The 576,716-nt window shown below is 41.6% G+C and overlaps 4 protein-coding genes and 1 long non-coding RNA gene across 14 annotated transcripts; 3 read left to right on the forward strand and 2 right to left on the reverse strand.

The window, feature by feature from the left end:
* Nucleotides 1-21,179: 21,179 nt before the first annotated feature.
* On the reverse strand, nucleotides 21,180-22,237 carry TMSB10 (thymosin beta 10). Its single transcript, XM_058683536.1, has 3 exons — nucleotides 22,107-22,237; nucleotides 21,716-21,830; nucleotides 21,180-21,461 (listed from the first exon to the last, which is right to left on the reverse strand). Exons 2-3 carry the CDS (start codon nucleotides 21,813-21,815, stop codon nucleotides 21,427-21,429), a joined length of 135 nt encoding a protein of 44 aa, XP_058539519.1. The 5' UTR covers nucleotides 21,816-21,830; nucleotides 22,107-22,237; the 3' UTR covers nucleotides 21,180-21,426.
* Nucleotides 22,238-44,498: 22,261 nt separating this feature from the next.
* On the forward strand, nucleotides 44,499-104,565 carry TRABD2A (TraB domain containing 2A). Of its 7 annotated transcripts, none has more exons than XM_058683528.1 (7): nucleotides 44,499-44,702; nucleotides 59,529-60,089; nucleotides 87,146-87,292; nucleotides 89,828-90,002; nucleotides 94,939-95,029; nucleotides 101,554-101,811; nucleotides 103,715-104,565. In XM_058683528.1, exons 1-7 carry the CDS (start codon nucleotides 44,631-44,633, stop codon nucleotides 103,899-103,901), a joined length of 1,491 nt encoding a protein of 496 aa, XP_058539511.1. In that variant the 5' UTR covers nucleotides 44,499-44,630; the 3' UTR covers nucleotides 103,902-104,565. The 7 variants fall into 7 exon arrangements, with proteins under 7 accessions (XP_058539511.1, XP_058539515.1, XP_058539514.1 ...); XM_058683529.1 differs by lacking the exon at nucleotides 44,499-44,702 and adding an exon at nucleotides 50,442-50,751 and having other exon boundaries at nucleotides 89,864-90,002; XM_058683527.1 differs by lacking the exon at nucleotides 44,499-44,702 and adding an exon at nucleotides 50,443-50,751 and having other exon boundaries at nucleotides 59,532-60,089.
* A 1,556-nt stretch (nucleotides 104,566-106,121) lies between these two features.
* DNAH6 (dynein axonemal heavy chain 6) lies at nucleotides 106,122-360,457 on the reverse strand. 3 transcript variants are annotated; one of them, XM_058683523.1, is made up of 77 exons: nucleotides 360,074-360,457; nucleotides 330,796-331,028; nucleotides 323,736-323,912; nucleotides 320,026-320,279; nucleotides 301,586-301,853; nucleotides 298,605-298,739; nucleotides 298,395-298,515; nucleotides 296,912-297,029; nucleotides 295,241-295,409; nucleotides 292,922-293,038; nucleotides 290,979-291,179; nucleotides 288,258-288,378; nucleotides 284,972-285,123; nucleotides 283,989-284,141; nucleotides 279,828-280,079; nucleotides 270,167-270,295; nucleotides 265,905-266,018; nucleotides 263,819-263,962; nucleotides 257,180-257,392; nucleotides 256,260-256,352; nucleotides 254,727-254,846; nucleotides 252,108-252,288; nucleotides 249,835-249,931; nucleotides 247,253-247,472; nucleotides 245,625-245,789; nucleotides 245,426-245,539; nucleotides 243,711-243,836; nucleotides 243,471-243,626; nucleotides 243,025-243,186; nucleotides 238,834-238,971; nucleotides 237,178-237,345; nucleotides 234,315-234,463; nucleotides 232,865-232,972; nucleotides 228,696-229,251; nucleotides 227,555-227,677; nucleotides 223,299-223,481; nucleotides 222,242-222,385; nucleotides 217,705-217,926; nucleotides 216,735-216,882; nucleotides 214,766-214,923; nucleotides 213,183-213,314; nucleotides 208,639-208,810; nucleotides 207,380-207,526; nucleotides 206,496-206,569; nucleotides 204,673-204,827; nucleotides 194,882-195,113; nucleotides 186,584-186,736; nucleotides 185,180-185,320; nucleotides 183,622-183,864; nucleotides 180,961-181,128; nucleotides 180,027-180,262; nucleotides 178,646-178,907; nucleotides 177,412-177,535; nucleotides 176,485-176,681; nucleotides 175,308-175,511; nucleotides 174,439-174,564; nucleotides 172,331-172,495; nucleotides 170,282-170,349; nucleotides 165,966-166,146; nucleotides 161,597-161,776; nucleotides 159,612-159,845; nucleotides 154,089-154,224; nucleotides 149,452-149,618; nucleotides 143,985-144,175; nucleotides 141,826-141,986; nucleotides 137,692-137,780; nucleotides 136,811-136,957; nucleotides 135,189-135,327; nucleotides 129,934-130,053; nucleotides 129,268-129,389; nucleotides 121,740-121,869; nucleotides 119,144-119,271; nucleotides 115,784-115,969; nucleotides 115,182-115,254; nucleotides 114,088-114,239; nucleotides 110,848-111,070; nucleotides 106,122-106,391 (listed from the first exon to the last, which is right to left on the reverse strand). In XM_058683523.1, the coding sequence occupies exons 1-77, from the start codon at nucleotides 360,090-360,092 to the stop codon at nucleotides 106,288-106,290; spliced, it is 12,483 nt and encodes a 4,160-aa protein (XP_058539506.1). In that variant the 5' UTR covers nucleotides 360,093-360,457; the 3' UTR covers nucleotides 106,122-106,287. The 3 variants fall into 3 exon arrangements, with proteins under 3 accessions (XP_058539506.1, XP_058539505.1, XP_058539508.1); XM_058683522.1 differs by having other exon boundaries at nucleotides 320,026-320,282; XM_058683525.1 differs by lacking the exon at nucleotides 360,074-360,457 and adding an exon at nucleotides 333,445-334,647 and having other exon boundaries at nucleotides 320,026-320,282.
* A 159-nt stretch (nucleotides 360,458-360,616) lies between these two features.
* Nucleotides 360,617-403,119, forward strand: SUCLG1 (succinate-CoA ligase GDP/ADP-forming subunit alpha). 2 transcript variants are annotated; one of them, XM_058683533.1, is made up of 9 exons: nucleotides 360,617-360,726; nucleotides 371,207-371,310; nucleotides 378,352-378,468; nucleotides 381,520-381,732; nucleotides 381,880-381,937; nucleotides 392,401-392,484; nucleotides 394,559-394,710; nucleotides 400,865-401,053; nucleotides 402,875-403,119. In XM_058683533.1, exons 1-9 carry the CDS (start codon nucleotides 360,630-360,632, stop codon nucleotides 402,899-402,901), a joined length of 1,041 nt encoding a protein of 346 aa, XP_058539516.1. In that variant the 5' UTR covers nucleotides 360,617-360,629; the 3' UTR covers nucleotides 402,902-403,119. The 2 variants fall into 2 exon arrangements, with proteins under 2 accessions (XP_058539516.1, XP_058539518.1); XM_058683535.1 differs by lacking the exon at nucleotides 360,617-360,726 and adding an exon at nucleotides 360,932-361,069.
* A 23,413-nt stretch (nucleotides 403,120-426,532) lies between these two features.
* LOC131484834 (uncharacterized) lies at nucleotides 426,533-474,627 on the forward strand. The gene is made up of 3 exons (XR_009248464.1): nucleotides 426,533-428,622; nucleotides 430,900-431,014; nucleotides 473,556-474,627. It is a non-coding gene; the product is annotated as an uncharacterized LOC131484834 (long non-coding RNA).
* The last annotated feature ends 102,089 nt before the right edge of the window (nucleotides 474,628-576,716 follow it).

The following is a 576,716-nucleotide window of genomic DNA, read 5'->3' on the forward strand; positions in this document are numbered from 1 at the left end:
GCATGCAGGATTTTGATGTGAAATTCCATGCATCTTTAAGACATGGTGAGGGTCCCAATCCAGGGTAGGCCTCCCGTGCACATACTCTTCCCTAGGAAAAAGGCTGCACCTCTAGTTTTCTCCTGTGCCCCTTGGTTGGAAGCCTTCAGTGTGTTGGGACAGCCTTAGGATGGCTGCATTCATGCTACTTGACCTCTGTCATAGTCCGTTCTGTCTGCTATAACAAAATAGCGTTGACCGAATAGTTTATAAACAACAGAAATGTATCTCCCACCGTGCTGGAAGCTGGGAAGTCCAAGTTCATGGGGCAGGCAGATTCAGTGTTTGGTGAGGGCCTGCTTCTTGGTTCATAGACAGCTGTCTTTGTGTCCCCACATGGAGGAAGGCACTGGGGAGCTCGGTGGTGTCTCTTATAAGGCACTAATCCCATTCATGGGAACTCCACCCTTATGACCCAATCACCCCTAAAGGCCCCACCTCCTAATTTCATCACCTTATGGGGGTAAGATTTCAACCTATGGATTTTGGGGGACACAGACATTCAGGCCATAGCAATCTCGTACCACACAAGTCCATCATGCCCTGTGGAACCAAAGGCTGTTTGATTAATATGGTGACTCAAGGGGAGGTCAGTCCTAGATGCGAATGGTTTTAATAATTGTTTTGGTTGTTTTTGCTATTTAGTTTGTGTTTCTACTATCTAGCATTTCAAAATCATTTAAAATTGCTCACACCTTTTAGATTACTTAGAGTTTTTTTTTCCTATTTACTGTTTTTGGTTAACATCTATATTGAGACAGAATTCACATACTGTACAATTCACTCATTTAGCCTGTACAATTTATGGCTTTTAGTATACTCAGAATTGTGCAACCACCACCACAATCAATTTTAGAACACTTTTGTTTCTCTCTCTCTTTTTTTTTTTTTTTAGTAATCTCTACAGCCAGTGTGGGGCTTGAACACATGACCCCAGATCAAGAGTCACATGCTCTATCACCTGAACCAGCCAGGCGCCCCCTATTTTACTTTATTTATTTTTCAAGATTTTATTTTTAAGTAATCTCTACACCCAAAGTGGGGCTTGAACTCACAACCCTGAGATCAAGAGTTGCATACTCTTGAGTATGCAGACTGAGCCAGCCAAATGCCCCACCCCTGATTTTAGAACGTTTCATTACTCCAAAAAGAAATCCACCTGGCAGTGACTCCAAATTTACTCCCCAGGAGAAATGCTCCCCAGCCTCAGGCAGCCATTAATCTACTTTGTCTCTATAGATTTGTGTATGACAGTCGTGTCATATAAATGGAATCATGCAATGCATGGACTCTGTGTCTGTTTTTTCCCTTAGTATGTTTTCAAGGCTCATTTATATTGTAGCATGTATCAGTACTGTATGCACATTCAGTGCTATGAATTTGTTTATTTTTTATCTTTATTTTTTTTGAGAGAGAGAGAGAGAGAGAGAGAGGGCACAAGTGAGCGAGGGGCAGAGAGAAGGGGAAGAGAGAGAGAGGGGGAGAGAGAGAGAGAAGCGGGGCTTGTGCTCACTCAATGTGGGGCTCAAACTCATGAACTATGAGATCACAACCTGAGCCAAAGTCACACATTAACCGACTGAGCCACCCAGGCACCCCTGTTTCTTTATTTTTTATAAAATTCCCTTTAGGTACTGCTCTCACAAATTCCTATTAAATTGCATTTTCATTTAGTTAAAAATATTTTACAGTTTTAAGACTTAATTTTGAGACTTTTTTGACCCATTTGTTATTTGTGAAGTATGCTGTTTAATACATTTTATATTAATACATCCATATAATGGTTATAATATATATTAATATGTCCAAATATTTGGGGATCTTCCAGTTACTGTTCTGTTATTGATTTCTAGTTTAATTTCATTGTGGTCTGAGAGCAGACTTAGTATGATTTCTATTCTTTCAAATCCAGTGAAGTGCTTTTTTTTTTTTTTAAAGTTTATTTCTTTATTTTGAGAGAGATAGAAAGGAAGGGTCAGAGAGAGAGGGAGGGAGAATTCCAAGCAGGTGATACATTGTCAGCATGAGCCCAACACGGGGCTGGATTTCACAAACCCTGAGATCATGATCTGAGCTGAAATCAAGAGTGACGCTCAACCAACTGAGCCACCCAGGCGCCCCACTGAAGCGTGTTTTATGGCCCAGGTATGGTCTATCTTGGTGAATGTTACATGGGAATTTGAGAAGAAAGTATAGTCTGTTGTTGTTGGATGAAGTAGTCCATAAACGTCAATTAGATCCAGCTGATTGATCGTGCTGTTCAGTTCAGATATATCCTTACGATTTTCTGCCTGATGGATCTGTCCACCACAGAGAGAGAGAGAGCTGAAGTCTATACCAGTGAAACTGTCTATTTCTCAGCTCAGTTCCATCAGCTTTTGTCTCTTGTATTTTAATGTTCTGTTGTTATGTGCATACGGCTTAAGGACTGTTATATCCTCTTGGAGAATTGACATCTTTATCTCTGATTCTTCCTGTTCGAAGTCTGCTTTGTCTAGAATTAATGTAGCAATTCCAGCTTTCTTTTGAGTAGTGTAAGCATGGTGTGTCTTTCTCTATCCTTTTACTTTTTTTAAAATATCTCATCAACTTTATTAAATAATTCATGAATTGGGCAGCATGCCATCTAGCAAGTAGAGGGGAACTCCCCCGTTCTTTTACCTTTAATCTGTCCATGTCTTCATATTTAAAGTGGATTTCTTGTACACAACATATAATTGGGTCTCTTTAAATCCACTGTGACAGTTTCTGTTCTTTAACTGGTGTATTTAGACCATTCACATCTACATTGATTATAAATATAGTTAGATTAATACCTACAATGTTTGTAACATTTTCATTCATAGTACTTGTTCTTTATTCCTTGTTTCTGTGGTAAAATATACATAACATAAAATTTACCATCTTAACCATTTTTATGCATACAGTTCAGTGGCATTAAGCAAACTCACAGTGTCGTATGACCATCACCATTATCTATTTCCAGAACTTTTGACAATCCCAAAAGAAAATCTGTACCCAGTAAACAAAAACTCCCCACTCCCCCTCATCATTGCCTCTGGGAAGCTCTATTCTACTTTTTGTCTCTATGAATTTGCCTCTTCTACCTACCTTATAAAAATGGTATCATAATATTTGTCCTTTTGTGTCTGGTTTATTTCACATAGTGCTATATACACACACACACACATATATATATGTGTGTGTGTGTGTGTGTGTATACACACACACATACATATATATATATATATATATATATATATATATATATATATATTTCTTTTTTGAAGATTTTATTTTTAGCATTACCTGGGTGAATCAGTCAGTCATGCCACTCTTGATTTCAGCTCAGGTCATGATCTCAGGGTTGTGAGTTCAAGCCCTGTGTTGGGCTCCACACTGAGTGTGGAGCCTGCTTAAGATTCTCTCTCTCCCTCTCTCTCTATGTCCCTTCCCTCCTCAAAATAAATAAAGATTTTTAAAAAAAGGATTTTATTTTAAAATAATCTCCACAGCCAATGTGGGGCTTGAACTTACAACCCTGGATCAAGAGTTGCATCTTCCACCAAGCCAGCCAGGTGCCCCTATACTATACTAAAGTATAATATTTTTGAGCTTCATTCATGTAGCATGCATCAGAATTTAATTCCTTTTTAAGGCTGAATAATAATCCATTACATTGATATACCACATTTTGTTTATCTATTTATCTGTTGATGGACATTTATTGTGTGGTAAAGGTTGTCACAGCATTTGGTGATTGTGCATAAACAATGCTGCTCTGAATGTCAGTGTACAAGTTGCCTGTTTGAGTCCCTGCTTTTCTTTCTTTCTTAACTTTCCCGTCTTTTCTGCTTTTTCTGGTTTTGAGTATTTAAATTAATTTAATTAATTAATTAATTAATTAATTAATTTTTAATTTAAGTTTTTAAAATTTACATCCAAATCAGTTAGCATTTAGTGCAACAATGATTTCAGGAGTAGATTCTTTAATGGCCCTTACCCATTTAGCCCATCCCCGCTCCCACACTCCCTCCAGTAACCCTCTGTTCTCCATATTTATGAGTCTCTTCTGTTTTGTCCCCCTCCCTGTTTTTATATTCTTTTTCCCTTCCCTTATGTTCATCTGTTTTGTCCCTTAAAGTCCTCATATGAGTGAAGTCGTATGATTTTTGTCTTTCTCGGACTGACTAATTTCATTTAGCATAATACCCTCCAGTTCCATCCCTGTAGTTGCAAATGGCAAGATTTCATTCTTTTTGATTGCCGAGTAATACTCCATTGTATATGTATATCACATCTTCTTTATCCATTCATCCATAGATGGACATTTGGGCTCTTTCCATACTTTGGCTATTGTTGATAATGCTGCTATAAACATGGGGGTGCATGTGTCCCTTCAAAACAGCACACCTGTATCCCGTGGATAAATGTCCAGTAGTGCAATTGCTGGGTCGTATGGTAGTTCTATTTTTAGTTTTTTGAGGAACCTCCATACTGTTTTCCAGAGTGACTGCACCAGCTTGCATTCCCAATTTATTTTATTTTTTTAATGTTTATTTATTTTTGAAAGAGAAAGCGAGAGCGGGGGGGAGGGGCACAGAGACAGGGAGGACAGAGGATCTGAAGCTGATTCCGTGCTGACAGCAGAGAGCCCGATGTGGGGCTTAAACTCACAAACTATGAGATCATGGCCCGAAATCAGATGCTTAACCAACTGAGTCACCTAGGTCTGCCCCTGGTTTTGAATATTTAAAAAAATTTTACTTTTCTCCTCTTAACATATCAGTTATAGTTCTTGAAAAAAACTCTTTTTGGGGCACATGAGAGGCTCAGCCAGAGTCAGGCATCTGACTCTTGATTTCATGCAGAGCCTGCTTGGGACTTTCTCTCTTCCCCTCCCCTGCTCATGATCTCTGCCTCTCTCAAAATAAATAAATAAACATTAAAAAACAAAACAAAACACCAGGGGAGCCTGGGTGGGTCAGTTGGTTGAGTGTCTGACTTTGGCTCAGGTCATGATGTCACAGCTCGTGAGTTCAAGCCCCGTATGGGATTCTGTACTGACAGCTGAGAGCCTGGAGCCTGCATCAGACTCTGTGCCTCCCTCTCTCTCTCTCTGCCCCTCCCCTGCTTGTGTTCTGTCTCTCAAAAATAAATATTAAAAAAAAAAAAAACACCCAAACTCTCTTTAGTGGTTACTCCAGAGTTTGCTGGAGTTTGTTACAATTAATCAAAGTCTACTTTTCAATAACTCTAGGGGCACCTGGGTGGCTCTGTCAGTTAAGTGTCCAGCTTCAGCTCAGGTCATGATCTCACGGATCGGTCTGTAAGTTCGAGCCCCACGTCAGGCTTTGTGATGACAGCTCAGGGCCTGGAGCCTGCTTTGGATTCTGTCTCTCTCTCTCTCTCTGCCCCTCCCCTGCTCACACTATGTCTCTCTGTCTCTCAAAAACAAATAAATATTTTAAAAAATTAAAAAAAAAGGGGGGGGGAACAGCAATGAGAACTTGGGATCTCACTCCTCTGAACACCTCTCGCGTCATTTGACCCACAGGACTCACTCTGACACCAGTCGAGGGATGAGAAGCTTCTCAGCACTCCTCAAGGAAGAATACTGCGCCCGGTGTGGGAGACAATATCAGAGCCAAGGAGTGACCCCGCACAGCCAGGAGTGCAGGACTGGTTTGGCTATGTTTAGGAGAGCACAGGAGGAAGGCATTAGCTACACTGGAATATGGAGAGATCACCTTTGAGCCTGGTCTCCGAGGAAGAGCAGGTTCCTGCCTGGAGGGAGAGAGGGGCATTCAGACAGAGGAATAACATTGGAGGGGGATCCATGACAGGGGAACGGAGGGGAGGTCAGTTGTGGCCAGAGAAGAGGGAATGTTTTGAATTTGTCGTTTCCGCTCTGGCCCTTAGATACTGGTGGCCCTTAGGTACTCCACTACTCTCTGGCTTTTTTCTACTTTGCTCAAGATCTTGGGACAGAATCAGAACAAAATACAATGCATTCCAGTCCTCTGTGTTTCAGAAATGGCCACCAGATGGCATTCTTTCCCTCTTCCAAGGCACACTGGCTGCCACCTCGGCCCTTCTGTACCTCGAACCTGCATATGGCTGCCTGAGGGCTAGTGGTTTGAGTGCCTTGGTGTACCTCTGACCCTTCATGGGGGGAGGTCTGGTCTCCCTCTAAAACATCCAGTGCTTCCCTGAGGGAGGACAGAGTCAAAGAGAATGAAATCCTGAGCCAGGGAGGAAGAGGCAATCTTTAAAACAGAGGCGACCCAGACAGTGTTGATCTGAAGCAAGGACAGGAAGACAGTACCGCTGTGCCTCGTGTCCAGGGCCTTGCTAGGGGCCAGGGGGCGGCCTTTCCTTGAGAGCCTGGGCCTCTCATGTCATTACAGAGTGATGATGATTGGGGGGGGGGGGGGGGGGCAGGGCAGCACCTGACCCCCGCCCCCACATCATCCAGTGTGAAGGATTAGAGGCTGATGTCACACCTGTGAGGAGTAAGTGAGATAATCCATTTTCAGAAATTCCAAACAAAAACTGTGCTGTCTAGTTAACAATAGGTTTACAACCTATTGGAAATATATATGAAACCGCCTCCCCCTCTCCCCCCAGTGGAGTCCCAAACCCGGAGGCACTTCACTTCCTGGTTCTTTTTCCCCCTCCATCTCAGAGGCTTATTTTCATGGCCTCTGCAATGAGCATGTGCCGAAGAACAAAGGAGGGACTGAAAGTCTTTTTTTTATTTTATTTTATTTTTTTAACGTTTATTTATTTTTGAGACAGAGACAGACAGAGCATGAACGGGGGAGGGTCAGAGAGAGAGGGAGACACAGAATCTGAAACAGGCTCCGGGCTCTGAGCTGTCAGCACAGAGCCCAATGTGGAGCTTGAACCCACGGACCGTGAGATCATGACCTGAGCCGAAGTCGGACGCTTAACCGACCGAGCCACCCAGGCACCCCGGGACTGAAAGTCTTTAAGTCACCTCAGGAAATGTACATTTGTTCCAATTAGACTACTTTTTGCCTTACATGGGCATAGACAATGTCCAGGTAAGGCTGTCACCTCTGTAGTACTCAGCCAGTGAGAAATCAGGGGAGGGACTTGCATGTTGGGAGATAAATTGCCTGCTGTAACTGCCCGAGTGTGCCTGTCCATCAGATACCCGCTCTTGCAAGAACGTTGCTTAAAGCCTCGCTTCACTGTGCTCCAAGTCTGCGTCCCTCCTTTGATTGGGTCAGTGGGCTTATTTCTCACACACCCTCCTGCCACTGGCAGATATGTCTCTTTTCTGTCAGTTCCTGGGTGTGCCATCTGGAACCAGCACCCCATGACCTTACAGGGTCATAAACCCACAGGCTTCAGGGGCTGGGGAAGTGGTGTATACCGATGAAGCTGAGGGTAGGGGCAGACGACAGGGAGCGGTGGGGTCTGGTGAGAGCACAGTGTCCTCTTGACAGCATTCCAATTCACATTTTCTTATAACACAGTGCTGGCCTGACCATGTACATCAGCATGCTACTTAGATTTAAAATGCCTGGCCCAGGATAAAGTCCAAACTCCCTGCCAGGCGCCCAGGCGCTGGGGACCCTTCACAGCTATTCCCATCCTTTTCCTCCCCATCTCCCACCTGGTCCCCAGGCACTTACACTCTAGCCACGGAACGTGCCAAGCCCCTCTACAACATTTGTCCCGGTCACATGCCCTTTGTCAGGAAGGCCCTTTCTCCCCTTCCTCACCTCATTCAAGAGCCAGCTCAGGGGTGACCCTCCCCTCCCCTGGGTTGTGGGTACCTCAAAGGCCGACAGAGTCAGGACCACAGCACCGCTTCACTCCAAGGGGCGACTTCACTTCGGATTCTTTGAGAATGGCTTCCCCTGGTGTTTTAGGAGTTGTGCGCTGCCGCCTCCAGCCAGGGAGCCGGTACTCAGCGTGATTTAAGTTACTGGGGTCACGCACACCTCCACGGAGCGCCACCAGATGGCGCCCGTCTAGTCCTCTGGGGCCTCCATATCACAGGCGGGTGGTGACTGGGGAGGAGGGTTATGCACACATCTCTGGCACTTTTGGATCGCAAGCTTTTCTTTGTTCCAAATGGCCCTTGGATCTCATGAACCCAGTAGAGGCCGGCTTGAGGTGCATTTGTACCCCATTCTGCCCCCACAGCTAATTCCGAATACCCTTAGTTCCTTACCTCTCAGTTCCTTACCACATGGATGATGTTGGCTCAAGAAATTGCTGGCTGAGTCATCAGACCCTCTCATGATGCTTAAGCTGTAAAATAACAGCTCTGTGCATCCCACTTGCCTAGACCTGCCCTGGATCAGTCTGTGCACCCTCCTGGCTTGGGAAGGCCATTGATTAGGCCTGGGGTCTGGGTGGGCTGGACTCCAGGAGAGGTTCTGGAAAGAGCCCCCTCAGCACCCTGAGCCTGTGGTCAGAAGAGGGGGAAGCTGGGGAGACCCACCTACCGCTCTGGCACCTCCAGGAGGAGCTGGGCATTAACCATGAGAACAGCCGTGGCTAAAGGGCTATTCATCTGCCTTGTTTCTATCATTACTAGGGACTCTGGAATTTTTTTTAAAGGGCCTGGGGGAGCAATCTGGTTAGAAGAAGGTAGCCTGTGGGGTGGAAATGAGGGAGGCACCTACAGATCTGCTTTGTGCCTAGTAAGGACATTGCTTTTGCAGTTTAATAAAGCAGCAATAGTTTCTAGAGATCTCTTTATAACAGTTACTTGAGGATGTTATTATGATTGTTTATTTTATTTTTTAAGGTTTATTTATTTTGAGAGAGAGAGAGTGTGTGCACATGAGGGGGGGAGGGTCAGAGAGAATCCCAAGCAGGGTCTGTGCTGTCAGCACAGAGCCTGACACCGGATTTGAACCCACTAACAGTGAGATCATGACTTGAGCCGAAATAAAGAGTCCCATGCTTAACTGGCAGAACCAACCAGGTGGCCCTATAAGTGTTTATTTTATTTATGAGGTTGATGAAGATTATAGTGGGAGTTACTCTGTTTCACTGTTGAATAATACGTTGGCTGCTAGTATGAACCAGATATTTTTATATTCTATTAAGAAATAATTCATCTATTATTAGTTTACCAAGAACTTTTAAAAATCAGATATAGCTTTTGAAATTCATAAAAGCAGACTTTTGGGCTCACATCAAGATATATATATACTTTTTTCCTTTTACCAATTAACTTGCTAAATTATGACAATAGATTTCCTGATACTGAAATATCCTGGCATTGTTGTAATAAACTTTAATTAGCAGCATTGCGGTGGTACTATTTTAATGTACTTCCTGATTAAGTTTCCTGGTATGTATTTTATTTAGAATTTTGCAACAATATTCATAGTACATTTTGTTTTCAGGATCTTTTTGGCTTTGTAAAATGTATTGGTAGACATATGTCCTTTCCTAGCTACTGAAACAAATTTTGAGGTGTTGAAGTTATTGCTTTCTTTCAGCTTTGAAAGAAATCATCTGTGAAACCATCTGGGCTTGGCACTGTACTAAGTTATAACGATGTGCGAACTTTGTGTGTGTGTGTGTGTGTGTGTGTGTGTGCGCGCACGCGCGCGCATGCATGCATGCGTATGATGTTATTCGGTGCATAAAAGCTTGTGGATGTTTTTAAAATAGAGACTGCCAATATTAAATAACACTCTTTAATTATTTACTGTTTTCTGGCTTGAATTTTACTTTGCTTGATATTCACACACCCTAAGTTCTTTCTGAGAACAATGTGCCTTTCTTGAAAAAATATGATTGAAAATGGTTTTGACCTCATCTGAGAGCCCTTCACAAAGATTTTTAAAACATTTATATTTATAGTAAAAAAATCTCTCTGGTCTTATTTCTGTCATCTTGAACTATGCTTTCATTAAAGTAATGCTTCATTCTTTCATCCTTTGTTTTTGTAAATGAGTTGTGTTTTCTTTATTTTTCTTAGGGTTTGTTTGTTTGTTTGGTCTTATATAGAATTGAGCTCAGCTGCGCATAACAGAAACACCCCTAAAATTCAATGACTTAAATATTATAGAAGTTTTTTCGTCTTCCTCATGAAGAAGTTTGGAAGTAGGCAATCCAAGCCTGATAGTGACTTGGAAGTCAATGCTCAGAGCTGAGGCCCTTCCCAGATTTCTGGTCCACCATCTCTCATATAGTTTCTCTCTTTCAGGTCATTTCCTGGCTGTAGGTCAGGGTGGGAACTGGACTCCTGCATTCTGTGTTCCTTGCTGGAGACCATGCTTGCTGGAATCAAGTACCTGGGAGGATGACATCACAAACGACCTGAAGCACTGTGCTGGTTAATTTTATGAATCAACTTGGCTAGACCATGGTGCCCAGTTGTTTGGTGGGTGCTCACTTGGCCCATCATGGCGCTAGACCATGGTGCCCAGACACAGCCTGTTGCTGTGAAGGTATTTGGTATGTGATTAACATTTGCAATCAACTGACTTGAAGTGAAAGAGATTACCCTCCATCCATAGTATGGGTGGGCCTCACCCAATCAACTGAAGGCCTTAAGAGCCAAAATTGAAGCTTCCTGGATAGGAAGGAATTCTGTCTTAAGATTGTAACATGGAAGAACTGCTTGAGTTTCCAGACTGCTGACCTGCTGTATGGATTTTGGTCTTGCTAGCCCCTACAGTTGTGTGAGCCAATTCCTTAAAAATCTCTTTCTCTCTCTACATGTACACACACGTATGTATGTAGGGGTGTGTGTATGTGTGTGTGTGTGTCTTTAATCTCAGGACCCTTGCCTCAGCCCTGGATTTTGGTAAGAGCAATGGGAATAAGAACCATGATGACAGGGGCGCCTGGGTGGCGCAGTCGGTTAAGCGTCCGACTTCAGCCAGGTCACGATCTCGCGGTCCGTGAGTTCGAGCCCCGCGTCAGGCTCTGGGCTGATGGCTCGGAGCCTGGAGCCTGCTTCCGATTCTGTGTCTCCCTCTCTCTCTGCCCCTCCCCCGTTCATGCTCTGTCTCTCTCTGTCCCAAAAATAAATAAAAAACGTTGAAAAAAGAAATTAAAAAAAATAATAATAAAAAAAAAAAAGAACCATGATGACAAAGAAGTCAGGTCTTCTCCACCAGTTCAAGTCTGTCTACACCAGGGGAAGACTCATGTAGTCCCCAGGGGTTAAGAGGTTAATATGGAGCTTTTATACATCAGTTTAGTACATGACAGTGGTGAGCAACGATGAATTTGGGTGCTTCATATCCATTTACCCTGTTATTAATAATAGTTCTGAATTTGCATTTACAAATACACTGGAATTTTGTAACTTTGGATGGTGACAGATGGTGACTAAGTCTAGTGGTGTTCATTTCACAGTGTATGCAAATATCAAGTCATTATTGTTGTACACTTGAAACTAATATAATGTCATATGTCAATTATACTTCAGTTAAAAAAAAAAAAAAAGAAATAGACTCCATCTCTACTCAATGTTCCTGTGATTCCAGTGAGGCTGACCCATCTGCTTACAAGGATGGCTTTAGACCTAGGTTTAAACCAGGCTGTGTCCTGGCCAGCGTGATTGGGTCAGGGAGGGGCACCTGACCTAATTCTGGCTAGTGAAAGTTAGGTCCAGCCTTTTTGTTTGAACTGGATAGAATAGAACCAGACGGTCTCTATTTTCTGCTGTTCTCATACCTGGGAGGAGTGTATTGAGCTGCAGCAGCTGTATTGTCACCATGAGCGGGGAGGCCAGCCTGAGAAGGAAGATGCAGAACTGAAAGATGGAGAGAGAGAAACCAGGTCCCTGTGACATCATTTGACTATCTCCATCAGCCACACCTGAAGTAAAACCTACTCCCTGGATCTCTCATTTACATAAGTAAATGTATCCTTTTTTTTTTTTTTTTTTTTTTTTTTTGCTTAAGACAGGTTGGATAAGTTTTTTTTTTTAATCAAAAAAACTGAAGAATGTTCATGATACCATTGTATACGCTACTGATTTTTTTTCTAAGAACAAGCCAGATCAAATAACCTGGCATCTGAGTAGCAGGAAACAAAATAAGGGACTGCTTGGCATGAGATAACATTTGGATAAAAACAGTGACTCAAAGAACAGGTTCTTTTTAGCTACACATGCCTGAGATGAAGGTCTTGGGCTACATTGATGCAAAAGTGGGAGCTTTTTCCTGCAGAATTGCCTTCCTAGAGAATAGGATCTCTCTACAATAGAAAAATTCTTAGCTATGGCTTAGGGGTGCTTGACAACCTTAAATAGCATTCATGGGGTCAATGGTTTTTTGTATTTTTTTTAAAAAAATTTTTAAGTGTGTCTATTTATTTTGACAGATAGAGAGAGAACAAGAAGAGGAGGGGCAAAGAGAGGGAGAAAGAGAATCCCCAGCAGGCTCTGTGCCATCAGTACAGAGCCCGAGGCAGGGCTTGAACTCACGAACTGTGAGATCATGACCTGAGCTGAAATCAAGAGTCAGATGCTTAACTGACTGAGCCCCCCAGGCCCCCCCAGGCCCCCCAGGGCCAATGTTTTTTTTTTATCTTCTAATTAATAGCCAAGTCTTTCTGATCTTGTTGACTTTTATGAAACACATTGATTTAACATTACAGCAATAGACATGAATGCTACAGAAATTCAGAGTAAATGCTGAATAACGCCAGGGCTGAGTCGACAGGGCCCTCTCTCTTAGTCTTCCGAATTTCACTGCAGAGACAAAAATTAAGCTTGATGCACATTTAGTTTTAAATCAGAATACAGTATTCCATGATCCTGTATTTTGCCGTTAATCCAGGTTACCTGTTTATCTTACCTGTGACAAACAGAGGTCTGGGAGAATTCATTTTGTGCATCCTGGGCAACTACCTAGCCTAGGACCCAGTATTTAGCAGACTGTTACTAAATTGTGGTTGAATAAGCAGAGAAAGCGATAGATTGATGACTAGCAATGGCCTCTCCACTTTGGCTGGCCCTAACTAGCGTGTTCATTCTGGCCAATGCTGCTGCTTTCCTTGCCACGTGCTTCCACCCAGACTCCCTCCAGCGTCAGCTTCCAGGGTCTTGCCTATACGGGCTCTCAGACACTGTGATGTCTTGCATGTTCACCCTGCCTTTTCCTGGGCCCAGTGCCAGAGACACCCGCTTTATCATAGCTTCATTTTATTGCCTCTCTGTACAGTGTGTTAGCCATAAAATTAATTTATAATACTTCTTTGGGGGCTGTGGAATCTCTCTCCAAAGCAGTGCTGTGTCTCCTAAGGTACTTTCTGGGAAGTGTCCTGGTTGTGGGATGCTTCGGTCTTCCCCTCAAACACAGAAATGAAGTCACATAGACAAGTAAAATTTCTGTTTGCCTGTCAGATTACAACTTCCATATTGCTCGCATAATCTGAAGTCTTACTAGTTCTCCTTCTGCGGAGTCTTTTGTGTCTGCCCTGGTTTTCTAACCCCACAGCCAGCGGTGTGCTAGAGCCAACTGGCACCAACTTGCAAAGATCCAGTTGTCAAACTCTTGACAGCTTAAAATTGGCAATATTTACACTGTAGAAATCAGCAAATGCTACAAAACAGCTCGTACCTCCCTCCACCCTGACCGAGAGCTGGTTGTTAAACATTTACTAGCATAGCACCATGGATGTACACAGACCTTTCCCTAATTTAAATCCTCATTACCTCTTGCCTGGACGGTTACAATATCCTACTAACCAGTATCTCTGCACCCAGACTTCCCATTCCACATGATCATTGTAGAATACTTTCAACTGCAAGTAAGAAAAGTCAACTACAGATTTCTTCAATATAAGAAAAATGCATTATTTCACACAAGGTGTTCAAACATAAGACACTTTAAAAAATGTTTACTTATTTATTTTGAGAGAGAGAGCGCGCGCGCAGGGGAGGTGCAGAGTGAGGGTGAGACAGAGAATCCCAAGCAAGCTCTGCGCTGTCAGCCCTGAGCCTGATGCAGGGTTGGAACTCACAAACTGTGAGATCGTGACCTGAGCCAAAACCAAGAGTCGGATGCTTAACCAACTGAGCCACCCAGGTGCCCCAATACACTTTTAAAAAAAGTTTTTAAATTTATTTTGAAAGAGAGAGAGAAAGCATACAGGGGAGGGGTAGAGAGAGGGAAAGAGAGAGAATCCCAAGCAGGCTCCTAGCTGCCAGAGCAGAGCCCGACATGAGGCTTGATCTCACGACCTCACGATCAGGACCTGAGCTGAAATCAAGAGTCAGACACTCAACCAACTGAGCTACACAGGAGCTTCTGATAAGGCACTTTCAAGAAACCTCAGTGGCTCAAGAGCTCAAGTACTCAGATTCTTTTTATTTTTCCACTTTGCCACTCTCAGTGTGTTGCATTTTCCCTTCATGGGTTCAAGATAACTGTCACGGTTCAAAAACATATCACATATGATGTGATCACAAAAACATACACAATGATGTGTGTAGCTTTTTCTTATGTTTTTCTTAAAGAACGAATTCTCGGAAGGGACTTCCCAGAAGTCCCTCTCCACAGGCTTCCTCTTGGATCTCCTTGGTCAGGATCGCAACCTGTATCTGTTCTTAAGTCAATCATTGCAAAGGTAATAAAATTACCATGATTGGGTCAGACCACTAATTCCCAACCCCTTAGAACCAACATCTCCTTCTGCAGCATAACACTCCTCTCTCCTGAAGTGGAAATCAAAGAGAATATAATCTACTCTCACATATACTTTAAAAACAAAGCAATATAAGCCCTTATTGGAATATAAAGGTGAAATAAAGAAATATAATTTACAAAAAAATATGCATATGCATTTCAGTGTATATGGTACATTGTATTATCATGACTCCTGATTATTTCCTGCCTTCTCCATCACAGAACTATACATGCCAACCTGATAGCATGTGGCTTGCAGCACCTCACCCAAGTGATGTCAGGCTTGCTTTATGATTTGCTTTGGCTAGTGTAATGTGAATGGAAGTGCCACACTCGGGCAGAGCTTGAAAAGCCATCATATGGCTCCACTGTTCTTTCCTTCTGCCATAAGGAGAGCGTGTTCCAGACAGGGTCTGCTCCTTTGGCACTCAGACTAAAGACATGTGCATCGGGTTTCACCTGATGTACATATGAATAAAAAATACAGCTTGTTGTTGCGAGCCACTGAAATTGTTGGAGTTTGTTACTGCGGTACAACCTATCACAAGCTGACTAATAAATATTGGCACAGCTATTTCTGCACCTAAAGAAGCAATCTGCACTTTATGTGTGTTTGCACCTACACATAGCGTTACCAGGAATCCAGCAATTCAAAAACCAGGAAAAAGTATCGCTATCGGTGCCATGAACTCTTGGTGAAGCTCTGAGTTAAAAAACAAAACGAAACAAAAAAGCATCCCTCAATTTACAGTTATATGCTAGCTGCATTCTTGGAATATGCAATGTATAATAAATTTGGGCAGAATTAGTTTTTGCTGGAGTCACATAATTGTGAAGAGATAGTTCAGCTCTACAAATGCGTAGTGATTCATTTACAAGCCATGGGTCCATTTATGTAAAGTTCAAAAGTATGCAAAATGTATACGTGCTGTTAGAAGTTAGGATAGGTATAGGACTATCCTCAGCACAGGGGGTGTTCAGTTCGTGGAGATTCATCGAGCTGTAACACACTTATGATCTGTGCATTTTTCTGTAATTGTGTTATACAACAATAAAGAACCTTTAAAGAGTCATGTAGGGCACAGTACAAATCTTTGATGTGTGGAACTGTCTAGTATTGACAGTTGTCTAGTATTCCTGATTCCTGTTTATGAACTGTCAGTGGGGTCCCCTAATCATTATGATAGCCAAACTGAAACAGAACACCCTCACAAATTCCTATCATGCTGAACCCCTGGGTGCCTTATGTGAGTGGGGGAGAGGGGCAGAGGGAGAGAGAGAGAATCCCAAGCAGGCTCCACAGCTTGGAGCCTGACACGGGGCTCGATACCACAACCCTGGGATCATGACCTGAGCTGAAATCAAGAGTCAGATGTTCCCCTGACTGAGTCGCCCAGACGCCCCTATTCTGCCTTTTGTATTGTTGGTTGGCTCATGTCTTTTGTAGCATCCATAGGTTTCGTACAGTGATAGGCACCCACTGGATACTCAAAAATGCATGCTGAATTAAACTGACCAAGAACACAGCCTCTATATCACAGAAATCAGCAATCCAACATCTAAAATCTTTTAACTGGTTGAGACCCACAGTTGCCATCTGGGTAACATACAGCTTTCCGTCAATAGCCTCAGTTGTGAATTAACTGTACTTCCCCTCACTGTAGTAGGATTGTATCCTGAACTGGGCTCTGGGAGGAAAATGAGGATGCTTGGCTTTCCTGAACCATGGTAACTTTCCCATACCCTCATGCTTGGGCTCTGTCAATGCACAGTAGAACCAGCAATATGACAGCGGTGGGGCCTGATAGTAGCCTGGCTTTAGCATGGCCAAGATGGAGTAGGTGAGGGCAGGTGATATTTCAGTTACAATTTAACAAGCGTTTATTGAGTATGTTATTATGTGCCAACTACTGTGTATTATGTGCTGGCTTCAACTAATAAGAATCCATCTCTATTTGGCCTAGCCAAGAAGGTGATGTATGTGTCCAGATACATAGGGAGGTAGGGACAGGAGGTGAGAGGAGAAAGAGAACATCTTTGGCGGGGATATGTAGGAAGACTAATCAGAGAGAGTGGTGGTTGGGAGGGCCTTGTAGATGGCCAGTATTTGACTAATTAGAAAACCAATGGAGGATCACTCAAAGTGGGGAAAATATTCAAGAGGGGTTGTTTACACAATCTTCACTTCTTTCCTCTGAGTTAATAGCATGTGGCCTTAAAAGCTGGGAATCCTTAGCTCTTAATGGGATTAAAAGAATCTTTTCATTGAAATAAAATGTACATACAGTAAAATGCATATGAGTGCTAATCATAAGTTTACATCTTGATGATTTTTTACACATGTACACACCCATGTAACTATGACTCTGATCAAGGTATACATTTTCATCACCCTGGTAGGTTTGGCTGAGTTATATTATCAGAAAGCAGTTTTGTCTTTTCTAGAATTTCATCTAAATGGAATTGTAAGATGTTAGGTATCAATACTTGGTTCCTTTTTATTGTTGAGTAACTTAATGAATAACTGTGTGAATATATTAAATTTGTCTATCCATTCTGTTGAGAGACATATGGAATGTTTTTGCTCTTTGGTTAATATGAATAAAGCTGCCAGGAACATGTCCTCTGGTGGACACATGCACTAATTTCTCCGGGATATAGAAGTAGGAATGGAGTTGCTGGGTCATTGGGTTTCTTATGTTCAGTTTTAGTAGGTGCACGTTGCCAGGCTGGACTTGGGATTGGTGTCTGAAGTGGGGGTAGGGCGGCAGCCTTGTGGGACTGAGCTCTTCACCTATAGGGTCTGCACTAACTTCAGGTGGATAGTGTCACAATGAATTGAATTTTAGGACACCTACCTAGTGTCCAGAGAATCACAGAACTGCTTGATTGGGAAAACCTACACATTTGGTGACCTGAAGTAGAGTATTCTCTGTGTAGAGTGTCATAGTAAAGGAGAAACCGATTTTTTCCTTTATGTGTGGTGTGAGTAGTGTAGTAAGGGTAGAGAGAAGAAACACAGAAGTGTTTTTTCTCATTTTTTTTTAAAGTTTATTTATTTTTGAGGGGGGGGGGTGGGGGATGGCAGAGAAAGAGGGAGAGAGAATCCCAAGGAGGCTCTGCACCGTCAGCACTGAGCCTGAAGCAGGGCTTGAACTCACAAGCCGTGAGATCATGACTTGAGTGGAAATCAAGAGTCAGATGCTTAACTGACTGAGCCACCCAGGTGCCCCAGAAGTGCTTTTTCTATTCCAGGGAAATGACAGGAGAAGGTGAGGAAAGGCATGGGACCTGACGCATCTGATATTGTCAGAGGAGAGGAGGTGTTTGCCTGAGGGGAAAGAGGGTGGGAAAGCCATCTGGGGGATTGGCAAGTGTGAGGAAGAGAGCTTGGCTCCTCCTTCTAATCTAGACCAGGTGCTCCCTAAGTGTCCTCCATCTGTTTTCTCAGCACGGTGAGCAGGCATTCAGTGCATGCATGTTGAATAGGAGGTGGAGGGACGTCTGCAAGAATCCCTGAGTGGTCTGGTTTGACCCTAAGACAGTGGAAAGGCCCAAGCCCTGAGGCCTAATTGTTAAAACTGGTTTTAGGAATGAAATAAGGAAACAAAACTAGAAATTCAAGTAGGTTTAAAAAGAAATGTTGTTGGGGTACCTGAGCGGCTCAGTCAGTTGAGCATCTGACTCTTGATTTCAGCTCAAGTCATGATTCCAGAGTTGTGGGATCAAGTCCCACCTCACCTGTGGAGCCTGCTTAAGATTATTCTCTCTTGCTCTCCCTCTGCGCCTCTCCCTGGAACATCTGCTCTCTTTCTGAAAGAGAAAAGAAAAACAAATGTTGCAGTTTTATCTTAGCTTCAGGGCAAACCTCAGTCATTTTGTGACTGGACTAGTAATTGGTCCCTGAATTCTTAGATCGAAGGAAAAGGGATAAACCAGCAATTGACTATAATCCTCCCAAGATGTCAGTATTCCCATGTGGCAAGGGACAGAAAAGAGGGGGGAAGGAGGCGTGGGTGCTTCAGTGTTCTTCCACACTCCAACTCCCAGATCTGGCGCCGGGGCCATTGTGATTTCCAAGTGATCCCAGGGGACCAATCACTGCGAGAGAGGCGGGGCCTAGGAAGCTAGGCCTCCCTGCCAGTACTTGGCCTCTGGGGTCTGTCTTAACATTCAGGCCTCTGAATACCTAGATGTGTGCGCCAGTGTGCAGCTCAAGTGGGTTGTGGAAGGCAGGCTTACCTTATAAACTGATGCGGTGCTTAAGACTTCTGAAATGATTAAGCGACCCCCCTCCCCTATGCGCATCTCCTTTCCCCACTTTGTCCTGGCCACATCCGATCAGCTCATTATCTGAGGGTGGAAAAGCAAAAGTGCCTTAAGTCTCCCCTTGATTTGTGACTTAAATCTTAGAGCAGGGCTGTCATCAGCACCCTGCAACCTCAAAATAGATTTCTCAGGGAGGGGGTGAGAAAGTCATGGGAATCTTCTGAGAGTAAGGGGCCCCAGGAAATGGGGCTCAGGAACTGCTCTCCAGGTGAGCTCACTGGGGTCAGAGAATCTGTGGGATCCAAAGGAAGGGAGCATGTGATTTGCATCCCAGAGAGGAGGTTGGGGCCAAAGAGGCCTTAGATGTGGCTGCCGGGACAGGATTCCTAATGCCCACGAGGGGACCTATGGAGGGAGGTCCAGAGGTGGAGGGTGCTTGGGGTGGAGGGAAGGAGGAACTCCTCAGCAACCAACCTTGTAACAGTTGCAGGTAACTTCAAATCTGCCTCCTCCATCTCCTGCCTTTTCACACCTCATCTCCCTGCTGCTTGCTCCCTCCACTCCAGCTTGTTCTTCCTCAGATCACCCAACACTCTTGCATTTGTGTTCCCCCTCCTGGAAGCACTTGTCTTATCCAGAGGCCTCCCTCGACTGACCTGTTGAAAACTGCAATGGCACTTACATGCCCTTTCCTGCCCAGCACACTTCTCCCCCCTACCCAGCTTGCCTTTTCTCCGGGCCCTTCTCACCAGCAGGCATACTGTGTCACTGCTTGAAGGCAGTAGTCATTTCTTCTGGTCCCTTTTCTTTAACCTTCCAGCGGTAGACCCTAAAAGGGTCAATTATGCTCAGGTAGTAAATGCTCATGAAATCTCATGAAATGTTTGACACAACAGATGTCCTGAACCTTAGGTTATAGAATCTCCAAAGCACAGCTTTGGCCCCAAATTCTGGCTCCACTACTCACTGGCTGTGTGGCTTTAGCAAATCCCTAGTCTCTTTGAAACTTAGCTTCCCCATCTGTAAAATGGAATAATAATCATACTGCCTTAATAGTTTCTGAGAACTAAAAATCCGAAAACAGTGCCTGACTCACAGCAGATATTCTGCTAAGACCCCTCCCCACCGGGGCCTCCTAAGGTGTTTCCTTATCTACCCTCCCTACCCCCCTACCCCCACTTACCCTCCACAGCATAGGTGTCACTGTCAGAAGTCACTTCTTTGTGCAAAATGGGCAGCAGCTCCCTCAGCCTAGGTGTTCCTGCCCTTGTCTGCTGTTGGCTGCCCCATCTCACCCGCTAGGAGTTTAAGTTCCTGTGGGCAGGGATCACACCTCATTGAGATTACTTGCCCTCACCCAGTGTCCAGTCCCTTATGGTCAGACAAAAATGTGGGACAAATCACTAAAGTGTCCTCATCTCCCTTTTTAGATTTCACCCCTGAAATCATCAGCTAGGGTCTTCTGTTCCAGAATGTCCTGCAGCCTCCCCATCCCCCCACCCCACCCCGGGATGGTCCCTCTCTTCCCCATGGGTCTAGAGGGTGTGACCCTGTGGGGCTCTGCTACCAGCCCCAGCCCTCCCTCAGCAGGCCCACCCTTCCTGCTGCTGCTCAGCCCAGCACTCCCTCTAATGGCTAGCTTTTGTGGAAGGTTCCGCGCTAGGGTTGAAAGACAAAAAGCTAGGCTGTCCCCTAAGGCTCCTCTAGTTCCGATGTTCCTGCTGTGGTTTCCCTGGATCCCGCCTTTGTTTTCCTTCCAATGCCTCCTCTTTTAAGTTCCAAGAAAGCCTCTTGGAGAGTTTGTGACCTCACCCAATTTCCAACCTTCCAGATTTAGTCTCTTACCCCTTCTCTTCTCAGACTTTAAATCACTGTTCTCTCTCTGGGTGTGAATCAGAACCGTGAAGAGGCCAGGGAGACAGGGGGACGGTAAAAGCTTATCAAAAATCCTGCTCCCCTGAGAAAGCATTTCCCCAGCTTCCAGGAAGGACAAGGTGAGGTTAGTTTTTACATGGATTGCATTGTAAGCACGAGCTAAGCAGCTAACAATAACGCACAAAATCCCCTGAAGAAGGTAAAGTCAAAATTTAAAATGGTCCCTCCAAACCGGCCCGTTCTGCGACCCCCTCCCGCTCTGCGGCAGCAACTCCTGTGCGTGGGGCTGTGCTGCAGCGACACTGCCCACGAGATTCCCAACGAAGACTCAGACCACGCCAGCCATGCCACGAGGTGTGTTTTATTTTCATTAATCATACAAATAATTTGCTATAATATCCCAGGGCAAACCGGAGAATTTGGCAGTCCGATTGGTGGGGGTCCCCTCAGAGACCCACAGGCCGGTGGCGTCGGCACGGAGTGCCCGGGTTCACAGTGCAGCTTGTCGCTCGTGTCCATCTTGCAGGTGGCTCTTCTTCCTCCACGACTAGGGTGTCTCGAAGATGACGGGGGTGGGGAATCCTTTAGGATCTTAGGAAATTTCGCTCCGCTTCTCCTGCTCAATGGCTGTGGAGAGCAGGAAGCGGCACTGGCGGAGGAGGACACCTTGCAACCCCCCAGCCGAGGCACCCACGAGGTTTGGGGATTAAGAAAGAGGCTTGGGGCTGGGGAGACGTGCACTTCGTGGAACAGAAAGGGGGCCGGGGCCGCCGGGACCCGGCGCCTTGGCCAGGTGGGGGTGGGGCTGGGTTCGCGGGAAGGGCGGGGTGGGGGGGGACCGGGCTGGGGGCCCGCGGACCCGGAGGCGGGGGTGCACTCACTCTCTTTGGTCGGCAGGGTGTTCTTCTCCTGCGTCTCCGTTTTCTTCAGCTTGGCCTTATCGAAGCTGGCGATTTCCCCCATGTCTGGCTTGTCTGCCATTTTCTTAAAGCGATCCTAGTGGGGAAAGCAAGGCGGTTGGCCTGCGGTCGGGGCCCGCGTCCCCTCCGCCTCTCCGCCGACGCCTCTCGACGTGGCACTCGGCCGGGGCGTTCCCGGCAGCCCCAGGCCTAGGATCTGGGCGCGGCCCGCACCCCCCTCCTAGCCCCAGGGCGTGGTCCGCCGGACGGGCGTCCCGTCGGGGAAGGGCGCCTGTTGCGGCCGCGGCGCGCGGGCCAGGTGCACCCACTTCGACCCCACCCAGATGGGGCCCCCGCCCAGGGCAGCGCTCACCGTGGAGTTCCGCCTCGAGCCCGGCGACTGGTGCTCCCACTCGCGTTGCTGCAGCAAGAGACAAAAGAGCGGCGCCCGCCCCTCGCCTTATATATGCCGCGCCCCGCCCCGCCCCTCACCCGCCGCAGCGGGGGCGGTGCTGATAGGCGAGGGGCGGGGGCAGCGCGGGCGGCTCGCTTCCCCGCCGCGCCCTCAGCCCAGGCTGCCTTGGGGGCTGGGCGCGGCACTTCCTGCTCCGGGGCCCCAGCGCCCCGCGCCCCCAGCCCGCTGTGACCCCGCGGTGGAAGCTGTCGGTGCTGCCGGGACGGGTGCTGGGCCCTTGCTTTCCGTTCGGGGCTGCGCTCCCCTCCCCAGGAATCTGCTGCTCCCTTCCAAAATAATGGGCGTGGGGGCCGGCGGGGGTAGGAGTGTGTGGTTGTGTGTGTGGTTGTGTGTGTAGTATGTAGTTGTAGGTGTGGATGTGCAGCGTTGCACGCTGGCTCTGCAGTCATCCCGGCTCGCAGGAGATCCCCCCCCGCCCCGTCCCTGTGCGGTTCCCACGTCTCATGCCTTTGCCCTCCCCCCCCCCTCCCCCAACCTCCCCTCTTCCTCTCCTTGGGGAGGCTGAACCCTTGCATAGACTCGCCCTAAAAGAATCTGAGCCGAGGGTTCCTAGAGATGAAGAGACGGGGGAAACAGGTTTCCACTGCTCTTTGCTCGGATTGGGGGCCGGTTGCCCTCTCGTCGTCGTCTGCGTTCCCTGAGCTGGGAGGCTCTCGCGGGAGTGGTGGCGGGTGTTCCTTAAAGGCTTGTAAGCATTGTCTGAAGGGCGGTGGTGAGAGCAGGCAGTCCGAGAGGGCTCTCTATTCTTTCTCACACCAGGGCTCCAAGAACACTGTGTCCAAGGGTGTGGTTTTCCTCCTTGAAGATAACCTTGAAGATACCCTACAAACGTTCTTATTTTCCATATTAACCCATTATAGGAGGGGTATAATGCGATTGTTCAAATCTTTCTTAGAGAAGTTGTTATTTTCAGTGGTATTATCGAAAGATGTTTAGGTAGTAAGTTCCATAAATTAACAACACGGGGGGGGGGGGAAGCTGGTTGTTGTCTTATTTGTGCAGAACTTTCCTTTTTCAAGTGCCAAGGAGTATTAGCAAGCTCTGTTAAAGTGGGATTTGGTGGAAACATCTAAATTCTGTCCACATCTTCCCTATTTTCTCTGCTTTTCTTGCATTCCCTCAGTGTGTTTGGAAGAGAAGGAAGAGTATTTAGGCTTATGAATTTGATATCCCAAACCCCTTGTGTGGCCTTGGGCAAGTCTTTCCTACTCCTCCATTTCTTCATCTGGAAAACAGCTTTAGCATAAAGCCTAAGTGAGCTAATAGAACAGGCATCAAGTGGAAGCCTAATAGGGCAGCCCCGTGAGACTGCCACACTCATACTTCCTTAGTGTATCAGTCATCTAGCTCTAGAGTATGCTGTGTAACAAACTACCCCAAAACCCAGTGCCTTAAAATATTAATCATTTATTTTTGCTTGTTCATCTACAGGTCAGTCAGCTGCTGCTGGTTTGGACCAGGCTGGGCTTGGTTGCAGGTTGCCAGCTGAATCTAGGTCTGCAGGACCAGGAACTAGCTGGTGCTTATTCTTCTCAAGGTGATGGCAGAGCAGCAAGAGGGTTGTAGCACAAGAGAGTGTAGAAGTGAAGAAGTGCGTGTAAAAGCATATCATGTTACCTCATGTCTGTGAACATCACATTGGCCAAACCCACTGTTAATGGAGTGGAGAATTATATTCTGCCCTTGGTGGGGGAGGGAGGGGCATGGACATTTCCTGAATAAAAATCCAACTTCGTGGTTAGGGTAGGCAAACAACTGTAGCAAATGGCCCCTATAGTGGCTTAAAGCAGTAAGAATTTATATTGCACTCATGTGGCAATACTATACGCTGATGTTTCTGGTCAGGCAGCTTACCTCCATGTAGTGACTCAGGTACTCAGGCTTCTTCTCTCTTGTCACTCTGCCCTCCTCCAGGTCCTGGGAGTTTACTCCGTGCATCCAGGAGATAGGAAAAGAGGAAACAAATACAAGACTGCACTGGAGTTTTTATGGACCAGTCTTAGAGGTAGTCGCCATCACTTCTGCCCTCATCTCATTGGCAGGACTTAGTCACATGGTCTTACCTAATCGCAAGAGAGGCTGAGAAATGTAGTCAAGCTGTGCACCCAGGAGAAAAAGAAGGCAGGTTTGGGCAGACCTGGAGCATACACTATTAAAGGATCTGCCAAACTTGAGTGTGAAAAAATGCAGACATCCTGAGACATCAACTCTTCATTGGGTCTCACTGGCACTTGATTCCTTTTCAGATGCAATGGCAAGCATTATTTAGGTGTTATCTTATGGGACCCCACCTTTGGCCTGAGCATTTGTCCCAGTTTGGACCCAGGGTGAACTCCAATTCCAATTTTTATTTTGAAAACAAAGGGATCTATTCCTTCTAGATACAGCTATAACACATGTTTCAAACACATCAAGCGCACAGGATACCTAAACAAAGGAGCCTACAGGGACTTGCAGATATTCTTTATTCTCAGCTCTGTGGCCCATCTCTAAGAAAATGGGTGTCCTCTGTCGTTTGTTGCTTAAGAACACTCGTCAAATCTATTAGTTTCATTCAATCCCATGGGTAGTGTTTTTATTTTAATTTTTTAATTTTTATTAAAACTTTTTAAGTTTATTTATTTTGAGAGAGACAAAGAGAGCAAGCAAGGGAGGGGCAGAGAGAGAGAGAGAGAGAGAGAGAGGGAGAGACAGAATCCCAAGCAGGCTCCACACTGTCAGCGTGGAGCCTGACACAGGGCTTGGACTCACAAACCATGTGGTCACGTCCTGAGCTGAGACCAAGAGTCAGATGTTTAACCGACTGAGCCACCCAGGGGCCCCACTCCCACCGTTTCTTGAGAATAGATTGTCCTTTATGACTTTCTTCTAATGAGTGAAATGTAGCAAGGGTTATGCTTTTTAACTTCTATGGCTAAGACATAAAAGTCCATGGAGATATAAAAGGCCCGACTCTCTCTCAGGATACCTCTGCACTCTGAGAAAACCAAGCACCTACAAGGAAAGGCTGCTTGTAGGCATTCCAGCTACAGCCCCAGCTGAGGTCTGAGCCATCAGCTAGCATCAACCACTAAACAGGCAAACAGATGAGCCTTGAAGTTTTAAATTACCCCAGCTATTGCTGAGTGGAACAAACACAAGTTGTCCCTGGCCAGATTATTACAGATTCGTGAGCAAAATAAATGTGTAGTTGTTTTAAATCACTGAGTTTCAGGATGTTTTGTTATGCAGCAGCACCGTGAGGTGGAAAAATCATAACTTAGTGGTGTCAGGGTCTCAGGTCACGTTTGGGGATTTTTCCTAAGTATCTTCTGCAATACTCACACATATACTTAGTCAGTTGTCATTTATCAAATATCCATGAAGTTTCTAGCAGTGTTCTCTGGATGTGGAAGATACAAAGATGATGAGACTCTTGAGTTACAAGTCTAGTGTAGTAAATGAATCGCTCTAAGTCAATCAACAAGCTCATGCTCATGCCTTGCATTTACTTATGACTTGGGTGTCATTTATGTCTGACAACATTTCAGCCTGCTGCTTGGAACAGATTGTGTACTGTTAACAGATGGTATTGAGAGAGCCGAACCACTCAACTCCAATTACATTTCCATTTTCTTTGTTGAGAAGGATGCTTTGGAAAATGTCGAGCTAATAAGAGGGAGCTAATGGAGTCTTGATGACTGTCAACTGCGGGGTGAGGAGGTGGGGAAGGCAGTGGAGAGAAGCCTTTGGAGATTTGCTGTGGGGCAACATTCCTCAGGCCTGTTCAATTTGACATTTTTTTTTTTTTTAATTCGGGCTTTGAATGGGGATATAGATAGAATGCTGATCATATTAGGAAGGATGTAGCTCTGTAAACACTAAGGCAAGGGACACCTGGGTGGCTCAGTCAGTTGATTTCTGCTCAGGTCATGTTCTGGTGGTTCACGAGTTCCAGCCCCACAGCGGTCTCTATGCTGACAACTCAGAGCCTGGAGCCTGCTTTGGATTCTGTGTTTCCCTCTCTTTCTGCCCCCCTCCCCCACTCATTCTCTCCCCTTCCGCACCCCTCTCTCAAAAATAAATGATCATTAAAGAAAACAAAACAAAACACTAAGGCAAGCTGGATCCAGTGGAGATATAGACAAAATAAGATGAGATTAGACCTGATAGGGGCAGATGCGGGGTCTGCTTGGTCTGACCACAAACCCTACAAATACAGACAGACATGATAAATATGATTACCTCTCAAAAGAAGGTGAATTTTGTGGCTGTGTGAATAAGAAAGAGTTCAGTCCAGGTTTCCCTTGACCGCAAGGAAGACATTCACTTCTGCCTCAGGGCCTTTGCCCTTGTTGGGATCCTCATGTGAGATGCTGTTTTTACTCTAAATATTCACACTGTGCACCTTTTTTCACTCAGAACGTTGTTTAAGTGTCCTCCTCTCAGAGAGCTTTCCTTGACCATCCATATAGAGTAATACCCCTGACATTCTCTCAACCTTTACCTTGTTTCCTCTTTCTTCATAGAATCCATCTCTACCAAATGTGTTATATATTCACTTATTTGTTGTCTCTCCCCCATACTAGGAAATTGAAGACCTCATCTATCTGGTTTACTACTGCATCCCCAGCACCAAATGCAATGCCCTGACACCTTAAGTGCTCAATCAGTGTTCTTTGAACAATACATAACATTCTTTTTTTTTTTAATTTTTTTAATGTTTATTCATTTTTGAGAGAGACGGGGAGACAGAGTGTGAGCAGGGGAGGGGCAGAGAGAGAGAGAGAGAGAGAGAGAGAGAGAGAGACACAGAATCTGAAGCAGGCTCCAGGCTCTGAGCTGTCAGCATAGAACCCGATGGGCGGCTGGAACTCACGAACTATGAGATCATGACCAGAGCCGAAGTCGGACGCTTAACCGACTGAGCCACCCAGGCGCCCCAATGAACAATACATAAAATTCTTAAGATGAAATAAGCTATTCTGAGTGAGATGATGAGTTCCCTGTCATTGGAGGCATTCAATGAGAAGTGGATAGCCAAGTATGTGGACTATTATAGAGATGGTTCAGACCTTGGGCTGGAGTAGGCTCGCAGGCAAGCAAATCTACTTCTCCCTACAGGACCTTTCTGGTCCTTTTCTTGCTGTTGTTTTAGTTGTGAAACATCCTCCTTTTGGGTACCAGTTTTGCCAGCCTGGAGAATAGCTGCACGAGTCTCGCACAAAGGAGGTATGGGAAGCAAGGAAATCAGGAGGTGATCTCTGTATTTTCCATGCCATCAAAAGGCTGTTTCTCTTTGTAGGTCATGGAATTTAAGGACCTGAGATAAAATTGTGAAGAATGTAAAGCGGGCCTTTGAGGTTCAGCTCTGTAGATTGTTCTGCTCTGTAGATGTGTGGATGAACCCCTAAATAAAGCTTGGCAGCTGCTTAGCTCACCCAGGTGGCTAACAGCCAGAGTGCGAGTGCGAATAGTATGGCTCCAGTTTTCATTTCTGGTGCTAGAATAGCAGTGATGATGGCAACTAACATTATCGAGTGGCTGTTGTGTTCTAAGCCTTGTGCTAAGGACTTTTACAGGTATCATCTCACTTAATCCTGTTTTGATCATTTCTGCTTTACAGCAGAGGATCTTTGACTTGGGCAAGGTCACACAGCAGGTGATTAGTGATTAGTGTTTTTGAAATTTGAACCCAGGTCTGGCTGATTCCGAACCCTGAGCTCTTACCCATGGCACTTTTTTTTTTTAATTTCTTTTTTTTTTTTTTTAACGCTTATTTATTTTTGAGACAGAGAGAGACAGAGCATGAATGGGGGGAGGTCAGAGAGAGAGGGAGACACAGAATCTGAAACAGGCTCCAGGCTCTGAGCTGTCAGCACAGAGCCTGATGCGGGGCTCAAACTCGCGGACCGCGAGATCATGACCTGAGCCGAAGTCGGACGCTTAACCGACTGAGCCACCCAGGCGCCCCTTACCCGTGGCACTTTTGCCTTGATCTCGCAGCAGTGTTTGCAAACCAGCAGTCTGGATCCAGCTGGCATATGTATTTTGTTTGGCCGCATTAAATTTCACATGGGAAGATTTCCACTTTAAGATGTAGATCTTCTCATGGCAGCATTGTGATTAACAGCTGCACCCTTGAAATGGGGCATGTTGTCTTCACTTTACTGATTCTCTACCAGTCCCTAATGTCTTCCCTGCATGGAGACCAGTGTCAGTTGTCGTTTATCCTATCTGTACAGGTGTTTTGCCCCCAGTGGAGAAATATTTCTTGTTCCCAGGCCTCTCTCTATGGAAGTCAGCTTTTAAGATGGTCCCCAGTGATCCTGCCTTTTGTTCCCACCCTTGTAAAGTCCTCTCCTCTATTGTACCAGGATGGGTCTGTGTGACCAACGTTATACGGCAGAGGAGATAGTTAAGTTATGAGTTAGACTGAAGTTGAGTTATAAAAGACTATAATTTCCATTCTGGTGCCTGGCTTTCTCTTTCTTTCTCTTGGGTCTCTCGTTCTGGGGGAAGCCAGCTGCCATGTTGTGAGCAGTTCTACGGAGAGGACCACGGAGTGAGGGAGCGCCAGTCTGTGGCCAACAGCCAGTGAGGAGCTGAGGTGATCAACAAGCGAGTTTGGAAGCAAGTCCTCCGGCCCCAGGTGAGTCTTCAGATGGCTGCAGCTCTGGGTGACAATTTGACTGTAACCTTCTGGGACACCCTGAGCCAGAACCTCCCAGCCAAGCCATTCCCAGAAACTGTGAGGTAGTAAGTGTTTGCTGTTTTATGCTGCCAGGGTTAGGAATAATTTGTTAGTCAGCAAGAGACAAACTCATTCACTATCAAAAGTGGGGAGAACAGATAGGTCAAGAGTACCATGTAGTTAAAAAAATTAAGAAAGAGCTTATTTGTCTGTGGAAGTAAAGAATATTTATATCATTAGGAAGCCTGCCATAGTAAGAACTATGGTATATGGGAAGGATGAGACAGTCTTCATGAGCCAGGCCGATTTTACTTCCTCACGTGCTCTACCTGGCCCCTTTAGGTCTTTAAGTCTTCCAAGCTTGCCATAAAGCAACGGTTTTCAGATTGTTTTTGACCTTGATGATTGACTCCCTCCCCAAGAAGTGCATTAAGTACACTTCACACTGTGATATGGTATTCACATGAGCGCACACAAATGAAACAGAAGTTCTCTAGAACAATATTCACTTTCACTATGAGTGATATATTCTAAGCTTCTCTGTTGTATTCATTTTCATTTTTTAAAGCATTTTCATTTGGAAATAATTATAGACTCATGGAAAGTTGCAAAGATAGTACAACTGAGGTCCCCTGTGTACTCAATGGTAACATCGTGTATGACTATAGTGCAGCATCAAAACCAGGCAACTGACAATGGTGCAATCTGCAGACCTTTCTAGATTTCACCAGTTTATTATGTGCAGTGTGTGTGTGTGTGTGTGTGTGTGTGTGTGTGTGTGTTTGTATTTCTCTGCAATTTTATCCCATGTACAGAGTTGTACAACCACTACAATCCAGATACAGACGTATTCCATCACCACAAAGGGAAATCCCTTGTGCTACACCTTTATAGGGTCACCTACCCCCACTCTTCCCCGACTCATAGCCCCTGGCAAACACAATCTATCCTCTGTCTCTAAAATTTTGTCTTTTGAGATTGGCTTTTCTCACTGAGCACGAGGCCCTTGGGATCCATTCAAATTGTGGAGTGTACCACAAGTTCAGTCCTTATTATTTCTGAGTGGTATTCCGTGGCATGAATGTACCCCTTACTGAAGGCCATTTGACTGCAGTTTTCAGCTATTAAAAATAACACTGCTGTGAACATTTGTGTACATTTTTTGGTGCATGTGGACATAAGTTTTCATTTCTCTTGGATAATGTCTAGGGAAGTGTTTGCTGGGTCATAGGGTAAGTGCATTTTAGTTTTGTAAGAAATTGCTCAGGGACCTGCATGGCTCAGTCAGTTGAGCATCTGACTCTTGATTTCAGGTCAGGTCATGATCCCAGGGTTGTGGAATCAAGTCCCGTGTTGGGCTCTGCGCTGAGGATGAAGCCTGCTTGGGATTCTCTCTCTGTGTCCCTCTGCCCCTCTTCCTCAGCCCCTCTCCCCTGCTCTCTCTTTCTCTTGAAGGAAGGAAGGAAGGAAGGAAGGAAGGAAGGAAGGAAGGAAGGAAAGAAAGAAAGAAAGAAAGAAAGAAAGAAAGAAAGAAAGAAAGAAAGAAAGAAAGAAAGAAAGAAAGAAAAAGAAATAGCCAAGAAATTTTCAGAGTGGTGATACTATTTTATATTCCCACTAGCAATTTATAGGAAATTCAGTTTCTTAGCATTCTTACCAGTATTTGGTATTGCCACTATTTTTAATTTTAGCTGTTCTAATAGGCATGGAGTTATTTCATCAAGGTTTTTTTCTTTTTAAGTTTTATTTATTTAAGCAATCTCTGCACCCAGCATGGGGCTCAAACTCATGACCCCAAGATCAAGAGTCGCATGCTCTTCTGATTGAGCCAGCCAGGTGCCCCTCATCAAGGTTTTAATTTGCGTTTCCCTAATGGCCACTGGTGTCGAACTATTCCTTTTTATTTTATTATTTCATTAAAAATATGATTGTGACCTACTAACTTGATTTTATCATCCACTAACTGGTTGTGTCCAGCAGTTCAAACTCTGCTGTAGGGGGATAATTTCAATCAGTGGCTTAGCGTCCATTATTCTCAAATCATCTCTTTAACTTCTAAATTCTCCTTTAGAGAGAATTTAAGGAGAATTTAGAACATCTCCTTCTCAGATGTTCCTGAAATTTTATGTTTAACCTAGATGTCTTCTGGTGTCTGAAAAAGATCTAGATAAGAATGATTCCAACTCCTGTCTGATGCTTTCCCATGGTTTCTCTGAATATTCTTATGGTTATTTCTGGTCTCTGAACTTTTGTGTCTCCACAGTGATCCCATCCAAACAGGGCCAGCCCTTGGCTTTCATTTCTTTCTTCAAAGCAACTGTAAAAATAAGGCTGGTCTGTGCAGTACAATTTTTACCAAAGGTTTGTGGGTGAAGGAGAGGGATGAACCTGTATTTTTAATGGTATATATATATATATATATTTTTTAAATGTTTATTTATTTTCAAGAGAGAGACAGGTAGAGACAGAGAGCAAGCAGGGCAGGGGCAGAGGGAGAGGGAGACACAGAATCTAAAGCAGGCTCCAGGCTCTGAGCTGTCAACACAGGGCCCGACACGGGGCTTGAACCCCTGAACTGCAGGATCATGACCTGAGCCAAAGTTAGATGCTCAACCAACTGAGCCACCTAGGCACCCCTTTGTTGATATATTCTGAATCCTGAAAGCCCTTTTGGTACATTGGGGTCTTTTACTAGTTAGCTGGTAACTCACACTGTCTCACTATCTCCTCATTTCCATTTTCGGATTCCTTCCTTCCTCCTTATTCTTTCCATTGAGAAATACCAAAGTCCCTTCTTTCTTTCCAATGGAACAGTGTACTTGTTCTTTGCTACCCTGGTTCTTGCTAAAAGGAAATTTTTGGGTCTCCCTTTCTACTCCATGCAACTGATGGAAATATTTCCCCAAAGATAGTTCCTTCCTCAGTGGGATTTTGGTGTTAGTTATTAAGATAATACCACTTGTGTCTTTTGGCAGGATAATCTATCCTCTGTGTTTTTCTTTCTTTTAAATGCTAAAGAAGTTTTTTTTTTTTCTTTTTTCTTTTCCCTCCCTGCTTGGTATAGATCTCAGTGGAAAGCCTTGAGGTCCTGGATTTTGCCTGCCACCGATCTGTGCGTGAAGTTTGCTCTGTGCACCAGTGCTTGCTAATGTGTTCAATCCTTTATTGTCTACACCTTTTGTCTTAGTCATGAGGGCTGACATGACAGAATACTATAGACTGAGTAGCTTATAAACAATAGAAATTTCTCTCTCACTATTCTGGAGGCGGGACAGTCCAAGCTGCTGGCAGGTTCAGTGTCTAGTCAGGATGTGTTTCCTGGTTCCTAACCGGCCATCTTCTCACTGTGTCCTCACCTAGTAGAAGGGGAAAGGCAGCTCTCTGGGGTCTCTTTTATATGGACATGAATCCCATTCATGAGGGCCCCACCTTCATGACCTGATCACCTCCCAAAAGCCCACCTCCTGATACCATCATCTTGGAGATGAGGACCCAAACATTCAGTCTATGGCACCAGTGTTCCATGTTGATAAAACTCTTTGAAGAGTCACTCTGATGCAAGAAAATTATACCTAAGAACAAATGAGGCTTTGTTCCTTAGGTTGTGAATTTTTCGTCTCTAGGGCATGGTATTAGATAATGAGGAGGTACGGGTCATACATGGGGTTAGGAAATGATGAATAGAAGGATTACAGAGAAAATAAGAACATGTATTCTTATTTCTCCATTAAGTCCATCGAGATTTGTCTGAGTATCTGTGCTGAGTATCTGTGATATAGAGACGAGTAAGCTGTGGTTCCTGTCCTAAGGATCATACAGTCTAGCGGACGACACAGATTTGAAAGAAACCTAAAATGTTGGTGGAATCAAATAGAGCTAGTGTAATAGTAAAGACTGCGGACACCATGGAGCAGGGATCGGCCGTCCCTGTCAAGCGCTGTCGGATTTCCTAGCCAACAGAAATTGTGACTCTCATACCTGGATGTCGTTTTAAACCACTGAGTTTTGGGGGATGATTTGTTATGTAGAGTAAACTGGGGCACATGGTGAAAATCTCTCTCCCACCTCCAAGCCCCAAATCTCCCATTTCCTTCCTTGGGAGCAATCCCTGCTACTGGTCTTTTGTGTACTCTTTCAGAGATGCTGGCATTACATATGTGCACACATATATTCTTTTATTTTCACAAAAGATAATGTATTATCACACGGGATATTGATTTGGGGGTTACAAATGAATTTTAACAAGTAAGTGAATTCTCCAATAGGGAATCCATGAGAAATGAAGATTGGCTGTTTTCATAAAAGGTATCAGTTAATTTTAAAATGTTAAGATGTTCATATATATTTTAAACGATATTTTCTCTTAAAATATTATCTAGTATTCGAAAGTGAAGTACAAATAATTATTAATGAATTTCAAAATTGTAAGCCAGCATTATTTTTTATTTATTTTATTTTATTTTATTTTATTTTATTTTATTTTATTTTAATTTTATTTTAAGTAGGCTCCATGCCCAATGTGGGGCTTGAACTCATGACCCTGAGATCAAGAGTTGGATGCTCTGCTGACTGAACAAGACAGGCGCCCCAAACCAGCATTATTTAAAAATAAAATATTTAATTAAACTATTGGCTATGCAGTTAAATGTGATGAATAATTTTTTATAAAATTTAAAGTGTCTTCAATGTCTATCTTGTGAACAATATAAAGAATCTGTATATTGCTTCATATGTGTTATCTACGTATGTACAGGTATAAGAATAATATGAGCTATTTACTAATTGTGAAATATTTCTCAGCTGCCATACAATGCACTTGTTGGGAACACTGTGCTAATTTGTGAGTAATTCCTGTAGCTACCAGAATTTCGGCGCTAGCTTTTGGAGCCACAGACTGGAACAGGAAAAGGAGTGAGAAGATGGGCGCTTGGTACTCCTGGAAATCCTGGTTTTATAAGAATCTGTGAGAGAAAAGGTTTGAGTGACAGAAGCGCTGAGGTAAGTGCTTCTGTCTCCCCAGTCATCCCTAAACTCAGAAGCATCTCATCGTTGGTGCTGGCAGCAACACAGCCTAGAAACCTCTCTGGCGTTGAGGTATAGTCACCCTTTGCCTCCAGAATACAGAAGAAGCCCGTGCCCAGGTCTGCATGGTGTTCGTGTGTGCAGGGGGGGTCGTCTAGAGTGCCAGCCCCTCTTGCCTGGGTGTATGGAAGGGACACCTGTAAGCAATGCTGCCAATGAATTCAAACAAAATCTGTGCAAGTGTCTGTGTGGGATAAATTCTGACTGTTTCTTTGTCGTTTTTGACCAATTTTCATTCATTTCTGACTTTTTTTAGTTTGCATAATTTCCAGAAAACTGGCCCCTTCTTGCATACTACATTTTTTATCTTCCTCCTTCAAGAATATGCAAAATTGCCATTTCCTTTCTGGTTAATTTGCTCATTTCAGAATTCATATTCTTTTTCTGTCTCCTTTATGCCATGTGTTGCTCTTTGGCTTGGAGCCAGATTACTAAGCTTCCCCCAATCAAGCCTTATAAAGAGACAATTACAAGCTCACTGGGGAAGGAGCAATAATTTATAACCGGCAAGTGGAAAGAAAGGTTTAACTTACTATCACTGCACCTCTGGAAAGGATGGTGGTGTATGTGTGCTTTCATGCAAACCCCCTCTTCTCTAATGAAAGTGAAGACATTTTTCTGAAGCACCTCACATGGCACATAGGGTCAGGAGACCTGGGTCCAAGCACTGGCACCATTCCCTACCAGCCCTGGGCCTTTGGACAGTCACATGGCTTCTCTGAACTTCAATTTCCTCGTCTAAGAAATGGAGATAGTAATTGAGCTGTCACGAGGATCTGTGAGATCAAGTAGCTGAAAGCATTTTGTAGGTGAGATGTATTGTGTGAAGGGGAGTGGTTCAACTACTTTGGTTTCTTTTTATAATTTCCCTGCACCATGCTAATTACCTCTCTGTAGTATTTTCTGAGCTGGTTCTATTGTTATCATGCCATGCTCCCCAATAAATGCTCCTGAGCTGAATATTAATGCTTCAAAAAGGGTTTCTGGAAATGTTGAAGGACAGGGTCATCTTGAAGGGACGGTGATAATGGATGGAGGAAAATGCCAGTTCTGAAATTAAGATCAGATGATGTCTGGAACTGATTGGAAAATGTTTGCCAGGAAGTTAGGGGAGGTTCCCACAGATGAAAGTCGGGACTGGGACTTCCCCACTCTATTGGCTGCCATAAGAAAATGCCGCATACCACAGACTGGGTGGCTTAAACAACAGAAATTTATTTTCTCGCAGTTCCAGACCTGGGCAAATTCAAGACATGGGCAGGTTTGCTTTCTTCTCTCTCCTTGGCTTGCAGATGGCCGCCTTCTCGCTGTCTCCTTACATGGTGCATGCACATCCTGTCTCTCGGTGTGGTCATATTTCCTCTTCTTAAAGGGACACCAGTCAGACTGGAATAGGGCTCCACCCTAAGAGCCTGATTTTAGTGTAATCATCTCTTTAAAGGCCGTTTCTCCAAATACAACTATATTCTGAGGTATGGGGGTTGGTGACACATGACACTTGAGGAGACACAATTCAGCCCATAACACTCATCAACACTTAACTCACACGTCAGTACAGGTGCTGAGTTTAGCCCATTGCGTTCTTGTCCCCAAAGCATGTACCAATACTTTTGACCAGTCGAGTGAACCAGGGAGCTTTCAGCTGGGAGTCTGAGTTGCACTTGACATGGCTCGTTCATTCATGTGCTCATGTGTTTATTCAACAAGCATCTCCTGGGTGCCTGTCAGGTGCTGAGTGCCAGGCCAGGTGCCAGGGATTCCAGGGCGTCCTGACACCTGACCGTGAGCTGTTCATGGTCTGTAAGGGGAAATAGACACATGAATAAATAGATGTGATGCTGTATGATGGGTATAACAGGACAAGTCGACACCACATTCAGTGGTGGGATAGGGTGATCCACATGGCTGTGGACATTTGAGCTGAGTGTGTAATGCCATGAAGAATAATAGCTGACATTCATGGGATCTTTATCTTGACTGTGTGGCGGGCTAGGTGCTATATGCTTTACTTGGGCTATCTCAACAATAGTAATTTCAACCACAACTACAACCGGGTTGTTGAGCCATTATAACCCTGGGAGCAAATATTATTGCCTTCATTTTACTGACGAGGAAATGAAGGCCTGGGGACCTTGTTATGGACTGAATGTTTGTGTCCCTGAAAAATACATATATGAGAGCCCTAACTCCCAGTGTGATGGTATTAGGAGGTGGGGCCTTTAGGAGGTAATTAGGTTTAGATGATGTCATGGGGGGGGGGAGACTGTCATGATGGGATTAGTGCTCTTATAAAATGAGGAAGAGAGAGGAGGGCTGTCTCACTTCCTCTCCACATGTGCCATGAGGAAATGCCATGTGAGTGTACAGTGAGAAGGTGCTCCAAGCCTGGTCTACAAACCAGGAAGAGGGCCCTCACCAAAAGCTGAAACTGCTGGCACCTTGATCTCGGATTTTCCAGCCTCTAGGATTGTGAGAAATAAATGTCTGTGGTTTAAACCACCCAGTCAGTGGTGCTTTATTGTAGCTGCCCAAGCTGATGAAGACAGAACTAAAGGAACTTGCTCAAGGTCTTATGGTCCTAAGTGGCAGAGACGGGGTTAGAGGCTACGTTGGTGTAAATCTCAGCAGAAGCAAGGCAGGGAGGAACAAGGAAGAAGCAAAGAGGGACAATAGGGGGTGTCCTGCCTTAGCCCCTCTGTGCCTCTGCATCCTCATCTGTAAAATGGGACGACAACAATAGTACACACGTCTTAGGAATGCAAAGTGTTTAGAACAGCACCCGGCACGTAGCGAAGGCCAGGCATGTGTTTGCTCTTATCACATTGTTGATGGATTTCACAGATGCAGGGAGGTTAGTTAGGAGATTGTTACTATGATCCAGGTAAGAGATAATGAGGGTCAGAGTCAGAGTGGCAGTGGGGAGAAGAAGCTGAAAAATTTGAGAGTTAATCACCATAGACAATAAGCGGTTGGTGGATATGATGATATGATGTAGTGGGTGACAGAGAGAGGTCTCCAGCTGGCTTGGGTGACATTGTGACATTGGCAGAAATAACTAACACTATGTGCTAGGCTCTGTGCTAAATGTTCCTCCCTGTGTATCCAGAACCTCACCCAGCTTGATTATTTTTTCATAACATTTATCAAACCACCGGGCGTATGTGTGTGTGTATATATATATATATATATATATATATATATATATATATAGTATAGTTTACAGTATGTACTATATATTTATGTAGTATAATAAATAGCTGGGCACTGTAGCCTAGCCAAGATGACACATCAAAAAAGTCATCACAGAGACCTACCAGCTTGGCTTTAGAGAGCACACAGTCCTTATGACTTGCTCACAGAGTTTAAGGCGTCCAGGAATCTCCCTTGAATCCCAGGACAAATATAGAAGTTTTCTGAGAGGTTGGCTGATAAGTTTGCAGGGGTGAGGGTGTCACCACAGTACGGGTGAACTGGCCCTATGAAGAGAATCCCAGGGAAGGCTGCCCAACCCAGAGATGTAAGGAAAGTGGAAGTCAGATCTTAGTTAATCTGCAAAGTCAGGAAGATCAGCCAAAAAACAGACCCTGAGTTACACCAGCAGCCGGTGCTTCATGGGCAGGGCCAGGTTAGCTTCTGGGTCTGGGATCTCCTTGGGAGAGAAGGAAAGAGAACGAACCCCCAAAGACTAAGTGTTTCTCCCAGAGGGGTTGCATGAGGCCCTGGGAGACGTTGAGCAGGAAGAGACCGAGTTCTCTTTAATGTGCTGGAGTGGGATCCCAAGTACTCCCAGAGAAATAGAGAAGGCTGTACCCCTGCCCCCACGGGCATATTCCCTGGACACATACCATGGAGAAGTCTGTCCCATTTTTTTGTTTTTCTTCTGTCCCAATGTCAGTACATTTTTTGTGAATGGGCCATGGTAACCATCACAGCCTCAATATGGTGACCCTTGGGTGACGGTGTTAACTGTGCTCTTTAGATTGCACGTCACTGGGACTTCCTTAAACGAAGGGGGGTGTTTTGGGTTGCATTTCCAGGGAAGCAGACTCTGAGCTGATTTCACGTGCAGGATATTTATTAAGGAATGCCCTAGGATGAACTCCTATGGAGGGGGGAGGAAGAAAGTGAGATGGGCAGAGCGAGAAGTCAAGCTTGGACAGCCTCAGTAACCCCAACACCCTAGGGGGCCTCTGGAACTAGAGTTGTCCCAAGATGGACTGAGATGGCCTTCAGAAGGGCGAGGTGGCTCTCTGAGCCTGAGACAATACTGAAGGCCTGGCACCTGTCTGTCGACAGTGCCCTAGCCAGCTGGGGCAGTAAGGAGGATGTGGGCAGTGCCTCTCAGTGTCCATCACAGGGGATTTAGAGTAAGAATACCTTCGGGCTGGAAGTCGACTACTGCCAGCAGCCCTCAGGAAGTCTGAGTTTCTGCTCCACTCCCCGCACCCCCCACCCCTGACTTTTATGACACACGTGCTTCCCTCTTATCTACTGTCTGCTTCCTCTGTGGGTCTGGCCTGCTCTCTCCTGGGCACCACCTGTACCCCCCTTAGCATGTTCTGATGAAGTTCTGGAAGAGTTACCCACGTTGACCTAGGACTGTAATTCCCAAACTCTTCCCTGAAACGCTGGTTATGGAAATGTTAATGTGTCTTTCAAAAGCTGGGTGATACCTATATGCAGGTTCATTGTCCTCCCTTCTTTTGTGTATGTTAAAAAGAAGAAGAAACCTCCTTAATAGAAAATGTAAACGAGCCTATCTCCTTAAAGAAAATGTTAGCTGGTAATGAGAGGAGGAGGTATAAGGAAGTGGGTGAAAGTCTGGATTCTGAAGTTAGAATGTGTGAGTTTGAATCCAGACCCTAGTGCACGTATGACCTCAGCAAGTGACTTAGCCTCCCTGGGCTGAGCTCTGATTTCCCAGCAAGTGCCGTGAGCAGGCTGGCCCCTGATAGTTGGGGGCGTTGAGTGTCTGGCATATCCATGGCAGTTATTTTACGGGAAAATATCAAGCATGAAGCCCAACATGTATTTTTCTTTTTTAAGAAAAGTTTTAATTTAAATTCCAGTGAGTTAACATACAGTGTAATATTAGTTTTGGGCGTACAGCATAGCGATTCGACGCTTCTGCACATCTCACGGTGCTCATCGCAAGTGCGCTCCTTAATTCCCATCACTCATTTCTCCCACCCCCAGCCCCTTTTGGTAACCATCCGTTTGTTCTTGAAGTCTGCTTCTTGATTTCCTCTCTCTCTTTTTTCCCTTTGCTCATTTGTTTTGTTTCTTAAACTCCACATATGAGTTAAATCATATGGTATTTGTCTTTTTCTGACTGATTTTGCATAGCATTATACTCTCTAGCTCCATCCACATCATTGCAAATGGCAAGATTTTGTTCCTTTATACGGCCGAGTAATATTCCTTATTGTATATATATGGCAAATATTCTTTATCCACTCATCCGTTGATGGACACTTGGGTTGTTTCCATCATTTGGCTATTGCAGAGAATGCTGCTATAAACATCGGGGTGTGTGTATCCCTTTGAATCAGTGTTGTTTTTTTTTTTTTTATAATTGTTAGAGACTTTTTTTTTTTTAATGTTTATTTATTTTTGACAGAGACAGAGACAGAATGTGAGTGGGCCAGGGGCAGAGAGAGAGGGAGATACAGAAACAGAAGCAGGCTCCAGGCTCTGAGCTGTCAGCACAGAGCCCGATGCGGGGCTCGAACTCACGAGCTGCGAGATCATGACCTGAGCCGAAGTCGGATGCTCAACCGACTGAGCCACCCAGGTGCCACCTGAATCAGTGGTTTTTAAAAAACGTTCATTTATTTTTGAAAGAGAGTGAGTGGAGAGGGGCAGAGAGAGAGGGAGACAGAGAATCCCAAGCAGACTCTGCACTGACAGCCCCTATGTGGGGCTTGACCTCATGAACTATGAGATCATGACCTGAGCCCAAATCAGGAGTCAGATGCTGAACAGATTAAGCCCCCCACGTGCCCCTGCATTGGTGTTTTTTTTTTTTTTTGTATTCTTTGGGTAAATACCTAGCAGTGTAATTGCTAGATCGTAGGGTAGTTCTATTTTTAAGTTTTTGAGGAACCTCCATACTGTTTTCCCCAGTGGCTGCACCAATTTGCATTCCCATCAACAGTGTAAGAGGGTTCCCCTTTCTCCACATCCTTGACAACACCTGTTGTTTTGTGTTGTTGATTTTAGCCAAAATGTATTTTTAAAAAGTTGTGCATGTATGTATACAAGGACCAACTGGAAAAAATAATTTTAGTGATGCCTCATTTCTGGGAGAGTATAAAATACATTTTTCTCTGTAGGCCTAGATCTTCTTGGAGTAAGTGTGTGCATGCACACTTGGTGAAAAGCTGCTCTTGGGCTAGAATTTCTAGGCCCACAAGGAGGTGCCACAGGGACCTCAGGAAGAAAGAAAGCAGATCTCTGACCCTCTGGCCAGGATGGCTTATGGCTTGCTGGTGGGAGGGGATCTGGGCCGAGATTCTCCCTTACTGAGGCTACTGACGTTAGTCTGTGAGGCCAGGCCCCATATGAATTGCCATTCATGTGGCAAAAAGAACTTACTATCCCAAAAAACAACAGCCCTCTGGCAAGGAATGAAAGAAGCAGAAATGGAGATGCCTCCCCACTCGGTCATAAAAGTATCAGTTGCCAGATGCCAGGGCGGCATTCCAAAGGCCGGTGGGGTTTCAGGGGCCAGATGGGGGTCACAGCAGACAGTCAGCGGAGAGATGGTGGCTGGGGCTGCTGGCTGCGCATTGCATCTCTCAGAGACTGGCCAGGCCAGCAGCACTCCAGGCCACTGCTCCTAACAAACAGATTGGAAGAACAAGAATGATAATCCTGATGGTTTCGTCAGCACTGATTTTCTTCACTGCATTATTCTCTGAATGTTCATAAAAAAATGGCATTTGGGGGGCACCTGGGTGACTCAGTCGGCTAAGCGTCTGACTCTTGATTTCGGCTCAGGTCATGGTCTCACGGTTCATGAGATCAAGCCCTGCATGGGGCTCTGCACTAACAGCATGGAGCCTGCTTGGGATTCTCGCTCTCCCCCTCTCTCTGCCCCTCCCTCTCTCTCTCTCTCAAAATAAGTAAATAAACATTTTTAAAAAATGGCATTTGGCCATGCTGTGAAGAGCTGGGTAGCTGGTAGGAAGAAGGAATAGATTGTTGGGTTTGGAGTGCAAGGCACACTTTCAACTGGGCTAGTCAGAGAATACGTCCTCAGGAGGCATTCAGTTAAAAAAAAAAATCATGACATTAAAGACATTATAGAAGTTGTGATTTTTGTTAAAAAAAATTAGCAATAGGAGGTGCTTGGGTGGCTCAGTTGGTTAAGCATCGGACTTCAGCTCAGGTCATGATCTCACTGCTCTTGAGTTTAAGCCCTGCAGGGCCCCTGCTTGGGATCCCCTGTCCCCCTTTCTCCCTGCACCTCCCTGGCTTGCGTGCTCCCTCTCTCTCTCTCTCAAAAATAAATAAACATTAAAAACATCAGCAACACAGAAGCATAATGAGTAAAAACAAAAGACCCTCTTTCCTTCCCTCCCCCACCCACACCAATCCCAGTCTCTCCCTAGAGAAGTCGTCAGTTTGGTGTGTGTTCTTCCATTCCAGAACATAAAAATGTGCCTTATTCCTTCAACTGGGCATGTATCTTTTCATTACAAGGATTGTTTGATATTTTTCACTGTGATAATGCTTCAGTGAACCTAGCTTGGTGATTCCCAAACTGTGGTGTGTGTGTGTGTGTGTGTGTGTGTGTGTGTGTGTGTGTGTGTGTGTTTTCACATATGTGTCAATATTTCCTTGGGACAGATCCCTACAGTGGAATTTCTAAGTCAAAGGGCATGCACATTTTAAATGTTGCCAAACTGTGTTACAAAAAGGTTTTATTTCCATTCCTACTGGATATTGCCATGCTTTTATTGTTGTCAGTTTGAGAGGTAAAAATTGCACCTAGTTGTTTTAGTTTCCTTTATTAAAAGGATATTTATTCTATTTTTTAAATTGTGGTGAAATATACCTAACATTTACCATTTTAATCATTTTAAGTGTACACTTTGGTGGCATTAAGTATATTCACACTGTTGTGCAACCAACATCAGCATCCTTCTCCAGAATTAATTTGCTTTTATTGGATTAGCTAGTGAGGATCTTTTTGTTTATGGACTAGTATATTGTTCCTTCTCTTTGCTTGTCCTGTTTTCTCCTTCCCCCCTTCCCTTTGTTTCTTTTGCCTTTTTATGATCTTTGCAGATTTTCTAACTAGGTTGATGTCCTTTTCTTTCTTTTTAAAACTTAAGAGCTTTCCTGTATTATGAGTATTATCTATCTTCAGCTTTATATTTCTGGCTTGGTTCCTCATATATTGGTTTTAATTTTTATGACATCTCTGCAAGATAAGTATTATTATTCCCATTTTGCAGATGAAGAAGCTGAAGTTTAGAGAGGTCATGTGACTTTCCTAAGGTGACATAGCTAATAAGTGGCAGGGATGAGATGAGCTGGCTCTGTCTTGCTTTTCCACAGTCTCAGGCCAAAGGGAAACTACCTGAGGCATTAAGACTCTGATGGTGTCTGGGAAGGCCGGGGAATCTCAGGGAGTCTTCAGGGGGAGGCTGGGAGGATCTAGAAGCTGGCGTTGCTGAGCATGGAGGAAACCAGAAAGAGGATCCTCTCTTCCCCTGTTGTTCTTGCTGCATGAAGGGCCATCAGAACACCTCTGGCGTTTGGGTCCGTGGGTGTTCAGTCCCCCCTTATTACTGTGGCTACAGAGCAGAGGCCAGAGGGTGTGGTCTGGTCTTTTCTGGGCACTAATTCCCCACAGTTTCTTGTTCCTCCTCTCTCCCACATCCAATCAACCACTGAACTGGGTGGGTTTCACTTCCTTAGTGTCACTTCTCTTCTCTTTGTCCCCTGCCAGAACCAAGCCCAGGTCCCATCGTGTCTCCTAACGGGTCTTACCATTTGTACCCTGGCTCCCTCCAGCTCTCCTCCGTGCTGAAATGTACATTTGATTGTGTAACTCCTCTGCTTAACATGCTTGCACGGCTCACTGCTGACAGTGTGGGGTCTGCTTGGGATTCTCTCTCTCTCTCTCTCTCTCTCTCTCTCTCTCTCTCAAAATAAACAAACTTTAAAATGCTTGGATGGCTCTGTAGTGCCTCTCAGTCAGGCACCGAACTCCTCAGCCCAGCTCACAAATTCTTCACCTTCTGGCCCCTGCTCATCTCTCCCTTTCCCACCCTTTTCTGCTTGGGTCTCTGTGTCAATCAGACTAAATTCTGTGAACTCAGCTAACTCTCTCTTGTGCCTCAGGGACTTTGCCTATAGTGTTTCCTCTTCTGAACTGTGGAATGCTGTTCCCTAACTCAAGCTCAAATTTTATGTCTCTGTTTAGACAACATTCCACTGGGAAACCCTCCCTGGAATGATGGGCTCGGTTATGGGCTGTGTTGTTGTACACATCTTACCACCTTGTGATTTTCTTTTTGTCAGTCGTCTGTTGATCCTGACTGCATACAAGAATTACCAGAGCTGCTTTTAAAATGCTGGTGCTGGGCTACATGCCCCTGAGATTCCAAGTTAACTAACCACCAATGGGGCCTGGGCTTCGGTTGTTTTAAAAATTCCCCAGGTGATTCTAGTGTGCAACCAGGGGTAAGAACAGGGCCGCCTAGGAAGCTCCACAGGCCCAGGTGTCCTCTCTGTTGTAGTCATCATTCTAAACTCCTCACTGGGCCCTGGGTGGCTCAGGTACTTAGTAAGTGTGTTGAATAAATGAATGTAGCAGTATCTCTAGAAGGGATGCAGGAATCAGTAAGGACAAAAAATGACACATACCAAACGTCTATTGGATAGCAAGTTACTGCTTTTTAGTGTTTCCAGAGAACAATCAGCAAACTGTCCTAGAAAAACTCCTCAGTTGGGGCACCGAGGTATCTCAGTTGGTTGAGCCTCTGACTCTTGGTTTTGGCTCGGGTTGTGATCTTGTGGTTGGTGGGATCGAGGCCCAAGTCGGGCTCTAAGCTGACAGAATGGAGCCTGCTTGGGATTCTCTTTCTCCTTCTCTCTCTGCCCCTCCCCACCCCCCAAAAGTAAATAAACAAACCTTAAAAAAATAAAAATAAATAAAAACTCCATGATCATTCAGGTCATTTTTAAAAACGTGCACACTTTTGTCTACTTTAGAATCACAGTAAAAATTACACATTTAGTCACGTGTGTGATGGTTCCCCTTTGGAAGTCTCTCTTCCCCAGGCCTCCTTGAAGCCAAATGCTACACTATCAGAGGCCCCAAAACCCACCTCTGAAAGATTGATGTGTAATTTTAATTTCATGAGAAATTTCTTGAAATTTTAATTACTTATGAATAGTAAAATACAATAAAAATTCCCCAGTCAACATCTCTGCTGTGTTTCTCTTTTCTCTGCCCGGGAGTCTTCTGCAGTTTCCTTGTCTCCAGTTTCTTCTTCTTTCTTCCTTCTCTAAAAAAAACCAAATTCTCATGGACATCCAACAATTCAGCTTTTTCTCTCTGCTTGCATGATCTGGGTCAGGAGGAAGCCAGAAGCCAGCTGAACAGTGACCAGAGGCTAGCTCCATCACTCTCCTCAGTTCATCCTGACATGCTGTTACGTGCTTTCTGTCAGGAATCATTCACACAGACAGCAGTTTTGCACCAGGCTCCCAGGAGCAAGGTACCGTTCACCTCAGCGCAGCCTTACCCATGTGGCATGTGGGGAGGGGGGTGGGCAGGAGAGCAGGCACAGGGGAAGAGAGTAAAAACGTGTCAACATAAGGAGAACTTCTCTCCACGCAAGGTCTGATGTAAGACCATTGGAAGCACAAGGGATGGCTTAGGGGCTGGCCAAAGTCGCCCCAAGTAGACAGACAGGTATCAGTGCCAAAAGCCAAAGGCCACCAGGGACACACCTGAAGGTGAATTAGATGGACTTACTGCTCTTTGCAGAGAGGAAGAGCTCATACCTTGGGACATCTCAGTGAGAAGGTACTGGGAGGGCTTGTTTTACAGTTTGACTCGTTTCCTTAGGTGATTTGGGGGAAGGTTTAAGGAAGCAGGGCTTAGCTCTGGGTTGGGTGTTCTGAGGAATTGGGTCTCATTCCGATTGGGCATCTCTATTAACTTGCTCGGATTACCATAACAAAATACCACAGACTCGGTGGCTTAGACAGCAGAAATTTATTTTCTCACAGGTCTGGAGGCCTGGAGGTTCAAATCAAGGTGTCAATGAATGTGTTTTCTCTTGAGCCTCTTTCCTTGGTTGGCAGAGGGCTGCCTTCTTGCTGTGTCCTCACATGTTTGTCCCTCCGTGCCTCAGTGCTCTTGGTGTCCCTGTCGTGTGTCTAAATTTCCTCCTTTTACAGAGACAGCAGTCAGATCAGAGTTGGGCCTATAGTAATAGCCTCATTTTAACTTAATCACTTCTTTAAAGACCCTATCTCCACATACAGTCACATTATGGGACGCCTGGGTGGTTCAGATGGTTAAGCCTGTCATGATCTCATGGTGTGCAGGTTTGAGCCCCGCGTCGGGCTCCGTGCTGACAGCTCAGAACCTGGAGCCTGCTTCACGTTCCGTGTCTCCCTCTCTCTCTGCCCCTCCCGTGCTCATGCTCTATCTCTGTTTCTCAAAAGTGAATAAACCTTAAGAAAAAAACAACAACAAACAGTCACATTCTGAGGTACCAGGGTATGGGCTTCAACATCTGATTTTTTGGGGGAGCCACAATTCAGCCTGTAACGATACATTCAAATATCTTGTCTATATGGTAGGGGAAATAATAAAGGCTAAAGTAGGGATTTGTGAAGAAGGAGCAGTCACTCATTAGCCAGGATATGAGGATGTCTGGTCCCTTTTGTGGTTTGGACCAGGTTCATGTTTTGTCTGTGTTGAAACATGATTATGGAGTCATCTGGATTTTGTCTTCATTACAGTCATAGAGTGGCCTTGTCCAATGTTGATCTACTACAAAATTGTTTACGTTCAATGGGGGAACACCACGGCCTGGCTGTGGATAGTGTCAGCTTGTAACAACACCAAGGCGACACCCATCGAGCTAGACCACTCCCTGCTGTCAGGGGAGGCTTCTTCTTGCCCGTTATCTAGGTACACACAGTGTACTTGCTAAGCAAAGGCAGCTGTGGCGTAATTGCTACCCTTTCCCGCCAGAAATTCTGGTGCCAATACTGGGCGACCAAGAGAGAGTGGCAAAACTCTGGTCCCCTTTTGGGCAGGCATGGGGCCTGAAGACGTGGAAGTGCAGGAAGTAGGTCTTCTGTTGCTCACTTTAAGCACACCCTCTGATGGTGTAGACTCTGTTGGAATACCTGGGTATTCCTTGGTGCTCTATTTCACTTGGTGTGTTATTTTTCTTTTCTTTTCTTTTCTCTTTTCTTTTATTTCTTTTTCCTTTCCTTTCCTTTCCTTTCCTTTCCTTTCCTTTCCTTTCCTTTCTTTTCTTTCTTTCTTTTTTAATGTTTTGTTTATTTTTGAGAAAGCTCCAGCCAGGAGGGGGAGGGGGACAGAGGATCTGAAGCTGGCTCCACGCTGACAGCAGCAAGCCCAATGCAGGGCTCCAACTCACGAACTGTGAGATCATGCCCTGAGCTGAAGTTGGAAGCTCAACCGACTGAGCCACCCAGGTGCCCCTGGTGTGTTAGTGTTCTGTTGGCTGTGTGACAAATCACTAACTCAGTGGGTTAGAATAGCACATATTTATGATCTCACATTTTCTCTGGGTTAGGAGTTCAGGCTTAACTGGGTCCTTTGCTTAGGGTAACCCCAGACTGCAGTCAAGGTGCTGCCCAGGACTGGGCTCCCATCGGAGGTTCTGCTGTGGAAGGATCTACTTCTGAGGTCACTCAGGTGCTTGGCAGAATTCATTTCCTCCTGGCCATAGGACTCGTGGCAGCTCATTTCGTCAGAGATGGCAAGATAGAGACTCTAGCGAGATTGGCAGCACACTCTTGTGTAATCGTGTACAACCCATCATCTTTGTCACCTTCCATTGGTTAGAAGCAAGTCACAGGTCCTGCTCACACTTGGGGAGGGAATTAAACAAAAATGTGAATACCAGGAGGCAGGATCAAGGGATCTACCCTCCACTCCGGGGCTGCCCTGATCATTTTGGGAAATCTTCAGTGTGTTACGTGATTCAGGATTTAGATGGCTGCAGGTCAGTCAGGCCGGCCAGCCAGGCAAGGCAGGTGCGGTGGAAGCCACAGCAAATCCTCTGGGCATCCTGAAAACTTTGTTTTTGAGGGAAGATCTGATTTGGGGGAAAGGACAAAGAGGACTCCAGGGTATGATTTCCTCTGGTGACTGCTATGAAGGGGACAGGCTTCACAGATTTGTGTACATTCGGGAATCCATTGTAGGGGCACAGAAGGAAGAACTAAGAATAGGTGGACGTAGGAAGGTTGCCAGGGTATCAACTGTACATGAAAGAGAAACAGAAAGAAGCAGGGAAAGGTTTAGGGACATCCAGGTCTCTGGCAATGGGCTAAAAGAACAATACCCAAGTGAGGGAGTTGAACTGGATATTGAAACTGTGAGATACCAAACTAGATACCGAAAGGCAGAGAGGAGGCTAGGGGAACATTTAGCATCTCCTTTTTACCTTTTTTTTTTTTTTAAATGTTTATTTATTTTAAAACTTTTCAATGTTTATTTTTGAGAGAGGGGGGGCACAGGAGGGGCAGAGAGAGGGAGGCACAAAATCCAAAACAGGCTCCAGGCTCTGAGCTCTGAGCTGTCAGCACAGAGCCTGAGGAGGGACTTGAACTCAGGAACCGTGAGATCATGACCCGAGCCAAAGTTGGCCGTGAGCCACCTAGGCACTCCAGCATCTCTTTCTTAACCACAAAGTGGAAGCCAGGAAAGCCATCAGCCTAGAAGATAGGTAAGGACCAGGGCATGCTGGCCTGCCTGTCACCAGGTCTGGGGTAGCACTGTGAAGTGACAGGGGCCTCAAGAATGTCTGTACAATGTATAGAGAGTAGATGTGATTTTATTGAATGTTTGGACATTGGGTGTCTTACAGAATAAATTCTACTTAATGATGGGTCTAAGGTAGGCAGCTCCACCTAGAAAAATATTAGACCTGAAGAAAATTGTTCATGCACTGGACATTTCAAGTCCAGTGTATGGCCATATCCTGGACCATAAAACAAGTCCCAATTAATGTAAAATTATTGTGCAGTCATACAGACTATGTTCTCTGATTGCAGTGGAGCTAGATCAGAAATCAGTAACAAGATGTCTAGGAAAAATCCGTAATTTGCAAATTAAGCAATATATTTCTAAACTATCCATGGTCAAAGAAAAAAACAAAACCACCAGAGAAATCAGAAAGTATTCCAAACTGAATGATAATGAAAATACAGCTTTTCAAAAATCTGGGCAATGCAGCTAAAGCAATGCTTAGAGGAAAATTTATAGCTTTAACATGCTTATATTAGAAAAGAAAGGCTTAGGGGCGCCTGGGTGGCGCAGTCGGTTAAGCGTCCGACTTCAGCCAGGTCACGATCTCGCGGTCTGTGAGTTCGAGCCCCGCGTCAGGCTCTGGGCTGACGGCTCGGAGCCTGGAGCCTGTTTCCGATTCTGTGTCTCCCTCTCTCTCTGCCCCTCCCCCGTTCATGCTCTGTCTCTCTCTGTCCCCAAAATAAATAAAAAACGTTGAAAAAAAAAATTAAAAAAAAAAAAAAAAAGAAAAGAAAGGCTTAAAGTCGATGACCTAGTGTCTCACCTTAAGAAGCCAGAAAAAGAAGAGCAAAATAAATCCAAAGTACGTAGAAGGAAATAATACAGGTTAGAGCAAGCATCAATGGAATAGGAAAGAGAAACGATGAAAGAAAACAAACTCAGTCTCGTTTTATTTTTTTTTTTTTTAATTAAAAAATGTTTATTTTTGAGAGAGAGAGGCAGAGCACGAGCAGGGACGGGCAGAGAGAGAGGGAGACACAGAATTCAAAGCAGGCTCCCGGCTCCCAGCTGTCAGCACAGAGCCCCACGTGGGCTTTTGAACTCCCCAACAGTGAGATCATGACCTGAGCTGAAGTCAGTTGCTTAACCGACTGAACCACCTAGGCACCCTTCAGTCTGGTTTTATGACACATTTTCCCTCCCCTCTTCCTCTGGCCCCAGCTGACTGATTGAGACTCCATTTGGAGTGGGGAAAGAGTACAAAGTAGTAATAAGTTAATTACTTCCTTTAGAGTTCCGGGTGCTTTCATCTCACACCTGGAAAGAGCATTTTTGCCAGTAGGCGGCAGCATTGGCAACCTGAAAACCCGGACAGGTTGCGCTGCTGGTCGGCTTGTGGTCCAAGGCTCGCTGACAAGCTGAACGGGTGTCGTTTGGAGACAGGAGAGTCAACTCCGGAAAGCAACCCCCCACTGAAACTTAGAACAGGAAAAATCTAGCGATGTCACAAAAACACCTGAAGCCTAAACGTCTGTGAAATCAAAGCTGGAAAAACGTGGCTTCTAAAATACTCTTTACTGGAGTATTGCAAATGGGCGTCTGAGGCTCAGAAAACTCCCCCCATTGCGTGTAAATCTGGGCCTCTGCGTCTCCTCATTACCTTATGGCTCACAGTTTCCATCCGAGTCTCAAAATGGACAGGGACTTAACAATTAAGAACCCCTGCTACACCACTCAGTGATCACTCTGCAGTCTGGGCTGAACGTAAAGGTTGGTAAAGTGCACTCAGGGCTTGGGTAGGAGGTGGCAGAGGGTGGGCACAGCTAGTGGCTTTGATAATTTTTTCTTCCTGAAGGCTCAGTGCTGTGAATAAGGCTTTAGGGGCAGAAAGGGAGCAAGTCCATTTTGCAGGCCTCCCATGTGTACCAAACAAGATGCTTTCCATAAGCATCCTTTCCATAAGCATGTCCTCACTTAACCTTTGAAGGAGTCCTTCGAGTTTGGTGTTCACATCCTTAATATTATTCCCCAACCCCCTTAAGACGACACCTAATGGAGTACTGGCTTTTGTGGTCCCGGATTTTAAGTGTATGCACACACAGACTATTCCCCTCTTTTAACAGACAAAACTTGTAGGCGATTTCCTTTGTTTAAATGAGATTTCCTTTGAAAAATAGCCTGTCATTTGTTTCTTTGGTCTGTCTCTTGCAATCAAGAGCCACTCTCAGAACTGGCAGCATAAATACAGAGGTAAGGGTAGGAGCCAATGGGATTTGGCGGGGAGGTTGGAAGACAGTGCTGGGACTTCACTTTACCGTTCTGGTCGGCTCACGAGGTGGCCTGCGGCCCCGCCAGGGTTTGGGCGGGAGAAGCCTGGCCCCAGCTCCCGAGGCTGTCTCCGCGCGGGGCGGAGGGGCGGCGGGGTGGGGGGTGGGAGGTCAGGGCCCGGCCCCACGTGGCTGCCGCCACCGCCCGCTCCCCGAGCCCCGCCCGGAGGCGGCGGAGCGAACTGCAGACGGAGCAGACGAGAGGCGCGGGGCTGCCGGCGAGCGCCCCGGTCCCCCGAGCCCCGAGCGCCATGGTGGGCGCGCGGCTAGTCCGCAGCTCCGCGGCCGCCGGCTAACGGGCGGGGCGGCCACCGCTGCCTCACTCTGTGCCTCCGCGTGCGGGGCCTCCGAGCCGCCGTGGGGAGGATGAGTCCCTGGGGCTGGTTCCTGCTGCAGACCCTCTGCCTCCTGCCCACCGGCGCAGCCCCGCGGCGTGGCGCGCCTGCCTCAGCCAACTGCGAGCTCAAGCCCCAGGTAGGGCGCGCGTCGGGTGCGGGCGAGGCGGCTTCCCCGCACCTCCCCTGGGTGGTTACCTTCCCAAGCCTGCGAAGCACCGAGCCCTCGGATCCCGAGCCACCTCCCCCGGCCGCGCCTTTTTGCTGGCGCGTCCCGCCGCACCCCGGGGTCCCCTTTCTGGAGGGAGCGCAGTCCCTCGGCCGCGTGAGACCCTGTCCCCAGCTCTCGCCATTGGTCAGTGCAGCCGAAGGGAGTCCCGGCGGGGTGTCCCGGGTCTCTCCAGCCTGCTTCGCGGGCATTCGGGGACCTTGGGTGGATGAGTCCGCTAAGACCGAGCGGTGCAGGAGGGACTTTGGCACATTTACTTTGCAAGTTTGTTCTGCCTTCTCATCCTTAGCGTTTAATTTCTCCTGCTCTTACTGAAATGGTAAGAGCGCCCTGCAGCTGCTTGCTTTAACCTTCGTAGAGGCAGTGCCTGAGTTAGAAGGGATTGCGGGGAGCTGAAGCCATCCCCCTTGTTTTACCGATCTGGGAAATTGAGGCTCAGAGAGGGACATTTGTGCCCCTGGTCACAGAGCGCATTCGCGAAGTAGCCACATCTGACAGCCTCGCGTTCACGCACGGGCGCTTCCTTAGACATTCTCAGGGGCGTTTTGCAGGTGAGCGGAACCCAGCCGAGGGAGTCCCAGTGACCTGCCCCGGTCCACCTCACCCTATGGGAGCAGAAGCCGAGCAGAAATCGGACAGGTCTAGCCTGGCCCTCTTTCGAGACCAAGGTTTTCTTCTCCTGATCAGTTTTCTTATGCTCGAAATTTTCTGTCGTTCTGAAGTTCTTTTTCTGAGCTCCGTGGCGGTTGAATTTTGTGAGTTTGTATTGGTGGGTCTGATTGCTGGGTCCCCGGAGCCGGGGAGGTGATCCTAGGCCCGTCCTTCGGGTGGTCTGTGCGCCCTCGGACACCAGGGTCGCCCCACCTTCGGTGACACCTGTGCAGCATCCGGGACTGTGTCACCTCTGGCTAGTGGTAATTTTATTCATCGTCCTAACCACAGGAAAGGAGAGGGTGACCTAATTGAGGCTTCCTGGTGCAGGGGGCTAACTGGGGAGCCACACTGATTTCCTTAAGGCATCCATCCTTCCCAGCTTTCCCTCCGGCAAGCAGGAGGCGTGGTGGCTGGAGAGGGACGTCGACACCAGGGAGGGTTTCGAACTCTTGCGTTGTGGCAGCGGCGCTGTGTTATACAAAGCAGAAAGCCATCCTTTCCTATGAAAGCAAACGTTTTTCACTTTTGCAAAATCCACTCCAAATTGTAGTGTGACGAGTGAGTCGTGATAAAGTCTGTTTCTCTTGACTCTTGAACTTGTCCTCATGGCCTTTTTATTCTCTCAGTTCTCAAACTTTTTGGTCTCAGCACCCCTCCACGTTTTAAAAAAGTACTAAGGACTCCAAAGAGCCCTTTATGTATGTGGGTTGACGGACACATTAGTAAGACACAGGAATACATAAGCACACGTGCCATTAACAGTCACAGCAGTGACATTGGACACACCTGTAGCCTCTAGAAAGTTCTACGTGCACACCTGTGAGAGAATGACAGCGAGAGAGGAAAATACCTTATTATTATTATTTAAAAAGTTCTGACTCTACAGACTGCTTTGAAGGGCTTTGCGGACACCTACAGGTCCCGGGACCATATTTTGAAAATCTCTGAACTACTCTGGGAGCAAACGGTGTTATACGGTGCCAAGGTCAGGTCAGTCAGTGGCAGGGCTGTATGCTTGACCTGCGCTCTGGAGAGGGCACTGTGGGTGGGTGCTCCAGGAGGTTGTGGTCTTGAGATTGTAGAGTAAAGCTCTGGAATCCAGCCTCTAACCCACTATGTAGCATTTTGTGTCCTGAGAGCTGGTTTCAACTTTCGTTAATCATTATAGAGAGATCTTCCACACTGGCCTGTAACATGCTTCTTCCCATACTTCCACCTGATCTTTGCTCAAATTCTTTCACAGAGACCCTTCCTGATTATCTATGAATGATTATGTCAAACCCCTGACCCACCTGCCCTCTTACCTGCCTTTCCTGCTTTATTTCTCATTGTAGCACTTAACTGATAAAAATGTGTTTGCTGCGGCTCCCCTAGCCCCTGTAATCTTCATCGGGGTTGGAATTTTTGTCTGTTTGTTTTGCTGCTGCATCCCCAGTGCTTAGAAGAGTGCCTGGCCACCGTAGACACTCGATAAATATTTCTCGGATGAAAAGTGTCACCTGGAGCCAACTGACTCATTTTGGTATCCATTCTAGCTGGTCTGCTGAACTGTACTTTAGGAAAAGTGCCATTACCACAGGTCGCGGGAGGCTGGGACGGGAGGAGCTAGCTGAGGGGTGCAGCCCTAAGGGACTTAGCCCACGTGACATAAGTTGTCACTGTGCTCCTTTGTTTCACTGCATGGATTACAGATGTGTGTGTTAAAATCTCCAGTGATTCAACGGACAGAACTCGTAGCTTCTTGTGTCTGTCATCCATGGCCACCCATGCCTTTTTCTTTTAGGTTTAGAAGGGACATGTTGATAGTGTTTTTATTCTATTGAATCATAGTGTTAAATCACATGGCTTCATCCATCTGGTAGCACGTGGTGGCCACAATTATGTTGAAATGAGGTAGTAGAACAATTTTGTTCTTTTTCTGTTGTGGAGACAAGCAGCCCTACCCCTGAGGGTGTCAGTATAAGGGGGACCGGGGCAGTGGCACCCATATGACCGGTGCAGCGGCCTGGGGGCTGGTGGGCAAAGGCAACGTGAAAACTCCTTGGCCCTAAGCCCTGAAGACTTTTCTTTGAGCTTGTGCTCTACCCAAGGCCTGCCTGGTAGGGCACTGTCAGTGGTCGTCGGGGATGGTTGCTGGTGCAGAATGGGAGAGACAGTGCCTACTTGGTCAGAACAGAACTCTATTTGTTGAAGGAGCTCTACAAGACGAGGAGCATTTCCTTCAGAACACTTTAAAACCCCTGGCTTGAAAAAGCGGAAAAGCACCCCCCCCCCCCCCCCCACCGCCCATGTTGTGTTACTTTGAAAAGACAGGATGGGGAAAGGTGGCAGTCTGAGGATTTAAAAACGTTGGTGTGGATCTATTTGGGCAGGTCCTGGGGCTAGGGAAGGGGAGCTGGACAGAGCCTCTGTAGATTCCGAGTCAGGGAGCACTCCTGTGCAGCTGTGCACCCACTAGGGTATTCATGGAGAAAGAAACTAGGAGACCAAGTAAAGTGTATTGCATGTTAAGGTCACATAATGTGATGTTTCAGACCCAGGGCTCAGGACCCAGTCTGCCTGGCTTCAAATCCACTTAGCCACCACGGGACCTTGGGTATCATCATAAACCTCTCAAGGGCTCAGTTTCTGCACGTGGCAAGGGCTAGCATCTTAATTAGTTTAGTATCTTCTTAGTGCCTTTCTTCCCATTTGCTCCTGAATGGGCAGGCTTTCGTCCCCACCGTGCCACTAAATTGTTCTTGCTTCGGCCCCAGTGTCTTCAGTGTTGTTCCATCCAGAGACCAGTTCTCAAAGCCTTGACTCATTTGGCTCATCAGCCACACTGAACCCCTTGCTTACATTGTCCTCCTTGAAGCACTGTCTTTGGTTGGCTTCCTACTCTTGATTTGCCAGCGACCTCGATGACCACATCTCTCATTCTCTTTTGCTGGCTGCTCTTCTTTCCCTTGACTTCGCAAGGTTAGATTATTTCTAGACCTTTTCCCTCCTAAATTACACTGGGCTCCTTGGAGATCTCATTCAGTCCCATGGCTTTAAATAACACATCTAAATGGTGACAGTACCTTGTTTTTAACCTCTGGCACAGGCCTCTCCCAAAGTCCAGATTCATGCATCCGTCTACCAGCTCGACCTCCCCACTTGGTTGTCTGCTTCACATCTCGACTCAGCAGAGCCCAAGCCAGACTTCCAACCTTCCCCTCTGATCCCGTTTCATCTGCTCTCTCCTCTATCTTGGTTGATGGCAACTTTGTCCTTTGAATTAACCAACTCATCAGCAAGTCCCATTAGCTCTAGCTTCCAGACTATATCCAGAACATGATCACATTTCAGTTCTGTCACAACCACTGTGTTCTCATGCTTGGATTGTTTTGGTAACTTCCTGACTGACTTTCTTTCATTTGCCCTCATCCCTCTCTAGTCTGTTCGTCACGGTCGCCAGGGTGACCCTGTTCAGGATCAGCTCACACTGCGCCTCTCACAAACATCTGCCCTAGCTCTGGTGTGGCCTGGCCTTACTCACCACTCTGACTTCTCCTCCTGCTTTCCTTTTCCTTCATCCTGCTGCAGTTCTGATGATGTCCTCGCTAACACCTTTCTGCTTCAGGGCCTTTGCACTGCTGTTCCCTCCTCTTGGAGGGAAGGCTCTTCTCTCAGATAGATATCCCCCTGATTTGCACTCTTACCTCTTTCACAGCAAGATAAATCTCCTACCAGATGTTCAGTGATTTTGTTTATTTATTGAGAGAGAAAGAGAGAGAGAGAGAGAGAGAGAGAGAGAGAGAGAAAGTGTGCACATGAGTGAGAGAGGGGCAGAGAAAGAGGGAGAGAGAGAATCCCAAGCAGGCTCCATGCTGTTAGCACAGAGCCCGATGTGGGGCTCGAACTCACGAAACCATGAGACCATGACCTGAGCTGAAAGCAAGCATTGAGGCGTAACTGACTGAGCCACTCAGGTGCCCCCATTCAGTGATTTTCTGATCACTGTATTTAAGACTGAGTATCTCCTCCACCAGTACTCCCTGCTCATGTTCTCCACAACAGATATCATGGACATACCCGAGGCGGGTACCTGTTTTTCACTCACCATTGTATTTCTAGTGCCCTAGAATGCCCCAGTGTCTCATGCCTACAACAGTGGCTGGCATGTATAAGCACAGCCTAAAGAATTGTGGAACGTGTGCATGTTGAACGCATGTCGTAGGAGCATTCATATGCAATGCTTAGATCGTCTCTGGCACACAGTGAATATGTGATAACAGCCGCTGTTCTTAGTGTCCTTACTGTTATTACATGGCTGGATGCCAGCACCTGAGTCTTGTTTGTTTGCTTTTAACTTTTTTTAATGTTTATTTATTTATTAAAATTTTTTTTTGACATTTATTTATTATTGAGAGACAGAAAGAGACAGAGCATGAGCATGGGAGGGGCAGAGAGAGAGGGAAGCACAGAGTTGGAAGCAGGCTCCAGGCTCTGAGCTGTTAGCACAGAGCCCCACGCGGGGCTCGAACTCACGGACCGCGAGATCATGACCTGAGCCAAAGTCGGCTGCTTAACCGACTGAGCCACCCAGACACCCCTGTTTGTTTTTTAAATATGAGCTGTTTTCAGCAAAAATATCGTACAGCAACTCTATTTCTAGACTAATACTAATCGAAAAGGCAGCAATAAATAAATAAATAAAAATGGATACATATAGTTGAATAGATTTTGTTTAAAGAGAAGTGTAGATATTTTGAGGTAGGATGAGACTTTAGGGAGACTAAAGGCAGTGGGTAAAAACAAAGCAAAACCAAACCAAAATGAAACCATGCCTTCCACTCTGCCTACCCCCCAATCTCAGCCGTGATCTTGCAGTATGGACTGGATTTTCCTGGGAATATATGTATTTAATATCAAAAGCTCCTAGCAGATGAAAATGAGTTAGGTGTCCATGGTTTTAATAATAACATTTTAGCTCTTGGCTGTGTCTCCTGGTTGGAAAGTGGGTATACGTCCTTTGGGAGGCGCTGTAACTTGTGTGAGCAGATCCATTGTATAGGTTTGTGGTGCCCAGACATATCACCATTCAGGGCCCTTCAGTTATCGTTTCTTCCCAATAAAGTGAACAAATAAACCAAACTCCAAACTAAACCTCTACCTGGAAGGCTGCCTCTACCAAACCAGTTACATTTACAGGTAATTATTTTGTTATCAATTTTTTTTTATTTGAGAGAGAGAGAGAGAGAGAGAGAGAGAGAGAGAGAGAGAGAGAGAGCACGAGCCAGGGAGAGGGGCAGAGGGAGAGAGAGAGGGAGAAGCAGGTTTCACGTTCAGCTCATAGCCCAATGTGGGGCTCAATACAGGGCTCGACTTGGGGCTTGATCCTACAACCCTGGGATCGTGACCTGAGCTGAAATCAAGAGTTGGATGTTCAGCCAACTGAGCCATCCAGGTGCCCTTTGTTACCCGTTTTAAATGAACCAAAGCCATAACTGTCAGTCTCGGCTTTTGATTAGCATCTAGTTAACCAGTGTTTTTCTACTGGCTTGATGTAATTCTAACAGTGAGACACTGGACTGCTTAATTAGTTTTGGCAGCCATTGTTTTAGATGTAGAGTTTCCATTTGGCTTTTTGATGTGCTTAAATAACCCTGGGACATTCGTTACTCCATAAGCAGATGCCTGAGGGTTGGCTGGAGACCCTGGATGCGATTCCTCTCCTAATATTAATTCAATCATTAATAGGTATTAGAAATACATTCTTCCTCTCATTTCTTCATTCACTTATTACCTGCCTAGTTTGTTTATTCCCATAACCTATGACAAGTTCTGTTATCTAACTCCTAAAGATGAAGAAATTGAGGTACAGAGAAATGAAGTGGCTTTAAAAAATCTCGGTGGGGTAGCTGAAAAAGAAGCAGAATTTAGGCTTCTTTCACCCATTTGTGTGTTTTTAAAAAGGTGGGTGTGGGAGTAGAACTGTAACTTAAATACTTAAAAAATTCTTTTTAATGTTTATTTATTTTTGAGAGATAGAGAGAGAGAGAGCACAGCAGGGGAGGGGCAGAGAGAGGAAGACAGAGGATCCAAAGTGGGCCCCTCACAGACAGCAGAGAGCTCAATGGGGGGCCTGAACTCATGAACCATGAGATCGTGACTAGAGCCAAAGTTGGATGCCTAACCGACTGAGCCACCCAGGCACCCTGCAATTTAAATACTTAACAAAAAACAAGGTCACAGGCTGGGGACTAGTGAGATATGTTCTGTTTGGCTTGCATGGTGTATAAGAAAATGGAGGTTCCATTTTCCAATTGGAATATTTTATTTAAACTCGGGATTTCTAGTTGCTTTTGAAAAGCCCATTCTGGAGCACCGGACCTATTCCCATGTGGCTCAGGCTGCTTATAGCCAATCGCCTTTATCCAGAGCTGTGAGCTCATTTGCTACTGATCTTCCCTGCCCCCCGCCCATTATCTCACCCCCAGGCCTTGTGTTTACCTGTCCACCTCTGCCTTCTGGGTGGTCAGAAGGTGGCAGGGGAATGGGAGGAGAAGAGGTTGAAGACTGTGAGAATGGGGAATGGGGCCCCTGTATCAACCAGCTCTCATCTGTCTTAGATTTTGAGATTCTGTGTAACATATCATTTGAAGACAAGTTGCTGTAGCTTCAACAATGAACATACAAATGCAAACACACCTGATCCTCATTGTTTGCAGATTTCACATTTGTGAATTAGGCTACTTTCTAAAATTGATCAATAACCCCAGTGCCTGTGGCACTTTCATGGGCAGACATGTACCTGATGCACACACTGCCAGCTGAGGTGGAATAAATTGATACAGTGCTCTGTTTCAGCTCTCAGACAAATTAACGAGTGGTAAGTGTCCTTTTGGTGATCTACTTTATGCTACATTTTTTTTTTTGCATTTTTGTGGCGATCTCTCTGTTTAAAATAACCAGGCATAGATAGTATTGAGTGTTCCTAAGCACAAGGAGGCTGTGACGTGCCTCAGGGAGAAAATGTATGCGTTAGATGAGCTTCGTTCAGGCATGAGTTGTCATGCTGTTGGCTGTGAGTTCAATGTCAGTGAATCAGCAACATGTATTAAATAAGGTGTTTTTCAACAGAGCACATATAAAACAAGGTTATGCATTTATCTGTTGATGAACATTTTGTGACCAGAGGCTTGTAGGAACCTAACCCTTGGATTTCTCCTAGGAGCAGTGCTTCATTGTTTGGTACTTCAGTGTTTGTGATGACTTCGTAGAACATAACGGTGACAATAATGAAAACTGATTGTGAGCTGAAACTCCACAGTACAGGAGAACATCACACTTAAAAGACTGCTGAAATTAAAGCCTTTTGTAAAGGGAATGTATTCCATTTCTTTTCTGTAAACCCGGATTTTCACATTTCTGGGTTGCTTGGTTCATGGTTCACTTCATATCTGACTTTACGACTTGAAGTCCTCGAGGGCTGCCCTGTGCCCTTCTTTGTCCAGGGTCTGTTACTAAACAGACACTTCGTAAATGCCTGCTGTTGAAACTGAGCTACTCAGGGGCAAAGGGCATGATGGCTTGGCCTCGGGTGGATGTGTACCACTGCTCAGCCTGGAAAACCACTGGGAGAGAATGGGCAGCCGTGGAGAGCTTCTGGGAATGTTGGATTTGAGATCTGAAGAAGCAGACGACACAATCGGTCTGCCTGCCCGGGAGGCAACAGTGTCTCCTCAGGTGTCCCCTCATCGGTACCAGCTGTGTCCTCAGAATCCCTTGAGAGTCCCCGCCTTATCTCCTGCCCCGTTCATTGCTAGGGCAAACGTAAAGACTGCTATCGCTTTTTCGACTCTAATCAACACTTTGGGGGGACAAAGGGAAAAGGCTGCATGGAGGACTCCTGCTGCTGGCAGGTGAATCTACCTGGACTCCAAAGTCTAAATCATACTTGATCATTTTCCTCTCGCAGTGTGACTCGTCTCTCCCGTTCGTTTTCTCCTCCCAGCTTTCTGACTCTACATATCATGACTTAATGGCCTTTCTTTTCCCTTCAGCAGAGTGAATTGAATTCCTTCTTGTGGACCATAAAGCGAGATCCGCCATCTTACTTCTTTGGCACGATCCACGTTCCATACACCCGGGTTTGGGACTTTATCCCGGACAACTCCAAGGAGGCTTTTCAGCAGAGCAGCATTGTGTACTTTGAGCTGGACCTCACGGACCCCTACACTATCTCGGCCCTCACCAGCTGTCAGATGCTGCCGCAGGGTGAGAACCTCCAGGACGTGCTCCCTAGGGACATCTACTGCCGCCTCAAGCGCCACCTAGAGTACGTCAAGCTCATGATGCCCTCGTGGATGACCCCAGACCAGCGTGGCAAGGGGCTCTATGCGGACTACCTCTTCAACGCCATCGCGGGGAACTGGGAGCGGAAGAGGCCCGTCTGGGTGATGCTCATGGTCAACTCCCTGACCGAAGTGGACATTAAGTCCCGGGGGGTGCCTGTCTTAGACCTGTACCTTGCCCAGGAGGCTGAGCGGCTGAGGAAACAGACTGGGGCCGTGGAAAAGGTGGAAGAGCAGTGCCATCCACTGAATGGGCTGAACTTTTCACAGGTAAGACTCTTTGCAAGAAGGACTTGGCCTTTGATTGTGTGTGAGTTCACTGACTTATAATATAGGAGATGGTTCAGAAGGACAGTTGATCTGAAACTTGTCTTTGCTCAAGAATGTTATTCAGAGGGTTAAAAAATAAGCCATAGAGCCAGTTATATCGTTTGTGTGTGTGTTACTGAGAGAGAAGAGGGTTTTTTTTCTTGTCATCCCAAAAAGTATTGACATACCTTAGTCACTTGTTTTAATTCAGGTCATTCATTAAGAAACTGCTTTGATGGGCACTGAGGAGGGCACTTGTTGGGATGAGCCCTGGGTGTTGTATGTAAACGACGAATCATGGGAATCTACCCCCAAAACCAAGAGCACACCGTATACACTGTATGCTAGCCAATTTGACAATAAATTATTAAAAAGAAAAAAGAAGCTGATTTGAGGGGCACCTGGGTGGCTCAGTCGGGTAAGCACCCGACTCTTAATTTCAGCTCAGGCCGTGATCTTGTGATTTGTGAGTTTGAGTCCTGTATGGGGCTCTGCACTGACAGTGTGGAGCCTACTTGGGATTGTCTCTCTCTGCCCCTCCCCCCTCTCAAAATAAATAAACTTAAAAAAAATCTATTTTTTTAAAGTTTATTTTTATTGTGTGTGTGTATGTGTGTGAGAGAGACAGAGAGGAGAGAAAGGGACAGAGAGAGGGGGAGAGAGAGAGAGAGAGAGAGAGAGAGAGAGAGAGAGAGAATCCCAAGCAGGCTCTGTACTGTCAGTGCAGAGTCTGATGCAGGGCTCGAGCCACCCAAGTGCCCCTAAAAAATCCATCCTTATGTATTTATTTTTTAAAAAGAAGCCGCATTGAGAGTATGTGGACAATGTGAATGTCAGACTGACTATCACAGGGTATGGCCTGGTTTGAAAATAATACTGGGCATGGCTGTTTTAGGTCACATTGGTCCCTTTGAGATCATTGCTGTCCCTGTTCAGGACCCTCCCCCCAGGGTATTCCTTTTGTAAGGCAGAGTTATATTCCTGTTTTCTGTCGTTTATAGCCCCTCCCTCAGGACATTGGAATTTAGGTTCATATTCAAGAAGTTCTTCATTTCTCATAAGACAAGTAGCACTTTATTAAAGTGCCATTGTTTAATCGTTTTGGTGAAATTTGTTGTTGATGTTTTATAGCAGATTAGATACTTCTGGGGACAAATGAGAATTTTCCAATGTGAAATAAGTATTTTTTACTTAAAAAAAATTTTAATTGAAGTATAGTTGACATATAGTATTACATTAGTTTCAGGTATACAACATAGTGATTCGGCAATTATATATGTTACTAAATGTTCACCCCAATAAGTATGGTTACCATGTGACCATACAAAGTTGTTACAATATTATTGACCATATTGAAATAAGTATTCTTGTTTTGCAGATATTCTCAGTGGTTGGCCTTGGGATGTTGGTCCTCAGAATAAAAGGACTTAGCATATCTAGGTCTTAGCAGATCTTGAAATGCTGAACTTGGGTTGTTACTTAAAGAACTTAAGGACATTCAACAGCCTAAAAATAGTGTTCCTGAATTGATAATAAAATTTGTAGGGAATTTAACTTACCTTGCTAAGAGTATATATTAAAAATTACTCAGGTACTAAAATATAGTATTTGTTTGGCACACTGAGATTTATAGACAAGATAAGGGACCAGTAATTGTCTGCATCTATCTCCTGGGGGAGTTTTCTTACATTATTTTGGAAACCTAAGAAGCTGATATTCTAACTTTTTCAATGTTTGCATTTATTATTATTTTAAAAGTTTACTTATTTATTTTGGGAGTGCCTGGGTGGCTCCGTTGGTTAAGCATCAGAATTCAGCTCAAGTCATGGTCTCCTGGTTGGTGAGTTCGAGCCCCACATTGGGCTCCATTCTGACAGTGTGAAGCCTGCTTGGGATTCTCACTGTCTCCTCTCTCTCTCTGCCACTCCCCTTCTCATGCTTTCTCTCCCCTCAAAATAAATAAATAAACAACTTTTAAAAAGTTCATTTATTTTAATTTTTTTTTACATTTATTTATTTTTGATAGAGAGAGACAGAGCACAAGTGGGGAAGAGGCAGAGAGAGGAGACACAGAATCCGAAGCAGGCTCCAGGCTCCGAGCTGTCAGCACAGAGCCCGATGTGGGGCTGGAACTCCCAAACCGCGAGATCATGACCTGAGCCGAAGTCAGATGCTTAACTGACGCCACCCAGGAGCCCTATTATTCATTTTGAGAGAGGGAGAGTGTGAGCAGAGGAGGGGCAAAGAACTGCGAGGGAGAGAGAGAGAGACAGAGAGAGAAAGAAAGAGAGAGAGAATCCCAAGCAGGTTCCATGATGTCAGTGGAGAGCCAGACAAGGGGTCAACCTCACCAACCGTGAGATCATGACCTGAGCCGATATCAAAAAGTCGGATGCTTAACCAACCAAGCCATCCAGGCGCCCAATGTCTGAACTTAATACAATGTTTTGTAAAAGGATAGTGCTTTGATCTAAAGTCTTATTGATTTTGACCATACAAGTTTGGAATCTATGACCATTTTTGCTTGGGCTTAAGCCCTCTTTCAAACTTCAAACTGGGAGGGGAAAAGGCTTGGCGGTAAATATATATCTGCTTGGCAAATAATATATCTCAAGATACCCTCAAAGGTATCTTTGAGGGAAGGTGTGTAGCACCATCTCTTAATACATTTAAGAGATATTTTAGGGCCTGTAGTTATATACTAGAGTCATTTTGATTTCATAACACCTTCTTAACGTTCAGGTAGGTATTTAGTATTTATAAACTAATTTTTTTATAAGAACTTAAGGTTAAGCTAGTGAGGTTAAAGTTGTTTAAATTTAGGAGGAAAAATTATGACATTCCTAAAACTTTTTTTTTTGGTTGGGGGTGTGTAACTTCCTGTGTTTCATTTATAAACAGTAAAATACAACCTTAGTGAACAGATCAATGACACTTGACATATACCTATATCCACTACTCAGATCGATTTATTGAACATTTCCATCACCCCAGAAAGTTAGTATCAAGTTTTTCCTGCAGCATAACTATACAGAAAAGTGCGCCTGCTGAATTTTCACAAACACAGTCATGTGCCCAGCACTCAGGGCCAGGGCGGGAAACAGCAGCACTGGCTCCCCTGAAGCCCCTTGACCCTGATGTCTACTCCTCCCCCACACACTCCCAACCAGTCCCAGAACCATTGTTCTGAAAGTCCTTGAGCATACATTAGTTTGACTGTTTCAGAATTTCACATAAATGGAATTACGCAGTATGCTTCCTTTAGAGGGCTTGGCTTCTTTCGCTTAGCAATACCCTTGTGATTCACCATGTTGGTTGCTGTGTGTAGTTAGTTGTCCATTGTTCATTCTCGCTTCTGTGAGGAATTGAAGAATTCCAGCAGAGGCTTTGGGGTGGAGCCTGCTGGAGTCTCCCTTCTCAGTAAGTCCAGAGAACAGTAAGATCATCTGCATTCAATTTGATAGAAGATGAGCCTAACTCATTCCTTTGTTCCATTTCTTCTGCTCCATTTGAGGAGTGGTTGGTTCCTTCCTCCTTGTTCTCTGTAGCTCTGAAGAAGGACGTTGGTGCCTGACTGCAAGGTGAGAGGGGGAGATGGCCAGGCCCGCAGGCTCCTGAGCTACCTCTCCAACCAGCTGCCAGGAAGATGCAGAGGAGAGCGGGTCTTCCTTGAGGCCTGGGAGGAGCCCTGTGGGCCTTGGCTTCAGAGCTCCCACCCTCCTCTTGGATTGTAGGTTAGAGGCAGCTGGAGACTGAGGCATGGCTGAGGCTGGAGCGCTGTTCTGTGGGAGAAGCAGTGAACCCAGAGCCAGATGTGCTGGGGTGAGAATTCCTGCACCATCACCAGCATGAGACTTTATGCTGTCCCCTTAACTTCTCTGAACTTTGTTTTCTCATCTTTAAATGGGGATAATAATATTTGCCCTCCCATCCTGTTGTCAGAAGCAAATAAAACAGTAAATTGGAAAATCATAAATACTATACAGATATAGAGGGAAAGAACCAACATGCAATGCCTTCTGTGAGCCAGGCCTCATTGGTAATATTGCATTTAATCTTCAGAACTTTACAGGATGGGTAGTGTCATCCTTGTTTTATAGATGAGAAAACTGAAGCTTAGTGGGATTAAGAGACTTGCCCATGATTACATAGCTAACAGATGGAGGAATTTGGGTTTGATTCCAGAAATGTGGAAGGTCATGGTGACTTTGAGTCTCCAACAGGTGTGGTGGTCAGTGTGAGACTCTGGGGTTTGGAGTCGCAGTGGAGGATTCTGGACTTCCATTGTCTAACTCATTAACAACTGGCCACATGAGGCTCACTTTTGAGCACTTGAAATATGGCTGTGACTGAGGAAGTGAATTAAAGTTTAAAAACTGATAATTGATTCAATTATTGTTCTAATAATTGTGTTTGGAACAACTTGGGCATGTGGATCTCCTTTCTCGACTATAAATTTTATGAAAATGAACTATAGATCAAGTGTTTTTGATGAAAATTTAGTGTCCAAATTGAGATGTCAGTTGAGTGGAAGATATGTAACAGATTCTGAAGACTAAGTATGGCTAAAGAATGAATAACTTTTCTATTGATTACAGGCTGAGATGATACTACTTTGGCTGTAAAGTATTTCTTTTTTAATGCAGCTGCTGGAAAATTTAAAATCAGATGTGTGGTTCACACTATCTTTCTGTTGGACAGTGTTGATCCAGACTGATTCTGGATGAGTGTGTCTGAGGCTGATCCACTTGGAGGCCATGCTGCCTATGATGGGTCCCATGGCTGTTCCTTTGCCTGCGTACCTAGTCAGGGCTCGACACTGGGGAGCTTCTAAATGCCTATGGCTGCCCCTTCTAGTGTAACTGGCCTGGGGTCAGCTTTTTTCTATTGACTTGTGATGCTCTGTGTTTTTAGCGTATCAATGCAGACACATACGTACACACGTACCCACGCCTGTATGCACGTACCTTCTGTTTCTGCACTTTCTATTTTTCCATGGATCTGTTTGCTTGTTTCTGTATCAATATCACATTCTTAGTGACTGGATTTAAATATTTGATAATGATGTCACTTTCTTTAATGATTTTTAAAATCATTTTGATTATGATTTTTTAACTTCCAGATCAATATGGGAAGAACTGACATTTTTCCTCAGGTTAAGTCAACTAATCCGTGGACATGCTATCCTTTCCATTTATCTGATTATATTTTAATCTTTTCTTATTTTGTAGAATTCTTGATTTAGATTTTGCTCAAGTCATAAGTTTATGCATTACGTTTAATAAGAATTTTGCTGGTGTAAAGACTCTCTTTGCAATATATTTTCTATCTGGTTACTAAGTTTTATATCAGTTTAACTACTGAGTTGAAATCGTGTATTCTAACAATGGTAGTTGATCCTCTTGCTTTCATAGTGACCAGAAATAGAACTGATAAATAATTATTTTGTCTCCACCTTTCTGTAGTTGGTCTCGTTTCTTTTTCTTGCCTTGATGTGTTGGTTAGGATACCTAGGACAGCATTAGGTAGTAGTAATAAAAAAGGGCATTCTTTCTTTCTCTAACTTGAAGGAGAATGGCTTTACTATTTCACCATTAAATATGATGCTGGTAGTTGATTAGTCTTTCTGATGTGAATGAAATGTCCTTGGATTTCTGTTTTACTAGAATTTTATCAGAAGCACTTGTTATTAGTGGAAGCAGTTATTGAGTTTTATTAAGATCTTTTTTTTGTCTGATTTTTTAAAAAATTGAGATGTAATTGACATGTAACATTAGTTTCAGATGTATGACATAATGATTCAATGTTTGTAAGCACTGTGAAACGATCACAATAAGTCTAATTAACATCTGTCATCGTACATAGTTACAAACCTTTTTTTCTTGTGATAAGGACTTTTAAGATCTGTTCTCTTAGCAACCTTCAGTGATGTCTTGATCTTATGGCTTTCTTTGTTCCTCTATCTATAGACTTATCCCTGCCCAGCTGGCCCTAAACTTCAAACACCAGGGTGTGAGTTTACTAGGAGTTATTCTCTTAAGCCACCCGTTCCTATATTCATTTAGTCAACACATCCATTGATTTCCTGCTGAGCATGGTGCCATGTAAAAAGAGTAAGATGTAATCTGGTTGTTGCTTCCCAGAACTTGAGGTCTTTATGATACAGGCGATCAGCTTCTCGAGGCAGGATTCATCACTGTTTTCCTAGGACTTAGCACCATAGTCTGCCCTTAGTAGATGCTTAGTGAGCTTCTGTGTGGAAAGTGACCGAAGTCCTCTCTCTGTTCTAGATCCTTTGACTTTTCCTACTTCTCCCCTTCACCTCTCCCTTACTACCTGAGAGCTAATTGTTCCCTTCAGCGATCTGGATTTGGCATAAGGGAAAGGATGCTTCCTTCCTGTCCGTGGATTTGCTCTTGCCATCTCAGGGCAGATGCCTGCTTCCCGTTTCAGTATGGAGTCAGGTTACGATGCCTGTTCTCGTTCACCCAGAGTTTGTGTCTGCTTGGTGTTAGCAGCTGCACTGCCATTCCTTATGTGCAGAAAGCAATTGAACTTGCAGCCGGAGGCTTAGTGATGCAGGGCTCACCTGTGAGTCCCCTCCCTTCCTTCCCAGCTGCAGAGGTGGGTTCACATTAGAGACTTAAAGAATTCCCTAGAGAAATGATCTTTCTAAATCCTATTTCCATAGCCACACACCACCAGGCATCTGTGCACAAGCTGTAGGCATAGGGTGCCGTCTGTCTGCTTCCTTTGAGGGATTGACCAGAACAAATCTGTCTGACCACAGGATTCTTCTGCCAACTTCCCAGTGATGGACTGGATGTCACTGTGGACTGGGGTGGGAATTCGGGACAGCCCCAGTCTTCTCAGGATTAGAGTCTGTCCCTTGGGACCTGGCCACATCTGTGTTTGGGGTCTGAGTCACGGAATCCAAGAGTTAATATGAGCCAAGCCCGTAGGTCCGGGTTTGCCCTCTGCTTCCACATGTAAAGCCTGCATCTTTGAGCTTTTCGTATCCCGACCTACTGAAGTCAGTTGGATGTAAAAGTCTGTTGTAAACCCCAGAGTGCTCTTCAGATGATGCATAAGCATGCTAATGATCTGAACTGCTGTTGTACAGAATCATTTCTGTTACTGTTTACTCTTGCCAATAGATGGCACTAACATATTTCATATTTGCCTTTTCACCTGTCACTTCTGCTGTCCCTTTCAGTAGTAGGTGTCACTGCTGGTTTTTACCCTGTACCCCTAGGACCCTAACAACTCGCTTTGCTAAAAAGCCTTTCTTCCCCCCCCGCCCCCCCCCCCCAAAAAAAAGTGAAACTTAAACAATGGTTTGGGCCCAGTGGTTTTTCGAGTGTTATGAAAAAGTGCATTTCTTGAGTCACAGTTTTGGGGTGTTGGGAAGATGGGGATTTTTCTTCTTTGGAGCAAGTTCTCTTTAGGTGGATCAGTTACAGGGTGCCTGGATGGCTCAGTTGGTTAATCATCTGACTCTTGATTTCAGCCCAGGTCATGATCTCACAGTTGTAAGATCGAGCCCCCAATTGGGCTCTGTGCTGGGTGTAGAGCCTGCTTAAGATTCTCTCTCTCTCTCTCTCTCTCTCTCTCTCTCTTCTCTCTCTCCCTCTCTCTCTCTCTCTCAAAAAAAAAAAAAATAGATGGATCAGTTATCTAATAGAAGAAACCATGGCTCTAGGATGGGGCTCTGTCCCAGGCAGGGCAGAGTGATGGAGGCAGCCCCTGGCAGGGCAGATTTCTAGAAAGATGCCATCCATGTGTCTCCATCTCAGGCTATTAAGGGCCAGGTGGATGTAGGAGAGGTATGAGCTGGGGAGGCACTTGCTGGTCTGAGAAAGCCTCCTGAGGATGTAGGGTCAACATTCCTTAGGAGGGTGTGGACCCGCCAGGGCTAGGATAGCCCAATCCTAGGAAAGCCTGGGGATACCTTGTTTTGTACTTTGTAGGCCTCTCCACAGGTCTCTGTGCCCAGAGGCCATGGCAAGAGTGCCATGGTGCATCAGCAAGCAGAGGCCCCGCTGGGGTCACTTTCCTGTTGGAATAAACCTGGTGTAGGGCCAGGGGTCTTGTAGAGACTAGGCAGGGCTGGCCTGGGCTCCCCAGTTTCCTGTTTTCTCCCCCTAAGTACTAACCAAGCCCAACCCTGCTTAGCTTCTGAGATCAGATGAGATCGGGCGTCTTCAGGGTGGTGTGGCTGTAGACTCTGGTTTTCTAACCCAGTTCCGCTGAGTGCTAACACCTGCCAGATTCACAGGTCTGATTTGCGGAGGGAGTTCCTGCTCCCTAGTCATAAACCGCAATAAAAGCAGATGGTATCATCTTTGAAACTGGTCATGATAATGATGGGTGACTTTCCTGCATTTTCCATAATCGAAATGGAATGTGCTTGGACTGGCATGTTGGAAGGGCTCATGAGTGGTTATAGGATAATAGGTGGGCTACTACTGAACATGTCAGTGAGGCCAATGCGAGACAGTGAACTCGCAGATACCGTGGCCAAAATGGGATACAACATGAGTGTATGCTAACTACTTTAAAAATTAAATACAGCCTTTCTGTGTCAAGACCAGCGTGTTAAATTCACATTATGTCCAGTCTTTTGTGCTTGTGAGATAAATCAGTCTTTTGCTTTTTTACATTCTTTTCCCAATTCTGTTCTGTAATATTTTCATGTTCTTATGCATAGCTGGGCAAATGCTGTAGTTGCTGTAAATGCCCTAGGAGCCTGTGACATCTAGTCCCTGAGTCACCTTTGTGCCTGCTTGCACACAGGGCATCAGCATAACCATTGTGATGGGCATGGTCTTCAAACATTTGAAGTCCAGGCTGGGCCATTAGCTCTCCCGGGCGGGGATCTTCCATGGCATTTCTTCACCTTGGCCATTTACTGGCCATTTAGTAAAGTCTCCCTTTACTTCCTTATTTCTGGACCAGGAATAGGAAATTGAATCAACTGTGTACCTTATGGCTGGCTGTGATTTTCACGAACTTCCAGATGCAGTTTCCACCTGGGAGCAGGCCTGCTCAGGATTTGAGTCTTTTTTTGGTTTTTTTTTTATGGCTAGACTTTATTTGGGACACATTTCTTTCAGCACTCAGCATACTCAGTGTGGGTTGGGCACTCTGTTTCTTATTTTAGGGACCCAGAGATAAAGCTGGTGGTGATCCTGCCATCCCCTGGCTCTGGGCTGCTTCTCTAAAGTCCAAAGTGAACTTTAGAAAAATTAGGTATTTTTGTACACCTGCATGGATACCGCATGTGCTCCTGGGGTTCTGGCCTCAGCCGGCTCTGACCCTGCTCTGCTGCCTTTGGAGTCCTAAGAGAAGCACTTCAAGGGATGCTGCAGCCTTATTTTGGCCCCATGTCCCTGCCTCCTGCCTGGGAGCAGGGAACCCCTTTGACACCCAAGCAGCAAGTTCTTCCGTGGTAGATCAGCTCCAGGACACCCCTAGACTCTAGGAATGACCCCCAGCATGCCACTCAGAGAGTGTGAGCCCTGTCCCTCCTCCAGAGTCCACCTCCCAACAGGGCTGGGTCAGGCAGTCTACCCTGCTTGGAGAAGATGGGGGAAGGAGGAGGGGAAGGAGCTGGGTGGAACTGGACGAACTCTTCTCCGGGACGATCCAAGGAGCCAGTCGAAGTCTCAGTATGATGAGGTACTCTGTGGCCCAGCGATGAAGTGAGGCTGCCCTGGATGCTGGAGGTGGATGTTGGTGGCATCGTGTAATGCCACACCTTGGACACTATGGCACTTTTCTGCTTTTCCTATATCCCTCCTGCCATGTTTTGTGCTGTCCTTCCTCCCCACACTCTTCCATGAGGCCCTTCCTTTCTATTCATGGTCAGTCAGGCCTTGAAAGGCACCAAGTGGGGCTTTGGTGGCAGCCTCAGCAAAGGCTGTGGAATCATAAAACGTGGATGACCACACGAGAGAGCTGAGGGGTCTCATTACCCCATCCCTGTGTCCTCTGCATGTACCCTGGTATGTCGGGGGCCCCACTGAAGTCCCAGACAGCACAGAGTGTCCCCGGAGCTGTCCCTTCCCTGAGAAGTCAGTCAGCAGCACCCCACGAGGGTATTCTCTTCAGTGATAAGCAACCTTGCCCACCCAACATACCTGCCAAGAGCAGAGGCTCACCTGGAAGGGAGTAGGGAGGCAGGGGCATGGGGCAGAAACGAGTCTGCAGTATCCCTTGAAGTATTAGAGTATCATTGACTATATTCCTTATGCTGTGCCCTTAATCCCCAATGACTTATTCATTCCATAATCGGAAGCCTGTATCTCCCATTCCCCTTCACCCATTTTGTACATCTTCCCCTCACACCTTTCCTCTGGCAACCATCAGTTTGTTTTCTGTTAGATGTCCTGGCTCTTGGTAGGTAACCACCTAAAAAATGAACACACTGTGTCGTACAAATAGGACTTAGCTGTGAGGCAGGCAGGTCACCAGGGCTACCTGTTCCTACTACTCATGTAGCATGTTCAGGCCAAACTAGTGGCTCTCAGAGTGGGGCCCTGGGCCAGTAGCATCGGCATCATTAGGAACTTGTCGGTAATGCAACATTTCAGGCCCCATCCCAGATTCCTGAACTGGAAACTCTGGGGCTGAGGCTCAGCAATCTGTGGTCTAACCAGCCCTTCAGGCGATTCCGATCCACACTCAAGTTTGAGAACCTCCGTTTCTGTTCTTGGTCACCATTCTGGTCCGTATTCTTGAATCACCTCTGGAAGTTACCTCAGGTTGCAGAAGCTCCTTTTCTCCTGAGGTAACTGGGCAATTGCTCATTTGCTACCTTGTGGCAGCTGTTGAATGATCAGATTTATGGTGATTTAATTTTTACAGTGGTATTTAGCTTTCCATGTGTTTATCTCATGTCCTGAACTCGCACAGAAACTCCTAGAGAGCAAGGATCTTGATTTACCTTTTTAAAAATATATATTAATTTATTGATTTGAGAGAGCACAAGTTGGGGAGGGGCAGAGAGAGGGAGAGAGAGAGAATCCCAAGGAGGCTCTGCACTGTTGGCATAGAACCCGGCGTGGGGCTTGATCTCACGAACCATGAGATCATGACTTGAACCAAAACCAAGAGTTGGACACTTAACTGGCTGAGCCACCCAGGTGCCCATGGTTTATATTTTTTAAATGAGTCTAGCTCAGCGTCTTTCAGTGACAGTTGCTAATCACTGGCTGCTACTTGAAGGCTGCTGTTTTCTCATCACTCCAGCAGGCCAGACTGCCTGAAGCAAGTGAGCCTTGGCATTAACTCTGCTGCTTGTTTCCATCTTTACCCTGACTTTACCCACTTTGTTCATCCTCCCAGAGTAACTTCCTTCCTGCCACCTGGGCAGGGATGCTGGTCACATAGTAATGGCAGTGTGCCTCTCCCAGATCCCCCGTGAGTGAGTGAGAAGTGCAGGTTAAATACACCTCATGAGGGCCGTGTGGGCGTGTGTTTCTAGGCTGTGGGGTGTCCTAGAGGGCCTCCCCTTCCTTTCAAGAGGGGTTTCCAATTCTGTGGTGAGGTTTTATAGCTTCTCTCCAGACCAGTCTTGAACTTTAGGGAGAACCGTAGAGATTGAAGAGCTTAAAAATGAAGGTGCCCTCCCGGCCCTCAGTTGCTGGCCGCAGAAGTGGGCCCACTGCAGGTGGCGTGGTTTCTGGACATGGCCTTGGCTAGAGGGGGCTGGCCTTTCTCCTCTCCTCTCTGGGGCCATTGTGGTGAAATGGTCACCAAGGAATGTGATTGATGTGACTGATTATTTGCTAAATGTTATCCGGGCGACTTTGATATTGAGCTGGATTTTTCAAGGGGAGGCAAGGATTCAGACAGGCAGCGGAAAAAGGGACATGTTTCTTTTTCTTTTTTTTTTTTTAAGTTTATTTATTTTTGACAGAGAGAGAGGCAGAGAATGAACAAGGGAGAGGCAGAGAGAGATGGAGACACAGACTCGGAAGCAGGCTCCAGGCTCTGAGTTGTCAGCACAGAGCCTGACGCAGGGCTCGAACTCACAAACTGCGAGATCATGACCTGAGCTGAAGTCAGATGCTCAACCAACTGAGCCACCCAGGCGCCCCAAAAGGGAGATGGTTCAAATGGGCCAACGGTGCAGGCAAACCTGGGGAAAAGCAGGCTGTGTTGGCCCAGTGGTGGCAGGGTGGGCGGGCTCCGTGCACATTTGTGTAGGGGTGGGACGGAAGGCGAGGCCGCAGAGGGTTTGCGTGTGAGGCTGGGAAACCTCCATGTACACTGAGGGGTTGTCAGGAGGAGGTGGGAGCACCAAGAGGAGTGTCACAGGTCAGCGCATCTGGCAGCTGAGTGTGGGCTGGAGAGGGCTGCGACACCCCCGTCACTACTGCGGGGTGTTAGAGTTAGCCTCTTGGCTCAGAGCTTCAGCCGTGTTGGTCCGGGGCCCTGGGCCATCAAGAGGAAGACACTGTGAGGCTGGGAACTGTGGTAACTATGGACTAGAGTTTGCTCTACAAGGGAAAACTGACATGGAGCTGGTAACAGATATTGGAAAAAATACAAAATAAGAGAACGTCCAGGAGCAGGCCAAACTCTAGAAATAATACGGCCTGTAGCCATTTAGATGAAGTGCTTACCACTTATGCCTGATTAGCCTCAGTAACAGTTCTGAGTGTGGTTAAGTGGGTGCAGTTAGCTTTATTATGCTTTTAGTTGGGTTCTTCATCTGATTCTTCTTGAAGCTTGTTTGTTTTGTCAGAACTTAAAAAAAAATTTTTAATGTTTATTCATTTTGGAGGGACAGAGCACCAGTAGTGGAGGGGCAGAAGAGAGGGAGACACAGAATCCGAAGCAGGCTCCAGGCTCTGAGCTGTCAGCACAGTCTGATGTGTGGCTCAAACTCTGACCGGCAAGATCATGACCTGAGCGGAAGTCGGATGCTTAACCGACTGAGCCATCCAGGTGCCCCTGTTTTGTCTGAACTTTAAAACACATAAAGGAAAATTAACTTTCAGGGCAATAGAAGTAAAAAAATGGAGATTTCTAGGGCGGGGCTGAGATAGTCTGGAAGTGCTTAGCAGAGGTGGTAACTTTCATTAGGCCTTGGAGACCAGAGGTTGGTATTTGTTCTTATTGTGACCTCAGCATCGTGTGGGATTTGGGGGAAGGAGGTATAGGAATTGGCTTGGGCTGCCATCCCAGAATACCGCACACAGGGAAACTTAAACAGAAGAAATTTATTTTCTCGCAGTTCTGGAGGGCCAACGTACCAAATCAAGGTGCCGCCCAGCTGGTTTCCGGTGAAGCCCCTGTCAGCTCGCAGATGGTCTCCTTCTTGCTGTGTTCTCACATGGCCTTTTCTGTGTGTGGGGAGGTGGGTGTGTGGGGTGTGGTTGGGGAATTGCTCTGGTGTCTCTTCCTGTTCTTATAAGGACTCCAGCCCTATCAGATCAGGGTCCTATCCTGATGGCCTCACTGAACCCTAATTACCTCCTTAGAGGCCCTGTCTCCAAATACAGGCACATTGGGGGTCAAGGCTTCATCACGTGAATTCGGGGGTTGGTGGGTGGGTCACACAGTTCAGTTGTAACAGGAGGCCCGTGTTGCTTAGCCATCTATCTGGCATCAGGGCAGGATGTGGACTGGGTGGAAAGGAGAGAGCGGTCAGGAGACCTGACCAAGGATAGGAGGAGGGGAGAGGCGTGGAGGACGTTGAGAGGGTGGCCGCCAGAGAAGAGAGGGAGGGCCTGGTCGGCCTGGTGCATTCTTTCAGGTCTCTCCATGTTCTCTCCTGGTATTCAGGAGCCAGCATTGTTTACAAAAGGATGCTTCTTCAGGCTGGAGTGTCACTGAAGTTCAGTTTCTTTTGTCCTCATGCTTGAGTCCTTTTGCTGCAAAGAGCTCACATCCAAGTTCTTAGAATCACTCCCCCCCCCCCCCCCCCCCAGAAAGCAGACTTCAATGTCCAAAGAAGTGTGTGGAGGCTTTACCTCCTACGTCAGGCAGCATCTATTAACATTGACAGGAAAAGGAGCAGGATTTCTCACCATCTTCCTTTGAGGGACCAGTCTAGACTATTTCATGGGAATAGTCCCCTTTCAGGTAAAGAAGGAGGAGTTTTACGGAGTGGCTGGGAAGGGAGAAAATAAATGAGCTTGAGGAGGGCGTCCCCACTGCCTCCATACCCAGGTGAGGTGAGAGAGGCAAGGACCAGAAATCCTCAAAGGGGCTCGAAACAATATCGGGGCGGAATGTTCTGAGGACAAGGAAGACCTTCCCCTACTGCTCTCCAACTATACTTCAAGGAGCTGAATGGCTCTCAAAAGTGAGCTAAGAGAAAAGACACAACAACCCACCGCCCCAGAAGGTGAGGCCTGGGCCTGAACAGATGCGAGCCCCTTTGTTCGCAGAGCTGGGAGGCTGGTGGGGTGGTGCGGGGCTAATGTGAGCCGCATAATGGGCGGTGCCTTTCATATGCAGAGCAGCCCTTTGATCTGAGGGGGATGAAAGTGCTGAAAAGTGGAGAGGCTCGATGGGGGACCTTTGTCTTTGACAATAAAGGCATCTGCCGGACTCGAACCCCCTCGCTCGCTCCTTCAGCCCATGGGCTCCCGCAACAATGCCTCAACTGGGACCTGGGTCTCCCCACAGCTGAAGAAGTCTCAGGAAACAGAAAGAAGCATGCTGCAAATGTTGGACAGGGAGCTTAATCGATTCTTTCCACAGCCCAGAAAGAAAGGAGAGAGAAGAACTGTAGGGACGCAAGGGGAGAGTGGAAGGGGAGATGTGGGGGGGGGGGTAGATCTGGGGGGAAGAGGGGGCGGGTGGGAAGGAAGGGTGGCATTTGAACACTGGATCAAACTCTCTGGTAATAAGCTTGTTACTTTTCCGAAGACAGTGCAGATGGGGTGAGTATGTGTCACTGGAGGGTTGGAGAGGAGTATTCAGCTAATAAGACATGTTTTGGGGGTCAACTGACACTTTAAAAAAAAAAGATAGTATAAGGCAAGCCCTAATATGAAAGCAGACATCCATTCAGATGTTTCCAGAGGGGAAAAGAAAGTCCTTTTAAGTCTGTACACTGTCAGAAACTATGCTAATTGGAGTTTTACTAGAATTGTAATAATTTCCAATAGTTCTTTCTTTCTTGCTGTCTCTTACTCTTCTTGAAATCTTAACCAAGACTCAAAACAAAGCACTTGGCATTTGGCCTAGAGACGTTCTGCTTGTTTTTGAGTCTATTCTGTGGGTAGATGTACTCCTTGGAAGTAAGCCTGATGGTTCAGCCAGTGCTATATCATGGAGTTGGATGTTCATCCAGGCGTCATGGGAATGGCTTGGGAGGGAGTGGATAGGCATGTCCTGTATAGGGCTGTCCCTTCAAGGGCTGTGGCTTTTGGTAGGGGTTTGGGAGAGAAGGGAGTGTGGTGGTTTCGGCATCTCTCGTATGCCTAGCTCTCTGCTATTTCAGAAGAGTCTGAAGGGTCTGAAATAGGAGTATGGTTTTGTGGATGTTTTCCTCCAGAGGTGGAAATTGACCCGATATAGTGATCTCTGAGTGAAGGGTATTGATTAACAGACACAGAGGGTGACTTTGAGGCTGTCTCTGAATCTTTTTACCTGAGTGGCACTGTTATAACCAGGATAGGGCATCCAGGAGAAGTGGGTACTTAGAGGAGGGTACTGTCCTTTCTTAGAGGTGCATGGGTCCTAATCAACTGGGACTTGCTTTGGAAGAAGTAGGCTTTAGACACCTTGGAGAGGTCAAGGCTGGTCTTGCTGCCCATCCTGCTGTTCTATCCAGCTTCTTACTGGAAAGAGCATGAAATTTGGAAGATATGAATCTGGGTTTGAATCCTGGCTCCCTCATTTCTTCTCTTTTTCATGTGGGGCAAGATACTGAACCTTTCTGAATCCATTTCCTCCTCTGTAAAGAACCTTGGTAAAGGACCCAGTGCATAATAGACATTTGATGGAAGCTGGTGGTGACCTTTGCTCATGCCACTCTAAGTGGTTGGGCTTATCACTACCTACTCAATATGCCCTAATACCCCATCCCTGTTGACACATCTTTACACCCTCGGTTCCTCTTGCCTTGCTCCATTTCTTCATTCCTAGGCATTCTTTCCAAACTAGCAGGAAAAACCAGGACAACCTTGGGGTTGAATTTTATTTCTTTTCTTTTTCTTTTTTTTTAACGTTTATTTATTTTTGAGACAGAGAGAGACAGAGCATGAACAGCAGAGGGGCAGAGAGAGAGGGAGACACAGAATCTGAAACAGGCTCCAGGCTCTGAGCTGTCAGCACAGAGCCCGACGCGGGGCTCGGACTCATGGACCGTGAGATCATGACCTGAACCGAAGTCGGACGCTTAACCGACCAAGCCACCCAGGCGCCCCTGAATTTTATTTCTGAATCCAGTAGTTTGCCACCTTACTTGCCTTTACTCCAAGTGTCCATCTTGGAGTGATTGGTTCAGGAGCCAGTCTTGTCAGTGATTGTCTCAGGATCTGGTTTTAAGCCAATCAGCATGCAGAATTCCTCTGGCTATTCTCATTGGTGTAGGTGTGAGCATGTGTCCTAAGTTGGTGCAAATCAATGGAAGAGACAGAGAGAGAGGTTAGAACAGAGGTTTTCATTTGCCCTGGGTAGGCTTGAGTTTTCTAGTTATAAGGGTGTCCAAAAATAAAGCAGTTACATAGATCAGGAGAGCCCTGAACTTCCCATGCTCCTCTGCTTTGGCCTTTCTGCTGTGTGAGAGTCTGTTTCCCTTTGGTTTAAACTAACTTAGGCTCTGTTCATCCTGATTCCCACTGTCCCTGTGACTGCTCCATATAAACCCATTCCTTATCTGAAGTCACCATTTTTCTTTATCAAATATGTATTCTAAACAATGTAGTATTGGGTCTTGCTTTCGAATTATTCTATAATGGAACTGGATTATGTACATTCTTCTGTGTCTTGCTGGTTAAGCAAAATTGTGTGATATTCACTCACACTAATGTGTATGGCCATGATTCATTTTCATGGTTGTGTGGCATCTACCACAATTTTTTAGTTCTCTTCTTGATGGACATTTGGGCTGTTTCCAGGGTTTTGCTGTTTCAAGTTATTTTGCTATAAACATCATCATAGTAGTCTCCTAGAACACATATGTGAGAGCTTCCTTCCCATATGCTATGGTTTTCCTCTTTATTTAATTGAACTGTAGTCAGGAACACTGGGATGACTCTCTAGGGACACTTTTCTGAGCCTCGGTCTTCCTGCTTTGACTCCTCTTTAACCCACTTCAAAGGCTACTGTCTCCTTGGTTTCAGGAATTAGGTACCTGTGATCTCCAGCCACTTTCCACCTTCTGCTGGCTCCACAATGATCCCCTCACTGCTCCCTAGCACGGTCTTAGACATGCTATTCCCTTCTACCAAGAGAGGAGACCACCATTTTTGGTAGTAGGACAGGCTTCTTCAAATTCTTTGAGAGCCAACCCAGCTGTGTCTCTCATGTGGAGAACCTGAACTAGCCATAGATTGGCTCCTCCTGTTTGTAAGATGCCCTAGATCCTTCCTAGTGGGGCTGTGGTGAGGGCAGGAGCTGGGGCTGTCGCCCCCTACTGGTTTGTAGGGCTACCCTAACAAAGTACCACATACTGGTGGCTTAAACCAACAGAAACATATTCTTCAATAGTTATGGAGACTAGAGGTCTTAAGTCAAGGTGTCAGCAGGGCCGTGCTCCCTCTGAAAGGCCTGGAGGAGAATCCTTCCTCGCCTCATCCAGGTTCTAGTAGTTGCTGACAATTTTGGCATTTCTTGGCTTATGGATGCATCACTCCAATCTCTGCCTGTGTCAGTCATCACATGGCTGTTTTCTCACTGTGTGCCTCCACGGTATCTTCTCTCTGTGCATGTTTTGTCAGTGTCCAGATTTCCCCTTTGTGTAAGGATACCATTCAGATTAGGGCCCACCCTAAAAACCTCATCTTAGCTTGATTACATCTGCAAAGACCCTATTTCCAAATCAGGTGAATCACATTCACAGGTAACAGGGATTAGGATGAGCTTGTCTTTTGGGGGGAACAAAATTCAACCCACAACATCTTCTTTTTACCTTTTCTGCTGCATCTATAGCTGGCTAAGGAGGTGACTTTTGGATTGACTTTTCTTGCCTGACCTGTGGGGACTTTCGCTTATCGTGTGGTGATGGGAACTCCTTCTGCCAGGAGCTCTATCCTCTGTTTTCCTTCTTTCTTTCTGCGCTTCAGCATGAACCTGGGAAACTCTGGCTTCCATCCCAGTCACTCATGGAGTCTTCACTGTGACCAAATGAGATGATCACTGGACATTAGCTGTTTGTACATTGGGCTTACTGGTTGTCTTTGCAGTGGCCACATTCCTGCTGCCCTCTGGGGAGAGACTGGCTTCTGGTGACATGCTGGAAGCACCCTCCTGGGACAAGGTTGCAGGACTCTCCTCCTCCATCTTGTTCATACTCCCTGAGGACATGTTGTGTCCCACAACCCCCTGGTCATGCCAGCTGTGCCTCTTCCTGGACCCTTGCTGGCTGTTCCTGTCATGCTCCATCTGTCTGTCCTGGGCTTATATAGACTTGGTTGCTGCCACACTCACAGCTCTTGCTGCAATCCTGTGGCTGCCCAGGCTGCTGCCACTCCTGTCGTTGCCCCTTTGTCAGGTCCTGGAGGCTCCATTACTATAGGAGAGTATGTGCTTGGGATAGAATACACCGGCCCTTCCGTGAACAGAGGTCTCTTGGAGGTACATTGGATTCCCTCACCCCAGCGTAACCAGAAGAGGTGGCTCAGACACCACAGGGACCATATGGAGGCTTCTGATGAACACCTGACCTGATTCCCTTCTCCATGGAGCCCCATGGCCTGTGCCAAGGGGAGGAGAAACAATTGAGGGAGAGAAGACCCGAATGTGAGACCAGAAGGGTCTGTTCCCCTTCTTTTCTGAAATGGAGAAAATCAAATGCTTCCAAGTGGAAGAACAGTATGTGCAATCTCCCATTTGATGCAGGAATGCCCTCCTATGGACATTCCAATTTTGCTTGAACAGTCCCAGTGCCAGGGAGAGCAATATTACAGTCTCCAAGCCACATCCTTGTACACTTACATATTACACACTCGTGCTAGTGTTTCTGTAGGAGAGATCTCTAGGAGTAGGACACACACATTTTCCATTTTGATGACTGCTAACAAATTGTGTGTGTATGGAAACACACATTGTATTGATGTATACAAAAATGAGTACATGGCAATTATGGAGAGACATGGAACTCCAAAAGAAGGAAGGACTTTCTAATAGTTAAAAATGTTGCACAGCAGAGCACCTGACTTGAGATAGAAAGCATTCAAAAAGAAGAGCTTGGTACACTGAGAACCTCTCCAAGGTGGTAAATCCCTTTGCCAAAAAACCACTGGTGGTTTATTTGGCCCTGAGTCCTTCCAAATGTAACACATCTTCCAGGTGAGTCTCCAGGAACAGCAAACGTTTTGCAGGACGTGTCTCAAAGCACTCTGAGCCCGTCTCTTTGTGTGTTTGCACACTGGGGGTGCCACTGGGCTCTGCTTGTCCTCTGTCATAGACACGGGCATGTCCTTTGTATCCCCAGCAGGGTTGGCCTGAGTTCTGCCAGGACCCTCCACTGATGGCTTCAAGAGATACACGAGTTTTTCCCAACAGGAGAGACGTCTAACTATGGATCTAAAGGGACACCCTGAAGGTAGCAGGAATGGCCAGTTGCAAGCTTCAAGTGTAGCTGCTGCTTCACGTGGTCAAGGACAAAAATCTTTACAGGTTTCAAGGGAAGTAACCTGGTTGGCTCTGAGGTCTTGGGGGGCCTTTGGTTCCTTCCTCTGGTGGCCTCCGGTGACATGTGTGGCATGCTTTTTATAACGTGTGGCTCGTCAGGCCAGCAGCATGGCGTTGGGGTGTGGAGGATGGGCTGATGAGTGCCATGCCCGTGGTCCCCATTGTGATGTGTTGTGCACATCAATCACTTCTCTTTTGCTGATCAGGATGATGTTGCTCTAAACAACCTTATGCCCTTGAGTACATACTCTCCTTGTATTCTTGTTGCTGCAGGCCCCCCGGGAGGTGCTGAGCTTGCCCACTGTGTGGCTGCTGTGGGCCAGGTAATGCTATCAACCAGGTTTGCTGCTCCTGGCACTGCTTTCAATGGCAGGGAAAACTGGAGCTCAGGGGCAAGGTAGTGCCTGTGATGGCCCATCCCTTTCTGGAGCTTCTGCCTCCACCTAAACTCCCATGGGGTGTTTGTTTCTACTGGACTGCCCTCTGTGACCTGTTGCCATCAAACACCCTTTTGTTCTGTCCCACTCCCAACAGCCACCCCCTTAGGACAGGGATAGAATCTTTTCCCCCAAATGCAGCTCCACCTCCCAGAGGGCAGCCTGACTCAGTGGAGTGGGGAGGGGAGGGGCTCCTGTTATTATTACCATTATAATGCAAATACATCATGCTAATGACTTTGCTGACCCCCTCCAGGTGCTCAGAGTTCTAATATTTTACCATCCCCACCTTTTGTCCTCTTTCCCCTAATGTGTCTTGCTTTGCCCTCAGGTGAAAAGAGTGACGGTGAGTGACAGGGATCTATGTAAGGCATTTGCCACTCAGGAATTTTCTAAGAGACTTGGTTGCCCTACGTCAGCACAAGTAGCTTGGCAAGATAGTAACCATACAGGAGGCATAATCCGTGGAACTTTCCCGTGCATTCCAAAAGCTAGACTTGAGAATGTATGTAGTATGTGGACTTCTTCTGAAATGATGTTTTGGGTGGTGGTTTCTAGGTTCGGCCACACATAGTTTTGTCTGCATGGAGAACTGTAGAAGCAATTTTGTTTCAGAAGCATGCTGGTCCCAGAGCCCACATCCTTCCCGGTGAGGATATGAGTCAGACTTCAAAAACTATGGTGTAGAGGGGCGCCTGGGTGGCGCAGTCGGTTAAGCGTCCGACTTCAGCCAGGTCACGATCTCGCGGTCCGTGAGTTCGAGCCCCGCGTCAGGCTCTGGGCTGACGGCTCGGAGCCTGGAGCCTGTTTCCGATTCTGTGTCTCCCTCTCTCTCTGCCCCTCCCCCGTTCATGCTCTGTCTCTCTCTGTCCCAAAAATAAATAAAAAACGTTGAAAAAAAAAAATTAAAAAAAAAAAAAAACTATGGTGTAGAGAGATGTCATTCATCCGGGGTCAGAGAACCGAGCCAGGGATTGACTGCAGGGCAGTGCATACCAGCAGCTCTGTCTCTGGAGACAGTTCATATTTGAAAGAGTTGGCTGTGTTAGCTCTTCATTTCTTCAGGTTCTTGAAGCTCTAACCCTGACTTAATTCCCTCAGTGACTCCCAGCCCCGCATTTGGCGTCACCTGTGGGTGAATGTGGGGCAGTTCATGTATTTATGGGAGGTGCCCATAAGGGGGCTGCGGCACAGGCTCGGCATGGTTTACGTGCAGCTGTTACAAAGCACGGAGCAGCTCTGGCTGCAGTGTGGACTGATACCCAAGATTAAAGGAAATAAGCAAGCTACAGAGCAGTGGGTAGACCATGCTGAGATTTATGTCAGCCGTGAATTGGTGGATACTGGGCTGCAATCCGTGGTTTGGAAGACACTGGCTTAGCAGGTTCGTGGGAAAACCAAGCCATTTGGGTGTCTGGTAGGAGAAGGCTTATCTGAGATCTTGGAGAAATGAACCTGAGTCTTTGTAGGATTGTCTGAAATCATCTGTAGAATTCTGCCTGGATTTCTCCTTGGGGCCTGCCTGAGTCAGCCTGAGCCCAGAGCAGAGGTCCTGGTGACGAGGGATAGAAGCAGAAAAACATTCACCTGTAGCCCAGAAGGTTGACCTATGCCTGCATAGTTTCATAAGGATCAGCTATGTGCCGGTTGCTACATTCATAAAGGGTCTCATGACTGCTGTAAATTTCACCGATAGTTAATATCAAGCTGAATGACAAACATTTTAGAAACCTGCGCAAGTAGTTTTATGAGTAGAATTCGAAGAAGACATTTATGACTTAAAACTCCCTGCACGTCCCCTTCCCCCTTGAGCACTAAGCATATAACCACCAGCTTCATACAGCGAAAATGCAGCTCTCTGTGCCCACAGGGTCCTGTCCCGTGCAAGCTAACTACTCTAAGTTGTACTGTACAACGTCTCAAGGATTCTTTCTTGGCCATTGTGCTCAAGGATCTCGCAACACTAGTGATGTGGGGGGAAAAAAGCAGAAGAAAAAAGATTCAATTTCCTTACAACTTACAGCCTATTGACAAGTCCCTGAGGCAGGCAGAGTGACTGACATTCCTCTGGGAGCTCAGCTGTCTCGGTAATGACACTTTGCTAAGGGCAAAAAGCAGTCTTAGCTTAACATTATCCCAACCTTTAGGATCCTGTAAGTCTACTTTAACATATAAAGATTCCTTTGAAAACTTCCCTTATCTTCCCCCTCCCCCCACCCCAGGATATAGGTTGGCAAACATATTCCAAGCTTATGGTCCACTCATTTACATCTGAAGGGTCTCATGACTGAGGTTTTATTAGACAGTAAATGACCTTTTCCTAAAAGTAGCTAGCCCCCTCAGGATCCTGGAAACCTTGTTTCCAAAATACCTTAGAGACTTACACTATCCCTGACCCCCTGCAACCTGAAGGTATATAATCAGTCACCTGTCACAACCCCAGTGCAGCTCTTTCTGCCCATGGGTCCTGTCTCCCTGCTTTGATAAAACCACCGTTTTGCACCAAAGACGTCTCAAGAATTCTTTCTTGGCCATTGAATCTGAACCCCAATGCTTCAGACCACATCACTAGGACAGCTTTGGATTGGGGGTGGTGGGGACACCTCTGGGGTGCCTCTGGGCTCCTGCATCCAGCTTGCTTTCTCACTGGCAAGGCTGTAGGAAACCTTCATTTGTCCCTTCTTGTAGTCACAAATTTCCCTTTTTCTTTTCTATGACTTGCTGTAGTCATTAATGTTATCTTATGGATAAGGAGGAGGATTCAGGCTGCCTGTGCTTCAAAAACAATGTTTGCCAAACCCTGGCTTTTAATTCCACAATCCTCTTGTCTTACGGTATAATGTATAACTTTAGTATTAATTCATGGAAAGGCATTTATTTGAATCCTTAAGGGTCAAAAGAACACAAAGAAAAAAGCGGAGGAGATATCTCTACATCTGTCTATCGTGTCATCTGTCAGCTTTTACACACAGAGACTGTCCATGGACGGATACATAAGTCACTGGAAGTGATTGTTTTTAGGGAGGATGATTCAGGTACAGGAACAGGAGGGAGTTCTTTTTCTTAGTACTGCTTGGAATTTTTACCATATTCATATGAACTATTAAAAAAAGGGTAAGCTGAGCCTGACACGTTTTAACTTGTGTCTCCAAACGCTTCCCTTGAAGTCCTAACCCTCAGGACCTGAGAATGTGATCTTATCTGGAAATGGGGTCTTTGCAGATGATTTAGGATGAGGTCATTGGGGTGGGCACTAATCCAATATGACTGTGACTGTGTCCTTATACAAAGGGAAAATTTGGGCATACCTGTTCAGTTGGTGGAGCATTGGACTCTTGATTTGGGCTCGGGTCACGATCTCACGGTCATGAGATCAAGCCCCGCATCAGGCTCTATGTTGGGTGTGGAGCCTGCTTAAGATTCTCCGTATCCCTCTCTCTCTGGCCCTCCCCTGCTTCTGCATGCACTCTCTCTCTCTCTCAAAATAAATAAATACCACTACTGCTACTCTTTAAAAAGTAAAAAATAACAAATAATGAAAACAAAAAATAGAAAGGGGAAATTTGGGCACAGACATACGTGGGGAGTAAGCCATATGGAAACTTGGAGTTATGTGGCCACCAGCTAAGGAATGATCAGAAGCTAGGAGAGAGATCTGGAACAGATCCTTCCCTAATTCCTTCAGAGGGAACATGGCCTTGCCAGCACCTTGATTTTGGACTTCTGGCCTCCGGAACTGTGAGACAATACTTTCTGTGGTTTAAGCCGCCCAGGTTGTGGTACTTTGTTATGGTGGCCCAAGAAATCTAATACAACTCGTGACTAAATGTTAGCAGAGGCTCCAAAGAAAGGGATTGGATGGAGAGGAGAAGGTGGTGGGTGGCACAGAGTTGGTTAGGGAGGAGGTGAGGGGGGCCGCGTGCTTAGCCTGGGCCACTCAGCCAGACCCCTGTACTTTCTCCTTTGCCTTGCCTTCCCTTCCTGGTTGTCTGCCTCGGCTCTCATCGGGGCAGGCTGCCCGCTGTACCTGGGCTTGTTGGCTGTCCAGGAACAGTGCCAGGTGTGATTCCATAACCCTAGGAGGCTAGGTCAGTGACAACGCCCCATCAGGATAAACCTCTTGGAAGGTGTCTCTGTGGTCACTGTAACCAAATACAGTTGTTTCTGAGGAATTTACTAATCTGTGAGTCACATCCTGAAACTCCAAATTTGTCAGACTGACTCAGGCTTTGCCAAGCACAGCAAGGAGAGTAAATTGCATAAGAATGACCGACAATCATTAATCTTGTCAGACTGTGGGGCTTCTGAGATGCCAGAGTAGGTCTCTAAGGAAGCTGAGTCTGGACCACCATGGTTTTAGTTGGGTGAGTTTGGGGCTTTGTATTGTTTTTGTGGAGCCCTCATGTGTTCCCTGACTCCTGCTCTGGGGCCCTCGAGACTTCCTGCAGAGCACCGGGGGGTGGTTGCCTCCTCCAGCTGCCAAGGCAGACACAGAGGGCCACCCCTGGTTTGCCCCAAAGAAGGCACCTCCAGCAGTGCCTCTATGGCCCTGCCCCTGGTTGGATGGAGCTTGATCATCAAAAGTAATGGGGCGCCTGGGTGGCGCAGTCGGTTAGGCGTCCGACTTCAGCCAGGTCACGATCTCGCGGTCCGTGAGTTCGAGCCCCGCGTCAGGCTCTGGGCTGATGGCTCGGAGCCTGGAGCCTGTTTCGGATTCTGTGTCTCCCTCTCTCTCTGCCCCTCCCCCGTTCATGCTCTGTCTCTCTCTGTCCCAGGAATGAATAAAAAACGTTGAAAAAAAAAAAAAATTTTAAAAGTAAATATAAGAAGCAAAGACAAACATCCTAGCAAGGCTTTGGAAGCCTGTCATGAACAGATGAAATGTCTTCAGGATAAATGACATTTGACTACACTGAGAAGGGACTGGATAAGGCCCACTATGTGGGCCACACGGTCTTCTCCACTTTGCAGACCCGCCTGTCCATTAGAATGCGTGGCTTGATCTTCTCCAAATACCAAGAACATCTTAAAAAAAGCATTTTGAAACTAATGGAAACTCTTGGAGGAAGGTCTGCTAGTTACAGATTCCTGGGCTTGTCCTGAATGCCCTTAGGGGAAGGGCAAAATCCATCAGCATATATTTGTTGAGAACTTGGTGTCGATTGAGACAGAAAGTGTGAGACCTTGGCCTGGAGCCTGGCATACTGCCCCTCCCCCTCCTCTCCAAAGATCTGTTCCTCCAGCTAATCTGAAGTCATTTAGCAATTCCCAGTGGTGGTGGACAGGTCTTAATTGTGTGGCTTTAGAATCCAGGGGCTTATCCCCATGGAAGACTGAATTTCCTCATTTAGACCATAATTTATGGACATACACCTGGGTGTATCTGCCTCTTGGTCAGCTCATGTCACCAGTAGAGGGCTGGAGACAGGGCATGGTCCAGAAGGTCCAGGCCCAACAGACAGTAGGGGGATGTTTTGAGAGAAGAGGGGAGGAGGGGACTTTTCAAAGCGGGGCAGGGCCTCAGGACAGGGCAGCCAATACTGGAGTAACCAAGGGAGACAGGGCCATGGGAGGAGGGCATACAGCAGGCTTGCGCCGCAGTGGCCTGTGGGAAGCAACTCAACAAGAGCCTCTGCCACTCAGAATGAGGAGAACGTGTGACAGGAGAAAGGAAGGGGTCGTTTGCTGACTTGAGACATGTAATAGGTTGTCTCCGGAGAATCAAAAAGTTCTGGCTGAAGACCTCACGGAGTGCTCAGGCAGACCCTGTCTGTCTGCCTTCCAGCAAACGGCGAGGGAATTTGCTGCTGCCTTCCAGCAGACGGCAAGGCAGTATCTGTATATGGATTCCTGGGGTAGCACGTGGAAGGGCAGCCATGGAAGGTGATGATATGTCTGCATCCATACCTGGAGAGAACGTGAGAGAAAATGCCACAGCATCTTCAGTGTTGTCAGGAGCCTTGTGCAGGATGGCCAGCTCCAGTCCCACCCGGTGCCAGAGTCCCCACCTTCCCCTCTGACCCAGTTCTCTGGGCCCACGGAGAATCTACTGTTTTGTAAAATTCCTTGAGTCTGGATTTTCCCAAAGGGTGTTCTAGTGAAGCCTTCTCTTGTGGTGCATGCCTCAGATAAATTTGGGAAGCCTGGCACACTCTCCCTTCAGGAAGAACCACAGCACACATTAGCGTGTCAGAGACTCTGAGAAACTTGCACAGACCAACTGGTTGATTTTGTCTAGCCCTCGTTTCTCCCCTTTTTCCACCATAACTTTATTAACACCCTGCCGGCCCAGTGAATCCACTAGTCAGCAGACGCCACACTGATGGTTAGAAGATGTCGTGCGTATATTCCTGTCCAGTCCTTCATGTGAGTGAAGCCTTCGGTAAGTGTCTGTTTGTGTGTCTCTGGCTGCTTCCCGACCTTCCTCCCCAGCTTCTTCACACCTTCATCTGCAGCCATTCTCTGGTCTCTTTACCTCTTGGTGACTCTCATGGGATAGCTCCAGGTTGTCTGTGTCCCTCTTAAGGTACTTCCTCCCAGTGTGACCCACAGGGGACCAACTTGGGCAGGACTGTCCTCCTTTTCTTTGGACACCATCTGGGGATTTGTGTTTCCTTTTTTAGCAGCAGCGTCCATGTCCTTATACGGCAAACCCAGAGGTGAGGTCACTATCAACCACGGACAAAAGATATAAGATGGAGGCTAACGATTGCTGTGTCAGTGAACTTAAAAGGGCCTTGTGTTTTCTCCTCTTAGGTCATCTTTGCTTTGAACCAGACCCTCCTGCAGCAGGAGAGCCTTCGAGCAGGCAGCCTTCAGATCCCCTACACGACAGAGGATCTCATCAAACACTATAACTGTGGGGACCTCAGCTCCGTCATCTTCAGCCATGACAGCTCCCAGGTGAGGGCCCTTGTCCTCTGCGCAGCTCAGTGTGGATTTAAACATGAGGACAAAGACATTACCTGCTGACACCTGAATCTTCCGTGAACAAAGGATTGAGGTCATAAAGGGCTCTAAAAATAAAATTGGGCAGGTTTAGATGTGGAATGAAATGCTGCAGCTAACAGAGCCATTCTTTATGATACGTGAGAACGGAGGGGGTGTTGATGAGAGTTAATTCCAGGATCCCAGGCAAAGGATGGAGCTAGGGATCCAGGGGCAGAGCTCACGGCCTGGGCAACAGGCAGCACGAAGCCGCCTCCCGAGCAGGGAAGGGATCTGAGTCTGAAAGCCCCTGGCTGACTTAGGAAGCACTTCTGGGAAATGGTGGGACAGAACTCTGGCTGCAGCTTGCAGTGGCTTCTGGGACCACGTGAGCATGATGGGTTTGGATGTGTTCATGGCCGCACTGGTGCAGCGAGTGACACACGGGACAGGTTTTACCTGTGGGCCATCAAGGGGAAGGAAGCTCAGAGGAATGCAGCCTCCCTATGGCAGGGATATTGGTTATGCTTTTATCAACGAGAGTTCCAGAGGACAAGCCATGACTTCCTCCCCTCCCCTCACCGAGACCACATGGCAGTAGCAATGCCAGCTGAGCTTCTGAGATGGGGCGTGTGTTGTCTCCTCCACCAGGACCACTGTCCTCATGCGGTAGGGGGCTGTGAGTGATGCCGGGGTGGGGGGGCGGTCTGTTAGATCTGGGGACCCTAAGGAACTGTGAGTGAATGGGAGAGGTGAAAAAGGAATGGCAGCCTGGGGAGAGGAACAACAGGGATCCAGCGTCAGCCCCACAAGTGTCAGAAGATACAAGGAGCTTTCCAGAGAGTCTGGAGCTGGAGGAAGTTAAACGAAGGCAAAGCAAGCAAGAGGAAGGGAAAACAAGAAATACCCGAAGAAAAGTAGTACAGTTGATGGTGATGACAATTCTTGGTGGGTGTGGGGGAAGTGGGGAGATAAGTCAAGATAGATGGGGAAATTAAAATTTGAAATGGCAGAAAAAAGCTAATATGGGTGGGAGGATTTGGGAGTTTTATGGGAAAATGGGAAGGCTGGTAGCAGTCAGGGACAGATGTCTTATGCAACCCTTTCCTGTGGCCCCTTCATACCTGTTCTGCTCACAGGGCCCGCCCATGGTGTGGGGTATTGGGAATGTGCCTGTCATGGTGCCAGGAAGGCCAGGCTGGTCAGACCCAGGGGTGCGGGTTGTAGGTCATGTTTGGCATTTAGCTGTGGGAGGTCACCCTGCACGGGCTGCCTGCCCGTGGGGAGGGGCTGGTACAAAGGAAGCACTCTGCTGAAGAGAAGGGACTTGAGGAAATGGATAGAAGGATCTCACATAAAGGACATGATTTTTAAAAAGATGACAAAGGAGGGGCGCCTGGGTGGCTCAGTCGGTTAAGTGTCCGACTTCAGCCAGGTCACGATCTCGCGGTCCGTGAGTTCGAGCCCCACATCAGGCTCTGGGCTGATGGCTCGGAGCCTGGAGCCTGTTTCGGATTCTGTGTCTCCCTCTCTCTCTGACCCTCCCCCATTCATGCTCTGTCTCTCTTGGTCTCAAAAATAAATAAACGTTAAAAAAAAAAAAGATGACAAAGGAGAAGATGAGGGCTTTGGATTTGAAAATGAAGAAAGTATCATTTTGAGGAAATGGCTAAAGGGGATCTGTTGTCCATAAAGTGGCAATTGATGGCTCCGTTACAGGGTAAGGACTTCTGGAAGGTCTTTGAGAGGCTACTGCACGTGGGAGAAGCAGCCAGGGTAGATATTCTGTCTTATATTTGAGTGAAGTAATGGTTAACCTCGTTAAATCCCTAGGTAGAGGAGAGAGCACACGCCCAGGAGGAGGGAATCCAGAGGGGTGGGGAGGGAACTCGGTGTATCACCTCACCGACAGCCCCTGTTCTTAGCCAAAATACTGAATTTGGCTCACGTGTGCACCAGAACCAGGTGAAATATTTGCCAGGAGGGCAAAGAACATTGGAGAAAGCAAGAGGGAGACTTGGGAAGTGGAGAAATAATTACAATTAAAATTGTATGGCATTTAACAGACAGGTGAATGGTTATAGACATGCCATGTATTCAGCAGTAGAGTCATCATTATTGATTCTAAAATATGTAATTGTGTAAAATTATTTTTGTAGAGAAGGCATGTGTGAATCAGACAAGTGAAAACGATGGACGTGTTAGGCAAAGACACGGTCTCCGTATATAAACACGTGGCAACAGCACTCTCATTTGAATAGAACAGAAGTCCTGTTTAAAATAGCCCAAGAGTTCTTCCAGTCCACTTCATCGACTGTGTTTTCACTTGGGTTACAGAGAATGATAGCACAGCTTGAAAAAGTAGTAGGTGGGAGACCCCAAGCGTGGTGGTGCGTGCTCTTTCCCTGCCAGCTTGACCCTCTTGGCTGGGTGATTTGGGGCTCAAATGAAGCAACTTGGTCAGTGACACCGTTGCCCCTGATTTGTTTTTTATTTTTTCTTTTGGCGGAGGTTCCCAATTTTATTAACGCCACGCTGCCACCGCAGGAGCGCGTCACCGCCCAGGAGATCGACAGCTACTTCCGCCAGGAGCTCATCTACAAGCGGAATGAGAGAATGGGGAAGCGGGTGAAGGCCCTTTTGGAAGAGTTCCCGGACAAAGGCTTTTTCTTTGCCTTTGGAGCTGGTGAGACATAGGTTACCTCTGCTGGGAGGCTGGGCTCTGTTGCTCCTCCCACGAAGGGGCCCCGGAGGTGGGCTGCTGGTAGGAGGTGAGATGAGTGGCACCTTCTTTGACTTATTTCACTTGCAAAGTGGCTCCAGCTGATGCCTGAGTATCCAGCACTGTTGAACCTTTGCTGGGCGGGCTAGTACCTGTGACATCACCATAGCTCTCTCTCCACCTGGTGTTCAAAACACACTCCCCTGGAAGCTGGGAAGGCCTTTCTCTCTCTTCCCAATTTGGCACTTAATCCCAATGGCTTTCTGGTACCCTTCACTTTTTTAACTTCCCCTAAAATTTGTCTTGTCTTCTCTCTCCTCTCTGACCATGAGCCTCCCAGGCATAAGACTTGGTGCTGATATGTCAGCCATTACCAACTGTTAACAGTGTACATGGAAACAGACTGGGAAAATTATTTCCTTTTGTGGACTTTTTGAAATAAATTATCTCCTCTTCTTGAGTCATTCTAGCACAGCTTTGCACACTCCAGAATTAAAGACAGAAATGACAACAGGCTTGGGGCGCCTGGGTGGTTCAGTGGGTTAAGCATCCGACTCTGAGTTTTGGCTCAGGTCATGACCTCACATTCATGAGATGGAGACCCTTGTCGGGCTCTGTGCTAACAGCACAGAGCCTGCTTGGGATTCTCTCTCTCTGCCCCTTGCAACTTGTGTGCATGTGTGCTCTCTCTCTCCCAATAAATAAACATTAAAAAGAAAAGAAGAGGAAAGAAACGAAAAGGAAAGGAAAGAAAAGAAAAGAAAAGAAAAGAGAAAAGAAAAGAAAAGAAAAATGCCAGAGACTGAGTAGTGTGCAGAAGGAGCATTTGCTGCCCTTGGCTTCTTCTTTCAATTCTCCATTAGCTTCATAAGTGTGGACAAGTTCCCTCAGTTTTTTTACTGGTAAAATGGGGGGGGGGGGTGGGGGTTGGAGAAGAGCACTTGCAGAGTGGCAGAGTGAGAGGTCAAGTGGAATCACCCGATCTCAAGATCCTTAGCTTAATTACATCTGCAAAATCTTTTGTTTTCTTTTTTTCCCCAGATAACATTCACAGGTTTCAGGGATTAGGATGCAGATGTATTTGGGGGAACATTACCACAACATCTGAAAATCAATTAATATAATCCCCCATATTAGTAGAACTCAAGGACAAACACCACACGATGCTCTCAACAGACCTAGAAAAAGCAAACAATAAAGTGCAACATTCTTTCATGGTGAACATACTCATCAAACGAAGGCTACAAGGGAACTTACTTCATCAGCCTGTTGAAGGGTCACTTTAACATATTAAATGACGAAAGATGAAATGCTTTCCCCCTAAGATGAGGAACAGGACAAAGATGGCTGCTCTCACCACTTCTCTTCAACAGTGTGTGAAGGTTCTAGCCAGGAAAGTTAGAAAAAGGAATAAAAGACATTCATATTGGAAAGGAGGAAGTAAAACTATCTCTTTTCTCAGATGACATGGTCTTGTGCATAGAAAATCCTAGGTAACTGACCAAAAAACTCTTAGAACTAAAAACCCAGGGTACAAGGAAGCAAGATAGAAGATCAGTACACAAAAGTCCGTTGTGTTTCCATACTCTAGCAAAGAATAATTTGAAAATGAAACTAAGAAACTAGTTCTGTTTAAAAGCGTAAAAAAAATACTTAGTACGAGATGTATCAAAACGTACAATGGAAAACCGAAATCATCAGAGGGAATTAAAGAAGACCTAAGTAAATGGAAAGACATATGGTCATGAATTGGAAGGCTTGAACAGTGTTAAAATGACAATATTCTCCCCTGTTGATCTAGACATTCAATGTAACCATCATCAAAATCTCAGCTGATTAAAATGCTTTAAAATTAGATAGTGGTGATGGTGGCACAACTTTGGGAATATTCCCCAAATCACTGAATTGTGCACTTGAAAAGGATGAATTTTAGGGGTGCCTGGCTGGCTCAGTCTGCAGAACATGTGACTCTTGATATCAGGGTTGTGAGTTTGAGCCCCATGTTGGGTGGAGAGATCATTAAAAAAAATCATAAGCTTTAAAAAAAGGATATTTTTATGTTGTGGAAAAATGAGAGGTTGGGCTCCTACATCTTGTTCACAAATGAACAGTTTCTGCCTTTGGTCTTCGGTCCTCTGTGAGTTGTGTGAGTGGTTTTCCTCTTCTCCAAGTCTCATATTCCATATTTGGGTTGTGCACAGTGCTGTGTGGCCCAGTGCCCATGTCTGGCCTGTCTCAGCAAAGCTGTTAGCTCTGGTTCTGCAGCACCCCGAAAGGGGTTAGGTACCAGAAGCCCCCCGTGGCACCTGGTAGGGGTGATGGTGGCCCTCTGTTAGAACACAGAGCTGGTGCTCGCTTCGGCAGCATATATACTAAAATAAGACACCGAGCTGGTGGCTCGGTCCCGGCGGCTGTGTCGGGTCCTCCAGGATGGAAGGTACCAGCCCCTGAGCGTGGGCTTTTGCCTTCCACTCCTGCGAGACTCAGCTGATCTCTCAAAAGCTTCCCTGACGTCCGGTGGCAGGATGGCGGGGCACTGGGTGCAGGGGAAGGGTGGGCGCTTTGAGATGACAGTGGCCTACTGTGTGGCGCGAGGCTGGGCAGCGGGTTGGCTGGCGGCCAGATGGCAGGTTGATCTGAGCAGCTGGGAGGGCAGGCCCTCCAGATGGCGACTGCTGGACCGATGGCCCAGGTGAGGTGTAGCACCTGGGCTCGCCTGATTCTCCGGGCACAGCTCATCGTATTGCCGCAGCGCTGGGCAGAGGCCTCACAGCTGGGTGCTTTGGGGGCCAGGGGTGCCCTGGACAGTTGCCAGTGCCAAGTTCTCTTCCTGGCGCTGCTTTCTCCACCGCAGGAATCCGTTTCTTTCTGAAGGCTGTGTTGACCAGAGGGAACCACAGAAATTGCTCCCGACACTTAGCCTTACCGGTTAAAAAATTTTTAAGTCTGTGGTTAGCAAACTTTTAATTGCAAAGCGAAGGTAACCAAAAACTAAAAGCTGCAGAGTTTCTTAAAAATTTTTTTTTAACGTTTATTTATCTTTGAGACAGAGAGAGACAGAGCATGAACGGGGGAGGGGCAGAGAGAGAGAGGGAGACACAGAATCCAAAGCAGGCTCCAGGCTCTGAGCCGTCAGCCCAGAGCCCAACGTGGGGCTCGAACTCACGGACCGTGAGATCGTGACCTGAGTTAAAGTCGGACGCTTAACCGACTGAGCCACCCAGGCGCCCCAAAGCTGCAGAGTTTCAAATCAAACAACAACTTTCATTGTGGGGGTCTGGAGAGAAAATTTAGATATGAGAAATGGAGCTCGCCTTTGTGGCAGGAAAAGTCAGTCAAACAGAATAGCTTGGTTCCGTGCTGAAGAAAGCACTGGTAATAGGGGCAGTTTGTTCACTTGACAGATACAGTTTTTATTCTGAATTGCTTGAGAGGGTGGACTCTGGAGCCAGACCACTTGGGTTTGAGATGCAATCTGCTTCATCTCTCTGTGCCTCTTGCTCACCTGTAAAATGGAGACAATAATACGCCCACCTTATAGGGCTGTTGGCAGGGGCGGGGGCTGTCAAATGATGTGTAAAGCATTGTGCCTGGTAATGCTCAATGACTGTTGGCTACTTTATTTTTGTGATCACGCCCTGCTGTGTGGGCTTGGTAATGGCTGGGGGAGTGAGGGTTGCTGCAGCACTCTGTAGGCTCAGTAGCGCCCCCCCGCCGCCCTCACCCCCAGTCCAGGCAACATCTGTGCATGAGTTAATTGCACTTGTGCACCAGGGCTAATCTGGGCCTTGCCAACGTCCCTTTCATCTGAGCCAGTTGCCCCTCAGCAATCTTGGGGTCACAGACTCTACAGTTGAACCCAAGAATGTGGTAGAGCCCGGTACCTTCCGCCAGTCACCGCCCTCGGGCTCCCCAGGCTCTCAGAGGCTGACCCAGGTTCACCCTGCTTTCTAGAGCTGTGGGAACAGGACACGAGGGAGACCCACAGACTGCCCGTTGCCTGGCCAGCAGCTTGGATGTACCTTAATTTGCTGTCCCGGTCTCTGGTTATTGACTATTGACGTGTCAAGATTGTACAGACCCTGGAGCCAAATGGCCTGGCTTTTAGATTCTGCTATGTGGCTGCTTAGCGTGTGAAGCCCTGGACCTATTTTACCTCCGTTTTCCAATTTAAAGTGCAGGTAAGAACGATACCTCTAAGGTTCTGCTCAAACACAGGATGGAGTGCTGCAATTGAATTGTCCATTTAGGACATTAAAGTGCCATATACTGTCACAGAGAGGGACGTTGTGAGCCTGGATGATCATGTCAGTTCTGAGCATCAAAACCTGAACGGAAAGGAGGTTGATCCCAGGATCTGCTCTTGGCCTTGAACATGTCTAGGATGTCATTGTAAGCTTACCTGGCTGATCTTTGTTTTTCATGAAAAGGGAGGAAGTGAAGTAACATTCAGATTGAGGTTTCCAGCTATGGTGGCTTCTGCTAGATGCAGGTGTTTCACTGCGCATGTATAATTATGTGTGGGACAGAAGGGGGCTCGGGTCTCAGAGGTGGTTGGATTGCGTAAATGATGAGAATGGTCGGGACTGTTGACACTGCATTGAGACCTGGAAGGTTGGGATTTGGTGTCTAGGCTCTCCCTTCGCTGTGTGACCCTGGGCAGCTCACCCCACCCTTCTGATCCTCTGTGTCCTCATCTCTGAAACACTGCTTGTCCCTCCCTGCCTGCCTGGAGGGCAGTTGGGAGGCCTGACTACAGAAGTTCTTAGGAACTCTACTGGGCTGGACAGAAAGGGATGGAGGGCTGGCAGGGTTATTTCTTCGTTCTGGGCTGTGTGTCTGGGGGTATGTTTAGTGGTCACGGGAGCTGCCGTATTTCTGATCATTTTTCTTACTGCAGGTCATTTCATGGGCAACAATACAGTGCTTGATGTCTTGCGGCGCGAAGGCTATGAGGTAGAACACGCCCCCGCTGGACGACCCATCAACAAGTAACCTTCCTGTGCTTCTATCCTGGTTGGGGAGCAGCTAGCAGAGCCGAGACCCCCACGGGGCTGCCCCGGCACCAGGGCGGGCTCTACCCTGAGGGGCTCCAGAGGCCCCCAGCACGGCTATTACCACCTTCCCTGCCTGGCCGCTAAATGGACACTTGGCACCCGGCTCCGCTGGCATCCTGTTGTGGCTGGGGCTGTGTCAGACGGGGGTTGGCTGGCCGGGCACTTCGGGCAACAGAGGCCATTCTGGCTTTTTTCCTCAGCGGCCTTGGGGCAGAGAAGGAGAAGGGAAGATTACCCCATGGTCCCAGGGGCCCCAGGAGGGGTCATTGGGCTTGATGCTTAGTGCCTTTCCAGTGGGCATTTGGGAAGTTTCAGGGAGGCAGATGGTGGAATCAGTCATAACACAGGGTCAGAGGGGCTAGAAGCGCAGGGCGTGGCTGTGAGACCCTTCTCGGGACAGGAGCAAAGCCCTTTCTCTTTCCCTGGGCTGTTCCTCCCCCCAGGTCTGTTTCTCATTTTGATGGCTCTGTGGACCCCTCCCTCCCCTCCGAACTAGTCAGCTTGGGCCACCGTAACAAAATGCCACAGACTGGGCACTCGAACAGCAGAAATTTATTTTCTTACAGTTCTGGAGGCCAGAAGTCCAAAATCAAGGTGTTGGTAGGTTTGATTTCCCCTGAGGTCTCCCTTCTGCTTGCATGTAGCCTCCCTCTCCCTGTCCCCACATGGCCTTCCTCTGTGCGCACACAATCCTAGTGTCTCTGTGTGTTTAAATTTCCTCTCATAAGGATACTAGTCAGATTGGACCAGGGCCCACCCTAACGACCTCATTCTATCTTAATAACCTCTTTAAAGGCGCTGCCTATGAATGCAGTCACATTCTGAGGAACTGGCTATGGAGGCTCCAACATCGGAATTCAGCCCCTAACACACGCCTTTCCTCGCCCCACTCCCTCCCGACCGCGCTCACCAGCGCCCCCTCCTGGCAGGGATCACAGCGGTAGTGAGGAGAAGGCCCATCCCTTCTACTGAGGGGTAGAGAAGGGGGTCAGCTGTGGTGTCAGCTTGATGGCTGCCCTTCCCCAGGTGCCCTCTTTCTCGTCAGAAGGCCCACCTTCAGCTCATGTTGTTTCAAGCTAGGGCCTCTCCCCAGCCCCTCACCCCAGAGGGTTCTCCCTAGCGGTCCAGTTTCCACCCGGGAGCCAGGATTCTCCCAGTCTGCCTCCTAGCGGACAATCATGGGTACGTCCTGGGCTGTCTTACCCCCACCTCTCACGCCGTACATCCAGCGCGTCAATGATAATGGTTCTTCAAATAGCACTTCTACTCTCTAAAAGCCCTTACCTGAGACTTCTTATTTCTCACCTCCATCACACCTCTAGCTTCCTCTCCTCTTGGGTTTGCTCCTCTCCTTTTTCATGGCTCTCATCCTCTGGTCCATTCTTCGCTCTCTGTGGGACTAAATCTTGCAAGTGCCCCTTCCTCAGAAACCTTCGGTGCTTTCTGACTCTTCTCTTCCAAAGTCCAGTTTCTTCCTGCTGGTGTCTTGGCGGCCAGACCCCAGCACAGGTGTGCTTCCTGCATCAGAAAACCTTCTGTCTGGGTCGCTGCCGTCCATCTCCCCCTGACAGCAAAAATCCTGCCCCTCCTTCAGCTCTGCTCACTGCCCAGGTCTTGATCCTTCTCTCTCTCCTGTTCTCCTTCAGCCCTGGAGGGAGAATCCAGCCCTTAGTGGTTCTCTGCCTGTTTCGGGGGGACCGTGTTCTTCTGGAAAGCGGGTGCTTTGTCCCTTCTCAGCCCCCACCCCAGGCTGAGTGGGCTGGTATTTGGCACACAGTCCTTGCGGGTGCTGGAGAGGACCCTTCCTGGAGTGTGTGTGTGCATGCGTGTACGCGTGTGGATGCGCACGTATGTGCACAGGCATGTATATGTGTGTACACGTATGCGCGCATGTGTGCACATACATGCATGTGTGCGTGCACGTGTGTTGATGGTTATGCTCAGGCTTCCTACTTCTGTCTCTAACCCTAATACCTGCCTGTGGGAGGAAGTGAGGTCAGGAATCAGTATTTTAAAAATCTCTCTGTGATTCTGGTGCACGGTGAGGGCTGAGAACCAGTGCTGACATTCAGCTGGCCTGCTCACATTCCCAGGGGAGGAAAGAACATTTATTGACCGACTGTCAGGTGGCAGCCAGGTTCACACGGACTGTCAGTTAATCCTCAAAGCCAGCCTGTGGGGTGGGTGTCTCTTCTCCTTTACTGATGGAGAAACTGAAAGATCACACAGCTAATCAGAGCCAGGGTACAGTTCAGGCTCCTCCGCCCACACATGCCTTCTCTTTCTGCCCTTTCTTCTTCCACGTTTTACTTCCTGGATCCTTTGTCTTTGTTCGTGCAGCTTCCTCTGCCAGACATTCATTCCCCCATCCCCGCCCCTAATTCTTTTTTTTTTTTTTTTTTAACGTTTATTTATTTTTGAGACAGAGAGAGGACAGAGTATGAATGGGGGAGGGTCAGAGAGAGGGAGACACAGAATCGGAAGCAGGCTCCGGGCTCTGAGCTGTCAGCACAGAGCCCGACGCGGGGCTCAAACTCACGGACCGCGAGATCATGACCCGAGTCGAATCGGCCACTTAACCGACTGAGCCACCCAGGCGCCCCCCCCCGCCCCTAATTCTATCAGAATCTGTGAGATCCAGCACAAACGCCCCATGTTCTTCTCTGCTCTGGCCCGGGGTCACCCCCTTGCATGATCCCCAGGGGTTTGGTGTGTGCTCTGCAGTAGCTATCCTGGCGTCTGGCACACAGTATGTGCTCCATTAGGATAGTGTCTATGAGTTTTTAGCGGTGAGCCGTGCTCCAGGGGAGGCCACGAGGGAGCATGAAGTCTGGAATGGAGCTCCGGTTAGGGAGAAGAAGGGGTGAGGGGATAAGGGCCCAGAGTGGGGGAAACGACCGCACTGAAGGTGTTGGCAAGGGCCAGTGCAGTGGCTGTGGAGACACCTGCTTCCTTCTTCCCCTCCTTGGCAGCCGTGTGATAATCCCTGAGGGATGATACGGGGACTTGGATCTTGGGCGGGCTGTGTGGGTGGGGGCAGGAGGCCTTCTAACTGGTGACCTAGCTCACTCTAGGCCTGCCAGCCCCTCGGGTCTTGCGGTGGCCCAGTTAGGTGGACAGTGAGGGAAGGGCTACCGGCAGCTACCGGCAGCCACTACCCTCCCGTATTCAACAGGCTGGACTACACAGGCAAGGCCCTGGCTGTGAAACTGCGCTTCCCTGGGCAGCGAAGAGGAAGGGACAGGGGTTCTGCTGGGCTGATCCCAAGTGTGTTTACCCAGTTCCCCAATCCCATACCTCTTCCCAGGATAACCGATGCTGTATTAGGGTTTTGTGGATTTTTTTTTTTTTTGTCCTGCCACAACAAATTATAAACTCTGCCCTCAAGCACTTATTTTACGGTTCTGTAGATCAGAAGTCTGACACAGGTCTCAATGGGCTGAAATCAAGGTGTTAATGGGGCCACATTCTCCTCTAGGGCTTCTAGGGGAGAACCTGTTTACTTGCCTTTTCCAGATTACAGAGGTTGCTCACCTTTCTTGGTTTGTGACCCCTCCTTCCATCTTCCAAGTGACTACATTTCCCCGAAGTTCTTCTGTAGTCACATCTCCCACTGGCCACAGAAAGTTTTCGGGCTTTAAGCACCCATGTGATTAGATTGGGTCCACCCAGGTAGCCTGGGGTAATCTCCCATCTCAAGGTCCTATATCACACCCACAAAATCCCTTTTATCAGGAAAGGTAACAAACAATAGTATTCACAGGTTCCAGGGATTAGGACATTGACATTTCTGAGGGTCAGTATTCTGCCCACCACAGCAGAATAATACCAATGAGGATCTGGTGAATGTCCATTTGGCTTCACAGTGGGGTGCTCCAGGTTCCCCGTCAGCCTTGCTGGGCTACATACACTGTCACTCATCCCCAGACAGTGGGACTGGAAGAGAGGGGCATCCACATGGAATGCATCCTGGGTGCTCAGCCCTGTGTGAAGTATGGTGCATGGGTAGTTTTAATCCTCGCAGCAACCAGGTGAGACAGATCAACTTTATAGAAGCAGAAGAGGCTCAGAAAGTATAATTATCTTGTTCTAGTTTCCAGTCCTGGGCTCCTTCCTGGATACCACATGTCCTCCTGTGGGTGTGTGCCCAGGAGACAGGCCATGTCAACCAGGGTGTTTCTTTCTCATAGACTTCCACGAAGTGAGTAGATTGTGTGAAATGCTGGCAGGGGACTAGCAATCTCTCAAGCACAACAAGAGCCCCATATTGTGGCCAAAATGACCATGGACTTAGGTTTCATAAGTAACTAGAGGTTTCACTAAACTTTGGGAATTCAGATGGACCGAAACAGGACAACCTAGAACCTCAACCTGGGATGGGATGCTTAGGCTAGCCCAGAAGCTCTGGGGTGAATTAGGCTGTGTTCAACAGCTGGGATTTTCTGTTCCTGGCAGAGAAGCAGCCACCTCTACTGCCCTAGGTCCCTTAAGCCCATGAGCATTTGTCTGTAGGATCTTTCCCTGGAGGTAATAGTGACACTACTCTATATTCTCCATATTTCCTATGGTGAAAATAAGTTAGCTTTATAAACTGAAAAAAAAAAAATCTTGGTGTATATTATTTGAAAATGGCACTGAATCCTTGTTGGGACCTAGGGCAAGGAAGTTTATTTCCCTGGTCCTCAGTTTCCTTAATTATAAAGTGGGTGTTATGAATCTACAGGACATCTCAGCTGTGAAATATGAGAAAGATAAAAATCAGGAGAAGTAAAATTAATTTCTTCTGGATTAATGACCCCCCCCCCCAAGAGTAATTAACTAATTAACTTGGTTCTCAAGCTCTGGCCTCGCCCACCTGCAGTAACTGAGCTGAGATCTTGTGTCTCTTGTGAGTTGAACAGAACCAAAGCTGTGATTTGCCCCCACTGTAAGGATCCACTGCTTGAAGCCATAAGAGCTGAGCCCTAGTGAATTTGAGTCCATGCTCTTTGCAGCAGACTTTTTTGAATGCCTACGGTGTACCAGGGCCTGTTGGGTTATATGGAGGTCAAAGATCACATTGATATAATCTCTGCTGGGGCAGAGGGCCTGGGCATGGGGGCTGCCTGACCATCTGATGCTGAATCCTCTAGGAGGCCACTGGAATCTTAGCCTTAGGTGGAGCACTTTCCCCTCTCTAGACTCCAGTTTCTTTGCTGGCATAATAAAGAGATTCATCTAAGTGGTGTCACACTTGTGTGTCAGGCATCGTGCTGGGCTCTGGACACAGTGATGAATATGGCAGGTCCTGTCCTCCAGGGGCCTTTTCACTGTGACTGTTATGTTGCAGGGGTTCCCAACCTCAGGTTCAGAACAGGGGCCTTTCTTTGCCACTTGAGGAATTCCCTTCTTTTACCTTTTTTGCCCAACCTGAGTCTTTCCCATGTTCATTTTCTATCTCTTATACCTCCTGCCTTCCTCACACAGGGCCATGACTATTAATTGACATCTCAGGTTGTGTCAGATTGTGGGTCAGAATTGAGCCCTGCTTCTGACAGGTGGGCTGTTCATCAAGGCTGAATCAGGGCAGAATGACGGAGTTCTTATATATGCTGGTCTGCTGCGCCCACATGTCAAAGATGCACATAACACAGGCACTGCTTCCTTTCCTCAGGTGGATGGGAGCCTCAGGGCCCTGCCTGCCTAAGTCAGGAGACAATAGGATTGACCTCTAGTGGCTGGATTCTTCTCTTACTGCCCCCTCCTCAACCCCAACTAAACTCTTGACAAAAGTCCTGTTGTAGCAAGAAACTGGGTCCTTCTCACTGGAAGATATTTTTGGGGAGCAGGGTGGAGGGGCGGGAGAAGGGGGAAGGCTAGAGTCACCTTTAGTGGAAAACTAGAAGCAAGTTTCAGTTTCTCATCAGTTGTGAAAAACATGTTGCCTTTGGGAAAGATGGTTTATGGTAGGACCTGGGTTAAGGTGGTTAGAAGCCAGCCCTGTGAACACTAGCAGTCATTCATGTTGGGGGTTGGGGCTGCCATAGCCTTTTTCTGAGAAGAGCCCTCACCAGGGTAAAGGAGGGGTTAACATGGTTAAGGGTTACTTCAATTGTTCTAAGTAAATGGCATTTAAACTTTTTTTTTTTTAATGTCACTTTCAATGCTGTAATCTTCAGTGACTTTCTACATAGCTGTGACCCCTTGTTAGGGAAGGGCAGTAATTATATGCAATTAAAAAGAAATCTTCTATTTCCTCCCCAGGGCTGGGAGATTTGGAATGACTACTGCAACAGTATGTGAGGGAAAAATTAAGGCATCAAAGTGATCAATTCTGGAGGTGGCTTGGAGGACGCTCCCTAGCCAGCTTGAACTTTCACATTATTCCCCCCCCCCCCCCCCCCCAGTTCTACGTCCCTGAGCCCTGAGAGCTGTGTGACCGTCCTTCAAATCCATCTTCCCTCCACCCCTGTTCACAGGGAGACGAGTAGACGTCCCTTATCGGGGCCCGCCTCCTCTGCCATCTTTGTTCCGGAAGTGCCTGCCTCAGAAGCGCGGGTACCGGAAGCTGGGTCTGCGGTGCGCTCGCTGTGGCCTCCCCACGTGTCCCTGCCTGGAAGTGCCCACCTGGGAGGCGGAGCGGAGCGGAAGTTTCAGAAGAAACGGAGGCGGCAGCGGCCACAGCGAAAGCAGCGGCTTCGGCAGTTCAGCGATCTGTGGGTCCGACTGGAGGAGAGGTGAGGCGGTGATTTGGGCCGGGTCGGCCGGCCAGGAGCCCATCCCCGGCATCCATCCGCCCCACCTGGAGTCCCGGTGGGGAGCAGCCCAGGAATATCCCTCACCCTGCTTGAGAGGGGGAGGTTCAAGGCTCTGGTGGGGATGAGCAACCCCCTTGTGGACCAGCCTTTCCTGTTGCTTAGAGCCTTGGGCACTGAGATGAACCCAGTAATTAAAGGCAGTTGCTTCAAGCCAGAGTAAGGGCTTTGTTATCTTTGTTTATCTTTGTTAAAGGAGGAATGGGGGTGGTGGTGGTGGGCATGCATGGGTGTGCGTTGATTTGCCAGTCCTTTCTCCACTGCAGCTTAGGGAAGATTTCATAGTTTTGCAGAGCTGGAAGCAACAGGGAACAGGCTTGTTCAGCCCCCACATTTTACAGAGAGCGTGGTGACCACAGAATGCACTCCCGGAAGATGCTTAGGAGGTGGATCAGAGGTGGATGGAGGAGTCAAAGGTGGTGACTCAGCCTGGTCTCCAGGGCATAAGGCTTCTGGAAGAACTACACCAGAGAGGCCTGGGATCCAGGATCCAGTTCAGTTCAGCCCAAATGTATTGAGTTCCTCCTGGGTGCCTGCTGTTGTGTCGGGTGCTGTGGCTTTGAAGTACACCAGACAGGCATTAGCTCTCTGCCTTCATCGAGTTTGCATTCTAGGAGGAAGCCCAATTTTGATATCTGCAAAGGGTGCTGTGGGAATGTGCTTGTGTATGTGTTGGAAGTTACTATTTAGGGTTGGGGGAGTAGTCAGGAAAGGCCTCCCTGAGTGAAGGTACCTTTTGGCTGATGCTGAGTAGCAGGCTGACAAAGTGAAGCCCAATGACCAGAACTTTTGAGTCTGGATCAGGAGATTCAGGGATCCAGTACCTGCATAGGTGCTTGATAATAAATGTTGAATGGATAAATAGCTGAGCAAGGAGGGGAAGGAATTCCAAGCAAAGGGAACAGTTTGAAGGCCTGGAGAGAGTGAGCATGTTGAAGAAACCAAGATGAAATAATTATGGTTGGAGCTGGGTGGGGGGAGGGGGGAAGGGGAGGAAGAGTCAAGTGGGGTGGTGTGGGTCCAGACAGGAAATGGAGTGGAGTGACAGAGAGTCTCATGCCTGTGGAAGTGAGGAGCCACTGAAAGATTCGAAGCAGGCGTCCGGTGTGCTCTGGGGTTGGCATTTTTTAACGGATGGAAGCTAGCAGCCAAATGGGACCCGGAGAACAGGGATCCTGTTGGTGTCCATGTTCCACATGACCAAGGGTAGCTCTCCAACCATCCTTCATTGGTGGACGAATAAACTGACCGGTTCAGTACTTTTTCAGTTTGGGCCATTTCCTTTTAAGGTGGCCTGGAGTTAGCCACTTTACACCAGAGCTGAGCTGAAAGGTCCGGGTGAGCCTGAGATCTTGGGCCCCTCAGCTCATACTGTCTTGACCTGGGATGTCTGCATGGTGTTCACACCGGATGTGAGCTGGGGTAGGGGAGAGAGCCAGAGACCCAGGGAGGACGCCTCATGGCCTGGATGTGCCTCTATGTGTGGTCAGTGAGGAGGGGCCCTGCCTGAGATTGCCCAAAGGCTAATGATAAGCAAATCTGAGTTGGGCCTTCTTACACCTAGAGTTTTAATAATCTTTGAACCAAGAACCATGTAGCCAAGGGAGAGTTGTCTGTTGTGCTGATCTTAGCACCTGTATTACTTGGTTTTGTTGTAGTGGTAGTATCGAGGGACAGAGACACAGGAAACCTATTAACATACTAAGATCCATTCTCGTCTTTAAAGAAGGGAGATGAAAAGAAGTTGTGTGGGCGTTTGGGGGCCCTGGAGTATCCAGTGGCTCCTGCTGTGCTCTGAGCTTCTGTTTTTTCCTTTCTCTCCTAGTGCTGAGGTCCCACAGCTCCAGGTCCCTGTTCTGGATAGGCACATCTCTGCTGAGCTGCAGCTCCCTCGCCATGGGCATTCCCGCCACAGCCAGATGGTAGCCAGCAGTGCCTGTCTGTCTCTCTGGACTCCTGTGTTCTGGGTGCTGGTGCTGGCTTTCCAAACAGAGACACCCCTCCTGCAATGACGGGAGGAGCCAGGCCAGGTCCCTGACCCCTTGGAGTTGAAGGATGGCCATTCCTGTACTCCACACCCTGTTCTGGCCTTGACAGGCCCAACCCAGGAAAAGAGAGAATAAAAGTTGATTCTTCTCTTTCCAAGGAACGACTCGGGTTATCCAGCAGTGCTGGGGGTAGGTGTACAGTTTTGTAACATAATGACTTGTATGAAAATAATTGTAAATGAATTATATGGAAATAATTAAATGTCTTTTCTTTGTAGATTTTTTCCCACAATGTGTATATGTTATGCAAACAACTCTTGCTCACACCCTCTGAATATTGTCACTGCTTTACTCCTGGGCCCTACTCATACTGGTCCTACCTGCCACTTTGGATCCTGACCCTTTTCTCCTTCCTGCTGCTCCTCTTCCTACTCCTGGTTATGGATTCAGGGGAGTCAGTAGGCCATAGGAGCTTTGTTCTGTTTCCTGCGCTCTGACAAATGCTTTAATTATGTATGTGAGTGTCTCACCAACATGCTGAAGACTGGATGAATGGTAGGCTTTGTCAGAGGTGCTGTGTAAGAAAGTGGGTTTCAAACGCTCCCCCTTCCTGTCTTGTTATTTATTTATATGCTGATGCCTTTTATAAATAAAATCTTATGAGGGAGTCTCTATAAAATGAGTAAGAGTAGAATTGTCTCAGTTGAGTCTCAAATGGGAACTTTTAGCCCTACCTCCCACCCCACCTCCTGTTCGGTCACCACACCCACCCCGTGACAAGGTTTCCTTATGGGCCTTCGAGCAGCTCACAGAAACCCAGAGGGTCTGCCCAGGACTTGGAAGTAGATGTGTTTGTTTCTAATCTGGTTTATGGTAAGCTTGACTGCCTGGGCTTGCAGTTCTGTGGTCTTCCCTTCCTAGACTTTCTTGGGGGTGCATTCTCAGTCATTTCCAGGGCCCAGAAGGTCTTCCGGGTCTACTTAAAGAGTGGTGCGATGGTACTCAGGATGCATGTCCTCCACCTTCGCTCCATTCTGTACTCTCTGTATTGCAGGGGGAGGAGGGCTAAACTCTCCCAGATTCCCTTGCTGCTATGACCGAGATTCTCCTAATGGCATAGACTTATGCGAGACTTGGAGGGTTCAAGGGGAACAGAAGACCTTTTCTTCGGTAGTGGTGGCAGTTACGGGTAGGCTCCAGCAGACAGAAGTTTGTGCAGTGGCCAGGCCGTGCGTTTCCCTGCCCAGTCACCTGCTTCACGAGCGTGTTACAGTTGTGAGGTTGGGTCAGTTTCCTACAGCTTTCTGACCTGGAATTACAGCTGCTGTGGTGCCGGATGTCAGCCTCTGACTTCTGCGGCTGCAGCCATTCCCGTGGCTTAGTAAGCACCTGTTCCTGCTTGGAACGCCAAGAGTCGTCTCGGTTCCTGCTCTGAGCTCTAAGTAAAAGAATTGTTCGCTGCTACTCTGCAACTTGAGTCTGTTCTTAACTTTGATAGCTATGGGGATGAAGGCAGAGGTAAAAGGGGAAGGTGGGATTACTGGGCCTGATTCAGTTCTTCCAAATTTCTGGAAGGGGGTGGTGTGTCTTTATCCAGAGGACCACATGCTAGCTGGGTGGTTCCCAGTTTCGTGACTCATATTATGGCTGAGAACATAAACAGACCCTTGCTGGCACGGCTGACACAAGATGGTTTGCCACAGGTGACTGCTCCATCTCGGTACTGGCCCAACAACCTCTGCTTTTGAGGTGGCAGGGGCTCTGGTGCGCCTGGGTGGGACTTGGATGCTTTCTACAGGTTCATCCTAAAGTGGAAGTGGAAATTCTGTCCTTGGGCAGGGCCAATCTCCACTTCTGTGAAGCACAGCAAGCTCTTCTAAGGATGGTGGGATAGGCCCGTAGAGTGGGGGAGCTGGCACCATGGGGTCACGAGCTTGTTGTCCAGCTCACTTGCTCATCTGCCTCCCATATGTTGGGATCTGAGCCTTAATCTCGTCTAGAAATGGAAGCACCTGGGGCCGTGTGACTGAAATGTACACTGGGCCTTTTATGTCAGCGTGAAGAGGAAGGAAGCCCATCTGAGTAAGGAATTGGTGAATTCTGACTCTGCCCAGGCACCCTCCTCCCTCCCCCCAAGTTACTGATGGGAAGCTGCCTGACTCTCGTATGGAGGAGGGGGAGCAGGTTTAAGAGGTGAGTGCTGAACCCACTGCTTTGGCATCAGAGCTTGAATTACCAACTCAATGAAGCACTCAGACACTTTATTTTAGTTAGAAGAGAAAAGCCACACTAACCATCCTTAAGTCAGACCAGAAGTATAGCTGTTTTGCTTGCATATGTTACACGGACCTTTGTCCCCATCAGGAAAGACTTTTGGCCTGGTTCTTTTTTAGCAGGAGGTGGCAACTTCTCACTCATTTAGTTGGCAGAGCAAAGCTGACCCCTTGGCAATCCAGTAATCTTTGGACCGCTTGGAGGGTAAGAGCACAGTTACCACAAAGTTGGTGGAATGACCTAGTAAAGGATACAAGGACAAAGGCTTGTTACTTAAAGAATAACCCCTTGATGCAAAGAGCAGTGTACTGAGAGTCAAGACACCTGGGTTTCAGACCTGACTCAGCCTCTGTAGATAACGGGTAAATAGTCCTCTACGTATTTCAATTTTACGCTCTATAGAATGAAGATGTTAGAACAAATGATCCTTTAGGACCTAACTTTGACTTTGTATAACCTTGTAAAGTATGTTTCAAATTCTCCACAGTCTGACTGATGGAACGTTGGAATAGATTCAGCCCTGAGCTTTTAGTGGGACTCAGGACGCAGTTGGTAGGTTGGGCATCCATTCATTTGTCCATCTGTCTGTCCATCCGTCCATCCATCCATCCATCCATCCATCCTCTGTTCTACCCTGCAGTTAGGCACCAGTGCTCCTGAAATGACCAAGTGCAATAGCAGATATTTTGTCCTCAGCTCTGGGACATCTGAAATAAGAGGTCACTTTTGCACTTTTTTTACTGTGGGCCTGTATGAGGGGCCAGGATGAGTGTGAGAAGAAGAGGGTTCTGCCCTCAAGATGACACTGCATTCACAGCAAACCCAGTCTGTGTAGAAGTTGGGGAAAGGTGGTGGTGTCCCCAGCAGAGAAAGCCTATATCTCCCCTTTCCTTACCTTTGTATGCCATGCCCTGCCACAGTGCCTTGGCAGGGACTTGAGTGACATTTTCTAGTATAAATGGTATATAAATGGTCTACACACACACACACACACACACACACTGTGTATTGCATTAGTTTGATTCAGGATTCAAGTAAGATCCGTGCCTTGCAATGGTGATGTGTCTCTTAAATCTCCTTCAGTTGGTAGGTTACCCCTCTGTTCCTTTTGCCACCCCCTTGTAATTGTTGAAATAACAAGGCTGTTTGTCCTATAAAGTTTCCCAGAGTCTGGACTTTGCTGACAGCATCCCTGTGGTGATTTTAAATATGTTTCTCTGGGGCGCCTGGGTGGCTCAGTCGGTTAAGCGTCCGACTTCAGCTCAGGTCATGATCTCGCAGTCCGTGAGTTCGAGCCCCGCGTCAGGCTCTGGGGTGATGGCTCAGAGCCTGGAGCCTGCTTCCGATTCTATGTCTCCCTCTCTCTCTGCTCCTCCCCCGTTCATGCTCTGTCTCTCTCTGTCTCAAAAATAAAATAAACGTTAACAAAAATATTTAAAAAATAAATATATTCCTCTATTCATGTAAAGGGGGTGGTTAGATCTAGAGACATGATCATATTCAGGTTTGAGTTTTTTGGGCAAGAATACTTGAAGAGGTGGTGTGTACTTACATCAGGAAGTACCTTATGTCTGAATGTCTTTCTTGGCATGTTAGCAGATGTTGATAATTATTACGTAGAGCTATTATTTCATTAGGGTTAGTAATAATTTTAAAGTTTGGTGATGACAGGTGCCTGGGTGGCTTAGTTGGTCGAACATCTGACTGTTGGTTTCAGCTCAGGTCATGATCCCAGTGTTGTGGGATTGAGTCCCATGTTGGGCTCTGTGCTGAACATGGAGCCTGCTTAAGATTCTCTCTCTTTCTCCCCCTCTGTCCCCGTGCCCCTCTGCCCAAGTCTCGTATGTGCACATGTTCTCTGTCTCTCTCAAATATAAAGGAAGAAAGAAAAAGAAAAAAGAAAAAGAAAGTTTAGTGATGATTAAGTGTAAAGAATCCACCTGTGATTTACTTTTCTCTATAGTATGAGATAGGGTCTAAGTTTGGTTGTCAGCACCATTTGTGGAATAATTTGTCTCTTTCTCACCAATTTTAAATGATGCTGCTACTCTCAACAATAGATAAATTATGGAAAGAGCCTAAATGTCCATCAACTGACGAATGGATAAAGAAATTGTGGTTTATATACACAATGGAGTACTACGTGGCAATGAGAAAGAATGAAATCTGGCCTTTTGTAGCAACGTGGATAGAACTGGAGAGTGTGAGGCTAAGTGAAATAAGTCATACAGAGAAAGACAGATACCATATGTTTTCACTCTTATGTGGATCCTGAGAAACTTACCAGAAGACCATGGGGGAGGGGAAGGAAAAAAAAAAAAAGAGGTTAGAGAGGGAGGGAGCCAAAACATAAGAGACTCCTAAAAACTGAGAACAAACTGAGGGTTTATGGAGGGTGGGAGGGTGGGTGGGTGGGTGATGGGTATTGAGGAGGGCACCTTTTGGGATGAACACTGGGTGTTGTATGGAAACCAATTTGACAATAAATTTCATAATAAAAAAAATGATGCTGCTATTATATGCTGAGTTCCCACATATACACAGTGTGTTTCTGGGCTCTCTCTCCAGTGCATTTGATCTATCTGTTGAGTCTTGTGTCAGTACAACATCATTTTAATTACTACCTTTTCTTGGTTCCTCTTGCCAAAAGGATAATTTCTGTTGGAATTTTAGCTAGCAATAAGACAAATGACTTTTAAAAAATGGGAAAAAGACTTGAACAGACAGTTCATCAAAGAAGATATAAATAAGTACCAGAAAAGATGGCTAATGTCATTAGTCATTAGAGAACTGCAAAGTAAAAACATAAGAAGATACCACATAGTCTATCATCTAGATAGCTAGCCGGCTGTCATCTAAAATCAAAAAGGACTGATCATCCTAAGTGGTAGGAAGTGGAGGAACTGGAGCCCTTATGCACTGCAGGTAGGAATGTTAAATGGTATGGCCTCTTTTAAAGCAGTTTGGCTGTTTCTTAAAAAGTTAAACATGTACATACCACATGTTTAGTCTTTCCACTCCTAGGTATTTATCCGAGATAAATAAAAACTTATGTCCACATAAAAACTTGTTCATGCCATTAGTTTTAAAAATACCTTTTAAAATGTTTTTAGATTTGTCATGGGAGTGGGAGATCGAGACATGATAAGTGTCTATTGTAGTTCCATTCTGTATGTTACTCTTTGAGAATATACTTTAATTGAAGATTTTATTAGAAAAATATTTATCAGTATCTATATTCTCCATTCAAATGAGAAAATTTAATTCTTTCTACCCTGTTCCCTCTCCTATATTTCTCTCATCTGGAAATTTAGTTTCAAGTTATTATTGAAATCATTTTTATGGCCAAAGTATTACAGATTTAAGTGTGTGTGTGTGTTTTAGAGGGCCAGTGGTGATTAATTTAGAGCCATTGTATGTCCAAAGAGATCTTTATTATACCTTTCCTTTTAATAATTTGATTGCTTTTGCAGTTCTGGTGCAAAGTTATTTTCCCACAGCCTTTGCAGGTGTTTGTCTATTATCTTTTTATGTGCACTGTGTGGATAAAGAGAGAGATGTCTGATGTCAATCTGAGTCTCATTCTTGGGAATTTTAGTCCCAGTGTATTAATATATTTTAAATCTTTGCTTTGAGGATTTTCTTTATCACTGATAGTGTTAAGAATCACTTTGATATATCTTTTCAAATTTAATTATTTGTTGTATGCTTTAAAAAAAAATCATACCTGCCACTTTGTGAGACCTTGTGATCTGAGGACTTAAGTGTTTGTTCAGTTCTGGGAAATTATCAGCCATTATTTTTTCAAATATTATCCCTCTTCCATTCTCTTTCTCCTTCCAGATTGCCTACTAGATAAATATTGGAAAATTTGGCTCCTTTCACAATGTCACTTTATTTTTTTATTTTATTTTTAATTTTTTTCACAATGTCACTTTTTAAAAAAACTGACTTCTCAGCTCATTCTCTGCTCACTCTTTAGCTGTGTGCATTCAGCTTACCTGTTGATATGGCTTTCTTTCTACCTGGTTCCTTTTGTCAGGGCTGCATCTTAGTTTCAGACCCACTCAGATTTCCCTTTTTGCAACACGGCATTCTGTTTTGGGTTTATTTTTATTTAATGCTATTTTATTTAATGCCATTTTAAAAAATGTTTATTTTAGAGAGAGAGAGAGAGAGAGAGAGAGAATGAGTGGGGAAGGGGCAGAGAGAGAGGGAGACAGAATCCTAAGCAGGCCCCAGGCTCTGAGCTGTCAGCATAGAGCCTAATGTAGGACTTGGACTCATGAACTGCAAGATCATGACCTGAGCTAGAGTCGGACGTTTAACCAGGCGCCCTGGGTTTATTTTTAAATCTGTTTTCTATGATGAGTCTGAGTGACTTTGGTGAGAGACTCCTGTCTACTTAGTCCATCATTTTGAAATTAGAAGTCACTGTTCAATAAGCTCTATTTTCTACTTATTAGGTTAATAGAAAGAAAGCATTTGTTTTATAATGTCAGCCCATACTTAGCGGTAAAAGAAGGAAAACATAAAATCTATAAATTAGTATATTATAAGTGGCCTCATTTTAAGTCTTGCTAATTGGCTTAAGATCTCCCCTCGCACATTATGGCTTTGTGTTTGGACTTGGTAAGTTTGCATTTTGTCATCATTTTTTTTTTTTTTTTTTTTACCAATCTTAGCACATCCTTACCTGTGGTTGAGAGTGTTCCTGCCCGGGCCCCTGTTTTATAAAGTGGGGAATGGTAAAATGTTGGGCTTGGCACGTAATTTTGTTGAGGTTCAAAATGCACCACAGGCAGCATTGGATTCATCTGTCCTGGCAGTGCATCTTCTATCACCATCTCTGTATTGTCCCATCGAGAAGCATCCATAAACATTCCATGAACAAGAACACCATCTTCAGGAGAGGGCAACTGGAAGATAACCAGAAGTTTAAAGGTGAGAAGGGGAGAAGGGGATTAGCTGTTGTGGGCCATTTCCCGAGTCCCACATCCTCACCAGTTAATGCTAAGAACCACTCTAGAGATTGCTGTTATTACATTTTATTTTTATTTTTTATTTAAAAAAATTTCTTTAAAAAAAATTTTTTTTTTTCAACGTTTTTTTATTTATTTTTGGGACAGAGAGAGACAGAGCGTGAACGGGGGAGGGGCAGAGAGAGAGGGAGACATAGAATCGGAAACAGGCTCCAGGCTCCGAGCCATCAGCCCAGAGCCCGACGCGGGGCTCAAACTCGCGGACCGCGAGATCGTGACCTGGCTGAAGTCGGACGCTTAACCGACCGCGCCACCCAGGCGCCCCTAAAAAAATTTCTTTAATGTTTGTTCGTTTTTGAGAGACAGACCATGAGTGGGGGAGGGGCAGAGAGAGAGGGAGACAAGGAACCCGAAGCAGGCTCCAGGCTCCGAGCTGTCAGCATAGAGCCCAACGTAGGGCGCGAACTCACGAACCATGAGATCATGACCTGAGCTGAAGTTGGATGCTTAACCAACTGAGCCATCCAGGCGCCCTGCTGTTATTACATTTTAGAGAGGAGAAAACCAAGACTCAGAAAGGTAAAATAACTTGCTTCTGTTTGACACCAAATCTCAAACTTTCCACACTCTACCAGGATCTTTAATAGGGGATACCATTTATGGGCTTCAGACTGTCTGATACGGTGTTATGACTTGCTCCTTTGCATGGGAAGCAGATAGGATAGGAGGGCTGTGATTATCATGTTCTTTTTAGCAAGGTCTTTCAAGGACCTGGGTGCCTCCTAAAGATAGATTGTATATCTGTCTTGATACCTGCAGAGTATGGACTGTTGCAGACTATGGAAAGTTCCCTTTTTGTTTTTTAGAAATTATGCTAGATTCTTGTTTCTATTAAAGGGGGAGAGAGAGAGACAGAGAAAAACCTTGCCCTTGGTGTCCTGTGATTGGAGGCCACCACTGGTATACAAGTTCTGCCAATTGTGGGCTTCTGTGTCGTCCTTCCTCAAACAGTGAATTTGGCCACTTGTGGAGCTGATTATCTTTTGGAGAATTGGAGCCGCTCACCTGTAGGCAGATGGCCAAGCGGTATGGACACAGGCTGTATATTTTTATAGTGAATAAAAGGACAGTAAGCTCTTTTTGGCTGGTCTTTACTTTCTGGTGTCCCGAACTTTGTCTCTCGGCTACGAAGGCCTTCCTGTTTTGGGGGCTGCTATGCACACTTGTGCAGGTCTGCCTTAGTGGAGGCTGGAAACCATCCTGCTACCCCCTTGCCAAGCCATGTGTGGGAGCCATCTGGGCATCCACCCAGAGGGAGTGTCTTTTCCTAAGCTGTGCAAAGGTGGCAAATGGGCTAACAGTGGCCCTGCATGTGTGTAAAGTTATGTTTCTAAGGTGTGGACGGGTGCTTTGAGGCAGGGCTGCACTCCCCCATTGCATCTCAGCACATCGGAGTTGGGTGGCTCGGATGGGCGGCAGGGGTTCTCATCCCTGGTGGTGCACTGGAGTCACCCGGGGGAGCTTTGGAAAATAATGATGCCTAATGATATTGGGGTGATTCTGATGTAAGTGGGATGTAGTCTGGGCATTGGGATTTTTTTTTTTTTTTAATTTTATTTTAGAGAGGAGGGGGGAGGGAGAGAGGGAGAGAGAGTGAGAGTATCCCAAGCAGTCTCCATACCCAGCTTGGGAACTCAGTGCGGAGCTCAATGCAGAGTTCAATTCCATGACCCTGGGATCATGATCTGAGCCCAAATCAAGAGTCAGATGCTCAACTGACTGAGCCACCCAGGTGCCCCATTGGGTATTGGGATTTTTAAAAAGCTCCACAGGTGATTCTAACCTGCAGTTAAGGTTGAGAATCACTGATATTCTAGAGCAGTGGTTCTCAAAATTTAGTGGGCTAACAGCCCCATGTAGGACTTGTTATAGTACAGATTTCTGGGTCTCAGCCCAGAGTTTCTGATTCAGTAGATCTGGAATGGGTCCTTGGAATTTGCATTTCTAGTAAGTTCCCAGGTGATGCCAATGCTCCTGGTATTGGAACCACATTTTGAGAACTTCTGCTCTAGAAGGAGGAAACTATGTAAGGAAAGAGTTTAAACTGCTTCCTTAGTGCATTCCTATTAGTTATGCCATGTATTTATGGTTATATAATGTATGAAGTTAGTATATCAATTCCACTAGGAGGCAATTGAGTGAACAGCAAATACATTCAGCCTATAATAATAGTTATTTATTGTGGGAGCGCTATGTGCTAGTTCATTTACACTGCATTACAGCTCTGAGGTTGGTGGCATTGGCCCCATTTTACAGATGAGAACACTGAGGTGCAGACATGTTAGTCATCATTCTAGCACACACAGCTGCAAAGGGGAAAGTCAGAATTTAAACTCAGCCCTGCCTGATTCTGAAACCTTGTTTTTAACATCTTGCTAAAGCCCTTATTTAACATCATTCTCCATAAGAAAGAGAGAGTTGCTGTAGGTATCTAAAGAAATAAACAGTGTTGCTTTAAAAAATATCTCTACAGGGGCGCCTGGGTGGCGCAGTCGGTTAAGCGTCCGACTTCAGCCAGGTCACGATCTCGCGGTCCGTGAGTTCGAGCCCCGCGTCAGGCTCTGGGCTGATGGCTCGGAGCCTGGAGCCTGTTTCCGATTCTGTGTCTCCCTCTCTCTCTGCCCCTCCCCCGTTCATGCTCTGTCTCTCTCTGTCCCAAAAATAAATAAAAAATGTTGAAAAGAAAAAAAATCTCTACAAATTGGACTAATTTAGGCACTTCCTATCGAGTCACTGCAGACCTGGGGAGCTTGTCTGAGGGGTATGAGTCTCGTCCTGCCTCTCACGCTGCTGCATGTGGGAGGCAGTAGGGGAGTGGGGCAGGGGAGGTTGGCTGAGATATCAAATGTGAGTGGGACAGAGCTGCTCTGCTGTAACTAGTCAGGGAACGGTACCTCCAAGTCCATGGGCAGTTCTTGTCCAAACTGCACTGTCTTGGCAGCTTCTATAACTGCCGCTTGATCCCGATAGATAGGAATCATGTTGTACTTGAAGCTCAGCTCGTCTATAGGCAAATTGTGTTTCCGAGCATGATTTTGAAGAGTTCCTATAAAAATGAAAACCAGAAAGCTGGGTCCTCCAAACGACATTGCCGCTTCTCAAACATGGCCTCAATCAGGCTGCTCTAGCATTTGAGAGCTTCCTCCCCCTCGAGAAGTCCCAACCATTAACACCTTATTCTGAATTAGCTCATTAGACAGGAAGCCTGTGGTGATGCTGGGAGGGGTGGAGCCATGGCACAGCTGGGAAGAGAGGGAAGAAGGTCATGGCTCTAGTGCACTGCTCTGCCAGTAAGTGAGAGACAAGCCAGTGCCGGAGATTTGAGGGATTCAGAAGACAGATTAGGCCTGGGTCCTCTAGCTGGAGTCGAGGGCCGATGGAAGGTTGACAGGAATGTTCTTTTTTTTTTTTTTTTAATATGAAATTTATTGTCAAATTGGTTTCCATACAACACCCAGTGCTCATCCCAACAGGTGACCTCCTCAATGCCCATCACCCACCCCTCATCAACCCTCAGTTTATTCTCAGTTTTTAAGAGTCTCTTATGGTTTGGCTCCCTCCCTCTTTTTTTTTTTTTCCTTCCCCTCCCCGATGGTCTTCTGTTAAGTTTCTCAGGATCCACATATGAGTGAAGGAATGTTCTTTAGAAAGAAGGAAGCTGCTCTGAGGTGGGGCTGGGGCAGGTGGAGAGCAGGTGGTGCCGTCCAGCATGGGTCACGTGGGGAACTGGGGCGTGCCGTGGGCATTCATGTCGTATCGAGTGCTCGAACTTGCACAGCCCAAGAGGGGCAGGGGTTAGGCTGTTGGGGAGCATCTGCTATTCCTGCCATCCTTTTCCCCAGCAAGTGAGAAGGAGCAGGGCCTTATTGAACTGCCCTATAATCAGTAATCCATAGTTAGGTCATTAGCAGCCCTGCCTTTCCCCCAGTTCCTAGAAACTCAGCATGATCTTTCATGGGATTTTTCTTGGGAAAGCACTGGTTGTTACCTGTTAGAAATCCTTGAGGAAAGAAGAAACCGGAGATCCAGAAGGACTTAGGCTGCCCTCTTTTGAGCCACAACTAAAGGAGAAACATTACACCATTATGTATTGTTTTTCTGAAGTGGAGCTTGTCATTTAAGTCAAAATCATATTTTGGAGGGCCTCTCAGGAGACAGAATCTTAACCAGCCTGAGTTAGTCACCAGTCCCATTCTCCCTACCTGTCTGTCTCCCTCCTCACCCAATAGCCTGACCGTAAATCCAGAACCTGGTTATTATAGGGGGTGTGGAAGAGAGGAGACTGCAGCAAGGTCACACCTAGAAGTTTGGACCCATGTCAGATTGGTTCTGTGCCTCACAGTGGGATCCCATGAATGAGATCTGAAACTCCAAGGTTGGCCTGGAATTAAAGTGGGATACAGGGATAAAGGCCAAGGGCAAAGTACCTTATAATGAACATGACTTTCAAATTGATGCCATTCTGGAAGTTTCTATTTCTTTGGGCTCAGATGATCCCTCAACAGTTGTTAATATTTCAGTTAGCTAGGGCTTCCTAAGGACCTTAAGGCCTACTGTGTTCATCAAACCCAAAGAAGTGAATTTTCTTACATCCACAAATGCAGTCCTCAGGATCAGGTCTTTGACCCACGATCCTAGTGGCTTCAGGGATGGGTAGGCTGTGGTGGACCACAGAGAGGGAACTTGGTTGTTGAGGAAACTGTTGTACACCTTCTCCATTTCCTCAGACATCACCACAAGGCCAGCAATAGCTTTGTTGAGTGTCTCCAGAGAAGTCTGAAAGAACAATAATGAGTAGGTGCCTTTCACAGATGTAATTATCAAGTGAGAGTGCCACTCATTTGTGTCAGCAGTACTGCCTTGGGCTGAAGGGCCCCCTTGCTCCATCCTCTCTGCACACTGTCTGTTGGGCCAGACTCTTCAATCTTTCGCCCATTTTTACAACACGTGACCATAGGGGTGTAAGACCTGGGGGTGGGGGATGGTTCAGACTGTTAATGGCAGAATCCAATGAAGTAGAAAGAGGGAAGGAAGAGAAATATCCCTTGAAGCCTAGAGAAGTGGCTTCAAGAAATACCAACGAGCAGCTCTCCTCCAGGCTGAAGGAAAAATGGGCCTGATAGTTATTTGGGAACCATGGGGTTGGTAGTGGGAACTGCTTCTTACCACTGGTGATTTCTGCCCAGGGGCTTCCCATGGCCTCTGAAGTTACAGCAGAGAGGGGAGATTCTTAGGGGAGACCAATCTTTCAGCTGGTACCAGAGTCCCCTTGTTCTAGAAACACTTCCTTAAGACATGACCCTTACCCTCCCCTCCCCACAACAAAAGACAGAGGCAGGCAGTAGTCCCGGGAGATGCTGGGCTGGCAGCAGCCCTGGGAAGTACAGGGTAATATTTGTTACTTGGCTAAAGACGAAGGTGGGACATATAGATTGGTATGGTCTGCACGGTTCTGGTTTTGTGTAAACCACTGCAGTATACTGGGAAAATACTATAGAAGGATGTTAGAGGCCAAATTTATGTTGATTCAAAACCAAAATAAGGTCCAGGACCATATGCACATAGTTCTAGAGATAGGCGGTATGTGGATAAACAAGGTTAGTCAGCCTTCCATTCCTTCCATTCCCGTCTCTGTTCATGAGAGGCAATGAGTGGTAGGAAGAGTTGTTATTCAATCGCCCTTAGTTAGGGTCTGAGGAACCATTTGCAGCCTTGTAGAGCAAGGAGACCCTCAGCCAGGGCGGAAACAGCACTCCACCTTAGAAACCGAAAATGGAAAACGGTGGCAGAAGACTCACAGAGAAGACTTACAGAAGGTTCCAGAGAGGGAGGGATTAGGCCGCTAGGGTCTTCTAGGACTGGGCAGAGGTCAGGATTGGGGGTGGGGGGCAGGCCACCACCCCTCCCTCAGATAGAAGTGCTCGGCTGGGATTCCTGATTGCTTTGCAGGCTGCTTCTTCCAGGATTCCTCCTTTTTCTCCTTCCTGTAGGTGGATTCCTTCATTATTGGTACACAGTAATGTTTGACCAGAAGTCGTGACCACAAGGAGACCTCAGAGCCACACTCTTTCACTCGCACAAAGATTCATGAAGATTTAGTATGTGTCAGGGACTAGGGGATCAAAGATGACTAATTTAACTAGTTTTCTTCTCTTTAAGAAGTTCATTGTCCTATGGGGGAGCCATCCCCATGGAGGGGTAATTACAAGGTAATTTGGTGAGGACAGCGATAGACACAGACACCCGAAATGATGGAGCCCTGAGGAGGGTTCCTTAAGTTATCTGATGGGGGAGGGACGGGCTGGTGTGTCAGGAAGACTTTTTGGAGGAAGTGACAAGAGGATTTGTCTGTCTTCAAGTGGGTGCAAAGTCATGACGTGGAAGAGGCAAGACATGAGCAAGGTTCGTGTCTGTCGTCTGAACAACAGTACTTCTTTAGTTTTAGCTGGGCACATAAGGGATTTAGCAATCTCATATAGAGACTGTATTTCCCAGCCACCCTTGCACCTGGGGTATGGCCATGTGACCACATTTTGGCTAAAGGGGTGCAAGAAAAAATGATGTCACAGTTCTGGGTCACAGTTTTATGAGGAACCTGCTTTCTGTCAGCCCTCTCTTTCTCCTGTCCCCTGTCCCACTGGCTGGAAAAAGGGGACAATAGGAGCAGCCACCTTGGGCCCAGAGGTACAAGCTCCCTGTCGAGGCTGAAAGAGCCAGCCCTCCAGCTGGGATCCCTGGATGAGCTCACAAAGCAAGATTAAATATCTGCCCCATAGGGCTTCTTCAGGGCTGTTAGCAGAGAGGGAAGTGAATTTTTATCTTGTTTTGGCCATTGCATTTGGATGTCTTCATCCTAGCAGCTTCATCTGTGTCCTGGCTCATTCTGTATAGGAGGTGCTGACCCCTTACCTGGCTACCTGGCCTGCTGACACTGGTATAGAGCGGACTAGATAGCATAGTCCCCAGGTGGGGACTCTGCATATTCAGCTGACCCAGTGCCCCCTAGCCCACAACCTAACTATTGCTAGCCAATGAGCAACACTGGGAGACTGCTTTTCTAATAAGGAGACAGTCTTTGGCTTTAATAAAAGATTTGCCCCAGTTGTCCTCCCCGATCTTCTCACTGAGCCTTGACTTTGTGCTAGGTATTTGGTCCTTGCTTGGCAGCAAAACTTTTCTGGTTAATGCTCAATATTTGGTCTCTAATGGGTTGTGTGTTTTCCATATCAAAGTAATGCACAGTGAAACCAGGGAGGCCTTCAGCTGGCATTATAGTATATGTGCTGCCGAAGCGAGCACACAGCTGGCATTATAAAGGCAAGGTTATCCAGAGTATTCCTGAGCAGAAGGCAAAGGCCCAAATAGTTGTTCTCAAATTTTAGTTGCAGTGAGTCATCTGGGGGAGTTTACTTAAAATTCATAACCCCAGGAACTTCTCAAGGAATTCAAACTCAGGAGGTCTGGAGTGGGATCGGGGGATCTACATTTTGAACATGCAGCACAGCCGATTCTATCTCAGGCATTTTGTGGCCCACACTTGCAGAAACTCTGTTTGCAGTGTCTTCATAAAGACTGTTACTACCTGCAAACTAGACATTAGGAACAAGCACTGAATCTCTCTGAGATCCAGTGAGATCTCTTCAGAGATCCAGAGAGATTCAGTGCTTAGGTCCTTGATCAAAGGTCTAGAGTCAGTGCTAATCCTAAGGGCATGAGTTAGGATCATGAGACTGGGGATCTATAGTGTCACATACTGATGAAGGCATTATTAGAGAAAGGGAACAGACTCGTTAGAGGAGGGTACATACGTTCAATTTTAGACAAGTTGCGTTTGAAAACTTATTAGCATATTCAAACAGAAATGTTGAACGGGAATGGAAAACTCTTATTATGATAATTTCTCTACAAAGCTTTGGTACCCAACAGCAATGCTGGCAGGAGCACTCATACATGTATTAACTTCAATAGCTGGTTAAAGCGGTCCACTTCTTGTCCGAGAACGGTAGTCAAAGAGTTAAGGCGTCCTTGGGAATCCTTGGTGAAAAGGCTCTCAGATGCACTCTCCATTTCTAGTGTTTCTGAAACACACACATGCTGATTCCTCAGGTCCATTATCATTGATTTCTGTCCTCGTAACATTGCTATTGTAACACACTTATCTTAACTTTTAAAAAGCCAACTTCTGGGGTGCCTGGGTGGACAAGCGGCTGCCTGGTGGGCGAGGACCATCTCTGAGACCAGAGGTGCAGGGACCCTGAGTTTTCTTTGCCATGCAGGTATGTAAGCCCCCCTCTTCTCTGCACACCTCATTGCATCTCAGAGAGACGGGGGTTGGAGGGGGAGAACGAAGGATGAGGCAGACTAGCATTTATCTTGTTACTGAGCATTACTCAAAGGGACTGACTCAGTTATTAGGCCCATGGTTCAAGCTGGATTAAAAATTTTGCTCTTCCTTTTCCCTATAATCTAGCAAATGGAGGCTCATATAAGCTATAAAAAAATGAAGGACCAGCATTTCCCCTGCATATCTGAGTAGTGTTAGTGAGTGGCTCTGAAGTATATGTACCAAATTCCTTCTGAATTTGCACTTCCACTGCTATAGAAAAATCACACAGCACTGTGGGTTGGTCCAGTCTTGGGTCATCCCATGTCCCAGTCTCCTATTCCAAACCCTCAGTTCTCTTATTGAACCAGCCATATCCCTGTCCTCTCAGCCTCAGCAGATGCATTGCTTATTTCAGTGAAAGTGTAAGTTTTATTAATCTTGGAGAGAAAAATCTCCTAGGTGTCAGTGGCACTCTATGAACCAAGTACACCGTCTTCCAGCCATCCATCTCTGCATCCGTTTTCCAGCCAGTTCTCTATCTTACATTTGTTAAAAATTGCTTCCTAAAATAACTGACTCAGTTTTCCTCAACATTAACAGAACTCTCTACTCAGGAGGTATTCTTTTGAGGGCCTGTTTTGGGAGGAGATAACTGGTTTCTGAGGTTGCACCGGCTTTTTTCTTCTGGGGGGGGAGGTCTTCAGAGAATTTGCAAGAATCAGTCTCTGGAACTGTGATGTTATAAAAATATATATTTTTGTCTTTGCCCCAGGTTCTTCCTGGCTGGAGTCTCCAAACCCTTGTAATTTCCTAAGTAATAAGAGTAATAGGAACATCATTTTTTATAATATTTATTTGGCCTTGACCCCAGCTCCTGGAAGAGCTCCTGAGTGTTAAGAATGAAAGGAGCATCTTTCATTATTCACAACATAAACCTGACTCTATGTTAATGAGGTGACTTTGGAAAGCCCTGAAGGGTGGGGGGCTCCTTGTCAGGGGAACCAACCATGTGATTAGAAGGTTGGAACTTTCAGCTTTTCCCTCTGACTTCTTGGGAGGGGAGAGGGGCTGGAGGTTGAGTTCATCACTAACAGCTAATGATGTAATCAATCATGCCTAGTAATGAAGCCTCCATAAAAACCCTAACTGAAGGGGTTTAGAGAGCTTTTATGTGCCAGGAGGGTGGCATACCCTGAATCCATGGGGACAGAAGCTCCTGCACTTGGGACTCTTCTAGACCTAGCCCTAATGTACCTCTTCATGTGGTTGTTTATCTGTACCCTTTATTATATCCTTTATAACAAGCTGGTAAATGTGTTTCCCTGAGCCTTTCTAGCAAATTATACACCTAAGAAGGGGTTTGTGTGAACACCTGATTTACAGTCAGTTGATCAGAAGTATAGGTCACAACTTGGGACTTGAGATTGGCATCTGAAGTGGAGGGTGGTCTTGTGGGATTGAGCCCTTAACCTGTGGGGTCTGTGCTAACTCTGGTTAGTTAGTGTCATAACTGGATTGTCGGATACCCTGTTGGTGTCCAGAGAGCTGGAGTGTTGCTTATGTAAGGGAAGAGCCCACATACTTGGTGTCAAAAGTGTTGTGAGTAGGAAGAAACACAGTTTACTTTTATAGTAGACTTAAGAAGTGTAAATCTACCGTCACTGTAAGAAAAGTGTGAGAGCACATCTCTGTGATCTTTCGGGAAGATAACTTTACTCATCAGAAAACAAGATGATATTAATTTAGCCATTTCTCTTGAATGGAGAAAAAAATGAGAGATTCTAGAGCAAGGCTGTCGAATGGAACATTTTACAATTTGGAAATATTTTTTATCTGCGTTGTCCAATATAGTAGCACTCAAAATGTGGCTAGTGCAACAGAGGAAATTAATTTTAAATTTTACTTATTTAAGTAGCCACATGTGGCTAGTGGCTACTGTCTTGGGAAGCACAGGTCTAGAGACATGAGGAAGTTCAGGAAGGAGTCTAGGTAAAGTTACACGGGGCTAGAAACCAACTTGCTTCTCATGCTTCTGGAAGTTGGGTTGTTGAGGTGCTCAAAGTTTCCACTCTATAAATGGAGAGCTCCATGTCAGAAGCGCTCTCTACGTAAAGAAAAGTCTATGTAATAAAGCAGATTTGGACACCTGCTCATCACTCAGCTTTCTGAGTTTATTCCTAAAAGTCCTATGATATACAGAAGCCAGGGAGTATTTGTTACCTGGAACTCTGGTCTGCACTGAAGCAACAAGTTCTTGGACAATTTCATCATTGCTTTTTCCCTCTCCACCAGAAGATGACCTTGGCTGAACCTCAAGTATGGTGTTGATTAAAGTGTTGGTCTCTTTGTACTGTAATGGTGGAAAGAGACAGAGCAGTGAAGACTGGAATTCTCAAAAAATAATGTGCAGCACAGTTTACTTAACATAAATATAATGGCAACTGTCAAAAAAAAGGAAAATTTTCTGTTGAAGATAGAATTGGTAAAATGTACTCATTCGAAATGCATAGTACAGATGACCCTTGAACAATGTGCAGGTCAGGGACATTGCCCCTCCTGGCCACTTAGTTGAAAATCCACATATAACTTGATTCTTCAAAAACATAACTAATAATAGCCTACTGATGACTGGAAGCCTTACCAATAACATAAACAGTTAACATATTTTGTATATTATATGTATTATGTACTGTATTCTTAAAGTAAACTAAAGAGAGGAAAATGTTATTAAGAAAATCACAAGAGAAAATGTTTATAGTACTGTAGTGTATTGAAAAAAATCTGTGTATAAATGGACCATGCAGTTTATGTTTAAGGGTCAATTGTACATAGTGGTCAGTGTGCATTTAAACATTTTTGGTTGAAAAAGAATCTGAATGTTTTTCATGCCACCTACCTGTATACTTAAAATGGCTAAAATGGTGAATTTTATGTTATATACATTTAACTCCAATAAAAAATGAATAAAATTTTTTAGCTAAAAATGAAGAAGAAATAATGAGGATGCGGTTTTGGAACATACTTTTATTTAAATAACATTTTTTTCAATTAGGAAAAGTATGGGGTGCCTGGGTGATCAGTCAAGTGACCTACTCCTGATTTCAGCTCAGGTCATGATCTCATGGTTCGTGAGATGGGGCCCTGTGTTAGGCTCTGCACTCTTTCTCCTCTCTCTGCCCCTCACCCCACATGTGCGCTCTCTCCTCTCAAAATAAATAAACATTAAAAAAGGTATTATGGTTTATTACTGAAGATTTAGAAAATACAGGAAAGTATAAAGAAAAAATATTCATGATCCTGCTTTCCGGAGATATTTATAATTTTAGTTTCCCCCACTTGGATATTTTCTCTGTATATGTGCTTGTAGTTTAAAAAATTGAGCCCATACATGGATATTACTAGAGTGTATTATGCTAAGCAAAATAAGTCAGTCAGAGAAAGAGAAATATCATATGATTTCATTCATATGTGAAACTTAAGATACAAACAGATGAACATAAGGGAAGGGAAGGAAAAATAAGATAAAAACAGAGAGGGAAATAAACCATGGGAGACTCTTAAATACAGCGAATAAACTGAAGGTTGCTGGAGGGTATTGGGTGGGGAGATGGGCTAATGGATGATTGGTGGGGGCGTGCCTGGGTGGCTCAGTAGGTTGAGTGTCCAACTTCGGCTCAGGTCATGGCTCAGGTCATGATCTCCCGGCTCATGGTCATGATCTCCCAGCCCCCTGCGTCGGGCTCTGTGCTGACAGCTCAGAGCTTGAAGCCTGTTTGGGATTCTCCCTCTCTCTGTGACCCTCCCCCACTTGCACTCTGTTTCTTTTTATCTGTCAAAAATGAATAAACATTAAAAAAAAATTAAAAAAAAGGAGGACACTTGTTTGGATGAGCACTGGGTGTTACATTTATTTAAGTGATGAATCACTAAATTCTACTCCTGAAACCAATACTACACTATGTGTTAACTAACTTGAATCTAAATAAAAAAAGAAGAAAAAAATTGAGCCCATACAATTTATGTAGATTCATTCTTTTTCAATTTCATGAACATTATGTCACTGAAAAATCTTCATGAATCATGCTTTAAGTGACTGTGTGACTGGTATGAAATGTGCCATAATAATTAATATAGTTGTTTATCTACTTTTTTTGGACATTTCTAGTTTTTAGATTTTATAAAACGCTGAGTAGAATATCTGTATACGAATTTCACCCACTATATTTGAAATTCTTTTTTTTTATTTTTTAATTTTTTTTTTAACATTTTATTTATTTTTGAGACAGGGAGAGACAGAGCATGAACAGGGGAGGGGCAGAGAGAGAGGAGACACAGAATCTGAAACAGGCTCCAGGCTCTGAGCTGTCAGCACAGAGCCCGACTCGGGGCTCGAACTCGCGGACCGCGAGATCATGACCTGAGCCGAAATCGGCCGCTTAACCGACTGAGCCACCCAAGCGCCCTGAAATTCTTTAAATGATATATTTCCAAAAGAATATATTTTAAAAAATTATTTATTTATTTTTGAGAGAGAGAGAGAGAGAGAGAGAGAGAGGCAGAGAGAGAATTGCAAGCAGGCTCCACACTGCCAGAGTGGAGCCCAATGCAGGCCTTGAACTCAAGAACCGGGAGATCATGACCTGAGCTAAAACCAAGAGTTGGAGGCTTAACCAACTGAGCCATCCAGGTGCTCCTTCCAAAAGAATATTTTTAAACTGAGTATTACTAGATTGATTTCTAAACATTGTACCAATTTATACTGCCAACAATAGTGTATCAGAGGACCTATCTATCTTTGCAAGAACTAATATTGTTGCTTAAAAAGTCTTCAAATTTAATAGGCAAAAAGTTTCTCATTGTTTTGCTCTTCTTGGAGGGTTATCAGAGTTGAGCATTTTAAAAATATATTCATTGGTCATCTGTATTACATCTCTATAAATTATTTTTGCATTTTGCACACTTTTGATTTTTAGTGTTTTTATGACTGATTTATCAGATGTAATTCTATGATAAGATTAACATTTTCCCCCAATTCCTTTGTGTTAAAATACAGGTAATATAAAAATATCATCTTAGCTATCTTTAAGTATACAGTTCAGTGGTAAATACATTAATAATGTTGTGCAACCATCACTACCATACATCTACATAATTCTTTTCATCTTATAAAATTGAAACCCCTTATCCATTAGACAATAACTCCTCATTCCTCCCTTTCCCTAGCCCCTGGCAACCACCTTTCTACTTTCTGTCTCTGTGATTTTGACTATTCTAAATACTTCGCATAAATAGAATTATACAGTATTTATATATCACTGGCTTATTTCACTTAGTATCATGTCCTCAAAGTCTATCCATGTTGTAGCATACTGCAGAGTCTCCTTCCTTTTTAAGGCTAAATAATGCTCCATTGTATGTATATACCATTTTTTGCGTATCATCTGTCGATGGATACTTGGGCTGCATCCAAGTTTTAGCTACTGTGAATAATGCTTCTACAAACATGATGTACAAATATTCAGTCCTTTTGGGTATATACCTAGAAGTGGAATTGCTGGATCATATATTAATTCTATTTTTAATTTTTTGAGGAATCACTACACTACTGTTTTCCACAATGGCTCTACCATTTTACATTCCCACCAACAGTACACAAGGGTCTCAGTTTTTCCACATCATTTCCAATACTTGTTTTCTGTTATTTTGATGGCAGCCATACTAATGGGTATGATGTTTTATTTCATTGTAGTTTTGATTCGCGTTTAACTATGATTGGTGATCTCGAGCATCTTTTCATGCGCTTATTGGCTATTTGTGTATCTTCTTTGGAGAAATGTCTACTAAGTTCTTTGCCCATTTTTGAATCAGGTTGTTTGTTTTTTGTTGTTGCTGTTGAGTTTTAAGGAATTCTTTAAATATTCTAGATATTAACCCCTTATCAGGTATATGATTTGCAAATATTTTCTCCTATTCTGTGGGTTGCCTTTTTGCTTTTTTTTTTTTGTGATAGTGTCTTTTGACTCATAAAATTTTAAATTTTCATGAAATCCAATTTGTCTGTTCTTTCTTTTGTTACTTGTGCCTTTGGTGTCATATTTAAGACATCATTGCCAAATTCAAGGTCTTGAAGCTTCTGTCCTTTGTTTTCTTCTAAAGTTTTATTGTTTTAGGTCTTACACTTAGGTCTTTTATCCCTTGAGTTAATTTTTATATATGGTATTAGATAAGGGTCCAACTTCATTCTTTTGCATGTGGATATCCTATTTCCCCAGCACCATTTGTTGAAAAGACTGTGCTTTCCCCATTGAATAGTCTTGGCACCCTTGTCAAAAATTATTTGATCACAAATGTGAAGGTTTATTTCTGGACTCTTTATTCTATTCTATTGGTCTCTATGTCTGTCTTTATGCCAGTACTACACTGTTTTGGTTGCTAGAAGTTATACTGACTTCTGCCTTTATCCCATTGTGGTTGGAGAACACACTTTGTATGATATATGCCTTCTAAAACCTATTGATACTCACCTTGTGTTCTAACATATGGTCTTTCCGTGTGAACAGTTAACTTTTCAGGTTTCTTTTTTGTTGTTTTAAAAATGCTTGCTTTGTCATTACTCTTAATTTTCTTATATTTTTGAGATAGTCATATCTATTGGCTTTTTCTAATGTTTGTTTGTAATGTTGCTATGCTTTTTAGTGTATAGAAATTCCTATTCCAAGGTTAGTTAAATACACAATTTTCCTAGATTTTTCTTCTATTCAGAAACATGGTATCTTTCTCATGTATATTTGTTGGAACCTTTCTATGGCTCTCACACAGGTCTTGTGAGGGCAGTTCTTTTAGTTCTTCATGTTTAGATGCCTGTGTACAAGCACATATCCAGAATGTATGGAGGGGTGTTCCATGGGATTGCCTAAAGTCTTCCCAATCTATCCCTCCCCAATCTCTAGTCCTTGGCTTTGAAACCTCCGTCATAACACTCATCATCCACTTACCTGAAAGAGGGGCCTCAGGACCTGGGATTTTAGATCATGAGTGTTAAAATTATATGCTGCATGATAGACATTCTTTCAAATATGACTTTTGACATAGACATATTCATTAGGTCCTAAGCACATATGAAGTTATTTACTTAATGCTATAGTTAAATAGTTTGGTTTCCTTGCTCAGTGCTAATAATTAATATGGCTTTTCTATTTTATTTCTTGACTTCTTGGTTGGCTAGAAGAGTCCTTAAGTATTTAGTATAGCCAGTCTGGCATCCTTCATATATACATGTTGGCCTGTTCTTGGATTTTGGCTTTTTCTTTCATACAGCTTAGGTCTTCTACCATATCTCAGATGCCAAAACACATTGTTTATTTACATATTTTTTTTTGTTTTTACAGCAGATGATTTGCAGAGGGCAAGTCTGTATCTTTTGGATGGTGTTTTCTATCCTCTATTCTTCAGTATGTTTTCTTCCTCCACATATTTACTCAACCTTTGTTGGTTTTTAATGTTCATTTGTTTTTGAGAGACAGAGAGAGACAGAGTGAGAGAGAGAGAGGCAGAGAGAGGGAGACACAGAATCTGAAGCAGGCTTCAGGCTCTGAGCTGTTAGTACAGAACCCGACGCGGGGTCGAACCCACGAACCATGAGATCATGACCTGAGCTGAAGTCGGAAGCTCAACCCACTGAGCCACCCAGGTGGCTCTGTCCCTCTGTTGGTTTTTCCTTTCCATTTATTCAGCTTCTAATGAGAAGAGAGATAACAGAGATATGTTTGTGCCTAGACAGAGACAGTCTATACAGATGGCGCCTGACTTACGCTTATTATTTTCTTGGGAGGCACTTTCTGCCTTGTATCTCCAACTGATATGCACAGGCCAAGGTCCAATTTTCTTTACTAGTTTCTAATAAGCATCTATGTAAGTATAGTTTGCTGGACTGAGGAAGGAATCATTTCTGTCTTTTGTGTAAAGACTCTGTTGATGACAGGCAGAATTATCTAGCCTAAATCAGCTAATCAAAGAAAAGAAATCTGTGGGCTCATACACTGGGAAGAGAACACAAGTTACATGGGCCTCAGGCATGAATGGACCTAATGTTTTCTCTCTTATACATGCTTTGTAGTTTCTCTCATTCTTTCTTATGGCACATGAGTTTCTTCCATGTGGTAGGGGGAATGGGTTGGGTGTCAACGGTAAGGCCACAGACAGCTACACATATATAGTATTCTAGCCAGTGATTCCAAAGGAAAGAGAAAGCCTTCCCCCATCCTAGCATCTATACATACTATGTCTTAGGGAAGAACTCCCTCTCACCCAACATGGTCCATGTACCTGCTCCATGGACCAATTTGAGTGACGAGGTGATGGAGTGCTGCCTTTGGCCAGACCTGAGTCACGTGTCCACTTCTGAAGGTAAGGGCTCTTACCAGAATTTCATGGAATGAGGAAGGGGCTGTTGTCCCAAAGTAAAGAGATGGGAATAAGGCACATAATATCAGAAAAATGGGGAAAGAGAGGCTAGACAGAAAAGCATACCACGGTGTTCACTACCTGCTTGCTGTCTCATTCTCAGTCATTCTGAACCAATGGAAAACACAAAACTATACTCCTAGGTGCGCATTGCCAAGAGTGTTACCTCTACCAACAGTGTTATATTTTTCACAGGATGCCACAAGTCTTACTATATCCACACTCCCCTTTCCCTTCTTTCACCCCTTGCCCCAGGCCCAACCCACTCCAGAGCAAACAGTCAGATATAAGTAAATATTAACACTTGGTTTGGTCACTTCTTTTTCTTCCTGAAAGTATAATAATGAAAAACAAGACATTATTGTAACTCTTTGCTGAGTAGCAAAGCAATTTTAATGGTAGAAAATCATGACATAAGGTGTCAGAGCATTGACCTCCTGGAGTTTTTTTCTGAAGTTCCATTGTTGTTTTGTGTGGATTCATTGATATCCAGGTAGATCTCGCCCTCTAACACTTGTATGGGCAAAATTTAAGTTGAAAAGGAAGATGATTCCCTTTAGCCTTGTGAGCCAAACCTAGTCCCCTACCTATATAGTATTCCAGAGCTGTACGGGACATACCTTAGTTCATGGCTTTGGTTCATCCACAGATGCCTGACCATGGAAGGTGAATAAACTGGAAAGGTATGTAGTACATAGTTCATGGGGAAGCCTTGAGTGCCATGCTGAGGAACTTGGACTACCCCTGGGGTAATGGTGGGGCATCATAAGGTCTTAGAGAAATTATCCAGTTTGCTCTTTGGGCCTACTGTTGGGATCTGGTACTGTGACCTTGATGAACCACACTTTTAAACAACACTGTTTTATTGGCTTTTGATGTTTGTTACTATACTTTTGTAACTTAATCATCTGTGGATCCATAAACTTTTGTGTAATATCATCCAGATTTGTTCAGCATGGGGGGAGAAGGACGAAAGAGAAAGGACTGTCTGGATCATTACCCAAAGTCCCATGTTAAAGTGGACTAGCAGGTAGATATGGAGTAGGCAGAAGGCCAGGAAATGAGGGAGGCGGCCAGTAACAGGGAAGAAAAGATGATGATCTTAGGATTTTGTGAAGGATCCAGAGGGAACAGGCTAAATTGGAATCGAATGCCGAAATTGAGGTGAAACATTTACTTTGTTTATTTAAGGATATTATCATTTACAGAACTAGTGAGGTGATTATTGATGTTTCAAGTTTATATACACAATATTGAAACGTATTTTAAGTTAAAAGCCACATACCTGGAAAACTAGGTTGGCATTTTCATGCATTCCAAATATTTCTGGATCATCTATTAAAGGCAGATTTTCAATGTAGTCTTTAAACTCTTGTAGGGTATCAGCCAATGGTGCAAAATAGATGCCTGTTTATTGAAAACACAGAAGGCAAATCTATTTCAAATAGACAAGCTTTGTACCACCAAGTTTGGTCCTTTTCTGCCTGTTCAGATGGTGGCTATAATCAACTTCCTTCCACAGAAAAGGGAATTGTTTTTCCCACCCTCCTTCCTTTCATTACTGTGCCTGGTGCTCTCCCTTTTCTTGGGGCCTTGAGCATGTGATTAGCGTCCTAACATTTCTGGGTGACCTCCAGAACCTTTCAAGAATCTGGGAATCCAGGGGTGTGCTGCTGAAAGCCATGCCTTATGAAGGGCTCCAAATTTATATAACTTTGAAAATACGTTTAGACCAAATACAACCCACTTTAGAACAAACAATTCAAAGTGACATTTTTGTGCTTTCACTGCCAAACCAGTTTTGGAGGTGGTCAAGCAGGGGGATGGGGCGGGTGGGCGTGAGGACTGGGTTGTGCTGACTGGACACTGAGAGCTCCTAGATGGAAAACTGAAAGATGCTGTTGATGACTTCTTAGAAAGGTCCTTTCCATAATATTGAAAAGCCATTCACCTGATTCAGAATATTTATAATCCTCTTCTAATGTTTCAGGAGAAAAAAACCTTTTTAAGACAGTCCGAAGGCATCTTTGATCCCAGGTGTCTGTAACTCTACCACCATATGTAATTTCACCTGAAAAGGAGGTTGCATTTTAAAACATATTATTTTTCATTGATATGCATATACCCAAATTCTAACAGGTGTGTGTGTGTGTGTGTGTGTGTGTATATATATATATATATATATATATATATATATATATATATATAATTTATTTATTTGGAACTGAAAGTGAAAAAAGCATGTCAGAGTTTCCTTCCACTACTCCCCCAAAAGAGAATAAAATTCGATTTTTATTTTTATTTTTTTCAACGTTTTTTATTTATTTTTGGGACAGAGAGAGACATAGCATGAATGGGGGAGGGGCAGAGAGAGAGGGAGACACAGAATCGGAAACAGGCTCCAGGCTCCGAGCCATCAGCCCAGAGCCTGACGCGGGGCTCGAACTCATGGACCGCGAGATCGTGACCTGGCTGAAGTCGGACGCTTAACCGACTGCGCCACCCAGGCGCCCCTAAAATTCGATTTTTAAAAAGCAGAAAAAAACCTAGTATATGTACCCTAGCTTAATTATTTTGCTTTCCCTAAATAACCAAAACCAAAGTCACTGAGCTTTATTTACATATTTCTTCCTTCTTCCTTTTTTTTTCCCCTAAAATACTGATTTTGGGTCTTACCCAATCATGGATCATAGTATTCTAAAACATGTACACTTTCCATGAAATAGTGCTTCTTTTCAAGGCCAGTCAATAAATGGAACCAAAACATTTACAACAAGGCATTCAAACTGTATACATACTTTATCAGGTAGGAAGGAAAGATAGATCCAAGGTGAAAGGACAGTGTGCCTCACAGAAATGATGTTATGGGGAATTAAAACTTATTGGTATACCATCTTTCTTTTCACAGAGAAGCTACTTTCAGCATGCTCCACTGTCATCCCAAAATTATAAGTAGGAATGCATCGGAATGATATCTGTTGCTGATATAATTCCTTCGAAAAATTCCAGATCCACTGCTGCATTATTCACTGTGGTGTGTGGTGTTCCTGGAAGGAGTTTGCTGACTTTGTCAGCTTCTGAATCCTCTAAGTGTTCATCTCTTCTCATCTCCATATCTTCCATTATGTCAGGAAGAAATCTTTTTCATTATCTTTCAAGCTGAGATGGTTGGTTGAAAGGAAGTTATTTCAGTCTTTGGAATCTCAATGATTTATTTCTTCTAAGACAGCAATGTCTTATAGGGGCACTTATCTTCCCTCTCCCATTGAAGCAACTTCGGTCTGTCTTGGTGGATCAGCCACTCAGGGAGAGGGGGGAGGAAGTAGGTATTACAGCTGATGGTCAAGTAGCTAAATCTCTGTATTAGCAATTCTAAGAGGGAGGAAAGAGATGCTGCTGTATTTTCCTGGGTATATTCTTCAGTCACTTTCTAGGAAATCTTGGGACACGAAGTTTGGTTACATCTTTGTAGTGTGTCTGTCCAGGCTTGGCCTAAGTTGAAGCTCCTCTTGGACCCTTGGGGCCAGATGGGAATGTAAGCTCAAGTTTCTCCAATTGCATGGTGGGGTCTGGAAAAGGAGGGTGGCCAGGAAAACTAAGACTTCTATAGTAGTGGTGAGAGGAAAGAGTTCCCCTAATGTATTTTTTTTTTAAGTCACAAACTACAAATCTGCATCTTGAGAAGGAGCACAGAAATGTTTTCCATACATACCATGAGACTTTGTGCTTCTCCATCCAGATTGAGTTTTATCCTTTTCTTGGATCAAACTGTGTAAAAAAAAAGGAGCTCCACTATTTTGATTCACAGTAGATGACCCACTTTTTAGGCTCACTTTTAGGGAGGAGTCATCTGGGTTTGGTCTTCCCAGAAAAGGGACCTGGGGGAATGTGTCCACCATAGATGCCTACTACCTGTCCTGGCCCTGACATCACAGTTCCCGAGGGTCTCATTGCAGATCCCAGTGTGGGATCTTTTCTTCCTCTCCTATCCCCATGGGCTGGCTGGGGGATGGCCTGATACAAACTGGATAGGCCTTAAGTTTGGCTTTACCCTTGCCCATTGTGAGCTCAGATCTGTCTCTTGGACTTAGACATTGCTATACCTTACACTCTAAAATTTTAAGACCTCTCCATACATCCAAATACCTTCTCATATTTAAAGTGTCCTCAGCATTTCTGTTTATTCTCTCCTGTTTTAGTCTCCACACTGGTGTTGCTGTATCTTCTTGTTCAGTCCTTCATTTTACTTTTATTATAGCTGTATAAATTATTGCATCCCTTTACAGCCAAAGGGCTAAGATTGACCACCATTGATTACAAAGTAGAACCAAAGCTTATTAATGACACACATAGGCCTTTTGGGATGTGCCCCCACCTTATGTTCTGTAGCTTTGTTGAGGATAGAGCTCCCCTCCATGCACATCCCCTCTTCATACTATGCACCAGCCCAACTGAATTACTCACAGTTTCTATAGTCAGGCCACACCTCAACTTGTTGGGCTTTTATGTCACTTTCCTCTTGCCCAGTGTGCAGTTTAACTGTTAAACACTTATCTCAACCATCGCCCCCTGGTGGAACTTTTCCAGATTCCCCCAGGTAGTACTAAACTAGTTGCTTCTTCTGAGTTCCCACAGCACTACACATACATTCTGCTGATTTCGTAGTTATCCTAACATATGGTTTATCATTATTTCCACCCTCCACGCCATGAGTTAGATTTTTGACAGGCAGGGTCTATGTCATCTTTGTATTTTTAGCATCTATTCATAGTCATACTAGGTAGCATTTCCTGGATGAATGCATAAATGACTGCCTAAAATACCAGCCTATGAATAAAGCATTGCCTTTTTGCCTCTGTTTTTTAAAAAAACAGCTATAATTAATAAAGAGCTATAATTTAAAAATCATAAAATCCACATAAAAATTTACATGTATAATTCAGCAATTTTTAGTAAACCTGCAATGTTGTGTGCAACTGTCACCTCAATCTAATTTTGGAATATCTGTTTCATCCCCCAAAAGAAATCTTGTGCCTCTTTTCAGTCACTCCCCACTTTTACCCCTGTTCTATGCAACTACTTTCTGTCTGTATAGATTTGTTTTTTCTGGAAATTTCGTGTAAATGGAATCATACAACGCAGTATTTTTGTGTCTGACCTCTTTTACCTATCAGAGTGTCTAAGGGTTATCTGTGTTGCAGTATGTATCAGTACTTTATTCCTTTTTATGGCCGGTTGTTACATTGTATGGACATGCCACATTGTTTATCCATTCACCAGTTGAGGGACGTTCAAGTTGTTTCCACTTTTTGGCTATTATGAAACAATACTGCTATAAACATTTGTGTACAAGTTTTTGTGTGGGCCATTTTTCATTCATATACCTAGGAGTCGAATTTCTGGGTCATATGGTGATTCTATTTAAAAAACTTTCCAAAGTAGGGGCACCATTTTACATTGCCACCAGCAACATATGAGGGTTCCAATTTCTCCACATCGTCACCAATGCTTGCTAGTTTTGTTTGTTTCATTTTTAAATTATAGCCATCCTAGTAGGTGTTAAGTGGTATCTCATTATGGCTTTAATTTTCTTTTCCTTAATGACTGTCATTTCACATGCTTATTGGGCATTTGGAAATCTTCTTTGGTGAAATGTGTATTCAAGTCTTTTTCCCATTTTTATATTGGATGATTTTTCTTTTCACTGTTGAGTTGTAAGTGTTCTTTTATATACTTTGTATACAAGTGCCTTAACAGACATGATTTGCAAATAGTTTCCCTCAGTATGTGACTTGCCTTTTCATTTTTTTTAAACTTTGTTTTTAACGTCTCTTCATTTTTGAGAGAGAGAGAGAGAGAGAGACAGAGACAGAGAGAGAGAATGTGAAGCAGGCTCCAGGCTCTGAGCTGTCAGCACAGAGCCCAACACAGGGCTTGAACTCACGAGCCATGAGATCATGACCTGAGCTGAAGCTGAATGCTTAAGTGACTGAGCCACCCAGATGCCCCTTGCCTTTTCACTTTCTTGACGGTGTTTGTTGAAAGTGTAAAGGTATTAAATATTGATGAAGAGGATTTATTTTTTTAAATTCTTATTATTTTCTTTACTGCTTGTATTTTTTTGTGTCATATCTAATAAGTAATTGCCTAACCCAAAGTCACAAAGATTTGCTTTGCTCTTTGGTTTCAGCTCTTACGTCAAATATTTTGAGTTAATTATTGTGTATCATATGAGATAAGGATCCAAATTCATCCTTTTGCAGATGGATACTTAACAGTCCCAGCATCATTTATTGAACAAATTATCTTTCCTGCATTGAGCTGCCCCAATGCCTTTGTTGAAAGTAAGCTGGCCATCAACAAAAGGTCAACTAACCAGCACCATTTTGTAAGCAGTGTTGGCCCCACTGGAGTGCTGGCATGCTGCAGGCAGGAGTATACAGTAGCCTCCTAATTCCAAGACCACTCCTTTGGGTCCACTCTGAGGATGGGTCCGCATTCATTTTCACTATTGTTTCACTGCCCTCCATTTCCAAGGTTTATTTGCCTTTCCCAGCTCTAGATCACCTGATACCTCTCTGTCCTTCCCCATTTCCCTTACTCACCAGTGAAGACCACCCATTCCCATTTTGCCCCTTTTCAGAGTGCTCTTCTTCCCCCACTCCCCAGGGCAAATCATTTCTTCATTGCTCAGGCTTGGCACTAAGGTTCCATGTGGCCACAATTAATATCTGCTAAAAATTGTAATTCCTGAAATATATTTTCCTTTTTCACAAGTGTACCTGAATCAACAGGTCAAGCAGTATTCAGATTTTTTTGAAATTAAGAGCACAGACTCTGGAGGCTAGACTGCCTGGATTTCAATCTTGGCTCCACCATTTATAAACTGTGTGCCTCAATTTCCTCATGTATAAAGTAGGGATATAACAGTCCTCACCTCATAGGGTTGTTGTGAGGATTAAATCTACTAATTCTTGGGAAGTGCTTAACACAGTACTTGGCGTGCATCAAGAGAGTATGTTTTTGCTATTATTATTTGGGAAAACATCTGCCCATTTTTCATGTGTAAATATCTTCCTGATATTCTTTCCATGGTCTTATCTTCACAAAGGGACTATCACAAGTCCTCATTACCACCATCGACTCCCACTGGGGAAGGACACCATCTTCATATGGGCCCTGCCCTGCCCATGTGGGCATACTGACCAGTAATGTAAATCAATGCATCCCAGGGAATATTTCCTTCTTGACAATAAAGGTTGAGATTCAGCAAAGCACATTCCCTGTCACTGTCATTAAATTCATAGCAGATATTCCAACCAAGAGGGCCAAACTTTTTTCTCTCCTAGAACGGAAAATGAAAATGGTCTTACCTAAAATTCGATAAAGTTAATTTTGTGTAAAATATTGAGAAATAAAAGGTTTCTATTGCAGTCGGGCATTTTCATTCTGTAAAAATAGTTAAGATCATGCAGTTCAACTTCATCTAGGCTTTCAGTTTGGCTTTCACCAAACATGGAGGGCATCTATCCCTCTAGTCCTGGCTCCTCTCCAAAATTTCCAAAAGAAAATTTGACATCACTGGAAATGTAATACACCTGTCAAAAGGACATTTGTCCTTCATGGTAAAATAAAATGTTTCCCCATCAAAATAGGGGGGGAAAAATACACTAATCATCCATCAGGTAGACAGAGTGACTCCCTGATGTTTTAAGGAATCTCTCACCTAGGCTTTTAGTCATGTCACGATGTGCTGATTACATACTGACTTCTCTGCAGGGACATCTTTTTTTTTTTTTTTTTTTTTTTTTTTTTTTTTTTTTTTTTTTTTTTTTAACTGGTACACAGAATCATAATCCTTGTTTCATGATTTCACATGGTCGTTATCTCCCTATCCCACCTTAATTTCTTAACTCTGCTGATTATACCAGAGGTCTCATATTTCCTCCTCTTGACCTCAAAATTTCCCTAAGTCTTAAGCTACCTCTCCATCTCAGCTGTCTTTGTTTGTACAACAAGGACCTCACACCTGGAGCCCCTAGTCCCAGCCTCTCGGATCTCCTCTAGGACCTTGTTTACTTATTTATCTCATACCTTGCATCTTTAATCTTTGTTTTTTCTTTACAGAATCTTTCTCTGTAGACCATACACAGTTGAAACGCAGGCAGCCAATCTAACCAAGACACCATTTAGAGATATGTAGTTGAAAAGTCAGAATTTAAGTGCAGGGTCATGGGATGGACACCAGACCACAGCAGTGAAGTATGAGCAGACGGAAGCAGAAAGCAGTACTGAGTTAAAGGTCATCTTTCAGGGGACTTGGGACTCTGATCACAGGGAAGATGTAAGGGTGGTCAGCCCACTCAAACAGGAATAGGTGAGAGTGAAACCACTGTAAGAAAAACAATGACTGACATGATATGTGTGTGCAGAGAAGGAATAATAAAAATCCTGAAGTTTTGATTGTAGGCGACTGAGAGATGGGACCACTGATTTCAGGAGGAGAGTGTGGAGGGGAAGCAGATTTGGGAGTGAGACATAGCTAAGGAGATCAAGTTTGTGCTTTTGAGTTTGACCTTGTGCATCTACTCAGGTGATGGCATCCCTTAGATCAGAGTAGAGCTGGGAGGTGCAGCTGTGAGAGGCTGAGGGGAGGGGAGCACAGAGATCCGCCACTGAGTGAAAACAACTTGGGTTCAGACACGGAACGGGGCCTCAGCACTTCATAATGTCACCTGTTAGCTTTCATGTAATTCCTACTTTTTACTTATTTATTTATTAACATAATGCACTTTCTTGTTTCTATTGAAAAGCAAAATTGAGTGTACCTGAATAATTGCATGGAAGAAACAAATGCCAAATATTATTTGTCTCCATTTTCTTCCGAGTATATTTTCTTCAAAAAACGAAGGTGTCATTTCAGTAAATGCTCGTCTGATATTTGCACGTAAACCTTTTGGAGGCTCATTGGTTACCTGAATTTGGACACATATGTGGCACAGAGGGTGATTTTATAGATTAATACTTATAGACTGAAGCCATGGAAGGTTGGAGATAACTGATGCCCAAGGCGCATTCCTGGCATTCCTGCTCTGTGTCTTGCTCAGCCTCAGTCTCTGGAAAGTAGGCCCTGGTGGGGTCTTCAGACCTACAGTGGGTAAATTATCTCCACCAGAACCTCATACTATTTTCATTTGGAGTCCATTTTTCTAAATATGGGCCAGAAAGTATGCTCAGGCCTTCTGCATTGGATTTTCCACTCATCTCAACATACTGCAGTCCTTGATGACATGGGACAGGGAAGGAAGAGGCATCTCTTGTTCCTGAGCGATCATTCATATGCAGAGGCTTCCCATATGTTGGAAACTTCCAGCACTGAAATCCAGCAGCCATACTACCCATAGGCCTTCCTTCTCTCAAATGCTGAAACATTCTCTTAACTCTGGGAGGGGACCCATTCTCACCATTCTGAATCTTTGACATTTTCTTATAGAGCTGAATGGTCAACAGACTAGGGCACACAAGGGTGGCAGTGTCTTGGGAAATCGTTTCCCTGCATGCTATCAGGTACAGCGATACTGACTTGCTCCTCCCCACCTTGGCCACATGGACTGTGATGTGGTCCTACACATGGGGACTGGGTTCCCTGGACGCACTTGGGAACACTCTGAGGCCATTTTGTGCCGTTCCAACCATGTGCATACATTACCTTGACAGAATTTTGAAGAACTGTAACAGGAAATGTACTACTAGGCATGGAACTTAAAAAAAGTCGAAAAGTGTCCTTGATGATAATGTCTGTTTAAAACAAAGATAAAACAACAAAAAAGGAAAATGCTTAAATTATAATAATACTTTTATATAACTTTTATATAACTTATCATGGCAAAAAGACTAGTTTAAGTATTTTATGTTGTAAAATGTTCTAAAATGTAGGTGGGAGGAATCTTTATAGAACCCTTTTTTAAAAAATTATTTATTATTATTTTTTAAAATTTACATTCAAGTTAGTTAGCATATAGTGCAACAGTGATTTCAGGAGTAGATTCCTTAATGCCCCTGACCCGTTTAGCCCATCCCCCCCCCCCCCCACAACTCCTCCAGCAACCCTGTTTGTTCTCTATATTTAAGAGTCTCTTCTGGTTTGTCCCCCTCCCTGTTTTTATATTATTTTTGCTTCCCTTCCCTTATGTTCACCTGTTTTGTATCTTAAAGTCCTCATATGAGTGAAGTCATATATTTGTCCTTCTCTGACTAATTTCACTTAGCATGATACCCTCTTGTTCCATCCATGTAGTTGCAAATGGCAAGATTTCATTCTTCTTGATTGTCGAGTAATACTCCATTGTATATATATACCACATTTTCTTTATCCATTCATCCATCGATGGACATTTGGGCTCTTTCCATACTTTGACTATTGTTGCTATTGCTGCTATAAACATTGGGGTACATGTGCCCCTTCGAAACAGCACACCTGTATCCCTTGGATAAATACCTAGTAGTGCAATTGCTGGGTCATAGGGTAGTTCTATTTTTAATTTTTGGGGGAATCTCCATACTGTTTTCCAGAGTAGCTGCACCAGTTTGCATTCCTACCAGCAATGCAAAGGAGATCCTCTTTCTCCGCAACCTTGCCAACATCTGTTGTTTCCTGAATTGTTAATGTTAGCCATTCTGACAGGTGTGAGGTGGTATCTCATTGCGGTTTTGATTGGTATTTCCCTGATGATGAGTGATGTTGAGCATTTTTTCATGTGTCGGTTGGCCATCTGGATGTCTTCTCTGGAGAAGTGTCTATTCATGTCTTCTGCCCATTTCTTCACTGGATTATTTGTTTTTTGGGTGTTGAGTTTGACAAGTTCTTTATAGATTTTGGATACTAACCCTTTATCTGATATGTCATTTGCAAATATCTTCTCCCATTCCGTTGGTTGCCTTTTAGTTTTGCTGATTGTTTCCTTCACTGCGCACAAGCTTTTTATTTTGATGAGGTCCCAATAGTTCATTTTTGCTTTTGTTTCTCTTGCCTCCAGAGATGTGTTGAGTAAGAAGTTGTTGTGGCCAAGGTCAAAGAGGCTTTTGCCTGCTTTCTCCTTGAGGATTTTGATGGCTTCCTGTCTTATGTTTAAGTCTTTCACTCTTTTTGAGTTTATTTTTGATTATAGTGTAAGAAAGTGGTCCAGGTTCATTTTTGCTTTTAATTTCCTTGCCTTTGGAGATGTGTTGAGCAAGAAATTGCTGCAGCTGAGGTCAAAGAGGTTGTTGCCTGCTTTCTCCTCGAGAATTTTGATGGCTTCTTGTCTTATATTTAGGTCTTTGATCCATTTTGAGTTTATTTTTGTGTGTGGTGTAAGAAAATGGTCCAGGTTCATTTTTATGCATGTCGCTGTCCAGTTTTCTCAGCACCACTTGCCGAAGAGACTGTCTTTATTCCATTGGATATTCTTTCCTGCTTTGTCAAAGATTATTTGGCCATACATTTGTGGGTCCGTTTCTGGGTTCTCTATTCTGTTCCATTGACTTGAGTGTCTGTTTTTGTGCCATATAGAAAGCTCTTAATACATAAGAGTTTGGCAATCTAGACACTGGCACATTTGAGTAAAGAAATTAAGGATACATTAATTTTCAATACTTGTTGGAGATTTTAAGGGCTTTCCCTCTGAAATGCAGAAAATTTTCTTTTTTTTATAATTATAATTTTATTTAATGTCTCCAACATTCAATTTGAATTTCTTTTTTTAAAATTTTTTTAAAATTTGCATCCAAATTACTTAGCATATAGTGCAACAATGATTTCAGAAATAGATTCCTTAGTACCTATTACCCATTTAGCCCATGTCCCCTCCCACAACCCCTCCAGTAACCCTCAGTTTGCTCTCCATATTTATGAGTCTCTTCTGTTTTGTCTCCCTCCCTGTTTTTATATGATTTTTGTTTCCCTTCCCTTATGTTCATCTGTTTTTTCTCTTAAAGTCCTCATATGAGTGAAGTCATATGATTTTTGCCTTTCTCTGACTAATTTCACTTAGCATAATACCCTCCAGTTCCATCCACATAGTTGCAAATGGCAAGATTTCATTCTTTTTGATTGCCAAGTAATATTCCATTGTGTATATATACCACATCTTTATCCATTCATCCATCTATGGACATTTGGGCTCTTTTCATACTTTGACTATTGTTGCTATTGCTGTTATAAACATGGGGGTGCATGTGTCCCTTCGAAACAGCATACCTGAATCCCTTGGATAAATGCCTAGCAGTGCAATTGCTGGGTCATAGGGTAGTTCTATTTTTAGTTTTTTGAGGAACCTCCACACCGTTTTCCAGAGTGGCTGCTCCAGCTTGCATTCCCATCAACAACCTAGCATTTTCTTCTTAATTATAATCCTAATCACCAGCAACCCCTGAACAGTGGTGAATTCCTTCTGGTCATTTTTCTTTAATTACTTAAGTGGAAATTACTTAAGTGGAAAGACCACTTTTATTTGTATTGCAAAAAGGTGAAAAGAGTGAATATTCTGGGTGGTGGATGTGAAGGATTCTATATCCTTGCTGGAGGCAGGCTACAGAGGTAAGGAGCAGGAACTGGAAGTGAGGGGTCCTTAGGGGAAGGCTGCTAATACTAAGTCTTGGCTTTGTGGTAGTATCCTGTGTAGGCTGGCCACTCTCCAAAGGAAGAGCTTTTCACCTTAATAGGCAGCAGTAAGTAAAGTCACTCATAAGACTGGCCGTATAGCTCTCACCTTCCCAGACAGCTTCCCAGAAAGCTTCTGTGGTTGGGCACAAAGGAAGACCAGAGAGAAAGTGCTCTGGATATCCTAGGTTGATAGGGTGGCCTCCTGACAGAGTGGTAAAGTAGGGCTCATCCTGCTTATTACCAATCATACAGTTCCTGAGGTTTCAGTTATTTTTATTATTTTTTAAAAAGTTTATTTATTTATTTTGAGAGAGATGGATAGAGACAGAGAAACCCAAGCAGGCTCTGCACTGTCAGCATGGAGCCCGACCTGGGGCTCGATCCCATGACTGTGAGATCATGACCTGAACAATAAAGTTCCTCTTTATCCCAAACTCTATCTTCTGCGTTATATTTTGGCTCCAAAAGTGGAGTTTGTTTTTTTTTTTTTTTTTTTTTTTAATTTTTTTTTTTTTTCAACGTTTTTTATTTATTTTGGGGACAGAGAGAGACAGAGCATGAACGGGGGAGGGGCAGAGACAGAGGGAGACACAGAATCGGAAACAGGCTCCAGGCTCTGAGCCATCAGCCCAGAGCCCGACGCGGGGCTCGAACTCACGGACCGCGAGATCGTGACCTGGCTGAAGTCGGACGCTTAACCGACTGCGCCACCCAGGCGCCCCAGGAGTTTGGTTTTTGACAACATGGCTAGGAGGCACACATGAAAGTTAGTAGGCATAGGAGTTACAGAGAATAATAAGTGGTAAAACACGACTCTAAGTGGGTTGTGGCAATTTGAATCTGTTCCTTAACTTCTCTCATTCTTTAGTGAAAGATTTAATTTACTTTCTTTGTCCTAAGTCCATTCTTCTATTTCTTTTATCATGCCTCTGTGTAATCTATTCTGAACTCAAACAGCCTCCATAGAAGGTAACATGAAACAGAAGTGGTCCAGTGGATCATGCCCCCAACTTGGAGTCTGAAGATCTTTTTTCAAATCTGGACTGTGTAATTTAAGTAACCTCTCTAGATTTCAAATTTATCCTCTTTAATATGGGGAAACACAATGCCTACAATAAAAAAATTCTTGTAAGATTGGATTCAACAAAGATGACTACATAAAAACAGTATTATTATGCAAATGATATGTGTTCGACATACTTGGATCTGTGAAGGTTTTAATTAGTTCTTCCATTGCCAACATCCAAGAAACAGCAAGATGGCAGTTCTGCAAAAACACCCAGTTTCCTGATTTCATTGCATCTTTGATCATTCTTTCAGCAATGGGTCCTTGTCCTTGCCCCAGTGAAATTGATTGCACCCTGAATTCAACAACAAAAAATGCTGTTTTATGTTATTTTTAGGTAATGAGATTATGAAGAAATGTAAATTTAGTAGATTCTTGCCTAAAATATGCACACATTTCAAATCCTCATTCTAGTAGATGTGCAAATATTTTTCTCTTATTTTCTTGTTTTTAAAAACTTTTCTACTGTAACACATATGGAAAAGTCCAAAAAACAATAAATAGCTCTATGAATGATCACAGATGAACACCTGTGGTTGAGAACACAAGTTTGCCAACATCCCAGGGACACCTGTCTCATGCCCCTTTCCATTCCAATCATTTTCCCTTCCTCCTTCCCAAAGGTACATGTTATCCTGATTTCCAACACTATAGATCAGTTTTTTAAATTAAAAAATTTTTTTTAAAATTTGAAGTCTCACATCCATACAGAAAAAGAACGTAATCATTAGTGTATGGCCTAATGAATTCTCCCAAAGTGAATGTACAGTTGTACCACCACCAGGACAAAAAAAAAAAGAGCATTACCACCACCCTCCCAATCAATATCCTTCCTCATTCTCAAAGGTGAAAACTACTTTGAATTCTAACACCATAGAGTAATTTTACATAAATGGAATCATATAGTATATATATAGTTTTTATTTGGTCTGTTTCAATTAACATTATTTTTTAGATTAATTCATATTATTGTGTGTCATTATAGTTCATTCATTTTCACTGCTATATAATATTCTATGGTGTGATTATACCAGAATTTATCCATCCATTCTGCTCTTGATGGATGTTTGGGTTATTTCTGGTTCTTGGATATTACCTACAATGTTGCAATAAACATTCTTCTGCGTGTCTTTTGGTATACATACACGCCCTATTTTGTTATGTATGTTCCTAGGAATAGAAGTGCTGTTTGACACAGTATGTGTATGTTAACTTTATTATAATTTCAAACTGTTTTCCAAAGTGATGCCACCATTCCACACTTCTACCAGGAGTATTTATTTTTCCATGTACTTGCTAACACCTGGTGGATATATATATATAGTGGTGTCTCACTGAGTTTTAAATTGTTTCCCCTTTTCATAGGTTTATTTACTGACCCTCTGGCTGTTCCCATTTTCCCATTTATATCTCCTCTCTCCCCTCCCACCCTTCCCCCACCCCACCCCCCATGCATTACCTACCTTTTATTGATTTCTAAGAGTTCTTTATATTGGATGTAAACCCTTTGTTAAATTTTTACTGTCTCCATAGTTTTGCCTTTTCCAGAATGACATATAGTTGGAATTATAGATTCCAGATTGGCTTCTTTCACTTAATAGTGTGCATTTAAGGTTCCTCCATTGTCTTTTCATGGCTTGACAGCTCATTTCTTTTTAATGCTGAATAACATTCCATTTTATGGATGTACCACTGTATATTTACCCATTCACATATTGAAAGATATCTTGGTTGCTTCCAAGTTTGGGAATTATGAATAAAGCTGCTATAAACATCTGTGTGTAGATTTTTGTGTGGACATGACAAAGTTTTCAACTCCTTTGACTAAATACCACGGAGTTGATTCCTAGATTTGTATGGTAAGAGTATGTTAATTTTGTAAGAAAACACCAAGTTGTCTTCCAAAGCACCTGTACCATTTGCATTCCCACCAGCAATAAATGAGAGTGCCTGTTCTTAGTATACATTAATACAATCTGTTTTTCATATAGAGTAAACTTTTACAGATACATTAAAATAATGTCTTAAATAACAAATACGTTTTAATCACTATTCCACTAGATTATTATACATTTTGGACAATCTTCCATTCGTTCAAATGAAGTTTACATCTGCTTTTATTATTTTTGACCCCATTTTAACAACATACATAGCTAAATATTAATGTATCTTGTTATTTAGTAAGGGATACCTAAGTGTAGGAATTCACACTCCACAGAGGAAAGAAAAAGGGGCAAATTTTAACAAGGAGCTGTTCACATGAATTATAAAAACGACACAACGTGGACCTTACCGTTCTGAATACCCGCTGTCCCGGGCAAACCTCTGGAATGCCCCCATAGGATCCGAGCCTGTGCTTAAGATGAATACCAGGGGAGTGTTATACGACATGTCTTGATACAGAGTGGGCAGGTCCACAGGGGGTGTCTCTATAAAGCGTTTTCCAAGACTTTCTATTACAAAGTCTGTAAGAGCAAAAACTATCTGAAAGTTGAAAAGAAAAATATTAAAAAAAATAATATGTTGAAGATCCTTCATAATTCCATCCCATTTCTCCCTTTCAACTTCTCAGAGGGTGGTGCCCTGTTCTACACTCATTCTCTCTTGATTAGGTATATTTCTTCCTACTGGGTTTGTGCACAACGGGTTTCTGCACCACGTAACTGCCAACAGCCATGGTTCTCATGACTTCCCTGAGTAAGATGACTACCGGATGAGAGGAAAAGTCCCTTGTCATTCCCTCCATCTATAAGCCTACTCCCCCATCCTTGCCTCTTTCTGTCCCATCCTTGTGCATTCCTTCCACATTCTCATGGACTTTACTTTTAGTCTATCCACCATTTTTTTTAAATTTCTTAATGTTTATTTTTGAAAGAGAGAGAGAGGCAGAAAAAGAGGGAGACACAGAATCCAAAGCTCCAGGCTCTGACAGCACAGAGTCCCACATGGGGCTTGAACCACAGACTGCAAGATAGTGACCTGAGCTGAAGTCGACGCTTAACCCACTGAGCCACCCAGGCACCCCTGTCCTTCCACTGTTTCTTTCTGCACTATTGATCTCTCCTCTCTCCTAGATTTTATTATTGCACAGTTAGGATCTACTGTGCACAGTTCTTAAAACCAAAAGTTTTCCCTTGATTGCTGCCCCTTCCTAGCTATTTTTTAAAGTTTATTTATTTATTTTGAGAGAGAGGGAGGCAGAGAGAGAATCCCAAGTAGACTCCGCACTCTCAGTGTGGAGCCTGATGTGGGGCTCGAACTCTTGACCTATGAGATCATGACCTGAACAGAAGTCAGATGCTTGACTGACTGAGCCACCCAGGCACCACATCCCTCTCAGTGATTTCATCTCTTTGATTCCCTTCATAAGCCAGCTTCTCAGAATTGACTGCCTATCTTGTCTCCCCATCTTCCGTTCTCATTTTAGTCTTCAGCCTCTTCTGACCTTTCTTGGGAATTAGCCTCAGCTTGGATGATCATATCCTTGCCCCACCACTTCCTACACCAATGTGTTGCCTTCACTGATCCTATCCTAGCCTGCTTACCCTACTCCTGCTCTTGCAGACCTTCTCCGTCTCTAGCCTGTATGGAGCCTGTGTGTGAGATCCTAAGGTATTTGTGCCAGAAGGCTGTCATAATAAATATACAAACCTAACCTATAATATCTACAAGGCAAATGGCTCCCTTAAGGCTTGTGCAGTGCGCATCTGGCACAACTATAAGCAGCAGCCCTTCTTTAAAATTAACCCTCCATTAGGTATTCACATCACCCTGTCCAAACAATACTTGCATGTTTTTTTGTTATTGTTATCGGGAGAGGGGATATCTCAGTCTGGGTCAGGGCCATGACCCTGATTGTACCCTTCTGTGGCCAATCTGGGAAAAGATGTTTACATGCTTGCCCACTTACATGAGGCTATATTGGGGCATTTCTTATCAGTTCCTCAGCTCCAGCTTCAGAGCCCTCTGTATCTATAATATCCTTACTTTCAGAGTCCTTATCATCCAAGGAAGTCTTTTCATGGTCTTAACTCTGGGTATTTGGGGGTCTTTCTCTATGTACTTCCTGCAGCATCCTCCAGTAGGTTCTGAGATGATAGGACCCACTGACCTGCTTGCTCCTCAGGTTCCTTCCATAACACAGGCTGGAATGCATCTACTTCTGTGACCCTTCTGGACTTATGCTGTTTTATTCTCATCAAGATCTTTATGGCAATCCTGGTAAGAATTTGATGTGAAAATGCTTCAGATTTCTCATACCTATGATCTAGAGAGTTAGGCATTTCTTAAAGACCATCCTCTGAAAATCCCATGTTTGGTTGCAGGATCAGTCTCTTCCCTCTTTATCACCAAGTTCTTTTCTAGGAGCTCCTCTCACTTGCTTTTTAAGTTGAGTTTCCCAATTCTGACATATGTGACTCCATTATGTCTTGCTTAGAACTGTTTTCCTGGCCTGTGGCTTTATAGTCTCTGGCTGAGACCTTCTGTGTATTTTTAAGTTCATCTTGTCTATCAGAATCCACGGAGAATTGCTGAATTTAGATGAATAGTGCACAAATTCATTCTTGAGAGACTCTGTGTTTGAGAATTCCCTGCCCATTGCTTTCACTGTGATGAGAAAGGAAGCTTAAACATTTGGGGATCATGACCCCTGTTCATCCCTCTTGAGTGACCAAACCTCATTTCAGCTGTAGTATATTAGATGAAGGATAAAGATCCTGGGTGGCTGTCAAACTGGGCATTATATTAGAACACAAGTACTCACACTTTTCTCCATCATGCTGAAGTTCTTCTTTTAAAAAGTTGTGGTAAAATGAATATAACATAAAATTTACCATCTTAACCATTTAAAGTATGTAGTTAAGTGGTAAAATTGCATTCATTTAACTGGTGTTTCTCAAATCGGAAGAGCTGTGCAATTGTTGCTCTAAGATTTCATCCTGGGTGACTTTGTCTACAGTGTGGCTTTTTTTTTTTTTTAATGTTTATTTATTTTTGAGACAGAGAGAGACAGAGCATGAATGGGGGAGGGTCAGAGAGAGAGGGAGACACAGAGTCCGAAACAGGCTCCAGGCTCCGAGCGGTCAGCACAGAGCCTGATGCGGGGCTCAAACCCACAGACCGTGAGACCATGACCTGAGCTGAAGTCGGACGCCCAACCGACTGAGCCACCCAGGCGCCCCAACAGTGTGGCTTTCAATAGAGAGAAAGCCTGGCTCTCAAAGAGCCTGCCACCTTCCTGAGGTAGAGGAAGGATGGATTGAAATACCAGGACTGTCAAAGTTGGGGTTCTCAGTAGATTTAGCTTTGGAAACTAACAATGCTGCATGTCACGACATATGTCTTGATGTCTTCATTCGTCTGCTTTGAGAATAATGGTTTCTTCTTATATATGTTTAATCACATTAAATCAGGGGTTCACAAAGTATGGCTTCAGGATCAGCATCAGCATCATCTGAGAAGTTGGTAGAAATGCAGAGTTTTAGCCCGTTGGTCAGACATGCTGAATCAGAAACTCTGGGAAGTACCCTCAGGTCTTTGTGCTTTCCCAAACTCTCCAGATGATTCTTTTTTTCTTCAGATGATTCTGATACATGCCAAAATTTGAGAACACTGGTATACAGGACTTTTCTTAGCTTGGTGTGGTCACAAATTATTCTCTGTCTGGCAGTCTTTATTCCTCTCTGATAATTTCTTTTTACTCTTTCTAGTTCAAATTGCTAACAACCTTGTCCTGAGAACTATTGATAATATTGGTGACAGAGAAAGAATTGTTGGAACGATAGGCATTCTACTTCCTGTTGCAGTTCTAATGACTCAATCACCTGATTTACTTAGAGTTTTTTGAAATGAAGTTCCATCTAGGTCCAAATATGCTATTTCTGAAGGACGCTGAATTTTGTGCAAGATTGTAGTACCTCACACAAGCCACTGTATTGGAACATCCTCTTTCTCCCAAAGGAGCAATTGACTCTACCATGTAGAAACACTGGACACCCAATGGGCTCTGCCTGTGAACAGACCTGGGAATAGCAGTCTTTCATTGTACAAATCTGGTCTGTGGTCTTGTCCCTGTTATAAGGCTTCCTCAGATTATCTTTTTCTCTGGGAAGGTAATCCAGATCTTTGGAACATGAATTCTTTACTCTGGAACCCAAATTTCCTTAGTAAGTCATTCTCTGGAATCAGTACCAGAGTAAAGGTTGCTCCCAAATGCCTTGGTCACTATATCTGATTGAGAGGAGGTGTAGCTGGTATAATATTGCCATACTTGGATATTCTCTTCAGGGTAATTTTGTTGGTGGTCTTGACTGATTCAGGTCCCTGTCCTCTCTGGAGTGCATATCTAGCTCTTCATTTCTGAAACCTAATCCAAATTCCAGACTCCTCTGTGTTGATTTGTAAAGCAAGTTTTATTTGATGGTATAACATAAGGAAGGTCTTTGGTTCAATGTATTAATAAGAATTTTCAATTGATCCTCTGTGAATTTGGTATGGCTGTTACCATTTGTGGCTTTGATCACATTTGGAGAACTTTTCTGGGACATGTTGCAAGAGTCCTGGAACTGTCTGCGATGCTTCATTTATTCTATTGATAACTTTTGCTGTATTGATACTCTATACATCCTTAATTTCCATGTCACTTTTTTCTCCTGGTGTTCTTCTTGCCCCTATGACTATTCCTTCTCATCCTTTCTTTCTTCCCTTTAAAGTTGGTGCCCCTCAGGGTTTCATCCCTTGCCCACCTGCCCTTTTATTGTATTATGCATTATTCCTATCTGATTCCAACAACTCCCATTTGATATACTTCCCAGCTTGATGCTGATAATATGCAACTCTCTATTTCTAGCCTATGCTTCTCTCTATAGAGTTTCCTACCTACATATTAATTGGTCTCCAGGCTGCTACGTACTCTGATAGCTGGCAGATACTGCAGACTCAGTGACAGCTTTCTGTGACATACTTCTCCTTTCACATTTGCTCAGTTGTTGTTACATTATCTCCTCTGGCACCCAAGCAGAAACTGGAAGCCATACCAGTTGCCTCATCTCTACATCCCCCTCTATCTCTTCCATCTCCCACCTCTATCCTTTTTTTAAAAAACTTTATTTATTTTGAGAGAGTGCATGTTTGCGAGAGCAAGGGGAGGGGGAGGACCAGAGAGAGAGGGAGAGAGGGAATCCCAAGCAGGCTCCACACTGTAAGTGCAGAGCCAAACATAGGGCTCAAACTCATGAACCGTGAGATCATGCCCTGAGCCAAAATCAAGAGTCAGACGCTTAACTGATTGAGCCACACAGGCACCCCGTCTACAATCTCTATCCAATTCTGGCTGCTACAGCTTCTTACAGAGACCAGTCCAACAATCTTCAAACTGGTCTTGGTGACTGTGGTTTTGTTCTCTTCAAAAGACTTCTTCCCATTGTCGCCAAGATCTGAAAGTTCTATCAATTCTCCACTACTGCCCTGTGGTGACCGCTGTCCTCTCTGGAGAGCACAAGTCCCTAATGGTGCATGCTAGGAAAGGATGACTAGGTTCCTGGATGGCTCTCTAGCCTTTTCTTTCATTTTCTGCATAAAACATTATGGTCTATTAATGACACAAAGTCTCTATTTCTTGCAGTCTCCTCCCAAACTTGGCCATTGTTAATCTCTAAATAAATAAATCTAGTCAGTTATGAATCATAACTGGCCGATGAGCATTAGTAGAAATAACTGTAACACAGACCTCTAATTTTAAAAAAAAAGCAACACCCTACCTTCTCTTCTTTGCAACATTTAATGAGAAGTAGCTTTTGGAAAGAACTCAATACTGGATGCCAGGAATTATGGTTTTTGGTCTCTTTTTCTTCTGTCATGAATTCTTCCTCCTTACTTTTAGAATAGCCTTCCCATTCATATGGATTGATATAAGTCTCAAAGGATCCTAGAAACACAATTTAAAAAGATGCTTTAATTAGAGTTGGTTTGACTTTGAAATTAAATAAATGTATTTGGTAACTTAAAAATGTCTACATTTACTATCAGTTTTTACAACAAATGAAAATATATTAATCTCCCCTTACCCAACCAACCTAATTAAAAATAATTTAAAATTGGATCAGAAAACAAATCCAATAGCAAATCACTTACAGAAAGCAAAGCTAAAACAAAATAAACAAAGAGGTTAAAAATAAAAGGATGTGTAGAGAAACATTAATCAAATGTGAGCAAAAAAGAAAATTGAAGTGATAAGAGTAACATTGAATAAATTAGAATTCAAGGCAAATATAATTAAATGGAACAAATAGGTCAAGTTATATTAATTAAAATATATAATAAAAACAATAAAATGAACATGTGTCAGATAATAGTGAAAGAGTACATCAAGTAATCACTGCTGGAGGTAAAGGAAAAAGCAGAAAAAAGATAATTGTGGTAGGAAATAACACATAATTATCAAGTCTGTGATAGATGAAGCAGACTGGAAGTTCTGACATATATAATTTGAACAATCTAAATAACATATGGATAAATTGACATATATAGAACTTTATGCCCTAATAAACAGAATATATTGCTCCCCTTTCCCCATGGAATATTTATAGGAAATGGGCTTGCATGTCACATGAGGGTTAGGATCCTGGTTAGCCTTTACAATTGTTTTAAATATTTAGTGTTTGTTTTTGAGAGAGAGAGAGAGAGAGTGTGTGTGTGTGTGTGTGTGCGTGTGTGAGAGCAGGGGGGCAGAGAGAGAGGGGAACGACAGAGGATCCAAAGCAGGCTCCACACTGACAGCAGTGAGCCTGATGTGGAGCTTGATGTGGAGCTCAAACTCAAGAACCATGAGATCAAGACCTGAACCGAAGTCAGACGCTCAACTGACTGAGCCACCCAGACACCCCACCCTTTATAATGGTTTTAACATGTGGCAAGAGTTAGCACTGAAATTCCTGTAGGCAGGGTATACAGTGTGCTGTAAGCCTCTCAGCAAGCCAACACAGCCAGTTTGTCCTCTAGTAATGAAACAGGTTCCTTTGGTTGGACCTTGGGCAAAATCACTGGCTTGAATGTCAGGCTAGAAAACCTCTTTCTCCAGCTGGTCTGCTGGGGCTCTGTCCTGAGGGTCTAATAATAACAAAAATGTGGTGACAGCAATTCAGTGACACTTGAGACTATTCTGGAGGAGTGTGCACCTCTGCAAGACTTCTAATTTCTAGATGGCATAAAGACAATGACATGGTATGAGACCACAGGGCACAGCACACAACTTTGGTTGAAGGTGGTTGTGTTACTCTGAGGACCAGATAGTAGAACCATTTATTCCAAAAGGACTTCCTTTTTCTCGAGGTTCTCATTATTTATTGTATATTCACTAGGATTCTGGCTAACGAGAGAGGATAAGAGCATATTTTAAATAACTCTCAATTATTAGGACATGAAGCACTTAGAAACTATCAAAGACAAAAGATTAAGCAATTAGGAAGCTTTAGAAGGTAAGAATGCCATTGGAATTGATTATTAAACTTCACCTGCAAAGATCTAAATTTCACATTTAGAACATAAGCCCTCCTATCACACATGTACAAACCTTCACAATTGTATAGGATTTCCAGAATAAACCCTGAAATTTAACAAATGAAAGCAGGAAAGTAGTTTTAAATAGCTGAAGTTTTAGTCCCAATCAACAGGGATAACACATGGTGCTTTTTGTCCAAACATGATGAGTTGTTTCCAGAATTACTTTGCCTTCTAGCCTCTACTCCTTCCCTCTTTCTTTGCCTGTGTGTTTATTAGGCTCCATCTAGTTCTTTCTGCTTTGCGTCTGTCCCTAACTGGCCATCTCTAGCCTTCCCCTATGAGTGTTTTCCTTTTTGTGTTCTACTTCTATCTCTAGGTGTCTTGTTTAACTGGCACTCAATATAGAAACATAATTTCTATTTGATGCATTTATTGAAGAGCATTTCATTTTTTTCTAGTCTTTATTTAGAAATCAAACAAGTACATTAGGATTCCAGAAGTTCTGGTCCATGTACATTTTAAATCATTACACTTACTGGTTAAATAAATATTCATATTACAAGTAGAAGAGTGATTATCAAAGGGTAGAGATAGAACACAGAACTTCAAATAAGTATGGGGTAAATAAAAGAATGGATAAGCCACCTGAAGGCAAGAAAGAAGAAAACAAATGAAACAAAGAAAAAGGCTGCCAAGAAAAAAAAAAATCCCCACAAAATAAGGTGATAGAGGGGCGCCTGGGTGGCTCGGTCGGTTGAGCGTCTGACTTCGGCTCAGGTCACTATCTCACGGGTCCCGTGAGTTCGAGCCCTGCGTCGGGCTCTGGGCTGATGGCTCAGATCCTGGAGCCTGCTTCCGATTTTGTGTCTCCCTCTCTCTCTCTGCCCCTCCCCCGTTCATGCTCTGTCTCTCTCTGTCCCAAAAATAAATAAATGTTAAAAAAAAAATTAAAAAAAATAATAAGGTGATAGAAGTAAGTCTGAACAGATCAGGATTTCTCAGTCTCACCACTATGGACATTTTGGGGCAAGTGGTTACTTCTTCTGGAGGATTGTTCTGAGCATTGCAGAATGTTTAGCCACATTCTTGGTTTCTACCTACTAGATGCCAGTAGCACCATACAAGTTGTGACAACCAAAATGCCTCCAGGGGCGCCTGGGTGGCGCAGTCGGTTAAGCGTCCGACTTCAGCCAGGTCACGATCTCGCGGTCTGTGAGTTCGAGCCCCGCATCGGGCTCTGGGCCGATGGCTCGGAGCCTGGAGCCTGTTTCCGATTCTGTGTCTCCCTCTCTCTCTGCCCCTCCCCCGTTCATGCTCTGTCTCTCTGTCCCAAAAATAAATAAAAAACGTTGGAAAAAAAAAAATTTTTAATAAAAAAAAAACAAAAAAAACAAAAAAAAACAAAATGCCTCCAGACACTGACAAATGTCCTCTGGGAGACAAAATATTCCCCAGTTGAGAGCCCTTGAAATGGAGCAATTATTGTAATAAATATCATTGAATTAAAACTTTCCTGTTAAAAAAGAGAGACTCTCATACTGCTCAAAACAACAAAATTCCACTTAAGATACACCAAAAACATGATGATGACACAAAAGAGTTAAAATTAAGAGTATAGAAATATATAGAGGCAGAGCCCTAACCAAGATAATTGCACTTTAATTACATTAACATTAGAAAATATATTTTAAGGCAAAAAAGAACTATTTAGAGTAAAGGGCATATTATTCAAAAAAGGAATAATTTACTAGGAAGATAATAATCCTAAGCCTAGTCATAATGAACAGCATAGTTTCACAAGATATGATGGGAAAAATTCTGGAATTTCAAAGAGAAACTGGGAATCATAGTGAAATCAAGAGTCAGATAGATGCTCAAATGACTGAGCCACCCAGACGCCCCAATTTCTATAACATAATTACGTTATAAACAATAAAAAGATAGCGCCTCCAAATCCTAAATGCTTTCAAACTAAAAAAATGTACTTTTCTTTTTTTCAGGGCTTTTCTAATCATCCTTTTTATTTATTCTTTTTTTTATTATTTAAATTTTAGTTAACATAAAATGTGTACTTTTAAAATTGAAAGGGCTGCATATTAAAACTTGTGAGAAAAATTAACATAGAATATTATAATTCAGAGCAAGCATTACTTCTGGGGAAGAGGGAAAGGATCCTGTGAGGGAGTATGAAAGGATAATGGGAGGCTGGTATTATTTTAGCTCTTGATTTGGGCTCATAAGTACAGTTAATTTTTGATAATATGTAGTTGTACAATTTTGATTTGTGCACTTTTCCATATGTATGTCATCCTTCAATAAAAAGTTAAAAAAAAAAACCCTATGGGGTGCAGCTAAGGCAATTCTTAGAGGTAAGTATATCCCTTTTAAATGGGTATAATAGTAAACATAAAATATTGAAAATTCATGCGCCAAGCATTGAACTCAAACATTCAACTGGGAGAGCAAATACTTCACAATTTCTTAATAATGAAGAAATTTCCTAGTGAAAAATATTGATATAGCAGAAGAGATTAAAAGAAACATCAAAGTTAAGATTCACAAGCCTAGGGTGCCTGGGTGGCTCAGCAGCTTAAGTGTCGCACTCTTGGTTTCCACTCAGGTCGTGATCTCACAGTTCGTGGGTTCCAGCTCTCACTGGGCTCTGGGCTGACAGCATGTCTTCTGCTTGGGATTCACTCCCTCTGCCCATCCCCTGTGCGCACAGGCTCTCTCTTACACTCTCTCAAAATAAATAAATAAATAAATAAATAAATAAATAAATAAATAAAATAAAATAAAATAAAATAAAATAAAATAAAAGAATGCCTCAAAAAAAAAAAAAGATTCACAAGCTTGTTTACAATCCCTTTATAGCAGATCCTTTTTGACATATTACCTATTCGTATGGAAATAGGATGTAACAGTATGTATTGTGTAAGTCCTTTAAAAACTGGGAATGATTCTTCTAAGTCACAGCATGCGAACCACATGGCATTATGCAGCCAGGGAACTTCAGGCTTAGGTGGGCGTTCCTATTAGAAGACAGAATGAAAATGAGCAATAAGTCACAAAGACAACCACAAAATATACTTTCACCTTGTCCAAGTGAAAAAGCAAGCTTCAGTTGCATGTTAAAAATAACCATTTGCTGAGGCCAAGTAGTAATAGGTGCTGAATCAATTCTACCTGTACACCTTTGCCCAGAAGTGCAGCTGGGGAAAGCTTTCCAGGTTGACATTTACAGGAAGCAGTTGATCTGGTGAAGGGTTAAAATTAAATCTGTGAAGTCGACTTCTGGCCTGTTCCCCAACATGTTGCACCAGTCTCTCCCCACTCCCCAAATATTATGATTTTATTCCCCTCAAGACTAGTTTTCAGATCTGATTCCCAGATGTTCTCACCTCTAGGAGATGGGGAAAGCTGAGTAGTATAGCAATATCAGTAGCAAGACAGGTGATGATCTCATTTCAGCAGGGCTGAGTGTATGTTATGTCCAATTATTTCCTATATCCCTAGAAACTTCTGGGAAAGGTATTATGCCATCTGGAAGTATTCCCTGAAGGTGGGTAAGCAGTTTTATTTTATTTTATTTTATTTTAATTTAATTTAATTTTGTTTTGTTTTATTTTATTTCACTTTGTTTTATTTTACTTTACTTTACTTTAATTTAATTTAATTTTATCCTGAAGGTGGGTAAGCAGTTTTAAAAGAGAGAAACAGCTGTGATTATAGACTGAAACTAATTCTTTGAAAATTCATGAACATTTGCCTGAGGTTCTATACTACATTTTAAAATAAGTTTATTTATTTATTTTTGAGAGAGAGAGCGAGAGAGCAGGGGAGGAACAGAGAGAGAGAGAGAATCCCAAGCAGGCTCTGCACTGTCAGTGCAGAGCCCAATATGGGGCTTGAACTCATGAACCGTGAGATCATGACCTGAGACGAAATCAACAGTTGGGACGTTTAACCAACTAAGCCACCCAGGCGCCCCTATACTAGATTTTTAAGTAGCTTTATTGAGATACAATTCACTCATTTAGAGCATACAATCCAATGTATTTTAGTAAATTCACAGGTTGGTGCAACCATCACCACAGTGAATTTTACAACATTTCATCTCTTCAAAAAAAACCCCAGGTATTCTTTAGCTATTACCCTTCTATCTGCCCCTGGCCCCAGCCTAAACAACCACTAAACTGCTTTCTGTCTCTATAGATTTGCCTGTTCTGGACACTTCATATAAATCAAATTTTATAACATGTGGTATTTTGTGACTGACTTCTTTTGCTTATTAGTTTAGTGTCTTGAAGGTTTTACTCATGTCATGGTTTGTGTCAGTACTTCATTCCTCTTTATGACCAAGTAATATTCTGCTGTTAGGAATAGACCACATTTTGTTTATTCACTCACCAGGTGATGGACATTTGGGTTATTTCCACCTTCTTGGCTACTATGAATAATGCTGCTATGAATATTCACGTATAAGTTTTTTGTGTGGACATGTTTTCATTTCTCATACATACCCAGGAGTTGAACTGCTGGATTATACACTAATTCTATGTTTTGTCTGAGGAGCTCCCAGACTGTTTTCCAAAGCAGCTGCACCAGTTTTGACTCCAGGCAGCAGTGTATGAGGGTTTTTCCACATCCTCACCGACACTTGTTATTATCTGTCTTTTTGATTCCAGCCATTCTAGTGTGGATGAATGGTATGTCCTTAAGGTTTTTCCCTGATGAATAATGATGTTGAACATCTTTTCACATGCTTATGTATATCTTCCTTGGAGAAATATTTATTCAGGTCCTTTGCCTATTTTTACATTGGGTCATTTGTCTTTTTATTGTGGAGATGTAAGGGTTCTTTGTGTATTCTAGGTACAAATCCTTTATCAGCTATGATTTGCAAGTATTTTCTCCCACTCTGTGGGGTTGTCTTTTCATTTTTTTTTTCATTTTTTTAATGTTTATTTATTTTTGAGAGAAAGACAGAGCATAAGTGGGGGAGGGGCAGAGAGAGAGGGAGACAGAATCTGAAGCAGGTTCCAGGCTCTGAGCTGTCAGCACAGAGCCCAACACAGGGCTCGAACCCAGGAACCGCGAGATCATGACTTGAGCTGAAGTCTGGCACTTACCAACTAAGCCACCCAGGTGCCCCAGTGTTTTCATTTTTCTAATAGTGTCCTTTGAAACAAAAGCATGTTTATTTTTGATAAAGTCCAATTTACCTATTTTTTTCTTTTTTTGCTCATGTTTTTGATATCAGATCTATGGATCCACTGTGAAATATGCAGTTATGAAAATTTACTCCTATGTCCTCTTACAAGAGTTTTGGTTATTACATTTAGGTTTTTGGTATGTTTCAAGTTATATATGGTGTGATGTAAGGGTCCAGTTTCACTATTTTGCATGTGGCTGTCCAGTTGGCCCACACCATTTGTTGAAAAGACTTCTTTTCCCAATGAATTATCTTGGCACCCTTGCCAAAAATCAGTGACTACAGACATATGGTTTTATTTCTGGACTCTCAAATTTGATTTCATTTATCCATTTGTCCATCTTTGTGCTGGTGTCATACAGTCTTGGTTATTGCCGCTTTGCAGTAAGCTTTGGGATCTGGATCCTTTGTAATTCCATATGAGCTTTACAATAAGCTTGTCAATTTTTGCACAGAAGTCAGTTGGGATTCTGATGCGGATTGCACTGAATCTGTAGATCATTTTGGGGAATGTTGCCATCCTAACCGTATTATGTCTCCAATCCATGAATGTAGGAATTTTCCCACTTATTTAGGTCCTCTAAGGTCTTCCAACATGTTTTGTAGTTCAGAGCCTAAGTTTGAACTTCTTTTGTTAAATTTACTTCTAAGTATTTTATTCTTTCTGCTGCTATTATAAATTGACTTTTTTCCTAATTTCATTTTTCATATTGTTCATTGCAAGCATATACAAGAAATACAAATTTATTTTGTATGTTGATCTTGTATCCTGCAACCTTCCTGAACTCATTTATTAATTCTAATACTTCAGTTTTTTTTAAGCAGGTTCCTTAGTATTTTCTATATACAAAATCATGTCATCTGTAAATAGATATATTTTTACCTCTTCCTTTCTAATCTGGATGACTTTTATTTCATTTACTCGCCTAATTGGCAAGAATCACCAGTACAATGTTGAGAAGAAGTGGTTAGAGCAGATATCCTTGTGTTGTTTCTGATCCTAGGGAGAATGCATCCAGGCTTCCACCATTAAGTATGTTGTTAGTGTTGGTTTTTGTCCATGCCCTTTACCTAGTTGAGGGAGTTCTCTTCCATTAATAGTTTGTTGAGTGTTTTTATGATAAAAAGATATTGGGTTTTGTCAAATGCTTTATTCTGTGTCTACTAAGATGATCATGTAGTTTGCTTTTGTATTCTATTGATTTTATTGATATATAGCATTTATGATAAAAATGGGAAATACTAGTATTAACATATGAGTAACTAAATAAAGTGACTAGATAAAAGATGTCCTCCAAACACATTTCTAAAAAAAAAATCAGTCAAGAATCATTCTAATTTCCTCGTGGTAGAGGAAAAGAAAGTTTAATAAAAAACTTTTGAGAAGTTTCTTAAGATGATTTCTAATTTTAAGTTTTGTGTTTTTGTCTTTCTTTTACTTTAGAGAGAGAGAGCATGAGTGGGAGAGAGGGAGAGGGAGAGACAGAGAGAGAGAGAGAGAGAGAGAGAGAGAGAATCTTTTTTTAAGATTTTTATTTATTTAATTTGAGAGAGAGAGTGCATAAGCAAAGGAGGGGCAGAGAGAGAGGGAGAGAGAATCCCAGGCAGGCCCTGCACTGAGCCTGGGGCTTGAACCTATGAACCATGAGATCATGACCTGAGCTGAAACTGAGAGTCGGACGCTCAACTGACTGAGCCACCCAGGCACCCCAAGAGAGATAGAGAATCTTAAGCAGGCTCCATGCTGAGCATGGAGCCTGATGTGGGGCTTGATCCCATGATCCTGGGATCATGACCTGAGCCAAAATCAAGAGTCAGATGCTCAACTGACTGAGCCATCCAGGCACCCCCAATTGTAAGTTTTGTGTTTGATGCTATTTAAACATATTTTACATTTCTTTTCAAAATATGTTGTTCATGAGAAGTAGCAGGTGGTACTGGAATGGATATGGGCTTTAGAAACTTAAGACATAGGTTTGAATGAGACTCTGTCATGCATTAGTTATCTGATTCTGGAAAGTTCTTTAACTTTTTCAAGCCTCTGCTAGAGAAAACTGTAAACAAGGCTGTTAACAGAGTGCCATGAGGAAAGAAAGACAATAATGCACTGGGAAGGCCTGGCTGAGTGACTAATAGTCAGCAGTAGAGTGAAGTGGGCAAGAGTGCAAGCTCTACAGACTGACTGTGAGAGTTCCAGTGCTGGTTCCAAATCCTATTAAGTATGTGAACATGACAAATTAATCTCTCTGTGCTTAATTGTCTATCTGAAGGCTGGAGACAAAATTAGGAACTCACATTAAGAGGAATACTAAGAGGAATAAATTAGCTGATATACATAAAACACAAAGCAAGCCCTCTGTATGTATTAACTGTGATTATGAAGTTAAGATAGCATTAAGAAAGCATTAATAGAATATGAATGCATGCAAGATGGGTGGGGAGTGGGGAGAAAGGACCTCTGGTGGAGAGGTCTTGTCTGGGTTTGTCCTGGGAGCATAGGGCACTGAAAGTCAAATAAAAAAAGCATGAAGCTCAACCTCCCATCAATACACTGAGGCTCAAACACTGGCAAACAGGTGCAGATGTCATGTCTCCAGGGACCAAGGGTGGGGCTCAAGATTGGGAGGATAGAGCTAAGAATTTAAAGTGGGGTTAAGATGGAACTTCAGTCAAGAGTTGTGGGGGCATGGCTCACTTCTGTGGCTGACCAGGTCTGTAGTATGGAGGTGACATAGTCCAGCTGAAGGGGCTGGAGAAAGTTCGATAGAAAGATGAATGCAAAGAAGGCAAGTGCAGCAGAACTCGTATTACGGTATTGCAGGTGACAGTCCAGTTATATTACGTCCTGTGCTTTATAATGAAAGCTGTGTCCAGGGAAGAGAGAGTCATGATTGCCCAAACAGTATTTCCAAATCTATGAGTTACAACATTATTGAATTTTAACTCTTCATATTTGTAAGATGGTCAACTTTTCAAAACATGATCACATCTACTAGTTCATTGGTTACTCCCCGAATCCCAGGACACGGCTGCATAGAAATTGCACAGACATTGCTGAGTGACAGCCTGGCCCATTAGACCCTCAGTGCCCACATCGCTGGGCCACACAACCAAATGTATAACCTTCAGCCACTACAGAGCATTGGTAGGTGCTTGTGGGCTCTATTTAGAATAACATTTGCAATCCAAACGTGAAACACATACCTTTTCTAATCCTGCAGAACCTCGGAGAAAGAAATTCCACTCGGCATCAGTTAGGCTTTCTTGCTGACGCATGATCTCTACACACAGCATAAAGCTGTAGATGAGTTTATGTTGCTCAAAGAGTCCTCTGGAAACATTGACGTAAGCGGTTAGAAGCGTTTGTTCCAGGAGTATTTCCATGCGCTGCTCTAGATCGTCTGACTTTACAGATGTTTCAATTGTTGTATTGAACAACTGTGTGAAAGAGAGCTCTATCAATGTCTTGGATTTAATTCAATTCCTGTAGAGAAAAAAAAAATCCCTGCTCCTCACTCCCGCCCTTCTTGGCCCTGTATTTTGTGAGTCAGTAGCAGCACAGGAGACGAATACTGTACTATGAAAAAGCCAGAATTCATCCCAAATTGATAAGTGATATTTATTTTCTGCATTCTCCTTTGTTCCCCCCCACCCCATCTTTCAGCAATGAACCACTGCCAAACACCTAACAATATTCAAAAAGGCATCATCTTGATGTGAGGCAGAAAACTGGAAAATGGAGGTGAGCTGGCAGAACCAGTTTTTTCATGTCCTTAACTCAAGTTTGATAATCATTTTGGGGTGAGAGATGTAAGGGCAAGGGAAGGTCATGTGCACTTCTTGGCACTTCTCCAACATAATTGTTAGGATGTGGGAAGAATGTGCTAGAATCTTCTCTGAAATTTAAGGGAAAGCCCTTGTTAACTCTCCCCAAAGTTTGGTCGACAAAGGGGAATGGAGTTGTTACTGTAAAACACTTAGAAGAAAAGAGGATGGAGCTTTCTTTAACAACCTAATGAGAAACAGAGAAGTTAAAATCCAGTGGAGATGTGATGTTTCGTGCCAAAATAAAACACGGTGAATCTTGATACACCCTAAATAATTTCAACGTGACATGCAGTTATGAATGGCTTTGGGAGATGATGCCCAGGCCAGTTTGGTCACGTACAAATATGTTTAGGGTCTCTAGTTTCCCTTCTAAACAGAAGAACCCCAGTGCATTGATGATTCATCCCATAGCCCTTTTTCTGTCAGCCTGAGATATTCTCAGAGCATCTTCATTTTTATTTCCTGAAGGAGATTTTAAAACCTTGGAAAGCATGAATTCCAAAACCTCCAAAACCATTATGAAAGTCATTTAGGTGGAATTCAAGGATTTTCTCATCCTGTGACCTTGCTTAGTTTAATACCTGCCAACGAAAGGAAGGAAGCAGAGACATGAGAACAGCAAAGCCCTGTCTTTAGAAGCTGAGATCTGACCCCAGAACAAATGGTTTTTAAGGCTGCTAAAGCAAATGCACATCTTGTGGGAAGAGAGCCCAGGCGCGTCTAAACACCATGCCTCTCATTTCTTCCAATTATTCATTTCCATTCTCTCCTGCAGCTCCTCTTGCTGCTGGACCCTTAACTATAACCTGAATTAGACACTTAGAGGCAAAACCAAGTTCGGTCTAATGTCATAAAAATTCAACTGCTCTTTTACGGAGGGATGGAAACAGACTCTTTATTCATGAAACACTAATTACGTAGCAGCACGGTGGGGAGGCAGGGATGGCTGAGGCTTCATTTCTGCCTTCTGGGAGGTCAGAGACCAGTAGGTTAGAGAAACCCACCACCCAAGGCAATGTGGAGGAACTGCCAAATAAGACATAGCGAATGTTTTCGGTAAAAGACTGGTGCAAATTTTTTGCTACCCTTCCCACTGACAAGCAGAGTCTAAATGGGTTAGTCGAGGAGGTCAAGAGTAAATCTTTCCTTTCTTCCTCTACAGTTTTCTGTGCATGCTGAGCACTTGAGTGTTGAGAAGACATGGCAGGTTGGTTGCTCTTGAACCAAAAGACTGAACCCAAACTCCTAGAGGGTTTTACCTGATAAATAGACTCATGATTTGTCTGAGTCAAAAACGTAACTCAATGGGGTTTAAAGGGAAACCAAAGACATAGATTTCACAGACAAAACAATGTACTTACCTGTTTAAAATATTTTAATGAATACTGATACATAGGATCTATTTCTGAGAGGCTTGCAATAACAAAGTACATAACAGAGCCTTGAGTGGCTACTGGACGATACTTCTCACGAGCAACATTTATCATCAGTTCAGTGGACTCAGCTTCCTTTAGCCTGATTTTAATGGCACCTGAAGTGATCTGAATAAAGATACAAAAACAAGTTCTTAGGTTCCATTTTTTAAAAAAATGGTGGGATTTTTGGCATATACCCAATTAGGTCTAGGACAGAAATAAGGATATAGTGACTTAGTGATTACAATAATAGAATAACTGAATCTCAGGACCAAGCTAACCACTGTCCTTCCAGAGAGGGGGGTAGGCAAATGGGAACAGCTGACAAAAACAGAGCAGTGCTTCTCTGAGATTCAAATCTGATGTGTTTCTGAAAGGGACACCTGACCGAGTACTCCCAGATGCTTCCTGATTTCCCCCTGAGCAGTCCTGAAATGATGCAGTGTTCACATAACAGAAGAAGGTATGAGGGGAGAAGGGGCATCCATGAAACTGCCCCAAAGAGGGGGGTGGAGAGAGGCTGGAAGGAAGTGGTGTCATATCCCATTCTGGAATAACAAGGAAGACTAGCATTCTTTCTTTCCCTAGCGTTCATAGGTGTGAGGAACATAAGGAAACCTGGGGATAGTAGCTGTTGTTTGCAAAGGATTATAACCTAAGTAAGTTGGAGATATTTTCAAGGTCTTTGCTGTTCTTTGCTGTTCTGTTTCAGGTTAGTGGTTCTGGAGAGCCTTTTGGCCAATGGGTTTTCTAAGATTCCCTTCTCTGTCTCCCTCAGTCTCTCTATATTGCTATCTGTCTTTGTCGTCTTCTCTCAACCCCCATTTTTTTCAGCTGTGGATATCCCTGGGTTGGGAGGTTTGTGTCTAGAAAGTCAAAGAGTCTAGGGCAGGGACTAGAAAAATCACTATGTGAACTGCTGTTTAGTATTTGCTCTATTGACAGGAGAGCTAAAAGGGGGTCTAACAGGCTTTCTGTCTAGACCCCACTGCCCAATGGAAACCTAATGTGAGCCACATATATAATTCTGTCTTTTCTCAGTTTATTAAAAGTAAAAAGAAACAAGTGAAATGTATTTTAACAATAATTTTATTTAGCCCAATATAACCCAAAGTATGTTGATTATAGCAGCATAAAATCCATGTAAAATTACTGAGATATTTCTACTTTTTTTTTTTTTTTTAGATTAAGTCTTCGAAATCTGGTATGTAACAACACATCTTAATTCAGGTTAGCAACATTTCAGGGGCTCAATATCCACATGTGGCTAGTGGCTAAATTAATTCTAGACTGTCCACCCCTGTCCTCCAGGAAAGGGAAGGGAGGGACTCAGCTTTTTCCAGAAACCAAAGGCTCAAACTCTCTCTCTGTGTTGACCCCTTAGGAACCTGAGGGGACAAGAAAGAGCAGGGCTGCATGGGAAGCCTCAAGCTCAGTACTGGATTCAACTAGAACATTTACATATGAGTAGGAAGAAGGAAGTTGATATGGAAGCAGTTGGATCAAGGAGACCTACCTGCAAACAATTCTTTATTTTGGGGGGAGCTCGAGGCCCTGATAATGAAGACTCCACCAGGGCTAAAGAGAAAACAAAGTGGACTATTTTCTTCTTTTTGCCAGAGAGTATTAGAATTGTTTGTATATATTTCAGTTGAGTTTAGTAACTACCTATAGGTTTTATGCCCAAGAGACTTGAGGTCTCAGCAGTAATCAGGGAATATGATACATATTTTAAAATGAAGGGTCTGGGAGGTGCCTGGCTGGCTCAGTTGGGGGAGCATGTGACTTTTGATCTTGGGTTCATGGGTTTGAGCCCCATGTTGGGTGTAGAGATTACTAAAAATATACGAATAATAAACAAACTTTAAAAAATGAAATAAATTGAGGGCTTTGGGAGGTTAGGGGAGTATAAAGTACAGGCAAGAAATGGCAGGAAATGTGGCCCAGGAATAATCGGTCCTACCTCTGCCCTGTAGAAAGGATATCTGTAAGGCAACTCCCTGCAGACACAGAAAGAAACCAGCTTACAGAGAAAGAAGGCAGTCAGAACACATGTATCTACCTTACTCCCTATTGAAACCACAACAAAATTATAGTAAAGGGATTTTTAAAAACAGTGCAAACTCACAAAGATAGGAAGAATGGAAGAGGAAATGCCAATACAATTTGAGAACCAGAAAGCAGAGAGTAGAATGGTAAATGACTTAGCAGACCCAGGAAAACAGTTTCCTAGGCTGCAAAGGGGAAAACCAAGAAGTCACTCAATTTGTAAAATACAAATCCCCTTCAAAGGCTTAAGAGGCGTCCAAACACTGGAAGGGGGAAGGGCCTAAAATAAGCATTGGTTGATAGACTCCCAAGTCATCTCCCCACCACCAGTCAGGGGATTGCCCTTAACCCCACTCTGACTGGAAAATAGAGGTTTCATCCCTGGGGAAATTCAAAGAGAGGCTTAACAAAATTTTTTTTTAATGTTTATTTATTTTTTGGGGGGGTGGGCAGAGAGAGAGACACACAGAATCCGAAGCAGACTGTCTGTGCTGACAGCTCAAAGTCCGACATGGGGCTTGAACTCATAGAGGGTGAGGTCATGACTTGAGCTGAAGTCGGACACTTAACTGACTGAGCCACCCAGGCACCCCTAAAAGAGAGGATTTTTTGATGGAAGGAAGCCAGGCACAATTGAGGGCCTGGTTCCGCAATGAAAACAGAGATTTGGTAAGTGTATACATGCTGAAGGGTGACGCTCTAGCCCTTCTCTCCTTAGCCCCTGCAATACTCGCAGCCAGAACTTCGTATTTCTAGGCAATGTAAACATTGGATGTTTAACTATAATCAGGATAGAACTACGGTGGGAGGCTGGGGGATGAGAGGAAAGGGGGTATGGGGGGGTGTGGGTGTGGTAGAGGTATAGACAACAGTGAATGTATAAAAGAAAAACTCAAGAAGTAGCAATATGAGTCTATTATTTGAGGAAAAGATGTAAAACTCCAAATAACCAAAACAAAAAAGAGATGAATGTAGCTGTCTTTATGGAGGAAGTCGTGGGGGGGGGGGTGGGGGTGGTGGTGGGGCACACCAAGAAGGCAGGGAATCCTATCACAAACCTTGTACAAATAGCACATTCTTTAAGCAATTTGTGTGTAAAGTTTTGATGGCAAAAAATAAATGGGTTAACCACCAACTTCCAGAAGCTAAAAACCCGAGGAAGAATGAACGGCAAGAGGATAAAGAGACTGACAAAGAGAGGAAAGAAATGGGAGCCCCAGAATTACTTGTTTGTTGTTTGAATACGGAGATCGTAAAGAGACTGTAGGATGTAAAGCAGTAAACCATTTCTGATGTCAGTGAAAGACAAAGAACGTACCTTCTGTACTCCCTGTCAAAGGGTTTTTTAAAGTAAATTATTTTCTGTTTCTCACGAATGGATGAAAATCATTTTACAGGCTATATTCTCAGTATACTTTTAAAATTGTGGTTTGAATCTGCCAAACAATTCAGTGCAAGATTATGCGTTTAATGTAGACCTCCTTCATCTTACTAGCAAGACATTTTTACTGAACACCAGTTATACGCGAAGCACCATGGTGAGCCCTTGGAGAAGGAGTATCAAGCTGAACTGTTTGCCGATTCGACACCAGATTGAACAGCCTAACACGAGAGATGAGACATGTAATTAGATTATGGTGACATAAGGTAAACAGTGTCAAGTGCTATAAAAGAGAGTCGGATGAGTCGCTACTGGTGTTCTAAGGAGGAAGAGATTAATTCCAGTTGGGGATACCAGGGAGGCTTCCTGAAGGGGTGACATTAATGTGAATATAATTGTTTTTCCTTTCAATTTACACCTTGTCCCGGTTCTTTACATGCTTTATTTTAAAAATGCAGACAAGATGAGAGAAGCTATTGTGTACAGTTTCCCTTCTCTTCCACTGGGGGGTGAGGGACCCTGCCAGTGGGACACACTCTGGTGCTACCCCAGCAGCCCAGGTGCGGCTGCCATTCTTGCTGAAAAGACTTTGCAGAATCCTCAAAAGCTGCAGGTGTAACTTTTGCAGTAACACATTTTTTTAAATGTTTTTATTTATTTTTGAGAGACAGAGAGAGACAGAGTGTGAGCCGGGGAGGAGCAGAGGGAGAGGGAGACACAGAATCCAAAGCAGCTGTGCTGACAGCTCAGAGCCCGACGCAGGGCTCCAACTCGTGGACCGCGAGATCATGACCTGAGCTGAAGTCGGATGCTTAACCGACAGAGCCATCCAGGCACCCAAAAAACCAAGACACTTTCTATAAATACTCAAAATATTTTACTTGCCTTTGAATCCTGGAGTGTGTCAATAAGTTCTTCATTGTCCAGAATATTTCCTTCAGATGTAAAGAGCATTTTCAGGATTTTCTCTTCAATAGTTTTCAGCTGGTTTTTATCAGTGTTTATTCTCACAATGAGCTTGATTCTTTGTTCTTCCAACTCGGGTTTCTCAAGTCGTACCACATCACTGGAACCAAGGTTTGAACGCTTAAGTTATGACTTTATTATTGCCCTAAAGTTGCTTCTCTTTTTCTTTGCTACTTAGCTGAGTACTAATGCTACTAGCCATGTCCTAATGCACAAGGCCCCTCTTTTGCTGGGTTTATACAGTGGCTATTCACTGAATAACATGTTAGTTGTGATTCTTTAGCTTGTATTTCAAAACTGACACCCTACCACAGTCCCCATGGCTTCTGCTCATCTTCTCTCACCTGCTCAGTGCATGATCTTTCTAATCATTCAATTTCTGTTTCTAATGCTTGCTTGTACCAGGCTGAATATGGTGCCTGGAATATTCTTTTTATGGGAGATGCTGAAATCTCACCACCTCCATGAAACGAGTCTTAATGGTGTCTAATAAAGGGGCCTTACCTCCAGCTCTGCCCCTGCCCAGACATGGGAACTTATGTCTCCCTTTATTTGTCCATGCATAATTTGCTCCCAGCCCCCTGTTTGTAGGAGCTCATCTTCATTAAGCATCACTATGTGCCAGGCCCCCTACTCAGAGTTTTATGTGGATTCTCTCTTTTAATCTTTGAATGCTCCTTTGAGGTAGGCACTGTGGTTACCACCCCAGCTTGCAGATGAGGGAACAGACCCTAGTGGGTCACTTTCTGAGGTCACGTGAGTATGAGAGGCAGGGCTGGGCTTGTAGCTGGCTTAGCTGACTCCAGGGCACATGCTATCACCCACTAGGATGAACTGCCTCATAGAATAACCCACTGTTCATTTGATACGTACATACTGAATTCAGAAACTTTAAAAATTACAATATGGACACCATAAGAAATAATCATCTCAAATTCATTTGTTCAATAACTTTTTCAGAAGAGAGGGGTATACAATATAACCTGGAGATTTTGTACTCCATGACCAAGTCTCATCATTTTCCCTTCTCTGAGCACTTGGCCTGTCTCAGACAGAGTAATGTGCTGACAGCTGGTCGCGCAACTAAGCTTAACTTTTCACGGGAATACACTGGTATGGGGAGTTCCGGAAGATGGCGGCGTAGGAGGACGCTGGGCTCACCGCGCGTCCTGCTGATCACTTAGATTCCACCTACACCTGCCTAAAGAACCCAGAAAACCGCCAGAGGATTAGCAGAACGGAGTCTCCGGAGCCAAGCGCAGACGAGAGGCCCACGGAAGAGGGTAGGAAGGGCGGCGAGGCGGTGCGCGCTCCACGGACTGGCGGGAGGGAGCCGGGGCGGAGGGGCGGCTCGCCGGCCAAGCAGAGCCCCCGAGTCGGGCTGGCAAAAGCGGAGGGGCCGGACGGACTGTGTTCCGACAGCAAGCGCGACTTAGCGTCTGGGAGGTCAGAAGTTAACAGCTCTGCTCAGAAAGCAGGAAGGCTGGAGGACAAAGGGAGGGAGAGCTGCTGAGCCCCCGGACGGACGGCAGAGCTCAGCTTGGCGGGGAACAAAGGCGCTCGCCAGCGCCATCTCCCCCGCCCATCCCCCAGCCAAAATCCCAAAGAGAACCAGTTCCTGCCAGGGAACTTGCTCGCTCCGCGCAAACACCCAACTCTGTGCTTCTGCGGAGCCAAACCTCCGGCAGCGGATCTGACTCCCTCCCGCTGCCACAGGGCCCCTCCTGAAGTGGATCACCTAAGGAGAAGCGAGCTAAGCCTGCCCCTCCCGCCCCCGTGCACCTTGCCTACCCACCCCAGCTAATACGCCAGCTCCCCAGCACCAGAAGCCTGGCAGTGTGCAAGTAGACCAGACGGGCCACCCCACCCCACAGTGAATCCCACCCCTAGGAGAGGGGAAGAGAAGGCACACACCAGTCTGACTGTGGCCCCAGCGGTGGGCTGGGGGCAGACATCAGGTCGGACTGCGGCCCCGCCCACCAACTCCAGTTATACACCACAGCACGGGGGAAGTGCCCTGCGGGTCCTCACCACTCCAGGGACTGTCCAAAATGACCAAACGGAAGAATTCCCCTCAGAAGAATCTCCAGGAAATAACAACAGCTAATGAACTGATCAAAAAGGATTTAAATAATATAACAGAAAGTGAATTTAGAATAATAGTCATAAAATTAATCGCTGGGCTTGAAAACAGTATACAGGACAGCAGAGAATCTCTTGCTACAGAGATCAAGGGACTAAGGAACAGTCACGAGGAGCTGAAAAACGCTTTAAACGAAATGCAAAACAAAATGGAAACCACGACAGCTCGGATTGAAGAGGCAGAGGAGAGAATAGGTGAACTAGAAGATAAAGTTATGGAGAAAGAGGAAGCTGAAAGAAAGAGAGATAAAAAAATCCAGGAGTATGAGGGGAAAATTAGAGAACTAAGTGATACACTAAAAAGAAATACTATACGCATAATTGGTATCCCAGAGGAGGAAGAGAGAGGGAAAGGTGCTGAAGGGGTACTTGAAGAAATTATAGCTGAGAACTTCCCTGAACTGGGGAAGGAAAAAGGCATTGAAATCCAAGAGGCACAGAGAACTCCCTTCAGACGTAACTTGAATCGATCTTCTGCACGACATATCATAGTGAAACTGGCAAAATACAAGGATAAAGAGAAAATTCTGAAAGCAGCAAGGGATAAACGTGCCCTCACATATAAAGGGAGACCTATAAGACTCGTGACTGATCTCTCCTTTGAAACTTGGCAGGCCAGAAAGGCTTGGCACGATATCTTCAGTGTGCTAAACAGAAAAAATATGCAGCCGAGAATCCTTTATCCAGCAAGTCTGTCATTTAGAATAGAAGGAGAGATAAAGGTCTTCCCAAACAAACAAAAACTGAAGGAATTTGTCACCACGAAACCAGCCCTACAAGAGATCCTAAGGGGGATCCTGTGAGACAAAGTACCAGAGACATCACTACAAGCATAAAACATACAGACATCACAATGACTCTAAACCCGTATCTTTCTATAATAACACTGAATGTAAATGGATTAAATGGGAATACACTGGTATGAGAGTGTTCAGCCATGTCCTTATAACATGTCCTTAAAATATGGTGAAATGCCCTTTGTCTGCCTAGCAGAAGTTAAGCAAGTTAGCAGTTGGCAGGATAAATTCTTAAAATAAACAAGGAAAACAAGACTTAAACTCAGTGATAATAGTAATCAATCAGGATGATCTTGACTCCGTTTTTTAAAAAAGTTTTTTTAATGTATGTTTATTTTTGAGAGAGAGAGAGAGATAGACAGAGTGCAAGCAGGGGAGGAGCAGACAGAGGAGACACAGAATCCGAAGCAGGCTCCAGGTCCTAAGCTCTGAGCTGTCAGCACAGAGCTTGATGTGGGGCTTGAACCCACAAATCTTGAGATCATGACCTGAGCCAAAGTCAGATGCTTAACCGACTGAGCCAGCCAGCTTGACTCCATTTTGACTTGACTTGATGAATTTGACTTGATTTTTTTTGAACATGGGTCAAATTATATTTTCTTTTAATGTATGTATACACACACACACACACACACACACACACTCACATACATATATACACATATATCCTCATATACACATATAAAATTCATTGTTAAGTAATATCAATATTATTATTTCAATAAATATTAAATGTTTTTTGTCTCCTAAGCCTCTTGGCTAATTCTGATAATTAATCAATATTCATAATCTCATTTTTGGGAAATGGAGACGAATTACAGAGTATACACTGAAGGAGCGTATTTCATTTTTTTGAGGTGGACAAATGCAGGTAAAACTGTACACTAAGAAAACACCTAGAGACAAGTAAAAATAGGAAAGATCTATTTGGGAGTAGCATTCTTCCCCACTGGTGCGGAGCAATGCATCTCTAGGAGCCACAAGACGACTGACTTCATTCACTTGTCCAGGACTGGAAAGCCCAGCAGAGGAGAAGAGGCCGGGCTGGGCTGCAGGCCTGGCCCAAACCGTGGCTGAGAATTAGGGGCACTTCCCTGACCTCCTTGAGAAGACTGTGGACAAGCGTGGCAGCTGCAAAAGTGACAGGAGATACAGAACCTGGCCATTTCCTACCCTCTTTATGACTGAGGACTCATGACTGCTGCTTCCACACATTAAAATGTTTTCTTTGTCAAAATTTCTACAAAATATTAGCAAACCTTTGCTCCCCCCCCCCACCCCCGCTTTTTTCTTTACCTTAACAGCTGATCCTCCAGACCTGATTTGGTTACAGTGAAATTGATGATGGTGACTTTAATGCACACCTGGAAGAGAAGCATAGGTTTACATAAAAATGCTTAAATTCATACAAATAAAATAAGAAGGGCTTTCTTTAGTGGAAATGGCCCATTTTTACCCAACTGGATGTATCTCAGGTCTAACTGTGAACATACCCACCCACCCACAAACCCACCAAGCATATCGTGTCTTACAAAAATCCTAATACGGTTTTCCCTGCAGTGTAAGTGACAGTCTTGTTCGTCACAGGCCACAGATCTTAGAATCCTACATGGTGCTTTAAGGAAAGGTGAGCCAGCAAAGGGTTAGAAAGGTTGGGTTCTGATTCCGGGTGCCCCTTTCATGTGTGTTGGGCAAGCCGCTCATCCATGCTGAGCTTCGGTTCCTAATACTTAAAAAGTGGGATGCTAATAGTTACAAGTCATAGGGTAACTGCAAAGACCAAATGAGATAATAAAATCACTTAGTCGTAGTGACTTGTGCATAGTTTGTGCTTGTTAAAATGAAGCTATTATTGATATTAAATAGAGCTTTACACATTTTATGTCATCATAACATTTCAATAAAAAATTATTGCTATAATATTACTTGAGTAAGTTAACAGCTAAAGAAAAAAAGTGTTTGAATGTCCTGTATGTTACATGCTATTCTTATCTAATCTAAGCAAATCCTGAAGTAAGCTTTCTCTCCACTTGGGGCTCCAGAAGACGGGATCACTGGCCCACAGCCGCAGAGCTAGTGTTGGGTAAGGTGTGCGATGCTCCCTCCCAAAAGTTAAATGCGTGCGGAGGCTGTATGTCGGCACAGTGGTCGCTTCTCTGCACTTTACAGTGGCACTTGGGACACGGGCTCTGGCAGCGGCTGTGTGAATGAAACCCCTCAAGGCTGACAAGGAAAGGCCTACCTGGGCTTTTGGCGGCATGTCCCTCCTCTTACTCAACAAGTGTGCCAGTGTCATGTCACCTGAGTGTGTTCAGTGACAGGCCACTGTGACAAATTCAGTAACTGAGGTGAACATGGCACTGTCTGGAGGGTTTATGCAAGGATTTTATTGTTAGGGGACCGGGGTGAAGGAGTAAGTTTCCATTTGTGAAGCTGCTTCCCTAACTGCTCTGTCGGAGAAGGGGAGAGGCACCAGGCTGGGGTGGGGGGGGGGGCCCTGCAGTGTGTGTGGCTGTGCCTGGAGCTGTGGCAGCGCGGAGGGATGGCAGGGGTGGAGCGAGCCCTTGGAGCCCTTTGTGGGAAGGGAGAGGAGGCCCAGCTGTCTTCATTTCTGCTGCAGCTGCCTTGGGCTCTGCAGTACCAGAGTAAGGGTACTTCTGGATCCTGTCGTGGCTCAGGGACGTTTGTATGGAAGTGAAGCACACACAGACCCCCTCAAGGTCTAAGGGCATGAGGGAGGACAAGATGCTCCCCGCTCCAGAACTCTAAGTACAGACACCCTGGATGTTTGAGTCCTGACTCTCCAAAGTGCCAGTCACCAGATGTTTCCAGCAGGCAACTTCTTTATTTGGGGCTGTATGCCAAGGGTATTTGCACATGTAAACATAGGCATGTCCCCCCTCCCCACAGACTCTCAGTGAAGCCCTGGTTCATTTATGAGCCACCACAAGAGGGGCACAAATGGCCTTGAGCTGAAGGAGGGAGAAGAATGGTTAGAAGGCAATGCTTCCCTGTGTTGTGCAAGCAGCTGTGGGCAGGGAGGGAGAAGGTGACAGTGCTGCAGAGGTGCAGAGGGCAGCACACCGGGCAGTGGGCAGGGTGGCAGACAGGGGAGCAGCGCCTAGGGACCAGGTGGGGAGAGCTTGAGTCCAGCTGAATGGCGAGCAGAAGGGCAACGGGAATCAGAATCAGGACTCAGAAGGGAAGCAAGAGTGGAGGACAGTGGAAGGAAGGGGAGTGGCAGAGCAGAGGGGGAGGACAGAGCTGGGAGGACCCAGCAAATGTCAGACACCATCACACATAATAGTCCGCTCAGGCTGGGAATTCCAGACCTGCAGCTCATACCTCGGGCAGGTAGTGGGGATTTGGCAGTTTGGTTGTCATGTAGAACCTGAAGTTTTTGTCGTAGTCAATGTCTGAGTCTCCGAGGCGAATGAGCAGCCGCCCACCGCTCATGAAAGTCTGCTTCAAAAGAATGGGTTCTAGAGCTGGATCCAAGTTTTCTTTAAGCTTAAAAGTTAAAACACGAAAAACAAGCCATTAAAATGGACGGCATCAACCTTTCCAAGTTCCTTAGGCCTCAAAATCTACTTTGAATGAGCCACTTTCCAGGGGCTGGATAGATATTTCTTATTGTATACTCGCCTAAGAAAGTGAGAGCATGTGAGGGCAATACAGCTGTTGAGACTAACTGTGCCATTCATCCCCATAAGGAAGAGTCCAAGAAAGGAGGGTCTCTGCAGGTGGTCTTCCACGGGACCCAGACAAATGATGTGTTCACTTTTGTGGCTGTTCTAAGGCAAGAGATAGCAGTCTACCACCCGCAGGCCAAATCTCACCCTCTGTGGCTTGTTTTTTTTGTTTTTTTGTTTTTTTTTTTTTTAATGGCGCTTAAGCTAAAAATTTTCACCCTGTTAGAGGGTTATAAAAACAAAACTCTAAAACCAAACCAAAACGAAGAAGGCTATTTGTTTTGTTTTTTTTTTCAACGTTTTTTATTTATTTTTGGGACAGAGAGAGACAGAGCATGAACGGGGGAGGGGGCAGAGAGAGAGGGAGACACAGAATCGGAAGCAGGCTCCAGGCTCCGAGCCATCGGCCCAGAGCCCCACGCGGGGCCCGAACTCACGGACCGCGAGATCGTGACCTGGCTGAAGTCGGACGCTTAACCGACTGCGCCACCCAGGCGCCCCCGAAGAAGGCTATTTGAATAATGTTTGCAGAGACTGTATGTGGCCACCTCCCCAAAACTAAAATGTCTGGCTCTGTACAGAAAAAGTTTGTGGACCTCTATTCTGTATGATAGTTACTTTCTTTCCCTCAAAGCAGATTTGATGGTTGGTAAGAACCTGGGCATGCAGACACTGCTCTCGGACCCCACGACAAACATCTTTATGTCAGGATGTATGTGGTAGGGGCCCATGGCCTAGGAGCTGTCAAAATTTGACTGTAATCCACAGTTAACAAATCCATTTCATACTGTGACATGATGCCCAAGGATGTACGTTTTCTTAAAACAAAAGTTTATGAGATAAAACTTCCCTTACTACCCATGATACAATTTTGTGCTCTTAAAAATCTATCCTATTTCATTAAAAAATGCTGGTTGAGATCGGCTCACCTGATTGCACACCCACGGAGGGGTGAAGACAAAGTTGGAATATTCCACCTTACAAATGGAGAAAGCAGCTAGGTGCATAAGGCTAATGATTCCAAGTCACAGAAAGCAGGAAGGGCCTGGTCAGAGTATCCTGTTCTAGCTGGCGTGCTGACCAAGGGACCACCCCCTGCTCCCCAAAGCACTCAGCTACAGTTACAAGGCTCTGCTGTTCAGTGGCAGAACATCATTGAAAGTCTTTTGTCCCTTGCCATGAGAGAAGAAATTCCCCAAGGGCTTCCTGTGTTACCAGGTAAACTGGGGTTTAAGAATCCAGTTTGGGGCTAACATAACTGCATCAACGATTTTGGGAGACTTTGCCCTCCCCTGTAACTTCAGGGTTTGAGTGAGGGCTTAGGACCCATTACAGAACCCTCCTGTGTTGGCCAAGGCCAGAAGGGTAGAAAATGATATTTACACCCATTGGAGTGTTTTGTTGGCTTCACATCATCAGCGTGTGTGGGTGGACAGTCCCTGATGGCCTGATGGCATTACTGTGTTACACTTCCATGGCAGTCAACCATCAAGGGCTGCAGTGAGGTTTAAGAATCAGCAGTGTCAGAAAACAGAGCCCATCCCACTTAACACCAAAACATTGTCTGGAATCAGAAAAATCATTCAGTCAACAGATTGCTCCCCATGTGATAGTATATGGTTTCGTAGGCAAAGCAATTGGTTTGACCAATTTGCCAATGGAACTGACTGGCATTTCCAGGGCAATGCAAGTGTGACCTGTGTAGGATTTCAGATATGGTCTATAAGTTGGGGACTAACCCAAGAAAAGTGAAAAGCAAACCTCTTCCAGTAAGACAGGTAAACCAAGTCGGATTGAATTTTCAAGGGTACGCAAGAAATTAGTATCCGTAAGCTTAATGATCTTTAAACCACTTTTGCTTTCCTTGTTCCTTATCCAACGGTTTGCCTGTATGAGAAAGCACAGAGCAGGATATTTGACTTAGAGTTTTATAAATGACTAGAAAGCGGAAGTTTTTAGACTAAAGTTTAGAAATTTTGCTCAACCTGGAAACAGGTTTGAAAGATAAAAAAAAGAAAAGAAAAGAAAAGAAAAGAAAAATACTATCCTGCCCCCTACAAATAAAAATGCCCTTTAAACTGCAGTGTTTTGGACTCTTCCTTTCATTCAAATTTGGAACAAATGAAGAACAGACACATCTAGGGGAAAAGTCCATCCCTGAGGTATTCAAGCTTGTCTTCCTTGTTCTGACAACAGTTCCCTTTCCTAAACTCCACTTAGAACAGTATGATCCATGGACTTAGGAGTCAGATAATGGGATTCTGTAAATTCCAGGCAGGCTTGCAGTAAAATCTATCCTACCCTGCCTTCATTCTGATTCTTCAGACCTCTTAGGAACAAGGACTCTATAGGAATGAATTTCTGCTCCCATAGAAACCAGAAAACAAATGGTCAACCCCCTAAACAAAGCCAATCAAAATCAAGTATGCAGAGCAGCTGGACTCTTCCCCTTCCCCTTCTGCCAACCCAAGATGAGGAACTTGGACTTGAAGACTTCCAAATTCCCTTCTAGATCTAAACCCCCAAAATCTTGCAAGAGTGTTCAAGTCCACTTTTAGAATTTGGAACAGACAGCACAACATTAAGCGGAGGTGGGAGGCTGCTCTTCATCTGAAGCATTTGTTACACACCTGATCCTGGGGGTCAATCATCAAAGGCCATCGTCTCCCTTCAGTAACCAAAATGCCATTTTCTGTTGATATCATGTCACGGGGCAGCCCATCAGTGTTCCACTGCCGTATTTTGTAGGGATCACCAAGAATGTTAATGAGACTGAAGGAAGGATTGATTGGGATCTCCAGAGACAGACAGTCCTGGATCCAGTATTCTATAAGCTGTGGGAGGAGGAAAGGTTACTTGTACAGAGTCAGGAACACTCAGTAAATGAGGATACACACAACATGTCACGGTTAAAAGTAAGTTCTACCGGTTTCCACATGCATCCTGGCATCAAAGCACAGGACACAAGAAGACCGACAATCAGGAGACCTGGGGCCTAGAACTATACCATAAACTAGCTGTGGCTTTGAGCACGTCACTCCCCTTGTCTGAACCTCAGTTTTCTCAGGTATAAACGACAAATGTTGTCACAGTAGTCTTCAACCAGGGGTGTACTGTCCCCTTGGGAGAGTCTGAAAGCATGTGAAAAAGTTGGAGTTATCACAATGGCTAGTATCATAATGCTACTAGCAATTAGAAGACGGGGCAGAGGGTTGTTAGCATGCTACCTCCTTCCATGAGTGGGACAGTCGAAAAGCATCATTGGCACCACCCACATGGTACCAGATGACCCCTGAGCTCCTGTGGAATCTACGGTCCTGCACTGATTAGGTTTTAGAACCCATGGACAAGGGTGAAACCTTTATAGGAAGCATTTCATAAACATGGCCTGAAAATCTCTCCAAATAATTTAGTTTCCTGCTCCTTCCCATTGCCTAGCCCATTGTAGCAGTCGTGCCCGTTCAGAATACTTCATCCTGGCTGACTTTCCATGCTGCTTCTGACCATGAAGGGCGGTATCTCCCTGCCCCTCTCTTTTCCCCCCAGGTTCTTGAGCTATTAAGGAAGTGATGACTAACTTTCTAAGGAGAAAAGGAAAGGAAGGAATGTGTTCAGGAAATCCTAGGGGTAAACCATTGCTGGCTGGCGGGGGAGGTGGAGGGCTGTGGAGTGTGTAAGTTTCCAACATGGAGAACCTTCACAGTGGAGGGCCCCCTATAAAATCAGAAAAATGGAAAAATGATCCCCCCAACTCTGCCTCTGCCAGTTCCAGCTGCTTCTCACCTCCCAGAAAGGGAGTTTACTCACCGATTGCCTATACTGGGCTGTGAAGGCCCCATAATAGGCTACACAAGCTGCTGCTATAAACACATTCCCAATGATATTTGATATCTCCTCATTGAATTTCTGGATGCTTTCTTCCCATCGAACTTGCTCATCTTCTAGCGCAGCCGTCAGCTTTCCTGCACGTATCAGACGTGCTTTTGTCAGGGCCATAGTTTTTGCTAGAAAATTTTAAGAAAATCAACTTATGTTATTCAGTATTTTCCTAAAATATAAGATGTTTATTCACCTGCTTTTGTTTATAGTGGCATTGTCAATACATGTCTATGAAACCTCACACCAATTCAGCATTATTTTCCATTTCAGGGCCAAGTCCAAGTTTGCCCCCTCTAAGCAAAGAGCTCCTTTTCATTACTCCATTACTCTGGCTGAAGATGGCTCTCTCTGTGTCAGCGTAGTATTTCTCTTCAGGATCAAATTCATATGTTGCTTGTGTTATAATGTAACATGTCCCAACAAGCCTTCCATACAGGAGCTGAACGGATACAATATATGCGGTTCTTCTAATTTTGCACTAGAAGGGCCAGTGCAGTACATCGAGGGCAAATACGTCCTCTATGTTGGGTGGAAGCTGAGATCTAACTACCCAAAAACTCCTTCTATTTTTAAAAAGCAGGCATTTCCTGGGACGCCTGGGTGGCTCAGTCGGTTAAGTGTCTTGACTTCGACTCAGGTCGTGATCTCGCGGCTCATGGGTTTGAGCCCCGCGTCAGGCTCTGTGCTGACAGCTCACAGCCTGGAGCCCGCTTTGGATTCTGTGTCTCCGTCTCTCTCTGCCTCTCCCCCGCTTGCCCTCTGTCTCTCTCAAAAATATGTAAACATTAAAAAAGATTCTTTAAAAAATAAAAAAAGCAGGCATCTCCTGACGAACATAAATTTTATGTTACTTACCCAGACTTTCTTTCTCGTTCACCCCTTTGTCATATTTGTCTTGTAAGGCCTGTATTTGATCTTCCACTTTTTTTAGCAAGGCTTGCTTTTCTCTCAGAGTAGCCATTGTGATATCAAGTTCAGCCTAATAAAATGAAGTAAATATTTAAAATGAAAATCCAAGGATTTTCCAAAGAAGGTAAAATTTGTCCATTTATAATAGATTCTTAAAAAAATAGGATTTGTGTTCTCTTTTTTGTGTCTCAAAAGCTTTGATATGTATACAAAGTTAAAACAAATATAAAACGAAATATATGAGTGGAAGTAAACAGAACCAAACCAAAACCCAATAAAATAAATCATCGAAGGAATAGAGAAACAGATGAACTGCTGTACTTTAACCTCCAAGCATTTGAGATTAACTAGTTAATACAGTGGATTAACTTTAAATGATGAAATGAATGAAATATTCACACAACAGGGAAAACTAATCTTTCCTGAATAGTTCTCTAGAGCTGGGTCTACAAACCAGATTCAGCCTGCTGCCCATTTTTATACAGTTAGCAAGCTCAGATTGGTTTTACATTTTTAAATGGTTGGGGGAAAATTAAAAGAAGAACATTTCATGACAGATGATAACTGTATAAACTCAATTCTTGGGTGTATAAATAAAGCGACATAGGAACACAGCCATGCTTACTCATGTATGTGTTATTGATGGCTGTTTCTGTGCTGCAACTGCAGAGTTCAGTAATTGCAACAGAGACCACATAGCAGCAAAACTTAAAACATCTCCTATCTGTATCTTCATAGAAAAATTGGCTGCCCCAGCTCTGTAGCCATGGTCCTTTCAGTAACCTGCTCCATCAATGAGCATTCTTCGTTCTGCTTGGGACCTCACATCCAACTGTAGCTTAAGCAGGTTTTAGAACCTCAGATGACACCATAGAGTTGGGGGGGGGGGTTAGTATTAGCAAATGCAACACAGAGCATCAGATGCTAGAGCTGAATGGCACCTCAAAAATACCATCAGACTGATGATATGAATATACTAAGGACTCATTTTTCTTCTATGCTGCGGAAGGGCTGATTTTAGAGGTCATTCCTGAAAAAAATAATCTTCACCAGCTATTTTTTACAACAAAAACTAATTTTCAAGAGCACTGTTGTCTATATTGTGTAAAGTCACAGGAGCTAGAATGATTAATGATTATGGCCTTTAATTCTATTAAATATTACAACACAAATAATATACCTGTGCAGCACGGAGTTTTTGTCTCTTTGGTTCGACTTCTTTGACTACCCTAGAGTATAGATCCATCGCTCTTACCCACATGCACATGGATTTACATGCTTTGGACACTTTCTCTACTTTTTCAGGCACAAAATCAGGATTGTTAATATACTTCTGAAGTTTGGCCAATATCTGAGGCTTTATATTTTCCTTATCATATTCTAGAAGTCTTCTTAGAAAGTTAGAGTCACCAAGAAGTTGCTTTGCTGTTGGCCAATCAGGTCTGAAAGACAGACATGATGTTAATAGCACTGTAATAAAGTGATTTAAGAACAAAAGAAATGTGTTCTTCTGAGAACACTAAGATATTATCCTAATTAGTGGGTAGTTTTAATCTCCATACTCTAATTCCAGTAATTGGTAGTTAAGTATACCACAATTCCTGGTGAGACAGTAATTGGTTGACTCATGTTTCAAACAACCCAGTTTTGGTAGAGAAAAGAATGATCAAATCATAGTTTTAGAAATGTAAGACATTATGGAAATAATAGTTTTATTCTTACAATGCCCTGGCACTCACATTCTTTTTACCTCATTTGCCTTAGTTTAGACCCTTAAAATCTCTTGCCAGGACACTACAATCACCTTCTAAATGGTTTTATGTCTCTCAGCCAAACTTGCCCCTTGTGAGCTTTTGCCAAGTTGGTCTTTCTCACAAGAAAATCCAATCATGTCGAAAATATTCAATGGTTCTCAGTCCCCTCTGGTTGGAGCTGTTCATCCATGCTTTGAAGAACTCCCAGGCCCTACTGAGGTGCTGGCCAGAGAGTGAGCAGGGAAGCTGGGCGGGGGTCCTCTGGGTCCTCTACCCTTGCTTGGTTGGTTTTACATAGAAATATTTCTTACAATTTTTATTGGAAAAAATGTGTATTAGTAAAGAAGGTTTGAAAACTACCTATCTTCAGGTTGAAATACAAGACCTTGCATGATGCAATCACTGTCTCAGTCCATTCCATGAGCATCAAATGTCCCTGAGCTCTCCCCATGGTCTCACTCTCCTCCTGAGCATCTTCTCCCAAAAACCTGCTCACACCTCTCCATGAGCACTCTTTTTTTTTTGAACTCCTACTACTATGCAAATCTCACATGTCTTGAAATTATTATTTTTCATGTTTGTCTCCCCACTATACTATATGTGCCTCAGAGAGAAGAGCTTCAGATCTTCCATCATCTATCACAAAACAGATGTTCCAAAAAATGCTTGTTGAATCCATTTGTTGAATGACTGACCACATCCATGAGAAGGTGGAAAAGAGAATGAGAACATATTAATGACAATGTAGAAAAACACCAAGGAAATTCCACCATACATTCTGGGAACATGTGACTCTGAATTACTCACTTGGCATTCAAGAGAATAGAAATTGCTTCCATAACAGTCATGACCATATCTGGGGGCTTTGTAAAAACTCTGATCTCAGATATATCTGCTTTATCTAAGGAATCCAGTGCTTTATTAGCAGCATCAAGTGCAGGTAGAGCTTCTTCAAGGTCTCTTTGAGCATCATCAGCTATTGCTTGGGTCTCTTCAGCTTTCACTTTTGCCGTCGCTTCATCTTCTTGCACAATGCTACGGACCTAGCCATTGAAACACATCTACTTAGGTGGGTTCAATATTTGTTGTTTTCTTAATTTTTTAAAAAGTGTTATTATTTATTCTTGAGAGAGAGAGAGAGAGAGAGAGAGGCAGAGAGAGAGGGAGACACAGAATCCGAAGCAGGCTCCAGGCTCTGAGCTGTCAGCACAGAGCCCAACGCGGGCTCAAACTCACAAACTGCAAGATCATTCCTTGAGCCGAAGTTGGATGCCTAACTGACTGAGCCACCCAGGCATCCTTCAATATTTGAATTTCAATGTTTAAAAACAAAGCCAATGATAATGAGTCATATTTGCCCCTTTGGATTATACCAATAATGAAAGAGAATTTGCTATGTTGCATTTTATGCCCTCCTTTGTCCATCTTATACGTTGATAGGATAACTGAGCTGAAATTATTGGAACAAACGGTTCCTTCTTTGGAGATGAATCTGTTCCTTTTTATTTGTGGGGGGTACTTTTCTCACCATCCTCTGTCCACTCATTGGGTTCTCTCATTCTCAGGGAGAATGTATTTATGGAGGGTAGATTTTTCACAACTTAAAAGCATTGCTAAATCTATCACTTAATTATTTTCATTACATATAAAATAAAAAAAAATCCAATCTCATGCATGATATATAAGTGATAAGTTGGTGGTCAAAGCCTTCTCGCCCACAATGTTGGTTAACGTAGCATACCTGATCGGCATTTTCTTGATCCACTGCCAATTTTTCCATCAGGGCTTCAACATCTTGTGATTTTTGAAAAAGGATAGGCTCTAAAGCTGAAAGCTCTAATTTCATTTTATCTACTAGTACATTGGTTTCTAATAGCTTAGTGAGACCATTCTTCACCCGGTCACGTGCCTAGATGACAATAAAAATATCTGTTACTAACTATAACTACAAACTGTAAGTTTCCTGGCATCCCTTACTCATGTACTAGAATTTTACATCTACAGAATTGGTAAATCAGTTTGTAATGCTTAAAACTGTGAACATACAGAAATCTTCAGGTAACAGAACTCTAGGAAATGAGCATGACATTCACCATGGTGAGTCTGGATCCATGCCCCCTAGTCACAGCAGTTGGCATGTCACTGGACTGTGGGCTGGCTGAGGGCCCCTACTGTATTATTTTTATCCCCTCAGCTGGGCAGCTTGGCAGCATGCTGAATGAACGAGGGACAAGTTCAGACAGGAATTCCTGGAGGCCACATATCTAGGAACCTGTTTCCTCAAGATGGGTGGACAGAGCTGAGAACTTGTCAGTGTTCTAGGAGACAGTGTTCTGGGGACTTAGCTCTGGTTGCTGGATCTGAACCCTACTTCCCAGTGGTAAGGAACTTTTGACTAGGATCAATGGGTGGTACCTGGTAGAGGAAACACTGGGAATAACTAGTTTTTGAAGGTGAGTCAGAAAGTCTGGTTCAAACTGACAGGTTTCAAAATATTTATCAAGTTGTTATACAAAGCATGCATTTATTTACCAGGTAAAAACCCTCTGAAAAATATTAAAAATATCTTAATGGTATATACTTCTATTTTTATTTTGTTTGAAGTGTTGAAAATTTCAGGTTAATAGCCTGAAAGTGGTGATGATGATGGCAGCCACTATTTCCTGAGCACCTCATGTGTGTCAGATCATATTCCAAGTACTTAGCAAACAGTATTTTATTTAAATTCCACAACAATCCAAGGGGTGGATATAGATATTTCTTATTTTATTTTATTTTATTTTATTTTATTTTATTTTACTTCATTTAAATCCAAGTTAGTTAACATATAGTGTAATAATGACTTCAGGAGTAAAATTTAGTGATTCATCACTTACATATGACACCGAGTGCTCATCTCAACAAGTGCCCTCCTTAATGCCCATCACCCATTTAGCTCCTCTCCCCACCCAACACCCCTCTAGCAACCCTCAGTTTGTTCTCTGTATTTAAGAGTCTCTTATGGTTTGCTTCCCTCTCTGTTTTTATCTTATTTCCTTCCCTTCCCCTATGTTCATCTGTTTTCTTTCTTAAATTCCACATATGAGTGAAATGAGATGATATTTATCTTTCTCTGACTGACTTATTTCGCTTAGCATAATACACTCTAGTTCCATCCATGTTGTTGCAAATGGCAAGATTTCATTCTTCTTGATCACCGAGTAATATTCCATTGTATACATATACCACATCTTTATCTATTCATCAGTTGGTGGATATTTGGGCTCTTTCCATACTTTGGCTATTGCTGATAGTGCTGCTATAAACATTGGGTTGCATGTGCCCCTTTGCATCAGCATTTTTGTATCCTTTGGGTAAATCTAGTAGTATAATTGCTGGGTCATAGGGTAGTTCTACCCTTATTTTCTTTTTTTCTTTTTTTAAATGTTTTTTAATGTTTATTTATTCTTGAGAGAGAGAGGGAGAGAGAGAGAGAGCGAGAGCGAGCATGAACAAGGGCGGGGCAGAGAGAGAGAGGGAGACACAGAATCCGAAGCAGGCTCCAGGCTCTGAGCTGTCAGCATAGAGTCCAATGTGGGGCTTGAACTCATGAACTGTGAGATCATGACCTGAGCCAAAGTTGGATGCTCAACTGACTGAGCCACTCAGGCGCCCCTCTATCCTTATTTTCTACTAAGACCTAGTGAAGTTACAAAATGTGCTCAAGGTTGTGTAGCAAGAAAGAGGCAGAACATAAGTTGTATATAGCCTGGCTGACACTGAAGTCCTTACTCTTTAAAAAAAAAATAGATATCTATCTATATCTATCTATCTATCTATCTATCTATCTATCTATCTATCTATCTATCTAGAGAAGACAGCAAGCATGACCAGGGGAGGGGCAGAGAGAGAGGGAGAGAGAAATAATCCCAAGCAGGCTCCACACTGTCAGCATGGAACCTGATGTGGGGCTTGAACCCACGAACCGTGAGATCATGACTTGAACTGAAACCAAGAGTCAGTCACTTAACTGACTGAGCCACCCAGGTGCCCCTGAAGTCCTTGCTCTTAATGGGAAATACTGACACACGATAGATCAGCAAACTCCATCTCTACTGCTTAACAAAAGGTTCTTATTAAATACTACAGAGATGTCTAATTCACTGCTTACCTTTGATGCCCACTACTACTGAGGCACACTCATGTAAATGACAGTACAAAAAATATAAATATCAAGGAAGGGGAAGGTCTTTGGGCTGACAGCATGAGACACTTTTTTTTTGTCTGCTGTGGGTTGTTAAGGGCACATGTCAGGATAGAGAAGGCTCCAGCAGGTAAGATGGTATGTAGATCTTCCACTCATTCTGGCAAGTTTTGACTTCAAGCAAAAAAAAAATTTTTTTTTTGATAATATTAAACTTACTGAAACCAACTGCTTCTTTTTTTCACTCAGCATAGTCAGGAAAAGATTGATGAGTTCCAGGTAGGAGGTGGGCGTTGTGTAGTACCGTCTCCGGAGCTCCATGTAATAGCGTTCTGCCATATTGGAGACGCTCAAGTGAATGTTCACACACATGAGGGAAAGCTTTTCTTTCATTTCTTCTTTTCCAGCATCAACGCTGGAGAAAAATGTCTTTGATACAGAAAGAAGTGCTTCTCTAGGCCACTGTAAATAAAGATATAATTTGGAAAATAGGTTGCTCATTTCTACAGTGTACATTTTAACAAGAAAATGTATTTCTTTGGAACTCTTCCTTGCTTTGTCCCCCATTTTACCTAACTAACTCTTCCTCATGTCTATAATATTTAATGAACTGAATGGCTGGGTTCACTAGAGGGGGTTCTGGGTCTGCATTTGCTATCTGCACACTGCCTGGCACTTGGAAGTTGTTCAACCAGTATTTGTTAATTGAATGAATAAATGATTGGGTGTATTCGGAATAATCCCATGAATACAATCACATACAATACGAGGACCTCATGTCCTTACTCTGTTTATTACGCAGGTCCATTACATCATGCAGGACTTTGGGTCCATCATTATAATCACCCTCCTCTTCGCCTCAACTTCTTTGCTTCTTTCTTGTTTCTTTGTGCTCACCTGAAACTTGGTCAAATACAACTCTCTGTTACCCCATGTCTGTGACTGTGTAGTGGAGCATGGCTAGAGAGAAACACACAACCATGCCGATTGGCCTCACTTTAAATTAGTGACAGCTGGCTTGAGTGGGTTCTTGGTGCAGCCCATAAGTGCTTCTACAGACTGCTAACACTTCCTCTTTCCACTTCATTCCCAGCTGATGACCTTGCTTCCCACATCACCAAAGGAAACAGAAGCAAAGAAAACAGAACTTAAGCATGCTCTCACCCCCACATCTATCCATCTCCCTGTCTCTGTGCTCATATACTCTGCCCTCCTTCCTGTTTCTCTGGGCTACACTGTGCATGCTCCCTGCGGAGACCAGCCCCTGCACTGATGACTCAATCCCATCTCTTCTTGCCTACGCATTGGCATTGGCTCCATCAACAGATTTCTTTTCTGGATCGTTTCTAGCAGCACACATATGTGTTATTTGTGCTTCCCACTTAAAAACACTTTTCACTTCATGTACCCCTGTAGCTACTAGCCATCTCTTGGTGTTCTTTCGGGGAAAAACTCCTTGAAAGAGTTGCCTACGTTCACTGCCTGATTCCTCTCCTCTCTTCTCTCTTGAACCTTCTCCTCATCACTCCACTGAAACCGCTCTTGTCAAGATGACCAATAATTTCTACATTGCTAAATTCAATAGTCTCCTCTTCCTTTAGAAATTCTGTTTAGCCTTTGTTCAATGACTATCATAGTTATCCCTTGTATATGAGTAAATTCCTAGTGGGCTTTAAAGCCAATGCAGGTACACCTGAGTTATTCTTGGACAATGTGTTACCCCTTTAAAACCAAGTGAATCCATCTTCCCAAAGAGGTATCCTGGGATGTCACCAACCTGGACAAACCAATCAATAGTGCAGCAGTTCACAAGGGATGGGAACATTCGGCACCGGGACCGGAAGGCCTCCCCCACAGGGCTCATACAGAGAACGATGTGCAGCTTCTGACGGACTCTGCTGATAAAGTGCTGAAACACCTGACAAAAGATATTTTTCAATTTAAAATAAGGGTGAAGTAACAATGACAACAAGTGTTAGCTACTGCCTCTGGGTCTACCAATATCAGATAAAACTGGCGTTAGTGTAGTAGATATGTGAACTGTTTTTTTCAATGTCCGTTCTGACCCCTCTGGAAAGATTAAAAATGACATTTTGTGGACTCCATTGCAACTTGGGTTCTGGATGTGATGTAGGTCCTTCTCATCAGTGTATTTAAGGAGGCTCCTAGAATAAAGTGGAGAGAGGTAGTCATACAGGTTTTTGCTTTGGGGTAGAAGGCACGGGAAGAAAGAGAGACGGGGCAAGGTAGCCACTATGTGTGCAGGTGCAGAGTCTAGCAGAAGGGGCGTGGACCCGGAGAACTATCTCTGATGTGGCTCCTTATTTCCACCGCTTTCTGACCTGGCTGGGGTCACGTGGCTTTGGAGCTGGCAGCTGAAGCAGCAACATGCTGATCGGTTCAGTGGCTTCCTGCTTCAGCAGCTTCCCTGACCGCTGACATCTACCAATTGCATCTCATATTCGTTCTGAGGAATTTAGCCTAGAGTCCCTTTCTTGGGCTCTCTCAGTGATTCTGTGTTCCTCAGATAAAGCCCTTTCTGCTTACGTCAGCTGAAGTAGACCCTGCTGTCTGTACTTAGAAGCCCTGACCTAGCAGAAGAGATCTCACGAAAGGATACAGAAGAAAACACATAAGAAAGAATGGTCAAAAAAATTAAAGGTGTACAAGCAAGGGGAAACACTAGGGTAGACCGATGGCAGTGCACAGAATCTAGCACCGTGGTGGAGAAACGGGAGAGGACAGGAGCTGGGTTGTTTCCGAGATGGGGCTGGCTGGGGAGAGGTGGGGGAATCCATTTCTGTTTTAGGTGCTATAACCTTGCGAATAGGCAAGGGGATCCAAAATACTGGATTCCTCAGGCAGGGCACTGAGGACGTGTGAAATACATCTGTGTTTAAAGAAGGATAAGGCAAACTGTCCTGTTTGGACAAGGCTCTGACATCCATGGGGCAGTAGGGATTCTGTTTTCTGCTTCCCACTGATCTTTCTGGAAGTCTGGTGTAGCAATGCTTCGAATGTAGGAAGTAAAATACATAGAATTACAAAGGAAGACAATTATATTTGGGGCAAAAATCCATCCATGGACTCCTCAAAGGGAGATGTAGATCATTAAAAGAAAAAGAAAAAAAGGCTAACACAACTTTGTGTTTTAGTAAAGCCTATCACCATTGTGTCCTACCTCATCTCTATTCCCCTCGGAAATTCCTACTTCTTTTGCTCGTGGTCTGGTGGCTGCTAAAACCTGTTCCAGTTCATCCTTTTCAAATAAATTGGGCACTTCACCGGAGTTCAGGATGTTATTTATATCTTCTAGGAATTCTTCTACTACAATCTGTGGAAGAAAGCAGAGTGATCGTTGCAATTCACTCAACCAGTTTAGATTTTTTATTTATTACTTGTAAATTGTAAAGCAAATATTCAATCAAAATCCACATTGAGTTAATTTTATCTTTAAGAGAAAATAATATTAAAAATTAGAATCTTAAATTTTTTTTTTTTCAACGTTTTTTATTTATTTTTGGGACAGAGAGAGACAGAGCATGAACGGGGGAGGGGCAGAGAGAGAGGGAGACACAGAATCAGAAACAGGCTCCAGGCTCCGAGCCATCAGCCCAGAGCCTGACGCGGGGCTCGAACTCACGGACCGCGAGATTGTGACCTGGCTGAAGTCGGACGCTTAACCGACTGCGCCACCCAGGCGCCCCTAGAATCTTAATATTTTAATATAGAAGTAATTGATTTTTCCTTTTTCCTTTCTGTTTTGTTTCTTAAAAGGCATTCGTCTTTTACATGGTTCAAGTAATACGTGTAAACATTTTATATTCTGCCCTCTTTCAGCTAACTTTTCTCATAAATATGTATCCATGGCTCTGTACAGTACTTATCGTATAGCATAACATACTATAGAGCTGATGTGCCACATTTTCCCATAGACTTAAATGGTCCACAGTTTTGTTTACATTTTAAGAACATATGTAGGACTATAATTTTCCTCCCCAGTTGTGTTATTTCCTGGGGATAAACTCCCAGGAGGGAGACTAGCCATTAAAATGCATGAATAGTTTCTGGATTTTGAAAGATTTTAAATTTCCCATTCAACTCAAATATGATTTCATGAACCTTTAACATTTATTTTTACAAGGTTAGGGAGTATAAATGTTTGCTTTGGGAGAATTTAATTTCCATTTCTTTGATTATTAGCAAGGGCAAATGTGATTCCACATTTACCATTTTCCATTAAAATATATGTTCAGGGGTGTCTGGGTGGCTCAGTTGGTTGTGTCTGGCTCTTAGTTTTGGCTCAGGTCATAATCTCACAATTTGTGAGATCAAGCCCCATGTTGGGCTCTGTACTGACAGCTCACAGTCTCGCTCATAAAATAGATAAATAAACTTTACAAGATCGGTTCAAACTGTAATCATTTATATTTTGGAGTTTACTTTTAAATTTGAATGAGTAATTTTCATATTACAAAATAAACCTTTGCCTCTAATAATTGATGCAAATATTAAAAATCTATCATTTATCCTTTTGTTTTAGTTAACTTTTTAGTTTTAAAAAAGTTTGGGTCCTATTATTTAACTATGACAAAGTATCTGTTACTTTATTTTCTTCATTTGTAACTTTTTGTTTTTTTCTTAAAGTTGGAATAATTGTGTCTTGTTAATTTTCCCCAAGAGCAAACATTAGTTCTTTGTCATAATTTACTTATTTCTACCTTTATCTTATTATTTGCTTTTTTTATTTTTGCTCTTCCTTGTGACCTTTATTTTCCTAAAATTTTAAGTCAACTAATTTAAGTAGCTTCTTTTTCTATTTAATGTTTATTAATTTATTTTGAGAGAGAGAGAGAGAAAGAGTGCATATGCACATGAGCCACACGAATGGGGGAAGGGCAGAGAGAGGGAGAGAGAGAGAATCCCAAGCAGGCCCCATGCTGCAGGACAGAGCCTGGACATGGGGAGGGCTCGATCTCATGAACTGTGAGATCATGACCTGAGCCGAAATCAAGAGTCAGAAGCTTAACTGACTGAGCCGCCCGGGTGCCCCTAATTTATGTAGTTTCTAATTTTTTATTCAAATCTATAAATTTAATCCTAAGAACTGTTTGGTTGCATCACACAGATTTCTATGTATATTAAGTTCATTTCCTTGTTCTCTAAAATAGAGATTTAAATTCTGATGTTCTTAGACTCAGGAATTCTTTATATAAATGTTTTAAAGTGCTGAGCCACATCATTAATTTCCCTTTGATTAGAGCATGGACAAAGGATGTTATCAGCATAGTTTATGCTTTTTTGAATTTATTGAAAATCTGTTTAAACCTAACATATGGCCAATTTTTGTAAACCTTCAGTAGTACTAGAAAATATTTACTTTCTTTGTAAAATATAATTATAGTATATAGCCATCAATTCCAGCTTAGAAATTATATTCTTCATATTATTTAAACACACTTATTTCTACTTTGTATTTGCTAGAAATAGCAAATTAAACTCTATTTTTAACATCTTGCTTGTCTCAACTTCTCGTATTTATAATAGTTATATATATATATATACATGCATATATACACACATTAATTTTAGTTATTATGGTTATGTTTACTCTCCATTAGCATAGAACATTTGAGATTGATTGGGGCTTTTAACAGAGTGTAATAGCCTTTTGTTTGCTTAAAGTGGAGCAAGACAGTCTGATCTTATTTTTGGAGTTTTAAAAGCAACATTAAGCTTATATAAAAATATTTTAATATCAGAGTAATAAGAAACTACTGATGAACACAACTAAGACAATAAAAAACAATAACTCACAATCCCATGACCCAGACATTTTCAAATCGTATATACAGCATATCTGTTTAGATATATATTAAGACAAAGAACCTATATGGTAGATGATTTGTATATGTGTTATGATGTAACAACACATCATAAACATTTTTCACATTAATTAATGTGTATATTTCTACAAAGTAATTTTAATTTTTTTAGTGTCCTATTGTATAATAGGACACTATTATTTTGTGTCCTATTAATTTGTGTCCTAAAATAGGACAATATTTGTTACCACAAATAACTTGTGAATAATAAGGCTATTTCAGATTAATTGCTATTTTATTTTATTTTATTTTTAAAGTTTATTTATTTTGAGAGAGAGAGAAAGCATGCACGCACGCATGTACAAGCAGGGGAGGAACAGAGAGAGAGGGAGAGAAAACCTTAAGTTGGCTCCATGCTGTCAGTGTGGAGTCCAATGACTCACTCAATTTCACTAATCGTGAGATCATGCCCTGAGCAGAAATCAAGAGTTGGATGCTTAAAGACCAACTAGGCCACCCAGATACCCCATTATTTTAAAATACTGCAATAGATATTCTTGCACATACAACTTTGTATGCAGCTGTAATTATAAGTAAGAGTAATTTAAGGACTTTATCTACATATTGCTACTACCTTCTAGAAGATTTTGCTAATTCACTGGTGAGTTCTATGCAAGGCCTGTTTTCCGACGTCTTTGTCAACAATGAATATTATGATTTTTAACCTTTGTCAATGTGCAAGGCCAACCCCTGGCATTTATCTTTACTTAAATTTCTTTGGTTACTGGGAAGACTGAACATTTTTCAGGTCTTTAAAGCTCTTGAATTCTTTTCTTAAAGGAACTTTCTATTTGCATTTTATTACATTTTTGTATTTCTTCTATTGATGGGCTTGTCTTTTCCTTTTCATTTGAAAAAAACTGCATTTGTATTTATTTTCCAGCTTTATCGAGATATAACGGACATATAACATAGTATAAACTTAAGGCATACAATGTATTGATTTGTTATATTTATATATTGCAACATGATTACCACTATAGAAGTGTTAGTTAACATTTCCATCACATCATATAATTACCATTTATTTGTTTTGTGGTGCAAACATTTAAGATTTACTCTCTTAGCAACATTAAAGTATATAATACATTATTTTTTAAATTAATTAATTAATTAATTTTTTCAATATATGAAGTTTATTGTCAAATTGGTTTCCATACAACACCCAGTGCTCATCCCATATAATACATTATTGTTAACTATAGTCACCATGCTGTACATTAGATCCTTAGAACTTAATTCATCTTATAACTGGAAGTTTGTACCCTTTGACCAACCTCTCACCATTTTCTGCATTCCCCAGCCCCTGGTAACCACTATGCTTTCTGTTTCCATGAGTTTGGCTTTTTTTAGATCCTCATGTAAGTGATATCATAGAGTATTTGTCTTTCTCTGTCCACTATTTCATTTAGCATAATGCCCTCAAGGTTTATCCATGTTGTTGTAAGCAGCAGGATTTCCTTCTGTCTCATGGCTGAGTAATACTCCATTATGTGTATGTGTATGTATATGCCATATCTTCTTTATCCATTCATCTATTGATGGACACTTAGGTTGTTTCCATATCTTGACTATTGTGAATAATGTTGCAATAAACATAGGAGTTCAGATATCTCTATGAGATCCTGTTTTCATTTCCTTTGTATATATACCCAGGAGTGGGATGGCTGGATGATATGGTAGTTCTGGAACCTCCATATTTTAAGTGTTTGAGGAACCTCCATATTATTTTCCATAGTGGCTGCACCAATTTACATTCCCACCAATAGTGCATAGGGTTCCCGTTTCTCCACATCCTTGCCAATGCTAGTTCTCTCTTGTCTTTTTGATGATAGCCATGGTAGCTATCTTTGTATGTTTCTAGGATTTTATCCATTTTTTCGGGGTTATCTAATTTATTGGCATAAATTGTGTGAGGTGACATCTCATTGTGGCTTTGATTTACATTTCCCTGATGATTACTGATGTGGAGTATCTCTTCTTTTAATTTTTAAGAATGTTTATTCATTTTTTGAGACACAGAGAGATAGTACACAAGCAGGGGAGGGGCAGAGAGAGAGGGAGACACAGAATCCATAGCAGGCTCCAGGCTCTGAGCTGCCAGCACAGAGCCTGATGTGGGGCTTGAACCCACAAACTGTGAGATCATGACCTGAGCTGAAATTGATGCTTAACCGACTGAGCCACCCAGGTGCCCTGGAGTATCTTTTCATGTACCTGTTGGCCATGTGTATGTCTTCTTTGGAAAAATGTCTATTCAGATCCTCTGCCCATTTTCTTAAATTGAATTTTTTTTTTGTTATTGATTTGTATGAGTTCTTTATATATATTTACTTATAATGGGTCTCAGAGTGGCCCTGTTTGGCTTTAACCTATTGAATCTGGATGTCCATTTCTCTCCCCAGGTTTGGAAAGTTTTCAGCCATTATTGCTGTAAATATACTTTCTGTTCCTTTTTCTTTCTTTTCTTCTGGAATTCCCATGATTGGGAAATTATTTCTTTTCATTATGTCCTAAAGGTCTTGTAAACTTTTTCATTCTTTTTTCTTTTTGCCTCTCTGACTGGATAATTTCAAACATCCTGTCTTTTAAGTGATTGATTCTTCTGCATGATCAAATCTGCTTCTGAAGCTCTCCATTAAATTTTTTTGCTCAGGATTTGTTTGGGTTTTTTGATGGTTTCTTTTTCTTTGTTCACCTCCTTGTTCTGTTCATGCATTGCTTTTCCCATTTTTGTTTAGTCATCTGTGTGTTCTTATAGTTCACTAAATTTCTTTAAGAGGATTATTCTGAATTCTTTGTTTGACAGTTCATAGATCTCCATTTATTTAGTATTTAGAGTCAGTTAGTGGGGCTTTATTCATTTTCTTTGGTGTCATGATCCTTGATTCCTTACTTTGGTATCTGCACATTTGAGTAAGTGGTCTCCTCTTCGAGACTTTACAGGTTTGCTGTGACAGAGGCAGTTCTTCACCACTCTGCTTAGTTTGAGTTTCTGGACATGTCAGCTAGTAATCCTTGAGCAGGTGGGACTTGCTGTCAGGGCAAGGCCACTGCCCAAGCTCTGAGGTTGGGGGTGGGGTGTTGCTGGGTGAGAATAGTTGGATAGGATGCTGACTTGGTTCTCTGCCCAAGCAAGGCTGTAGGATGGGCTGTGTGGTTGCCTAGATTCTGTGGTCTGGCTTCCTAGATGGTTGGGACTGTGTACTATACTCAGCAGCAGGTAAGGCTATGAATTAACTTCCTCTCCTGGTAGGGCCGCGGAGTGGGTCCCAAGGCTTGCATGGCTCATTGTTTGGGAACCTAACTCAAGCAAGGCTGTGCACTGACCAGATGAAACCACTGGTTTTGCTTTGTAGACAGGGAGCAGGGCTGTTGGATGGGCCAGGCAGGTTCCCTGGTCAGGTGGGCTAAAAGCTGTGTTCAGCAATGGGTGGAAGTACAAATCAGTTTCTCCACCAGGGTGGAGCAAGAGAACTGGCTCCAGTGCCAGAAAGGCACTTTCTTTGTGGTCTTGACTCAGGCCAACCTGTGCCCCCAAGTCCCCTTTCTGTATGGGGCCACTGGCTTTGCTCTGCGGATGATCAGCTCTGCTTGCTCTACTTTTCACTTGATCGTTGCTGGTCTATACAACTTCCCAGGCATTCAGGCCAAGCTTTCCAGTTGGTCAGGGGTGGGAGTTACACCCCAGTGGTGTGTAGGGCTATGACTCAGTTCCTCTGCCTTGGTGTGGTGGGGGAGCTCCAGGGCCAGCAAGGCTCTTTGTTTGAGGACCTTGAATCAGGAAGCCCTGGATTCTGCTGAGTTCCCTGGTCATACTGCACAAAACTGCTGGCTGGGACTACTGTTTGGGCACTGCAGGTAGGAACTCAGACTGTCAAGAGCCAGGTGTTGGGGGTTGCAAGTCCACGCTGCCTTCTCCACCACAATCTGATTTTCTGTGGTCAAGTCCTTCAGGTTTCCCCGAGATCCCCGTGATGTGAGACTGGAGTGGAATACACAAGAAGTGACCCACAATGCAAGGGGAGCTGGATGTTCCCCCCGGACTCTCTCTTTCCACTGGAGGAACTGTAGGCTCAGGGGAGACCTCTTGGGGTGGTGGTGTGCTGGCTTGGGGGAGGGGCAATGTGATCAGTCTGTAGCTGCTCCACTTACCCTTCTAATGTGGTCTGTCTTGGTCCCTGTGGTGCAGGGAGTGGTTCAGCCTCTGCCCTGTGTCCTAGGGTTCCCTCAGTGGTGTCTTGTCCATGAATAACTATTGTAGGTTGTTCGTGTGAGGGAGAGTGATGTCAGGAATGACCTATATTGTGATCTTGGTGATGTCATTCTCTATCATTTTGTTCATGTATTATTTTCCTGCTATAGTTAAATTGTTTACATGTGTTCTCTTGTAGCTCTCTGAACATCTTTAGAGTAATTGTTTAGAGTTCTTTGTGCGACAATGCCTGGGTCTCCATATCTTTGGGGCCAGTTACTGGAGGCTTACAGTATTTCTTTGGTGGGGTTGTGTTTCCTTGGTTCTTCATGATATCTGTAGCCTTATGTAGGTGTATGCATGTTTGAGGGAGTTCCCTCTTCCAGACTTTATGGACTGAATTCAGTAAGGGCAGACTTTCACGTGTAGGTGGGGGCACAATGGAGCATGCTGTAGCCCCAGGTCTAGAGGTGTAGGGCACCAAGTGTGGGGATGGGTAGTGGTGCTGGGCCTACGAGTGTGTTATGTTTCTTCGGCTGAGGCGGCTGATGGGATCCACAGTATGTGTGCCTTGGTGAGTGTTGCGGGGGGCCGGGGGGGGGGGAGTCACAGTGGCTGCAAGGGCTATTGGCGTCCCCAGCTGTGCCTCCAGGTTGAGCAGCTAGGGACCAGGGCAGGCACTGCTGGTGGCCAAAGCTGGTGGAGTACATACATTTGACTCTGGGTCCTTTCTCATTTGTAAAAAATGTTAACATATTCAGGTATAAATTCACTGCATGTCACCGATGTTAAAAATATTTTCCCATTTTATGATTGTACTTAATTTAAAATAATTTAAAATATTTACGCATCAGATCCATTACTTTTTTATTGCTTGGCTGATTTCTATAGAGGTTTATTTTCTCTCATGTTAAAATGCCTAAGTGTAGTCAATGTAGAAAATTTTCTTGTTTAGAACAAATTCAAGAACAGTTACTTTGTTCTTATAGACATAGATAAAATCCCATTTTAATTTTAAAGTTAATTTAACACTAAAACAGCCATCGTTATTGTTATTTTCCTTTTCTTGGGTAAAGCATATTTCCCTAATTGATTTCAGTTAGGGTATAATTTCCTTATACTTATTGCTATAAAAACAATTTATTACTTTTTGTTATCTATGTCCTTCTCAAAGAAAAGTTCAAACTTCTCTTACCCCCTTAACCTTTGATCATATTTACTTAGAATTTAAAGGGTGACACAACAGTTGGTAAAATAAATGAAAATGTATTATAAAAGTCTTTTACAAGGTCCAAGACATCTGTTATCTGAGGGAGCAATTCCTTGCACTGTATCATACAAACTATTCAAAGCACACTTGTGATCATAACACTTGTACTTTAGCTATTTAAACATGTACCTGGGTGTCAGTGAAGAGGAAGACCATATTCTTGTTATCCACACCAGCCAGTTTGTACAACTTCCTCAGGTCTTCATGAAAACTGTCATAATTATATCCTCGGCTCAGTTCAATTTGCAAACATTTGTAACCACATATGTGAGCTGCAAGTCTTGTAAGAGACTGTTTTCCAGTGCCTCCTACTCCAACGAGCAGCGCATTGCCTCTTTCCTGACGAATCATGCGGGCAATCCTGCAGGCAACAAAGCAGAGAAAGACGTATTTCAAGTGTACAGATGTGGATCAGAGGGCCTGACCCAGTATGGATCGCTAGTGGCCAGTGGGGAATCCTCCCTAAACAAAAGGCCATCGGAAAGAGCAGGTGTGGCTAAAGTTCATGTCTGGGGGTGGGGGGGGGCACCTGGGTGGCTCAGTCAGTTAAGCGTCCGACTTCGGCTCAGGTCATGATCTCACAGTCCGTGAGTTCGAGCCCCGTGTCGGGCTCTGTGCTGACAGCTCAGAGTCTGGAGCCTGCTTCGGATTCTATGTCTCTCTCTCTCTCTGCCCCTACCCTGCTCACACTCTGTCTCTCTCTCAAAAATAAATAAACATCAAAAAAAAAAATAAAAAATAAATAAATAAATGAAGTTCATGGCTGGGAGGAAAGACCTGCTGAGCTTTCATTGTGTCCATCTCTCCCATTCTCCCATTTCCCACAGGCTGCTGGCCTTGGTCATGCAAATGTAGAGTAAAAGAAAATCTCTTCTCCTTTCTCTAAAGTGTGAAGGATTTTGTCAGAACCTTGGCTGATCTAAGCCACTGCTTATATTATAACCATTGTATTAACAAGCCCAGGGCTTCATTTATAAGGAGGAGCAAGCAGAAATAGAGAAATACTGCTGGGTCTAGGAAAAGACAGTGCGGTTCAGAAGGGCAGCTCAATGGGAATGCCCCGAAATGAATTTAATCTAAGATATCGACAACATTTTAGAAAATTTCTGATTCACGTTGACAACAAGAATATGAAAAGCACTGCTATGGTGATACTAGAGTGAACACTCGGAGGAAAAGCTGAGTTTAGCAAAAACTGGAGATGGAAAATCTGATGACCAAATTGAAAACGTCCGTGGAGGGGCACCTGGGTGGCTCAGTCAGTTAAGCGTCTGACTTTGGCTCAGGTCATGATCTCGAGATTCCTGAGTTTGAGTCCTGTGTCGGGCTCTCAGCTGTCAGTGTGGAGCCTGTTTCGGATTCTCTGTCTCCCTCTCTCTCTGCCCCTCCCCTGCTCACATGCTCTCTCTCTCTCTCTCTCAAAAATAAATAAATATTAAAACAAATAAACAACAAAAAACCTCAGCGGAACACGGGCCTTGCAAATGGGAAAATGGGAATTTGAAATAGGTGGAAAATTCAATAGGTGAAGTAGAAGACAAACTCAAGGCGTTTATCCAGAATGCAGAGAAGAAAGATAATGACATTACAATGACAAGAGAATAGAGATAAGGAGGACAAATGTAGGAGAAACAAGTGGGATCCCAGAGGCCACACAAATGGAAGTGCAGAAGGAGAGACAGGAGGGGACAGAACTGATGTGACAGCTGATGAAACAGTAGGAAGAAACCCCTGAGCAGAACCCATAGATCTGAAGTCCCTGAGGGTCAGGAAAGAAAACCAGAGAGGAGAGGCAAAACATTAAAGATTTTCTAGGAGATACATAAATATAAAATAAAATACGGGTGCATGCATACATATAAAATAGAAATATAGAAATCTATATTTTAGACATAACTGAAGAGACTGTGAGTATCTAAAAGGCAGACAAATTACTCCCAAAGGGACAAATAATTTCAGGCTGGCCTTAGGTGACTATTTTATAAGATGACATTCCATAAGACAATGGTTAGAGGGAAAGCTGTCATGTTATTGCTCAGAGCATAAGCCATCTAAACCTTCCTAAAAGATTTCTTGAAGATATATAAAGAAGTATAACTAAAGAAAAAATTGTTTAATGTTCATTTATTTTTGAGAGAGAGGGAGAGAACATGAACAGGGGAGGGGCAGACAGCAAGGGAGACACAGAATCCGAAGCAGGCTCCAGGCTCTGAGCTGTCAAGGACAGAGCCTGATGCGGGACTCAAACCCATGAATGGTGAGATCGTGACCTGAGCCAAAGTTAGATGCTTAACCAACTGAATCACTGAGGTGCCCCAAGAAGTATAGATAAAACTAAAAAAACCCAAGAAAGGGAGAGAGATGTCAGTATAAAGTGAGAAGTGTGTATGAGTCGAGTCCACATACTATTGTTAAGATGATAAAAAAGATGATAGTATCGATAAATTCCTCTTAAAAAGAAGATACAAACTGTAAAAATAATTTTTTTAATTTCATCACGATTTATCTAAAATTTCAGACTGGGTTATCAGAAACTAGGAAAACATGGGAGAATTATAACGGTAGATTTAATTTCTCTCTCCCTTTTAACAGGAAGTTTGCCTGTGTGTCTGAGTATCTATCTTAATTTTATTCAAAATTCTAATAATTAGAAAAGACCAGGTTCAAATATTTGAAAGTGATAATGGCTTTATTATTTTTTAAATTATGAAAGTAAAACACAGTCATTGTAACTGAGGGGAGAAAACAAGTGCTAAGCCTTCCCCATTTGTAAGCTCTATCACAAGGGCCTGGGTGTTCTTTAAAAAAAAATTTTTTTTAATGTTTATTTATTTTGGACAGAGAGAGAGACAGAGCATGAGCGGGGGAGGGGCAGAGAGAGTGGGAGACACAGAATCCGAAGCAGGCTCTAGGCTCTGAGCTGTCAGCACAGAGCCCGACGTGGGGCTCGAACTCACAGACCGTGAGATCATGACCTGAGCCGAAGTCGGATGCTCAACCGACTGAGCCACCCAGGTGCCCCAAGGGCCTGGGTGTTCTGATCTCTGAGAACGGTGCCTAGCATAGTAGGGGCTTCATCAGCATTTGTTCAGTGAATTTATGTATGTTGACTTGTATGTGTGTATTACAAAAATGGGATTAAACTCTAATTACATTTTGTTTTATGATTATTTTGCTAGATAATGTATTATGGACATTTTCATGCTAGTAAATATAGCAACAAATATACCATACTTATTTAGCCAGTTCCCTAGTGATGGATATTTAGTTCTTTCATGTTTTTCCTATCATACTAACAATATTAGAAAACAAAACTTAAAGCTAGCTGCAAATAGAATCCTTTCAGATCGTTAGAGTGAGAGAGAGGGAGACCATGAAACAGAAAGAAGTTACATTAAAAAGGAATAGAAAATACATTAGGATGTCATAAATGTGGCCATTAAAGCCATGTTTTATTTTATTTTATTTTTTTCCCCTGTAAGCTTTTATTATTTTTTTTAGATTGGGTACCTAAGTTTATATTTTCTTGGGAAAAATAGTAAGCTTACCTTATATAAGTTTTTTTTTTTATTGGTTACTTTTATTTATTTTTTTTATTTTTTAATATATGAAATTTACTGTCAAATTGCTTTCCATACAACACCCAGTGCTCATCCCAAAAGGTGCCCTCCTCAATACCCATCACCCACCCTGCCCTCCCTCCCACCCCCCATCAACCCTCAGTTTGTTCTCAGTTTTTAACAGTCTCTTATGCTTTGGCTCTTTCCCACTCTAACCTCTTTTTTTTTTTTTTTTTCCCTTCCCCTCCCCCATGGGTTTCTGTTACGTTTCTCAGGATCCACATAAGAGTGAAACCATATGGTATCTGTCTTTCTCTGTATGGCTTATTTCACTTAGCATCACACTCTCCAGTTCCATCCACGTTGCTACAAAAGGCCATATTTCATTTTTTCTCATTGCCACGTAGTATTCCATTGTGTATATAAACCACAATTTCTTTATCCATTCATCAGTTGATGGACATTTAGGCTCTTTCCATAATTTGGCTATTGTTGAGAGTGCTGCTATAAACATTGGGGTACAAGTGCCCCTATGCATCAGTACTCCTGTATCCCTTGGATAAATTCCTAGCAGTGCTATTGCTGGGTCATAGGGTAGGTCTATTTTTAATTTTCTGAGGAACCTCCACACTGTAAAGCCATGTTTTAAAATAGTATTTAATTATATAGGATTTTGGAGGTAAATGTAATATAAGTGTTAAAGGCATGATGTTCAATAATATGTGCCATAATACAACTTTGTAAAAATCTCTATATACTTACAAATATATTTGAAAGAAGCATACAATTTTAATAGTGGTTGTCGCTGGTTGAGGAGGTGAAATTATGAATGTTTTTCTAAATTCTATAATGAGTATGTTTACCATATGATCAGAAAAATAATCACAAAGTACAGTAGTTCCCCCCCTCAGTGATGGGGGATACATTCTAAGATCCCAGTGGATGCCTGAAACTATGGGTAGGATCAAACCTTAGTTTTCCTATACATACATACTTGATAAATTTTAATTTATAATTTAGTCACAGTAAGAGATTAACAACAATAATAATAACAGAACAATTATAACAATATGCTATAATAAAAGTTATGTGAATGTGGTCTCTCTCAAAGTATCTCATTGTACTGTACTTCCTGTGATGATGTGAGATAAGATGCCTACGTGATGAGATGAAGCGAGGTGAATGAGGTAGGCATTGTGACTTGGACTTAGGCTACTACTGACCTTCTGACGAATCATCAGAAGGAGGGTCGTCTGCTTCCTCACTGAGGTTGACTGTGCGTAAGTAAAACTGCAGAAAGCGAAACTGTGGATAAGGGGAGGACAACTGGAGATGTAGTTCTGCCTCGTAGGAAATACAAAGATGCCTTTTTTTCTGCAATAGTTCTATCCTCAAAAAGATCTTGGTGATATGAATTTTTATAAATAAAATTACACTTCTAAGAAAAAGGGAGACAAATGTCATTTCTTTCTTTTTTTTTTTTAATTTTTTTTAAACGTTTATTTATTTTTGAGACAGAGAGAGACAGAGCATGAACGGGGGAGGGGCAGAGAGAGAGGGAGACACAGAACTGGAAGCAGGCTCCAGGCTCTGAGCCATCAGCCCAGAGCCCGACGCGGGGCTCGAACTCACGGTCGGTGAGATCGTGACCTGAGCTGAAGTCGGACGCTCAACCGACTGAGCCACCCAGGCGCCCCCAAATGTCATTTCTTAATCTACCTCTGAAATTCAGTACACTTTTACCAAATCATCTATATTGAAGTAACCAACTTCTACTTCCAGATCTTAAACACTATGACTTAGAAAACATTGATCAAACAGCTCCTATGCACCATTATCTTTGGTGGCAGGGGATAGGAGCTATGTAGCATGAGCATAGAACAGGAAGTCTACATTGAAAAGTGCTCCTCCAGGGTGAAGTAGACTTCTAAGTCATTATTTGGGATCTTCTAAAATAAGAATTAAACCTTCAAATTTGTCTCCTTCAGTTTCATACCTTCTTCTGTCCCTCAGGCCAGTCTGCTCTTTCCCTGCCCTGACTGCCTCGATAACACAGCTTTTTCCAGGACAGGGGTCAGCAAATAATGGTGTGTGGGCCAAACCCTGCCCCTTCACTGTGTTTTTAAAGTTTATTTATTTATTTGGGGAGAAGGAGAGGGAGAGGGAGAGGGAGAGAGAGAGAAAGAGAGCACACATGCACAGGGAAGGGGCAGAGAGAGAGGGAGAGAGAGAATCCCAAGCAGGCTCTGCACTGTCAGTGTGGAGCCTGAGGCGGGGCTCAAACTCACAAACTGTGAGATTGTGACCTGAGCCGAAATCAAGAGTCCCATGTTTAACAGACTAAGCCACCAAGAAGCCCCTTAAAATTTTTTTTATGGCCTATTAGCTAAGAATGTTTTTGTAGTTTTTAAGTGGCTAACAAAAACATCAAAAGAAGAGTAATATTTTCATATGTGAAAATCATATGATATTCTAATATTAGTGTCCATAAATAAAGTTTTATTGGAACGCAGCCATGCTCACTCATTCATTTACTGAAGGTGGCTGCTTTTGTGTTTCAGTGGTAGAAATGAGTCGTTGTGACAAGGTCCATATGACCCACAGAGTCCAAAATATTTCCTATTGGCCCTTCTCTAGGATCCTTTGCCAACTCCTCCCCTTGAGTAAGCAAATAGATGATGTAGGCACTATTTCCATGGTTGTCTCTGTCACAGTGCACACTAAACAGAAGACACATCACATCATCTGTTTATTTCTCTTCAGTCACCTAGGCTGGTATAATATTGAGAGGTAAAGGGATATGTAACAATGTTTTGCTGTTTTTTTCCATAATGTGCATGTGTTCCGCAGTGGATGAAATATTGACTGTTAAAAAATCTTGCACTTTATATGTTACTCTTTCCTTGTTTCAGGTACAGTACAGTATTTTGATTATTTTCATCTGATATTATTGGAAGCAAAAAATCTTACAGCACTTAATAAAAAGCTTATAACTTAATAACACTGCTTCCCAGTGTTATTTTTTTCTGCCAACCTACATATCAATAGATAGAAAAGTCCCTCCACTAGGAATCCCCCAGCATTCCATTTTCTCTACTGCAGTAGGCAAGAGATGGCTGTCCTAATTAGTAGCTTACATTTTCATTGAGATCTGTTTTACCATCTTTGTACTGTGGTGACAACTCTGGGCATATGTAATGGGTGGAAATACCCAGGTGCAAAATGCCCTTTGAAAACACAGGCTCTAAAGAAAAAAAAAATGTTTGTGGTTTGGGAAGGCTTTTATCTACTTATCCTATGCAAAAAATTAAAAAATAAAAAAATAAATGTAAAATGTCACCAACAAATGGAAATGTAGTATCTGCTAAATTACTGAATTCTCCCATAACTCATGTTCATAATGAAGCCCTTTCTGTTGCTCTTCAGCAGTAGGTATTTGAGAGCTCTTACAAGTAGAAATTTGTTTACTCTAATTCCTACCTTCTGATCCTCCCTAGAAAAAGAAGACGTCTATGCTGTAATTCACATGGCAGCCCTTTGTGTATCTGAACACCAAGTCTCCTCCATTCTACAAATGGCTTTTCATTTCCTCCTGTAATATTTTAAGCAATCCTTGAGTGGCCTGCTGATTCTCTTTCATAAAAATAACAAAGATTATAAATGCAATTAAGCAGACTTTGCCTATAGTCTGGTCTCTTCTCCAGGAAGTTTCTCAGACCAGAGTATTATTAGACCATTATTTTTTTTTTCCAGGCTTAGGGCCAGTGTGAGCTATAGGATAAAAGTTGTTAGGAGCTAGCATGCGGGTATGTAGGCAGGGGGAAGGATAAGAAGCAAGTGGTATCTCAACAACCCAGTGACAAACTATTGTTATAACACTGGAGTTGTGACAAAAAATAGATTCTCAAATTAGAGTTGATTAAACAGCAGAAGTATAGGAAAGGTAAAACAATTGATTGCTTATGGTTTATAGAAAAAAAATCCTGAGGATTTAACTGTCCAGCGTAACACGATCCAACACTAAAATGTAGTTGACGAGGGAAAAAAAACAAAGCCGTGAAAATCTTGCTATGGTAGCAGACTGCAGGAAATCCTGTCTTCACACACACTTTACACTGCGGATTGCACAGAATACTATATCAAATCTGGGCATCACGTTTTAAGTGGAACATGGAGAAATTATCAAGTGCTCAGTATGTGGAGGCTGAAAATAATCTCTAACAGGCAACAGTGGAGGATCTGGGTTATATCTGCTCAGAGAAGGGAAAGCTAAGTGGAGCCTAGTCACAATTTTCAAATATTTGAGGGCTATAATGAAAAAAGTGGATCCATTTTGGGTGGAGGCACCCGCAGCACAGTTAGAGCCAAAGGACTGGATGCGATTCTCAGTCTGTGACTCACCAGCTAGGGGACTTGGGACAATCCACCTAATCTTTCTGTGGTACACGGGACTGTCCAAAAATGGCTGCAGTAACCTTTCTGGTCCTACTTGCTCTTTGATCCTGTTAAGGGACAGAGTCTCTGACCCTTTGTTGTCAACTGGGTAGGCCTGTGCGACTCCTTTGACTAACAGTATGGTATAAGTGATGTTATGTGACTTCCGAGGCTGTTGTGAGAGGGCATTTGGCTTCTGTTGTCACTCTCAGGGCACCGGACTTTGGAGCCCTGAGTCATGGGAGAAGCCCAGACACTCTGATGCTGCTGTGCTAGAGAGACACAATCCGTGCACACACAGGCAGAGGTGCGCCATGTGCTCCAGATGCTGTGTGACTTTGACTGCATTGAGACACCCAAGACAGAACCCCTGGGAACCTGAGATCAGGAAATAATGAAGCTACCAAGGGTCACGGTGGCTTATCATACAGCAACAGACCACCGGAACATTCTCGGAGCCTTATCTGTAGAGAGAGTATGATACTGGGCCGCAGAGAGGTGTTATCACAGTGAAACGCAATACTCCGTATCATTGTTTCATACTCACACCGAGCGCCATTATTATTACTGCTCCACAGGATGGAACTGACAGCAGATGTCACAGGCAGCAAATTGTGTATCATCCTTCAAGTGTCATTTTAATACTTAGAATTGTCAACAGTATACAAAAACACCTAAAAAAGTGGTGTATCATAGGATTTCCCTCATATGTGGAATTTAAGAAACAAAACAAATGAACAAAGAAAAACGAGAGACAAACCAAAAAACAGACTCTTAAATATAGAGGACAAACTGATGGTTAGCAGAGGGGGGTCCAGGGAGTGGGAGAAATAGGTGAAGGGGATTAAGAGTACACTTAATGTGATGAGCACTAAGTAATGCACAGAATTGTTGAGTCACTATATTGTACACCTGAAACTAATACAACACTGTATGTTAATTATACTGGAATTAAAATTTTAAAAAGGGGGTGTATTCCCCAAGGACTGTAGATATTCAGGCTGGATACCTATTTGTCATGGGCATCCCTTAAAGGATACTTGCAATGGGTAAAAGTCAGGCTTATGAGCAGATGGAGTCTACAATACTTGGATTCCACTCATTTCATTATAATCTTGAACCCCTTATTTCTTTAAGCATACACATAATCAGCCTTTTTATACTGTACATGTATCTCTGTAAACTACCTTACATCCTTTTTTTTTTTTTTATAATGAGACAGGGCATTTAAAACAAATAAAAACAATCTATTAATATTTAATCAAAATAATCCCTGGGTTCCAATTCATGCGGTTTATATTTAAAATATATAAAAATTAACTTTTACATTATAGCAAGATTTTCCAATAGGCCTTTGTCCATCTGAAAATCTATTTAAAGTCTTTTGTAAAACTTAATTCTTACCTTTCAAAAAAAATTTTTTTTTTAACATTTATTCATTTTTGAGAGACAGGGACAGAACGTTAGCGGGGGAGAGGCAGAGGGAGACACAGAATCCAAAGTAGGCTCCAGGCTCCAAGCTGTCAGCACAGAGCCCGACACAGGGTTTGAACTCATGAACCCCGAGATCATGACCTGAACTGAAGTTGTACACCCAACCGATTGAGCCACCCAGGCACCCCATTTCTTAACTTTTTCTTAAAGATTTTTTAAAGTTTATTTATTTTGAGAGAGAGAGAGAGAGAGAGAGAGGGAGAGTGCACATGCACAAGTGGGGGAGGGGCAGAGAGAGAAAGGGAGAGAGAGAATCCCCAGCAGGCTCCACACTGTCTGTGTAAAGCCCCATGTGGGGCTTGAACTCATGAACTGGGAGATCATGACCTGAGCTGAAATCAAGAGTTGGACATTCAACCCACTGAGCCACCAAGACACCCTAATTCTTACCTTTTAATACAATGTATTATTGGACACCCTATAGTACTATACCTTGAAACATGTTCTATAGCATCCTGGAAGAACACCAACTTTACTTCTTTGGGATTTATAAGGTTATAATCGTCAAGATAGTCCTGTAGAACATTTGCGATTTTCTCCATATCAGGCATGTCATTGTAAATCCGATCAGTCTTATCTGCTCCAAACTATAAGATGATTTATGGGAGAGGGACAAAGTTAGATCAATTATGATACAGAAATACACACATTCATAATCTTAGGAGGTAATATTCTTTCACCCATGTTGTTATTTAATCATCTGCATGCATATATATGAATATGTGTTATATATTGTATTATATAATGTACATATTAGCAAGGCTTCAAAACCAAGGAAATGGGACTAAGAAACTCAGATTTTCATGGATAACTGAAAATCCATTTCATTTGACTTCAAATGGCACATTGGAATTTCAGCAATCTTTGCTATAAAATCCACACAGGAGCTCAGAAATAGGTTTTCATACTTTCTCACTGTACCTTATTGTGGTTTCATATTTTTGCTCTCAGCCTGTTGATATCAGAAAAGCTAAATGGGCTGAAAATTATGCATGCCAGACTGTTAGGGTTATAAAAAATCATGCCAGAACTACATGTAGTTTTTACCAGTGGTCATCTCATTAATTAAACCATTGGGAATGAAATTTGGTGTAAACTATAAGGAATTGAGTTCCTGTGTGAGGTCCTGTTTGGACCTGTTGATGACGTCTTTTCTTTGCTGTAGCAACTGCCCTGGGGGCATTTTTATTTGGAGCCATTGATTAAAATACTCATAGGTAATGCAAGAAGGGTCCAACTGCTCTTTTCCTATTGCTTTATTCCCCTATTTGATCATTAGATCAGTAGGAACACATAGGAAATATAATCACCACCTGGAAACAAACTTTGGACTTTGTTTTTAAATACATTTAAATAGATCTGTTTCACACAAATTATCTTTTTTATTTCCAGGGGTTACAGGGTGATGAGGTAATTGCATACTTGTAATAGAAAGACAAGTTGTTCATTTGTTTGAAAGCCTGCTGTATACCTAGCTCTATGCAGGAAGCTGGAGATTTAGAGTGAACAAAACAGACATGGCCCCTGCCCTCTTGAAGACACTAGGAATGTTGCACCCAACAAGAGTCAACTTGGAAAAACAAGATGGTTATCAATGAACACAGGTAGGATGGTTAGATGGAAGGCTTATTGGAGGTGGTTCTAGAGGGTTGGTGTGTACATGTTATTGGGGGTACAAACTGAGGAGGAAGAAAAATTTTGCAATTAATGAGAGCTACCCTGAAATGAAGAGGGCAGCACTGGTAACCTAATTAGTTTCCACTGCTGGAAGCATTTAGGCACAGGCTGAACAGCTACACAGAATACAGTAAGGGGGATTCCAGTCCTGAGTTAAGAAACTAATTCTCTCTTCTTCCTTCCAAATCGAAAACCTGATGGGGCTCTGATTCAAACTATTGCCAAAACGAATGTGACTAGATCAGGAGTCAACAATCTGTTTCTCTAAAGGGCCAGATAATAAATATTTTAGGTTTTGAAGGTCATTATAGCCTTTGTTGCTATTACTGCACTCTGTCTTGTGATGCAAAAGCCACCACATAAAAATATAGTGCACAAATGGACGTGGCTGTGTTCCTACAGAATTTTATTTACAAAAATGGGCAGTGGGATAGAGATTTGACCTATGGGCCATAGTTTGCTGACCCTTGGTCCTGATCTTTAATCTTCACAGATGTAGCAAAGTTCTTGCTGAATATGAAACTGGACTGTAAAATAGTAAATACTTTATAATCTTCAAATGTAGTCAACATACTTGCCTTAATAAAGTCTCCAAAGATGATGGGTTTTGTCAAAAAATATTCCAGGCCAATTGCAATTCCAAAATGTTTGTCTATTCAAAAAACAAATCAATTTTTAATATATGATAAGCTTGAATGCAATACTTCAATAAGATATACAGAATAATATCAGCTGTTACTTTACTTAGAAGGCTTAACTAGTATGAATGAAACTGAGAGAAAGCCATGTTAACACCATAATATTTTAGTTTGGTTGATAATCTCCTGAATTTAAGATTAAGAATATTTAATGTTAATAGACATTTTATTAAATAATAGATATTAAATATGTATTTAATAGGGCGCCTTGGTGACTCAGTCAGTTAAGCGTCCGACTTCAGCTCAGGTAATGATCTCACGGTCTGTGAGTTCGAGCCCTGCGTTGGGCTCTGTGCTGTCAGTTCAGAGCCTGGAGCCTTCTTTGGATTCTCTCTCCCTCTCTCTCTCTGTCCCTCCCCCACTCACACTCTGTATCTCAAAATATGAATAAACATTAAAAAAAATTTTAAATATGTATTTAATAAATAAGAGGTACTTTAGAAATATCCTAGCTTCTTACCAGACAAAATGCTGGTTCTCCTAACTTTCCCTTTTCTACTTAGAATTCCCTTTCTGAATTTAAAATATTAACTTTTCCTGAGTTTCAACAAAAGGATTTTTATAATATTTCATATACTTCTACATATTTGAATCATTGAAGAGAAAAACGTTTTTACACATGAATGACTGAAACCCATTTTGCTTTACCTTATCTAAGCTCATTTTAATTTTTCTTTATGGAAATCAAATGGCTTTTCCAGTCCCCCCCACCCCACCCCACCAAAAGAAAGAAAAAGAACAGCTACATAACGAGTGATATTTACTGGCCATTTCTGTCAAAATAGCATGGAAATAGTGCTTATCTTCATTATTAATCAAACGGTCATGGAAGACTCTTTGGCATTCATGGCAAAAGAGTCTAAATATCTGTATTTCTTCTCTTACTGTTCCTGGATCACATTGGAGGATACCTGTTTGTTTAAGAGAAGGGAAAACGGAAAATTCTACATTTGTGGAATATCTAGTAACAGGTTAATTAACTAGAAAATCCTTAAGTCCAACTTTATCCCCACACCACCAGAAATGGGTGCTTCCCCAATGGGTATGCACACATAGAGTAATGGTGATTTCACTTTTTGAAAGCAAAATTGGACACATTATCTGGCAAACCCCTTTTTCTTGTTTTGTGATGTTTCTTTAACTGAACACGTGAAGTGGTCAGACTTCACAGTACAGGCAACGTTCATCTCATTATTACGTTGGGTTGCAACATGTTAAGTGAGAACTGTCACAGCTCTTTAATATACATATATATTCATCCAGGCCGCCCCTGCCCCGCTGCCCCGACCACTGACCTTTACACTGTTTTTCAGAACACCAATTCCCTCTCTCATTCTCTCCCAATGTTCAGTCCTCACCAAATGCCCTTGGTCCTTCTGGCTTCTACTCAAATTACTCTGAGTACTCTGAGTATTAATATAAATTGTAATTGTAAACATAGTTGTAATAATACCAAGTTACAACAAAAGCAGTGATGTATAGCAATCCTCCAAGTGTTCACTCTATGGGGGACCCTTCACTTCCCACAACACAGTGCCAAGAGGGTCAGGGAGCACATTTACTACACGCACAGGTGTAGAGAGCAGACAGGATGAGTCATACAACAAAAGAACAGAATCCCTGAGTAGGCTGGAGAGGATGGGATCCAGTGTCAGAGAGAGTACTGGCACGTGGTCCGAGTAGGGACATGTCAGCCATTGCAGTAGGAGGGAAGGCAGATGCAGGTTGTCTAGGAGAGTTGGAAGATGGGGCAGTCTGGTTTGATTTCTTCTATTGTTTTCAGTGAAATAAGAAGACAGGTCATCAGCTGGGAGCAAGAAATGGAAAGGGATGTTGGTGGTCTGAGGGAAGCCGTGAAGTAGTCAGTCTGGGGTGGGGTTTGGTGGGGACCTGAATAGGGAACATGTAATGAGATTTCTGGGTGTGGCACAGACACTCATGTACATACAATTCTACTGAGAGACTGGGGTGAATGGAAATGAAGGGAGGGTGCAGGTCAGAGAATGAGGGTTCCATACATTACCTTGTACACATTTGGATAAATCCCTCAAGTTAAAGATGTAATGGGACTTGGCTGGTGTTGGCAGAAGATCAACACTCATTCTGTTATAAATCTCAACTGCAGCTTCTACAATGTTTGATGCGGTTTGCTTTACAGCTGGTGGGAAGTCACTGAGGAAGCCATTTAAGATGGCCTAGAACAAGAAACATAATGTGAGAGGGTTAGAATTTTTTTTTTTATGATGATGCTTTTCCTAATAATAACTAGAAAGTTGGATTCCAATGCAAGGACATATGGGTGATAAAACTCTTCCATTCACTTCAGAGTATGTCCCCTAGAGTGGGCGCACTCCCGTCTTCTGAGATTGGTGATCCCTGAGCCACATTTGTATCTGACCAGAGAACGGACCAAACTTACTCTCCATGTTAGACTTCTGCTTACTGTGTGTCCAGAGGGTCATTGTGGAATGCCCAAACTCATCTGGAAAAAGTCCTCTCTCTGATTTTTATGGGTGAATTACTAAGAGTTCCATAGACTTCATCCTCATGTATGTTTAAAGTACAACTTACTCATAACAGCACCTCTTCCCCCCTTTAGCGTCCCCAGCATATGGCCCCACCCTGTGATTAGATCAGGAACACAGAAGTCTCCTTTGACACTTCCCATTCTCTGTCCCCCCCAGTCAAGCTTGAATACATGTCTTGAATGTCTGCTTCCCTGACATGAGCTCATTCCAGCCCTGACTCTTTCATGGGGGCTTCTTTCACCCTTTTCTTCTCTCACTGGCCTCTCCATTTCTGCTCCTGTCTCCCTTCAGGCACTGCCTCCCCTGTCAGTCCAGGCTCACTGTACCCTCTTCCCCATTGCTCAGCGTGACCCAGCCACATTGGCCTAACCACCCAGGCTCTCTTCTCTCTCAGGGTCTCCACGCATCTGTCCCCCTTCCACCATCTGCTGCCGCATGGCTCTCTGCTGGCAGGGACTTTTTGATTCTTGTGTTTTCGGTTACTTGTCATCTCTTTAGAGAGGCCTTCCCTGACTCCTCCTGTCAGTGTCTCTTATGGCTCTCTGATCTTCTCATATGTTGCCACAATCTCAAAGTTCTTATTTACTAGCTAGCCTGCTGCCCCCAGGTGCTTGGGACAATCATAGATTTTTAAATAGATAAGTTCCCATCACTATTAACCTTGGAGTTACTCATGGGAGAAGCCACCAGAACGCACACCAATGCTTGTAAGTCAGTCCTTGTGACTTTAGACTTTTGGCTCATATAAGACATATTTTAAAATAAACCCAAGTATTTGTTTCAATGAGCCTCCTTGTTAAACATTAGTTTTAGCAGCTTATGAGGGCTATCTTTTGAGGTACCATCCTTCTGGGACCCCAACATGAGTTTAACATGCTCCATATGGCCCACATTTTGAGTAGGACCATCCCAACATATATAAAATAAAAATTTTACTATACATATTGTATATAAATTATATATTAAAAAATTAAAATTGTAGTCTGTTTATTCTCCATCACACAAATTATATAGTTATAGATAGTATTACTATAATATATATTAGTTCATTCGTCTGTTTATTATCTGGCTCCTTCGTGGAAGCTCTGTGAGCACAAGGATGGCATCTGATTTGTTTAAAATGTAACACCAACGTCTGGCACATGGGAGCTGCTCAACAAATATTTGTTCAATGAATGAAATTAAGAACTACTAAACTGATATTCATAAATTACAATTAGCACGTCATTATAGAGTTTACTGAGGACCAGGGCGTGGTATTCTATTTAATGGTCTGCCTTACATGGCATGTCTAGCAACTTTGAAAAGCTTCTACTAAGAATATGCACACAAGACCGAGCCAGAATTCCCACAGTTTGGGGGAAGGACGTTTTGGCCTGAGGACATTGTTAGTACTTCACGGAGTTGATCTTTTTCTTTTTAAGTTTATTTATTTATTTTGAGAGAGGGAGAGAGAGCGAGCATGAGCATGAGTGGGGGAGGGGGAGAGAAAGGGAGGGAGAGAGAATGCCAAGCAGGCCCCACACTCAGTATGGAGCCCAGCCCATGCAGGGCTCTATCTCACCACGGTGAGATCACAGCCTGAGATGAAATCAAGAGTCCAATGCTCAACCGACTGAGCCACTCAGGCACCCCGTTCATCATTTTTGATTACTGCTGTTACATCTTTCTAATTAGAAATGACATCTACATCATCAATCTAATTTGTTGTGTGCTGTTTAGTTGACCTTTAGGATATATAGTGATGCACATTTTTTGTGTATAAATTTCCAGTAAGTAAACACGAAGATGTATATGAATGTGGCTCAAGGATGAGTCAGTCACTCATAAACACACATAATCCAAATCACAGCAAAGCCATCCTTAGTGGTTTGCTCCCTGCATATGTGTGCTGTTTGGCTAACTTGCAACAGACTATCCAAGAAAGTACAGCGAAACTACTAATTGTTTTCCAAATAAGAGATGGTTGAAAACATTATGTGCGTCCTATAAATATACTATACATTTACTATGTAGACTCATCGGCTTCTTTCATACAGTGGAAATAAATCAGTTATTCATGTTGCTAACGACAGATTTACTTTAATTTATTGATTTGCTTTTCTTTAGTTCTTGGTGGTCCCTCAAGTTCTTTTTCCTCGTACAGTGACCAAGGACAGGGAAGGTGGGGTATGAGGTCTTGGGCACTGCTTAGATGGGTTGTGATGAACGTAGAGTTTGGGATCCATGGATCTAGAGCAAATTCTTTTCTTCTACAGGTAAAACATCCTGTCTATTCTGACAGTGAGGAGTATAGGCTTCCCCACCTGAATCTAGTCCAACCCAGCAGCCCTGGGATCTCTCAGTTTTGCCACATTTCATTTCCATTTTCGCCCCCAGTTAGTGCAAGTTTTAAATATTCGCCTGTACGTTACAATGAAAGGAAACAGTTCCTGCCTGTTTTCAGCTGGGATGTACTTGCCAGATGATGTCCCTGTGAGTGACACATTTCCCATGGATGTGACAATCCTACAGGGAGAGGGAGGAGGCTGAGGGTTGGGAATCATTTCATTTCCAGGAGGCCAGATTCCACATTTTCCTTCCCATCCAAGAAAGCATTGTAGGATGATTAAGAATGACATTTTTTTTTGTTGGGATAGCCTTGAATTTGCTCTCATTTATTGAAATATGAAAGAATTAGCAAATTCAGTACTTTATCATCAGGCATAGGCTACCTGGGACATACTTCTCTGCTAATCATATCACAAAGTGTGTCGGGATAGTATGTTTGGGAGTCACTCATTTCAAACTTCAAAATATACACACAGGGTTTCAACAAAAGAGGGGGGGATTCAAAAAATTCTTCTAATGCCTGTGTTGGTCCCTGTTACCCACTTCATGTTTTGTTCTACACTTTGTCATAGGAGATAAGCTCCAGCCTTTCATATTTGAAAGTATTCTACCAAACAAAAGTTTAAAAAAACAAAGTTTTTTGAAATGTGGGGGTTCTTATGTGTCATTTTGGCATTAGCTCCTAAACAACTTACTGAAACTACCTCAAATTTTTTAAAAACAATTTCCCATGGATGTAAGCTGTTTCAATATGAAAACCACTTTCCATCTACTAATCATTGTGTACATGTTGGCTCTGTCCTTTTTCTCCACGAAGAGGGTCCCATGGGAAGGAGAGGCCAATGCTGGTGAATGCAGTGGCTCACTTACAGCCAGTGTCACTGCCCCTCTTTGGCTTCCAGGTGATTTACCACCAAAGTCAGCTTCTCCAAACCAGTCACCAGTCTTATCCCACCTGTATGCCCACATTACCATTTCTTGCCCCTGTGACTGCATTTACCCGTGAGCCTTCTGTTCCCAAGATCTGTTCCTCCCTGTCAATTCTGGTCCCCCAAGACTCAGCTCACCATCTTCTCTATGAGCTTTTGCTGGTTGGTGATGGCATGCTGTCTCATGTTCTCTCATCATCCTACTCAAAATAATGTTGCTGAGCACTTGCAAGGCAGGCACGGTTATATTCCCCCATTTAAAGGATGAGGAGTGGCCCCATGGGAAGTTTGTACAGGTGGAAGAAATATGGGTGGTTGTTTTTGTTGGAGGTGGTCATGACAGTGAGGTGATGAATTCTAGATTAGGTGTGTTATGCTTGAGGTCCTTGGGGTATCAGGGACTCTGATGGGCAAGTGGGCACAGGGACCTGGTGGCCAGCTATGAGAGGAGCACAGAGGCAGGGGGGTGGGTGGGTAGTGGGCAAGATCTGGTGACTGCTGGGAGGCAAGGGCCAAAGATACAGCCTTCCTTAAAGGAAGGAGCTGTGCTTTGACAATCTTTCTGCATTCCTAAAACTGTCTCTGAGATCACAGACACAGAAGGCAGTGATGCAAATGCCTGCCAGCTACTGCCCAGTTGCCTCTGGGTTTACCTGGTTTCTGCTCAGGAAAAGGGACCGTGGGCTCCCCAGAAACACAACAGCCTATTTTGACTGTGGGAGTTTTAGAACAAATATATTTTCTTCTTCTCTCTTGCCTAGGTTTAAATTCATATTTACCTGAAAAATCTGTTTCAGACTGTGCTCTGAGGGCGTCGGAAGGCACAGCATGCTGAAGTGTCGGATAAAACGGGGAGTCACAGGGTTGCGGCCACCACCTGGAGGTGCACATGCTGAGACGATCGTTACATCCTGTGTGGGAAGAAATCCACGTGGGTCACCCAGCAAAGAAAGAGATGAGAGCTGCCCATGCCAATGGGAGGCCTCAGAACCAACACTTTTTTGAGGACCTACCATATGATAGGATTACGTTATGTTTCCCCACACATTATCTGGCTTCATCCTCACAACAACCTCGGGAGATCACTACTGTCACCCTAATTTTGCAGATGAAAAAGACCAAGACCCTGGGTGGTTAAGTTGTTCAAGGTCACTCAGCTATCACATCTATCTGTATAAACACACCTATGTAAAAATTTAATCTTAAAAAATTGTTAACGAATTGTATCTTGGGTTAAAATATATTTATTTGACAAATATTAAGTATAGTTTATTCTTATTATTTGTGGTAGCTTTGTTTGATAAGATCAGTGGAACACTGAATTAAGATACTGATCCATGGCTCCTTTGGGAAAAACAGGGTTATGAGCCTTTGGTCATAACATTTTCAATGGGCCAATACATGATATCGTAATTGCCTCTGGTCTTGACCCCCTTAGACCACCCCTCCTCTGCAGCCAAGGAAATCTTTCCATAATATTTCCTCTAGAGACAGAGCACCTCTTAGAGGATAAATCCACATTCCTTGTCATGGCAGCATGGCCCCCTGGGCTAATCTCTGCATCTCCTGCCACTTTGGTGCCCACATTCCACACCACCATGGTGTTCTACACTCCCTGCTTTGAGATGCAAAATGCTCCCTTTCCTTGCTTTGTCACGCTCGGACTGCAAAACCCTTTTCCAACATCACCTCTTCTGGGAAGGCCTCTCTCATCCTCAGCCCAGTGCCCAGCCCTGCCTACCTCCAGTCTCTCTCCACTCATCATCCTGCATTATAAATACAAGTCCAACTACACCCTGAAGCTGAGCCCTCGGGGAGGTGGGCCTGTCTCACTTGTCCATGAATCTCCTGAATAAAGGGGCAAGAATATAATATAGATTAAATAACTTGAGTCACATATTAAAAACACCAAGTCTATATGTTAGAGGCTGAATTGTGTCCTCCTATTCCCCCTGGCCAATCATATGTTGAAGGCCTAGCCTCTGGTATCTCAGAATGTGACTATATTTGGAGATAGGGTCTTTAACGAGGTAATTAAATTAAAATGAGGTCATTAGGGTGGGCTCTACTCCAGTAGGACTTTATAAGAAGTAGGTGTCTTTATAAGAAGAGGACATTTGGACACAGACCGACACAGAGGGAAGATCATGAGAAGACACAGGAGAAGATAGCCATCTGCAAGCCAAGGGGAGAAGCCTCAGAAGAAACCAACCCTGTCGACATCTTGGTCTCAGACTTCTGGCCTTTAGAACTGTGAGAAAATAAATTTCTGTTGTTTGAGTCACCCAGTCTGCGGTATTTTGTATGGCAGCCCTGGCAAACAAGTTTTAAACACAGAAAGTAATTTAAAACCTAAAGCAACCTGTATGTCTTTCCAAAAGAGTTTGTTTCTGTCATAAAATCCACCAAAATCTTGATACTGCCGAAGTAATTCAACTGGAGGCTGAGAGCCATAGCGGTCCAGTCTGGGCATGTTTAAATCATCAACAAAAATCACAACTTGTTTGTTTCCTGGTGCTCCTGGGGAATAAAATGAATTTAATTTAAGAATTAAGATTTGCCATTGGAAAATGTAAGACAAAACTTAGGTAAGGCTTTGGACTCAATGAACACCCTGTAGGTCATAATGAGCTCAGTTTGTCTACGTGAGGAGGGGCCCAGCAGGGAGAGGTGGACAGGGCCGGGACACCCACACTGTCAGGTGGGTCCTTGCCCTCACTCCCAGAGGTGCAGGATGATGTCAGCTTTCCAGTCAGGACTGGATCTTTCTCAATACAAGGCACTGCCACTTCCCTTACCAACTGTGTGGCCTGGCATGGGGTGAGGAAGGTCATTTTCTTTTCAGGGCAGGAAACAAAAGCGCTCCCAAGTTCCCTTACCTAATTGCACCACCCTCTACAGGGAAAACGGGGCTGGAAAGCATCATGGTCTCATCAAAGGGAAATCCAGTACAGTGGAGTTTCAGAATGCCATATTTAAATTAAAGAAAATCGATATACATACTGGTAGGAAAAAAAAAAAAGGAGTAATGACTGAGAAAAGAGAACAACTTAAGCAGAGGAGGTGACTCCACCCACTCTGGCATCCAGCACTTGCCAATAATGAAGGAGTCGTGGCAAACTCAGTGCCCCACTCCATCCTCCAGATCCCTGAAGCCAAGAAGCAGGACAGGAGTGGGAAGGGGCTCCAAGAGAATCATTCACAAAAATATGGTCTCCCACTACAGAGATTAGTATTCGTTGCCCTGTGCCTACCAGAATATGAAAAAGGAAATAGAGAGGAGGCAGTAAAGCAGCTGGTATCCCCACAGCTTGGCACAGCAGGGCCCATTAGATAACAGACAACGTGGAAGGCAGCTGGGGTTGGCTAGTACTCCACCCAGGAGGGCTGTGGGCCAGCCAAGTGGACCCAGTACCAAGGACTGCAGATATACGGCTGGAGGGTGGGACTGAGTGGGGGCTAAGACCTTGATTGCCAACATCAGGGGACTTTCCAATTGGGAGGCCAATCCCTGACCTGTACACATCTTGTTGGGGAGTCCCTCGCAGAGCCTGCTCCTAGAAGCCTGCCACACAGACAGCATTGACAGTCATTCAGCACCAGCAAGAGAGGTAGGGACGATCCACACAGAGGCTCATCTAAATGCCAGTTAGGGAGAACACTTGTCCTTTCCTCTCCTCCTCCCATCCCAATACACCAGAGCCTCCTACAGAGAGGGCCAGAAAGGGCAAAAGGGCATCCCATGCCCCTCTCTACCTCCAGCACCATGAGCCACAAACCAGGTCTACAACAGAGGAGAGGAACAGCTTAAAATTGGGTTTGGGATCAGAGCTTTACATGAGACCTGATTCAAAATAGCTGCAACTGACCAGAGAGGTATACTGTTTATCTAAGCAGTTAATATGGGATCGTGAGGGAGATCCCACAAAGCCTGGCTGAAAGCACTGGCTAAAGAAGAAACGTAGACAGTTTCGTGCCAATTCCTTGCTCAGTTCAGGTAACTCAATAGACCAGATACAAAGTAGTTGTTTGTTGGTTTGTTTTAAATAAAGGGAAATCCATGCAGGTTTGACAGTAGAGCATGCATGGAGAGGGAGAGCCACAGACTAAAGGTGTTCTGAGTTGAAGGTGATGATAGAAATAAACTCCTTACTCACTAAACAGTAAGATACATGGATATATGGCACAGGAAAGAATGTCGTTAATAGAATCACCTTTATAAATACATTAAACAAAGAAAATATGCATTTGTAATTTTATTACCCATTTTGTTTTTGTGATTAGTTTAATAAATAATTTGTGTAAGACAAATAAAACTGGCTAACACTTACCTAGTATGTTTTTTCTTTTCCTTTCCAGTTTTGACTCAATGATCTCTTGTGTTCTTGCAGATGAAGTTTGAGCAGAAAAGTTTAGATAAACAGGAACATAGGCAGCTGATTCTTGAATTCGATTCAACAATCCTTTTGCAATGACAGACTTTAAATTTAAAAATACGTTAACTGATTTAACATTCAATATACCTTTCAATTGTCTACATCAGTAACAATCCAGTACAATGAGTAAGAAACAGGATAAAAGGAGATAGGTCAAAGCCAGATCAAAATGTCTGCTTTCTTCTTCTTGGAGATTCCACTTAATTATATTTATCAGAGCCGAAGAAATATTTTAATCAGCAATCTTAGCAAAAGTTTTAATTTTAGTTTTATACCAGAATCCACCTTGGCTCCTATCCAAGTCTCAATTTGATAGCACAAGTCACAGAAGAACCCAAATTTCTTCTAGAAATAATTTAGAAGGTTGCCAGTGAATTTCTGTTTATGTGGACCCACCCCTGAAACCCAAAAGACCAAACCATCAACATTTCCCGCTAGAGTCCACTTTTTCCAAATCCCATTGTTGTGCCAGGTAGAAGTCAATGGGCAGGAGGGGACAGACTCACCTTTATCAATAGTCTGCTCAGGATGCAAACTGTTCTCACCAATTCCCACCCTAATCTTTGTAGTGACAGCCCCAGAAATTCCAAGGGAGACAACATAAAATCCCCCAAACCCACAATATTGGTCCTTAGGGTCTTCTGGTTTATGTGTTATCTACACCAAGGATTTATTCAGAAACTGGCAGACCATGGAGTAATTCCCAAGATAGATACAGATTCAGCATAGTTACATTCTTCCTGAAAAATGATCAAAATTCAAAAGAATTTCCTCTGAAAAATAATATGTTATTTCTGGGGCTTACAATTCTAAGTCCACCACACCCTCATTTTTGGACAGACCTTGTTTCAGGTAGGTTTCCTACCTTGCCAACTCCAGTTATTCCAGTAAACAGCACTGAATGCCTGACTGCCAGTAGTTTTTCCATTAGATATCCAAAGCGCACCGTGTCAGTTGTGGGGACTAGCATTTCAAAAAAAGGAACATCTCGGCTGTACTTAAAGGTGGGTATGATTCGTTCCCAGGGATCCAGTCGTTTGGTGTCGAAGTCCATATGAATGCTCCACAGATCACCAGAACTGGGAAGCTAGAGCATAAAATTAAGTACCACTTTCAATAGGATTGATACACAGCAATAGAAAAATTCCCACATAAACAAAGGCAGTCATGGAATATGAATCTATTTGGGTTTTTTTTCCCCTTTGTAGAGAAGTAGTTGTTTAGGTACCAGAGTCCAATACTTTAAACACAACCATGCGACACAATGGATAAAAAAAATCTGATAGATTGATTATACTAAAACCTTAGATTAGAATTGTATGGAACTAGAGAGTGTTATGCTAAGTGAAATAAGTCATACAGAGAAGGATAGACACCATATATTTTCACTCTTATGTGGATCCTGAGAAACTTAACAGAAGACCATGGGGGAGGGGAAGGAAAAAAAAAGTTAGAGAGGGAAGGAGCCAAACCATAAAAGACTCTTAAAAACTGAGAACAAACTGAGGGTTGATGGGGGGTGGGAGGGAGAGGGGGGTGGGTGATGGGTATCGAGGAGGGCACCTGTTGGGATGAGCACTCGGTGTTGTATGGAAACCAATTTGACAATAAATTTCATATTTAAATAAATATATAAATAAATAGAATTGTAAAGCATTTTCAATTCAAGTCAACATTCAGGGGCTTACTCCTTGCTGACTAATGTGCTTGGGGAGATGGAGGCGAGTGCTGAATGAGAGCCTCTGCCCTCAATGACCTTGAAATTCACATGGGGGACAAAAGCATATCAGTTAATATCACAGAGAAGTGGGGTTCTAATGGAGTTAGTACACTTACAAAGGCAGGACAACTCATGTCTACTTGCAGGGAGTTATGGTGGTGGCTAGAGATTCAGGAAAGCTTCCAAGCGGTGGTGATGTTATAGTTCAGACTTGAAGGAAAAGCAGGAGCCCACAGGCAAGGAAGGAATGAGATGGGGAAGGGGGGTGAAGACAAGGCTAAAGGCATGGAAAGTGCCATGCATGCTGGGAAATACAAGAGCAGTATGTACAGTGAGAGATGAATATGAAAACACAGGCAGGGGCCAGGTTATGAAAAGCCTCGCTTTTCAAAGCAAAGTGCATGGAGCAAGAATTTAGGCAAGGATTCTAAGCAGGTGGGTGACATGATTAGATTGCATTTCAGAACGCTCATTCTGGCAGCTGTACAAAGAAGCTGTGTTTCAAGCTCATTTGACAGCAACTCTTAATAAGAAATCCATTTCACATGTGACCTAGTACATTCACAATTATGTGTCTACAAATATGTATAAACTTTACCCCTACTATCTGCAATTCACTTTGGGGACAGCATGTGTGTGCATGTGAGCAGGGGATGGGTGGAGAGAGAGAGAGAAGAGAGAGAGAGAGAGAGAGGACATTCCAAGCAGGCTCCACACTGTCAGTGAGGAGCTGGCTGTGGTGCTCAAACTCAGCAACCTCGAGATCATGACCTGAGCTGAAACCAGGAGCTGGATGCTTAACTGACTGAGCCATCCAGGCACCCCTACTCTATTTTCTATTTGATTCTATTTTTAAAAAACATTTAAGGTGTATTATTTTGTCTGATTTTACAAGGCCAGTTTAAGGTGTTCTTGATATGTAAATATCAATGTAACTACCCTTGAATCATGATGTAGAACATATCCAGAAAATATCAGAAAGCTTCTTTCTTCCCCTTCCCCATCAATACCAGCCACACCTCCATCCTCCTCTGAGATAAGTCACTGGTCTACCTGTCTGGTGTTATTTGTCTACCCTTGTGCTAAAACCATAGTCTCTTTGATCACTTGTGTTAGCCCCAGAAACAGAATGGGGCCTACCATGTAACAGATTTTCAATAAACATTTGTTGAAATGAATACTGAATGCTTGTTTTGCACCTTCTCCTACTGCCCTCCGATGATCCCAGATCATTTCCCTTGACCCGGAGGGGTCTGTCTGTACCAAATTCCCAGCTGTCCTTAATAATCTTATCCAATTATGATACAATAATCTTGAGGATCCAGGAGGGTTTCATATCTACTAAAAGGTCCTAATCCATAGGGCTCAGATTCTTATGGATTTTTTTCTTTTGATAACTTTTAACTTTTATACAATTTAAAACTTACAGAATAGTTAAAAGAATAGTGCAAAGGACTCCATATATTCTTTATCTATATTAATTGTTTACATTTAGCCTCATTTGCTTTATTATTGTATTTTTCTACTCTTTGAGAGTTAATTGTATACACTATTCCACCTTATCCTAAATAACTGAGTGTGTATTTCCTAAAGAACAAGAATATTGTCTTATATAATCACAGTAAAATGATCGAAATCAGGAAATTGAATAGCGATATGTTATTATCCAATTTACATTCCATACTCAAATATTGCCAGTGTTTTTGTTTTTTTGTTTGTTTGTTTGTTTTTGTTTTTGTTTTTGTTTTTTTAGAGAGAGAGAGAGAGCATGCCGACGGAGAGAGGGGTAGAAGAAAACAGAGAGAATCCTAAGCAGGTTCCGTGCTCGGTGCAGACCCCAATGCAGGGCTTGATCCCATGACTCTGGGATGATGACCTAAGCCAAAATCAAGAATTGGACACTCAACCTACTGAGCCACCCAGGTGCTCCTGCCAGTGTTTTTAATAATGTCACTTGCAGCTAGATTTTCCCCAGTCTAGGATCCAATACAGGATAATGCATTGTATTTAGTTATATCTCTTTAGTCTCTTCATCTGGAAAATTTCCTCAGCTTTCTTTGTCTCCCATGATGGACATTTTTGGAGAATATAGGCCAGTTTATTTTACAGAATGGTCCTCCATTTAGGCATTCCAGATGTATTCCCATCATTACATTTAGGTCATGTATGTTTGAAAGAAATACTTCAGAACTGAGGTTGTGTCCTTCTCAGTGCACTATGCCAGAAGGCACAGTTTTGTCCTAATACTGATGTTAAATTGATTTCTTAGTTAAGGTCATGTTTGCAAGGTTTTTTTTTTGGTTTTTTTGTTTTTTTTTTTTTACTGTAACAATACTATTTCTGTCTTTGCAATTAATCAAATGATTCGTAGGAGATAATTTGAAACTATGTAAGTATTGTTTCTCATCAAACCGTCACCCACTAGTTTTGGCATCCATTGATAATTCCTGCCTAAATCAATTATTACTATGACAGTTGCAAAGTTATGATGTTCTAACTCCATCACTTCTCCTATGCAGATTACTTGGTATTCTTCTGTGAGATGGAGCTCTTCCTTCTCCCCCCTTATTTATTTATTCATGTATATTTTTATTTTGAGTATGGACTCACAGGTTTTTATTTCGTGCAAAGACTTGTAATCCCATACCATTATTTATTTTGATGCTCAAATCTGCCCAGATTTGGCCAGTGGTAGCCCTTCATGAACTGGCTCCTGCGTTGACATCATTCTCTGAGAACTTCTTTCCTATCTGACAGAAGAAGATGTTCTAGGCTCATTCTGTACATCCTTTGTCCCAGTGGCTGGAATCAGCTATTTCATTAAGGAGCCTTGGTTTCCTTTCATGGAGAGCAGTATTTAGAAATTAGCATACCTATGCTAATTGCTCTTGAGGTGTCCTTGCTTCTAGTTCCTCTTAGCACACAGGACTAGGCAATTTATGTATGTATGAATATATGTATTAATTTTCATATATATATATATATATATATATATATATATATATATATATAAAATCCATGAAAACCATTACTTCCAATTACAGTTGGAATTCTTGGAATTGCAAGAACACAGGTGCCTTCTAATCTTTCCCCTTCCATATTTGTAAATCCCTTTTCTAACAGTGAGAAACCTGGTTGGCATTATCCTCAATATATTTATTTGCTCAATCTTAGAATGTACAGAAAGCAATTTCTGAATTGTCAAACCATAACACTGTGAAGAATAAGTGTACTAACTAGAATTCAATATATTGTTTATAGTAGGGAGTTTTTATATAATTTTTTTGAGAGAGAGAGAGAGCACAAGTGGGAGAGGGGCAGAGAGAGAGGGAGAGAGAGAATCCCAAGCAGGCTCTGTCAGCACAGAACCTGATGCAGGGCTCAAATCCATGAACTGTGAGATCATGACCTGAGCTGACACCAAGAGTCGGGTGCTTAAACAACTGAGCCACCCAGGTGCCCCTACTTTTATACCTTACTTTCTTCATATGGGAGAGAATTATTAAAAATTTTAATACAATAAATGCTATCTATGGTTTTAAAAAGGTAATAATTTTAGAAACCCTTATAGTGAAGGATTTTTATATTTGCAGTAGAACTAAGTCTTTTAAAATTCTAGTCTTGAAATTTAATTGTAATGGTTCAGTTATTATTTTAAAATTAAATGCATATTAGCTCTTACCCTGGCATCGGGATTATCATCAAATTGTGTTCTAATAAATGTATCAAAGGAATCCCAGTAGTTTTCAGTTAGATTTCCACCCAAAGACCATAAATAACAGAATATAAAAGTCTGACATAGTACTGTATTCAGTTTTATTTGTTCCTGAAAGAATAAAGAGAAAGAATTTTAGTATTTTACTTGTTCACATAAAAAGAATCCTTAAATTGCAAAGTCTAAAGATTGTTTTCTTTTGGTTAGACTCATGCATTTAAAAAAGGGCATAGTAATACAGAGAAAGACAGATACCATATGGTTTCACTCTTATGTGGATCCTGAGAAACGTAACAGAAACCCATGGAGGAGGGGAAGGGAAAAAAAAAAAAAAAGAGGTTAGAGTGGGAGAGAGCCAAAGCATAAGAGACTGTTAAAAACTGAGAACAAACTGAGGGTTGATGGGGGGTGGGAGGGAGGGCAGGGTGGGTGATGGGTATTGAGGAGGGCACCTTTTGGGATGAGCACTGGGTGTTGTATGGAAACCAATTTGACAGTAAATTTCATATATTAAAAAATAAATAAATAAATAAATAAATAAAATAAATAAAAAATAAAAAATAAAAAAGGGCATAGTATATGTTTCTTATAGTTGACTCAACAGTTCAAAGAGCAACGCTTTATAGTAGTGCATATTTAAATACTCTGATGAAAACACAAATGACAAGGAATATGTAGAAAAAAGCTCAAATATGTCTTTCAACTGACTATTATAACTTTGTTTATACCTGCATGAAGGTATTTAAACAGCTGCTAGACAGACACATATACCAGGAATGCATTGTAGAGTATGTTGTAGACTGTAAGGAATTTAAACATTGAGTAGAAGAATAAACTATAGGTTTTTTGATATTCCTTGCAACTTAGAGATTCTATGAATCTATTCATAATCATTACTTGCCTGAAAAATTAACTTGAAAATCAAATGATCATTTTATAGAAAATTTAGAGTTGTTTATTTGCAAAGCATCTATATAACAATTTCATTTTCATAGCTATATAGCATTGAGGAAAACTTTCGTACCATTGTCAAATTAACTCCATCTTTCCCAAATATCAAAGACTCCAATAAGCAACAGAGTGTAGTAACTTTGCTGATGTCCACTTGTGGGATTGCTTGGCTGCATTTTTTATTGACAAAATATAAACCATCATCAACATAACGTTGGAAAAGGTTCAATATGTATTCTTGGGTTTCCTCATTTAGCTGAAAATCATAAAAACAAATGTTTCAGTAAGACTAGATGAAATATATAATTAAGTTTAGAAATGGGTTAGTTTAAATCTGTGTATTGTAATATATTCTGTGACTTTTAATATTTATTACTTATTTATTTTTAAAAGTTTATTTGTTTTGAGAGAGAGAGAGAGCATGAGCCTGTGACTGAGTGTGTGAGTGGGGGAGGGGCAGAGATAGAGGGAGAGAGAGAATCCTAAGCAGGCTCGATGCTGTCACTGGGTAGCCTGACTTGGGGCTTGATGCAGGGCTCAGTCTCACAAACCAGGAGATCATGATGAGAGCCATCTGAAATCAAGATTTGGACACTTAACTGACTGAGCTACCCAGGCACCCCTATTCTGTGACTTTAGGTTAAAGGGTATAAACATAACAAGATATGAAACAAATTGAAATTTTAAGAAAACCTTCTATAATTTGGAAGAGACATGGGGGAGATTCTGGGTAGCGGACAATATCCTACATCTTGATCTGGTAATGAGTACACAGGTGTTTATTTTATAGTCATTTGTTAATTGTCAACATAGATTTCAAGCAGCGTTATAATTGGGAACAATAAAAAACAAGAAGCAAAAAACAGCAATTTAAATATCTACGAAAAGAGAGGGAATAATTCCCAAAGATTTGAAAAGAATGCAATCCCTCTCACCATTCCTATTCAACATTGTACTATAAGTCTTAGCTAATGCAGGAGGACAATACAAAGAATAAAGAGTACAGATTGAGAAGGAAGAAAAAAAAGTCTTTGTTCACAGATGACTGGTCTATGTAGACAATACCAAAGAATTGACAAAAAACTCCTGGAACTAACAAGCTGTTATAGCAAGGTTGCAGGATACAGGGTTAATATACGAAAGTCAATTGCTTTCCTATATACCAGCAATAAATGAGTAGAATTTGAAATAGAAAATATAACACCATTTATATTAGCACAAAAAATGAAATACTCAGGTATAATTCTAACAAACTATGTACAAGAGCTAAATAAGGAAAACTACAAGACTCTGATGAAAGAAACCAGAGATGATCTAAGTAAATGGAAAGATATTCAATGTGTATGGATAGGAAGATCCAGTATTATTTAGATGTCAGCACTCCCTAACTTGATCTATAGGTTCAATGTAGTTTGAATCAAAATACCAGCAAGTTAATTTGTGTATATGCACAAATTGATTATAAAGTTTATATGGAGAGGCAAAATACCCAAAATAGCACAATGTTAAAGAATAAAGTTGGAAGAATGACACTATCTAACTTCAAGACTTACTATAAAGCTACAGTAATTAAGACAGCATGGTATTGGCAAAAGCATAGACACATAGATCAATGAAATGAACAGAGAATCCAGAGATAGACCCATACAAATACAGTCAACTGATCTATGACAAAGAAACAAAGGCAATCCATTGGAGAAGGTGCACCTCTGTTTCATTTTCATTCATTTTCAACAAATGGTACTGGAAAAACTGGACATCCATATGCAAAAAAAAAAAAAAAGATGAACGTAGACACTGATATTATACCTTTCACAAAAATTAACTCAGAATGGATCACAGACCTAAATGTAAAAAGCAAAACTAAAAAAACTTCTGGAAGATAACAGATGAGAAAATCTAGGTGACCTTAGGTTTGGAAATGGTTTTCAGATTCAATGCCAAAAGCACACACACACACACACACAAAAAAAAAAAAAAAAAAAAAAAAAAAAAAAAAAACCCACAATCAATGAAAGAAAATTTGCTAAGTTAATTTTAAAATTAAAAACTTGTGTTCTGTGAAAGGTTATTAAGAGAATGAAAAGACAAGCCAAGCTGGGAGACAATTTTTACAAAACACATAACTGACAAAGAACTTGTATCCAAAATATTACAAAGAACTCGTGACACTCAAAAATAGGAAACAACCCAATAAAAAATGAGCAGGATTTGAACAGGCACCTTACCAAAGCAGATATACAGATGGCAAATAAGCATATGAAAAGGCATTCATGATCGCATGAAATGCACATTAATGCATGTTAAAACGAGGAGACATACTTATTAGAATAGCAAAAATCGAAAACATCAACAACACTAACTGCTGGTGAGGATGTGCAGCAAGAATTCTCATTCATTGCTGGTGGGAATGCAAAATGGTACAGCAATTTGGAAGACAAACTGGCAGTTTCTTACAAAGCTAAATAAAATTTTACCATATGATCCAGCAATCACACTCCTAGGTATTTTACCCAAATGAGTTGAAAACTTAAGTCTATATAAAAACTTGCACATGGGTGTGTCCAGGAGCTTTCTTCATAATTGCCAAAACCTGGAAGCAATCAAAATGTCTTCAGTAGTTGAATGGATAAACTTGGTAAATCCACATAATGGAAAATATTCCATTCAGAACCATTCGATTCAGAGCCAAAAAGAAATGAGCTATCAAGTCACAGAAAGACATGGAAAAAACTTAAATGCAAATTATTAAGTGAAAGAAGCCAATTTGAAAAAACCACATACTGTATGATCCCAATGACATCACATTGGAAAAGGCAAAATATGGAGCAGTAGGGAGGGGGTATGGATGGATAAATATGTGGAGCACAGGTTTTAAGTCAGTGGAACTATTATGTATAATACTACAAGGGTGGATACATGACATTATGCATTCATCAAAACCCACACAATTGTACAACACATTTGTAGAACACATTCATACATGAATCCTAATGTGAACTATGCACTTTAGTTAATAATAATGTATCAATATTGTTTCATCAGTTTTGACAAATCACTTTCAACAAATGTACCACACAAATGCAAGATGTTAACAGGAAAAACTATGTTTGGAGGAGAGGGAATATATCAGGACTCTCTGTACTTTCTGTTAAACTTTTATATAAACCTAAAAGTACCCTAAATAATACATTCTATTAATTTAAAAAGAAAAGTAAATTTGGGAAGGTTTTTTTTTTTTTAATTTTTGTTTTCTTTAACGTTTATTTATTTTTGAGACAGAGAGAGATAGAGCATGAACGGGGGAGGGTCAGAGAGAGGGAGACACAGAATCAGAAACAGGCTCCAGGCTCTGAACTGTCAGCACAGAGCCCGACGCGGGGCTCGAACTCACGGACCGCGAGATAATGACCTGGGCCGAAGTCGGCCACTTAACCAACTGAGCCACCCAGGTGCCCCGGGAAGGTTTAAAATCTTACAGTAGTACATGATACATTCTCAATTCTGAAAATTATTTTCTTTAATAATGTACTCTGAAACTAGAACACATCATTGTTAAAATGTTGATGCCTAAGAATGAAAAAACCAATATTTTTCTAATTCATCTTTGGAGGGGAGAAGCAGAAAGAAGATGGCTTTCTTGGCGGGGGGCGTGGGATGGGGCACAACACTGCAAAAGACCCCTTGTTAAGCTAAGGCAAAGAAAACTCCTATTTTAGAAGGGCGAAGGTACAGAAGATGATATAGAACTGAATTGTTCCATATAATAACGTAAAAGCTTTCCCTCACTTTGGGTGGAACGTTTCCTCTGAGGTTAAAACACATCTTGGGTCACAGACCTAAGACTGGGTGGGAGGTAAACTGGTTTTCTTTTCTCTCAGCGGTGTTAGGGTCTTCTACAATCTAAATACAATGACAGAGCCTGGACCGAAATGTTCTTTTTCTTCATTGTGATTCCCTCTCACTATCCCCAGCCTTCTGCAAAATCTTTTTTAATGCGGCAGCCTGTTCTGTGTTTGGGGGACTCAGGGAAGCAGTTTGTGCTTGTACTGGAGAGGAACCAACCTGGGGAGGATCCAGGCAGAGTGGGCAGGAATCGGAGCGGCTAGGTAGCCTGGTGGGCTGAGCTTACAAATAATGGGGACAGATTTGGGGAGGATATAAACATTTCTGGAAGATCCCAAGAATTCTTAGGGAGAGGCACTAGGTACAATGCTGGAATTCTCTCCACAAAGTACATGAGGTCTTTGTTAACTTACTGAAATTTGGGCAAGCAAGAGCCTCCATCCTGACAGATGGATGTGTTGTGGAGTATCTGGTTGCACTTACTTTTTTAGAAATATTCTTCATCCATGTTTTAACATAAGGCATCCATTTCAGTTCTTCAGGATCCACAAACACCATTCCACATCGACTGACTGTTGCAGGAGAGGCAACTCTTAGGTCTTGCACCTAAAATGAAGGGAATTGAACAAAAAAATAGCTAACATAATACTTCCTTATTTTTCCATTTTCAATGTTAATGAGTCACATGTTTAAAGTTAACACTGAAAGGCTTTATATAGAAGAGAGTGTAATCAGAAACGGAGAAGGTAAGTTAAGTGAGGCATTAGGTGAAAAAAAAAAACCCACACAAAAATAAGAGGATAGGGGCGCCTGGGTGGCGCAGTCGGTTAAGCGTCCGACTTCAGCCAGGTCACGATCTCGCGGTCCGTGAGTTCGAGCCCCGCGTCTGGCTCTGGGCTGATGGCTCGGAGCCTGGAGCCTGTTTCCGATTCTGTGTCTCCCTCTCTCTCTGCCCCTCCCCCGTTCATGCTCTGTCTCTCTCTGTCCCAAAAAAAAATAAAAAATAAAAAAAAAATAAATAAGAGGATAATGTCAAATCCTTATGGGAAGGTATAGGTATTTCTTTTTCCTCCTTTGCTTTCCTCTTTTCTCCATTTTCATTCTTGTATCTCACACCTAGCTGAACATAGGACATAGTAGGCATTCAACCCATGTTTGATGAATGAATACAGCAGGAGTGGTATTTTCAGAATATTTTATAGCCGTACTTGGTCCACATTCCTTTTCCAATCCCTTCACTAAACATTCACACTGCAGAGGGGTAATTTTTCATAGTAAATGTAACTATTTTTTTTTGCTTAACTTAGAAAGCATTTCAAATCATGTAATGTCATCAATATATACGTTAACTACCACCAAAGGAAAGGAAACAAGTGCTGAGGAAGATAGAATTTATTGCATTTCCATTTATAGACAAACAGGAATATTTGAGAGCCTTTGGTTCTCGGGATGCACACTCTACTATAAAAGGACAATTTGATAAGTATGTAAACAATTTAGTATGTGAACAAAACACCATGGAACGCCTTATAGATAGTAAATGCGATATGGGCAAGAAAAAAATTGATGATGGCATACCAGTCTAATGAATGCTTTTGCACCACACTAAGGCATATATATTTACCTCAAAAAGCATGTGGATTTGAGGTGTGAGTTTGATCCTCTCACTGTTAGCCAGGCAAAGCATCTTGTTATCATCCAGCACTGTATTCATATTTTCAATCCAAAGAGCATCCACGGGCCCATCACTGATGATCCATTTATGGTCTTCTGAAGTGTCATTCACAGCTGCTCGGACACTTAGTGCCATCAAACCATCTTTCCACTCCAAGGTTATGTTATTAACTTCACCATATAATTCACCCATTGTAATTGATTTAGGATTAAGAACGTATGTTTTAACTGGTTGGTAAAAGGGGTTGTCTAAACCAAGTTTTTGCAAATTCCCTAAAGTTTCTGCTAGTATTTGGTAAACTGTGGTCTTGCCACCTCCTGTCGGCCCGACTAACATAACACCGTGTCTTACCAGCATAGTTTCATAGAACTGTATCACTTTTTTAACCATACATGTCTCAGGCTGAAGATTTTTTTTATTCATGACATCTATAATTGTTGACTGCAATATACCATAATCATGTTCTGGAATTTGGACTCCAGGAAAAAGGTCAGATATAATTCCACTGAAAAAACAAAAATAAAATCATTGGTAATTGATATTTCCCAATATTTATTACAATTAACTTATTACAATCATTGATTACAATGAGTCTTATTTTTCTCCTTGATCTTTTCTTCTGAACATGCATAGTACTAGTCTGTCCTATATGTTATAACAGAATCTAACATTTCCCTGATACTGTGTATGCTTTTTTTTCTTGTACCGTAGATCAATGTTCTTAAGTATATTGGGAGCCTTTTGAGGTAAGGAATATCTCTTATGTGTTTGTATTGTTCGTAGTACATTGCATAATACCAAACATATACAAAGTGATTGATTTTTCAGTTTATTCAAAAAAATATATTTAGGGGTGCCTGGGTGGCTTAGTCGGTTAAGCGTCTTACTTCGGTTCAGGTCATGATCTCACGGTTCATAGGTTCGAGCCCCGTGTCTGGCTCTGTGGTGACAGCTGGGAGCCTGGAGTCTGCTTCGGATTCTGTGTCTCCCTCTCCTTCTGCCCCTACCCCCACTCGTGCTCTGTCTCTTTCTCAAGAATAAATAAACATTTAAAAAATTAAAAATTATATTAATATCTCAACTTTTTCCAAAAGCATTTATGCATGCTTATAACTATATGGATATTCAGAAAAATAAGATAGAAATAGAAACTAATAGTAGGTAAAAAAAAAAAGGGGGGGGTGGGGAGTAAAGGAAAAATTAACTGTTTCTGTGGGAAGTACTTAATATGGGATATTTCTATGGGTCAAAAAGAAGCTAAATCCCTACCTCATACTATATACACAAATACATTTGTGACACAGTAAAGACTTTAATATAAAATGACAACAAAAATACTAGATGAAAATACAACAGATATGTTTTGTAATACTGTGGTTAAGAAGGTCTTTCTAAGGAAGACAAGAAATCTACAACTATTATTTTAAAGGTAAGGTGAAAAAATAAAAATAAACAAGCGAAAACCCACAAACTTGTGTGAGATAAAAGGCTTTATATATATAAACTTAAAGAATGATAGACTTAGCGCTGCCTGGGTGGCTCAGTCAGTTAAGTGTCCAACTCTTGATTTTGGCTCAGGCCATGATCTCATGGTTGTGGGATCGAGCCCCAAGTTGGGCTCTGTGCTGGGCATGAAGCCTGCTTAGGATTGTCTTGCTCTTTCCCTCACTCTCTGCCTTTCTCTCTCTCTCTCTCAAAAAAATGAATAATAGACAAGTATTTCCAATTTTTATACCAGATAAAGTTTGTGATTTCCTACAAATCAATAAGAAAAAGGACACAACAGAAATATGCTCTAAAAATAATAAATATAAATGATTAATGAACACAAGAAATAATGCTCAATGGCACTAATAATTAAAGAAATGCATATTAAAGAGGATATAACTTTTGGTCTCTCTCTAAAACATTTAAGAGGCAAAAGGTATAGCCATAAAATCATTTATATAAAGGGGCATCTGGGTGACTCAGTCAGTTGTGTCCAACTATTATTTATTTCAGCTCAGGTCATGATCTCATGGTTTGTGAGTTCAAGCCCCATATCAGGCTCTGCGCTGACAGCGTGAAGACTGCTTGGGATTCTCTCTCTTTCTCTCTCTGACGCTCTCTCGCTTGTGCTCGCCCTCAAAACAAATAAATAAAACTTAAAAAAATAAATAAGTAAAAGAGAAATCTTTAAAAAATAAAATCATTTATATAAATATAAATGTCTTTGGACATCTTAATAGAATCTATCTAAATTAAAAATGCCCATGCTCTATAAAACCTAGGAAACTTACTAAAACTCATTTATAGAAGTATCACACGTGTGCAAAGATAAATGCATAGGAATTTTCATCACTGTGTTCTGTCAAAAGGGAGTAGACATGTGTTCTGGAAATCAGAAGATCTGACAGAGGACAAAAGCCAAGGGAACTCCAGCATAGTCATAAATGGACATCCCAGGATGACCAGTGCTCACCAGGGCAATGGGCAGGTAGTCCAGATTAGAGTAGGAGGACAGGGGCTCCAAGGAGACACATTTGATAGAATGTTTTATATAATTGAAGAGGTTTTTTTTAAAAATTTTTTTGTTAAAAATTTTTTTAATGTTTATTTTTGAGAGGGGGGGCACATGGGGGAAGGGGCAGAGACAGAGGAAGACACAGAATCTGTAGCAGGATCCTGGCTCTGAGCTGTCAGCACAGAGCCTGATGCAGGGTTCAAACCCATGAACTGTGAGATCATGACCTGAGCTGATGTCGGATGCTTAACCGACTGAGCCACGCAGGAGCCACAGAAGAGTTTTTGTTTTGTTTTGTTTTGTTTTTAAGGAGATTTACACATACCCTGGGAGAATTTGAAAATAAATTATTGATAGATTTATACAAAAGCAGGTAAAAGATTAAAAAAATAAAAACTAAGGCAATTAACAAATGCAGGGATAAGAAAAAAAAAACAAGAGAAACATAGCTCAGCTGTGGATACTATTTATATAGCTATAATAAATTATCGAAACCCCGAGGGCGGCTGGGTGGCTCAGCCGGTTGAGTGTCTGATTCCTGTTTTTGGCTCAGGTCATGATCCCAGGGTCATGGATCAAGCCCTGTGTTGGGCTCCACGCTGAGCAGGGAGCCTGCGTAACATTCTCTCTCTCTCCCTCTGCCCGTCTCCCACTTCTATTTTCTGTCTAAAAAAATTTTTTTTAATTATGGAAACCCTGGACATTTAGCTCAAGTTAGACTGCAATATAACTATGGATAGGATGGGTAGAGGGAAAGAGGTGCATGCGCATATCCTCATCTCCCATTTACCAACTTTATAGGTCATACCTAAAACTGAAAAACCAAGAAATAGCATAAACACGGTACTAAAAAATATGGGGAAATAACATAACAAGCAAACAAACAAAACAATTGAAAAATGATTGCCTTTGGGAAGTGGGAGTTGGTGAAGGGCACAGAACTATTGTTTCTCATGAGACTAATTTATGACGCTTAAAAATTTTTTTATGTTTATTTTTTTGAGAGAGGACAGAGGAGAGAGAGAGAGAGAGAGAGAGAGAGAGCAACCACAAGCAGGGGAGGGGCAGAGAGGAGAGACAGAATCCCAAGCAGGGTTCGCACCATCAGAGCAGAGCCCGATGTGGGGCTCAAACCCACAAACCATGGGATCATGACCTGAGCTGAGATCAAGAATCAGGTGCTCAACTGACTGCACCCCCCAGGCACCGCTGTGATGCTTTTTAAAACTACATACACATATGGCTTGGATAAACATAAAATTTAATAGTAAAAGTAGAAATAGATAAAAGTTCAATCACATTTTATGTTAAGCCCCGAGTCTTATGTTTTGGGGTCAAGAGTTTTTCTTAGGTCAGGAATTTGTAACCGAATGCTAATTTGTATAACATATAGCCTAGTGACCAGTATTTTGAAAAAATAAAAATAAAAAAGATTGGATTGATGCTTAAACCTTACTATCTTTATTTTAAATTAGTATTTTTTAAACTGCAATAAGTATCTCTAGAAAAGATGAGAAAGTCATTACCTTGTTAGAGACAGACATAACTGAAGAGAAGACTATCCTTTACCTCTACACAGCAGCTATGTTTTATCCTGTAACATCTAGAAACTTACCTGAACAGAATAGCATCATCTGTTAGGAATTTTGGCAAGTTGGAGTCTCGTAAAGCTCTTATCAATACCACATCTTCACTTAAGTGTGGATTCTCCCTTTTTAAGGACCTAAATTAAAGGAATAATTCAGATGATGTTTGTGGGAACCTAATACTGAGCATGATTTTCCAAACCTGTGGGTCAGTGATTCCCCCTGCAAAAAGCTGTGGAGGGCACCCCCCTGTGGATTCCTGCTGGAAAGAGAGGATCATTTTTCCTTGCATGGCCAGCATCCACATCCATCAGAGAGCAAGGACAGGTCAGGAACTGGCTACACAGCCTGGAGAATGAGAAGGTATTTTTTCAACTTCCTCCCATCAATCCAGACTTTATCCAACCTGAATTTATAGTTCCCTGAATGCATCATAATGATTCACAGCCCTATGACTTTCTTTTTTCTCAGCCCAGAAGGTCCTTCTTTGCTCTTTTGACACCCCTTATTTCTCCTTCAAACTCCAGCCCAGTTACTCTCATCCTCCAGATACTTCCTCCATGACCCTCCACAGTGAACCTCGGGCATGGCCCTATGGTTGCCCCATTCATGTATCCTACATGACTGCTCCTGTGTCTGTCTCACCCACTGGTTTGTAGTTGTATTCTTGGGAGTGCACGAGTATCTGAACTCCTTAGTGTCCTTGGTCTTTACATGGCACTCCTGTAAAGGGGAGAAATACTGTATCTGGGAGGTTGAAAGAAAGAACAGAGAAGGGCAAGGAGACGTGCGTAGAGCCCAGGGATACAGGGGCTAGGCAGAAAAGGCCCTGGATGTGTGGAGCCTGAGCCAGTGAGTCTAAAAAGAAGAGACAGATTCCCTCAGAGACTCTGGATAAAGTAGGGGTTTCAGAGGTAGGAGCCTCAAGAAGTTACAAAGAGAGAAGCCGGGGCCTGAAAAGAAGAAACCAGAAAGTTGCTTTACTAGAAACTACAAAGAAGCTCAGTCATGGACCATGCTGTAAAAGCAGAGGCAGAGGCTAAGATATAAGCCTCGAACAAGGGCAGAAAAATGAAACCAAACTTCCTCTCAGAGCTTTGGGCTTTGGCAGGTGACACATATAACTTAAATTACTGTATATGCATAACAAATGGTACCTTTTAAGTCTAGTCATCCTACCTCATAGTGGTAAAGGCTTCTGTACTCTAAACACAAATGTATGTGATGAGTTCAGGGGAAATGAAAGCTAGTGGAAGACTCATCGAGACTCAGGTTCAGTGTGGGGCCAACCAGAACTGTCAGGAGATGAGGAGATGCCTCCTTTGACTGTGGCATGGGAGTCAAGGTAAAATGATGACAGAGGCTGCTAACATTTACCAATTACTTTCTACGTTGCTTTAAGAGCCGTCTGTGAATTAGTCATTTAATGCTTTGATTACATGGTTTGGAATTTCACTCTTGACCACTTTGGTTTCTTACCCAGCCATGACCAGTACAGACTTCACAGCTCTCATGCCAAAGTCGTAGTGATCCTGCTGAGAGAGCTGTTCACTGCAAAGCTTATACATCTGAGTCATTTTTCTGGCTAATATTTTACTGGATTCAAATCCTTCAGAATATAGAATTACCTAGAATAGAAAAGAACAATGCAATACTTCTTATATTGTATGGAGAGCAATAGATTAGCATAATACCAATGTGTTCAAAATCTACTTTAGGCATTATACCTCTCCAAGTTGTTATATCGTTTAACAAAGAAATGTGACGATTGAAGGGAAATGGGTTTTCTGTGTTACAGGAAGGCAAAAGGTGGGATATCCTACAGGGATGTCAGGGCACTGATTTTGCTTTCCTTCTATGGATGAAGATGTGGTTGGTGACATTTGGTTCAAGAGGCAGCAGAACCCACTGCTTGAAAATGCTCACATCATGGAGGTTGGATGGTGTTGTAAGGCCTGAGTACAAAGGCAAGACTTGAGTTTCTCTGGTCTGACAGGAACTCCACCCTGTAGACAGAATCAGTGATAGCTGTGTTCTCCCTTTAGACTCCCTGAATATCAAGGGAAGCTATGCAGATTTGCAGCCTCTCCTCTGAGATAGGAGGCTACCTTGCTTCTGACAAGTTTCTGCATTCTTGGTTAAAGAAATTGGATGACGACAGTCTAGAGGAGTGTGGACCCTTTCTCCAATCCATAACCTACTCACATCACTGTGGTTGGCTTCAGAATCAGGATTTGAAAAGATGTAGACATTTCTTTCTTTATTTTTTAATTTTTTTTAACATTTATTTATTTTTGAGAGAAAGAGAGAGACAGCATATGAGCAGGGGAGGGGCAGAGAGAGAGGAAGACACAGAATCCAAAACAGGCTCCAGGCTCTGAGCTGACAGCAGAGCCCGACGCGAGGCTGGGACTCATGAACTATGAGATCATGACCCGAGCTGAAGTCGGACGCTTAACCGACTGAGCCACCCAGGCGCCCCATGAAATGATGTAGACATTTCTTACTGGTGTCGGTTTTGCTTATTGCTCTATCACTGTAAATGAGCATAGTACTCTGCACATTGCAGGTAATTAAAAATATTAAAAATATTTATTGTGGACATACCCTGATTCATTAAAATCTGTAGCAACAGTAGTAATAGCACTCAGAAGACTGGATTTTTAAATTTCTCCAGTTGATTATTGAGTAATAGAACAACAGGACAAAGAATGAGATGTGAACAAAATTTTGGACTGAGTTCTAAACCTGGTTTTCTTCCTGCCAGCTCTGGACAATGAGCAAGTCATTTATTGTCCCTGTCTATACATGGTCTAAAGGGAAGACAGCACCTGCATTAACTACCCACCACCCCACCATACCCACAGGGGGTGCTGGAAAACCCATGAGATTCTGTAAGCATTATACTGGGAAAAGTTATAGGATCTGGTATGCTCTATTCTATTCTTAGGTACTTTTACTTCATATAGAAGAATACTTTAAACTAGCTGTTAGTAAAGGAATTTATTAGCCACAGGAGTAATCTGTGCTTTGTGAGAAATTCCATTCTTTTTTTTTTAATTAAAAAAAATTTTAATGTTTATTTATTTTTGAGGGAGAGAGACAGAGTGCGAGCAAGGGAGGGTCAGAGAGAAAGGGAGACACAGAATCCAAAGCAGGCTCCAGCCTCTGAGCTGTCAGCACAGAGCCTGATGCAAGGCCTGAACTCACAAACTGTGAGATTATGACCTGAGCTGAAGTGGGATGCTTAACAGACTGAGCCACCCAGGCACCCCAAGAAATTCCATTCTAAAGCCAGAGACTGCATCAGATTCCACAGGTTAAGGGCTCAGTCCTACAAGAATGCCTCCCATCCTCCACTTCAGATGCTAGTCTCAAGTCCAAGGTGTTATCTGTACTTCTGACTGACTGTTTACAGATTGGAGGTTCCAACGACCTCCTGCTTAGGTACTTTTAATTTGCTGGAGCAGCTCACAGAACTCAGGAAAACATTTACTAGTTTATTCAAGATAAAGGACATGAATCAATAGACGGATGGGAGAGATGCATAGGGTAGGGTATGGAGTCAGGGCTCAGAGCTTCCATGCCCTGTCCAGGTGCACCCCTCTTCCCAATCTCCACGTGTTCACCAACCCACAAGCTCTGTGAACCCAGTCCTTTTGGGTCTTTATAGAGGCTTCATTACATAGTCATGATTGACTAAGTCAATGGCCTTTGGCTGATCCAACCTCCAGCTCCTCTCCCCTCCCCAGAGGGCAGGGCATGGGACCTGAAGTTCCAACCCTGTAATCATAGGGTTGGTTGCCTGGTAACCAGCCCCCCATCCTTAGGTTGCCTAAGGGCTTTCAAAAGTCACTTCATTAACATAAAAAAATACTCGAAAACCCCTTATCACAGGAAATTCCAAGGCTTATAGGAGCTGTGGATGAAGCCAGGAGCTGGTAGGAGCCAGAAAACATGGATATTAGCCATTTGAATGACTAAAGATACATTTCTTATAAATCACAATATCACAATAGTATTTTTAGAATGAATCCAGACATTTTAGTTCTTAGACATTAACTGATAAGCTCCAATGAACTGGTTAATTAAATTCATTGATTCATTCCAGTTTTAGGGGTCTACTGTATTCCAGATACCATTGTGGGATATAGCAGTTACACACACACACACACACACACACACACTCTAGGTGATAACAATCATACCTACATTTCAGAGCAAACAATAATGTGTAACTTTTGCCAGGGTGCAACCATAAAGGAAACTTTCTACCTCAATAGAATCAAAGGGCAAATAAAACATGATTGATTTTTTTTCTGCTTTATAATGTGAAGCTCACCTCTGCAATCAAAGCATAATTTGGAACCATCATTGCAAAGGGTCTAAACAGGGCCTTCAAATTATCTGGCAATTCAGTTCTGCCTGCGTATCCAGGATTCATTGTGATAAAAGCTGCACAAGTCATAACCAACTTTATTTCCCGGCCCTCAAACATGAATCTAGATAGCTTTTAAAGAGAAGAGAAAATATAAGTGAATACTTCTCCAGACATTTGGAAATTCTTTCACATAAATACCACTTGAGTACAAAACTTGTGTATGGGACATTCAAGCAAAGACTACTAGCCCAGGGAATCCTGCTGTTGGACAAGAGGGAATGTTTCTCTCCTGATCCTATCCTACCCTCAACCAATTTCTTCTGGGCTCGGTATTTCCTGCTTTCTGCCTCCCTGTCCTTGCTTTGCCCAAATGGTCTCTTCCTTTCTGGCCCAGTCCTGCAATATTTGAGGCCTCAACCTCTTTTGCTGAGACTTCCCAATTCAGGTTAGATTTCATGGCTCTTAAACCTTCTCCACCCCCTTGGTCGGTTAAGCGTCCGACTTCGGCTCAGGTCATGATCTCATGGTCCGTGAGTTCAAGCCCCGCATCAGGCTCTGTGCTGACGGCTCAGAGCCTGGAGCCTGCTTCCGATTCTGTGTCTCCCTCTCTCTCTGACCCTCCCCCATTCATGCTCTGTCTCTCTCTGTCTCAAAAATAAATAAACGTTAAAAAAAAAAAAATTAAAAAAAACAAAAAAACAAAAAAACAAAAAAAAAACCTTCTCCACCCCTACTGTCTGGTATTCCCCCAGAAACTCTAATGGGATCTTAGTCCTTGGGTGTTTGAGGCCCCACTGATACTACTGGCACCGCCCCTTCACATTTACTCAAGGCCAAACACCTGTTGAGCATCTGCTGCAGGTGAGGCGAGGGGTTAGGTATGGAGGTGGAGAGCCGAAGACTCACTCCTGAGCCCTAGAGAAGCTCCCAGGCCTGTGGTATGGAGTCAGATGTGGAAACTGTGACCATGCAGTGTTACAGATGCTACGCTGGAGGTGTGTGCAAAGTCAACAGGAGAAGCAGGGTAGCCTGCTTGGGACATGAAGGAGGGCATTTCATGTGCACAAGCAGGGGCAGCCATCTGGTCAAAGGAAGCAGAAACAAGAAGCAGCATAGTGTGTTCAGGAGAGGACCAGTGATTCACTTTGGTAAAGGGTAAAGTTCCACGAGGAAAGCATAGCTAGACTGAGGCCTGAGAATCAAGAGTCTTATATGCCAAAGGCAAGAACAAGAAATGGGAAGGGGAAAAGAAGAGGTGGAAGGGACAGGGTGTGGGTGCATGCTTGCCTGTGTGTGTGTGTGTGTGTGTGTGTGTGTGTGTGTGTGTGTGTGTGTTTGTGTGTGGTGGGTGGGAAGAACAGAGCTCTTCAAGGGTAGGGACTGAGTCTCAACATGTCTGTATCTGTAGGTCCCCACATAGTGTCTGACATACTGTGTTTCCTGGATGAAGAATTAATTCACTCAAACTAAGTCTTATTGCCATTGGACTCACCAGTTACACTGGAAACATGGGTAGACATGTTAAATCAGCACTGTCCTTACTAAAATGCAACATGCTGTCAGTTAGTTACAGACTTAAGAAATGCTACCTCCATGGACAATTGCCCCAGGGCTTACCTTTGCAGCTTTGGCATTCCTAATAGTAATGAGCTGCTGTGCGATGACCGACAAAACTTCTATGTCGATTCGATTAAATTCATCAAAGCAGCACCAGGCCCCTGATTGGGCCAGACCGCTGAAGAAGCGCCCCATCATCTGAAATGAAGATAATGCCATTCAACTTTGTGTTGCACAGCTGAACACCTTCAAGAGTTAAATTCTGAGCAGAATATTAACATGAGGTGGTATCTGCAAATAAACAATATTTTTGTATGAATCCTGGGCTATGTTAGAAGTTAGTGCCTTTACGTAAGAGGTCCAGAGTTTCTGAGTCAGCTGGTCTGCTTGTAGGGCATTTCTAACAAGTTGCCAGGTGATGATAATGCTGGTGGTCCAGAGTTAACACTTTGAGAACCACTGCTCTAGAACTTGGCTTCTCAAAGTGAACAGGTATCAGTTGACATCACCTGGGAGGATTTTAGAAATGCAAAAATCTCAGGCCTTCCCCTTGATCTCCAGAGTCAGAATATGCACTGTAATGAGATCTTCAGGTGATTCACCAGCACATTAAAGCTGTTCTAGAAAAACAGTGAAAAACACAGTTCTAGAAGAAAGTTGAAAAGGAACTGAAAAACAACCCATTAATCCTGATGCTTGGAATGTGTTCCTTTGTCTTTTTTTTTTTTTTTTTTTTTTTTTTTTTAGTTTTTATTTAAATTCCAGTTAGTTGACATACAGTGTAAGAATATTTTTGGGTGTACAATATAGTGATTCAACACATATAACACCAGTGCTCATCACAATGCGCACACTCCTTAATCCCCATCACATGTTCCACCCATTTCCACCCAACCCCCCACATCCCCTCTGGTGACACATGAGTTTGTTCTCTACAGTTAAGAATCCGTTTCTTGGTTTGCCTCGCTCTCTCTCTTTTTTCCCTGTTGCTTATTTATTTTGTTTCTTAAATCGCACATATGAGTGAAATCATATGGTATTTGTCTTGGAATGTGTTCCATTAAATGGCAAAGGCTTCATGACCCATGTATTGATCCTTCTCTATGAGCCTGATTATGCCATTAAATTCCATTATGGAAAAAAATTTAAAAAAAATAAATTCCATTATGAATCATCCTTGATACTGTAAGTGGTATATAATGGGTTTATGTTTTTATATTCACCGCCCCCCCCCCCCCCGCCGCCGACAAAGCAAAGAAGGCATAATTGTAGGTATAGAATAGCACAACTTCATAAACCTTGACATGGTAAGACAAAATTATACAAACCAATGAAAATCAGGAAGTGAAGTTGGAACAGAAAGTTGGAAGGTCATATCTAATAAACTCTTGACTTCATAAGTTGGCAGATAATGTCCAAAGTTGATATATACAAATATAGTAATAAACACATGTTCTTACAGATAATAGCAATCACCAGAAGTAAAAACAAATACAATCAGAAAACTGGTCTCTGGAGGGTGGAAGTGGGTGATGTGACTAGGGACAAAATTTGTTATTTTTAACTTTGGATCCTTCTGTTCAGTTTCAATTTTTCCACATGTAGATATTTAATTTTAAACAGTTAGTTTAATAAATCCTTATGGAACAAGGTGGAGTATAAAAAAGAATAAATAAATACTTAAGGGGTGCCTGGCAGGCTCAGTCAGAGGAGCATGTGATTCTTGATCTTGGGGTCATGAGTTCAAGCCCCACGTGGGGTATAGAGATTACTTAATCAATAAAACTTAAAAAAAAAAAAGAATAAATACTTAAATTTCTTATCATTGGATGTAATTGGTACTTCAGGGATCATCAAACTACAGACCACAGCCGTATCTAGCCCGACTCCTGGTTTGTGAATGGAGTTTTACAGGAACACAGCCACATTCATTCATGATATATTATATTTGCATATGGTCTGTGGCTGCTTTCATGCCACAACGGCAGAAAAAACTGACGAGTTGCAAGCCCATAGTATTTACCACTTGGTCTTTTCCAGACAGTTTGCTGACTCCTGCTCTAGAGTCTAAGATAAATGAATCATGTATTTGTATCCTGTGGCTTTAAGTGTCTCATAGTGCACACTCATGCCTTTAAATGTCTCATGCACACTGAGAGAGTGCACATCTCCCAGGAATGACTGAGCCTAACTAATGACTGAAAAATCACTGAAAAATGGATTTGGATGTATAAATCCAAATTTTGAATTGAGAAGATCTAAAACAATCAGAATTATTATGTCCCAAATTAAAAAAAAAACATCACTATCATAAAATCTGATGCATCTCTGCTGAGATAATGAGGTCACGTAACATAGTGGGAACAGATCCCCATAACTTGGAGATGTTGGGGAGCATAAATTCTTCCACATATTACTGATGGCAGTTTCCCATATTCTTTCCTGGTGTACCCAGAGGCCCCCTCTGTCATCCTGCTCTGAAGGTAGAGGGGTCACCTTTCCTGATTACCTCTCCCAAGGTTTAGTCCCTTGTTGCTCTCTTGTTCTGCTACTGTGAAACAACTTTCTGCCTGTATTGGACTTCCATTGTTTTTTGTTGTTGTTGTTGTTGTTTATTAATAAAAAGACATTTCCAGCAACATCTTTTTTCTCCTAAATTTTAAAAAAGGAGCAGGGTTTTTAAAGAACATATCCTATGAAACACTACTTTCTGAAGATGCTTCTGAAAGATAAGTATGATTTACTTTGTAAAAATGAATGAATTATGGGGCACCTGGGTGGCTCAGTCAGTTGAGCATCCGACTTCACCTAAGGTCATGATCTTGTGGTTTGTGAGTTCAAACCCCATGTTGGGCTCTGCGCTGACAGGTCAGAGCCTGGAGCCTGCTTCAGATTCTGTGTCTCCCTCTCTCTGCCCCTCCCCGACTCACACTCTGTTTCTCTCTCTCTGAAAAAAAAATTTAAATAAATAAATAAATAAAATAAACATTAAAAAATTTTTTTTAATTTTTTTTAACATTTATTTATTTTTGAAACAGAGCATGAACGGGGGAGAGTCAGAGAGAGAGGGAGACACAGAATCTGAAACAGGCTCCAGGCTCTGAGCAGTCAGCCCAGAGCCCTACACGGGGCTCGAACTCACAGACCGCGAGATCGTGACCTGAGCCGAAGTAGGACGCTTAACCACTGAGCCACCCAGGCGCCCCTAAAAATTTTTTTTAAATGAATGAATTACAATTTATTTGGACAATTCAAATGATTATATTCTAAATTTGGACAACATACAGGTATTTGTGTAACTTTCAGAAAAAGGAAACTAATAGCTCTGTGTATTAGTGACTAAAAGGCACTTTGGTCAAATATATTTAGGATTTGCTGAATTAAATAAAGCTAAACAGATTTCCGACTGTGGGACTTCATAAAGTGTTAAAATACTACTTTGTGTTGTGAAAACCTGGAAGGAGAATAAGGCATAGGGGTCCTGTGACCCAAAACTTTGAGAAATACTATACTGAAAAATCTTACCATGAATTTTCACCTCCTACATATTTCATTTTTAGGACTTATTTTGTGTATTAGAGTAGGTTCTATGCCCGACGTGGGGCTTGAACTCGGGGCCCGGAGATCCAGAGTCACATGCTTTACCGACTGAGCCATTCAGGTGCTCCTACATATTTTATTTTTAGTACGTAACTCTCTGCATTGCTCTTCTCTTCCTGTAAGCATATTCCTTGTTCCTAGATTTCCCTGCTATTGTATCTTATACCTCATCTCTCTTCTTTCCACTTAGTAACATGACAGATTTTTTTTTAAAGTTTATTTTGTTATTTATTTTGAGAGAGAGGGAAAGCACGACTCGGGGAGAGGTAGAGACAGAGAGAATCCCAAGCAGGCCCTGTACTGTCAGCATAGAGGCTGATGCAGGACTTGAACTCACGGACGATGAAATCATGACCTGAGCTGAAGTCGATGCTTAAACAACTGAGTCACCCAGATGCCCCCATAAGCAGATTTTTTATTTTACCACCATTTGATAGATCCTCTTGTGGCCTTGGTTCCTACCTGGACCACTCAGCCCACCTTGTGTTGACTCTTCTCCTTTGCTCTATTTATCCCACTTTGACCATCCTTTGCCCTATCAGCTTCCCCTTGCTTGCCATCACCCCCCTTCTCCTTTTTTTGTCATGCCATGTTGCAAGTGAGAAAACCCATAAAGCACTTAATGTCAGTGTTAAGGTGCTGGGACTGTACCTTGTAGTCCAAACCATCGGAGCAGTTGAAGACCACACACTGGATGGCAAGAGCTTTAGCTAGGTCTTTGGTTGTCTCTGTTTTCCCAGTGCCAGCAGGACCAGCTGGTGCACCTCCCAGGTCAAGCTGCAAAGCCCCCATGAGGCAAAGGTAACAGCGATCCTGAAGAAATGCATACATTGACATTATTGAAGGGAACTGACTCAAGCCACACATTTATAAGCCCCTTCCCTTCTACAGGAGGAGGGTCATTATTTTCCATGAAAGGTTTTACAGCAATTGAGATATACTCAAAGATCCAGATACATGATTAATGATGCAGATCTCTGCTTCACAGAGATGTATTCATGGCAAATCCTTTCAAGAGTTAAGTTTGGATGAAACTTTTCAAGACTATTTTAAGAAAGCATTTGTGTCATCGTTAACCTAAGTCATCAGTAACTTACTGTGAGAGGAGTAATGACTAGTCTTGGGCATGCACCCAAATACTCGTAGCCATAGGTGTACTGAGAGAGCGCCATCCGAGCCACGCAATTATCCTGATCTATGTCCCAATAGTAGCGCAGTTGTCTCTGCCAGTCAAAGGAATCCACTTCCTCTACCTACGTTAAGTGGTAACAATGATACATATATTAGATGCACTAATTTCAGGAAGAGATATATGCTGTCACTTAAATAAAAGTTACCTTGGCTTGAACAAGTTCGGTGACTATGTCTCTTGCATGTACATCAATAGTAATTAAGGCAGTTATGATGTTTCTGTGTAATTTTGGAAGACTGCCTCGAACTGTTGCTGCCAGGGCATTTAATCTCTACAAATCAAAAGAAAAATGGTCATAATGGATTTTCAAAAATCAGCTTACATATCTATTTTTTTAAACTATTTTTCTATCTTTTTACTACTGAATTTGGAGTAGACATTTGCCAAAACTAATTTTAAGAATCTATAATTCCATGACCAAACAGGACAACAGTTTAACTTGCTTAATTCCTAGATTCCTAGATGACTTCTATGAAGTACATACTATCTTTACCCTCATTTTATATTAGAGGAATCTAAGTGTCAAAGAGGGTAAGTAACTTGATGGCAGCCACACAGTTATGAGGTGGCAAAAATGAGACTTGAGTAGACATCTGCCTCGCAGAAAGCCTATGCTCTTAACCACCATGTGATAATGTCTCTAGAGAAGACTGTTTTCCCTAAAAATTAAACATGATTAAGGCAGTACTCCTCATTTTCAGGGGTAATTTTTCCTTTGTAAGCAGAAAACCTGAGCATTTAAAATGTTTTTTACTGTTTATTTATTTTTGAGAGAGAAAAAGAGAGAGAGCGCAAGCCAGGGAAGGGCAGAAAAAGAGGAAGACACAGAATTGGAAGCAGGCCCTAGGCTCTGACCTGTCAGCACAGAGCCCGTTGCAGGGCTCAAACTCACAAACCATGAGATCATGACCTGAGCCAAAGTTGGACACTTAACCAACTGAGCCACACAGGTGCCCCAAGAAAATCTGAGTATTTTAAATAAGCCAATGATTGATTAAATGAGAGCATCTTTGGATAGACTGTGCTCCTAATTCTCACATAAATGGCTCAATCTTTTCTAAGGAGAGTAGTGCCTCTGAAGGCCTTGTACTGCTCTGATGAATTTTCTCACATGCTGACCTTGATCAGGGACCATCTCTACACAGAGGTCAAGGGAACTTTCCATACAGAGTCTTTTCTCTTCTCTGGGGCTGTGTGGCATGACATTCTATGAGGTCCTCAAGAGATAGTGTTCTCTCATCTCAAGAAAGTTGTTTCTTCCCTTTTCTGTTTCAAAGGTAATTAAAAAAAAAAAGCCACCTTGTTTGGAAGTAGAACTAAATTTGGAATTAAAGATTAGGCATAGCTGTAAAATGGCATTTCCAAACTATAGCTTAAAAATTCTTGTAGAATGGTATTTGGATTCAGTTATTTATTGTTTTATTGATGGCTGCCTAAGGATTCTCTAGAATAGTAGAAAAGCACATCTTGAGCCTAAGAATAGAAATATCACAAATCCTGGAGTTTTCCTGGATTGAATAAAAGCTTCTGTGAGAGTTATCCAAGGCCTAGTAAACACAAAGTCTCCTTAAATCTTGCAAACCATCATAATTCTGAGATTTTCCTCTTAAATTCTTTCATCCAATTTTATAAGTATTCGTATAAATACTACACAAATATTAAGGTAGTATCCTTAAGAAAACCTGAACATAAATGGTTTTAGTAAGAACCCCCAAAGCTCTGTAAGTCATGTCAGAGCATTAAATTTTCTGAAATATGTGAATTTGCAGTAACCATGTAAAAACAAAAAAACAAAAACAAAACGACTGAGACCATCCTGCGCAGCAATATGTTCAATGTCACCCTGTTAAAAAATCCTACCTCAAAGTTTACTTCTTCAAAAGCTTCCAGGGCCTCTATATGATTACCACCTTCTCTTTCCAAGCACTCAGTCAAATCACGGCACCACATGATTTGAGAAATGGTCAGAATCACCTACATGGAAACATCTTTCTTAAATGTGTGTTGCATGTCATCAAAAATGGATTCAGAGATGGAAAATTTAAGGGGTGTAAGTTACTTGAGAAGGGTGGCCAGCAATCACCCAGTCTGTCCTTGGTTTCCCCTGGTAGTCAGCGATGGCGGCTTTGCAAAGGCGACGCAGAGATGTGAACATGGCTTCTTCCACTTTACCAAGCCAATCCTCCACGTTGCCTCGGGCTTTGAGGCCTTTTCCCAAGCTAACCTAGAAGACAATCAGAGCAATGATAACATGTTCAGTGTGGGACTTGTCAGCTATACAGCCTCTGTACTTCTATATCAGAACCCAGAAACACCGAAGCCTGACTGCAAATACTAGAACCTTCTATTGATATCCCACTCTACATCTCTCTTTACCCACCTCCTTTTTTTTTTTTTTTTTTTTTTTTTTTTTTTTTTTTTTTTTTTTTTTTTTTTTTTTTTTACCTGCTTCCCTTTGGAGCCAAATCCTTGGAAAAAAGGAGTATACGTGACTATATGGATTCTTCCACTTTCTTTTCCTACTTACTGCCATTTGATTTTTGGCCCCAACTATTCCTCTAAACCTGTTAAGGTGATTAAGGTTACAAATGTTCTTTCAACTTTCAAGTCCAATTGATACTTTTCAGTCCTTCTCATATTTATTTCTTGGACTTCCAACGACCTGATTGCCCTGCTTATCTGGGTCTCTTGGTTCTTCTTCTACCTTCCCTTTAAATTTCATGTTTTCCCTAGATCTTAGCCTTGGTCCTCCCCTTTCTCCTCTTCTGCACTAGTGATGAGCAAATTCTGTTGTAAGAGGGTCAAATCAGGACAAGTAAAATGTTTATAGGCTCTTGCCACTCCCACAGATACATCTCTTGCTCTAACTGGACTGATAACCTTAGCATTTCACTGCACATTTTCTCTGTACAGAATGCCCTCCCTCCCATGTCTCTTCTCCATCTTCCTTGGCTGCCTCTGTGTGTGTGTGTGTGTGTGTGTGTGTGTGTGAGAGAGAGAGAGAGAGAGAGAGAGAGAGAGAGAGAGAGAGAGAAAGAGAGAGGGAGGGAAGGAGAGGGAGAGGGAGAGAGGGAGAGAAAGAGATTTATTCTTTGTGAAATCATGTTTTCTCCATAGTTTGTTAATGCATTCACTTGCTCAGTGTTTACTGTATGCCAGGCACTGTGTGGTGTCCTAGAGAAATGACAACTAACACTTTCATAGCACCCACTGGGTACAGTTCTAAGTAATTTACATATAATACTACTAAAAATCCTCAGCATCTCATTAATCAGGCACTATTGCTATTCCTCGGTTTATAGGTGAGGTTAAAGGATGGGACTTGAGTCCAGGTGGCCTGGCAGTAGAACAGGTACTCTTAACCAGTACACTCTCTTGCCTCTTCTGGAGAGGTGAGTAAGACAGGGCTCTAGTCATCTCCACTCTGTTCCCAAAAACAAAGCACATGCCTCTGTTACTGCACTTACTGTGGTGCTTTTCAATCATTTGTTTGACGCTATCTCCGCTAGAGCTCTTTGCGGGCAAGAATTTCATCTTGGTTATCTTTGAAACTGCTAAGCCTGCACAGTACAAGTACACAGTGGCACTTGATGAATGCTTAGAGGGACTGAAGAGGAAACTTTTACCCCCAATCCCAGAAGGGTAACAAAGTTTCCCTATAAAGAATTATAAACAAAAGCACCTCACCCGTTCTCCTTCTGGTGATAGCATTGCTAAAATATCATTAGTGTAAATTTTTTCTGGCTCTCCTTCCATACCAGGAATTTTTCCTTCAGTAGGAGGCATGAGAGCAAATTCGAGCTTTGAAATGGAGTCAAAGCATTTCCTTAAGTGTGGCTGCACAGCTTGGGGATTTCGTGTCTGGGCCAGAATCTCCAGAAGTTCATCGTTTGACAAGAAGTAAAATCTGGATTAAAGAAAATATTTAAAATATAACTTGGAAGTCAAAGGAAAGCCTTACATACACATGAAAGAAAAATCCCTTAGCCATATCTCTTCTCCAGTTACTGATTTCCTGAACCTCAAACCTACTGGTCCTGGGTTTCTGGGAGACCACATGTCTCTAAATACAATTGTTATGAAGACTAGTGTGGATGCATCTCAGACATCTAGAATCAGTGCCTGATACATACAAGATAGATATTTTTCATGAAATTGTAAAAAAATGTTAGTTCTTGCTATGACACTGATTTGTTCTACAGTGAAAATATATTATTCATTTTCCCTAGAATATAGCCTAGTGCCTTACACCTACCTGCTTTAAATACCTAATGTGTTGGATGAATGGATGGATGGATGGATGGATGAATGGATGGATGGATGGATGAATGGGCAAATGGATGGGTGGTTATAGGAGTTTTATTTAGTTCTGTGAACATCCACATGTGGGCCATGCCAGTGTGATTCTGCATGAGATTTTCTTAAATCTTGCCCACCAGGACCATTTAGAGGCACGAATAGACTGTAGGAGGAGAAGGGACATACTTGGACACCCAGGGATGAGGGAGAGGAATGAGGGCCTGGCCAGAGAAGACATTTTACTTCTGGAGTGGAGGAGGCTGCCTATAAGAGATCCCTTGGGATTGGAGGGAATGGAAAAGAGCCCATGGAAGGCCCCATGTGGGAAAGAGGGGACCAGATATTCACCAGCCCACTCAGAATTCTCTGCTGCTTTGACTCTCTTCTCCTCTGTGTCCCAAACCTGGAGACTTCAGAAATCTAAGAGGGAGTGGGAGGGTTGATCACCACATATTCTCACCATCACTAAAGGCTTCAGACCTGCAACAGTTTTGGGTAGGGAATGGGGAAGCTTTCACTTTAAAAGAAGTACAGTTTTATTATTAAAGATCATTTATTTGTAACAAGAGGTTTTGTTTGCTTGGTTGCATTATTATCTGAGAATGACTAGAAAATTCATGAGGTCTGCTCAAGACTTTGTCCAGGGGCAGGAAGAAACTAGCCACCAGCAGGGAATGCAAAGGCAGTTATTAGTTTGAAATAAAGATGCTTTTGATTGGGCTTTTATCAGTTCTCCTTCTTTACCATACAGTAATAATTAATTTGTGCCCATGCCTTTTTTTTCAACTAATGATAACTATAAACATTGGGCCATGAACCATGTGAGAGCAGGAACAGTATTGTATTCATCTTGTGTCCCTAGGACCTAACTTGGGATGCAGCTCATAGTAAGTCTTTATTAAGGCAGGGTAAAATCAACACCACATAGAGCCTTCTGACATAATATACATGTTGCAGACCTAGTTCATGCAGTTATAAGCAAAAGAACAAATAAAACCTGATGCTTTTTGGTGTTCAATATTATCACAGGTAAATTTGTTTCTGTGGTTTTTGTTTGTTTTTTTAGATATCAAATGTAGTGTATGGACTTCCTCTGGCTTTGGGAGATTCAAGTTGGGAACCACTGATCTTCTGGATCTTGGATTTCTCACATACACACATACTCTGTCCTGGTACCCAACAACAAACCCTCTCAACCAAGTAACCCAGAGAAGCACCTAGCCTTGGCTGCCATAGTACTTGTCCTAGGACAGACCTTAAATGGCCATTTCCTTAACAACTAACAGGAAAATATCATGAAAGATAAACCATTTTGTCAATGTCCTCTGTGTTACAGTACAGTGTGCCCTAATAACTGAAGTTGGCTACCATCAAGTAGTTTATTCTGGTGTTATATAAGTATATTATAATAGTTTATTTATATGACTATTCACCTGTTGACCATGAGCCCCATTGGGACAGGGATCCAGAATTTTCTTCTTTGTATCTTTAGCACTTTAACATTTGGTATGCTTTTGTAATAAAGAGATGAGTAAACAATTTAATTTGGAGTTTGTGAAATGACCTCTTGGAAAGCTTTTCCAGTGACACTCTTAGGGCACTGATTAATCCAAAGAAACCTGCTCAGGCAACACAGGGTTCTCTGACTTTTTGCGTGCACATCTGTGGACATGCACACACAGGCAGGCACGTACATGCGCACCCAACAATGGAACGATGCTGAGACCAAGAATCCCTCCAGCATCTTTGCCTCCTTTACCAAAATCTGTATCCTTAAGATTTATACTCCCCAATCAACATGCCAGCTGGATCACCATTATCACACATCTTTCTTGTTTCTTGCTCTGGTTTCCTGATGTTATGGGAACATCACCTGGTTTTGATGTTATGATTTGTTTTTAAGTATGTCCTTTTAAATTAATGAATAGTCTTCACTACTAAAACTATCATAAGTTGCTTTATAAACTTACCTTGGAAAGATAACTCTTTTTGATTCTAAATATGCCTCTAGACACTTTTGAATTTGGTCAAGTAATGCATTATTATTTTGAAAAGTCTCCAGAAGTCCTGTTTATTAGGAGGAGAGGGGAAGGAAAAAGGTACTGGTAAAACTGTGTTAAAAAAATAGAAAATATAATTTTAATTGGAAGTAAAATATGATATTAACATTCTTTAAACTTTGGTTTTATTTGATAAAAATGGTCAAAAAAATTTAAATTTGGGGGTTGGCTAAGAATGCTAACTATTACTTTTAATAACATTATTTAATATTAGTCTTAATATTTACCACAGACGAACAAGTATTCAACCTGAAACATTCTTTTAGCTGGCACCCCCCCCCCCCACTTGGGGGTGGGGCTAGGAGTGCACGAACCATTGTGCCTGCTGAGTGCGTGCTCACCTTAGGGACTTGGCCTTTGTTCTTCTCTCTGCCTTTATTTATTTATTTATTTATTTATTTATTTATTTTTATTTTTTTTTAATATATGAAATTTACTGTCAAATTGGTTTCCATACAACACCCAGTGCTCATCCCAAAAGGTGCTCTCCTCATTAATAACTCTCCCGTAGTCACAAAGGTGTCTCATTCCCTCATGCCTCCTGCTTTCTGCCTAAAAGCCACTTTATCAAAAAAAGTCTTCCATGTCTCACACACACACACACACACACACACACACACACACACACACGGCAGCTCCCAGCTATTCTCTAGCCCCCCTCTTTATGCTGCTGAATTTTTCTTCACAGCTTTGTCATCATGTGAAATGACAAATATAGGTCCACACTTTTTCATCTGAAATCCCTAGGACCAGAGGTATTTTGGAATCATGTATTTTTTCAATTTAATTAAAAAAATTTTTTTAATTTAAACATTTTTAAATTTAATTTTAATTTTTAATTTTTTTAATTTTAATTTAACTTGTCATAGAACAAGTCCAGTAGAGACTGGGGCAACACTCTATTTTCAAACACTTGACTATTTTGCAGCAAAAGGTTTGAATATGCATGTGGTAGGAAGAATAAAGTTATGGCCATGACCTAATCCCCACAACCTGAGAATACATTAGTCTATATGGAAAAAGGAAGTTGGTAGATGTGAGCAGTGATCACGGGAAGGGAGATTATCTTGGATCATCTAGTGGGCCCAATGTAATGACAGGGGTCCTTATAGGAGGGAGGCAGAAGGGTCAGAGACAGAGGAGAAGTGAAGACAGAAGCAGAGGTTGGAGAGAGTTGCTGACTAGAAGGTGACTAAAAGCCAAGGAGCGTGGGTGATCTTTAGAGACCCAAAGTTTAAAAGTTTTCAATTCTATCACACCATATAGTTTTTCCTTTCTGTTTCTGTTTTATGTAAGAGTCTTTGGGCAAAGAGCATAGCCCAGCAGACTGCCTCTGCTTGACAGGGAAGCTGTCTGGAGGTATTCACCAGGAAAGGTCATATGCTGCCATTTGCAGAACAACAAGCAAGCTTGCTGAGGCTTTGATAAAGTTCAATAACCATGTGTGTGCACGTACTAATGCTTTCATTCCATATCCCTAAAAATAGACCTTATTAAATAACATTTCAATCTCGAGATTTAGAATTATAATTCATGGTAATATTTTTAAATATATATTTTTAAATATTTTAGAGGCAGAGAGTACAAGTGGGGCAGAGGGGCAGAGGAAGAGAGGGAATCTGAAGCAGGCTCCATTCTCAGCATGGAGCCTGATGCGGACTTGGTCCCACGACCCTGGGATCAGAAATGAGCCGAAATCAAGAGCTGGACACTCAACTGACTGAGCTATCCAGGTGCCCCAATTTTTAAATATTTTAATGAATTAATGAAAAATAAGATGTGGAAAGTTTTCCAGTCATACGTCTATGAGAGCTTTAGCAGAATGTGTCAACGGAATGTGAATATATGTCTTGTAGTCAAATTGTGACATGTAAGCATCATTGATACTCTGTGGCAGCATCCCCAAATTATAAAAGCAGCAAAAAAAAAAAAAAAATCAGATTCTTGCATGCCAAAACTATGAACTAAGCTGAGAGGTAATAATAACAATGATAACAATGACAACAAAAACAACAACAGTGTTCAATTCACATCGTTCAATAAGAGTATCAAATATTTCTGGTCACTAATACTGACAAGAATCAAGGATTGAGTGTACCACATATTGTTAGAACCTTATAGGCATTAAACAGTTTAGATGCCTGTAAAGTCTTTTTGTGTGTTTTTGAAATTGTGTTTTATACCTGGTTGAGTAGCGGCTCGAAGAGCATTAGGCAACCGGTTCACCTTCCTCATGATTTCCTTCCATGACTTATCCACTTGAAGGAACATCTTAGCCTCGGCAGGCAATTGCCTCTGAATATCTGGAGCATTAAAAATACTTTCTAGGTAGAGCCAGTTTCGCTGACAGTTCAGCCACTCTTCCTAGGAGAAAAATATGAGCATTATCAATTTTTAATCCTGAATTAAAAACATAGTTACATTAAAAATAATTACATGGGGACTCACTATATCTTTCACTGGGGGAGCTTCACACAGTTTCTTTGAGATGGAACCTCCTTAAAAGGTCCAAGACTCACTGCAGCCTAATTTCTACCCCTCTTCTACTGAGTAGAGTTATAAGGAATCTACTGTACGGTAATCAGAAGGAACCCAGAGAAAGAGGATTAAAATGCTCAGAGCAGACAGTCTCAGGGGAAGCAAGATGCTAAAAGAAATATGAAGGGTTGGGAAGTGTTATTAAGTGACTATTTCCAAATATAGACAAGGCTCTCCAAAAAAAGGTGTTTTTTATTTTTGCCTCAATTGTCTCTATATTCTTCCCTCTCTTCCTTTTTAAAAAAGAAACAGGATTTATTTTCTTCAATCACAAGAGTAAAATCTGCTTGTGACAGAGCATGTGGCAAACCCAGAGGACTGGAGGAAGAAGAAAATCACCCATTGCTTCTCCCCTTGGAGAAGCATGGTTAATCAAAGAAACCAGAACTGCAGTGTTGGGGCTGTAGATCTCATGGTCTCCTATGCCTACTGCCATTGCATGCATAGGCTCAACATCTGTGAAAGAGTTTCTCACTTCTCACTGCAGATTTGGGGGTTATGCCTAAAGCCTAGTGTCACAACCACTCCCTGATTTATCGCAGGTCTCATACTTTCTACACAGTTAATTCTGGCTTGGCTCAGCCATCAGTAGAGGCCAAACAGGGGCCAGATTGTAAAGTGTTCATCCAAGAGGGTGGATTCCTGAAAAAGATCTCTATGAATCAAAATTGGAACAAATTATCGTTTCCTACTTAGTGTATTATTTCACAGATAACTTTTCATATTAGAATATATAGAAGCCTAAATATAATTAAATCAAGCTAAAAATCTTTAGTCTAAGAGAGAGATTGGATGGGAACAAAGATCAGTATAAGTGGGTTCTTTGTTTCACTGGGATAATCTGAAGTAGAATCAAATAAAAGGGAAGGGTGTACCACAAGGAAGGTACCAAGGAGACTTCAAGCAACAGTGCATGTTTTCCCAGTAAATGTGAAGTTGCTGCAGCACTGTGAGAAGCTGTTTAAAAGCTGTGAATGCCTGCAGCTTATAAACCAAGGTGCTCCCTGCCTGAGCTTAATTCTGCTGCCAGAAAAGGTCTAAGCCAGTTAATAAGTGACCAAAGCCCCCTGCCATTTTGGGATGGAAACTGGTTGAGGAGGGAAAAATCTTTTATTGGAGTATATGCATAGGCAGATTGCTCTGTCTTAGAGGTGCTAAGTCTTCAAATTGACACGAAGACCCTTTCTTTCCAATCATTTAGGTTATAAGTATCAGCTTGTCCATCCGAGCCACTAGCTGAAGTACTTAGGGAGGGGAAGAGGGTGGTACATGGGGAATGACAGTAGGGAAACACAAGGGCTCATGTTCTTAGAGTGAACAACTCCTGGAGCCTCTCTGTTTTTTTGAACTTTGAATTCTGAAACCATTGGTGACAGGATTCAGTCATGCTGTGTTCTCACATGTGACAACACATGCTTATTGAGTCATTTTAAGAGCTGAATGATTTCAAAAGCCCGGGTCCTTTTGACTGGGGCAGTGGTCACTTTAAAACACACACACACACACACACACACACACACACACACACACACACACACAATTTTTTTAATCTTAAGATTTAACTAATACCCAAAATGTTATCTTGAATCATGATACCCATCAGTACTTGACCCCATCTAGACCGGCATCTAGAACTCCATTGTAAGGTCTTTTCAGGCATGTGGTAGGTTGCTGTGAAAACTTTAAATGTAAACTTCACACCACACTGTCAGTTTTTGTTTCACTGAAACTATAGACTTACAAATAAACAAAAAACATGGGGAACATGTAGGAGCTGAGGATGAATCCAGCTAACAGCCAGCAAGAAACTGAAGCCCTTAGTCCCAGAGTTGCAAAGAAATGATTTCTGCTAACAACCTGAGTGAGCTTGGAAGGGAACCCTCCCTGAGCTGAACTTCTGATGTGAATTGAGTCCTGGCCCACATCTTGATTGAACCTTTGAGACCCTAAGTAGGAGACCCGGTTTAAGCCACATCTGAACTCCTGACCCACAGAAACTGTGGGCTAATAAATGTACACTGTTTCATACCATCAAGTTTGTGGTATTCTGTTTCATGGCAAAAATAACTAATACAAGGAGATGGCATAATCATATAAAGAAGAGCTTAATATATTGGCATTTTCCTTACATTCTGAACATAATAAAATATTGACAATTAAATCTTGTATCTAAACTACATAATATTTAAGTGATTGAAATGACTTCTAAGGTTCTGTGGCTCTCCAATTTTCTGAGTGCATGAATTGAAATTGTCCTCACTTACCAGTGTTTGATTAAATAAAGCAAGTTGTTTCTGCCAGTCATCCACTCGAGTTTTCAGTGGACCAACGTAACGTGATGAGGCAATGGTTGCAATATTGATGGTGCTGTCATCAAGAAGGACCTTTAAAGAAAGACGAAAACATGCAACATCATGTGTTTGTGCTCTCAATGATAATACAGATATTTAATCCCAAGAGTCCACTTAGAAGCTTTTTGAATAAATAGCTTAGTACCACCTACTGTTTCCTACCCATCCACTTCCCTTCCTTATCCACTTCACCATGATATTCTCTCAAAAGTCACCAAGAAGAAAACTTTTGATTGCCAAATCTTAGCCGTTTCTGTAATTATTAATGGCACATGTTTCTGTTTGGCTCAATACTCTTTTCCTCACTTCCCCTACTTTTAGGTATCTGGTATCTTCTTTATACCATTTGGTCATGCAGGCTTTTATTTCTCAAAGTACTCAAAACTTGCAAAATAAGCTGTCTCCTCTACCAATGAAACATCACTTTCTCTCAATTATCTTGAGGAAGAGGGAAACTAGCTCAGAATGACTACGAACAGTGTTCCCTCTACCTTCTTCCCCTACTTCCCCCACCTTACACTACAGCAACCCTCACAAGACATGTGCATTCAAAAAATGTGTCTGTGAATCTAAAGGCTTTTAATTGCTCTATTTAAGTTGTGAATTTCTTGAGAACAGAAGTGCCACCACCGAGCACCACTTGGCCTCATCCTGCCTGATTTTCATCTTGGGTCTGCTCTGCCATCCACTGCCCAGAGTGACATCTGGCCTTACTCTTCCAACCTACACCCAGCAAAGCCATTGCATCCCTAGTTCTGACCTGGGTACACCCTAATGGGCCAGGGCTTTGCTTTCTATATTTAGGCCGTAAGACACAGATCCTTTGGTTAAACAAAGGTGCCCTTGGATTTTAAGTCACGAAGAATATTCCAAAAACATGGATTAGATTTATTTTCTTTTGTTATTCATAGAGTATGGTCATCTATTTCCCATCTCAAAAAAATTCAAGTGAACCTAGTTTCCTAGTGTGCTATGAATCTGAAATGCTTGTTCATGTTTTGTTTTGTTTTGTTCTGTTTTTTTTTTTGCCTCATTTAAATGGTTTGAAATGCCCTTCATTCTCATCTATGTCTGTCAAATCCCATTTACTCTTTCAAGTCCAGCATGTCTTGGCTGGTCTAGGAAGGGTTCTCTGATCACTTCAGCCATAAATTATCTCTGGCTTTTCTAAATTCCTCAACAGTTAACTGCAGGATCATAATTCACACACACACACACACACACACACGACATATATATATGCCATATTTATTGCTTTGCTAGATACTTCATGTACAAGCATTCATGTCATTTATTCATATTCATATTTTGCCTTTCCAAATAGATTTTTTCTTATTTAGTAACTCTCATATTTCATTTCTCCATCATAACCTCCTACAGAAGATTCAGGGGTAGGTCTGACTTAAAAAATCTTTACCACAGGTTTTCAATAACTCAGTTACCCACCTGTATGTCATCTGTGCCACCCAGGATAAACACATCTTTGGAGTCACGGTGAGGGAGAACGACAAATTCAGTTGTTTTCCAAGAATCTTCCACCTTAGAAATAATTCAAATCTTAGAATACCTAAATTCATTTGTGTTTAAGCGCTCAATAAATGTATGTAGAATGAAATAAATGAAGATGGGCATTGAGGAGGGCACCTGTTGGGATGAGCACTGGGTGTTGTATGGAAACCAATATAACAATAAATTATATTTAATAAAAAAAAAGAAATAAGTGAAAAATCCATAATTATCCCATTCTCCTCCTGACTGCCTTTAAAACTCAATATTTTCTTCTTGGTTAAAGCATACTGATAAGCTAAATTTTATTGACAAACATTAATACCTAAGAATAACTTGTGATACCTTAATGTGTATCCTTACCACTTTATGCTTTAATATAAGGGAAATATCAAAAAACTATAAGGAAAATATTTTTTTACACAGGTGATTTGTAGGTATGTGTGTATTTTTAGGATAAGGAGGTAAGTAGCCTAAGTAGGGAAGTTTCTTCAATGTCTTTTGTAGCATTTCACAGTTTTGGGTTTTTTTTTTTTAGTAGTTTGAAAGATAATGTATTTTGCTATAAAAGATCTTCCTTGGTATGTGGTCTTTTAAATAAGCATGCCAATTTCAAACTTCGTTGTTAACAAGTTCCTATTGGGCTTGAAGCTAAGTAGAGAGGATATTGATAAAAGTGCTGATGATAATGATAATGATAATAAATGTAGGGAAAGAACAGAAAGATGGCTGATAATGAGAGGGTGAAAGCTGCAGAGTTGAAAAATCCATCTAGATGAATCAAAAGTTGGTGATCTTCATGCTGAATATGAAAACCTTTATATTCCCTGATCTTGAGAATATATATTTTTCAGGTTTACCTTTTTAAGAATTATTTCTAAGGCAGCTTCTCCAGAAGCCTGTCCAGAAATGTCCTGGATTTCTTGGCCAAAATCGAAAACATGCAACTCAGAGAGCTTCTCCAAGGTTAATGGAATGTCAAGGTCCACTAGGGTGGCGTCAACTGTTTGTTCAATAGCTGCCCAATGTCTTGGCTTCAAAGTTGGATTCCTCAAGTCAATGATAACTGGAAGCTGGAAAGCAAACACTCTCAAAGGCACCTTGCTTTTTATCTTAAAAACATAGCTCAAGGCTTCTGGTTTTAATTCAGGAATGTAGAGAATTGGAATGAACACTACTTACACTCTTACAAAAAGAAATATCTGGACAAATGAAAATTTAATGACTTCTATCGAGCCCACCAAAAAATTAAGGTTGCAGGGCAACCAACAAACTCAAAATTTGGGGAGAGACTGGTTTCTCTACAGCAAAAAAACAGGACCTGAGAATTTGCTTACCAAGGACAGATGCCTTGGGTTGCCATTTAAGCTAGTAAGAAGATTCAGCTAAATTTTACAAATAAATTGCTGAAGAGTGAGCGTAGGGTAGCGTGAGAGTGTGAAGTCCCTGGGGGCTACAAATATAGAGGTGTTCACAGGGAAGAGTGGGGAGAATCCTAATAATGCCTACCTGATGGTACTGGCTGGGGAAGGAAAATAACAGCTACTATTATAACTCTAACCAACCCATTTCTCCTAGTTTCTTTATGGAACAAAAGACTTAATGTCAGGGAAGTGAGCAACAAACACTGTCATTTTAAACACTGGTAATAACCTATTGTAGATTTCTGTATATAACTGGAGAAACAGAACTGGAAAAATAAAAGCTCTATTCATGGGGAATAGAAAGAAATACATTCTAGGCTCATTACTACAGCTAGAGGAGGGGCAGGAACACCTGTGAAGGTCAGAAGTCTAAGCGCAAGGGACTTAGTGCCTTGCTAAGATAGAGGCTTAATCAGCACATGAGGGAATGCCCCTCCTCATCTCTCCCATCAGGCTAACAAATATTGAATAAAAATAACAGTACAATACAGACTGGTTAGCTGTAAAATACAGATTTTCTCTGGGGACAATAAAAAGGGAGGACCCAAGGTCACAGAGAAACAAAAGTTGAAAAAATAATCTTTGGCAAACCATAAACACAAGTTATCAAAAGAATAATTTGAAGGCTGTAATAGACTAAGGGTAACCATAGCAACATCAAACCTCAAATCCAGCCCAACTCCTTACTATATTTAAGATAGCATGCCATACAAAAAGCCAAGTAGAAGGAAAGACATAAAAATTATTTACTCTAGTATCTACTGTACCATATAAGATGTTTGCCTTTCAATAAAAAATGTAAGAACTGTATAAAAAGTGAAGATAAACATACATTTAAGAGACAAAGGAAATAGAAAGATAGAATACACACAATGTTGAAATTAATAGAGAATTCAAAATAACTGTAATTAATATGTTAATGGCTCTAATGGAAAAAGCAGGCAACATACAAGATCAGATGGGAAATGTCAATAGGAAGGGTGAAGCTATAATTACAAATTAAATAAATGTTAGAATTGAAAAAGGCAGCAAGAGAGACAAAGAATGCCTTTGTTGAGCTTGACACAGCCAAGGAATCAGTGAACTGGAAGATAAGTGAGTAGAAATTCCCCAAACTGGCACATGAGAAAAAATAGTGAAAACAAAAGAAACCCAAGCAACCAAAAACAAAAACCAAAACCACAGAACAGAACAGAACATCCAAGAGCTATAGGACAGCAATCAAGTGGTCTAAAATATGCAATAGAAATCCCAAAGAAAAAATAATGGCCGCATTTTTTTTTTCCAAAATTGAAGACAGACACCAAACCACAGATCCAAGAAACTCAGAGAATGCTAAGCAGGATAAATGCAAACGGTAAACAACGACAACAACACATACCTGGGCATATCACATTATACACTGACAAAAACTAAGAAAACGAGATCATCTTGAAGGCAGTCCAACCAAAAAATACATATTATCTACGGAAGAACGGGGACAAGAACTAGAGCAGATTTCTTGTCAGAAACCATGCAAGCAAGAAAGCAATGAAAGGATACTTTTAAATTGCTGAAAGAAAAAACAAAACCTGTTGACTTAGAATTATATATCCAGTTAAATTATCATTCAAAATAAAAGATAAAGACTTTTTCAAAATGGAAATTTAGGGAATTCATTGTTAGCATACCTACTCAATAAGAAATATTAAAGGAAGTTCTTCAGGCAGAATGAATATGCTATGAATCAGAATCTTAGATCCATACAAAGAAATGAAGAACACTGGAAATGGAATAGAGGCAAAATAAATTTCATTTTGTTTCCTATTTTTATTGTCCTGAAAGATGATGATATAAAATAAATTAGCAGCAATATATCATGCTTACAGTACATGTAAAGGTAAAAGTACAAAAAAAAATGAAAATGATGGGGTACATCAAAGGGACACAGAAGTCAACTGAGAGAATCTTGATGGCCAAAGTGGTAATGATTTAAGCAAACAATAAAAATGTAGTATTGCATTATATATTTATTATATTTATTATAATCTAATAAAATATATATCCACAAGTTCATATTGACACAAATAAACAACTGAATGAATGGACGGATTAGTTGGCAGACAGATAGATAAGCAGACAGAGAACAGACAAATCTATATAGAAGATACAAATGACCAACATCAACAATGAAAAAGACATCACTTCTGATCCCACATACTTTTAAAGGATAATAAAGAAATACCATGATCAACTCTATGTCTATATATACAAAAATACACTATAAAACCCCTCAAGAAAAAAAAGATAACCCAAATAATTCAATATGTATCAAGGAATTCAATTTCTAGTTCAAATCCTCCCAATAAAGAAAATTTAATGCTGCAATGGCTTCCCTGGTGAATTGTGCTAAAACTTTAAAGAAGAAATAATGTTAATTCTACACCATCTCCTCCAGAACACAGAAGAGGAAGACACACTTCCCAATTCATTTTAATGTACAAAAATCTCCTAAAATTAAAAAGTGAATTTAGTAAGTTCACAGGATATAAGATCAGTCTACAAAGGTCAATAGTATTCCTATATAGCAGCAATGAACAATTGGAATTTGAAATTAAAAACAATATTATTCAGGATAACATTAATACTTAGTTATAAATCTAATAAAATACATGCAGAATCTATGTATTGAAACTACAAAACTTCAATGAAAAAAATAAAAGAAGACAACTAAATGAAGAGATACGCTGGTAATAGATTGGAAAATTCACTCTGGTTAAGAAGTCAGTTCTCTTCAAATTGATCTATAGATTCAACACAATCCTTCAAAACTTGCCAAAAATTTTTTATACATATCAACAACCTAATTCTAAGATTTATATGGAAAGGTAAAGGAATTAGAATAGACAAAACATTTACGAAAAAAAGAACAAATTTGGAGGACTTATGCCTACCTGATTTCAAGACTTACTAACTATAGTCATCAAGACAGTGTAGTACCAGAGAAAGAATAGACTCAGAACAACAAAACAGAATGGAACCCAGAAACAGACTAAAAAATATTGCCAGCTGACTTTTCGCAAAGGTGCAAGGACGGTTCAATGGAAAAGGATGGTCTTTTCAAATAATGGTCCTGATCAAATGGATATCGATATATAAAGAATGTAAACCTTGACATGTATGTCATATTTTATGCAATATAACTCAAAATAAATCATAAACTTTAATGTAAAAAAAAGCGTAAAACTACAAAACTTCTAGAGGAAAATACAGGAGAAAATCTGTGTGACCCTTAAGTTTGGCAAAACATTTTTAGGTACTATACTAAAAAGATAATCTGTAAAAGCAAAACATATAAATTGAATTTTATTTGGGTTAACACAGTCTGTGCTCTGAAAGTCACTGGCATCACTTCTCGGCCTTTTGGCTAAGATCAAGTGAAAGTCACTGGCAAGGGACTAAAGAGACAAGCTGCTGAGTGGGAAAAAATATTTTCAAGTTACATATTTGAAAAAGGACTTTGATCCAGATTAGGTAAAGAGCTCTTAAAACACAGTAATAACAAAACAAGCAACTAAATTAAAAATTGGGCAAAGAGCCAAACACATATTTCAGCAAGGAAGATAAAAGGATGGAGGAGAAGCATTAAAAAAAAGATGCTCCACATCATTAGTCACTAGCAAAATGCAGGGTGACCACTGTGAGCTATTCTATACATTTACCGGAGTGACTAAAATGAAAACCAAGCCACACCACACAAAGCCCTCCCCAATGAGAACAAGTGCTGGGAGGCTGAGGAACAGCTAGAATTCTCACACGCTGCTTGTGGGAAGGCAAATCGTTACCTTTGAAATACAACGGGGGGAATTTCTTATAAACATGTACGTACACATACTTACCATGCCACCTAGTAATCTCACTCCTAGTTATCTACCCCACTGAAGCAAAACCTCATGTCCACTCAAAAAGCGATACATCACTGTGTATAGTAGCTTATTAATAATCGCTTTAAAACTGGTCATAACCCACATGTCTTTCAATGGGTGAATAGATAAACCGATGGCAATAATACTACTCAGCAATAAAAATAAACTGTTGATTCACGTAACAACATGAAAGAATCCTTTTTTTAGATATTCTAATTCACAGAGAGTGTACAGCTATCACCACTATCTAATTTTAGAACTACCACTATTAACTACCTATCACTATCTTATCACCCCAAAAGGAAACCCCATACCCATTAACTCTCACCACCCACTTCTGCTTCTCCACAGTGCCCAGTAACCATGAATCTACTTTCTCTTATCTATGGATTTCTCTATTCTGAACATTTCCTATCTATGACACCATATGCTATGTAGTCTTTTTGTGACTGGCTTTTTTCACTTAGTATAATGTTTTCAGGGTCATCTATACTATAGCAGGTATCAGTAATTCATTCCTTTTTATTACTGAATAACATTCCATTGTATGGATATATTACATTTTGTTGATTGAGTCATTAGTTGAAGACATTTGCGTTATTCTCACTTTTAGCTATGATGAATAATGCCTCTAAGAACATTCACGTGCACATGTTTGTGTAAATATATGTTTTCAATTCTCTTAGATTCATGCTTAGAAATGGAATTACTTTTGAGAAACTGCCAAACTGCTTTCCAAAGAAGCGGTACCAGTTTCTAATTCCAGCAGCAACATGTAAGGGTTCGAATTGCTCCAGATCCTCACCAACACTTATTATATAATCTATCCTTTCGATGATAGCTATTCTAGTGGGTATGGACTGGTATCTCACTGTACCTTTGGTTTGCATTTCCCTGATGGCTAATGATATTCAGCATCTTTTCATATATCTTCTTCAGGGACCTGTCTATTCAAATCCTTTGCCCATTTTAAAGGGTTATTTCTCCTTTTATTTTTGAATTATAAGAGTGTGTTACATATTCTGAAGATAAGTACCTAGATGCATTTTAAATGCATTTTTCTAAGTGAACACTGACAGACCCAAAAGGCTGTATATTGTATTATTCCTTTTAAAATTCCATTTATAAAATGAAGAACTTTAGGGACAGAAAATAGGTCAGTGGTTGCCTAAGGCTGGGATGGATGGAGGGGCTGATGACAAAGAACATCAGATGGGAAATTGGGGGGTAATGGAATGATTCTGTAGAGTCCTGTTGTGTTGGATACATGATTTTACCCACTTGTAAAAACCCACAGAACTATATACCACAAAAAGTGACTTTTATTATATACAAGTTAAAAAAATCCACTAGACCTTTGAAGGAATGCAAAATGGAACAAAGACTGTGACAAATAGATTTGTTTACAATTGTACGATATAACGACACGAAGGGCAATGGAGAACAAAGAGGCTGACGTAAGTAACTTTGGAAAAGCATTTTTACTACATACTGTAAAGTGAAAGAGGGAAAAACTGCAAAAACGCTCTTCTTGGGGAAAAACTGCTTCTTGTTGTGCCTGAAGTTTTGCTTACTTTTCCTACCCATGTCTTCTTTTAGTCCTTTCTCTCATCTTTTTAAAAAAATCTAAAACTGCTTAAAAGGATAAAATCATACTCCCATTCTTTCCCATTTCAAGTACTCGTTTAGCAGCATTAGGTTTCAAAGAGCCAGCTTCACAAACCCACTGCTGGGCTTCTCAACCCTCACATCGTGGCATGTCTAGAAAATGGCATGTGTGTTTGGCGCGGTGGTACAAATGGACAAGACTGCACTAGCCTCATCTGGTTGTCTAAGGGCTGAGTGGGTCAGCATCTTGCCATCCCCTCCAGCCGATTCCTGCACTAAGATCCCTAACACAGGGGATGGGGGCGGGGGGGCGGGGGGGGGGGGGAGGCGGAGGGAAGCTCTTACTCTGAATGCCCCTGAACCAAGGTATTCAATTCATGATTTGGCCAATTGAAGATAAGGATGCAGTCTGTCTCTGAAAAGATTGAATTGGTCTGTTCTTTCTTTTCTCTCTGCTAAGCTAATTTAAACAGGGGAGAATTCCGGACTTTGGTCTCATTAGCATCAGGTAGTAATGGATGGACTGACCTGGAGTTTTTGAAATAATTTCTACCAAACTTACCTTTTCTTTCATTTTTTCCACCTTACATTTTAGCTGAGGAACTACACTGTTGGGTGGCAAGCCTTTTTCCAATTGAGTCACAAATTTGGCATATTTAGAAACTTGACTATTTAGGACTTCTGGATCCAGGCCATCAAATTTGGACTATAAAAAGTAGAAGAAAAAAAAAAAAGTTAAGACATATGATAAGGGCAACCTTGAAACAGTAAAATTTTTTACTTTACTCAGATTTTCCAGTAGGTAAATTGTTAATCCAAGTTAACTCTATACTTTTGGAAATGGTTTTACTTATTAAGATTGCCAATAGTGTATCAGGCCTCGCTTATTTATTCCTTTCATGTTCTTGTCTCCCACATCATCAAATGCAGTATTACAATCCCTGTAATTTATTCCCGAGAGCTAACTCTTGTAAAAAGACAACTAGCTACTAACTAGAAATTTCTCACCCAGTAGTCTTCTATTATTTGATCATGTACACTTTTAATATATATGATTTAAAGATGTACCCCAATATATACATGTACCTATAAATATACTTCTCAGTTATATAAACAGAGAGATAAGTACTGTATGATCTAACATACATGTGCAATCTAAAACAAAACAAAATGAAATGAAAAGAAACATATATAGAGAACAGATTGGTGGTTGCCAGAGGTAGAGGTGGGTGTAGGTGAAACGGGTGAAGGAGTAAGAAGATATAAATTTCTAGTTATAAAATAGATAAGTCACGGAGATTTAATGTGGAGCATGGTGACTATAGTTAACAATACTATATTACATATGTGAAAGTTGCTAAGAGATTTTAAAAGTTCTCATCATATGGAAAAAATTGCCAAAATTATATATGGCAATAGATGGTAACTACACTTACTGTAGTGATCATTTCACAATATACACCGATTATACATTTGAAATTAGTATGTTATATGTATTTATAAACCTTCCTTTTCTTTTTTTCTTTCTAGGTTCAATACTTCCTTTCTGTCCCCTAATGGGTTTTTTTGTGTGTTTCCTCTGATGAAATCATCCCATTTTTGAAGCTTCTGTTCCAAAGTATGGTGGTAATGAGAAAACTCTCAAGCTTTTTCTTTACTCCTCAGGAACATTTTCTACCTCTGAGATAAGTGATAAAGGAGTTATACAGGAGCACTTAAAATCTTTGATATTGTAGCATATATCTGTTTGTTTTCTGTTTTCCTCACCAAAAGATAAGTTCTGTGAAGGTTTGGACTCTGTCCTTTTTATTCTCTACTGGTATACCCAGCACTTAGAACGCTGTCTGGCAAACATTTTCTGTGTCACTGGTGTTTAACCCAAACATGTGACTTCTAATTATAGGTATTAGCACAAGTAGGCTGAATGAGCAAGTGTAAAAACAATATTTGTAAAGTTGATGGTATTTCTAACATGTCTATATCACATGTAAAAGAATAGATGGTCATCTATTCTCCCTTCTAGAGGGCTGACCCTTATCAAGATTTGAATTTTTGGTAGACCCTAGAAACCAAATTCTATGGTGGCTGTTGGTCGTGGCCCCCTAATTAATTTACTGTTGAGCTCGGAACTCATTACTCTGATTCTATTCCATCACAGTGAACAAAATGGTTTCCTTTGTTGTCAAAAGAAGAACAGAAACCTAAACTAACAGAAATCTAAAGTGTGTAGATCACAAATAAAATTCTACAATCCTCAAGAACACTTTGGTGGAGTATATCATGACAACACTGTATTCAGAAGCCACAAAGCAGTTAAGCTTCATGCAGTGAGGTCTTTTGATGCCTCCCTCATTTAGCCTTCTTAAATGGAGGACTCAGGAAGCCTACCTTACAAGAATGCATTCTGCTCTGTGGTATACAGTGACAGAAAGACCTTTGCACATTTCACTGGAGAGCTGATAATGATTCTCATAAAATTATAACATTGCATATTTTACTTAATTAAGACTACTCTAGATTGTTAAAAATCATAATTCATATTATTAGGATTTTAAATTTAATTAATAAAAAATGATTTCAGGATTGAGAGGGTTTTTTTGGTGTGTGTGTGTGTGTGTGTGTGTGTGTAGTGTGTGTGTGTGTTTTACCTTTAACCATTCTTGTTGGAGTTGATCCCATTCAGATAAAGAATCCCAGAGCAATTGTTTGAGCTTCAACTCAGCACTAACTTCTTCCAAAGCTTCAAACTTGGATACTTCTATCTTTAAAAATATAATAAGCAAAATGCACTATTTAGTTTTCAGATATAAAGATCTTATGTTACCCTCCTATTAGTAATTCTTGATATAGTGACACTTAGCAGAATGTGGGTGGGTCCTAAATGGGGAAAGAAAAAGAGAGATAGAAACAAATGAAAAAAAAAAAAAAAAACAAATCACACACCCCATGTATGTTCAAATTTCCAGTTGAGTGACAAAATATAATGCTTTATATTTCCTTAAAACTTAAATATTCTGCAAAAACATAAATATTATGAGTACCATGGGCATTCTTTTTCAAGTTGGATCATACATGCCTGGCCTTTTTAGGAAAACAAATGAGTCTTCAGAGGTACTGATTTTCTTTGGGGCATGTATACCTAGATGACAGAAGACAGAGATATCTGTGAAGTAGCTGGTGGAGGGGCTGGGGAGCTTTAAGATGGAAAGAACAGCTTAGTTTCTTACTTCCTTCTGACCCTGTGGGCTGTATATGAACCCCATAAAGAGAAAGACTGCAAGAAAATCTGAAGAAGCTGTTTTCATGAGAAGTGTATTAAAACTGACTTGGCTTAGAAGTGGGCAAACCCCCAGGGGGGTTGTTTGCACAGAAACTGAGCCTTGTGATAAGCTAAGGCTTTGAATATTCCATCCAACAGCAACAGAATACACATTCTTTTCAAGTGTACATGGAACATTCCCCAGGACAGAGCATATGATAGGCCACAAAACAAGTCTTAGCAGATTTAAGATTAGAATCATACCAAGTATCTTTCTCAAACACAATAGTTTGAAACTAGAAATCAACAAGAGGAACGCTGGCAAATTTACAAGCATTTGGAAAATAAACAATATACTCCTGACCAACCAGTAGGTCAAAGGGGAAATCAAAGAGAAATTAAAAAAAAAAATCTTGAAACAAATGAAAATGGAAACACAGGATGTCTAAACCTCTGGGATACTGGAAAAGCAGTTTTGAGAGGTAAGTTTATAGTGATACATGTATATATTTAAAAAAATGGAAAGATCTTAAACAACTCTACACAACAAGGAACTTGAAAAAGAAGAACAAACTAAGCCCAAAATTAGTAGAAGGAAGGAAATAAAGATCAGAGTAGAAATAAATGAAATAGAGACTAGAAAAATAGAAAAGATCAAAGAAATTAAGAATTGGTTTTTCAAAAAAGATAAACAAAATTGACAAGCACAAGCATCCAACTAAACTAAGAAAAAAAGAGATTATACTCAAATAAAATCATAGGAAATACCATACCTGATACCATAGAAATACAAAGGATGATAAGAGACTACTATGAACAATTTTATGGCAGCAAACTAATTCAGTTAAAAGAAATGGACAAATTCCTAGAAACATATAATCTACCAAGACTGAATCAGAAAAAAATAGAAAATCTAAATAGACCAAAAACAAATAAGGAGATTAAACCAATAATCAAACACCTCCCAACACAGAAAAGTCCAAAAGCAGATGGCTCCAGGAGCAGATGGCTTTACTGGTGAATCCTACCAAACATTTAAAGAATTAATGCCAGTCTTTCTCAGACTTTTCTTTTTTCTTTTTCTTTTTTTTTCAATATATGAAATTTATTGTCAAATTGGTTTCCATACAACACCCGGTGCTCATCCCAAAAGGTGCCCTCCTCAATACCCATCACCCACCCACCTCTCCCTCCCACCCCCCATCAACCCTCAGTTTGTTCTCAGTTTTTAACAGTCTCTTATGCTTTGGCTCTCTCCCACTCTAACCTCTTTTTTTTTTCCTTCCCCTCCCCCATGGGTTTCTGTTAAGTTTCTCAGGATCCACATAAGAGTGAAAACATATGGTATCTGTCTTTCTCTGTATGGCTTATTTCACTTAGCATCACACTCTCCAGTTCCATCCACGTTGCTACAAAGGGCCAAATTTCATTCTTTCTCATTGCCACATAGTACTCCATTGTGTATATAAACCACAATTTCTTTATCCATTCATCAGTTGATGGACATTTAGGCTCTTTCCACAATTTGGCTATTGTTGAGAGTGCTGCTATAAACATTGGGGTACAAGTGCCCCTATGCATCAGTACTCCTGTATCCCTTGGGTAAATTCCTAGCAGTGCTACTGCTGGGTCATAGGGTAGGTCTATTTTTAATTTTTTGAGGAACATCCACACTGTTTCCAGAGTGGCTGCACCAATTTGCATTCCCACCAACAGTGCAAGAGGGTTCCCGTTTCTCCACATCCTCTCCAGCATCTATAGTCTCCTGATCTGTTCATTTTGGCCACTCTGACTGGCGTGAGGTGATATCTGAGTGTGGTTTTAATTTGTATTTCCCTGATGAGGAGCGACGTTGAGCATCTTTTCATGTGCCTGTTGGCCATCTGGATGTCTACTTTAGTTTCTCAGACTTTTTGAAGAAAACTGAAAAGGTGGGAATACTTCCAAACTCATTTTATGGATCCAACATCACCCTGACATTAGGGATCTAGCCTTGTCTTAAATAAGAATTAGAAATAATTTCTTAGGCCAGTTAGGTCTTCACTCCTATCTCCCAAATGATTGAGAGCTGCAGAAAGAAGGTGAGACCTGAATTGATCATGAAAGAAGAATTAATCAAGTATAGATACAGAGTGTAGAAAGTGGGGGACACACTTTTATTTCAGGCTCTGTCTCAAGCAATGCTATCCCTTCTGAGCCAAGAAGTACCCACCTGTTAGTTATAACTTTTTATCAAGCAGTGTTTCCTTTGTACCTCAGTTCCTACTGTATACTATCCTATCTTGTAGATTAGTTAACTTAACCTGGGAACAATTTTGAATCCTAGTTTTCCAATGTACAAATCTCAAGTACTGCACCAGTCACATTGTCTAGTGCCACAGTCATTATTCTGCAGACTGCCCCCACCAAGCCCTGGGCTCTGGAGTGGAGAGCTCCTCAGAAACTTGCTGGCCATCCATTTGGGGGTCTAGAAAATAGGTACATTCCCATGTGAGGTCCAGTCATTCCTCCAAGACTATTGGGGAGACTAACAACACCTCTCTCACTGCTGGTGGTTCCCTGGTTTTGACCCTAGGAATCTTTTCTTTTCCATTCCCTTCTTTTTGGTCTCTTTGGCACTTATAGCTTTTAGTCATTTCTCTTCATTTTTTGAGGCATATCATTTAGCCTTTGAAACCTACCCTTTTTTTTTAGGATCCTATCCCCTGGCTTAGCCAAAGTCTCTTGTTTCACTAAACTGGCACATCAAACCAGGACAATTCAGGCAATATTCATGGAATCATAACACACCCAGGAATGTAAAAGAAGCTCGATTATTACTTAAGAAAGACTAGAAGGGTTTTAACTGACCACAATTAAAAATCTACATACATATATTTAAAAAAAATTTTTTTAATGTTTATTCATGTTTTGATAGAGACAGAGCATGAGTGGGGGAGAGGCAGAGAGAGAGGGACACACAGAATCCAAAGCAAGCTCCAGGCTCTGAACTGACAGCACAGAGCCCAACATGGGGCTCTAACTCACAGACCGTGAGATCATGACCTGAGCCGAAGTCAGATGCTCAACTGACCAAGCTACCCAGGTGCCCCTACATATATTATTTTTTTATTTTTATTTAAAAAAATTTTTTTAATGTTTATTTATTCTTGAGAGATAGAGACAGAACATGAACAGGGGAGGGGCAGAGAGATACACACACACACACACACACACACACACACACACACACAGAATCCAAAGCAGGCTCCAGGCTCTGAGCTGTCAGCACAGAGCCTGATGTGGGGCTCGAACCCATGAACCATGTGATCATGATCTGAGCTGAATTCTGATACCTAACTGACTGAGCCACCTGGCGCCCAGAACATACATATTTTAACATAGAAACTGTAGTCCCTGGTCTGAGAGTTTATCTATAATTCATCATTATTTTATATTAAGAAAGATATTTTATCTCTCATGTGTACTAATCTTTAAACACTTCAAATTCAGAGAACACTTCATATTTGCACTTCAGACCATTCCAGCACAGTGCCTAGCACATAGGCATCCCAACATTGAATGTTTAGAACTACATTGCTGAGGGTGTTTGTGCATGAATGCCATTTCTATGCATATGTTTTAAAAACAGATGTGTAGAGCTGTTCTTACCTTAAAATTCTTCTGATAGGATTTATATTGAAATGCACGTTTTTGAAGATCATCTAGAACCAACTGCAGATCGTGCAACATGAGCTTTATTTTGTCTTGGTCAGCAGTAATATCTAAGATCTGTGGATCCTGTAAAATTAAGATAATTTTTGATTAGTCATTCCTACTTTTTCATATGGACCATTAAGTGAATTCATAAACACTTCCAAAAATATTTTTTCTAATTCTTTTCACTCTGATTTTTAGAAAATGTTAAAGTGGCTGATTTTCTTGCATTTAAAAACAATATATGTACATCGTGAAAAGTATAAAAATGTATAAAGAAGTGTTATGGGGACACCATTGTTTTTCAATAGGACCTAATATATTTTCCCTCTTCTACTTTCATTTCCTACACTTCAACAAGACTTCAGGTAAGGAGAGATGCACGCAATAGGGGAAAGAAGGAAGAGGACATGATCTAAGGGAAATTTTCTTTTTACAATAACAGAAATAGAAAGCCCTTTGATTTCTGAGAGGTAGGAAGAGAGAAGATAAAGAATAAGTGGTCAGACGTAAGTTTTCTGCCTGACCTGTTGGGGTTGAAAGTCTGTCCAGTGAATGGGAATGAAAAGGTTCAGATGCAAAGAAGCACCTAACTAGGTTTGGGAGAATCTGAGAAATTGGAAGAATCAGAACCATTATAGCCACAGCTTGGGAGGCTAATTTCTGATTCAGTATGATACTGCACTCAAAAGGGCAACATGTTCTAGAAACAGCTAAGGGAAGTGTCTAGGCAGACGGGCCTTGTGTTGACACTCTGGTGCCTCCTAGCTTGGTATGGCACGTAGTGGATCATGAAGTTCTCAAGTGCTTGAATCTAGTGATGGGAACTGCTACAAGGACTGGTGGACCAGAAGCAGTCTGTCAGGATAAGAAGGTGATAGATCACTTGAGACTGTAGACTATGGTAGAAATGATGGACTACAGCAGCAGTGGTCAACATGGTACCTAAAGAACCAAGAAAGAGCCTCAGCTAACAGCTGCCTGGGACAACCAGGCCCAGCCCAGCCAAACTGCACTGGAAGTCCTGTGGTCCAAAAGGCAGCAAGAGGACTGGATGCCCCTTCCCTCCATCCACCAGGAGGAAATTCAGACTCCCACTTCTGGAGCAAGAGGTGGGAGATGCTGAGAGCAGGGGTGAAGAAATGTCTGAGAGGCTTTGTGAATTGAATTAAAATCTATCAAAAAGAGACCAAGCTAGAATGAAATGGACATTTCAAACCGAAATAAACTGAGTTATCATCAATTGTCACACTTAGGTTTTTTTCTCCAACTCCCTCCATCAGCAGGAGTAGAGGTCTTGACAGCAAGATGGTGTCATTCATGAAAATAATAAAGTTGTAGTTCTTTGCTCCAGAGTGATAATGAATTCATTCCAAACCCTCTATGAAAGAAGCACTTGCTGAGAGAACCTCTGCTGTCACTTTTGTGTGTGTGCATCATGCATGATCACACAGGAAGCACTTGCTGGCACTTGCTCTCTCTAGCAATCCACATGCATTTATATAGTTAACAGCAGACTATCAACCATTGGAAGTAGAATGTCTAAGCTTGAATCCTGGTTCCTCCCTCTGTTATTTGTGTGACGCTGGGTAAGTTACTTAACCTGTCCCTGTTTTCTTCTCTATAAAAGGTAAATGATAAAACCTTATAGGGGAGTTCCGGAAGATGGCGGCGTAGGAGGACGCTGGGCTCACCACGCGTCCTGCTGATCACTTAGATTCCACCTACACCTGCCTAAAGAACCCAGAAAACCGCCAGAGGATTAGCAAAACGGAGTCTCCGGAGCCAAGCGCAGACGAGAGGCCCACGGAAGAGGGTAGGAAGGGCGGCGAGGCGGTGCGCGCTCCACGGACTGGCGGGAGGGAGCTGGGGCGGAGGGGCGGCTCGCCGGCCAAGCAGAGCCCCCGAGTCTGGCCGGCAAAAGCGGAGGGGCCGGACGGACTGTGTTCTGACAGCAAGCGCGACTTAGCGTCTGGGAGGTCAGAAGTTAACAGCTCTGCTCAGAAAGCGGGAAGGCTGGAGGACAAAGGGAGGGAGAGCTGCTGAGCCCCCGGACGGCAGAGCTCAGCTTGGCGGGGAACAAAGGCACTCGCCAGCGCCATCTCCCTCGCCCATCCCCCAGCCAAAATCCCGAAGAGAACCAGTTCCTGCCAGGGAACTTGCTCGCTCCGCGCAAACACCCAACTCTGTGCTTCTGCGGAGCCAAACCTCCGGCAGCGGATCTGACTCCCTCCCGCTGCCACAGGGCCCCTCCTGAAGTGGATCACCTAAGGAGAAGCGAGCTAAGCCTGCCCCTCCTGCCCCCGCGCACCTTGCCTACCCACCCCAACTAATACGCCAGATCCCCAGCACCACAAGCCTGGCAGTGTGCAAGTAGCCCAGACGGGCCATGCCACCCCACAGTGAATCCCGCCCCTAGGAGAGGGGAAGAGAAGGCACACACCAGTCTGACTGTGGCCCCAGCGGTGGGCTGGGGGCAGACATCAGGTCGGACTGCGGCCCCGCCCACCAACTCCAGTTATACACCACAGCACGGGGGAAGTGCCCTGCAGGTCCTCACCACTCCAGGGACTATCCAAAATGACCAAACGGAAGAATTCCCCTCAGAAGAATCTCCAGGAAATAACAACAGCTAATGAACTGATCAAAAAGGGTTTAAATAATATAACAGAAAGTGAATTTAGAATAATAGTCATAAAATTAATCGCTGGGCTTGAAAACAGTGTACAGGCCAGCAGAGAATCTCTTGCCACAGAGATCAAGGGACTAAGGAACAGTCACGAGGAGCTGAAGAGCGCTTTAAACGAAATGCAAAACAAAATGGAAACGACGACAGCTCGGATTGAAGAGGCAGAGGAAAGAATAGGTGAACTAGAAGATAAAGTTATGGAAAAAGAGGAAGCTGAGAGAAAGAGAGATAAAAAAAATCCAGGAGTATAAGGGAAAAATTAGAGAACTAAGTGATACACTAAAAAGAAATAATATACGCATAATTGGTATCCCAGAGGAGGAAGAGAGAGGGAAAGGTGCTGAAGGGGTACTTGAAGAAATTATAGCTGAGAACTTCCCTGAACTGGGGAAGGAAAAAGGCATTGAAATCTAAGAGGCACAGAGAACTCCCTTCAGACGTAACTTGAATCGATCTTCTGCACGACATATCATAGTGAAACTGGCAAAATACAAGGATAAAGAGAAAATTCTGAAAGCAGCAAGGGATAAACGTGCCCTCACATATAAAGGGAGACCTATAAGACTCGTGACCGATCTCTCCTTTGAAACTTGGCAGGCCAGAAAGGCTTGGCACGATATCTTCAGTGTGCTAAACAGAAAAAATATGCAGCCGAGAATCCTTTATCCAGCAAGTCTGTCATTTAGAATAGAAGGAGAGATAAAGGTCTTCCCAAACAAACAAAAACTGAAGGAATTTGTCACCATGAAACCAGCCCTACAAGAGATCCTAAGGGGGATCCTGTGAGACAAAGTACCAGAGACATCACTACAAGCATAAAACATACAGACATCACAATGACTCTAAACCCGTATCTTTCTATAATAACACTGAATGTAAATGGATTAAATGCGCCAACCAAAAGACATAGGGTATCAGAATGGATAAAAAAACAAGACCCATCTATTTGCTGTCTACAAGAGACTCATTTTAGATCTGAGGACACCTTTAGATTGAGAGTGAGGGGATGGAGAACTATTTATCATGCTACTGGAAGCCAAAAGAAAGCTGGAGTAGCCATACTTATATCAGACAAACTAGACTTTAAATTAAAGGCTGTAACAAGAGATGAAGAAGGGCATTATATAATAATTACAGGGTCTATCCATCAGGAAGAGCTAACAATTATAAATGTCTATGCGCCGAATACCGGAGCCCCCAGATATATAAAACAATTACTCATAGACATAAGCAACCTTATTGATAAGAATGTGGTCATTGCAGGGGACTTTAACACCCCACTTACAGAAATGGATAGATCATCTAGACACACAGTCAATAAAGAAACAAGGGCCCTGAATGATACATTGGATCAGATGGACTTGACAGATATATTTAGAACTCTGCATCCCAAAGCAACAGAATATACTTTCTTCTCGAGTGCACATGGAACATTCTCCAAGATAGATCATATACTGGGTCACAAAACAGCCCTTCATAAGTTTACAAGAATTGAAATTATACCATGCATACTTTCAGACCACAATGCTATGAAGCTTGAAATCAACCACAGGAAAAAGTCTGGAAAACCTCCAAAAGCATGGAGGTTAAAGAACACCCTACTAACGAATGAGTGGGTCAACCAGGCAATTAGAGAAGAAATTAAAAAATATATGGAAACAAATGAAAATGAAAATACAACAATCCAAACGCTTTGGGACGCAGCGAAGGCAGTCCTGAGAGGAAAATACATTGCAATCCAGGCCTATCTCAAGAAACAAGAAAAATCCCAAATACAAAATCTAACAGCACACCTAAAGGAAATAGAAGCAGAACAGCAAAGGCAGCCTAAACCCAGCAGAAGAAGAGAAATAATAAAGATCAGAGCAGAAATAAACAATATAGAATCTAAAAAAACTGTAGAGCAGATCAACGAAACCAAGAGTTGGTTTTTTGAAAAAATAAACAAAATTGACAAACCTCTAGCCAGGCTTCTCAAAAAGAAAAGAGAGATGACCCAAATAGATAAAATCATGAATGAAAATGGAATAATTACAACCAATCCCTCAGAGATACAAACAATTATCAGGGAATACTATGAAAAATTATATGCCAACAAATTGGACAACCTGGAAGAAATGGACAAATTCCTAAACACCCACACGCTTCCAAAACTCAATCAGGAGGAAATAGAAAGCTTGAACAGACCCATAACCAGCGAAGAAATTGAATCGGTTATCAAAAATCTCCCAACAAATAAGAGTCCAGGACCAGATGGCTTCCCAGGGGAGTTCTACCAGACGTTTAAAGCAGAGATAATACCTATCCTTCTCAAGCTATTCCAAGAAATAGAAAGGGAAGGAAAACTTCCAGACTCATTCTATGAAGCCAGTATTACTTTGATTCCTAAACCAGACAGAGACCCAGTAAAAAAAGAGAACTACAAGCCAATATCTCTGATGAATATGGATGCAAAAATTCTCAATAAGATACTAGCAAATCGAATTCAACAGCATATAAAAAGAATTATTCACCATGACCAAGTGGGATTCATTCCTGGGATGCAGGGCTGGTTCAACATTCGCAAATCGATCAACGTGATACATCACATTAACAAGAAAAAAGAGAAGAACCATATGATCCTGTCAATCGATGCAGAAAAGGCCTTTGACAAAATCCAGCACCCTTTCTTAATAAAAACCCTTGAGAAAGTCGGGATAGAAGGAACATACTTAAAGATCGTAAAAGCCATTTATGAAAAGCCCACAGCTAACATCATCCTCAATGGGGAAAAACTGAGAGCTTTTTCCCTGAGATCAGGAACATGACAGGGATGCCCACTCTCACTGCTGTTGTTTAATATAGTGCTGGAAGTTCTAGCATCAGCAATCAGACAACAAAAGGAAATCAAAGGCATCAAAATTGGCAAAGATGAAGTCAAGCTTTCGCTTTTTGCAGATGACATGATATTATACATGGAAAATCCGATAGACTCCACCAAAAGTCTGCTAGAACTGATACATGAATTCAGCAAAGTTGCAGGATACAAAATCAATGTACAGAAATCAGTTGCATTCTCATACGCTAACAATGAAGCAACAGAAAGACAAATAAAGAAACTGATCCCATTCACAATTGCACCAAGAAGCATAAAATACCTAGGAATAAATCTAACCAAAGATGTAAAAGATCTGTATGCTGAAAACTATAGAAAGCTTATGAAGGTAATTGAAGAAGATATAAAGAAATGGAAAGACATTCCCTGCTCATGGATTGGAAGAATAAATATTGTCAAAATGTCAATACTACCCAAAGCTATCTACACATTCAATGCAATCCCAATCAAAATTGCACCAGCATTCTTCTCGAAACTAGAACAAGCAATCCTAAAATTCATATGGAACCACAAAAGGCCCCGAATAGCCAAAGTAATTTTGAAGAAGAAGACCAAAGCAGGAGGCATCACAATCCCAGACTTTAGCCTCTACTACAAAGCTGTCATCATCAAGACAGCATGGTATTGGCATAAAAACAGACACATAGACCAATGGAATAGAATAGAAACCCCAGAACTAGACCCACAAACGTATGGCCAACTCATCTTTGACAAAGCAGGAAAGAACATCCAATGGAAAAAAGACAGTCTCTTTAACAAATGGTGCTGGGAGAACTGGACAGCAACATGCAGAAGGTTGAAACTAGACCACTTTCTCACACCATTCACAAAAATAAACTCAAAATGGATAAAGGACCTGAATGTGAGACAGGAAACCATCAAAACCTTAGAGGAGAAAGCAGGAAAAGACCTCTCTGACCTCAGCTGTAGCAATCTCTTACTTGGCACATCCCCAAAGGCAAGGGAATTAAAAGCAAAAGTGAATTACTGGGACCTTATGAAGATAAAAAGCTTCTGCACAGCAAAGGAAACAACCAACAAAACTAAAAGGCAACCAACGGAATGGGAAAAGATATTTGCAAATGACACATCGGACAAAGGGCTAGTATCCAAAATTTATAAAGAGCTCATCAAACTTCACGCCCGAAAAACAAATAACCCAGTGAAGAAATGGGCAGAAAACATGAATAGACACTTCTCTAAAGAAGACATCCGGATGGCCAACAGGCACATGAAAAGATGTTCAACGTCGCTCCTTATCAGGGAAATACAAATCAAAACCACACTCAGATACCACCTCACGCCAGTCAGAGTGGCCAAAATGAAGAAATCAGGAGACTATAGATGCTGGAGAGGATGTGGAGAAATGGGAACCCTCTTGCACTGTTGGTGGGAATGCAAATTGGTGCAGCCACTCTGAAAAACAGTGTGGAGGTTCCTCAGAAAATTAAAAATAGACCTACCCTATGACCCAGCAATAGCACTGCTAGGAATTTATCCAAGGGATACAGGAGTACTGATGCATAGGGGCACTTGTACCCCAATGTTTATAGCAGCACTCTCAACAATAGCCAAATTATGGAAAGAGCCTAAATGTCCATCAACTGATGAATGGATAAAGAAATTGTGGTTTAGGGGCGCCTGGGTGGCGCAGTCGGTTAAGCGTCCGACTTCAGCCAGGTCACGATCTCGCGGTCTGTGAATTCGAGCCCCGCGTCAAGCTCTGGGCTGATGGCTCGGAGCCTGGAGCCTGTTTCTGATTCTGTGTCTCCCTCTCTCTCTGCCCCTCCCCGTTCATGCTCTGTCTCTCTCTGTCACAAAAATAAATAAAAAACGTTGAAAAAAAAATTAAAAAAAAAAAAAAAAAAAGAAATTGTGGTTTATATACACAATGGAATACTACGTGGCAATGAGAAAAAAATGAAATATGGCCTTTTGTAGCAACGTGGATGGAACTGGAGAGTGTGATGCTAAGTGAAATAAGCCATACAGAGAAAGACAGATACCATATGGTTTCACTCTTATGTGGATCCTGAGAAACGTAACAGAAACCCATGGGGGAGGGGAAGGAAAAAAAAAAAAAGAGGTTAGAGTGGGAGAGAGCCAAAGCATAAGAGACTGTTAAAAACTGAGAACAAACTGAGGGTTGATGGGGGGTGGGAGGGAGGGCAGGGTGGGTGATGGGTATTGAGGAGGGCACCTTTTGGGATGAGCACTGGGTGTTGTATGGAAACCAATTTGACAGTAAATTTCATATATTAAAAAAAAAAAAAACCTTATAAGTGCTCTGAGCATTAAATGAGTAAAACATGGAAACATATATAAGAATGTTCCAAGAGGCATTATTCATTATTGTCAAAAACTGTGAACAACCCCAATTTCCATCAACCATGGAATAATTGAATTGTGGCATAGAACGAAATACTATTTATTTTTTTTAATTTTTTTAATGTTTATTTATTTTTGAGAGAGACACAGAGCATGAGTAGGGGAGGAGCAGAGAGAGAGGGAGACACAGAATCCGAAGCAGGCTCCAGGCTCCGAGCCGTCAGCACGGAGCCTGACACGGGCTTGAACCCACAAACCGTGAGATCATGACCTGAGCCGAAGTTGGACGCTTAACCAACTGAGCCACCCAGGCACCCCTGAAATACTATTTAGCAACAAAGGTAGATAAACTACATCCAGTCATGTAGATAAACTACATCCAGTCACAGCATCACAGATGAATCTTAGGACTGTAACAAAATCAAATAAAGGACATACTGTATGATTCTATTTAACTGAAGTTCATAAACAGGCAAACTTGATTTATAGCATTAGAGTTGAGGGTAGTGGCTGCCTTTGGAAAGAAAGAAAGGGCTAGTGGTTAGAGGGCATCCTAAAGGTAGCAGTAACATTATGGTTCTTGACATGAGTAATGGATACTTGGGTGTGTTCCATTTTCTGATAATTCATGAAGTTGTAAAGTCATTACAGTTTTTTTTTTCTGGTGAAAAATACAAGACTGTTTCCATATAAAAATAAAAATGATAGCAAGTCCTTAGAATAATACCTGACACGTAGTAAGCGCACAATAAATGTTAGCTACTTTTATGTTTCCATGTCAATATGTATAAGTGTACATCGTAATCTTTAATGTCTGCATTGTATTTCTTTGAGCAAATGTACCCTAACACATTTTCTTCCTCCTCTGTTGATGGACATTGAGATTTTCCCAGTTTTTCTTATTTGATTATAACTTTATATGGTTTATACTTCTGTGATAAGATTTAGTCAATGTTAATAACAAAATAGTAGATCGTTACAAAATTATATTTTCATGCGTGCTTCTGGTAAGAATCACCCAGAAATCTCTTAAAAATTCCTCTTGTATCTTTTGGGTAGTAAAATTGTTGCAAATTAACCAAATATTCTTCATTATAATTTATCAATATACTATGCTTCTTCCTAAATGGGAATTTTCTAATATGTAGCAAAGCAAACTTTAAAATTGTGACAATAGCTACAAAATATGTTAAAAAAGTTATAAAAGCACTCATTTCAAAATAATAAATAGAAGTCAGGAAAAAGAAAATATATATACTTTACTTGCAATGTTCTGGAATTAATTCAGCACTTAGAGGTTCAGAAACACATTCAATTTTAAATAGCAGCTCAAAGACATTGTTACTTGGTTAGAATGAAACCACAAAAAAATAAAAGTTAAATTGGATTAAAATGAAATATGGATAATTGGAAATAATTGGATAAAATTAAAATATAATAGTCAAATTTTACACAGATTATTTTTTTATTTTTACTTATTTAAAAAATGTTTTTAATGCTTATTTATTTTTTGAGAGAAAGATAGTGTATGTGAGTGGAGTAAGGACAGAGAGGAAGACAGAATCCGAAGCAGGCTCCAGGTTCTGAGCTATCAGCACAGAGCCTGATGCAGGGCTCAAATTCACGGACTGCAAGATCATGACCTGAGCCGAAGTCAGACGCTTAACCGACTGAGCCACCAAGGCACCCCTCACAGATTTTTTTTTAATCCTGCTTTAGTTTACCTGTGCGTGTAGCTTTACTTCATTCACTTCATTGGTTAAGTCTTCAAGATCTCTACCCAAATGCAGAGAAAACTGCTTAATGCTTGTTTCTCTGTCACCCACAGATTTATCAATGGCATTCCGAACTGCAACAATGGATGGCTTCATAGTAGCGAAAACAGCAAAGTCTTCAGGAGGTGTTGGAACCTGATACTGTTCAATGAGCTTGTACATTTGAATCACTACATTCCCTTCATCTTCAAGGCTTTCGATCTAAATAAACAGAAACACTAGTTGCTTATTAAATATATCAGAGTCCTGTATTCCCTTTCAGCTTTATCTAATAGGAGTTAGCCACTGTGCACTATGAACATCACACATTCATAGCCAGCACCTGAGGCATATGCTTAACATTACGATCAAAATGGCTGAACCCTGCTGAGTGATAAATACAGTGATTGCTACAATACAGGTAATCAGGCCCAGGAGGTAGGTTGTTCAGAGCTGAGCACAGTTAGTATTACTCTTATAAATGTTTATTCTCTCTCTCTCTCTCTCTCTCTCTCTCTCTCTCTTTTTTCTTGCCAAGCATTAAACAGTAAACAGTGCCAATATTTAGTTTTCAGAGACAGCATGTACCATCAGGGTGCTTAGTTGTAACAACTGAGCTTCCAGACATGTGTGCTGAGCAGGGATTGTCCAGAGCAGCTCCTGAGGTGTGCACAGGTCATGGTTCTGACCGCCTGTTCCCCACTATCCTTTAATAAATACTTTTACTACCTTCAACTGACTATTAAACATCTTTGCTTTGATGTCCCACCTTCAGTGGACAGTGCCTTTCCTAATTTTGTGGGAAGGGACTCTCCGGTTTTGGGGGAAGCCTTCTCTTTTCCACTCTGCCACATGGTTATACAGGGAGCAGCCATGTTTGGACAACTTGACCCAACCTCCTGGCCACAAGCTGAACCAAGCAGCACAAAACTGGGACTTCATGAACTGGGCTGAGTCTGCCCTCTCTCTGAACATGGGAAGAATTAGACAGTAGGTGTTGGCAGAGGCCATTTGTTTCCATGTAGAAACAAAGCATGTCGTTGACATGAGAAGAGAACTGCAGAGAGGCTTTTAGAGAAATGGTTCCCAACCGTTAGCTTGAGATTCACAATCACCTTGCTCAACAGATTGCTGAGCCCTTCCCCTGAGCTTCTGATTCAGAAGATCTAGGGTAGAGCCTGAGAATATACATTTCTGAGTTTCCTGCTGATACTAATGCTGCTGATCTGGGCCCACCCCTCCAGAACCAGCATTCTAGAGAGGAGCAGAGATGAGAGACGGAAAGAGAAAGGCCTGTCTGGTTTATTTATGCTTCTCTAGTTCTAAGTTCCTATCCTCTTTTAAGGCTAGGCTCTATGCATGCCTTTGGATTCCAGAAGATAACCCTGCAAACTTAGAATAAATGTTCTCATCTTTCCAAGCTAACTATGTGAGTTTTTGTTACTTACAACCCAAAGTTGAACATCTTAATAACATCTTAAACAAGTAATAAATAGAACTAAGTTTCTGTACACAAAGATCTGTTCATCTTCCTATGTTTCCTATACTTGGCATAAACATATGTCCATGTTTCTCTGAGAGCGTCTTGGTTTACACTTAATATCCTGGCAGAATGATTAACAGTGCCTCATTCACTCTCAAAATTGGCCTGGTCAGACAGTGATTATGTGGCCTACCCCACTCATACTGGTTAATGATACCTGTTCCCTGCAGAAAGATATCCAAGAGTAGTCATAGACTTCTCTTGCTGTCCCCACGTTCAGTTGCCCACTTAGTCCTTTCAATTCTACTAAGTAAATTTACTAGAATCCATTCCTTCTCTCCTATCCTTAAAAAATATAGCTTTAGCTACAATTTATCAGCTTTCTCTATCAAGCACCCTTTCTCCATCGTGTACCAATTGCCACATCCTGCTCTTGTCATGCTGCCTCAGGTCTTTGCACACAGTTTCCCTCTCCTTGGAATCCTACCTGAGTAGATGCATTCTAGGACATAGCTTGAATATGCCATCTTCCACAAAGCCTTCTGTGATTCATAGCCAAGAATGACCACAACTCCTCCCAGTCCTACAACAGTATCCTGTACCTATACATATTATATAATAACTATCTGCTTTCATTATAGACTCTGAGCTCCTTGAAGGCAGGTTTACTCATTGTTGTAACCCCTGTCCTCTGTAAGTGGGTGTTCACTACACTTTCTGAGTTCCAAAAAAAACTGTTCATGTATGGAGAACGTCTCCCTAAGGGAAACTGCCTCTCCAACACAACACCCAGAAATGCACACACAACTTGGTGGGGATGGACACAGTCTGGGTTTTCTGCATGGCACATCAAGTCTCCTGTTCAGGAACAACAGAGTGAGAGCAATTTACCCTCTGCAATGTGATCCTAACTTCCCATCATAGTTTATATAACAGGATGGAGGTGGGAGGTTGAATGCATTTAATAGACATTGAAAATTAATATTGGGGGGGAGAGAGAGAGAGAGATTCTCTCTCTCTCTCTTGGTGGCTGGCTAGACTTGCAGTATGTAACTTGGGAGCTGCTGTCAGCCATGTTTGCTGCTGTGGGATGAAGAAGCAGAAGCAGCAAGTCTGTAGAGACAGAGAAGCAGATCAGATCTGTAGAGAGATGCAGAAAGAAAGGCTGGAGAGAAAGAACTACCTGGATTTCCTACAGTCTTCTCATTACTGGTTCTGGTAAATTCCTAAGCCTACTTACCTTTTTGATGAAGGGGTAGGGTTCCATACTACTGAATCCTTAAATAGGGCCCCCTTGGCCTAAGCTAGCTCATTGAGGTTTAGTTATTTGTCCAAAGCACCTTAATGACTACAAATTGACTACAAATTGGCATCTCTAGACTCCTGAGATAATATATATGTACATCTGAGGGAAAGCCACAATACCTGTCCTTTTGTGAAGATGAGCTTCTTTAAATGAAAAACAAAATTGTTACATTTAAATTAGTGAATCACTGGCTTATACACCTGAAACTAATATAACATTGCGTGTCAACTATACTTCAATATAAAAATAAATTCGAAAATGTCAAAAATGGTTACTTTTATGGGACCATGAAACAGCCTTTACTGTTAGGAATATGTAACAGACTATCTAGTGGTTAATGACTTATCTTACTCAGTGCACATTTTTTTATTTGTAACATATCTTCAATTTCCAGATATTTAAGAAAATAATTTACCTCTATTTCAAATGTCAATTGATATGAATGAAAGCTTATGAAAAATGACAACTGAAATTAAATGCTAGGTTGCCGGTCACAGGGAAGATCCTTTGAGGAGGAAACCAAATTTCTAGAGAGAAAGAAATAAGGGAGACAAAGGTCTAAGTGTGTGTGTGAGAGAAAGAGAGAGAAAGAGCCAGTGGGCTGATCAACAAAAGAATAAGTGTGTGTGTGTGTGTGTGTGTGTGTGTGTGAGAGAGAGAGAGAGAGAGAGAGAGAGAGAGGGAGGGAGAAAGAGAGAGAGAGAGAGAGAGAGAGAGAGAGAGAGAGAGAGATGATCCTACCACCGGCACCACTTAAGTCCCATATCTACTCTTTTCTCCCAACCTCCACCTCCCTATGTAAGCTAGTTTGAATTGGGTTTTATTCCTAATGGTGAGGTTCTTGACTATCATGCAGATATGGGTTAAGGGTCAAGACTTCCATTATGACCAATGTATAGATTACAATTCCATGATCATTGATCACAAAGAAGAATTGCAATAAACCATGATTGAGAGCACTGACTTTGCAGTCAAAGACCCAGAGCTGGGTAGACCCAGCTCTACCATGTAACAAGCTTTGTGATCTTGGACAATATAACCATTTTTAGTGTCTGTTTCCTCATCTATGGAATGAGAATAAAAATTATCTACACTTCTTAAGTTTTTGTGAGGATTAAAAATGTAATATATATTTAAAAAATTAGTGCAATTCTTGACTAGTGGTGAGAGTTTGATCAGTGTTAGCTGCCATTATTGCTGTGATGTAGGGTATTCAATTATATTGTCTGAAAGTGTTCTAATATTTTGATAGCTGTTGTTGACCTTCAGTCCCTCAATTTTTATTTGTTTTCCTTACCTACCACAAGGTCTGGAATGTTGAGTCATATAAAAATCAACCTACCCTTTCCTGAATTTCATCAAGAAATACTAAGCTGTTAACATATTCTATGGTGGTAGTTGGAACAAATTCAAGTTTATACTCTGCATCTTGTGCCTCAGAGATAATGGCATCCACTTTTTTCTTGCTTTGACGAGGAAGCATATAATTTAGCACCTAGGAAAGAAAAAGAAAATGTAAATCATAACTATTTAAATATTGCCACTTTAATAAATATTTTAAATAAATCCTAATTAAATTAGCAGATATTGGCTCTGTCTTCTGTCATTTACACTAGGGGTCAGCAGAGGCTTTCTGTAAGAATCAGATAGTAAATATTTTAGATTTGTAGGACATACCATCTCTGTTACAATTACTCAACTCTGCCCTTGTAGTGAGAAAGCAACCATAGGTAATACAAAAGCAAACTGTCATGGTTGTATGTACAAAACAGATGGTGGACTGGATTTACCCTGTGGGGTATGGTTTGCCAATCCCTGTTCTATACCATTGTCTCACTGGAGGTATTTGAGAATATTATAGGCATACCCTGGCTCCAAAGGAAGACATCAAAATTATTTCAGGATCAGTACAAATTTCCTCACCTCTACAATTCACCAAAATATAATCAGATCTTTAGGGACAGTTTCAGAGCAGGAAACGATGTCCTAAACTTGACCTCAACCAGCATTCCCATGGGGACACTGAGCTGTTATAGTAATATCTCTTCTGCAGGAAGTGTTGAAATGCTCCAACAAAGAAAAACAGAATGGGGAATAAGAGGCTACTCTGAGGCCTGTAAGTGCCCTTCCTTCCCTCATCTGAAAGCCTACTATGCTTGGGACAGAGAGAATATGAGACCTTTCCTAGATATTAAGGATGCTCAGTAGGTTATGTTAATTTTAAACATTTGCAATACTACAAAATAAAGATAGGCTATTTGTGGTGGAAAAATTATAAAATAATTATACAGACTACAATTAAAATGTTTCCTAGTTCATAATTACCTCCAAGCATCGCAAAGGTGATGGAATTAGTTTTTCTTTTAGCAGCTTTGTATCAATGAGCAGCAATCCTACATTTCTGGTGGGTCTTAGAGCTATTGCGTCCTTGTGCTGTCTGTGGTATTTTTCCAGTTGTTCTCCAAAAAACTTAACATCTACATGAAATTATAATATAAGGCATAAAATATATCATATCAAATTTTAAAGGGTTATTATGAATATGGTAAAAATCATTGCACTAATAAATTTACATACATATTTATAATGCTATTTTCCTAATGCAGAATTCCATGTATAACTTCAAAATGTTAATTCATAATGCTTTATATCTTATCTTATACTAAAAAAACTAATAGTCAATAATGTAAATATGTTTTATGGTTCTTATTAAGAGATGGAAGATAAAAATAATTTGTAACTGCATTAGAGGGTCTAGTCTGGAATGGACTGGATTTTTGAGTCAGGTTGGTTTGAAGTTGGGCTTACTGGAAGGGTTCTTCCACATGGCACCTCCATGTAAACCATTTTGAGGACATTTACAACAAAAGTTTAAAGTACAAGAGATTGAGCATAGCTGAAGTTATCTCCATTCCTCTTCCCAACACCTGTCTGCCAACCCTGTTCGTACATCATGGTTGAGGCGTTTGTTGATGTGAATCTGCCATACGCCACAGCTGCAGTTTGATCATCTTCCCATTTTCATTTTCTCCCTTCTCCAATCTATCTAGAACCACTGGAGGCCTGATTACCTTTGAATACAATTGTATCATACTGTTGGTCAAAAACAGCTCCTTCTAATACATATGCAATACTAAACTATTTGGCTTGTCTTTAAAAATCCTGTATGCTCTGAGCCTGTAAAAAATTAGCTAACTTTATATCCAAGTGCTTCTTCCACCTGAGTCAGAATGATTTCCTTACTATTCCCTGTTCTCTCTATATAACCCTTTTCCAAAAAGAAAAGGGTGTTGATTCTTGTCTTTATTCATGTCAACTCCTCTCCTCAATATAAGGGGAAGTTTGACATAGCATAAAGAACATGCAGTATTAGAAAACCTAAAACTCAAGTCTTTAACCCATATTTGGCTTTGTGTAAGTCACTTAATCTTTCTGAGATTTAGCTTCCTTATAACACAAAAAGGGTCAACAATTATCTATCCTACTCATTTCAGAAGGTTTAGATGTGTGTATTTTTGAGAACTGACAAAATGAGATATCAAGTAATCTGAGAAGTCCTCTGGTAAGGAAACCTGTATGATGTTGCTTGGTCTAGTATTTTCCAAACTTATTTGAACACAGAGTCTTTTTTCATGGTATCATGTAATTATCGTTCAGAATAGTGATCCAAGCATTAGAAACAGAGTAGACTAGAACTGATTCAGGTGGAAAAGGAGAGATAACTCCTAAAATCCTAAGACGTTTAAAAAATGAAGAAACCCTATGAGTGTTGTTAGACTCTATTTGGAGAGTCAACACCAGAATAATGGGTACACCAGAAGAAAAGAGGAGGTAGAGAGGTTATTTAAAGAAATAATGGCTGTGAACTTCCCAAACCTGGAGTAAGAACTAGACATACAAATCCATGAAGCTAATAGATCACCTTACTATCTCAATACAAAAAGACCATCTCCAAGATATATTATTACAAAACTTTCAAAAGTCAACGATAAAGAATCTTAAAGGCAGCCAGGGAAAAAAAGAAAGTAACCTACAAAGGAACCACTAGATTCATTAGACTATGAGCAGATTTCTCAGCAGAAACTCTACAGGCTGGGAGAGAATAGAACTATGTATTCAAGTATTTGAAAGACAAAAATTGCCAGCCAAGAATACTCTATCTAGCAAAGTTACCCTTCAGATATAAAGAAGAAATAAAGATCTAAGACAAATAAAAGTGAATGGAGTTCATCACTACCAGACCTCCCTTACAAGAAATGTTGAAAGGAGCTTTTGTCTACCTGAAATGAAAAAATACACGAAACTTTGAGTAAGGTGATAAATAGAATCAGAAAACTGTAACTCTATTTTAGAATAGGGTGTTAAACAATTATAGTATAAAGGTTAGAGGAAAAAAGCATTAAAAATAACTATAGCTACTATAATTTGGCAACAAACTCACAGAACATAAAGAGATAATTGTTGCAACATAAATATAGAAGGGGAGGAGGAAAATAAAAGAACCTGTATAGGCAAATGAAGATAAATTACTACTAACAGAAAAAGGACTATTTTATCTATGAGACATTTTATACAATACCTCACAGTAGCCACAAAACAAAAATCTAAAGCAAAGACACACACACACACACACACACACGCACACACACACACGGGAGAAACAGACCGATTCATCATAGAAAATCACCAAACTAAAAAGGTAAACAGAAAATACAAAGAAAAAAAGAGAGAGAGAAAGAGATACAAAACAAGGAAAAAACAAAAATAAAATGGCAGTAGTAAGTCCTCATATATCAATGATCACCCTAAATGTAAATGGATTGAACTCACCAATAAAAAGGCACAGAGTGGGTGGCTGGATTGAAAAATAAGACCCTACTATATGCTGCTTTCAAAAGACTCATCTCAGCTGCAAAAAACATAGACTCAAAGTGAAGAGGTGGAAGATGATACTCTAAGCAAGCAGTAACCAAAAGAAAGTGGATGTAGCCATACTGATATCAGACAAAATAGACTTGAAGCCAAAAATCGTAAGAGACAAAGACCATTATGTAACGATAAAGGGGCCAATAGATCAAGAAGATATAACAATCATAAACATATATGCTCCCAACATCCAAGCACTGAAATGTATTAAGCAAACACTATCAGCTCTTAAGAGAGAAATCAACAAGAATACAATAATAGTAGAGGACTTTAATACCCTACTATCATCAATGAATAGGTCATGCAGACAGAAAACCAACAAAGAAGTGGAATTGAATCACATTTTAGAACAAATGGACTTAACGGACATACATAGAACATTCCATCCAACAGCAGAATATATATTCTTCTCAAGTGCACATGCCACATTCTCCAGGATAAATTAAATCTATCTTAGTAAATTTAAGATAATCTTAGTAAATTTATCAAATCATACCAACTATGAGGATGTGGTAAAAAGTAATTCTACAGAAAATAAGCCAGAAATGAATAAACTTGTCTTTTATCAGGCCAACTTTTTTTGGTCATCATTTCTGTCACTATACACCAATAAACAGAAACTAGACTACTATAAACCTCGATATCCCTCTCAAAAATAATTAGTAAGGACAGATGGAAAACTTACCAGGTTCTTGAAGTTTAAGAGCTTGTAAATCAAGACTTTCATTTTCCTTGAAGAATATATGGAACTTTTCAAACGTAGCTGCATATAATCGGGCAGATTCAAATGCTGCTTGTATGGTTTCCTAAATGTTATAAATAAACAGACAAATAAAATTATTTTTTTTCCTGAGCAGAATTCAACTCAATGTAACTAAAATAAACACAAATGCCTTCTCTGTGTCCAACAATATGCTTTGACCTAGGGATACATAAGTGAGGGAAGATACCATCCTTGATGTCAAAGAGCAGTTAATGGATTCTCTTATGAAGTAAAAGAAAAAACACATCTTAAAATCTGACTTCTGAAAACTGTTCTTTATGATTAAAATGAAGCATACTCATAATTTTTTAAATCTGAAACAACTCCTCAACCCTTGTCTTTTTAAAAAATTTTTTTTAACGTTTATTTATTTTTGAGACAGAGAGAGACAGAGCATGAATGGGGGAGGGTCAGAGAGAGGGAGACACAGAATCCGAAACAGGCTCCAGGCTCTGAGCTGTCAGCACAGAGCCCAACGCGGGGCTTGAACTCATGGACAGCGAGATCATGACCTGAGCTGACGTCGGCCACTTAACCGACTGAGCCACCCAGGCATCCCTCAACCCTTGTCTTTTAAGGGTTTTACATTTTACATTTTTTAAATGACCTATACATTTTGAAGAGTATCTCGTGTGTGTGTGTGTGTGTGTATGTGTGTGTGTGTGTGTGTGTGTGTGTGTGTGTGTGTGTGTGTGTGTGTTATATCTTATAATGCATAATTTCAGTTATACATTCTTGGTAATAATACCACAGAAATGATATATGTTCTCAGTGCATCACAGAAGAAGACACATAACATCAATTTGTCCCCGAGATGTTAACATGTTAGTTAAGGTACGTCTGTCAGGCTTCATCACTGCAAACTTACTATTTTCTCCCTGAAATCAATAAATACCTTATATACAGACAAAACACTGTTTTGAGACAAAATACTGTTTCTCACTGAACTTTTACATACTCATTTTAGTATGAATTGGAGATTCCTTACTGTTTCTATGATAGCCATCATGATTTTTCTTTATGTTTTCTTTCTACATTTATTAGTTGACATTCTGTTCTAAGGAAAAGCTTTCCCCTCTCATTCAATTCATTTCTTCATTCACAATATGGACTAATGTGTTTCCATTTTATTCAAGGATTTATGATACTTTTATTTTTTTAAAAGTACACTTATTTATTTTGGGAGAGAGAGAGAGCAAAGACAGAGGGAGAGAGAATCCATAGCAAGCTCTGCACTGTCTGCGCAGATCCCAACACAGGGCTCAGACCTACGAACTGTGGGATCATGACCTGAGCCAAAATTGTGAGTCAGACACTTAACTTACTGAGACACCCAGGTGCCCCACAAGGGTTTATGATACTTTTGTAATCAGTATTTATTTTAATGGCCAAATTGTCCCAGGGAGACCCTTCTATGGCCTTGATACTTGAAAAACTATCTTGAATAGATAAAAATTATTGATTCACACTTTCTTCCCTTGAGTTTCATTAAGAAATGCTGTTTTATTATTGTCTTGCTTTATACATTGTTTCTGAGAAGTCTGATGCTGGTCTAATTCTCTTACTTTGTAAGTTCTTTGACCTTTGTGTGTTGAGCTTTAAAAGCTAATAGTTTTAAGAGGAAATATGACAGAACTGATTGTTCTGGGTCAATTTTCCAAGGTACTCTACAGGCCCTTTCAATACAGATTCAGGTTTTCTTTTCTTGGACTACAGTTATAAATGTTTGCTCTACCCTATGTTTTCTTGTCCTCTTTGGAGACTCCAATTAAATGTATATTATTTCTTCTTTGCCTGTTCTATTCCAATTATTTTCTCTCTGACCCTTTTACTATCTCTAGCTTATTTTCATTCCCTTGTTTTTCTGTCTTTCCTCCATTCTCATTTTTCTTATCATTCTTCTAATTATTAAATTTTCATTTGAGTTTATCCTCCCTTGGTAACCACGTAATTTAGGCTTCATTTCTGAGATGACTTTGTCTTTTTATTTCCCATTTCTGATTTTGAATTTTTTATTCAATGCGATTGTACACATAATTCAAATGCTTGTTTGAGGATATCTACTTTAGTTGGTAGCATAGCTTTTGTTTCACGGTTTTTTCGGAAGGAAAGGAAGGAGCATTCATGAGATCTTTTAATCTTCTCTTTCTGTTTTCTTCCTGTAGTAGTTTTACATGAATTTAATATATCTTCATTTCTTCAGGTTGTGGATCTGAAGTGATTTATAGGATTTATAAGTCAAGGGTATTCTATTCTGTCAGTGTAGCAATGTACAGATTTTTAAATTTTTTGGTGGTGGGGAAAAATTGGGTATACTTTGATTTTTTTGGTTCTCTTTTGTCTTGTAGGACCTTACATTTTCACCAGTTGCTTCATTTCCCCTATGCCACCCAATGTTTAAATAATGCCTCTTCTTCCTTCTTAACCTTATTTTCTCCCCTGGGAGTGAAGCCACCTCAGATAATTTGTACTTCTAAATCCTTTCCTATAGTCAGTGCTCTGATATACCAGGGCTTTAAAAAGAAATACTTTACTATTTAGAAATTAAGTAGCATTCAGTTTAAAGATAAGAAAGGAACTATATTACTCAATTCCTTAAAAATTGAGACTATAATAAATTAGTTTCAGTAAAAGTAAATGTACCTTTATTTGAAGGATAATTGTGTGAAAATTCTTATCATCATCAAATACTGCTGATAGGCTTGGACCAAATCCACAAGTTTTTTCTTCAAGTTTGTTGTTAATGTAAGGTCTGGTAAAAGCGTCAAAATATGTATCAGGTACAAGATTAGGAACTGATAGCACAGTGTTTTGAAATTGATTAATTGCATCTGAAATACCATCCTGTTAGACAGAAAAACATAAACATAAATGTAAGCATATATGGTTATATTTATGAATAATTTTGAATTTTCTGAAATGCTAAAATAAATAACTCATTCAACCATGCCAAATACTGTGTTGATTCTGAGTACATACAAATCATGTGAAGGACACGAGTCTTCTGGCCAAGAAGGGACCTAAGAACCCAGTGTCTCCACAGGAGTTTCTGAGTGAGGTCACAGCCATAGGGACCTCAGCAGTCTGCTTGTCCATGTAAATATCCTAAAATAACCTATCTGATAAATCACAGAATCATGGACTGCTGGAATTGGAAGCAACCTTAAGACTCATCTGCCTTCTCATCTTACAGATACATAAAACGAACCCTAGAGAGTTAAGTGGATTCCCTAAGGTCAAATAGCCATTAACTGTTAAGTCAAGACTGGAATCTAGAGATCCTGGTTACTAGTGCCATTGTGGTACAGTATACCAGGAAACATAGATCCTGATAGGTCTACTAATCTATACGTATAGACAAATGTGGAAGGCAGAATTCCGTGATGGCACCCAAGATTCCCTCCCTCTGGTGCACATGCACTGTATGATCCCTTCCTCTTGAGTATGGAGGGATGGAGGGCCTGTGGATACAATGGGATGCCACTCTCCACAACTGGGCTACATTATATAGAAACTTAAAGGAAGAGCACCTGGGTGGCTCAGTCAGTTAAGTGTCAAACTTCAGCTCAGGTCACGATCTCAGGGTTAATGGGTTCAGGCCCCACATTGAGGTCTGTGCTGGTGGTGTGGAGCCTGCTTGGGATTCTCTTTCTCTCCTCCCCCCCCCCACTCTGCCCCTTCCCCGCACATGCTTGCTTGCTTTCTCTCTCAAAATAAATAAATACACTTAAAAAAGAGAAAGTTAAAAGAATTTTGCAGATATAATTAAGGTCCCAAATCTGTTGACTCTGAGTCAATCGAAAAGGTATATCCTGGGTATACCTAACTGAACCAAGTGAAAATCCTTAAAAGAGGGATTGGGCCCTTCCCAAAGGAGATTTTCCAACTGATGTTGAAGAAGGAAACATCCATATTGTAAACTGCTTATAGAGTTGGCCACATGGTAAGGAATTGCAGGTGATTTCTAGGATCTAAGAGTAGTCCCCTGCTGACATCCCTCAAGAACACAGGAACTTCAGTCCTCTACCTGCATAGAGGTGAGCTGTTCCGACAACTTGAGGGAATTTAGAAGTAGATCCTTTTCTAGCCAAGCCTCTAAGAAGACCTCATCATAGCCAATACGTGCGTGGCAGCCTGGAGAGACTTTGAAGCAGAGGATGAGCCCAGACTTCCGACCCATAGAAAGTTGAGAAAACACAAGGCTGTTGTTTTAAGCTGCCATATTTGTGGTAATTTGTTAAACAGCAATAGATAACTAAAATAAACTTTTCACAGATGTGGCACACCTAAAAATATTTCAAAAGTTGTCCTTACCACAGTCAATGCTAAATTTTGTATAGAATATGTTCTTTTGATGGTACACCCTACCAAGCCCCCAATCTGTCTCAACTTAAAGAAAACGTGCTAAACTTTTAGATCTTTTTTATGTAGACGTAATGCTGTGCATAGAACAATACTTTCTCATTTTCTTCTAATCACTTTGGAAAAGTGACAACAGCAATCCTGCCAATCATTTGACAGTGAAACAGTTGCTTCATTTTCCAAAAAGTTATGTATGCATGGATGCTATCTGAAGAAACACACACCAGGAAGTCTTCCAAAGAAGGCTCGAAGAGTAATGATTGGACTGTCAAAATCAGTTCTGTGAGAAACATAGGGATGAGAGACTCATCTTCTTCCTGCTTTTCCACCACAGAGGCCCCCTGAAATGAGCACATTTGCAGTGTTAAAAAGATGCAAGAACCAAGGTGGAAGATTAAAACAAAAACAAAAACAAAAACAAAAACCTCTGTATTACAAGAGGCATGTAAACTGAAGCTTATACAATTAATTGATTTCATAATGTTGGCATGTCTTTCAGTGAATATTACCATAGAAATTAAAAAATTAAGGAAAACATTGAAAGACGATTCAACAGTGTAAAACTCTCCTTATAAAAACATTATCAACAAAATGGAAAGGCAAACAACAAGCTGGAAAAATATGTCAGTAGTGAACACAGAATATAGAAAGTTGATAATATTTAAATAGAAATATACTTGATATACTCAATAGAAATGTATACTAACAATATAACCATTGATACATAAATATATATTAAAATAGAAATGTACTTAAATAGAAAAATGGGCAAAGGGCATGATCTGACATTTTTTAAAAGGAATATACAAGTGATCAATCACTCTCCTCCTTGTTCTCGTACTCCTGATAGTTAACTCAGTAACAATATTTATTGAGCATTCACTGTGTGCCAGACAGTGCTAAGTATTCATGTACCTACACCAACCATATGAAGCAGATATCATTATTACCCCCATGAGAAAAATAGGATCTGAAGAAGGTAAGACATTTCATCCAGGACATACTGGTTATTAAGTGCCAGACCTATGCTCTTATCCCTGCACTGGGGTAACAATTAAAGAAATATAACAATTAAAAGCAGTGATATACTACTTTACATCCATCGTATTGGCCAAAATGAAAATGAATGATAATATCTAGTGTGCCTGTGGCTCATTGTCAAACATTGCTGGGAAGGTTATAAATTAACACAAAACCTTCTGGCAAGTTAATCCATCAGTATCAAAAGCCTTAACAAGTAAGCATATTTGTGACCCAACAATTCCACATCTAGGAGTTTCTTCTAAGGGGAAAAATCGGATGTGTGAAAAATGTATGGACAAGGATGTTCTTTGCAGTATTATTTGGAATAATGAGAAAGTGATCAACAATAGAAAATTATTTAGAAGATGTACAGTAGGTACATTTTTGTGTGAGAATATTATATGGAAAAGTACATATTGACTCAGGAGATTTTTCACAATATATTGCTAGGTAGAAAAAGCATGTGATAAGGCAGCAAGTAAAGTATGATACCCTTCTTCCCACTGGAAATAGGTATCTTTGGAAAGCAGAGGATGCTTTCCTTTGTATATTTCTGTGTTCTTCCCATTTTTTTCACTTAGCATATATTACTTTTATAATTAGAACAATAAATGTTACTTTCAAAATATAAAGATATTTAGAAAAAGGAGGAATTGAGATTAGGGGAGGAGAGAAAGTAATAAAAAAAGAATATGCAACTAAAATTCAATGTTTGGAGAAAAGGGAAACTATGGCAAAGAACATCCAGCCTTGAAATTTCATAACTGGGTTTCCTGGCGGGGGGGGGTTGGGGGGAGTTGACAAGTGCAGGTAGGAAGACTGATGAAACTAGGTACGCATGTTTTGTTATGTTTTAGATATCTAGCATGGAGCTACTATCTGGGATGGAGCTGGGGGAAAGCTTATTGAGAAACATGGATATTAGATGATATGATTTCTCTCTCAGCCACCAGAAAAGTTGTAGCACTTCATCTCAAACATCTCAAATTAATCTGTGTCTCTAAGATCAACATCCTCCCAAGAGGCTATCTACTCAAAGCGCAAAGACTTGCTTCCATGATTTGCTTCTTCTCACCTCTAAACCATTGCTTACCTCTTTCATTTATACCACCTTCCCTGCTTCTGTCTGCCAGCTCATGCCCACAATGACCCCCAACCTGTAAGCTTTATTAAAGGGGGCAAGCATCCTCTCTATGATTTTCATCACTATACACCCAACACCCAGCATAGGGATTAGTACGTAGTAGGTACTTAAGAAATATTTGTCCAATGTACACCTGAATAGCCTATAGCAAATTTCTATGAGACAGACATCTGGCACAATGGATGCTTTCTCTTACTTGTTCATACAGTGATTTTCATTTTGCCATTTCAAGTGCATATGGTAAGCTCTTATTATCCTGTGAAATCTCCTAAGCATTCCTGCTACTTCCAGTACACAGAAAATAGCATAATATGCATAGTAAGCACTCCTCAATAAATGCTGACCTGTGAATTTTCTTAATTTTGTCTAAATATACCTTTTTATCAGTGACGTCAGGCTTCTCTTCAGTAATCCATTTTTGAATGACATCTGCTGAAGGTGTTCGTTTTAGCTTGTCAGTGAGATAATTCAAAAGAGAGTTAACAGAATTTACTGTTAGGATGTGCATTGTGTTCTCAATTAGATAGTCATTTAGACGGATAAAGCTTGAAAAGAAAAAAAATACAGCTTCAGTTTTCTATATTCACTACTATTTTTGAAAGTGACAGTAAACCAAATATTCACACTTAAAAAATCATAATTTCTCTTTGAATTTCCATTTATGTTATAATAACAAAGACTTATTGTCCAGAAGAGTTCTTCTTGGACATTCTTCATTTTAAAACACAAATATATTCAAATATATAGCATTAATTTAGCTGAGTGTTCTAACTATTCAAAAGGATATTTAATGAGCAATACAGTTGGTATGGAAAACACACCTACCTCAGCTAGCCAAAAGGGCCATAAGATTTTTGAAAGATGCTTTAAACAAGAAATCAGAAAATATACAACATCTGTGACATTCTAATGGTAAAATTGTGAAACTTTTGCTATTGAATAAATGTTGTTTGACAGCAACTGCTAACCCAGAGATGCAGATTTTTATTTTCTTACTTAGGCATTTAAAATAAATGTTCATTCTACTGAAGTGAAGCCCCAAGTGGCCTCTGTTACCTGTGTTATGATGGTGGCCTCAGGGACTGCTTCATTTACTTCTGTTGTGACACAGACAGTGCTGTCATGTTATTTCATATATAAACTAGTACACAGTTAAGGTTTATTAAACAGATAGCTGTCAAACTTGGACTAAGTTAGTGGGCACTGAATAACAATAACTGTTCTATAATGCCACACAAAATTTTTCAGATAATGTTTGGGGATTTTGTTTGCAAGTTATTTGTAAATGTTTTTAAATTTTTATTTATTTTTGAGAGAGAGAGAGAGAGAGCCTAAGCAGGGGAGGGGCAGAGAGAGGGAGACACAGAATGTGAAGTAGGCTCCAGGCTCTGGGCTGTAAGCACAGAGCTCGACACGGGGCTCAAACTCACAGACAGTGAGATCATGACCTGAGCCAAAGTCGGACATTTAACTGAGTCACTTGCCTTGTTTGCAAGTTATTTGTAACGATGAGGTTTTAGAATGATGTGAAATCCAAACTCTGGAACAATGTCATGATCTGGCTGAGGCCCTAGAAGGAAGACTTTCCACCCTGGTCTCCCAGATGCAAAACCCACCACAGGGAGAGGGTGGAATTTTGTGTGTCAATGCAAAGAACTCCCTGTAGTCTCTAGTGACCAAACAGATGTAGTGGGCTCTCTGGGTCCCCTGGAGGATGCCCACAAATCTCTATGTACCTGACTTCTCCTTACCACAGCCTACTTCATGCTCCAAGCTGGGCTCAAAGGAAACAAAGCTTTAGAGATCAAAGAGAAGCACTTGGCCTTGGGCATGTCTTCCACCCTCCACCAGCTTGCCATTCCTGTGGTTGCTTTGCTGAGTGAAAGTCAGATGGGTGAGCTTCTGGGCATGCATTCAGGTTACCATATCCCCCTAATCCCTCACCACTATTAGTGAATCCTGTGATGAAGGCTTTAATTTTTAATGAAATTTGAGAAGGGTGGATGCTCTAATATTTCTTGAAAGAAAAAAAAGAATAATAATTTACCATGTTAGCCTCATGCAGTGATGCCTTTTGCTGGCCTGCTCTGTGTATGTCATTTTCTCAGAGTCTGAATAAGCAGGCAACTCAGTGAGACCTCCACCATCTGGCATTTTACAATAATCTAAGAACAACAGAAGACACAACAACAGGAATTCTTGTGTAAAAATTCCATTTCTTTCAATATGGATTAAAAAATAAGTAAAATTTTTTATATAGCTGAATAACATTCCATTGTGTGTGTGTGTGTGTGTGTGTGTGTGTGTGTGTATATCAAAAGTACATACATACATACGTATATACACACCACATCTTCATTATCCATTCATCTATCGATGGACACTTGGGCTGCTTTCAAAATTTGGCTATTATAAATAATGTGGCAATAAACATAGGGGTGCATATATTCATTTGAATTAGTGTTTTCACATTCTTTGGGTAAATACCCAGTAGTGCAATTACTGGATTGTAGGGTAATTCTATTTTTAATTTTTTGAGGAAACTCCATACTGTTTGCCACTGTGGCAAAATGCATCAGTTTGCATTCCCACCAAACAGTGCACAAGGGTTCCTCTTTCTCCACATCTTCACCAATACTTCTTGTTTCTTGAGTTTTTGATTTCAGCCATTCTGACAGGTGTGAGATGATAATCTCATTTTGTTTTTGATCTGCATTTCCCTGATGATGATGCTGAGTGAAATAAATCAGTCAGAGAAAGACAAATATGAAATGATTTCACTCATTTGTAGAATTTAAGAAATAAAACAAATGAAAGGGAAAAAAAGAGACCAAAAATAGATTCTTAAATATAGAGAACAGGTGGTTACCAGAAGGGGTTGAGTGGAGGGATGGGGGAAATAGGTGAAGGAGATTAAGAGTACATTTATCATGATGAACACTGAGTAATGTACAGAATCGCTGAATCACTATATTGTACACCTGAAACTGATATACCACTGTATGTTAATTATATTGGAATTAAAATTTTTAAACAGATAGGTAAAATTCAAAAATAACAAAATGCTTGGTTAATGAGATATTTCAAACTCTAGAAAATAGCCCAGTTATCCAAAAGAATTCCACATCAAAGGATTTTGACTCAGTGAAAGACTGCAGACAGTTCATTAACATTCCCCGTAATAGGGTTTGATCTGTGTACCATGCTACCTCTTTCCCAGGAACAGCTTTATCCTCCTTTTCCATCTGAATTTTAGTTATCCTTTACAGTTCATGTCAACTGGAGCCAACCTGAGATCCATCCAGTTGCTTAATTTTGACAAACTTATTGTCTGTTCTGGTAGACTTGACATAACTTTAAGCAAAGAGTCCCTGATTCCACCATAAAGTGCTTATGAAATAAAGGTTCTGTGACTAGTATCCTGACAAATAGGATCATTATTTGAACTTATGAAAAGTAGAATAAAAAAGAGTTAATTTTTTAGAAAGACATGACTTCTGATCTATCAAAGTTTTTTTTCCCCTTCATACCCTCAACAGGTTTATGATGACAGTCATCAGGAATAAATCCTGCGGCATGCAGAGCAATTCGACAAGCCTTCCTGACCACGACTTTTGCTTCATTTCGAAATTCTTCTAGGCGCATTGTCACCTAGACATTGATGAATATGTATAATTAGCAATAGCAAAGTAGCAACAATAGAAAAAAAAATCTCAAAACCATAGACAAAAATTCCTTACCTCTTCTAACCATATGATTTGTGTGGCCTTAAATTCTTGCAGGGTATAAGTATGACATTTTTCAATATAACAAAGTCTGATAAAACTCAAGTTATAGCATAATTCATTTATTTTAAGAAGAGCCGGTCGCAAATGCTGAATGAAAATAAAAATTATCATTGTTTAGTTAAAAAAAAAACCCTGTCTTTTAAAAGAATAAAAATATTTGGAAAGCAAGAATGGTTATTAAGGAAAATAATAGGTCTATATGTTAACTCTAGCTACAACTCCAAAGTGCATACATTAAACAGGAACACATCTGAAATTTTTTCTAAAAGCATTCTTTGAATTATCAGACTTAATTTGTTTGAATGTCTATCTTTTTATCTTGAATATGTGTCTTTTAGCTAAGAAATTGAGGGTAAGTAATAGAGGACTGGGAAATATCTTAAATTTCACTATGTATGATGAATGGCTACTAAAAGATTCATTGTGTTATCTTAAGGACTTTACAATGCCCAGTCACCATGGTAATGGAGAGGCCCATTTGCTGATCTAAGAGGCTTTGACATAAAATCCCAAGACAACTTTGAATTAAAAATTTTTTTAAGTTAAAATTTTTAACTTTAAATTTAACAAGTTGCTGAAAAAGAAAACTCAGTCACTATTAAGAACCTATTTCTTTGTGGACTGGAACAATGAATGGAAGTAGATGGATGGATAAATAAAATACATATATCCATACAACAGTGTATTATTTGCCAATAAAAAGAAATGCTATGCTATAACATAGATGAATGCTGAAAACATTAAGCTAAGTGAAAAAAGCCAGCCATAAGGAACCACATATCACATGGTTCCATTTACATGAAATGTACAGAATAGGCAATCCAACAGAGACAAAAAGTGGTTTAGTGGCTGCCTAGAGCCAGGGAGGGTGTTGGGGGGAGATGGGGAGAAATATAGAATGACCACTAATGGGTAATAGGGTTTTTTTAAAAAAATTTATTCATTTATTTTGAGAGAGTGAGAGAGAGAGAGAGACAGCAGACAAGGGGCAGAGAGAGAGGGAGAGAGAGAGACAGAGAGAGAGAGGGAATCCCAAGCAGGCTCTGCACCATCAGTGTGGAGCCTGATGCAGGGCTTGAACTCACAAACTGTGAGATCATGACCTGAGCTGAAACCAAGAGCTGGATGCTTAACCGAATGAGCCACCCAGGTACCCAAACAAGGTTTCTTTTTGGAGTGATGAAAATGTTCTAAAATTGACTGTGGTGATGGTTAATCAATTCTGTGAATGTAATAAAACCACCAAATGGTATACCTTAAATGGGTGAATTGTACAGTACGTTAATTATATTTCAATAAAGTTGTTAAGAGGAAACGTAGGCACAGGTGCCAATAAGGTTTGTTACAAAAAAATATCATGAAAAGAAATATTTCAGATATTTTCAATATATTCTCCACATTGATCCTTTCAACCTAGTCTAGGCAAATCAGTCCTCCTAATTAACTAATTGTAAATGTAAGAGTAGTGATAAGCATTGCATAATTATAGTATGTAATAGACATTTAAACCAACACAATGGGTCTGTTATTTAGGTCAATCTAAGCTTAAATGGATGAGAACTTTCTAGTCTGCCAGGGCTACATTTAAAAGAAGATATTATCAAGGTCAAAGCACTATTGGTATGAATGGTAGGCAGATAGGACAACTGTCAGCACATAAGAGAACAAGCCTTAAGGATCAATCGAGGTGATCTTAGAGACGAATACAGGAAGAACTATTTTATATACTTAGTAACAAACTTATGAAATGTATAGTGCCCAGGACATGGCAAAAGATAAAAGGTGGTAAAAAGATAATAAAATAGGTTCAAACGATTGATGGATACTTAATGAAATTAGAGGTCTAGGAGTTGAGCTTACTATCAAGAAGGACTAGAATATTTTCTACAACCCAGAATGCTTGATGAGATGGATGACCTGAAATAGCACATTTCATACATTTGTTTTGCACTAATACCTATGTTAACCCTAGTCTTTTAATGTTCCTTTGTGTAACTGACATCTTGATAATGATCTTTCAGATCACCATATGAAAGTGAAGGAAATGAGCAGTAAAAAAGCAAACTTGAGGCTTCTGATTTGAGAGGATGATGACTCAGTGTCATAGAAATAGACAGCTGAGGACCCTGACGGTAACGGTGATTCCAGTTTATTCCCAAGGGCCAAATAGAAAACTTTATTTTTTAATTTTTTTAATGTTATTTATTTTTGAGAGAGAGAGAGACAGAGACAGAGCGTGAGTGGGGGACGGGCAGAGAGGGAGACAGAGGACAGGCTACGCACTGTCAACATAGAGCCTGACACAGGGTTCAAATCCACAAACTCTGCGATCATGACCTGGACGGGCACTCCACAAGTAGAAAACTTCTAATGCAAGTTGAAATTCAGTGAATGGGTAGAGATTTTAAATATGGCCACATACTCTTTAACAGTTCTTTTCCCATGATTACCCCATTCTGCAAAGTAAAGATTAAAAATTTCCCTAGGGTCTGAATCCATGGTGGAGGAAAGTATATGTATGATACCTTGGGAAGCACTGGCCCATGAAAACAGGTCCCCCAATTATTTTGGACCATAAAGTCCAGAGTGACTCAAAGATAAGAGGAGGTAATAAGGGTTGCCAGCCCACTCTGCTCAAGAGGATATACCATTTTCCTGATCAGTAACAAAGGGGGCCATGAATCCAAACCTCTGAGGCTGCTTCTAACTGAAGGGGACCTGTGCAACTCTTTTCTTATACTTTTGCATTCTGCAACCCTAGTAAAAATGTAAAAACACTGCTAGACTGCCAGACTCTTAAATGACAAGACAGTATGAAAATTCTCTTAAAAAGATGAAATATTCTATTTCAAGGACAGTCTATACCAATACCTGTAATAGATTCACATTTTGTTTTTCTGTAATTCTTTTAAAATATAATTAAAAATACGTACAGGATTAACAATGAACAAATTTTTTTGTAGAGATTGTCGACAACCACTGATTTTCTTGGAACGGACATTCTTCTTCCACACATTAAAAGCCTTCCATTTCCGGAAAAGTGCAAATATGGGAATCTTAGTGAGTTCTCTGTGATATAGATACTCCTGTTCCCATCGATCAATTTCGATATACTCAATGTCCTCATTATAAATGTGTGTTACGGCTTTTTTGCTAATAGTATAGTAGTCATTTTTATTGATGTTCTCATAACTTACAACTCTATGAACAAATAAAATTGAGGCAAATAAATAAAGTATTCAATACAAAGTCAAGCAATTGCATTGATTTTTTTCTAAAGAGATAAAACATTTCTGAAAAAACATATTATTTAAAATTGTTAAAAATTCTAACAAACTATTTTTAGATTGAATAAATTACTTAAGAAAAGAAAGAGGAGCTCCTGTTTAAAAAATAGTTGTACTTATTTTAGGTCTTAAAGATTTCACAACCTTGGTAATATGCTTGATAATTTCAGTTACATGATCTTTACAAAAACAACTCCATAACAGATATTTAAAACATAATAGCTCTGTATGAAAGTTACCTGAAAATAAGTTTTTATTATTAGCTGTTTAGAAACTATTCAATAATAATGTAAAAGAGTTTTATACTACTCAGTATTGAAAGAATGGTGAGAAAGATCAAAGTAAGAAAAGATGAATTAAATAAGATTCAAATCAAGACCCAGATTAAGCTGAAAAAATATGCCCAGTTCATCACAGAACAAAATAGTTATTACTGAGAACCTATTTATTTCAAGATATGCCCCTTTCAACTGTCATCAAGGGCATTCTTCACCCTTATGCTTAACAGGAAACAGATCAAATAAGGAAGAAAAGCAAGTGAGATAAAGACAGGAGTAAGGACAGAAGGAAGCAAAGTAATGAGAATAGAAAAGGCTGATTCTCTAAAGTTTCTTAAAACAAGAACTTGCCTGTAGGCACAAAGTTTTTTGTTTTTGTTTTTTTGGTAATTTTAGCCGTAACATTGAAATACTGGATGTAACTTAAATATCCAATAACACAACAATTGTGAAACATATTGTGATATAGCAAGTTATTAGAATATGTCTTAAAATTTAGGAAGATAAAATTTATAAATATTCTACAGTACTCTAGAATATTAAGATAAGGAATAGCTGCAAAATAAAACTGCAAATTTTTTTTGTGTTAAAACTATGCAAAAATTATATGTACTGACAAAGACTAGATAGGAACACTCCAGTGAAAATCAACTGTTTCTCTTGTCTACGTTCTCCCCTGATCCTTAGCTCTGCATTCTGAACCTGGAGTTCATGGCTCTTTAGCATAGCCTTCAGTTCGTCTGTGAAATCCCTGAAATTGTTGTCTGTATACAAATTGATGTACATATTTATAACTCTTAAAGAAATTGGAATAAAATTCTCTTATGTTGTGGGTCTGTTAATCAAAAAACTAAAAGCCATTGGAATAATTTCTATTTATGTTTAATTAAACTGAGCTTGAAAAATCTTTTTAAAATTAGGGCATTTAGGACCAGAATGGGGAAAAAAACAAACAAAAAACAAAACCACCAAAACCCCAAGCCAAGACCTGATCACAGGAGCACACAAGGGCGGTCTGGAGCTGATGGTGGGGAGCTGATGGAGAGGAGTCTGAAGGTCACTCTCCTACTTCAGTGCCACAACAGAAAATGTCAACCTGTTCAGCTTTTACCTAATTCCACTATCTGTTTGCCTGTGTTCTAATTAAAACTTCACACCAGAACTGTCTGGGAAAATGCCAGGTATTACATGTTGCTATTGAGGTGTATGAAAAACATGTTTTTTCCCCTTTTTTATTTGTTGAAAGCTGAAGATATAATTAGGACATTCTTGGGGTTATTCTCTCCAAAATGTGAAATTTTAACTTGTTCTGAAACTATAATTAACTTCAGATGTTTCAATAATATCAGCCATCAAACCAACCTAAAGACAAGAACAAGCAGCTCACTATGGCCTTTGTGTATGTCTGGAAAACTTGCTCTCATTGGTCTATCTGTTTCTAAAGACCCTTCTAGAAGGTGGCAGGTGTGGTCCATGATGTTGAATTCTAACTTATTGGTGCTCGGTGCCACTTAGAAATCTTTTTTATTTGCAGTTTACTATTTAAGATCTTCATTCTCAATCCCCTAAACCTTTTCATCCTCTACACATTTCTACTCTGCATAGAACAAATGAACACACTAGTCTTTTTCAAAGACTGGATCACCAGCATCAAAATCATCTGGGCTGCTTATTAAGGATCCACATTTCTGGGTCCAACACAGAATCAGATTCCTTATGTATGAGACTCAAGATTCTAGTTTACCAAGCTCCCTGGATGATTCTGATACACAGTAATGTTTGTGAACCACTGAACTTTATTTGAAAGCAACCAACAAAAATGAGGTGGTCATAAAGTGAGCACTGTCTCACACCTTCACTTGAAAATCATCATACCTGTGTGCCTACGCTCCAGCTCCTGAGTGGATCTCAAATTTTCCTCCAGAGATGAAGAGGTTTCACCTCACTTTTTTCTTTTTTTTTTTTTAATTTTTTTTTTAACGTTTATTTATTTTTGAGACAGAGAGAGACAGAGCATGAATGGGGGAGGGTCAGAGAGAGAGGGAGACACAGAATCAGAAGCAGGCTCCAGGCTCTGAGCTGTCAGCACAGAGCCCGACGCGGGGCTCGAACTCATGGACCGTGAGATCATGACCTGAGCCGAAGTCAGACCCTTAACCGACCAAGCCACCCAGGCGCCCCTCACCTCACTTTTTTCTAACCCTCCTGGCTTTTAGCGACTTTTCCTCTGCATCTAAAAACGTGCAAAACTTCTCTTTAACTTGCAGAAAGTTTCCCTTTAGCTTGTAGAAAGCTTTTTCTCCACCTGCTGCCCATTTAACTTGAAATCCCGCATTGCCTTCTTTCTCTCAAACTTCCTTTATAATGGTGTGTATTGGTGGGCCATATCTCTCCCATCCATTCCTTTTGAAAGTTTCCAAAACCCGGTCTTGTTTCTCATAACTTTAACAAAATTATTCAATTAAAGATGAGCAGGGACTTCCTTCAAGCCCAATTCTCTTGGTAGATGGATGGGGCAGCAAGGTCAAGGAAACCTCTGCAAAACTAAGAGGGACTATCCACAGTTCTCTGTAATCCTATTCTCCGTAGACTTTCCAGTTCATAACTTGGTGTTACCTGTATGTGAAAACACACGGGTATCAGATGAAGGCAGGTGGAATTAGGCTCTTGTGGTATGATGGCCTGTTGTCTTTTTAATGAATATGTGTAAGCCAATATACAATTTCTCTTATTACAATTAGATTTCTTGGAGCTGTTCATGTTATTATGGAGAAGAAAAATACATTGGCCTATTTTTGATTTTTCTCTTAAAGCAGAAAGGCTTTTTTTGTTCGTTTGGTTTAGTTGTAAAGAAGAGGGAATTTATGATAAATTGGTTTGATTTCTCTTGTACACTGCTTTGGAACATCTCATTGTTTTAGTTGTCTAAGTAAAATGCCTCTGAACAAACAAAAAGACTTTCCAGCTCATTACTGAGGGGGGGTACCATCCAAATCTACTCCTTGAGCCTTTGTACTTCACTCCACACACTCTGCCTCAGACCGCTCATCTATCTCAGGAGCTGACCCACCACACCACACCTATGCTCATAATTGCCTACTCAGCCTTTCTTGGCATCCAGGATTCACCCTTAACTTCCGCTGCCTCTTGGATAGTTGCTTTGGATATTTCTTTCATCAAAGAAATTTCCTTTCGTTGAGGAAATAATACAAAAATTTACTTCAGGGTTTAAAACGAGAACTTCATTTGTTCAAGTGCTGTGCTCTAAAATTCCTACGTTGCTGATAAACAAAACGGCTTTATGATTCAATCAACTAAACAGGTGCTTGGATAGTTAACTAATTAGGATGAGATGAATACCTTGTGTAAAATTACATTTTACTCTGTTTTAATGGGGAAAAAATATCTGGAGTGTTTTCTTGCTGTTCAATGTAGAATCAGGGAGTCCTCTGTCAAACTATTTTACTGTAGAACCTATATCTATCCATCTGAAATTAAACTTAGGCTCCAAGGCTTCTATTAACTCCAAAAGGTTATGTCGTATTTGAGAGAATCATATGGCATATGAGAATTACACAGCCCTGTGGTAGGTCATAAATTGTCTTATTATTGTTTATTTAAGTTATAACTCATATTGTGCCTACTGGGGTTCTAAAAATGTTAATTTCTTTTCCTAGAATTCCTTGATTTTCCAAAACAATGATATCTCAGTGTGATTTGTTATTTAAAACAGCAGCTCTATCTGTTGTTACACAGATTGAAAATGCTTCTGATCATCTTGAAACCAGTCTAGTAAGACTAATAGTGCAGAAACGTGGTTTGTCTCCTGCTCAAGAACTTTAAATAGTCTCCTACTGTTTATATCATCAAATCCAAATTACTTTGCCAGGTGTTTGGCACTCTCCTCTTGTTTCATGTTAGTTCCTACTCTGTCCCACAAATTTCCCTTTTTAGTCAGGCTGACTTATCATATCTACCTTAGGCCATGTTTGAATGCATACAAATGTCTTTGTTCACCCTGTTCTCTCTTCCTATCTCCTTCAAGTTTCTGATTTCAACAAGCAAACAAGTAATTACCTGCTTTAAGGTAGTGGAGTATATTAGATAAGCTCATATGGCCCTATGCAAATCTAAGTTCTCTTATTATTTTCATAATTATACAGTTTTAATTGTTATAATCTGAGCATATTAATTGGGTGAAGGTAAGTAAGCAACTGCCTGGAAAGAAATTAGCTACTTCCTGTGTTCTGTAATTATAAACCTCAATTTGTTTGATGATGGTCAAGATCATGAATCTGTATGGGTTTAGACCTAACCTAAAGAGAAGAGAAATGACTTACTTTGTTTCTGGTTTGACTAAACAGAAAGGGTATAATATCTGATAAGGAACTCTTTTTCACCTAGAAAATTAAACAAAAGCATAACTAAGAAGAAACATCCAAATTTCTGTAATAAGAGAGTATTCTGGGGCCAGTAGTTCTCAGAGCAAGGTCCTTGGAACAGCAGCAATAAGCATCCCATGGGAATTGTAATTTCCCAGGCTACGTTCCCAACCCACTGAATCAGAAACTCCAGAGGTTTAAGCATCTGTTTTAACAAGTCCTCTAGGGCTTGCTTGAGAACCGCTGCTCAAAGTCCATGGGAGTGCAGCATTGAGTTAAATACTGGAATGATCTGGTGAGTTTTAAAGAAATACTATTGTTCAGGCTCACCACAAATCAATTAAATAATGTCTTGGAGTAGGGCCTGGGTGATTCTTATTAGTAGCCAAGTCTGAGAACCACTCTTCTAGGTTCTTCAAAAAAATTTTAATGTTTATTTATTTTTGAGAGAGAGAGAGAGCACAAGCAGGGGAGGGGCAGAGAGAGAGGGGACAGAGGATCAAAGCAGGCTACGCACTGACAGCAGATTAGCCTGATGCAGGTTTTGAACTATGAACCACAAGATCATGACCTGAGTCGAAGTCAGACGCTTAACCAATTGAGCCACCCAGGCACCCCTAGTTTCCTCAAATTTTTGTGTGAAATAAAATCATCACCCATTAAATTGTCACAGCCCCAGAATACTACCAGGGCATGTTTGTGCGTGTGTGTGTGTGTGTGTGTGTGTGTGTGTGTGTGTTTGAAGAGAGGGTAGGGAGAAAATATGAAGCTGAGCATTTTTTATTATTCCAAGTGCAAATATGAGGTGCCTTTAATGTTTCCATGTGCTGGCTGAAATTTGACTCATCAGATTTAAATTTCTTTATGGACTAGCCCAAGAAAATGGTCATTGTGTTAGGCAACTTGGCAAGGTTTCTGATAATGTGGCTTCAACATTTTTTATTTATTTTTGGGACAGAGAGAGACAGAGCATGAACGGGGGAGGGGCAGAGAGAGAGGAAGACACAGAATCGGAAACAGGCTCCAGGCTCCGAGCCATCGGCCCAGAGCCTGACGCGGGGCTCGAACTCACGGACCGCGAGATCGTGACCTGGCTGAAGTCGGACGCTTAACCGACTGCGCCACCCAGGCGCCCCTGATAATGTGGCTTCAAAATGATCTGTTATTACAGAGGACATATAACCTCACTATAAAGTTTTTTGTAATTATGACTTCACACAGAAACCACAATGCTGAAATTTGAGAAAGTATCAAACATCTATCTGTGTTTTCTGTTCTAGGTCACTAAACAGGTAATCTCACTAAAAGGACAGAATAGCTTTAGTTTGAAATTTAAAAAGCTTCCTTTAAAAATACTTTTAACAGGGCACTTGGGTGGCTCAGGGGGTTCAGTCTCCAACTCTTGATTTTGGCTCAAGTCACAATCTCAGGGATCCTGAGATTGAGCCCCATGTTGGGTTTCTGCTGACAGTGGGGAGCCTGCTTGGTATCTCTCTCCCCTTTCCCTGCCCCTCCCCTGTTTGGGTGCACACACTTGCTCTCTCTCTCAAAATAAATAAATAAACTTAAAAAATACTTTTAAAAAATGTTTATTTTTGAGAGAGCGCAAACAGGACAGAAGATCCAAAGCAGGCTCTGCACTGAAAGCAGCAAGCCTGATGTGGGGATTGAACTCATGAACCATGAGATCACGACCTGAGCCAAAGTCAGATGCCCAACTGACTGAGACCCCCAGGTGCCCCTAAAAAAATACTTTTAACATAATAGGCTTAGGAACCATCTGAGAACTGGATCATTGGGAAAGTAATATGGCCCGAGCCTGGTGTAGATGATTATATGGTCCTAACAGCCCAAGCCACATAACTCTGTTTCACAGAGTCCCAATCCCAGCATGTGTCCCTCAAGAAAGAGTTGATTGGCCGTACAGGACAGAAATGTGTAATTAGCATCACTTAACCTGAGGTTTCTCAATCTAAGCACTACTGACATGTTGGGCCAGGTAACTCTCTGTTGTGTGAGCCTGTCCTGTGCACTGCCAGCTGTTTAGCAGCTACCCTTACTCTTCCCACTTGACACCAGCAGCACCATCCTCTCTGGTTATGGCAACCAAAGGTTCCTGCAGACATCCCCCAATATCTCCTGGGGGGCAAAATCTCCCAGGTTGAGAACCAGTGATTTAATTTAATGTATCTTAATTGCATATGATCACAGAATAATTGTTTTTTACCATCTACCTATTAATACCACTTATATATGATGGTCCTAGAAATACACATTAGGCAACATTTAGGTAGAAGAAATTTTGTGTCTTCTTTCTTGGCTTTATAGACCCTAAAAATGCTTGGTATTTGGGAAGGGCTCTGCCATACATTCTGATTTATCCACTCGCTAAATTTATCCACTCACTAAATGGTTTGAAAATCAACATTGCACAGAGGATGAAATCATAGAATTGAAAGATGGGAACATCAGATATAATTCTGAATTTCTACCTGCAAATCACGAAACAATATCAAATAGCAAAGTCCTTCATATATCTGTGCCTCAATTTCCTCACCTTTCAACTATAGAGAATGCCCTTGTAAGGAGGTTCTTTTGAGGACAAAATAATATTAATGTACAGAAAGCACACAGTTCAGCCTAGCACAGCATGTGTGACGCAAGTGACAGGAAAAGCTGTCATTATTAGAATGAGTTTATTAGGCACAGTGTATGAGAGGCTGGGTGCTAAAGCCCAACTACTTGGGTTTGAATTCCAGCCCCACAGTTCACTACACTAGCTGGTCAAACTTGCCCAACTCTGCCTCAGTTTCATCATTTGTAAAATGAATCTATTCATACTGGCTACCTTACAGAGTTGCTGTGAAGATTAAATTAATTAATACATATGAAGAACTTGGAACAGTGTTTGGCACATGCTAAGAGTTGGTGTTTGTAGTATTGTGTAACAGTATTCACCTTTGTAAAAGTCTGGTTACCGCTATGACTTTATAGAAGTATCCTTATCAATGTGATCAAGTGTATATATGTTTCAATGACCAAAACAAAAAAATAGCAAAATATGGACACATAGAAGTGGGATGAGAGGTTCTATAGAAATGGGAGAAAAGTCCACATTTGTCAAACACCAACAATGGCTCCTTATATTTAAGCATGAAAAAGAAAGACTTACATATTGCTCCACCAGGCAATCTTCTAAGCTTCAATTAAATGTTCAGGTTAATAAAACTTTCATAAACTATATTTGGAACCCTTCTACTTAGGAAGAGCATAGGGCAGGAACTACTTCTCGCCATCAGGGCAGCATCAGACTTCACTCTTCCATGGGACTGCTTGTAGGAATCTATCAGCCACCCAGGAGCTACCCTCTCCCTAGATGACAACTCAGAGGCAAGGAGATGAGATCCACACTGGGTGGGTATGGAAACCACCCTGGCTTAAAAGCCTTATTACCACATGAGCCAGTATGTCTTGCAATAACTCTGTAAGCATAGATTTCAGGCTTCCTGATAGAGGCATGCCCAGAAAAAGAGTTGCTGCACCATGGTAAGTCCAAAGCTATGGCTCCCCATCAGTTATTTAGAATTCATTTTCAGTCTCCCCCAGTGCAGATATCATTCACAAATCAGGGGTCATTTTTATCATAAGCAATGTTGCCTAAAAGTAACTGACTTCTACTCTTATCAGGATACAGGGAAACAGAGTTTCAGAGTTAACCAAGCAAGATCAGATTCTCATGCAGAGAAAATTGTCCTACAGTCCTCTAGAACAATGCTTCCTAAACTTCCGTGTTCTAACAAATCCACACAATGGTGACATTTTGAAAGGCACCCTGGTGAAGGCATCAATTCTGATTTCTTTCTATTGTAACAAGAAAAACAACACACAAGGTATCCAGGGAAATATTCAGTACTGAATTTGATAAAACTTCCAAATAAAGCCTAGCTCATAAGCCACAGCAGTGACCATAACTGTTTGGAAGTAGCCACCTGCATTTCTAATCAAGACATGATGAATGGTCTGTTCAAATTCTTGACAACCACCACTACCGAGAAACTTTGTTTATAGAAATAGTAGACAACAAATAGCAGATGATTTATTGCTTTGTCTCTTATGGATGGAAACTCCCTTTTCCATTAACCAGAATTGGGATAATTTGTTCTCTTGAAATTGTGAACCAAAGGTACCACCATTCTTCACTTTTAATAGCTTTCCCTTTTTCCCCTTTGATAAATGCAGTGTTGAAATTTCTTGTGAAATGCAAACTGATTTAAAATCCAAACATTTCAAGTATTTCAGAAACAATGGTAAGCTTTCTCTGAAACACAGACAGATGTTACTCTGGCTGAATTTTTCTTTAGGTTTAAATCCATTACAATCACTAAAAATCACTAGAGACCCATTTCCAATATCATTTTCCCAAAGCTGAATTCAAAGAGTGGTATTCTAAACTGAGAGATTTCCCCTAAGATCAGGAACACAACAGGGATGTCCACTCTCGCCACTGTTATTCAACATAGTATTGGAAGTCTTAGCCTCAGCAATCAGACAACACAAAGGAATGAAAGGCATCCAAATTGGCCAGGAGGAAGTCAAACTTTCACTCTTCACAGATGATATGATACTGTATATGGAAAACCCAAAAGATTCCACCAAAAAACTGCTAGAACTGATCCATGAATTCAGCAAAGTTGCAGGATACAAAATCAATGCACAGAAATCAATTGCATTCCTATACACCAATAATGAAGCAACAGAAAGAAAAATCAAAGATTGATCCCATTTACAGTTGCACCAAAAATCATAAAATACCTAGGAATAAACCTAATCAAAGAGGTGAAAAATCTATACACTGAAACTATAGAAAGCTTATGAAAGAAATTGAAGAAGACACAAAAAAGTGGAAAAACATTCCATGATCCTGGATTAGAACAAACATCATTAAAATGTTGATACAACCCAAAGCAATCTATATATTCAATGCAATCCCTATCAAAATAACACCACATTCTTCACAGAGCTAAAACAAACAATCCTAACATTTGTATGGGACCAGAAAAGACCCTGAATGGACAAAGGAATCTTGAAAAAGAAAACCAAAGCTGGAGGCATCACAATCCCAGACTTCAAGACATATTACAAAGCTGTTATCCAGACAGTATGGTACTGGCACAAAAACAGACACTCAGATCAATGGAAGAGAATAGAGAACCCAGAAATGGACCCACAAACATATGGCCAGCTAATCTTTGACAAAGCAGGAAAGAATATCTTCAAGTGGTGCTGGGGAAACTGGACTGCAACATGCAGAAAAATGAACCTGGAACACTTTCTTACATCATACACACACAAAAAAAAAAAAACCCTCAAAAAGAGTGAAAGACTTAAAGAAGACAGGAAGCCATCAAAATCCTCAAGGAGAAAGGAGGCAAAACCTCTTTGACCTCAGCCACAGCAACTTCTTAGTCAACACGTCTCTGGAGGCAAGGGAAACAAAAGCAAAAATGAACTACTGGGACCTCAACAAAATAAAAATCTTCTGCAAAGCAAAGGAAACAATTAGCAAAACTAAAAGGCAACCAACAGAATGGGAGAAGATATTTGCAAATAACCTATAAGATAAAGGGTTAGTATCCAAAATCTATAAAGAACTTATCAAACTGAACACCCAAAAAACAAATAATCCAGTGAAGAAATGAGCAAAAGACGAATAGATGTTTCTCCAAAGAAGACATCCAGATGGCCACCGACACATGAAAAAATGCTCAGCTTCACTCATCATCAGGGAAAGACAAATCAAAACTGCTATGAGATACCACCTCACACTTATCATAATGGCTAATATTAACAACTCAGGCAACAACAAGTGTTGGCAAGGATGCGGAGAAAGATGATCTCTTTTGCACTGCTGGTAGGAATGCAAAACTAGTACAGCCACTCCGGAAAACAGTATAAAAGTTCCCCCAAAAATTAAAAATAGAACTACCCTACGACCCAGCAATTGCACTACTAGGTATTTATCCAAGGGATACAGGTATGCTGTTTTGAAGGGGCACATGTACCCCAATGTTTATAGCAGCACTATCAACAGTAGCCAAAGTATGGAAAGAGCCCAAATGTCCATCGATGGATGAATGGGTAAAGAAGATGTGGTATATACATACAACAGAGTATTACTCAGTAATCAAAAAGAATGAAATCTTGCCATTTGCAACTACGTAGATGGAACTAGAGGGTATTATGCTAAGCAAAATTAGAGAAGGACGAATATATGACTTTACTCATATGAGGACTTTAAGATACAAAAGAGGTGAACATAAGGGAAGGGAAGCAAAAATAATATAAAAACAAGGAGGTGGAGAAAACATAAGAGACTCTTGAAAATGGAGAACAAACAGGGTTGCTGGAGGGGTTGTGGGAGGGGGGGATGGGCTAAATGGGTAAGGAGCATTAAGGAATCTATTCCTGAAATCATTGCTGCACTATATCCTAACTAGCTTGGATATAAATTTAAAAATAAGTTAATTAATTTTTTTAATGTTTATTTTTGAGAGAGAGACAGACTGCAAGTGGGGGAGGGGCAGAGAGAGAGAGGGGGAGACACAGAATCTGAAGCAGGCTGCGGACTCTGAGCTGTTAATACAGAGCCTGACACGGGGCTCAAACCCACAAACCATGAGATCGTGACCTGAGCTGAGGTCCGGTGCTTAACTGACTGAGCCACCCAGGTACCCCAATAAATTAATTTTTTAAAAAGCAAAGAGTGGTATTCTGCTCACATATTTTTTGTTATGTCTTGGACTTTATTATAGTCACAGTTTTGATAATATTTAGTTTGGAATTCATAACAGCAGGGAAACATTTACATATGGGAGTTCCTTTGCAAATAAAACAATGTATTACTTGAATGCAGGATTCTCAGAATAAGCTCCAAATATGTTTTTAAGAAGTATCTCCATAATGTTTTATTTGCCTTAAATATTTCATCGCCAGTAGGATTCCACCCCCCCATGACAAAGTTCTTCCAATATTTCACTTCAGTGATTCTAAATAGTGCATTATTATCTAGAAGTTACTAATATCTATAGATGCATCAATATTCAATAAAACTCCTTTTCTGCAATAAAATTTTAATCATGTCCTGGAGTGTGTTAATCTCTCTTATCTAATCTGTTGATCTACTAGTGGCATTATTGATAGATTTCCTTTGCTTTTCTGGTAACAAATAGAATAAAAATTTCTACACAGGTTGGTAAAATTGCAATTCTGCCACAGTGAGTTATTCTGACATTAGATATTGTGTGTTCTTGCATGCCTAGCTTCTTAAGCTTATTGATGAGATATTAATCTAAAAACAGAATTTGGTTTCATATTTTGTACTTCAATATGCCTTAAAAAGTTCAAATCCTTTTCTGGGTATGGTGGACATCTTTTGGTAAGGTGTTGATATAGCTTGCTTGTAACTACTGATTCATTTGATAACATTTCCATACAAATGAGATATTTAGGCAAAGGACTGGAACGTTACTGTGATTCACAAATCCAAGTGTGAGATGTTTTTAATTATGTTGCCTAATTTCTAATCTTTTTCCTTGTTTTAAATTTAACTTTGTTTTAAATTCAAGTTAGTTAATATACAGTGTAGTCTAATCTTTTTCCTTTTGACCACTGTGTTTATCTTATAGCTCTAGTAAAATTCTAGTTTTAAGAATACGCTATCAAAGAGGATACAAATAAATAGAAAGAGGGTCCATGCTCATAGATTGGGAAATTTAATATTAAAATGTCCATACCACTCAAAGTATTGTACAGATTCAGTACAATCCCTATTAAAATTCAAATGCATTTTTCACAGAAATAGGACAAACCTCAAGAGAACCCAAATAGTCCAAGCACTCTGAGACAGAACAAAGCTGGAGACATCATGTTCCCTGATTTCAAACAATATTAGGAAGCTAAACTAATCAAACCAATATGGTATTGGCATAAAAACACACATATAGATTAATGGAACAGAATAAGAAACCTAGAGATAAAAGCCTGAATATATGGTCAATTATTTTATGACAGAAGAGCCAAGAATATACAATGGGGAAAGGACAGCATGTTCAGTAAATGGTGCTGGGAAGACTGGACAGCCACATTCAAAAGAATGAAATTGGACTGCCATCTAACGTCATACACAAAAGCTAAATCAAAATAGATTAAAGAGTGGGAGAGAGCCAAAGCATAAGAGACTGTTAAAAACTGAGAACAAACTGAGGGTTGATGGGGGGTGGGAGGGAGGGCAGGGTGGGTGATGGGTATTGAGGAGGGCACCTTTTGGGATGAGCACTGGGTGTTGTATGGAAACCAATTTGACAGTAAATTTCATATATTAAAATAAATAAATAAATAAATAAATAAATAAATAAATAAATAAACAAAAAAAACAAAAAAAAAAACAAAAAAAAACAAAATAGATTAAAGACTTGAACATGAGACCTGAAACCACAAAACTCCTAGAAGAAAACATTGGTGGTAAACTCCTTGAGATTGGTCTTGGTGATGATTTTTTTGGATTTGACACCAAAAACACAGGAAACAAAAGCTAAAATAAACAAGTGGGACTACATTAAATTAAAAAGCTTCAATACAGTGAAGGAAATCTTCAAAATAAAAAGGGAACCTACTGAATAGGAGACCATATTTGCACATCATGTATCTGGTAAGAGATTAATATTCAAAAAATATAAGGAATTCATACAACTCAATAATAAAAAACCCAAACAATCCAAATAAAAAATGGGCAGAGAATCTGCATAGATATTTTTCCAAAGAAGACATACAGATGGACAACAGGTACATAAAAATGTACCCAACATCACTAATCATCAGGGGAATGCAAACCAAACCACAATGAGGTATCAATCACCTTACATCTGTCAGAATCATTATTATCAAAAAGACAAGAAATAACAAATGTTGGTGAGGATGTGGAGAAAAGGGAATCCTTGTAGACTGTTGATGGGGATGTAAATTGGTACAATGACCATGGAAAACAATATGGAGTTTCCTCAAAAAATTAAAAATAGATTTTACCATATGATCCAGCAATTCCACTACTTGGTATCTATACAAAGAAAACAAAAACACTAGTTCAAAAAGATGTATGTGTCCCTATGTTCACTGCAGCATTATTTGCAATAGCCAAGATATGAAACCAACCTCAAGTATCCATTAAATATAAAGAAGACGGTGTGTGTGTGCATGTGTGTGTGTATACCCAGCAACTGTGTACACACACACACACACACACACACACACACACACACACACACACGGTGGAATACTACTCAGACATAAAAAAGAACAAAATCCTGCCATTTGCAACAACATGGATGGACCATGAGAGTATTATGCTATCTTACTGTAAGACCTAGGGCAGTTAACCATTTTGTGACTCATTGTAAAATAGAGATAATAATTGTATCTATTGTATAGTATTTTGTGAGGATTAAATGATATGACATACAAAAATAATTTGCCTAGAACAAAGTAAACACTAATGATCTTTTATGACATAAAATGTGATGATTCACTTTCATGTGCTCTCACACAAAGTGGATATATATTCCACTCTCTAGCCAACAATCCTCCCCCATATCTCATAGCTACCCTTCAGTTACAATCATTCTTGTTCAAGGTCTTCAGTCCCAACAAAACAGGATTATTTTGTCTTGATCAGTTCTATTCTCTGTTCTCTATGCTCTTCATGATCTCCCTATTTCCTGATTCTTTACCTAGTTTCCTCTTTACTTGCCCCAAAGCTGACCAGAGTCACTACTATGCCCCCTTGCTGGGCAAAATAATCTGCAGCATATAGTTGTGTACTTATTCAGATTGATATTCCAACATATTTAGACATCTCCTTGAAGCTTATTCCTGACAAAATCATTATACCTAACATATAGCACTAAGTTGATATTTTAGAATAAACTTGATAAACAGAACTATTTTCTCACCAAGAGGGATCATGGTAGAGAGATAATCATTGTAGAACTTCACATCTGACATATTCTACGACACTTGAAAACTATGCAAAGACATATTTTATCACATTACTATTAAAAGGAGTTTAGTATATAACATGTCCTCATGTCACTGACCCAGTGTTTATAACTAGTTTTAACTTCCAATTTAGCTGCTACCAAGTTTGTGCTACCCAAATGACTATCTTTTCATTAGGTTTATAATATCTGGAGTTCAGACTAGGGAGGAAAAATTAATATCAACCCCAAAATGTAATAAAATAAACCAGGATTCCAACTCTATCTTCTTCTTTTTTTTAAATGCTTATTTAGGGGCGCCTGGGTGGCTCAGTCGGTTAAGCGGCCGACTTCGGCTCAGGTCATGATCTCATGGTCCATGAGTTCAAGCCCCGCGTCGGGCTCTGTGCTGACAGCTCAGAGCCTGGAGCCTGTTTCAGATTCTGTGTCTCCCTCTCTCTGACCCTCCCCCGTTCATGCTCTGTCTCTGTCTCAAAAATAAAATAAAAAAAAAAATAAATGCTTATTTATTTTTTGAGAGAGAGAGGGAGACAGAGGATGAGCAGGGGAGGGGCAGAGAGAGAGGGAGACGCAGGATCTGAAGCAGGCTCCAGACTCTGAGCTCTCAGCACAGAGCCCCACATGGGCCTTGAACCCACAAACCATGAGATCATGACCTGAGCCAAAGTTGGACACTTAACCAACTGAGCCTCCCAGGCACTACCGCCCCCCCCAAACTCTATCTTCTTAAATGAGCACTTGCATATTATCATCAAGCATCACTACTATCAGTTCAAAAAAGTATAAAATATCAACTCAATTCCCCAAGTAGAAGTGCTCATTAGTCTAGATATACAATTTATCTCCTGAATTGGACAAAAGCAGTTTCCATATTCATCTTTAATAGAAAATCATTTTACATTTGGCAAACTTTGACTCTTCTCATAGTGGGGAATGAATATCACAAATGGCACTTCTTGATATCTGGGTAATTACATGATTTTTTTTAAAAAAATTTATTTGTTCATTCTGAGAGAGAGTGAGCATGAGTGGGGGAGGGGCAAAGAGAGAGGAAGACAGAAAATCCCAAGCAGGCTCTGCACAGGGCTCGAAGTCACCAACTGTGAGATCATGACCAGAGCTGAAATCAAGATTTGGAGGCGTGGGGCGCCTGGGTGGCTCAGTCAGTTAAGTGTCCAACTTTGGCTCAGGTCATGATCTCACAGTTCGTGGGTTTGAGGCCCGCGTTGGCTCTGTGCTGAGAGCTCAGAGCCTGGAGCCTGCTTCAGATTCTGTGTCTCCCTCTCTTTCTGTCCCTCTGCCACTTGTGCTCTGTCTCTCGTTTTCAAAAATAAATACACATTTTAAAAAAAATTTTAAAAAGTAGTAAGGCAGTGGTGGGAATGACAATGCTATTAAAGGGATTATTTTCTTTTACATCAAAGGTCTTTAAATTCTATTCTATATTAATTCTCCCATCTTAAAAAAGAAAAAAAAAAACCTCACTAGACCCCAATTCTCCTTTCATCTATCACCTCACTTCTTTCATATCTTTGGCATCCCCAAATTAGTAGGTCCAAACCCAAACTCTTTTTTTTCCCCAATAAATCTGTTCCATTCAGTTTTCTGTGTCTCAGATACAAGGAACTCTAATCTTCCTCTTGAGCCCAGTCAACTGGATCATTAAAGTCATCCAGGACTCCTCTCTGGTTTTCCACCTTGCATACAGTCCATAAAAACATCCTGTTGGCTTGACCTTCAACTTATTTCCAGAATTCGACCCACTTCTCATCACCTCCCCCTGGTTCATCTCTCACCTGAATTATTACAGCCTTCTAATTGGTCTTCCTTTTCAACTCTTGCTTTTGAGAAGCAAGAAGAAGTATTCTCTACACAGCAACCAGAGCAGTCCCTTTCAAAATGTAACTCAGATCATGACACTTCTCTGCTTGAAGTCTATCCATGGGTCTCCACTTTTCTCAAAGTAAAACTTAATGTTCATAGGATGACTGTCAAGGCCCTTCATGGTCTGTTTTCTAGCTCTCATTCACTCTCCTACAGTCTTTGCTTCTTGAACATGCCAGGTATGCTCCTGCCTTGGGGCATTTGTATTCACTTTTCTGCAGTCTGGAATGCTTCTTTCTTCTCTCTGTCAGTACATCATTGACTCCTTCTCCTTCCAGTCCTTATTCAAATAGCCGCTTGTCAATGAGGCCTACCCTGACTATCCCAGCTAATTCACAACTTCTTCCCCAGAACTCCTAATCTCCTTCGCTCTGCTCTACTTTTTTTGTAAAACTTATCACCGTCCAGCATTCTCTGTAATTTACTCAGATGTTGTGTTTGTTACTCTCTCCCTCTACTAAGATGCAAGCTCCACAAGGACAGCAATTTTGATCTGGGTGGCTCACTAACATCTCTCTAGCACCTAGAACAGTTCATGCTATAGAGTTGGGTGCTCAATACATTTTGTTGAATGATTGGATTTTTATAGGCATATTTGTTCTTTCTATAAATTATATCTCATTCTAATTAAGCTCTTTCAGGATTTATAATAAATCTATCATTTAAAAATGTTATTCTTCTCTCCCTCTCAATCCTAGAAGGAGTGCTGTCTTCAGTGTTACCCGACTCAGTCAAAACTACAGGGCTGAGTAAGGGAGAAGAAGATAATTCCTAGGAGTTCCTTTTATCTTCCTACACAGCAGAGAATGGGAAGGTAGCTCCAAGAACTTGGTGGTAAAGCTAAACTACTATCAGCTACCAGGAAAGACCGTCTCAACAACAATTGTCAACTCAACCAAACAACAATGGAGGAAAGCCAGTATCAACTTTAAGTTCTGCTACCTGTTGTGCTGAACTTTAAAGCAATTCACAGACCCGCATTTGTACAACTCGTCTAATTATTTTAACAACAAATGTGTGCTTAGAAATAATAGACAGTCTATGTGAATGTATTTGTGTTATTAATCTATATAAATACCTTAAGTTATCAAGCTCCTTTTATTTAAAAAAAAAATCCTTATTCCCACTCTAAGGAAAGTCAAAAGAACATGTAACACAAATCATGCACCTACTTTTTACGCATTGCCTTCTTTTCTCAGCAATCACAAGATATCAAAATTATCTTTGTAATACTGATTAAAAATATATGGCATTACATAATACACACATAGAAGAGGCACAAAAGTGTGCTACTCTCTAAAATGTTGTCTATAAGTAAAAGAAAGCTAAAGGGAAATAATAAAATTATTGTGATTATGATTCATTTGTCATTGGATGATAACCAAAATTATATTTTATATTTACCATTTATACCCAATCAATTATGGATAACATTTGCGATCTTATTTGAAGCTTTTACTGTTTAATACATTGCTTCATAAAAGAGAACTCACTTGAGATTATATGTATCATATTCAGTGGAAGACCTTGGCACTGCAGGGATCATATAAAGAAATCCGAGGTGTTCATTTTCACGTATTATTTTAATGATTTGCAAAGGATTACGAACGTTGGCTTTAACGACTTCTTCCCGATCATGGAAAAAGTACTTAGGGTACGCTGAGGAACTGGTCCCATAGAGACCTCTTCTTCCAATACTGGTACGTGACAGTTTAGGAGGAGAGGGAGAGAACATCTCAGCTGAGGGCTGCTGGATCAAAACAAAGCCAATTTTTAAAATGATGAGTTTTTGCAAAACAAAACCAAAAGACATGACTAAAAAAACATGATAAAATATTAACCTCAAGCACTAATTACTGAAGTTCCTGAGATGTCTAGTGCTCAAAGGCAAGTATTAAAAAAAAAAAATTTTTTTTAATTTGAGAGACAGAACATGCACTTAGGGGAGGGACAGAGGGAGGGAGGAAGAGAGAGAGAGAATCCTAGGCAGGCTTCATGTTCAGCTTTCAGCCTATGTGGCACTCCGGCTAAGCCACCCACGCGCCCCAATCATTTTTGAACTGAAAAACTTCAAACTATTGTAAGGAGTGATATATTCCTTCCAAGTACTCCTTATCCAGGTGTCCATCCCCTTTCCCAAACCCCCAACATCAGCTCTCACTGATGCCTTCTTTCCTTTAAGTCAAGTGTTTATTACATCAAAATGCCACTACTTCTCTGGTGTTCTTGGGAGTCCACTTTTCCTGCTCAGTTGCTTAGTGTCTATCTTGACCGTGGCCTCTCCCCTTAACCTCCTCACCTAGTTCTGACAACCTTAATGCTGTTCAGTGTGTGAATTCTTAGACAGCTGTCATCATAGCTCATAATAAAATACTTTTGAGTAAATGTAAGGGGTGGTTACACTGAGCATTGGGGGATCACTATGTAATAATACCCTTGGAGACGTATACATGTTACAAATTCATAATTGCCAGTTCTGTAGACCAGTGTTTCTCACATTTAAATGTGAGTGTGAATTATCTAGGTGTCCTGTTAAATTGCAGCTTCTGTCAAGTCTGGGGTGGAGCCTGTGATCCTGCATTTCTAACCTGCGGATACTGCGGACCACCACTGGAGCATCAAGGCTAAGTCCCCACCATGTTCACACACTTGAGCTTTGTTCTAACCCCCCAGCTCCCCTGTCTGTACTCTCAGTGCCGCTCACACTCCTTTGTTCCTCCACAACAAACCTTGGGGCAGCATCACACACACCCTCTCCTCCTGTGGGGGAGGGTGGTAACTGTCATCACCTTGTCTCTCTGACAGTGGAGGGGCAACTGGCACTAAGACACAAGAATCCCCATCGCAGACCTGCTTTGTTGAATAGCCGATGCAAATATATAAATGATATATTTATTGCCTGTTAGCATAACTAACAGAGGCTGCCATTTCTCCGAGAGATTGATTACCACAAGCTCTACGGAACAACGTCTTCAGAACGTTTGCATTCACAGATGTCATCATTTTCCATCTCTTGATTAAATATACCCTGTTGAATAGGAGTTTGAGATGAAAATCCTGGAAAGTTTAGAGCTGAAGGAAATACATCTTTGAATTCAAAAGATAAAATGTGCTTCTTTCACTTATTGGCCAGAGACAGCAGCAACCGCACTGTTTTCTTATGTAAAAGAATAGGCCAGGGGCACCTGCCTGGCTCAGTCCTTGAGCTTTAACCCTTGATTTCAGCTCTGGTCATGATCCCAGGGTTGAGGGATTGAGCCCCATGGTGGGCTCTGCTCTGAGCATCAGCCTGGGATTCTCTCTCCCTCTCGCTCTCTCCCTCCCACATGCATGTGCTCTCTCACTCTCACTCTCTCTAACAACAACAACAAAAGGCCCAAGGAGAAAATACACATTGCCTTGTCCCAATGTTTCAACAAGGGCTATAGTCAACTTTAATATTTTTATGAGAGTGGAGTATCAATATTTTACAGAAAATGCATGTATTTTCTTTATTATATCCTTCAAGAAGTTTTACTGCCTTCTAAGTACAAGATTTCTTCAACAATAGGCCTATATGTTTTCAGCTGCATACTTATTTCCAATTATGTAGCTCAATGTGAAAATGTGATTCAATTTAAGTAGCCACATAAGTTCAGATTTTGTGGGGGAAAGGGAACAAAAGAAGCATTTATTCATAAAGTGTAGAACACTTGTAGTGCTCTCCATGATGGATGTTTAGTCCAATTTGATAAGGCAATCTTCCTTAATTACTAGAAGCAACGCCTCCAACTGCCTTCTTTTATCTCTCAGGGAATCCTCACTGGTGCATTTCCATTCTAAGCTCCTTCTGAGAAATCAATACCCATCCCCCCCTCCCACCACCAAAATGACCCTCTTATCAGAATAATACCTTCTCATTTTATATGGAATATTTCCTTTCTTCCATATTTTCCCTTCAACCCCTGGCTCTTATTTGAATTCTTCACTTAGTTACAGCTACAACCACGCATAACACACAATTTAACATCCCCTTTCATCCTCCTCCCTTCATCCTAGATGTGCACAATTTCATTCTTCTTCTTTAAATTCAAGGTCATGATGCCCACTTTATACCAAATAAACTAACTTATGGGCAATCAGTTCTTTCTTGGCTCTACTTAAGATAGCCTGTTCTCCTTTCCTACTTCACAGAAACCAAGTTAGTTGAGGGTTTATGATTTTATATAACTAATCATGTGATATTCTTTCAGGGTGATCTCACCGACACCCACAGTGAGCCTCTTCCAGCCGGCTTCTCAAGCCCACCACTCTCCCACCTCCTCTGCCTTACTAACTTTCCATTCACTCTTCCAAGCTTATTAGTGCCATTCCCTATGGTAGCTTTTCCTCCACTGACCATCCCTCTCACCACCAGGTGCAAGCTTTCCCTCCTGTTCAGTTCTCCAGGATTTTGTAGCTTAAATGACCAACCAGAGTTTTTATCACAACCCCCTGAGCTGGAGCATTCACTTGTCCACGTACCCACCCAAAGATTCTGAAATCCTTGAGGATGAAGGCTGTCTTCATCTCTTCCTTTCTACCACTCTAGCCCAAAGCCTGAAACATAACTGACACTGAAATGTTCAACAAGTCTAGAAGGATCCTCTCAATAAAAAGCTCAGAGAATTCTCGGGTCTGTTGGCATTTTTACTGTGAGTGTGTCCACATTTTTTCCCACTTCTATTCCTTTGTTTAATTATCTGCAGGTATTTATAGAAAGCCATGCTCTGTTGGTTTCTCCCAGAGCTACTATTCAAGGACTCCTTGCAAGGTACCTTCCCACTCTACAACTCACCAATTACAAAAATTGTCTTTCTAGCTGGTTCAGTTTCTGTTTTATTGCCTTTCACCAAGGTATTCAAAAGATTGTCATTTTGGGTAATAATGATGAAAATTTCATAAAAGGTAAAATAAAATTCAAAACACTATTATGTCTTCTTTTAATATGTAAGAGAAGATTAGGGAACACCATATAGATGCTGGAAGTTTTCCTTTATGATTTTCCTCTACTGTCCAAATTTTCCTTGAGTAAGAACTGAGAAGTGCTGTATTTCCCAAATCCATTGTGCAACCTGATAGAGAAAAATTTTGCAACTGTTCTTATGAGTTAAAAGCATGTTAGCAATGTTATAGGAAACTAAAACTAAATTGAAAGGATTAATTAAGTACTTTAATAGCATACCTGTTTTTTCTTCCTCACAGTATACTGAGGCTCAAGAAACTGAACAGATAATTTGGTAGAACTTCTTTCTTCAGTGCTTCCTGGAGGTTTTATGATTCCAGAAGAGATTAACTGAAATCGGTTCTGTTCATATATGTATTCTGGCCTCTTATGATCTTGGTAGACTTTTAGCACTGGCTTTGGGGAATAAAGAGACATGTTAATTTTTTCAGTGTTAACGAGAACTTGTCTTATTCTTACAACATGAACTTTGGACTCTACTCCTGTTGGAAATTGATCTTTCTGGAGTAACTTTCTAACCAAGTCACAATCATTGTGGTGGCTTTCACCATGGTCTGACCATGGTCTATTACAAGACTAAGACTTTTCTATTTGGTTTCTATTAATTCTGTCCTTTAATTACCAATGAATACTCTTATGGGTAAGGTTGTGACAGAAAGGCTCAGAGGCATGAGATCGCATACTCAGTAATTGTGCATTACAAATCCCACCATCCACTAAAACAGTCATTGTGGGAAGGACTGTACAATTCTCGCACTGTACCCCAAAGTCATTAATCAATTCCCATAGCCATAATTGGTTGAAGATCTAAAAGAAATTGTGGCAAAAAATAAAAGAAATTGTGGCATTATATTAGGCTAATCTAATTTCAGATTAAGGCAATAAAATCTAGCATTCAACATAATACACTAAAGCAAGGAATTCACCACAATGGCTTTAGGCTTCTAAGCATTATTTATTTATTTTTAAAGTTTATTTATTTATTATGAGAGAGAGAGTGTGAGCGGGGGATAGACAGAAAGAGAAAGAGAGGAAGAAAGAGAATACCCCAATCAGGCTCCTTGCTGCCAGCACAGAACTGATATGGGGCTCGAGCCCACAAAACTGTGAGATTATGGCCTGAGCTGAAACCAAGAGTTGGATGCACAACCCACTGAGCAACCCAGGTGCCGCTCTAAGCAAAATGACTTTAGCATGATAGCTAATCTCTTACAACTGGAGGGAGAAAGAAAAGCTTGAGAGTAAGCATAGGAAACAGCTGTTAAATTTTCAGGTATGTGTAAATAACATTTGGTTTTGGTTAAAAATCCCTCTTGAGCCACTCACTGTAGAAAGGAAAAGACTATAGAGATGGGGGCAGGAGGATCTCATCTATATCAATGTGGAAAATCAACACAGACCAGAATCACAAGGTAAGAAGGGGAGAAAAGCTTCTGCACAGCAAATGAAACCATAAACAAAATGAAAAGGCAATCTACCAAGTGGGAGAAAATATGTGCAAATTATACGGTGATAGGGGGTTAAGTACCAAAATCTATAAAGAACTCATACCACTCAATAGCAAAATCAAAACAATCCAATTAAAAGGTGGAAAGAGGATCTGTATAGACATTTTTTCCCCAAAGACATGGAGATGGCCAGAAAGTATATGAAAAGATGCTCAACACTAATCATTAGAGAAGTGCAAATCAAAACCACAATGAAATATCACCTCACACTTGTCAGAATGGCTATGATCAAAAAGATAATAAACAAATGTTGGCGAGAATGTGGAGAAAAGGGAACCCCCATCAACATTTAATATCACAGTTTGTATCTTTTTATCTTGTGCATTCATAACAAAGTATTGCAGTTATAGTAATTTTTACTACTCTTGTCTTTTAGCCTTCAACTAGCTTTATAAATAAGAGATTAATCCACCACCTTTACATTAGATTATTCTGAATTTTACTATGTATTCACCTTTACCAGTGAGTTTTATACTGTCATATTTTCCTGTTACTAACTAGTACCCTTTGATTTCAGCTTAAAGAAGTCCCTTACAATTTACTTTTAAATAACAAAGTAACAAGCATACACAGAGAGAAAGAAAGCAAATATGGCAAAACACTAATAACTTTGAATCTAGGTGGATGGTGTATAAATATTCGTTTTACTATTCTTTCAACTTTTCTGTGCATTTGGAACTTTTTATAGTAAAATGTTGGGAGAAATTGATTTTTTCAAATAAAGTGGCAAAAATACAAAAAGTTAGATAGATTCACACAAACCCTAATAGTGATAATCTATTACTATAAAAGAGGCATTGAAAGAGGAAAGAGGGCATTGAGACTAAAATGGGATACAAAAGGTATTTGAAATGTATTTATAACATTCCTTTAAAAATAGATATTGAATCAGGGCCACCTAGGTGGCTCAATCAAGCCAACTCCTGGTTTCAGCTCAGGTCTTGATGTCACAGTTTCACTGGTACTGTGAAACCTGTTGGGATTCTCTCTCTCTCTCTCTCTGCCCCTCTCCCACTTGCTCTATCTCTGTCTCTCTCAAAATAAATAAATAAAGGAAAAGACAAAATAAAGAAAAATATTGAATCAAACTAAGCAAACAACATTATTAATTTGGGATACACACACTTGTTTATTATATCCCTCTTTGTAGCATTTTATATATTTGAAATTTTCATAATAATAAAATAGAAACAGAGGAAAACTTAACTATTTAGCAAAATCAGAAGCAAACCTCAATCATACATAATAATGAAATAACTGTAAAGCTAGTAGGGACAAAGTTGGATCCTCTCATTAATTACACTGGGAAAAACTGTGAATAGATCAAAGATTTAAATGTAAAATAAAATAATCTTAATTTTTAAAGAGAAGTATCTAAGACATCACTAAATAATTTTATTTTTACAATCTTGCTAAGTGTAGGGCCTAAGTATCACATAAAACTCAGAAGACAGAAACTCAATTACATAACAATTAGGAATTAAAACAAAACTTGAAAATTTTTATAATGCTTATCACAGATAAGGGGCTTATTTCCTAATATAAGAAGAACTCAGGCAAATCAATGAGAAAAACACCAACTGCCCAATTAGAAAATAAGACATGAAGATCCATATATTCACAGAGAGAAAAATAATTCCTAAACATATGAAAAGACATTCAACCTTTTTCAAGAAGAAACTTAAATTAAAGCTACTCTGAGACAGCATTTTTCTTGTATTACTGAAGCAACATTTACTAACCAAAATTACAAACGCACATATGTTTTGAGTTGGCGACTCCATTTCTAGGACATCTGCCTACAGATGGAATCTCAAGTGTAGGAGATGGCATATGCACAAGATTATTCACTGTAACACTGTTGTCATAAAAATACTATTTTAAAAACCTAATCTATAAATTTGGGGCTTACTAAATACACTGTGGTACATTCATATGGTACATTATGAGCTATAAAGCAAATTGATATAAAAGAACTTTGGGACAGATATGAAATGATCTCCAAGTTATGTATTAAATGAAGCAAGTAAGGGGCAGCAAAGTTTATTATGCTAGCTTTAGGCTTAGACAGCATAACACATCTCTGAAAGCATACACAACACACTCTTACCATTGATTGCCTCTAGAGTAGGAAGCTGAATGGATGAGGGACAGTGGTAGAAAACAGACTTTAACTGTGTAACTTCTGTACACTTTTTTAAAAAATTTTTTAAATGTTTTTATTTTTGAGACAGAGAGAGACAGAGCATGAGCAGGGGAGGGGCAGAGAGAGAGGGAGACAAAGAATCCAAAGCAGGCTCCAGGCACTGAGCTGTCAGCAGAAAGCTTGAGGTGGGGCTCGAACCCACGGACCGTGAGAACTAACCTGAGCTGAAGTCAGAAGCCTAACCGACTGAGCCACCCAGGCGCCCACTTCTGTACACTTTTAAATGAATTACTTATCTAAGAAGGATGAATTTTAAAGTTTATATGGAAGGATAACCATCTAAAACAGAGAATATATAAAAAATAAGAATGGCGAGGAACCAGTTGCCTTCCACTTACCAAAACATGCTCATTGTAATCAAAACAATGTTGTTAGATCAGTAGAGAAAAGAATCAAGATCTGTAAACAGATCTCGCTATTTTATACGTGATATAGTGAGAAGTTTATACACTATAAAGGTGGTGTTTTAATTTGGTGGGAAAAACGTGGTGCTAGCAAAACGTTTCGAAGAAAATGTTAGTCCCTTTCCTCACACCAGATTTACTTTTTTTTTTTTTAATGTTTACTTGTTTTTGAGACAGAGAGAGACAGAGCATGAATGGGGGAGGTCAGAGAGAGGGAAACACAGAATCCGAAACAGGCTCCAGGCTCTGAGCCGTCAGCAGAAAGCTTGAGGTGGGGCTCAAACCCATGGACTGTGAGATCATGACCCGAGCTGAAGTCAGAGGCTTAACCGACTGAGCCACCCAGGTGCCCCTCCTCACACCAGATTTAAAAGTTTATGTGAGGGGCGCCTGGGTGGCTCAGTAGGTTAAGCGTCCGACTTCAGCCCAGGTCACGATCTCAGGGTCCGTGAGTTCGAGCCCCCCGTCAGGCTTTGGGCTGATGGCTCAGAGCCTGGAGCCTGCTTCTGATTCTGTGTCTCCCTCTCTCTCTGCCCCTCCCCTGTTCATGCTCTGTCTCTCTCTGTCTCAAAAATAAATAAACGTTAAAAAAAATTAATAAATAAATAAAAGTTTATGTGAATGAAAGTTTTAAACGTGAAATTACAAAAATAAAGAAGAAAATGTGGGGAAATGCTGCCTGTCAACATATGAGTATAAAGCAGTGGTCAGTGGAGAGAAAATGAAGTCCAATACAAAGTGAATGCTGCAATTCAGATAAGAAGAACAGGACCCTCAACACTAATCCCACAGAGAGGATTAGCAGCAGCCGGTGTGAGGGTGCAGCTTCAGCCACCCCATTCAGACAGCAAAAGGCTGGAAGATATTACAGGAAAACCTCGGAAAGGGTGAAAGTGAAATTTAATTTAGGCAGCACATGCGTGCTGGTTTGAGAAACTGGACCTCAAGTAAAATGTGTGTGAATCAAAAGTATGTACATTTTTTCCATTCAACCCAACAGTACTAATCATGGAGCTTTATTCCACAAGAATATAGGCACCGGTACAGATGGATAATAAAATGATTTTGCTGTACCACTATAAATATTTGTAAAATAAATGTCCCAAAGAGGATGATTTAATCAATTATGGAATATTCATGCAATTGGACACTTTAATAGGATAGGCAACCATTAAAAAGAATGTGTTCTAGAAATATCATCTGACTTGGAGGAAGTCCTATAATGTCTATTTAGGTACAAAAAGCAACATGTAGCAACATTTATGTTTATGTTGTAAAACAAATATCCAAAAGCCTAAATATGTATTTTGTGTGTGTTCATCCATTTGTATAAAACTGAGCATGGAGAAAGGCAAGAGGGATACACACTAGACTGTTGAAAACCTTAGATATAGACAAGGGGGTTGGAGACTGGAGAATTACAAGCAAGGAAAAGATATGAAAGAAGACTAAAACAGGGAAGGGCTGGCAGGAGAGAGGAAGGCAGAGAGAGGAGGAAGGGGGCGAGGGGGAGAGGGAGGAGAAGAGGAAAACAAGGGGGAAGGGAGAAAGGCAGGGGAGGAAAGGGGGAGAGGAGAGAAGGGGTAGCAATCATAAAGAGAACAAACCATAGTATGAACTCTATATAAACAAACTAAACTACAGATACCCATACACATGAAATCAGTCACTTGAAGAAGGTAAAGCTACTTTCTCTCTGCTTGATGGAAATTCAGGTATTTTTCACATTATTCCTTATTACTTTTAGTACTGTATGAATTACCATATTCATGTATTAGTTATATTGTTCTAGTCATCTGTTAGTACATTACAAACAGCTTCAAACTTAGTGACTTAAGAAACACCTCCATTTATTTTGCTTAAAAATCTAAAATTTAGGCAGAACTCACTGGAGACAGCTTGCCTTTGCTCCATCAGAGCATCAGCTGAGGCAGCTCAAAGGCTGGGGACTGGAGTCATCTAATGGCTTTTTCATTCACATGTCTGGTAGGTGATCCAGGCTATAGACTTGTTCAGATGACATCTCCTTAAGGAGATCTTTGTAGTCACACAATCTAAAGTAGCCTGCCCTTTGTTTCCACCTGTATTATTTTCCTCATAACAGCTATCATTACATGAAATTGCTCGTCTATTTATTTAAGGTTACTAGAATGTCAACAGGCATCTTATCTGCTTTGTTCATTGCTATATTCCCAGCGTATAGCCCAATGCCTGGTGCATAGTAGGTACATAATAAACATTTAATGTACAAGAATTAATTGCCCTGAAGACAAATAGAATAACTTTAATCACCAAGGGTTAATGATACACTTTTGCCAAGTGAAAGTAAATATATTATAGAGAAATAAAGGTAAAAAGTTTCATACTAAATCCACCAGTTACTGAATACTATATTATGGCACATCTGTGCAACAAAATACAGTGCTGCTTTTAGAAAAGATAACTCATTATGCATGGAATAGAAAATTTTCTGTATGTTTAAGTGAAATAAGCACTCTGAAGATCAGTATGTATGGTATAATCTTATATTAAAGATATATGTTTATACACACACAAACACACACATTTAAATAAACATATAAACAGCCTGAAGGGCAGCCATTAACAACAGTAAGTAGTTAATGTCAGAGGGTGGGAGTGATAACTTTCACTTTTTATTCTGTGTACTTTCATTGCTCCTTTACATGGATTTAGAATTATTCAAGGGCATAAATGGATTCTTAAAATTAAGTATTTTCAGACATGCACAAAAATTTTCAGGATACGAGGCATTTATTTTACAAGTAATAAAATGATATATGTATATAACTATGTATATTACTCTTCCTGAAGGTACCAGTATTAAATGGTACCCTAATGTCTAACACAGCCTTGCAACTTATATAGTTAAGTATCTGTATTGCACATTATCCTAGAGAGGATTTATCTGCTACAAAACTTTGTTCACCACTGTATCCCCTCACCTTGAACAGTTACCTGGAACTTAATTTTTTTTGAATAGATGTTTACAGGGTTTACGACTTCATAAACAAGTCTTAACTTTTAGGCTTTAATTCCTTTCTTTTTAATTAAGAGTCTAAAAATGACTTCCATCCCCTCCAAAGCAATTTTGCAACTTCCTCTGGAGCCAAAGTGGCTAAAGTGCTGGTTTTCGAACTTACCAGAGGCTCTAGTTTTATGGGCTGCTGTCGTTTTCTTGTTCTCTCTTGAGCTTTTGTACTGTGCCTAAACGTCAGGAATTGTGTGTCAGATTCATTTTCTGTGGGCACTATAAAACTCAGTCTTCCCTTTTTTTGTATATCGTTCAGTCTTTCAAGGGTAGGGTTTTCCACCTGCTTTTCAGTATTTTTCAGTTTGGCATCTTTCGCTGAGGTGTGGAATGCCATCCTCACTCCTGGAAAGAGTAGGGTCAGGAAAAGAAAAATGAAAAGTAGAGCAAAATAACTGGGGAAGTGGGTCCAGTAGAAGTGACTTAAAAACCAGGGGGAGCGATTTGCTCACTCCCCAAAGAAAACCCACAAAGTTACCCATTCCTCCCAACTGAGGACTTGAATCAGAGAAATGAAAATGCCTGGCCTTCGAGAAGCCCTGTAGCTGGGGTGGGATCCAGGAATTTGCATTTCTAACAAGTTCCTGGGCGATGCTGCTGCTGCAGATGTCTCTGATTTGGGGACTGTACCGGTCTAGATTTTGAAGGATGAAAAGAAATGCAATTAGTATGGAGATCGATGTTTTTCATGCTTGAATATGCAAAATATGTCCTGGGCAGCTTGTTCAAAATGCAGGTAGCTCTAATCCAGGCAATCCGAGAAATAGAGCCTAGGTACTCAAAAAGCAAAATAAAAAAAACCAGAGGGGGGGGTGGGGGTGGGGGGAAGAGCTGTGGACTAAATCCTAAAACAGTGCTCCTGGGGCTTTTATATGCATGAGAATCTCCTGAGGAAATGGTTAAACTGCACATTCTGATCCATACACTTTGAGTAGCAAGGTCCTAGAACACTAGAACTAGGAGCCCTTGGTAATGGTCTTGCATCCTCACAACCACTCATGCCCACCCCACCAGATGGGTGCAGATACTTTCCTTCAAAATAATACCATAGTGATGAGGGAGCATAAGACAAGCTGAGAGCAAAGTACAAGCTAACAGCACCCTGCTCCCCCAGGTGGGATACATGTGATTCCCTGGACACTCCTCGATGCCCGAGAACAAAGGGAAGGAAAGAAAACAAATGGTTGACTGATAGAGATCACAGTCATGCAGGACGTGAGCCTCCTTCAGTTTACAGATAACTGAGTAAACTGCAAGAAAAAGGCAATCTTATCCATAGCCCCGTCTCCAGAAACCTTAGTTAGATTCCATTTCCTGGAGCCCTAATATCACCTCCATCAAGATGTAAGGGGGTTTTTAAGTGCTTGCCACGGTGATGTGGGAAACTAAGGCAAATGATAAATTAAATTCCCTTACTGCCCATTGACGAGTCCTTAAAACAGGCAGAGTGACCTTTCTCTAGGAGCTCAGCTGCCTCAAAGATGACACTTTGGTAGGGGCAAAAGGGAATCTTGGCTTAACATTATCCTGACCCACTAGGAACCTGTGAATTTCCTTAAACACATAAAAATCCCTTTGCAGGGGCGCCTGGGTGGCTCAGTCGGTTGAGCGGCCGACTTCGGCCCAGGTCATGATCTCACGGTCCGTGAGTTCGAGCCCCGTGTCGGGCTCTGTGCTGACAGCTCAGAGCCTGGAGCCTGTTTCAGATTCTGTGTCTCCCTCTCTCTGACCCTCCCCCGTTCATGCTCTGTCTCTCTCTGTCTCAAAAATAAATAAACGTTAAAAAAAAATTAAAAAAAAATTCCTTTGCAAACCTCCTTTATCTTTAACCCCCAAGTATATGTTGGCAATTATACTCCAAGCATATGGCCCCTGATATAAATCTGAAGGGTCTCATGACTGAGGTTTTATTAAACAGTAATAAATGACTTTTTCCTAACAACAGCTAGCCCCTCAAGGTCCTGGAAACCTTGCTTCCAAAATTCCTTAGAGACTTACACTGTCCCTAACCCCCTTTCAGCCTGAAGATATACAATCAGTCACTCTTCACAACCCAGTGCAGCTCCTTTTGCCCATGGGTCCTGTCCCCATGCTTTAATAAAATCACCTTTTTGGACGAGAGACATCTTCAAGAATTCTTTCTTGGCCATCGGTTCCATACCCCACCAGCACCCCCCAAACACCATCAATAGCATATAAGGTCTTGAAACAGGTGTCAGCAGGTTTATGTTTCAATCTAGATCTGTGCTGGCCAATCAAATCCTCCTACACAATTTAAAATTTTCAAGTAGCCATATTAAAAAAAAAAAAAAACTACCCAAAAAAGGAATGAGTGAAATTAATTTTAATAATGTGCTTTATTTAACATATCCAAAATATTCTCATTTCAACATGTAATCGATATAAAACTTATCAATGTCTTATTTCATCGATTGTTACCACGTCTTCGAAATCCAGTGTGTACTTCACATTTAGAGCAGACCTCAGCTCCGACTCGCCACATGCGGCTAGTGGCTACCACATTGAGTAGCGCAGGTTTGGATTTGACCACTCCGTGTGAGATCTCGGACAAGTCTCCTGATATCTCTATTCCTCACGTTCTACTCCTCTAAAATGATAGGTAGGTAGCAAATGACCACTAAATGCCTTTCCACGGACTTTCTCTGCCTCTCTCAGCCTTTCCTTGTGTGCTCAGAAAGCCAAGCTGTCTCTGGCTTAGAAGTCGGAGCCCAGCCCCACAGCGGGATTCCTCTGGACTCACCAAGTCAGTCTAGAGCAGCCACAGCCGCCGCCGCCGAGGGTCTCCAGAGGCAGCAAATCCAGGTCTGGTAGCAGAAAGTTGACAGTACCCCGGAATGTTTGCTGTTGCTTAGCAGCCATACCGGTGTGCAATGCGCCTGTGCGCGACTGTCGCCACGGCAACGCCTCAGCCAACTGCAGCTCTAAGTCCCTGAGCGCGCCAAGCAGTTGAGCCAATCAATGTCTTCGGAACATTTCTACGCCGCTGATTGGTGGACAGTGCGCACACGACGGTGGAGAGAGCGCGGTCCCGCCTCCGCACCCGGAACTGACCGCTGTCTAGGCGGGTAGGCAGGGCAGCCAAAGCAGGTGGTTAGCTGCGTTTGCTCCCTCCCTCTTGCCGGAATCTCTTGTCTGTTTCCCTTCGTGAGGCACTCGAGACTGACTTGACGGTCCTTTAATCTAATTTTCTCTAGTTAAAAGAATCAAGAATCTCCAAAGAGGGAGGTGTGTTGTATAGAGAGTTCAAGTCCCGCTCTCAAAGGGAGATTGGTAGCGACCATCCAGCAACTCTGTCCGACCCACCAACCTCCTCCCAGGAGTGTTCTAAGAGGCAAGGAATGTGAGCACTTCTTTCCCTCAAACTCCACGATCTCAACTGTTCTTTTCCACCTGGAACGTAACCTAGTGTCAGGCCTAGCACGAGTCCGTATTACTTGGTCCGGTGCTCTATCTACCAAAGCAGACTCTGGATCTTGTTCTGGCATTTGGACCCAACCTAATTAAGTCCCCAAACGATTGCTGCTAATGCTTTGTGGAGGCGACCCCACCGAAACCCAATCCAGGTTGCTTACCGAAGATGCCTTATCCCAGTTAGTGATCAGGAGAAGCAGCCCTTTCATCTGCCTTGAGCAAATGTTAATCCAGTTGGCAGAGTCCTGCTTTTCAACCTCCCCTCCAAAATGACGTAATCGCTGCTGGAATCTGTTGTCTTTTTTGTGCTTTTTGGTCCCTCTTTCTTACCTTGATATTTGTTTCTTGCCTTGAATACCAAGCCTATATATGAAGTGCTTGACATATCGTGCGACCTGCATTTTCTCAATCTTAACATATTCAGGTAGGTATTTTAAGTGCTAGGTAGGACATCACCTACAAGACAGAGAATCACATATCCATAGAGCTGGAATGGAGATTACAGATCACTTAATCCAGCTCCCCCATTGATTAATAAGAGAACTGAGACCCAGAGAGAGAGCAAGTGATTTACTCCAAGTTAGGCAGCTAGTCATGGCAGAGACAAAACTAGAATACCGGTCTCCTAATCCCTAATTAGGTGCTGGAAACAACAAGGGAGTAACTTCAGTTTAGAAACAATTCAGAAAAACCTCAAATGTGGACATAAATACGAATTCCCCAGAGATAAAAGATACACACAAAGCTAATCAGAGCCAATAAAATATAATAACTTATATAAATTAGTAATAAAAGAAATTTAAAGCCAACCCTAAACATTGAAACAAAATTAGAATAATATCCAGTGTTAGACACATCTGTAAATTTCACTTCAGATGTGCAGTGAATATTTTAATCTGTTCCTTTCAAAATTTACATAGCGGGGATAAAGGCCATTGCTTTCAGTCCCAGAATGGTTTTTGTTGTTGTTTTTTTGTTTTTGTTTTTTTTTAATTTTTTTTTCAACGTTTTTAATTTATTTTTGGGACAGAGAGAGACAGAGCATGAACGGGGGAGGGGCAGAGAGAGAGGGAGACACAGAATCGGAAACAGGCTCCAGGCTCCGAGCCATCAGCCCAGAGCCTGACGCGGGGCTCGAACTCACGGACCGCGAGATCGTGACCTGGCTGAAGTCGGACGCTCAACCGACTGCGCCACCCAGGCGCCCCTGTTGTTGTTTTTTAAGCAGATGAAAGTGATTGTATTCTAATGTTGCCTTATGCAACTGAGCATTCCAAGAGCCAAGGGGAGTGAGGGGTAGAAGGCATTGACAGAGTTTAATAAAGGTATTGCTATATTAGAAGCTACTTATGAAATCTCTCCAAGCTTATTTTTTAATGTGGTAGGATATCATCTTCATTATCAACTAAATATTTACTAAAGTAGTGCAGACAAGAGTGTTATGTTTATCCCGTTGATTTTTTCATAGTTACTATAAATAATAATAATTGTTACTCTTTATTGGGTGCTCTCTATGTGCCAGGTACTATATTTGTTCTCTCAAATAATTCCAACAAACGTGAAATTTTCATTTCATAGCTAAAGAACTAGGCTATGAAAGGTTTACGACCTAGGATACAAAAGGTCACATCTTTAACAGTAAAAATAAAAATGCTTAAAATTTATTGAACATTCAGTTAAGATTTATGTGCTGGGCCCTTTGTGAAGTACTTATCACCATTACACTAATCATTGGAATAGCTTTATATTATTTTAAAGGTATTATTGTACCTACTCCACCAAGAGGGAAATTGAGGTTTAAAAAGATTACATGTTTTACCCAAATCACTCTAGAGGTAATAATTGGCAGAGCTGAGAGACAAATCCAGATCTATCAACCCAAATAGTTAAATTTCTTTAAGATTCTAGAGCAAGAATGTTGAATCAGGGAATTCTGCTGCTGGATGTGCACGGAGGACTACATTCTGAAAAATTCCCGAAACACCTATGTATTTGGATAAAACTCCAAGGCACATTATTTTAACTGCACGGCTGAGATTACAGAAATGAGGGAACCCTCCAGTGTTGAAACAATGATGAGATGAAACCAGAAGTAGAAGGCAATCTGCATCACTGAGGACCGTGGTAATTTAAAGAAATAAAAGTAGAACACGGGTAGCAGGCAGGTGCTGAGATGGGTCCCTGGATCTGGACAGAGTGCTCTTGATCTCCCCTGCTTTCGAACCGCTGCTCACCAAGTCTACGAAGGAGCAAGATGCCTTTGGCTTTAAAGTCAGGATGTTTTCCACAACCTCATAAAATCTCCCAGTATAAAACTAATTTCTCTATAGATTTGAACTCGAGACAGACTTCTTATATAAACCAAACTATCTTTTAGATTTAGAATTTTTAGGTCAAACACATGTAAAAAAAATTCAGACAAATGGTGGTGCTTTATACACAGTAACAAGTCTGTTTTGAAGATTTTCCAAATAAGCAGTAAGTTAGGGGCCAGGTAGCTCTGAAAGGTCCAGGCTGAAAGTCTAAAGACCAGATGACAACAAGTGATGGTACCAAAGAAGCAAGGAGAGTCCTGTTAGTGAGCTGGGCATGAGACTGGTTGGTAAGTCAGCCTAGAGATTCAAGAGAGATAGGAATATATCCCAGATATAGTGTCTGGTTTCTGAGAGACCTTTGGGGAGTGCGGAACGCAGCATTGAGGTTCTGGATAAAGGGGTGCCTGGGTGGCTCAGTAGGTTGGGCATCCGACTTCAGCTCAGGTCGTGATCTTGCGGTCCTTGAGTTCAGGCCCACACCGGGCTCTGTGCCGACAGCTTGGAGCCTGGAGCCTGCTTCGGATTCTGTGTCTCCTTCTCTCTGCTCCTCCCCTGCTCGTGCTCTGTCTGTCTGTCTCTCTCTCTCTGTCTCTCTGTCTCTCTCTCTCTCTCTCTCAAAAATAAATATTTAAAAAAATTAAAAAAAAAAAAAGAAGTTCTGGATAAGTTGTTTTATTCACTTGAAGACCTGGTTGGTGGTCCTGTGAAAGTTTAGACACAAACATGTCTGTATGGAAGAACACTGCTGTACACAGCAAACACAGCCTTGAGTTCACAGTGAGAAACTGCTGGCGTGGAAAGAGACAGGCCTTCTTATAAGGAGGTGGACAGCAATGACAAGGGGTGGGGAGAGTTTGAGAGCCAGAGACCATGTGTCTTTCCAAGGATCATCATTGGGTCTGTGGTCACAATTCTAATTTCACATTCAGCTAGTTTGCTCATGTTATCATCTTCAACATGTCCCTCCCTGCTTAGTTTTATCCTAATATCAAACCTCTAGCTATTCAGTAATGCTTTTGCTGCTAAATTACAGTTATGTCTACTCATAAAAACATATTATCATCCTAATTTTCTGAGCTTATAAAAAGCCAGCTTGCCAACTTGTTTTTATTGTTCCAAATATTCCCTAATAGCCTATAGTAGAGAATCCTGGGCTTAAAATTCTGGGTTGATAATCCCATTTTACAACTAAGGTTCAGAGAAATAAAGTTGCTCTCCCAAGGGCATACAGCCAGTACATTGCCAAGTAACCGGGAATACAGTCACCATATGCCCCAGGCATTCAATTCCTAGGTACTTACCAAAAGAAATGAAAGGCTTATACATGAGCGTTCCTAGCAGCTTTATTTATAACAGCCAAAGCCTGGAAAAAACAACTCAAATGTCCACCAACAGCTGAGTAGATAGGCAAATTTTGGCACATCCATACTTTGGAATACCACTCACCAATAGAAAGGAACAAACTGTTGGTGCACACAACACCGGCTGAATCTGGAAAACATATGGAGCAAAATAAGCCAGACACAAAAGAACACCTATCGTCTAATTATAATCACATTAAATCTCTAGGAAAGACAAATCTAATCAATAGTGACAGGAAGTAGATCCATTGTTGCTTGGAGCTAGGACTGGGGTCTGGAAGATTGGTAAGGGGAACAAGGAAAATTTTCGGTGTGATGGAAATGTTTTATATCTTGGTTATTTTGGTGGTTGCAGAGGTGTATAAGCTTGTCAAAACTCATTGAACTGTAAATCTTAGAATGTGTGCATTTTATTGTATGTAAATTATAACTCAGTAAAATTGAATTAAAAATTATATTCCTAGTGTTACACTTCAAAAGCATAAGCAAGGCTTTCTAAATATACAGATTTAAAGGCTTCACACCAGGCCTGGTAAATAAGAATCTTTGTAATTGGCATCCAAATATATGGTTAAAGCACTTTCAACAATAGTCAAATTATGGAAAGAACCTAAATGTCCATCAACGGATGAATGGATAAAGAAGATGTGGTTTATATATATAATGGAATACTACTTGGCAATGAGAAAGAATGAAATCATGCCATTTGCAGCAACGTGGATGGAACCGGAAGGTATTATGCTGAGTGAAATAAGTCAGACAGAGAAGGACAGATATCGTATGTTTTCACTCATATGTGGATCTTGAGAAACTTAACAGAAGACCATAGGGAAAGGGAAGGGGAAAAAAATAGTTACAAACAGAGAGGGAGGGAGGCAAACCACAAGGGACTCTTAAATACAGAGAATAAACTGAGGCCGGGGGAGAGGGGGAAATGGGTGATGGGCATTAAGGAGGGCACTTGTTGGGATCGGCATTGGGTGTTGTATGAAAACCAGTTTGACAATAAATTATATTTAAAAAAATAATAAAAATATAAAGAGACATTTGTTAAGTGATCAAAAAAACCCCACACAAACATATGCTTAAAAATCCCTACAGATGAATCAAATTAGCATGTTTGGTTAAGAACTATATCTGCCAGTGAAAATGTATGAAGATGGAAAGATGTTAAATTACATTAAATAGTCAGCTCATAAAACAGTTTGTATAACATGATCACGTTTTTATAAGCACAGGATGTATAAAAACTCAGCAACTATATGGAATAAAAACATACAGGTTTATGAGATTTATGGGTATTTTCTGTTATGCCCTGTGCTTTTCTGTATATTTAAAAATAAAAAACTACATACTGCTTTTGTATTGAGAAACAGGAGTTATTTTTAAATTAGCACAAGAAAATATGAGCATAGGGTGAAGGATCCATGAACATGGCAGAGGCCAGGGTGAGGAATCCTCGTGGGGGATTTAGCCTTTGGTAAAAAGAAAAGGCATCCCATTCCAAGCAGACGGAAGGAAAGTGGGAATGGGTTCGGTGAACTGATGGATTTGGGTCTGATTTCTTCTATTTTCTCTCTGAAGCAGGAGGTCAGTTGCTGACATGGATGGAGGTGGGAGTGGTAGAAACTCCATGTAAATTTATTCAGAGAGGTGAAGTGAAGCAGGGGGGAGGGGAGGGGTGTAACTCATCTTTAACCTCCGCTGAAGTTTAATTTCAGGGTCTGTGAACTGCTTAAAACTGTATTCATTCATGTCTGTGGGTGAACATTTGTCGATAGCTGTTCGATTCTCAAAGGAGTCTGTGACCTAAGGCCCCTCAGAGCTGGAAACTACATGCTGGCAAGCATAGGCCACAGTCAGCCCAGCTTTCTGAGAGGTTGGTTAGGATATATTTTGTTACTTTATCACCACCTTGTGGCCAAATGAATGTACTGCCACAGGAGGTTTTGAATCACAGAGTTTGAATCTGGGCAATAGTTTCTTACCTTAGATTCAGAAGGGACTTGAGGCATTCTGTGGTCTAATGTCCCACAAGTTATTGGAAATTAATAATTACTACACAGTTTTCCTCCAAAATGTTGATCCTGGGTTAACTACGTATGAGTGACCCCAGATAATTTCAATTAAAGATCTTTGCAGAAGTAATCTCTGAGCCAGTGTTGAGTGATTTTGAAAGGCCAAGAGCAGTGGTCCTTAAACTTAGCTGTGTATCAGGACCATTTGGTGAGCTTTGAAAAATTCTGATGTTCAGGCCACATTCCATGCTAATTAAACTCTCTGAGCGAGAGACTCCGGCATCACTACTCTTTTTCCAGGTGCCCCTTCCCCAGGTGGTTCCAATGTACAGCTAAGTCTGAGAGTCTCTAACAAGGCCTTGCAATTCAAGGTGTGATCCACAGACCAGCAGCATCAGCATTGCTGCATTGGAGCTGGTTAGATATGCAGAATCTCAGGTCCTTCCCCAGACCTCCTGAGTCAGTCTGCATTTTAATAATTCCCAGGTGGTTCATTGCATATTAAACCTGAGCAGTGCTATTATAGAGAACAGAATGGGTATCCAATAGATGCACTGGATACTCAAGGCAGGAATGGTGTCCAAAAAGTAGGCTTCTCATTTTTCATAAGTTCCAGGGACGGGAAATGTATGACTTCCGTGCCACGGTTGGAAAGCTCTAATTGTCAGAAAATTCGTTTTTAGTAGATGACAAAATCTACTTTCTTGATGGTTTTGCAAACTGCCCCCATAATCTCTTAAACATTTGATCTCTTAAAATGTTTGAGAAAAGTTCTCCCTTTAATCTTCCTTCTTTGAATCCCTCCCTCCCAACCTTCTAGTTCCCTTAATCTATATGTGATATTTTTGCAGAACTCCTAGTAATTCTACACTAAAAATGGCTCTCAGAACTGTCAGTGAGATCCTAGATGTGGCAGCACATAATGAACATAGAAGGAAAATGACCTTCCTTTACCTAGAAATTCTATTCATGACTCTCTTTTCTTCCTGAAAATCAGGTTATTAATCAGGATCTTTGTTAAATGGTGAATAATAGAGACTCTGTATCCAGCAGACAAATCAATGCTGATGGTCCCAGGGCCTCAGGTCATTCACATGTGACCACTGATGATGTCCTGAGCTCAGAGAGACCACCATGGGAGTCCTAGGCTGAGGGGGTTGGGGCCTGTGCTTTCACTGGAGTCAGATTCCTGCCCCTCTCACCCCCTTCCCCTAGACCACATCATTTATCAAGCCAATCAGGAATGGACAACGCAGCACCTAGAGTTGTCCAGCCAATGAGGGCAGAACCTGAGAAGGAACAAGGGGGAACCGAAGGGGGCGCCAACCAGAACCTTATAAAACAAGGACCCTTGCCTACAGTCTGCGGGCATTCACTTCCGAATGCCCTCTCTCTAAAGAGAGCTTCCATACTGTTCTTACTTTCTAATCTTATACTCCGAAAAACTGTTGCCTGCTGTTCATTTTATTTTGTGTCCACCTCTTCATTCTTCAGAGCGGGGAGACAACAAGCTCTGGGTATTAAGGTAAAAAATCCCACAACACCAGGGAACCCACCAAACCTTTCCTGCTGCCTCTGATCTCAGCCTGTTCACTGTCCTCCTGACTTTGTCTCCAAGCTCAGCTTAATGACACCCATTCCCTGTCCTTCTCAGTGTGGCCTTAGTTCCCCATGCCTAACCTCAGGACAGATGCCCATATGCCCTGGCAGGGAGTGCTTGACTATTGTCCTTAAAATAAAAAAAAACCCGAATAAGCAGCCAGTCCTGGCTCAGTCCCAAATCAGTTCTCCTTTGAATATTTATTCATTTACTTATCTATTTATTTATTTCTGAATATTTAATCTCGGCATCTCACCCCTGTTATAGACTGAATGTTTGTTTCCCCATAAAATTCATATGTTGAAGCTCTAACCCCCAACGTGATGGTATTTGGAAGTGGGGCCTTCAGGAGGTGGTTCGGTTAAGATGAGATCATAAAAGTGTGGTTTTCAGGAATCACCAGAGAGCTTTGTTTCTCTCTCTCTCTCTCCATCTCCCCACATGCCCCACCCCCACCCCCCCAAACCCCACTATAAAGACAGAATGTTGACCTCTGCAAGGCAGAAAGTGAGTTCTCACTAGAAACACAATTGGCCAGCACTTTGATCTTGGACTTTCCTGCCCCCCAGAACTATGAAAAATAACTGTCTATTGTTTAAGACTAAGTTATTTTGCTACAGCAGCCTGAGCTGACTAAGCTACCCCTTTATCTATCTTCAGGCCTGAAGCCGTTGTGTCTACCAAAGCCATCCATCCCAGCTTCCTCTTAGGCCATTTGTCTCACTTGCATAGTAATTGGATATTCTGGCATCTATAAGGATAACACTTTAACCTTTTTTTTTTTTTTTTTTAAGATTTTAAGTAATCTCTATACCCAACGTGGGGCTTGAATCACAACCCAAAAATCAAGAGTCCCACTCTCCACCAACTAAGCCAGCCAGGCGCCTCACTCTTTAACTCTATAACTCTTAACTCCAGGAATTTAAATTACCCAGGCCTGGCCAAGATTCTTGACCAAGGAGTTCAAATTGGCACAACATTTTGGATAAAAATTTACAGAAGTTGTTGATCTGTGTACATATATTGTCTCTATACAGTTGTGATATTATGATTTATAATCAGAAATAATATAGTTGGTCTTCATCCACTGTTTCTGGAACAGAGCTCCTAAAACCTTTAGAACTTCCTAAGTGATAAGGGCCATAAAGGTTTCCTTTGTTAGGTTAATGAGGTGACATTTCAAACTTTTAAAAAATGTTTATTTATTTTGAGAGAAAGAGAGCAAGCAGGGGAGGTACACAGAGGGAGAGAGAATCCCAAGCTGACTTCACACTGTCAGTGCAGAGCCCAATGCAGGGCTCAAACTCACAAACCATGAGATCATGACCTGAGCTGAAATCAGAAGGCAGATGCTTAACTGACTGAGCCACCCAGGCCCCCCCTCCCATCATGTTTTTAGACCCTTCCTTTCAAAAATAAGGGCTCAGGATTGCTAGACAATTCATGGAAGATCTCTCACACAAAAGACAGAAACCAAAACATTCAAATAGGAAAAACAAATTGAGAGGTAAGCATATGAGTTGAGATGATCAGAGTCTTTCTCTTGGATTTCAAAGAGTGGACCTGAGTGAGAGAATCTTCTCTTCTTCTCTAGCCATGGTGCTATTAGAATATGAGCCTGGAGTTCCTGGAGGCCATATTCCCCTCTGGAAAGGGAAGGCCACAGTTGGCCACATAGAAATGGAAAACAGACTCCAAGTCTAGAGACCCAGTGACTTTTCATGCCAAGATCCATTATTTCTAAGGCTATTTTTGCTTTTCCAAACTTTGGTTGTATGAATCAATAAAAAGTCCGACACCACTTTTAAAAAGCCTAAGTTTGAATAGATTTTCTGTCACTTGCAACCAACTTGTCCTGGTGGGCCTCGTGAATGGCACTGCCTTTTTTCACATCTCTGTTTTTTTAATCCATACTCTACATACAGAAAGTTTCCAAGTCATCTTGGTTTCCCTGTTTAAAATAAGGATCACCGGGGCACCTGGGTGGCTCAGTTGGTTAAGCGTCCAACTTTGGCTCAGGTCAGATCTTGTGGTTCATGAGTTCGAGCCCTGCATCGGGCTCTGTGCTGACAGCCTGGAGCTTGCTTAGGATTCTATGTCTCCCTCTCTCTCTGGCCCTTCCCCTCTCGACCTCTGTCTCTGTCTCTGTCTCTGTCTCTCTCAAAAATAAGTAAACATTAAAAAAATAATAAAATAAAATAAGGATTGCACAACTCATGAAGGTAGATACATGAAATTTCATTGAACATGGGATGGTTTTGGCAGACCCAGAATACACTAAACTTTTCATTATCTCTCACAATGGGGTCCTCCCTTTCCAAATTGGAGATTTGGTCCTCCCCAAAATAAATTCTAAAGGAATATATCTGAAAGACAAATATTGGGCCACAAAACAAAGATGAAGGGAAAGAAAGGAAAATTCTGTGTATTAACTAACAGCATTTGTCTTCCACACATTAGTGAGAAGCGGCTGTATCAGTTAGGGTTGTGTTTAATAGCAGGTAAAAGAACACCACCTCAAGAGTTGCTTAATTAAACAGGATCATTGGGGGTCACTGATATTGTGTGTTTCTATGATTCTCTTGGCCTTTTCATTATGATGGCAATAGAGTTACAGTCTCAGCCATCATGTTCACATTCAAGACAGAAATAAGGAAGTAATAAGAGTCAAGGGACAGATTTGTCTCCTTATAGTAGAAAAGCAAAAGCTCTCCCAGAAGGTTCTGTGTTAGATAAAATCTTTATGTCTCATTGGCCAGAACAGGGTCCAGAGGTTACATATAGCTGAAAGAGAGGCTGAGAAGGTAGGGAAAGGATTGTCATAAATGGCTTGGAACTATCATAATCCGTTACCTAAAGCTAGACATATTGTCCACCCCCCCACCCCCCCAAATTAGAGTTCTACTGTCAGGGAAGAAAAGGCCAAACCATGCCATGTGGGAAAGTATGCCCACCACAGGAAGCAATGGAGCAGAGTATGATGCTGAAAACATGGCTGGAACTACAACTCTCACACCTTGCTGGTGGGAAACCCAAAAGGTACAGTCACTTTGAAAAACAGTTTGGTGGTTCATGACATGCCTAAATGTGCTTTGCAGATGTGATTAAGGATCTTGAGATGGGGGAACGTATCCTAGATCACCCCCAATGTAATCACAGGGGTCCTTACAAGAGGGAGGCAGGAGAGACAGAGTTAGAGAGAGAAGTGCTAAGGAAGTAAGGAAACAGAGGTGGGTGTGGTACACTTTGAAGATGAGAGAAAGGGTCATGAGCCAAGGAATGGGGGTGGCCTGGGGATGCTAGAAAATTAAAGGGTCCTCTCTCCCAGCCTCCACGAGGGACGCAGCACTGCCAACACCTTGATTTCAGACTGCTGACCTCCAGAACAGTAAGAGAATAAATCTGGGTTGTTTTTAAGCCACTAAGTTTGTGGTCATTTGTTACTGCCTAGTATTCCTCTCTTTGGGCATCCAGACCAGTTCTTATTTTTCTGTGCACATCTTTGTATGTCTGCACTGTCTTCTTTTAAAGTAACATCTTTATTGACCCGTCATTCATATACAATCAATTTAAAGTGTACAATTCAGTGGTTTTTAGTATAGTTACAGGATTGTGCAACAATCACTGGTGAATTCTAGAATACTTTCTTTTTCTAAATGTTTATTTACTTATTTTTGAGAGAGAGAGAGAGAGAGAGAGAGAGAGAAAGGAAGAGCATGGGCAGGAGAGGGCAGAGAGAGAGGGAGACGGAGAATCCCAAGCAGGCTCTGTGCTGTCAGCACAGAGCCTGATATGGGGCTCGAACTCACAAACCTTGAGCTCATGACCTGAGCCGCAATCAAGAATCAGATGCTTAACTGACTGAACCCCGATTCTAGAACATTTTCAAACACCTCAAAAAAGAAACCCTATGCCCTTTAGCTGTCATCTTCTATTCTTCCCATTCCCTCCAGCCCTAGGTAACTACCAATCTAGTTCCATCTCTGTAGATAGGCATATTCTGGACATCTCATATAAAAGGGATCATACAACATAGGGTCTTTAGTGACTGGTTTATTTCCCTTTGCACAATGTTTTCAAGACTCATTCATGATGTAGCATGTATCAGTACTTCATTTGTTTTTATTGCTGAATAATATTCCACTGTATAGATTTACGCCACATTTTATTTATCTATTCATCAGTTGATGGGCATTTGAGTTGTCTCCACTTCTTGGCTATTATAAATAATGTTGCTTATAAACATTCAAGTTTTTGTCTGGAAGAATAGCACATTCAGTTAGTTATTAACAAGCATTTATTAACTGCCTATTATGTACACAACACAGGGGTAGGAATGGGGGTTCTGGGGGGGGGAGATGTAGGAGGGCAGATACCCAAAAGAACTATAAAATGTAGCTCCTGTCCTCTGACTAGTTGGGGAACGCAGACAGGGTTTCAAGAAATATTTAAATAACGAATGATAATCATGTGAATTATTTTCTTGGGATAATTTTCTTTTCATGTCTAAGAACAAAATACCCAATTTATATTCCCCAACTGAGTATAAAAGTGGGCTGGAGTCTTTAGAGTGTAACAGTTAACAAAGAAGACAAGAGACAGGACCGCTTTAAAAAAGACAGCTTTGACGCGTATACATATCACACAGGGTCATGATGTCCTAGAGTAGGGTGTTTGTCCCCAGAGATGTTTTCCTCTAGTTTTCGTCATAGACAGGGACTTGGTACCAGGTCTAAAGACCTCAGTGTCAGGCTGTCAGGGCTGACCTCAGTTCTCCTTGCTGACCTGGGAAAGGGGGCCGTCCTTGCTCTCTGGCTGCTTCTTTCAATGGACCTAAATTGCATTTGTGAAAGTCTAGCAGGATTTCATCAAGGGCAGGCTTCAGGACCCTAATTCATAGGCAGCATCATTAGCATCATTTGCTGAGTGTCTGCTAATGCCTGAGATTTAGCAACAAATCTTTCCTGTGTTGTCTATGGCTTTAATGCAGGAAATAAATTTGAGTTCTGTCTGCATCATCCAAGGATCAGAGGCAATGGCTCATTGACTCTGCAAGAATTGCTTTTTGTCATCCAGGGATACAATACAAACCAGACTCCATGTGGCTGTGAGGCATGAATAACACTGCAGTTTCTCAAGCTGGCAGGGATAAGTTGGGTTTTGTCGTTCATTCATCATATAGCTGAGGCAGTGCCACTTATAACTGGTGTGCCTGAATTTGAGGTGTTTAGATGTGATAATATCCATTTATTCAGCATCTTCTTTTTTAAAAAAATAAACATATACTTATTATTTTTTATTTTTTGAGAGTGTGTGCATGTGTGCAAGTGGGGGAGGGGGAGAGGGAGAGAGAGAGAGAGGGAGAGAGAGAGAGACAGAGAGAGAGAGAGAGAGAGAGAGAGAGAGAGAGAGAATCTTAAGCAAGCTCCACACCCAGCTCAGAGACTCATGCGGGCTCTATCTTACCACTGTGAGATCATGACCTGAGCTGAAATCAAGAATTGGATGCTTAACCGACTGAACCACCCAGGTACCCCAACACCTTCTACTATGGTCCACATTTGATCCTCAAAATAGTGCTGAACAGTATAGGAGGGGCAGAAATGCATGTTACCATTTGCCAGATGGTGAGACTTAATGCATAAAGAAAATTCTGGGGCACCTGGGTGGCTCAGTCAGTTAAGTATCCAACTTGAGCTCAGGTCCTGATCTCGTGGTTAGTGAGTTCAATCCCCGCGTCCGGCTCTGTGCTGACAGCTGAGAGCCTGGAGTCTGCTTCATATTCTGTGTCTCTCTCTCTGCCCCTCCCCTCTTGCACTGTCTCTCTCTCAAAAATAAACATTAAAAAAATTTTTTTAAAGAAAATTGTACCGTTAAGAGTCTTAATCAGTACCAGGACCAAAATCTCAGGTCTCCTGAGCCCTAGACCCTATCTGCCACTTCTGTCCATGGTGAATAAAGAGAAATAAATACCTTTCTGAAGCTAAGGAAAATGTTCAACCTGAGGCCTGGCTGTTATTGGCTCCTTTGGCACCTCCAGCTGGAGTCTACACCTTTCCAGGTTTCAGAAAGCCTCCTTGCTCACCATTGAACTCGCTGCTGAGCATCGGTCCAGACACATAGGTGATCCTGAATAAATATTTGTTGAATGAATGAGTGATCGATTGGTTCTAATCATTAAATTCCTTCTTGACCACTGAGTCCAGATAGTTTTGTAGAACCGGTTTCCTTTGGCATCTTTGTTCTTTGCTCAATGTTTTGTTCTTAAATTGCATTTGCCGTGAAAGAAAACTCCTTTCTTGCATGGGAAAGGCAAACAGCCATGCAAACCTGGAAGATAGCCAAGTCTGCATGGGCAATAAAGGAGGCAAGCCAGTTAGCTATTAACCAGCAGACAAGATAATTTAGCTACTTTTCAAGCTCTAGGTACCTCTCTTTGGAAGCCCTTTCCATACTTTTTCCAGCTCAGAGTAGTAAGGCAGATTAAGGCCTTGGGCAATCACAGTGTGCACTTCCCCTCCCTCCTCTCCCCCAACTGTACCTAGGTGACAGCAGATTAAACAGCAGGAAGCTTGAGGTGTGGTAAGTAACAGACAGGCATTCTGCAGGCTGAGGGGTAAGTATAGCTGGAAAAGGGCAGCCTCAGGAATCGAAGTTCCTGGGGTCCTGGGGGGGGGGGGAGACTTCAATGGCTTCTTACATTTTCCTTATATTTCAAATTTACCTTGGTTCCATTGAAGGCTTATTTCCCACTGATGACCTCTCAAGGCATTGGGCTACAATTCACAGAATTGTGAAAATATTAGGAAATGTTTGAGAGGTGCAGTAGTGTAAAGATGTGTGTAGGAAAAGCTAATGTCTGTAATGGGAAATGAGGCAGAAAAGCAAGTTTGGGGGTGAAGTCAGAGACCTCAGGGATAAGTGCTAGCAGTTAAGATAAAATATTTTCTACTTTAATCTCACCAAGTTGATACTGTGCAAAATCAGTTTTCACTTCTTTTTTTTTTTTTTTTTTTTAGCACATAGTATCTCACAAACATTTATCCTATGGTGATTGAAGATTTTTGAACATAGGGACAGATCTGTCTATGACCAGGAAGTAAGCCCTCATCAGACAGTGAATCTGCCAGCCCCTTGATCTTGGACTTCCCAGCCTCCAGAACTGTGAGAAATAAATTTCTCTTGTTTATAAGCTACCCAGTCTATGGTATACTTCTATAGTATTCTGAACAGATGAAGACAGCACTCTACCCTAGCCAAACACCATGGAAAAAAACATGGCCCATCCCCACCCGTCAACGAAGGCCAAGTGGGTGACCTAAACTTCCATACTATCTCAAGGTGCACCCCCCCTCCCCCTGCAAGAAGATCTGGTGGAGGGCTGGTACTTTCATCCCGACTCAGTAATAATAAAGCTCCTCCTCCCGCAAAAGGGTATCAGTGAAAGCCATGTGGGATGCTAACTTCCATCCCCACCCAGCAGTAATGAGGCACCCCTTCCCCCTCTTTTCCTGCATGGGGTCAGAATTGGCTAAGTGGGAAGCCGGAACTTTCACCACCATTCAGTGGTAGCAATGTATCCTCCACCTCCTGAACTATCATTGCATTTCCTGTAAACCTATAATTCTTTCAAAATAAAAGTTAAAAAAAAAGACTAAAAAATTTGCTGTCCTCCTTCTCATTCTCTCGTGATCATGCTAGATGACTGTATATGGTTGGGGGGAGGGACAGCGGGGGCAGGGGCATAGGCAGCAAAGAGAGAGATTGACCAACCCAACATGACTGAGCCAATTTCTAATTGTTTCCCAATTGGTAAATACTTTGAAACACAGTCTCTCTTTGCAACATTCTGTTGTCCTCAGCACCTGCTGGCACTGCTGACTCGTAGTATGCAACAGGCATAGGAGTGTAATCAAGGCTTCAGGTACGACTCCTAAGCACTACTGGTAGAAAGCAGAGAGTTGCCAAATGCCAGGGGCTACATGAGGATCATCGGGGGAGGTCTTTAAAAATACAAATTCCTGAGATACCTCATTTAGGAGATTCTGATAGCTTAGATCCTGAAGCAGCATCCCTGAGCGAATGCCCCAGTGGTTCCTATTGGCTCCAGCTTTGCTTTGACTTGGCGAGGGTGGAGTCAAGGTTAAGAGATGCGTGTGCTGATCCTTGATCACTAAATATATGACGCAGGGCACGTCCTTTCTCTTTACTCGTTCCTATATTGCTTTTGTGACAGAGAGGTTTTGTTTCCCCAGTTCTAACTTTCAGAATAAAATGGAATTAAATAAAACCTGTTGACCTCACTGCTTTGTTCGCCACCTCCCCCTTGTCTGACACCTGCGTTTTTAACTGCTTCCTCCTGGGGACCTGAGTCCCGTTTGCAGGGATAGTTAGAAAGGGAGGCATGTAAGGTCTCCCAAGCCCTACACTGAAGCCACACTCTTGGAACACTGGGATCCCCTCCGACAACAAGAACAAACTGACTGCAGAGCTTAGAGTGCCATTCAGAGCCACATCTGCTAGACCCTGATGAGAGACATTCAAGTCTGCCCCAAGGGGCTGCCTCAAGACAGTCGTTCTTGGAAAAAACAGAGTTGTGAATCTCGGGTTGCTGCCCATCATGAGTGAGGACAACTGAGCTGGGCAAATCCCCCAGGTGGATTTAAGGCTTTAGGAAGACAACCTGCTTTCAGCTTCCTCGGGGGCAACAGATTGTACTCTCTCTTTTTATTATTTTTTAAAGATTTTATGTTTAAGTAATCTCTACAACCAACATGGGGCTTGAACTCACAACCCTGAAATCAACAGTCACATGCTCCATCGACTGAGCCAGCCGGCGCCCCTCTTTGTCTATCTTTTTTTAAAAATGAGTTCATTGTATTCAATAGCTTGATACATTAAGTGCCTGTCTATCTGGTTTCATTTCACTTTCAGGAAGATCCAAAATTTTGGTCATCTATTTCACTCAGAGGTATTACTTACATGTCAGCTTTTTCTTTTTCTTTTTGTTTGTTTGTTTGTTTTGGCTGTCAATACACCATAAAGGTAACTAATTGGATCAGAGGGAAGGTGAACTAACACTCACCAAGGAGCTTTTATGTGTCAGGAAGTGTGCAATGTACTTTTGGTATGTATTGTTTCTTCTATTCTTTATAATAACCCTGGGAAGTAGGTGTTATGATCCGTATTTTATATATAAATATAAAAAATGTATGGTTTGTGGAAGCCATACAAGAGGGATACTCTCCAGAAATAAAATTTGTGAATGTATATGTGGGTGTACGTTGTGTGTGTGTGTGTGTGGGGGGTTTCTCCTCTTCTTTAGCAAGAGAAATTGCCATCCGTGTCACGGCCGAGGCAGGAAATCACCTGGGAACCTTTGAAAACAGCTTCCCTTAGATGGGTAGGGTGGACCAACCTGGGATCACAGGATGTGACCACTTTCACAGGCAGGTGTAAAGGAGGGACAATTGTTTGGGAAGTGTGGGTCACCAGAAACAGAGGATGATGGATCTGCAAGGTGGTAGATACATGGACTAGTATTGAACCAGTACTCCAGGGTCACTGTGGCACTGCTCAGTAGGAGAGGGGGGCTTAGCAATCAGTGCTGCCTGAGAACATGGACTTCCACAGTCTGGACTGCTGTCACCTAGTTCTGTCAGAGTAACAGAGCCATCTGGATCATTCTGTGCTCCCTTAAGACTGTCATAAACATTCAGAGGAGGGGTGCCTGGGTAACTCAGTCAGCTAACTGTCTGACTTCAGCTGGGGTCATGATCTCACAGTTTGTGGGTTCGAGCCCTGCATCAGGCTCTGTGCTGACAGCTCAGAGCCTGGAGCCTGCTTCAGATTCTGTGTCTCCCTCTCTCTCTCTGCCCCTTCCCCACTCACACTTTGTCTTTCCATCTCTTAAAAAATAAACATTAAAAAAAAAAACATTCAGAGGAACAGAATGGGAGGTAGACCTCGATGTCTGATCTTGCTGTTTCCTGCATATGGGGAAGAAAGCAGAGCATATGAGTTGCTACTTGAGCTTCATGACATATAAATGAGGAATCTGAGATTCAGAAAAATTAGGTGATTTTTCCAAGGTGATACTGCTGTGAGTGCCAGGGCAGAGATTTGGGCTCTGGACTGTCTGATGGTGAAGCCCATGTGTATTGTGTTCTATATGTTTGTGAGCTGGGTCCCCTTCACCAGAACTGGGTGAACATGTAGAGGGTATTTTCACTTGTTTTCATTTTAAATCTTGTTTCCTTCCTATTTACCATTTCATCTTGCCTGTCTTTGGACTAAGTTCATAGAGAATCTTTTTTTTTTTTTTTAACGTTTATTTATTATTGAGAGAGACAGAGACAGAGCATGAGCAGAGGAGGGGCAGAGAGAGGCAGAGACACAGAATCCGAAGCAGGCTCCAGGCTCCGAGCTGTCAGCAGAGAGCCTGACTCAGGACTTGAACTCACAAACTGCAAGATCATGACCTGAGCTGAAGTTGGTTGCTCAACCAACGGAGCCACCCAGATGTCCCCCTTTAAAAAAAAAAATTTAATGCATAGAGAATCATTTTTAAGGAAAGATACCATGTTAACTGCTATTAAGCACTTGAAAGTCTTAGCCTAAAATCATGAAGTAGAGGGGCGCCTGGGTGGCTCAGTCCGTTGGGCGTCCAACTTTGGCTCAGGTCCTGATCTCACGGTCTGTGAGTTTGAGCCCTACATCAGGCTCTGTGCTGACAGCTCAGAGCCTAGACCCTGCTTTGGATTCTGTGTCTCCCTCTCTCTCTGCCCCTCCCCTGCTCGCACTTTCTTTCTTTCTCAAAACTAAACAAATGTTAAAAAAAAAATGATGAAATAGAAATAAGCAGGGCTACTGGGGCTGTGTAGGACTTTAGGGTCTTAATCCATGATAGCAGGACCCAGATTCCAGGGAATAGAGTCTCTTGTGTCTTTGCCTCTGCCTGGAGCACCTGCTGCCTGCTGCTGCCCGCCCCACTGGCACCTGCATTGACAAGTGTACACGAGTCTTTCCAAACAGTCAGTCCCAATGTTCTTGGTAGAGGAGCCAAGACAGAAGCATTCTCTTAGTGAAGGATTTGGGTGGAGTTGTGAGGATGCAAGATCTTGTGACTTACTTGAGCCATACCTGAAGGATATGCCCTAGATTTTTCAGTTAAATGAGTCTGTAATAATAACAGGCAGCGCTTATTGTTTACTATTATAGACTCTTCTCCAAGTGTTTTATATGGAGTGTCTCATTTAATGCACACAACAAACCTATGAGATAAGTACTATTATCCCTACCTACAAGGGAGAAATGTGAGGCACAGAGATTTCCAAGAGACATATAGAACTGGGAAATATCCAATGGGGCAATGATACCATACAGTTTAGGGTTGAGTTTTCTGCTGAATAGAAACTATTTACATCTCTACCAGACAAAAGTCTGTAAGTTAAGAGTCTGGGTCCTAATCACATCATTTCATTCATAAAAAAACCAAAACTGCTAATTATTTCTTTTTCTGGTTATAAAAATAATGTGTTAACCTTGGAGAAGTTGGATGATATCAAAAAGAATCGATCACAAAGTAGAAATTATCTGCAAAATTTATAATAAATAAGTATACTATTTTTGTATTAACTGTGAAAGAAAGTTAAATAAAGGTTCATCTTTCTAGAGAATGAAATAACAGTTTGGAAGGCATGTTAGACAATGGATTGAAAGGTGTGCATCCTTTTGAGTCCATGCAGATCTTTTCAAATTCTGTCAGGTCATATTGGACTTCAAAGCCCAACACTAGCCACTTACTCCACAAATACGTGAAACCCCAATGAAAAAGGGGCTTTCATAGCCCCAGGCAATGAAAATGCTGAACACAGATGAGTGATGGGAGCCTGAGTTAGAGATGCCATCACTTGGTAGCTGTTGGAGTTGTTTTTTGTGGAGTGCTTTGTCTTCTAGGAACATGGGTCCCTCTCTTCCACCTTGGAGTCCTTTCTCAGGCCACAACCAGCGTCCTAAGATCCCTCTCCTTTCTTTTCCAGGGGCCCCAGGGCTTTTCTCTCTTTTTAGTACTAATTCCTGGGACTCTTCTTTGCCCCTCTACTAGACTGTAGGGTGGGAAACAATGTCACAATGTTTTCAGCTACATTCCAGAATCTCATGGAATCTGGTTCTGTCCTGGTATCCTGGATTTTCATCTGCTACAAAAAATTAAAAAGTACACACACACACACACACACACACACACACACACACACACACACACACAGAACTAGAAGATGTATTTGATGAAGAAGGAAAGTTATCTGAGAAGGAGCAGAGGTGGGTGGAAAAACAGCTTTCCTGACTATAATTCCAGAAATTCTCCACATGAATCACTAATTTGTGTGAAGATATAGGTGATCTCTGTTAAAATGCACAAGAAACCTGTAATTTGAGAGACAGAAGCAAAGTCCTAGTGTATTTAATCCCTGAGAAACAGGACAATGTCTGCAGAAGTTCTTAGAGGTGGTGAGAAAATGGCGGGATCCAGCACAGGACAGCACGAAAGCACTGGCTTTCTAGGGAAAAGGAAAGGAGTCAGTCTTCACAAGAAGGGGAATCTTAAGAGGGACACTCAAACCAAGCTGTCTTCTTTATGGTTTTGCTGAGGACTGACTCTTGCTTTCTTATCAGACTTTCTCCCAGAAAGGGGCATCCGGTGGGTATTGTGATGCACTACCCAGATGCAGGACGTGTCTCCTTCAATGAAGGACATGTCGCCCTCCTACCTGGGAGTGCTATTGGTTGAGAGTCTTCTTCAGCTGTCTCTCAGCTCTCCCAACCCTTTCAGGAATTTTCTGAATGCAAACAGCTGCCTCAGCCACGATCCTACTCACACCTTGGTGACAATCCATGTGGGGTTATAGAAGCCTGACCATCTTGCCCGATTCAGGGCGATTCTGAAGGGCATTGGCCAAGACTCTGTTATTGGACCCGCACCACAGCTGGATCTCTCCTTCCTTCCAACTTTGCTCTCTTCCCTTCCCTTCTGTAGGAGGTGGTCCCCAGCATACTCTTGCACAGGGTTTTCAGGGCACCAAATCTGCAACAGGGATCGAGTATGGGGAAAAGAAATTAGGTTTGGAAACCACTTCCTCTAAAGGAGAGATCGAAGCTCTTGACATTCTTGTGAGGATCTAACACAGATGAGACCTCCCCTTTGCAGGTGCTGAGTGGACAGATCATTCAAAGAACTGTAATAAGCTTTCAGGAGGACCCTGCAAGTGCATTTCAGAAAGTTCTTTGTCCTCAAGACAGCTAAGCTGGCTCTCCCCTATAAGGGGAGAGGGAAAGAGTCTGCCTCCGCTCAAATCGGCCAGTGGTGTTAGTTGGCTCTTAGAATTGTGCTGTGTGATTCTGCCTCTCTTTGAAGCTGCACTTGAGATGAAAATAATCCCCAGTCTTTGTGACTCATGTCTTGTAGTTTTTCAAAAGCTGGAGCTGTGTCTGAGGTCAAGTGTTTCTGATTTGTGTTGTGCCATCTTCCATAAAGTAGGGCGAAGGATGCAAGCTCCTATACTCTACATTTGTTTTATGAAGGAATTAGTCACACCTATAGTGGAGCCTGAGGGATTAGGCTGGCTCATCAGCCCCAGAGGCCCCAGCCTTTCTTGGCTCCAATATGTTTCTCTTCGAGTGTGCTTGTGCCAGTGAAGATGAAGAAGATTTTCTCCCTTTGGAAGGCTGGCAGTTTTGTTTTGTTTTGTGCCCATAAAGAAGTTGGCAGAACTAGTCCAAGATGCAATGGACTGAATGTTTGTGCTCCCCCCCCCCACCCCCCATTTCTATGTTGAGAGCTACTTCCCAATGTGATGGTATGAGGGGGTGGGGCCTTTGGGAGATGATCGGGTCATGAGGGTGGAACTCCATGAATGGGATCAGTGTGCTTATAAAAGGGAACTCAGAGCACTGTCTTGTCCTCTTTCTGCCATGTGAGGCTATAGAAGGGCCAGCCCAGAAGAGGACCCTCACCAGAACCTGACCATGCTGGCACCCTGATCTTGGATGTCCAGCCTCCAGGGCTGCGAGAAATAAATTTCTGTTGTTTATAAGCTACCCTGTCTGTGGTACTTTGTTACAGCACCTTTAGCTAAGCACTAGACAAGGTTCTTTTTGTTCCATTTCCACATGGCAGTCAGACTGCCCAGGTGAATACACACAAAGCTTTGGGGCACCCAGATTGCAGCAGGGAGGTAATCTGTAACATTAACTGATGCTTTTCCTTCCAGTAGCTCCTTCTTTGACCCTCTTCTAAATATTTCTACTCCTTCCCCTTACCAATTTATTTCTGGCACTCTCAATTGCCCCCAGGAAAGGAATGTGTATCTCAAAGTCCCTGAGAATGGCAGAAACAACTTAGATTTGGACCAAAAATGTGAGTTAATGTTTCCAAGACCAGAAAAGGATCCCAGGCTAGGAAATGAGCAGGGAGCCAGGAGAGCTTAGGCATTGATCCCGCCCCCCCAAGTCCCCCTACTTGAAGGTGGAGGGAGGTGAGTAGTCAAAAGAATCACCAAAATGAGTTAAGGGATACACGAAGCAGGGTGTATTTGTGTGTTCAGGTTGCCATAAAGAAATACTACAGACTGGGTGGCTTAAACAACAGAAATTTCTCACAGTTCTGGGGACTGAAAGTCCAAAATCAAGGCGTTGGCCAATTTGGTTCCTGGTGAAAGTTCTCTTGCTACTTTGCCGATGGCTGCCTTCTGGCTGTGTCCTCACATGGTGGAAAGCGGGAGCTCTCTTGTATTTCTCTTTTTTTTTTTTTTTTTAATGATTTTTTAAAATGTTTATTTATTTTTGAGAGGGAGATAGAGCATTAGTGGGACAAGAGCAGAGAAAGGGAAACACCGAAGCAGGCTCCAGGCTCTGAGCTGTCAGCACAGAGCCTGATGTGAGACTCGAACCCATGAACCGTGAGATCATAACCTGCGCCAAAGCTGGATGCTCAATTGACTGAGCCACCCAGGCACCCTTCTTGTATTTTTTTTATAAGAACACTAATAATATTGGTGTTTAACCCTAATTTACCTAATTTACCTAATTTAACCCTAATTACTTCTTTACTCCAAATATAGCCATCAGGGGGGCTAGGACTTCAACATATGAATTTGGAGGGTGGGGAGACAATTTGGCCCATAGCCCAGGAACTTGTTGCTCTCAAGAAAGAGACACAGAAACAGAGAGAGACAGAGACAGATGAGAGAGAAAGCAAGCAGAATGGTTACAAGATTCTGTTAAACGGTGCATCTAGGCAAGCAGGGATGTTAGCTATGGTCCAGCACAGCACCAGAGGGGTTGAATGGTTCTCACGCACCTAAGAAGAGCCCAGAAATAGCTGGTAGAGCCAGACCAAGAGGAGCATTGCAAATAGGAGGAAGGGATGATACAGCACTAGCTGAGAATGAGATGGAAGGATGCACATGAGGGGCCGCCTGTACGGACAAAGGACCAAATGCTTCTTCTGCCTCATCCAACTCACCCCAACATTCCACCAGAAATTTAGACAAAACTCTGGTGAAAGAAGATGGATTTGAAATCCTGGAAGAATTGGGGCTCATATTAAAATCAAGGTAAAATATAGAACTAGAACTCCTCTTCTATATATTAAAAAAAACAAACAAATCCGTATTTCCTTTATCAGTTAAAGAATGTACCAGAGTCTTGGTCAGATTCTCTTTTCTGGTCTGATTGGGGTATACAGATCACTGACAACAGCTGATTTATTTCCTTAAAAATAATGCAAATGAAAGACTTTGTTCCAATAGTTTGAACCTCATTACTTAGCTCAGACCTGTCAAGATTCTTGGTTGCAAGATTCTTGGTTCTTCAGAATAAATTAAGCAGAAAAAGACACGGCCGTGGGACTGCCAGCATGGATAGTAGTCACCTTGACTGCTGGTCTCCTGACTCCCCCACCAGTCCTGTTTTGGCCCCTTTTCTTCCCACATTAGTGGCAACACAGAAGGGTGATGTGGGGGGTAGGAGAATGGATACATATGTATACTTGTATGTGTGCAAAGTAGATCTGGAAGTCTACACAAGAAATTGGATAATATTGATTTAACCTGGGAGAACTGGGTAGTGGGGAAACAGAAGAAAGATTTCTCACTATATAATTTTTTTGTAACTTTTGGATTTTTATTTGTGGGGAAAATAGCCTTAATTAAAAAAAATTAATAATTCTAAGTCCCATTAAATCCAATTCAAAAATGTAAATCTTATACCTAATTCAAAGCTCCTTACCCCCTCCAATGTCTGGTGCGATCTATGGCTCCACAACCTGCAGCTGGGAAGGAGTCAAGGTCTGTATACTCCTCCTTCTTTTACTCCTTCTCCTCTTCCCTTGCTTTTGGCTCCTGCAGGGGTGGGGTGAGGTTTGGATAAAATCTCTTAAATGGGGTGATCTGAGGTTCTCTCTGGTCTTTATGATCTGGAATGCTGTGGGTTTCTCCGTAGCTCCTCTCCTCCCACCCTGCCTAGGGAACCCCATCTGCACAGTATCCTGATGAGTTATATGCTCTTTGGCTGATCTCCTGTAAACCTCTCCCCTATGCTGTCCCCCTCCTGCCCCTGGGGAGGGGGGGAATCTTCCATGGTTTTTTATGCTATGGTTCCTTGTCCCAGCAGGAGATCCTTAGGGGGAAGCTCAGCTTTCTTTCCTGGCATCAATTTCACCCATGGGATTATTACACATCTTGCCATACCAAACAATGCCCTGCCTCCAAGTGAGGGTTGTTTTAGACAGCCTCCTGCCTGGAGTTCTCCAGACAGGAAGCAGATATTAGGCTTTATGTTTAGGTCTGACATCCAAACTCAACTTTTCCTGAATGTTCTTTGACTAGATCTACTTTAGGACACTGGAGTAGGTTCATGAACTTCTGCAGTTCTGCAAGGATTTAGCCTTGATTTAATGCCAGTCCTTTTAGTAAGGAGCCCTTTGCCACGAACTTGTCTGGTGGGGTGAGAGGAAAGGGGAACCTCAGGGGACAACTCATGACTCAGAATTCCCTCATTCAATGAATTCCAGTCTTTTGCTTATTTGAGTTGCTAGGGTGTGAGTGGGAGAATCCAAAAACAATTCTGTCCTACTCTTATTACAATCTTGAGGGAGGTATCTCCTAGGCTTTCCTCCTTAGAATGTGGAGTTACTTATGGCCTTTTTCCTCATCTTTGGGGCTTTAGCCAAAGTTTGGACACACATGGAAATGTCCTATTCCACATCTGGTGGAACTTCAAGACATCATCCTGCCATGTGAAGATGAAAGTTCTTATCTTTAATGATAATAACTACCATTTACTGAATGTTTATAAGGTACAAAGAGCATTAACTGCTCACAACACTATTATGAGACAGGGATTTTCATACCCATCTCAGTGAGAAAAACCAGAGGTCACACAGCCCACAACAGTATGGGAATTTGAATCCAGATCTGTCTGACTCCAAAACCAATCTAGGGAACCCCATCTGCACAGTATCCTGATACTGTGCATATAAAAATAGGTAGTACAGTTAGTGTCTAGTGCAACTGTCTCCTATCAATGAGCTATAGAATTGGGGCAGAGGTGTAGTTATTCTGAATGATTGAAACACCATCAAACTTTGTGTGTGGATTCAATAAATAAATGTATATGCTATTTCTTATCTGTCAATTCAAGAAATAATGCTCAACAAATAATGAGTTCTCTTTTTGTGCCAGCCATTGTTCTAGATGCTGAGGATACATCAGTGTACAAAACAAGCTAAAATCTGTGTCTTGTGGGAATAAAAATTCATTACAATCATACCAGAATTCTATTTTTTGTCATCATGCATTTTACCAACTAAATAAAACTAAAAACATAACTATCATCATGTAAATGTTTAGGAAGAACTTTGCTCTTGAAAATGAGTCTTCATACTAGACCTATTTGGAAACCACTGTTTATTTTATTTCATTTGATGGGCAGGTGGATAGGGGTAGAGGGAGGGAAAGAATCTTAAGCAGACTCCACGCTCAGTGCCGAGCCAGAGTGGGGCTTGACCTCATGACCCTGGGATCATGACCTAAGTCAAAATCAAGAGTCCTTGGCTCAATCTGGGTGGGGTGAGCCACCCAGGCACCCCACCACTGATACTATTTAAATACATGATCGCAAGAACATAACACATTAGATAAGGGAGGGATTTGTGAGTAGACAAGTCCAACCCAGGACTGACAATATCTGGATCCTAGAAGAAATATTGGGAAATCTCTGTTGGGTAATCCTACTCATACATCGCATAGCTCAGTATAAATTGTAATTACTACGTCAGTAAATTATCATAATTCTATTGATGAGAATGACAAGGAACCTCAGATCATGTTTGGAAGCCGGGAGAGAGATTACTTTATCTGTTTACTCTTTGACTCTTGGACTCTGAGTTTCCTTCTAAACCACTTACAGGAATGACAGGTTTGTTTAAAAAGGAGCAGTCACATTTGATCTATAACTTCAATGTTCCAGGATCCCCAGGGAAGAGTCACTCATTCACTTAGTGCTAGTCAAAGGCTGTATGATAGCTTGTTTGACCAAAAGATCCATATTCCAAGAAATTAAGTGTCAGTAAGGTAGTTTTTGGTCTTTCTCGTCATTTCCTTACCTTCACTGGACAATAGCATGAACTCACATTGTTACCATCGGTAATTCTTCCAGGTCCTCACAAGGGTATGTGGTGAGGAATAATATTGGCCTCTCCGTATGCCAGCCGAGATAAACGAAGGTCCAGATTGGTTTAAGGATACGGAAAGTTCTGCACTGCTCTTCGCACTTCATTCCTCTTGCCACCCCATCTCCTGGGTCTGAGTATCCCCTTTCCCGCTCGCTTCCCCTCCCGCACGCCTCCACCTAAACCACAAACAAGTCGAGGCCACCAAACTACATTTCCCACAATGCCATGCGCCGACCGGCCTCGCGTGAGGTTTTTCCTAAGTTGCCGTTGTAATTAATGTTGAATTAAAGCCACATTTCCGGGGAGCAGCTGAGTTAATGTCCTCTTCTCCGTTAAGAGACCTCTTTTCCCCTCTACCTACTGTGTCCAATGTTTGGCGAAGTCTCTGCGGCGGAATATTCATTTAGGCGACTGCCATGGCCACCCATTTCCTCTTCGAGCCTCGGCCCCTACCAGGTCCCCGGGGGCCTGGGAGTGTCATTGGTGGATGACCGCAGCTCTTGCCGCTGCCGCTGTCACTGCGACCATGGCCTCTGGCAGCAGCTGCCTGGCAGCCGCCCGCCTCCTGTCGCGCTCCTTCCTCCGTGAGTCCAGCCGAGACTCTCTCCTCCAGGTCTCCGAGAGTTCCTGGCCTCGCCGGGCCCAACGTCCCGGCCCAGGCCGTGGCTGGGCCCTCCGGGGCCGGACCTCAGCGGGGGCCTGGGAGCCGCGAGAGTGCGGCCCCACGTCGGGGACCTCCTGGGGCGGAAGGAGCTTTGCTGGAGCTTTGTGGGGTGGGGGGGCGTGACTTGGGCTGCTGGCCTAAGTAGGGTGGCCGAGCCAGGATTCGGGTCTGGGAGCCCTGCAGACCTGGGGGCATGCTCTAGCGCCCGCGATGAATGGCCGGATGGGGGCGGCATCTAGACTGCCCCTATTTGGGAGTGAGAGGTGAGGTGGTCCAGGATGAACTCAGCTGGGAGAGTTGAGCGTCTAGATTGAGAGATGGGGGAAGAATGTCTCAGCAAATTGGGGAGAGGGAGTAAGGCTGCCGCTTGTTTTTGGTTTTGTTTTTGTTTTTTCCCTGTAGATTGTAGACTTAGCAGAAAGCTGGGTTCTGCACCCCAGAGTCAGCATAACCCAGAAGACTCCTAGAAGTTTAGGTTTGGCTGGTACCTTAACCAACTATTTGCAGTGTCTCCACCAGGCGGTGTGGACTCCTCGGTTCCTGAAAATTTAATACCCAAGGTTGCTAGTCTTTGAGTAATGCTGACTATTGAAAATTCTTGCTGTGTTCAAAGTCTCTGTGTTAGGTTGACTGTATAGGAAGAGACTTTGAAATTAACCATATCACATTTGAAGTCTGGTTAGTCCCTTACAGTCTGTGTAGTAACCCTAGGCACTTTTCTGAATCTGCTTCTCAATTTCTGTTTCCAATCCCATGAAAATAATATTTTAATGAATGAGACATCATCACTTGTATGGTGATTATTTTGTCTACTACTAACAGTAGAAAATGATTGCTAATTAAAATTGTGCCATGCCATTATGAGTTGTCAGATGCATCCAGATTTAAAACATCTTGAAAAGTGAAAGAATGTGCATCCTGGAAATGATGAAGTACAGGATAATCTGGGCTCACTGTGCAGAATTATTGAAACAATTTATATAAGGTACCCGGGATGTAATACACACTCAGCGATAGTTTTATTCTTCCTTTCTTACACTTCACTCCTAATTCGGTTTGTACTGAGTATTGGACAAGACTTAATTCATTTCTTGAGAAGATTACATTCCAAAAGTGTGGGAGGAGGAGTATGCACTTAATAGCTACACTTCCTTAACCAGACCACATCTGGTAGGACAAACATCTGGCTAGATAACTTTGGCAAGTAGGAAAAAGTTGGGTTTATTTGGGAAAGTTTTCTGGAGATTCTTGTGTATAATTTAAAGGACAGTTGAATGTATTGTAAGCAGAAGAGAAAAAGGGATTAATTATAGCCATGTCATTCTCACCTGGGGTCCTGCTCCTCTGAGTTTCTGAAAAATCCTAGCCTCAGGTAGGTCTGCTGTCTTAGTAGGAGGAGAGTCTTAAGAGAAGTGTCTAAAGAATCAGGATCTTTAATCCACGCTTACCAATATTTAGTAACCCTTTGCTCACAGAACTGGGAGCTCTTTTTTCCTACACAGGGCCTTAAAAAACCATCAGGTGTAGTTTTCTGTTGCTCAAATGGTCTTCATTTATCCTAGTCATGTGATCAATCTGTTATTAAGAATCTGAGAGTCTGAGATCTAAACTAATTTATCTCCTATATTAGAGGGGTTACAGACTATAGTGTTTAGTGCAGAAATCCCTCTAAATCCTCCAAATCTACTCAGGCCACATTTTTAAACCCATTTCCACTTTCACTAGTAAAACAGCAGCCACAACAGTTCCACCTAGCAAACTTTTTTTTTTAGCGTGGTCAGAACTTATTTATGCTCTGAGGTTAGTAATAGAACTAGAGATGCTAGAGAATTTTGTTTCCTCTGTCCTCTTAAGTTTCAGTAGCAACTGAAGGGTACATTTGTGCTGAAGGTCGCAAGTGTTGCAATATTGATTTGCTTTAGGAAAAAAACAAACAAAAAAAAAAACCAACTCAAACACTTTGTGGGTGTCTTCCAGAGCCCTGTTGGAATGTTTAGAAATTTTTGAGCCCAAACAACCCAAAGAACAAAGCAAGAATAAACCAGTTTTATAGTTTATGAAAAAAGGGAAAGAATCCAGTTGAAGTGAGGAAAGAAAATAAAATGAAAAATAAGGAAAGTTTCTTCCATGAGCCAGTTTAACGATTTTATAAGCACATTTGAAGTTGAGTTAGTAAAGTGTTTCAAGAAACACAAAGCTATGCAAGGTCATTTTATTTTTATTTTTATTTTTATTAATGTTTATTTATTTTTGAGACAGAGAGAGACAGAGCATGAATGGGGGAGGGTCAGAGAGAGAGGGAGATACAGAATCCAAAACAGGCTCCAGGCTCTGAGCGGTCAGCACAGAGCCCGACACGGGGCTCAAACTCACGGACCGCGAGATAATGACCCGAGCCGAGGTCGGACGCTTAACCAACTGAGCCACCCAGGGGCTCCTACAAGGTCATTTTAAACACAAGCCAAGGATTCCTGTAGGTTGGGTCTTGTAGAATAAATAGGGAACAGGAGGCAGTATTTTTAGTCCCTGAATTATGGTATTTTAATGCCAGAAAGTGAACTTTACAATCCAACTGGTGTCATGTCTTTATTTGGCAAATGAGGCAATAAACTCAGAAAGTTTCCTGCCCAATATCAGAATGGATATTAGAACTCAGGTTTTCTGACTCTGTAGTATTCTTTTTACTAGTACATGCTTTGTGACACTATAGTTCCCTTCTGAAGCTGTGGTCTGTGGTGTTCTTTTTTTCTTTTCTTCTTGTCTTTCTTTCTTTCTTTCTTTCTTTCTTTCTTTCTTTCTTTCTTTTTTTCTTTTCTTTTCTTTTCTTTTCTTTTCTTTTCTTTTCTTTTCTTTTCTTTTCTTTCGAGAGCTCAAGCCGGGGAGAGGGGCAGAGAGAAAGAATCTTAAGCAGTCTCCATGCCCAATGCCAGTGCCTGATGCAGGGCTCGATCCCATAACCCTGGGATCATGACCTGAGCTGAAACCACGAGTCGGATGTTCAACCAACTGAGCCACTCAGGCGCCCCTCTTTTTCTTTTTAATTTTCATTCTTTTTTCATTTTTGGCAGCCTTGTTGTTTTGCTGAGGTGACTACCCTGCTCAAAGATGCCACCTGCCTTTTTCATGTGTTTGCCAAGTTGTGTAAGCTGATTTTGGAATCAGGCAAATATTCGGAAGTGTAGTTGGGGAAAGGGGACCCTCAGCAGTGATGTTTCTGATATTAGTATCTGTTGCCATTGCATCTGAGAAGCAAATCTCTATTTGAGAAATATGAAATGGTCTTCATCTAAGTGTACCAGCATAGCCATGAGGAAGTAATGTGATTTTCTGACCTCAAATTCATTTTTCCAGAGAAGCATAATTGGGGATGTTCAAAATAATTTCCGTAAGTATAGGAAAACAGTCTCGTTTTACCAAAGGACAGGAGTGTTGTTGCTATAGCCCCCCCCCCTTTTATTACATTATAATATTTCTAAAATTGAGATGTGTCTTATAATTGAGCATATCTACAATAAATTGGCAGCATTTTTTCTCTCTTATTAGTTCTTAATAGTACTTCAGTAGTATTTTAGATTTGATGAAATATGGCACTTTTGGCCAGCTAAGCTTCATTTGTAAGTAAATATTAAATGAATATGTAATTTCACATTTGAGTAGTGGATTGTTTGGGGTTTGGGAGTTAGCAGCTGCCGAGTTACTCTGCTATAAAGTTCTATAGGCAGGGACCACGATAGTGTATATATTTTATACATATATATAATATGCCATTGGTAAATATCCATTTATTAAATTCATAAGTGCATGCATGAATAAATGAGTAACAAGGAACCCAGTTTGTGAGGTAATTTGGAAGAGGAGTATTTTTTTTTTAAGTTTATTTATTTATTTATTTATTTTTTTAATATATGAAATTTACTGTCAAATTGGTTTCCATACAACACCCAGTGCTCATCCCAAAAGGTGCCCTCCTCAATACCCATCACCCACCCTGCCCTCCCTCCCACCCCCCATCAACCCTCAGTTTGTTCTCAGTTTTTAACAGTGGAAGAGGAGTATTTTAATGAACAGAGTCTCTGATTATTGGTTGGGAGCATGGGAGTGGTCAAAAAGGCTATGGTTTGAGTCCCATCTGGACAGGCACTCTCTGGCCATAGGTTCATCATGCATCCCACAGCCATTTCATAAATGATGTGGTTGCTCTCTTTGGGGAAGAGGACTCAGCATGTGGCTAACTGGATGATACAAATTTATCACCCTTGTTGAAGGCACATCCCTCTCATTACTCAGCCCCTTTCCTCCATAGCCTTTGTTACAGTGCAACTCATGTAGTTTTGTGTTTCTTTGTTTAATGTTTAGCTGTCTTACAGGGTAGGACTCTTCTTGTGGGTAGGACCCGAGCCCATCTTGTTGGCTTCTGAATCCCTAGTACCTGGCAGATAGCTTGGCACAAAGAACACCTCAGAGCAGTGTGGTCTTCTCATTCTGCATTGATAATCATAATGATATAGATAGCGAAGAGTGAAATAACACTTGCTATACCGTAGGCATCATTCTACGTGCTCTTTATATTATGAACTCATTTAATTCTCATATTGCCTATGAGGCACATAATATTACTATCCCCATTTTTCTCACAGTGAGGCTGCACCTTTAAAAATGTTTCATAGGGTAAAAAGTTACAAGTATATGTGTATATACTACATAATATTTGTAGACATGGATTAGTATATTTACAGATAAACATATATAGGATATGCATGAGGACATATATGAAACATTTCTCATTGGACTTATCTTAAAATATGAATTATATGACTTACCTTTGTGTTCATGTAGGATGTTAACCCAGTTTGGGGAGCATACCGGCCACTTTGCTACCCATTTTACAAGCATCATCTCATAACAACATCATAGAATCCTTGTGGGCAGCTGTTATTCTATTTACAGTTGGGAAGACTGAGGTTAAGGGAGATCAAAAGATCTGTCCCAGGTCGATGGCTGGTGATCAGCAGAGCATGAACTCAAGCCTAGGCCTTTCTGTTTCCTTAGAGCCCTTTTCAGACACTCCTGGGATGCAGTCCCAAGGTTAGGCCGCCCGATTTCTAAGAACCTGGAGAGAAGGCATCACCACCACGTTCCCTGGAGATGGCCCAAGGTGTGGGAGCTGCAGCCTTCACCATTGGGAAATTCTTCCTGGTGGCGAACCTCAGGCCTTCCTGCTGCCCTAATATGTAATTTAAATCACTCATTTTCTTTCTTTCTTTCTTTCTTTCTTTCTTTCTTTCTTTCTTTCTTTCTTTCTTTCGGTAATGTTTATTTATTTATTTTGAGAGAGAGAGAGAGACTGAGAGAGAGACTGTGTGTAGGTGTGCACATGTAAGCATGGGAGAGACAGAGGGAATCCCAAGAAGACTCTGGTGTCAGTGCAGAGCCCGGCCTGGGGCTTGATCTCATGAACCGTGAGATCATGACCTGAGCTGAAATCAAGATCCAGACCCTCAACTGACTGAGCAACCCAGGTGCCCCTAAAATGCTCATTTTCTTAACATTAGTTAAGTTAGGTAGCTCATCATCTGTTGATATACCATTTGTCTGTCTTTAGTTGTGTTTCTTGTTCATGGCCATTATCCATTTTTCTGTTAGGCTTTGGTCTCTACCTTGTTGGTGCTTCATGTTGCTGAAGTTAATTCCTTGTCTGTTAATGTGTTATGAAAACACTTCCTGGTCTGTCACTGCCTTATCTCTACTTATGGTATGTTTTGCTTTAAGCTCTTTCTTTTTTCCTGTTGTGAAATAGTCTATTTACATCACATTACTGCATCTGGATTCTATTTGCTTTAATAAAAAAAAAAAAGGTTAGTATGGAATTTGTACTAGATTAAGATAAAAGCTTTGAGGACTGCTAGCAGCATTTAGGGCTGGACTTCTGTGCAATATTTAGAAGAATTTTAGGGAAACCTGTGATCTTTGCGTGTACAAAAATGGATGTAGGTTTTTCTCCCCTTCTTTCCTGTTAAGTAGGAAAAATGAGATGGAACTTGTGACATTTAGCTTGATAGAGGTGTGTTTTTTATAGACCCTGTCTCTTGTCCTGAAATTCAGTGAACATATGTTGTACCGCGACTCTGTAAGGCACTTTACCATATGGGAGACACTATGGTATACAAGACACGGGCCTTATAGTCATGGCATTTACAGTTAGAAGTTCTAAAGTATTTAGATGGTACTTGAAATAATCTTGAACTAAATTTAACCTTAAATAATTTTTCTGAGAAATAAGGCAGTAAACAAAGTAGCAGATTGTGTGCACCCATCCGTACATAGTGTGTGGCATAAGTATTGTATACCACATGAAAGTGTTTGCAGGTTCCATTCTTCTTAATCTCAGATCCCCTAAACACGCCCCATTATATTCACAAGTCATGAATGTCATGTGAAGACTTAAGGATTCCTCACTGTCCAATGTTTTATTTAAATGTGAACTTACATGAATTAATGCAAGTGAAATTCTCAGGGAGTTGAGTACCATTGACTCTCTTAATTGAAAGGTGAAAGGTATTTGCAAGATGGTGGGACCACTCGTGTATGCCTTGTGTTCTTGATTTAACCTTACGAAATCGCTTTCTCTAGTTATTTGGTAGTTTTATAGAGGTCAGGTTCGCATTTAAAACCAAAATGTGACTGAGCACCTTTTAGTGGTGGACGGACAATTGAAGATCTGTGCTGTAAACCACTTTGCTTTCTTCAGCAGAAGTAGAATAGACTATTTTTCATTACTTTGGGCGTTTGATTGATGGTTTGAGTGGAGAGGTAATCAAGTAGGGAAAGAACATGCATAGAGCTGGTCTGACAGATTTAATGTTTACAGTAGCTAGTCGCTTGCTCTCTGCCAGGCCAAATGAAAGAGATCGGTGGGATTGTGCGAAGGAAGGGAAAGAGGTTCAGGAGTGGGGATGAGGAGAGGCTGCTTTCTTGGGGAGCCTCCAGCCTGCGATTCTGGGCCATGATATTATAAAGTAGGAAAGGATGAGGAAAAGAATGATAGAAGTAAGACTTCGGTGAGTTTTGCTTGGAATGTAAGCATATTTTGCATTATTTCCATCCTGAAGCTGTAGAGGAGGCACAGATGAAGGTGAGGAGAACTATGAAGTACAGTCAGCCTCTGTATTTAGGTCCTTCTCACAGCCATGGTATCTGGGAGAATGTGCTTGGTATAAAAGGCCAGAGATAGGGTAGGCTCCTCTGGGGTGGGGTGAGTTTCTGGGATTAAAAGAGCATTTTTGGTGGTTATGGAGTACCACTATCATGGCTTGCTGGGGCGCCTCAGGTTTTCCTTTGAGTTTCAGAGGCTGTTTTGATTGCTAGCATCTCTCATTCAGTTGACCTACATGTCCTGGAGCAGTATTTTGGAAAAAGAGGCATATAGTAGTCAGTGGTTCCTTATCTGGGATCTCCTGTGACATGTTGATCTTTACTATGCAGGTGCACATGTCTGGTTAGATGATCTGAGGCCAGGGGGTTGCATGGGCTAGAATTAGGGCAGATGTGAAGAGAGTTTTTAGTTGCGGAGAGATTACAGCCATTGCCGGGAACCATACAACCCTCTACTTCTTTAGGAGGTTGGAAGTCAATAAATTAGCAGAGATTTTAGGTGTGAACTGCTGGTAGTCTGGGGCTCATTTTGGAGGTAGCCCCAGTGAGGAATCCATCCCTTAACCCTATCCTCTCTGACCTCCCAGCCCCAAACCCTCCCCTGCCCCCCAATATACACAGACTGAGTTGGGACAGGAGAGTTTATCTACCCCAGATGTCCAAGGCCTGTTCCTACCACAGTACTTTTCAGCTGTACTTCTGGCCCGCTTTATGTCAGTTCAGGTGAAGTTCAGGTGAATTGTGGGTCTCTTGAGGGCTGAGACTCTTATTCAACACTTTATCCTTGATACTTGGCATTGTGGCTTGGCATAGGTGATCCACAGTGTTGACTGAATAAATGAATGATGACAACTCCAGGAACTAGGGTATGTGCTTGATTATTCTAGCATCCTCATTTCAGTACCGGTGACACCTTGTCTGGCATCATGTAGGTTTCTTGTTAGGGCAAAATATCGGGAATTTCTTGTGTTCAAACATATATTTTAGATTTGGCTCAAAGGTCATGATAGTCTATTATAGCTTAGCTGCAGTTACATCTATATGAGCGTGGGCTCATACAGTAGATGAGAGATCCCATGCACACGTGCACACACATGCCCACACATATGCATGGCAGATCTCCCAAGATCGACTTCACCAGAGGTTTAGAATGTCAAGGTCAACTGCACAGGCTGAGCAATACCAAAGGGCTAGGAAACTGTAAGGTCAGCTGCTCTTCATCACACTTTCTGATGCAGTTTTTGTGGGCACCAGAGATCTTGGGTTGTGAAGTCTTAAGCTCCATAGATCTAGGAGGTCTGGAGTAGAAGAAGAAGAAGATAGTGATCTTAGTTGTTCTGCTGTTGAGCCCATGCTTTATGGATGTAGGCAGACTTGTCTTTTCTCGGGGTGATAGGGCCACTCCTGCTCCTGTGGATGGAGAGGTGAACTGTCTGATTTCTCCTTTCTTAAGAGTGAGTATAAGAATTCTTGTGGAGGGCCCAGCTTTACCTTCAAAAAGCAAGTATTGCCTTTTAGCAAGTATGCACTCCAGATACCCTGATCTTATAATTTGATCTTGTAATCGAATCTGTTATCCTGTCTGAAAATTCCTGATGGTGGACCATGTATTGAAGATTCCAGGAATAGAAAGGACTGGTGAAGCAGATTCTGTCAGGAATAGCAGTGGGAATACTTCCGCAAGTATAGTGGTTGTGGGTCTCCAGTTGTGAGAATGGAGCCATTGGCAAGAATGGGTCTTAAGTGACAGCACTGGCTAGGGTGAGCCCTGAGGCTGCAAATTCCCTTTGTAGGGTCTGCTGTCCTAGGTTCAGGTGCTTGGCTGTGCCCACTGTGGCAGGACTTGACCCTCAGTGCCCCCTAATGGTCCCTTGTTCAGCATACTCCAGTTCAAAAATGCAGCTCTCTGTTACCCAGCCGATCTGTGTGCACATAGAACACTCCTCTCCCAGTTGAGAAGGGTGAATCTTGGCCTGTCTCTTCCCTGGAGGTACAAGGGATTCCAAAATTCAAAGTTTTTAGAAACTGAGGTATGCACAGGAGTTGAAGACTGCTCAAGAGATACCCAAAGGGCCAGATACAGATCAGTTATGGAACCTAAGGTCTGAGGATTTAGGAGGGCAAGAGGCAGCGATTCAAAACAGAAAGCATGGAGTAGACTCTGAACAAATATGTCATAAGATGTTCTTTTCTAGAGTTAGCTTCTATGGGTTAATTCAATGGTAAGAGGATGGCCTGACACTTCAAAAGGGCCAGGGATGGGCCACAGAGACAGCAAGTTGGGGCTATAATGAAGGTTTAAAGTAGTCAGAGAGTAGCCCACACTTTTATTTCATCAGTGCTTTACTTTCTGCTGACTTGTGAAATACGGGAGCTGGTATTAGTAACTAAAGAGATTTATCAGTTTTCATTGAGGTAGTTTGCTGAAAATAACTTAGATATTTTTTACATTTTCTTCTCTCATCTGCTTATTTATTTCATTTTCTCTGTTTCTTCTATATGTAAGGTCTGGTGTCTTACATCAGAAGATACCAAATTGAGTAACCTTTGGTTGTGTATTAGACAAGTTTTATCTCTGACTTAAGATTGAATGTTAACATTTAATGTTAATATTTAATGTTATTTTGGGGAATGACTTGCAGAGTAGTTCTTACAAGCTCTCCTAACAAAGTGTGCCTCTTCACTCACCTGTTATTTATAGATGTTGGGCTTTAACAGATTGGGTAAGGAAGGGGCATCTGCCTGGCTTAGTCGGAAGAGCATGTGACTCTTGATCTCGGGGTTGTGAGTTCGAGCCTCACACTGGGTGTAGAGATTACTAAAAAAATAAGGAAACTTAAAAAAAAAAAAGGTTGAGTAAAATGGGCAAAGCATGTGGCTGTTTAGCAAACATTATTAGTACAAATGATACCTGGTCCCTGGATTTAATTTGAGCCATTTGTCTTTGGGGAATGAAAATTCTAAACTTAAGCTTTTCTTTATACATTTAGAAAAGGATACAAGATTGTGGTTCTTGGTAGAGGGGATACTGGAGAAGAGAACAGTGTCCTTTTTTGTTTGTTTCTCTGTTTCTATTGTCTTTGTGTGTCACTTAAAGTTTCCATGATCACAAGATAGCTCCTGTATTAGAGGGTTTGGGGTGGTTGTGTTTTTTTGTTTGTTTTCTTGTGTGTGTGTGTCACTAAGTTCAATTCATGGTCCAATAGTTTGGAGAAATTATAATGTGTCATATTTTCTTTACTTTTCAGGGCAACAGAATGGAATTCGGCATTGTTCCTATATAGCTTCCCGGAAACATCTCTATGTTGATAAAAATACGAAGGTTATTTGCCAGGGTTTCACCGGTAAGCAGGTACGTGTCAAGATGTTTTATAAAGATGCATACTACATATACAAAAACATTTTAAACTCTCTTCTATGTTTTAATATCACAAAAGTTATAATATATGATTGTTGCAGAAAAGCATACAGTACAGCGATGGAATTATATCTTGGTGTTGGTGGTGGGGGGCGGTGGGGCTGGGTACTATAGTCAGCCTATAAGATGAAAACTCTGTTTAAACTTACCTTGACAGTCCCTTACCAGGAGCACATGATGTTAGAAACCCACATACTCTCTTTCAGCCAGTTTAACACCACTGGTTTTCCCCCAGCACTGGAATAGATTACTGTTTCTTTAATTGACTACTAGGTAAAGTAGATGGCGTGTGTTTAGGCCTTTTGCAAAAAACATGCACAGTTAAACACAGATCAGTGTGGGGAAATGCTTATGCCCAGAGAAGCTCCTGGGAACTGAGATATGCGGAAGAATCAGCAACCTACTTTTCTCATTTTGGACTCTCTGTGGGCAAATGGTCTTCAAGGGAGCTAGCAGGCAAAATTGCCTGAAGTGTTTTAATTTATTCTCATTCACTTATTCATTGTCTCTCCCTACCCCTGCTTACATCCTAGAATTTGCCAAAGTTTTAAATATATGTGCAATGTGATTCCACAATAAGATGCAACATAAGAATCTCCTTTCCTGCCTTCCTATCATTCTACGCTGTAATGCATATTCTACATTTATATGTCTATAAAGTAGATTCATAAAAGAAAAATTGAGTGTTAAGATTCTGTGTATTTAAAATTTTAATAGCTATTGATAAATTACCCTTTAAAACATTTATACAAATTTATAGTTCCATCATAATAGATGCAGATGTTTTTAAAATAAAGGAATACTACCAAGTCAATTAGAAGATAGCCATGAGTCTTAACCCATAGTATCCCTTTCATTCTTAAAAGAAGATATGGCAAGATAAAAGCAGTTAATGACTTTTTGTGTGTGATTTAAAAGTTAATGATTTTTCTGTAATTAAAAGAATTGTCATGTCTATTCTCTGCCATTTTGGTAATCTAGGGTAGGAGTTGTCAAGTTTATTCTGGAAAGGACCAGATTATAAACATTAGACTTAGTGGGCCACACAGTCTCTCTCACAACTACTCAATGACATTGTAATAACAGCAAAAGCAGCTATAGATAATATGTCAATGAATGGGCATGGTTGTATACCAGTAAAACAGTTTTAAAACTAGTGGCAGACCATACCTTCAAGCCATAGTGTTCCAACCCTTGATCTATAGGATTATACCTAAATATTCAAATACACACTGAAAACTATAGAAAGCTTATGAAAGAAATTGAAGAAGACACAAAAAAATGGAAAAAGATTCCATGCTCCTGGATAGGAAGAACAAATATTGTTAAAATGTCAACACTATCCAAAGCAATCTACATATTCAATGCAATCCCTAACAAAATAACACCAGCATTCTTCACAGAGCTAGAACAAACAATCCTAAAATTCGCATGGAACCAGAAAAGACCCCAAATAGCCAAAGCAATCATGAAAAAGAAAACCAAAGCAGGAGGCATCACAATCCCAGACTTCAAGCTATACTACAGAGCTGTAATCATCAAGACAGTATGGTATTAGCACAAGAACAGACACTCAGATCAATGGAACAGAATAGAGAACCCAGAAATGGACCCACAAATGTATGGCCAACTACTCTTTGACAAAGCAGGGAAGAATATCCAGCAGAATAAAGACAGTCTGTTCAGTAAAAGGTGCTGGGACAACTGGACAGCGACATGCGGAAAAATGAACCTGGACCACTTTCTTACACCGTACACAAAAATACTCAAAAAGAGTGAAAGATCTAAATGTAAGACAGGAAGCCATCAAAATCTTCAAGGAGAAAACAGGTAAAAACCTCTTTGACCTCAGCTGTAGCAACTTATTACTCAACACGGTTCTGGAGGCAAGGGAAACAAAAGCAAAAATGAACTATTGGGACCTCATCAAAATAAAAAGCTTCTGCAGAGTGAAGGAAACAACTAGCAAAACTAAAAGGAATGGGAAAAGATATTGGCAAATGACATATCAGATAAAGGGTTAGTATCCAAAATCTATAAAGAATTTACCAAACTCAACACCCAAAAAACAAATAATCCAGTGAAGAAATGGGCAAAAGACTTGAATAGACACTTCTCCAAAGAAGACATCCAAGTGGCCAACCAACACATGAAAAAATGCTCATCATCAGGGAAATACAAATCAAAACCACAATGAGATACCACCTCACACCTGTCAGAATGGCTAATATAACAACTCAGGCAACAACAGATGTTGGCAAGGATGTGGAGAAAGAGGATCTCTTTTGCACTGGTGGTGGGGATGCAAACTGGTGCAGCCACTCTGGAAAACAGTATGGAGGTTCCTCAAAAAATTAAAAATAGAACTACCCTATGACCCAGCAATTGCACTAGTAGGTATTTACCCAAGGGATACAGGTGTGCTGTTTCAGAAGGGCACGTGCACCCCAAAGTTTATAGGTATTGACAATAGCCAAAGTATGGAAAGAGCCCAAATGTCCATCGATGGATGAATGGATAAAGAAGATGTGGTATATATATACAATGGAATATTACTTGGCAATCAAAAAGAATGAAATCTTGCCATTTGCAACTACGTGGATGGAACTAGAGGGTATCATGCTAAGTGAAATTAGTCAGAGAAAGACAAATATATGACTTCACCCATTTAAAGAATTAAGGATACAAAACAGATAGGGAACATAAGGGAAAGGAAGCAAAAATAATACAAAAACAGGGAGGGGGACAAAATATAAGAGACCCTTAAATATAGAGAACAAACAGAGGGTTGTTGGAGGGATTGTGGGAGGGGGGATGGGCTAAATGGGTAAGGGGTATTAAGGAATCTACTCCTGAAATCGTTGCACTGTATGCTAACAAACTTGGATGTAAATTTAAAAAATAAACAAATTATAAAAAAAATAAAAGTAAAGTACTTACAAATTGCTTTAAAATTCCATAGGTTTGGGTTTTTTTAAAAAATGAACTTGGTTAGAAGGTTTTTGATACAAAATGTCCTTTTGCTTTTTTACTTTTTTTCTGAAATTATTGGCACAAAAATGAGTTATTTTCTTGAAATAACTGGACCTTCTATTCCTCTACTATCTTAAAAAAAAAAAATCCACATCAAAAAAAAAAAAAAGGAACACCTGAAACCTTTAAATTTTGTTCCTAGGTAAAATTGGTTTATTTATTCTGATAACCATAAATTTTATGAGTATTAACTTCCATGTATATGTATTCTAAAGAAAGCTCATGCTCGGGGCGCCTGGGTGGCTCAGTTGGTTAAGCGTCCAGCTTCGGATCAGGTCATGATCTCGCGGTTCGTGAGTTTGAGCCCCGCGTCGGGCTCTGTGCTGGCAGCTCAGAGCCTGGAGCCTGCTTCAGCTTCTGTGTCTCCCCTTCTCTCTGCCCCTCCCCTCCTCATGCTCTGTCTCTCTGTCTAAAAAATAAATAAAAACATTAAAAAAAAAAGAAAGCTGATGCTCACCTAAGATTTGAAGTACACTTTATCACTCCTCAGCCAATTAAAATCATTTTCAGTCCTCTTTTGGTTATATATTAATTGTGTTAGCATATAATCAAATGTTTGATTAATCCAAATTCTCTGCATTAGTTTATTATATATGATGTTTTTGTTTACTAAACTCTTTATGATCCTATGACATCTTATCCTATGACCTTTTTTTAAAAGAACAGTTGTCCATGGTATAAGTAATATTTGAAACTATCTGTGCTTCCTGAATTAAGTGATAGTTTGCCTAAATATTGAAAGCCAAGGTGGTTTCAGTGTCTTTCAGTTACTTGCAATTGCATTGTTTCTCATTTACTTTTTTTTTTTTTTTTAAGTAATTGGGAACCTTACTTGTCTCATATTAGTTAAGATTCTGTTATTATAGAGATAACAATGAAGTCTGAAATTTTGAGTTTATCTTCATAGGAAATCTATGTTTTGTCTCATTAGTTCTTTTTTTGGCATATACATTGTTCCACATATGAATGAGGAATATTTGTATTTCAGAGTGGATTTCAACAATGCACATTTCCAGTAGGTGGAATTTCTGGTACTGGATTTGAACTCCTAAAACTATTTCTATTCTTACCTGGATGGTGATAATGGGGAAACTAAGGAAAATAAGCTTATTAACAGCTTTTAGCCCTACTTAGGACTAAAAAATAAGTCCATTTGAATTTGTTTAACAGAGTAGTAATCTAGGGCAGTGCTTCTTAAGCTGTCTAGAGTGAAAGACCAATTTGGGTGTTTGTTTGCTTTTAGTTTTCAATCTAATGCAGACCAATATTTTTTGCAAAAGAAAAGTTGCAACAGTATCATATTGCTATAAAAGTTGGCAAACACTGTCATTTTTATTTTTGTTTTTTAACTTATTTTTTTCTTCTTGTTTTTTCATTTTTCTTTCCTTTGTTTTTTGTAATTTTTTTATTCTTTTTCTTTTTGTGTTTATCTCACTGAAGACCAGCTAGAGTCTAGAAACTACACTTTGAATAGCACTGCTTAAAGAGAGAGCATTGGTTTGTGGTTCTTTTCAAAACTCCATCATTGACTTTAGACAAGTTAGTTAACATGCTTGGGTCTAAGTTATCTATTTTGAAAAGTGAAGAAGTTGAATCAGGAGATTTCTAAAGTCCCTTGTGAAGTCCCAATTATTATGCCTGTAATAGAATTTGAGTAGTTGGGTCAGCATGTTTAGGTCTCTATGGAATGACCATATAGATCCATTCAATTTCAGCAATTGTTTATTGAGTGCTTACTGTATGTCTTGTGTTGGTTTAGGTGCCATTTCTCAGTGAACAAAGTAGTAAGAAATCACTGCCTTCTTAGAATTTATATTTAGTGGTGGGAGGGAGAAAAACATGGCAACAAAACCAATGAGTAAATTGTGTGGTTTGTTAGAGAGTTTAAATGCTTTCTGGAAAAAATAAGCCAGAGGTAGAAGTGTGTGTATGTGTGTGGGGTTGTGGTGGTGTTCAGGTTGGGGAAGGGGGGATTTTACGTCAGGTGGTCAGGGGAAGCCTGACCTGAGTCAAGATCTAAGGGAGATGTGAGAGCAAAGCAAGTGGATGGGGATCAAGGGAAGTGCATTCAAGGCAAAGGGGACAGCAAGGCCGTGAGGCAGGAGTGTGCCTGTTGTGTGTGGTAGCCACAAGGCCAACGTGACTGGAGTGAAATGAGCAGTGGGAGAATAGTAATAAATGAGGCCAGGCAGTGAAGGAATTCCGATGTGAGAATGCAGGTCGAGTGTTGACTTACGGGCCCGTATAAGGAGTTTGGTTTTGACTGTGAATGAAGTGGAAAACCACTGGAGAGTTTTGATCAGAGGAGTGTTAGGATCTTGCTTATGTTTTAACAGGATTATTCTGGCTGCCGTGTTGACCACAGATGAAAGGGAGCCAAGAGCAATATTCTTTCAAGAGTTGATGGTGACTTAGACCATGGTGGTAGCAGTAGAAGGGATGAGACACTGTCAGGTATATTTTGAAGTTAGGGCAATAATGTGTCTGATGTGAGATAGAAGAAAAAGAGAATCAAGGATGACTTCAGTACTTTTGATCTGGCATCTGTTAGGAGTGGAATTGTCATTCACCCAGATCGGGGGGAGTGGGAGGGGGGTGTGGGGGGTGGGCAGGAATTTGGTTTTGAGCACATTCAGATGCCTGCCAGTTAGTTCTCCAAGTGGAAATGTCAGGTGGGCAGTTGACAGTGTGAGTTTGGAGCTCAAAGAAAAGGTTTGGGTTGGGTATGGACGTGTGTGTGTGTGTTGTGTGTGTGTGTGTGTGTGTGTGTGTGTGTGTGTATGGGAGGAGTCGCCAAATGGATTATTGCCATTATAAGGGATGAGATCCTCAGGGGCCAAATTTAGATGCAAAAGAGAGGTCTAAGGAGAGAGAGAAAGAAGAGGACAACCAGGGGAGGCAGAGCCCTAGAAGCCTCGTGAAAAATAGTCTTTCAATTTATGGAGACATTTTTGGTTGTCACAACAGCTGAGTGGGGTGGAGAGGAGGGTGTGGTACTGGAATCTACTGAGTAGAGGCCAGGGATGCTGCCAAACATTGTGCAAAGCACAGAGCAACTTTCCATAACAACGAATCCACGGGACCCAAATGTCTGTAGTGCTGAGGTTGAAGAGGGAGAGTGAATGGATAGGGAACTACGGGATGTTGGCTGGGCAGCATTAAAAGCTTGCCTTAAGGTTAGTGATCAGAATTTTGAAGTGAGATCAATTAGCATGGTTCTGTTTTTTTTCTCCAGCTACTGGTTGACTGCACATGTATGATTTTAGAGTAGGTAGGGAACTGGATTTTGCCAAGATTGTGATTTTGTTAGATGTGTAAGTTGAAGTGAGAGAGAGCCAAGGTTGTTGTGTGTTTATAATGATTGACCATGGATTTTAAACTGCATAAATGAGGGATCTGAGGACGTGAGGAGCTGGGGAACAGTGAAAAAGAGGTGTTAGTTTAAGTAAACACACAGGTGTTTCTGACCATCAGCCGAATTTGAAAATTGAATAAAGGGAGAGCCCCCTTAAAAAAAAAAACAACGGGCACCTGGGTGGCTCAATCAGTTAAGCTCACGTTATGATCTCACAGTTTGTGAGTTCGAGCCCCACGTCGGGCTCTGTGCTGACAGGTCAGAGCCTGGAGCCTGCTTCGGATTCTGTGTCTCCCTCTTTCTGCTCCACCCCCACTTGCGCTCTGTCTCTCAAAAATGCATAAGCATTAAAAAAAATTTTTTTTTAAAGACTCCAAACAACACCTATTTTAGGCTTTGCAGAGGCCTGGATTGTTTCAGGGTTCAGAGCTGGGTTTAGCAAGTTGTTGAGACTGCTGGATATATGTTACTATCACATTCTGGGAAATAGTTAACCTATTTGTTTTTCTTTTCCAAGTTGCTGAAGATTGCCTTTAGGCTTCCCAGCCTGTCTTTTCTCATGAGTCTTGTGCTTTTTTTCCCCTCAGGGCACCTTTCATAGCCAGCAGGCACTGGAATATGGCACCCAACTAGTTGGAGGAACCACGCCAGGGAAAGGAGGCAAGACACATCTGGGCTTACCAGTCTTTAATACTGTGAAGGAGGTAATTAATGGTACTGAGTTTGCTAATAAAGAAAAGCAGGAGAAGAGCAAGCACACTTTGGATAGAGATCTTAATTGTGTCCCTTTCAGGAGAGTCACTTGCTATTTTAAAATCCAGTAACGTAGAAACCAGTAGGTTCGATTTAGTCACCCAGACTCAGGATGTCTTCCCCACAGCCAGTGTCATTTTCTTTATAGGCATTCATATGAGCTGGTAAGGGGAGGAGTGCTGAGGTTGGCTTCTGTTTGGCTTATAATCCTTTCCTTGCTCTTCCTCCAGGATGTCAGCTTCCACCCCCTAACACTTACCGGGAAAGGGCTCTTTGCCAGGCACTGTGCTACGTGCTTTATATACATTGCTTCATTCAGGCCTTGCCACCACCGGTGAGGTGCAGGTGCTGTCACCATCCCCATTCTGAAGACAAGGATACATGCAGAGAGGTTAAGGGTCCTGCCCATAGTTCGTGGCTGAGAAGTGGTAGACTTAGCATGGCTCAGGGTAAGCAGTTTGCTGTGCCTGTGAACAAACTGAGCTTTAAAGTCAGACTGACAAATCACAGAGCCCTAGTCTCTTCCCCAAATTGCTGCTTTCTTAGTCATTTTTAAAGTATGTTGAACTAAACTTTAATTCCGTGTTACAAAATTAATATTTGTTTATTGTAAAACTTCAGATGATATAAAAGCATGTAAAGTTAAATTTTATAGTGTTTTCCACATCCCAGATTTTACCTTTTTTGAGAGCTCATTTCAGGTCAGTGTGTATTCTTTCATTTTCTTTCTGCACTTGCATGAATATATAGGAAAGTAATAGCATTATAAAAGAAACGATGGTATAAATTCTCACCTATTTAATAAAAATATCTAGAAAATAAACTTACTACTTGGGACCGATGTACTGGTGATAAAAGATGCATCCCTCCCCATATTCTTAAAAGAGTTTTAAGACATGTTTTCAAGTATCACACTTTTTAAAAGTACAGATTTATACTTAATCTCTTTTTAGAATACCAACTTCGAATTGAAGTGAATTTATATTCTTAATCCTAAAATGTAGGAAAAAAACATAATTCAAATTCAGAATTTTCATTTTACTATAAACTTGAAAATAGGTTGTACTATATGTGTATATGTATGTTTTAAGTGTGTTGTACTTTAAAGAGTAAAAAAAAAAATAGTTAAAATCATATGTTCTATAGAAGAATTTTAAAGTCTTTTTGCTTTAAATTCTCTTATGGCTGACTTCACGACCTCAAAATAGAGAGAAGAGCTGTTTTCATAATTCCTGTAGGTAGATTTGACTTTTTCATGGGCCTTTTTTTGCTTTCTTTTAAAGGAAGTTTTTGTTGCTAAGCAACCCATTTATTATTCATTGTGATACAAATAGATATGACATTTGTAACATTTTGTAAGTTCTTTGACAGATACTGTATTTCTTACCTGTTTGGCACTGAGAAAAAGCTTTCTGAATGAACAGGATGGATACCTTTCATCCAGTATCGCTTGTTAGCACAGACCCTGTTGTCACAGTCCAGCTTCTGATGGTATTTGTGGCCTTTAAGAGGTAGAAAACTGCAGGGTATATTTTCCAAAAAATACGTACATCCCTATGATCTGACTAATTTTTGTTCCAACCTAGTTTTTTGTTTTTTTTTGTTTTTTGTACCCCCTTCTCTGATCACCTTGAACCGAGTTTTTAAAAAAAAAAAAAAAAATTATTTTTAACCCCTGGCATCATTTGTTGATCATCTGTCAGCATCCTTTGACTTTGTTCTTCTGTCATTGTCAAGATACTTTTTATTAGGGATGCCATAGAGAAAGCTCCTCAGTGTCTGGGGATATAGGGAATCCTTCAGGGATGATTCTGAAAGATACTGTCTTTTACTTCTGCCCCTTCTAAGAGCTATACCTGTGTGTTCTATAGCCTAGTATTCTTCTCCATTTGTAAAATCCCATGACACAGGCTTCCCAAAGGTTTTGCTTTATATCTTGATTAAGTTATATTTTAACATTTCTAGGAAGGCAGCCTGCTATAACTGAAAAGAACAGACACTTTGGAATCAGAGATACTTAGATCTGAATCTTGGCTCTGCCACTCACTTCCTAGTTATGCCACCTTGTTGTGTAAGTTATTTACTGTCTCTTTGCCACAGCATCTTAATTTGTAGATGGAAATACTAAGCATACAGGCTTGTGGTGAGGCCTTAACAAGACCTGTCTTGAGCCCTCTTGCAGGGCTTCTCACAGAACAGGTTCTCTTGGAGAATCAGAGATCACCAACAATCTCTGTCTTCAAGGAGCTTCCATTACAGTGGAAGAGATGTGGCCACACCTAGAGTTGGGTAGAAGGAGACATCTGTATTCGTATATGTGAAGACTACAGAGAGAACCATGGTCAAACTGATGGTCTTTAAGTGCTCTGCATTGTGAGGGGTGATGTAGAATAGACCCTAATGCTTATTTGACCCACATTCTCATTCTATGGCCATTTATGCATTTGTATTTTAGTTTATTTTAATTAATGTGCATTTAAAGTAAAAATTGTGAGTGTAGAAAAACACATCATTTTCAACGTCTTTTGATAACATTTATCAAGTATGATATGTTTTGAACAGGCATTTGAGATGTGAGTTCTGAGTCTCAGCGGCTTACTAGTTCTTTTGCTCCTGGGGAGGTATAGGGTGTTTGGTACTGAGTAGGTGATACGGTGTCTTGTAGAGCAACAAAAGTAAACATGGCCGCAGGAATGAGGGTACACAAACGCAAGTCAGGCATACCTTCAAGTTCACTGACATGCCGTCACCTGAGAGAATGGGTCATCCCAGAACCTTCCAATTCAGAGCAGCATTCTAATGGGGCAGAGGGGAGGCCCCGCTTGGTTCTGCTCTTTTCTGACAGCATAGTGATCTTGTTAGTGGGAAGAATGAAGACATCCAGTGTCGCCTGGTGGTGTCTTTTCCTGATCCCAAGACATTATTAAAATCATGGTATTGAATTTATTTTACAGTGTTTACAATTTTCCCCATAATAAAGTGCTTCGTGGTTAATGTTTCAGGCCAAAGAACAGACAGGAGCGACAGCTTCTGTCATTTATGTTCCTCCTCCTTTTGCTGCTGCTGCCATCAATGAAGCTGTTGAGGCGGAAATGCCCTTGGTTGTGTGCATTACTGAAGGTATCCCACAGCAGGACATGGTGCGGGTCAAGCACAAACTGCTGCGTCAGGGAAAGACCAGGCTGATCGGGCCTAACTGCCCTGGAGTCATCAATGTAAGTGTAAAAACAAAAATAAGCCTGGATTTAGGCTTTCACAAGGCTAACTAGTTTTGAGTCAGTCCAAGTGTGTTTGTGTGTATGACTTATTAGTTACAGGTTGTTGTTTTCACTTTTCTGAAACTGTGATTTCCTTTCCTTCAGCCTGGAGAATGCAAAATTGGCATCATGCCTGGCCATATTCACAAGAAAGGAAGAGTTGGTGAGTATGTTTCTTACAGATTAAAGAAAAAAAAGTTCTTTGCGCTAAGCTCAGAATTCACAAAGAGAATTTGTGCCTGGGCAAATCAAATTAATTTTAATTAATTTAACTGTCTTGGAATTTACCAGGGATTTTGTAGTGAATCAGTTCTCTATCCTGAGTTGAATGAGTTTAAGAGTCAATAATAATTCTGCAGAATCAGTGAAGATATTTTTTGGAGTTTTTAGAGATTCTTTTCCTGGGCAGCATGCTATGGATTCTTTCATGTGCTTGTATGTATCACGACTTCATTTCATTTTACTACTAAGTGGTAGTCTATTGTGTGATTACACTACAGTTTGTAAATTGTCCTGTTGGTGCACATTTGGGCTGTTTCTAGGTCGAATCATGATGACTAAGGATAAAGTGATATTTGTGTGAATGTCAGTGAAGTAGTTTATAGGACTGGGTTAAAGGTCATGATTTTTCTTTGTTACTAAAATCCCTTAGACCTATCAGCCCTTCTGCCAGTAGGGTACTTAACCAAATTCTTGTATTAAGGAGGTTCTAGGGAGTTCCATAGTCTATCTGAGGTTTAGTGGGGACCTGATTCATGTCATCACTGGTGCTCTTGTAAATAGGTGAGCACTCTGTATACTCTTAAAGCTACTGCTAGAGACTGAAGTGAGCACGTAAGGAGTGTCCTGTGCCAAATTGCCTTTCTCATCACTATCCTGCTTTCTAAGGTGCCTGCCTGTAAACCTAAAAACAGCCGCATGTGACATACTTTACCCCTCCATCCTTTAAAAATTTTTATTTTATTTTATTATTTCTTTTAATGTTTATGTATTTTTGAGACAGAAAGAGAGCACGAGTGGGGCAGGGGCAGAGAAAGAGGGACACACAGAATCTGAAGCAGGCTCCAGGCTCTGAGCTGTCAGCACAGAGCCCAACATGGGCTCAAACTCTAAAACCATGAGATCACAACCCAAGCTGAAGTTAGATGCCCAACTGACTGAGCCATCCTGGAGCCCCCTAAAATTTTTATTTTAATTAAACTTTATATACTTATGTAATTGTAGATTCATTTTTTGGCCTTATTTTTAATTATTTGTTATTTTTAAAAATAAAATTTACTGTCAAATTGACTAACATACAGTGTGTAAAGTGTGCTTTTGGTTTTTGGGGTAGATTCCCGTGGTTCATCGCTAACATACAACACCCCGTGCTCATCCCAACAAGTGCCTTCCTCAGTGCCCATCATCCATTTTCCCTTCTCCCCCACTCCCCCATTAACCCTCAGTTTGTTCTCTGTATTTAAGAGTCTCTTATGGTCTGCCTCCCTCCCTCTCTGTTTGTAACTTTTTTTTCCCCCTTCCCTTCCCCCATGGTCTTCTGTTAAGTTCCTCAAGATCCACTTATGAGTGAAAACATATGATATCTGTCTTTCTCTGACTGACTTATTTCACCATAAAACCTTCCAGTTCCATCCATGTTGCTGCAAATGGCATGATTTCATTCTTTCTCATTGCCAAGTAGTATTCCATTTTATATATAAACTACATCTTCTTTATCCATTCATCAATTGATGGACATTTAAGCTCTTTCCATAATTTGACTATTGTTGAAAGTGCTGCTATGAACATTGGGGTACATGTGCCCCTGTGATTCAGTGCTCCTGTATCTTTTGGATAAATTCCTAGTAGTGCTGTTGCTGGGTTGTAGGGTAGTTGTATTTTTAATTTTTTTGAGGAGCCTCCACACTGCTTTCCAGAGCGGCTGCACCAATTTGCATTCCTGCCAACAGTGCAAGAGGGTTCCTGTTTCTCCACATCATTGCCAGCATCTATAGTCTCCTGATTTGTTCATTTTAACCACTGACTGGCCTGAGGTGGTATCTCAGTGTGGTTTTGATTTGTATTTCCCTGATGATGAGTGATGTTGAGCATCTTTTCATGTGTTGGTTGGCTATGGATGTCTTCTTTGGAGAAGTGTCTATTCATGTCTTCTGCCCATTCTTCACTGGATTATTTGGTTTTCAGGTGTTGAGTTTGGTAAATTCTTTATGGATGTTGGATACTAACCTTTATCTGATATGTCACTTGCAAATATCTTTTCCCATTCCATCAGTTGCCTTTTAGTTTTGTGGATTGTTTCCTTTGCAGTGCCGAAGCTTTTTATCTTGATGAGGTCCCAGTAGTTCATTTTTGCTTTTAATTCCCTTGCCTTTGGAGACGTGTTGAGCAAGAAATTGCCGCGGCTGAGGTCAAACAGGTTGTTGCCTGCTTTCTCCTCTAGAGTTTTGATGGTTTCCTGACTCACATTTAGGTCTTTCATCCATTTTGAGTTTATTTTTGTGTATGGTGTAAGAAAGTGGTCTAGTTTCATTCTTCTGCATATTGCTGTCCAGTTCTCCCAGCACCATTTGCTAACGAGACTCTCTTTTTTCCATTGGATACTTTTCCCTGCTTTGTCAAAGATTAGTTGGCCATACATTTGTGGATCCAATTCTGGGTTTTCTATTCTATCCCATTGGTCTATGTGTCTGTTTTTGTGCCAGTACCATACTGTCTTGATGATTACAGCTTTGTAGTAGAGGCTAAAATCTGGGATTGTGATGCCTCCTGCTTTGGTTTTCTTTTTCAAGATTTGTTTGGCTATTTAGGGTCTTTTGTAGTTCCATACAAATTTTAGGATTGTTTGTTCTAGCTTTGAGGAGAATGCCGGTGCAATTTTGATTGGGATTGCACTGAATGTGTAGATTGCTTTGGGTAGTATTGACATTTTAACAGCATTTATTCTTCCCATCCATGAGCACGGAATGTTTTTCTATTTCTTTATATCTTCTTCAATTTCCTTCCTAAGCTTTCTATAGTTTTCAGCATACAGATCTTTTACATCTTTGGTTAGGTTTATTCTTAGGTATTTTATGGTTCTTGGTGCAATTGTAAATGGGATCAATTTCTTGATTTCTCTTTCTGTTGCTTCATTATTGGTGTAGAGAAATGCAACCAATTTCTGTCCATTGATTTTGTACCCTGCAACTTTGCTGAATTCATGTATCAGTTCTAGCTGCCTTTTGGTGGAGTCTTTTGGGTTTTCCATGTAGAGCATCATGTCGTCTGCAAAAAGTGAAAGTTTGACTTCTTCTTTGCCAATTTTGGTGCCTTTTATTTATCATTTTGTTGTCTGATTGCTGATGCTAGAACTTCCAACACTATGTTAAAACAACAGTTGTGAGAGTGGACATCCCTCTTGTGTTCCTGATCTCAGCGGGAAAGCTCTCAGTTTTTCCCCATTGAGGATGATATTAGCTGTGGGCTTTTCATATATGGCTTTTATGATGTTTAGGTATGTTCCTTCTATCCTGACTTTCTTGAGGGTTTTTATTAAGAAAGGATGCTGTATTTTGTCAAATGCTTTTCTGCATCTATTGACAGGATCATATGGTTCTTATCCCTTCTCTTACTAATGTGATGTATCACATTGATTGATTTGCAAATATTGAACCAGCCCTGCAACCCAGGAATGAATCCCACTTGATCATGGTGAATAATTCTTTTTATATGCTATTGAATTTGATTTGCTGGTACCTTGTTGAGAATTTTTGCATCCATGTTCATCAGGGATATTGGTCTATAGTTTTCCTTTTTTTGTGGGGTCTCTGGTTTGGGAATCAAGGTAATAATGCTGGCTTCATAGAATGAGTCCAGAAGTTTTCCTTTCATTTCTATTTTTTGGAACAGCTTGAGAAGCATAGGTATTAACTCTGCTTTAAATGTCTGCTAGAATTGGGGTGCCTGGGTGGCTCAGTCGGTTGAGCATCCAACTTCGGCTTGGGTCATGATCTCACGGTTTGTGGTTCGAGCCCCACAGCTCAGAGCCTGGAGCCTGCTTCGGATTCTGTGTCTTCCTCTCTCTCTCTCTCTCTCTCTCTCTCTCTCTCTCTCTTTCTCTCTCTGCCCCACCCCCGCTTATGCTCTGCCCCTCAAGAATGAATAAATGTTAAAAAAAAAAAATTTAAATGTCTGGTGGAATTCCCCTGGGAAGCCATCTGGCCCAGGACTCTTATTTGTTGGGAGATTTTTGATAACTGATTCAATTTCTTCACTAGTTATGGGTCTGTTCAAATTTTCTATTTCTTCCCGTTTGAGTTTTGGTACTGTGTGGGTGTCCAGGAATTTGTCCATTTCTTCCAGGTTGTCCAGTTTGTTGGCATATAATTTTTCATAGTATTCTCTGATAAATTGCTTGAATTATTTTTATTTTTATTTTTTTAATGTTTATTTTTGAGAGAGAGAGAGAGAGAGAGAGAGAGAGAGAGAGAGAGAGACAGAGAGAGAGACAGAGCATGAGCAGGGGAGGGGCAGAGAGAGAGGAAGACACAAACTCTGAAGTAGGCTCCAGGCTCTGGACTGTCAGCACAGAGCTCGATGCATGGCTTGAACTCACAAACTGCAAGATCATGACCTGAGCTGAAGTCAGACACTTAACCAACTGTACCACCCAGGGGCCCCTGATAATTGCTTGTATTTCTGAGGGATTGTTTGTGATAAATCCATTTTCATTGGTGATTTTATCATTTGGGTCCTCTCTCTTTTCAAGAAGTCTGGCTAGGGGTTTATCAATTTTATTTTTTCAGAAAATCAGTTCTTAGTTTCATTGGTCTGTTCTGAGTTTTTTTGGATTCTAATTGTTTATTTCTGCTCTAATCTTTGTTATTTCTCTTCTTCTGCTGGTCTTGGGGTTTCTTTGTTGTTCTGCTTCTAGTTCCTTTAGGTGTACTGTTAGATTTTATATTTGGGTTTTTTCTTGTTTCTTGAGATAGGCCTGGATTGCAATGTATTTTCCTTAGGACTGTCTTTGCTGCATCCCAAAGGGTTTGAACTTTTGTGTTTTCATTTTCATTTGTTTCCATGTATTTTTTAATTTATTGTTTAATTGCCTGGTTGACCCATTTATTCTTTAGTAGGATGTTCTTTAACCTGCATGCATTTGGAGGTTTTCCAAACTTTTTCCTGTGGTTGATTTCAAGTTTCATAGCATTGTGATCTGAAAATGTACATGGTATGATCTCAATTCTTTTATATTTATCGAGGGCTGTTTTGTAACCCAGTATGTGATCTATCTTGGAGAATGTTCCATGTGCACTCGAGAAGAATGCGTATTCTACTGCTTTAGGATGAAAAGTTCTGAATATATCTGTCAAGTCCATCTGGTCCAGTGTATCATTCAGGGCCATTGTTTCTTTATTGACCCTCTGTCTAGATGATCTGTCCATTGTTGTAAGTGGAATATTAAAGTGCCCTGCATTTACCACATTCTTACCAATAAGATTGCTTACGTTTGTGATTGTTTTATATATTTGGGTGCTGTCAAACTGGGGGCATAAACATTTATAATTGTTAGCTCTTCTTGATGTTTAGATCCTGCAATTATGATATAATGGCCTTCTTCATCTCTTGTTACAGTCTTTCATTTAAAATCTAGTTTGTCTGATATAAGTATAGCTACTCCAGCTTTCTTTTGACTTCCAGTAGCATGATAGATGGTTCTCTATCCCCTCACTTTCAATCTGAAGGTGTCCTCAGGTCTAAAATGGGTCTTTTGTAGACAGCAAGTAGGTGAGTCTTGTTTTTTTTATCCATTCTAATACCCCATGGCTTTTGATTCGAGCATTTAGTCCGTTTACATTCAGTGTTATTATTGAAAGATACGGGTTTTGAGTCATTGTGTTATCTGTAGGTCTCATGCTTGTAGAGATATCTCTGGTCCTTTGTAGTCTTTGCTACATTCCACTCACAGAGTCCCCCTTAGGATCTCTTGTAGGGCTGGTTTAGTGGTGATGAATTCCTTCAGTTTTTGTTTGTCTCGGAAAACCTTTATCTCTCCTTCTATTCTGAATAACAGGCTTGCTGGATAATGGATTCTTGGCTGCATATTTTTCCTATTCAACACATTGAAAATTTCCTGCCACTCTTTTCTGCCCTGCCAAGTTTCAGTAGATAGGTCTGCTACTACCCCTATGTGTCTACCCTTGTAGGTTAAGGCCTGTTTGTCCCTAGCTGCTTTCAGAATTCTCTCTTTGTCTTTGTATTTTGCCAGTTTCACTATGATATGTCATGCAGAAGATCAATTCAAGTTATGTCTGAAGAGAGTGTTCTGTGCCTCCTGGATTTCAGTGTCTGTTTCCTTTCCCAGATTGGGGAAGTTCTCAGCTATGATTTGTTCAAGTACACCTTCTGCCCCTTTCTCTCTGTCTTCTTCTTCTGGAACTCCTATGATACGGATATTATTACGTTTCATTGAATCACTTAGTTCTCTAATTCTCCCCTCATGGTCCAGACCTTTTTTATCTTACTTTTTCTCAGCTTTCTTTTTCCATAATTTTATCTTCTGTTTCACCTATTCTCCCCTCTGCCTCTTCAGTCCTCGCTGTCACTGCCTCTACTTTATTTTGCACCTCATTTACAGCATTTTTTAATTCATCATGACTGTTTTTTAGTTCCTTGATCTCTGCAGTGATAGATTCTCTGCTATCTTCTATACTTTTTTCAAGCCTAGCGATTAATCTTATGACTATTATTCTAAATTCTTGTTCAGTTTTATTGTTTATATCTGTTTTGATCAGTTCTTTAGCTGTCATTTCTTCCTGGAATTTCTTCTGAGGAGAATTCTTCTATTTCATCATTTTGACTAGTTTTCTGTCTCCTATGTGTTTTAAAAGCTTGTTATGTGTCCTGCACCTGCGAGCACCACTGTATTAAAGAGGTGTCATAAGCTATCCAGGGCCTGGCCCTTGAGGAGGTGTTTTTTGGAGTGTGTTACTTGCTCTCTGTTGTTGTGACTCTGGTTGTTTTATCTCCCTACCTGTAGTGATGTTTTGAACCCTCCACCAAGTATGCTTTGATTTGTTTGTTGAAGTAGCCCTTTAACAGTATCCTGGGGTAACACAAGCCCACGAAGATGAGTGCGTTCAGTGCACTACATTCAGTGCAAAAAACCAAAACCCGCAGAGCTGTTCTGGCTCCGAATGTGTGGCGTTCTGCTGTGAGGCAATGTGCTGCGATGCACGCGGTCATTGTTTCTCTGTAGGCTATGGAGGCGTCATAGTAGGGGTACTGAGGGGTGCAAGGGATCACTCCCTCCCACTTCACCTCCCAGAAACACGGGGACTCCAGAAACTTTTTGCACCAAAGATGTCTTCGCCCCACCATCACTCTGAAACACCGTCACCTAATAGTCGCATTTCTTCCATTGGCTATTATTTATCCTGTTTTGCTCCCCTTATCCCTCATGGGGCAGGTGCTCTCTGGGAGCAGTTACTGAGGTCCTTTATAACTCCCTGCCTGGTCTAAAGGGCTGCCTTCCTTCAGCGTTTGGGGTAAGGGGCCTATAATTGTAAATTCACATGTAGTACCATAGGTCCCTGAGGATCTGTCTGCTTTTTTTCCCTGGTCTATTTTCGCTCTATCATTCAAATTGGGTAATTTCCATTTCATGGATTCTTTCCTCTCTCCCCTCCTTTATGCCATTGAACTCATCCACTGAGCTTTTAGCCTTGGTTGTTTTATTTTTCACTTCTGAAATTTACATTTGGGTTCTCTTTATATCTTCTATTTTTTTGCTGAGACTTCAAATTTTTTTTTTTTTTTTTTTGATAAGGGCTTTCTGTTTTCTCATTTGGTTTCAAGCATGTTCATAATTGTTTGTTTAAAGCATTTTTAGCATGCCTTCTTTAAATCCTTGTTAGATAATTCTTCATCTTGGTGTTAGCATCTGTTGATTCTCTTTTCATTCAGTTTGAGATCTCCCTAGTTCTTAATATTCTGAATGATTTTTGATTGAACCGTGGATAATTTGTATATTATGTTATGAGACTCTGGGTCTTCTTTGAACCTCGTATTGACACTGCTTCAGCAGAGATTGTTGGGGGAGGCATCTCATTGCTACCAGGTAGATGTAGAAGTCCAAGTTCCCTACTTGCTTCCATTGATACTGGAGTGGGTGGGCTCTTCCTTACTGGGGATGACGGTTCTGCTCCCCTACTTGGTCCCTACTGACATTCACTGGGGATGGCCTTGTTATCGTTGGGTGATGGTGAAAGCCCTGACTCTCCACAGTGCCTTCTCTGAGACCAGAGAAGAGCCTCAGTACTGCTGGATGAAGATAGACATGCAGGCTCCCCACATGGTTTCCACCCACATGGTGGGGGTGGGGCTCATTATCAGCTGGCACACATGAATGTTCTGACCGCCTACTTGGCTTTCTCTTTCACCAACCTGGAAGGTATGTTGGGTGCCTCACTGCAGCCTCCTAAATGCGGAAGTCTAGGATTCCCTTTTGGCCCTTTGCTCATATGAGTGAGGGTGGAGGCACAGTTTTTTCCTGCAGTGTTTGGTTGGTATGGTATAGTTATTTCCTCAGAGTTTTCTGTTTTCTTAGGCTGTCCTTGACTGTTTTGCTAGAGAGAGCAAGCTTTGGGGGAAGATGCTTTTTTCTATACCCTTATGTGTTTCTGGAATATTGTCTGATTTAGCTCCATATCTAGGATGTATGAGGCAAAAGAAAACCCAGGGAGCTCACCGGTGTATCATTTCTTGAGTCTCAAAGTCCCTAGTCACCTTGCCTTTTTCGTCTCTTAGAGATTTCTTGTATTTGTTTTCTATATAATGCCCAGGGATTTTACTTAACAGGAAGAACAGAGGAAAGTACTTCTACTCAGAAGCAGAAGTATCCTTGTGATAAGTATTTTTAAGTGATAGCCTCTTTTACTATATATACTGTAAGGATCAAAGGAGTAATCTACCCTAAAAATATGACTTTTGTTACCGTCTGTGTATGCATTTTGCATTTATGTAATTTACATATCATTTCTATAATCAGTTGAAAGCCCCTTAGAAAAATGATAACATCCTGGTGTTACTATGAGTATATAGCGATGATAACACAGAACTTTGCTTAAGAATGTAAATATGTTGGGGCGCCTGGGTGGCGCAGTCGGTTAAGCGTCCGACTTCAGCCAGGTCACGATCTCGCGGTCTGTGAGTTCGAGCCCCGCGTCAGGCTCTGGGCTGATGGCTCGGAGCCTGGAGCCTGTTTCCGATTCTGTGTCTCCCTCTCTCTCTGCCCCTCCCCCATTCATGCTCTGTCTCTCTCTGTCCCAAAAATAAATAAAAAACGTTGAAAAAAAATTAAAAAAAAAAAAAAGAATGTAAATATGCTGTACTAAAGTTGAAGTAGCTTGTGGTTATGGTTTTTGTCTCAGTCTGACAAGAATTCTACTTGCCCTGATAGGGGGATCATATTGTTAGAAGAGTCTCTCAGTTCTTAAGAAGTGCTCCAAGGCAGAAGTTTAAAGAAAGCAAATCATGGACATGCTGGAAGTATTCACCACCCCGTAATCCATCCTCTGTTTTTAGCCCATACAAAGTTTTGTGTTTTATTTAAAAAAAATTTTATATAATATATTCTGACAACTGAAGTTACTCAGTTATTCACAACCTGTTATATATAGGGATTCACCTATTATATACAGATTGTGGCATGAAAGAAATTATCTTCCCTGTAGCTCAGCCATGCATGGTGAACTACAGTAGAGAGGACATCTAGGTACCCCCACCCTCGTCCCCACATGTACGCACCTTGTCCACATGAGAACTTAGGCACTTTCTCATGGGCCCATGGTATGAAGGGAATTAGGTAAGATAGACTTGAACTCAGAGGGATCTTGGCCTTATTCCCTAGTTATCTTTATATCGATTTGAGGGGCACCTGCGTGGCTCAGTCAGTTAAGCGTCCGACTTTGGCTTGGGTCATGATCTCGTGGTTTGTGAGTTCAAACCCCACATCAGGCTCTGTGCTGACAGCTTGGAGCCTGGAGCCTGCTTTGGATTCTGTGTCTCCCTCTCTCTGCCCCTCCCCTGCCCACGCTGTCTCTCTCTCTCTCTCTCTGTCTCTCTCTCTCTCTCTCTCTCTCAATAAATAAACATTAAAAAGTATTCTATATTGATTTTTTAAAGTCTATATATTATTTGAAAATTAGTAGAAAAATAATTGTGGGAAAGATATATAGCATTCCTAAATGTGACTAATGCTGGTTTGCAGGCTGAATGTTTTAGTGGCTTAATAGTTTGGGTATGTATAAATCTAACCGGTTATTTTCTGCCACTCTAAGCAGGATTGTACTTAGCAAGTTCATATTGATACTACCCTTTTCATACAGATTCTTAGAGCAGGTAATGCAGTCTTTCCTACACTGCTTTGTTGATGTGAAATAATCCTAACTAATGGTGTAGTCTCCCCTTGGTCTAACTTTTAAAACTTCCCTGCTTTAATTTAAACCTTTTCTTATTTCATCATTTGAAGGTATTGTTGATTTGGATGGCAAATTATGGAATGGGTTTTTTTATATACTTATATTTGTAATATGATAGTCTGTCATATGAACATAACCTAATGTTTTTAAATTCTCTTCCTTTAAGGTATTGTATCCAGATCTGGGACCCTGACTTATGAAGCGGTTCACCAAACAACACAAGTTGGACTGGGGCAGTCTTTGTGCGTTGGTGAGAGATTTTTCATAAAATCATTTTACTGTAACACAGTGTCTTCACTGAGAGAGTAGAGTACTAATTATTATTTTGATTTTTTTGTAAGAAGTTTTGATAACCATTAAAAAGATGGTGCGATCTTAAATTTAATTTGCCAAAGTGTGAAGCACCACCATATATTTTCAAGATTCATGGTCCAAGGTTTGACTTTCACGTTGAGGAACAAGCATTGTGGGACATTTAGCTCCAGAAGAGGCTTGGTGCCTGAAAACACGACTTACTTGACTTGCTGTGAAGAAATGGTTCTTCATTAGGACTTTTGTTACCGTAATTATAATTTTGTTGCCATTGTAAACTGTTATTTATGCTTCACAGTTAGGGAATTCTTTGCTGTTTGTTGTCTTATTCTTTTTTTTTTTTTTTTTTAATTTTTTTAACGTTTATTTATTTTTGAGACAGAGAGAGAGAGCATGAACAGGGGAGGGGCAGAGAGAGAGGGAGACACAGAATCGGAAACAGGCTCCAGGCTCTGAGCTGTCAGCACAGAGCCCGACGCGGGGCTCGAACCCACAGACTGTGAGATCATGACCTGAGCCGAAGTCAGACGCTCAACCGACTGAGCCACCCAGGCGCCCCTGTTGTCTTATTCTTAAGGCAACCTTCTGAGGCACCTCTGAGCTGAAAAGTTGTACTGTTCTAGCTTTATTGGTGAGAAAGTCTATGTTGAGGATGATTGAGCTCCCAGAACCTCTTTTTTATCTCATTATACTGCCTACTTCTTTTAAAAGTAACAAGGTTTTACATTTTAAAATAATTTTAGTATTTGTTGACAAAGCCAGGCAGTTTTCTCATTTTTATAAATATTTCTTCAAATTTTTAGAATAACTTTTAAAAGCCTTTCAAGGGGCATCTGGGTGGCTCAGTCAGCTAAGCGTCTGACTCTTGATTTCAACTCAGGTTGTGATCTCATGATTCATGAGATCAAGCCCCACGTAGGGCCCTGTGCTGACAGTGCAGGAGCCTGCTTGGGATTCTTTCCCTCTCTCTCTGCCTCTCTCTCTGTCAAAATAAATAAAATTTAAAAAATAAAAGCCTTTCAAAAATAGCTTTTTATAATAAATTATACAATATAGCCCTGGAGCATTATTAGGATTGAGAGCCATAAAATCACTATTGGAAACCTTAATTGAGCTTCTCTGTGTACAAAGCACAATCTTAGCCACAAAGTGATGGAGAATAAGAACAGGTTTGAAACAGAGTTGCCAAAGTCATGTTCTCCAGTGTCTGTTTTTAATTTGTAAAATGCTAATAATAATAATGCCCATTTCACAGAGAGGTTAGAAGAATTAGGAAATGGCAGGTCTAACGTGTGCTGAGGCACAGTCCTTGACACACATTTGGCACTCAAATGCAACTTCTCTTCAGAGGTGCATTGAAAAGTAGGAAATCAATCCTGCTTTCAGTAAGTTTACAATGTAAAAAATTTTTAAAGTGTCAGCAAATCTGTTGGGAACATTTACTTTAATCCTATCCAAGTAGCTATCTTTAAATGCTTGTGCTGTAGTCATTACCCTGGATCTAAGGGAAGAGGGGTCAGTGCACCCCCAACTCTATCCCTCACTGGGACTTGTGTCTTGAAACTTGTATGCAGTTTCTCTGCAGTGTGCCTCATCTAATAGTTACTTTGTGCAAAGAAATTTGTAAAAGGTTTAATCAGAGAAGAGACATTCTTTTGTCTTCTGTAGCTTGCAGCACAAACACACATTTTCTTAAAATGCTTGAAAGAGTTATTTGGGAAAAATTTTGTGGGAGGGAAGAAGCTTGATAAAGGAGCTAAAACAAAAAGAAGGTAGTCTTTGTGAGTATCAAAAGGCAACCACCATTTAGCATTCATGTAATATTAGAAACAAATAAATGTAGCACTTTGTGATTGTTTTTAATGTTCAATGCAAGAGTGATGATACATTTTAAAACAGTGGTGAGAGGGGTAAGCAAAATAAGAAATGAGTTGAAACAACATTTCTAAGCCTAATTTTTGTGGTTCGTCCTTAAATTTTCTGCTGGTGTTGATATTCTTCAACTTTTTCAGGCATTGGAGGTGATCCTTTTAATGGCACAGATTTTATTGACTGCCTTGAAATCTTTCTGAATGATCCAGCCACAGAAGGCATCATATTGATTGGTGAAATTGGCGGTAACGCAGAAGAAAATGCTGCAGAATTTTTGAAACAACATAATTCAGTAAGCTTGGGTTTGGGTTTGGAAAAATATAGCTCCCTGCACATAGTAGACACTTCCTGAGCTAGTCGCTGCTGCACTGCTGTTGAATCTTACTTTCCCAACTTTGCTTTTGCAGAGGTTGCTAACGGCCTCCATTCATCCTCCGTCTCTATCCTCTTGGTTTTTCTCCTGGTTCTTCTCGTCTTAATTTTCCCCTGGATTTACTTTCTGTGCCTGTTCCTTAAGTGCGAATGACTAGTGTGTATAAACATCATACTTCATGCAGTTTCCAAGGCAGAAGCCTCAAAAGCATCTTTTACTTCCCTCTCATCACCTGTTTCCACTCAGTTATCACCAAGATCTGGCCTCAGTAATACGCTGAGATTCAGAGCATCGTCTGTTATTGCTCCCTTTGCTCTGGTTTCAGCTGACATCTTACCTCATCTGCACCGTGTCTGTAGTTTCTTCCTGATAATCTCTACTTCTGTTCCTCAGCCAGCACTCCCTCCCCTTCTCTCCTGGGCCATCCTGCTCACGGCCACCCAATTATCTGCCCTTCGGAAACGCAGACACCGGAGCCTCATGCCCCCTGGTTTTATTGAACCATTACAGTTTCCCATTCCGTATCAGATGAAGTGTGGATTTAGCATGTTATTCCAGTCCCTATACACCTCCCTAACCCTCTTCTCCAGCTCCGTGTCCCATCTGACATGCCAGTTGTTTTCATTCCCGCTTGCCTTCACCTGTTCCCTCTGCAAGGCATGCTTAATATCCGATTCTCACTCTGGTCTATGTCAGGGACAACAGGGAGCGGCATGTTGGTGCCCAGCCCAGTCCCCTGGCCCATGAGGCACCAGTAAGTGGTGGATAAGGAGAGAATAAATAGATTGTTAGGAGTTTGGGGTAAAATGTTACTAGAGTGTCTCGAATTCAGATAAGTTGTAAAGTTTGAAATTTAAGGAAAAACTGACTTCTCTTTAGGAAAGAGGTTAATATGACATTATTACCATGTTCAAGTGAATTTTGGAATGTATTTAGACCCAGCTCTGAATCTCTTGAATAGCTTAGAATTTAGTGTGAAAAGCTAAGCATATACATTTTACTTCATTTCGTGTATGTTTTCTTATTCCTGGCTAGTCCTTATGGGGCTGATTTTTATTAAGGACCTACTGTGTTCAGGACTCTAGGTTGAACAGGTGACATAAAACACTTAGCACAGTACCTGGCACAGAGTGAACCATGTTATCTGCTGCCACCATTACTGTTTTTAGTATTATCATCATCATTACAATGATAGTAGTTATTGGTAAAAGTGGTGTTGTTTAATCTTGACCCTCTGAGTAAGATGTTTTTGTCCTTTTATGAGTAAGGAACCTGACACAGGAAGGTTAATAACTTGCCAGTGGTAGGTGTACAACAAATGAGCTAAGGGTGGGATTCACCCCCCAGGTCTGCCTGACGTGTCCATGATCCCATGGAGGGATCAGGAATTGGATTGCAGGGATTAAGGGCAAGGGTCAGCAGCCCCGGGCCTCTGATCAGACTACACTGACCTCATCCTGACTGGTCTTTCTGTTTTGGGACTTTCACATTTCTCATTATTTCTGTATCCTATTTGCAGACTATACTTCCTTATAGTCTTTTTAATTGTATTTTTCTCTTCTTAAAACATTTCAAGTGACTCTTCTTTGTTTATAGGGTAGACTATAAACTTGTCTGACATTCTAGGTTCATCAAAATCTTGTTTCTTTCTAGTGCAGTATTCTCACTCTGTGAGTATGGGGACAGAGGGATCAAGTAGAAATTAGTGCCACTCAGCGGTGCCTCGGTGATTCAGTCACTTAAAGCGTCCGACTTCAGCTCGGGTCATGATCTCATGGTTCGTGAGTTCGAGCCCCACGTCGGGCTCTGTGCTGACAGCTCGGAGCCTGGAGCCTGCTTCCGATTCTGTGTCTCCCTCTCTCTCTGCCCCTCCCCTGCTGCTGACGCTGTCTCTCTTTGTCTTTGAAAAATGAATAAACCTTAAAAAAAAATTTAAAAAGAAATCAGTGCCACTCAAATATGAGATGCTCATATAACTGCAGAGCCCACATGTGAATGAATAATTGACCTGTAGACGCTTTTCTTTTTAATTCTGTACTATAGTAGATGCTGGCCATACAGAGCTAAGTGAGAACATAGTTCCTGCATTCAGGGAATATATAGTTTGGGAAGGGAACACATGGGAAGTCAGTCACAGCCACTGTACTTAGTGTAACAGTGGAGACTTGTTAAGGGCACAGCAGGGTCCCTGAATGGAAGATGATCAACCATGAGGGCATTTGTGGAGACTGTGGGAGGAATAGTCGGAAAGGCTCATGGGAGAAGAGAAGACTTGAGCCAGGTCTCAGAAGTTAAGTAGAAGTTTGCCAGGTGTCCAAGGAGCGGGGAGAGCATTCTCGGCAGCGGAACAGAGGCCGAGCAGCCCGGAATTGCTGCACGGTGAAGAGCAGGAGGAGCGGTGGGAGACGAGGCCGGCGTAAGCAGGGTCAGACCACACAGGCACTGGCGTGCTGGCACCTTAGCACAAGAAGCAACCTTTCTAGTAATCGTTCACTGCCTCTTACTCACAGTTAAAAAACAAAACACAACTGACTTCATTTAAGAATGTCCTTGATGAAGCAGTGGAGATTATTAATTTTGTTAAATCCTCACCCATAAGGCAGTATTTTGTGATGAAGTGGGAGGTGAAGCAGCTTTCCAGTTGAGTTGTGAGCTGAACTAGCTGCTTTTTTCATGGAACACCAGTTTTACGCTCCAGAACGCCTGGCAGACACGCAGGTATGTGGACTGGGGTGTTTGGCAGAACTTTTCTCAAAAATGAACAAAGTGAACCTGCCATGTCAAGGAAAACAATTTGTAGTATTTGTTGACAGTGATAAAATTTGAGCTTTCAAGTGAATATTCATAGTTTGGAAAAGTCACTTCTGCCACCGTGAACTGGATGACTTCCTCCTACTAAAGACTTTTCTAATGAGATTGATAATGATGAATATGGTTTGTTGATACTGAATGATGAAATAGATCAGCATCCGGTAAATGTACATAACTCAGTGAGCCTATGCTTTTCATCTGACCAATGAATCTTACAAAGTCATTATAGGTAAAAGATCCATTCAAAGTGTAAGACAGATCAATGGATTTTAAAGTAACAAAGGACAGAAAGTTCATTGCTATGGTTTCGGATTCCAACATTGCAACTAACCTTTAAGAAATTACCACTTGAAGAGGTTTGTGTAATATCAAAGAAGAATATCCACAATTATCTGACAGGCTATTAAAATTCTTCCCCTTTTCCAACCATGTATGTATGTGAGCTCAGATTTTCTTTTACTTCAGCCAAAATAACATATGATAAATTGAATGTGAAAGCAGATATCAGAATCCATTTGCCTTTTATTAAATTTGACATTCAGGAATTGCAAAAATGTAAAATAATGCCACACTTCTGAGGAGAATGTTTTTTAAGATTGTTTTCAAGTTTTTATTTTTATTTTTTTATTTTTATTTTATTTTATTTTATTTTATTTTATTTTATTTTGTTTTGTTTTGTTAATTTACATCCAGTTAGTTAGCATATAGTGCAACAGTGATTTCAGGAGTAGATTCCTTAATGCCCCTTACCCGTTTAGCCCATCCCCCCTCCCACAACCCTTCCAGGAACCCTCTGTTTGTTCTCCATATTTAAGAGTTTCTTATGTTTGTCCACCTCCCTGTTTTTGTATTATTTTTGCTTCGCTTCCCTTCCCTTCCCTTGTGTTCATCTGATCTGTGTCTTAAAGTACCCTTTTGAGTGAAGTCATATGATATTTGTCTTTCTCTGACTAATTTCACTTAGCATAATACCCTCTAGTTTCATCCACATACTTGCAAATGGCAAGATTTCATTCTGTTGAATGCCAAGTAATATTCCATTGTATGTAAATATACCACATCTTCTTTATCCATTCATCCATCAATGGACATTTGGGCTCTTTCCATATTTTGGCTATTGTTGATAGTGCTGCTATAAACATCGGGTGCAGGTGCCCCTTCAAAACAGCATACTTGTATCCCTTGGATAAATACCTAGTAGTACAATTGCTGGGTCATAGGGTAGTTCTATTTTTAATTTTTGGGGGAACCTTTATACTGTTTTCCAGAGTGGCTGCACCAGCTTGCATTCCCCCAGCAGTGCAAAAGGGATCCTCTTTCTCCACATACTCGCCAACATCTGTTGTTGCCTGAGTTGTTAATGTTAGCCATTCTACATTGACAGGTGTGAGGTGGTATCTCATTGTGGTTTTGATTTGTATTTCCCTGATGATGAGTGATGTTGAGCATTTTTTCATGTGTCGGTTGGCCACCTGGATGTCTTCTCTGGAGAAGTGTCTATTCATGTCTTTTGCCCATTTCTTCACTGGATTATTTGATTTTTGGGTGTTGAGTTTGATAAGTTCTTTATAGATTTTGGATACTAACCCTTTATCTGATATGTCGTTTGCAAATATCTTCTCCCATTCCATTGGTTGCCTTTTGGTTTTGCTGATTGTTTCCTTCGCTGTGCAGAAGCTTTTTATTTTGATGAGGTCCCAATAGTTCATTTTTGCTTTTGTTTCCCTTGCCTCTGGAGACGTGTTGAGTAAGAAGTTGCTGCGGCCAAGATCAAAGAGGTTGTTGCCTGCTTTCTCCTCAAGGATTTTGATGGCTTCCTGTCTTACATTGAGGTCTTTCATCCATTATGAGTTTATTTTTGTGTATGGTGTAAGAAAGTGTTCCAGGTTCATTTTTCTGCATGTCGCTGTCCAGTTTTCCCTGCATCATTTGCTGAAGAGGCTGTCTTTATTCCATTGGATATTCTTTCCTGCTTTGTCAAAGATCAGTTGGCCATATGTTTGTGGGTTCATTTCTGGGTTCTCTATTCTGTTCCATTGATCTGAGTGTCTGTTTTTGTGCCAGTACCATACTGTTTTGACGATTACAGCTTTGTAATACAGCTTGAAGTCTGTAAGTTTTTATTTTTAAATGATATTTATGTAATTTCTTAGTTTTAATTTGAAATACAGGAAATATCAGATATAATTTTACATAAACAAAAGTTTTTTGGGATTGTCAATTTTTGTGAGTGTAAGTGGTTCTAAGACCAAATGATTTGCGAACTCCTGGCCTGGGGGAAGGTGATCGTGCCTGAAGGAAGGCACTCAGATTCCACTGAGTTCAGGTTCAGCCTTTTACAGGCCTGTCTGGCTACCTTAATGCATCTGGACTCTTATTATGAACAGGATATTTTCATTCACTGTGAAATTTTACCATATATTAAAAAAATTTTTTTTGGTATCTCTTAACTGATTGATAATATTTTATGTTATTTCTTTAACTGTATTATAAGTCAAGAGAATTCCTGTGTAGATTTTTATTTTTAACCTCAGAATCTAGTATGGTGTTCTTTATGTATCTAGAGGTTGCATAGTAGAATGAATTTTTATTAAATAAAACTAGTCCTGATCTTCCTTAGACTTCGTAGAACTGCAGAGGACAAAGGGCCCTTGGCCGGCATTCTCGTTTAGCTGTTTCATTTCATAGATGAGGAATCAGAGGTTTACAGAGCTGATGTGTCTTGTCCACAGTCAACCAGCTTTAGTCAATAGGAAATTGAGTCTGGTGACTTCTCGTCCTGCATCTTTTCCAATCTACCTTCCACTTCATCTTTTTTTTTTTTCTAGCAAACTTATTATGGGTAAACTAATAATGAATTAAGGTACAAAATCAGGTTGAAATAAAACAACCTGAGCTAGTGTCTTAATTCATTATCACAAATTGCATAACTTCTATTTTTTTTTTTAGTGTACTTTTATTTTTCAAATGAAAGAATCTTATATGTATTTGTAAAATAGCTTGTGGACAGCCAAGTTAAAGTTTAATACCTAAACAGACAAAACATTTACTCAGGATTCTCTTCCTGAGATTGTGTGAAAAGTCATGCCATCTCAGAGGAGAATGCAGGGGCTGCAATTACAGCTTAATGTTTGTGCTGCTTCTCTTAGTGAGGATGGCTGGGCCCTGCCCAAGCCATTTGCCATTTACTTTCAGACTCAGGAATTTGAAGTCCAGTTTTGGTCAACTTCTTCATTACAGTGTTTAAAATATCACTTTCCAGGGTCCCAAGGCCAAGCCTGTGGTGTCCTTCATTGCTGGTTTAACTGCTCCTCCTGGCAGGAGAATGGGTCATGCAGGGGCGATTATTGCTGGAGGAAAAGGTGGAGCCAAAGAGAAGATCTCTGCCCTTCAGAGTGCGGGAGTTGTGGTCAGCATGTCTCCTGCGCAGCTGGGAACCACCATCTACAAGGTGAGCCATGACAGTGACCTGAGGTCTCTGAAGTTACAGGACTTCTAGCACGCGGCCACACTCACTGGGTGCCCAGAAACTGTGGCCCTTTCCCCTGGGTCTTATCTGTTGCTTAATTTCTGGTGTACAACTCAGCAGGCACCAACGGCTCTGTTAAGGCCCCAGTGTCCTAATTAGGCATGACCGGGAAAGACATTCTGATTTTAAAACATTTAACTTCTTTAAACATTGCAATTTGTTCTTTTGTGAGGGGCAAACTATGATATATAAGAAAGTATTTCAGATTCCATAAGTGCCATGAATTCCATTTGGGGGTAGTACAGGCCATTGCCTTGCATTTCTTTTTTTTCATTGAGGGCCTTTGGGATATGGCTACCCTGATCTCATAGGTTTCTGTTTCTAGGGAGAGGGGTTGAAGGCTTAGTGACAAGATACGAAAACTGGATGAAGAGGGAGTTGATGGGGAGCAGGGAAGGGAGATCAAAAGACGAGGTGGGGGCGCCTGGGTGGCGCAGTCGGTTAAGCGTCCGACTTCAGCCAGGTCACGATCTCGCGGTCCGTGAGTTCGAGCCCCGCGTCAGGCTCTGGGCTGATGGCTCAGAGCCTGGAGCCTGTTTCCGATTCTGTGTCTCCCTCTCTCTCTGGCCCTCCCCCGTTCATGCTATGTCTCTCTCTGTCCCAAAAATAAAAATAAAAAACGTTGAAAAAAATTAAAAAAAAAAACAAAAAAAAAAACGAGGTGGGGGTTTCCAGATCTTGAGCATCTGGCCCTGGCTGTGTTGGGATGCCATTGTTTGCAGGTTGGAGGAGTACCTCTTAACCATATGCTTTGCTTTATCGTTTTAAATAGCATCTTGGTTTCAGATGTTCTAAATGATTTGTTATCTTCCATAATCTCTTTGCAATGAGTTTTAGCCTCTTTAAGTGATCATTTAAGGCTCTCTTTCTCTTTATTTTTATGATGGTTATAGCCTGGACAAAAAAGCAAAGCAAAAACCAAACATTTTAAACGTGTTGAGAACAGGCAGCAATAGTATTCCCAGGAGGGAACCATGTTTTGTCTCAGTGTTTTCTGCCCTTGTCTTAGGGGTAATTAAATGGACTCCTTGTTTTGTTGAATCTTTGTGTTATCCTGTCTTTTGAAATAAGACACTGTGTGCTACAGTTCTAGGTGGTTAGTGAGTGTGTGAAGATGAAGTTTATTTAAAAGGGGAAAAGCAAATGCTTACATTCACTTTTGAGACTTGCATTACCATTTTTCTCCAGTAGGTGGCAACAGGCAACTACACATTGGTTTTACTCTAATTATTACAGTCTAGAGGAATGTGATTTTCTGTATTGTTTCCTTTTCAGATATTTCTGAGGTGCACTTGACATTCTGTTCAAACCTTAACTGAATCTGCATTTAGTCTCTTTCTCAGAGAAACGAAGCAAACCTGTTTCCATTGCCTTATTAAAAAGGCCAGTGTGGTTCATGTATGGCATTAAAGGTTTGCATAAGTAGTTGAGTTTGTCAACTCTTAATAATAATACTGCAGTAGAAAAATAAGTACAGTTCAAAGCTGCTCAGCCTCTGTGTTTGGGAGACATAAAGTTGAGCGTCTGCATCTAGTTTAGTGAAATTCAAGCGGACACAGCCTAATTTGAAAGCTGTTACGTTGTGTTCAAGCACCTTCATCCTGCTACATTTCACTTCTGTAATTTTTGGTTGTTCAAAGGATTCTAAAGATAAGAGGTTTCAGAATCACTTTGACCATGAATGTGATTTGAATCTTAAATCTTTTTATCCCTTCTCTCTTCCGTGTCTCTCTGTTTCTGAAGGAGTTTGAAAAGAGGAAGATGCTATGAAAGGAGAACCAAGAAGTTGCCTAAACCTATGGAATGAATCATTATGGAAATATGAACCCGTGGCTGTTTGCGTCTGTTGTCCCGATTGTCAACCTGTGTGCCTATCGCTGGTCTGGCTGTACAGCAGAAAGCCAGAGCAAGGTTCAGAACATCCTAGATTGAGAGGTCTCCATCGCATCGTATAGCAGACAGCCAATAAAGCTACCATTTGATTTGAATATGGTTTTGAAGCTTTTTATTGTTCCGATGAGGTGGGTGGGGAGGGTGAGAGAAGGGGAGGTGTGTGTGTTGGGGGGGGATATTGTGTGTGTTTTAACGGACTCTGTGGAGAACACTGTAACCAACTTTTGAGAGAATGAGGCTGTAAAAATTTCAGTATGGCATTTGTCTAATTATCTTAGACCCAGAGTAACTTTAGTTCTCTTTTGAATCCTAGTTTTCTCATGTATATATATAGTACTACTATCTTTCAGGATAGTTTTGAGAACTAGAGCATATAAAAAGGCAACTTGTTGTCAGTGCCATTATCATCATCATCATCATCATCATCATCATCATCATCATCTTTGTTTCGCTTGAGAGGTGGAAGGTCTTCAATAATGCTGTGTTTTCCTGTGGTTCTGCAGAGGGCTCTCCCCTTCCCCATCCAGAGCCTACTTCCCTTTGCTTGCGAATTAAGACATCTGCTGCAAGGAACCAGGACAGTGGGTAGCCATCCTATACTTTTGTTTAAAGGGGAGCTTGTTAACAAGGAGCAATTCCAGTGGATATTCTCAAATTGTGTAACTGCCCTGAAGGAAAACAAGAGCTGCAAAAATAATATTAGGGAGGAGCCCCTGAAGAAAGACTGTGTGTGGGGAGGCCTTCCTGCGGAGGGGCTAAGAGTTGGGACCTGGAGGCTGAGAAGGTACCAGCCACGCAGCAGTCCTAGCGCCCGGGAGAGGGGAAGAGCTCACCTTGAGGAGGCGAAGGGACACTGGTCTTTGGGGGCAGTGAGCCCTGGGAGGAGCTGGAGAAGATTTTGGGGGTGCTGGGGAGACAGAGGTGCTTCTGGCACTCCCATGACTGTGCCCAGGCTGCTGAGGGCACAAAGAGCAGGATTTTTTTTTTTAAATCTCAATACCCAGGGTTCATTGTCTTGCCACTTCGAATAATGAAGAGATGGACACAAAATAAAATGAACAGTGGGCAAAGGTTTTCAGAGTATAAGATTAGAAAGTAAGAACAGTATGGAAGCTCTCTTTAGAGAGAGAGGGCATTCGAAAGTGAATGCCCGCAGACTCTAGGCAAGGGTCCTTGTTTTATAAGGTTCTGGTTAGCACCCCCTCCCCTTCTCCCTTGTTCCTTCTCAGGTTCTGCCCTCATTGGCTGGACAACTCTAGGTGCTGGGTTGTCTATTCCTGATTGACTCGATTCCATCGTGTGAGGAGTCAGACTATGGTCATACTCATACCGTCCCTCATATAACATAAGTTTCGTGGTTTGCTTATTTTAGGTATCTTGATTGTCAAATTCCTGAGGGGAACCTGAGGGGGAGTAGGTGGTATCTGTTAACATTCTTAAGAGGAAACTTACACCTGAGGGGGTTTGCTGTGGTCAAATCCTCCCAGCATTGTTCCAAAATATGTGTTTTCCCCCCTGCCAGGGACCTCAGGTCCTAATCTTTCCCTCTATTTTATCCTATTTTTCCTTGTCATAGATGCAGGAGAGCAATCAGCAGTTTATTGCATTAATGCCGCTGAGGGATGATGGTTTCTTGGACCAGAATGGTGGCAGGAGAGGGAGAGGAGGGTGGCTGTTCAGGTTGGAGAGATCTGTCAGGAATGAACTGGACTGTACCCGGTAAGTCATCGGACTTAGGGGGTAAGGATGAGAGGTGAGACAGTGCATCAGTTTCCAGCTTGAGCAGCGAGACAGCTTGGGCCCTGGCTTGATAGAAAAGGAGGAAACTCAAGATGGAGTGTTGAACTTGAGCTTTCCTCCCTGTGACAATGCCAAGGAAGCCACGGCAAATGGAAGTCTGGGCACCCCGGTTTGTCTCTGTGCACGAGTCACAGAAGCCACAGGCATGATTAGAGCATCTAGGGAGAGGGAAGAAAAGGCCTGGGCCGTCCAATCTCTGAGCATTGCTATGCCATCTGGAGGTCAGACACCGAGATGGAGCTCGAACCTACCAGCTACGCCAAGAACGGTACAGCCTGCCTTCTAGAGGGCATGGCTATGAACTGGAGGTCTTTTTGATGCTGAATCCTCCTATTCAGAGTTCAGAGTAGCATCTCTATGATCATCCCATGAAACAGTCCTTCATTTCACACATCTTTGTGAGAATTTGGTGCCAGATTTCCTTTGGAAACTGTGGAGAGCAAATGCCAACTATGACATAGAAGGGGACACCAAGGAGGGCTTTATGATCCCAAACTGTACTTTTGAGAGGAACAGAAACATTTTCTGTGGAGTATGAGGATTTACCAGGCTTTGCCTCTTTTTTCAAAGTGGCATTCATCTTAAATGTTATATATTTGAATTGCAAGGCCTAGGCTGGAAGTAGGGAGGTGAGGGAGCAAGGCCTTGTGGGGAATTTGGAAAATAGTGGAAATCAGTACTGATATAACAGAAAGCAGATGGGACTACTTTTTTTGTTTTTTTTTCCAAGAGAAAGCTGAGAGGTAAATGGATGATAAAGTTAACTGGAAATGATGACCGTTTATGACCCCGGATTCCTCGTTGAATCCAATGAATGCTATGGAGTCTGCCCGGAAATATATATCCCGCATCCCCTGGGTGCCATGTTAGAGCCCTAAACTTAAATTCTTCCCTGAGGCATTTGTATTTTAATGTTAAGCTCTTGGAAAGGGAACTTTACGTGGAAATTACAGAGTTCATTGCGCCCTTCCTCCTTGAAGTCATTCTATCCTATTCGAGCAGCTCATACCTGCTGGCTACAAAGATGAGCATTGGGAAGCCCCATGGAAGCCCTTTTGCTTGTTTCTGACCTGGCTGGTTCATTTGGTCCTGTCTTCTCTGGGTTGTGACCTTCTGGCCCTTCATTTCCTACCTTGGTTCCTGGGTTTGTTCCTGGACTGGGCATTAGAACCTGTTCTCTCATGTATTTGAACTTTGGTTCCCCTCAGTGGATTTTGGCTTTGATATCTCTTTGGCTTTTAGCACTCCGCACCCTGGGTTGTCCCTGGTAGGTGACTGGCAGATGGCACACTCTAAAGTGAAGCACCCGGGATCTGGAAGAGTGAGAAGCCATTACCACCTTTATGCCTGAACAAGCAAGGAGAGGAAGCTGTTTTCCCAAGGTGAGACCAGGAGCTGTGTGAGAGGGTCCTGGCAGGTGCTGTGGCCCTGAGGAGAGGATCCCAACCACTGCCTGAGTCAAGATCTGACATGGTAGAGGTGAGGGGAACGGATGCCTTGATCTCACACCCCTCCTGTCCTCTGATCCCCTGCCAGTGCAAGGACTGGCTGGACCCACCTGGAAGGCAGAGGTGGGCAAGTCCAGGTGATGCCATGCATAGTACAGCTTCTGGGGCGGGGCGGGGCGGGGCGGGGGTGCGGTGCACACAGCAGGGCTCCACAGGGCAGAGAAGGGTGGAGAAAGGATCCTGAAGGGCACATGGAAAAATCACAATTTTACCCACCTGACTTCACACTTGGACAATACCCTCGCCAGGGCAGCAGCAAGTCCCTTTGGGGAAGAAACTGGGGTGGAACTAGATACCAGGTACTGTGGCAGACCAGCATGGGCACATTTGGGGCAACACCTGATGTCCCCAGGGAAATCTTTAGTGGAGTTTTGCATTTTACTCTATACTAAATAGTATTCTCCAGGGGAAATAAATAGTTAATTGCGTGCTCTCTGAGCTGTTGAAAGATAAAAGGACCTTAGGTTTTGTGAGTGTCCCATGAGACAAGTGAGGCTGGCTTTAGGATGTTCTAAGAAGTGAGGTTGCTGCAGAAGGGCATCTTGGGGCCCAGGAGGTGAAGGGCCTGAAACCCAGGAGGGGAGAGGTCAGGAAGCTGGGTCAATGCAATGTTTTCAGAGAGTCCAGGACTCAGGCTCTGTAGTCTCCCAGAATCTGGAGCAACTGTGCAGTTGTGAATTCCTTGGTCCCGGGCTGTTCTCTGGAAGACACCTGGCATGGGGCATTTGGCCTAGAGAACAGCAGGCAGGCCAGGACTTGTACCTGAGGCTCATAGGCAAGTGGGACTGGCCAGGGAAGAATTCTCTTTACATGAGTTGCAGACAGTTTGTCATTGTCCCTTGACACCTGGATGACACAGAGTCACCATAACAGAAAAGATCTGACAAATATTGACCTAGCCTCATTTTGCAGGTGGGAGAGCTGATTCGGAGGTTAGGCCTAACATTGCAACCAAGTTGGTGGCAAGACTGACATTTGAAATTTGAAACTGGTGCCCCTCCTGACTCCTGGCCTGTGCCTCACTAGAAGGGCATGAGGAGGGCACCAGAGCCGGCCATCACAAAACAGTTAGGGGAGAACAGGAGGTGCTTAGAATAGACAGCATGTTCAGGGAATTTGAACATACAGAAATAGTTATTTAAGTAGTGTGAATATGACTGTGGCCTACCTTCCTTGAGTTTTATATATTCTTTTCTTTTTCCTTTTTTCCCCAAAGTTCATTTTTATTTATTCTGAGAGAGATAGAGAGCAAGCACGGGAGGGGCAGAGAGAGGGAGACAGAATCCCAAGCAGGCCCTGCGCACTGTCAGTGCAGAGCCTGCTGTGGGGCTCGAACTCACGAACTGAGAGATCATGACCTAAGCAGAAGTCAAGAGTCGGATGCTTAACCAACTGAGCCACCCAGGTGCCCCTTAAGTTTTATATATGCCAGAAGTGGGTTAGGCTCACCATGGCAGGGGGTAGGGCTGGACAGTGCTCCGTGGCCATCAGATGGAGTAAAGCTGGAGAACCGAGCAGGAGTGAGAACCTGGTTTTTGGTTCCAGGGTCACAGAGCTAGACTCTTCTTGCTAATGAGCTGACCACTGACAATTGGGGTGGATGATTCAAGGTGGACTGGGCAGCTTTAGGATAAGCCGCTGGAAAAGGAACAGCAATTCCTTATCAATTTCACTTTATCAAGAATTCCATCGAAGTTCTGTGGGACTGGGTGTCCAGTGTCAGCCCTGTCAGATCTAGAATCGAGATTCGAAATTGCTCAAGATCAAAAGCTGGGTAAGGTATGCTGTGATCCAAGGGAAAGTTGAGCTGACGAAGTGAAGGTCAGCGCTGATGGCTTTTATTCAAATAAAGTTCTATCTTTTAAAACTTTTTTGGTCATTAGTATTCTGATATGGGAAGGAAAGCATTTTCAGGGGCTGAATTAATGATGTCTCGATATGCAAGAACTTTAATTTTGACACTGCAGGTACAGAGGCCTCTACAATGTGATCTGGTTGGTCTTTGGTGATCCCTAACAGCCGGAGAAGGAATAAGCAGTGATCCAGAGAAGAGTGTGAGAGATGCAGGTGACAGGTTTCTAGGGATGGGGTGGGAATGAGGAGATAATGAACCCAAGGAAGAACCACGGGGGGAGAAAGAGTCATCTACAAACACCATCCAAGACTAAACAGGGCAGAGCCAGTTAATGATAGTGTTGGTCAGCGCAGAACTTTCCTGCTATCCTACTCTGAGCCCAGAAGGGTGAGAAATAGCAGCTGGCAAGGGTGGAAAAGGGTGAGGGGGAGGAAAGAAACCACAGTGCCCTGTCCCTAGTGCCTGACTTCCTGCCCACTGGGCGGAGGTGGGGAGTGGGGGTGGGGATGGTGACTGGGAAAATGGTGAGAAGCCTGACTGCTGGGTGGATATTATTGGTCATTACTTGGAATTGGAAATCTGGAATTCTGAAGCAATTTGTGATTTAAATTAGTATTAAGATTTAGAATTTTTTAAGTGGGAACAAAACAGTCATCAGAGATGGGGCACCTGGGTGGCTCAGTCAAGTGACCAACTTCAGCTCAGATCATAAACTCATGGTTCATGAGTTTCACTCTCTCATCAGGTTCTTTGCTGTCAGCTCAGAGTCTGCTTTGGATCCTCTGTTTCCCTTCCCCCTCTCTGCATCTCCCTGGCTCATGCTCTCTCTCTGTCAACAATAAAAAATAAACATTAAAAAAAAAAGTCATCAGGAGTAAGAAAAATAAATAGCCCTCTGCTAGTTCCTAGGACTGCCACAACAAATTACCATCAACTGGGCGATTAAACAAGAGGAATCTATTCTCTCATGGTTCTGGATCCCAGAGTCCAAAATCAAGATGTCAACAGGTCTGTACTCCCTCTAGAGGCTCTGGGGGACAATCAGCAGTGTCTGGCAGCTGTTGGTATTCTTTGGGGTTCCTTGGCTTGTAGCTATCTCACTCCAGTCTCTGCCTCCATTTCTATGTTACCTTCTCCTCTTCTCTTGCATCTCCCCATGTCTCTCCTATAAAGACACTTCTCGCTGGATTTAGGGCTCCCCTGGTAATCCAGGATAATCTCTTCATCTCAAAAGCCTTCATTAATTACATAAAGCAAAGACCTTTTTTTCTGGAATTAGGATGCAGATATCTTTTGGGGGCAGTGGGACAGCATGCAATCCCTGAGACCTCCCAAAGCTGTTTGCCTGGTCATTCAGGCCTCCTGCTCCTTCCAGGGGCGGGACTTGGGAATACACAGAGAATGCTAAAGTCTGAATTTGCATTTTATTCTGAAAGCTCCAGGGAGGCCCTCCAGGGACGGGATCAGGCATATTTTTTTCCATGTAGCTGGAGGGAGACAAAATTCAGGGTTTATTGGGTGCCTAGTGGGAGGACACCAGAGTTGGTTTGTTTCTTCTTCTTTTTAGAAAACTCTCAATGTGGGGCACCTGGGTGGCTCAGTTGGTTAAGTGTCCGACTTTGGCTCAGGTCATGATCTCACGGTTCATGAGTTTGGGCCCTGTGTACAGCTCTGTGCTGACAGCTCAGAGCCTGGAGCCTGCTTCAGATTCTATGTCTCCCTCTCTCTCTGCCACTCCCCTGTTCTCTCTTTCTCTCTCTCTCTCTCTCTCTCTCTCTCTCAAGAATAAATAACATTAAAGAAGAAAGAAAGAAAGAAAGAAAGAAAGAAAGAAAGAAAGAAAGAAAGAAAGAAAGAAGAGAGAAAGAAAGAAAGAAAAAGAAAGGAAGGAAGAAAGAATAAACATTAAAAAAAGTTAAAAACAAATACCTCTTAATGGAATATAGACAAGATCATCAGCTGAAAGTGAAAGGGTGGAGGAGATTCATTGGAGCCTTGAAGAACAAGGAGAGCATGTGAACTGTCCTCAGGAGAATAGTAAAGGTAACCAGTCAAGTCTTGATCACATCACACTTCAACTAAGTGCTCATAATTGTTTCCTGACTCAAATCTCTCGTCTGTCTTTATCTTCACACCTGCTTCTCTGTTCTTGCTTAACAACCTTCAATGAATCCTTATTGTTAAGACAGTGGAGTTGGAGGTCCATAGCCTAGTAAGACTCACCATGACCTGTGTCCCAATGGTCCCCCTGTGCCTGGATCTTTTCAAGTGATTTCTCCTCAGATAAGCCAGGGGGAGGCAATGTTTTTCTATAATGAACCACACAGTAAATATTTTAGGCTTTGCCAACAACAGTTTCTGTCGTGACTCCCCAACTCTGCTGTTGCAGTTGAGAAAGTCAGAGATGATACTGCATGAAGGAGCACCAACCACCTTATTTGTTGACTCTGAAATTTGAACTTCATAGAAATTTCATGTGTCACAAAATATATCTTTGTTTTTCCACCATCAAAAACATATAGCCCTTTCTAAGCCTGCATGCCTTACGAAAAAATGGCAGTCCAAATTTAGCCTGTGAGTCAGTGTTCGCAGAACACTGACAAAAAACATGTATGTTCTTCCTTTCACTCTGACCACCCTACCTGCTCCAAATTCATCTTCTTATAAGTCCTTTACTTTAACCTAAATGCTTTCCCTTCCTTTTCCTTCAATGTTCTTCAATCTCCCACTTGCTCCAAAGGTCTTAGGGACTATGCATGGTATTTGACTTTCTGTAGCCCAAACTGTGCTCCTCACGATGTTCAGCTGGGTCTGTTATTTGTCTTTTCTCTATCTGTCTTATGCCTCCCAAGCAGACTGTATATTTCTGGAGGGAGGGCAGAGCTTGCATTTTATGTCTCCATGTGTCTCATAGAGTCATGCCCTACACCTGCTTGGTGTTCAATAAATATTCAAGAAAAAAATGGTACTTCTTAGACCCTACTCCAAAGGGCTCAAAGGGATTGTTTTATGCACAAAGTTCAGAAATAAAAAGCCAAACCCCAGCAAAATTGCTTCCTTTTGCATTCTTCATTTTGATGATGTCTCTAAGGTGTGGTTTCCTAGATTCTTTATGCCCCTAATATACTCCAAATTACCTTATATTTCTGTTGTATCTAATAGATAGGAGGTGACACATAAGGGTACGGGGCCCCCGGTCACCAAGGGTCATATACCAAAACCTGTCAGAGTAATCTCAAAAACAGACCACACTAGACATTTCATTAAAGGCTTTTCCCCTATACCAGGTAATTGTGCACCATAAAATAAATTCACACTGGAAAGAAGCAACAGGAATTTGGGGTGTGTTGAATGTTGTTAGGACAATTAGGACAATGATTAGGAATACTCTGCCTGAAACTTCGGTGTATTATTCGGACACAAGCACTATTTGGAGGTCATTGACCAGAAATTATTTGAGATGCTGCTATACTCTGGGAAGAGAGGATGGGGGAAAACAGCGGATTCTGAAGATTCCAAATTCTGTGCCTCAGGTATAAACTTTGCCCCACCTCCACTGCAGGGACATTCAAAGTCAATCTGTTGAAACTTCAACCTGAACTCAGAATAGCCTCCATGCTATTTTTGCAAAGTAGACAATAATAGTTGCTGGGGAGGTGTCTCCCTCTAAAAGCATTTTTTTTTTTTAATTAAACAAGGGCTGACCTAACATTTCCTCCCTTCCCTTAAAGTTCTTCATTCCCTCAGTTACTTCAGGGCAGCCCATGGGAATCCAGCCTTCGCCACCATAGCCAAATCTTGCTCTCAGACTTCTCTGGTGGAAAAGACAGCTACCACACTCCTGAAACTCATGTGTAGACATTCTGCCCCTTCTTCCCTCACCAGGCCTTATCTCTACCTACAAAATCAAGCTAACGAGTTTCTAAGTACACCTACAATGCCTTCCACAGAGGGGCAGTTCTGTGTGGAACCTGCAAAGATGCATCAGCAGCAGAATGCTGGCGATCACTCCCACCCACTGCTCTCATGAGGCAGTCTCTCTAGAAGACTCTTGGAGATTGTCCGTTTTGTAAAAGACTTTATACTTTCTGGGAGGTCATTAACTGTGACCAGGTCACTAGCCGAGACTTACAAAGGAGACCGAAAACCTTCTCTTACTTGAAAATTGCTAAGGTGAATGCAAGATGGCAATCCATAAGGCCAGGCGTATCTATCTAATTCACAGCTGTATCCCTGGAGTCTGCTATAGTACTTGGTACAAAGTGGATGTGAAATACATATGTCTCTTCGGGTCATGCTCATAGTGTATTAAGTACTTGATAGTTTTCAACAAAAAGTGATACACTTTGGATGCAACCTAACAAATACATAAATATCTGTTAGATGACTGCAAGAATCCTGATTGCCCACATTACTGCTTTCTTTGGCATGCTGGCCTGAATGGGAATGAGTGTGTTTCGAAGGGGGTGTAAGTTTTAATGAGGCACCTCCAGGAGAGGCTCCCCAACTCCAGGCAGTGGGAGGTATAGGGTTGGAATGGAGATTGTGGGCAGACTTCCCATGGAGCCAACCAAACTTAAGCCTCAAGCCTCTTTCCCCTGCCCTTCCAAGGGGCCCTGGACAACTATGTATTCCCCATCTTGTATTCTTTTCCTTTATAGCTTCATAAGCTTCAGGCCTCCCAAAACTCAGACCTGTCCTGGGAATTTCTCCTTAGAGTCCCTCTTTGATTTCCATAAGACCTGTTTTGGTCAACATGTATTTCAAGCCTCAGTTTAAAAGATCTCACTGGTGAGAGTATTTCCCAGACTGTTCTAGCTTCCACTCTCTCATCCCCACCCCTACCTCACTCCCAGCTGCCACACTCACCTTCCTTTGGTTTTTGTAAGTCACCAACCTCTTTCCCACCTGTAGGACACATGACATCTTATTCTATTTGTGCCCCCTGCCCCACCCCCCACAATTAGCGTGACAAGGTCCTTCCCAGCCATTCTGCAGCTCTGTCTTCTCAGACCCTACATTTTAACCCCCCCATCCCCTTGTTCATTCTCTTTCAGAGTAGCACCTGCTGGTTTCCACCCTTGAAATCATCACACATGCTCAGCTCACAGTTACTTGTCTGCCTCTCTGCTTTATACCTATCTCCCTGCAGACTCTAAGGCTGAAAGTAGAGATGACTCATTCTGTTCACCCACGTTTATCATCTCAGACTCTGCCTGGCATATAGTGAGTGCACAGTGAATATTTAAATTTTTTTAACGTTTATTCATTTTTTGAGAGACAGAGCATGAGTGGGGGAGGAGCAGAGAGAGAAGGGAGACACAGAATCCGAAGTAGGCTCCAGGTTCTGAACTGAGAGCACAGAGCCCGACGCGGGGCTTGAACTCACAAACCGTGAGATCATGACCTGAGCCGAAGTAGGGTGTTCAACCGACTGAGCCGCCCAGGCGCCCCAGTGCACAGTGAATATTTAATGAATAAATGAACAGATGCTTCCACATTGCCGAGTGAAGATCGCATTGCTTTATGGCTTGGTTTGTATTTGTTTATTTCCTTTGTCTTTATTATTATTTCTTTCACTGCACATTCCTGTTCTTAGACGACCATGCGTTTTTATTCTTTGTGTCAGGCACATAGATAAGTGCTTCGAAGCATAATAACAATTAGGAAAAAAAACCCTCTTATGTTCTCCCTGGTGCTAGTGAAGAATACATACAGTGAGCTATCCTGCTGACTCTTGGCTCTGAGGCACCTAAAGCCTACATTGCTCTGATTGGTTTGTTTTCTGCTGGAGTAGCTGAACTGGGGAGAGAATCTCTGAGCCCATGCTGCGCCTGCTTTCTGCTTGCCCGTCCTTCTTGGTGACAGGCTTTAGAAGTAGGAGGCGAGAAATCACATTCCTTCTGTCGGCAGGTCTAAAGAGCATCTGAAACACTGGATTGGTGATCCTCAACTTGCTGGGGAGGATTTGAAAGAGCACCAATGCCTGGGCCCCACACCAGAACAGTTACGGCGGGGTCTTTGCGGTGGGTCCAACATGAAGATGTTTTAAAAGCTTCCAGGTGAGAGAGAAAGACAAATACTGCTTGGCACCTCTTAGTTGTGGAAGCTAAGAACAAAGTCGTCCTCACAGAAACAGAGTAGAATGGTGGTAGCCAATGCTGGGAGGTGGGGGAAAGGCAGAGATATTGGTCACAGGGAACTTATAACTTTCAGTTATAAGTTAAGTGAGTTCTGGGGATCTAATGTGCAGCATGGTGACTACGGTTAATAATACTGTATTGTATGCTACAAATTTGCTAGAAGAGTGGATCTCAAGCACAGAGGTAACTATGTGAGGTGATGGATGTATGAATTAACTTGATTGTAGTAATTATTCCAGAATGTATACATGTATGAAGCCATTACATTATATGCTTTACATATATCGAATTTTGCTTGTCAATTTAACCTCCATAAAGTTTGGGGAGAAAGAAAGCCTCCAAATGATTCTTTTGTGCAGCCAGGGCTGCAAACCACTGGCCTGGAGGAGTAAACATGGCTGTGGCATTTGCTGAAGAGAGTTTCATACAGTCTTGACTGTAGCAATGCCATGCACTTGGAACCAGTCTAAGTTTTTTTGTGACAAACAAGCAGAGAAGCTTTGCTCCAAGGCTATAATCCACTTCTTCTCTCACAGATGTGTGGAAGAAATAACCCCAAAGAGTCCGTGTGGCCTGGAAAACTTCAGAAGAGAACAGGACTTTGGGACCTGGAGATTCTCATTTGATTCCCTATACTTTTTCTGTTGTCAGTGGGGCAGGCAGGATTTATGATGTCTGCAGTAGGGCTAAGAGGATTTGAAACTTGATTATTTGAGGTATCAGGGTATTCAAGAGAGAAATCTCAAGTTCCCAGATGCAGATGTTCTTGGTATGGGAATCACATTTGGAGAACCGTTGGTTTATTATCCTAAGATCATTCTGTCTTAGATTTCCTAATGACAGATCACTTTGAGGCAACTGAGGCATCACTGAAATGTATTTCTCAGATGAGAGGGGAGATAAACAGCAATCCACTCTGCTCACTCGGCCTTTCTTCATCCTCTCCATCAACTTAAGAGTTGCTTCCTGGAACCAGGCTAGGAGCAAGTACTAGGGCTTGATGTATACTTTGGCCCATCATTTTATTTCAGTAGATTTACAAAGTATTTCCCATCCCATATCTCATCTAGTTCTCTAGAAAACAAGATGCTCCATTCTCCTGCTTCTTCTGTTTACTCATGCCATTTACTCATGGCATTTCTTCTGCCATAGAACTTCAACTCCTATCTATCTATCTATCTATCATCTATCTATCTATCTATCTATCTATCTATCTATCATCTATTTATTTGTTTGCTCTGGTGCTGAGCCTGGTCTTCACTCAACATTTACTCTTTAATTCAAGAACTTATCACTATTTGACTAGAGTCTGTGATGCTGAGTTCCAATTCTCAAGAGAGGGAGTATTTGATTGGCTACCTACACCTGTGGGTGAGATACTCCTGGGTCAGCTTCCATCTCACCCCTACCTCGTACCATCAAATGGGAAACTGAGGTGGGGTGTGCATGGGTGGAGGCCCATTCAATAGGGTCATTGTACAAGAACAGGGGTCAATAAAGTTTTCTTAAAAGGGCCAGATAGTAAACAGTGTAGGCTTTATAGGTTCTATAGTCTGTGTTGCAACTACTCACTTTTGCTATTAGAGCACCCAGGTAGCCATAGACAGCGTATAAGTAAATGGGTGTGGCTATGTTCCGATACAACTATATTTACATAAATAAAATTGGACTGTATTTGACCCCTGGACCATAGTTTTCTGACCCCCGTGTCTGAGCATCCTAAATGCTTTTGACTACTTAACAAGTAACTTAATCATAATTTTTCTCTCTGTTAATTGTGTCACTGGCAAAGGCTTACAGAGCTCTCAAGGCAGAGATGCCATTGTCTATTTTGTATTCCTCATAGCACTAACATGGCAAGTGAGGCACATTGTGTCCCAGCAATTGTTTTGTAATGGGTGTAAAGACTGTGTGGATGAGCCATTTGGACTTCCTAGAGATTGGCATAATGTAAATCCAACCAGTCTGTTTCATAAAATTAGCCAAATCTTCTAATCAGAACACCTGCCTTAATGCCTTAATTTTCCTTATAGAAGCCAAATGTGATGCATGTTGGATATTATTCACTAAAAAAAAATTCTCCTGATTGTTTTGATCCCACAGATGTTAGGATTCTTTGTGAAGAGTTCATTCATTCTTGAGGCCCTGGCCAAGAATGGGGCAGAGTAGGGATCTGCTGAGGCAAGTGTTCTTACTCCAGCTGAACATTTAAACATTAATTTAATTAATCGAATAATTTAATTTTAATTATCACTTGACCAGCTTTTATTTCATTTTAAAAAATTAAAAACAATTTTTTTAATGCTTATTTATTTTTGAGAGAGAGAGTGCATGATTGTGGGGGCGGGGTGGGGGGTAAGAGAGAGGGAGACACAGAATCCAAAGCAGACTCCAGGCTCCCAGCTGTCAGCACAGGGCCCCATGTGGCACTCAAACTCATGAACCATGAGATCATGACCTGAGCCAAAGTCGGATGCTTAACTGACTGAGCCACCCAGGTGCCCTTCACCTGACCAACTTTTAAAAATGCCAGCTATGGGGCTCAGTTGGTTAATTGTCTGACTTTGGCTGAGGTCATGATCTCACAGTTTGTGAGTTCCAGCCCTGCAACAGGCTCTGTGCTGTCTGCGAGGAGCCTGCTTCAGATCCTCTGTCTCCCTATCTCTCTGCCCCTTCCTTGCTCACACACACACACTCTCTCTGTCTCTCTTTTTCTCTCTGTCTCTCTCTAAAAATAAATAAACATTAAAAAAAAAAAAAAGCCAATTGCCAGGCTGAAGGTTTTTTGAGGATGACGCCCAGGGATCATGTCTTACTGCACGATAGGGGTTGGAAAGCTAAATACTGTATTTACTACAGTTCCTTCCATTTGGGTTCTACAATTGACCCAGTCATAGTAGAATGACTATGTCCAAGCAGACATAGCCTTGAAAGATTTGAAGGAAAAAGCAACCATCATGAGGCAAATATAGTTGCGGAGGTCTTTAGCATTTTTCTGCAGCAGCTGTAGCAGAGCCCCTACTGTCTGGTTTCAGCTTTGTGGATATTGAGAAGCATGGTATTTCATTTGTGAGGGAGGTGTAGCGGTTGTCATGCCAGTAGGTGGCTTCCTGATCGAGGTAGAAGCAGCAGTTCCCTGGTGAGCAAGTTCTGCTTTGTTCTGAGGGTCATCATCCCTGGAAGCTCAGCTCAATTGTGCCAGGGTTTCTTTGTAAAAACTAGTGAAGAATAGGGCAGAAACTAGTGAGTTGCTTCCGCCCTAAAAGAATCTCCTATCTCTTACTTTTGTGCAGTTGATACAATCAAAGTCAGCTACTGAATCTGGTGGTTGGGCATGGGAGTGCTTAATTACAATGCGGGTTGAGCTCTTAGCCTCATCAGATTGCATGTGAACGTTGGAACAATTGTGGGAAGAAGTAGGAACTTAAAATTGGAAATGGCCACCTTTGGGAGGATTTGGATGAGTCAGAGAACCCAGAGCCCCCAAATCCTACTGAGTTTCCTCTGTTCCCAAAGCCTCTATTTCCAGACTTCCTTATATCTTGGGCTCTGCAAATGTCCTAGCTTCTGCCTAGCAGACATAGATAGCCCCATGAAACTGGGCAGGCAGTCTCCATTCTGGAAGGCAGATGTCTCCATTCTGGTAGTGCTAATCATGGCAGAGGCAGTGTGATCTTGGAGGCAGCAGATACGGTGGCAGCTTTCTGATTCCTCAGCTTTCTTTCTAAAATGGTAGAGGCTCCCTCAGGAGGTGAGTTCCACTGTATGGTTCTGAAAGTTGCTCCTAAAATCTCAGCCACAAGTCTGCTCTCCAGGTATTTCTGCCAGCCACTTAATAACAGATAATAAATTCCTTCTGCTTAAAGTAGCCAGAGTGAATTCTGTCCTCTGTAACGGAACCCTGATACAGAGGGGTAATAAATCAATTCATCATCAGTTTTTCTAGCCACTGTGGAAATGGCCCATAACAACCATAGGAAAAAGGCATATAGGCTCTGCCTGAATGCCTCCAGGGACAAGTTTCTTAGGCAACTCATTCCATTTTGAACAAACTCCAATTATCAAAAAATTTTTTTATAGTTGTCTGGAATCTGTCTATTTGTAACTTGATCCCATTGATTTAGTTTCTTGTTAGCACATTGGTTGGGTTTGCTGTTAGTCACTTGGACAAGAAAAGCCTTGTCCAAGCTAAAAACTCAAATTCCTCTACCTGTTTTCTCTATAATATGGTTCCCAGATTCCTCCACACTGCCTACAACTAGTTGAGGAGGAGAGGAGAGGAAAGGAGATGAGAGGAGGGGAAGGAAGGGGGGGGAGGGGAGAAGGGAGAGAAGAGGAGGAGGGTTAGTGAGCCTTGATGGGGACCATTAACACTGAGTGTGGTGAAATATGCTGAGACAAATCTTTATGTAGAAAAGAAAAAGCAAAAAGGGGTGGAGGAAGCATCTGTGATTAAAACCTTCTTATACAGTAAGAGTCCCAGGACCAGCTCACAGTTATTTGTCAGCCTCACTGGAACATTTCATTTTCACAGTAATTTATCTTTCATCTATTAGTTCATCTTTCTGTTGGTAAATTAACGTCCTTTGGTTCATCCACTTGATAGCATGAATTTTGTTATTTTACCCAAGGGGGAGATATCCATATTGAAAAAGAAAGGTGAAAGGGGAATAGAAATTAAAAACAAATCTAAAGTAATGGGGGATTAAATAACATCCCCCTGTTAGTTTTATTTCTCAAACTAGTTACCACCATCAAAGAATAGTTATTCATATGCTTATTGTCTGTGGTCCTTTGCTAGAATGTACACTTTAAGAAGGTGAAGAATTTGTTTTGATCCTTGTTGTATCCTAGGAGTCTGGCCCAGAACCTTAAACAGAGTAGATTCCTTTTCTCTCTCTCTCCGTCACTCTCCCTCTCTCTCCCTGTCTCTCTTTATATGTATATATAAAGTGTGAATGAATGTTTGCAGACACAATGATAGGAAGAAAAGGGGGAGGCAGAAGAGCAGAAGGGAGTCTGTGTTGGTATAACAAGTTATCACAAACTTAGTCACTTAGAACAACACATTTATTATCTCATAGTTCACATGGGTCAGGAATCTGGGAGGCACTGCTTGACTGAGTCCTCTGCTCAGGGTCTCACTAGACTGCAGTCAAAATGTTGATTGGGCTCCATTCTTATCTGGAGGCTCATCTGAGAAAAGATGTCCTTCTGAGCTTACCAGGTTGTTGGTAGAATTCATTTCTTTGCAGTATAACTGTGGACCCCAGTTTCTTTCTGGTTATTAGCTGGAGGCTGCTCTCTGTTTTTAGAGGTAGCCCAGCAATCCTCTGCCACATGGTTCTCCCATGGGCAATTCACAGCATGGCTGTTTGTTTCCTCAAGGCCAACAGAGAAAATCTCTCTTCACTCTGCCAGGAGCCTTATATAATGTAATACCATCATGGGATTGACATCACCTTTGTCATATTCTATTGGTTAGAAGAAAATCACAGGCCCTGCCCACACTCAAGGGGAGGGATTTATACAAAGGTCACTCCTCTGGGATCACCCTAGGGTGTGCTAACCACAGCAGCACAGGGAATATTAGAAATGGTCAAGGACAGAGAAATTTGGCTTTTGTTTCTCAAACATTTCTTTTTATGAGATTCACCCTCCATTTTGCAATCAAAATATCATGAAGCTCAGAGATTCAGTTTAGAAAGTCCCTGATCTTACACATTTTAGCAACTTCCAGGGTCTGAAATTTTTGGTTTGGTCAGTGATTCACACTATGTGAGTTCCTCCAGATTTTAATTTCTCTCTGATGAAGAAGAAATTGCAGGGTAGATGTAGACTGGATTTGGCTCCTTGGATTCTTAAAATTCCAAGCTGAGAAATTGGAGCACCCAACAGGGACAGAAGGCTACCAGTGATTTCCAAAGAGGTGTATGGTTGTGGGACTTTTCTCACAGAGTGGCTTCATTTAGTAACCAATGGGTCTGGACGGGTCAGACAAGTTGCTTAATGCAGCTCTGCAAAAAAACATCCCTAAATCCTGTGAAATATCTCCTTGCCACTTGTCTCTCTTCTACAGTGGTTGAGTAACCAAAATGTTAGTTCTTGCCCTGGTCAAATGGGAGAAGGGCTTGCCTACAAAGCCTGTGGGTATATAGCTGAAGATGGAGCATATATATTTGAAAATCACAAGAAAAAAGAATGGATTGACTCTCCATTTGAGAGCTTTTGAGGAGGCTGCTGAAGACCTAACATATTTAATTGAAGCAAAGATGCCATCAATTTTAAGGCACGATATTACTTTATATGCCTCTAGGGAAGAAAGCAAAGCCCTGGCAATTAAACAGTAAGCCACTGATGGTAAGACACATCACTATTTCAGAGGTATTAGTGTGTGCAAAAAAGGCATGTCTTAGAATGGAGGAATATTCCGAAGAGCAGACTTATATTGTATTACCTTCAGAAGCCCTGATTCTCGGCAGAACTGGGGTCTAGAAGACCCAGGAATGTGACACTGACTAGTCTGCTGTCACTAGGAAAAGAAAACATTAAAGTTTGAAATGTCCTTAGAAGTCATGGAACCCAGCCTCCCTTCTAGGGCAGGAGAAGCTGTGCCTCTGTTTCTAACAGATGGCTTTCCAGTCTCTGTGGAAATATTTTGAGCACTGTAGAACTCACTACAGTTGTAGTAGTGTACAATCTGGTTGTATTGTGGGGTATAATTTATCAGGTAACAGGGTCCCACTTTAAACCTAACTATGCTTACCTTCATTCAGCTATGTGGGAGAATGTCTGGATAATTTCAGGGTGAGCATCACCTGTGAAGTGAAAAAATGGAGATCTTGTAGGGGAAGCTCATGCTGAGGGAAGAGGGAGTTGGGCTGAGAAGGTACACCATGACAGTGCCTCAGTTTATTTATTCCTTCTTTCCTTTAGTGAGAGTACCTACAATGTGCCGAGGTCTAAATCAATGACAGACAGACATAAGTTCCTGGTTTCCACTCCTCTCAGCTTGTAGCTCTTCTAACTCTAGTATGAACAATACAGAAGAACTCTGATCAGACATGTTTGTCTTGAATACCTGCATGTGGTCCAATTGACCACTGCCCAGTGCTGCTGTGATGTAGCAGAGAGGTCACTGGCCTTTCCCTTTTATAGGGACCTTGACACAGCAGATGGTTTGGGTGCCACTGGGTGGGTGTCACCTGGAGATGAGGATGTACCACGGCACATTGCTTTGCTTAGACCTCAAAGAACCAGACTGAGGGAGTGCCTGAAATAGTGGGGCATTATTGTAGTGGAACGGGACCTTGAGATTTCTGTCATAGAAAACTGAGGGACAGAGCCAGTTACACACTACCAGCCAGTACTGAGTAGCCCTGCTTTGACCATGAGCAAAGAAATCTGTAGAGAAACATGGATTATATGTTTACCAGTTGTACTCATAATAACTTACACCAGTATAGTGAATCTGAATTGTCATTAATAAAATATTAACATGTTACTAAAACTTTGATAACAATAAAGTACTAATGCATTTTATTTACTTATACTTGATAGTTCATAACCTCACTTTTCTCTGCTCTAATTAATGAGTCCACTGTTCAAACTCTTTAGAGAACTGTTCATGGATGCCTGTGTCTAAATTCCATTTTAAGAAATATAACCAGACTCTCAAAAGTCTGTGCCAATGACTTGCTGATGGTTATGGAAAAAGCTAAATGCAAAGAAAATTATTTTCTTTTGAATATAAAAGGCACATTTGATTTTTTATCCTGGGTGAAGTCAGAGATGTGAATAGGATGAGAACAATATCCAAGTTGATTGCAGCACTCAGTGTTGTGACAGTTTTTCTGAGTTAGGCTCTTGCAGGTTGATTTATACATATTGATTATTGGCATCCCAGAATTTTAGCCATCTTAAAACATTTGACTCTTCTCATTTCCAATTGTTTTTCTCTTCCTTCATCATTCTCTGTTTGGTAACATAAAATTTCATTTTGGAGGAGTCTTCTATTGTACTTTTTGTGCATTGTTATATTAATATTTCTTCTCTGGGTTCTTAGAGTTCTCCTCCACAGTTAGCCCCTTTTAAAAATTCCTTAAAAATGTGTATCTTTTCTTAAGTGAAAGAAAGTTCAAAAAGGCATAGATAACTTTGTACAAGAGAATGAAAACATAGTCATAATTCTTATAAATAGTTTAATTTTGGCTTTAATTTATGATAAGTATTTCAGACATTCAAAAGATGTACATGGCAATATACTGAATACCAAGATACTTAATTCCCAGATTAAGAAGTATAACATGAATGGGGCGCCTGGGTGGCTCAGTCAATTAAGTGGCCAACTTGGGGTCAGGTCATGAACTCAGAGTTTGTGAGTTTGAGCCCCCTGTCAAGCTCTGTGTCGGGTTCAGAGCCTGGAGCCTGCTTCAGATTCTGTATCTCCCTCTCTCTCTGCCCCTCCCCCGCCTGTGCTCTGTTTCTCTGTCTCTCAAAAAAGGAATAAATGTTAAAAAAATTAAAAAAAAAGAATTATAATCAACATAATTGAAACCCTCGTGTACTTTTCTCAAATGCATTCTTCATGCCCCTCCCCCCACAGAAGCATCACCCTGAATTTATTATTCCCATGCATCCCTTTTACATATTTACATATAATTACATATTTAACTTGCCTTGAATAATATACATTGTTCTGCATATTCAAAAATTTTACATAGATGGTACTTTTGCATGAGTTATTTTTTGCAACTTGCTTTTTCCATTCAAAAATATGTATTTATGATTTTTATCCATGTTGATATATGTAACTATAGTTCATTTTATTTTATTTTATTTTATTTTTAACATTTATTTATTTTTGAGACAGAGAGAGAGAGAGCATGAACAGGGGAGGGTCAGAGGAAGAGGGAGGCATAGAATCTGAAACAGGCTCCAGGCTCTGAGCTGTCAGCACAGAGCCCGACGCGGGGTTTGAACCCACAGACCGCGATATCATGACCTGAGCCGAAGTCGGACAATTAACCGACTGAGCCACCCAGGCGCCCCTATAGTTCATTTTAAAAGGAGTATGTTATTCCCAAATCCCTCAATTTATTATCATTCCCCCAATGATGGGCATTCAGTTTATTTCTGATATTTTTGTCTTTTTATATGTTATTACAACAAATGCAATAAAGTTGCTTACGCATGTTTCTTTGTGCTCATGAGAGGGGGTCTCTCTAAGGAAACTGGACTGGATTGTGCCTGCCCAAGTTCATGTGTTGAAGTCCTGACACCCAGTATCTCAAAGTGTGACTGCAATTAGAGACAGGGTCTTCAAAGAAAAGATTAAGTTAAAAGGAGGCTGTTAGGGTGGAAAGTAATCCAATTTGACTGGTGCCCTTATAAGAAGAGGGGCCTAGGACCCACAGAGAACACTGTGGATGGGTGTACTGATAAGTCCACTGGAAGTGCGGGCCTATGCCGGCCGACTCCATCTTGTTCTGTGTCCTTCACCTTGACCACACCTCCTCCCCTTGAGTAACCCCCCCCTCACCTGCCTAACAGGACTCGGACCCTTCCCCAGGACCCTTCCCCAGCCAATCGGCTGAGGCCACAGCCATTACCTCACCAACTGCCCCTAGGCCCCCATAAAACCTTTGTGCTTTTGAAACTCGCTCTCCCTGGTATCTCACCGCTGCGTCGGTGCAGGTAGGGGATTGAGCTCGAGCTAGCTCGAATAAAGGCTCTTTTGCTTTTACACCGGACTCGGCTCCCTGGCGGTATTTGGGGATCACGAATTCTGGGCATAACATCCACAAGAGGGCGGCTATCTGTAAGCCAGGATATTGTTCTCATCCTACTCGTATCTCTGACCTCACCCAGGATAAAAGTCAAATGTGCCTATTATGTTCAAAAGAAAATAATTTTTCTTTTCTTTCCGTTGTTGACACCACCCAATCTGTGGTATTTGTTATGGCAGCTGGAGCAGACTAATACACTCTCTTAGCGTGAAACTGCTGGATGAAGGGATGTTTGTGGGTTCAGCTTCTTGAGCTGATGCCACACCACTCTCCAAAACAATTGATGCAAATTAAACTCCCACCATTGGACCTCTTCTGGCAGCACAGACTCACCAACATCAGAAATAGTGTTGACAGGTATCTTATAATTTTAATTGCACTTGACTTTTAGTGATGTTGAACATTTTTTTTTAGGTTTATTAGCCATTTATGCTTTCTATCTCTCTGTAAATGGCCTGTCTGTATATTTTTGCTTATTTTTTTTTATTGGATTGACTTTTTTTTTAAAAAACAATTGATGGGTACACTCTTACTAATACTGTTAGTTTTGATCTTAATAATTTTGCTGATTGTTTTGTTTGCTTTATGTTTCACTTACTAAGAGTGTTTTTAGCTACTTCAATAGTGGATTTGTTGGGTTTTCCTTGTATTTAAATTTTGCTGTACAAATTTTGAGGCTCTTGTCAAGGATACACGAATTTAGAATGGTGTATCTTTCCAATGAGTTAAATCTTTAATGACCTTTTTTTTTAATCTCTCACAATGCTATTTGTCCTAATGTTTGTTTTGTTGGATATTAATATTGCTATATTCACTTTCTTTGGTTTTGATTTCCCTACTACAATTTTCTATTTCTGTGTTTTCCATTTTTCTGAGCACTGGTGCTTTTAAGCATTTCTTTGTAAATAACATTTAGGTGGATTTTTTATCCCTTCTGAAAATTTTTGTTTTAACTTCAGAATTTAATCCAGTTATATTTATCATAATTATTGGTATATTTGGATTCGTTTTGTGAATCTTAATTTTTGCTTTTTATTTGTTACATTCTACCCCCCTCTGTTTTCTTTTGAACTAAGTGTTTTCCTTATTATTTTTTCCTTTACTTGTATCAGAGTTTTATCCCCCCTCCATGTTTTTATCCTGCATTTCTCCATCTCCTTCATGAGGTATGTTTAAAGATGCCTCAAGTGCCCCGTCTGTATTCTTAATTAACTCTAAAATTTGCCTCCTGCCCCCCTCCCTCTCCTTCTCATCATCTTATGGGTCAATTATTGCAACATTCTTTCCTTTTCAGCCCCATGCTCTACTCCCTCCTAGAGTACTCTCTGCAATACGACATCTGCTTATAACTCTCCAATGGCTTCCATTTTGTTTTGGATCAAAGTCTAATTTCCTTCCCATGGCAGGCGAGGGCTATCACGCTCACCAGTAACTGCTTCTCCTGCAACTCCCTCGAATGGGCCACCTGCTCTGGCTGCATGGCCTGGAATCCAGCCTCCTCATGAGGACTCCATGCCTCTGCACATGCCACTCCTCAGTGGGATGCTGTGTCCTCTCTAGCGACAAACTTGTGTGCTTACCTTGCATGCCTCAGTTCAGGATCACCTTCTCTGTGAAGCTTTTAAGGACTTTTGAGTCCAGGAAGATTAGTTGCGTCTTCTCTGTTTTAACAGCACTCAGTGCATGTCTCTGTCACTAGTTATGGTTCTGATCACATCTGTTTGGTAAATGCTTGTTTAAATGTCTTGTCTTTTCTAGACTGTGAACTCTTAATGGCAAGAAGCATGTCTTTATTTCTATTCCCAGGGTCCAGCACAGTACTGGCCTGATTTGTATTTGTTGAATAAATAAATACAACAATAATATAACGTTACTATAAAGGAAAAGAATGTGCTTTATAAATTGTAAATCATGTCACCATCACTTCTGATGTTTGCATGCTTTTTTTTCTGTTTCAGTGAGAATGACTTGCCTTCCCAGCCACATTGTGACTTTATATGCGCAGAGGCTGTGTTTTATAGATGGTTGGTGATATTTCGGTATCACCACCGCACATTGTTGAGTATATAACAAAACCCCAGAAAATATCGTTTGATTGGTGAGAGACTAAGTGTACCATACCTTCTGATCATTTATATTTTACTTTTTATTTAAACCTTTTTATTAAAATAAAGGTATGACAATTAGTACTAATAACATACTAGTTACTTGAATAAGGTGACATATGGGGACATGTGGAAAAAGGTTTAAATGCCAAGGGACAGGTCCACCCCCTTTCATTGGAGCCAATGGCACATGGCTGCCAGGTGCCATAGTCAGTCTCTGCCTATCTCCAGTAACCCAGGCTCCTGGAGAGATTTTAACATCTTGGGGGGATCTTGAAACTTCCTCTGGTTTACTCACTAATTTTAATCTTTTTTTTTTCCTTCTCAGAAACAGAAAAGCTAAGAAAACCACATATATTCACTCTTAATCTGTACATACTCTTCTGAGTACACTTTGGTTTTCCTTTTACTTTTCAGGAGAGATTGCCTATCCTGTTAATGATATAAAAATGACTTAGGATGAAGTCCTTTAATAGCCAAAAGTTGATTAGGCTATTGTCTCTCAGCAGTTAAAAATAGTGCTTTAGAGGGGCGCCTGGGTGTTTCAGTTGGTTGAGTGTCCAACTTCGGCTCAGGTCATGATCTTAGGGTTCAGGAGTTCGAGCCCCGCCTCTGGCTTTCTGCTGACAGTTCAGAGCCTGGAGCCTGCTTTGGATTCTGTGTCTCCCTCTTTCTCTGCCCCTCTCCTCCTTGTGTTCTCTCTCTCTCAAAAATTAATTTTAAAAAGTAGTGCTTTAGACTGCTGGTTGTCAAAGTGTGGTCCCCAGAGCATCAGTATCAGCATCATCCAGAAACTTGTTAGAGATAGACATTCTTGGCCCCCACTCAGACCGGCTGACTTAGAAGCTCTAGGGGTGCAACACTCTGTGTTTTAACAAGCTCTCCAGGGTATTCTGTCTGATACATGCCAAAGTTTGAGAACCACTGCTTTAAACCTTCAGCTAAGGGTCTAAAAGGAATAAATACCTCCCTCCCCCATTTTTTCCCCTCATGATTATTTTAAAGACTTACAAGACTTTAAAAACAGCACATACCTGTGTTTAAGCTGTCATACAACAGTATTAGAGCAAGACATGATTAGGTCACTTAGTAGCCAGAAAGGCACAGTACAACAGGTATTAGACCTGACCAGACCGGAAGTTGGCTTTGTGTTCACATCCTGCCTCCACCATTTACTCCTTGTGTGACCTGGAGCACTCAGCCTCTCAGTGGTTCTGATCTCTCCTCTGTAACACTGAGATCATGGCAGTACCTATCTTACGGGAAGGGTTGTTGCTAGAAATGAAGGGCTCATTTTGAGAAGTGCTTGGCATAGTGTCTGGCACACGATGAGTGCTCTGTAAATGATTGTTAAATATAAAAAATGAACTTGGAGCCAAAGATTTCATAATCTGGGATAGTCCCCTATGAGAGGGACACAGAACAGGTGGGTGAAACAAGTCACACCCCCTCCGGAGTGGCCTTTGCCACTGCCTGTTGATGGCCACTGTCTGCATCTATCAGGCCATTGCTGTTCTCCCAGATGCTGAGAGAGAAAACTGGGCCACCAATGACTGCAGAGGACAGGAAATCTGTATATATTTAAGCAGCATTAACACCTGTGCTGCTCTGAATCCTGGAGAGGGAGGCAATAAGAAATGCACTTAGCCTTCATCGGGATGTGGGCGGTGTCTGATATCCCATGCCATAATATGGCCAAACCTTAGATGTCAGAACTTTCACATGTACTTCTCTCAAAAAAAATCCATTCAACATGAACTAGGCACCAACATCCATTTCTGTTGGTTGTTGGTATATACTCGATCACTTGGCAGTTTTGATGTATTTTAACCCAGCTTTCAGCTTTCTGTAATCTCGCTTCATCAATCCTTCTCTGCTCAGGCATGTCTGCCTTCATTTGGCAGACATGGCAGGTTTTTCATTTCCCCCATGTAAATGACTTGTTTATTACAGTAGGTGTCCCTGGTCTTTGGAAACAGCTTTCAGATATCCTCACATAGAGCTCAGAAAGGGCTTCATGAATAATAATGCCCAAGTAAACCTGAGATGAGCTTGGACGTTGCCTCTTTGAAATTCATACATCATCCTAAGTGCCATCATTTAAATAGAAAATGTAGAAGGTTTCCTGGGAAGGCTGAGTCTGAAATATGCTTTCTTTACGAAACTTATCATTTCAGCACAAAACAAACAAACAGTGGAAAGCAAAGGTGGGAGTATGTGATTCCTGGTATGTGTTTTACTTGAGCATAAAATTTGTTTTCCTGATTGTACTGGGACTTTTCACAGCCCCTGGTTTTAACTTTTTAATTTGCATTTCTCTTTCTACTAAACGTTTCTCAGCTTCCTTTGAATTTATGGTAAAAGCCACAAAACCAGAGATGAGAAGACAGCCATCCAAGGTAAGTTAACTCTCAATTCCATTTGTCTTGCGAGACAAAAGAGAATGGTTGATTCTTTTGTAGCATGGGCTTCAGTTTCTGTCTAGACCATAGGTCCTCAAACTTGGCTGTACACTGGAGTCACCTGGAGTCTGTTATAAATACCGATGCCCAGGATCCATCCAAGCTGTTCTGGTCTGGGAGTGTCCTGGACACTGATTTTTTTGAAGATGCCCAGGTGATTCTAACATGCAGGAAAGTTTGAGAACCACAGTTTGGCATAGTGTCTGGCACACGAAGTTTGACTACATGGATTTGGAGGTGGCCAGCCATTCATGGAGAAAATCCTATGACCCAACCAAAGTGTATTTAAAGGTGGACTGAGTGGCCTCTGGGGAGAAAACCCATCCGGAGGGAGGAAGGAGCCAGTCTTATGCAGGTTCGATTCTGCTTCAGGGTATATTCACTTCACTCTGTCCCCTGCCTCCTGTGTTGGTTGCAAAATCTCAGATCTCCTCGAGGCTGGAGGTCAGTGGCGTAAGGGGCCTGGTGAGTCAGAGTGGCCTTCTGCAGAGACCTGTGTCATTTGCAATGGGCAGTGTGGTGTCAGGAGAGGTCTGCACCGTGGGGTCTGTGGAGCAGATGCTGCATCTGGCAGAAATCCTGGGAGAATGGCAGATTTGTCAGAGCGCCGAGGTCCCGTACATTGGCAGGTAACAATGCTTGAGCTCCAGGTGTGTATCCACCAGCAGGTGAGGCCTGGGGACTCAGTATAGTTTATCTGTGTAAGTAAGGATGCAGATATAACTATACTGTTCTATACAGAAAATCAGAATGCTACCTTTCTGACCAGATGGGCTTAGCTCCCCTGAGGAATGGTTAGATTTTAATAGTATGCCCTTTGTCTGAATTGAGGAAATAGCCACATAAGAAGGTTTGGGCCATTGTTATGGAATTGCTGTTAAAGAGATAGCTCATTAAATCCTTCAATGGTCCTCACAAGGCCCCAGGTGATAAATTCCTTTTGGAATTCAAGAATGAATCTATTTTGAGTACTGGTATGCCTCCATTCCTGAGATAATAAGAACTTTGCAAACCATTACGATTCCTGCCCTCCTCTCCTCCTCAGCCTTCAAGAATCTCAAAACCGAATACAATGCTTACTTGCAATAAGTATAACCTCTGGTGTTAACAACTTTGAGTCCTTCTCATTACAGCTTTGCTGTGGTTTAATAAATTTTTCTATGTGAGTCTTTGGTTTTAAACCACACTAAAATATTTTTGTTTTTATTGTTTAAATGTTTATTTTATTTATTTTGAGAGAGAGGGAGCATGAGTGAGGGAGGAGCAGAGACAGGGAGAGAGAGAATCCCAAGCAGGCTCCATGCTGTCTATGTGGGCCTGGGGTGGGGGTGGAAGGGGTAGGGGGGTGAGGTGGGGCAGGGCTCAAACTCTCGAACCTTGAGATCATGACTTAAGCCAAATTCAAGAGTTGGAGGCTTAAACGAATGAGCCACCCAGGCTCCCCCACATTAAAATATTTTTAAAAGAAGAAAAGGGAAAATATAAAAATCTTGATTAAATAGTATCTGATTTTTTAGTTTTTTTTTAACAGCTTTATTGTAGCATTATATACATAATAAACTGCACATATTTAAAATGCAATATTTGGGGGGCGCCTGGGTGGCGCAGTCGGTTAAGCATCCGACTTCAGCCAGGTCACGATCTCGCGGTCCGTGAGTTTGAGCCCCGCGTCAGGCTCTGGACCGATGGCTCGGAGCCTGGAGCCTGTTTCCGACTCTGTGTCTCCCTCTCTCTCTGCCCCTCCCCCGTTCATGCTCTGTCTCTCTCTGTCCCAAAAATAAATAAAAAACGTTGAAAAAAAAAATAAAAAAAAAAAATAAAAAAAAAAATAAAATGCAATATTTGGTAAGTTTTGACATAACATATATTCCTGAAACCATTACCACGATTGAGATAATGAAAATATTCATTACCCAGCCCCTCCCCAAGTCTCTTCCTGTTCCTTTGTAATCTCTCCCTGTCCCTAGGCGGCTTCTGATCTGCTTTTTGTTACTATAGATTGGTTTGCTTTTTCTAGAGTCTCACACAAGTTGATTCAAACATTATGTTCCTTTTCTTGTCTGAATTCTTTCACTCAGCGTAATTATTTTGAGATTCATTAATTTTATTGCACACATTAATAATTCATTTTTATTGCTAAGTAGTATTCCATTGAATAGATACATAACTAATTGTCTCTACTCAGCTGCTGATAAACATTTGGGTTACTTCCAGGTTTTAGCTACCATACATACAGCTGCAATGAACATTCATGAACAAGTCTTTGTGTGGACATATGCTTTCATTCATCTGGAGTAAATACCTAGGAGGGGAATGGCCAGAATGTTTGGTACGTGCACATGTAACTATTTTATTATTATTATTATTATTAGTAGTAGTAGTAGTAGTAGTAGTATTTGATGTTTATTTATTTTTGAGAGAGAAAGTGTGACTGTGTGCAAGCCAGAGAGGGGCAGAGAGAGGGGGGACAGATGATCTGAAGCAGGCTCTGTGCTGACAGCAGAGAGCCCGATGTGGGACTCGAATTCACAAACTGTGAGATCATGACCTGAGTCAAAGTTGGATGCTTAACTGACTGTGCCACCCAGGGGCCCCACATGTACCTATTTTAGAAACTGCCAAAATGTTTTGTGAAGTGGTTGTACCATTTTACATTCCCGTCAGTGGTGTATGAAAGTTATCATTGCTCCACATTCTCCCTAAAATTGGTATGATCAGTCTTTTAAATTTTAGCCATCGTGATAGGTAAGTAGTCCTATCTTATTTTGGTTTTGACTTGCATTTCCTAATGACTAATGATGCCAAATATCTGTTCCTGTGTTTATTTGCAATTCATATATCTTTGGTGAGATGGCTATTCAAATCTTTTGCCGGTCTTAAAAAACTGAGCTCTTTGTTTTCTTATTATTGTGTTTTGAGGGTTCTTTATATGTTCTTGGATATAAGTCCTTTATTAGTTATGTGATTTGAAAATATTTTCTCATAGACCGTGGCTTGTTATTTCATAGAATCTGATTCTTTGTTTCTTTTTTAAGTTTATTTATTTTATTTTTGAGAGTGTGAGAGGGGGAGAGGAAAGGGCGGACAAGAGGGAGAATCTCAAGCAGGCTCTGCACTGTCAGCACGGGGCCTAATGCAGGGTTTGATCCCATGAACTGTGAGATCATGACCTGAGCCGAGATCAAGAGCTGGACACTCAACTGACTGAGCCACTCAGGCGCCCCTAGAAGCTGACTGTTAAGTTTACCACTTAAGTCACTACAGCACAGTCCAGGCATGTGAGACTAAGACAGTGGTGTTCAAAATTACGACCCTGAGACAGACATCATCTTGCCCTACGGTTGTCTTTACTCAATGGCCTGGGTTAGTGTTACTGGCCCTAAGCTGTGTCATCTTATAAGCCTCACTTTGCCTCTGTCTCCTCCAGCCTCTGCCTGCCTCTCAGCCATTATCAACATATTGATACCTGCTCACTGAACAGCCCCTTATTTGCTAAAATAGCACCTATTAATCTTTGATCCGCATGATACACAAGAGATGGGAAGAACCTCATCTTTTTCTCAAGAGACTAAAATCTGGCTCTGCTGGGCTCGCGGAGAGGGAGAACTCAACAGTCTACTTCTTGTATTTAGGTTGAATCAAATGAAATTCCTGCCTTTTTTGGTTGGTCAAAATGTATCAACTATAGGTGTATTTGGGGTTGCTGTCTCAAAGTACTGCAAATTTGAGTGGCTTAATAGAAAGCAATTGTTTCACAGTTCTGGAGGCTAGAAGTCTAAGATCAAAGTGTCAGCAGGGCTGTTTGAGGGCCTTGAGGGACAATCTGTGCAGGCCTCTCTCCCAGCTTCCAGCAGTTTGTGGGTGATTGTTGGCCTTCCTTGGCTTTTGGCTGCACCACCCCAAACTCTGCTTTATCTTCATATGGTGTTCTCCTGAATCTGTGTCTCTGTGTCTGAATTTCCCCTTTTTATAAGGACACCAATCATACTGGATTAAGACTCTCCCTAATGACCTCATTTTAATTAATTATACCTGCAGTAAGCCTATTACCAAATAAGGTCACATTCTGACATACTTGGGTTAGGGCTTCAACATACAGATTTTCTGGGAATGTAGTTCAACCCATAACAATAGGCAGTTGCATATGGTTCAGTCTAACAAAAACTTTCAATCTACTTGTTTTTAGCTCCTGACTTCATTACGCCTTCTGCTTTGGATTGGTTCCTCTAATTCCTAAACTTCTCCAGGGCACCTTGGAGCCAAATTGGCTGTGTCTCATTAGTTTCCTCATCCCTCCACCCTATAGGAACTTAGCATTGACTTTCCTTCTCTAGGTCTGTTATGCCATTTGACATTCATCCAATATCAAATTTATTGAAGCTGAGTTGTTGTTTTAAAATTTTTGGTCTTAGCTTAGTCAAAATTTGGGGGCAGTGTGTAAGGATCTGTTCAGAAGTTCTCCTGTGTTTAGAATGGGAGTTTAGTGTCAAGACAATGGAGTTTGGATTCAGAACACTTAGGTTTGGGCTATGACTCTACTATTTACTAGTCCTATGGAAATGGACAAATTGACAGCTCATGTTCCTCATCTGCACAATATGAAAACAGTGTTGCTTGGTGTCTGCATGAATTGTGGAGAAAAACGGGAGGGGGGATGATTTTCATTAGCATAATTTGTGTATAGTAAGGCTTCATCTAACTAGTAATTGTTAGGACAGAAAGAATTATTTTGCAGTTGTGGAAAACTACAAAACTGGGTAATAAATATGTACTGAGAGGTTACTTTGCACAGTTACAGTTCTTAGCCTCTTTACACATTGACTCCTTTAATCATCACAACTACTGTATGAAGTAGTTACCATGTAGGTTCCATGAGAGAGAGGGGGAAACTGAGGCACAGATGGGCGACATTAATATTCTTTAGAAATCCCCTGCTCTGCACAAGACCCTCCACAGAACACTCTGCCCAACTCTCTTTTGTCACACTTCCTTTGATGTCAGGGAAAGTAATTTCTCTCTTCTTCATTTATAGTTTCTTTTCTCCAGGGCTCTGAATCCCTTCCCTCTGTATCTCAGGAAAACTCCCAGTGTCCCAAATTCCCTCTCACTCCATATCATGCCAGTTTCCTGTGTTTATAGGTTTAGCTTTTTACCCATCCATAAATGTACAGGAGTCTTTTAAAAACAGGAAGTGTTGTCTCTTTTATCTATCTCCATGGCCAATATTTTTATAAGAGTCAGGGACCAGTGGGACAGAATGAAAAATAAGTCAGTTGTTTCTGTGTTTATATCTAGAAATGGATTATTGCTTTGATAAATCTTTTGGCCTTTGAAGAGCCACTTGAAGGCTTCTTTGCATGTTCTTCCTGGTACTGCTAGTAGCTCTGGGGGTGACAGGACCAACACAGAGAGTGTGGGAGGGGAAATAGAAAAACAAGGTGGGAATTAATCAAGGCGCCAACGGTGATGTCTCCTTTCTTACAGACATGGAGTCAAGCCAAAGCTGGTGGAGGAATAAGTTTCAAATTGGTTGAGATGTTGAATCTTAGATATCAACGTAGACTGGAGTCAAGAGGCTGTGCCATAGGGCAGTTGAGTGATGGCAGGTGAGAAATGAGAGAAGCCTAGACTAGTTAGAGAAGAAAAAGGAAATGGTTGATTTTGGATCTACTTAGAGGGCAGAACACATGGGATTTGTGGTTAGTTTAGGTGTGGGGTTAAGGGAAAGAGAGGAGTCAAGGATTACCCTTAGTTTGGGAGCCTGAGCAACTTGGCAATGTTGGTGTCATTTACTAACAGGGCAGGAGCAGATTTGGGGGTAAATCCTGTAGTGTGATTTTAGATGTGATGTTTGAAATATTTAGATGCGATATTTTGCATAGGCTATGGGATATAGAAGCAACTATCTTTTTTTTGGCTGGAAGGTTTCCCTCTTTGTCTAGATTTAAAAGCTTTCTCTTGGTGTGAATTTTCTGATGTATAAAAAGCTGTGTAAACCAGGTGAAATGAGTGGTGGCATGGGTTGGTTGGCAACTCTTCCCACATCCATCACACACAGGATTTTTCTTGTACTAATTTCCTAATCAAAGATGGCAAATTATTTCATGCTGCCTGCCAAAATGAAAAAATAGTCCTCATTAACAATTTCATGCGCCATGCGTGGAATACTAATAAATCAATATGATTTACTAGAAGATATTTAATAGAAGTGCATTTTCATCACTAATTCTAATAAAAAATAATACAAAGATTTGATCAATATTGATGATATGATTTTTAATTTGCTTTACTATATAAAGCTGTTCTTTTCTTTTGGGAACAAAGCAAAGTTATTTTTGACTGGATATAATTTGTAGTAGAGCAAAGACGTCAAGAAAGATTAGTATTTGAAAGAATGGTCAAATAAAAATTTTATTCCTTAAAAGTTATAAAAAGTATTAGGTTATGCTTTTGGACACTACAACCTCGATTTGTAGATAATACAGCAAAAGGCTTGATGTCACTGCAGTTAATAGGTAACATCTCAGGTTAATTCAAAATTTGGTCTTTATTTGCATTTCAACTCAGCTCAAAATTAAATACATATAAAAGCCATTTTTGTCTTTATTTTTCAAAGCTTAAACTTACTTATGGCTTTCTAATAAATCCATCATTCAAAAATGGTTAATCCATAAAGTTGACAGATAATTATTAAACACATACTGTGTTTCAGACTCTGGGTTAAACACTGAATACACACGAGTGATAGGAATAAATAGACAAGACTTCATGGAGATTACATGATTGTTTTGGTTTCAGATATAAAGATATGAAGCAGCTCTCTATTATATAATTTGAAATGCTTACAAAGTTTAATAATTTGATATATTTTAAATATTGGGATATTATTTCTTATGTTTACTTATATTTTTCTGGCCAATTGACCTATGATTTAAAATGTCTTTTTGAAGAAAATAACATACAATGAATTGATTTAAAGCACATAACACGTGAGGATTTATCTCTGTTTTACAAAATTCTACTTAGCAATTCACAATTATTTCAATCATGTATGTCTTCCCTCTTCTTTTTTGTAACTACTAAATTTGAAAATTCACCTGGACAGTGTAATTAAAAAAAATCAAAGTTCCTATTAGTTTCTTTTAACAGAATTGTAAGATGCCAATAAAATCATTCAAGAAGCCAATATTAAAATATTCACAATTCTCAAGCTCCAAATCAAATTATGACACTCAAACCAAATGGAAAGCCTTTGAGTTGGGTTTTATTTATTTATTTATTTTTAACATTTTATTTTTTTATTTTTTTTATTTTTGGGACAGAGAGAGACAGAGCATGAACGGGGGAGGGGCAGAGAGAGAGGGAGACACAGAATCAGAAACAGGCTCCAGGCTCCGAGCCATCAGCCCAGAGCCTGACGTGGGGCTCGAACTCACGGACCGCGAGATCGTGACCTGACTGAAGTCGGACGCTTAACCGACTGCGCCACCCAGGCGCCCCTGAGTTGGGTTTTAAAAGTCATTTGTAATAAAACAATAGAACAGCACACTTGATGGAATAGAAAACTACACAGACTAAGATTTCCAAACAACATGAACATTCAGCTTTGTATCGAATCATTAGGATTATGCTTAGGCGAGGCATATAGCGTGCACTGTTGTGTGGCACAACATCAGTGTTGTCAGATGTCATTATAGTCATAGACTTATGGTCGTCTGATTCATTATGCCATTTTGTAGTCTCCACAGAAAAACTAAGACAGCTCCAAGTTCATTCTAATAAAACCCAAGTGAAAATTCAGATTAATAAAAACTCCAACATTTAAAAATTCATTTTTTAAAAAATTTAATTGAATGCCAGATGACTTCATTAAAGTAAAACATTAATTTAAAAATCTCTCCTGTGATAACATTACCAAATGAACCTTCACGTGTATTTGTATCTACAGATATAGATGTAGACACACACACACTTACAATTCCTACTTGAATGTATATCAAGATAGATGTGCTTCCATATTCTTTTTTTTTTTTTTTAAATCCAAGTTAGTTAACATATAGTGTACTAATAATTTCAGGAATAGAATTTAGTGATTCATCACTTACATATAACACTCCATGCTTATCCCAACAAGTGACCTCCTTAATGCCCATCACCCATTTAGTCCATCCCCCCACCCAACACCCCACCAGCAACCCTCAGTTTGTTCTCTATATTTAAGAGTCTGTTATGGTTTGTCTCCCTCTCTGTTTTTATCTTAGTTTTGCTTCTCTTCCCCTATGTTCATCTTTTTTGTTTCTTAAATTCCACATATGAGACTTCCACATTCTTTATGTCCATATGTTTTCCCCCTCTCAGGATGAATTTCTGATGATGAATAAAGAATTTATTCTGGGGGAATTTTCTAATAAGCTAGAATAAACTATTTGTATGGCCTTCAAGTTGCCATAATCTGGGCTATCTTGCTTGGTTAGAGTGTACAATCAGTTCTTTAGAACTCAGAGAGTCAATCACTGATTCTTGTCTGAGGGTGAAGGCCTGACACTTCTGCAGCTGGAGTGAAATCATGTCTCAGGAATAAGAATATCACACTTGGAGTCAGGAGCCCTCCCTTGGAGTTCTAATTCTGCTACCACCTCAATATACGAAACCAAAGCTTCCTCAGACGTTACTAACTTTTGAGTATATAATTAAATTATATTAATGGCCCAATTTCACTTTCTTCTCACTTGAATTATAAAAGACCTCATAATCCTAAACTAAATCCCTCCCTCGAGGGTATCTCATGCATTTAGTGACTATCAACTGGAGCTCTTCTTCCAGAAAGCCCCTCCAGATTGATCCACATTTGCATTTGGACTTCTCAAATGTATTGGAATGGAATTTTCTGCCTTTGTTATCTGTACTCTATAGCCACAATGCTTTGTGTGTTATGTGGTATTCTCTGAATCAAATGGGGTTTTCATATCAGCAGGAATCTCTCACTGCAGATGCTTACACGTAACACTATACCCTCTCTCTGGCAAAACAAAATCAAATGCAATGCCAAGCTCCATTTTCTTTTGTAGTTGTGGTTGCGACCTGTATGGCTGCACCATCCAGGAGCAGAAAGACAGATCATTCATCATTAAATGGCCTCAGATAACAAAGTAAGAGACATTCTGAAGTTTCTACTGAGGTTTTGATGAGAAGCTTCCTATGTCTGTCTAATTTTTGTCTGTGATCCCACTTTGCAACAACCTGTGGCCAGATTCTTTGTGTTAGAAGAATCATACTTCAGGTAAGAGTACCTAAACACAGTATCAGTATATTAAGGTGATCCAATGGTATGCACTTCTAGTTATTATCATCTGCTTTTAGCACTAGCTTTCCTTCACCCCCACCCTCCTCCCCTACCCAAAAAAAGATGTCTTAATTTCTCCCTTTTTTGGACCAGACAGCCACTCCTTCAAAAGTTCCATGTCTCCAACAGCACCTACAACTTAGGCCAAATTCTTTCCCTCCACTTCGGATAGATTGACTTCTTTAAGAGACATTACTCCTATCTAGTCACAACAAGATCTGTGCAGAACTCCTGGACCCCAGGAGATTTACTCAGAAATTTGGTATTCATCCACATCCAGAAAGAAACTCAGAAATTTCGAGAATAATTAGTCTTTTCTTAAAGTTTATTTATTTATTTTGAAAGAGAGAGAAAGTGTGAGTGGGGGAAAGGCAGAGAGAGAGAGGGAGAGAGATTGAATCCCAAGCAGGCTATGTACTGTCAGCGGAGAGCCTGATGAGGGGCTTGAACTCACAAGCGATGACATCATGACCTGAGCCAAAGTCAGTTGCTTAACCGACTGAGCTACGCAGGTGCCCCAAGAATAATTAGTATCTTAAACATGCTCTGATACTATCAACTTTTGTGTGTAATGCTGCATCAGAAATTATTGAGCCTTATGAAGGCTGATTGGATCACCCAGGATTTTGTCCTGCCCCACTTTCTGACAAAACTTACCACCCACCATGAGCAAAGTGAAGGTAGATAACGGCTGACTATGAAACATGGATCAGCTCTTTGATAGACTTTCATGCTGTTCCAGTACTGCTCCCACAGCTACCTCTGTAACTAGCTTAGCTCACAAGGTCCAAGAACAGCATAAATTCATCTGTGTCCATTGACAATCAAAAATCAGTAAATGAACTTGCTCCATAGTTGAGTATAAGTTGGCTTGCCGAATTATAAAAACAGAAATCCCCCTTGTTAAACGGATGCTGTTACCAATCAAAAGCTTTAAAGCCCCCTAGTAAAGGGGTAGGAAAACTTTAGAGGAAGGATAAAAATGGCAATGGAGTAGTGGCAAAGAGGCCCCAGATAATATCTGGCAAATGGGAAAAATTAACTGAAAAAAAACCCCAGCAGTTAATTAGAGTCATCTGCCATACTGATTTTTGTCCCCAAAACTTTCACTCATTTCCTTTTTTCTTTCACAATAGACCAGCCCAGGAAATAGTAACATCATCTCTGTTTCTCTTCCCCCAATGACATTGGATTTAAGTGCCTTATTGACTTAGGGACCAGACTTAGGTATCCTTCAATTTAAGGGCTCAAGATTTCTCCCATATTCTGTGAACTTCTGATGTATGTAATAATGCAGTGGAAATTTCCCATCATATCATCCCATTCTGAAAACACCTCTCTGACCAAAATATTTTCCTTTTAAGCTTGTTTTCTCCCACCAGTCTTTTAGATCTTCTGCAAAGTGAGATACCCCTCATATCTGAGCAGGAATTCTTTGTATGAGCTTACTTAAGCTCTGAGCACCTCTGCTCATCAAGGAATATTTGTATCTACATCTTCCCACACATTTTTTTTTTTGCCTCAAAGCATAAATGATGTCAGACTCACTCATTCTGCCTTCTAGTGAAAATCAGTGGAAGTCTTATCAATCCCCTCCCAAATGATCTGAAACTGCTTGAAGCTGGAGTCAATATTTTTCTTACCCTATTCTGCCAGTTAAAAACCAAAGTCTTGGGTCACCTGGGTGGCTAATTAAGCATCTGACTCTTCATCTCAGCTCAGGTCTTGATCTCAGGGTTGTGAGTTCAAGCCCCATGTTGGGCTCCATCATGGGCATGGAACCTACTTAAAAAAAACAAAACACAACCATAATATGTCAAAGACACACTTTCCTATAGGATCTTCAAATAGTAGGTACTCAGGCTTGCCTGTGCTATGTATTCTGTCATAATACATCCCACAACTCAAATATTTTTGTGATGCATTTTGTTACAAATTTCTTTTTTATAATAATGGATCTCAACAGGTAATTTCTGTTGACTTTCTTCCTATTAAGGTTTCCATTTCACCTAGACCAGAATTTCCCAAGACTAAAATCCAAAATCTTAAAAGTGATTTAGATTGCATTAGGTTTCCTGGAAACCCTGTTCTCGTTCAACACATTAGTGACCTAGTGTTAGCCTTTCTCTGCCTAGAAGCCTGCAAATAAGATGCTTTCATCTTGCTTCTCTAGCACACAGGGTGGCAAAACCCTCTGATGATTAATTATAGTAAAGCCAAGCCTGCCCTGAGCTGTCTATGATTTTAGGAAATGACATCTATCTCAGCAGGATAGAAATGACTTCTATCTCAGCAGAATAGAAACACTTTTTCTCCTGATTGGAGACTATCCTTAGGACCCACGAGCCCTGCAGCCTCATGATGCACACCTTTGCTTTATGTGGCCAGGTATGGTGGGGAGTGGAGACAATAATGTGTTTCAGTGACAAAGGTTCTTTCACATTTAACTGAAACTGACAATCCAGAACAAACAGTAGCATCATCTTTCTCTTTGACCAAAACACAATCCATTTTAAATTGTGGGGTTTTTTTTCTCTTGGTCATAGTACTGTCACTCATCCAGTACTAACTCCAGCCTCTTTGTTTTTGATAAAAGACTCAGAATCTCATGATTATCTTCAGGTTAACCACCCATGTGATTAAATCTCATGAGGTTCTCCAAGTCACCCCACTTGAAAATTATGATCTCGTCTCTTATTAGATGGGTCTGGTTCAAGACTCTCAGAGACATCTGAGATGAGGTTGTAGCATTTCCCTTTGTCTTCTTATATTTTGCTCAAGGGACCAAACTGTCCCCCTATTGCCCAACCTAGGGAGGTACCTCTTCTTTCCATAAATCTTTTAGCATTGTTGATTATGCACAACTGCAGAATCAGTATGGATTTTCACTTCTGCAATAAGCACAATCTTTTATATAATTCTACTGAAACTGCTATTAAAGTGTGCTGTGCAGTGGAAGCCTTTGATGAGGTTCTACATAATCTCTGGACATGCCCTTGTTTCTATCCCCACTTCTCTAATAATTTTCCCTGATACTTTCTGCTTTCATATAATAATAATGTCACTTCTAGTGCTTCCATGAGGGGCCAAGTTCTTCATATTGGATCCATAATCTCTCAGCAAGATGCTGCTGCTCCAGGGAAATAATATAGACTCATTGTCAGATTGTGTTGGCATCTCCCTGTCCAGGAGGCATGACCTACCCTAATGGCCACTGTTGAAGTCACTGGAGCATGCCAGTCAGCAATTACCCTGGTGGTTGTTAGTTTCTGCATCATTTTCTTGCTTGGTCTATTAATAAAGTGAAGGAGATTTGAAAAAAAAAATAGCTGTAACAGAGTGAAGAGGGTTTGATTCTCCAAATAGGTAAAGTATTTAGGTATTGGGTCTATGTTAGTTTGCTTGGGCTGCTCTAACAACCACAATCTGGGTGGCTTACAAAACAGAAATTTATTTTCATGCAGCTCTAGAGGTTACAAGTCTGGAAATCTATATGTTGGCAGAGTTGGTTCCCTCTGAGGGCTGTGAGGGATGACTCTGCTCTGGCCTCTCTCCTTGGCTTGCAGATGGCTGTCTTCTCTCTGTGTCTCTTCACACTCTCTTCCCTGTATGTGTGTCTGTGTCCAAATTTCCCCTTTTCATAAGGATAGCAGTCATATTTTGGGGGGGGGGGTTCTTTCTTTTTTTCTTTTTTAAATATAATTTATTGACAAATTGGTTTCCATACAACACCCAGTACTCCTCCCAACAAGTGCCCTCTTCAATTCCCATCACCCACTTTCCCCTTTCTCCCACCCCCAATCAACCCTCAGTTTGTTCTCAGTATCTAAGAGTCTCTTATGGTTTGCCTCCCTCCCTCTCTGTAACTTTTTTCCCCCCATTCCTCTATCCTATGGTCTTCTGTTAAGTTTCTCAAGATCTACATATGAGTAAAAATATATATCTGTCTCTCTCTGACTTATTTTGCTTAGCATAATACCTTCTAGTTCCATCCACGTTGCTGTAAATGGCCAGATTTGATTCTTTCTCATTGCCAAGTAGTATTCCATTGTATGTATAAACCACATCTTCTTTCACATTTAACTGAAACTGACACATTATTGTCTCCACTCCCCCATTTGTCAGTTGATGAACATTTAGGCTCTTTCCATAATTTGGCTATTGTTGAAAGTACTGCTATAAACATTGGGATACATGAGCCCCTATGCATCAGCACTCCTGTATCAATTACTCCTGTAATTGGGTAAATTTTTAGAAGTGCTATTGCTGGGTCATAGGGTAGTTCTATTTTTATATTTTTTTTGAGGAAGCTCTTTGTTTGAGGAAACTTTTGAGGAAGCCACTCTGTTTTCCAGAGTGGCCGCACCAGTTTGCATTCCCACCAACAGTACAAGAGGGTTCCCATTTCTCCACATCCTCACCAGCGTCTATAGTCTCCTGATTTGTTCACTTTAGCCACTCTGACCAGTGTGAGGTGGTGACAGCAGTCATACTGAGTTAGGGCCCATCCTAATGACCTAACTTTAACTTGATTATCTCTGTAATTTACAAATAAGTTTCTGGGGTTTATAACTTCAACATGTAAGTTTTTTGTGGGGAGGGATACAGTTCAACCCACAATGGGCTCTGTCTCCAAGTGCCGCACAGTTCACACTATAGACAATCATAAATATATGTACACCTTTGAACCCTAATCATGGACAGGAATAAAGTGTTTTTCCCCCCATGGGAGTTTTATTAACACTTAAAAAATTTAGTAAATATAACTTATATGGCCTGGCTTGACCCTCCCACAATGAAGCCCATGCATTGGACATATCCAAGTATTACTTTCAGTTATTAGAAAAAGATGAATAATACACTCTGTAACCTTGAGAATTTACAGAAACGACAAAGACGGTCATGACTAAGTGTCAGTACAAGTAGCATAGCTACTAAAGGAGATAGCCTCTCAGGAAAGGATAAATATGCATTTGGAAAAACATGTTGAAAGAGGTGTGTTTGAGCTTTGGAAGACAGATTAAGATGTAAACAGTTGTGGAAGGAGTTGATGGTAGAGAGAATTTCAGACAAAAAACTTATTTACACACTCTCTTAAGAGTTTCTGGGGACTAGATCATAAGGAGACATGTGGATACAGTAAGCTTTTCCTTTAGTGTTTGGGAGGAGTGTGGTATGTGGGATGGGATGGGATTGTGAAGGCTCCACTATTTATCCTAGAGATTACTGAACACAACTGAATGTTTTTGAGGAAAGGATGACTGAATGGAGTGGAGGGTACACAGTGAGGGGAGGTAGAGATGGCCCCAGGGTGTGTGTGTGTGTGGGGGTCAATGTAAAGAGGAGGGAGGCAGACTAATTTCATCTGAGCCTATAACCATCAAGTATGTTTGCAAAGTTATAATGATGTCAACACAGAATGTTGATAGAATGAAAACTATGAAGATCTCTAGTGGGCAGGTGGGGAAGTGTGTGTGTGTGTGTGTGTGTGTGTGTGTGTGTGTGTGTAGATAGAGAGGCAATGGTGTGAAAGAGAGCCAATATAGGAAATCAATGGATAGTGATGAGAAGGAAGCCTCCAAAATTCCTAATGTGATTATATTACTTAGTAAAATGGAGGAAAATAATCAAAATATTCAATGGAGTATTTTGCCCTGAAAGTTATTGCCTATAAGGAGCAGGAAATGGTGGGGGTGGGTTGGGGGTTGGAGGGGAGAGGTCAGTCAAGGGGCTCTTTTTGTAAAAATGAAACAAATTCACAGAACTACTTGACTCTCTAAACTGTTTCCATAAGGAACTTTGATAAAATTAAAGATTAAATTCATAAAAGAGTGGTAATAAAAACAGTGAGTTGTTTTCATCTATCAGATTGGAAAAGTTTTAAAATATTGACAGTTTTTCTAAAGGGCTGTTTGATAATGCATATTAAAAATGTAAGTTATATAATTTTATTTTTTTGCTCTGAACCCCCCGGTTCTGGACATTGACCCTAAAGAGTAAAGTATAACTATGTTTAAAGGCATGATCAATACCTTTCTACAATAAGCATACATGCCAGCTGCCATTTATGATGAGCCTTTTCATATGCTTGGCACTAATGGACAGCATCTGATTGAATTCCGATGGCAGCACAATTGCCTAGATATTGTAGATTCCTGTTTGTATACCAGGAAATAGGTCTCTTGTTTTTTCTCTCCTTCTTCTCTACTATTTCTCCTCTTTTCCTTCTTCCCTGCTCACTTACTCTTCTCTCCCCTCTTCCACCACTTTCTTTTCCTATATGCTAGGAGCACCAGAATAGGACCTCCCATCTAGCATGGAGTCTCACATTTACTTAACATATGTGATTAGATTCAATTCAAGGAATGGAAGAGGAGAGGAAAGCTCCCTTTTGCCCATAGAATATGTTCTATAATATAGCTTAAAAAAAAAAAAAGTAAATACTGTATTTTGTCCCTGTTTTTCTCAATTGATGAGAATTTGAGTAGAGGATAGTGGATGATCAGCCAGACCCAAACCTCCAAACATCCATATTGGAAAAAGTCTTAGTAATTAATAAGACTATGAACTAAAAGAAAGTTGGATACAGTAAGAAAACATGCCAGATTTGGAAAGATCGATGTGAACCCATAACTTTATAAGGAAATAGATATTCTAGCTAAAAAAGTAGCCCATGGCAATAATAACTTCAACAGTAGCCATTTTGCTATTGTTACTCTCATGTGTCTAGGGTCAGATTTTCATCTGTTTTGTTTTTATCCACTAAAAGAACTACATTTTCTTTTTTTTAATGTTTTTATTTATTTTTGAGAGAGAGAGAGAGAGAGAGAGAGAGAGAACAAGTGGGAGAGGGGCAGAGAGAGAGAGGGAGACAGAGGATACAAAGCAGGTTTCAGGCTCTGAGCTGACTCTGAAATGTCAGCACAGAGCCCGATGAAGGGCTTGAACTCACGGCCTGCAAGATCATGGTCTGAGCCAAAGTCGGATGCTCAACCAACTGAGCCACCCAGGTTCCCCTAGATTTTCTTTAAAAGTAGATGATTTCCATGTCTTCGCAGGAAAATTCAGATGGGTCTAGAACATCTTGCTGTTGCTAGAAAGTAAGGATGCTTTTAAGGCGTCAACCCACTAGTCAAAGCATATCAGGAACATATTTAAACTTATTTAGCTTGCTAAGCAAGGAAGAACACACTCCAGGGGAACCATTTGTGTCTGGGTAGAAGGGATTTGGGAAAGGTTTATTATAAGATTTGTGCTTATGCTGAATGATTTTTATGAGAGATTGGGGAAGCAGGGACCATCTCTAGATTGGATGGTGTCAAGAATCTAGGAGCAGTTCTCAGTAATCTTTGTTTAGAAGGTAGGAGGAATGAAGCCATGTTGGTGATCTCATTGGTAAGGAAGCAAAAATTACTCAGATCTTTTCCTTCCAACCACATTATGGCTTTAATTATGTCAGAAATTGTTTATCATAGCTTATGGTCAACAGGGATGATTTTCACTTTCTTAAAAATATTCAAGGCAGTGCTAAAAGAATAAAGGAACCGACTTAAAGGGTTTCCTATTGGCCAAGTTGAGACAATATGAGCATCAGATAGAGAATGATAATTACAATCATTAAGGCTATGAGGTCATTAAGATACTCAAAATTACAGGTTAATAAAAGTATATAAAACATAGCTATGATGAAAAAGGTAAATACAATAGAATATATTTAATTTTTATTGATTACATGTTTCCAATTAATACCCACAGACAGAAGTTTAGTACCTAAATGTTAAGAAATGTCATCCATCTAAACATTAAATAACACATCATTTCTGGGAAAGCAATACATTTCAAAAGTTTGAAACCTATATGAAAGGCAGACACTTAAAAATCTCATGATGTATCAAGTAAACCTTTATTATAAAAAGGGACTCTGCCTAATACCCTAAGGCTTGAGTTGAAATGACAGCACTCCACACGGTCGGGACCCTTAGCCAACCAAGATCAGTGGCAAAATTCCAGAACCTGCCATTTTATCTGATCTGAGATGTGATTCTTTTTCTTCTGTGACTGGTAAAATTACTTTGGCTCTGAGAAACTTTGACAAAACATAAAAACAAAAATCTGAGGGAGGAAGCAGCATAAGACTATATGATGAAATTAAAATTCATCATGATTTGAGCACATTTGTTATGGTTTAAAGTAAAAGCATAATAAAAGTTATTTAAAGCATTACTTTATTTTTTGTAATTTAATTTTTCAGAAAAATATGAAATATTATAATCATAATTTAAACTAAACTATTTAGAATATTTTATTAAATAAGTTCGTAACCAATTAATAAGTTTGGGGACATTTAATGTGTTAGATTCCAAATCCAGACATTAGTTATAAAGATACCATGTGAAAACTTAGAATAGTGGCTGCTTACTCCTTAAAAAGAATGTTAACTTTAGGGCGCCTGGGTGGCTGAGTCAGTTAAGTGTCTGACTTGGTTTCAGCTCCAGTCGTGGTCTCACAGTTTATGAGTTTGAGCCCCCCATTAGGCTCTGTGCTGACAGCCTGGAGCCTGCTTGGGATTCTCTGTCTCCCTCTCTAGGCCCTTTCCCCACTTGCTCTCTATCTCTCTGTCTCTCAGAATAAATAAATACGATTTAAAAAGAAGAATGTTACCTTTTTTTTACTGAAGTATAATTGACACATAATGTTACACTCATTTCAAGTGTGCAACATAGTGATTCCACAAGTCTATATGTTATGCTATGCTTACCACAAGTGCAGCTACCACCTGTAGAACAATAAGCCTTTAATGAAATAATACAATTAACAAATTAGGCATTATGAAATAGTAATGAATATTCTTCTTTATGTACAGAATTTTTTCAGACATCAAAGAATCTACCAACAGAGCAGGGGTTAGGATATAATAGAACTGAAAAGCAAGGTGTTGAAGAACCATTCATTCATTATCTTTTAAGATGTTTCCAGAATGAAGGTTCTTCTTTGAGAGCAGTGTTTCATCTACATCCCCTGTAGATGAATCCCCTTGTGATTCCATGGTCTTGGCCATAAATAATTAGGTTAGAGGAGATGATGTTTGTTTTTCTTGGCCTTTTCCTACTGGTCACAAAATGGTCGCCTCCGGATCAGGCAAGTGACCAGGAAGATTGTGCTCAGAGCTGTCCATAGAAGGGTGCAAGTTTAGGTTAACTCAGTCAGTCAGGATTGCCCCCTGATATGGCTATCTTTATATGGAAATCATACCTTTCAATGCCTGGAAGTTGCCAATCCCAACATCAGTTCCCAGGGGACATCCCATTTGCCAACTAATGAATAAATCTACTGCCACTGATATCTCTTTGGCTAGGAATATAAAGGAGGCTGGGAAAGCAAGAACTTATGTGTGTTGTTGTCTCTTGGAAAAAACTTGGACCATTTAATAAGGAAGACAAAAATGGATATTGGGTGACCAGTAGCTGTGTCTGGAGAGACACAATTGTACAAATAGGGTATAATCTTCCAATTGGGAAAAAGAAAAGAAAACTGGTGCACAGAGGGAAAAATCCCTGGAGATACTTACTCTGCTGTGCACCAAGCAAATAGAGCATTTGGACACAGAAAGATGCAATGTTTTGTGATCTTGGGTTGGCCTGTGGCAGATATAGTTATCAATTGTGCACCCTCAGAGCCCTTGACTTTATCTGCCTCTGCAAGTTCCCTCCCTTTTGTCTCTCACACTTCGTCTGTCTCAGAGGAAGCAAAGACCTAGTGTCTATTGAAGCATCCCTGCGCCTGCCCTGTGGACCACATCCATTTCGTCTCTACTGAATCCTTGTCTTTCCGTGTGCCTCCATCTCTGATTCTCCATCTCTCCTATCCTCCCTCACTCAGACATTTGTACACTCCCCTTTGTAAAATATGAGACCTCAGTCCTGACATTAATCCACCCATATATTTTCCCCCATTATACCATACTAAAGATTTCAATTTTGTGGTTCACATATACAGTTTTCTTTTCCTTTCCTGCCCTTGATATTTGGAGTTTGCCATTTTGCTACTTTATTAAATCTACTCCTTAGAGGACACCCTAGATTTCTTCCCATCCAAATATAAACGGATCAAAAAAACTTTTTTTTTATTATCAACAACCAACTTCCTTTTGTAACAGATAGTCTTGACCTTGTGTTCTTCTTGAAGGCCTTTCCTTTTGGGTTTTCCTTTTTCTTTCATAATTGCTTTCTTAGTAGCTTTTCTCTCTTCTGCAACCTGCAAATATTCTGAGGACTGTTTTTTTTTTTTTTTCTTTCCACTCTTCCTTCTGCCTTGAGAGAAAAAGCACAGTATTTCCCTGAGTCTTTATTCTTTGTGTTAAGTTACTGATCCTCATGCATGTCCAGCTCTCTGGTCTCTCCTCTGTTCTAGTTCCACATTCTGAGTTGCTGTGGGAGTTTTCTACTTCAAAGCCCACCACCACTTAAAGCTGACTTCATCTTCTGCAAAACCACTTCCCCTTCCCATTGCCTCCATCTCCAACAGGGTGCACAATGTTTTCCAGCAAGAACTTTGGAATCAGACAAATGGGAATCCAGTTCCCATTTGACCTGTTGAGGGACTTTGGGCATATTATGTAAGCTCTGTATGTCTCTTTTCTTTCTTTTTTTTAAAGGATACTTTTCTTTTTTCTTTTTATTTAATTTATTTTTTAAGTTTACATCCAAGTTAGTTAGTATATAGTGCAACAATGATTTCAGGAGTAGATTCCTTAATGCCCCTTACCCATTTAGACCACCCCCTCCCACAATTCCTCCAGTAACCCTCTGTTTGTTCTCCATGCTTATGAGTCTCTTCTGTTTTGTCCCCCTCCGTTTTTATATTATTTTTGCTTCCCTTCCCTTATGTTTATCTGTTTTGTGTCTTAAATTCCTCACATGAGTGAAGTCATGTATTTGTCTTTCTCTGACTAATTTTGCTTAGCATAATACCCTCTAGTTCCATCCACGTAGTTGCAAATGGCAAGATTTCATTCTTTTTGATTGCCAAGTAATACTCCATTGTGTGTGTGTGTGTGTGTGTGTGTGTGTGTGTGTGTGTGTATATACATGCCACATCTTCTTTATCCATTCATCCATCAATGTGTATGTCTCTTTTCTTATCTGTAAAATGACACCACCTACCTTGGAGGACCTCCTGTGTAGTTGTTACCTGCTTTACAAATATTTAGTTCTCTCCTCCCAGGTAAATGGGAGGGCTGTACTACCCTGCCCACTAAACTCAGGTTGGCCGTATGACTTGCTGTGGACTAAAATGGGAGTAGAAGTGACAACTGTCAATGCTCATAGAACCTTCAAAAGCCATGATCCCTTTCCCTCTACTACAACAACCGGCAATGTTCCCATGGTAACTTCTCTGTCATTCTGGTGTCAGACATGGGGCAGGGCTCCAGCAATCTTTGATAGATGTGTAATGTTAGTGAGAGATAAGACTTTGTTGTTTAAAGCCATTGAAATTTAGGGTTGTTTTGGTACTGTAGCATAACAGAGCTTATACTGACTGTTACATCCTTGCACTAAGAACAAGGCAGCTGCAGCTTATAGCTGAGTGGAGAAGATAAACGTTGGAAAGTAATTATATAAGGCTTTTCTGACTGTAATAGCCCTTGCTTTGTGTTTTCCTCACAATTCAGCTTTTTTAAAAAAAATTTTTTTTTAACGTTTTATTTATTTTTGAGACAGAGAGAGACAGAGCATGAACAGGGGAGGGGCAGAGAGAGAGGGAGACACAGAATTGGAAGCAGGCTTCAGGCTCTGAGCCATCAGCCCAGAGCCCGACGCAGGGCTCGAACTCACGGACCGCGAGATGGTGACCTGAGCTGAAGTCGGACGCTCAACCGACTGAGCCACCCAGGCGCCCCACAATTCAGCTTTTAATACTGTCAAATTGCTATTAGTTCTCTGGCATAAAGCTTCCCTTTGCCTAACATAAGTCTTCTTAGTTGCCATGAAAAATCTTTGTTTTACTTAAGAGGCTGTCAAATGTAAGCATGCATCAAAATCACCTAGAGGACTTGTTAAACCACAAACTGCTGGGTTCCATAACTAGAGATTCTGATTCAGTAGGTCTTGCGTGCGGCCAAGAATTTTCTTTTTCAACAAGCTCCTAGATGAAGCTCAGGATACTGTTCCAGGGACCACACTTTGAAAACCACTATTTACTGGTTATTGAGGAAGTGGAGCAGTCTCATCTTTTTCAGTCTTAATATACTCACTAGTTAATGTTAGGTCTGACTCTAGTCTTCATGGGAAGTGTTTATGTAATACCAGGAAGGGATAGAATATTGGGGGCCACTTGGGAAGAAAAAGCACAGAGTCAGGAGTGGTGACATTTAGATACCCTGGGGGCTTTGTGATGACAGCAGGGAAAGGCAAGCAAAGCCCCCAAGGTGGACTCTGAGTCCAGGGAGCCGTTCAATACTGATTTTATTGATTAGTGAGGGGACCACATTGACCCTAAGAGCTGATCTCAGCAGAAAAAAATGGGACTCAATCCTTCCCAGAGCATCAACCTCCTACATCTAGTTGAGTCATGTTGGTTTCTTTTCTCTTCTCTTCTCTTCTTTCTTTCTTTTTTTTCTGGATCATGTTGACTTAGCCATAAGATACAGGTCTGTTGGGGCGCCTGGGTGGCGCAGTCGGTTAAGCGTCCGACTTCAGCCAGGTCACGATCTCACGGTCCGTGAGTTCGAGCCCCGCGTCAGGCTCTGGGCTGATGGCTCAGAGCCTGGAGCCTGTTTCCGATTCTGTGTCTCCCTCTCTCTCTGTCCCTCCCCCGTTCATGCTCTGTCTCTCTGTCCCAAAAATAAATAAACGTTGAAAAAAAAAAAAAAAAAAAGTTGTTAAATAAAAAAAGATACAGGTCTGTTGATTTTCTTATGACAAAACAGCAGATATTGGGATGATTTTCATTTAAAGCACAGACAAAAATCAACTATATCTTATATGTCCAAGTGTTTCCTTGCCATTCCTGTAGGAACACTAAACACTGATGCTCTTTAACTAATAGCTTATTTTCCTTCTAAAGTTTGTGGCCCTTTGAGCAATAAAGACAACTAGCTTTTGCTACATCCCAGATACCAGTTAAACCTTTTTATTACTCATGGGATGCCTGGGTGTCTCAGTCAGTTAAGTGTCTGACTCTTGGTTTAGTCTCAGGTCATGATCTCATGGTTTCGTGAGTTCGAGCCCCTCATAGAGCTCTGTGCAGAGCCTGCTTGGGATCTTCTCTCTTCTCCCTCTTTCTCTGCCCGTCTCCTGCTCATACTATCTCTGTCTCTCTCTAAATAAATAAATAAACCTAAAAGGAATTTTAAAAACTTTTTATTACTCACTAGCTTATTAAATCCTAACTTCAACACTTTGAGGTAAGTATTATTATTCTCATTTTTTTTTAATAGTCAAGGAAATCCTCGGAGGTTCTTAGCACATGGCCGCTCTGAGGCTCAAGCTCTGGCTGTCTGATTCCAGGCTGTTAATCACGTGAATAACAGGCAACAAACCCAGGTCAGGCTTACAATTAAACTTTAAATCTTCTCCTTCCTTCTAGGCATTTTCAAATACCCCCTTTTGTGTTAAAAGCCCCAGAACAGGGTCATTAGGTGACAGAATGAGCTGCAGCAGGGGGCACTGTAAGAATAACCCTAGGTAGATTTGTCTCTAAAATTAACTTGTTTTTGACTCTAAAACAAAATGGGGAAATTTCATCTTTTGGGCGACATTCCCAGGCTCATGCTCTTACTTTAACTCTTTTCTGATGTTTTTAATTAAGGCCAGAACCCTCCCATATTTGCTCAATTACTCAGTAAGATATTTTAGCCAAATTATTAGGCCAATACCCTCAGTCTGTGATGGTGTAAGATGATGATTTAGGGAACATTTCCACCCCTTCTCAATGAGGATACCCTTCTTCAAACAATATCTTGTATGGTACCCAGTAGATGGAAGGCATAATCGTGGAGCTACTGAAACTGGGCCCCTCCTTCGCTAACCCTTCCCTCCACTAGGTTGCTCTGAGGACACGGGAGACCACCTTATCCCGATAGCTAGCCCTCTCAGAGTGCCGACCTCCAGCCCCCCTTACACTGGAGCCACTGACTACACATTAACTGAACATTCAACCAGGCTTCCTGCTCTCAGCACCACCTTTACCTCCTCTTTCACATCCACTGGGTGCTACCAGGTCCTCAGCGTTTTGGAGTCCTGTATAAATGAATTTGCTTCTTACTTTCCCGTGGTTTTAGCATTTTGGCTTGCTAAGTTAGTTACACATGCTGCTCTGCTTCTCAGCTTTTATGTGTATGTATGTACGAATGTATGTATTCTTTCTATTTGGTTGCTCTTCCCATTATTTTGGGGAGTTAAGCCTTTAAAAACCCGTCTCTGGTCATATCAGGAGAGTTTTAAAGGGGCAGAGGGGGCTCTTCAAGTGGAAGCCATCATTAACTCTTAAAAATCTTTCTTCCCACCCTGCTCTTCCCTGTTCCTGGGACACTTTTTGGGAATGTGTTGGTGGTTCATAGTCTATTCTATGGATATCAACTTTCAATTCACATTTTAAACATCTATTTTATGCACCAGTGTGTTCTCAATCAGTTTCTTAATATTTGCTTCTCATTCACTGAATTATTCTTTCCTATTGAGATTATTTTACTTTTGTGATTAGAGTTTAATTTTCAGTATTTTGAATACAATTTTTAAAAAAATCTTCATCTGTTCTTGATTCATAATTGCCTGTTTTTGCTGCATAATTTTTTTGGGGGTATATTGATATTAGCCATTACTATATCTCATTGAGAATTTAGACCATACTATTTTTTTTATTATTATTTAAAAACATTTTAATTTCAGTATACTTTACCTACAGTGTTATATTAATTTCAAGTATATGATATAGTGATTTAACAATTCCGCACATTACTCAGTGCTCAACATGGTAAGTGAACTTTTTGATCTCTTTTATCCATTTCACCCATTTCCCCACCTACTTCCCTCCCTTATAACCATCAGTTTGCTCTCTATTATTAAGAGTCTGGTTTTTTTTGTTTGTCTCTCTCTCTCTCCTTTTAAAATTTATTTTGTTTCTTAAATTCCACATATGAGTGAAATCATACAGTATTTGTTTTTCTCTGACTTATTTTACTTAGCATTATACCCTCTAGCTCCATCCATGTTGTTGCAAATGGCAAGATTTCATTCTTTTTTATGGCTGAGGAATATTCCATTGTGTGTATGTTTGTATATCTCACATCTTCTTTATCCATTCATCCATTGCTGGATACTTGGTCTGCTTCCATAATTTGACTACTGTAAATAATGTCTCAATAAGCATAGGGGTGTATGTCTTTTTTGAATTAGTGTTTTCTTTGGGTAAATACCCAGCAGTGGAGTTACTAGATCATATGGTGATTCTATTTTTAACTTTTGAGGAACCACCATACTGTTTTCCACAGTGGCTGCACCTGTTTGCATTCCCACCAATAGTGCACAAGCATTCCTTTTTTACCACAACCTCATCAAAACTTGTTTCTTGTGTTGTTGATTTTAGCCATTCTCATAGGTGTGACATGATATTTAATTGTGGTTTTGATTTGCATTTCCTTGATGATGAGTGATGTTGAGCATTTTTTCATTTGTCAGTTGGCCATTTGTATGTCTTCTTTGGAGAAATGTCTGTTCATGCCTTCTTCCCATTTTTCAATTGGATTATTTGTTTTTTTGATTTTGAGTTTTATAAGTTCTTTATATATTTTGGGTACTAACTCTTTATCACACATGTCATTTGCAAATATCTTCTCCCATTCAGTAGGTTGTATTTAAGTTTTGTTGATTGTTTCCTTTGCTGTACAGAAGCTTTTTATTTTGATGTAGTCCCAATAATTTATTTTTGCTTTTGTTTCCCTTGCTGCAGGAGACATATCTAGAAAAATGTTGCTATGGCCTATGTCAGAGATTACTGCCTATGCTCTCTTCTAGGATTTTTATGGTTTCAGGTCTGACATGTAGGTCCTTAATCCATTTTGAGTTTATTTTTGTGTATGTGGAAGAAAGTGGTCCAGTTTCCTTCTTTTACATGTAGCTATCCAGTCTTTCCAGCACCATTTGTTGTAGAGACTGTCTTTTTCTCACTGCACATTCTTGTCTCCTTTGTCAAAGATTAATTGACCATATCATCATAAATTTGTTTCTGGGCTCTCTATTCTGTTCTATTGAACAATGTGTCTGTTTTTATGCCAGTACCATACTGTTTTGATGACTACAACTTATTAATATATCTTGAAATCTTGGATTATAATATCTCTAGTTTTGTTCCTTTTAATATTTCTTTGGTTATTCAGGTTTGTGTGTGTGTGTGTGTGTGTGTGTGTGTGTGTGTGTATGTGTGTGCTTCCATACAAATTTTAGGCTTATTTGTTCCAATTCTGTGAAAAATGTTTTTTGTATTTTGATAGAATTGCATTAAATCTGTGGATTGCTTTGGGTAATATGGACATCTTAACAATTTTGTTTTTCTAATCCATGAGCTAGACCATACTATTTTAAAGTAATTTTTTTTAATTTTTTTTATTTTTTACAGAGGATTGGATTATTATTTAGAATCCTGTAAAAGGGAAAAGCACCTGGGTGGCTCAGTTGGTAAGGTGTCCAACTCTTGATTTTGGTTCAGGCCTTGATTTCACCTTTTGTGAGTTTGAGCCCCACATATTTGGGCTCTATGCTGACAGTGCAGAGCCTGCTTGGGATTCTCTCTCTCCCTCTCTCTCTTTGCCCCTCCCCCACTCACGTTCTCTCTCACTCTCTCTCTCTCTCTCTCTCTCTCAACATAAATAAATAAAAGTAAAAATAATCCTGTAAAATGGAAATCTCTCATTTGTCCAATTTGTTGGCTTCCCCCCACCCCCCCAGTTTTATAGAGATATACCTTGACATATAACACTATGTATTATGGTGTACAACATGTTGATTCGATACACTTACAGACTGCAAAATGATTACAACCATAGCATTAGCTAATACCTCCATCACATCATATAATTACCTTTTTTTGTGTGGTGAGAGCATTTAAGATCTACTTTCATAGCAACTTTCAAATACATAATACAGTATTATTAACTATAATCACCATGAGGTATATTAGATCCCCAGAACTTCTTCATCTTAAAACTGAGAATACCCTTTGATTTACCTTTCCCCTTTTCCCCCACCCCCTAGGCCCTGGTACTAATCACTCTACTGTCCGTTTCTATGAGTTTGGCTTTTTTATTCTACATATAAGTGAATATAGTATTTGTCTTTCTCTGTCTGATTTATTTCACCTAGCATGATGCCCTCAATGTCCATCTGTGTTGTCTTAAGTGGCAGGATTTCATTCTTTCTCATGGACAAATAATATTCTATTAAATATATATTCTATTATATATATATATATATATATATATATATATATGTAACATTTTTATCCATTTATCCATTGATGGACATTTAGGTTGTTTTCATATCTTGGCTATTGTGAATAATGCTGCAATGAGTGCAGATATCTCTTCAAGATCCTATTTTTACTGCCTTTGAATATATATTTAGAAATGGAACAGCTGGATCATGTGGTAGTTCTATTTTTAATTTTTTGAGGAACCTCCATACTGTTTTCCACAGTGGCTGCATCAGTTTGCATTCTCACCCACAGTGCACAAGTGTTCCCTTTTCTCTACATCCTCACCAACATCTGTTATGTCCTGTCTTTTTGATGTGGCTATCTTTTCTGACATTAGTTTTACTGACTTGTTTTGGAATTTTAGTATCTGTGAGCTGAGGATGGGGGGCAGTGTTTATGTGTCTCATCTTATTCTCATTGTGCTTGTACGTACACTTTCCTTTACTCCCCTCAGAGGACCCACAGGTCAGAACCAGAGTTATACTGATGACTTAGAGCTCTCCTTCTCCAGAGGTGTTGTAGGTTGGATTCCTAAGATCACAGGCAGCTTCCTATGCTTCCTCTTGCCTTCCTTCTAGGTGACAGGACAGATGTCAACCCCAGTGCCTGTTTTACTGCAGGAGCATGGCTTTAGTCTCCCAGCATCCTCAGGGACCGTTATCTTGCCCAAGCTCAATAGACCTAGAGCAGCAGCTGTTTTTGTATTGGGTTGTAAGGTTTCTGTGTGTTTTAATCTCACCTTCTCAGTAGTGTAAGCCTTGTTCTATTTATATTTTTTGAGTGAGGTTAAGACTTGACCATTGTTTTGGGGGTAGATGAAGGTTCTGTGTGATTTGTAGTACCACCTTGCCCCCAAATCACGTCCTTTGATTCTGTGGTATAACAATGTACAAGGCACACCTCCTTTTTGCTAATATCTACATCTTTTATAGCATAACTTTCACAAATTACTGAATTATTAGGCTAACAGAGCTCAGGTCTCTATACCATAGATCCCTTCTCAAAGCTTTCTGCAATAAAGTTTCAAGTAGATAGGGAGTTAAGGGGATAATGAAACTGTTCTTCCACAAACTAAGTGTTTTTCAGGTCAGCACAATTAGTTAACATTGATTTTATTTCTGAACTTATGCAACTTGAAACCTTTAAAGGTCTTGGACTTTAGCTGTTGTCTTGAAGGCTTAGCTCCAGACTTTTGCCTCCTTCGTGATGCCTTTTCTCACTTCTTGGACCCATCTCCTCCTATGTTTTCCCCTACTGCTGCATACAGATGCAATCAGAGTTTGTACCATATAGTGTCTCACTTAATTATGCACATTTTGGGGGTTGAGCTGTAATTGTTCTATGTGTATTTCAGTCTTACCTCTTCAATAGTGTAAGTCCTGCAAGGGCAGACTGTGTCTTGTTACTTTCATGAACACATTGTGATGGTTTATGTAACAATAAGTGGGTATTGAGCAAGGACTTATTTTCTTGGAAATGAATGGAATGGCTTCAGCCAGGAATGCTACCCTGGATGTGCTGATTTGGATACGTGTCTCAAGAAATACCTCTAGGACCAGAATGCATCTCATAGTGTGATCTATTTCATGTATCCAGTGCCGTGTGGTGTTATTTTATTAGAGAATCATAGGATTGGAAGGGACATTCAATCCAGTGGTTCTCAAATGTTTTTTTAGTCAGGGAGCACTGCCTTAAAAAACCCTACTATAAAATGGATAAAAGAGGTGGTGGTAAAGCTGTTCTTTTTACATGGGATCCTGGGGAAAGATATAGACACATTTTGCCTCCAGGCCCTTACCACCTCTCCGCCTCTTGGGATGTGACCCAATGTGTACCTGGAGAACCCAGAATCTGCAAAGCATATTTAAAAACCTTGATCTACTCCATATCCCTTATTTGTACAAACAGACCTATGGAGGAAAAATTTCTTGTTTAGTCTCATGGCTGGTAGCTGAGTCAGATATAGGACTGGCTCTTCATCTGATTTCCTTCTTACTGCCCTTTCCACTCAACCAGAGTCTCCTAACAGAGGTAGAAAAAAACAAAAATTTAAGTTGAACTGTTAGTCAAAATTTTATGGAGTAATCTCTTCTTTTTATGCCATACCTCCATATACCTCCTCCTCTGGTGAACCCTAGTAGCAAAGCCTGCTCAAGCCACTGTTAAACCCAGTAGCTTAGTCCTTAGGGACAGACGACCTCCTGTAGACACCTGCTTTATTCAGGCTTCCAGAAATTGTGTCACTGAATGCCTATCAAAGCTTAACGATTTAACTTAGCCCAGTTCTTCCTTCCAGTCTCTGACTTACCCACAACATCCCAGTCCAGGAAGTTTTTGCTAAGAGTATAACTGAGCAGGGGATGGTGGGCATTGGTGGGGCGGGGCGGGGGGTGGGGGGAAGTGGTGTCTGAGGGTCTCAGGTATGGGTGAGAAGGTTTAGAAACATGTTAGGTTTTATGGTTTCCTAGGTTAAAAAAAAGATTCTATGAACTTCTCTACCAAATTTTTGAAGTTGAATATACAAATAGTTCATCCAAAAATCAGACCAAGATTCTAGGCAGATTCATGATTTTAAAAAATATATTCATAGAAAAGTCAATAATTAGATTTCTTTTTTTTTTTTTAATTTTTTTTTTTTTCAATGTTTTTTATTTATTTTTGGGACAGAGAGACACAGAGCATGAACGGGGGAGGGGCAGAGAGAGAGGGAGACACAGAATTGGAAACAGGCTCCAGGCTCCGAGCTGTCAGCACAGAGCCCGACGCGGGGCTCGAACTCACAGACACGAGATCGTGACCTGGCTGAAGTCGGCCGCTTAACCGACTGCGCCACCCAGGCGCCCCAATAATTAGATTTCTTAAAAGAAGTTAACAATCTTCAGGATATGGAAGAAAACTATGGTAGACAATAGCTATTAAGCTTTCAGATATCTTCAGCTAAATTAATGAGCATATTTAGACAGCATTACAGTCTGAAAGGCACAGTTAAGGATGTCATCTCATTGAACCTTTGTACCACCACCAAGAAGAAGGTCTTCAGAGAACTATTTTATAGATGAGTAAATTGAGATAAATAATAGCTTGCCCAAAGTCACATAATTCAGAGTGGTGAAAATAGGCCCCTCATCCAGATGCTTCTATCTCTGGATTTCATATTCTTTTGTGCCCTTTAAAAGGCAGACTGCTGGACAGGACAGACCATTGATCTGAGCCAGTTCGGTAGTTTTTATGTACAGTGATGCCTCATTAATCTCATATTACTGGGGAATGAGCTGTTCTACATAAGTGAATATTTCATGTAATTGAAGCATTAAGCACTAAAGTTTAACATAAAACTTAGCCATTTTGAAGGGAATCTTTCTGGTTTGTATTAGATATTTTTGTTCTGTAGGTCACTTCCTGTGCCAGCCCCATCTTCTCTGTCCCCGGTGTTGTTTGTCTTTTGCAGAGCCAACCCTGCCCAGGCCTGGGGCCAATGAAACCATGCGCCTGGGTGTGCATGGATAGTCCCTATCTCTGTGGAAATGGGAACCTGAATTTGGGCTTCCATTTGCTTATTGAAATGTGGACAGATTTAAGCCTGAGGGCCTTCATGATCACTGAGCTGTCACTACACAGTCTCACACCATCATGTGCCTGGACAGCAGATGTTATTGAGGGTTTTTTGTAGGCATCTGCTGCTCAGTTATCTATTTGAGACTATGGAGACTGAAGTACAGGCTGATTATTGTGTAGCAGAACTGGAGGCCCAACCCATACTCTCCACTGCCATTTTACCCAAAATAGAGCCATGCTTCAATATTCTTGATAGTTTTGAGTCTCTTAATTAAAGACTTGTGCCTCTACCTTATGTCAAGAAGCACACACCCCAGAGTATCTTCACTGTGTCTCACCTTGCCCTATTGGACATGACCCCTTGGACTTTGGTGGTGGCTCAGGTCATCTTGGGTTTGTAGGTCTGGTCAGTTTTCCATCCTCACACTATGGTCATTCTACTCTTTAGGTGAAAACTTCAAGCAAAACCACTGGCTTGGATCAGGCTATTTATGACAATCTGATTTTATTCTTAAAGTCACTTAAAATTTTTACCAAGATAATTTTTTTTTCTTTTTTACCAAAATCACACAGAGTTAGAAGGTTTTTAAAGGAAAACCAACAGGGGCACCTAGGTGGCTCAGTTGATTAAGCGTCCGACTCTTGTTTTCAGGTCAGGTCATGATCTCACGGTTTGTGGGTTCAAGCCCTGCAGAGCCTGCTTGGAATTCTCTCTCTCTGCCCCTCCCAGCTCACTCACTCTCTCTCAAAAACAAACAAACAAACAAACAAACAAAAAAGGAAAAGCAGCAAACCAACCAACCCAGAAATCCCCTGCTCTACTCCTCCCTAAACTCATGCTAGTCCCTGACTTATCAAATTTTATCATTTTACACTTTTTACTGGTTTTTTATTATGAAGATGAGGGCTTTGCATCCTTATATAATCCAACATCCTTGCTTTCCCTCATATTTTTAAAATAATTTGATAATTATATCAAAGTTTTAGTTAAAGCAATGTTCAATGTTTGCCTGATTTTCTGTCTAGTGTTTTGTGATTACATTTCCTTTCTTGTTCAAAATGTTTTGCTTCCTAGAATTAATAATTATTTTCTCCGCCTACTTATTTGTCTATGTTCTTATCACCATTTATTTTCAGACTTTCCAGCTCTAATGACTATCATTTCCTGTCCAGCCCAAAGCATCAGGTTTTCTTTGTTCTTGGAGATGTTCCTCTGGGAGTCCTCTGTCCTCCTGCTCCTGTCTGACCAAGCTGTGCTCCACACACGCTGTACAGATGTGCTCCCGGCCCTTCTAGTTGCTTCTCTCCTGAGATGTGTTTCTTGTCTCCCAAATCCCACCTCTTTCTCATGCTTGGTATATGCCCTAATTTCAATAGAGCACATCCTTCAGTTATTTCTTGAGAAAGCACACATGAGACACATCTTCTGAGACCCTGAAAGTGTTTTTATGTATTATTATCTCTTCATACTTAATTGGTGGTTTACTGGATGTAGAATTCTGGGATGCGAATATTTATTCCGAATTGATGCTGTTGCTCCATTGACGTTTCACTTTGTGTTGTTAAGTCAGATGACATATTTACAGTCGTTTATGTGAACTACTTATTTATGAAGATTTTAGTACCTTCTCTTTATCCTCAGTGGTCTGAAATTTTACATCAGTGCAACTTGACATGGTGGTTTCTTTATGCATTGTGCTATACATTCCATAGGCTCTTCTAGTCTGAATATTTATTTCTCCCAGTTATGAGAATATTTTGTGCATCCACATTTTGATAATTTCTTTTTATTTCACTATGTTTTACTTTTCTGGAACTCTTTTACACAGTGGTTAGACTTCCTGGGCTGATTGATACTCAAATTTCTCTCTATTATCCTATTATTTATCGGTCTTTTGGTTCAGCTTTCTGAGAAAGTCTCTTGACTTTACATCCCAAAATTTTATTGAACTTTTTCTGTTGAATCTTTTATTTCAGCTATCATCTTGTCAAATTTTAATGCTTCTAATTTGTTTTCTATTTCTTAAAACATACAGCATTCTGTTCTTTTTGCCATGAAGAATATTTCCTCCTATCTCTCTAAGGATATCAGTTACATATGTTCAAAGTTTTCTTCTCCCTTCACTGTCTTGATTTCCTCTGAGTTCCTTTTGTTAGTTTCTTTTGGCTTTTCCTTTTCTTTTTTAATGTTTATTTTTGAGAGAGGGCACGTGGGGGAGGGGCAGAAAGAGAGGAGCAGAGGATCCAAAGGGGGCTGTGCACTGACAGCAGCAAGCCCAATGTGGGGTTTGAACTCATGGACCACGAGATCATGACCTGAGCTGAAGTCAGACGCTCAATTGACCAAGCCACCCAGGCACCCCTGGTCTCGGTTTTCCTTATTGGAGGCTTCCAATAATACTTCCAATATATTTGGTTTGTTTTTATTGGAGCAGATGAGTCACTTTTGTGGGGGAGAAGCAAGGCTTGTCAACTATGATGTGGCTGGATGGGGATCCAGTTGCTCCTAGGAAAACCCTACATGGGAGTGTAGCATCTGTAAATACTGAGCGTCAGTATTTAGAGATCTTTTCTCTGGGTACATTCTGTTTCTCCAGATAAGAATCCTCCAGTTTCCTGCCTTGTCCCAGTGCCTCTGATTTGAGTCTTTTCAGGGATCTGAGGCCTGACCTGGCTGACTTCTCACTAGCTTCCTTCTGTGGTCCCTTGCTGTTCTGCTTAATCAGCTCTAATCATTTCATTTGATAGTTTCTGGCCTAGAATTGTTGGCTGACATCTCTTGTCCACTGTGGATCTTTTCCTTTCTCTTTTTCCTTGCGTAAATCACATACACAGATCTCACTTCACTGTCATTTTAAGTAGGGTATTGGGAGGGAAGCAGAGATAACACCTGTGTTCAGTCTCCCATGTTGAACCAGATGTAATCATTTGCTATCTCAATGAGAGCTTACTGAGCTTAGTTTAAATTTCCTTTGCTGTCTTGGCCACCCACATGGATATTAACTGCAGTGTGTACAAGTCTTTGAGAGGCTCTTTAGGTGTGTTTGGTCATTTGAACCTGTACTAAGTGTTCCCTGACCACTGTACTTAAAAGAACTGTATCTGCTTTTTGTAGGTAGTACTTTCATTCATTCAATCATTCATTCATCCATCCAAATATTCATTCATTTACTATTCATTGTGCATATACTATGTACTGGACACTGGGTATACAGCAATGAAACAGATAAAGTCCTGACTTCTTGAAGTTTTCTGTTCTCCCCTTTGGGCTTTCACTTCTTATCATTGTCAGCGTTCTTTCCTGTTTCATCTAATTTTCCCCTTCTAATGTGTTGTGAGCCCAGCAAATAGAGCAATCAAGTTACTAGGCTGGTGTAGGAAGGAAGAATAAATTGATTGTGAGCATGGGCCTACCAGGTTCTGGGAGGCATAAAGTGTATGAACTTTGTAACATCGACTTATGCTTTTTATGGGTTCTTTCTTTCTTTCTGCCCTACTTTTGATTCATGGTTGTATTTTTGATAGTTAAAATAGTCAGATAAGGGGCTTCTGAGTATAGAAATTGTTTAGGATCATGGAATTTTAGAGCTGGGGGATATCTTAAGGGCACACAATAAAATCTTTTTATTTTATAGTAGCTCATGCCTAGAGAGGTAAAAAGAATTGCTCAAGGTCACATGGTTAGTGATTGACTGATCCAAGGCTGGAACTGAGATCCTTGGGGGCTTTGCATGAAGAACTGCTCAGATTTATAACCTTATGCATGGAAAATTAGCTGCGAGTTCAGATAGTGGGGAATCACGCCAGCGATGGGGCTCTCTCTTCTGAAGGAGGAACGTGGATCTCATTAAAATACCAGGGTATCTTCAGCTTGAGCCAACCCAAGGCTGGGACAGGAGGAGGTTTAATATCCACACCCCTCTTATGTGTAATGTAATTACATTTTCACTTCAGCATAACTGGAAAAAGAGCTTGAATTTACACTGCACACGATTTTTACATGTTTTCTGCTGATCACTGCTTAACAAGGTATTTCACAGGAGAGGTTTGTTAGCTTTAATAGCCCTTAAATTACTTATGGCAATTACCTGCCTCACTTTCAACTCCATGGAGGTTATTAAAATGCTCTCATGGCAACTGTAAAGAAATATAAAAATAGGTAAAGATGAAATTATACTCTTTCCCTGAAGGCATTTTCTCGGAAAGTATTTGCATTGCTTTTATACAAGGGGATGCATTTAGTTCGAGATAAATACTCTAACCACTGAGGCTTAATCAACCTAAAAGCAGACGTATCTCATTTAAGAAAATTTTTGTCATCCCACCAGGTTTATTCCAGTGCTATCTTTGCAGAGGTAACTGAGAAATATTTTGGTTGAGACCTAATAAGCATTTGTTGAGCCTCTAGCATTGGTCAGGAACTCTACCAGATAATGTCACATATGCTATTTCATTTGAATTTGGAGAACCCCTGTGAGTAATGTGATATTATACCTATTTTACAGATAAGGAAACTTAGGCTCATAGAAGTGAAGTGAAAATCATAAGATCACATAGCTAGTAAGTATAATGGATGGGATTCCAATTCAACCTTGATTCCAGCATGATTTGTACAGTATCACAACTACCACCTACTAATTCGATGGCCTTACCTATAAACAGAGCTACTTCTGGGGTATTGTTTACAGGTTTCTGGGGAGGTGTTTTCTTCCAGCCGATCCCTCACATTCTATCACTTCTTGTACTCCTGTAGGCTAAGTGTTTTCTTTCTGGGATTCTCTTGTGGAAATCAAAATGTAAGTTACGAGTCTCTAACTCCTAATGCCTTGCTACTCAAAGTGTGATCTGTGGGACAGTAGCATTAGCATCACTGGGATCATGTTAGAAAAGTAGAATCTCAAGCCCTACCCCAGACCTACTCAGAATCCACATTTTAACAAGATCCCCAGGTGATATACATGCACATTCAAGTTCTAGTATGAGGGAGTTTGCCAGAGACTTCTGTTTGAGGGTATTGATCATTTGGAGGAGGGTGGAGGGAGAGGGAGAGGGAGAGAGAGAGAGAGAGAGAGAGAGAGAAAACTCAGCAGAGGGGAGAGGTCTACTTCATGGAAGAACTTTGCATATTATTCCTATCCACATCACTATGATGTCTGGGACCTGCTCTAAGTAACTAATATAGGAGGGAAGTAGTGCATATGCATGCTGCAATTATTTCCTTATAATGCCTGTTGTGATTTTTCCTTAGAAACGGCCTGCAGCATTTTCATGTGAAATGGGTAGAAGACCTCTCCAAACTATGCCTGCCTCACATTTACTTTTCATCCTGTCTTCTTCCTGAGCTCCAATCTCTCTGTGACTTATTTCTGAGCATCATAACCCAACGGTCTCATAGAAGCTTGTAACTCAAAATACCTAACTCCAACCATATCACCTTTCCTCCTCTCCTTCTACATGTGTATTTTTGCTAGTGGCCAACAGTGACATTTATTTATTAATCCAGTCAGTCATTCTGCAAGGAGTTACTATGCAGGTGCTATGAATTGGTCACTGTTGACAATCCTGTTTTTATAAAATTTTTTTTTTTCAACATTTTTTATTTATTTTTTTGGGACAGAGAGAGACAGAGCATGAACGGGGGAGGGGCAGAGAGAGAGGGAGACACAGAGTCGGAAACAGGCTCCAGGCTCCGAGCCATCAGCCCAGAGCCTGACGCGGGGCTCGAACTCACGGACCGCGAGATCGTGACCTGGCTGAAGTCGGACGCTTAACCGACTGCGCCACCCAGGCGCCCCGACAATCCTGTTTTTAAAGACTGACACCCTACCAGGGCAGATGAACACAAACACACAATTACACTGCAATGTGCTAAGAGTTAGGGTTAGGCTACACTGTTCAGTTCAGCATCAATTAGCCACATGTGGCCACTGAGCACTTGAGATGTGGCTGGTGTGAATTAAGATTCCACTATTCCAGGGGCGCCTGGGTGGCGCAGTCGGTTAAGCGTCCGACTTCAGCCAGGTCACGATCTCGCGGTCCGTGAGTTCGAGCCCCGCGTCCGGCTCTGGGCTGATGGCTCGGAGCCTGGAGCCTGTTTCCGATTCTGTGTCTCCCTCTCTCTCTGCCCCTCCCCCGTTCATGCTCTGTCTCTCTCTGTCCCAAAAATTAAAAAAAAAAAAAAAAAAAAAAAAACGTAAAAAAAAAAAAAAGATTCCACTATTCCAAAGAGCTAGAATGAAAAAAAAGAGAATGTAAAATATCTCAGTATTTTAGAAATATTGACGATATGTTGAATTGATACTCTTTTGGATATATTGGGTTAAATAAAATGTATTATTGTAATTAGGTTCACCTGACTCTTTTTTTAAAATCCAGCATCTAGACAATTTAAAATGACCCCTTGGCTGGCATTTATACTTTTATTGGCCAGTGCTCCATATGGGTTCTGGAGTGTAGTAGAACCACAGAGTGAGGGAAGATTTTGAAAGGGTGAAGGGGCAATAGGAGTTCTCCAGGTAAAGGAGGGAATTCCCTATGGCTTTAGTGACCAGGAAAGCAGTTGAGTTGAAAGGGAATTATCAGAACTATTGCTTTTCCATTACCAGCAACCACATAGCAATGGAGGATGATGGGAAGCTTCATGATGTGTCCTGCCAAAGAAGCAGCATTAGCTCTTCTGCCAATTCCAGTATTGAATTGAGCCCTGCCCCTGCCTGGTTGTCCCACTGCAGGGCTTTCTGAAGAATCACCCTCACTTTCCTGCACTCTCCTTAAAGTGGAGACCTTGTTTCCAGCTTCAGGCTGCAGTGTGAGAAAATGAAATAAAATTCATTTCCAGCTGCAGATTAAGGGCTAAGGATAGTTCAAGGTTTGTGTGTGTTGTTCCACTGTGTCTGCTAAGTGGTGACTTAAAATCAATTATAATCAAATGGAAAGAGGCAGAAGTTGCTGATTCCTGTGACTTTAGGGCAGGACGGGGGAGGCCAGGATTTCTCTCTCTCTCTCATTTTTTCCCCTTAGGTAAAACCTGACACTTGAGATCCCAGGTTTCCCGTGTAGATGAGACTTCTGAGGTGTGGCACAGTTACAGTACATGGGGAACTGTACATTTGTTACCCCAAATCTGTAACAGGACTGTGGACTCGCACATGGGAGGGAAGGCCCATCTCTCAGTAGAGCATCGTCTGCCCTCATTGTTGCCTGTGGGTCTATTCATCTCTTTTCTGTTTTGGGAAAACACGGGGTCCCCTGGGAGGTTCCAGGACAACAAAAGGCAAAAGGATGAGACGGGGGCCAGAGACCTACTTAGCCTTCCAACCGGTGTACTCTAGATTTGTCTTTCAGCTTGAGAGAAAGACCCTGTAGGGGAGAATAACTTGAGATTTTACCTGTAGACTGTGAGCTAGTTCTAGGCAAAATGTGAAGTTTATTCAGTAAACAGGTATCAAATCATTTCCCCATGCCAGGCACTGCTTGGGGGTGGAAGAAAAGGAAGAAGGAAAACACCATAATTCTGTGAGATAGGTATTTTTGTCCCTATTTGATGGATGAGAAAACTCAGGTTAAATTCTTTGCTCCAGATGTTCTTAAACTCCAGGTCACCAACCAGGGCTTCGTAGTCTTATCCTCTCCAAAGCCTCTCCCTAACACCTTCTGCTTAGTCTCTCCATTTCCCCTCTGTTGAAGTTCCAGGGTAGTTAACCTGACAGGGAGGGATTGAGAAAGGTGGAGAGGACAGGTTCTGAGCACCCCCTTCCTTCTCAAAATAATAAATATTTTGAGGGGTAAGGGATGGAGGTTAGGTCTTGAGCGAGCAAGTTTAGCGAATTCTGCCAAACGCCCTCCTCCAGACAGCTGCTTTTTTAGGTGAAGGGAGGAAAAACTAACAGCACAACCCTCTTTATTTTTATTCTTCTTTCTTCTCTGACTTTGCGTCTCGGAGACTGACTACAAATATGTTTATGATATAAAGTAAAATTTCCTCTAGTTTATCATATAATACACCATAATCCCCATCCTCCAGGCCAACCAGAGCACCTGGAGAGCACACAGTTCTTCTGAACTCCGGCTGCCAGATGTCTGAATCCAGCCCTGAAGAAGTCAGCTTTGAATTTCCCGGAACCAAACTGTGAAAATATCAGACATATAAGTAGAATAAGTTTATACCTTTTCGGCTGATAAATATTTATCAAGTGTGTGAGGTATTTTTGCTGAAACCATCTGGTAAATCTACCTCTCCTCTCTATTCCTTCAGACATGCCAAGGCTTAATGCCTGAAGACCTCTTCCAGACTGGATATTTATACCCACCCCCACCCCCAATTAATATGTTGAAGCCCTAATCCCTAATGTGATGGTATTAGCAGGTGGGGAGGGAATTAGGTTTAGATTAGGTCATTAAGGTACAGCACATGATGAGATTAGGGTCCTTATAAGAAGGAGAGACACTGGAGCTCCCTTTTTACTCCATGTGAGGACACAGCAAACAGGTAGTCATCTGCAAGCCTGGGAGAACCTGACCACACCAGCACCCTGATCTCAGACTTGCCAGCCTCCAGAACTGTGAGAAATAAATGTCTGTTGTTTAAGCCACCCACTCTCGGGATTTTGTTGTGATAGTCTGAGCTGATGAAGACAAGACCTAAATACCATGTCAAGGTGAGCATGAAGGAAAGGAAGGGTTCAACCATCAAAGACAAAAGGCAGCTAAGGAGGACTACAGAAATTGTCCATTCTGCCCATTTTTTGACATATGTGGAAACTGAGGCCAGAAGAGGGGAACTGGCAGAGTAACGTACCAGGTGGTAGGTGAGGCCAGGCTGAAAGTGGGATCTCTGAGGGCTGACCCAGCTCTGCCTCTGGGAGAGATGGAAGGGGGCTGCCTTCAGGGAGGTGCTTCAGGTAGAAAGCAGAGAACATAAAAATCTCATAGCCGCTTTCATCAAAGATCTCAGTCCTTGCTCTGAGCTAGGAATGCTGTGATGTATGGAGGAGATCACACAGGTGTAGATGGAAATTTGGTATTCAGCTCCACACTCCACCACGGAAAGGTTTTGTTACCTCAGAGGAGGCTCTGAAATTTTCTGTACCTCCCTCTCCTTGTCAGTGAATGAGGGGCCTGTTGGACTTGCTGGATTAAATCAGGTAAGGTGTGGAGAGACAAGAGACCCTCTGGAGAATCCAAATCAATATCACACATGAAAACAAAGCAGGCTTTGAAACCTCTGAGTTCACAAAGGAAAGTTTCTTTGCTGCTAAGACAAGTTAGAACAACACAAAAATGGTTAAAACTAGTTCAGGAATTTTCTTTTTTCCCTTCAGATAGTTTTTGCATTGGGAAAGGATTTTCCCATAGTACCTCTGGGCATAACTGGATCATTATGAGGAGGAAAGAAACATGAAGGTAAACGGGTTTGCCTTCTGTTGGTTGATTGTTAATTTGGAAAGCTCCTTTTCACTTTCTATCCTGGCACTGAGGACTCATGCTCCTGACTGCTCGTGGCTACCAAATTGAGTCCACTCTTCCTGAGACTGAGCTGTCATTCTGGAACCTTCCTCCTTCCACCCCAACTTATGTGTGCCTTGTCTACCAATCCTCACCCTCACCCCCATTCCTTCACAGCCTTAGACACAAGTGCTTGAAGCTGGTTAGCTAGCTAGATCCTGTTCTTTTGTTGTGTTGGATATCAATGATTTCCTCACAAGAGAGGCTAATGCTCTGTGGTCTGGGACAAGTAACTTACCACCTTGAAGCCTCCATACTTTAAAAAAAATTTTTTTTTTTAAAATTTTTTTTTTCAACGTTTTTTATTTATTTTTGGGACAGAGAGAGACAGAGCATGAACGGGGGAGGGGCAGAGACAGAGGGAGACACAGAATCGGAAACAGGCTCCAGGCTCCGAGCCATCAGCCCAGAGCCTGACGCGGGGCTCGAACTCACGGACCGCGAGATCGTGACCTGGCTGAAGTCGGACGCTTAACCGACTGCGCCACCCAGGCGCCCCTAAAAAAATTTTTAATGTTTATTTATTTTTGAGAGACAGAGACAGAGTATGAGCATGGGAGGGGCAGAGAGAGAGAGAGAGGGAGACAAAGAATCCGAAGCAGTCTCCAGGCTCTGAGCTGTCAGCACAGAGCCTGACACGAGGCTCCAATCCACGAGCTGTTGAGATCATGACCAAAGCCGAAGTCAGACACTTAACCGACTGAGCCACCCAGGTGCCCCAGAAGCCTCCATTTTTTTTTTTTCATCCATGAATAACTGGGCCTTACTCTACCAACCTAAAGATGGTTGCAAAATTCAAAACCCATGTGAAAGGGCCTTGTCAAACTGTAGCATGCCTTAGAAAATGTAAGATAGCGTTATTAAGTACTTTAAAGAAGTAATTCTCTGAGCTCATGTCACGTGAAGGGGAAGATACTTGTTGGTAGTTGCCCACCCTCATTCCACCAGTGCACCTCCTGACTTGCCCACGTAGGCCTTGCGTTTGTCTGCCTGTGTCTAAGTCTTGCCCTACTCCTTTGTTTACCTTGCCGTTGTCTTTCTTTCTCTAGGGATGGGATGGGAGGGGGTGCCCAATGTGATCTAACCCTTCATGCATACTGACAGATGAAGCAATGACAAGCCAAAGCAAGTCTTACATGAGCAGAACCGGGAGCAGAAACAGGAATTTGTCTGCTAATCCTTCTAGGAGCCTGCGTGAACGATGGACTGGACTATCTTGGGAGCAGATGCTGAACAGGACTTTTCAATTGCCCAGAATTGGCACTAGGGGTCCAAAAATGAGGGTGAAGAGGCACCAAATAAGCCACATTCTTAAGAGAGAAGTTAAAAATGCACCCCCCTCTTGGCCCAGCCTTACTGAGAGGTGGCAGCTGTCATGGGCAATGTTGCCCGCTCCCGGCTGTTCAGGAGTTCATGGCTCTGAGAGGAGAGGACAACGGGGAGGGGAGAGAGTTATCAGTGTCCAGAACCTCAGGTGCTTCCCTGCTCTCCCTGCTGGGGAGAAGGAGTGTATTTTCCCCTCCCTCAGGCTGCAGGAAGACAGGGGAGGGCTCCAAGAGTATCATGTGCAAAGACTTTAGGTGCCTGCAGGAAGGGACAGATGATGTTTCATTTTCTAGAGGGATGTTCATTGCTGATCTGTTCCTGGCCATGTGTGCAGGGGACAAGAGTAAATGTCGTGGAAAAGTCTGCATTTATGTTGTTTGGTGGGCAAAGACGTGAGGCTTTCGTCTGAGTAAAGGGAACTGAACAGAGGGGTCAGCAAACAGGGCTGCCAGAGGACCCTAGCAGAAGACACCGTTGGGTTCGCTCTGGTGGTGGTCTGCAGGGAGTGGATGATGGGGAGCTGGAGCTCCCTCTCCCACAGGGAACTGTGCTCAGGGAGTCTTTACAGCCTTCTCCAAGAAGCCCTTGTGTGGGGTCCCTATGGGAGAGCAAGCACTTGGTTTCCTGCCACATGGGGGCCAATCTCTGCCAGGAGTGCACTACCACCAACAGTGAGAGCGCTCTGTGAATCGCAGTTGAGTAGAGAGACATTCGAACCTGACCTCACCGTCCTGCACCCTGAAGAATGAAGGGGAAGGAGGCACCCAGAGCTAGACCAGGCCCTCCTCTCCTCCTTTGCTCCAAGAGTCAGGGTCCCTGCTCAGTCCAGTACTTAGCTGAAAGATGGACTGTGAGAAAGGTTTAAAACTGGACCAAACAAGTTCCAATAACCAGAAGAGTCCCCAAAGTTGTAAGTGTTCAGCTGTCGTTAAGAGGTCTGCTTTCCAGTGGGATGGGATAGAGTAGTTAAAAACGAAAACAATTTGCCGCTTGCACCTCCCGTTGAGCTGTGACACCTCAGGAAACCACCTGCACTGAGGAAACGGGCAGTGGGAGGGAGACAAAATGGCAACAGCATCTTGGGTAGGCATTTCATTGCCCACATGCCTCTGTGTCCTGCCTTTTTCCCTGCTAAAGCACTGAACTTGTCCCAAAGACCTAGTATAATGAGCATGTCCACCGGAAGTGGGTTGTAGCACATGGGACTATCAGCGTGACTTGCCCCTGACATGTCCTTGGCGGCAGCAGTAAGAGGAATAAGCCTTGAGGTCCCAGGAGTCCTCAGAAATGTCTATGAGTCGATGTCCTGAGGTCCTGCTCAGAAAGTCACTGTCCAGGCCAGATGTGAGGTCAGTGGAAGCCTCCAGACTTCTGCTCAGGGATCGGCTGTCAAATAGCCCTCCTGGTCTCTTGATCTTGATATAAGCACATGTGTAATTTTGCAGCCCTCAGAACTTCGCTTGTCCTTCAGAATGATCCGGCTGGGAACCCTTCCCATCGTCCCTTAACCAAGGAGCAGCCTTGAGCGGGCACCATTGTCTGGCTCTTTTCCTTATACTTCATTTTTGGTTGCAGCCCCAGGAGCGCCACCTTGACAGATTATCTTGAAAGGTGTTAGGGGACTGCAGGCCACAAGGTGGCAGCAGAGGACTAGCCTGGTCAGAGGCTACTGGCAGACGGAGCTGGGAGACCCCATGGGGGTAGGGAGATGGAGTTTCCTTATCACAAGGGCAGGTTGGAAAGGAAAGGGAGTGAGCCAGCATTTTAGGGGGCTGGGACATCAGTTCTAACAGGTGTCAAAAGATTTCAGGATGGTGTTGAGGTGAGACTTAAATAGAAAGTCTAATAATCATGTATTGAATGCTTACTATGAGCTCGGCTCACTTCTTAGAACATCCTTATAATTATCCCTATGCTACTGAAATAGAGGTTCAGTCAGATTAATTAAACTACTTGTCCAAGGTCACACAGCTATTAGGAGCCAGGAATAAAAGCAAGTCTGTCTAACTTTAAAGCCCGAGCTCTGAACCTGTATTAAACAGTTCAAGTGTCAGGATAGACCAGTGGTTCTGAAAGTGTGGTCCCGGGACCCCCAGTATTGGCATTACCTGGTGACTTGTTGGAAATGCAAATTCTCAGGTCCCACCCCAGGTCTACTGAATTAGAAACTCTGAAATGGGGCTCAGCGTTCTGTGTTCTTAAAAGCTCTCTGAGGGATCCTGAAGCCAGTTCAAGTTTGGAAACCACTAATGACACTAGTCCAACCTGCTTCAATGCTGGGCTGTGGCTTTCCTTTTGGGAGCACTTCTCACTGTGTAGTCACTGCTCTGACCTGAGCTGGAATAACCTCACTCCTGAGTTTAGGCCAGCTGGCCCCAAAAGATAGTTATTTTAGGGTTGTCCCAATTCTGCCCCTGACTTGCCAACATCTCTTTCTCTCCTTCAGCTGTGGGGGAAAAAAATCTTTGTGGAACTTGGAACTTTTCTCTTCATTAACATGACAAACAGGCTCCCTCTATCAAGGGCAGCCGGGTGAGACTAGCCTGGAATTTAGAATCTCCTTATAAATAAAGTCTTAGCTTTAAGCATTAATGAAAGACATGGGATCTTTATGGAGCCATTCATTTCTGATCTTGCCAATTCAGTAGCCAGAGAGTGTCTTCTGTCTTCGCCCCTGCCACTAATTATGGAACTCTGCCCTGATGTGCGGTAGTTCAGGTTCTTAGCAAAATCATTATTCATCTAAAAATATTATATAATATGTAAGACTGGAGGAAAAGACTCCACATTGTTAATACTTGTGTGGCTAGCTAGGAATTTCTAGGTGATTGTAACTTGTTTCTTTGTATCTTTATTTGTTTTTAACTTTGAAGTGTGTATAACTTTTTCAGGAAGAGAAGAAAATAATAAATGCTGGTTTGTAAATGAGTCTTTTAATCTGGAAGATAAACCCAGTGGAATGAAAGTTAGGAGCCTGAAATTCCTGATGGGGATGATTTGACTAGGGAAGAGCTGTTTGAAATTTTCATATGATGATTTATTTTATTTTATTGTATTTTAATTTTAATTTTTATTATTATTACTTTTTTAGAGAGAGAGAGAGATGGAGCATGAGCAGGGGAGGGGCAGAGAGAGAGAGAGAGAGAGAGAGACAGAGACAGAGACAGAAAGAATTGGAAGCAGGTTCCAGGCTCTGAGCTGTCAGCACAGAGCCCGACACAGGGCTCGAACTCACAGACTGTGAGATCATGACCTGAGCTGAAGTGAGATGCTTAACTGATGGAGCCACCCAGGTGCCTGTTTCATGTAATCGTTTAAAGAAGATCTCATTAATTTTCACTTTCTTCATGAAACTTGTGATCACATCCATAGGAGACAGGAGCCCTTCTGTTGAGGCTACAAAAGGACATTACATTAAGGACAATGTTTAGGAGAACAGAATGTTTACGCGGAGTTTGAAATACCGTTGACATTCTCATTTACGTGCCAGCAGTTGATATGCTTATTTTACACTTTTCTTACATATTCATTAGTCAGATCATAGGTAGTAACTCTCTGCATTAGCTCTTATCTCTAGCCTTGGAATCAGATTGTAAGATATACCCGTCTATCAAATACACCAGTATACCAAGTATATCAAGCTCTAAATATTTGCAAATGTTCATCCTGACAGATCCGCAAATCCTGTCTCCAGGCTGAATCCCACACATTCAATGGGCTGGGTGTTTGGTGCTGCAGAAGAACCAGAGCAACAAGATCTACTGGAGTGACCACCACTCAGAGAATGGGCTTCTGGACATTGCAAAACTTTTTGGAAGACAGGCAGCCCTGGGGAGGAGAGGATATCTTAAGGGCAGACTCATTGTTCTCCAAGCACCTTTCCTCTGATGTCCAGAAACCACTGCCTGGCCCTCCTCAAAGGCAAGCTGGCTCCCAGACTCCCATTGGACCTCAGGGAAGCCTTTGAGGACAGAGGGCCACAGCAATAGCAGTTCAGTACAGACCAGCTGACCCCCATGACCTATGCCACTGAGGAGCCCCATGTTCTTACCAGAAGGGAGAGTGGCTCCTCAGAGTCTGGGGGGAATGAGCAGCAATACTGAGCCCTCCGCTACAGGACGCTGGGCACCTAGAACCCAAGACTGAAAGATGTGTATGACTGAACAGCATCTCACATATACACTGGCCTCTTGGTTACCTCCCTCATTAGAATATAAGCTTCCTGGAAGCCAGACCTTGTCTCTCAACTCCAAGGTGGTTTCCTCAGCATCTAGAACATAGTAGACAGTATTCAATAAATGTGCACCGAAGGACTGTGTGAAGGTTATAATCGCTATGTTTATGGCATGCGTTGACACTTTCATTAAGTTACGGTACTTTTCTAAACATTCAAGCAAGTGTTTTCAGCAACAGCATGTAAGAACTCCAATAGCCAGTGTGCCAGTAGGGAACATCTACAATGATGCTGAGAAAAATTTTCCTTGGTACAAAAACCCCATGGACTCTTTACATCTAAGAACTTTAAAACAGTGGTTCCAACTTGTTTATTTGGTTAGCAGCGAGCTCTTTCTTCAGTGGAGATCTGAGGCAGAGACCCGGTATATAAACAAGATAAAAGTGGGGCTGCTCCGTTCAATCTGGAGTAAGCGGAGCAGGGGGGAGATAGGAGTCTGAGCCTGGCTGCCTTCTGTTGTTTCCTCCAAGGAATTCTAAAGCAGCTCCCCGCAATGCCCAGGACAGTGGCTCTCAGCCTTGGCTGCATATTAGAATCACCTGGGCAGCTTTAAAGCCCCAGACATCCAAATCACACCCCATGAGCTGCCGATGCCTGGAGGGGAAAAGGGCCCATTATGCTCTGGTTCCATTGGTTGTTTACTGCTCTTTTGAGAGCTCACACGTGATTTTGTTTGATTTTGCCTTTCTTTTAGAATAGTGTTGAGAGAGTGTAGAACTCAGAATCAGAAAGAGTAAGGATCAAATCCTAGGTCTACCACTTTCTAGTTTTCTGCATGTGGACTAATTACTTGAATCCTTTATCTACAAAATCCATGAGGGGATAAAGTCTATCAGAGCAGTGGTAGCACCTGTCTTGTTTATCAGTATATCTAGTATTGGCACACAGGATAATCAATAAGCATTAGTTCAATTAATGACTAATTTATTAATTATTCATTGCCACAGAATGGATTCAATCTAGGTTTTAAAGATTCCCAACACTGTGCATGTAGTAGGTGATCAGAAAATTGTAAGCACTGTTATTACCTGGCCATCTCCTGCCAGATTCTCCTGCACAGAACCTAGGTCTACTCTGAATGCACCCTCTCCTTTCAGGGGGCAGTTCAAGGGCAAACTGGGCTCTAGACTCTTGATGCAGAGGCAGAGCAAAGAAGGAAGAGGGCATGGGATGTGGATGTGTTGTTCCAAGCCTGCTCAGGGGGAAGAACAGACCCAGGGAAGGAACCATCTCAACCACAGAAATGGGAGCCCATTCACTCATTTGTTCAATTCATTCTTAATTACCTTACTAGGTTTATCCTCACTCTGTAGCTTTTTCTGATTCCTCCTGGCAGAATAATTAGTCCCCTTACCTGCGTTTCATGTCATTCTATGCATATCTTTGCTGTAGCTCTTATCACATTATGTTGCTGATTCTCCTGTCTGTCCCCTATAATACTTTATGAGCTTGTTTGGAGAAGAGATTCTTAGTCACTTATCTTTGTATCTTCAGTCCCTAAAATAGTACCTAGTACCTAGCACCTAATAGGTCCTGAATTAGTTTTTTTTTTTTCTTTTTTTTTTTCAACGTTTTTTATTTATTTTTGGGACAGAGAGAGACAGAGCATGAATGGGGGAGGGGCAGAGAGAGAGGGAGACACAGAATCGGAAACAGGCTCCAGGCTCCGAGCCATCAGCCCAGAGCCCGACGCGGGGCTCGAACTCACGGACCGCGAGATGGTGACCTGGCTGAAGTCGGACGCTTAATCGACTGTGCCACCCAGGCGCCCCGTGAATTAGTTTTCTAAGTTAGATTAAATCATTGAATATGCTCTACAAGAATGCTTATTCTAGAGACTGGAGACACTACCACTTACCTACATTTAGACTTGGTCATTTCTTTCCCCATCTTCGACAATGTATGTTGGATTAATCTGTGTATGCTGAGTGTGATTACAAGAGTAAAAATCCTCCAGAAATTGCCATTTGTGTAGGGAATGCAGTGGTACTGCTCATAGTTGAAAATGAAGTGAACGAATATTGTGTACAGAAAAGACTTATTCTGTTTAAATGGAAAGGTGGTAGCTACACCCATCTCTCTTGCAGTGGATGTTAATGGGGAAATTTCTCCACACTGCTACTCTTTCTTCCTATTAAGAAAGCTTGACTGCCGTAAGTCTAGGTGTCTCTCCATTCCCATATTCACTTCAACCCTGAGCAGGTAGAGTGCCTTTTCATAAACCAGAGAAGAATAGCTAGGCAGAAGTAGCTCAGCTCTTCCCATCCTTCTTGAATTTCCTGAGTGTAAAGAATGTTCTTCTCTGTTGCTCCATTCTGCCAGTTTGGCAGGGACCTCTCCTGTGCAGGGAGGCCTGCCGAGGCCTAGTGTCACCTGTGACAGCATGAGGAAGTCTGTCATCATCCCCTGGGGTGTAGTTAGAGGCCCTGTTGGCTCTCATATGAAGCTGTATCTCTCAACTTAGATTCTGTCAGTATTAGATTGATATTTTGGCCACCATTTTGTTTTGTATCTTATTTCTCAACTTGATCAAAACCCAGGTAGGGAAGATGAGTACTTTTTTTTTTTTTTAAATTTTTGTAATGTTTATTTATTTATTATTTAAAAAAAAAATTTTTTTAACGTTTATTTATTTTTGAGACAGAGAGAGACAGAGCATGAGCGGGGGAGGGTCAGAGAGAGGGAGACACAGAATCTGAAACAGGCTCCAGGCTCCGAGCTGTCAGCACAGAGCCTGATGCGGGGCTTGAACGCACAGACCGTGAGATCATGACCTGAGCCGAAGTCGGCCGCTTAACCGACTGAGCCACCCAGGCACCCCAATGTTTATTTATTTTTAAGAGGAACAGAGAGACAGAGAGCAAGTGGGGGAGGGGCAGAGAGAGAGGGAGACACAGAATCCTAAGCAGGATCCAGGCTCTGAGCTGTCAGCACAGAGCCCGATGCGGGGCTCGAACTCACGAACCATGAGGTCATGACCTGAGCCAAAGTCAGACGCTTAACTGACAGAGCCACCCAGGCACCCATGTGAGTACTATTTTTTGAAATTACCTGAGACTCCAACAGCAGACACTCCATGGCATTTGACTTCATTTTGTATATATTTCTATTATTTTTTAAAGTTTTTTAATGTTTATTTTTGAGAGAGAGACAGAGAGTGAGCAGGGGAGGGACAGAGAGAGAGAGAGAAGGGGACACAGAATCCGAAGCAGGCTCCAGACTCTGAGCTGTCAGCACAGAGCCCATTGCGGGGCTTGAACTCACAGACCTTGAGATCATGATCTGAGCTGAAGTTGGGACGCTTAACCAACTGAGCCACCCAGGTGCCCCAATATATTACCATTTAAATTTTTTTTTTAAGTTTATTTATTTATTTTGAGAGAGAGAGGGAGAGAAAAAATCCCAAGTAGATTCTGCACTGTCAGTGCAGAACCCGACATGGGGCTCAAACTCACGAACCATGAGATCGTGGCCTGAGCTGAAATCAAGAGTTAGACGCTTAACCAACTGAGCCACTCAGGTACCCATGTATGTACTTCTAAATAAGGATCTCACTTAGCTTCTATCAAGCAAAAATATGAAGACTAGAACTTCAATACATGGAAGATTTAACAGCAGGCCCCATGTTGGCATCCTCAAGCACAAAGCACCGGGCAGGGATGGAGGAGTAATAAAGCTTTGTATTTCTGGAGCACTTGCTCAGTAACAACTCAGGCATAGTCCCTCAGCTGGTAAAGATCTGAATCATTCTGTGAAAATCTGTCTAGGCAGAGTGCCTGAGGCATGGTAGAGATTCAACGGATGGTTAGGTGCAAGAGAAAATGAGTGGGTAAAGAAATTGGTGAATGAACAAGAGAAATCCAGGTAAGAGTGAGGGGAAAATGGGGGTAAGAACGAAAAGGGAGAAAGAAAAGGAAATGAAATGCAGACCCATTTGGAGGGCCATCATTATTGTTAGTTCTCATAGGAGGCTGTTCGAAGTACAAAAGACTTAATTCACCTTAAAACACTTTGTCTTTCAAGATTCTTAGGGCCAGTGAGTTTGCTCCTTAGCAAGCTAACCAATGCAAGATAGATTGAGAAATTGATACAAGTGGTTTCTGCTCAGTGAGAACAAGATGATACTTTAAAAAAAAGTCTCAGTAGTGTTATGAGAACGTCAGCACTGTCACAGATGCCTCTTCCCATTCACTCACCTGGGAAATAGTTTATAAGGTCTGTATATTGTGATTTTATTTTACTCTCTTTTTTAAATTTTTAATGTTTATTTACCTTTGACAGGGAGAGACAGACAGAGCACGAGTGGGGGAGGAGCAGAGAGAGAGGGAGACACAGAATATGAAGCAGGCTCCAGGCTCCAAACTGTCAGCACAGAGCCTGATGTGGGGCTCGAACCCCCAAACCATGAGATCATGACCCGAGCGGAAGTCGGATACTTAGCTGACTGAGCCACCCAGGCACCCCTTATTTTACTCTTTTAATAAACTTCTTGAGGTAGGCAGGATAGATATCGTTATCTCCATTTTATAAATTAGTAAATAGAGGTACATGAAAATCAAAACAACTATCCAAAGATTCCATTGCTATTAAGGGGAGGTCACTGGAGAACAAATCTAAAACTTCTGATGTAATTTCTAGGATTCCATGCTAAAGCTTAAATATTAGAACAAGATTTATAAGGGGCATCTGGGTGGCTCAGTTGGTTAGGTGTCCCGACTTCTGCTTAGGTCATGATTTCACAGCCAGTCTGTGGGTTTGAGCCCCGTGTCAGGCTCTGTACTGACAGCTCAGAGCCTGGATCCTGCTTTGGATTCTGTGTCTCCCTCTCTCTGCCTCTCCCCTACTCATGCTCTGCCTCTCTCTCAGAAACAAACAAACATTGGGGCACCTGGGTGGCTCAGTCGGTTAAGTGTCCGACTTCGGCTCAGGTCACGATCTCGCGGTCCGTGAGTTCGAGCCCCGCGTCGGGCTCTGTGCTGACAGCTCGGAGCCTGGAGCCTGTTTCGGATTCTGTGTCTCCCTCTCTCTCTGACCCTCCCCCGTTCATGCTGTCTCTCTCTGTCTCAAAAATACATGAACATTAAAAAAAACCAAACATTAAGAAAAATTAAAAAAAGAACAAGATTTATAAATTCATCATCACTATTCTTTCGTAGAGTTTGTGACTAGTAACAAGTTGGTCAGGTATCTAAAGTTCATGCATGGTCCCATAACATCTACCCTTGCTACCAGCTTCACCCTCATCTTTCAGCAGGCTGGTCACATCTGGAAAGTGTTGAAGCAAGGGAAAGCATCTACAACTTCAGAAGTAGCATTAGCCAAGTGTAGGAAAGACCATTTCTTCAGATATGATTTGGAAAGTCTTACTGTATGATTGACATTGCAGAGTATACTTAGTAGTGTTGTCTGGGAATTACTGGTGGGCTGGAAGCTGATGACCCATGGCATAGCTTTGGGCTATTAACTGATATGGCCATTATTTTCATGGGAAGGTCTTGAGCTCTTATCTTTCTAGCTGCTAATGGAAGCTATTTTAAGGAAAATTAAAGGTTTTAATGGGGGGGGGGGGGTCACAGAGTTTTAAAAAATTAGATATTATGCACAAACCTCTTCATGGTAGAGTTCTTGGGGTGTGAGTATGTGTGTACTTCCCAGGTCATGTTCAAGGTTTGTCTCTGATGTTTGGGAAAATAAGTGAGGAGGGTAGGTCACCTCTTCAAACTTTGTCAAAAGAAGTACTACGCACAGAGGCACAATTGAATTAGCTATTTCATTTGATATTTAGGTTTGGAAAACAGTATCTGAACAAATTGGTTAAATTCTGTGTCACAGAGAGGAGAGTGCCATTGGGAAGGTGCTATAGTTGGGGTCACAGCATCTAGGCTGGGCTGAATTATGGCCCTGGCCACCTGCAGATTTTGTATTTATTGTCTAGACTTGCACTGCCCCAGAGAGGCACGTGGGACTCCATGTCTGTTACCTGGATCTTAGAATGGCCCTGCAATGAAAATTGTTGATTTTTGGCTGCCTAGCTTCTATTCCTTCTCCTCCTAACAGCACCTTGGTTTCTTTCTGGGGGAAATGGCTGCTCTGTCGGTGGATCAATAAAGGAAGGGACTGAATATCCCACCACAGACCCCTGTGAGTGATCCCTGGGGATTCTCTCTCAGCCCTTGACAGCCAGGGAGAAGCATATAACATAAGCTAGAGCTGTTGGATTTTCCCTGCCCAAACTCTGAACTTGAAGCCAAATGATAAAAATAGGAGGAATGGTGGGAATCTGTGCATCTGGCAATAGTGTCCAGTGGGGGGCAGAGAGTTGACTGGTGCTTGTCTTCATACATTCTAGAGCTGTCTTTTTTCTCAGGGCTACAAGCTTGGTTCTCCAGCTTTCTTAACCCTGTGAGCTCCTCCATAGCCTTGGATAAATTCTTCTGCTTCAGTTGCTCAGAGTTGTATTCTATCATTCGTGATCACCAGACCTGAACTGCAAAAGCCCCTTCACCAGTCCCCTTTCCTCCAGAAATCCAGCACATTTTCCTAGACGGCAAGTATAACCATAACAAGCCCAAACCTGAACTTCTTTCAGTGTCTCTCTCTTGCCTCTCTCATGCTTCTTAGCATGGCAGAGAAATCTCCTTACCTTGCCAGGATGTGAATTCAGCATCCTACTCAAGAGTCATGTCTCTCAAGCTACCCTCTTAAATCAGTTTACTTGGGAAGCACCTCATCTCTCTGAACTTTTTTCCCTTTATAAAATCTTTGACTTTTTTCCTCCTAGGCTTGACTACTATATATGCAATTCTATTCTGATCCACTTATTTGTATCTCTATGACCCTGGTAAATGGGATTTCCTTGAAGGTGGGCATTATATCATGTTCACCTTTGCATTCCTGGTATCTGGGTACAGGGTAGATATTTATTTTCTGTTTTCATTTTCATTTTTTATTTCCAGAATGGATGGATGGGTGAAGGAGTCTCACATTCCTTAGGGCACTCACACACAGACTCATGTCTGGCACCTGTTCTCCTAAATAGATGGCCTAGAGCATGCACCTGCTTTGTAATTGGGGAAATGGTCCTGATAGTCCATGGGGAGTGGAGAAGTCTGTTCGTAAAGGTGGCTGCAGTGATATTTCCCTTCCTGTGCACATATACCTTTGCACTTTGACACTGCTCTTCCCGTCAAGAAGTGGGTTTAATCCTCCTCCCATTGAATCACACCCTGTGACTTGCCTTGATCAAATGGCTGTGTTTGAACGGACATTGTGGGACTTCTGAACTAGACCTCAAAGAACCTTGCAGTTTCTGCTTTTGGCTTTTTCCCTTGTTGACCCAAGATCACCATGGAAAGCAGCTCTGTCCAACCTGCTGGAGCATGGGAACCCAGGCACCGCAGCCAACAGCTAGCAGCAATCGCCAGACATGTGATCAGGTCCATCTTTTAACAGCCTCCTGGTCAGGATGCTGAACAATTGCAGATAAGTGGGTGACCTTGGGAGAGACCGGCACAAGTACCTCCTAGATGATCTTGACCTGAGTTGCTGACCCACAGAGTTGTGAGCAAATGAGTGGTTGTTGTTTTAAGCTGCTAAGCTTTAGGTAGTTTGTTATGCAGTGGTAGAGAACTGACACAGAGATACTAGGAACTTCTTGGTAGATATAAAGAACAGGGGTGCATTGTCCCTCAATATTTTCTATTCTTTAATAATTGTGACTTGTTGCCTCAGGTGTCCACTTATGGTGCTGACCAATGCTTCAACTGGTCACAATTGATCCCAGACTCTTTGCTGCCTATATTAATCAGCTTGGGCTGCCAAAACAAAATGCCACTGACTAAGTGGCTTAAACAATAGAAATTTATTTTCTCGTAGTTCTGGAGGCTGGAAGTCCCAGATTCAAGGTGTCAGTAGGGTTGCTTTCCTTTAAGGCCTCTCTCCTTGGCTGTGGACACCATCTTCTCTCTGTGTTGTTACCTGGTCTTCTCTGTGTGCGTCTGTGTCCTAATCTCCTCTGCTTATAAGGACAACTTTCCTATTGGACTAGGGCTTACTCATAAGACCTCATTGTCCCTTAATTACCTCTTTCAAGGATCATCTCCAAATACAGTTACCCTATGACATACTGGGGGTTAGAGTTTCAATAAATGAACCTTGGTGGGTGCCACCATTCAGCCTATAACGTTGCCTAAAGCCAAAGCCATAGCTGATTTTGCCATCCACTTCTTGTCTACTGGAAGTTGGAGAAGCAATTGTGCCATGCTTGGACTGACCCACCATTAAGTGGCCACTACCATTGTTAGCAATACCTTTCCAGGTGTGCAAAACCCATAAAACAATTCAGGGAGGACAGGTGCATATGTTACCACCCAAGTACTATGTCTTTGCTGGCTGCATTCTGGGGTTGCCTGAGTATCCTGTGGAGGCACACTGCAAGAGACAAGAAGGGGCAGGGTCTGTGGAGGACACTACAAGCTAGGGCCATCTCTGCTGATGCTACAATGTCCCTGCCATAGAAGATACCCTCTTGTGTAGGGACAGGGTGGGAATGTAACTTTTGCCAAACTCTTAAGAAGAAAAGCAAACTCATATGGTTTGGAAAGAAGGAATTTGCTCAAATTCTAAGAATGAGATCTGGTGCTTCTGCAGCCAGACCCAAATGGAGATTGTAAAGCTAGATAGTAGAGGTGGTGGCCGGATGGATGGTGCATGTGTGTGTCTATGAACGTTTACCTCAGTTGGCAATACACATGCAGCCAATGAGGACTTTATGATAAAATTATCTAGATTTCTGAAGGGTGATCAGTTAGTATTTATTAAACGTTTGCTACCTGTGAAGCCCTATGTTATGGGTTGTGAAGAAAAGTTCCAATCTTAAGTCCTGCTGTTAAATAATTTCTGAAACGCCTGAGTCAATGTTTCTGCCTAATTGAGCCTAAGTTGGATCGTGAGACTGAATCTGATGACCTGGCTCTTCTACGCCTCAGGGCGCTAATTTTTACTTCTAGTGGTCACTGGCACAGGGCTGGAGCTAGCCTGGAAACATGATCAAGTCACATGTCAACGGATCCAGTTCATGCTTTCATCTGTTTACTCAACAAGCATTTGTTGAAGATCTCATGATGGGTGCCAGACTTGTGCTATGAACCCTAAGATCCACAGACCACAAAGCCAGGGCTGCTGTGCCAGAGAGCTTATAGCCCATGGGTTGTTTAAAGACTCAATCTAGAAGTGGCTCATTTGCATGAGTTCTTGAAAATAACAGCAGTGTCCCAGTTACTTGCATTCTTGACATTCTAAAAGTGGATTCAGTGAAAATATTCTAACTCGTTAATGCCAGTTAGTTAGGTTCTGTGAAATTTTCTTGTGTGTACACCTAAGTTGTATGCTTTTAATTGTGTGTGCCACACAAACACACACACAGCTGTATACAATAATCACACATTCTTATTAATGAAGTCATTACTGTTACACACCTGCCTTTGCTTCCATATGTAACTGCACACAAACATACATGCACTGACCTGTATCTTATCTGTGCAAAAGAAGGAGTTTTGAGAAGCTTCCTATGCTGCTAGTCCCAGAGGAGACACCACAGGGATGACCATTATATATGTGAGGAGAGACTAAATCCAGTCTGAGCTTTGGTGGGTGGTCAAGTTTAGGCACCGACATTCACTAGAAGAGCAGTTTGTGATGATAAAAGTACAACCCAGGGGCTGGCTTGGGGATAACGGACCAGGGGTACAGAGGAGGTGACAGAATAACAAATAATATGGCTGAGACTGATTCTTCTTGGTAATTCTACTGGACAGTGCCTCTATGGGAGGTTACATGATATAAAGGGTTCTCACAGTGAAGCCAAGAAAACCTTGTTCTGAATCCCAGTGCTTCCAGCATTTCTACATATCAGTTACCTCCCTCTCACTCTTTTGGGAAGATTAAATGAATAACATTTAACTTTATAAAAAGCAGTTATTACTTTTTTTTTTAATTTTGAGAGAGAGAAAGCACAAGTGGGGGAGAGGGAGAGAGAGAACCCCAAACAGAGCTCAGTGTGGCGTTCAAACCCGTGAACCATGAGATCATGACCTGAGCTGAAATCAAGAGTTGGAAGCTTAACTGAGTCACCCAGGCACCCCTAAAGCAGTTATTACTTTGAAGTCTTTCAACAAATGCTAGCTTCTTTCCTTCTCTGGCTTGAAGCCACTTTCTGTGTCTTGAAGGTGCCACCAGAGATAGGAAAAACAAACAGACTGATTACACAGAGTGTCCCAAACAATTCAAGTGTACATCCCAGAGTGATAAAAGTTGAGAAATCTTTCTCTTTCCTACCACTTTCAGAGCTATTTAACTTCTGGGGGAGTATGAGAAATGTCCAGGGAAAATTGAATTCCACTCTCTCTGATCTTAAAGTCTACGGAACTAGGTTGTCCTGTTGGTGGGGGGCAGAGGCACCTGCAGACGGCAAGTGAAACACATAAATATTGACACATGCAGAAGGATTGTGTAAGGAGTAAGAAGAAACGCTACAGGCAGAATATTTATCACAACAGCATGGAGCCTCACAGGGTTATTTCTTGGTTGTTGCTGGGGAGTGGCAAGGACTGATTATGGGGTCTGAATGAGCTGGGGGAGGAACTTAAAGGGCAGAACAAAGATATAGCTACGTTCTATAAAGCATTTAGTGTGACAGGCTCTCTTTCCTCTGAGCACTTTTACATTTATCAACTCATTCAACCCTCATAAAAACTCTGTAAGGTAGGTACTATTAACAGCTGGAGAAACAAAGACACAGAGAAGTTAAACAACTTCCCAGAGTCACACAGCTAGTGAGTAACTGAGCCAAACACAGACACAAACAAAAGCAGCTGCCTCCCAGTCAGTTCTCAAAACCATGATGCTATGGCCCTCACTGTAATTGGACAAAGGAGTTGGAGATATTTTCAGATTTAATGTTGGAGGAGTGAAAGACCTAAAAATGAAAGGCAGAACTATAAATCTTATTGCAGTGAATACAGAACAGTATCTTTATATTCTTGGAGTAGGGAAGGATTTCTTAAATCAGACCCCCAAAGCACTAACTCTGAGGGAAAGATGGATAAATTCAACTATATATTAAAACTAAGAACTTCTGTTCAACAAAACACATCAAGAAAGTGAAAAGGCAAGCTTTGGGGTGGGTAAAATATTTCCAACAATTATTACAAAAGACTAGTGCCCGGAATACATAACTGACTCCTCCAAACTAATAAGAAAAAGACAAACAATTCAAAAGAAGAATCAGCAAAGGATTTCAACCCACTCTTCATAAAAAGGAAATATAAATGGCCAGTAAATATATGAGAATGTGCTTCACTTCATTAGTCATCCAGGAAATGCAAAATAAAACCACCAAGGAATATCATTAAAACTCACCAGAATAGCTAAAATTAAACACTCTGAAATACCAAGTGTTGATGAAATGTGGAGCAGAGGAAATTCTCACTCAGGCTGATGGGAATGGAAAATGGTGCAAACACCTTGGAAAACTACAATTGAAGATCTTCATTCCTTATGACCTGGGACATCATTTTCTGGGGATAAACCTCGAGAAATGTGTGTGTAAGTGCACCAGGAAACATACATGAATGATAAGCAATTTTATAACAGTTTTGTTCCTAATTGTCCCAAACTAGAAGCAACCGAAGTGTCTATTAAGAGAGGAATGCATAAATAAATTGTGGCATATGCATACAATTGAATATTATCCAGCAGTGAAAGGAGCTACACACAGCAGCTGCACACAACGGCATGCATGAATGTCACAAACATAAAGATGAGCAATGAACAAAAGAAAAGTGGCATCACTTCTAGGGACGGTGTCCACCTCTCACATTTTCCCTAATAAAACACACCTGCATGATTTTACTTGGGGAATTCTGGCCACACCATCACATTTCAGTAAAAGCTCTATTGTCACTTTGGTTTCCTTTTTCTGAGTTCCCGTCCATCTCTATACCTCTCCAGGAATACAGAAATTTCTATTCTCCTCTTACCCACAGCATGACCTCTGTGCCAGGTACTAGTCTTTGTTCTTTGCATATATTATCTTATTTAATCTCCATGGAACCCCATGAAAGATCCAGTTTCAATACCCTCATTTTGCAGATGAGAAAACTGAGGCACAGAACAGCTAGGCAACTAACTGGTCTAAGATTGCACAGTGGGATAGTGACAGAATTAGGATTCCAATGCAAGCAGGCAGATCCCAGAGCCCATGATCTTGTCCCTGACATTTTATTGTTTCCCAGTAAAGCATTTCTTCTAGACACATAAAAAACTCTCCAGAAAAGGGACTTTGGTGAGTGAAAACCTCTTCATTTCTTTCATTCTTGCATTGGATACAGTAGGAATACTCAAGACTGGAAATACTGTATTTTATTGACTCTAAGATACCACTGATGGAAAGATGCACCATTATTTTCTTCATCATTTAAACTATGACACAAGGTTTTCATGATAGTGTAGCATGACCCATGACTTGGTCACATTGCTTTACATTTTCTTTAACAAATTTCAAAGGTCTGGTCAATTTCTCCTGCCTTCAATCTCAGTAACAAAATGTACATGGCTTTATCCACTATGGATATCTTTCTTTCTTTCTTAGTCTTTGAAAGAGCTAGCTTGTTAGTTTACACACACACACACACACACACAGTAAAACCTTGGATTGTGGGTAACTCGTTCTGTGAGGGTTCCACAAGATGAACAAATATTTCTAATAAATTTTAACTTGATAAACGAGTGATGTTTTGCAATACATGTAGTACATGACACCGAATGTCACATGATCACAACTGAGCCAAAGGTTCTTGAAATTTGCTTTGATAAACAAGTGTTTTGGATTACAAGTGTGATTTTGGAATGAATTATGCTCACAAACCAAGGTTTTACTGTATATATATAAAACTGTGATTATTCCTTCAATGCCAAATACTTATTAATATCACATCGACACTGCACTGCTCTGTTTTCTCCCTTTCTGAAAACACAATAAGCATTTTACTTCAGTGTTGAATTATTGTATATTTTGGAGGATTTTTTCCCTTTCGATTAAGGAAATGTTTAAACATATAAAACAGTCAAAAGAATAGAATAATGAAATCCCATGAATCTTTTATCTAACTGCAACAATTACCAACATTTTACTGTTCTGGTTTGAAGACATTTCAAATTGTTATTAAACTCAATACATGAACAAAAACAATGGAAGTAGCTCTGACCATGTTGGAGTGTGTGGGCAATAACCGTTCCACTGTAATTGACTCCTGGCTGGGGGAGATGGAACCCGCCATCACCGCAAGGTACAACCCAATTTCAGAGATGTTAAAATGTGAAAAAACATGCACCTTACGTTGGTGACATGCGGCAGTAGGGAGGCCAGGACATTTTACTTATGGGTCAGTACCCAAGGGGTCAGGATTGTCTTTATTGAGTGCTTTTGAGTTTTTCTATATTTTTTGTTATTGTTTCTGTTTTCCCCTTTCAGTTTCTCCCCATCACCAAAACACAAGCAGAAGAATCCTTGCATGTTTCCTTAAGAGTCTCCTTATCCTCCCCCAGTCTTCAGACTGGCAGGGCCAGGCAGGCCTTCAGCAACCCACTGATCACTTTTGTGGGGTAAGTTGGAGAGAGCCCAGGGCCTGTTTCTTTTCCTCCCAGGAGACTGGGTCACTCCCATGTGCCTAGGATGTGTTTACAGCTCATGTCTGGCCTGCTCTGGTCAGTTGAGTTCAGTCCAGAGATGTTGCTTTTGTGAAAGCACAAGTGATGCTCATGGTTTGCAGATTTAGTACCGGAACTGGTGCTAAATCCCCTGTACCTTCTCTTGCCCTGATGGTCCTGACACACTCAAGAATCTGCTTTTCTTCTTACTTGACTTTTGTTCTGGTTACTATCTTCCCTTCTTCCAAAGTGTGTCCCTGGATTGATATCCTGGTAACAGATCCTTTGGGCCTGAACACAGGCCCCCAAATCTGTGAATTCTCCTGTCAGGTACTCTGTTCTGGGTTTGCAAGGCTGAGCATTTTGGGCTGGGTGTCAGAAGCCGTAAGAGGACAGTGTGGCCAAGAGATGCCTTCTCTAGGCTCTGACCCAGTGGTGCTGCTGTGTATGGGAAGAACAATCCTGGCAGGAAGCAGTCTGGGCAGAAGCCTCCCGAGGTCGGGATGTTCATCCATAATGTCAGAGGAGAGCATGACATGGTAGAGTGGGAGAGATCCTAGTAGCCTGTCAGGCAACCAGAGTTCTGGTCTTAGCTCTGTCAGTTACTAGCTGTCAATTACTGTGATGCTGCACACATATCCAGGGTGTCTTACCACTTCAGTGCACTCTGGCCAAGTTCCAAATGTCTGCCTCTGCTTTCATTTGTCTGCAGGTTTTCTCCAAATACCATGGAAGGCCACTTTGCTTATACACTGTACCAGCAGCCCTTAAACCAATGACTCTGGGGAGTAGGCATGTAAACTAATCCAGATCCCTCACTGCATGGTGGGATAACTCTGAGGCCTGTGTTCTCTCCATTTCCAGAATTTCCTCAAGGAAATAATCTTCTGGTACCCACAGTGGTTATCTAGACTGCTAGCACATCCTTTATTGGTTGTCTTCCCTTCCTTGGCTCACCTTCCCATGCCTCTGTTTTCTTGCTTTCTTTTTTTTTTATTTTTTTTTAATTTTTTTTTTTTCCAACGTTTTTTATTTATTTTTGGGACAGAGAGAGACAGAGCATGAACGGGGGAGGGGCAGAGAGAGAGGGAGACACAGAATCGGAAACAGGCTCCAGGCTCCGAGCCATCAGCCCAGAGCCTGACGCGGGGCTCGAACTCACGGACCGCGAGATCGTGACCTGGCTGAAGTCGGACGCTTAACCGACTGCGCCACCCAGGCGCCCCTTGCTTTCTTAAACTACTTGCACATAAGCAGAAAACTTGAATTCAAACGCTTGTTTCAAGGTCTATTTCTTGGCAGAACCAAAACCAAGAGAATAGGCAAGTGGGTCATTTAATTTCCTCAGGCCACAGATTTCTCACCAGTTAAGTAATAGCAAAGTTTCCAAGTATGTTGTGGTGTTAGAGTTCACCATGCACTTTTGCACACACCTCTTGTTTGCAGCTTAGTACAGACATGTGAGCAGAAAAGGTCTTGTTATCCCATTTTGCAGATGAGAAATGAGAAACCCTGAGAGGTTCTGTGAGTTGTCCAAGGCCTCTCCACTGTGGGTGTAAGTGGTTGAGCTGAGACTGGAGAACAGGCCCTTGAACTCTGAGACCACTCAGTTTCCTTTCCAGTGTTTCCTGGTCTTCACTATTCCCTTACAAAAGTTGTCCTCATATTTATGAGCCCGAGAAAAAAACGGTCCACTGTTGGAGACAGATTCCATCATTTGGGCTTTGTCCTTTGGGACTGTGGTCAGCCCTGGTGAGAAGAGGTGCTCCCAGGGGTAAGTTTCTGATACCTTGGGTGGGCTCAGAGCCTCCTCCATAGGTCTCCTGAGGTTGCTGAACTCCCAGGGTCACTGAGCCTTAAGGAATACATTCACATCTCATGATCCCACCTTCTGGCAGTCCTCTCCAATTGGCTTTGGGCCATCAGCCTCAGTATCATGGTAGAACCCGGAAGCACAGTCAGGGTGGGTTATCTATACTGGTTCCACATCTCCACTATCTTCCTAGCAACATTGACTGGCTCTTGGTACTGATAATTAGCAAGGCCTTTGTCTTATGATGTCCTGGGAGGAAGGGAACTAAGTCCTGGAGGAAGGAGGGCAGGTTCCCAATGGACAGCATTTCCCCCAGTAAGACAATAGCCTTATTATTAGCCCATCCTAGGGAGGATGTCTTTGGACCCCAACCCTACACCTCTAACCTGACCCCACATCCCACCCAGTCTTCAGGCAGGAAAACAAGTATGGGTATTTGACCTTAGTAACTCTCTTGGACTTATTGACTTCTCTCCTTCATTTTTTCATGGAGCACTCCTTCATTCCAGTGGCTTTCTCTGTTACCTCTGTTCCTTACTCTCCATTTAATGTTCTCCCTTATTTTTTGGAAGGTGACAAACTCTAACCAATCCTACTTTGATTTAACAATTCCTGAGGACAGACTTATAGTCACCCCCACCTCTACCTGTTTCTGGCTATTTTAGGTAACTGCTTCCCCAGAGCCAGCTCTAGCTACCAGAACCTGGTCAAGTGTTGATTTCTTGGCCAGCACCTGGCTGGGCCTGGTCATGATCACCCACAATGAGTATTTGAAAAGGTAATGTAGATCACTTAGGTGGACTTTATACCTCTGGACATAAGGAGCAAAGACTATGTTGATGAGCCTTTACAAACTCATGGTCAGGTGATGGATAGGCAGTGATGCTCTGATTGAGGGAGGCTGGAAATAGTCTCAGCCCCTACCCACTAATATCTATGCCAATTGGCCTGAAACTCTCACATAACTGTGTGGCTTGTGTTGAGTCAACAGAACCCTTGTCAATGTTGCAGTGCTATCAAGGAAGGGTAACACTGGAGTGACTTTCAGTTTTACCTACTTTAGCACACATGCAGAGAATTATGACTCTCAGAGTGAAGGGTGCTTCCCAAGAGGTTTAATGATTAGAGTAGATAAGTCACTTAGAGAGAAGTGAGGGAGTAGATGGAGGTAAGGACAGGTAAGTTTTGAAGAGAGGGAAGGAGTCAGTGATCTCAGAGTGTAGGGTGCTGCTCATGTGGGCAACACAGAAGAGCTACCTTGGCAGCAAAGAGGCAGAATGAGGGCCCTGGATATTGGAGGGTAGGAGACTAAGGGTCACCAAAGGTGATTCTTCACAGTTTTGGCTCAGATCGGCCCTCACATCAATCTACTGCATCCAAGCTTTACAGCAGTCTCCCTACCCATTTACAAGCTGCGCCATCTCATGTTTTTATCCTAGTCTTTTTCACAGCAGTGTGGAAAAAGCAAACCAGAAACAAGCAGAAGTCAAAAGGCAACGCTTGACTCTCTTCTTTCTACTTTCTAGAATGGGGGAAATACAGAATTACTGGAAGGATCCAATAAAATCACATATCTACCATGTTTTGTAAACCATAAAATTCCTAGGCAAATGTCCAGTTGAATTTTTTGGGAGAACACTTCCATTTGTACTGTCAATCACTTTCACCTTTTGAAATGTAGCCAAAGATTTCATATCTTTTTGAGGTAACCAGAAACCTCTTCGGGTTTTGAAAAATCTGAGTGGGGAATTAGTCCACCAGGCCTGCAGGCAGCAGTTATTTTTCCACATGGACTCACCTGGAAGGAGCTGTCCAAGGTGCCATGTCTAGGGAGGTTCAGAGGAGAGGGTAATGTGCATGAGGAGGCAGATGGTGATGTGTCAACAACCCTTCATACATGAAAAGGCTGTGCTGCCTGAGACCTTTTGTTTGGTGCTTTCTCAGCTTGCAACAAAAAACCTTTCCCAATTTGTGGGGTGCACAATGGCAGGCATTGCTGCCTGCGAACTCTCTGCAAATGTCAAACCCATTATCAGGCTGAGGAAGGCAGGGTTTTAACTGAACTTTTCCTCCAACCTTCTGCCCTCCACAGCCATAACAAGACCACTTGTGCCATCACGGCCTTTTTGTAAGACCCAGATTGGAAAAAGCAAATGATCTCTAAAGAAATGTTTGGACAGGAATAAGTCTGAACTTGCAGTGTTTGTTTTTTATGTCCCTGTATCTTCTTGCTGCTAACATTTCTTGCTCACAGGATGAGGACATTATCCATCACAACAGGTCTTCAATGCAGGTAAAAAAGGTAACAAAGAAAAATGTAGGCAAGAAAGAATGGGGCTGACACTTTGAAGGGCATGTATCACTTTCCTGGTAATTCTATAAAGATGCTCCAACTCTCTTCCATCTCAAACACTGCTTCTCCCACCCTAGCCAGCCCTCTTTCAACCCTGAATTTCTTTCCCTCTCCCTTGGCCAAGCTTCTAAAAATGTAACTTATACTTGCTCTTATTTTTATATTCCAAAGCTTGCCCACCAACTCAGGCTGGTTCATTGACTTTACCCTTGTCATGTCACCAGTGGCCTCTCAATCATAATTCTTTTACCCCCTCTGGCCCCACTTCTACTTTATTTCAGGCTTCCATTAGTTCTTGGTTGGATTATTTCAGCAGCTTCCTAACTGGTCTTCACATTCTGTATCTTGCCCCTTTCTAACCCATCCTTTTCATTGTCTCCAAAGGGATCCTCAAAGGTACTTAAAGTTTGGCAGGATGTTCTAAATCCCCTTGCCTGGTTTACAGAGCCATTTGGATGCAGCCATTGTCTACCCTGCTGCCTTCTTGTCTGCCAGCTTCTTGTCACATGTGGCCCTCCAGCCATACTGATTTATTTGTAATTTCACTAACTTGCTCTGCTATTCCTTTCCCCAGGATCTTTGCATGGCTTCTTCCTCTATCAGAAATACTCTCCCACTTTGCTAGGCTGATCCTTACCTCTGCAGTGTCAGCATAGACTTCCTGGGTTCCTGGGAGCCTTCTCTGTCCTCATGAGTCTAGATCCTGCATCTCCCACATGCCCCTCTAGTGCTGTCTGTTTCCCCCACTCTTCCACACTGCATTTACTGTTCATCTGCTCCTCTCCTTTCTAGAGACAAAGCACCTCAAAGGCCTTAGCATCAGATTCTAACATTAGGATTTATGAGTAAGTGATATTCTAAAGGAAGTGCTCCCTAAGGATCCTGGCAGGGAATTGGGGAAGCAGGACAGTGAGGGGTATGGAACCAAGCAAAGGTCTGTCCTCAGGTAACATCCTTGAGAGTGACTCCAGCCTGGTTCTGCAGGGAGCTCTGAAGTATGGGTGATGCCCCAGCATTGCCCCATGGGAGGCCAGAGAGCTGGGCTGTGGCATCCCTGCACATATAGGCTGCCATGGATAAAGTACCCCCCTGGGATTCCAGCTCTCCTGTGTGTGAGTGTGTGGACAAGCTATCAGTGGGGCTATCTCCCTGCTGAATATGAGAAGCAAAGGGTACTGAAGGGGAGTGGTATGCAACAGTGGCAAAAAGTGATCCCATGGGGCCTGGGTAGAGCACTGACATTACCACTAGAGTCATATTCTTTGTGTGGCATTGTTCAGTGAATGTCCCAATGCCCACAAGGCCTGGAACACAGAAGGTGTGCAGTGATTTCTTTTTTTTTAATTGAATAGATGAGGATTTTTCAGTTTGTGACATTTTACACTATTCAAGTGTCCTTCCTTGAAAATATCTCTTCCACTGGCTTTTGAGATACGACTCTAACCACCACCTACTCTGTTCCATTCTGTTCAATCTCCCTTCTTGGCTTATCCTCTGCCTGTTTTGAGCACTGATGTTCCCACAAGTTATGTCCTCAGTCCTCTTCTTGGTTCACTTTCTGTGAGGACTCTTACCTATACTTTTGGTTTCATTATAACCTTTATCCTTTTTTAAATATAGTGATTCAACAATTCTAATGTTTATTTATTTTTTGAGAGAGAGCACAAGTAGGGGAGGGGCAGAGAGAGAGGGAGACACAGAATCTGAAGCAGGCTCCAGACTCCGAGCTGTCAGCACAGAGCCTGACATGGGGCTCAAACTCACGAACTGTGAGATCATGACCAGAGGCGAAGTCAGATGCTTAACTGACTGAGTCACCCAGGTGCCCCTATAATCTATACTTTAATGATGCCCCAATTCATATTTCTTTTATTCACTTATTTATTCATTTAACAATATTTCTGAGAGCATATTGCTTACTTTGTGCCAACCACTAGTCTAGGTTCTTAGACTACAACATTGACCAAAACATACCAAAATGTTTGTCTTTGGAGAGTTTGCATTCTGGTAGCAGGGTAGGAAGGGGGCAGACCATATGCAATAAACATAATTAAATAATAAAATTATGTAATATGCTAAAGGGGAAAAGGAAAAGCAAAGCAGGGTGAGCAGGATGGAAGTGCTGAAGTGCTGAGGACCCAGAGGATAGAGGGAGGTTATAGTTTCAGATATGATGATTCAAGGTAGTCCTCATTGAGAAGATGACATGTGAACAAAACTCTGAAGGAGCGGAGGGAGTCAGCTGTGGGAAGAGCATCCGGGCAGAGATAACTACAAGTACAGATGCCCTGAGGTACATTCTTGTCATGTTCAAGGAATGGGGAGGAGGCCTCTGTGGCTAGAGCAGCGTGATCCCAGGGAAGAGAAGTAGAAGATGAGATCAGATGGACATGGGAGTGGGTAGACCATGTAAGGGCTCAGAGAGCTATGGTAAGGGCTTTGGCTTTTGCTCTGAGTGAACAGGCAGCACTGCAGGGCTTTGAACAAAGGTGTGACATATCTGACTTATAGCCCAGATATCCGTTTCCTGTCTCTAGACTGGTATGTTCAATTAATTTTTGGATGTCCCATGGTCACATCAAGTTGAATGTAGTTGGTCTTTATCATTTGCTGATTCCATTTCTGTGAAATGACTTCCTAGCTAAAATTTATTTGTAATCCCCAAATTAATACTTGGGATGTTTTTAGTTATCTGTGGACATGTGCAGAGCAGTGAAAAATTTTGATAGCTTGTTCCCAGCTAAAGTTGTACAAGATAACACTCTGCCTTCTTATTTCAGCTCTCATACTGTAAACAAGTGTCCTTTTCACTGTCTATTTAGTGCCACATTTTTTTTTTTTTGCATTTTTGTGCTTTTGCTTGGTGATTTCCCTGTTTAAAATGGTTCCCAACCTTAGTGCTGATATGCTGTCTACTGTTTCTGAGCACAAGGAGGCTGTGATGTGCTTTATGGATAAAATGCATGGGTTAGATATGCTTCATTCAGGCATGAGTTACAGTGCTGTTGGCTGTAAGTTCAATGTCAATGAATCAACAATATATATTAAACAAGGAGTCTTTAAACAGAAACGCACATTAAACAAGGTTATGTATTGATTAATTGATGAAAAGTTGTGGCCAGAGGCTTGCAGGAACTTAACCTTGCATTTCCCCTAGGAGCAATGGTTCAGTATTCATTAATTCAGTGTTTGTGGTGACTATAGGACATAACTACCATGAATAATGAGAATCGACTGACTGTATGTAAAACACTAAACTTATTTTTAGTTTCATCGTTCAACAAAACACTCCAGCCAGATAGAATTCTCACTTCCTCATTCCTTACATCAAATCAATCTGAAGCTCGCCTCTCCTTAAACATCTTCTTCTTCCCATCTCCACTGTCACAACCTTGGTTGATTTTCATTTTGCCTGGACTGGTACAGCAACCTGGTCTGGTACAGCAACCTGGTCTTCCTGCCTTTAATATGGCCCCTTTCAATTTTTCCTCCATGCACCTTCCAGAGAGGTCTTTCTTAAATGCAGCTCTGATCACATTATTTTTCTGCACACAACCTTCAGGGGCTCCTTTTTTTTCCATTAGCAGTGACTTGGAATTTACTGCTAAATACCTACTGACTAGCCACCTTCCAACTTTCTCAGGTGGCAATGTGTCCAGATCACCTCCTCAGATGACCTTGCAGCATGTGGCCCAACGCTGCTCAATGAGATGTATGCACAAGTCACTGGACAGAGCTGATGGGAAATCCTTTACAGGGGACACACTTGACTGGCATCATCATTTTGCCTTTTGATATGCCTTCCCTTGGACATGTTTTTGATGCAGCAGGCATCTTGCTAACCATGAAACAGAAATGAAACACAAAGTACCGTGTTTCAGGTGTCTACTTCTGTGTAACAAATCATCCAAAACATAGTGACTTAAAACAATGCCATTTATTTGCTCACAATTCTACTATCTGGAGGGCTAAGCTAGGTAGGTCTTCTGCAGGTCTTTCCCTGGGGTTGTGTATGTTAGGGAATTGGCTAAAGGTTGGTTGGTCCCGCATGGCTTCAATAACATGTCTGGAGCCTCGATGGAGACGTCTAGAAAGGCTGGGTTGGCTGGGCCTTTCTCCATCTGGCTTCATTCTCCATCCAGTCTCTTTCTTCATTTGGTCTCTTTCTCTATCTGATTTCCCATTCTCCAGGAGGCTAGGACATTCCTATATGATGCTTTTAGGGCAAGATGGTGAGAGCAGATGCTTCAAAGCTTCTTGAGGATAAGGCTAACAAGTCACACAGAGAACCTTCTGCTATATGCTATTGGCCAAAGCAAGTCACATGGTCAACTCAGATTAAAGAACATGTATCCAGTGATGGGAGTGATTGTTGTGGTTATCTTGGTAAGCAATCTGTCATAGATGGCAAAATCAGAGGAGGGGGAGTCTGGATCCCCATGGTTACTGTGAGTTCTGATGTCAGCACAGAATTGTCTATTTCTAGACTTAGAAATCTTATTTGTTTAACCCCTAGAGTGGTTGTTTTTATGACATGGGACTGAACATATTCTTAACTGGTTCAAGTTGTTCTTAACAATGTTTTTATTTTACCTTGGTGGCTCCAGTCAGTGGTTGAAATCTTGCAGGTAATTTATCACTAGTAACAAAGTGCCAATATTTTTGAATAATTCATAGAGCTTAAAAAATAATTAGAGTAGATTCAGGGTTCCACTTCTGAATTGCCCATCACCTCTGTCATGGGGATAAAAGCCAGTGATACGCTGTCCTGTAAAAGCAGTCCATTTTCCTTTGCTTGTGGCTAGTGTTAATACCTGAAGACTATATCTTCAGGTCCCCTTTGGCTTTATTGTTCATCTCTAACTCCCACTCCCAAACCAGACTCTTTCCTATTTATTTCTGAGGGCCCCCAAGAGTGCTTCCATGCGTTTACAAAGTACTCCCAATGGTTATTTGTTACTGTGGCTTCCATAGCTCTGACAAACTCCATGAGACACTGCTCTGAGCTATGACTCTTTTCCCCTTGATGTTTCCTGGGGACCCTCAGACCTGGAGGGCCTCTGATGTTCTTCTGACCCTTCCCCACTATCAGGCAGGCTTTATCACTCCTCCTCACAGCACAGGCCCCTGTTAATACCCCTTTCATCTTCCAAACAAGAAGGAAGATGCTCCTTTCTGGTTAGGTTTTATTTGAATCCCCCAGCAAGGTGGCCTGAATGCAAAAGTTTTGCAGTAGAAAACTTTTGTGCTCTCTGCTGGAACTAACTGTGGTGAGACTGCCCCCTTCCCCTTTGTTCTTGACACTGTTATCGGCCGTGAAGCTGAAATATGTGCTCCACCACTGATGGGCTTTGACCCTACCCCACTGCCAGAGACCACTCAACACCCAAGAAGGCCCCTGTGCATCGAGAAGGATGTTCTCTCTGTTTTATTCAGAAGTTGTTCAGTGGTGCTGTTGCTTGGACTCCAGTTACTGATACAAATTTTTCCTTTAAGAATATATATTTCTTAAAGTTTTTGAATAGCTACTTCATGTATGTGGTTAAAAGCAAAAAATCCAAGTAATACAAAAAGATACAACAATGGAAAGCAAATCTCTCTAATTCTGAAAAACACTTCCTTGGTCTCCTTCATTTGAACAAACTTCTGGAGTAGTTTATGCATCTTCATGAACACATGGTCCAGTCCTTTTAATTCATAAACGCAGCTTCAGCTGAATCAGAGGCCTAGCTTAGCAGAGGTTCTGGAATAGGCTACCATACCGCACCCAGACCCCCACTCCACTCTGATTCTCAGGCTTTGCTTTATTTGGCCAGCCTCTTCCTTTTCTCATGGAAACTTCCTTATTGGTCTCTTTAATCCATCTGTTGTCTTTTTTTCTTTCTAGCCTTATTGAGATATAATTGACATACAGCTCTGTTGTACAAGTTCATGGTGTACCTCAGAATGCCTTTTGCAAATATCTTTTCCCATTCCGTTGGTTGCCTTTTAGTTTTGTTGGTTGTTTCCTTTGCTGTGCAGAAGCTTTTTATCTTCATAAAGTCCCAGTAATTCATTTTTGCTTTTAATTCCCTTGCCTTTGGGGATGTGTCGAGAAAAGATATTTGCAAATAACATATCGGACAAAGGGCTAGTATCCAAAATCTATAAAGAGCTCACCAAACTCCACACCCAAAAAACAAATAACCCAGTGAAGAAATGGGCAGAAAACATGAATAGACACTTCTCTAAAGAAGACATCCGGATGGCCAACAGGCACATGAAAAGATGCTCAACGTCGCTCCTTATCAGGGAAATACAAATCAAAACCACACTCAGATATCACCTCATGCCAGTCAGAGTGGCCAAAATGAACAAATCAGGAGACTATAGATGCTGGAGAGGATGTGGAGAAATGGGAACCTTCTTGCACTGTTGGTGGGAATGCAAACTGGTGCAGCCACTCTAGAAAACAGTGTGGAGGTTCCTCAGAAAATTAAAAATAGACCTACGCTATGACCCAGCAATAGCACTGCTAGGAATTTACCCAAGGGATACAGGAGTACTGATGCATAGGGGCACTTGTACCCCAATGTTTATAGCAGCACTCTCAACAATAGCACAATGGAGTACTACATAGCAATGAGAAAGAATGAAATATGGCCCTTTGTAGCAACGTGGATGGAACTGGAGAGTGTGATGCTAAGTGAAATAGGCCATACAGAGAAAGACAGATACCATATGTTTTCACTCTTATGTGGATCCCAAGAAACTTAACAGAAACCCATGGGGGAGGGGAAGGAAAAAAAAAAGAGGTTAGAGTGGGAGAGTGCCAAAGCATAAGAGACTCTTAAAAAGTGAGAACAAACTGAGGGTTGATGGGGAGTGGGAGGGGGGTGGGTGATGGGTATTGAGGAGGGCACCTTTTGGGATGAGCACTGGGTGTTGTATGGAAACCAATTTGACAATAAATTTCATATATTGAAAAAAAAAGAATGCCTTGACATACATATTTGCAAAACGATTATCAAAATAAATATAATTAGCGTCCATCTCCTCATATAGTTACAAAAACTTCTTTTTTTCCCCTTTGTGATAAGAACTTTTAAATTCTACTCTCAGCAGCTTTCACATACACCATACAGCCCATCTGCTGTCTTTTGGGGTCATCAGATATGTTTGCACATGTTCAAACCTCACTACTGGACAGGGTTCTATGATTTTTCCTAGGAGGTTTGTGGGCCCCTATGTGGGCGTGAGAAGTTGCCTACTTCCAGCCTTCAGCTACGGCTCAGAACAAGCTCTAGCTGATCCAGCACGGCTCCTACATGTGTCCCAAGATCTCTCGTTGTATAACTCCTGGCTGTTTCACCAGCCTTATTCCCCATCCCACCCTCACGCCATATTCCAGCTCTAACAATGCTCTGCAAGCCCTCCAGCATAGAGGTTTCACCCTCCTGGGCCTTTGCAAAGGCTTTACTTCTTCCTGGACAATCCTTTTTCTTTTGTTCTGTTTGGAAATTCCTATTTTTCCATCAAGACTAAGCTTAACTGTTACTTTTTCTGAGAATGTCTTACACGATTTATTTTCCCTCCTAACTCCTGAGCTGAGCTGAGGTCATTACATCAACTTTGGTCACTGTTTTGTCTCTGGCACTTATTTTCAGTTATTCAAATGATCACCCTGTGCTACAACTTTATTTTTGCTTATATTTTTCTCTCCCATCAGTGTTATGAGCAACGCGAGAATAAGTACTTGGTGTTAAAATGTATGCATGTCACATAGGTGGCAGTCAAAAAGCTTTTCTTAAATAAGCTCTCACATATAATGTATAATTTTTGTACTTAGGCGGCTCTGGTGTTCACTTGAATTTGGAATTAAGCAGAAAAGGTTGGGAGCTGTTGTCCTACAGGCTACAGCTCCAAGTCCTTTACATGCAAGCTGGTATCTCCTGTATCAGGAGGCCCAGCTTTAAATCCTCAACCATTTAGTACTTGAAACAGTGGCCAGTCACTTAATCTCACTAAGTTTTGGTTTTCTTGCTGGAAAAAAAGGATTTATATATCTTGCAGAGTTCTGGGAACTAATTGCAACTATGGGAAGCTGTCTAGAGGGGTGCTGGGCACCTACTGGGTGTTCACTACATGTTCATTTGGTGAATGAGTAAATGGGATGGGTATACTAATATTTCTCATGCTACAATAACCAACATCTAGACTCACAAAGCATCTAAAGGAGGAAAGTTTGTATCACTACCAACAGGAACAACATTTTAAATGTATTTTTGTGCTTCTATATTTTATTCTTGTTTACACACACACAGGGAGACTCTCTCTTCCTCTCTTGTACATACAATTCCATTTCCCGTTTTGTTTGTTAGTTACACAGCAAACCTCCAGGACAAGGTCTTGCAGGTGACAGAGGAGTTAAGGCAGCTTTTGCGGCAGTTTTGACGTTATGCTCCAGTGGTGTTTTATTTTCATATCTGTTTTTCTTGAGTCCAAGGCTGTTACACACCTTTCCTTTATGTGCACAGCTGGGGAGGGCGGCCTACTCCAGTTCCGTGAGCTGTTTTGATGGCCTGCTGTCCACATTGGTATTCTATGAGCCTAGGATTTCTAGTCTTCCTGGAAAGCCTCGATATCTTATCATGTGGATGCAGGAAGTTTTTTTCAATGCTTACTTTGCTTCCATTTTTCAGTGTGATTGAATTCTGCAAAAGCCTCTCTGTGAAAGAATGTTTTTTGATAAGTACTTGAAATCCTCCATTTGTCAGATTTGGCTTTTAGTTGGTGTTTGGCTACTTTCTACCACACAGGCACCCCCAGGCTCTCAGTGTCTGTCTCTCACATGCACATATATATCCACATGTCCCTAACCACCTGATCTCCAGCCCACGTAACAGCAGACCCTACTTACCCTCAGTCCCTGCTCAATCTTTGAGTCTATTTAGGGAAAGTGGACTTCTCTCATGTCTGTTTCTGGACTGATCCACACATAGCCTGCTTCTCCACTGTCAGCCCCAGCTCCAACTTAGTTCTGAGGTCTTAGTCACTGACGATGTGGCCCTTGTGGGCTATAGTCCTCCCTTAGTAAGAAGCTTCTACCCCACAGTGTTCCCAGAGACAGAGTTTGGGGGTAACATGTGGGAAAGGTCATATCCCCACCCCATGCCTTGCACACTGCCCATCCTGTAATTCTCCTTAGTAGCCCCAATGTGGAGTTAACAATCTCAGAATGAAATCTTGGGGCTACGAAAAGGGGTCATAGTACAGAACAGAAATATCTAGAAACATTTCCTCAAATTGTCTAGCCACCATTAAAGGGAATCTCTCCCTGATCATGTCTCCCTTGGGCTACCAGCCTGCTGCTGGGTTGATGAGTTGGAGTTTTCTTCTTAAAGACAGTTTCTCAAAACACCTTGCTCATTACTGAGCTCAGAGTCTCCATTCTTACCTATCACGTTGTTTAACAAAAAGCTCAAATGTTACTCTTTTATTACTCTTTTACTTTTATTACTCTCAGACTAGCTGGCTTTCCCTCTGTCTCAACCATTCTCTCCGGCACAAACTTTGACCCTTACTTTCACCTCCAAAATGCCCACCGGGGTGTTTTAGCAAACAACAGAGCAGACTTCTCCCTCCCTCTCTCAAATTTTGCCACTCCCCTCAGAATATTAAACTGGTTACATTTAGTTTCTATGTATTTTTATTTTTTAAATGTGTGTTCATTTTTGAGAGAGACAGAGTGTGAGCGGGGGAGGGGCAGAGAGAGAGGGAGACACAGAATCGGAAGCGGGCTCTGGGCTCTGAGGTGTCAGTACAGAGCCCAATGCAGGTCTCGAACCCACGAGCCATGAGATCATGACCTGAGCCAAAGTTGGACGCTTAACCGACTGAGCCACCCAGGAGCCCCTTGTTTCTACATTTAAAATTAGTTAACATTTTTTTCCCCTCATGGCACGCAGATCTTACCCCTTGCAAATAATCACTTTCAGTTTTATATTCCAAACAGGTTTTTCTTATTGGTCCATTAAAAAGTAGACACTTAAAGCTCACTAATCCATGGTTATTTCAGTTACAACTCATCGACTAATTCATACCTACTGTAAATATTATGATAATTATTAGGAAAAAGGAAAATATTAAATTATTAATTACTGGCGTGTAATGTATCTGTTATAAATATTTGTGATAACTTGTAACTACATACCCACCATTCAGTAAAAGAACCTTCTCTGTAGAGTCTCATACCCAAGATGTATTTAGCCAGTGTGGTGTACCAGAAAAGTACACCAGCCAGCGCATATTGTACTGTCTACTGTGACTGTTCTTACTGATAGGAACCCTGCTAAATATTTCCAATACTACCTTTTTCTGTGCACATGTCTGGCATCAGATTCACAATTGAAAAGTCAATCAGTCAAGCTTCTACCTACTTGGAATATATAAGTCCAAGCATTAACTTATTTAAATGACTGAATTGGTTTAACTAGTCAGGTACTGGATACCAGAACAGACTTATTGAGTGTGTAGAACCCCATCCTAGAGGTCAGGTCCATGTTCAGGGAACTGAAACCCTAATTTGGTAGATAGGATCACCCCACATAATGGGTGCTTTATGCTTTTGTATATTGTGCTTGTTTTCTCAGACCTTTCTGACTCTTGAGATGTCTTTGGCTGTGGTTGCTGATGACAATGGTTTTTGACTCTGATAATCTGTACAACTTGTTTCTCAGGACTCTTTATGTCTTTCTTGGGTTTCTGGTGGCTCACTCACTCCTCAGTGGTGGATTACTTGGTGGCAGGTAGTTTTCCTGCCTCTCTTCCTCTTATCTTGTCTGAATGACCTTCCTGGGTTACCACGAGAACTGGGCCTCCAGCCCGAACTGGTGGTGGGTGATAGCTCTGGGATGGAGAGCAAAGGGGCACTAAAGGCAACATCTCAGACACTGTGTGAAGTCCAGTGGAAAGTTTTATCAACTGGCTAGGAAGCAAAACCTAGAGCACGCTAAGGAGGACAAGCAGGAAAAGAGCCACAAGAGATCTTGGAGGCAATGATCTATGGAAAGCGGGAGGCTTTCATAGGGGCTGGTGACTGTGTAAGAAGGAACCATGAAAGGCCAGTGATCTTTCCTACCATTGTGGGCATCTTCATTCAGCAGAAGACTGTTTATACCTCTAGCACCCCACTGCTCAAGTTGGAAAGGATCCCCCAAAGGACTGCAAATTTTTGCCAAGATGGCGTGATCTGCTAAGTAATGATAGATCTCAAGTCTTGTAACTTTATTACCCTTTCTCTTATAAACCTCAAATAAGTTCTCAAGGAAGCTTGACAGCAGTGACACCACCCAGAACTACCTTCACACTAATAAGCTGTGTTGGGTCCTATATACTTCAGCTCTCTCCTATTTCCAGTGTTCTCTCTGTCTTTCTGGGGCATCCTCTTTAGTGGACTCTTCCTTGTGGGTTGGATAGCCATCACTTTCCTCTTTCTCCAAAAGTCATAATTCCTATTGTCCAAGGGCCAGATCTTTGGTCTCTGAGTCCCCATTGATCTGACAGCATTCTTATAGATAGTTTCCTAGTGTCCTTTCCTGGAAGTTCAGTGGAGGTACACCCCAAATCTTTGGAAATGCAGAGTGTAGTGACCACAGGTGTGAGACTTTGCTGTGGCTTTAATGTCAAGAAAATAGGAGACCCTTACTCCTGGGTTTGTTCTTCCTTCTTCTGCTTTAATGTAATGTCTGTCTGCTACCCCTGCCTCCCTCTCTCCTGTCCCAGTTCTGGCTTGTCAGTCTGATGAAGTGCCTTCAGCACTAATTGTGCCCCTCCCTTCTGTTTTTGAGTACCACTTCTACATGGTGATGCTTCTCTCCACAGGAGTAGGGTGAAGAGTTCTCAACACTTGGTCCCCATTGTGCACCTCTGGTGGTTGCAATGCCAGATATACTTGACAGGAGCTGGACAAAGGATCACTGCATGGTGTGCAAGCCTGTCAGTCGCTGTCAGTTCTGGGCAATGCACTTCAGTCTACGATGACGTTCCAGGAAGGAGGCCTGGAAATAGAATTTTTTCCTTCTATTTGAAAACCACAAGATCCACATTATCCTGGGTGGTGAAATTAACCCTGCTTTTCTGGTAGATGGTACACATTTCCACATTCTCTTTTGGGAGAGAAGACAAACCAGCTGAGCGCCTCCTTCAACCCCCATGAATGCTGATGACCTGGTTTGGGAGCCAGAAAACGTCTTGGCCTTAATTTTTTCCCCACTGTCTCCCAACCTCCAATGCACAAACCTACCAGTTTGTGAAAAATCCTAAATTGAGAATTCTATAGGAGGAGATCTCTGAGTTTAGCAGCAGTATGCAAAATAGACAGTTTTTACTTTTTTGGGTCATGGACTCCCTTACGCATCTGATGGAATACACACATACACATACACATGCACAAGAATAGACACACACACAAAAACACACTTCCCACCCACAGACAAGCATATGTATACATTTTTTTGCATACCATATTCTAAAAGTTTATATACCCTTAAGCCCATCCATTAATCACATATCAAGAATCCCTGACTTAGGGGATTTAAATAACAGCACGGTATAGTCAGTAAAAATCTCACAGGATTGTGGGTGAAATGAATAGAAGTAGAGTGTTTAGTGACTGTCCAGATCTAATCATTTTCACATCAACTGATGCTGGGAATTTGTGCTCTGTTTTCAAGTGAGTCTTTCAAAAGATGTGGACAAACCAGACACTTTCAGAGGGGAGTGGAATCTTGTTATATGCCGAAAAGCTGAGGAGCCTCAGGAAGCTTGTCACGGAGAAGGAAGTAGAAAGGCATGGATGATGCTTATAGGGACGACCCTGAAGACTTAAGGGAGCCTCAAATATTAACAATAGATATTAGGATTCTGAACAACCCCCAGTTAACCAGAAATTTGAGTTTACAAGGAGCTTTTATGTCCCTAGTGCTCCAGTTAGTTGAGGTTTTGTTGTACTGACCTGGATGCACAGATGAAAGAGTATGTCAGATGACAGCTATGATTCTGTGTGGTAAATCTAATGATCGAGGACAGCGGTGGAAGCAGGATAAACCAAGCATTCAGGGACTGTAGGCTCACTAAATAAGCTCTAAAGGACACCAAGAGGGTCCTTTACCTGAATACCTGTCCAGACTCTCCACCTATTCTCCATGCTTTGTCAGATGTCATAATGTCTAGATGGTTCTGGCCACAAGCTCAGATGTGTAGTATAAATGCAACGTCCTTTATTTTTTAATATGGCAGCCTATCTTCTATCTCAAGCCCCCATTCTTCCTAAATAATCTAACTATTTTTAAGGCAAATTCGACCATTTCCAGTTTTCTAGGTCATTTTGGGTATAAACTCAATTCAGGATTTCCCTTCCCTCTTTCTCAAAATTCTGGATGCTGATGTGGATGGAAGAGAAGGGGGTTATGAGGTCTCCAGAGGTTGGAAAGGTCATCTTGGTCTTGGTTATAATGGACTCGGATGAGATATACATCATCTTTAATAGTTCTTGGTCACTGGTCTCTATTCCCACCAATATCCACTGAAATTGCTCACTCTGCCATCTGGCTGTAGTTACACACATTTACATTCTCTTTGTCTCTCGGGTTGATAGGTCTTGCAGCCTACTTCCAAGACTCTCTGAGGATCTGTTCATGTATTGGAGGTGTGAGGGGGGATCTGTCTTAAGTCCCATTACTGCCAAACACATCATACTCTAGGCTCTCCTCACTCGCTGTTCCACTGTGCTGGTGCAGGGAGCTGTTCTTCCCTGGGACACAAGGCACTGGGGTATTTTGTTTTTAAATTCCACAGTATGTCTGGTACTTCTGCCCCTCTCTCCCTTTGCCTCCCTTTCCCTATTTCAGCACAGGACTGAGAGATCCACAGGAGAGTTTGCTGGTCTTTTGTTTACTCTATGACTTTAACTCTCTCCCACCCAATCTAGTCTGATTGGCAGGGATCCTGGCACTTTAGATTTTCTTTTTTATTTGAAGAAGCTCACATTTCATGCTTTGTATTCTTTAGGGCTTAGGCTCCCAACCAAAAAACCCTGAAAGATTTGCAAATAAAAAGCCATGGCTTTTAATCTTTGCTATAATTCTTCAGAATTTATTTAGAATCTCAAAAGCATTATGAGCCTCTGTTTCTTTGTATTCTGGGTAAGGCCTCCTAGGAGGTAACATTTGCCACTGACACAGGAGGTATAGATGAAAAATCTGATAAGAAAGTGTAGAGGTGGGAGGTTGCAGGGACAGATGAAACAATCCCATAGTACAATGGGATATATATTATTTAATTTAAATCCATTTTCCTCTGCTGGACATAAATATCCCATGGCAGACACAAACGGAGTATTCATCATTGTTCACTATTAGTAAGTTAATGTGAATGAGTTTCTCATCTTTACACAAGCTGGGTTCTGAGAGCAGGCTTGGCAGGGGACAGTGGAGAGACAGGTATAGGGTAAGCCAGCTGGACGGCCAGGTGTGGTGAGAAGGAGGGGCAGCCAGGTGCATTTTGTGGGTAGTAGAAGGCTAGGATGGAGAATTAGAGCATGGGGAGAGGCAAAGAGAGAGCCCCAGAGATAAGCTTCACACACTTCCCGGTGATGCCAGAGCTGGGGAGACATGGGGTCAGCACATTCAGGCAGAAGAAGAGAGAGGTCTGTGTTCAGACCCAGGTCAAGAATTGACTGAATGATTTGTAAAGGCATGTAGGACACACTTCTCAAATTTCCAAGTAACTCAAAGTGATGGAAGTAATCTCTAATAAGACAGAAGTTAAAGCAGCAAAAGAAAAATGAACATGAAGGGGATGCCCAAATCTGGTGGGAATACAGGAGGGAAGAAGGGCACCATTCTGGGGTGAACTCATTCTGGGCTGGATGATGGACAGCCTGGAGGATGGGCAGAGAGACAGCATCCTAACATTAGAGCTTTTACATCTGAAGTGAGACAAAACAGAATCATTCTTTTATTTCATGCGACAGAAAAATAGCTGGGTCTTGTCTTCATGTTCTGTTCAGTGTTCTGCATTCTCTCTCCTGTTCTGTTTCTGTGTGAAGAAACACAACCCTTCCCAAACTTTTGCTTTGATCACAAGCATCAGAAAGTGTGGCATTGCTTGGTAGGCAGGGAAAAGAAAGATTCAGCTTTTTTTTTTTCCTTGAAAGCTCCTTGTGTTCTGAGTTTTTTACTCTCTTTTTAGGACATCTTCACTAAAAACATTCTATCACACGATGGCAGTAGAGATATAATCTAAATTTATAAGCTATAATGCATGGATGCATCCCAATGGGGAGAAAAGTCTAATTTATGTTTGTCCATATATTTTTCTTTGGTTGGTGTTTGTGTTCTAAGTTTCTGGAGGCATCAAACATAGAAAGGCCCTGTAATTCCAGACGGGATTAATACAGACAATATTTCATTCAGGAGGTGGAGACCATAAATAAGAAGAGGTACTTTTAGATGGCCTCTAAATTTTTTGAGATACCACTCCAGTGCCTGTAAAAACCAAAATCAACCTTCCACTTGCATTCCTAATTTTCTCTGCACCTCATTTTTTTTTTCCTGGATAGAGACAATTTTTCAGGCTGGACAGGAGATGAAGAACATCTATGAAAGACTCAGACTTTCTCCTTTTACATTATCTTTACCCTAACTCTGAATTACTTCCATTTCCTTCAAAGGAAATTTTTCTTTGGTCTTAAATGGTGATAAAGAAACAACAAGAAAAATTTGGAATCCATTAGAATGGGTCAAAAACCTTTGTTTAGGAAGATTGCATGTTTTGCCATTCTCTCTGGATATGCTTTTCTCAAGCCACAAAAGGGTTCTGTAGAATAACCAATGTCCTTTTCAATAATGCCAGATTTCCTTCTGAGAGAAAAAAAACAGTTGCATCTCAGGATTCATTTATACCACATACTAGTGGTAACCCTGATGTGCCACACACTAGGGAAATAATACTAGTTATTTAAGTGACCACTATTAAATGACCAGTAATCACATGCCACAGTGCTCCAAGTTCTTTACACATATTATCTCATTGGTTCCTCACTGTCTTGCCATGAGACAGTTGCCAGCAATATCCTCATTCATCACACAGATGAGGAAACCTCCCTGAGACACTGGGAGGTAAAGCAACAAGATCACATAGCTAGTCAGGGACTGACCATGATTAGCAACCAGGTGGTCTGGCTTCAAAGTCCATGCTATTACCCATGGAGGGGTCTCTGCAGGAGACAAAGGTTCTTTCTGCAAGTAGTTTACAATCCAGCAAGACATGAAAGCTTACAATCTAGGGCAGATATGCTGAATCAAAATGAGATGACATTTTGCCAGCATATTGGATATGACACATGAGAAAATGATCGCCTAGAACATGGGTAAATCCATTAAAAGTTTATTGTTTATACAGGGAAAAATTAGTATATGTGCTGCTAAAGCAAGCACTATAAAGGGAAAAATTAAAACATGGGAAATTCTCCCATCTAGAGAGTGAGATGGACATTACATTTCCTTAACTCTTCATTCTAGACATTGCAAGGTTCAATAGAAGCATGGGGATATTTGGGCTGAGTTTTTTTTTTTTTTAATTTTTAATGTTAACTTATTTTTGAGGGCGGTGGGGGAGAGAGAGAGAAAGAGGGGGAGTGCAAGCAGGGGAGAGGCAGAGAGGGAGGGAGACACAGAATGTGAAACAAGCTCCAGGCTCTGAGCTGTCAGCACAGAGCCCAACATGGGGCTCGAACTCATGAACCGTGAGATCATGACCTGAGCTGAACTCTGACGCTTAACCGACTGAGCCACCCAAGTGCCCCAGGCTCAGAGGTTTTGATTGGAGATTTGATCTGGGGGAGGAGGGCATTGGCTACTGTATTTTAGGAAATATTTTGGCTTGAGTGTTTTTGTGGAGTGGTCTCTTTTTCACTCACTATTTCTCCTCTTTAAATATCTTTTTCTTAGGAGTCCTCTTTGAATCTGGGAAGCTCAGAGAAAATAAGAAAGCAGTCTACACAGTTGTGGTGTTCAGTTCAGGGGTGAGATGGGACTCTTCAAATTTCCTTCTAGTTCGTCCATCTCAGCTCATCTGAGATGGGAAAGGAGGAAGGGACTCAGGGTAGAAGTACAGTCCAGGAATAGAGAGCATGCATTTATCTGAAACATCTCTTGTGCTATAATTCTTAGGAACCAGGGTGAGGCAGATGGAGTATATGAACCCAACACTAATCTCTTATGAAAACATATGAAAATTAATTCTCTGTCTGAATAGCAAAGGTGTCAGTAAATCATATTCTTGGTACATCCAAAATTCTGTTAACTTTATATTTTCCAATTAAATTTCATGTTAAGAATAACTTGGAGTTGTTTAGTTCTTCTTGTCCTAGAAAAAACTATTATTTTTGGATAATTTTAGTCCTCTCTGTTTTTGCTTTTCTGTATTTTGAAATTTGCATGGATGAGTTAGAAATTAGTTATCTAAAAACACCTGCTTTCTCTATACTTTTAGAAAGAAGAGACGATTAAGCTCTCTTCTAGTCTACTTTTAACCGTCTAAAGTTTGAGATAACCATCTTCAGAAGATAGATAATCAAATTGAGGCCATTCTTAGGGATCATGACACTAAATGGTGCTAAGGATGCTCAAAATGACAAAAATCCAAGGAATAAAAATAATGCTTGACTTTCATTTTAGTGTGGAACCATTTGAACTATTAAAAGTGAGAAAATTTATTGTAGTGCAACAGTTTATGCTTTCCCATTTCTAAAGAGATAAATAAATAGAGAAATGGGGCCATATTTCTCCAAAGATGAATGGCTTAAGACAACAGAGAGACTATTCACTAAAAGCCATAATGAGTAGGGGTAGAAATATAGCCACTTTATGATGTCTGCAGTGGCTCTTCAGCTATCTGCATTTTATAGGGTAGAAGAGAAAGTATCTTCACTGGCCTGACTTATACTCTATCCAATGCACTAATTCTATCTCTCAACACCATTTGCTGGTGCCCTAGGTATTTCCTTTTATTTTCACAATAACCAAAAAACAGGCTGGCTTAGAAGGCCAATCTGAATGTAAGGGTGAAGGAGAAGGCTGAACTGCTCTTGTAGTTTTGACCAAAATGGCTGTGTGAATCTAAAACCTCAGAAGTGAAACTTTTAGTCATTTGTCCTCACTTTTTAATCTCTATGTTGCCAAGCATCTTTATTAAGAATAAATAAGATAATATTATGAGGTAGGAGAAGGACTCTGTGTTGACTAGTAGGATTACTCTCAGGTTGTATTTAAGTAGTCCAAATTTTTTTCTGTGGAAGGTGGACCTGTGTCTTCATTGTGTACTATAAAGAGGAAGCTGTCCATTTTTAGTCTACTCTTGCCCTGATTCAGAGACTCACATGGGGCCTGATGAGGCAAAATAAGATTATTAGGTGTGACATGAATTCAAATAATCAACCTCTGAAGAAGTAGGAAGTAATACACAGCCTCAATACTTCAGAAAGTAGAGGGCCTTCTAATCAGTTCACTGTTTTGTTTATCACACTCATCAAGATTCAGAGATAACCAGAATAAAATATTATCATCTTTCACTGTATAAATTCTTTTGATTGGCTTTATATGATTCTCTGTAAGGGGCAAAGTAACCTGGCCAGTTCTGAGCTGGTGTTCACCTCACAAAAGGGCTCTGGATTCTTACTGAAATGGGCCAGCTGAGTCCATGACCCAGTGACTCTTCCTATGTTCTGGAAACTATTTTCCTCTCCTCATCTACAGGAGGTGACCTCCTCATCCACGTTTGTTGTGCATGACTCTTCTCCCTTGGGAAGGATTCACTCTATCAGGAGTTGAAATCTATCTCAAAGTGGGAACATTTTCTTTTCCAGGATTTGGAAGAGAGAGATGGAGGACAGAGGGGGGGGGAGAGAGAGAGAGAGAGAGAGAGAGAGAGAGAGAGAGAGAATGGAGTGGACACATGCAATGTGAAGGGCTGCAGGGGAACCATACTCCCCTGCAATGAAAGGAGAAGGAGCTGGAAAGCTGATCTGCAGTAAAAGTGAGAAAAAGCAGTAGCAGCTCTCTTTTTTTTTTTTGCTCCTTGATTTTTGTGAAAATCCCCACATCCCTGTAATAAATTGCTCCAATTTATTTTATCTAGATTGAATTGGTTTCTGTAACTTGCAATCAAAGGATCCTAACTAAAACACAGACTAAAGAAGACACTGATGATTTATTTAGCTTGTGGATTTATTTCCAATAATTTAAAATATAAATCTGAAAAATGGTATCTTGGCTTGTATCCAATTTGATATGACTTCTGAACAGGAAAGTCAAGTATGGACTAAATGTGGCATAAGAGTGTTCTCTGGAATTAATACAGAACAGGCCAGACTCTTGTTATCTTTAAGAAAGTAGGCATGTTATTTAATCTCTCTGAGCCTTAGTTTCCTTAACTTCAAAATGGAAATCATATGTATCTCATAGGACTGTTGTTAAATTTAGTGAGCTACAATATGTAAAGTAGCTAGCTAGCATAATAAAGGCATCTCATCCTAGTTATGGAAAGTGTCTGTTGGGGAAAAGCTATCAATTTGCCATTTTTGTTCCTTTTTGTTGTTTTTGGTCCTGTTTAGTGTTGGTTCAGGAACCAGACAGAACTGAATCTAGGCATGGAGGAATTATAGTGTCTTCAAGTAGAGCTGGGAGGGGCAGGAGAGCAGATGACCTGAGGGTATCAGAAGGGATAAAGATAGAAAGAAGAGGTGCAGACACAAGCTGAGTTACCTGACAGTTTTGGGGACGGCCTGCCCCAACTGATAGATCCACAAGGGACTGCTGAGAAGCTGCAGTGACAATACGACAAGGGTCATTCCCCTTCGCACCAGACAGAGGTTCTGATGCATTTACATGTTCTGCATTTATATGCAGCACCCATGTTTCACCAAGCCTTTTAAATAGGGTTTCTCATTCTCAATACCTATTGCCATTTGGAGCCCACAGTTCTTCATTGTGAAGGCTTTTCTGTGAATTGCAGAGATGTTTATCAGCATTTCTGTCCTTTATCCACCAGCTGTGACAACCAAAAATGTCATAAATGTCTGATGACATTGCCAAGTAGCCTATGGGGTGGTTGTGGTGCAAAATTACCCCTGTTTGAGAACCACTGTTTTAAAATACATTTTTAGGGGCGCCTGGGTGGCGCAGTCGGTTAAGCGTCCGACTTCAGCCAGGTCACGATCTCGCGGTCCGTGAGTTCGAGCCCCGCGTCAGGCTCTGGGCTGATGGCTCGGAGCCTGGAGCCTGTTTCCGATTCTGTGTCTCCCTCTCTCTCTGCCCCTCCCCCGTTCATGCTCTGTCTCTCTCTGTCCCAAAAATAAAAAAAAAAAAAAAAAAAAAAAAAAAAAACGTTGAAAAAAAAATACATTTTTATAGGTTAGTAACTCTGTTTTGATCAAGGACTCTAATCACAGAGGCAACACTCAATAGAAATCAGACCCTGTACTTCCCTACTCCTCTCAGCCCTCATCCAACCCCCCATCTCTTCTACATTTACAAACTTGGCCCTGGCTGCAGCGTGTGCAACTTGTGAGAAGGCTGGATTTGGAATGAGAAGACCCCAGGCAAGATCCTTTTGCTGCCTCCTACATGGTGAGGGATTGGGATGATATTTGAGTTAGGGGAGTCCAATTCCCAGCTCTCTGGATTTGATGGATAACATCGGGAAGATGGCTAGTCATAAGGTGATCAAGTCTAGAGTTAATATCCAAGCAGTTGCAAAATCACACCTAAATGCTGGTCATATGGATGGAGGAAAGTAGTTGAGACTGGAATTTACTCCCACCCCCAGTAATCCTTGGGACCCAGTGCTTGGAGAGATCTGCACAGGAGATTTGAGACATACTCCCCCAGCCAGCAGTGGGTACTTCTCATCTCTTCCCAAATCTTTTCAGAACACATAGAAGGCAGTGGGCCTTCCTCCCCGCCCCTTACATACATAGTTTGAACTCAGGACCAAGAATCCGCGGCCCGAGAACCAGTCATCCAGATCCATACTGCGCATGTGCAGAGGACCTCACCTTGGCCCTGCGCCCTAGAACTGTGGCTCAGTCAGGGACCACTCTTACTAATCAGATGAGTCCCACCTTTGGGAGGCAGGAGTGAGAGGCAGGGAATCTGGACTCACACGCTTCTTTCCAGTTATCTGGCTTTGAGGAGGAATACGGGAATAGAAAGGCAGGAGAGGGGATGAAGGCAAGTATCTTCCCTAAGAGACACATCATTTTTACTCTGTATATTCTGGGTGTGTGCGAGGAAAAAAAAAGAGAGACAATCTATGGGACTGATTATCAGTAGCTACTGGTATTTCAAAAAGGAGTTTTCGGGGAACCAAAGGCGGTGGGAGTGGGGGGTAGAGGAGGGAAGTGGAAGGAAGTGGGGGGGTGGGGTGGGCGAAATTAGGGAAAGTGATTAAAAGGTACAATCTTCCAATTATCAAATCAGGGAGAAATGGGGATCCACTGAACAACATAGGAAATATAATTAATAATATGTACCAACTTTGTAAAGTGACAAATGGTAACTAGATTTAGCATGGTGATCACTTTGTAAGGTATATAATGTTGAATCACCATGGTGTCCATCTGAAACGAATATACTATTGCATGCCAACTCACTTCGATAAAAAATAAATAAAACGAATTTGATGGGTTGTCTAGCTAAAAGTCACCAGAGTTCAAATTTAAGAAGGTGCCTTCTGTGATTCACCACATCCCACTCAAACCTTGGAGGGCAGCAGAGATTATGTTGATGTGGCATCCGAGGTCCAGTAGGACCAACCAGGGGTTAAAATGCTAAACGTCCAAGTCTCAGAGTGTGCTTGAATTGAGCATTATGAGGAACCAGGAGGTTATAAATTACGCCCATTCCTTTAAAAAGCAGTATTAAAGAAATATATTTAAAAAGCTGGTGTAAATTCTTGTATGATCTTAAACAGAGGGCAGTGAACACTATATGTTTTGTACTGTTTTGTTTTGGAAATGGTGTAGGATAACTCCTGCTAATCCTTGATGTGTGCACAGCATGGTTTCTGTGGGCACAGACTATCTGCTCTGGGTTTCTTGTGCCTGCTTTTTTCATAGTTGCCTTTGTCCATCATTAGAGGCAGTAGCTCACTGTTGTCAGAATGTGTTCATCACAAGATCCTTCTAATTTCCTGTTGAAAATCAAGTATAGGCTAAGATGCCAAAAGGCTACGCTTATTAGAATAGTGTCAAAAATAGGAATAAATAGACTCTGTATGAGGGGCTCATATTTCTCTAAGTTGTGAGTATTATAAGTGAATGGACTTTATAATATCCATTTTGAAAATTTATGACCTCTGCTCTTCTCTCATTAAAAACAAACAATTATTTTGTTTTGAATAGCTGAGGGGTTTTTTTTTTAATATTTATTTATTTTTTGGGAGAGCTCAAGCAGGGCAGGAGCAGAGAGAGGAGGACAGAAGATCTGAAGCAGGCTCTACACTGACAGGCTAACAGCAGTGAGCCTGATAAGGGGCTTGAACTCATGAACTGTGAGATCATGACCTGAGCCCAAGTCCGACGTTCAACCAACTGAGCCATCCAGGTGCCCCTAGTTGAGGTTTTTAATAATTAACCTTTATTAAATTTACATGATAGAGGTGCCTGGGTGGCTCAGTTGGTTAAATGTCCGACTCTTGATTTCAACTCAGGTCATGATCTCACTGCTGGTGAGTTCGAGCCCCATGTTGACCTCAGACTGACAGCGAGGAGTCTGCTTGGGATTCTCTCTCTTTCTCCATCTCTCTCCCTCTTTCTCTGCTCTTCCCCCATGCACTCTCTCTCTCAAAATAAATAAATAAACTTAAAAAATTTACATGATAGAATACATACTGATACCACCTAAGTTCAAACAATACTAGTTGGAAATGAAAATTTTTAGGAAGGGAAATGATTCTAACATGAGGTTTCTTTATCAGGAACCAAAGAACAACTCAGAAGTAAACAAAGAATTGAAGGAGAATACATTAATACTCTATTTTAGAAAACAATTGTTCAAAATCTGTGCATACATCTTTGTCAACTTAACTAAATAAATTGCTTAGCCCAAACAACTTAGCCTAGAAATCATGTACCCAAGATATGCTTCTATCAAATAGTGTTTTAAGATTAGCATTGCAAGGGCACTTTTTATACAATAAACCTTCTTTTGACTTAAGCTAAAGCTCATTGAAAATGCCTATCATTAAGGCCACCATGAATAATGCAGGCAACTTTAGCGTTTTGCTGGGAAGGGAGAGTTATATCTGGAAAATACTCTCAGAAATTCATCAGGATCAGATGTCTCCAAAGGCTAGTCCAGGGTCTGCGTCCTTTTTGTATAGGTTGTATTTCTTGTGTCCTGGTTACAGCGAGAACCTTTTCTGGAAGGCAGGAATCCTGGAGATTCATCTGGCCTATCTGGACAGCTTCTCTTTTCCGTGGATCAGGAGTATTTTCCACCTGTAATTTGGGCTAGTCTGGGAAGGCATCTTCCAGTTTTGATGGATTAGGACAAAATAAGGCCAAACAGTTTAGTGTTTAGTGGGTCCAAATCCTGCTCAAACGTTTGTCAGCTGTGTGGAAAGTTCTAATGAGATAATATATTTAAAGTGCTAGCATAGTGCTTGATGCATAGTAAATACTCAACCTACTATCTAATGCTTTATAATCTTATGATCTTTGTAATCTTTTTATAATCTATAATTGAAACACTATTCTTGTTTGTTTGTGATTCATTGAAGCTATCTGGCAATTGAAAGCGTCTCTTCTCTGTTCAGTGCTATGGAATGTAAGGGTCAGATGATTTGGTGGGGGATGTTGTGGCCTTCTGAGGCCTCCCTTCACCTGCCTCTGCACCAGATGGGTTCACCCAAATCAGATGAGATTGACCAAGTTGACCCAATGAGATGATGATGATGATGATGGTTTCATCTATACTTTTCTCAATATCCTCTGAGTCTCAGTTGACACCAAGATTGATATGAGTGGAACTGAAAATCCCCTTAGTCCCCAAACACCTCTTCACCACTTTGTATCCAGGTCTAAAATTCCCACCACAGGCCAATCCTGCCTAATGGAAAGGGAAGTTTTGCAGAAGCAAAGGCGAGTTTCACTAGTTCATTCTTCCCTTTTAGAGGTGAGAAAAACAGATGAGAGAGTCCTCCCATATCCCAGCTCTTGGTGCTGTCATCACAGACAGGTTTCTGGGTAAGAAGGGCTGTGGACAGCTTCTAAGGTGTTAAAGTTCTTCTATGTTTTCCATGGGTGATTTCTGCAGGAATAAATGCATAACATATGAGCAATTTCTCAATGCCTTGAATTGACATCCACGGACTTTCAGTGGGATCCTGGCCTCAGACTTTGGTGTCTCATATGTCATTCTCCACTTTAGCTGTAGAAGCAGCAGGTGGAGTGAAAAAAGCCTGTTTAGAGCAGCCAGATTTTGTTTTTGGTTGTCAGCTAAAACAGAAACCCCATCATTCTGGACTTGGCAGCTTGTTAGTAGAAAAGCCACCGGGAAGCTCTGAGTTGTAATTTGGAGCACAGACTTATTCCCCAATACAGCTGCAGAGAAGCAGGTGGCTGTGACTTAAGCAAACACCAGCTTTAAAAAAATGAAATATAAAAATGGAGAATTTTTTTGCACATATCAATATGGACAAGGTTGTGAGAGTTCATATCTTGCTCCTTTGGATTCTCTTCTTATTAACTTGCTTAGATATATACAAGAGGGTATTTTCACTCAATTCAATTCAATTCAATTTAACAAGCATTTATTGAGCACCCACCATGTGACACGCATAGTGATGGGTTTTGGGAATCTTCATTCCCTGGCTTAGATTTTGGTGTGGAGACAGATATATATATATATATATATATATATATATACACACACACACACACACACACACACACACACATACACACACATAATAAAGGAACAAAGATACTCCTTCAGAGCCTTTGACAAGGACTGATTCTGATCTTGAGATGGGAGAAATCTTCTAGGAGAAAGTGAGCAGAAGCTAAAGGAATAAGTTGAACAAATGGATTGTAGGAAGAGGGTTGCAGGCAGAGGGAGTTGTCAGAGAAAAATCTGAAGAATATTAGAGTGATTGAGTGTAGGAGGAAATAAAATGGGGGTGCCACTCAATTCACATCATACTATTATGTCCAGATATGGCCCTAACTTTGCAAAAAGTTGACAGTTGTGTACATATTTATAAATTTTACAATGGAAGCACATAGATCTACTTCTTAATAGTGATTATTGACAGCTGTTAGGATTAGAGAATATTTTAATTTCATTTTTTGGATCTGCTACGAAGAATTTGAAATTGAAAAATAAAACATAAATACCCCATTTTCAACAGCCTAATCTCAGTGCCTGGCACAGAGCATTCTTTCAGAAGTAGTGACATTAAACCATTTAGCAACTAGAGTGGAAATAAGAATGTCAGTGGCAGTGGGGATGGTGTCAGCACTGGGGTGCCCTGGTTTCATGGCAAACTGGAAGACCCAGAGGCCCTATAGGACTGGGAGTGTGAACAATTTGTAAACAATTCAGAAATCATACCCTCCTCCTCCCTGTTCTCTGCTCTCCCTGTCCTGCTGTTCACACACCCAGAGTCAGAGGAAGGATTTGGGTTTTCTGGGAAGCTAAAGGGCTGGTAAAACAGTGTATGAGCTGAGCTCTGGGGCTATGGATTGATCCACATCAGTTCTCTGTGTGTGCTCCCCAGCTGTAGTGACCTCCAGAAGTATCTTTTATGTAAAATAGAAGAAAAATGCTTTCTTATTTAAGTAGATGACAGAGTGGAGAATCAGAGAGAATGGCAGTTACAAGGACAGAGGGTCTCTTAACTCAGTAGGCTCGGAGAGCTTCATCAAACAGTATGATGAATGAGAATTCCTAATATCCCAAGTGACAGAGGCTGGCTACAAGTGGGTTAAAGCTGAGGAAAAGATCCAGATAGAACATGAGAGGACTAAAATTAACACTGAATTAGGGCTGGCCACATTCTGTTCACTCATTCTCACTCTCTCTCCTTCTCCATATTTATTAGGCACCTACTGAATACCACCATACTCTGGGAGCCCTGGTTCCAACCTTCAAATGGCTCAGAGGCTAATAAAGCTACCCTTCTGGGCCAGGTTGCATTTTAGGGACCCTGTAATTGGCTCATGTCCTTTTCCACAATTTCCTGGTATTTTGTTCTCCTCTCCTGAACCCCTTCACCTCACTGCCATTCTTCCCTGAGGGATGTAGTGAGTGATAATCTGGACCCTCTCCTATGATATTAACTAGACAGTAGGATTTAACTCTTTTCTCTCTCGAAGGTGGCAAAGTCTAGGAAGACAGAAAAGGACAAGTTCCTAAGTCAATGGAGGAGAGCTAAGGGGTAGGAGTAAGGGAAGCTTCTTAAAATGCAGATTCTTGGGCTTATATCCAGATATTCTGAATAGGTCTAGGGTGGGGCCCAGACTGCCTTCCTAACAATTGCCCTGGTTGATTCTGAGGCAGATGGTCCTCTATACCTTGGGAAATGTTGCTCTATGCTTTGAGTTCTTGCCATCTTGAAAGACTCTGCTTCTCTCAGTTTCAGCTCTCACTTATGATGGATTCTGGCTATGGCCCTCAGAAGCTTCTGTGAACAACTCTTAGGTGTCCAATCAGGCAAGGTCAGTTCAGCCCCACTTCTTGACTTAACTTTTGCTGAGCCCCCTTCTCTTGAGTCCTCTCTCCCATTGTACAACCAGACCAAGAATCAGCAATTTTGAAGGGGCTTGTTCAACATTCTCTAGATTTCAGGAAAAGTCCTACAGAGATTTGCTATTTTCTCCAAAGAATTTCAGAGGGATCTCCTTTAGGTCAGGTATGAGTTCAGTGATGGCATGATAACCAGGCATATTTCCCAAGAGGGAAATTTAGGCCAATCAGTGCAGAATAACCCTCTGACACATGCCTTTCAGGTAGGTTGTGGCAACCTTTCCAAGCTACCAATTTTCATGCCCTACGAGGAGGGAGAGAGAGAGACAGCACTGAGGGATCTTCTTGATTTTACCTGTCTCTTACCCTGTTCCATTCACCCACCTTTCTGTTACCCTCCCATTTCAGTGTGACCTGTGGATTCTTATTCCGGCTGAGTCAGTTCATCTGTTTCTCAAATCTCAGCATTGGCTGAGTTCAGAAATTTGGTTTGTTACATCTTCAAACCTCACCTTAACCTTTTAACTCTGACCTTGGGTATTCTCTGATCCAATCTTTATTTCCTGGCCTTGGTGCCTGGCAAGATGACTGAGAATAATGATAAAACACGATACAGGGTGGCCCCATGTTCCTAAAGCAACAGCTTTAGAAACACGTGGTTAGTTGGTTAGTGTGCTCTGAGGATTTTTGCCAGCCTGAGGATTGTGCCATGGTGAAAAGTCTCAGGCCTTGCCTCTGGATCTTTTACCAACAAATTACAATATGAGACCTTTTATTAAATTTCCACTTTTATGTGTTTTATTGAAGTAAAAAAAAAACCAGAAGGCATATGCTCTGCTGGGATTGGAGAAATCTGTTCTTACGCTGCATCTGAGAGTCAAAAATTATTTAACTAAGTCTGAGAAGCAGTGATAAAAAAAACATTTTATTTTGGTTCATGGTGAGGCTCAGGTAGTGTGACTGGGCAGGCAGCTAACCCCTGTGAAGGGTAAACAGACCAATGCTGCTTCTGTTCTTTGTAGCACGTGTAAAATCAGATAGGTCTGGTGGGGTGGGGGCGGGGACAATGGAAGGCCATATTTGCTTGTATTGGCAAGACCACCTTATCTCTTTCTTGATTTGGCCTACTGTTTATGCTAGTTCTTAGTCACTTCTGCAAAAAGTGTTTTTCTCTTTGGCAATTTTCCTACATCATTCCCCCATTTTTTCTCCCCTGATTTCTTTTTCCTCTGAACTCTTAGAACTTATTATCCACACTCTTCATTTTCCATTGACTATTTCTCATCCTTTTCTGTTCCTGACCTCTGTGATTTGATTTTGAGCACTTGAGAGCCTGTTCCACATTGCCCTTTCTTGTATTGTGGAGACAAGTTTTCCATTCCTTCTCCCCTACTTCTGCTCCATCTGCACATCTCTCTTCCCATTTCCTCTTCCCTGCATTCTGTTCTCAAGAATGGTGGAGTGTTCACCACCATTCACTCTCTGAGTGTTCACCAGCTGGAGTCAACTGTTAGTGAGCATGGTCACTCTGTGCTCTGAAAGTCAGTACAGGCTGCAGCACTAGCTTTGGTACTTCTTGTTCTTCTACGAAAAATGCTTTACTTCATATGTTACTATTCTCTGGGCTTCTGTCTATCAAAGCCTGAGCATCTCCTGTTTGGTGCTGGAGCAGGGAGAGTTATTTATGGCAACTGAATTCTTTATGCTAATCCATGAATGCATGCATGTATGTGTGTGTGTATATGTGTGTACAAGGGTGGAGACAGTACTGAAGTCCAGTCTATGTCCTCTGAGTCAGCTGTTACCAGAGAGCCCTGCATTGGGTCTTTAGCTTATTCTATCTGATGCAGGCCAGACACTATGAAGAAATCTTAACACAGTGCATTTTTCATAGTGCTTTCACATTGTGCAAAATTGAAGGTGGGAGCAAAAGAAGGAAGCAATGAAGAAGCAAAAGAAGAGATCTTTTGAGAGACATCTCAAAAAGTGATTTGGATGTTTGACAGTAATGGAAGAAGACACATTCCCCACGTCTGGGAAGGGCTAGCCTGAGGCTAAGTTGTCAAGTAGTTAGCCTGGTTGTCAGCGGCCTTCTTCCTGGCTCAGTCATCTAGTTTGCTAATCCTGTCTTTAGGCTGTTCAGATTCTTCATGTTGTTTTTATTCTACTAGCTTTCAGTTCTGCATTTGTCCCCCAGACACATTCCTTGTTCACCATTAAGGTGAAATAAGTTCAATGTTTGAACACTAGTGTATTTGGAGGCAAGAACCTAATAAGATTAGGTCCCTCAGAAATGGTGTTCAGAGCATCGTGGGGAAGGGGAACAGGAATCCCTTTAGAATTGTTGGTCTGTGGGAAGTAGGGGAAGGAGGAAGGGAATGATTCTACAAGTTAGTTCCTTTCTGTTTATTGTAGATGAGAGGCTTCCAGGGTCTGAAATAGGGCCAAAAAAGTGGCTGTGTGCTTAACACGGAGGAAGGTTCATATGGAGGAGAATATTAGCCTTCTCTGTGAAGGGAAATTAGGTCATGAGTGTGGACACGAGGGCAGTTGCCCATGTGGTATGACCTAAATAAATGGTAGGAAAGGTCTTATTGAAAAATCATTCCCTTGCTGACCTACTGTGCTGCTGGGAATGCTCACCCCTGTGGATTCAGGTATATTTTGCAAAGTTTATGTATATAAACTCATGAACACATAGGAAACACGGGCATGGGTTACTTGGTAGAACATGGTTATTTGTAGCTAAGCCTAGGGAATGGAACAGAGGTCTAGTCAATTTTGAGAGGCTAGTGTGTTGCCAGAGGGGGCACATGTGAATATTCTGGGGATGAAGAAGGGATGTGAGGGATTTGGGTATTTTGAGAAGGAGGAGAGGGGAAAATCATAAAGGAAGAAATATATGAAATGAGGCACTGAAGATGATCTTTTCTAGCTTCACAATTTTCCCAACTTATTTTTTCTGTTGCTATTTTTTTTTTTTTTGCTTTTAAATATTTGGGGAGTGGATCACCCTCTCATCCTAAAGGCGAGACTTTAACTAACTGCATGTTAGAATGTATTAGATTGCATTCTATTACATGCATTATATATCAGGATTATAAAATACATCCATTCACAGTAATGAACTCTGGGCTGATTGTTTATATTAACCAAATGAATGAGATAATTGATAGATATCTTTAAAATAACTTCATAATACCTAAGGCAAAAGAAAATGGCTCTTTATACTGTGGCCAAGGTTTTAGCCTGTCACATACTTTCTTGGCAAGAAGGAGGGGGTGATTTGTGTATCTTGTAAATTGCAGAATTAAGACGTTGTCCATAGTCTCTTCTTAACATTTACTAGGATAAACAGGAATATCTCTGACCATCAGAGTGTTGAGTTAGAGAAATAAACATATTCCTTCTTTCTAATTAATCTGGCTAGTCCCTACAGCAACTTTAACAAGCCATGATATACAGAGAGATGAAACATTCCAATTATTTTTCTATAATGCTATAATCCTTTTACAAGTGCTTCCCTCTGATGTATAATCTCCTAAATCAGACACTAAAGAAGAAATAGCAGCTTTGATTTGACAAGGCTATCCTTCTCACTGAAGGGGGGTGAAAAACAACCCACCAAAACCTTGATTCTCTCAACAGTTGTTAAGGATTCCCTTCAGAGGGAAGTCTTTCTGCCGCTGAGTGCTGAGTACTCCTGCGCTTGATTTGTTTGCTGCAGGGGCCACCACTGATTATGGCATTTGGATTCAGTGACTGTTTTCTTTCTGATGAGCATGAACACAGCATGAAGTGAGTGGGAGTGGGCGTGGGAGGAGGAAGCAGCAATGGTGAGGAAGAAAAGGGCAAAGAGAGGAGCAGGAAAGAGAAAAGGGCACCGAAAAGAGGAAGATGCTTGGCAAGGGACCAAACTTGATCAGACCAGCTCACAAAAAGAGAATGAGACAGCCCAGGAGGGGAAATCAGCTGGAGATGGAAACAGAAATCCCAACTTTGAATTCTGTGGGATTTGGGAACTGGTTTTGAGCCTCGGTCTCCTCTTTTCTAGCTGTGTGATTTTAACTGCCGCAATTACTGTTGTAAGATGTAAAAAGAAGAAAAAAAGTGAAAGAACCATGTGGGATTGAAGGCACCATACAAATATGAGTCGTTCTTAGTTATTTTATGGAGATGCCATTAGATACGTATAGAGTTAGATTGAGAACAGGAGCGGTAAAGCTTACACTCATTTAGGAAAACTGCAGAGTATACATTATATGTGACGCATTTATCCAAGAGTCTCCACACACTGGGGGTATAAACAGGAAGTTTTGTTTTACTAAACAAATGTTACCAGCTTGGCACTGTCCAACCTTTCTGCTTCGTAGCAAGATTCTTTATGGTCTCAGCCCGATTTCCTAATTTCTTAGACACTTTCTGTCAACAAAGCACTCTCAAGTAAATTGTGAGATCCTGTTTTGAGTTTTTTAAAACTTCATTCTCACGCATAAATCAAAGCCATCATCTTCCCCAGTACTTGAAGTTGGATCAGGGGTATGAGGTCCCTACTTCCACAATGATGTGACTATCCCTTGTGTGTCCATCCTTACCATTCACCTAAGTGTTTGCCTGTGGGCTAGTGTGATTATTGGCAGTGAGAGGTGCACACCAAAATTATTCCTTGTGCCTAGGTGGTCCCTTCTGGCTGACCCTCATCTGGAGGCTTCCCAACAGAGTCTTGTGCTCAGAGTGTTTGCTTTGTGGCTGAAATCAGCAAGCACTTTGAGGAAATTGCTGCCCCTGGAAGTGTATTTTCTGAACTCAGAAGTGGGAAAAAAATTTTTTTTTCTTGGCTGTATCAATTGTCAAAACTAGGAAAATTGAAGAGAAGAGAAATTAATTTCTCTGGAGTTTAATATGTATAGTGGTATGTAAGTGTGTATATATATATATATATATGTATTAGTGTACATATTAAACTCTAGCATCTATCATCTATCTATTTATCATCTATGTATCTATCATCTATCATCATTTATCTATCATCTGTCTACAGTCTTCCATTTTTATATAAAGCCCAGCATAGAAAATCTTGAAACCCTTTCTTGAGTACAATTTTTTTTCCCCAAATTTCTTTATTTTGAAAAGTGGTAAATGTTTCCTCTCATTTTATGGAAAAAAATCACTTTCATGATGCACAGCTTCTCTTGTAAATTAAAACGTTTTTCCCAGTACTACTGAGATATAATCAACATATAGCACTGTGTAATTTGAAAGTGGACAATGTAATAATTTGATACGTATCATGAAATGGTTACCACAATAAGGTTAATTAACCCATCCGTCACCTTTGCAGTGGTGGTAAGTTTTCCAGGTATCTTGAACTTAAATGTTTTCTAAGACTTTCTAAGGACCAGCCAATGAGTGGAATGATCTCTTTCTGTCTTTCATGCTTTTAGAAGCTTTGAGCTGATGAAAGGGACCCCATGAAAGACTCATTTTTTCTGCTTCTTATCTTGATAGAACCTGCACCTCCACCCTACATGTGGCTATAGTATCAATAATGTATGTCCTCCTTATAAAGTCAAGGAATTAATGATTTCTTTGGAGCCTTGCAGGACAATAGATAACATCTGAGGAGTGAGCAGGCAAGGTTGTCATGTATGTTTTCCAAGACCACGGACTCCAGACACCTTGACGCCAAGAGCCCAGGGCATAAGGGACTTACAGAAGACTTACAGAGTACCTGAGCACACGTCCTTGTTGGACCACTTCCTGGGTGTCTGAGAAGACACGTTCACCAGACCATTGTCTTCTGTAAAAACCCCAGGCGCCAAGCAAAAGTGAGACTCTGTCTCCATTCCTTTCTGAGTCTTCCAGACATTGTCTGTACCTGCACTCTCTCTATACCTTCAATAAACTCTGCTCTCACTTCATCCTGGCTCCCGTTTGATTTATATCCTGCGTGGAACCAAGGACCCCGTTGGCTGGTCCTGTGGGACCCCTTCTGGGTCCTCGGGCCTCACCTTCCTGCATCAGCTTGGTCTTCCAAAATACAAGAACTGAAGCACTTTCTGTCCATAAAATTGTCTCCGATTTTAGGCTCAGCCAAGAGTTTAAAAAAAAATCTAGAAAAACTGCTTTGCTTTCTCAAGCCCTTATGAAGGCTCCCATTGTTGTGGACTCTCTCCTGCTGCCTCAGCAATGTCATCTTTTTTTCAGTTCAGAATGCCAGAGGCTCCCATTTAGGTGTGTGGCCAAATGTGCCCGACAGCTGCCTCCCCTAAATTGGGCTACAGCAGCTGAAAGTCTTCCCAGAGAAGAACTGGGCAGATTTTTGGCTTTAGGGAAATCCTAGAGCAGTTCACAACTTTGCTTCCCCACATGTCTGCAACAGAAGGTGCATAGAATAATGATCAAGTGTTGCTTCCTAGGTGATTTTGCACCTTCTGGACCATGATCTGAGAGAAAGGCTTTTACAATGTTTCCAAAAACATACATTGTTCTTAGTTTCTTGTAATGAACATCTTTCTGAGGCAAAGGAATCTTTCCAGAGGATGAAGAACCATGGCCTCTGGGCTTGGTTCCAAATATAACTGCAGAGCCATAGAGCAGGTATAGTTTCCTCACCTTTGGAAGCTCTAAATCTGGTCCAAGTAGGTAATCTCACCTTCTGACCCTAGGTCCAGGCCTCCACATTTATTTCTAAATTCCTCTGATGTTAATGATTTGCCACCACACTTACAAACTTCTGGGGATAATGGAATGTTCCATCTCTCCCTGTCTAATAAGAAGGTAAAATGATGTTTTATTCTCTTATTAAAGAAGGTAGATCCAGAGTTCTGAAAATAGCACATTCCTGCTAAAGGCATCAAGATTGGTCTCTTTTCTTAAAATGTAATGATATTTTCTTAGGCAAGGATTCAGCATCAGGGATGGTTTTCAGCAACCGCTTCCCTTTGATCATTATAATTGAATAATTATTATATACATTCAAATGTTCTATTTATGCTAATGCATTGGTTATAGGGAATGACACAACTATTCAGATTTTGCTGGTTGCATAAAGAATGGAAAAAAGGCCACATTGTGGTAATTCCATTTCATTATTTTTGTAATTATTTCTTCCTCATTAATGCTCCCTGAAACTTCATATTCAAAGCTAGTGTTTATTGAACAAAATCGCTCTTACTAAGGCTACATCATTGTTCACAAAGCCCATAGACTGGGAAATGTTTGAGTATCAACCCACCCTATGTTTGTAAGTTAGGATTAATTTCAGCTCTTGGTAAAAGAGACCCTAGCTAAAAAAGTTAGAAGTTTATTTCTCTCTGATGTGGAAATGTGGAGGATGAGACAGTCTAAGGCTGGAATTGTGCTTCTGTTCTACCAATTGCGAGCAGTTCAGGCTCCTTCCAGCATGTTCATCCACTTTTTGTGCCTTATATTCCTCATGTCAATCAATGGCCCAAGATGGTTGCACTGGCTTCAGCCATCAGGTTTACATTGCAGTCTACAAAAAGGGGGAAGGGCTGGGGCACGGGTACATGTCAACTGGCCTTTAAGAAAGCTCCCTTGGAGGTGCAGCACATCATTTTTGTTTAGATCTCATCAGCTAGAACATAGGCATATGGCTCCATATAATGGCAAAGGAATCTGAGAATTAACCCCCTCCCCCCTTTTTTTTCCTGGAAAGCCATGGACTGAGATTAAAAAAAAACAAACCAAAAAATGAAAACAAAACAAAAGAAAACTCACACAAAATCCAGGATTCTATTACAATGGAAGAGGGGAGAGTTTATTGGTAGTCAGCCAGCAGTCTCAGCCTCATTGTCCTCCAACCTTTGAATGAACCAGAGGGACATGGTTGGGGCTTCTTTGAAAAGTAATCTAAATGAGGCCAATGGAGGGTCATTCATTTTCTGCCCACATTGCTGTCCTGATGGGCAGTTCTTGGGTCTCTGGGGAAAGACGTTTCTCCTTCTTAGCCTGAATTTATTATGGAACCCATTCATGCTCTTTAAGATGTTAAAGCTTTGGATAAAATGCAAATGCTCTCTGTGAATATTAATGGACTAACTGGCATGATGTAGTACAAAGAGCACAGATGTTAAAATCAGACAGAACCACATTTAATTCTGGGTTTGTCACTTAATAAATGAATGAATATGGGGGATAAATATGAATATCCTGGCCTCAGTTTTCTCATCTATAAAATAAGGGTAATAATATCTTACATGTTTTATGTATGTGTGGAGTAAATTATATCATGTTTACAAAGTTCAAAGCTGGTGATTAAAAATGATTCCTCATTTGCCTTTTCCTATTAGCCAAGAACATAACAGCTCTAGTCAGATCCTTATATTACCATAGCACTAGGCTCCAAATGTAACTGATGATGGGTAAATTTTGATAGAGGATGGCCAGAATTATTCTGGGGATGAGGGGGAGCTTTCTGAAGCTTTCTCCATGAGTTGCTATGGTACGAGGTCCTGATCAACATTAGGCAGGATTAAAACTCCCAACTGAATCCAAGAGTGTGTTTATTTTGACATCTTGCTGTGATAGTTTAATCCAGTCATTTCAGCATGGGAAAATTTTGATATAATCTGAAACATAAACCACTCAACTTTCACCTTTTAAAAATTGTCAGTCAGTAGCTGAAACTAGCATCTATCTGGAGTGAACCTCAGGACATGTTTGAACAATGGGGTGTGTGTCAGGGATGAAGGTGAGATTCAAGAGTGGAGTAATGGGCAGAGACAGCTCTTGCACACTTTTTTTTTATAATAAAGAAAAATAGTGCCTTTATTTTTTATCTTGGCTACCGAAACACCAAAACCACCTCTTCAATGAGTCATGTCCAAAAGGTCCTGCTTCAAATGTAGTCTTAGTGCTGAATAAGCATAGTGTTATATCCTGCCTTGGAAAAAGACAGCATAGTCTTATAGAACTTCAGGAAATCATCAGGGAAATACAAGTACCTGAAGATCCTTCAGAGGAACTTAGAGCAATCAGCATGCTGCATGCCCACTGAGTTCACTGGTAGTATTCCTGCGTTTTTGAACTTGTGCATCAGCATGTGCTGTGATCTAGGGTGGAGTTGGCCATGGGTGGTTTTACCCCCAGGAAGGACTGTTGTGAAGAATCGCTCCCTTCTCCCTGGTTTACTGCTACCATCTCCATGCTGTATGTGAGTGCACTGAAGCAATAATGCACTAACAATGCCTTTCAGAGCTGTGTAAATCCTTTCCTTGATAAACTAGGAGCATGTGGACAAGATAAATGCCCTAGAAGGGGGAAGCTATCCAGGGTCCTGAAAAGAAAAGCCCGCTATAAGTCATAATAGGCACGTAGAGAAATTCTGCTTGGAAGAATATTTTTTAGACTTCAGGATTTTGTGTCATATTATGTTTTGCTGTTTAAAAGCCTTCTGTCTGGCAATGCCTAAAAATTTAAGAGGAAAGAAAAAAAAGTCAGATAAATGTGGCTGTATATCCTATCTTTGTTATAATGCAGTGTCGGTTCTCTTTGTGTTGGCTTTGCTGTCCCTAAATAAGGATTTAAGGAGTAAAGTAAGGTAGCCATCACACAAAGAAATATGGCATATTTTAAAAATTACTGATACATGACACTACACTTATGGGGTTAGAACTGAGAAAGCAGTGAAGAGGTGATTTTGGGAAAGAAGTGAGTTAAACCGTCAGCTCTTACCTATGTGTGTTACAAGTAGTTCTTAGATAAGATATATCACTTCCAGTGATGTGTATCATAATTGTGAGGTGTAAATAAAACATCATAGTGGCAAAAAGTCATGTGTCTTTTATGTGGAGAAATAAAAATGACCTATTGTCTACTATAAATTGGGGTGTGGGCATCATATGAGGCAAATGTTAGGCCAAGAAATAAAATATGTGTAATATATGGCCATAATTTTCTAAGTTTTAAATCTCATATGGAAGTTGATCTTAAATGAAACTATAGATTGAATCTTGAACCCTTAAATTAACCATATGAATTTGTTGAATTTAAGAATGAATGCAACAGAAATAAAACCTGTTTTGTTTTTCTCTTTTTCATTCCTTTGTTTGTTTTGTTTTAACCAGGGAAGCAGTTTGAACTGGATGGAGACTTAAATATATTCAAAATCCAAAGACAAAGAATAAAAAATACCTCTTAAGAGGGTCAAACCATCAAAGTGTTCTTATGAACAGATATCATTATTGGACAGTAGGACAGGAAGAAGCAAATTTCCCCCTCCCTTCTCTTCTTTTAAACCTTTCAAAGTTATTTTAACTATTACAGGTGCCTATTCATTTGCCTCTGGTACACCTGTCAGCATTTAGATTTTCATTCAATTGTCACATGGCACATTTTGCATCGTAAATATTTGCTTAACATGTGACAGATTTCTCATTTCTCTAATATTTGATTTCATCTTGGGCTGCCTTGTTGGTTTTAATTGAAAGTTTCATCGAGTAAATATGTTGGACTCCCAAGTCTAGATTCATCAATTCCTGGAGGGCACAGCTTGCTTGTGCCCTGAGATGCTGTGCTTATTGATTGACAAGCTGAGGATTTAGACAGGTGTTCTTGCAGAGTGAGGGTGGAGAAAGATAGTTACAGGAAGAGAGAAATCTGGAAGTTGATGACGTGCCTCTCTTTATAAATGTTCGCATGTGTTGAAGAAATTGGCAATAGATTTGTTTTTTTGTTTGTTTTGGTTTTTTTTAGCATGACTGATGTTCAGTTTGGCTTAGATAGAGGAGCCATATACTGTCTCTGATTAATCACCAAGGTGACTTGCCATGAAAAACAGTCAGTGGGAAGTTGCTGGGTCAGGAGAATGATAACAGGAGAGACCCTTGCATGTCTATGAAACCATTTTCCATGCGTTCAAACCTTGTCAGAGCCTGCCCTGTTTTTATACTGGGTGAACATTTCTTAGTGTCTTCTCCCTCCCCAGGCTAACATTCCCACATTTATTTACAGGCTACTCAGTGCTTACTTACACTGGTGCGCCTCAGGGTTTGGTATTTGGTGCTACATTAGTTTTGTTTTATCTTCCCCTCAAATGCATTGAACTGAATCATAAAATACTGCTGTTAAGACACAGGCACACACAAAAGGAAGGAGCAGGCTTGGCACTGTGAAGCAGGAATGGGGTTTGCCCTGTGCTGGAGCTGGGTGTGCCCACACAGGCAAGCTTGGGCTTCCCCCCAGGGGAGTTGGAGGGAAACGAAGTACACCTGAAATAAAGACTAGAAACATTTTCTAAAACTCCTGGATGAAAGATGCCTAATCCATCTTCCAGCTTCATTTTGTTTCTGTTGGTTTCACTTTCATTTTGTTTTGTGTTTGGTGTGTATATCCCTAATGTGTGAGCCTATGATCAAGGACAAAGCAGTCCTTGCCCATCAGTGTTTTCCCCTGGTTATGCCCTGTGGAATCAGAATGCTGGGCTGATATGGCTACAGGCTTATCCTGGCAGGAAACTCTCCTGGTCTTTGTTAGAGAGAAATCTGTATTTTGTTATCCTCATGTTTCCATGGAAGGAGACGTCTACTTTCTCCCTGCAGAAAGGAGTTGTACTAGCATGACGGTTCTGCCTCTCCCTGGAGCCTCATTACTCAGGCCTCTGCCAAGGAAGAAGAATGACTTATTTTGCAGAGGAGATTGGTGAAAGGCTAACTTCTGTTGGACCTCATCACCTAGGCAACAAGGTGCCTTTACCTGGTACTTTGGACTTTCATTTATGAGGTTGATGCTTTGATTCCCATCTTGTCATTAGTCTTTATATTTATGTCCTTACTCTAATATCTGGGAAAGGAGGGGAGTGATTGTTTTTTTCAGTGTGCCCACTGCCCAGGTGCTGGCCTGATGACTGCCTAGGGCTGCCCACTATTGGTACTTTTCCAGGACTGACATTCAGTGGCTCCCCAACCATGCTGATTATCAGAATCATCTGGGCTACCTGTTAAGAACACATATTCCTTGTATCAACTCCAGAGCTAATGAATCAGACTCATGGAGTAAGGTATGAAATTCCCTATTTTGAACAAATCCTGTAGGTAACTATGGTGATCAGCCATGTTTGAGAAGCATCTCCTGAGACTGTTCCCAATATCCTCCTCTACAATTAAAACTTCACTTTACCTTGTCATATTCTTTCAGGTTGCTATTTAGGAACTGCTCAATGATTCATGTTTGTAGGGACAATTGGTCTAACATATGACTGTTCCAAAAAAGGGTTATCTGTCTGTGTCAACAAAACACCTTCTGGAGACAATGCTAGAATTGAAAGAAGGATGCCATTCCAGCTCTGTGTCAGCCTGTGAGACAGGGTATGAGGGTAGCAGTGATAGGAGCCCAATGAGCAGTGTGCAGATCACACCTTACAGGTCACAGCCTCCTGCAGAACTCACACAGGCTCTCAGAGTGTATTTCAGGGTGACAGCCTTTTCTGCCCGTGCTGCTGGACTTGGAACCAGAGAGTAGATGAAATGCAAATTCAAGCTCATTTGGGAATGAGCAGTTCGTTCTTTTGAATAGATTGGCATGGAGTAGAAGATGCAGGTGACAGGCCAGGAGCTGGTGACATTCATAAATTATCAGCTCCTAAAATTCACATTCTAACAGGATTATTTTAAAGAAGCTTAGCTCTCTTTGGGCGCATAATGTCTTATTCCTTCATCTTAAGCATTCATGTTTGATAAGAACGATCCCTCATGTAAATTCATTTATTGTAATTCAATCCTTCCTAAATTCCCTTGATATGGAGCTACAGAATGTTACTTTTCTTTTTCCTCTTGAGAAAGGTGCTAAAAATGCAATACTGCCTTATGGTATATGAATTCATCCAAAATTCTTGCAACAAATTCTCTTGCCTTTTAGAAACTCTGTCCCTCTCTAACTTTTTGTCTGCCAAACAAATTATTGTCCACTTTTGAGATTGTATATATATGTGTGTGTATATACACATGTGTGTATATACACATATACATAACACATGGATATATGTGAATATAATATTACATATATATGAATTGGATTCAACTAAAGTTCTCCAATTGATCAATTTACTGCCTTCTCCTTGCCTGAACCAACTGGCCTTCATGAGTTTGATGCTTTTCAGCCATTTTGTTCCTGCCCACGGGAGGAATGCACCTTCAGAGTGACCATTCTAGTTGACCCCATCCCCCTGCAAATCCAGAATTATGGCACTGACAGGGCTGCCAAGAGATGACTGATGTGAGGATTGATCACTCAACTGCCTGATGCTGACCTTAAAGTTAGAGAGGTATATTGTTATCTTGCCCTGGCAATTACAAGCTACAATTAACGATGATATGCCAGTTAGTATATTCTCGTATTTAATTTATAGATTGAGAGTTAGGTAAATGTCTGCCAGGCATTTTGAGAGTCTAAGAGAGAGGAGTTCTGTGTGCTTTGCCTTACTGCAGATGAAGAAGCAGAGGGACTTAATCTGCATGCGAAGTAGTTCTTTCTGTTCTGTTGCACGATTGATGCAATTAATGTTCTACTTTGTCGATGGTTTATGCCTGGCAAATGGAGCTGCTCAGCCTTGGGGCCAGCAATGCTGTATCTTACCAGTGACATGTCTGTAGGAGATAGACCTATTGAATTAGTAGTTGCTATGGGACAGGGAGTGAAGAATTCAGCTGCAAGAAGCAAGCCAAGCAGGAGGCCCTATGTTTGTTCTGACCTCTGCAATCTGATTTAGGACCAACAGAGAAATGCTTTGGTGTTCCAAATCCTAACCTTAGATATTCATTTCTTTGAGATAATATACTATGCTTCAAGGAATTCTGTGTTAACATGGAAAGTGTTTACTCTCTCTAGGGTGTCAAGTTATTGTTATTAACCCTCTCAAATGTATGCTGGTCCTTCACCAGGTGCTAACAGCATCCTGAGTACTGGGGCAAAGGATCAGGAAGTCTGAGAGTAAGTAAGAGTAGGACACCATCTCTCATTGTATCCTAGAAAAGGCCCCTTGGTGCTTTGGAATGGTGGGCAGTAAGTTGCAGTAGGTGATGAAAGTAGTTGGTATCCAATCTGATGAGCAGATACTTAAAATGGAGTCCTGAAAGGTCTAGGGTTTGTGCTGGACTATTGCTGTTTACAAGTCATTCTCTTGGTTCTTGAGAACCCTGAGCTTGCCTTTGATGCATCCTAGGAAGGGGGTCCTGTGGGAAGGACCTCCCATCCTTGCTCCTTGGATTCATGTTTCCTCTAAGGCAGCTTTACTCAGGGATTTTTCATATACCTTTGGATGTCACAGTAAATTGCCATCTGACCATCCTTACTTAGGAATATGAGTTAAAATTTAAAATATTTGTATCTACACTTTTTTTACATTGAATATAACTACCTTTGGTGCTGCTCTTTAAATAAGCATCATTTAAAAAATTTTTTTAAGTTTATGGATTTATTTGAGAGAACTAGAGAGTGCGTGCCTGTGAGCTGGGGAGAGGCAGAGACAGAATCCCAAGTAGGCTCCATACTGTCAGTCAGAGCCCAACAGGGGGCTTGAACTCACATACTATGTATGACCTCAGCTGAGATCAAGAGTTGGGTGCTTAACTGACTGAGCCACCCAGGTGCCACTAAATCACACTCAGTTTTAAGTAAAGGGATAGATTAGCCAAAGAGATTGACTTCTAGGATTCACAGCTTACTGGTTTCTAAGGAAAAATTTACTTGTCCAACTACTTACATATATCCAGTTATTATTAAACAATTTTTTAATGTTTATTTATTTTTGAGAGAGAGAGAGACAGAGCACAAGCAGGGGAGGGGCAGAGAGAGAGAGAGGGAGACACATCTGAAGCAGGCTCCAGGCTCCAAGCTGTCAGCACAGAGCCTGATGCAGGGCTCCAACTCACAAACCGTGAGATCATGACCTGAGCCAAAGTCAGACACTCAACCGACTGAGCCACTCAGGTGCCCCACCAGGAGTTATTATTTTACTAATAAACTCTTTTACTTTCTACTGTCTTGTTTGTGGAAGAAGATGCAAACCTTGCTCTTAGGCATGTAGGATAATCTATGGATGCATTGTCCACTCATGCTTAATCCCAGATCTTACATCCAAAATCTTTGGGTCAGTGTATACCTAGCCATTCTGCTTAATGTTTTGTAATTTCATCCTTATAATCTGTATGAAAGGCAATTAAGGGTTTTATATTTCTTTTTATAAGTCTCACAGTAAACAGCAACAATGGATCTTTTCCAGATCATTGATATAATGATATATACGTGTGTGTGTGTGTGTGTGTGTGTGTGTGCGTGCATGTGTGTGTTCAATTCTATGCTATACTATAAAAAAGGTAAAAGAGATGGAGTGGAGCAACAAAGAGGCTACAAATAGACGAGACAGTTTTGCTATACACCTGAGAACGGCAAAGGCTCTAAGGACTGAAAATGTTTATATCCACAGTATAAGAAACTCATAAAGTGGCTTCTCCCCAGGAGAAGTCAATTTTACTGAAATTAAATTCTCTATAGTCTGCACTTTGAATTTTTAAAATACGGCCATGTAGGCCTTCACAAATAAAATCACAAGTTCTCCAAAGCAGAAATTAGAAGCTTAGAATGTTACACTGTATGTTAAGTAACTGGAACTTAAATAAAAACTAAAAAAAGAAAACATAAAATAAAATAAAATAAAATAAAATGCATTAATATTTGAAATAAGAAAGAACCTTTTAGATTCACCTAAAACAAAACAATACAAAAACAAAAGCTCATGAATATATGATTTAAAGGTAAATTAAGATGAGATTTATGAATCGCATACTACAAAAGGGGGATAAGAACCTTATGTATAAAAATTTATGGAATCAAGTCAAACTATTGTTCAAAGAAAAATTTATAGTTTTCCACTCATTTATTAGAAAACAAAAAAGATTGAAAACCGATGAGCTAAGATTTCAACTTAGGAAGCTAAAATAGGATAACAAAGTAAATCAAAAGAATGTGGAAGGAAAATATTGATGTAGAACTGTAAGTTCAAAGAAATCAGTATGGATGAATGTGTAGACAATACGAAAATAGAAAATAAAATGTAGGAGATGCTTAATCAGACTACACACTTTTCCTTAGAAATAATAAAATTGTCAAAACTTTGTCACCGTCATCAAACCAAAGAACAAATGGATGATAAAAAAGATTAAGTACAAAAAAAGAGGATTTATCTGGAGGTAAAGAAGATATTAAAAATATAGGAGAACAGGTTTTACTTTGGGTTGAGAGCATATGGAACTCTACAGTCACATCCCTCAGCAACATAAGGAAAGCCAGGGAAAACGATTAAAAAAAAGTTTTAATGTCTCTGTGAATAATCTTATAGGCACACAACAAATGAAGAAATAGTTTATTTGAGAAAATCCACTAATACTTTAAAACACTGTGAGAGTCTGTGGCATTTGAACCACGGCCTTCTCCCTCATCACCTCTACCCAAGCTCAGCTAGACAAAAGCTCTATCTGGCTGGGGATGGCCAAGAAGATGGGGCATGTCCTTCTCTCAGCTGTCAATAAAAGCTTACCTGTCTCACTGAAAAGGGCAAATAATTACTATACCTCATCCCCTCTAACTCCAGGCTGAAGAGTTCAAGTTCCTGGTGATTGTGACCTAGGGGTCAGGGGCTCCTATTTTCCATCTAGCCCCTAGTCACAGGATGGAGGCTCTAACTCAGGAGTAAAGAAATGACATCAGATGGTAACTCAGACCCACAGGAACAAACATGAATGAGAAAAGGTAAATAAAAAGGTAGATATAACAAACCCTGTAAATATATAATTATTCTCCTTTCTTTTCTCAATGTCTCAAGTAGGCATGAAATTATATAAAGTAAGAATTATAACCATATGTTGACGGGTTTGTAATGTATATAGATGTAGTATGTATAACAATAATAGCACAAAAAAGGATAAAAGGGAGTATGGCTATATAGGAGTAACATTTCTATATCTTACTGGAATTAAGTTAGTATAAATCTGAAGTAGATTTGGGAAGTTAAAATGTCTATCATAAGCCCTGGACCAACCACTAAGAAAATGACTTGAAAAAAATCATTCAAGGGATGGTGCCTGGGTAGCTCAGTTGGTTGAATGTCCGGCTCTTGATTTCAGCTCAGGTCATAGTCCCAGGGTTGTGGGATCAAGCCTCGCCTTTGGCTCTGTGCAGATCCTGGGGCTTGCTTAAGATTCTCTCTTTCCCTTCCTCTCTGCCCCTCCCCCACTCAGAGCGCATGTGCATGTGCACTATCTCTTAAAATAAATAAGTAAACATAAAAAATTATTTATTAAAAAAATCATTTGAAGTGCTTGGGTGGTTCAATCAGTTAAGAGCGATTTCAGCTCAGGTCATGATCACAGTTTGTGAGATTAAGCCCCGTGTTGGGCTTTGCACTGACAGTGTGGAGCCTGCTTGGGATTCTTTTTCTCCCTCTTTCTGGCCCACCCCCGCTCATGCTTGCTCACTCTCTCTCTCAAAAATAAATAAATATTAAAAAAATTCACTCAAGGAATTAAAATATTCCACTAGAAAATATTCACTTGGGAAGGGACACAGTAAAGGAGAAACGGAGGAACAAAAAATGACCCAGGATACATAAAAAAACAAAAAGTAAAATGGCAGATATAAATCCAATTATAGCAGTAATAACAATAAATGTGAATGAATTAAACAATATGATTATAATGTAGAGATTGCCATCCTGGATAAATAAACATGATCCAACAATACATTATCTATAGCAGAAACACTTTAGATTCAAAGATATAAATAGATTTAAAGCAAAAGGATGGAAAAGGATGTATCATACAAGCATCAACCATAAGTGAGCTAGAGTGCCTATACTAACATCAGACAAAATAGAGTTTAAAAAAAAAAAGAATGGGGTGCCTGTGTGGTTCAGCTGGTTAAGTGTCTGACTCTTTATTTCAGCTCAGGTCATGATCTCAGGGTCATGAGATTGATCCCTGTGTCAGGCTCTGCACGGGGCATGGAGGCTGCTTAAGATTCTCTTCCCCTCTGCCTCTACCCCACCCGTGTGACGCATGTGCTCTTTTTCTCTAAAGAAAGCAAAAGAATGTTACCAGAGATAAACAGGACCATTTTATAATGATAAAAGGCAATCTATCAGGAAGTTATAATGATCATAAATGTGTATGCAGCTAACCAAATATGTGAAGCAAAAGCTAATTGAATTGAGTGAATAAATTGAGAATTTAACAATAATTATCAGAAATTTCAAGAACTGACTTCAATCATGAAGAGAAAACTAAATAGAAGATCAACAGTGAAGTGGAAAGCCTGGCAACACCACACACAAAGTAGACCTAACAGACATCTCTAGAGCACTCACCACCCACCTTGGAGTACACGTGTATCTCAAACACACATGGAACATTCTCTAGGATGGACCAAATGCTACACTGTAAAACAAGTGTCAATGCATTTAAAGGATTGCAATCACACAAAGTTTCCCTGATCACAATGGATTGAATTTGAAAATCAATAACAGAAAAAAATCCTGGGAAATTCACAAATAGGTGGAAATGAACACACTACTAAAAACGAACGGGTCAGTGAGGAAATGTCAAGCTGAATTAGAAAACATATTGAGGGGGTGCCTGGGTGGCTCAGTCAGTTGAGCATCCGACTTCGGCTCAGGTCATGATCTCACAGTCCGTGAGTTCGAGCCCCGCATCGGGCTCTGTGCTGACAGCTCGGAGCCTGGAGCCTGCTTCAGATTCTGTGTCTCCCTCTCTCTGACCCTCCCCCCATTCATGCTTTGTCTCTCTCTGTCTCAAAAATAAATAAACATTAAAAAAATTAAAAAAAAAAGAAAACATATTGAGATGAATGAAAATGAAGACACAGCACACCAAAACTTATGGGCTATGGCTAACTAAAACAGTGCTTAGAGTGAAATTTATAGTGGCACATACCCATATATAAAAAGAAGAAAGGGGCACCTGGGTGGCTCAGTCAGTTAAGCATCTGACTTTGTTCAGTTCAGGTCATGATCTCGCAGTTGGTAAGTTCAAGCTCCGTGTCGGTCTCTGTGCTAACAGCTCAGAGTCTGGATTGGATTCTTGCTTTGAATTCTTTGTCTCCCTCTCTCTGCCCCTCCACTGCTCTCTCTCTGTCTCAAAAATAAATAAACATTTCTACAAAATTAAAAAAAGAAGACATATCTAAAATCAATAAACTAACCTTCCTTCTTAAGAAAGTAGACAAAGAAGAGGAAATAAAACCCAAGTAAGCAGGAGAAAGAAAAATAGTGATTACAACAGAAATAAATGAAATAGGGAATAGAAAGACAATAGAGGACATTAACTAAACCAAAAGTTGGCTTTTCAAAAAGAACAATAAAAAACACAAATCTTTTTCTAGGCTGTCCTATAAAAAAGTGAGGATGATCAAATTACTAAAATAAAAAATGAAAGAGGAAACATTACTACCAAAATTACTCAAGTATAAAGAATGACAGTGTATGCCAAAGATTAGGTAAGTCAGAGATAATGGACAAATTCCTAGAAAGAAAGACACTACCTAAACTGGCCAGTAAGAAAATGGAGAGTTTGAATCTAGAAAGAGATTGCAGCAGTGATAAAACCTTTCCCACAAATAAAAACCTGGAAGCAGATGACTTTACTACCACCAAACATTTAAAGAAGAATTAATACCAATTCTTCACAAACTCTACCAAAAAGAAGAGAAGGGAACAATTTGTAACTCATTCTATGAGGCTGCTATTACCCTGATATCAAAATCAGACAAAAACACAGAAAGAAAACTATAGACCAATATAACTTATGAATATAAACACAAAAATCTCAACAAAATACTAGCATCTGAGATTATGTGCCATGACCAAGTGGTCTAGAATATAGTCTATGCTGGAGAAACAGTAGGACTGTCCACCCAGAGTCTTAGATCTAGCAAAACTATTGCTCACAAATGAACAAGAAATTGACATTTGATGTTAAAAAAACGTAGACAATTCATCAAGAGCAGGCCAGCCTTACCAAAAGTACTAAAGGAAATCCTTCAGGCTGAAATTAAAAAATACTAGGTGGTAACTTGAATCAACATGAAGAAATAAAAAGTACTTGGTGTCATTCACAGCTGGCTTCAGGTCCCAAGTCAGTCATTATTGACTATGCCAGCTGCATGGTGACTTACCCTCTCTCACCTCCTATCCCTTCATGGACAAAGAATAATCACACATGCAAATATGGAACATAACACATGTAAATCTGGAAAAATGCTTGGCACACAGTAGATGTCCAGTAACAAGTGTCAGTGTCTCATTTGTTTTTCTGCTTTTCATGGCATTTGTGAGGGAGGGTATTTTTCTCCAAGTTCTTGCCTTTTCTCTCCTTCCTGAAGGGCAGGGAAGTTTTCCAGCCTTTGGGCATGTGATGTTTAATTTATTTCTGATGGAGCACAAGGAGATCCTCTGAGGACTGTTCTCTGGGCAGTGTCCACTGGGGACACTGCATGTCCTTTGCATGAGACAGGCACTCTCTGCAGCAGCCTCTTCCTCCCTCCACCTCCCGATGGTGTCACCCAGAAGCTGAGAAGCTGCAGCTGCTGTCCTTGGTCTCCCACTGCTCCCCACTCAATTACAGTGGCCTCAGGACCCAGGAGAGCATAGCTGGGCTGGCAGTTGTTAGTGCAATGGGGTCAGCTCCTTGTCTATTTCTCTACCTGTCCTTCAACCCTGCCTGCCCCAGGCGTGCCCTCCTGCACAGCCCCAGCTCCAGGTGGCAGCATTGGTCATCCCAAATCAGAAGACACCTGTCCACAGTGTAGGCTTTTTGGGTCCCTGGAAATTTTGCCTCTGTGATTCTGAAGAAAGATGAGTCTAATTGCACATTGCTTTTTAAAAGTTATCTCTTTTCTATCCATACCCTACTGCTTCTTTCATGGTAAAATTTTCATTAATATTTAATGTCTGAGGAGTTCACACATGGCTGTGAGTTATCCAATCTCATTCTGTCTGGAGCTGAGGTTACACAGGAATTCCAGGATGCTCTGGCCTCTCACTGACAAGAGAGTATGAGTTGGGCCAACAGAAAATGGAAGGGCTCCTGCTGATTAACCCTCAACTGTTCGGGCCCCGTTAGAAAACATGTCTGTATGTAGCATCTGTCTAGAGATAAAGAAACGGGTTTGATGTTTCCTTTCTTGCCAACGTCCTTCAAATTAACCTAAGCAAAGTAAGAGAATGGATCCCTCTGAAAAATTTTGTTATATAACACATTTCTTATTCCGTTGTTTTCACGCTGTTTTTCTCCTAGTGGACTGTGAGCTATTCAAGGCCAGGAGCTTCCCTTCTTCTGTGCCTGCAGATGTGTCTTCAGATCTACCTAAAGCCAAAACCTCTCTTTTTTGCTGGACTGCTAGAAGGTTCTAATGAAAGCAGTGGTTTGCTTTGCTAAAACCTAAGTTGAAAATCTTTTCTTTTTAGTGAAAATCTTTTCTTTTTGCTGCTTTATTGGATCTTTCCTAGAGAAACTAACAGTGAAAATTCTCAGAGCCATTATTCTGAAGCTCACTTCTCTACGTTCAGGCCCCAGGAGGGAGCTGGGGCAGGTGTAAGCAGGATGGCAGAGAGAAGGCTTGAGGAGCTACTTTGCCATCCAGTGCCCAAGGCAACCATCAATATTTTATCACTGAGCTCAGACATAGCCTTAGCATTCTTCCTGAGGGGGTGCTCCAGGCAGGCACTACCTGCTGATGGGAAATGGCAGTTGAGATGAAGTCTGCTTGCCAGCTTAGGTGGACTGAGCCGTAGATGTCCTCTAAATCTCCCTTTTTAACTAACTTCAGACTATTCACTCACATTTCTGAGATTAACTCCTTTTGCCGAAATAAATGGGGACCTCTCCAAATCTGAGCATAGTTAGCAGATGCTTTTCTTTAACGTGCATTTACTTTAAAGTGTTACTATTGACTTAATTGAATAATTGTTCAATTGTTATGCTTTGCACTGGTTGAGTTTAATGATCCAGGTCTCGGGGTAGAGAGTTTATTTTCCTTGTTTCAGGAAGTACCTGCACTCAAAAAATCCCAGACTTGCCTATCTCTAGGAGATACTGCCTCTTTGCCTGCAAAACCCCTACTTTCTCCCCAGCTATCTATACCCCACATATTCTACAAGATCTAGAAGTTTCAAGCCTCACCCTCCTTTCTTGATTTCTCTCACTAACCCAGCTCTCATATGGCTCTCAGTTCTTCCTCCAAAGGGAGCCTGGAGGACCATGCTTGGTTGACCTCTTTGGGGGGAAAAAACTGTAGCTTTTAGTCATTGTATCTCCGGTAGTGCTGGGGATAGTATTTGGCATATAGTGGGCTTTGAATAAATGCCTGTGAAGTGATTGGGCAAGTATGTATAGAGATTTAGTTTGTCAAATGTTCTTTCACACACATTATTTTCCTATTAAATCCTCAAAATGTCTCTGTAAGGGAATTATTATTCCAGAAGAGAATTCTGAAGCTCAGAGAGATTAGGTAACTGGTCTGAAGATGCACAGCCAAGTAAGAGGTAGAACTGGGACTCAAATCTTCTAACTCTAAACTATCATTCCTTCTCCTACCTCCCCAATGTCATAGGGCTTCTTAGTTATGAGCTATCAAGCTGTTATATGTCATTCACAGCTATATTCTAGGTTCACATTGTCTGTACATCTAGATTGTAAACTCCTCAAGGGTAAAGGAAATATCTTACTTTTATTCTCTCTGCACCTCTTCTCTCATTACTGTAATAAGTTGGCAATTCTAACAGCATGCATTCTGTATTGTCTGATCACTGGATGTCACAAATCACTGTAAGATTAATTTTTTAGACTTGCTTTGCCAAAAAACTGATTTGTCTAATGAGGTCATTAAAAAAAAGCATGAAATATATTCAAAAGAGTATGGAATTTTATGCTGTGATGGCAGTATCTGAGCTGCCTGAGCACATATAAAAAACCATTAAAGGAGCTGGTGTGCTTATTAAATCTTACAAAAAAATTTCCTTTAGTCATTGTAATTGAAAAGACTTCAATATAACACTTGCCTGCCAAGAATCACAGATGATCTAGTGGGACAGAGTCTAATAATAAATTCTGGCACTTAGAGATAGGTCCTGATTCTGTAAAGGTCTCTTGCACCCTTTTCTGAATAAAAAATTTCCCGGCAAAGGAATAATGGTCAAGTAAACCTAGTATGTCCCCTTGAACTCATCTCCATTATGCAAAGATATAAATATATATTCTAAAGTAAAGTTAGTGCTACTTTCTGGGTTACACAATAATTCCCATGATATCTAATGCTACTGGTTAGCTAACCTTTGGTGGTGATCTGGCCTAATTTTGTTATATATGATTTGAAATCATAATCCCATTCAGCAAGACCTGAGGGCAAACCACCCAATGGTTAGTTATTATAAAATCTTATATTTGGGAGGGGGACCAAGATGGCGGATCAGCATGGAATTTGTTTTGCATCTCTCATCTTGAAATGCAGCCAGATCAGCACTAAACCATCTTGCACACCTAGAAAACTGATTTGAGGATTAACACAACAATTTGCACAACCTGAACCACAGAACTTATCAGGTATACAATGTGGAGAGGTGAACTGGGGGAGAGAGAAGCCATGGAGGGCAGGGAACTGTTTTTGCTTGCAGAGAGAGGATGGAGATGGGGGGAGAGTATGGGAAAAGCACTCTCCCTGCAAAAGCAGCTGGAGAGAAAGTGGAAAAGTGGAAACAGCTGCAGGGATTGAACAAAAAAGGGAGAAAGGAGAAAGGAGAGGGTTTAAATTGCACTAAGACTCTATAAACAGGAGGAGCACAGAGTCTGAAACTCTGCAGGTTAATACCTGGAGGTGCTCTGGTAGGAAGGGTGAATGCCCAGGAGCAGAGAGCAAGGTCTGAGGGCTCTGTGGGCCATACCAGGAGTTCCCCTGCTGGGAAGACATTTGGTAGAGACTGTGCAGCCACCTGACAGGCAAAAGGCCCAGTGGACCATGGAGAACAATCACATTCACTGGTGTTGGAATGTTAAGGATGTTAAGGGTGCCAGATGTGTGTTGTGATTTTCCATAATTCCTGAAACGCTGCTGCTACAAGATGGCATGAACTTTTTCTGGGGGTGGGCTGGCACCCAGCTGCAGTCTCTGGGCATCAGCAGCAGCATGGTCCTGCAAACATTCCTCGGGGTGGTCTGGGACCAGGCCATTGCTCAGCCAGACCCTGCCCCAGAAGGTCTGAGTGGGTCAAAGCCACCATCCCTCAGAAATAAGGGGTTGGGAAACACGGCTCCATTTGAGATAAAACTCAGGAGGGAGGTGTCACCTGGCAATCTGATGGCTTGGTCATGGACAGCATAAAAGTGGGGCATGCACAGAAGCCAGAGACAAAGGAGGGGTGCTTGATTGATGGTCGGGGAGAGAACAGAGTTCCCATACTAGAGACTGGATAGCTGGATGATGCCATTTTCACCCCTCCCGTGCATGTGCATACACGCCTAGACATGCCACAGCAATCCACCCCAGTAAGCTAAGCAGTGCCATCTAGTTGAGAACGGAGCCATTAAACTAAACTCTGCCCAACTGAGCCAACAGCACTCTTGACAAACACAAGCCCCTCCACCTGCTTGATTTATGGACAATGAAGTGCTCATAGCTTGACTTTGGGAAACAAGATGTAATTTCGATCCTACTTCATTCTGTTTGCTGGTCCTTGTATTCAATTTTTTTTCATTTCTTTTCTTATTCTTGAATACAGAAAGAAAAAAAAATTTTATTTTCCATTTTTATTAAAAAGATTTCTCTTTTTCTACTATATTTTTATTTTTTTGTAAATTTTTAAAATTCTATTTTACTTTCATTTCATTTTATTCTATTTTACTATATTCATTTTTTTCAAATTTTCAAACGTTTTCGTTTTTCCCTCTTTCCTCCTTTTTTCTTTTGTCTTTTTTTCTTTTCTTATCTTTCCCTTTTTTCTCTAATCTATCAAGCTTCTTTCAACAACCAGACCAAAACACACCTAGGATCCAGCATCCTTTATTCAATTTCTTTGTGTTGTTTTTAATCTTTTAATTTTAAGGTTTTTTTTTACTTTATTAATTCCTTTTCTTCCTTTAAAATGATGAAACGAAGGAATTCACCCCAAAAGAAAGAACAGAAAGAAATGACAGCCAGGGACTTAATCAACACAGATAAAAGCAAGATGTCTGAACCAGAATTTAGAATCACAATAATAAGAATACTAGTTGATGTTGAAAACAGATTAGAATCCCTTTCTGTGGAGATAAAAGAAGTAAAAGGTAGTCAGGATGAAATAAAAAATGCTGTAACTGAGCTGCAATCTCAAATGGATGCCACGGCGGCAAGGATGGATGAGACAAAGCAGTGATTCAGTGATATAGAGGACAAACTTATGGAGAATAATGAAGCGGAAAAAAAGAGGGAGACTAAGGTAAAAGAGCATGATTTAAGAATTAGAGAAATCAGTGACTCATTAAAAAGGAAGAACATCAGAATCACAGGGGTCCCAGAAGATGAAGAGAGAGAAAAAGGGATAGAAGGATTATGTGAGCAAATCATAGCAGAAAACTTTCCTAACCTGGAGGAAGACACAGACATCAAAATCCAGGAAGGATGGAGGACTCCCATTAGATTCAACAAAAACTGACCATCAACAAGGTGTATCATAGTCAAATTCACAAAATACTCAGGCAAGAAGAGAATCATGAAAGCAGCAAGGGAAAAAAAAGTCTTTACCCTACAAGGGGAGACAGATCAGGTTTGCAGCAGACCTATCCACAGAAACTCGGCAGGCAAGAAAGGAGTGGCAGGATATATTCAATGTGCTGAATCGGAAAAATATGCAGCCCAAAATTCTTTATCCAGCAAGGCTGTCATTCAAAATAGAAGAAGAGATTAAAAGTTTCCCAGACAAACAAAAACTGAAGTAGTTTGTGGCCACTAAACCAGCCCTGCAAGAAATTTTAAGGGGGACTCTCTGAGGGGAGAAAAGATGAAAATAAAAAAACAAAAAAGACCCAAAGCAACAAAGACTAGAAAGGACCAGAGAACACTACCAGAAACTCCAACTCTACAAGGAACATAATGGCAATAAACTCATATCTTTCAGTACTCACTCTAAATGTCAATGGACTAAATGCTCTAATCAAAAGACATAGGGTAACAGAATGAATAAGAAAACAAGATCCATCTATATGCTGTTTACAAGAGACCCACTTTAGACCTAAAGACACCTTTAGATTGAAAGGGGATGGAGAACCATCTATCATGCTAGTAGTCAACAAAAGAAAGCCAGAGTAGCCATACTTATATCAGATAATCTAGATTTTGAAATAAAAACTGTAACAAGAGATGAAGAAGGGCATTATATCATAATTAAGGGGTCTATCCACCAAGAAGACCTAACAATTGTAAAAATTTATGGTCCAAACGTGGAACACTCAAATATATAAATCAATTAATCACAAACATAAAGAAACTAATTGATAATAATACCATAGTAGTAGGGGACTTCAACACCCTTACAACAATGGACAGATAATCTAAACATAAATCAACAAGGAAACAATGGCTTTGAATGACACACTGGACTGGATGGACTTAACAGATATATTCGGAACATTTCATGCTAAAGCAGAATACACATTCTTCTTGAGTGCACATAGAACATTCTCCAGAATAGACCACATACCGGGACACAAATCAGCCCTCAACAAGTGAAAAGAATCAAGATCATACTATGCATATTTTCAGACAACAATGCTATGAAACTTGAAATCGAGCACAAGAAAAAATTTGGAAAGATAACGAATACTTGGTGACTAAAGACCATCCTACTAAAGAATGAATGGACTAATCAAGAAATTAAAGAGGAAATTAAAAAGTACATGGAAGCTAATGAAAATGATAACACCACAGCCCAAAACCTCTGGGACGCAGCAAAGGCAGTCATAAGAGAAAAGTATATAGCAATCCAGGTCTTCCTGAAGAAGGAAGAAAGGTCTCAGATACACAACCTAACCTTATGCCTTAGAGAGTTGGAAAAAAAAACAGCAAATAAAACCCAAAACCAGCAGAAGACAAGAAAAAGTAAAGATTAGAGCAGAAAGACATATTACAAAGCTGTAATAATCAAGAAAGGATGGTACTGGCACAAAAGCAGACACTCAGATCAATGTAACAGAATTGAGAACCCAGAAATGAACCCACAAACATATGGCCAACTAATTTTGACAGAGAAGGAAAGGATAGCCAATGGAATAAAGATAGTCCCTTCAGCAAATGGTGCTGGGAAAACTGGACAGCAACATGCAGAAAAATGAACCTAGACTACTCTCTAACACCATACATAAAAATAAACTCAAAATGGATGAAAGACCTAAATGTAAGACAGAAAGCCATCAAAATCCTAGAGGAGAAAGCAGGCAAAATCCTCTTTGACCTTGGCTGCAGCATCTTCTTACTCAACACGTCTCCAGAGGGAAGGGACACAAAAGCAAAAATGAACTATTGGGACCTCATCAAAATAAAAAGCTTCTGCACAGCAAAGGAAACAATCAGCAAAACCAAAAGGCAACCGATGGAATGGGAGAAGATATTTGCAAACGACATATCAGATAAAGGGTCAGTATCCAAAATCTATAAAGAACTTGTCAAACTCAACACCCAAAAAGCAAATAATCCAGTGAAGAAATGGCAAAAGACATGAATAGACACTTATCCAAAGAAGACATCCAGATGGCTAACAGACACATGAAAAAATGCTCAACATCACTCATCATCAGGGAAAGGCAAATCAAAACCACAATGAGATACCACCTCACACCTGTCAGAATGGCTAACATTAACAACTCAGGCAACAACAATTTTGGCAAGGAGGTGGAGAAAAAGGGTATCTTTTGCACTGCTGGTGGAAATGCAAACTGGTGCAGCCATTCTGGAAGACAGTACGGAGGTTCCTCAAAAAATTGAAGTAGAACTACCCTATGATCCAGCAATTGCACTACTAGGTATTTATCCAAGGGATATAGGTGTGCTGTTTCCAAGGGGCACATACACCCCAATGTTTATAGCAGAGCTATTGACAATAGCCAAAGTATGGAAACAGCCCAAATGTCCACGGATGGATGAATGGATAAAGAAGAAGTGGTATATATATACAATGGGGTATTACTCGGTAATCAAAAAGAATGAAATCTTGCCGTTTGCAAATACGTGGATGAAACTAGAAGGTGTTATGCCCAGTGAAATGAATCAGTCAAAGACAAATATCACATGACTTCACTAATATGAGGAATTTAAGATACAAAGCAGATGAACATAAGAGAAGCAAGGCAAAAATAATATAAAAACAGGGAGGGGGACAAAACATAAAAGACTCTTAAATATAGAGAGCAAACAGAGGGTTCCTGGAGGGATTGTGGGAGGGGGGATGAACTAAATGGGTAAGGGGCATTAAGGAATCTACTCCTGAAATCATTGTTGCACCATATACTAACTAACTTAGATGTATATTAAACAATAAATAAATTAAAAAAAATAAATAAAAAGAAAAGAATAACATTAAAAAAATCTTATATTCAACCAAAATATTGCTATTTGTAACTTTAAATGTTTTGATTATTTTTTTGTTGTTGTTGGAGAAACCTAAAGAAGCTCTTTTAAATCTATAATGAAACAATGAATCAATGAATATAAAATGCAGTTCAGGGGGGCTTTCATGGTTTCTTACGAGGTAGAGGCCATCAGGCTAGGGACACAGGTACAAGGGTGAGGGACACTCATTTCACCTTCAAGTAGCCTAGAATTGAGTATGGAGTTAAGACAAACATGTTTTAAAGATAAATCTTGCAAGAGATACTAAACTACAGGGCACTGTAAAGAGGGGAGAGAGATTACAGCCAGCTTAAACAATTAGGATAGACTTCATGAAGATAGAATTCAGACTGAGTCTTAAATGTGAAAGTGGATTTTAACGGCAAGAGAACACCATGAATGAAGCTATGACTTAGGGAGCAGTGAAAAATCCAGTTTACCCAGTCTCAGTATGTGCAGAGAAGTAGTGGTGAATAAGTGGAAATGTAGATGGGGTCATTGTGTGTGGCGAGTCATGATCAACCAGGACTTCGAATCTTTTTGTGTAGACTATGGGATCCTCACTGGACGGTTTTAAACCAAGGTACTGACAGGTGTTGGAAGTCTGGGTGTGATCATCAAAGGTGTTTAAAGAGGGACAATTAGAAGCTTATGGGTGAATAAATTTGGGATATGATTATATAAATTTCAAATATTGAAAGACAGCTTTCATGTCCGGTCAACAGTCAACTTTTGATCCTATGTGGATATTCTCTGTTGGTTCCTCAAATTTACCATTTACCCATTTTTTAATAAATTAAAAAAAATTAAGTTTGTTTATTCATTTTGGGAGAGACAGAGAGTGTGAGCAGGGGAGGGGCAGAGAGAGAGGGACAGAGAAAATCCCAAGCAGGCTCTGCACAGCCAGCACAGAGCCTGACGCAGGCCTCGAAATCATGAAACGCAATATCATGACCTGAACCGAAGCCAAGAGTTGGACATTTGGTCAACTAAGCCACCTAGGTGCCCCTACCCTGTACCCTTCCCCACCTGCTTATCCCTCCAGAAACTCACATATATGGCCTGGTGTTAGTGGGTTTGCTTGCTCTTTCATTTCTGGAGTGACCAGTGGAAGGTGTTGGGTGGAGTTCTGGGGCGAGGAGCTAGTGGTCATTGCATTTATTCCCCCTGGTTCCCTCCGTGCCATGGCATGGCACAGGTTGGCAGTGGCCAGGTTCTTCCAGCTATAGGACTCATTGGGTTCTGGTAACTACCTCCCATCCCCCCTGCCCATCTTTCCCTTCAGTTCTAGCGTCACAGCATTGTGGGGATTTGCCTCCTTTGTCGGTTCCCTTACTTCTTTAGATCTTCCGTGGTCACCCATTCAGAGTGTGCCACGAGTTTCCCCTGAGACTACCTTTAACTTTTTGAGTGTATTTTGGTTTCAATAGTAACCAAGCTGGGGCAGTTTTCCAGCCTTCCTCAAAATGAGAATCCAAAATTATACACAGGACCTCGGCAGTGGTCTAACTGATGCAGCAGAGTGTGGGGCCTCACTCCCATTAGCCTTTAAGCCAGGTTTCTATTAATGCGCAATTAATTTTCCTTTGAGAGGAATTGTTTGCAGCTAAATTATCAAAGTTTTGTGTCTACACACTGACCTGTGAAAATAGCTTTGGCGGCAAAAATTTCCTTTGTAAAAAGTTTGTTATAATCAGTTTTCTCTGACTTACCACAAAGCCAAGTCTGTCCTAGAAAACTCAAGCTGGACTTGGAGATTGGTGACACATTTGTAATGCAAGGTAAGCTCCACTGGGAAACTCACCTCATCTGACAGGACAACTAGGGCCCCTCAGGATATGTTTGTGGGGATTTATAGAAGAGTTTGTCTTCATTGTTACCTCTGAATTTTCAAAAGTTTCAAAAGAAGCTTTTTTCTTTTCTTTTTTATTTAACTTACATCATATCTCTAGGCACAGTAGAATATTGCCACTTGAGGTATAAATTTTGCCTTTCCTGACCTCCTCTCCCCCTCGTTTTGTTCTTGATGCTCCATCCGAAAGCTCCTTTCCCATGGAGCTGAGATTTCACCACTTCTACAAAGTTTTCCTTCTGAGGAACATGTCTTACAGTCTTTTGATGTCCCCCATCCCTTGGAATGGAATAGGCCCTCAGTTATTACTTCTAGGCTGGTGGAAGGATATCAAAGCGGTTTGTTTCTTGGATGAAAGTAATCTGAAGATGGGAACTCACATATGACTTAATTGAAGAATTGCAGATAAAGTCTTTCAATTAAGAACAGGAAATATTTCTATTTATATTTCTGTGTGAAATTTCTTTTTTTAAAGTTTATTTATTTATTTTGAGAGAGAGAGAGAGAGAGAAAGAGAGATCGTGAGCAACTGAAAGGTCAGGAGAGAGGGGGAGAGAGAGAGAATCCCAAGCAGGCTCTGTGCTGTCAGTGTGTAGCCCGATGTGGAACTCAAACTCATGAACCATGAGATCATGACCTGAGCCGAAACCAAGAGCTGGATGCTTAACTGACTGAGCCACCTAGGCACCCCTCTGTGTGGCATTTCTTAGTTGACTCTTATTCAGAGCTTGTCTCCAGAGTATGCCTGGCCTTTGTGGATATCTTGTGTCCTCACCCCACGTGAGCCAGGATTGAATGTCATTCCTCAGCATATTTAGACCATTTTGGTCATAAGATCAAATGTGCTGGTCTTGAGTTGAGTGCTGAGTTGACCTCAATTAGCTCCTGTTTTTTTCCCCTTTAAATTATAAACATCTTGAGGGAATGTACCATCTCTTTTTAATCTTGTATACTTGATGCTAAACACAGAGCCTGGCACATGATAGGCATATAACAAGAGCTAATTGAAAGCAGGAATTATGGGCTCTCTAGGATCTGAGTTTCAGTGTACACAAGAATAGCTGGGAAAGCTTGCAAAAACAAAACAATCAAACAAAAAATGGAAGAGCATACTCTTGTATCCTTCTGTGTCCCTTCTCCTCAGGAGATTTTGATTCATCAAGACTGAGGTAAAGCTCCAGAATGTAAATGTTTGAAAATACACACTAGTGGTTATGACAGAGGCAAAAGATAAGAATCATCGATCTGATTTCTCCTAGGAGAAGGAGGGATGCTGGCGAAGCTTGCCTCTGGAATCACGGAAAACTGCAGGAAGCTTCTAGCTTCAGAGGCTATTTTGTTATGAGTCGGTCTTTGGGAATCAAAAGAAAACTTAATTTTTCCCTTAATTTTTCCCAGTTTGAAATCAATCCTTTTGTGAGGACTTGATGAATTGGTCAGATGGCCTAGTGTTACAAACACATTGAAAGAAGAAACTATGATAAGAATTAAACAGTTTTTTGGTGAAAATTTAAAATTCTTAAGAGGAACCCAGGAACCTTAAAAGGTTCAGGTTAAGATTTTCCATTTTTCTGGGAAAAGTGAAAATTCCCCCCTTAACTGTTGCTTTTAGTGAATTCTTGCCTTCATGAAGAATTTGCTTGTTCAAGTACCTGCTCCCTCTACATTACTAATTTTCTCATTTTCTGATGGATCTTTTCCAACAACAAAGATGTTAAAATATCTTACATCTCTTTTTCAAAAGTTATAGTCTCCACTTTACCCTCAGTTAATATTCTATTTTTCTGCTTTCATTTATAGCCAAACTCTATGATAGAAATTTGAAGAACAGTATCTCTGGACTGAAGGGATTTAGCACTGGAGTCATAAGCAAAAGAAGTGGGTTTTGGAAAGGGCTCAAAGAAGGGATATGAGTATTGTTTATGTAGGATAGAAGAGCAGCAGTCTAAAAATACTTATTGGACACACTCAGGGCCTATAAGTGAGACTGGCAGACAGATCTAGCCATCAGTTGAAGAGAAGGGAGTAAAGAGAGGCAAGGAAGAGAGACAGTATATCTGTGCTTTTTTCTAACAGCTTGCTTGTGAAGAGAAGGGAAGATAAAGAGACATGTTCAGGGTAACCAGCAGATCAATTTGCAAATTGAAGGGCATTCTCTAACCTGGGTGAGGACTGGGCCATTGAACTATTTGGAACAGAATGATGTGGTTACTTAATTAAACTGGCTGCATTTGATTGTGTGAACTGCATTCCTATCTTAGTCTCATCGGTTGATTTTCCAATTTTTCTGTTTAGGAGTTGGAAGAGGGATCGTGTATATCCCAGAGAGATTCTCTTCTTATGTTAACAGAATAACATACAGCAACACTAAGCACCTGACATTGCCAAGTTCAAATGGGCCACCATGTGAGGTACTGAGTTGTCATTGTTGATTAAGGGACAGTGAACATTGGTAACCCCTGAGGTCAATTCTGTCAAGTGCATTCTCCTTCCAATGGGACTATAATACAAGAAATCCCACCATTTGAGCCAATTCGAAGAATGTGGCGTTAGCATATAGAATTGTATTAGCTTAGATTTGGAAGAGTTCCTTTAGTTAAGTTAAATCTGTGATCCAGTTTAGAAAACTATTTCACTATCACCACAAAGCCTTAGTTTGAACTTGCCTATGGGATGCCTACTGATTTTCAATCTATCTTTCTTCATGAGAAGAACCAATTGCCATCTGAGTTAACCGGAGGAGCTTGATGTCACTTAACAAAGGGGAGGGCCTCAGAAAATGGGGATCAGGCAGTAGGTATGGGAGCCTGGAAGGATTTCTAGAATGTTGTCCAGAGACAATCTACTTGAGTGAAGAATAAGAGTGAGGTGGGGGAGGGGACATTAGCTTTAGTGGTTGGAGAATCATTGAAAGAACACAAAACACACATGTATTTCTTTCATCACTTTGCCCACTTTTTGCTGTGAGTGTCAGAGTGCCATGGCTGTGCATGGCGAAGTGCCTGGCACAAAGTAGATAATAAATATTTGATGATTAAGAAACATCTGTTCACAGCATGCCAGCTATTTAAGAATATGTTCCTTAGCATAAAAAAGTCCCAGATTCGATTGCTGGTTTCCTCTCAAGCTCGTTATTCCTGCTATCTCTCCAGCTCTCAGGTACTTTTCTGTGAAATGGATATACTGATCACACGTCATTGCGCATATGTAAATATATACACACCCACATACATACACTCACTGGTATCTCTTTCTCTGTCCACCTCCTTCTCTCTCTCTCTAATGAGTGATAAAATCATACTTGAGGTGTACTTCCATGAGACACTATTCTAAATCTTTCCCATAAATTAACTTCTTTAATCTTCACAACAAGCTGTGTGTGAAGTAACTTCACATGTGAAGAAACAGCACAGAGAGGTTAAGTAACTTACTCAGCTAGTCAGGAGAAAGCTGGGATTTGAAGTCAGGCAAAGTAACTCTTGAGTCTATACTCAACCACCCTTCCCCCTTTCTGAGTTAATGCATGTAAAATTGTGTAACATTGGGCCTGGCAAGATTTCCCCTTTGCACTAATATTACTGTCATTTTAGTCTGAGGTTAAACTCTTGTTAAGATCCCCGAAGCTGAGAGGCTGGGAGAGGATGATTCCCACCACCGAGGACACAGACAGCATGTTTTGGAAATAACCTCTGTCTGCTTCTCCAGCATTTGTTTGAGTTTTATTAAACATGTTTATATGACACACCCCCTAGGGAGAAACTCATTTCCTGGGGTTCTCAGTACAGCATCTAGCATAGCACACGCACTTGACAGTTTACTTCAAAGTGATTATCACACTTGTGTTAATCTATCAGCCAGCAAATGACCCCCAAAGATTCACGGAGACTGAACAATGCAGTGTTAGATCAATATCATATTTCACTTTGTCGGCAATGGATGTCTGGGATAGCTGGGTAGGATGAGAGTTAAATGAGCTATCGGATTATTGAGCGGGTTCCCCCTGGAGTCATCCTGGGATTCATCAGATATTAACTAGAAGCCGAATTTTTGTTGACCACAGACCCAGAAGGAGATAAAAAGTCTTTTATTTGATAGCTGATAAAGTACAACTTAGGTGCATGTTGTAATTAATGAGAAGTCTTCCTGGTGATAAAAAAAAGAGTCCTTCTATATCATGGCAGTAATTGCTAATATGTTTATAACTCCCTCTAACTCTCTAAGCTTTTTGCATGCATTATAGTTCCATAAATCTTCCCTTCCACCTTGTATATTCACACTTGTTATTCTTCCCAGTATTTTTGGAGGAAAAATTAGTTTTCCTGGATAACTTCTCTCCCCTTCTTGCTTTTGGCATCAGATTAGGAAGGTCAGTTATTTAACAAATATTTACATATTCTTTTCTCTGGGTTCCACAGCAGATAGAGTCGAATGAGATACATTACCTATTATCACAGAGCTTGTAGTCAAACAGGGAGAGAGAAACACAAGGAAAGAAATAACTAAATATCTGGGAGCCAAATCTACTTTGTAAAATGACTGATGCTTCAAAAAGAGAAGAGAATGTGAGGTGAAATGATTCACATTTAAATCATGAGGGGAATGTACAGAGGAGGCACTGGTTGGCAAAGAACCAGAGCATGTGTATGTGTATGCTATGTGTGTGTGTGTTGTGTGTGTGTGTGTGTGTGTGTGCCTTGTGTGTCCATCTGCTATGTGTGCTCTATGCCACGTGTGTGTGTGTGTGTGTGTGTGTATGGATCTTAGGGGTTCTATTCAATTAAAATGCCTAAGAACTGACTCATGGGCAGAGGGCTATTAGGATAGGATACACCTGCAGTGACAACTCCCAAAGCTTCATTTTTATTACACCAAGTGACTTTTCTTGCTCACACTATTTGTCCCCTCAGGTCTATTGTGGCTTCCACTGCAACATTTCCTTACTTTTGGACCCATATTTACAGAGTAGCCACCATCTTGAATGCTGTGAGTTGTTATATGAGAGGGAAAAGAGAGTGAGATCCTTGAACTGGACATTAGATGCTCAGTTGACCAGGAACAGTCATACTTCCCTGAAAAACCAGAAATTGGCTGGAAGTATAATATCACCATGTGCCCCTGAAGGTAGGGAGCCGGAAATATTTGGTTAACAGCGGAAGTAGCAAACTCAAAACTACCACAGAACCTGGAACAGAAAAGTCAGCTGCTAGTGACAGACATTTCAGGCTCTTTTCCCAGCACCAGAAAACAGCAGTGAGAAGTAGTGAAATGGACAGAGGAATAAGAAGCAGGACAACTGGATTCTAACCCCAAACCAGCAGCCCGACCGAGGACATGTCTCTAGGTCAGTTGCCTTATCAAAACCAGTTTTATAGATTTATAGAATTACAGGATACTGATATTTTGTGGGTAATAAGGGTGAGGAAATGTGTGAGCAGACTTTAGGGTTTTCCTGTTTTCCTCTTCCCTGCTATCGTGTCTCTTGCCCTACCCATTCAGTTGTGGGTTGTGTTTTCTCCACAGTAAATGAATGAAAAGAGCTTGAGTATTTGTCTCAGGAAGTGGGCAGGCTTGAGTCTTGAGAGACAAGAAAGTATGAGGCTGAGTGAGAGGCCAGTTGGCAGTGGCTTTCATCCCAGGTGCCTTCTCTCCCCTGCCAGATGTGTTTGAACACGTGAGTGGGACATTTCAGATGTTCACAGTGACCGGGTGCACTGGTGGCATCTGGCAAGTGTTTAGTGGGGATGCTAATTGTCCTGCAATGCCCAGGACAATCCTGAACAGTAAAGGATGGTGCCATTCCAAATACCAATAGTTGAGAAACCCCAGTAGGAAAGAAGCAGTTGTCAGCACTGAGTACAGAAGTTCTGTGATTTGAGATAGCTGTCAGCTCCAGAGAGGCTTGCGGTCAGGTGGCCAGATTCTTGAGAACAGGTTTTAGACTTCTGTTTCTACTAGGTAGTGATGCACACAGTGATTGCTCAATTAAATATGTGGTGAGCGAATGCCCCAATTACTGTGTTCCTGGCTCTTGTCTAGCTTTTGCATGACAGTGTTCCTTAAGATAGCTAGAGACTTAAAAGGAAGGTTTAAGCAAATTCACAGATGGTATTCTAACACCTTAAAAAGGACAGATAGGGACAGCTGGGGCATGTCCCTAAACTTTTCAAGTCAGCTCAGGGCAGCTCATGATGCCTCTTGTTTGTGTGTTCCTTGATGCCTGACCCCTACCAGAGACAAGACTCTTCCAGAGGTACAGAGCCTGGTCCTAAGTTTGGGTTACTTTCTGGCTCATATTCTTTGGCTCTTTGCTTGTCTACTATTATCCATCTTTCCAAATCTACTCTTCTTCAATGTCAGGCTCAATTATATTTCAGCAGGGTAACATTGACAGGGCCCTAAATAAACCACAATCTCCTTTAAAATCCCACCTCATTTATCACTGGAAACATTTCTCTAGACTGCCTGTTTTCTTTCTTTCTTTTTTCCTGAAGAGATCCTAAACAAAAGATGAGATTTGTGTTTAGGATAATTTATTCTGCAAGTGGAACGGAAGGTGATGAGAGATAAAAACCTAAAAATGTTAGATACAGTCAGTTGTGCTATCACGCTTGCTTTGAAAACACAAATTTGCTCCAACACGCTTGAAGTATTAGAGTCTGGTTTGAGAACAGTGTAAACTTAGTGTTTGCTTATGCACAGTTCCGTCCACAGCAAACACTAGGTAAATACGGAAACTGCTGGTCTGAGCCCTGGAGGAATACACAGGATAGACACAAGCACACCACCTGTCTCCTACGTTCGCTACCCGTGTTACAAACCACATCTGTCCACACCTGGCCTTTCAATGCTTGGTGTGATTTTTTTTCTTTTTTGAGAGAGAGAGAGAAGGTGCAAGTGAGCCAGAGGCAGAGAGAGGGAGAGAGGGAGAGAGGGAGAGGGAGAGTGAGAGAGAGAGAGAGATTGAGAATCCAATGAAGGGCAGAGAGAGGGAGAGAGATAGAGAAGAGGGACTCACATGGGGGTCGTGTTTTACCCAAAGCAGGGCTTGAGCTCATGAACCATGAGATCATGACCTGAGCCAAAGTCAGATGCTTAACGACTGAGCCACCCAGGTGTCCTCAATTCTTTTTCTAATTTCTGATAGCCTCCTTCTACCACTGCACAAGGACTCACAGTTACAACCCTCCCAACACCCGCATACATAGGCAAACTTCAGGGCTTTCTTAACTATTTAAGATATGTACAACTGTGTTGCCATTTTTGTTTCCTAGCTTCTGTTTATGTGTCACTGACAATGTTTTGGATTGTGGTGCCTCCAACCCCAATTTCTCCACAAGCCCTACCATTTTATTGCACAATATTGCATAGCATGGTGAATTTTAGGAATGCACATGTATATTACAGCAGAACTGACTGTACTTTTGCAATCTGAATTTTGGGATTCTTGGTCAAGGTTGCTTGCGAGGAGGAGAAGGTGGGGCACAACTTTTACTTGATTTGTCATTCCAGGAACCCACATGGCACAATAACAAATAAAGACTGTTATTAACAGAGAACAATAAAGGGAAGGTTTGAGGAAGAAAACCTACGCATCTGCACATGAAATAACTATGAAATTACTCTGTGTAACAGGTCCTCTCTTTATGGAACTTTTCCCTTCATTCCACATGGTGGGGAAAAGAGAGATGACCTTTTTTCTACTTCTACAGGCCTTTCACAAATTTCTCCGTGGAACATTCCCATGGTGAGTTCTTGATTACTTGTTTTATTTGTCTTCAAGATATAATTGGAGTTATAGGAAACAACAGATGTTGGCAAGGATGTGGAGAAAGAGGAACCCTTTTGCACTGCTGGTGGGAATACAAACTGGTGCAGCCACTCTGGAGAACAGTACGGAGGTTCCTCAAAAAATTAAAATAGAACTATCCTACAACCCAGCAATTGCACTAGTAGGTATTTATCCAAGGGATACAGGAGTGCTGATTCTAAGGGCACATGCACTCCAATGTTTATAGCAGCACTGTCAACGATAGCAAAGTATGGAAAGAACCCAAATGTCCATTGACTGATGAATGGGTAAAGAAGATGTATATACATACAATGGAATATTACTTGGTGATGAAAGAGAATGAAATCTTGCCATTTGCAACAAAGTGGATGGAACTAGAGGGTATTATGCTAAGCGAAATAAGTTAGTCAGAGAAAGAAAATATATGATTTTACTCATATGTGGAATTTGAGGAACACAAAGATGAACATAGGGGAAAGAAGGAAAAATAAGATAAAAACAGATACGGAGGCAAACCATAAGAGAGTAAACTGAGGGTTGCTGTAGGGGAGGTGAGTGAGGGGATGAGTTAGATAGTGATGAGCATTAAGGAGGGCACTTTTTGGGATGAGCGCTGGGTGTTATATGTAAGTGATGAATCATTGGGTTCTACTTCTGAAGCTAAGACTACACTGTATATTAACTAGAATTTAAATTAAAAGAAAGATATAGTTGGAGTTGTTTCTTTACATATATTTCATATATAACAAAATTCTAGAATAATAAGTGATGTTACAAATCGACTTGAACAACATTAAGACAATAAATAATAAACAACCTTCTTAGTGTTGGAATAACACCCCAAACTCATATTTTCCTTAAATAAAAAAAAAAGGAAATTTTTGGAATAAGCTTTGTTTTATAAATCAAATGAAATTGGGTCCCTTTAGAGAAAAATAGAAAAGTCTGAGAGCTAGAGGAGAGGACAGGGTTTATTTAGGGGTAAGGGATTCTTTCTTCCAGTTCTCTCTTTCTGCTACTCTTGGCTTCTCCTTCTTCCATCTTGAGGGCTATCATTTATTTGGGCAGGCTGGGCCTTGTCTTCACAGACTGATAAAAAACTCTGTGATTAAAACAGAAATGGCATCAATCTTCCTAGGGAATTTATAATTTATAGATGGTATTTAAAAACTAAAGAGCCTTCAAAATTCGAAGGATTGAATTTCTAATGGTAGAATTCCAGACATTGTAACAGGTGTTTCTGAGTCTTGTCTAAGGGTTGAGGGTTTACTAAAATTATAGTTGTTATTAGAGAATGATTCATGTCTTTACGAAATCTGAAACATGTACAAAACTGGTCAATGGTATTCACTAGGTTAAAGAGGGCAAGTGGGGGGTCGTCAAGTCCAAGCTTTTTGAACTCTGGGGATTTCCTTGGTGGGGTTGGATGTAGAGGAATAGAAGGCAAATAACCAGGTTTCAACTTAGATTCATGTGGATTTTACATAACATTTCTTTTGAGATAGTTAAGCTGCTTAAAAATATTTGCAAACCAGAGGCTTAGCCTCACTTTGGTTGGGCTCCTGGCTCAGTGCTTTCTCCATTAGTTGTCTTTTGGGCAATAAGTTCTTTTTAAATAAGAGGACTCAACTACTTAGCATCTAGGTGACTAAGAGAAAGGTTTAGTCTTCAAGAGAAGGAGAAGGAGCTAAGGAACTAATGTTTATTGATTGCTCAGGATAGGCAACTCACCGGGCTGGGAATACCTTCCATTTCATTGTTTCAGTAACATGAGAAAGCAGATGCTGTTGTCCCCATTTTGTAGTTGAGTTAAACTGAAGCTCAGAGGTGAAGTCCTATGCCCCAGGTCTCAGGATTTGGGTTTGGCAGTTACAAAGCTTTCCTGGAGTCCTGGCCTTCTGTCTGAAAACAACAACATTTCTTTTACCCCTCACACTATGTTGAGTTGGGAGAAGTTTAGTAGAAGAGAGACAAGGTGTCACTTTGCTGCAAGCTGGCATGAGGCAGAGGCTAAGGCCCAGTCAATATTCATGTTTATTCAGGGAGAGGGTCACTGTTTGAAAGTTCCCTTGGCTCTACCAGGCTCACGGGTGGTATATCCCACTGCAGTATTACTGCCTCTGGTTTTCATCCCCATCTCTACATGCCATCAGTATTCACGCGGTCGGTTTTCTCCCTGTGCAGTACAGACTCACATCTTAACTGTGAGTCAGGCTTGGCTCACTCATTTCCCACCTGAGTGCTTGAGGCTTTCCTTGCTTCTCCATTCCTAGAGAACAAGTCCCAGCATGACAGAGGAAGCAGGTATCAAGCCTCAAGAAGAGGAACTGGCCCCCACCTCTTGGTCTTGGCAGTTATCACCATTTTGTTTCCCTTTCTCCAGTTTTCTCTATCTTTCCTGCTGCTCCTACAGCATCAGATTGAGTCTGTATCACTAAAGCTTCAACTTTAAGGACATAAACAAGATCCCTTTTCATCTACAGGTAGGAGAAAATGGATGCGTGGCTGAAATTTACAATGGCATGTTTGTGTAGAGATAGCTCATCTTAGAGAGTGGCTCTCCAAACCCACCCGTGGAGGGAAGGTGGTACTATCACATGAGTACTGCCCCATTTCATTGTTCATCTTGGACTAGGAACACTCCTATGAGTTGTTTGTGGAAGCTTGGGGCTTCCAATGGGTTTTTTGGGGGGATGTGAGATGTTTGAAGTGGAGACAGATGAGGTTTGAAGTGAAGACAGAGTTAAAGAGGAAATTACTAGGATCCACTACTAGGCTAGTAGGATTATTTTCCTATTCCCACCATAGCACCAAGATTCCTTCTGTCACAGAGCCCTGCATCCTGGCCAGGGAGTGAAGAAAACCTTTTTGTACAAGATTTTTCATGGACTAGAATTTCTGGTAAGGAGGTTCATAAAAGCTGGGGACAGTCACTTCCCTTTTATCTTACCACATTTTACAGCTTCATTTATGTTAGTTGTTTAGAGATGGTATCCTTCATTTCTCCCATTTGGTAAGGAAATTGTTTTCCTGTGGTTTATTTAAACTGGATGTGAAGCTACCAGGCTACAGAGAGTACATAGATAGATGTAAGTGATACATTAGATGTCAAGATGTTGAGGGTGACAGAGTATGTCTAGGGACTTTAAACAGTGCTCTCTGGCAAGTGCTATTTATTGAAAACTGCTAAGAATCTATAAGATGCAAGTGGAGTTTCCCACAAAATAAACCTCAAAAGCTCCCTCCTTTTGCCTCTTTAAATTTTTCTAAAAATATTTATTTTTGAGAGAGAGAGAGACAGAGAGACAGAGAGACAGAGCACAAGTGGGCAAGGGGCACAGAGATAGAGATATAGAATCCAAAGCAGGCTTCAGGCTCTGAGCTGTCAGCACAGAGCCCGACACAGGGGCTTGAACTCACGAGCTGTGAGATCATGACCTGAGCCAAGTGGGATGCTTAACTGACTGAGCCATCCAGGCAACCCTCCCCTTTTGCCTCTTTTGATAAAGATGCTAACAGTTTCTTCTGGACCATGAGTTGTACTGTTTACAATAGATACTCCCTGAGCTTTTGTTTGCAAAGAGAGAGTGAAGACACGGCTGAACCTCAGCTTTTGCTGGTCCTTTTGGGTCTCTCTACCACCTTCTCCAAGAGGATAAATGGCTCTCCCCTTGTCGACTAGCCCAGCTTCCTGTCCTTGATCCTCTCTACCCACAACTTTATCCCTAAGCTCACTATTTGTCTGATATGTAGGGAGTAGCTTTGGGAATTTGGAGAACAATTTGCTCCCTTGACACAGCTAGGATTTTAAGATTATTGTTTTACCCTTGATTCAAAACACCCAATTTGAAACTCAGCACTGAGCAATGACCCCTTTATTTTAGGTTGAGTCCTCCCTCCACTGGTTTGGTGTGGTGAGGAATGCTGGGTGATGACATTCACAGGGAATGGAGGACATTTCAGTTTAATATCTCAGTACAGTATTACTGAAACAGACTTTATGAGATAACCACATGCTAATTGGTTACCTCTCAGCTTTCTGAGAGCATCTGTAGGCTTCTCTGAATCCTGAGGCGTCTTGCCCTCCAAAAATGGCTGAATGCAGTGTTTCTGAAGCTGGAGTAATGTGTGACATGTTTCTGTTAGAGTGTTACTTAAACAGGTAAGGGCAAACTTCATGTGTTTATAGTTCTTGATACTAAAAGAACTAGGAAATGGAAAGAATGTATCAATTTCAGACAAGTGATTCACTTGATATTCTAATAACATTCTAACGAATACTACTAATTTAATATGGCTGATAATATTTTCCTGAAACTAATTCACTTATATGGTGAATATGGCACTGATGGCTATAGTTTGGGTTGTTTGATATTTTGCATTTGGGAAGACTTTTCTACTGTGAGATGTGAAGATTTAATTCTCCCATTTATCTGTGTTTGAGCTACCAGTTTATAGAATCCATTGGGCCTCCACTTGGCCCCAGTGCCTCCTTTTCACATCAAAACTGTTCTGTTCATTTTTTGTTAGCCTGAAACATCACAGGAACCTAAGTCACATTTGTCAAAAATAATAAATAATAATTAAAGGAGACACTAAAAACAAAATACTTTTAACAACATATTTGGTAGAGGATCTGAAAAGCTACATTAACAATTGTGTAAGAATAAACAGTATTTCCAAAAGCAAAATGCCAACTTAGACTAACATAGGGTAGAAATTGTGTGAGCTTTGTAAGGGAGGATTGGAAGTATCCAGATTTTAGGAGAAGAGGAATCTTAGCCTGGTAACTCTGTACCTTGGTTTGCCTGGTATATAGCAGTTATATACTTTGGTATATGACAGTTTAACTGAGATAATCACTTACAGTGTCCTCTTTCACTCTTAAAATGGCCTGGTTTCAATGGTAAATTTTAATGTCTCTCTTCTTAGCAAATGTCTTAGAACTATCATGAAGCCTTTAGGGGACTGATTGCAAATGAGTATCAAAATCCTCACTCTCTAGAACAGCACTATTCAATACAAATACAAGTCATGTAAATAATTTTAAATTTTCTAGAAGTCTTATTAAGAAAAAGAAACAGATAATGTTAATTTAATTTAATTTTTTAATGTTTATTTATTTTTGAGAGAGAGAGACAGAGAGAGAGAGAGAGAGAGAGAGAGAGAGAAAGAGAGAGAGAGAGACAGACAGACAAAGTGTGAGCCGGAGAGGGGTGGAGAGAGAGGGAGACACAGAATCTGAAGCAGGCTCCAGGCTCAGAGCTGTGGGGTTCTAATGTGGGGTTCGAACTCGTGAACTGTGAGTTCATTACCTGAGCAGAAGTTGGACGCTCAACTGACTGAACCACCCAGGTGTCCTGATGATGTTAACTTTAATAATACTATATTTAACACAAGATATCAAAAACATTATCTTTTCAACATGTAGTCAACATAAAATTATTGAGACATTTTACATTCATTTTTTACACACTAAGATTTTGAAATTCAGTGTGCATTTTTACTTGCAGTGCATCTCAATTTACCAGGCATATTTTAAGTGCGCAGTGGGTGCATTTGGCTAATACTTACTGTGTTAGCATAGCTATGGAATCTACAGTTTGTTGAACATAATTGTATTAACTGCATAGTGAACTATCTGTAGCTTCTATTCTATAGTGTGGTTCAGTCATTCTTGAGTCATCTGTTTTTATTATAAAACCAGGTTAAAGAATCCCTCAGCATTAGGACTGTTTCTTCATCTTTGGCTCTGCTTTACTTTAACTTTCAATCAGGCTCTTCTTTCCTAAAGGCAATATGGCTACTAGGAGTTCTAGACTTATTCTCTAGCAGAGTGAGAGTGGTTTCCTCTTTCTCAATAGTTCCAGCAGGTCTCTAAGCACTGAGTCTGATTTGGCCAACCTGCATCACGTGCCCATCCCTGATACAGTCACTGGCCCAGAGGATGGGAAATTCTGACCGGTCGCATACCTGCCCCTGGAGCTCTAGGGGAGGGGTTAAGTTCCATCCAAACATGATGACTTGTAAATAGGGAAAGCCCTTCCCAGTAGAACCCAGGTGCTATTACCAGAAAGGAAATGCATGCTGAGGTGGCAAAACATGGCTATTTTGAGACCTCAAAAGGAACAGGTATAGCCTAGATAATCCAGGGGCATAGCCAGCTTTGGGTAGTTTTATAAGAGCAATCCCCTTCCCTCAACCACAAGAAGTTTGTTAGAGGCCGCCAATGAAACCCCTTCTCTATATTTCTCTAGCAATGGACTTCGGTTACTCATATAGATCATGACATGTGACTAAAATTTCCGATGTCAAGCTCCAGTGGGAAGATTGTGATGAATACATTGATTTTGCCACCAAACCAAGGATTCGGAATCTCTGAGGCTGGAAGGGAAAACATCCACTATATCCAGGTTTCTTTGGGATCTCTCTCATATTTAATATAAACACTAATGTTCTGGAAGGACCAGGACATGTGACTATGGATGTTCAACAGTCCACACCTTAAGGAATGGAGACTAGAAGCATCCCTAGAGTCTAAAGGGCAATGGACCCCAGACCAGCCATAAGAATCTGATGGACTTTGGAGTGTGACATGTAGACTGTGACCACAGCTGGGGGTGCCGAAGGAGCTATCCAGAGGAGGTGGGGAATTCCCGAGCATCGTGTACTCCAGGGGTTGGTTAGAACCTTAACAGGATAGGATGAGCCTAGGCTAAGAAAGGAGTCTTCAGAGGGTCCCTGCATGCTCTAACAAAGCTCTGGGATCCCTATTGCTTTGGTGCTACTTGAGGCCTCAGAGAGGAAGCCCAGCTTTGTGAGTGGCAATCCTGAAGAGGTAGGTACCCACAGGCCAGCAGGAAATCATTATGTCATCTGTTGGGATCGAGGACTTGACAAAACTATACCATTCATGGAGGTCAGCAGAGTTCATTGCTTTGCATGCATCCTTCTAGAGAATGCCCCACTGATGATGAGAAGATAGTCACTGAAGAAGTTTTGTGCCATGTATACTCTTAATCATCACTGCCGTGCAAAACTCCCTCAATAGTGAGTATAGCAGAAAGAACATGGGGCTGAAAAGCAGAGAGCCTGGGAAGGAATCCTGGCCCTGCCTCCAATTAGCTGTGTGATTCTGAGCAGGCCCCTAAAATGTCCTGCATCTCAGTTGTCTCATCTGAGAAATGGACACAGTGATAATGCTGGTCTTACTTTACTATTCTTGTATCAGTTCATCTATTCATTCATACACTATACTATGGTATCTGCTATGTGTGTGGCACCGACTTAGGCACTGTGTATAAGACAAAAGCAGTTCCTGACCCAAGAGAGAGGATCAAATAAGATATTAGAGAACAACTATCCCATAAACTTTAAAATTTAATAAACATGTAAAGGGTAATCATGATGATCACATTATATTAATAATTCAGCTTCTTATCTTCTCGGATAGCTGTTTATCTCCCAACCTCTCCCCATAAGCATGTCGAATATCCAACATCAGCAGTTTTCCTCCTTTGTAGCAGAGATTTCATTTTCTCTGTCAGTCTAGGCAAGTGCTGCAGTGTTTGTATTTATAATTGCCCCCTACAGGCTCCCAGGGCCCCGGGGGGCCAGGCTTGTCAAGGTCGTTAAGAAACAGCCTCTCTGGCCCTTGTCACTGCACAATCATCAGCCCCCAGAGCCACACAGGCAAATGATGTGTAATTAATGAAGAGGGAGTCCAGCCCTACATTAACACAAACAAATAAAGGCCTTGTCAGCCATGGGGGTGTCAATGAGACTTTTGTTCTTGTAGCAATATTTATTGTTACAAAATGCTGCACAGTCGAGCGGGAAGGGAGTGCTTTTGTGGCACTGGTGATGTGGCTATTTGCAGCGAGCCACAGGGACAGGCATCAGCTGGATCCTTTGATTAATTCAAAGTTCCATGGGCTGAAGTGGATGAGGGAGCTAGAGGGAACATTCTTCTATTTAAAATGTGTGTGCAGAGTTCCTGATTGTGAGTTGCCCTTGCTTTCTGGAAGCTTAGGGGCTTTAAAGAACTTTTGTTCATTCCAATGATAGGAATTTACTGAGCATTCCCTGTGTATAGGTGATAGAACAGGACGTGGACTGCAAGTTCAGGTACTTCACATGTAGTTGATGGGGATTGGAGTTCCCTGCGGCTCAGGCAATCAAAGATGGAAGGAATCCTAGAGCTCCTGTTGTCCAACACTCTGGGCAGGAATCCCTTCCATGTGATGACTTCTGAATGCTTACTCATATTTTTCCTGCCTATTGTTAGACCAACAGAGCAATGAGTCACAGCATCTAATCCAAATTCCTCATTTTTGGAAAGAAGATAGAGAGGGGAGGCCAAAGAAAAGTGAAAGTGGAAAACTGACATCCTTCCTCCTCTCTGAAGGCTCAAAGAGAGCTAAAAGCATGAACACAACTGGCAAATCCAAAGTAGTCTTATACTGTATCTATAAACCAAGATCAACTTTAATTCATGGTCATCAGATCACACAGGGTGCGTTGTTTAGTTCTGGGGCATCTTTAGCACTGATCCATATCAAAAATTTTATGCACAACTTAACCTGTCTCTGAACAAAAGTTCCTGTCTCCAGCCTTCCTTTCTGGAAGTCTCTGCTTCCTTTCTCTCATCACACATAATTTTCTACCTTACCTCTGTTCCCTCCTCCATCCCTCCAGTCATAGTTTTTCTGTCTTTCCTGGACTATGGTGTATTGCTTCAGTCACTGCCTTGCCATGAATGTGCCCAATTATCTCACTCCATGGGCCTTTTGCTGCAACTTCTCCATACATTTCCCACTTTTGATCAATTTGACCATCTGCTTCTCTGCTCCAGTTCTCAGATGGCTGGATGCTGTAGATAAGGGTACAGGTGTGGTTTTCAACTTTAGCTAGATTCTCAGTGCTGCTCTCTGATCTTCCTACAAGGTCCCAGTTGGTATCCTCATCTGTTCATCACAGCAGCTCTTATACAACTCCATTTACCCCTCAAATTTATTCTGTGAAAGTGGGCTTGCTTTCTCTTACCATGGAGGAAGTTAAGGCCATTAGGCATGAACTCTTCCATCCCCCTCCTCTTACTGTTACAGATTTATTCATCTGACTCGTGTCACAAAGGTGTCTCTGGGTCCTCTCCAAATCAATGATTCTAGTGGGTGCAGTTTATTTGGGAGATGATCCCAGGAAACATCAGTAGGAGAGTGTGGAGTGGACAGAAAAGGAAGGCAACCAAAAAAAGTTGTGTTATCAAGCAAGTTTCCTCTGTAAGTTACTGAAGTTCAGTCCTCCTGGGAATTCTGGGAGTCAGAATAGAACATGTGCTTTGAGTTATCCCATTGAGGAATGAAGGATATTTACACAATCATGTCCCATCATTTTTGACAAAAGCCTGCTCCAGGGATCATTAATTTTTCAGAACTCCTAGTCTGATGCAATTACATTCTCTTGGAAGGGTAAGCCCTTGTACCAACTGGTAAAACTTTGGAAACTTTGGGTGATCTACTTAGCTCTTACATATTCTGTTTTCTCTTCTCAATGTATTATTTAACCAGAAAATTACACCTTTTCCATGATGTAATGGTTATTTAGTCCTTAAGAATTTTAGAATAATAAAAATGTCATCCTCAATCAAGCACCTGGCTCCTGCATTTGAAAGCACAGCTTTCGAGAGACTTGTGTGTGCGTGTGTGTGTATGTGTGTGCACACAAATTTGCACATGCTATACGTTTACAAAAGACTACCTATGGCTTGATCTTGTTATGTTATATCTTCTTTGAGGTAATTAGCCACATTCTTTTTTTATTTTTTAAAATATTTTCATTTATTTTTGAGACAGAGAGAGACAGAGCATAAGCAGGGAAGGGGCAGAGAGAGAGGGAGACACAGAATCCGAAGAAGGCTCCAGGCTAAGCTGTCAGCACAGAGCCCAATGCAGGGCTCAAACTCATGGAGTGTGAGATCATGACCTGAGCTGAAGTCGGACGCTCAACCGACTGAGCCACCCAGGCGCCCTAAACATTCTTTTGCTCTATATCTAATATTGGGGGGAGGCAAATTATGATGATGATAAAATATCCCTGAGAAATAAAAAATAAGTTGGAAATATTTAAAATATTATCTCCCCACATCTTATCTGTCAGTGTGCCCCCTAGTTGGCTGCCCATATTACAGACCATACTTCTGATGGCTGACGTCCACCAGCATCCCAACTGATGTTCAGAACTGAAGTCATTCATGTCTGGTTAAGTCCTTTCTGCTGAACCTGTTAGCACTGAAGCCACTCCATTTCTGAGTTCTCCATATCTCTCAAGACTTTAGCATAACCACACTTTGCTTTTGTTTCTACCCTATATTTCCAGATTTTTGCCCTAAGAATTAGTCATGAACTCTTGTAGCTTACACTTACCCCTAAGCCTCTGGTTTCTTTAATGTCTCTAAAGTGTACCTTGTCATCCCCACATCCACTGGGGTAGAGTCCCATCATCTCCTGCCTGGCCCCAAACGGGGACATAAATAGTGAGGCTCGTCATACAAAACACTTTGCACAGCCCTGGTGCATAGTATATGTTTACTAAGTGCTACCCACTAAACTGAAGCTCATAATCAGTCTTCCTTCCATTCTCCACCCTGTTCTAAAGCCTGCTTGAGAATAATCTTTCCAAAAGGCTAAATAAATCACATAAAAATTTTCCATGCACCCCATTGCTTATATATAGTATAAAGGCCCAACTCCTAAGCACATGCCCGAGGCCTCCCATGAATTGGTTTTTGCCTTTGTCTCCAGCCTCATCTCTTGCAACCTCCTTTTTGCCTATTGTCTGAACACATGGACTCACTGAGGCATCTGAGCACACGAATGCTCTGTGACTTCACTGTATTCCCTTCCCTTTGCTCCTTCTGCTCTGTATGCTCTTTCCTCTGCTGTATGCCCAGTGACTCCAAATTGCATTAGAAGCGTGGCTCAGTCACCTCTTCCCTGGAGCTCCTGTGCTCTTCCAGTAGAGGAGATCACTATGCCTTTTTCAGGCCCTCACATGTAAAAGGTGGATGAGGATAGTATCAACCACATGGGTGGCTGTAGGGGATTAATGATAGAAAGTGATATAAAACATGTAACTCTTCCTGATGCCTAATCAATACTTGATGCATGTTAACTTTTTAAATTAGTACTTTAGAAATCTCTACCATGAAGATCGTAGCCTTTGGTTGTCATGAATGTGCACAGTCCCAAGTGCCTACCGGATATGAACTGTGTTTTACTCATTTTTGTGTCTCCAGTACTTAGTATTATGTTAAAAAAGCGAATGAAGGAAACCTATCACTGCTATAAGCTAACACTTACCTACAGATCTGTAGGTCAAAAAAAATACCCCTTAATTATTTCACTTAATCCTTAAATCCTTGAATTAGGGCAGTGAAACTATTCTGTATGATATTATAATGGGGGATACATGATATTAGACATTTGTCAAAACTCTGACTACAACAACACCAAAAGTGAACCCAAATTTAAACTATGGACATTAGTTAATAATAATGTGTCAATATTGATTCATTCATTGTAACAAATGTACTACACGAATGCGAGATGTTATTCACAGGTGAAACAGAGGGTGGAGGAAGGCAGGGGTATTGGGAACTCTACTTGTGGTTCTGTTTTTCTCTAAACCAACATTGTTCTGAAAAATAAACTCAACTAATTAAAAAAAAATAGCTTCATGAAGCAGTGAGGTCTAGTGGATGGTATTACCCAAAGATCAGAGAAAGTGGTGCGAATGGCCCAAAGTCATGGAATGAAATCAGAGATGGGATTGAGGTTTTCTTATGCTGGTTTTCTTATGAGGTTTTCACCTTCCATAGTTAGTACAGGATGAATTTTAATCTCCATTCAACTTTGTGTGTGTGTGAGAGAGAGAGAGAGAGAGAGAGAGAGAGAGAGATCAAGCAACTTCACCATTGATATTCTCCTTTCGGCACTTTTAGAAAGTAAGTCTTAGGTGGAGTGGAGTTTATTAGGGACTGTATGAGAATACCCTTCACAAGACTAATTTAGAGTCTTTATGACTCAGTAGAGGCTGTCAATCCTAAGTTATTTGACGTTTAATTCCTGCTGATGTAAATTTTATATGACAAATAGTTTCATTTAATTGTGTCACCTCTGGCTTATATACACCATAAAAGGTTTCAGTTTTAACAGCCAGCAACAAAAGAGCCCTGGATGAGAGAAATAGTGTTGAGAAAACTTGCAAGGGCATGGCTGGCTGGAGAAGGCGGGTGGCTCTCTGGCTGGGGAGATCTCTGGAGGGAGGCTGGACTTAGGGCAGAGGTATACCTGTACCTGTGTGTGTGCTGAGCACCCGGACTGGTAAGGGTGCTACTTCCTCTTGAGATTTTGACTGAATACACTTTTCTTCCAGCAGTTAGTCCACACACCTGTCCCTCCTCTGGCTCATCCTTTCCACTGATGGATTTTACACAAAGGGTATTTGCTTTGTAAAAACTATGGCATGCATTAATAATAATTTCGTAATGATTTCATGAAAATTCCCTAACTTTGTATCTTTGTTTCTCTATATAAAATCACTGTACTTAGGGATGAAGGCATGACTGAATCCCATTAAATATTAAGAAGCGCTGGCTTGTATCTATGTATCAACAAACTACTTATTGAACATCTACTGTATGCCAGGCTCGGTAGTAGATCCTGTGGAAAATGAGTGGTCTCTGTCCTGAAGGCATTTTCAGTTTATTGGGAAAATCTGATATATCTATGTAATGAGATAATAGTAAAAAGCATATATGGGTGCAGGACTTTATGGTTTATTAAGGACTTTCATGTGTCCTTTGCAACAATACTCTCTAGGGGAGTAGAGAATATATCTTTCCCCTATTATTGGTGGTGACTGAGGCCCATGGTGTGACAGCTGGACTTTCACTTTCCAGAACTGGTGCTCTGTTCTCATCACACTTTGTGCACATGCTTCTATACACACTCTACAGTCTCCCAATAAAATATGAGTTCTTCCAAGATGTTAATGACACAGAATATTACTCATACTCCTGGGTATGCCATTGTTGACAATGCCTTGGTCCTGATGGTGGGCATTTGTACATTTCTAATTATAAGGAAATCAAAGTAGAGACTGGCTAATATAGGTTCATTCTACACAATAAAATAATTGTTAACATCCCTCTAACCAGACATGTATTTTATTAGGGTACCCTATATGTTAGATGTTTCTCCTTTTGCATGTAATATTCCTTCACAGTACCAACTTTTGCTTATTTAAAAATTCTATCCTCTCTGTGAAAGAGGTGATTCCTGGAAAATCTTTGAGAATGGCTGTCACTACTTATGCCAGATACCTCCCATGTATTCCATCTCATCCATTCTTCACACTCCTCTGTACTTTTTTACTCTGCCCTCTGCCTGGAGAGGCTGACCTGCATGAACTCTATCATTGGACATTCAGTGCCCTCAGGAGGAAGTGTCCTGTTGGATTTGGCCAAGGGGGATCTGGGTGGGAAATCAATGGGAAGGAAGGGGGGTGGGGCACAGGTTCCAACTCTGTGAGATCATCTTGACCTGGCTCCACTGCTCCTCTGTAGGGTGGCCATCTCTCCTTCCCGAATCTTCTTATTCTCCTTGTCCCATTAAAACTAGGGGAAGAAACAACTATTTACACAGAAGACACTCCTATTGACAAAGGAAACACCTTATTTATAAACAGTCCTTTTACTCAACTCTTCTTAAATTATCCTAATCTAAGTGTGCCTTTTGTTTCCAATTGGGGCACTCTTTTCTATGGGGATCCTTAAAGAGTCTGAGCACCTTTAAAATTCTGTGCTCCATACACCTGCGTCTCTCTGGCTTATCCTTTCTAATAATAGATGTTTGGTAAAGTAAAACCAAGCACAATGAACTTAGAAAACCCAGGCCATATAGAAAAAGCGTATGTGACATGAATGATAGGGTGGGAGTGGAGGTGGGCAGAGCTGAAGATGAAAGAAAGGGCATCCTTCTAGTGAGAAGTCTCTGCTTCCTGTCTTTGAGTGACTTACAGTGTCCTTGTGGGTGTTTTGAGATACACAGAAAAAAAATTTTCCTTGTGAAGGTATATTGCTAAAATGCACGTTATATGTATATTGGGGAAGTAGAATAGAGTGTAGTGGGAAGAGACCAGGAATAAATTTGTGATTCACTACTTACTAGATTCAATATCCGTTAACTTCTCTGGAGTTTTGTAGACTTATATGTTCATGACAAACAGGCCTCTCACACTGCTGCGGCTTCAGACAAAGTATGGAATAATCTGGAACACAGCAGAAGCTATAACTCTGGGCTAAAACTTGTCAGGAAATGTTCACTTGTTTTCATCAGCCACACCAAGAAAAAAAAATGGTCACAGACTAAACAGACAAACAAGAATGATAAACTAAGGAACCAAAGGGTACTAAAAACAGAGGCTATTTTGGCAAAGCTCATAAGCTCACCTTATGGAGCGAAGCCCATCAAAACAGATGACACCCATATAAACTCCCACATAAAAGAGCAGAAAACCAAGATTAAGCCAAGACTGTGATGGGCACTTAGGGACTCCTGGGTTTTGTGAAAGGCAGAAGTTAGGCTGTACCCCCAGCTGCCTACCAGAAAGAGTCATGTTTGGGCTGAGTTCAAAAAGTCAGTCTAGATTTTTCCCCTCCTCCCAGTGAGTGGGGAACTCTGCAGCAAATGTTAACTGCCCAGATCCCTGTTGTGCTTCCTTTCCAAGAATAACTTTGTACATAAAGGAATTCTGATGCCCAAAGATTTGAGAGATTTAGGAGGTGCATTCTTCCAGTAATCCCTGGGGCATTCTACAATTTTTTTTTAAGGGATTAGAGACCAGTCCTATATATCCCTGGTGAAAACACCAGCCTTCAGCCTGCTCCTCAGCAACATCCCTCTCATCCTTATGTAACACATCACAACTGCCCTTCCCACCAACAACATATGATAATAGCAACCAGAAAAAAAGTACCACCTCCTGTCATGACCATACAACCTTGCCACCAACAACAGCGGCTAACACTTATGAGCACTTACTATGTTCCAGCCTCCATTCTGTTCCTGTTAAATGTAGCATCTCATTTAAACTCAGCAGCAGTCCTATTTTGCAGATTCAGTGCCTATTTTGAGGCAATCAAGGCAGAGAAAGGTGAAGTGCTTTGCCCAAAATCCAATGACTAATAAATGGAGACGTCAGCCCTACTTTTAGCCAATAAGCTCTACTGGCTTCTGATACCCTACACAAGCTGATCTCAGCACTAATCCCTCCTCGTAGCCTCTTTCTCTATCCCATATGTCCTCTCCCCATATTCCCCTTTCCTCCAATGTTTTCTTTTTCCCCCAATATTTTCCAGAGATAACACACTATGCTAATGCTGTTATGGTAAAATAGTACCTTCACATTTTACTAGTTTGGGTAACAAAAATATTGTACAATCTTCTGCCTGATGTATGTAAATCAAGTCCTAATAAAATTAAGACTATGCAAGTTTGTGTCTGTAAGTCAGTTCCTATTAGAATTCATACCACTTTACTTGGTGATTTGATTTTAATAAATCTATACTAAGCAAATAATTAGTCCCCTGAGTATTGTCCCCACCCCTCTAAATCTATTGAAATCTATACATTTATCAAGGCCCAGAACAGTTTCCTCCATTTTTATGAAACTTTTAAGGTCACAAAGAGCTGTCTATCCTTTGAATTTCCCTCTCATGACTGGCATTGCTAGTTAGCAACGTGTTCAAATTAAGTGAGCCTTTATGATATCCACAATGGACCTGGATCAATGTCAGCTGGGGAGACAAAGGCTAAGAAGACATGAACTATGATCTTGATATGTCACCTATTATCCTTTCTCCCTGACTGGCCTGAGGTCTCTTTGAATGCAAGGACCATTACCGATTTATTTATTTATTTCCTTATTTATTTATATAATAATAATTACTATTATTTTTATTTTTATTTAAATTCAGGTTAGTTAACCTATAGTATAGTATTTGTTTCAGGAGTAGAAGTCAGTGGTTCATCACTTATACATAATATATAGTTTTTTCTTCTTGGTGTGGCCTGATGAAAATATGTGAACGTTTCCTGACAAGTTTTAGCCCAGAGTTATAGCTTCTGCTATGTTTCAGATTATTCTATACTTTGTCTGAAGCTGCCTGTTTGTCATGATGATCTGGGCACTGGCCGAGAGGCTTCTACCCTTCGTGTGCCCAGAGACAGAAGTACCCAGAGAACCCATGTCTAGACTCAAGGTACACATGTCCATTGCAAAATGGGAAACAAGCTTCTCAACTTTGAGTTTTGGACAAAAGAGCCTTCATCCTTAGATGACATTAAGTTGTAGAATACATCAAACTATTATTTGGCTATCATCACCTCAGTCACAAGTTAGTTTATAACATTTACTCCCTTGTAGGTGTTTTAGCAAGACAGGCCACTTCTGACAAAGTGACAGGAGCCAGGAAAAGTCCTGGACCTGCCTACACGGGGAGAGTAAACTATACTACCACAGCTGGGGGCTCTGGAAAACTAAAGAAAGTACCTCAACACTCCCTGTTTGGTGGTTCTGTCTGTGGTGGTGGTGGTTGGAAAAAAGAAGCTTGTAAAGGGGAATATCATTACAGATCTTTGTTGACAATCTTGATCTTACGGTGTTGGGTTATTTATCAATAACAGCAAATCAGTGCAAGAGACTATGGAAAGAAACCCAGTGTGGAAGGGGCAGAGCGGAGATTCCTCAAGAATATTCCTTTCATTACCAGGCCATCTGAGGGAAGGGAGTTCAGTGCGCATGCACACACACACACACACACACACACACACAAATAAGACATATTGGTTGATACCATGATTCTTCCTTTCACAGAACAAAAATGAGTCTCTCATATCTTTCCATTAGTTGGTGAGTTGCCTCAAGTGTTGGTTCACAATTGTTGTTTTGTGGGCTCAGAGGATCTAGGAGTAGGATAAAAATTTATCTTCAGGTGGTAGAGGTATAACCCCTTTGAATATCAACAGAAGAGAAAAAAAAGATTTATTTCCTTTTTAAATATCCATGCTAGCTAGACTAACCCTCTCACAGGCTCGAGAGCACTCTTGAAACACCTCTGATTCCAAATTTCTTTTGCCAGTTTTCCTTTCCTGTCTAATCTCACAAACACAAACCCAGCTCAAATACTGCCTTCTCTATCTTTTCTTCTTCTAAGCATATAAATTGATGCTCCTTCAGCTCTATCTTTTTCTGAGTATGTTCCAGTTTTCTCATTTCCTTCTTGAAGTGTTGATGCTCAAACTTAACACAGTGCATCAGATGTGGTCAAATCAATGTTAGCTAATACTAAAACAATTATTTCCCAACTTTCAATAGCATGTTTCTGTTGATGCCATTGAAGATGGCAGCCAAAATCCACAATTGGTTCTTTATTCCCTAAAACTTCTGGGTCTTTCTTCTCTAGCTGCTGCTGGGCCATATTCTTACCCAAGTCTGTTTGCGCAGACTATTTAGAGTCAACTCTAGCAATTTACATTTATCTTTGTAAAGGTGACATCTTGTAAGATGCAGCTCATCACCCTAGCCTGTTAAGAGACACTTGGAACTGGATTACAAGAAACTAATTTTCTTTTCATCCTAATGTCATTCATGTAGTTGAAGGGCATGGCTGGAAACTCATAAAAACGTTGAAAAAAACATAACTGAAAACACACTCAAGTGCAGGATGGCTGTGCTGATTAGCAAGAAGCTCCTGTCCCAGGCCTAATTCAGGCCCACAGGAATCCAAGCATCACTGGGCACAGGCCTGCTCCCAACATTAAGCTTCCAGCACCTCCTCTACTTGAGCCTCTACTACTGCTGTCCATCCCGACCCTCTTTTCTGTTCTTCTCTGACCCTTTGCTCCTGGAAAGGACTGGAATGTCCCCTTTCTAAGCTGTACTTTTCCTTGTGGATGTCCACATGACTCAAGTCCCCATTAATGTCTCCTATTCCTAGACCACTCTTTGGCCCTGAATTTATGTTTCTCATTACTAAAATAATTATTACACTAGTAATAGTTAACATTGCTTGAGCCTTTAATATATACCCTGTACTATGCTGAGTGTATTATATACATTATTTAATTTATCTTCACAGTACCTCTGTGCACTGTTATTATTGCCCCATTTTATAAATGACAAATCTGAAGCTTAGAGAGTTTAAGTCACTTGTTCAAACTCACCTTGATGTGTTATGGCTTCAATATAGATCTCTCTGAGTCTTTTTAAAAAATTTTTTTTAACATTTATTTATTTTTGAGACAGAAAGAGAGACAGCATGAACAGGAGAGGGTCAGAGAAAGAGGGAGACACAGAATCTGAAACAGGCTCCAGGCTCTGAGCTGTCAGCACAGAGCCCGACGTGGGGTTCGAACCCACGGACCGCGAGATCATGACCTGAGCCGAAGTCGGACGCTTAACCGACTGAGCCACCCAGGCACCCCTAGATCTCTCTGAGTCTTTACAGGTCTCCTCTTGTGGATTGTAAAGTCTTTGAGGGTGCAGAGTAGTTGTAAATTTCTCTATTTTCCTATCCAACAGAGATTCCTTACAGAGTACTGACAGTGAACATACACTGGGGCTTAATATGTATGTATTGAATTAAAGAGCAACTTAATGAATGAAACAGATGTTATACAGTATTCTTTTTCTTCCTGGTAGTATGCAAACATCTGGAGACTGCTTTCAAGGTAAGAGAGATGACAATATATACTTATCTCAAATACTGCCTGTATTAATTTGCTGGAGCTGCTGTAAAGTACCACAGACTTGGCGGCTTAAACAACAGAAGTTTATTTTCTCATGATTCTGGAGGCTAGAAGTCAAAGATCAAAGTGTCAGCAGGACTAGTTTCTTTTGAGGCCTCTTTTCTTGGCTTGTAGATGCCTGTCTTCTCCCTATGTTTTCATATGGTCTTTCTTCTGTGTGTGTCTGTGTCCTAATGTCCTCTTCTTATAACGACACTGGTCACGTTGGATGAGCACCCAACCAATGACCTCATTTAACCCTTATTACCCTTTAAAAACCCTATTTCCAAACATAGTGACATGATGAGGTTCTGGGGGTTAGAATTTCAACATATGAGTTTTGGGAGGACACAACTGAGCCCATAACACTGGCAAACAGAATTCAGTGAACATCATGAAGGTTCCAGGATGTGTATTCTTCTTGGAATCTTTCACCAAGTTAGTGCTAATGGATTTGCTATAAGCTAGAGGAAAGATCAATCTTCCCTTTTGACATATTTTTCTCAGCACTTTGATCTTTTCTTTTTAATCAAGTCAAAAGTATTTTAGATATTTGGGGGTCTTTGTTCCTTTTCTACAAGTAAAATCAATGAAGTTAATAGGGTGAAATAGGGTAAGTCTATTGAATGAGAAGAATCTAATTAAGAGGTGAATTTTTTCCTGCATATTGTCTCCTTAATTTGGCTCTCTTTGCATATTTTACTTAAAAGCATTTAAAGTTAACATTTGACAAAGTTGACATGTAAGATGTTGAAAAGTGATTTTGGGATAGGCATGCCTG

The sequence above is a fragment of the Neofelis nebulosa genome, chromosome 9 (genome assembly GCF_028018385.1).
Source record: "Neofelis nebulosa isolate mNeoNeb1 chromosome 9, mNeoNeb1.pri, whole genome shotgun sequence".
NCBI lineage: Eukaryota > Metazoa > Chordata > Mammalia > Carnivora > Felidae > Neofelis > Neofelis nebulosa.

Coding starts and splice junctions, on each gene's coding strand:
- TMSB10 (XM_058683536.1), bottom strand. CDS start 21,815: ATGGCAGACAAGCCAGACATGGGGGAAATCGCCAGCTTCGATAAGGCC. Junction 21,462..21,715: donor CACCCTGCCGACCAAAGAGA/GTGAGTGCACCC, acceptor TGCTCTCCACAG/CCATTGAGCAGGAGAAGCGG.
- TRABD2A (XM_058683526.1), top strand. CDS start 50,644: ATGAGTCCCTGGGGCTGGTTCCTGCTGCAGACCCTCTGCCTCCTGCCC. Junction 60,090..87,145: donor ATGGGCTGAACTTTTCACAG/GTAAGACTCTTT, acceptor TTCTCCTCTTAG/GTCATCTTTGCTTTGAACCA. Junction 101,812..103,714: donor TGGGTCCGACTGGAGGAGAG/GTGAGGCGGTGA, acceptor TTTCTCTCCTAG/TGCTGAGGTCCCACAGCTCC.
- DNAH6 (XM_058683522.1), bottom strand. Junction 256,353..257,179: donor TAGAAATAATTCTTAAAAAG/GTAAACCTGAAA, acceptor ATTATTTCTAAG/GTGGAAGATTCTTGGAAAAC. Junction 186,737..194,881: donor TCCTCTTCACTGACACCCAG/GTACATGTTTAA, acceptor TTTCTTCCACAG/ATTGTAGTAGAAGAATTCCT.
- SUCLG1 (XM_058683533.1), top strand. CDS start 360,630: ATGACCGCAGCTCTTGCCGCTGCCGCTGTCACTGCGACCATGGCCTCT. Junction 360,727..371,206: donor CCTGTCGCGCTCCTTCCTCC/GTGAGTCCAGCC, acceptor TTTACTTTTCAG/GGCAACAGAATGGAATTCGG. Junction 394,711..400,864: donor TTTTGAAACAACATAATTCA/GTAAGCTTGGGT, acceptor ATCACTTTCCAG/GGTCCCAAGGCCAAGCCTGT.